A 576716-nucleotide genomic window follows, 5' to 3' on the forward strand; every position below is an offset into this window, starting at 1 on the left:
AACTTCCTCTGAGACCTTGAGATCCTGGTGTGATCAAACTCCTGAGATCCTGGGATCATGGAATCTTAAGATCCTGGGTGTGTTAGAGTGCCTGAAAGTGGTACCTCCTCTGGGGACCATAGGACTGTCTGCTGTGTTTGAAACAAAGTAGACCAGTGCTGACCAGAAGGAACTGGAGACGCTGTTCGGTTTCCTTTGTCCCTGCTTCTGCTTGCACACTACTCTCATTATTGTTTTGGAACAGATGTTGTGTTCCACTCACCAGTGATCCTAAGATCCTGGGCATGCTAGAGCACCTGGGATATGGAGAGTCCTCTGGGGACCATCTGCTGAGTTCACACCCAAGGTGGCCCCTCCTTTTTAATAATAAACCTTCCATGTGAGACTCGACCAATGATATAATATTGTCAGACCTGCCACATAGTCCTATCAAGTAGACTATGCTATATCCATGTGAAAGAGTATCACTCAGCCATTAGAAGGAATATCTCTAGGGTATAAAATATAATTAATTGGGAAATCATGTTGTATTAAGTACTTGGAGTATCTGCGGTGACCAACACTATTCTAAATGCTTTTCACGAATATACTCAATGTTTGCAGTTTCTCAGTGAGGGTGTTCCTATTATTATCTATTACAGTTGAGAAAATGTAAAGTCTATTAAAATACTTGAACACCTTCCTACAATGAGTGAGGCTTGAAATTCAATCATATTCTAATCCTGCCCTTGTGTTTGCCTTCTCCAGCATAGGCAGGAACTATATGAGTAGCTGAGGTTCTAGGGTATCCTTACCACTAGCTGAGGTTCTAGGATATTCTTACCACTAGGTGTAAGAATATTGATTAGATGGCCTTTCTCACTACTCTTTCTCTCTAAGAACATTTTAGTGCCAACAGCACACAGTGTGTATTCATGTCCTGCTTTACACGTGCAGTAAGATTTTTCTGACTGCTTTGCCCTCTAGCACAGATTCCCTCCATCAGAGGAGACTCCATGGGTTAAAACTACCACTATTTTCATGGATCATCCCTGAAAGAGTATTTCTACAAGAAACTGAAAGCCATCATTGCTTCTAGGGGCACAGTTTGAGAGGTCAGAAGTAGCAGACCTCATATTGTGTTACTTTCATTAAAAAGAAAGAGAAGAGAAAACTAAAGATTCCCAAGTTGAGTTGTCAAGACAAATAAATGTCTTGGGGAAGAAGGGAGTGTTTCAGCCAAGAGAGACTCCAGCTGACACCCACACCCATCCTTGATTATTTGTGTAGGTCACTGCATAGGAACACTCTTGGGCCTCTAGGTCTGCAGTCTGTTCTTCCTGGCAGGGAGATAGCCATCCCACATCCAGGGATGGATTTGTTTCCTAAATCCCTTCTGAGGTTGTGAGAGTGAAATCTGTGTCCCATTTACACTGTTTCTCACTAGACGAAGACTCCAGGAGATGTAGCAGTGTATTTTTGAAAAGGGGAATGATGGAAATATACCTGGAAGGAACCCTATGAGAGCTACTTCTATGTTCTAAGCCTTGCTCTTCTCCAGTTATATGGTGAGGACTAATGTATACAGAAAGATCCATGTATACTTAAAACATCCATGTGATATGATCTTGACCTGTTATTCTGATGAAGAAGGAGGGCCAAGAACCAAGGAATATAGGTAGCTGTTAAGAGTTGGAAGTGACAAAGAAATTAACTCTCCCTCAGGACCTCAAGAAAAGAAAAGAATCTTTCTGGTCAGATTCCATGGGACTTCCAGCTTGTGGAGGTAGAGATGCTGTGTTTGGGTTAAGCCACTAAGCACATGGATACCACAGGTTAAGATAATTATTTTAATTTATGTAGATGAGGAGTTGGAAGCTGAGAGATGTTTGGAGAATATCCTAGGATCACAGAATTTGCTCTGGGTGGTGAAACCAAGGTCGGCCATGAAGTTAATATGCCTTTCTGCTCAGAATTTATATGATCCACTTACATGCAGTATCAATGACTGTGTTTATTAGTGCCTGGATTCCATGTACTCCAAGCTCCCAAGATGAAGCTCTGACCACAAGTATCATCTGAGGCAATTGTCAGGGTGAAAAATGTGTTCCCCTTGAAGGGGTAAGGTGCCACACTGCCAAGCTTGATGGAGAGATCTTCTTAAAATGGTGTATATATATATATAAAATCATTGAGACAATAAGGTTAATGAAGGACATGTAAAATGAGTCAGAATCTTTAGTCATCTTGTCAGACATGGGAACTGTGAAATTCTAAAGTAAAACAACTATGGCGACCAATCAGGTTAAGTCTGATTCTATGAAAAAAACTAAAGGAAGGAATTACTGTGAGACAGACCAGTTTATGGAAAAGAAGGGGGTGGGAGTATTTAAAATAGGGAAACTATTTTGTGTTTGCTTTTCTTTTTAAATTTAATTTAATTTTTAATTTATTTTTTTACACTCCATATTCCATTCCCTGCCCCCAAACCACCGTCCATCTGCTCCACATCCCACACCTCCACCCCACCCCATGCTGTCTCAATGTGCATGCCCCCAACCCATACCCCACCTGACCTCCAAACTTCCTGGGGCGTCCAGTCTCTTGAGGGTTATGTGCACCACCTCTGAATGAACACAGCCTTAGAAGTCCTGTACTGTATGTGTGTTGGGGCTTCATATCAGCTGGTGTATGTGTCTGTTTGGTGGCCCAGTGATTGAGAGATCTCAGGGGTTCAGATTAATTGAGACTGCTGGTTCTCCTACAGGATCACCCTCCTCCACAGCTTCTTTCAGCCTTCTCTCATTCAACAACAGTGACCAGTCACTTTTGTCCATTGGTTGGGTTCAAATATCTTCACCTGACTCTTTCAGAAGCTTGTTGGGTCTTTCAGAGGGCAGTCATGATAGATAGATTCCTTTTTGTGAGCTCTCCATAGCCTCAGTAATAGTTTCAGGCCTTGGGACCACCCCTTGATCTGGATCCCACTTTGGGCCTGTTGCTGGACCTTCTTTTCCTCAGGCTCCTCTCCACTTCCATCCCTGTAATTCTTTCAGACAGGAACAATTATGGGTCAGAGATGTGACTGTGGGATGGCAACTCCATTCCTCACTTGATGTCCTGTCTTCCTGCTGGAGGTGTGCTCTATAAGTTCTCTCTCCTTACTGTTGTGTATTTCCTCTAAGGTCCCTCCCTTTGAGTCCTGGGAGTCTCTCACCTCCCAGGTCTCTGGTGCATTCTGGAGGGTCACCCCAACCTCCTATTTCCTGAGGTTGCCTGTTTACATTCTTTCTGTTGGCCCTCAGGGCTTCAGTCCTTTTCCCTCACCCATACATGATGACCAGGTTTCCCTTTTACCCCCACTTTACCCCACCCTTTCCACTTCCCCTCCTAGGTCCCTCCCTCCCTCCCCACTTGTGATTGCTTCCTTCTCTCTCCCAAGTGGGAATGAGGCGTCCTCACTTGGGCACTTCAGCTTGTTGAGCTTTGTGAGTTCTGTGGACTGTATCTTGGGTATTCTGTATGGAGGTTTTTTTGCTTTTTGTTTTTTGTTTTTGTTTTGTTTAACAGCCACTTAATAGTGACTGCATACCATGCATGAATTTTTGGGTCTGAGAAATACTCAGGATGATATTTTCTAGTTCCATCCTTTTTCCTGCAAAACTGAACATGTCCTCATTCTTAATAGCTGAGTAGTATTCCAAATGTATCACATTTTCTGTATCCATTCTTTTGTCTTGGGACATCTAGGTTACTTTCAGCTCCTGGCTGCTATGAACAGTGTGCAACATGTGCTCTTGTGCCATGGTAGAGCACCTTTTGGGTATATTCCCAAGAGTGGTATAGCTGGGTCTTCATGTAGATCTATTTCCAATTTTCTGAGGAACCTCCAGATTGATTTCCAGAGTTGATTATACCAGTTTGCAATCCCACCAGCAATGGAGGAGAATTCCTCTTTCTCCACATTCTCTCCAACATGTGTTGTCAACCTGTCAAGTGTTGATCTTAGCCGTTCTGATTGGTGTAAGGTGGAACCGCAGGGTTGTTTGATTTGCATTTCTCTGATCGCTAAGGACTTTGAACATTTCTTTAGATGCTTCTCAGCCATTCAAAATTCCTCAGTTGTGAATTCTCGGTTTAATTCTATACCCCATTTTTTCATTGGGTTGTTTGTTTTTTGGTGATTAAATTCTTGAGTTCATTATATATTTTGGATATTAGCCCTCTATCAAATAGGTCTAGTGGAGATTTTTTCCAATCTTTAGGTTGTTGATTTGTTTTATTGACTATGTCCTTTGCCTGACAGAAGCTTTCCAGTTTCATGAGGTCAACTATGCCCTCTTTCCCCATATGTACTCAATATAGGACTTGAAATGTTAGCTAGAACCATAAGACAAAAAAAAAGAGATCAAGGGGATCCAAATTGGCAAAGAAGAAATAAAGTATCACTATTTGCAGATGATATGATAGTATACATAAGCAAGCCCAAAAATTCTACCAAAGAACTTCTCCGGTTGATAAACAGCTTCTGCCAAGTGGCCAGAAAAAAATTAACTCAAATAAATCAGTAGCCTTCCTTCATACAAAGGATTATCAGGTTGAAAAAGAAGTTAGGGAAACAATTCCCTCCACAATAGCCACAAATAGTATAAAATATCTTGGGGTAACTCCAATCAAACAAGTGAAAGACATGTATGACAATAACTTCAAGTTTCTCAAGAAAGAAATCGAAGAAGATCTCAGAAATGGAGAGATCTCCCATGCTCACGAATTGGCCGAATTAACATAGTAAAAATAGCCATCCTACCAAAGGCAATCTATAGATTAAATGCAATCCCCATCAAAATACCAACACAATTCTTTAAAGACATGGAAAGAACAATTCTCAAATTCATCTGGAAAGGCAAAAAACAAAAAACAAAAACAGAATAGTGAAAAGAATTCTTAACAATGAAAGAATGACTGGGGGAATCACCATCCCTGACCTCAAACTTTACTACAGAGCAATAGTGATAAAAGCTGCATGATATTGGTTCAGAGATAGGCAGGAAGATCAGTGGAATAGAATTGAAGTCCCAGAAATAAAACCTCACACTTATTGTCACTTGATTTTTGACAAAGGTGCCAGAAATATACAGTGGAAGAAAGAAAGCATCTTCAATAAATAGTGCTGGTCTAACTGGCTGTCTGTATGTAGAAGAATGAAAATAGACCCATATTTTTCACCTTGTACAAACTCAAATCCAAGTGGATCAAGGACTTCAACATAAAAGCAGATACACTGAATCTAATAGAAGAGAAAGTGGGAAAGAGCCTTGAACTCATTGGCACAGGGGAAAATTTCCTAAACCATTTCCTGAGCCATTTCCAATCGCTCATGCTCTAAAATTAACAATTGATAAATAGTGTTTGCTTTTCTTGTGTTCACCAAATTCACATGGAAGGAGGTGAAAGGTCAAATGAAAGTGCTTCCAGGAAGCTGGGAGAGGCTTCAGTCTACAGAAGCCTGTGAGCATACAGGCTTTTACCAATTAGACTCTCATAAGTTGTAGAGTTCAAGCAATTGCTACATGGATGTCTAAATGCTGGAAGGCAACCTCTCTATCACCACCAGGACACCTCTTAGGCAAATAAATTCCCCAATTGTTTTCCTCAATAAACCAGAGCTCAGACAGTGGAGACTTACTCATTTAAAATACATGCTCAGTGAGACTTAATTTCAGAGGTACACAAGACTTCCAAGAAGGCAGTTCATCTTTGCTTCAGTATCTTCTTCTTTGTTTTATGTATTGCAGAGGTCAGTCACCAGTTGGGATAGGAGAATCCATGGCTACCCTGGAAATAACATGCTGCTAGCAGGTCTGAACTTAGTTGAGTACTAAAGCCAAGAAAGTCTCAGGCTTCATTCACATGGTGAAATATTATTAGTTCAGCTGGGACTTCAGCAGTCCTAAGGGTTGAGCTGATTTATTCAGTGAATGGTTGTATGGTTGTATGGTTGAAGCTTTCCTTCCAGCTACTAACTAGGACATGGATGACTTTATGGTATGCCCAAAGATATTTGAGAGGTTGTGTCTTTGTTGATTGTGACTTTGTCCTACAGACAAACCATGGAAGATGTATGGAATGTGAGTAACTTTCTAGAAAGTATAGAAAGGTGACTTAGATCAAGGAGTTTTTGAAACTTTCATTTCCATGATCATTAATAGGCTATCTAAGCTTCAGTAATAGCAGTTTTCTCACTTACTCAGGCAGGACAAAATGGTATTGTATTTTGCATCATTTGTGAGCATTACCCAGGAAAGCACATTCACAGTGTTAAATAAGATTCCTGTATGGAGCAACACTCAGCAGATAGTAGTAATTAAAGACTATTTTTGTTACTGAAGGTGCTCACAAGGATACTGCTACACCCTGATGTTTTGAAGGTTGTTTTTCTGAACTATGGTATAGGGAGAGCACCCGCATATTTAGTAGTATGTTGTGGTTAGATACTTATTTTAGCCAAGTGGCTAGATCATTCTGCATACTCAGTAATGCTAGCCACTACTTCACAGGTGTTATTAAAACCATATTTTGCACAAAATCAAATATAATAAAGTCAAATATATTAAGTAGATGAGAGAAACTACCTTTTAGAGATGAGAGAAAGGGGGATTTACATAAGGTTGCTCTTCCTGATCTCAAGTTGATTGAGATATTGCTTTTTAGCTTGGTAGAACCTCAGTGGCAGCAGATACTCTCGTGGTCCACTTATGTCTTATCAGAACTGACCATTCCATGTTCCATGGCTTCCTGGCTTCCTGGCTTCCTGGCTTCTTCCTGGCTTCTTCTTGGCTTCTTCTTGGCTTCTTCCTGGCTTCTTCCTGGCTTCTTCCTAGCTTCCTGGCTTCCTGGCTTCCTTAGTCAGGGTTTCTATTCCTGCACAAACATCATGACCAAGAAGCAAGTTGGGGAGGAAAGGGTTTATTTGGCTTACACTTCCAAACTGCTGTTCCATCACCAAAGAAAGCCAGGACTGGAACTCACGCAGGTCAGGGAGCAGGAGCCAATACAGAGGCCATGGAGGGATGTTCCTTACTGGCTTGCTTCCCCTGGCTTGCTCAGCCTGCTCTCTTATAGAACCAAGACTACCAGCTCAGAGATGGTCCCACCCGCCTTTCCCCCTTGATCACTAATTGAGGAAATGTCTTACAGTTGGATCTCATGGAGGCATTTCCTCAACTGAAGCTCGTTTCTCTGTGATAACTTCAGCTGTGTCAAGTTGACACAAAACTAGCCAGTACAATTGACCCCTTGTCAACTTGACACACAAACACATCACTAGTAAGCCTCAACCCTTACATTCTTATTCATCCCCAAGATCTAAATAACTTTAAAAGTCCCACAGTCTTTACAAATTCTTAAAATTTCAAAAGTCTTTACAATTAAAAGTCTTTTAACTGTGAGCTTCACTAATAAAAAAAAAATTCCTTCGCGAGGGAAAAATATCAGGGCACAGTTCTCCAACTATCCAATGTCTGGGATCCAACTAACGATCTTCTGGGCTCCTCTAAGAGCTAGGGTCACTTCTCCAGCCATGCCCTTTATAGCACATGCATCATCCTCTAGGTCCAGATGCCTGTATTCCACTGCTGCTGCTCTTGGTGGTCATCTCATGGTACTGGCATCTCCAAAACACTGCATGACCCCTTCATTCCTGGGCCCTCAATTGCAACTGAGGCTGCACCTTCATCAATGGCCTCTCATGTTGCCGACCCTCAGCTGCTCTGCGTGTCTTCTTCATGCCTTTAAAACCAGTACCACCTGGGTGACTCTTACACATTACCAAGTCCAGCCACAGCACAAGGTACAACCTTGGCTATCTCTGGAACACAACCTCTATGCTCTCAAAACAAAAAACAAAAAACAAACAAACAAAAAACACTTCCCAGAAGATGTCAAATCAATGATGCTGGTCTCTTTTTTTTTTTTTTAATATTTTTATTAGGTATTTTCCTCATTTACATTTCCAATGCTATCCCAAAAGTCAGTCCCCCATACTGTCCCCCTACTCCCCTACCCACCCACTCCTACTTTTTGGCCCTGGCATTCCCCTGTACTGGGGAATATAAAGTTTGCAAGTCCAATGGGCCTCTCTTTCCAGTGATGGCCGACTAGGCCATCTTTTGATAAATATGCAGCTAGAGTCAAGAGCTCTGGGGTACTGGTTAGTTCATAATGTTGTTTCACCTATAGGGTTGCAGATCCCTTTAGCTCCTTGGGTACTTTCTCTAGCTCCTCCATTGAGGGCCCTGTGATCCATCCAATAGCTGACTGTGAGCATCCACTTCTGTGTTTGCTAGGCCCCAGCATAGTCTCACAAGAGACAGCTATATCTGGGTCCTTTCAGCAAACTGTTTCTAGTGTATGCAATGGTGTCAGTGTTTGGAGACTGATTATGGGATGGATCCCTGGATATGGCAGTCTCTAGATGGTCCATCCTTTCACCACAGCTCCAAACTTTGTCTCTGTAACTCCTTCCATGGGTGTTTTGTTCCCAATTCTAAGAAGAGGCAAAGTGTCCACACTTTGGTCTTCGTTCTTGAGTTATATGCGTTTAGCAAATTGTATCTTATATCTTGGGTATCCTAAGTTTCTGGGCTAATATCCACTTATCAGTGAGTACATATTGTGTGAGTTCCTTTGTGATTGGGTTACCTCACTCAGGATGATGCCCTCCAGGTCCATCCATTTGCCTAGGAATGGTCTCTTCTTAATCACCGCTAATTTCTTAGCTCCAGCTAACCGGCATCAATAGTCCCAGTAATGCAAAGGTTTCACTCTAGTGGTTCTGGAATCTTGTTAATCACAGCTGATTCTTCAGCCCCAGCTAACCAGAACCACCGAACCTTCACAATCAAGCTAGCAATGGCCCTGAAAAGAGTCTTTATTCTTCCCTCTGAAATTTTGCAAGCCAGGCCTCCATCTTCTGCACTATTCTCAACATTGTCTTCCAAGCTCCTACACAACACCTCATAGAGTTCTTAACAGCGAATGGATCTTCTGGCCCAAAGTTCCAAAGTCCTTCCACAGTTCTCTCCAAAACATGGTCAGGCTGTCACAGGAATACCCCACTATGCTGGTACCAATTTGTCTTAGTCAGGGTTTATATTCCAAGAAGCAAGTTGGGGAGGAAAGGGTTTATTCGGCTTACACTTCCAAACTGCTGTTCATCACCAAAGAAAGCTAGGACTGGAACTCAAGCAGGTCAGGAAGCAGGAGCTGATGCAGAGGCCATGGAGGGATGTTCCTTACTGGCTTGCTTCCCCTGGCTTGCTCAGCCTGCTCTCTTATAGAACCAAGACTACCAGCTCAGAGATGGTCCCACCCGCAAGAGGCCTTTCCCCCTTGATCACTAATTGAGGAAATGTCTTACAGTTGGATCTCTTGGAGGTATTTCCTCAACCGAAGCTCCTTTCTCTGTGATAACTTCAGCTGTGTCAAGTTGACACAAAACTAGCCATTAGACTTTCTGGCTTTCTGGCTTTCTGGCTTTCTGGCTTTCTGGCTTTCTGGCTTTCTGGCTTTCTGGCTTTCTGGCTTTCTGGCTTTCTGGCTTTCTGGCTTTCTGGCTTTCTGGCTTTCGGGCTTTCTGGCTTTCGGGCTTTCTGGCTTCCAGCTATTAACACCTGAGATACCACTTGGATTTTTCTCTATTGACTATAGGCTAGGCATGGGGTGGCACAAATGTGCTAGGGAAGCTGTCACACCTCCCAAGCAGCTGTAGCTCCTTTCTCCCACAGTGGGGCTACTGCATTGACTTCCACATTCTTTGATGGCATGAAACCTGGCCATAGTGATTATGTCCTGAATGAACATTTTATTAATCTGCATTCTTTGTATTCCATTCTGAAGCTCTTACCTGTACTTGAATTGCTGACTTAGGGTCTCTTCCTAGAAGAGTTCAACTTCAGACAGTTTCACACAGGGAAAGTACAATTTGCCAGCCTTTTAAATGAACAAATGAAATCAAAGATGCTATGACTTTGGTATAGCACAATCTACACCTTATAAATGACTTGATCTACTGCCAGCACATAAGGTACTGTCTTATTTACGGTTTTACTGTTGTGAACAGACACCATGACCAAGGCAAGTCATATAAAAACAACATTTAATTGGGGCTGGCTTACAGGTTCAGAGGTTCAGTTCATTATCATCAAGGTGGGAGCAAAGCAGTATCCAGGTAGACATGGAGCAGGCAGAGCTGAGAGTTCTACATCTTCATTCAAAGGCTGCTAGTGGAAGACTGACTTCCCAGGCAACTAGGGTGAGGGTCTTAAGCCCACACCCACAGTGACACACCCATTCCAACCAGCTCACACCTATTCCAACAAGGCCACACCTCCAAATGGTGCCATTCCCTGGTCCAAGAATATACAAACCATGACAAGTCCCCTAGATAGATGTCTACCCAAGTCACTGCTGAAAGCTAGTGGGGTCCCCACCTTACATATTATTACCTAGAATCTAGTGGGAATGTATACATTTCTATCTTCCTCTAACACTTTTGTAATTATTTGAAATCTCATTTTTTTATCTATGTACGCCTTGTGGGACCAACACTAGGCTATCAACTCACAAGTAGAGGTATATGGCCTATCTTCTTCAAATGAAATCTATCTGAAACTCAAAGGTATACATGCTTTGCATGTGGTAGGAGCTCAGCAGATAGTTGGTTAATGGATTACCCTGTGCTCAGCATTCTCATTTATAAAATGTTGAAAAAAATATAGAATTCCATGAATTATTCTGGCTTCTTCTAGTGCTGACATTGTACATTGTGCAATGTTAAAGCTAGAAAACAGTTAGAGAAATGGAATTAGATCCTTGCCTCACTGCAAGAAACCCCATGCTTCCTGTCCTTCTTAGAACAAACTCTCTCCTCATGGCCAAGGCCTTTCATAATCTTGGTCTTCTCAACTCTGAGTCTTCATCTCTGCCTCTTCCCTTGCATGTCCTTACACCTCTAGACTTGTTGCTAGTTTTCCTGAACTTGAAGGTATTAACTGCTTCCCCACCCTCAGCTTAGTTTCCCTGGTACACTCTCATCTACCCGGATATGTTCCCCTTATGTCCAAGTCTCCCTTCAAGTCTCAGCTTAAAATCATCTCCTCAGGTGTCTTAGCTGGCTTTCCATTCCCCTTTCCCCAACTCCTGTTTCTTTTATTGGTAGCATCAATCAAATTTATCATCGCACATCTTATGTTTTCTTGTCTGTTGTCTGAGTCTCTGATCTTCAGGTAGACTCCAAGGATTCCAGCACTTTTTCTCAGCTCAGCACAATGAAAAGTTTGGGCTGTAAACACTTCAACCTTTTATTGGTTTGAAGTTGATTCTCATTTCATTGCTTAATTCAACTTTGCACAGCCAATTACCTCAAATAACTGAACTTATACAGTTCATTGGTTTTTTTCACATGCATCACATGTCTGCAACATATGTGGGGAACATTTGCTATCCTGTTTCAGAGACTGAGTAATAGCAGTAATGGCAATAACCAATGTAGTAGGTGCTGTGGTGCTTTGTATTGGTTTTCCATAGCGAGCCCTCTGTTAGCAGCTACAACTTAGATGCTAGCTCCTCCTCATGGTAACAACAACCTCCATCATGCAGGCATCTCCAAGGATTTCTTATTTTCCTTTTCTATGTTCACTCTCCTAGAAATTTAAAGGGGTCATGGAATGACTTACGTCCTATCTTTAGCACATGATCTGAAGTATTTAGTGTCTACTGTCAGGGCACCTGTCATGTAAAGTCACCCTCAGTGGGCAGACTCTACCAGTGGGGGTTGACATGGGTAGATTAAAGCTCCATTTCTTATTTTCTAGTCTCAGAGAATCTGTTACAATTAAAATAATCATTATGGGTGGGAAGAGTTGCAGATGTGCATGAGAATAAACATATATGTGGAGACTGGAGAGCAGTTACAGATATCATTGATCACCACTAGTCCACCTTTTGTTTATGTGTTTTGCTTTTTCACCTTGATTTTTCAGACAGACATTTTGTTAGGCTAGGCTTGTGGGAACAAATAGGGGGCAGGCAAAGGAGGAGGAGGGAGGACAGTCCACTGCCGGCCAGAGTTGTTCCTATGCTCTGGGCAGGCGAGTGTGGGAGGGCTGCCAGATGGTTTCCATTTGGCCCCAGGTGGGCATCTAAGCTACTGACCCCAATCAATGGGGATGTACAAGGGGCAGCCTCCAAGACCAGGGGGCCCCCAGGGCAACACCCTGTGTCAGGGGGTTATGGGAGAGAGGGATGAATGAGAGAGGTTCCCACACAGGTGGGAGTCTGCACAGTGGGCCTTGATGATCAGAGACAGTCTATGGTTTTAGGGCTTTATTATAGAAAGGCAGGGAGAAAGAGAAAAGGTAGAAAGAGAGAGAGAGACCGACCATGGCCAAGAGGAAAGAAGGGGAAAAAGGAGAGGGGGGGGGAGAGGGGAGAGGGGCAAGGGGAGAGGTGAGAGGGGAGAGGAGAGAGGGGAGAGTAAGAGCAAGAGAAGAAGAGAGTGAGGTGGAGCCAAGCAGCCCTTCTTACGGTATGGTGTTATCTTTACTGTTGCTAGGTAACTGAGGAGGAGTTTAGCCTGAAGGTCAGAAGCTTGGAACATTGCCTATGTGACTACTAACCATGCTTCTCCTGTGGGGCCTGAGGGGGCAGTAACTTTGTCAGGTGCCAGAGTTCCAGGAGACATGAGAGAATTCCTTCCATCCCATGTAGGTGAATTATCACCACTGGGTCCCAGGGTTCAATATCTCAGCTTGACTGGAGACCAGACTTTCTGTGTATAGCCCAATGCCCAACATAGGCTGACTGGCCCCATGTGCTAGGCTAGGCTGGCTGGCCCCAGAGTCTCCAAAATTGCCCATTTCTACCTCTACAGTGCTATGATTATGAGTGTGTACCAACACACTCTACTTGTTATGTGCATTCTGGGACTTGAACTCTGGTCCATATGACTGAGGTACACCACAGCCTCATTTCCTATTATTGATGGAAGATTCCAGAGCAATACTGCTCTGAGATTGTGACAGGGCTGATATCTCCCTGCCTTCATCAGCAGCACCACAGATCCACCCATCTATTGTTGTTGCTTCTTTGTTTTACTGCTCTTCCCTTGTTTTATTCTCCCATCTGTCACCCTGGTCAGCTTCCCACCCAAGCAAGCTGCTTTTGTCCCAGGCTCCAGAGCCTGACTTCAGAGACCCCACATTTGGACATTGCATACTGTGTGCCAGGAGTTGCTTTAGTTCCTTTGAATGGTTTACCTTTCATCCTACTATCAATCTGAGTTTGTACTTAGTCTCAGTATAGACATAGGGCAACTGAAAGAATAAGAAGCTAAATGTCTTCTTCCTGGGTACATTTGCTGACCTCCTACTGCCCCCAGGTAGTCCTCTGGTAGCATTATCTTTCTTACACTTACAAACTGCAGGTGCTTGTAGACTGTGGCTATGGAAGAGTCACAGGACTTTGGAGAAATAACTGGGCAAGAAAGGGGAGACAGGAAAATGTTAGGGTGAGAAGTCTAACTTAGGTGATCTGTTCACCAGAAACCCCTTCCTACCTGTGTTCTTCGACTATTAAAGGAAGCAAGTCCGTTAACATATTGAAACAATCAATAAGCAGTGAACCTAGGAATCGACATTCAATCTTGGTGATCCCAGGCCTACCAACAATTCTGATTATTCCTCATTTTTCTCCCTCCATAAAGGCTAAAAGCTAGTTTAGTAAAATCCCTGTTTGATTAAGGCAGCATTTTTATTGTGATCCTTCAGTGAGTTGTAAAAGCATATCTGCATCCCAATCATGGAATTCTATTTGTCAGAGCCCCAAAGAGCTTTGGACCTGTGACAGATATACTCTTATTGTGGGGTATGAGCTTCAGAGAGTTCATGACTATGTATGTATGAAGGAAAGACCACATTTTCCTCCTGTGGTGGGTTCTCTAATCCAGCTACTAACCTAAAAAAAAAAACAAAAACAAAAACAAAAAAACCCAAAAAACAGCACAGAGGATGCATGGACCTATGAAAGTCAGGCCGACCTCCCACATCCCACACCCATCTCCCACCTCCTACCCACTGTGAAGCAGTGTTTAAGACTAAACTTTACTTCCTCAGTACCAGGAAGTCTTTCTTGTCTCCACTTACACCTCTTTTTCCACACTATATTTTTTGAGATATTTTTTAAAGCACTTTTCAAAACACCAATCTCAGGGTATTCTCTGCCCCCACCTCCACCCCAAATCTTACAGTGCCTTCCTTAAGATTCTTTCAGATAAAGATAGAGGTCTTAATAATGGCCTCCAAGTAGTTTTTATTGCTGTACCCACAGGCAGGCTCACCTGTTGTGAAGCCTTCCTCAGTGTTTATGCTGTGGTAGCTTTCTCTACTCTCCTGCCTCCTAAATCACAGCAGAGGTAAAGTTTGCCTGACTCTACTCTGTGTGCAGCACAGCTTTGTCTTTTTAGTTGGGTAGTGCCCAGGTCAGAAGCTCCTTCACTTTTCTCCCAGGCTAGACCAGACAGATGCTTTTGTGTCTCTGTCAAACACATCATAACAAGGGTGTGAATATTTTTGCATAGGTCTCTCCTAATAGAAAGCCAGCTTCTTATCAGAGAGCCAGTCTCTGGTTTTTCCTGCCAGAATTTCATCTTTGACTTAAGCTGAAGGCTTGGGAGACCAGAATAGGTGAAATGTTAACTTAACAAAGAACATAAGGAAGCAAGAGTGTCTGTGAAAAAAAGAGAACTTCAGAAGAATTTCCCTTATGAATATTAATGCAGAATACTCAATAAAATTCTTGAAACCAAATCCAAGAACACATCAAAGCAATCATCCATCATGATCAAGTAGGCTTCATCTCAGGGATGGTTTAATATATAGAAATCCATCATCATAATCCACTACATAAAAAAATCCAAAGGCTAAAACCATATGATCATCTCATTAGATTCTGAGAAAGCATTTGACCATGTAATGGTAAAAGTCTTGGAAAGATCAGGAATTCAAGGCCCATACCTAAACATAATCAAAGCTTTATACAGCAAACCAGTAGCCAACATCAAACTAAATGGAGAGAAACTTGAAGCAATCCCACTAAAATCAGGGACTGGACAGGGTTGCCCACTCTGTCCCTATATATTCAATATAGTACTTGAAGTCCTAGCAACAGCAATTAGACAACAAAAGGAGGACAAAAGGTTACAAATTGGAAAGGAAGAAGTCAAAATATCACTATTTACAGATGATATGATGGTATACTTAAGTGACCCAAAAATTCCACCAGAAAACTCCTACACCTGATAAACAACGTCAGCAAAATAGCTGGATATAAAATTAACTCAAACAAATCAGTAGCCTTTCTCTATACATAGGATAAACAAGCTGAGAAAGAAATTAGGGAAATGACATCTTTCACAATAGTCAAAAATAATATTAAATAAGTTGGTGTGATTTTAACTAAGCAAGTGAAAGATCTGTATGATAAGAACTTCAAGTCTCTGAAGAAAGAAATCAAAGAAGATCTCAGAAGATGGAAAGATAGCCCATTCTCATGGATTGGCAGAATGAATATAGTCAAAATGGCCATCTTGCTCAAAGTAATCTACAGATTCAATGAAATTTGAATGAAAATTTCAACTCAATTCTTCATAGATTTGGAAAGAGCAATTTGAAAATTCATTTGAAAAAACAAAAATCCCAGGTGAGCAAAAATTATTCTCAACAATAAAAGAACTTCTGGGAGAATCACCATCCCTGAAATCAAGATGTACTACAGAGCAATAGTGATTAAAAACAAAAAACAAAAACAAAACTGCATGGTTATTGGTACAGAGACAGGCAAGAAGATCAATGGAATAGAATTGAAGACCCAGAAATGAACCCACACACCTATGGTCACTTGATCTTTGACAAAAGAGTTAAAACCACCCACTGGGAAAAAAAAAACAGCATTTTTAACAAATGGTGCTGGTTCAAATGGAAGTCACCATTTAGAACAATGCAAATCTGTCCATTCTTATCTCCTTGTACAAAGCTAAAGTCTAAGTGGATCAAGAACCTCCACATAAAACCAGATACACTGAAACTAAAAAGAGAGATAGTGGGGAAGAGCATTGAATACATGGGCACAGAGGAAACATTTCTGAACAGAACACCAATAGCTTATGCTCTAAGACCAGGAATTGATAAAGAGGACCTCATAAAATTGCAAAGCTTTAAGACAAAGGGAACTGTCAATAGGACAAAATGGCAAACAACACTTGGGAAAAGATCTTTACCAATCCTACATCTGATAAAGAACTCAAGAAATTAGACTTCAGATAATCAAATAACCCTATTAAAAATGGGGTACAGAGCTAGACAAAGAATTCTCAACTGAGGAAACTCAAATGGTCAAGAAGCACCTAAAGAAATGTTCTACATCCTTAGTCATCAGGGAAATACAAATCAAAACAACACTGAGATCCCAACTTACACCAGTCAGAATGGCCAAGATCAAATACTCAGGTGACAGCAGATGTTGGCGTGCATGTGGACAAAGAGGAACACTCATCCATTGTTGGTGGGATTACAAGCCGGTATGACCACTCTGGAAATCAGTCTCGTGGTTCCTCAGAAAATTGGACATAGTATTAAGTGAGAACCCATCTATACCATTTTTGGACTTACACCCAAAAGGTGCTTCAACATATAACAAGGACACATGCTCTACTTTGTTCATAGAAGCCTTATTTATAATAGCCAGAAACTAAAAGAACGCAGATGTCCTTCAACAGGGGAATGGATACAGAAAATGTGGTACATTTATACAATGGAGTACTACTTAGCTATTTAAAACAATGACTTCATGAAATTCTTAAGCAAATGGATGGAACAAGAAAATATCCTGAGTGAGGCAACTCAGTCACAAAAGAACACGCATGGTATGCAGTCACTGACAAATGGCTATGAGCCCAAAAGCTCGGAATACCCAAGATAACAATTCACAGACCACATGAAGCTCAAGATGAATGAAGACCAAAGGCTTCACTTCTTCTTAGAAGGGGTAACACAATACTCACAGGAGCAAATACAGAGACAAAGTGCAGAGCAGATACTGAAGGAAAGGCCATCCAGAGATTGCCCCACCTGGGGATCCATCCCATATACAGTCAAGAAACACAGATACTATTGTAGATGCCAAGAAGTGTACTGATAGGAGCCTGATATAGCTTTGTCCTGAGATACTTTGCCAGAGCCTGATATATACGGAGGTGGATGCTCTCAACCAACCATTGGATTGAGCATGGTTTCCCCAATGGAGGAGTTAGAGAAAGGACTGAACGAGCTGAAAGAATTTACAACTCCATAGGAAGAACAACAATATCAACCAAACAGAGCTTCCAGGGTCTAAACCACCAACCAAGGAGTACACATGGAGGGACCCATGGCTCCAGCCCTATATGTAGCAGAGGATGGCCTTGTTGGGTATCAATGGAAGAAGTATCCCTTGGTCCTGTGAAGGGTCGATGCCCCAGTATAGCGGATGCAAGGGCAGGAGGCAGGAGTTGGAGGGTTGGTGGGGGCACACACTCATAGAAACAGGAGGAGAGGGGATGGGATATAGGGATTCTGAGAATGCAAATAAAATATGCACAAAAAAGTGGAAATAAAAAGTGTGAGAGGGAGGGGCAGGAGATAGGGGCATGGATGCTAGAAGAATTGCATTTAACCTTTATTCTCTCATGATTAAAGCGAACAGGGCCCTATAGTTATGACTCTTCATTGTTCAGTCAGTTTGTATGCAATAACTTTATTGAGGTCAAATAGATATCACAGTACAGGATTTAATAAACAATAGGATTTAAGAAACTAGTTACAGATAGTATTTAAGACAGCCTATTTTGTGCTAAACTGCTTTCAACATCACAGATCACACATACAATTTTCACATCAGTTACAACTTTATCTAGATGTTTAGCTTGCCCTTCCTGTTGGGCCTTCTTGTTTCAATTGAGTTAGAATGAAGAAACGAAGATTGGTATCTTCTTAATAATGAATATGTTCTGTGGAGAGTTTCATGAGAACCCTCTTTGGGAATAGAGTGACATAGAGAAGCCATTATTAATTTATGTATAAGCAAATCGAAGTCAGTAATTCTGTTAAGCTATAACATGAGATTTCTAAAATTAGAATGAACAACATATTAGCTTCAAAAATAAACAAAACTAAACAAACGTTCATTTGGTCACATAAAACAGCATAGCTCATTTCTTAATACTACTTAAACTATGGTGTCTAAATCTGCCTCTCTGGATGCAAAGAAAATGCTACTCTACAAGCACAGGGTCATTGGGCGTTATCAGTCATGGCTCGTAAGATAAGATACACAAAACTGCATAGAAGGTTACAAGAATGTAAATATTTACTTAAATAAATCAGAGAAGTGTTGAGCAGTCACCTTACAGAACACTATTGACAAATAGGGAAGCCTCCCAGACCTTAGCTCTAATGCATTCAGAACATGGGTAAAGTCAGAGAGACAAACTTGCAAAGTCTATAAAGACATGCATACATGTCTTTAAATACTTGCTTAACAAGCTCATGATGCAAACTGAAAAGTCTTCAGAAATACAGCCAAACATTCTGTGAGAAAATACTTATTCATGCATGAAATCATACAAACATTGTTTTATCAAGTGAAAACAGTAGAGAATAATTATCAAAACAGAGTTACAGTTCTAAAAGGCCTAAACTAAAAAATAGTAATGCATGCATGATGTGATTCATCAAATAGTCGTCTAGAAATCAGTAAAATATTTGTTGCATCAAAACACATACGAAAACTGTATACTATTTAAGGTAATCTATGCACATTACATACTAGAGACTTTAAGCTACAAATGCTTCTACTATTTTTACCACACATACAAAACGATCATAAAAGTGTCTGTGTATATAACAAGATACCTTCTAATTACCCATCTGTGATGAATAATTTATCTCCTTATGACATCTCATCTCTAAGTACCATTTATCACCACCCAGGCCTTTGTGTCTTAATGAGGACTACAGATCTCTGATTTACATTCAACATTCTCTACATTAATAATTGATTGAAACTCTTAAAAAATTCTTCTGCTACTGAAATGGAGGGTGGTGATGCTATCACCAGAAGAATTTGGGTGATACTCCGTTATATCTGATTGTTAAAGGAAGTGGGACCACTAGGCTGTTGGCCAAACTCATCGGAAGTTGGCCCCAGATTCGCCTGCTGGCTGTACCCACCACTTGACCCATAACTCTCTTGGTTGTAGCCTCCTTGATTGTAGCTGCTGGAGTGCTTCTCCATGGGGTCTGAAAGGTATCTCTGTCCAGAGGAATGCCAGCCAGTCTCCTTGAAAACAAACCAAATATTTCCAGCCCAGAGGATAAAATTCAAAAACCCGAAAACCTGAAAGAGAATTGGAGCAAGTAGTTAAAAGACTAGACAGGGATTTTTGATAAGCCTGTTCACAGGGATTCTTCACAGTGCCATGGGTGAGCCTTTGCTCTAATTTTGAAGTCTGTTTAATTTTTTCCCTCGAAACCACTGTTTGACTTAGGATTCCTAAACATTTTCTATATGCCAGCCATTACATGAAGGGTATTGATTCCCTTAGTCTAAGAGACCAGTGTTATTATATATTATATGCCTATATTAAAATGTAGAAACAAAATTCAGCAAGAAAAATAATCTGGTTCAAAGTCACATGTCTTTGTAAGTACTAGATCTGTGATTCAGCTCTATTCTGTCTGCTCCAAAGACCAAGTCCCCACCAAAGCCATTCCTATTTTCACAAATTTGCCATTCTTAATTTGTATAAGGTAATAGTCAAGTCATGTATAATTGAGTATTTTCAGTTTAATAATGGTGCATTAATTGATAATGTCCCCATCTATTTAGGGATAAAGGTGCTTCTTGTCCAAATGAGTTGGTTCACAAAAGCACCAAACATGCAATGGTACAGGTGATAGCAGAGCATATGCATATTTGCATACACTATACCAGAGTTTCTAAGTGGCTGTGCCCATGCCTCTCACTTTCAGGAGTAAATGCTAAGAGCATGTTATGAATGGAGTACAGGATATAGAGAAGAGTGAAACGTTTTTTAAAAAATAGGTGTGAGGATCTCCTATGCAAATTTATCTTTTTAACATGAACCTTGCTGGTAAATCAATGGACCTGTGTTGCTTTCTCAGGGTCAGCCATTTGGTAAAGGCAGAACTGTTCATGATTGCAATGGGCTTATGTAGGAATTACATAATATATAATTTATTCATTAGTCATTGGTTGACTTGGTAAGAGACACTCTATTCTAACAACCCTATGGGGAAAAGGCAACAACAGCATGACACAAATTGGTGACATTAAAGTATAGTACTCCAGCATGACTTTGTCTAGTTAAAATGGCTTCTTGGTTAGTCTAGTGTGTCATCTGTCTCTTCTCTCTCTCTCTCTCTCTCTCTCTCTCTCTCTCTCTCTCTCTCTCTCTGTGTGTGTGTGTGTGTGTGTTTGTAATGTTGATATCCTCAACATGCAGGGACTGAAGGCCTTAGATAAAAGGTATTACTAAAGTATTCCAAGGTTTTAACACCAGGTATTTCACAGCACCACCTGATAGCAAGCTGAATGACAGGGGAGTGAAGGTAATATTTCTGTCTGGGGGGGGGGGCGGTAGTTGAGAGTATTCAAGTGCATGTGTATAAAGCTGGACACATTAGTTAGCACTAAATGATAAATCAGACTTTGAATCACGTTCTGTAGTAGTCCATGGATTGTGTTTAGTTGACTGTCACCATTGCATAAATGGAAGGAGTCTTTGGCTGTGAGGACATATTCTTGAGAAATAACAACAGAGTAGAATTCTAGTTGATCTCACTGAAGACTGATTCTCAAGACCCCTTTCTCTCTGCCTTCCTCCCTTTTCCTCCCATTTTGTTTTCAATTGCAAATTCTTGTTTTCTTTAACATTAACCTAAGCCTTAGGTTGCTTGGCAGGAATGATATGACACATAAATAAATCATCTATAATAGTTGAGTAATCATAGCAAATTAGTTAATCCCCAAACCCCCTTTTTTTTTAAAAATATCAAGGCCTGTTTTAGTTAAGGTTTCTTTTTATTTTTTTTAATTTATTTACTTATTATATGTAAGTACACTGTAGCTGTCTTCACACACTCCAGAAGAGGGCGCCAGATCTTGTTACAGATGGTTGCGAGCCACCATGTGGTTGCTGGGATTTGAACTCAAGACCTTCAGAAGAACAGTCAGTGCTCTTAACTGCTGAGCCATCTCTCCAGCCCCCCAAAACCTTTTACACATAGTATTTATATGTACAGTCACTAGGATATTTTCCATTTAGAAAAATATCTTGGTTTAGTTCCATATTTGTAAGTCTATTCGAAAATATGATTCAAAAATTATAAAATGGTCTCTTCTGATATAAAGGGATGACTCTGCCTAGAAATGTGCTTCTATTTGTTTGCTTTTCTTGGTATTTCTCCATGTCCTTCCTACTACTAAGTTTTTTATAAGGGCCCAACTTAAAATTAAGAACAGAGAACATCCTCTGGAGATGTACAAGGAATACTGTTTTCCTGTCACAATTATTATGGAATTATCAAAAATCTCCATTGACTGGTACATTTTGAGACATATGAGTCTTTGGAAACTGCTATTTGTTCCACTTGAAATGGGGAGAGATTTTATTTAAGGAATGGATACAGAAAATGTGGTACATTTACACAATGGAGTACTACTCAGCTATTAAAAAGAATGAATTTATGAAATTCCTAGGCAAATGGATGGACCTGGAGAGCATCATCCTGAGTGAGGTAACACAATCACAAAAGAACTCACACAATATGTATTCACTGATAAGTGGATATTAGCCCAAAACTTAGGATACCCAAGATATATAATACAATCTGCTAAGCACATGAAACTCAAGAAGAATGAAGACCAAAGTGGGGTCACTGTACCCCTTCTTAGAATTGGGAACAAAACATCCATGGAAGGAGTTACAGAAACAAAGATTGGAGCTGTGACAAAAGGATGGACCATCTAGAGACTGCCATATCCAGGGATCCATCCCATAATCAGCTTCCAAACGCTGACACCATTGCATACACTAGCAAGATTTTGCTGAAAGGACCCTGATATAGCTGTCTCTTGTGAGACTATGCCGGGGGCCTAGCAAACACAGAAGTGGATGCTCACAGTCAGCTAGTGGATGGATCACAGGGCTCCCAATGGAGGAGCTGGCGAAAGTACCCAAGGAGCTAAAGGGATCTGCAACCCTATAGGTGGAACAACATTATGAACTAACCAGTACCCCGGAGTTCTTGACTCTAGCTGCATATGTATCAAAAGATGGCCTAGTCGGCCATCAATGGAAAGAGAGGCCCATTGGACATGCAAACTTTATATGCCCCAGTACAGGGGAACGCAAGGGCCAAAAAAAAAAAAAAAAAAATGGGAATGGGTGGGTAGGGAAATAGGGGAGAGGGGGGAGAGTATGGGGGACTTTTGGGATAGCATTGGAAATGTAATTGAGGAAAATACGTAATAAAATATATTTAAAAAAAAGAGTGGATGTGAGGATGTCAGAAAGATGGTATAAGCCTGTGTATAGCATGAGAAAGAACTGAGAGGTAAAATGTGGTTATCCATAAAGATGATAATCAAGTTATCTGGAGTAAAGCTGGAAAAGCAAAAGTAGAAATTATGGACAGAGTGTAGTTATATTTAGTAATGACTGGACACAAACTGAGATATTGTAGTCTCTTCCTTCTATTGTTTTTTAAATACTATAGAATCCTTGAAGACCATGCTAGTACTGTGCCTATAGCTTTTTCAATTAGTAAAAGCATTAGGAGATTTTGGATCCCATTCTACCATTACAGTTGTTAAATCCAGAAACTTTTTCTCAGATCCTTAACAACACCCCGTTGCATTTATAATGTCTAAATACCTCACTTATATTAAAGGGCTACCATAAAGTGACAAAGTCAAAAAAAATAATTTGGTTACCACAGAAGAAAATATTTATCATTTCTTGACCTTTTTCTTTGTAGAGATTACAAACCATAGTGGGTGCATGGTTCCTTCTTCAAAACTTGAACTTAACCTGCAGGGTAAGTTCTGTGAGCCACGCTTTGACTACACAATGCCTAAACCCCTTAATTCAATTCATGAGACTAAGGTGGACACTTGACCCCAGAGGGGCTGATGGGAAGCTGTCAACCAGATGTTTGTAACTGGATCCAAGTGAGTTTAGGTCAGTCTAAGCAGTTTTTGTTCTTAAAAAAAAGTATGTATTTATTATTTCTCTCTCTCTCTCTCTCTCTCTCTCTCTCTCTCTCTCTCTCTCTGTCTGTGTGTGTGTGTGTGTTATGCATGTGGAAATCAGAGGATGATTTTTTTTGTGGAGTCTATTTTCCCCTTCCTTTGTGAGTTCTGGGGAACCAGCTAAGCAAGCATGGGCTGTGAGCACCTGCACCCAACAAGCCATCTTATTTGCCAAAGCTATTTCTTTGGAAAGATACATACACTCAGAAACTGCTGGTATCTCCCTTCTCCCATATGAACAGGAAAACCTTAATACTCTATTTGGAAAAGGAGAATAACACAGATGCACATAGAGAAAGAGACAGGGCTAAGAGGTAGAGAATTTGAAAAGCCCAGTTTCTTGACTATCTTCCAGCTCACAGCCCTGCTGTGACACTAGAGTGACACTTCTACTTTTTCTCATTATATTTTGGTTTTGTTTGAGCTAGCTCAATGTGTCTTGAAGGCAAGCACATTTGAAATTCAAAACCCTCTGTTGACTGATTAATATCCATTGCCTGATGATAGTAATACATAATTCATTTTCCTTGTGGTATGAAGTTTTAGTCCAATAGTTTGAGGTCCATTCTAGAACTTTTCCACTGGAGAAAGAAAATTGGAACTTAGGTAAAAGTTCCTACTACCTGGCAACTCATAGAGGGAATATTTTGTTTGCCTGTCATTCCATTTTCGGTTTTCCATTCTCGGTTTTCAGGCCTCAGCAGGTTCATGATATCTTTCCAAAAAACTATTATTTTCATCCTGAAATTGGAATCCATTTGTCTTTGAAATCTGGATGAAATTAGTAGACACAATAGTTCTACAAAACAGTTTAAACCTTGCTTTAGTCAGTCTGAGTGCACTGTTCTTCTAAAAGTTCTAGAGCCTTGGCAGTCAAGGGTACAGTGACAACCCTGAAGACCTCACCATTCACTTGCTGACATGGCTGTTAGGTTTAGTAGAACATATTATTCTTCATCGGTAAATTCTCACTTCCAGTCCAAGGATTACTAGAATATAAGTTGAACTGACAAGACTGTGTAGGATATCCTTACTACTAGGGGATAGATTATCAAGCTAGCACTTGATAAACTTGATTGTTCAACAATGTCAAGAAGCAATTTTATATTTGTTCTCCTGGATTTTGAAATCAGAGTCACAATTATTTCTTCAACACTGCCTACCAACAGTGTACAGAATCATCACTATATATCTTAATGCATACTCCCAAAATATCACTCACAATTGTCGCCAGCAAGATGTAAGAATGTTCATGATATCCAGGGCATAGTTAAGTTTCATGGTTCTTATCTTACAAAGGCAAGATTTATGGAAAAACTACGGACAGTGTAGCAATCCTTGCCCTGCCCAAATTTCAGAAAGCCTTAGGACACAGCTTAACTTTGTAGCCAAGATAATTATTCTTAACTTTTGCTACAGTGTTCCTTTAGTGGCTGAGCCTTCCACTCCTCAATAAATGCTTCTCTTATTTGACATTAAAGCTTGTCTATCAGACACAGCTTCCTTCTGTGGGCTAACACAATTGCTTACACTTATAAATTAGGAATACAATTTAGCCTTTCTTCAACTGTAAATATTCCTCATTTCCTGTAAGGCTCTGATTCTTGATGACAGTGTTTTATTGTTCAACTACTTTAGTGCATATTTTGTGAGGCTACCAAGCAGCTAAATTGGAGCAGAGAGAAGATACACAATTATTCTAAGTACTTTTTCAAGCCACACATTTCCTCTTGTTCCCTACTAAGCCTATGTATTTTTCTCCAGTTTGGTATATTATATGTGTGGTTTTAATAAAATGTTTTTCTTCCAGGAAACATCTGAGTTAACAAAGTACTGTTCTTAGCTTCTGGCAGCCTTCAGCCTCAGCATGTAGGTTTTATATGAACTCCGAGTTAGAATTTTCACTAAACCGTCATCTGAGCTACAACTGCTAATACCTGCTGGGTTCATATTAAAAACTCTGTAATCGGCAGCATTACAGTGTGTGGGTTTTGACAATGAAAGTCTTAAAGGCTAAAATAATCATCTTACTCCTTCAGTAAGATTTCCTATTTTTGCTTGGCCTAGTTTTGGAGGCAGAAATGGGGCTGACTTCATCACTGATCATCAAATAAAGACGCAATAAGTGAAGTCTGGATGAACAAATACTTACCACAGATGTGTTTAAGCTGGACATGACAGGGCTGTGGACAGCCATGCACTTGTTGGAAGGCTGCTTGCAAGCTGACATCAGCAACAGGACTTCTTTGGGATCTGTTGCCACTTTGACATCAGACAGTCCTTTTGCCCAAGCAGAGGAACCCACCAGCCACAAGAATGAAAAGACTACAGTGACGATAAAGTCCTGCACAGAGAAACACAGGAGAAGAAGGTAGATATGAGTCCCGGAAACAAATCTGTTAACTTAGGCAACCACTATTTCTTTTTTGGAAAATTCTAAGCTCTAATAGCACTAGGACCTAGATCTTCTGTCAGAAAATAATAAAGTTTTGTGATACCATGTTTATACTTACATGAGATAAAGGATTATATTTTTATTTAGTTTTTGTTATTTCAGACAGGATGTCTCTTTGTAGTCCTGGCTATCTTGAAGTTTCCTTATACAGAGAAGGCTGGCTTTGAACTCATAGAAATCCTCCTACCTCTGCCTCCCTAGTGCTGGGATCAAAGGCATATGCCACAACACCCAGCTGCATTGTTGTTTATTGAAACCTGCTCTATCTCCGAAATGACTCAAGGTCTTTATCATCCTTATCGTCTTGTTCCCTAAAGGATCCCTCTTTGCGTATGGTAACATAAGTCAGAGAATAGTTTAACTATGTCTGAAACTCCACATGTGATGATGGTTTTCTAACTGCTCACCCCACATTCTTTATCCTGTGGTGTAATGGTTTCAAACAGTTGGAGACATTTGCCCATTGTCAAAGACTCATGGGTGGCAATATTTATTCACTTATATATTTGTTAATTCAACAAATAAAGGTACTATCTATTTAATGCCTGAAACTGAATTAAGTAGAGGGCAGTACTAGCTATTATAGGTTTTTGATTACTATAGACTTAGAATTATGTTTACAATAATCATGTTATGCTCTATTTTTTTCTGAGATAGTGCCTCTCTTTTTGTAGTCCTGGCTGTCCTGTGTTATAGAGATTTTTAATCCTATCCCAGAGTTTCTATCTTGCATTGATCATTCAGTTCCTGAATAAAAGACTCATATAACCTTTATATTTACAATAAGTCTTAATCACCTTTATAGCTGGGCAGATATCTACCCTCTATGCTATTAGAATCTACTTTTGTATCGATAGTACAGAATTATTATTTACAATTTACTGGTTTTTCTGGGCTTCTTTTAAATCCAATTGACCAGCCTTCAGGGCCATGTTTTAATGGCTCACCTAATCTATGTTGGAATTTCCTTTCTCTTTCACCTTCTTCTACCCTCATGGCTCTCCTCCAAGACTAAACCAGGGAACCCTAAACACCACCTAGGCCTTATCTGCCCAGCTATTGGCTGTCAGCATTTTTATTCACCAATCAAAAACAACTTGGGAACAAGGTCACACAATGCCACTGAAATCTACATGTAGATTTTCTTGCTGCTGGGACAACTAGGTCTTGGGGGCCCAATATTAGCATTAGAATACAATCAGCATCAGGCCAACCTACTACATTTCTCCCTTTTTATCCAATTAAAGTATTTTGAAACAATTATGAAAAATATTATGTATAAATTATATTTAAAAGTCCAGTATTTTGTAACTTAGATGTGGTACTTTATCACATATCCTATCTTAATGAGTTTACAATTTTGTACCTAAATTATCTTTAATATTAACATGTATTACCATCCTAAAAACATCTTTTTAAAATCTAGAACATATCAAATCCTAAACAACTTAAGTTTAATTGTGAGACTATAACTACCTAGTCTCCAACCCCATCAGAAAATTGAGAAGGAATAACTATTAAGAGTATGCATTAAGTGTAGGAACACAGCTTCCAAAATTTAAACAATTGGCAGAGACAGCTGACTGCCTGGACAGTTCTCAACATCTCTTATAAAGTTGAAGATCATCTATTTTCAGCCTTCTGGACCAGAACATATGACATACCTTAAGTGAAACAGGAATTATGATGGACTAGATTACCCTGTATTGTCAGAGCTTAGCAGTCAACTATCTTACATCCATTTGTCCTTTTTGGATAGCATTTTGTCTGCAGATGGAGTTGCTATAATTGAAGCAACCCCACATAGAGGTATTGGTGCTCAACATCTTCTTTGAAGTAGAATGGGATTCCTTTCAGGAGCAGATGTATCTTGTAGTCAAAGATCTTTTAATAATGAAATAACCTTAAATGCCACATTCTATGGATCTCTGATGCTTTTGAAGACCATCTATTTATTCATAGCATATCTACACAAGCAAAAATTGCATGTTTCCAGTTTCCTAGTATTGTACTACATTGGATGTATATGTTTGTGATAATTCAGACTAGTATCTAATATGACTATGATTTGATTGACTATCAACTTGTATTACTTTACTTAATTATCCTCAACAGTTTGTAATAGCAGCAAAAAAAAAAAAAAAAAACAACCTGGAACTAAGCCTTGTTGTATAGCTACAATGCCTATCTAAAAGTAACAACAGAAAAAATTGCTGTTTCATCTAAAAAAGCGTTCTGGGCAGCATACCCCATACATTTTTTCTTTTATTCCTTGGGAAAGGATGCATTTTATTTATAGGGCCTGCACTCAGGTACACCCATGTGACTTTTCAACAAGACTCATGACCTGTACTGGGGAAGCTGTTGTTTGGATCTTATGTCTGTTAGGTGTGACCTTCTGGAGAATGTTCTGGAAGTCTCACAACTAAGAAAGTTAAATCTTGGAAGCAACTATTCTTTTGATCCAGTGGCTCTTGTGAGTTATGTAGCTCACTGGTTTTAATTTCAATGTTAGCTCAACAATATTTAGGATCAAAATTTGATCCAGGCACTGGGATTTTCAGGCATGGAGGTAACTTCTATTTCTGTTTACTGTACTCATACTTCCTCATATTTCCTTCTTATATCTAATCATTTTCAATTTGGGTTGTATGTACTCTGTAAGCCTCCTTAAATTCTTTCTAGAAGAATGCAGAAGTTTAAACTGCAAGCAAGCAAATGCAGCATCTATAGCTGTTTCAGTATTGGCAAGGATAATTCACACCTAGTGTTATGGTTTATATATGCTCAGCCCAGGGAGCAGCAATATTAGAAGGTGTGTCCCTGTTGGAGTAGGTGTGGCCTTGTTGGAGTAGGTATGTCACTGTGCCTGTGGGCTTTAAAATTCTCATCCTAACTGCCTGGATGTCACTATTCTTCTAACAGTCTTCAGATGAAGATGTAGAATTCTCAGCTCCTCCTGCACCATGCCTGCCTGGATGCTACCATGTTCCCACCTTGATTGAGCCTCTGAACTTATAAGCCAGCCCAATTAAATGTTCTTTATAAGACTTGTCTTGGTTATGATGCCTGTTCATAGCAGTAAAACCCTAACTATGACACCTAGTGATTAAATATGAACCAAGTGTGTCAAATCTCAACTTTTGGTGCATAGCCAATCTGGTACCTTAGTTCATTCTTCATTTCTCAGGCAACCTGAATTTATTCCTATGCATTTGTAGATAAGTAAGTCCAAAACAAGGGTCACCAAAGTAAATTAAAGGAGTTGGCAGAGCCTTCAGACCTTGTTGTTGGCTCTAGAGAGAACTCACAATCTTACTTTTTCTTGTTAGTCAAGGCTGCCCATCTTTACTGTTCATGGTCTTTTGCTGTGTTCAAAGAGCACAGTCTTCTTCCCAAAACTGCACCACATTGACAACAGCTCCTCTGCTAGCTTTTTATACTTTTGGATGCTCATGGTTGCATTGCACTTATGCAAATAATTGAGGGTCTCACTATTTTAAAGCTTTCTCCACAATCTTAGTTCTCTCTGCAGTGTTAATCTCCTCTTGCCATGCCATGATACAGTCACAAGTTCCAAGTATGAGGATGGGACATCTTTGTATGGTCATTATTCCACCTACATAGTCGGGAATGTTTTGAATCTAGGGATTAGTTGGAGAAAATTTAGTATTTTAATGATGTTACATCTTCCAAGTGAACATGAGGTGTCTGATTTCATTTATATATTCAAATAGCATGGTTTCTGTAATGTGCAAAGTCTCAAGAAAACCCTTAAGAGGATAAGAACATGCAGGGCAGTGCCCTTCATAGAAACATATTGTTAGAGCTCATAGTTTTTGTATAGCTCCAAGTATAGAACAGTGCTCTTCATTATTTATACTCATCACAATTAGAGGCAGACTTCTTTAAATGCCTGTAGGGTTTAGGAAAAACAATAGTATTTTGTCCATTTAGCAGAATAACAGTTGTAGGTTCCCTCTTAGGATCTATGATTTGTATAGCCATAAGTTCTTAGTTTGATAATGGTATAGATTTCATATTGTGGATCAGGCTTTAAATCTAACAAGAAATTGGTCACTCCAATGACATAAATGCCACTGTTGTGCCAGTGGCCATGTCTCACTAAAACAGTTATTGTTGTAATTTGTGGGGTTCACAATAGTGTAAGATTGATAGCTACTTTTCTCCTTCAGGATTGTGCATAGCACCCATGGAATCTAGTCAGTAAGGGTAAAGCTTCCGTGTCAGTACTCATTTTTTTTCTTGTTCCATCATTCAATATGTATGAAATTCTCAAAGAATTGATGAATATATGTGTAAGGTTCCATTTGGCCTTTTATTTGGATAATGGAGAAAATTATGTCAAACTAACATTTCCTGAGCATTTTCTATGCACTATTATTCCAGATTCATTTGGATTAACTCAATCCTGATAACAACACTTCAAAACTCATGCTAATTCTATTCTCATTTTGTAATTGAGAAACTGATGTGCCAGGATGTTAAATAAATTGCCTAAAGCCTGAGTTAATTGATAGAAGAGCTGAGATTCTAAGCCTGATCAGCTGTCTCCAGGGGTTGTGTGCCTGAATGCTTGACTTCAGTATGCTGCTTCTAATGTCGACTTTAGGAAGAGTCTCCTAGTTAATGCAAATGCTCTACAGGATTTCAAGGTCCAGAGAGATGAATCAGGGAGGAAAGGTGCCTGCGGCCAAGTCTGATGACCTGAGTTAGATCCCGAGAACCCAAGTGGTAGATGAAGAGAACTGACTACAATAAGCTGGTTCTCACGGGTGCACTGTAGTGTACATACACACACACACACACACACACACACACACACACACACGAGTGCACACACATATGCACAAACACAAACATGAAAATGCATACATGCAATGTACACACGAACTAAATAAATAAAAGTGAATGGATGTAAAGAGGCTACATTGAAATGTTTTTCAAAAGCTAAATTTGAGATTCTGGTTAACTTAAGTTAGTGAAGCACTTTTCTGCAGAGGAATTAACTTCCTTGCACTGGACTAAATATAGGGCTTTGAGGATCTGATCTTTGAGGACATTTTATCTTCTAGGAGTACACAGTAAAAAGGGGAACTGCATAATCTATCACCTACATAAGTTAGAAAATCAGATAGCAAGTCCACCATAGCAAGTCCAAGATACACCATCACACCAGAAAAGCAAGATATGGATCTAAAGTCACTTCTCATGATGATGATGGAGAACTATAAGAAGGACATAAATAGCTCCCTTAAAGAAATACAGGAGAATGCTGGTAACAGCTAGAATCCCTTAAAGAGGAAACACAAAATTCCATAAAGAATTACAAGAAAACACATCCAAACAGGTGAAAGAATTGAACAAAACTATCCAGGATCTAAAATTGGAAGTAGAAACAAAAAACGAATCACAAAGGTGGACAACTCTGGAGATGGAAAACTTAGAAAAGAAGTCAGGAGCCATAGATGCAAGCATCACCAACAGAGTACAAGAGATAGAAGAGAGAATCTCAGGTGCAGAAGATACCATAGAAAACATTGACACAACAATCAAAAAAATGCAAAATGCATAAAGGTCCTAACCCAAAACATCCAGGAAATCCAGGAAAATCTCTCCTGAAGGTGCTCTTAATTGCTGTGTCCCTGTTAGGATTTTAGGTGTCAGAGGTAAGTAAGTGGTTTTGAGGTGTTGGTTAGACCCATGGCCAGATAAAAAAGATGAGAGTGCTGGTTAGTAAGGGTGATGTGGAGAGCAGCTAGCACCAGGAATACTTTCTTCCTGTTTCAAGTATGCTTGATTACTTTATCTCCCAGCAGCTTCCCTGGGGAGTAGTCTCCCACTTTAATAAGTGATGAAGGATTTAACTTAAGTTAGAAAGGTGTGCAGTTATGATTTTCACCCAGAGAGTTGGGCTCAAGGGTCTGTGTTCTTTGTCTCTTGTAGGAGCACTCTATTTCTTTTGAAGGGCTATGATTTTCTTAAAGACATGGACTTTCATCAGTATAAAACCTAAGTGGTTGTATTAATACAACTATCACTTATGGCCAGTTTTTGTGTATGCTACTTAACTAAGAGTTACTCATTTAAACCTTCACAACACTTTGAAATGGTTCTCTTGACTCCACTTCACAGTGAGAAAATCAAGACAGCGAAAGATTAAGGCCTAAGAGTCATGACTGTTAGGCTGCTAAACTTTAATCACAGCGGAGGCTTCTTGAGCCCCAGTATGTAACTTTCTATGGGAGGTGGAACTCCTCATACTCTAGGTTTAATAGTGCACACTATATGTGAGGATTTATGTTGAAAGGCCTTTGCCTGCTTTATCCCATTAATTCTCATACAATCCTATGGAGCAGCTTCTATTCTGTTTTCCAAATGAGAAAAGGAGAGACTTAGGCTACCTAATGGTGGAGTTGGGTATCAAATTTAGATCTGTTTTACTCTTAATCCAGGTAACTTGTTCATTGTTGAATTTGTCCCTTCTAAAATCATCTGTCTAATGTGATTCTGTGTGTGTGTGTGTATTTGTGTGGTACATGTATGTATATGTTATGTGCATGTATGTGTACTTGTGAAGGCCAGAGGAGGACATTAAATGCTATTGCTGTCTACCTTATTCCTTTTCGACAGGGTCTCTTATCCTTAATGGTTTTCACCTTCTGATTTTGTACATTACCTAGACTGCTGTATGCAGGAACAGTTTGTATATGTGGTACTGTGAATAAGATGTCGCCCATAATCATGGGCATTTGAATACTTGACCTTCAATTGCTAGTGTTGCTTGAGGAAGTTTAGGGTCATGGCTTTGTTGGGGGAAGGATTTGCTGGAAGCAAGATTTTAGTTTAAAGAGTCACACCATTTCAGGTTCACCCTCTCTCCTTCCTGGTTGCTCCTGGAGATGTGAAGCTTCAGCTGTTCCTGCCACAATTCCCTGCAATGATGGATTCTTATCCTTCTGGAACTGTATGGACAAATGAGCTCTGTCTTCTATATATTGCTTTGATATAGCTATGGTGTATTAGCACAGCAGTAGAACAGTAACTATACAGTGCACCATTGTCATGCTGTGCAAACAGAAGGTGGAGTGCTGATGTTTTTCTGTTCAGGGCTCTGTATGACTTGAGCATCGTAGTTCACAAGAGAACAATCTGCTTTGAGTTTGAGAGCCAATGCAGGGTTCCACACCTTCTCTCTTTGACTCAAATTGGATTTTGATTGACATATAGCACTTTTTCTTTTCCAAACTTGACCTGGAGAGCTTTGTCAATTGATTAGTTGTTGCTCAGCTGTAGAACCAAGAATTTTTGATGCATGTTTTTAACATTCTTTATGGAAATAAGACTTTAAAAATCACCCTTTGCATCTGTCCCATTAGCTTAGTAACCTGGGTAACCTTAGTAACCTTAGTTTCATAGCCTTTCATACTTTCCAAGAGGAAAGTATTCCCAACTATTTGGTGAGCCCCAAAAGGGTCCACTAGTGTTTGCAGTGCTGTAGAAAACTATTTTTTTAATTAGGTATTTATTTTATTTACATTTCCAATGCTATCCCAAAAGTCCCCCCACCCACTCCCTCATCCACTCCCCCACCCACCCACTCCCACTTCTTGGCCCTGGCATTTATCTGTATTGAGGCAGATAAAGTTTGCATGACCAATGGGCCTCTCTTTCCACTGATGGCTGACTAGGCCATCTTCTGATGCATATGCAGCTAGAGTCAAGAGCTCTGGGGGGGGGGGATGGGTACTGGATAGTTCATATTGTTGTTCCACCTATAGGGTTGCAGATCCCTTTAGCTCCTTGGTTACTTTCTCTAGCTCCTCCATTGGGAGCCCTGTGATCCATCCAATAGCTGACTGTGAGCATCCACTTCTGTGTTTGCTAGGCCCCGGCATTGTCTCACAAGAGACAGCTATATCTGGGTCCTTTCAGCAAAATATTTATAGTGTATGCAATGGTGTCAGCATTTGGAGGCTGATTATGGGATGGATGCCCGGATATGCCAGTCTCTAGATGGTCCATCCTTTCGTCTAAGCTCCAAACTGTGTCTCTGTAACTCCTCCAATGGGTGTTTTGTTCCCAATTCTAAGAAGGGGCAAAGTGTCCACACTTTGGTCTTCATTCTTCTTGAGTTTCATGTGTTTAGCAAATGTGTCTTATATCTTGGGTATTCTAAGTTTCTGGGCTAATATCCACTTATCAGTGAGTACATATTGTGTGAATTCTTTTGTTCTTGGGTTACCTCACTCAGAATGATGCCCTCCAGGTCCATCCATTTGCCTAGTAATTTCATAAATTCATTTTTTTAATAGCTGAGTAGTACTCCATTGTGTAAATGGACCACATTTTCTGTATCCATTCCTCTGTTGAGAGGCATATGGGTTCTTTCCAGCTTCTGGCTATTATAAATAAGGCTGCTATGAACATAGTGGAGCATGTGTCCTTCTTACCCGTTGGAATATCTTCTGGATATATGCCCAGGAGAGGTATTGCAGGATCCTCCGGTAGTACTATGTTCAATTTTCTGAGGAACCGCCAGACTGATTTTCAGAGTGGTTGTACAAGTTTGCAATCCCACCAACAATGGAGGAATGTTCCTCTTTCTCTACATCCTTGCCAGCATCTGCTGTCACCTGAATTTTTGATCTTAGCCATTCTGACTGATGTAAGGTGAAATCTCAGGGTTGTTTTGATTTGCATTTCCCTGATGATTATGGATGTTGAACATCTTTTCAGGTGCTTCTTAGCCATTCGGTATTCCTCAGGTGAGAATTCTTTGTTTAGCTCTGATCCCCATTTTTAATGGGGTTATTTGATTTTCTGGAGTCCACCTTCTTGGGTTCTTTATATGTATTGGATATTTGTCCCCTATCTGATTTAGGATAGGTAAAGATCCTTTCCCAATCTGTTGGTGGCCTTTTTGTCTTATTGACAATGTCTTTTGCCTTACAGAAGTTTTGCAATTTTATGAGATCCCATTTGTCGATTCTCAATCTTACAGCCCAAGCCATTGCTGTTCTATTCAGGAATTTTTCCTCTGTACCCGTATCTTTGAGGGTTTTCCCTACTTTCTCCTCTATAAGTTTCAGTGTCTCTGGTTTTATGTGGAGTTCCTTAATCCACTTAGATTTGCCTTTAGTACAAGGAGATAGGAATGGATCAATTCGCATTCTTCTACATGATAACCACCAGTTGTGCCAACACCAAAAAATGCTGTCTTTTTTCCACTGGATGGTTTTTGCTCCCTTGTCAAAGATCAAGTGACCATAGGTGTGTGGGTTCATTTCTGGGTCTTCAATTCCATTCTATTGGTCTACTTGTCTGTCGCTATACCAGTACCATGCAGTTTTTATCACAATTGCTCTGTAGTAGAGCTTTAGGTCAGGCATGGTGATTCCACCAGAGGTTATTTTATCCTTGAGAAGAGTTTTTGCTATCCTAGGTTTTTTGTTATTCCATATAAATTTGCAGATTGCCCTTTCTTATTCGTTGAAGAATTGAGTTGGAATTTTGATGGGGATTGCATTGAATCTGTAGATTGCTTTTGGCAAGATAGCCATTTTTACTATATTGATCCTGCCAATCCATGAGCATGGGAGATCTTTCCAACTTCTGAAAAAGGTATTTTATATTATTGCTGTGGAAATCTTATGGTAGATCTTCCCTGAGACCAGATCTGATTTCTAATTGATCCTGATTAACCTTTAATTGCAAACAATGTAAGGCTAGATGTAATGTTTAGAACAGGTGAGCACAGCAACCACATGGTGGCTTACAACTATCTGTAATGAGATCTGATCCCCTCTTCTGGTGTGTCTGAAGTCAGCAATAAATTATTATTAGCCTGCTCTGAGATCACAGCCCAGTTCCTATTGGATGGACATAGGACTTTGCTAAGTTCCTATCTATCAAGAAGCAAGAATGGCATAAAATATTCTAGTCCTTTTGCCAGGGATAAAGGAATTTATGCAGGATAGATTTATCTCACTTTCTGAAAATTCACATTTCTTTTGTTTTGGTTTGATACAAGGCCAGGCTTCTCTTAAACTTGTGTTCTTCCTCCTCCCACTTCCTTAGTTCACCTGCTTCTGAGAGTATAGGAATATGCCACAAAGCCTGAGTAAATATGGATAAATACTTGCTTTTAATTATTCTCAATATAGGAAAACTCTTATACAATAAATCAAAGTAAAGCAGTGTAGAAAAGTGTGCCAGCCTCCTGTAGTGAGATTTAGTAGCCAATAAATCAGGTAAGCTTATTAATTTCTTTTACAAATGTTTACCGAGAATTTTCTAGCTACCATGTCTTGAGATTATTAATAAAGATTAATTAAAACATATCTGTACTGGCTAGTTTTGTGTCAACTTGGCACAGCTGGAGTTATCACAAAGAAAGGAGCTTCAGCTGAGGAAATGCCTCTATGAGATACAACTGTAAGGCATTTTCTCAATTAGTGATCCAGGCACCTTGTGGGTGGGACCATCTCTGGACTGTAGTCTTGGTTCTATAAGAGAGCAGGCTGAGCAAGCCAGGGGAAGCAAGCCAGTAAGGAACATCCCTTCATGGCTTCTGCATCAGCTCCTGCTTCCTGACCTGCTTGGGTTCCGGTTCTGACTTCCTTGGTGATGAACAGTAGTATGGAATTGTAAACTGAATAAACCCTTTCTTCCCCAACTTGCTTCTTGGTCATAATGTTTGTGCAGGAATAGAAACCCTGACTAAGACAAGTTGGTACTGGGAGTGGGGTATTGCTGTGATAGGCCTGACCATGCTTTTATTTGAAAGAATGTGGATTTTGGGACTTTGGATTTGGAAAGCAGTGGAATGCTTTAAATGGAGTTTAATGGGTCATCCTAGTAGGGATATGGAAGACTTTGTGGCTGGGAATAATTTGAACTGTGTTGAACTGGCCCAAGAGATTTCAAAGGAGAAGAATTTCAGAATGTGGCATAAAAACTGTTTTTGTGGTATTTTGGTGAAGAATGTGGCTACGTTTTGCCCTTGTCTGAAAAGTCTGTCTGAGACTAAGGGAACGAGACTCAGATTATTTATATTGTCAAAGGAAGTTTCAAAAAAGCCCAGCAGAGACTTTGTTCTCTTGTTAAGTCTTATGAAGAGAAGTTTAAACAAGTGCAGCAAGCTTAGAAAGGAAAAATATAAAGTATATGGTTCGAGTATTAAAGGAGTACCAGGAAGTGAAATGAAGCAAAATCTTGTGTTCTAGGAGATAAGAGTTCAAGGGAGCGGAACCTTGGGGCAAGATTGTACCCAGCTAAATTTAGATCCAGGCATGGTAGTACACACCTTTAATCCCATGAGACAAGCATGCTGATCTCTGCATTCAAGATCAATCTGCAGAGCAAGATCCAGGATAGCCAAGCTTAGGCAGTGAAGGATTTGGAAAACATAAAGCCAGTGATAATGTAATAGTAAAGGGGGTCATATTCTAGTTCCTACATGCAGCAGAACTCTGCAGCTTCAGCCATGTGGCTCTGGCTCTAGAGTTAAGAATGGAAAGAACTACTGGGACAATTGAAGCTGGTTACCTGGAGCTAAGAAATTAACAGTGATTAAGAAGAGACCAGCATCACTAAGGTGAAATCTTCTGGGAATTGTTTTCTGGGAGCACAAAGAAGCTGTGTTCCAGAGATAGCCAAGGTTGTACCTCGTGCTGCAGCTAGATTTGGTAATGTGTAAGAGTCACCCAGGTGATACTTGTTTTGAAGACATGAAGAACAGCTGAGGTTTGGCACTGTGAGAGGTCATGGAAGGCCATTGGAGAAGGTGTAGTCTCAGCTGTAGTTGATGGCCCAGGACTGAAGGGGTCATGCAAAGGATTTGAGACTTGGCACCATGAAGAGAGCCTATGAGAGACTATTGGTGAAGCCTAGCTGGAGTGGAATACCCCAGTGTATTGGAGATGTTAGTACCATGGGATGATCACTAAGAACAGCAGCCGTAGGGGAGTGGATCAACCTGAGCAAAGAGTGCTACAGAGGAAAGAGCTGGAGAAGTGATGCCAGCCCTTAGGAGGAGTCCAAAAGATCAAGTGGAATCCCAGACACTAAAACAAGGAGCTGTAACATTGAAATCGCCTTGGAGACTCAAAGATGTTAAAAATGCCAGAGCCATGGGATACATGCTGAGGAAAGTTGCTAACAGGGAGTGGAACCAGTCCAGGAGAAAGCAGTTTGTTGTAATCAACAAAAAATGAAAAAGGAGTGGAGATCTGAAGACTGCTTTGACATCAGCCATGGAGATGCAGAGTTTGGAGTTTACCCAGCTGGTTTTCTATCGTTCTTTGGGGATTACGGTTAAGTGATTGGAAGAATCTCAGAAGAGACCTTGAACTATGGATTTCTAACATTGTTGAGACTGCTATAGACTATAAGGACTTTAAAAGTTGGACTAAATGTATTTTGCATTATGCTATGTTTAACTATCCCCCCCCCCCCAGACTCATGTGTTTGAACAAGTCTATGGGGGCCAGGGAGTAGAATGTGATAGTTTGTATATTCTTGAGCCAGGGAGTGGTACCATTTGGAGGTGTGACCTGGTTGGAGTAGGTGTGAGTTTGTGGATGTGGGCTTCAGATCCTCAACCTAGTTGCCTAGGAGTCAGTCTTCGACTAGCAGCCTTTGGATGAAGACGTAGAACTTTCAGCTCTGCCTGCGCCGTGCCTGCCTGGATGCTGTCATGCTCCCACCTTGATGATAATGGACTGAACCTCTGAACCTGTAAGCCAGCACCAACTAAATATTGTTTTTTATAAGATTTGCCTTGCTCACTTTTGCTAAGGACATCAGTTCTCTATTCTTTCCACTGTGGCCATTTCTATCTTAGGGAGCCAAGCAATAGACAATATGAGTACAGATATACTGTTTATGTGCTAGTCTTGGCAAAAGAGTATTGCTGTCTCTGTGAATCTGGGCACTCTAACAGTTAGCTAGCTTAAACCAGCATTGTTAAATATTTTTAGGAGTCTTAGTAGCTTATACAGGAAACTTGTAGGGGTAAGTATTGCTTCCCTAATTGGTTCTTGACTGTGTCAATAAGGAGGCAGAAGCCAATCGTTGGGCAAATCCAGGTCCCAGGAAAAAGGGAAGGGATGAAAAATCAGATTTTGAAAGGTTTTGGAATAGGAGGATAAAACCGCCATGTAGGTCTTGGGGCATCTATAGTTTGTAGCCTCCGACTCGGGTGGAGGCCAAGGAGAATGGAAGGGGGGCTATCTAATAAAATTAGGATAGGAAATTCTTCACCCAGCCATTGAGTTATCTGGCTATTTTTAAAATATTAAACTGTCTAGTGTTTTCCATCTGCTGCGCTTAGGTGGGCAGGAGGAAAAGGGGGCAGCCAGGGTGTTGTTGGTAGCTTGGCAGAGCTAGCCTCTAGGGGTTAAGGGAACAATCACAGTTCCAGGTCAGGGAAGCAGCTGGTCAATGGCAGAGCTATGTCTGGAATGAGATTAGCAGCAATGTGTCCTCTGAGCCAAGCTGAGAGTGTGGCCCCAGGAAGGCAGTAGCGTGGATATTTTAAAATTATATGCAACAAAAACTAACCTCCTTCCAAATAACTGGCTATTTGTATCATACATTCAGAAAGTCCCATAAAATGTCACACATAGATCATTAAACACACAGCTATTAAAAACAATTTAGATATCTCTGAAATACAAGTTGATGGTGGGAGTCGAGGGAATCACAGTAGCAGAGTTGGTAAGGATAAATCTGGAAATTTGGGTATCTTATTGAAAGCAATCTTTTAAGTTTTATTTGGATAGTATTTCCAAAATATTTTGGAAATTGCTATTGAACCGGCTGAATGAAAATGTTAAGAACTGGGTAATTAGGCCGCATCGTTATGTGTCACAGCTAGGAATTATTAACATATCTGCAAAATGCCAGATATCAGACAGTATATAGGTAGGACATCTGGAGGGAGCCTTGCCTACATTAGCAGCCTGGGAGAGCCAACATTTACAGAGACTTGAGATTCACCTTTCATGTGTGTTCTCTGCTCTACGCTATTTTCATGTCATTTGACAATTTATCACCATCTGAAAGTCCTATACATATGAGATGTCACATACAGACACAAAAAAATCAAGAAAATGCCTACAATGGTGGATAGAAAATAAATTAATAATAAAAATCTTATAATTCAAAGTATTTTCCTTATTTATTTCAACATGTTTTATTGGATATGTTCTTTATTTACATTTCAAATGTTATCCCCTTTCCCAGTTTCCCTCCCTTCCAGAAACACCCTATCACATCCTCCCTCCTCCTGCTTCTATGAGGGTGCTCCTCCACCCACCCACCCACTCCCACCTCCCCAACCTCGATTCCTCTGCACTAGGGCATCTATCGAGCCTTCATAGGACCAAGGACCTCTCTTTCCATTGATGCTTGACAAGGCCATCCTCTGCTACATATGCAGCTGGAGCCATGTGTACTCCTTTGTTGATGGCTTAGTCCCTGAGAGCTCTTAGGGGTCTGATTGGTTGATATTGTTGCTCTCCCTATGGGGTTGCAATCCCCTTCAAGTTGCACCACCCCTACCACTAACCTCTGTTTGAAAATTGTCAAGTTCTATGGAAAGTGACCACAAATAAGTTACACTGAGAAATTTTTATTGAGACTTGCCTGACTTTTCACTTGTCCTCTTCCCAATTGAGATAGCTTTCCTCTAAACCATGTCTATCCTTTTGCCATAATCTCTTCTTTATAAACCTTTTTTTTTTGTTTTTGTTTTTGTTTTTTGTTTTTTGAGACAGGGTTTCTCTGTATAGCCCTGACTGTCCTGGAACTCACTTTGTAGACCAGGCTGGCCTCGAACTCAGAAATCCGCCTGCCTCTGCCTCCCGAGTGCTGGGATTAAAGGCATGCATCACCATGCCTGGCCTTTCTTTATAAACCAAAACCAAAACAAAACAAAATGAAAAACAAAAGCAAACCAGAAAACCTACACAGTCCCAGCATCCAAAACTATATAATAGAGTTGGAAGGAATTGTGGAGACAGACTCAGCTCATCACGTGCTCCTTGGAATAATAACCCAAGTATTGCACTAGGTTGTGATTTGACACCACTGGCATCTCAGGTGGACTACAGAGGGTGGTCACAGATGGCCAGCACTGAAGCAAAGTAATAAAACACACACATAAAACTTGCCACACTTCAGTATCTACAGCTGTGACCGATCAGGAGTTCATTCATTTTTATATGGACTAAGATGTAATAAATATATATGTTATGGAGACTAGGATAATGGAAGTGTTGCAAAGATGATGATAAAGATGATATATTTTCAGAGCATAGGATATATATGTTCTTGCTCAATGACACTGGACAAGAATATAGCTGGAATGATTCTTGTCTTGATTTATATTTTGCTATCCTTTTAAAAGTATAATCATGTTTCTGAGATTAAATAAATATTGCTTAAACGTTGACAAGTCAACTTAAGGTGTTGAATTGGTGTTTTGTAGGCATCTTAATGTGTGTAATGCAGGGAGGGGGGAGAGTTGGGGTATGCACACGCACACACATACTTTAACCCTTCATTTCACCAAAATACACAATAAACCCGATGTAGCTATGTCAAGACAGGCCATTTGAAGGTGCTCTACCCAGAGGAATGAGTCACGGGTACACTGAATGGGTCCAGGTCATACAACCTAGCAGATAGTACGTGTGTTCTCAGTCACCATGCTGCCTGAACAAAAAGAGAGTGCAAGGCTGGGGTACGGGAATGGGAGGGTTTTTTGGTCTTTGATTTTATTATCTATCTTTATGCAGTGTCTCTATATGTCCCCTTCATGCCCATCCCTTTGAGTGATTGGTCATGATAAGTTTTGTATGGTTCTGGAGTAGGCATATTTTACTGTATTTGACCTTTGGAAATGGTGAAACCTTTCCTTTTAGGGGAATGGTTATGATTCTATCTCACACTTCCTTCCAACCAGCTTTGCCCTTTTTCAAATGAGCAAGTAGCATTTACACACAGGTTCTTGAAAAGAGCTATTTTTCAAGCATTCCCTATGCTTTTCTAGAATTGAAGACCCATTACTCTGTCAAATATCAACCCATCTGTCAGCCTGCAACAGATGGTTCAAATGAAGAACTTTAAAAATACCAAGGAGGAAATTATTCTGTGCTTTATCAGACACAGCTTAAATTCTATCTAACTTCAGCATTATCCTTCCCTCCTTATCATGTGAACTGAAAGTGGGGAAAACATTGCATTGGAATTACAAATTAGAAGCCATTACTCAGCAAGATGATTTCTGGCTTCAAGACATCTTTACTGTTAGATGGAAAGCAGGACATAGGCTTGGGCTGGGGTCTTACACTAACACTGTTCAGGCACATGTAGTGAAACAGTGAAAAATTAAGACCTTGTCTTAGAAAGGTAGAAAGGAAAGGATCTCCCTATGAAAATCATATGATAAGGCTTCTGAATAAATTACAGAGGCTCTTACTTTCACCATCTGTTCTCCTTTCTGTTCTTGCTTCTTGTTTTTTACAAGATCATCCTTTAAAAATTCTGTGTCTCTGGTAGGCAAATTTTGAGCAGGTACCTGACACTAGAAGGCAGTTGAACATGAAACAATGAACAGACGTGGATTAAGTGTTCTCTCTCTCCATGTGTTATGTCTCCATTTGTTTCTCTCTGTGTGTATGTGTCTGTCTGGCCCCCTCACATGAGCGTGTGTGTGTGTGTGTGTGTGTGTAGGAGAATAAACATGGAAACTCCATTAGTTTCATTTTTAAATATGTGACTAAATTGCCATGACATTATCAAGCTGGCAGTTCATGTGTAAGGGTTTTACTTTAGTTAACCATTCTAGGTTATGGTCCATCATTGTGGGGGACTCAAGGCAACCAGAAATGAAGCAGCACGTGACATCGTTAGTTGGGAACAGAGAGAGAATGAACCTGTGCATGGCTTTGCTCTGCTGACTCTCCTTTCCATTCAGCTAAATTTCCAGCCATGACATGGTGTCACCCATATTTCAAGTTTATATCCACATCTCAGTTAATGGAATTAAGATAATTTCCCACAGACATTCCCAAAGACTGATCTGATCTCAAACTATCTATTCAGACTCTTCCCTGATGGTTTTAGATAGCTTCATGTTGACAGTGAAAACTAGCCTTCCCAGAGGCTCATGCTAACTTGAAGTGAAATTGTTTGGGAGGGGCATATCACTAAGCCTGGCCTTGAATTTACTGTGCAGTAGAGGATGACCTTGAATAGCTGATCCTTCTGCCTCCACCTCCTGAGTGCTGGGATTAAAGGCTTTACCCTTTCTATTCAGTAAACCAGAGCTTCCTTCCTGCTAGGCAAGCACTGTACCAATGGAGCTACATTCATTGTGATCATGATGCTTTTTGTAAACTTGAAGCAGTAATGTCAGCTCCAAACTTCCCAGAGAAAGTGATCATATGCTTCCTTGGGTTTTTATTTTAATCTTGTGAAGTAAATATTTTGGAGTATCCCCTGTCTAGACATAAATATTAATTGAATCATAACTCATGTCTCATGCTTTATTTAGCTGTTTGTACCGTGCTTTGTCAGTTACATCATACTTTCGATTCACATTCCAGTTTTATATTTCTAGGTTTTGGGTTTTCATTTACAATTGCAGTGAGAATTTTTTAAGATGTAGACAGCCTTCCATATCTCCAGATTTTTTTCCTGTGAGTATCAGAAGATATGAGTAGAAAGTTTTCAGAAGCAAATGTATCCTAGGATGCCTGCAAAAAATGGCTCAGCCAGCATGATGCTTTCTGTTCAAGCATGAGGTCCTGAATTTGGATCGCCATCACCCATATACAAAGCTGGCAGTTGTGGCTTGCTGCTGTAACCTCAGCCAGGAGGACCCAGAGATGGGATGGTCCCTGCTGTTCACTGGCTGCTGAGCTCACAAGTAGATGAGCTGCAGGTTCAGTAAGGAACTTGTATTAAAGATAGAGTGTGAGAAGGACAACCAACATTGACCTCCAGCTTCCATGCTTACACACATGCACACACACACACACACACACACACACACACACACTAGTGAAAAACTTCTGGACTTCATGTGCCATAATGCTAACAGACATCTCACTGTAAAGCAGATTCTGTTTTGGAAGGAATAGAACAGAGTCTGAGAGCCAGACTTTCTTTTTTTCTTGTTTTGTTTGTTTTTTTTTTTTTTTTTTTTTTTTTTTTCGAGACAGGGTTTCTCTGTGTGGCCCTGGCTGTCCTGGAACTCACTTTGTAGACCAGGCTGGCCTCGAACTCAGAAATCCTCCTGCCTCTGCCTCCCAAGTGCTGGGATTAAAGGCATGCACCAACACACCCGGCGAGAGCCAGAATTTCTAATGTGCTTCCAAGCTCTGTATGTGCTGCTGTGCCCATATGAACTCTGAGAAGCATGTCTAGCCTATAAGGAGACTTCCTCCATGCCAACTTTCCAGCCTACATCATGGCTAGGATCACTCACTATGAAAGAACATCCCACACTATTTTTATACTTTTCTGCCTCACTTTCAGATATGTTTGTTCATTTTGCCAGTTCAGTTTTAAGATAGCTGCCACTTCCTTCCCTTCCTTCCTTCCTTCCTTCCTTCCTTCCTTCCTTCCTTCCTTCCTTCCAACATCCATCAGGTTTGTTTCTATATACTGGGCACTGTGATAAGTACTTGCATGAAATAATCTCATCTAATTCTCAGTAGATGTTAGCAGGACTATTATTGATGTGCAGCTGAAGATACAAAGAATAAAGAGATCACCAGGCTAGCAAGTAGAAAAACTAAGATGTGAGTAGTCTGATTCCAGAGCCTGTGTCTTCACCATTAAGAGTTTATTAAGATTTTCCCTTTTGATCTTTACCTATCCTAAATCAGATAGGGGACTAATATCCAATATATATATATATATATATATATATATATATATATATATAAAGAACTCAAGAAGGTGGACTCCAGAAAATCAAATAACCCCGTTAAAAAATGGGGCTCAGAACTGCACAAAGAATTCTCACCTGAGGAATACTGAATGGCAGAGAAGCACCTGAAAAAATGTTCAACATCCTTAATCATCAGGGAAATGCAACTCAAAACAACCCTGAGATTCCACCTTACACCAGTCAGAATGGCTAAGATCAAAAATTGAGGTGACAGCAGATGCTGGAGAGGATGTGGAGAAAGAGGAACACTCCTTCATTGTTGGTGGGATTGCAAGCTTGTACAACCACTCTGGAAATCAGTCTGGCGGTTCCTCAGAAAATTGGACATAGTACTACCGGAGGATCCAGCAATACCTCTCCTGGGCATATATCCAGAAGATGTTCCAACTGGTAAGAAGGATACATGCTCCACTATGTTCATAGCAGCCTTATTTATAATAGCCAGAAGCTGGAAAGAACCCAGATGCCCCTCAACAGAGGAATGGATACAGAAAATGTGGTACATTTACACAATGGAGTACTAATCAGCTATTAAAAAGAATGAATTTATGAAATTCCTAGGCAAATGGATGGACCTGAAGGGCATCATCCTGAGTGAGGTAACACAATCACAAAAGAACTTGCACAATATGTACTCACTGATAAGTGGATATTAGCCCCAAAACTTAGGATACCCAAGATATAAGATACAATTTGTTAAACACATGAAACTCAAGAAAAATGAAGACCAAAGTGTTAATACTGTGCCCCTTCTTAGAATTGGGAACAAAACACCCATGGAAAGAGTTACAGAGATAAAGTTTGGAGCTGTGACGAAAGGATGGACCATCTAAAGACTGCCATATCCAGGGATCCATCCCATAATCAGCTTCCAAACGCTGACACCACTGCATACACTAGCAATATTTTGCTGAAAGGACCCAGATAAAGCTGTCTCTTGTGAGACAATGCCGGGGGCCTAGCAAACACAGAAGTGGATGCTCACAGTCAGCTATGGAATGGATCACAGGGCCCCCAATGGAGGAGCTAGAGAAAGTACCCAAGGAGCTAAAGGGATCTGCAAACCTATAGGTGGAACAACATTATGAACTAACCAGTACCCCAGAGATCTTGACTCTAGCTGAATATGTATCAAAAGATGGCCTAGTCGGCCATCACTGGAGAGGCCCATTGGACTTGCAAACTTTATATGCCTCAGTACAGGGGAACGCCAGGGCCAAAAAGTAGGAGTGGGTGGGTAGGGGAGTGGGGGGGGATGGTATTGGGGACTTTTTGGATAGCATTGCAAATGTAAATGAGGGAAATACCTAATTAAAAAAAAAAAGATTTTCCCTTCTTAGGTGTATTTACATACTCACCTTTGCCCTCTCCCAGAGTTACATTCAAGTGGTATGAAGAGAGTAAAATTCTACAAAAATAAAGAAAACATACATATGTGCTATTTTTCCTCACTTTTCCTCCCCAATTTGCTACTTGATGAAATCCATGAAGGCAAATATTAAGCTATTAGGATTAACATTACCAAAGAGAAGTCTAATAATGTGTACTTAACCAAACTGACCATTATTAGACTCTGCATGAGGAGTCATGCTGTAGAGCCATCATCTGATATATGGTATATTAAAATTTGTGATGATGAGGTCTCATATGCCATATTGTGTTCTGCTGGTGAGAGGAAGAAATTGGTTGCTAAAAAAGTTAAGGTTCTATGAAATATATTCTTAGTCATGAAGAAGAGCCTGTTCCCACATGAATTTACAGAAATGAGCTAAAGGACAGTAACTTTGCAGTTTGTGAAATGGCTTGTTGGATGACAGTTATATCATTGCAGTTTAAGATCTTTTCACTACACATAAAGTTGAGATAGAGAGTGATTTTTGGAGCACAGAGAAAAGCTGTAAGCCTGTTTTAGAAGGTAGGTGGAGGACTATAATTTTATACCTCCAAAACACTTCCATTCAGTTGATGTGAACAACATTAATTCTCCTGGGAAGTAGGAATAGGGAAACATATTTACACAAAATGTTAACTCGATGATTTTTGGAAAGTGTGAAGGCTGAATTATGGTATCTGTCAAGGACTGTTGTTTAACTTAAATAGAAACAAAAGCATATGCAAAGCCAGTGTCCAGATATGTGTTGGAAATAGAGAAGGGTTGAATCACACAAGAGTTGGGATAGATCCTAAAATCTGTTTGAAATGGGAAAGTTGTCAAGTCAACAAACAAGCAAGCAAACAAACACAACAAATCTTCAGTGAGCCCATCATGTCTGCTCTAGTGAGCACTACCCTTGCTTTTGTGTATGCTTGAAGTTGTTAGCTTGTGTTTGGGACCATGTAGAATAAGGAATAAATATCCCCCAGCATGGATGGAATTACTTCGGTTCAGGGAATTAGTTTCTTCATGAGAATAAGAACTGAGCAAACATACTGTATTTGTGCAGACGGAAATTTTTTAAAATATCTTTTAATACCTTATTTTTTGTTTTTTTGTCTTTTTGCTAAATGTTTTGAATGGCCATATGGCTAATGTGCATCGAGTCGTTCTGTCATATGGCTGGGTTGGAACAGCCAGGAGGATCGCTGTTCAGTTGCTTTTTGGTGCTGACCTCCACCTCTGCCTCTCCCAATGATTTATTTCAAAGTAAGGGTTCTCAACCTCCGCTCCCTTGAAACAAATGTATTCTTATTCAAATACTCACCAACATTTTTGCTTCTCAATTTGAAATGGCTCTGAGGATTAATTTTACCATAGCCATTAGGGAGGTTCTAGCTCAACTGGGTCATATAATAGCTATTTATAAACATGAATGAGAAGATTGTCCAAATGGAAAATTCATAATTCATTTTAGTGCTTTGGAAAATGAAACAATTCCCCTAATGCTTGGCATTCATAAGAGCAATACCAAATTGTTCTTAATATAACACATAACATAAATGATATCACCTTCCCTTGGGAATTGAGCACCAGGCTACATGCATGTTAGGTGAACTCCAAACACTGAGCTAAGTCTCCAGCCCTTTTGACATTTTTCATTTTGAGACCGGGTCTCAGGGTACTCTCAAGTTGCTCATGGTGACCTTGAGTTCACTCTGTAGCCCAGAGAGGCTGTGAGCCTGTGATCCTCTTACTTGTCTCAGTCTCCTGATAAGTGTGTTTTAATATAGCAAGAGTCAAAACTATGAACATGTTAATGCTATTAGGGAATATAATTGTCACGGAGGAGATAGACAGTGAGCAAGGCAAAGTAAAAGCTCAGATACCAGGGACAAATATTCCTGTCCCTGGTGGATTCAAAGTTCAACAAGTGACTTTTATTTACAATTAAAATGGAAAAAGACACCTAATGGTACCCTCTGGTCTTCACATCCATACATTTACACCCCTTTACTCCCACATGGGCACATGTACCCACACATATATGAATGGAATACACATACATGCACATATACCACACACTTATTATACACAAGTAGAAAGAAAAAAGGAACAATCATGTGATCATCTCTGGGTCCTCAAAGCAGAAGGACTAGGAGACACAAGGATTCCACAATGGGAGAGAACTCAGTGGACTTGCTAACGTAGAAAAGTTAAAGACTTATTTTCTTCAAGTGACTTCAAACAGTGGTTATTCATCATTTGGAAACCAATGTTGGATGTGATAACAAGACACTTACAGGTATGGGAGCAAGACCATTATAGGGTGTGGGAACAGGACCCATACAGGATGAGAAATTGGCTTTGAGGGGAAGAAGAAGACATCAATAGAGGCTCTGGGCCTGCACTTTAAACACAAGATGATGAGAATCCATATTAAGGAAATATGGCAGCTGTAGTCAAGGAAGAAGTAATAAATAATGATGGCTCACTCATTTGCTTTAGAAGTAAGTACAAGGTTTTCTGTTGTAGAAAACACTCTGGATTCCAAGAGAATATATGGTGCTTCCAATTATTATGGGCCGGCCTGACAGACTATGTTCTCAGGATTACAAACATCCGTGGACTCTATCAGTAAAGCATGTGAACCTAGAGATCTGCCTCATTGGATGCCAAGGTTTTATAAGCAGGGCGGGGTGTTGAATGGCCAGTTCAGTCAAGATCAAATCTTGGGCTTTATTTGATTTTTCAAAATTTTACAAAAGCAAAAACGAGGGGCCTTTTCTTTGATTCAGAAAAATGAAGTGTTAATTCTCATAAATGTTTTGAAATTTTTGACAGACAATTCAGGGGTATTACCATTTTATGTTTTTGAGAATTTTTTTTGAAAGGACTTCTTTAAAGTCCATAAACTCTGGGTTAGCATTGCAGCATCTCTTAGCAGCTTTCCTCTTGATTCTTACCCAGTCATGACCCCATCTGCATTGCAGATCTTTACCCCTAATGTTTGCTGCCACCCACTATGGGTATCCTAAGCTCCCTCAATTTAACTTGTCTGAAAATAACTCATGTCTCCCCAGACACCTACTCTTTCATCTACATGGATCATGGGGCTGAAGACAAAACTCTCATGCTCTATGCCAAATACAGCAACAGTTTTAAGTTCCTGGGCCCAGCTGCACCCTGCTGCTTTCTTCAGGATAGGAGGGTAAGGTGCCCTGCATCTGACAAGTCTGGCTTCATGTTCATACCAGCTTCTTCTCTGATGTTTTTCACCTTGGACCTCTTTCAAACGAGAATAATAACTCACAGGATTTCATGGAGCTGTAGATGAAATAAGGCATGTGAGCTCTCAGCTCTGGTCTGGCATGTTGGAATCCCAGGCAAGAGACAGCCCCGTGGTAGACTTCCCAGGCACTCAATGAATGCCACTATAGTAATCTTTTGCTATTCTTTATTTCATTTATTGATATATTTGTGTGTATGTGTGTGTGTATGGATATGAAGATGTGAATGCACACACACAATTACATATGTCACAATGCATACATGGAAGATAGGGTACAACTTTAAGGAATCCTTTTTGTCTTCCACCAAGTAGGCTCCAAGGTTTAAACTCAGATCATCAGATTTAGCAACAAGTGCCTTTCCAGGCTGATCCATCTTGTCAGCCCTGCAGTTGGAGGGCTTACTTAGTGTAGTGTAGTGTCCCAATTCTACTACCAGTGTATCATTCAATTATTAACACAATGCTTTTTAACATGAGGTAGCAGTACATTTTTTTTTTTTTTGGTCAGACATCTGGGTGCACAGATATGTAAGTGCTTTAGAGTTCATGCTGTCTTAGAAACCTTTTCTTTGCAGTGAGAGTCAGATCTAGTTAAGATCTGTTGTATTATTATGCTCATTTGGCCTCTCCTATAGCTTTAAATAGATCCATTTTCACAAGCACTCACCTGTCCTCACCTGTATCACCCCACACAAGATCTTGTATCCTTTTTGATGTGTGTTCCCACACTCTAGTTCAGTTCCTACTCACAAAGGTGGTCCTATGGGTCTTCCCAGATGGCTCAGCCTTTGTCATGTGATAATACCCATCTAGTGATTTGTGTTCCTTTCAATGACCCTTGATGCCATAAACTAAATATCTCCCAAAACAGGGTTCTCAATCCTTTAACTTTCTTTGGGTTTTGGATCCTAATGGTATTTTCTAAGTGATGAATTTTCAATTCCAGTGTTTGGTAAATCCAATTAGAAGGATTCCAGCCCTCAACATCTAAATGTACATATGTAGACATCATTTGAGTAGTGCTTTTATCCAGCCACCTGCTGCTCCTCTGTTCACAGTTTACCACTGAGTGTGGCAATTGTATTTGCATAGACATCTGTTTTACAAATTGCCAGCAGGCTAGCATTTTTTTAGGTTCTTCTTCACTACACCTTCCATTTGGTTCTCACCAGTGAGCCTTTTCCATGCGATTTGCCACAGACTATATACCCCAGAGACTAGAAACTGAACATACCACTTTGACAATTTTTACATTATGATCATTGGGAAGACAGTGAATGTGGCTATGGATTGCCAAGGGGCCAAATTTTTCTGTGGTGTTGACATATATCAATGACAGTGTCAAAAACTTGACACCTGCTTTCTTTGTTCGCACTATGGCCTGGGTTGGTGGAGCTCAGTAGAATGACTGGCTTGGTGGCTTTAAGTAGGATGACAGGCATAATTTAAAAAGCCAGATAACAGCTTCAAGAACTTTGGAAAACCATTCCAATGGAGAACTCCCTTCTTAACTCTGGGTGAGAGAAGTGGACAAGAACTTTCTAAAATTAGTACTGATTCCCTTGTTCTTCTACACGTTGCCATCTGGTGTTTGTTTCCTGAACTCACAGAAAGCCAACTGGAATGGAATACATTAAACATAAGTAGCACTTTATTCTGAAAGGTCCACTTGATATGAAACTCTTATATAAAGTTGTGAAATCTCGAATTCTGAATAACAGTGATAGACACTCCTAAATCTTGTGTTGAGAGAAATTCTCTTAGATTTAGTCTAGGAAGGGATGATTTATCCTCATCTTGGTAAGACTTTATTTGTAGCAACAGTCTCAAAATTGATTACCGAATGAAACAAGCTCTTCTATCTAAATATAAAGATAACTTTATTATTGCTAACATTTGCATATGTGAAAACATTGACTTTGAATCATAAAGAAATAAGCACTTATTTTCAATAACTATATTTCAGAACTATAAATTATTTTCTTTATTTCACTGAAAATGTATTGAAGAGTGGTTGTTGGTCCTTTGCTAAGATCCACGACTTTACTTGCTCTGATTAGTTGGTTAGGTTTTTTGTACCAGACATTACTTTCCTCTTGATGAGAAGCGGTTACCTTCAATTAGAGAACTGCTGTTTACTGATATGTTATGTGCACCACTACTAAATTCCAAGGAGAGTTATATCATTCTGGTTGCAGTCGTTCATCAGCTGGGTAGGACTGTTGGATCGTTCTCTCCTTAGGGAGTTTGCCTGACAGCTTCTGGTACCAAGAAAGCTAGTCCTCAGGACGAGGCTTTTGGGTCAATTCCAACTCAGGGGTCTTGATGCTCTGAGGCGAGCCCTGGTCCTATTTCAAGGAATTTATTTGGCATTGAGCTAGGACAAGGAAGTAGGCTCCAGAAAAATACAGCTGATGAATGTATTCCTTCTGTCTCAATCATCTTGATGAATCCCTAGATACAGTGAGTATGGGACTTTTGCTTATGCCTTGCTTGTTCCGTGACCTAGTACTGACCCTATTCTTTGCATGTACTTAGAATGGTATAAAAGCAGCTTGGAAAAAAAATGAACTTGCTTCCGTGCTTGCTGGAGTCATGCTATAGTGTTGCCTAATTTTTTTTTCTTTCATCCTCCCTCCCTTCCCTGAGACCCTGTTGACTGACTGAGTAGGCTTGGTCAATGTTCTGTGTATGAAGCACATGGTATCCAGTAATAGGGACTTACTTTCCATTTTTTTTTTTTATAAATTTGTGATAATTTACAAAAAAAAAAAAGAGGTCAAGAATTTGAAAGAGAGCAAGGATGGCTATGTGAGAGGGTTTGGATGGAGGAAAGGAAAGGGGGAGATTATGTAATTATATTACAATGTCAAAAAATTTAAAAAGTCTAAAAAGGAATAAATCATCTAAACAAGTTTCATTTAACTGTTTATCATCTGTTTTTAGAGGCCTTGTGTAATGTTGAATATGCAGTAGAATCTCAGTTATCTGAGAGAATAATTAAATGTTTTGATTTTGGAGGTTTAAAGATTCTTATTTTTATTTTTCAATCAAAGCATAATAATTGTACATATTGAAGAATACAATGTGATCTTTGATGTATAGTTAGTTAGAATGAATGCAGATCATTTTAAACTTCTACCATTTTTAATGAGTACAATTAAAACCTCTCTTTTAGATGTTCTGAGATGAGATACAACATGTTATTGTTAACTATTTTGCTGTAGAACAGACCTTAGTCTGTAAAATTGTTCCTATTGGCCAATTTCTCTCCACCCATCTCCTCTGCCCATTCCTTCAGAAACTACCATTCTGTTCTTAACTGCTGGGAATAACTTTCTTGGATTCTATGTGAAAGTGAAGTCACATGGCACTTGTTCTTCTTTGTGTAGTTCATTTCACTTAACATAGCACCCTCTCTTTCTATCCATGCCACTTCAAATGGCAGGATTTTTTTTTTTTTGGATATTAACTTCTTTTTTTATTAGAAATTTTCTTTATTTACATTTAAAATGTTATCCCCTTTCCTAGTTTCCCCTCTGAAAATCCTCTACCCCCTTTCCCCTCCCACCTTTCCCCTGCTCCCCAACCCACCCACTTCCATTCCTGGTCCTGGCATTTCCCTATACAGGGGCATAGAGCCTTCACAGGACCAAGGGCCTCTCCTCCCATTGATGACTGACTAGGCCATCCTCAGCTACATATGTAGCTAGAGCCACACGTTTCTTTGTTCTAAGCCACATGTGTTTTCTTTGATTGGTGGTATAGTTCCAAGGAGCTCTGAGGGTACAGGTTAGTTCATATTGATTTTCCTTTTATGGGGCTTCAGTCCCCTTCACCTCCCTGGGTATTTCTCTGGCTCCTTGGGGATCTTGTGCTCTGTTCAATGAATGACTGTGAGCATCCACTTATGTATTTGCCAGGCACTGGCAGAGCCTTACAGGAGACAGCTATATCAGGCTCCTGTCAGCAGGCAATTGTTGGCATCTGCCTAGTGTCTGGGTTTGGTGGATGATTATGAGGTGGATTCCCAAGTGGGGCAGTCTCTGAATGGTCATTCCTTCTGGCTCTGCTCTGAACTTTGTCTCTGTACTCCTTCCATGGGTATTTTGTTCCCCAGTCTAAGAAAGAATGAAGTATCCACACTTTGGTCTTCCTTCTTGAGTTTCATGTGTTTTGCAAGTTGTATCTTGGGTATTCTAAGTTTCTGGGCTAATATCCACTAATCAGTGAGTGCATATCATTTGTATTCTTTTGTGACTGGGTTACCTCAGTCAGAATGATATCCTCCAGATACACCCATTTGCCTGAGAATTTCATAAATTCATTGTTTTTAATAGCTGAATAGTACTCCATTGTGTAAATATGCCACAATTTTTATATCCATTCTTCTGTTGAGGGACATCTGGGTTCTTTACAGCTTCTGGATATTATAAATAAGGGTGCTATGAACATAGTGGAGCATGTGTCCTTATTACAAGTTAGAGCATCTTTTGGGTATATGCCCAGGAGAGGCATTGCTGGAACTTCCTGTAGTACTATGTCCAGTTTTCTGAGGAACCGCCAGACTGATTTCCAGAGTGTTTGTATCAGCTTGTAATCCCACCAATAACAGAGGAGTGTTCCACTTTCTCCACATCCTTGCTAGCATCTGCTGTCACCTGAATTTTTGATCTTAGCCATTCTGACTGGTGTGAGGTGGAATCTCAGGGTTGTTTTGGTTTGCAATTCCCTAATAATTAAGGATGTTGAACATTTTTTCAGGTGCTTCTCAGCCATTCGGTATTCCTCAGTTGAGAATTCTTTGTTTAGCTTTGTACCCCATTTTTAATAGGTTTATTTGATTTTCTGGAGCCCAGCTTCTTGAGTTCTTTGTATATATTGGATATTACTCCTCGATCAGATTTAGGATAGGTAAAGATCCTTTCCCAATCTGTTGGTGGCCTTTGTGTTTTATTAACAGTGTCTTTTGCCTTACAGATGCTTTGCAGTTTTATAAGGTTCCATTTGTCAATTCCTAATCTTACAGCACAAGCCATTGCTGTTCTGTTCAGGAATTTTTCCCCTGTGCCCATATCTTCGAGGCTTTTCCCTACTTTCTCCTCTATAAGTTTCAGAGTATCTGGTTTCATGTGGAGTTCCTTGATCCACTTAGACTTGAGCTTTGTACAAGGACATAACAATGGATCAATTCTCATTCTTCTACATGATAACTGCCAGTTGGGCCAGCACCATTTATTGAAAATGCTGTCTTTTGTCCACTGAATGGCTTTAGCTCCCTTGTCAAAGATCAAGTGGCCATAAGTGTGTGGGTTCATTTCTGGGTCTTCAGTTCTATTCCATTGGTCTGTCTGTTGCTGTACCAGCACCATGCACTTTTTTTTATCACAATTGCTCTATAGTACAGCTTGAGGTCAGGCATGGTGATTCCACCAGAGGTCCTTTTATTGTTGAGAATAGTTTTTGCTATCCTAGATTTTTTGTTATTCTAGATGAATTTGCAAATTGCCCTTTCTAACTCAGTGAAGAATTGAGTTGGAATTTTGATTGGGATTGCATTGAATCTGTAGATTGCTTTCAGCAGGATAGCCATTTTGACTATATTAATCCTGCTAATCCATGAGCATGGGAGATCTTTCCATCTTCTGAGGTCTTCTTCAATTTCTTTCTTCAGAGACTTGAAGTTCTTAGAATACAGATCTTTGACTTTCCTAGTTAGAGTGACACCAACATATTTTATATTATTTGCGTCTATTTTGAAAGGTGTTGTTTCCCTAATTTCTTCCTCAGCCTGTTTTTCCTTTGTGTAGAGAAAGGTCACTGATTTGTTTGAGTTAATTTTATATCCAGCTACTGGACTGACGCTGTTTATCAGGTTTAGGAGTTCTCTGGTGGAATTTTTAGGGTCACTTATATATACTATCATATCGTCTGCAAATAGTGATATTTTGACTTCTTCCTTTCCAATTTGTATCCCTTGATCTCCTTATTTGCTTATTTGAAAGTGCTAGCTTTGAAAAAAAGTATTTGTTTCGATGAATCACAAGACCACACAAAATGGCACTCATTTAACTGTACCTTGAAGTCTTAGTGCAATTTTAATTTAAATTGTTTGTTTACCTATCACTCCCCCCACCCCCTGGAATTTTGGACTCTGTGAAGCAAGTGTTGTTATCTTCATTACTTCCTGGAGCTACATAATGACTTCTGTATATATGTTAGGTGTCGGGTAAAAATGAAGAATACTTACTCAAAGATGGGTAAGGCTGTTATGTAAATCCACAAGCATAAACAAAAGAGATCAGTTTTCAATAGGATTCTCCACTTCAACACTGGATTCTATATGAAAATGAAGCCACATAAGTTTTGTTTTTCTGTGCCCAGCAGATTTTACTTAATGCAATGGCCTCTAGCTTTGTCCATATCACTGCACATGACACACTTCTTACTGTGCTTAGGGTGTCTTTCATTTCATAGGAGGGTTATGACAACTTGATATCTGTATCTAGGTGCCATTAACAACTTCTCCAATAGAAAAGATTATATGTGTCTCTAGACATTGCCACAGTTCACCCATTGTGTTCTTTTGATGGACAGTGAAAACCACTAAATCCCTCAGACTGGACCTAAGCCTCCACAGTACAATTCTCATGATGGCATTTTATGAGCATTTCCTCCTGAACATCTAGCTAGCAGTTCAGAAGGATTGATAAGTGACTGGAATACACAATAATTACTCTAACCTTCTGGGTTCTTGGAACAAAATCTAGCAAAGAAGAGCAATTCAAGTGTGAGGTCTTGGGTGACATTCCGAGAATGAATCAGTTTGGATCATGGGCCAGATTAGACCCCAGAACACTCTGATCTAAAGGGACTTGTTCCCCAGATGTCCCAGGTCAGATTTTCTACCAGTTATTTTCCTGTTAATAAATACTGTCAAGCATGTTGGCAAATACCAAGTGCCTATAAATGTTAAGTAGTCATTATAAAGGCACATAAATATTTCAGACTCTATCATTTGCAGTAGAGAAAGACAGAAGTTCAGATTACAAGAAGAAAAAGCCCTTACATTCAACTAATGATTTTGTCCACCAATAGTAACTTGGAACCTAATATATTGTAGTATATATTCTTGGTAAATTGTCATTAAGTCTTTTTGAACATTATAGAGGCATCCTAATGACAGTTGGGCTACTGCTTTTCTATAAATAATGGAAAATAATTGCATACTTTCATTCATACATTCCTTCCACATACTCTGCTTTAACCAACCTGACAGAATGTCAGGACAGAAATGATGATGACATAGGTAAATCAGAATCACATGCACTTGCACGTGTTAGCAATAGCAGGTTCCTATGAACAAGCTGTGTGGCCCTGGCATGGGATAACTTCTCTTGTGCTTTACTAGGGAAAACAGAGAACACAGAAATGACCGATTTCAAAGTCGCCTACAGTACATATTTTGAATATAGAGAGAATTTCTCTCTATGTTCAATGATTAATGGAGTTTGAAGTTCCAGCAATTTATTTCTATTTAGGGTGTGGGAAGAAAGAACATACAAGTTCTAATGCTGCAGTTACCTACAACCAGGAGATCCATGCTCACAGGCTCAGAGGCGTTTTTGTGGCTCACAATGGTGATGGGAAGATAACCCTGTGGCTGGTCTCTGGGAATTGTCTGAAATCTTTTGTTTTCCACAAGATAAATATTTTCAAAAACTTCCTGAATGTACACCAATATATCCAGAGGCTGTAACCAATGATAAAGCCTTCCCTTATGGATCTGCTGCCTTAATTGGCAGTCCATACTTTCTCTGTTGATTCCCCAGAAGCTTATTTTCCTCCCAGTGCTCTGAAGGCACACAAAATGCTGCGAGGTTCCTGAGTCGTTGTCTTTCTGTTGCTGCTAGACTTAGAAAAGAAATCACATGCATTAAAACTTGCCTTCCTCTTTCAATTCCTTCCGGGACTGCCTCATTTTCAATACTTATTAAAAATGGGAAGGCCATCCTCAGAGACTTCTGGAAGTCTTGGTTCATAAAGTGAAAGTGCACAAAGGCAGCAGAATATCAAGTCCTCATAATTAAACCTTTTCATGTACACAGTTCTTAGAGTGAAATCGGCTTTCACTTCTGCTGATTAAATACAGCCTTTTTAATATAAGCCTTCCCCTTCACTCCTACTTAGCTGTTGTTCAATTTTAGATGGGAAAATGGGCTCCTATTTCTCATGTCCTCAAACCAATGAAGATTTTGTATTTTTAGAGAAGTGTGATGAGATACCATTAATTTCTGACCTCATTCCCCAATTCAAGAGCTCTGAGGGAAATAAAGTACTTCTGTTTTGAAGAGATAAAGTACTAAAGTGGGAGGGCAGAAAAGGAGAAGAGACTCAGGTGAGGGTGGCTAGCATAATGCCTAACTGTAAATCAGTAGACACCAGCACTGTTGCAAGAACAGTGCTCCCGAGAAGAGGAAGACTGAGCAATTCCAGCAATAGGGACAATTATGTAGCATACAAAAATAATCCTAGTTAGAAGTGAAGGTGTGAGAAAATGAAGGTCTTCTAAAGCAATTTAGCTTCATACATAGAATGAAGCAACTGAAAACAATTTCCTGTGGAATTACAGCTGAAAGTATCACTTGTTCTGTTTCTCTGGGTCCATGCAGTAGCATAAAGGTGATTTAGGTAGATGCTTGTTTGAGAATGAAAAGTCAGGTGTTTGTGCATGGGGGAATTGAGTTCTAGTATGGGAACAACAGACACAAAAGCTGGAGTGTTAGTATTCTTTTCTCCTTTATAGCTTGTTTGTCAACTTGACTTACAATCACAATGAAAACAGACCTCTTGGCATGGCTGTGAGAGAGTTTCTAGATTAGGTTAAATAGGGCAAGAAGACCCACCATAAATATGAGTGAGCACTACCACTCCATAGACCAGGCCTGGACTGAATAAACAGCAGACATGTGCTGAGCATATGCCCTGTTTTCTGTGCTTCCTGATTATGGACACAGTGTGACCAGCTGTGTCATGGCCCTGTAACCAATGGTTTCCTTGTCAGGATGACAGAATCCTTGAATGGTTGGATAAAAACAAGACCACTGATTCCTTAAAGGCTTTTTTTTTTTTTGTCAGTGTGGTGGTTTGAATGAGAATGGCCCCCATAAACCCATGTGTTTGAATATTAGTCCCCAGTTGGTGGAACTGTTTAGGAAGGATTAAGAGGTGTGGCCTCGTTGGAGGAGTTATATCACTAGGGGCAAAATTCTATGCCATTCCCAGTTAGCTCTTTGTGTCTCATGCTTGCAGAATTAGATGTGAGCACTCAGCTACTGCTCCAGTGCTATGTGTGCCTGACTGAAGCCCTGCTCCCCACCATGATGGCCATGAACTGTAGCCTTATGAAAGTGTAAGCTCCCAATTAACTCTTCTATAGGTTGTCTTGATCATGGTGTCTTATCACAGTGATAGAAAAGTAACAAGACTGCCAGGTCTTCTGTCTTAGCAAGAGGGAAAATGCTTAACACAGGCTTAACTGCTGACTACATATTCAAATACATGAGACATGTGGAGGATATTTCATTAAACTCACCATAGGACATAAAGACATGGAGATTTTCACAGAGGGAGAAGCCTTCACAGAGAGAGGAGGAGGGTCTTTTGGAATGAATCTGATTTTGATAGGCTGAGTTGGGTCAGAGGGAGGTTATTTTGTATAGCAGGGAATGCAACATGGGTTTAGGGAATGGGGAACACCAACTCCATTCCCAGAGGAATTAATGGGATAATGAGTGTTGGTTCTAAAGAGCAGTTGATAGCCACAGTATAGGAGGTTCTGGGTGTTGGTGTGAGGAATGGGTTGTTACTTTTGTAATATTAGAAGGGCACAGTGTCATCCATACAGCTGTATTTGTACTGAAAGAATAAAATTCAGGAGGGAACTCAATAAGATCTTCAAAAATATAACAAGACAGGATTATTTCTTTCCTCCCTGCAGGTCCTATCTGCTCCAAGTTGCTTATAACTATAAACACTAGAAAGACAGAGATTCATGAAATTTACAGTGTGCTCTGAGTAGCAGATGCCTCTTCTAATCAGAAACACCAGATGCCTTTTGTAACCAGGAACAGCAGTTCCATGGACTTTGGTCTTTTTCCTATCTCAAATCAAGAATTTGTATGCCTAAGAGCCAGGGGAAACAAGAAGAGCCACAGGAAATGATTTAACTAGATAATTTATGTAGAGGTTCTCCAAGGCCAACTGTAGCAGGCAACATTTGCCACCTTTCTTCTTTTGTTGCTCTCTGTCAACCTTCTGGCCACACCAGAACTGAAGGTAGTGGATACAGCCAAGATGAGATTCATGAAAGCATTTCATTACTTAAATATCATTTGTAAATTTTCTTTTTTAAAATAAATGTTGTTAAGATTTATTATATATATATATATATATATATATATATATATATATATATATATATATATACATTTCTCCCTCTTCAGACACATTAAAACAGGGCATCAGATCCCATTAAAGATGGTTGTGAGCCACCATGTGGGTGCTGGAAATTGAACTCAGGACTTCTGGAAGAACAGTCAGTGCTCTTAACTGCTGAACCATCTCTCTAGCCCCAACTTGTAAATTTTCAAAGGTTTGTTTAGTTTTTCCACTTTTTAGCCAAATGTTATGTTAACAGTCTTGATGTTCATTTACTGACCCATGGTGAGAAATAATATGCCAAAATATTCAGAGTATACACTGAGCCTAGCACTGGGTCTTATGCTCATGTGGCCCATTTGGGGATTTTCTCCATGGTAATTAAAGCTCAAATTCTATTTTTTTTTCTAGTGTGTTACTTTCTCTCTTTCTTTTTTATTTTTTAGTTTAGTTTAGTTTAGTTTAGTTTAGTTTAGTTTTTCGAGACAGGGTTTCTCTGTATAGCCCTGGCTGTCCTGGAACTCACTTTTGGACCAGGTTGGCCTTGAACTCAGAAATCTACTTGCCTCTGCCTTCCAAGTGCTGGGATTAAAGGCGTGTGCCACCACGCCTGGCTTCTTTCTTTTTTAATTAGATATTTTCTTTATTTACATTTCAAATATTTTTCCCTTTCCTGGTTTCTCCTTGAAAACCCCCTATCCCCTTCCCCTGCTCACCAACCCACCCATTCCTGCTTCCTGGCCCTGGCATTCCCTTACACTGGGGCATAGAACCTTCATAGGACCAAGGGCCTCTACTCCCAATGATGACCAACAAGACCATCCTCTGCTACATATGCAGTTGGAGCCATGAGTTACACCATGTGTACTCTTTGGTTGGTGGTTTAGAAGGGCACAAGCTCCACTGTGTTCATAGCAGCCTTATTTATAATAGCCAGAAGCTAGAAAGAACCCAGATGTCTCTCAACACAGGAATGGATACAGAAAATGTAGCACATTTACACAATGGAGTACTACTCAGCTATTAAAAACAACAAATTCATGAAATTTGTAGGCAAATGGAATCGCTGGAACTAGAAAATATCATCCTGTGTGATTATAACCCAATCACAAAAGAACACACATGATATGCACTTACTGATAAGTGGATACTAGCCCAGAAGCTCAAAATACCCAAGATACAACTTTTATACAACATGAAACTCAAGAAGAAAGAAGAACAAAGTGTGGATACTTTGGTCTTTCTTAGAAGGGAGAACAAATTACCAATGGAAGGAGATACAGAGACAAAGTGTGGAACAGAGACTGATGGTACGACCATCCAGAGACTACCCTACTTGGGGATCCATCCCTACCCTACTTGGGGATCCATCCCATATACAGTCACCAAATCCAGTCACTATTGTGGATGCCAACAAGTACTTGCTGACAAAAACCTGTTATAGCTGTCTCCAGAGAGACTCTACCAGTGCCTGAAAACTACAGAGGTGGATGTTTGCAGCCAACCATTGAACTGACCACAGGGTTCCTAATGGAGGAGCTAGAGAAAGGACCCAAGGAGCTGAAGTGGTTTGCAGCCCCATAGGAGGAACAACAATATGAACTAACCAGTACCCCCAGAGCTCCCAGGGACTAAAGCTCAACTTCTGCATGCTCAAACATAGATCCAAGGCTACATAGGAGAGAGAATAAATCACTGTTTAAGATTAAGTTAAAAAATTCATCTTGTTTCCATACAATGAAACATCATTTAGCCACTGAAAAGGGGTAAAATTGCTAACATTAGTAATTAATATAAACATACTTTTAAAGTTGTTCTACCTTACTGTCTTTTAATCATATGACTAAGTAAACTGTTGCTAAGCAACTAATAAATTACTACCCACCTAACCATTAAACTAGAAAATGTTTATCTCTCCAATAATATTTTTGACATATGTTGTATTACAACTTTTTAATTGCAGACATAAGAGTTCTGTAGTTCAAGATTATTTCATTTGGCAAGAGAATCCCAAATCAAAGTAGCAATTGTCACAGTAAATTCAGTACCTCACATAGCTAGAGTTTTGGGTAGAGTCAAGATAGAGTCAAATGTGGTGGAACTCAGGAGCCCAGTTGCTTTTCTCATTTCTCCATTCCCACTGTCTTTTCTTTCTAGAATTTGCACATCTTTGCTCTGTTTTATCCTTGCAGAGGTCTCCTGTGATGGGGAGATATCTCTGTGGGTAAAGTGCTTCCAAAGTAATCATAAGGACTGGAATTTGAAACCCCAGAACCCATGTAAGAACACAGCAGTGTAGCATGAGTGTCTATATTCACATTGCTCCTTTAAGAGTTGAAAGATGAATGCAGAAGAATGCCTAGAAGTTTGTAGGTCAGCAGCAGGATGTATGAAGAAGGAAAAAAATGAGCAACTAAGTAACTCTCAGTCAGGTGGAAGGTGAGAGAAGACACCCAAGGCCATCCTCTTACACAGACATGCATCTGTAGTGTGTGTACACTTACACACACACACACACACACACACACACACACACTCATGAGACCACAGAGAGATAGAGATTGGGGGACACTTTTATATCAGGCAGGATGGCCACCATCAACTAGACCCAAATATTCTTCAAGAAGAAGGATAAATTTACTCCATAAATCAGTCCATGATGAGACTGTGGCTGGCTCACTCTGATGTAATGTCAGGTGAGTCATCATGGTGGATAGCTCAGCAGGACTCTACAAGTAGGAGGAGGCTGTCTTCTCCACAGAAGGAAGCAGGTGAGCCAAAACATGCCTACAATTAGATTATCCTCCACTGAATTTGTGGTCACATCATCTTCTCATTCAGTTCAATTGAGTTGCCTTCTGTTCCCTTTCAAGCTCTATCGACTCTATTCTCCCTCCCCCACACAATCCATGAGTGAACTTTCCAGTTCTTGCCTCCATGTTGCCTCCCTGACTGGAAATGATAAATCACAGTTGTTTCCTCAGATAACCTGGTCATGCCTTGGTTATTCAAAGGCCAGCTCCAGCTGAATAATGACAGATTAGGCCACTCAAATGTAATCCCCCCCATGTATAATTTACACAGCATATACCCAGGAGTCTGGTAAGTGTCCTTTTCTTTTCATTTTTCTGCTCCCATATCTACATAGGATAGTAACACAGTACTGTGGGAAGACCGTGCCTCTGAGTGAACATAAATTTGAACTAATATTTGTAGTGGGCATAGTACTGCCTTTATGGGAGCTGGAGAGTTTAAGAAGATAGTGATTATTTTTTTCAATTCCTAGTCCATGGAAGTACCCCCAAAATTTTTAGTTCAAACAATTGCATTGAACTCTGGTTTTCTCTAGACTCAATTACAATTTTCCTAAGTTGTAGGGTCATTTCTAGTTTGTTATTAATCTGCATACTTTTTGGTCCCTAGGAGTGACCACTCAAATGCCCAATGTACCTATCAGACTACAACCCAAACAGCAAGCTTCAGGCTTAACTCTCATGCTTTGGGATGGTATATATGAGTTGAACTGCAGTTTCAAAGATATTTCAGAACAACATAGAGGGAGGTTGAGATTTTCAAAACTTATATAGGAACTGAAACAAAGATGAAGCTTTACCCTGGCTAGTCTTTCATTTGTTTCCATAGCTACATCACTCATAAATGATTAAATAGTATTTACTTTTAGACACTTCCTACTTGCCCCAGAGCCAAATTTATAAGTACGTCCTTATATGGCTCTACTACTTGGTTAGGGTTCTGCTAGTAAGTAATAAGGATTAAGACAACCAGCTGGGAAAACAGGCTGAATGCTGCAAAAATAACAAACTCTGGATGTGATGCCATTATTTGCATGTCTAATGAACTCTGGGTATTAGACAAGGCATTTCAGTATTTCTGGATGTCTCAGAGAAGCCAGAGCTGTGAGTATGCTTGTTATGGATTCAAAGCAAGAACTCAAGAAATGGTAAGAGTAGCTTGCCATCTTCAAATGAGGGAGTGAGGCAGAACTCAGCACTTGAAAGGGTAACAGGGCTGTTGAGACAGCTCAGCCCATAAAGTGCTTAATGTCAAGTCTGGTGACCTGAGTTACATCGCTGCAGCCCACATGGTAAAAGGAGAGAAATGACTCTTGTAAGTTGTCTTTGACCTCTATAGGCATGCCATAGAACATGGAATGTACCCCCAATAAATGTTTTATATTCTTTGACATGTGATAGGAAGAGAGTGAGGGGCTAAGGTTAGTTTCCAGCTGGATGCCCTGATCAGATTGTCGAAGCTTTTTCTTGCTACACTATTGCCTTCCTCATACTTCACTGTTTTCATATTTGCCAGCTGTAATAGTATTCAAGCTCCTACTTAGGTGTATGGAGCTGGTGTTCTGTTCTCTATCCTTAAAGAATAAAAATAAGTACCATAATTGTAGGGGGAACATAAAGAAAGGTAACCAAGAAATGGAAGACAGAGTGAAACTATATTATTAAGCCTGACTGCATTCATCTGTAGTGACAACAGCTTAAGCTGAGTTCACAGGCTCAAAGAATGAAAAAATAATATGAAAGATATTTGATCATTGCAGCACAGTAAGAAATTCACTGCAATTCTCTAGATAAGGAAGTAAATACTGCTCACCTATTCACTGCTTTTCAGTTGGCCCATCCAGTAAGACTTAAATACCAGCTACATGGAAACCCCACAATGAATGACATGGTGTATAATATAAGGTTGATGGAAATGACGTCTTACTTTAATAAGCCCCTGCTGGATGCCTGCCATTGCTGTAGTGTCTTTATGTGTAATAACTCAGGTAACCTGACCAATGGCCTAATGCACTGTATCTATTTCCTAGGTATCAAATGGAAACATGGAGTGATTCTAAATCCTATTGAAGTCACATAGGTGGCAGATGATTGTACTGATGTTCTGGCACAGAAAGTTGGGACCTTGAGAATGAATTCTTAACTATCACTTCTTACTGACTCCACATGACAGAAGTTTGAGCTCAAGTTCAATAGGAATAAAGTTGGGAGGTCGAGGTTAGAAGCTGGACATTATTTAGATTTAGGACCTTGAAGCTTAGCCTAGAACCTGGGATTTAAAGTACAGTCTAAATATCCGTGAGTATTACTCTTTTAATGTATTTAAAATTTATTTGGACAATTTCATGCATGTATGTATCTTAATAATTACCTCTCAAATTTCCCTCCCAATCAACCCTTTTCTTCTTCCCAATAAATTTCCTCCATATTTTCAACTTATTTTTGACCCACTGAGCTTTAAGTAGGGTTTCTTTCAGGAGCATATGTGGAGACTAACTTACCCTTCACAGGTGGAGCATGGAGAATTTAATAGTGGGCACACAACTCAAGAAAATGACTATGAGACAGACATGGTGTCACATGCCTTTAATCTCAGCATTTGGGAGGTAGAGGCAGGTGGATCTCTCTGAGTCTGAGGCTAGCCTAGACTACAATGAAAGTTCCAGAACAGCCAAGGCTGTTACACAGAGAAACCCAGTCTTGAGAAGAGAGAGAGAGAGAGAGAGAGAGAGAGAGAGAGAGAGAGAGAGAGAGAGAGAGAGAGAGAGAGAGAGAAAGGAAAGAGATAAGTTCAGAAAGGTCTGAGGTCAGACTTAAATTGCCTCTTGTGCGAAGTTTGTCAATATCTTCAGGCACTTTCTTTACATCTCAGTAAGAGGATTTAAAGTTCTATCCTTACATAATATTATGAAAAGCACCTAGTATAATGGCAGGCATGAAGTAGGTGTTCAATGGCTGCTGTTTACTGCTGTAAACTTCACAGTGAAATCATGATATCTCAAGCCCTGCCCTGGTGACATTTTGAGCTGGGTAACTCTTTGCAGAAGTGAGTTGTATTGACTTACTACAGGACATTTGACTTTAGCAGCATCCCAAATGTCTATCTACTACATTACCTTATTAGTGACAAAAGACATAGATCAAATATTGCCAATGTCAATGGGACAGTTTCTCAGTTCACTTCAGCTTCTAAAGGTTCAGGTTAGTTCCTCACTGTTCTGCAGGCTCCAAGTCCAGTTTAAATTGTCTGTTGAAGTTTGTCTTTTTTTGGTTTCAAGATGGTACCATGTCTGTGTGTCTGCTGAAAGGCTACGTGTCTTCATATAGTGGAATGGCAGACAAGCAAGTGGAATACTACCTGAAGCCTCTTCTTTGAGGGCTTTAATCCTGTTGATCAGGAAGAAACCTTCAGAGCTCAAGTACCTCTTAAAGGTCTCTCCTCTCAATAGTGCTGCTTTCACATCATGTGCATGCTGAAGGCACCGTGGTGCCTGTGAATTTGCATTCTGCATGTTTTACTAAAGTGATAGATGAAGTGGAACCTTTAAAGAGGTGATTAGGATAAGTAGATTCCTTCCTTATTAAGCCACTCAAAAACAAAATTTTCATACAGTGTTTGGCACACTGGTCTTCCCACTTCTATAGTTCAAGATCACATTGTTTCTCCTCTCTGAAGGATATAGTGACACAGTGTTATCTCATCAGGATACAATAGCATTTAGCAGATGACCAGATATGTGACCATTTAGACCTTGGCTTCCTAGCTCCAGAACTGTGGGGATGGGAGGGAGAAAAGAAATCTGATTTAGCAACTACCTGTCTTGGACATTTTGTCTTAGCAGCACAAATGAACTAGGATAGGGTAGGAGTATCCGAAGCACACACCACCCTTCTCTTTCCTATGTGTTAGGCATCACTGATCAGAGGATGTATGTAGGAACACTTCACAGTTCATTTTGCATTCATTGAAAACAGGAAGCTCACACACAGATACACATACACAAAATACTTTTGATGCATGGCCAAATTCTCTAGCTTCCGACTTTCTATCTGGATGATGAGTTCTCTGGCAAAACAGGAAGCAAATACAAACCAGGTGGGGAGAGGACAGAGACCATCCACTAACACTGCAGACATATTTCCAACAGAGGCTAAGAGCTGTCTGCTCTGGAAGATGAACATTAATCCTTTAAGCAGTCATTTGCTTTATTAAGGCTCTCCCTGTGTTTAACTCACTAATTACAGAAACATGGTGAAAATAGATACCAAACACAGTGGAAATTTATCTCCATTTAAATTGTAATTAAGAATTCACTAATCATTAAAAAGCTTAAAAGAACTGTAGATATCAACTGTGATAAAGCATGTCCATAGTATGCTAGGGCCATTTTAAACAGATTAATTTGTTTGCTTCTATCTGTGCTATTCCTGTGGGGAAACTATTTACTCATGCAAGTTTTATAGTAGTTTAGATTAAGAGTTCCTTTAAAGGTGAATTCACCCCTTTTGTGTTGTCAACATTTTTTACACAGAAATCAAGCAGATCCAAAGTATAGTGCATGCCTGACAAGTCAGGCTTTGGATTCTGACAAACATATCTACCATTAACAGGGAGTACACTCAGGGATTTCAAATGATGTTGTTCAAGAATCAATTCCATTGCGTCTGGGCCAAAATGTAAAAAAACAATGTTCTCTATTTTATCTGCCAGCTTCCAAATGCTTTGAAATCTTCAAAAAGATTTCATGCTACTGGGTATGTGGGCACATGGGTCCATCTCAGGAAGCCATTCCCCTTCTTAGGGTACCAAAGCCCTGCTCACATGCTTGAGCAGGCCGACTACTAGTAAGAGCTTCATAGTGAGTTTTATTAATGTAACAAATGCTTATAACTCATCCACCCATTCATGTTGGTTGGCCCATTAAGGATGCTTAGTACTATTACAGTAAAAATCACTCAGATTTGAAGTAGAACTGACAAGATGAGGAAAAAGATGGGAAGAAGGAAATAAGAGAGAAGATAAAAAGAAATAAGGGAAGGTGGGTATGGGCAGCAGAGAGAGGGAAAGGAGAGGGAGAGAGAGAGAGAGAGAGAGAGAGAGAGAGAGAGAGAGAGAGAGAGAGAGAGAGAGAGAGGACTCTTTTAGTTTCAATAGCTCAGATACTGAAAAATCCATGTTCTACCCATGATCTCGCCCAAGTCAAGGTTTGACTAAACAAATTCACTAGAGTGAATTCCAAGGGAAGAATGTCACTTATGCCCTCCAATGTAATAGACTCAGAAATGAGTCAAGCTATACCTAATGTCTTGGGGCAATAGAGGAAGTCTGGTATAGAGGGAATAAACATAGAATCATATTGAACAGCAAAATAAATTGGACAAAAGTCCAACTTCACTTTGTAGGACTATTTAATAGACACAAGAACTATTAGAACAAATGTCTGCAAGAATGTTAGAATCTCAAGCCCTCTGCCTCAGGAGCAGCAGGCGACATCTTGGTTCCGGGACTCCACTGAACTTAGGAACTTAGTCTGCACAGGTGAGAGGGTGCACCACAGAAGGGGACAGCTTCTGGGACAGGTGGGAGCCACAGAGCCATTGAGGCAGCACCCTTTTCGGGCCGCAGACATCTGGCCACCCTTCCAGCCAGAGGACAGGTGTCCGCCTGGCTCGGAAGCCCTCTGCCTCAGGAGCAGCAGGCATCAACTTGGTTCCTGGACTCTGCCAAACTTAGGAACTTAGTCTGCACAGGTGAGAGTGTGCACCACAAAAGCTGACAGCTTCTGTGACCTGCCAAAGCAACACAACTTCTGGGAAAGGTCCTGTTTTGGGCCTTCTTCTTCGGCCAGGAGGAGGTCCAAATGGAAGATATCTGTGCACCTTCCCTGTAAGAGGAGAGCTTGCCAGCAGAGAGTGCTCTGACCACTGAAACTCAGTGGAGAGAGCCTGTCTCCCAGGTCTGCTGATAGACGGTAACAGAATCACTAGAGGAAAAATCTCTAAACAGAGTCAACTATAACAACTAGCTCCAGAGATTACCAGATGGCAAAAGGTAAATGTAAGAATCTTACTAACAGGAACCAAGACCACTCACCATCATCAGAACCCAGCACTCCCACTTTGCCCAGTCCAGGGCACCCCAACACACCCGAAAAGCCAGACCAGGATTTAAAAGCATATCTCATGATGATGGTAGAGGACATCAAGAAGGACTTTAATAACTCACTTAAAGAAATACAGGAGAACACTGCTAAAGAGTTACAAGTCCTTAAAGAAAAACAGGAAAACACAACCAAACATGTAGAAGTCCTTACAGTAAAACAGGAAAACACATCCAAACAGGTGATGGAAATGAACAAAACCATACTAGATCTAAAAAGGGAAGTAGACACAATAAAGAAAACTCAAAGTGAGGCAACGCTGGAGATAGAAACCCTAGGAAAGAACTCTGGAAACATACATGCGAGCATAAGCAACAGAATACAAGAGATGGAAGAGAGAATCTCAGGTGCAGAAGATTCCATAGAAAACATCGGCACAACAATCAAAGAAAATGGAAAATGCAAAAAGATCCTAACTCAAAACATCCAGGAAATTCAGGACACAATGAGAAGACTAAAGCTACAGATAATAGGAGTATATGAGAATGAAGATTTTTCAACTGAAAGGACCAGCAAATATCTTCAACAAAATTATAGAAGAAAACTTCCCAAATCTAAAGAAAGAGATGCCCATGAACATACAAGAAGCCTACAGAACTCCAAATAAACTGGACCAGAAAAGAAATTACTCCCGACACATAATAATCAAAACAACAAATGCACTAAATAAAGATAGAATACTAAAAGCAGTAAGGGAAAAGGTCAAGTAACTTATAAAGGCAAGTCTATCAGAATTATACCAGATTTTTCACCAGAGACTATTAAAGCCAGAAGAGGCTGGACAGATGTTATACAGAAACTAAGAGAACAGAAATTCCAGCCAAGGCTACTATACCCAGCGAAACTCTCAATTACCATAGATGGAGAAACCAAAGTATTCCACGACAAAACCAAATTCACACATTACCTTTCCACGAATCCAGCCCTTCAAAGGATAATAACAGAAAAAAAACAAAAAAACAAAAAAACAATACAAGGACGGGAACCTCACCCGAGAAAAAACAAGAAGGTAATCCCTCAACAAACCTAAAAGAAGACAGCCACAAGAACAGAATGCCAACTTTAACAACAAAAATAACAGGAAACAACAATTACTTTTCCTTAATATCTCTCAATATCAATAGTCTCAACTCCCCAATAAAAAAACATAGACTAACAAACTGGCTACACAAACAAGACCCAACATTTTGCTGCTTACAGGAAACTCATCTCAGAGAAAAAGATAGACACTACCTCAGAATGAAAGGCTGGAAAGCAATTTTCCAAGCAAATGGTATGAAAAAACAAGCCGGAGTAGCCATTCTAATATCTAATAAGATTGACTTCCAACCCAAAGTCATCAAAAAAGACAAGGAGAGGCACTTCATTCTCATCAAAGGTAAAATTCTCCAAGAGGAATTATCAATTCTGAATATCTATGCTCTAAATACAAAGGCAGCCACATTCATTAAAGAAACCTTAGTAAATCTCAAACACACATTGCACCTCATACAGTAATAGTGGGAGACTTCAACACACCACTTTCACCAATGGACAGATCATGGAAACAGAAACTAAACAGGGACACAGTGAAACTAACAGAAGTGATTAAACAAATGGATCTGACAGATATCTACAGAATATTTTATCTTAAAACAAAAGGATATACCTTCTTTTCAGCACCTCATATAACCTTCTCCAAAACTGACCACATAATATGTCACAAAACAGGCCTCAACAGATACAAAAATATTGAAATTGTCCCATGCATCCTATCAGATCACCATGGACTAAGGCTGATCTTCAATAACAAAATAAATAATAGAAAGCCAACATTCACGTGGAAACTGAACAACACTCTTCTCAATGATACCTTGGTCAAGGAAGGAATAAAGAAAGAAATTAAGGACTTCTTAGAGTTCAATGAAAATGAAGCCACAACATACCCAAATTTATGGGACACAATGAAAGCATTTCTAAGAGGAAAACTCATAGCTCTAAGTGCCTCCAAAAAGAAACTAGAGAGAGCACACATTAGCAGCTTGACAACACACCTAAAAGCTCTAGAACAAAAGGAAGCAAATTCATCCAAAAGGAGTAGACGGCAGGAAATAATCAAACTCAGGGGCAAAATCAACCAAGTGGAAACAAGAAGAACTATTCAAAGAATCAACCAATTGAGGAGCTAGTTCTTTAAGAAAATCAACAAGATAGACAAACCCTTAGCCAGACTCACTAGAGGGCACAGGGAAAGCATTCTAATTAACAAAATCAGAAATGAAAGGGGAGACATAACAACAGATCCTGAAGAAATCCAAAACACCATCAGATCCTTCTACCAAAGGCTATACTCAACAACACTGGAGAACCTGGATGAAATGGAGAAGTTTCTAGACAGATACCAGTTGAATCAAGATCAGGTTAATGATCTAAACAGCCCTACATCCCCATAGAAGCAGTCATTAATAGTCTCCCAACCAAAAAAAGCCCAGGACCAGATGGGTTTAGTGCAGAGTTCTATCAGACCTTCAAATAAGATCTAATCCCAGTTCTTCACAAACTATTCCACCAAATAGAAACACAAGGTACTCTACCCAACTCATTCTATGAAGCCACAATTACTCTGATACCTAAACCACAAAAAGACCCCACAAAGATAGAGAACGTCGGACCAATATCCCTTATGAATATTGATGCAAAAATCCTCAATAAAGTTCTTGCTAACGGAATCCAAGAACACATAAAAAAAAATCATCCATCGGGACCAAGTAGGTTTCATCCCAGGGATGCAGGGATGGTTCAATATACGGAAATCCATCAAAGTCATCCAGTATATAAACAAACTCAAAGACAAAAACCACATGATCATCTCGTTAGATGCTGAGAAAGCATTTGACAAAATCCAACACCCATTCATGATAAAAGTCTTGGAAAGATCAGGAATTCAAGGCCCATACCTAAACATGATAAAAGCAATCAACAGCAAACCAGTAGCCAGCATCCAAGTAAATGGAGAGAAGCTTGAAGCAATCCCACTAAAATCAGGGACTAGACAAGGCTGTTCACTCTCCATATCTATTCAACATTGTACCTGAAGTCCTAGCCAGAGCAATTAGGCAACAAAAGGAGATTAAGGGGATACAAATTGGAAAGGAAGAAGTCAAAATATCACTTTTTGCAGATGATATGATAGTATATATAAGTGACCCTAAAAATTCCACCATAGAACTCCTAAGCCTGATAAACAGCTTCAGTGAAGTAGCTGGATATAAAATTAACTCAAACAAGTCAATGGCCTTTCTCTACACAAAGGACAAATAGGCTGAGAAAGAAATTAGGGAAACAACACCCTTCTCAATAGCCACAAATAATATAAAATACCTAGACGTGACTCTAAGGAAGTGAAAGATCTGTATGACAAGAACTTCATGTCTCTGAAGAGAGAAATTAAAGAAGATCTCAGAAGATGGAAAGATCTCCCATGCTCATGGATTGGCAGGATCAATATAGTAAAAATGGCTATCTTGCCAAAAGCAATCTACACATTCAATGCAATCCCTATCAAAATTCCAACTCAATTCTTCAACGAATTAGAAAGGGCAATCGGCAGATTCATCTGGAATAACAAAAAACCTAGGATAGCAAAAATTCTTCTCAAGGATAAAAGAACCTCTGTTGGAATCACCATGCCTGACCTAAAGCTGTACTGCAGAGCAATAGTGATAAAAACTGCATGGTACTGGTATAGTGACAGACAAGTAGACCAATGGAACAGAATTGAAGACCCAGAGATGAACCCACACACCTATGGTCGCTTGATCTTTGACAAGGGAGCTAAAACCATCCAGTGGAAAAAAGACAGCATTTTCAACAAATGGTGCTTGTACAACTGGCTGTTATCATGTAGAAGATTGCCAATTGATCCATTACTATCTCCTTGTACTAAGGTCAAATCTAAGTGGATTAAGGAACTCCACATAAAACCAGAGACACTGAAACTTATAGAGGAGAAAGTAGGGAAAAGCCTCGAAGATATGGGTACAGGGGGAAAATTCCTGAATAGAACAGCAATGGCTTGTGCTGTAAGATCAAGAATCGATAAATGGGACCTCATAAAATTGCAAAGCTTCTGCAAGGCAAAAGACACTGTCAATAAGACAAAAAGACCACCAACAGTTTGGGAAAGGATCTTTACCTATCCCAAATCAGATAGGGGACTAGTATCCAATATATATAAACAACTCAAGAAGATGGACTCCAAAAAATCAAATAACCCAATTTAAAAATATGGCTCTGAACTGAACAAAGAATTCTCACCTGAGGAATACCGAATGGCAGAGAAGCACCTGAAAAAATGTTCAACATCCTTAATCATCAGGGAAATGCAAATTAAAACAACTCGGAGATTCCACCTCACACCAGTCAGAATGGCTAAGATCAAAAATTCAGGTGACAGCAGATGCTGGCGTGGATGTGGAGAAAGTGGAACACTCCTCCATTGTTGGTGGGATTGCAAGCTTGTACAACCACTCTGGAAATCAGTCTGGCGGTTCCTCAAAAAATTGGACATAGAACTAAGGGAGGATCCAGCAATACCTCTCCTGGCCATATATCCAGAAGATGTCCCAACCGGTAAGAAGGACACATGCTCCAGTATGTTCATAGCAGCCTTATTTATAATAGCCAGAAGCTGGAAAGAACCCAGATGCCCCTCAACAGAGGAATGGATACCGAAAATGTGGTACATTTACACAATGGAGTACTACTCAGCTATTAAAAAATGAATTTATGAAATTCCTAGGCAAATGGACGGACCTGGAGGGCATCATCCTGAGTGAGGTAACCCAATCATAAAGGAACTCTCACAATATGTACTCACTGATAAGTGGATATTAGCCCAGAAACTTAGGATACCCAAGATATAAGATACAATTTGCTAAACACATTAAACTCAAGAGAATGAAGACCAAAGTGTGGACACTTTGCCCCTTCTTAGAATAGGGAACAAAACACCCATGGAAGGAGTTACAGAGACAAAATTTGGAAGTGTGTCAAAAGGATGGACCATCTAGTGATTGCCATATCCAGAGATCCATCCCATGATCAGCTTCCAAATGCTGACACCATTGCATACACTAGCAAGATTTTGCTGAAAGGACCCAGATATAGCTGTCTCTTGTGAGACTATGCCAGGGCCTAGCAAACACAGAAGTGGATGCTCACAGTCAGCTATGGAATTGATCACAGCGCCCCCAATGGAGGAGCTAGAGAAAGCACCCAAGGAACATAAGGAACTGCAACCCTATAGGTGGAACAACAATATGAACTAACCAGTATCCCGGAGCTCTTGTCTCTAGTTGCATATGTATCAAAAGATGGCCTAATAGGCCATCACTTGAAAGAGAGGTCCATTGGACTTGCAAACTTTATATGCCCCAGTACAGGGGAATGCCAGGGCCAAAAAGGGGGAGTGGGTGAGTAGAGGAGTGGGGAGGTATGGGGGGACTTTTGGTACAGCATTGGAAATGTAAATGAGCTAAATACCTAATAAAAAAATGGAAAAAAAAAAGAATGTTAGAATCTGGTATCATTGACTTCTCACTACAGTGTGCCTTTCCCTATACAGGGCCTGCTAGCCTCTACTCCTCTGTCCTTACAGCACCTGTGCAGAGACTATAACAGGCTTCCATCTATTTAAGCACAGGTCAAAAGATCGGACTTCAGCCTAAGACTTTGTGGTTTAACCATAACCATTAGAGGGTAGTTCTAGCCCTCACTGTGCACCTGTCTTCTGGTAACAGCCTGGCTCCGAAGCTCCCAGACCAGCTTTCCAATGTTTGTGGATAATTACACTGAGTTTGCAAAAGAGAGTTGACTCATTGTTCCACTTTTCTCTCAGGATTATTTTGTGCCTAAATGAGAACATATTAAAAATATTTGTGAAACACTGGACAAAATATAAATGCAAGCCAGCATAGCAGTATGTGGTACAGTGGGTAAACTCCCCCAGAATCATAAGCCACCTCTTATCAAATTGGACACCTTTGTGCAGTTGGATAAGAGAGTTCAAATAATACATCTTCTTTCATTTGTCCTCCCTCCCTCTCTCTCCCTCCCTCCATCCCTTCTTTAAAAATAAAATATTAAGGTACGTATTGAGAAAGGTTGTAATTCCTAGAATAGTCACTTTAAGCTAAACTTCTTCTTACAGCATTGCACTGATGCTGGTTAGGGATGTGGACCACTGCTTACATTACGCATCCTTAGTGCATTTTGTCAGTCATGTAAGACAAGTCATTCTTTTAAACCAACTTCACATTCAGTTGAGAAAACCTAAATCCCTTTTGACATGAGATCTGAAAAGATCCAGAATACCATGATGCACAATCCTGGGTAAAAGACTGGCTTGAAAGCCATACTTTGTGAAACATGACAAAACATAACCAGATGAGACATTTCAATTCCTCAGACATGTACCATTCAGATGACTACTGCTTTCTGAGAGCTGGCATCTGTCCAACCAAATAGCAAGTCACTGTAGCAGATATGGCAGCTGGCTCACTCCTATGGGTCAGTTCTCTTGTTTCTGGATCACTCAGCATTGTTAGCCATTAACTTCCTTCTGAAGATATTAAAATTCTCATTTCTACTTTAAAAAGATACTTTTATCATTTTTTCTAGTAGATTAAAATAGTTTTAGGTAGCCACTGATATACGTGCTTCATTGACTTATAACACATCAACCTGGCCATTCTGAAGCCTGCTTCCTCTCCTGTTATTGGCAAAAGAATAAACCCCAAATGTTGTTTCCCATTGTTCTAGCATTAGAAATATATAACAGTAACTTCATAAGCCCACATAGATATTGAGTGGTCAGAAGAACCTAGAAACCATCTGTTTCCAATGTAGCAGACATAGCAAATATGTTACCGGGTGCTCATAGCCTCACATACATCTCCCTGATACAACTTTTGTAGACTATGGAATTGAGAACCTTACATGATGGCTTAGGGGCTCTTGATTTGGGTTTAACTGATACTCCCTACCTGCTGGTGATGTGGTATAGAAGAGCTGATGACATTCCCAATCTTCCCATTACTTAGCTATGTGAACAATAATATAAACTAGGGCTGTTGTGAACACTAAGCCAACTCAATATATTCTGTTAGTTCATGGAGTATGAGTTGATGTCATTGTTAGGATTCATGGGTTTTTTTAGTAGTGTCATCCTTCTCACTTCTCTCATTTACAATGTATGATGTCATATCCTAGAAGACTGTAAATCACCATGGGAATTTGTTTGTTTTCAGATAGGTATCTGATTTTGTAAAGCTGATGGAATCAGTTCTTGCTAGTGTAATTAAAAACACTTCTTTATATCATATTGCAAGACTGACCAGAGCCATCTCAAATCATATAATTAAAAAAAATTCAAGTGTATGTTCTAAAAAAATCCAAAATATTGTGATGTTCAGTTTTAATTGTCAGCTTGACATAGTCTAAGGAGGAATTCTCCATGAAGTGTTGTGTAAGAAGACTCGCCTTTGGTGTGTCTGTAGGAAGTTATTTTGGTTTTGATTACTTTAATGGAGATGGGATGACTGTTCTTTGGGTTTGGTCTTCAACTGTATAAGAGTAGAGATGGTGAGTCAAGCACTAGCTTTCATGAAATAACTCTTCGCTCTTTGCTCTGTGGCTGTGATGTGACTTAGCTGTTTAGAGTTCCAGCTGCCTTGGCTTCTCCACAGTGATGGACTATAACTATAACTTGGCACTGGGAGCCAAACAAACACTTTCTCTCTTAGGCTAAGTTCGTCACAGCACTGGAAACCAAACTACTACCAAAGGCGAAACAGTGAAAACATCAAAGAATCAATGGTAAGGGGAAGGGCCTGCTGCAGTCATGGCCAGTGGCCATCTTTCTACATATACAAGATGGAGTAAGAACTAGGAAAATGGTTAGACCCTCAGCAAGTGCCTCTCTAATAACAGAGAGTTGAGTGGGCATCATCCAAATCATCCCAAGGCTGCATCTGCTTACACTGGCTCCTTGTGAGCAGCAACTTGTGGCAAGATTGGAACCAAGAGGGTTTGCTCTTCACAGCTCTACCAACTGCAAGATGTCTCCCTGTCGGATCCCTAGGATATATGCTTTTTTAAAAATAAACTTTGATTATTGGATTTTCTCTTAATATCACAGAAGTTTCATACTGGGCTCTTTCTGTTTTCATTAGTAGAATTATCTCTTCTTTGTCCCTTCCCCTAGGATATAACCCTAGGATGTAATAATAATAATAATAGTAATAATAATAATAAACCTGTTTGGTGTATTATATAACTTTTGATCTCATTAGACATTTGTTGATGAGAAAGACTATTTGCGCAGGGCTAGAACAGCATGACTCAACAAAATGATTTTATGTGACTAAAATAAGTTTTTTCGTTTAAAATAACAAATGGACTTTTTCCCAGTGTATGAGTAAACTGGCCGTGCAGAGTTCTTTCTTTGGAATGAGGATTTTGCCTTGGCCCTTAGAATTCTGAGTGTCTTCTTCATCTAAAACAAACAAACAAACAAGCAAACAACCCCCCCCCCCAAACCCAAAGAACCTCCTTCCTGCTTTGCTGCCACTCTCTTCCAAGTATATCACAGGAGACGTGAAGCGACTCGGCTTCCATTTTGAGATGAGAGAAAAAGGCACCAGCCCAAAGATGCTACAGGTGTGAGGTTGCACTCTTCCTTCTCGCTGACCACAGAGCGCTAAACAGACACCCTTGCAGGTGCCCTTCCCAATTTGTTCACTTCTCCATAATCTATAGATCAGATTGAAGAGATATGACTTACTAAAGGAATTCTATACAACTCTCCATACCTATGAACACTACTTGAAAGAAAAGGATTTCTGGCATAGTCTCAGTGTGAGCCTTTGGAAGTATAATGGTACTGTATCAATTTGAAATGATAGAATTAATACTTATTTGATTTTTTTTGTGAGTCATCAAAAAATAAACAAATTTCTTAGTAGTTGGCAGATTTATTATTTATGTGCTTTGAACTTAAATTTCTATTTTAATTTCCCAAAGAATTATAGCCTACTATCCTATTTTTCAAAGCACTTTATTGATTACCATATTGTATTTCTTTGCAACAAAAATGTATACATGGAGTTTAAATTACTTTTTAATTGTCCTTGGCTCCCTAAGGAGCTTGATTGACTGTAAAATTATTATTAATGCACACTTGTCTAAAATAACAAAATTTTCTATACAGTTAGTAAGTTATTATTAATCTAAAAACCTAAATTGTATTGCAGGTTTATGTCTCTGAGATAGATGACTTTTTATTTTTCTTCACTTATCTTCCAAATACCTTGGGGTGTATTATACACTGTTGAGAAAAGTGCAGGCACGAAAAGCACATGAAAAGAGATGGAGTTTATTATAGCGATGTTGCTATTTTCTTGTTTCTGACATACAGACCTCAAATCACATAGTAATCTATAATCAAAAATATTTTAATAATCTCCCAATAGACAAGCAGGTTATGAATATTGATTTTATTGAGAGCAAGAAATTGTATGTCACCTCATAGCCAAAGAAGATTCACCCAAGCATTAGACAATTCTCTGCTGTCAGTACTGACAATATAGTTACTCTCCACTGTCTCCAATGAATTGTAGCCTATAAAGATGACATGCAATAAGCTTTGTAATGGCAGGAACGGCTGCTTTCTTCTGTAAAATGGGAGTATATAATTGCTATTATTTGGTCATTCAATGTCTCCCAAAGGCTTGTGCATAAAATAATTAGTTCCCATGGTGGATGTTTGAGGAGAGAGTGGATAGGACATATGGCCCTATACGTGGTCCTTAGAACACTGGTGTAATATGCCTTTTGATAGGATTGTGGGATCCCGAGCCCCTCACTATTTTGCTTTCTGGTCGTAAGATTAGCAGTTTGCTACTCACTATGGTTAGCTGGCACTCCTACCTGATGTCTAAGAATAATAACTCTATCTAATCATAAGCTGCAATTTTAAAACCACAAGCCTCCCAATTCCCTTCTCCTATGTAAGTTAATTATCTTAGATATTTTGTTATCAGAACAAAAAGGTAACTAACATAATTATTAAGAGAAAAAAGCAAATAAGACATTTTTAGATGCAGATCATTTCAGAAAAATTGACTTTTAAGTAAATATAGCTGTAAATTGTGAAATATATTTATTTTCCTCTTTAGGTACATACATGGTTATACATGGTCATATCAGGATAAGTAACATGTAAGGCTATATTGATTTCACCAATTTGAGTCATTGAACCACTTTCAAAGAGAACGGAATGGTTGGTGGGGTGAGTAAGGGTGTGATGGGGAGAGTGGAGAGTACTGGGGTGGTGGGAGGAGAGAGGTTCAATTTAACTAGTTTGTTGCTCAGGCTACCATATAATAAGGAAACAATGCATTGCAGAAAAAGCAAAACCATGGCTACTGAAAATAGTGGCTGCCTAACTCCATAATACTGGAACTATAAGGTCACATCAGGCCTCACTGTTCTTTCTGGGTCTCATGGGCTTCCTAGCCTTCGTTTGTTCTGTTTTCAAAATGATTTCTACCAGATCTTGTGCTACGTTCCCATCCCAGGGCTCAGAAATCAGTAGGCATTGTGTTTTCTATTGTAGATGCAAGAGATCTGGATGATATCAACTATGATTGCCTTTCACACTCCAGCCTCACAGGCACAGATGACTCCAAAGCCCTTCTGGCACTTGCCAAAGAAGGTATAAGGGACAGAAATTATTTCAAAAAAGACAGCAACTTACAATGAGTGGGCCCCGGTTGTTTTCGCGGTACTTGTTCTGGAAGAAAATGTACACGACCGTGGCAGCCAGGGAGTAGAGAAAGGCGAACACAGCCACGGTGACAAAGAATTCTGCTGAGGATGAGGAGTCTCCAACCAATGCCAGCTTCTGCTGTTCCTTTCCCTCACAGGTGGGCACTTCAAAGGTCACCTGTTGCAGCCTGAAACCATCAGAGGCAAGAAGACAATTGACATTGTAGAAGTTGAAATGCCCACTGTCACATCTGCTAACACTATCCACCAGGAAACATCCAGTGAAGAATTTGTAAGTCTTATTTACAGATTCTAGCTTGACCTATGGAAATGAATACCACAGAGATGGTAATTCATCCTGCAGAGGTGAGAAGGGGAGAGAGACTCTGAAATAAGCCCAGCCTTCTGCTGAGACTTAAGAAAGTGGCCCAGTAAGCCTTGGGTCCCTTCTGTGTTTCCAGCCCCTTTCCTCAGTGTGTTAGGGCCCACCCTTCTGCTCCACACATAACCTGCCTAACCTGCTGCAGTTATAATCTTTCTGTGAATTTTCCATGGACTTTTCTACCTGTGCTTGCCCACCAAGTTGCAATAATCACAACCTCCCTGGGAACCTCCTGCTAACTACTCACTATTGTGCTTTCTTTCCTTTTGACATTTTATTGTACTTCTTTTTAAAAAAAATATTTGGAATTATAATATAATTACACTTCTTCCCACATTTTGAATCTCATCAAGCTGCTTCATAACATTTGTGGTGTTTGTTACTGGTAAAGCTATTTAGATGATTATGCTTGTCTGTTGTTTGTTTTTCCTATCAGTATTGCTTCCTCAGTAGGGACTACCAGTCTCTGTGCAAGTGTGGATTTGGGTTCTTTTTTCTGTATACCCTAAAGCTGGCTTTCATTAGGCATTTGGTACATGAATAAGTGAATGGACGGTCTTCATTCTGCCAGGTCCTAACTTGAACCCTTGAGAGGTTTAGGTTGTAAGCTCCCCAAGGAGAGCATTTCACACAGCATAGTAGTCCATTATAGAGACCAATGAAATGCTTAAGCAACACTTTCAACTATAGCCACCCAAAGAAGTCATATTACACAAATATTTTAAGGGTGTGAGCTGGAAGAAAGTGGTGACTCTAATATGTTACAGGAACTAAGATTCTTCAGAAATGTGTTACAGCTTTGATGGGAAATGTATTCAGGCAGTCAGGAGCCAAAGAATGCAAAGTCACTGCACAACACACCTCACACAAGAGATTTACTGGAAGGAAAAATACAGAAGAGCCATTGCCTCTCTTGGGCAAGAAGCAGCAGAGAACTGAGCATAGCACAGGGCTTGTATAAGGTTTTTTGAGGAAGTGGGTCAGAGCTCTCTAGATTGACCTGGGATCTGAGGGATTATATGGTCTGATATTGTGGCAAATTCAGGGATTGGTGAGATTAGTTTTTTTCTTGTAGGACAGGTCCTGGCCAATTTCCCATCTTCAGGGGCTGGGAAGGCTGCTACAGTCATTACAAAACAGCAAATACTTGGTGGGGCCTGAATGCTGGCACTCCTCAGGCAGGGGCCTGGCACATGTGCCTTGAGTGGTTACAAAGTTCCAAAGTTAGGAAGTTTACAAAAGGAATGTCTGACCACTCAGGTTGAGTTGGCAGTGCATCAGCAATAATGCAGACACTTGTAAGTCAGCATTAATGAAGCTTGTCAGTGGCACCTGAGTTTCACTGGGGAACCTACATGTAGAAGTAACAGTGTCTCTGCAGTCATTGCCAACCCTTATTTAGCTTTTCCTACTAAGCTAAATGTAAATAACCCCTTTGAAAGTGTCCACAGTGTATGCATTCCACCAGTTTATACAGTAACACTAATCATGAAATAATACCAATAGCGACAGAGCTAGCATGATGAAACACTTTTGTTTTGAATACATTATTTAACTTAATATCTACAACAAACTCTAGAATGTGGGTTCGTTTTTTGCACTTCACCACTTAGAGATAAAGAAATGCAAATTTAGACTGATCACATAATTTGTCTTGAAACACCCAGATAGTTTTTGTGGGCAAGGGTTTAAATTCATGTCTGACTCCAAAGTCTTTTTAAATTATCTATATCAACTTGTTTATGCTAGCTAAACAAGGCATCAAGCAGGATAAATGTTATCGGAATGAGTCCCAAGGGCCACTGTCATTAGAATTTTCAGGAACACCTCCCAGACATACCAAAAGATCTAGAAGTGAAGTTGCATTTGTAGCAGGAGGAGGGAAATCATTAAGCTGGACATTTCATAAAGACACATTCTTTTTAGAAATGATTTATTTATTTTTTATTTTATGTACATTGGTGTTCTGCTTGTATTTATGTCTGTATGAGGGTGTCAGAATTACAGACAGTTGTAAGATGCCATATGGGTGCTGGGAATTGAACCTGGGTCTTTTGGAAGAGCAGCCAGCACTCTATACTGGCTGAGTCATTTCTCCAGTCCAAGAAACACTCTTTTTACTTTAATTCATGACTTAGGGAACAGTTTGCATGATCCACTTGATTTCATGGAACGACTTTTTCCCTTAACAGACAGGTTAAGTTACAGTGTGGCACAGGCATCAGGAACAGGAGTTCTGGTGATTGGGTCAGATTTTCTTTAATTACCTGCTCTTTGGGAATGCTAGGGAAATGAACTAGACTGAAACATTTACCATATTAATTCTGAAGCAGATAGCCTCATAGTATGATTTACCTTTCTTCCCTCTCTTTAATCTGTCATTCATTGAACATGCTTTTGATAAGCAACTCTGTTTTACACAGTGAGTGGGTGCTGGGCATGGAATGGGAAATGAGAGGGAATGGTTGGTTTCTGCTCTGGGTGAAGTTCAGTGTTACTAACCCTGAAGGAAGGTGAGTTTCTCAGGGGAATCCTAGCCTATGGTGGGCATAGGAAAGTCAAGGGATGTTTCCTTCTGGAATGTACCTTTAAGCAACAGCTTCAGAAATGACCAGAAATTGTCCAGATCAAAAACACTAAGAAGGAAAAATGAGATCCTACTTAATGTCAATGCAGTGGTTAATCTCCAAAAAGATTATAAGGGCAGCAAACGATGACAGGATATAGGAAATTATTCAGTACTGGAGGAAATGTAGCCTGCCACTTTCGAAAGGTGTAGCAGTTCTTTAACTGGAAAAATTGAGCTATCAGAGGTTCCAGCAACCTTACTCCTAAATATGTATGCAAGAGAAATTATAACATATGTTCACCCAGAAACTAGCATAAGAATATTCATGCATCATTTTTCTTAATAGGGAAAATGGAAACAACCCAAATGTCCATAAGCTTATAAATGGATAAAACATGGTATGGAATAGAACATTACTTGTCAATAAAAGTAATATGTAAGGAGCCGTCCTCACATTCGCCATTATAAGATGGCACTGACACCTGTGTTCTAAGTAGTAAACAAACCATCTGCACATGCGCTGGGGTAGTTTCCCACCCCATGTGCTCTGCCTTTCCCGTGACGACAACTCTGGCTGATGGGCTGCAGCCAATCAGGGAGTGACACGTCCGAGGCGGAGGACAGTCCTCCATAAAAGGGAGGGGGCTCCGCCATCTCTCTCTCTGGCTCTCTTCTCCACTGGCTCCTGATGGGGTAAGCAATAAAGCTTGTGCCGCAGAAGATTCCGGTTGCCCTGAGTGTGTTCTTACCAGGGGGAACAAAAGCGGCGGGCAACAGTAATAAAGTTCTTATGCTTGATATGCCATAGAGAAACCGTGAAAGAAGTCATGTGTAAAAAAGTCAAATACTATATGCTTTCATTTGTACAAAACATTCAGAATAAACAAATCCATGCAGTCAAATCCCAGCTTCATGTTTTACTGTAGCTGGCAGTGGGAGACTCTGGCATGGTGACTAAGTGTCTCAAAATTTCTTTGGGGGGGTGATGAAACAGTTTTGGGATCAAGTGTTGTGATAGGCACACACCATCCAGCCATGGAGAGACTAATATTAACACACTGTACACTTTGATTTGAGTGGGGGCAGTGGCTCAGCGTTCAGCAGTACTTGCTGCCCTTGCAGAAGATTAAAGTTTGGTCCACAGCACCCACAAAGCGGCTCACAACCCTCAGTACTTCCAATTCTAGGGAACACACTGACCTCTTTTGGCCTCTGAGGGCACCAGGCATCCATGTGTTATACAGACATACATGGAGTTGAAACACATAGATACAAAACTAAAATAAAGATAATAACAAAAATGGTCAATATCATGGTAAGTGAATTAAAATTTAAAAATGTTACAAAATAGAAATGAACATGTGTCAAACCTTTGCATAAGTAATAGCTCAACACACTGAGGGAATGCAGTGTGGGTGGGAATGCAGTGTAGATGAGAATGTATTGTAGGTTGGGAATGCATTGTGGGTTGGGAATGCAGTATGTGTGAATAAGCGGTGTGTGTTTGTGTGACTGCAGTGTGGTGTGTGTGTGTGTGTGTGTGTGTGAATGCAGTATGGGTGGGGATGTAGTTTGGGTGGGGAAGCAGTGTGAGTGGGTATAAAGTGTGACTGGGAATGTAATATGTGTGTGAATGCAGTATGGGTGGGAATACAGTGTGGGTGGGAATTCAGTGTGAGTAGGAATGCAGTGTGTATGTAGAAAACTGTTAGATGGTGAGGAAGGAGATGGATGGTGCTTAAAGAGGAGAGACATCCAGAAACCTCCACTTGGGGTGGGGTTAGGGCTATGAGAATCATGTTATAGATTTTGGCTTTAACTTGAACATTAGCGATATTTTCTTAGATAAACAGTATGTAAAACAAACCCAAACCACACCATCAGCAAAATCCATGTTCCCTAATACCACTATTTGGATATATGCCAGCATGTCCTCCAAGATCAGCATGTGTCTGTCAAGCCTATTCCTGCTACTCAAGTATAGCATCTGGGGCATGTTAGCAGAGGCCAGAGCTTTGGAAGAAGGAGATGACAGAATCAACATTGCTTTCTGAACCTTCTGTTGAATAACTCTATCTCAATTACTAATTCATCAGGTTCATTTAACAGAATTGATAACTGTGCCCATATGTATAAAGAAATAAAATCAAAATTCAACCTCTACTGTACCTATCAATGTCAATGATAGATGGTGGAGTGTTAGGCTCATCAGCTGTTCACTGATGTGAAATGAGGGGAACGAGAAATGGAAGTGGAATTCTAGATGAGTACTTGATCTGAAAAAAGGAGTGAAGATAATTTATGAAGGATAATGTCAGCTAAGAGTTGTTACAGCAGACTTCATCCATGCATTTGAACATTGTGTGATGATCGTTGGTTAGGTTCTTTTGTCAGTTTGACACAAACTAGAGTCATATGGAAGAAGGAATCTCAGTTGAGACTATGCCTCCATCAGCTTGGCCTATAGGCAAATCTGTATGGCATTCTAAAAATGGTTGATGGGGGAAAGCTCATCCCACTGGAAGTGGTACAAACCTGGGACAGTCTGAGAGAGCCTTGGGAAGCAAGCTGGTAAGCAATTTTCTGCTAATGGTTTTTGTTCCAGTTCCGGCCACCAGGTTCCTAACTGAGTTCCTTCCCTGTGTGTGTATGTGTGTGTGTGTATACAAACATGTATGCACACAAGTATGTATGTATGTACATCTTCATCTTCATGTGTATTGTTGCAGAAGAAGAGAGGTTACACTCAACATATATTTTGTAGCTGCAGTAATTTTATGAGCAAACATCATTAATTTAGAAGCTAAACAAGGGTCAAAAGCTGTTCATTGGAGATAGAGCATGCCTGCTGAGAATCTGGAAGCTGCTGGGTCTACCTCTGATCTTGTGTGAAGGAGTGAGGAAGCAATTGCTGAGGTTGCAGAAGGCACTAAATTCAATTTGTTGATTTCAAATGTACAGTTCCCTCATTCCCTTCTTGGTTGACCTGACCCAATCAAGGGGTAATTGAATTCTGCTGGGTTTTATTGCATTTTGTCAATAAAAGACTTCCATTTTAGAGTAGTCTTTCCTTAAAAAATTACCAGTACACCCACAGAACCATTTAAAACAGACCATGGTTCTCCAGTTAAAGTAAAGCCATGTGTGCAAAGTTTTGAGTTTTGTTCAGAAGGACAGAAAGAATATTAAATGAAACTATCTCTTCAGTGTCTGGAGAAGGGCAAGCTGGTATTGCTTTATTAATAACTGTGTTTGTGGGATGGGGAAATGGCTCAGTGGATAAGGCTGTTGCCATGCAAATATGAGGGCCAGAGTTCAGATCAACAACACTCACACAAAATACTGGGCTCTGGCTCCAACTGAAAGATTCTTCCTCAAAAAATGGTGAAGAGTAATTGTAGAAGACTCCTAATCAATCTTGGGCTACACTTGCATATGTATAAACTTACATATACACCTGACACATGCACCCAGCTTGTGCACCCTACGTGTGAATATATATGCAAAAATATATGCATGTGGCATGTATGTACACATAAAATGACAGTATTTGTAATAATAAACAGTGACATTCTCCACATCCAGTATGCTTTATTCTGGACTTGTGTCTCACTTAGGTCTCTTCGCAAAGCATTGTTATGATCTCTATTGTACAAATGGGGAAGCTGAGTCTTGAAGTATTTAGTGAGCTAGCAGGAGCTCATGTGTCTCCTGGACAGCCCAGATGATTCTCCAACGCAAGTAATAAAAATGAGACCATTGAATAACATATGCCAGTTTCTGACTCTGCATGAAAGCTTAAAGGAAACTTAAATTTCAAGCTGAATGCTTATGTTAAAATAAGCAAGGTAGCTGGCCAAAGTAGCTCATCCAATGGCAAAAGTCTCATCTAATAGAGTTTACATGGAGTAGGATTCTAAGACACTATTCATTCTGCTACTACATTGAAGTGTGTGGATTACATAATATATACCTAGCCATGGTAGCTGGAACTCTGCATATCGACCAAAACAACATCACAAAAAACTTCCCAGCAACCAAATCTTACTAGGGTTTATAATAAATAATAAATGATCTGAAATCCTAAGAGACTGGTTCAGTATAGAAAGTGTAATGTTCAGCACAGGCCTAGCTCTAGGTAGCAATGTGGTGTCATGGTTCTGTGATAAGGCATTTGAGTTCACTGAAGTGTGTTTCAGCAGGTTGGGCACGGACAGGTCTAAGATCCTACCAATCCATGCGTGAGTGCCTTAGTGGAAGACAAAGCCACACTCCAAGGGCTACAGCCCAGGGCAAAGTGGAAGGAGGAAGTCAGGCTGCTATAACCTAGAGCCAGGGTGACAGAGGCCCAGTGACAGATCACAGTGCTCCCACTGTTCTTTGGCTTGATACTTGACTACTTTTACCTCTTAGGATAGGTGCTCTGCTTTGCTGCTCTTTGTTTGGTTTTGTTTTTCCTTTATCTCCCTAGCTTGCAAGGTTTTGTTTTTAGAAGACTTTTTCTTTCCTCTTGCCAGCCAGATTTGTGTATGTGTATGATGAGACATTTCTGTTGCATTTGCATACACAGACATACATCATCTTACTCAGCTAATGATTCACTTCATAAGTTACTACCACCACAGAGGTCACATAGCTCCTTGACATATTACATCTCTATTCTTTCTCCCAAGCATTTCTCTCCCACTCACAGACAGTAGAGTTGGACCTCAGTCATTTGGGAAGATTAGTCAGAAATCTTTATGCTAACATAAAGAAGAACCCAGACTCCCTTTGAGTTATTTTCCCTTGTTCCAGAGTCCATTTCTAAGTTTTAAACCGCTGCACTCCACAGGATGCTCAACTCCATTCATTCAGGGGGATGCAGGGAACACATGTACCCGTCATTAGAGGCACTAGGACAGAGAGTCAATGACTTCTAGGAAACGGAATGGAGATGGTCTAGAAGGTTGGGAAGGACAAACCTCTCCCTGCCACCTTAGATTTTATTATTGTGTCTAAAGGATTGCATGTTGTTCTGCTATTTAGGAAGCTGCTACCAATAGATGCCAATCTCCAGTGGACATTAATTGAGTCCAAAATATGCCAGACCCAGTGCCAGATCCTTTATACATTATTTTATGTAAATCTGAAGCGTTTATATCAACGTTCAGATTGTCACATATTCCCTTTACTGAAAAATGAGGAGACTTACTGATATGATTGTCTCATGAGAGTTTGGCGACTGTGGTCTTCTCAATATAGCTCTAAAGACAGAGATTGAAATGATGCTGTTTACACCTAAAAAGGCCTTATTTTTATGCTGTGATCATATTCTGGGGAAACTGACTCTTTCTAAGAGTCTTTCACTGGGATGGAAATGGCAGGAGAATTCAGTCAAGTTTGAGCCCAGACCTTGGAAATTTGCCCACTGTGAAAAGAACTGAAAATGCTCCAGCAACTGGGCTCATGTAGCCTAAGATAGAAGAATCTCTCCTCATCTCATAAGGGATGCAAATCACATATCTGTGTGCAAGGTTCCCTCATTGGAAATTGACATGAAGACCAGTTTACCAAGAGAACTTCTAGGAAAAAGAGTTTATGCCAGGCTCTCTGCATTGTCAAAGCAGGCAGAACATGAAGCAGCTCAATGCCAACTCCCCTCTAGAAGAGTCGCAGGTTGAGGTTCCCACTGAGGTCAAAAACCATGACATTGAGATGATGACCTTAAGCGAACCTGCTTGTCTTCAACAGCAAGTTCAGCTTCTTCACCTTCATGGCATGGCTTAGGCAGATAGAATCAGATTAGCATATGGTTTGTCCCTAACCTTGATTAAATGCAAAGCAGTCTGATCCCCAAGGTTTGTAACAAGAGTATGTATTCACTAGAAACTAGTTTTTCAAGGAGAAAAAGAGTAAAAGACAAAATGCTCTTCAACACAGTAGGGATGCTTGTCCCAGATTCACTTATGCAAGAACTGTGTTCCTGTTTATTGTCACTGTAGAAGGAACTTTCTGTTACCTTTTGTCCTCCCACAGGAAACTGAAAGAGATGTTGGAAAATGTAATCAAGGTTACTGCATACAATACTCTTTTCTGCATGATTAATTGCATTTGTACATGTGAGGCTAGGAAAACTGTCCCACTTCCCAGCTCCCAGAACAGAGAGCCCACCTTTTCATCAAAAGATATTGTGTTGGTAACAAAGAACTCTATTTTACTATCCAATACACATACACTAACACACACACACACACACACATTCATGAATTTATAGACATACACATTTCTGCATTTGCATTGTTTAGAGAGAAATTTTAAAATCAAAACAGAAGCCTGCATGTGATTAAAAAGGAATGGTTCTGCAGAGGCAGGGGCATGACCAGGAGTTGCACTGAGAACAATAAAGCTACAAAAACCTTATATGACTCACAATGAGGCACTGCTGAGCTCACCAGCTATGACTTATTTGTTTTGATTTCTTCAAATAGAATCTGAGTAATAGAAAATTCAGATGACCTTTCTATTGCCAAAGTAAATAGATAATAAGGCTACCCATTTATCTGATGTAAAAAATCCATCTTTTGTTGTTCCTGTCTGGTACTCTACCCAAGTAAACTGTGAGGAAAAAATAGTTCCAGAGAGGTTTAAAAAGAATCTTAGATGTTCAGCTGAAAACTGAATATATTCTCATTTTATTTGCTTGGTAAATAAAGGTTTTTTGAGTAAATGATCCAACAAGTTTGATTAAAATGTATTCATAACACTCAAAAATATAATGCTGTAATGAGGAAGCATGCAGAGTCTATCATCTGACATTTTATTTAAATCACGTAAAATGATTTGATTTTGTGAAAAGTACAGATATATTTAAAGAAAAAAGTACAATGATTCATTCCCAATGATCAACCTAAGATATTAAATACAAGGGGTCATTAACCTACCTGTGTGTTTATGTGCACGTCTGTGGCTGAGTGTGACCTACCTGTGTGTTTATGTGCACGTCTGTGGCTGAGTGCGACCTACCTGTGTGTTTATGTGCACGTCTGTGGCTGAGTGCAACCTACCTGTGTGTTTATGTGAAAGTCTGTGGCTGAGTGCGCAGCCAGAGGTGACTCTTGGGTGTCATCCTCAGGAACACCAGCTACCTTGTTTTGAGACAGGGTCTCTCACTTGTCCAGAACTTGTCAGTTTGGCCAGGTTGGCTGGTCAGTGGGCTCCAGGGATTGGCCTGTCTCTGCCCCACCCCTTCAGGAATCTGCCTGTCTTTGCCTAGTGCTGGAGTTACAAATAAATGTCACCAAGCCTAGCTTTTCCACAGGAGTTCTGAGGACTGATCTCAAGTCTATATACTTTTATTACATAATGATATGACCAAAACATACCTTACTTTTAAAGAAAGTTGTATCATATTTTAATAGTTATATGGGTATGTATAAATATGATGTATTTCATGATATTTCATGATGATTATCATGTTGTAAGGGTGTTCTTTAGAGAGTTACATAATGAAGATTATATAACAGTTCCACAAATGATTCATTGGTGAATATTTTGAGTATTTCATACTAATTTCTCAGATTGATGCCATGTAATTATTGATATATCAGATTGTCAGAAAGTTTCTAAGTCCCCAAAATGCTTAAAACCTTTGTCATTTTGATGACTGATGTACAATGGAAATAAGAACTATATTTTAAAGAGTTCACATTTGTGGTATTTCATTGCAATCTTTCACCGTACCACTATTAGCCTCATTTACTCTAATCCCAGGGTTCACATGGGGACAAGATTCAAGCACCAGTCTAGTCAATGACATGTTATTTCCAAAACACCAGTGCACTTCCAACCCTTAGACACAGGGTGTTGGCTTTCATTTTCTACCCATTGTAAAGTTATATTTTTGAAAAATTTCCATCAACTTGAAGGGCTATGGAAATAATCTCTATTAGCCATTAGCCTATGACAAATGCCCTGTCTCTTTTGTTTGCTCATTTGCTCATTTGCTTTGGAGCTGAGACTCAAACCCAGAGTCCTATGTGCTCTAGCACCATTACATCATCCAAAGCCCCTTTCTTCATCATTGAAGCCTTTGATGTTCTCTGAAGAAAGAGATGTACCAGCCTCTCAATGTCTTTCCATTAGGGCGAGGTATGTTTATGGGAACAGTGTAATTCATGACTAGAGATCCTATTAATGTTTAATATGTAAAATACTGTAATTCTAAATAAAATGGTAAGCATTGTTAATATAGTTGATTTTCAAAATCCAAATGCTTTTGTAAAGTTTCAAAGGCCTAGATATCCTCTATCATTCAGGGTTGTACCCAAAACAATTTTACATAGCTCACAAGAAAATTCTGAATTATTTTGCCTATTTCTTTGCTATAGTCACACCCACTAGTTTTTTTTCTTTTCCTAGAAAATAATACACCCACTCTCAAAACATCCGATGCCCTTGAACCTTCCATATCCAGCTTTCTGCCTTTGTTCAGGTCTCAGCTCAAATGTATCCCTATCTGAGAGCTCTCTTTTGATCACCCAGGCTAAAGAACACTCCAGTCTACCATCCAGCTCCATGACATCTATTGCCCTATCTCTGTCTGAGTATAACCTACTGATTGTGAATATGTGTTTTGCTTTTCTCTCGCACTAGACTGAGAGCAGTACACAAGAACATGGATCCTGTTTTGTACATCTTTATTACTGAGAATCTAGTCATTTTAGCTTGTAGTAAATAGTCAATAAACATTTGTTAAGAGAGGGAGGAAGGAAAGAAGGGAGGGAGTTCATTAGATTCTTAAAAGGTCTATCTGTCTGGAAGTAAATCCTGATCTTGTAGAAAGTAGTGTCTATATGTTCTACCAAGAGAAAGCAGGATTTGGAAGTGAAGCGACTTGGTGAGTCATACAGCGAAAGATGCACACTCTCAGCTTCCTGCTGTGGGTTCACTGGATTCCTGCCACTACATCTCCCCATTCAGAGAAATCCCTACTGGTCCAGAGAGAAGACACAAGCCCAAGAAGTAGAAGGTGGAACCCCCCTCTCAGCTGGTGACACTTCGAGAGAAGCTCCTTAGGAACCTGCTCTTCAGACTTCCTCAGTGATGTAAGCCCATGGACGCTGCAGTCTCCCTGCCATCACACTGGGCATTATGCTAAGTGTTACAGATTTTATCATTAGCAACATGGAGATGATTTCTTCTATCAGAGTTTTGTTCTAAGGCGAGGAGGTACCTGGATGATCTAGTCCAAAAGACAGCAGTCAATGTTAGGAGGGAGACTTTATAGGGCATAAGCCAGTCTAGGAGTCCCCCAGGAGACCTTAACTTTAGTTGAAGTGTAGAGCAAAGTTTCGTGTCAAGTATGAGAGTGTGAGGAACTGTTTTAGTTGACACTAAACTTTGCTCTAAAATTCAACTAAATATCAGGTCCTCTGAGTGGAGGACCCTAGGCTGGCTTAAGCCCTATAAAGTCTCCATCCTAACACTGACTGCTCTGGGCCTGGAGTAAAGTATGTGAAGTCCATGTTAGGAAAGGGAGCCTGGGTTTCCATAGAAAAATTGTCATTGTTGATAACTGTAACAGAGATGGTGATTGGGTATTGTTACCGGCTTTTGTGATAGCCACTGTGCTCTGTGCCCCCCGAATGCTGAACTCTCTACATCCCTATGACAGCCATGAGAAGACAATCACTGTTATCCTTATTCTACAAATGAGAACACTTGATGCTGAGCACACAGGAAGCTGACAACACTCATTTGTCTAGGGAAGATTTAACTGTGAGGCTCTTCCTCCTACATCTGCCACATGTGCAGATGCTCTTTCAGGCCAGGTTCTGTGGAATTTCTTCTCAGACATTCATCTGAACCAATTTCTTATATGCTATATGGTGAGGGATTGTATAGATTTTCAGGATAGTTGATGATGCATAAGAAACTGGTTCACTAAGAATCCATTGACTAATCAGAAAGACACAGTATACTCAAGGGAAGTACCACCAAAGCCCTTATGCCAGTGTTTGAAGCAGAGGCTGAATTTCAATTACAAGGCCAAAAGAACACAGGTACATGGGTGTATTTGTGAGCATAAGTCCATGTGCCTGTGTTAGGGTCCTTTCTCCAAAGCTTTTAATGGAAATATTCTAGAAAAGAAAACAATGTCAGCAAAAGTATTACTTAACTAGGAAGAAATGGTTTTCTTGTTAATTTAGCTTTAGTTGGAACTGATCTGGAAATTCTGGGAGATATCCATATTGCCCCTAAGATATATCTTTTTCTTGAAAAGGTATTAAAGTGATGGATACATTTCTCTTGGTTACAGAAGGAAAATTGATGTTGAGAGTAAGACTTTCCTTGCCTTCCAAGCTGCTCAGGGAAATGGACACTATTGCTCACTGCCTCCATTGGCTCTAGAATTGGCATGCTGTTGCTGTTCTCTGTTCCATTGTGTTATGTATCTGTCAACCACTTTCTTCATATCCAACCCAGTGTGCTGCACTCCTGCCTCTAATTTAATCATTTCAATTTGAAATCCTCAAGAGAAGGCAGTTTAATGTAATAGCTAGCAAGAATATGATTGGAAAGACTTGGGAGGTTTTCTCAGAGAACTGATGCAAGTCTATGGGAGGGCATCAAAAGAGTGCTTTAAGAAAGGAAAACAGGAAAAAAAGAGAAATAGTATCAACTATTGGCACCCCCCCCCAAATCCATAGCAATTTGTCAGTAAGTCACCTCCTCTTCTTATAGATTAAAGTTTATCTTCTGGGAATTTTTTTCCTGTTGATTCACAGAGTATTTAAACAGAACAAAATAAAACCTAAATCACTCCCCTCATTTGAGAGATAAAAGTCAAGGCCAAAAAATGTGAACATATAGCACAAATAAGTATTCTACATATTTTAATGCTCTACAAATATCTTTAGCTTTCTAGAAATGTAATCCCAAGAATGATTCAGAAACTCCTGGGCGTGTTCCTTTCCTGGGACCCATGGGAAAAGCACTATTTTTCTAAAATTACTACCACCCTCATTCTTTCTTAAATGGACAGTGTGGCATGATACAGGAAAGGTGTGAAGTGTGATTCAGTCATTTTCCCCTATTGCCAATGTAATGTGTGCCTGATATCATTCTTAGTTTTAATTCTTTTTTTTTTTTTTTTTTTTTTTTTTTTTTTATTTTTTTTTTTTTTTTTATTTTTTTTTTTTTTTAATATTTTTATTACATAATTTCCTCAATTACATTTCCAATACTATCCCAAAAGTCCCCCATAGCGCCCCCCACTTCCCTACCCACCCATTCCCATTCTTTTGGCCCTGGCATTCCCCTATATTGGGGCATATAAAGTTTGCAAGTCCAATGGGCCTCTCTTTCCATTGATGGCCGACTAGGCCATCTTTCGATACATATGCAGCTAGAGACAAGAGCTCCAGGGTTCCGGTTAGTACATCATGTTGTTCCAACAATAGGGTTGCAGATCCCTTTAGCTCCTTGGGTACTTTCTCTAGCTTCTCCATTGGGAGCCCTGTGATACATCCAATAGCTGACTGTGAACATCCACTCCTGTGTTTGCTAGGCCCCGGCATCGTCTCACAAGAGACAGCTATATTAGGGTCCTTTCAGCAAGATCTTGCTAGTGTATGCAATGGTGTCAGCGTTTAGAAGCTGATTATGGGACGGATCCCTGGATACAGCAGTCTCTAAATGGTCCATCCTTTCATCACAGCTACGAACTTTGTCTCTGTAGCTCCTTCCCTGGGTGTTTTGTTCCCAATTCTAAGAAGGTGCACAGTGTCCACACTTTGGTCTTCATTCTTCTTGAGTTTCATGCGTTTATCAAATTGTATCTTATATCTTGGGTATCCTAAGTTTTGGGCTAATATCCACTTATCAATGAATACATATTGTGTGAGTTCTTTTGTGATTGTGTTACTTCACTCAAGATGATGCCCTCCAGGTCCATCCATTTGGCTAGGAATTTCATAAATTCATTCTTTTTAATAGCTGAGTAGTACTCCATTGTGTAAATGTACCACATTTTCTGTATCCATTCCTCTGTTGAGGGACATCTGGGTTCTTTCCAGCTTCTGGCTATTATAAATAGGGCTGCTATGAACATAGTGGAGCATGTGTCCTTTTTACCGGTTGGGACATCTTCTGGATATATGCCCAGGAGAGGTATTGCTGGATCCTCCGGTAGTACTATGTCCAATTTTCTGAGGAACCGCCAGACTGATTTCCAGAGTGGTTGTACAAGCTTGCAATCCCACCAACAATGGAGGAGTGTTCCTCTTTCTCCACATCCTCGCCAGCATCTGCTGTCACCTGAATTTTTGATCTTAGCCATTCTGACTGGTGTGAGGTGGAATCTCAGGGTTGTTTTGATTTGCATTTCCCTGATGATTAAGGATGTTGAACATTTTTTCAGGTGCTTCTCTGCCATTCGGTATTCCTCAGGTGAGAATTCTTTGTTCAGTTCTGAGCCCCATTTTTTAATGGGGTTATTTGACTTTCTGGAGTCCACCTTCTTGAGTTCTTTATATATATTGGATATTAGTCCCTTATCTGATTTAGGATAGGTGAAGATCCTTTCCCAATCTGTTGGTGGTTTTTTTGTCTTATTGATGGTGTCTTTAGCCTTGCAGAAGCTTTGTAGTTTCATGAGGTCCCACTTGTCAATTCTCGATCTTACAGCACAAGCCATTACTGTTCTATTCAGGAATTTTTCCCCTGTGCCCATATCTTCAAGGCTTTTCCCCACTTTCTCCTCTATAAGTTTCAGTGTCTCTGGTTTTATGTGAAGTTCCTTGATCCACTTAGACTTGACCTTAGTACAAGGAGATAGGAATGGATCGATTCGCATTCTTCTACATGTTAACAACCAGTTGTGCCAGCACCATTTGTTGAAAATGCTGTCTTTCTTCCACTGGATGTTTTTAGCTCCCTTGTCGAAGATCAAGTGACCATAGGTGTGTGGGTTCATTTCTGGGTCTTCAATTCTATTCCATTGGTCTATTTGTCTGTCACTATACCAGTACCATGCAGTTTTTATCACAATTGCTCTGTAGTAGAGCTTTAGGTCCGGCATGGTGATTCCACCAGAGGTTCTTTTATCCTTGAGAAGAGTTTTTGCTATCCTAGGTTTTTTGTTATTCCAGATGAATTTGCAGATTGCACTTTCTAATTCGTTGAAGAATTGATTTGGAATTTTGATGGGGATTGCATTGAATCTGTAGATTGCTTTTGGCAAGATAGCCATTTTTACAATGTTGATCCTGCCAATCCATGAGCATGGGAGATCTTTCCATCTTCTGAGATCTTCTATAATTTCTTTCTTCAGAGACTTGAAGTTTTTATTATACAGATCTTTCACTTCCTTAGTTAGAGTCATGCCAAGATATTTTATATTATTTGTGACTATTGAGAAGGGTGTTGTTTCCCTAATTTCTTTCTCAGCCTGTTTATTCTTTGTGTAGAGAAAGGCCATTGATTTGTTTGAGTTAATTTTATATCCAGCTACTTCACCGAAGCTGTTTATCAGGCTTAGGAGTTCTCTGGTGGAATTTTTAGGGTCACTTATATATACTATCATATCATCTGCAAACAGTGATATTTTGACTTCCTCTTTTCCAATTTGTATCCCTTTGATCTCCTTTTGTTGTCGAATTGCTCTGGCTAGGACTTCAAGTACAATGTTGAATAGGTATGGAGAAAGTGGACAGCCTTGTCTAGTCCCTGATTTTAGAGGGATTGCTTCAAGCTTCTCACCATTTACTTTGATGTTGGCTACTGGTTTGCTGTAGATTGCTTTTATCATGTTTAGGTATGGGCCTTGAATTCCTGATCTTTCCAAGACTTTTATCATGAATGGGTGTTGGATCTTGTCAAATGCTTTTTCCGCATCTAAGGAGATGACCATGTGGTTTTTATCTTTGAGTTTGTTTATATACTGGATTACGTTGATGGATTTCCGTATATTGAACCATCCCTCCATCCCTGGGATGAAACCTACTTGGTCAGGATGGATGATTGTTTTGATGTGTTCTTGGATTCGGTTAGCAAGAACTTTATTGAGGATTTTTGCATCAATATTCATAAGGGATATTGGTCTGAAGTTTTCTATCTTTGTTGGGTCTTTTTGTGGTTTAGGTATCAGAGTAATTGTGGCTTCATAGAATGAGTTGGGTAGAGTACCTTCTGTTTCTATTTTGTGGAATAGTTTGTGAAGAACTGGGATTAGATCTTCTTTGAAGGTCTGATAGAACTCTGCACTAAACCCATCTGGTCCTGGGCTTTTTTTAGTTGGGAGACTATTAATGACTGCTTCTATTTCTTTGGGGGATATAGGGCTGTTTAGATCATTAACCTGATCTTGATTCAACTTTGGTACCTGGTATCTGTCTAGGAACTTGTCCATTTCATCCAGGTTCTCCAGTTTTGTTGAGTATAGCCTTTGGTAGAAGGATCTGATGGTGTTTTGGATGTCTTCAGGATCTGTTGTTATGTCTCCTTTTTCATTTCTGATTTTGTTAATTAGGATGCTTTCCCTGTGCCCTCTAGTGAGTCTGGCTAAGGGTTTATCTATCTTGTTGATTTTCTCAAAGAACCAGCTCCTTGATTGGTTGATTCTTTGAATAGTTTTTCTTGTTTCCACTTGGTTGATTTCACCCCTGAGTTTGATTATTTCCTGCCGTCTACTCCTCTTGGGTGAATTTGCTTCCTTTTGTTCTAGTGCTTTTAGGTGTGTTGTCAAGCTGCTAATGTGTGCTCTCTCTAGTTTCCTTTTGGAGGCACTCAGAGCTATGAGTTTTCCTCTTAAAAATGCTTTCATTGCGTCCCATAAGTTTGGGTATGTTGTGGCTTCATTTTCATTGAACTCTAAAAAGTCCTTAATTTCTTTCTTTATTCCTTCCTTGACCAAGGTATCATTGAGAAGAGTGTTGTTCAGTTTCCACGTGAAGGTTGGCTTTCTATTATTTATTTTGTTATTGAAGATCAGCCTTAGTCCATGGTGATCTGATAGGATGCATGGGACAATTTCAATATTTTTATATCTGTTGAGGCCTGTTTTGTGACCAATTATGTGGTCAATTTTGGAGAAGGTACCATGAGGTGCTGAGAAGAAGGTATATCCTTTTGTTTTAGGATAGAATGTTCTGTAGATATCTGCCAGATCCATTTGGTTCATAATTTCTCTTAGTTTCACTGTGTCCCTGTTTAGTTTCTGTTTCCATGATCTGTCCATTGGTGAAAGTGGTGTGTTGAAGTCTCCCACTATTATTGTATGAGGTGCAATGTGTGCTTTGAGATTTACTAAAGTTTCTTTAATGAATGTGGCTGCCTTTGTATTTGGAGCATAGATATTCAGGATTGATAGTTCCTCTTGGAGGATTTTACCTTTGATGAGTATGAAGTGTCCCTCCCTGTCTTTTTTAATGACTTTGGGTTGGAAGTCAATCTTATCAGATATTAGAATGGCTACTCCAGCTTGTTTCTTCATGCCATTTGCTTGGAGAATTGTTTTCCAGCCTTTCATTCTGAGGTAGTGTCTATCCTTTTCTCTGAGATGAGTTTCCTGTAAGCAGCAAAATGTTGGGTCTTGTTTGTGTAGCCAGTTTGTTAGTCTATGTCTTTTTATCGGGGAGTTGAGTCCATTGATATTAAGAGATATTAAGGAAAAGAAATTGGTGTTTCCTGTTATTTTTGATGTTAAAGTTGGCATTTTGTTCTTGTGGCTGTCTTCTTTTAGGTTTGTTGAGGGATTACCTTCTTGTTGTTTCTAGGGCGTGGTTCCTGTCCTTGTATTGGTTTTTTTCTGTTATTATCCTTTGAAGGGCTGGATTCGTGGAGAGATAATGTGTGAATTTGGTTTTGTCGTGGAATACTTTGGTTTCTCCATCTATGTTAATTGAGAGTTTGGCTGGGTATAGTAGCCTGGGCTGGAATTTGTGTTCTTTTAGTGTCTGTATAACATCTGTCCAGGATCTTCTGGCTTTCATAGTCTCTGGTGAAAAATCTGGTGTAATTCTGATAGGCTTGCCTTTATATGTTACTTGGCCTTTTTCTCTTACTGCTTTTAGTATTCTATCTTTATTTAGAGCATTTGTTGCTCTGATTATTATGTGTCGGGAGGTATTTCTTTTCTGATCCAGTCTATTTGGAGTTCTGTAGGCTTCTTGTATGTTCATGGGCATCTCTTTCTTTAGATTTGGGAAGTTTTCTTCTATAATTTTGTTGAAGATGTTTGCTGGTCCTTTGAGTTGAAAATCTTCATTCTCATCCACTCCTATTATCCGTAGGTTTGGTCTTCTCATTATGTCCTGTATTTCTTGGATGTTTTGAGTTAGGATCTTTTTGCATTTTCCATTTTCCTTGATTGTTGTGTCGATGTTCTCTATGGAATCTTCTGCACCTGAGATTCTCTCTTCCATCTCTTGTATTCTGTTGCTGATGCTTGCATCTATGGTTCCAGATTTCTTTCCTAGGGTTTCTATCTCCAGTGTTGCCTCATTTTGGGTTTTCTTTATTGTGTCTACTTCCCTTTTTAGGTCTAGTATGGTTTTGTTCATTTCCATCATCTGTTTGGATGTGTTTTCCTGTTTTTCTGTAAGGACTTCTACCTGTTTGATTATGTTATCATGTTTTTCTTTAAGGATTTGTAACTCTTTAGCAGTGTTCTCCTGCAATTCTTTAAGGGATTTTTGTGCTTCCTCTTTATTGTCTTCTTCCTTTTTAGCAGTGTTCTCCTGCATTTCTTTAAGTGTGTTATTAACGTCCTTCTTGAAGTCCTCTATCATCATCAGGAGATATGCTTTTAAATCCGTGTCTAGCTTTTCCGGTGTGTTGGGGTGCCCTGGACTGGGTGAAGTGGGGGTGCTGGGTTCTGATGATGGTGAGTGGTCTTGGTTTCTGTTAGTAAGATTATTACGTTTACCTTTCGCCATCTGGTAATCTCTGGGGTTAGTTGTTATCGTTGTCACTATTTAAAGATTGGAGCAGAAGCTGTGTTCCACTCACCAGCAGTCCCAAAATCCTGCGGCGGGGGTCGTGGGTAGCTGGCGGGTGTCAGGCAACCCTGCGCTCCCGCTACCCTGGCGCTGATCCGGCCGGGTGAGGCCTGTGGCCCTACTCAGGCTGGTTTCTGCTTCCCTAACTAATGCAGTCTCAGGTCCCGCGCAATTGGATTGGAGCAGAAGCTGTGCTCCCCTCACCAGAAGTCTTAAGATCCTGTGGCGGGTGTTGTGGGCAGTTGGCGAGTGTCAGCAGACCCTGCGCCCCAGCTGCTCAGGTGCTTTTCTGACCGGAAGAGGCTTGTGGCCCTGTGTGGGCCGGATTTCTCTCTCCCCAACCAGAGCAGTCTCAGGTCCCGCGTGATTGGACTGGAGCAGAAGCTGTGTTCCACTCACCAGCAGTCCCAAAATCCTGCGGCGGGGGTCGTGGGTAGCTGGCGGGTGTCAGGCAACCCTGCGCTCCCGCTACCCTGGCGCTGATCCGGCCGGGTGAGGCCTGTGGCCCTACTCAGGCCGGTTTCTGCTTCCCTAACTAATGCAGTCTCAGGTCCCGCGCAATTGGATTGGAGCAGAAGCTCTGTTCCACTCACCAGCAGTCCCAAAATCCTGCGGCGGGGGTCGTGGGTAGCTGGCGGGTGTCAGGCAACCCTGCGCTCCCGCTACCCCGGCGCTGATCCAGCCGGATGAGGCCTGTGGTCCTACTCAGGCCGGTTTCTGCTTCCCTAACTAATGCAGTCTCAGGTCCCGCGCGATTGGGTTGGAGCAGAAGCTGTGCTCCCCTCACCAGAAGTCTTAAGATCCTGTGGCGGGTGTTGTGGGCAGTTGGCGAGTGTCAGCAGACCCTGCGCCCCAGCTGCTCAGGTGCTTTTCTGACCGGAAGAGGGTTGTGGCCCTGTGTGGGCCGGATTTCTCTCTCCCCAACCAGAGCAGTCTCAGGTCCCGCGTGATTGGACTGGAGCAGAAGCTGTGTTCCACTCACCAGCAGTCCCAAAATCCTGCGGCGGGGGTCGTGGGTAGCTGGCGGGTGTCAGGCAACCCTGCGCTCCCGCTACCCTGGCGATGATCCGGCCGGGTGAGGCCTGTGGCCCTACTCAGGCCGGTTTCTGCTTCCCTAACTAATGCAGTCTCAGGTCCCGCGCGATTGGATTGGAGCAGAAGCTGTGCTCCCCTCACCAGAAGTCTTAAGATCCTGTGGCGGGTGTTGTGGGCAGTTGGCGAGTGTCAGCAGACCCTGCGCCCCAGCTGCTCAGGTGCTTTTCTCTAGTTTTTATTCTTAATGTGATCAGTATCCATGGTTTTAGTGCTCATGCATAAAGCGCACCACATGACCCTCAGTCATGTCTGTAGAATATGTATGGCTTGGAGACTTGACATTTGAGAACTGCAACTTTTTCAAGTTATTTCACTTCCCTGTGCCCAGTTTTGGTAGTTTGGGTGATGTGTCCTGACTCAGCATTTACAGGGGTTTCATTTCACCATGTAGAAATGTGTCTCTTCCCAAGTATCACTACATGCTATCACACTACTCAAATGTTCTACTATAATCCTTTGAGAGTAAACCAGCTCCTTGTTCTTGACAGAAACTGAATAAAAGGCTCTAAGAGGTAACTGGAGAAAGCACTAACAGGCTAGCTCAGGGTTGGTGCCAAAAGTAGGAACCTTTATCTCAGGTTACAAATGTTCCCTTATCTCTCTGGCACCACATGTGCAATGAGAGGTTAAATTAGATGTTGCATCATGAAGATTATAAATGTAATCATGGACTCCCCATCATCATTCATCTCATTGTGAAGAGGAGTCACAGATGGAAGCCTGGAGATTTGGAATTTCCCATGAGAACACAGGAGAATCCACCATAAAATATGTTGCTGATGTTTGGGCTTACCTGCACATATTACCTTCCTGAAGTTCTTTAAGTTTTCAAGTTGCAACACCAGCTATAGATTTGATCAATTATCATGCTTTAACTCTTGAACTTAAGCATCTAAATATATGTACATTAAATCCTGCAACAGGACAATGAGGCAAAAAAATAAGGTAACATGGAGAAAGAAGAAAAATATTCTAATTCCTTTGTTGTGTCCTCAAAATCTAACACAATACCTTTCTCATGGCAAGTGTTCAAGATATTTCTTTACTGAACTGACTTTGACCTAGCTTTCTCACAAGTGAATCCTTACAAATAACATTTAATCTGAGCAGGCATCAGCTACAGAAATATTTATGGTTTTATCAGTTTCAGATGAAGTTCTTTTTCCTTCCTTTGCTTGCTCTTAGCTCCTTTTGACTACCTTGTGCCACTTTTTCAGGGCTTCCTTTCTTTTCATAGCAAAAGCTTTCTCGACAGGGCAATTGTTTTACAGGAGGCTGCTGGATATAGTACATGCCTCAAAACAATTTCCTTTTGAAATTATCTTTAGCTTTACATTTCTTTGAATAGATTGCATAAGATCCTAAATCTTGAGAAAGAAATTTCATATGTAGCCAATCTGTGCCAACATTTATATCCTAGATCCCGAGCCAAGAATCATGAACCAAAGTGGCTCAGGAGAGTGAGTAGGAAGAGAAAAACTATCAAATAATGATTCTACTGAGAAAGATCCAATACTGAGTACATTTGGCACCTTTATTCAAGGAAAATTAGCCCGAAGTTAAGATTTCCATATAAAATCCACATAAACATTCTAGAGTTCTAGCTATATGAGATTTCTAGCATGGGACCCTTGGCCTACTCACATCAGTAGTAAGATAATATAGAACAGCAATGGCTAGCAGACTGGAAGTCTGGATATTTGGTTGCTCCAGTTTCTTAAAACACTATGTTAAGAGAATACAAGGAGAGAGAACTGGAATCAGTTGGGGATTGGGTGCTGGGAGTGGGGGTGCATCTCTAAAATGAGCTAAAAACTTAAGATAATGGAAGATCCAAGGGATCTATGGGGTGATCCTAAATAGGATTCCTAGCAATGGGAAGATATGGAACCTGATAGGGCCATCTACTGTAACCTGAAAACATTTCCAATAGAGGGAATGGGATGACAACCCAGCTACAAAACCTTCAACCTACAGTTTGTCTTGACTACAAGATCTGCAGAGGTAAAAATGTTGCAGAAATTGAGGTACTGACAAACCAATGACTGGCCCAGCTTAAGAGCTATCCCATGAGGCTCCTAACAGCAAGAGCAGGGGCTATATCTGACCCTCTTGCCTGTCTTTGGATTCCTATCCTTGAATTAGACTGTCTTGCTTAGCCATAATAGATGTGTCTAGACCTACTTGATATGACAAGTTGATATCCATGGGATACCTCTATTTTTGTGAGGAGAAAGGGAGGAAGGAGGATGATGAAGAGAAGGTGAGGTGAGAGGGAGGAATTGGGAGGAGAGGGGGAGTGGAAGATGCAATCAAGATATAAAGTAATAAAAATATTAACTTGGGGAGATAAAAGAAATGCCTACCTTCCTTGTATAGTTCCACCACGTACAATCAATTAATTAATTAATCAGGTTTTTCATGAGGACTTGGAGAAAACATGCATTTTTTTATTTGTGTCTAGACTGCTTTCAAGAACTCAAAAACTAAATGGCAGTACAGTGACTGTCTGCCCTCAAATGTGTTTGTCTGTACTTGGCTTGATCCTTTGTCCTGTGGACAAGATTAAAGCTTCATATCAGCTCCTTACCCACTCAGTAACTTCAAACATCAGAGGCCACAGGCAGTGCAGGAAGCCCTGAGTAAATGAAAGCTGGAGTGAATGTGTGCTGTTAACAAGGGCACAGCCATGTCAAGAACCCCAGAGCTTCGGAGCCGTATTCCGGAGTATGGCGAAGCCTCCTTCCTGGGAAGTGAAGAGAAGGGGTAAAAGGACAAAGCCTTCTTCTGTGTCAGAGTGTGAGTGTGCAAAAAAAATGTTTACCATTTCTTTCTTTCCACCAATGATTGCCACCTGAATGAAGGCTGCTCTCCTATAGAGATTGCTCCTACTGAGATTAGCTAAACCGGTCTCCTTGATCCAGCTATATGCCAGTCTATGAATGTCCATAGAGGATTAGTGGGCTGAGGTGGATGAGGAATGTGGTACAGGCTATCATGTGAGCTTGCTATAGGAACACAACTGTTTATTTTATTGGTTATGAGAATAATGAATCTGGGCAATGGTGGCACACACCTTTAATACCAGCACTTGGGAGGCAGAGGCAGGAGAATTTCTGAGTTCAAGGACAGCTTGGTCTACAGAGTGAGTCCAGGACAGCCAGAGATACACAGAGAAACCCTGTCTCGAAACAAAACAAAACAAAATAAATAATAATAATAAAATAAATAAATAAATACTGAAAACGTACTGAATACTGTGTCAGGCATACTACTATGGCCATGCTTCTCTCTCTCTCTCTCTCTCTCTCTCTCTCTCTCTCTCTCTCTCTCTCTCTCTCTCTCTCTCTCTCTCTCTCTCTCTCTTTCTCTCTCTCCTTTTTATAGATTTTTATAGTGTTTTAATTCTTCAATGACATTATGAAGGGGATATGATTATTATCTTCCTCTTAATAAAATTGAAAGGCTAATAACCAAGTAGGTGGTAGAGACTTGAATGTAAATAGCTGAAAGGGAAACCATGACAAAAATACATTACTCAGAAAGGACAAGTTGTAGGAAAAAGGGCAATGATGGCCCAATATTTGAGAAAATAGCCAAGAAGATAATGTTTAAGGAAAGCTTCATGGAGGAAATTTACTAAGAAATGTACTTTAAAGTTGATTATCTAGAAAAGTGGACAAAATGACTCTTTGAAAAATATAGGGAAAGAGGAATGTAAGGGGAGCTGTAACATAGTGGACAGGAATTATCTATGTATTGTCATTGGAGAATATGTAGAGTGCATTCTTTCTATGGAATAGGACATACTAAATTAGGACATTCTCTCATACCTTTGTTGTGTCTTCTGGGATTACTTCTCAGTAACCTCACTGTTACTGCCCAAACCTTTGTCCTAAGATCTATCTCAAGGAAACATTAAATAAGATAGTTTCCATTGCTAAGTCATATCTTAGGAATTTTCTTTGTACCTTTGATTTGGTTTCATGGGTTTTACAGACATAAATGGCATAGACACTATGGTTCAGAGGATATGAATTCACTTGCTATAAATGCCTGACAACACAAATTCAATGTATTCAACCCAAGTAAAGGTGGATAGAACTTTCACATTTCTCGAAGGTGACATGCATGCTACTCAAGAAGAAAAATAATATTAATCTCATCCACTTGTGAATCCTATAAGTTGCAATAACAACTGGCTTGGCAAGACATGCCTACTTGTGCAATAGTGGCATGCATGACAGGAGAGTAAGCAACCACTTTCTGATCAGTCTTAAGGTCTGCTTTACAAGATAAATTCGTATTTATCACTGTTACCGAGACAAAGAATCTGTGCTTGGATGGATCAGTTGAAGTAGGAAAGTTCCTACTACTATTATTCTGCTAATTGGACACAATGGGAGTAAGCCAAGTACTAATGACTTATCATTATACTTACAGATTAGTGCATCTCTCAGCCCTTATCTGGAAAGTTTTCTTTCTATTCAGTTGATGACAATTAACATGAAAAGCCACAGCTGCAAGATAAGAGACTGCAGAATGTTCAGCTTAAATGGGACATTTATATTACATGCCCTCCTCCAAAGGCTCAGGGATCAGTGTGGAAGAGGATGTGGACACATTGCAAGAGACAGAAGGGTTAATGACTACAAGGAAACAGTTTTTTTCTGGACTCAATAGGGCATTTGTACATATAAACTTATAGCAGTTGTCATAACATGCATAGCCTGAGCAAGTTTAAGTCAGACAAATTCTAGCATGGAGCTCAAGGGGTGGGTGGGCAGAAATTCTTAGTCCTAGATGAGGAGCTACTGGCAATTGGTAGTTGCTGAGAATTGAAGAGTTGTCTTTCTTTAAGGAAATGACCCCTGGTAGGTTGACTATAGTTATATAGGGCCATACATGCAAAAATCTATAGACAACAGAAATTGGACTCAATTTTTTAAAAAAGAATGAGGTTAAGTGGATGGGGAGGGAAATAAGCTTGATCAAAATGCACTACATATAGTTTTCAAAGAAGTAATGAAAAATAACATTTTTAGTAATTACTACTTGACTTATTTCTTTTCAGAAATTTTAGTGTTATATTCTACTGAAGTCTTAAGTCTTTCTTACTACAGGTTATGAAATTGATTTTTACATTTGCACTCTTGTTAGATACAAGTTTGGAACATTTCTGCATCAAAGTCTCAACTTATGTTGGAAAGCTTAGTCTGAAAAAATGAGCCACAATATTTTTTTTTATTTATAAAAGTTGTCTCACACTTCCCTTGGTAGATTTTACTTTGATGCGGGATCATCCATCTATTGAATGACTAGTATTAACAACCCAGCCAATGTATCAAAATATAGTCCTGAGCTACAGTGCTATGTATTGTTTTCACTGAAGTATAAGCTTCAAATGATGTCGCAATCAACAGATGTTCTGATACAGAGGAAAAATTAGAATGTTTAAGGGAGAAAAGGCATTGGCTTTCAACTCCACAAAGGACTAGACTAGATCATGAGTTGTGTTAGTTGAGGTTTGTTTCATCTAAACTCCCAGGTTCTTGTATGTGTTACTATAATTTACCAACAACTTGCCAATTCCAGAATAATTTGACAGTCATTTATTAAAGACTAAACGATGCTTTTAGTAGTGAAAAAGAGGAAAAGAACAAACACTGTGTGCAACTGGGATAGACAGTAATATCAGTCAACAGCAGTGGTAAAAGTGTTGATTGGGTGTTTCACTCAAGGTTGCGAACTGACTACTGTCTGCCTTTGCTCTTATGTTTTACACTGGTTAGAGTGGTTCTGCCCCATGCATGTTCCCTCAGTGTTCAGTGAAAAGTTCTCTTTCAGTGGAGGGAGCCCTCTCTACTGCTGATGGCAGAGCTCATGAAGGCAAGTAAAATCCCACAATCTCAATGGAGGCTTCATCTGGAACTGACTCAAAATCACTTTAATCAAGCAGGACACGAGAAGAAAGGCAGCCATTATGAAACCACGAGGAGGTGACTGCTTGAAACTACTTTCTCCTATGCTTCTTTTCCTTCCTATAAATGTAATATCTAAGAAGCCATTCTTTTCTTGGTCTATTTAGTATACTGATTGAATTTTCTTATTTCTGAGATGTTTTCAGCTGTTTAAATGTTAGAATCTGTGCATTGAAAAATATTATAAACTACTATTACATGTATGTATGTGTGTGTTGATGATTTTGGTAAGATGTTTTAAACCCCAGATTCCTGTGGATACAAGGCAAGGAAATACAGACAATAGTATGAATAAAATTTATTCACTAAAAGCTCCAATTCCCACTGTAAGAAACTCATGACCCAACTGTTTATATTGCTGGCTTCACTGATAAGCAAAGCTAGGTATTCCAGTGAGTGGGTTAAGGTCTACAAAGATAGGTAGTTAATTATGCAAAATATTCAATGCAGCAAAAATAATCCTTTCTCTTTGGTAACTCAGTACATCCTCAGACACGGGAGAATGAAGTGGAGATTCATATTTACAATGTTACAATTCATGTAATTTCAGTTTAATATTTGAAAGTAAGATTTAAATAAAAGATACTCAGTCAGCAGGAAGTACCAAAATGACATCGAATTTTTCATCAGGAACTGTTCTTTTGTTCACTTTCTATCTTTAAACATTCATTTACCTATTTCTCTCTGCCATTAGAAATGCCATGTGTTGTAGCAGGCTTAAAAACACAGACATGTGACTCAAGGAGCTCATGCAACAGCAAATGTAGATATATAGTGACCATGGTGTAGGGTTTCTTCTAGCGTATAGGCTGTGGGAGAGTGAAAACGCTGTATCAGGTGGTTCAATGTAAATATAACCCCATGTTTAGCACTTGGGGAAAATGCCCAAGTATTTCTTTAAAGTGGCCGTAGTGTTTCACAATCCCACTAACAGTGTTAGGAAAAGCCCACATTTCCTGTCCTTCCCTCTTTTGCTGCTTTAACAATATTAAAGTATAGTTTGTTTGTTTATTATTTATTTATTTACGTTGTCTCAGGTAGTCCAGGCTGGACTAAAATGTACATGATCTAAAACATAGCCAAGCATGATCCGGAGCTCTTAATCCTTCTGCCACTAACTCCTGAATCATGGGATTTCAAACCCACAGATCCAACTGGCTCTGTATTTGTACTTAGGGTGCATAATTTGCATAATTCCCTAAGGGCTAATGGTGCAGAACACCTTACAAACTGTTTTCCATGCTACCTGTATATGTTCTCTGAATAGATTTTTATTCATTTAAATCTAAGTTTTAAATATTTTTCCAATATTCTGGGCACAAATTTCTTTGCAGATTTATTTTTTCCTCCTATCCAATGGATTTTCTTCTTAGTTTCTTAATAATGGCCTTGAAAAATACTTTTTGAAATTTTGATCCAAATTATGTAGTTTTCCTATTGTTCTTTATATTTTGGTGATGTATTGAAAAGACAGTGGATCAACCAATGTCATAAAGATTTCTTCCTGCTTTTCTAAGGGTTTTATAGATTTTTCTTCTACGATTTTTATGACCCATTTTGAATTAGTTAGGTTTTTGATATAGTTTCAGTCAGGGATTCCAACTTTATTGTTTCCCTTGTTAATATTTATGTGTCTGAGCATCATTTATTATTATTGCTATTATTATTATTATGACAATTTTTTATGAAGATTCATTGTACTCTTGTCAACAGTCATTTAACCACAACAATGTTTTATTTTGGGGTCTCAAATTCAGTTCTGATGACCTACATATTGATCTTTATTCCAATCACACACTGTTTTTATTATTCTGATTTTCTTTAATGTTGCAGAAGTATGTTATACTTCTATTAATTAGGTTTTCCAGAGGCAAGTAGAACAAAAATAAAGAAAAACATTTCTCCCTGAATTATATCCTACTTTAGTAAACTGTAAACTGTAAATTTTAGTAAAATTGTAAACTGTTTTCAGTGTCACTAGAAAATATGGCCATTGTATTCTACCCAAAAGCCTCTCTATTTAGATGAATCTTTGTTCTTGCCCACAAAAATCTTATTGGAAGTCATATTTTAGATTCACAGTATGACATGCATAATACACAGTAATTAAAAGACTACTTATAGGACTAAAGAGATGGCTCAATGGATAAAGTGCTTGCTATGCAAGTATAGAGACTGAAGTTCAGATTCCTGGCACCCATGGAAAATGCCAGGTACTGAGTGTCAGATACTCTTGGACTGGCTCACCAGATGTAAGCTGCCTTGTGGGTGTTAAAAATCAAACCTAGAGCCTCTTCAAGAGCAAGAAATGCTCTTAACCTCTCAGTTGACTCTCTACCCCATGTTCTCCCTTCTAATAGAACTTTGATTTTCTTCTGGGAAATCGGATTTCTTGATTTCTATATGCCTTTTCTAGAAGGTATGATTTCCTAGTCAAGCATTGAATGTATAACCCAATATAGATTGACCTCATTCTTAATTTAAGTGAATGCTATAAAGATAGGATAGTAGGATTTTATTCAATCCTGTTTAGGTTAAAAGCTAGATTTGAGTTAAGACCATTGTTTAGATCCTGTTATAAATGTACTGGCTCCTTTCCTGTATTTTTGGAAGGTCAGGTTTTCAGCCTCTGCTTCCATTATGTGGACTTCCCATAGCTTTCCAAAGCATTTGCTCTGTGTGCTGATTATCCCCAGACAGTTGTGTTACTTGTAATATTGAAGACTCTTGTGATGTAAAATCTGCCTTTGTTCCCAGTCACTTTTGGACTCTAAAACATGCAGAGATATTTAGTATGAAATTCCTGTGTGTATTTATTTTCCTCTCCCAAAAGATTCACCTCTAAATTTATTTGAAATTCTCTTATTCTATTGATGTTCCAGTAGATCTCTTAAATATTTCAAAACATTCTTTCAAAAATAATCAGACAAGACCTTGTATAAGAGAGTGGCATTTGATAATGACCGAGAAAACCACAAAATCTTTTGTCAATGTATATCATCCCCTTCTTTAATACATACTTTATTGGATATGTTGCATATTCTGTTCCAGATCCTAAAAATAAAGGAATGGCTAAGGCAGAGGGTTGCTCCTTCCACCTTGGAGTCTGACAGGAGAAATGGGGTGTTAAAGTAACTGTAATGCCAGAGATTGCCACGAGTGCTGAAGGGATAAGACAGGTCAAGGATGATGGTTGTCCACAGAGAGGAGATTCATTTAATGCAAGAAGAATTGGGGGGAGATTTCATATGAAACTTCAAACCAATCCTCCTGTGCATGCCCTGTGATCAGGTATCTCTAGGAGACAAGGATTTACAAATTACATATGACTGCAGAGGGTGGTATATTTACTCTTAGCATAGTGTATTAGTTTCCACATTTTATATCTTCTTAGGCAGGTATGAGAAAATACAGATGCCATGTCTTGATAGTTTTTTGCTTAAAGTATCTAAAACCTATGGTTTGGTGCATTTTTCTTTTCTTTCCCTTTTCCTTTTCCTTTTTCTCTCTTTCTTTCTTTCTTTCTTTCTTTCTTTCTTTCTTTCTTTCTTTCTTTCTTTCTTTCTTTCTTTCTTTCTTCCTTCCTTCCTTCCTTCCTTCCTTCCTTCCTTCCTTCCTTCCTCCCTTCCTTCCTCCCTTCCTCCCTCCCTCCCTCCCTCCCTCCCTCCCTCCCTCCCTCCCTCCCTCCCCCCCTTCTTTCTTTCTTTCATTTTTTCTTTTCCTTCTTCTTTCATTTTTTTGGATGGGGTGCCAATGGAACATAGTAAGAACTGACCATGGCTTTGATTGTGGCCAATCCATTCCTTGGCAACTGTTAATAGGGTTTAAACTATCTGTGTTGCTTTATAACTGTGTTTCATTAGAGATACTTGCAAGGACAGTACTCTAGAATGCTGGGGGGGGGGGTTGTTTGTTTGTTTGTTTTTTGTTTGGTTGGTTTGGTTGTTTTTGGTTTTTTAGATGATGATTTAGAAGCTAATTTTAAAAATTATTCCTGGTACAGCCCTAGTGACATAAACAGTTCCAGGTGCCACCCAGCTACAGAGCTGCTCTGTTCCTGATGGTTTGCTTTTGGCTCTTTTTTCCTTTAGTGACATATATTGGATGCTTTTATTTGGCTCAAATGTTACAGCTACCAATATACACCATGCTTCTGTTTATTAGTCTTCTTTGATAAATACACATATTTATAGCCACATATATAATTTGTACCCACAGAAACTGTAGCTTTGTTATCAACTTTGGAAAAAGTATGTAGGTATACTGTGTTTAGTTGACATTATACAGAATTTAATCGCCATGTGGGTGGAGAAACATTAAAGCTGCACTTTCTCACCTGTACAGACATAGCACATGGAAGTAAATATGCAGAATCTTAACTATATGACTGTGGTTGTAGAAACTAATAAAGTTTCATGATTCTGTAAATCATGAAACTTCCAACTCCAGCTATCTCCTTGGGCTTCATCTTCAGAAAGGGAGAGGAATTACAGAAGCCACAGACTTGTTTGCAACTGCCTTGAAAATGAGCACTGGTTTTTTTTTCTACACTGGCCCCTCTTTGATGCACACATGGAACAGACTTTCTTCTTCAGTTTTGCAGAGAAAAGACTCTGAATTAATCTGGGGTGGACAATTGGTCTGACAGACAGCGTTTGGGAAGCATATTACTACTCATAGCTATACTCACAGTGGCTTTGTGTGAAATGCCCCTTCTATATTGGCAAACTTAAATACATTGGGAAGATGTGCTATTTCCAATTACAAAATATTGTGTACTGAGGTGACAATGAATTCATTTATCTGCCCAAAGAATAGATGGTTGAAACCAAGCAAGCTATTATAAAAAAAAAATCAGGTTTTCCACAAGATAGTTTAAATTGATAAAGTAATTTCCCAGTGCCTTCTTCTATCTCCCCACAAAATTCACATGGATAGTCTTTTTTTTTTTTTCAAGTCATTTCAATCTTCATTTACCTTGAATAAATTATGATAAAAGATTAAATAAAATAAAATTTAATGTTTAGAAAGTATAATGCCAGAAATAATGTTAGCTTTAAGTTTAGAATTAGATTTTAATTTTTTTAAAAATTATTATGATTTATAATGAAAGTTATCCTTCCTTAACACTTTAAAGATCAATTATGTCTCAATGTAAGTGTAAATTATAGTTTTCATATTTCTTTTTTTTATTAGGTATTTTCTTCATTTACATTTCAAATGCTATCCCAAAAGTCCCCCAGACCCTCCCTCATCAATCCCATATCTGCCCACTCCCACTTCTTGGCCCTGGCGTTCCCCCGTACTGAGGCATATAAAGTTTGCAAGACCAAGGGGCCTCTCTTCCCAGTGATGGCCGACAGGTCATCTTCTGCCTTCTGCTACATATGCAGCTAGAGACACAAGCTCCAGAGGTACTGGTTAGTTCATATTGTTGTTCCATCTATAGGGTTGCAGACCCCTTTAGTTGCTTGGGTACTTTCTCTAGCTCCTCCATTGGGGCCCTGTGTTCCATCCAATAGCTGACTGTGAGCATCCACTTCTGTGTTTGCCAGGCCCCAGCATAGCCTCCCAAGAGACAGCTATATCAGGGTCCTTTGAGCGAAATCTTGCTGTTGTATGCAATGGTGTCAGCTTTTGGAGGCTAATTATGGGTTGGATCCCCAGGGTATGGCAGTCTCTAGATGGTCCATCCTTTCCTCGCAACTCTAAACTTTGTCTCTGTAACTCCTTCGATGGGTGTTTTGTTCCCAATTTTAAGAAGGAGCAAAGTGTCCACACTTTGGTCTTCGTTCTTCTAGAGTTTCATGAGTTTTGCAAATTGTATCATGTATCTTGGGTATTCTAAGTTTCTGGGCAAATATCCACTTATCAGTGAGTACATATCATGTGTGCTCTTTTGTGATTGGGTTACTCACTCAGAATGATGCCCTCCAGGTCCATCCATTTGGCTAGGAATTTCATAAATTCATTCTTTTTAATAGCTGAGTAGTACTCCATTGTGTAAATGTATCACATTTTCTGAATCCATTCCTCTGTTGAGGGACATCTGGGTTCTTTCCAGCTTCTGGTTATTATAAATAAGGCTGCTATGAACATAGTGGAGCATGTGTCCTCCTTACCAGTTGGAATATCTTATGGATATATGCCCAGGAGAGGTATTGCGGGATCCTCCGGTAGTACTATGACCAATTTTCTGAGGAACCGCCAGACTGATTTCCAGAGAGGTTATAAAAGCTTGCAATCCTACCAACAATGGAGGAGTGTTCCTCTTTCTCCACATCCTTGCCAGCATCTGCGGTCACCTGCATTTTTGATCTTAGCCATTCTGACTGGTGAGAGGTGGAATCTCAGGGTTGTTTTGATTTGCATTTCCCTGATGATTAAGGATGTTGAACATTTTTTCAGGTGCTTCTCAGCCATTCAGTATTCTTCAGGTGAGAATTTATTATTTAACAATAGGCCCCATTTTTCATAGGGTTATTTGATTTTCTAGAGTCCACCATCTTGAGTTCTTTATATATATTGGATATTAGTCCCCGATCTGATTTAGGGTTGGTAAAGATCCTTTCCCAATCTGTTGGTGGCCTTTTTCTCTTATTGACAGTGTAAAGAAAGGCCCAATATTGACTTGTTTGAGTTAATTTTATATTCAGCTAGTTGGAATTTTGATGGGGATTGCATTGAATCTGTAGATTGCTTTTGGCAAGATAGCCATTTTTACTATATAGATCCTGCCAACCCATGAGCATGGGAGATCTTTCCGTCTTCTGAGATCTTCGTCGATTTCTGTTTTCAGAGACTTGAAGTTCTTATCTTCTCTGATAAGATCTGATCTTTCTCTTCCTTAGTTAGAGTCACACCAAGGAGTTTTATATTATTTGTGACAATTTTGAAGGGTGTTGTTTCCCTAATTTTGTTCTCAACCTGTTTATCCTTTGTGTGGAGAAAGGCCACTGATTTGTTTGAGCTAATTTTATATCCAGATACTTTACTGAAGCTGTTTATCAGGCTAAGGAGTTCTCTGGTGTAATTTTTAGGATCACTTATATATACTATTATATCATCTGCAAAAAGTAATATTTTGACTTCTTCCTTTCCAATTTGTATCCCCTTGATCTCCTTTTGTTGTCCAATTGCTCTGGCTAGGACTTCAAGTACAATGTTGAATAGATAGGGAGAGAGTGGGCAGCCTTGTCTAGTCCCTGATTTTAGTGGGATTTCTTCCAGCTTCTCACCATTTACTTTGATGTTGCCTACTGGTTTGCTGTAGATTGCTTTTAACATGTTTAGGTATGGGCCTTGAATTCCTGATCTTTCCAAGACTTTTATCATGAATGGGTGATGGATTTTGTCAAACGCTTTCTCAGCATCTAATGATATGATCATGTGGATTTTGTCTTCGAGTTTGTTTATATAATGGATTATGTTGATGGATATTAAGCCATCCCTGCATCCCTGGGATGAAACCTACTTGGTCAGGATGGATGATTGTTTTGATGTGTTCTTGGATTCCCTTAGCAACAATTTTATTGAGTATTTTTGCATCGATATTCATAAGGGAAATTGGTCTGATGTTCTCTATCTTTGTTGGGTCTTTCTGTGGTTTCAGTATCAGAGTAATTGTGGTTTCATAAAATAAATTGAGTAGAGTACCTTCTGCTTCTATTTTCTAGAATAGTTTGTGAAGAACTGGGATTAGATCTTCTTTTATGGTCTGATAGAACTCTACACTAAACCCATCTGGTCCTGGCCTTTTCTTGATTGGGAGCCTATTAACGACTGCTTCTATTTCTTTAGGGGATGTAGGACTGTTTAGATCATTGATCTGATCCTGATTTAATTTTGGTACCTGGTATCTGTCTAGAAATTTATACATTTCATCCAGGTTCTCCAGTTTTGTTGAGTATAGCCTTTTGTAGAAGGATCCGATGCTGTTTTGGGTTTCTTCAGGATCTGTTGTTATGTCTCCCTTTTCATTTCTGATTTTGTTAATTAGGATGCTGTCCCTGTGCTCTCTAGTGAGTCTGGCTAAGGGTTTATCTAACTTGTTGATTTTCTCAAAGAACCATCTCCTCGTTTGGTTGATTCTTTGAATAGTTCTTCTACTCCTCTTGGGTGAATTTGCTTCCTTTTTTTCTAGAGTTTTTAGGTGTCTTGTCAAGCTGCTAATGTGTGCTCTCTCTAGTTTCTTTTTGGAGGCACTCAGAGCTATGAGTTTTCCTCTTAGAAATGCTTTCATTGTGGGTAAATGTGGGTAAGTTTGGGTATATTGTGGCTTCATTTTCATTAAACTCTAAAGAGTCTTTAATTTCTTCCTTTATTCCTTCTTTAACCAAGGCATCATTGAGGAGAGTGTTGTTCAGTTTCCATGTGAATGTTGGCTTTCTATGATTTTTGTTGTTATTGAAGATCAGCCTTAGTCCATGGTGATCTGATTGGATGCATGGGACAATTTCTATATTTTTGTATATGTTGAGGCCTGTTTTTTGACCATTTATATGGTCAATTTTGGAGAAGGTACCATGAGGTACTGAGAAGAAGGTATATCCTTTTGTTTAAGGATAAAATGTTCTGTAGATATCTGATAAATCCATTTGTTTCATAACTTCTGTTAGTTTCACTGTGTCTCTGTTTAGTTTTTGTTTCCATGATCTGTCCATTGATGAAAGTGGTGTGTTGAAGTCTCCCACTATGATTTTGTGAGGTGCAATGTGTGCTTTGAGCTTTACTAAAGTCTCTTTAATGAATGTGGCTGTCATTGCATTTGAAGCATAGATATTCAAAATTGAGAGTTCCTCTTGGAAGATTTTACCTTTGATGAGTATGAAGTGCCCCCCTTTGTCTTTTTTGATAACTTTTGGTTGGAAGTCGATTTTATTAGATATTAGAATGGCTACTCCAGCTTGTTTCCTCAGACCTTGTGCTTGTAAAATTGTTCCAGCCTTTCACTCTGAGGTAATGTCTGTCTTTTTCCCTAAGATGTGTTTCCTGTAAACAGAAAAATGTTGGGTCCTGTTTGTGATGCCAATCTGTTAGTCTATGTCTTTTTATTGGGGAATTGAGTCCCTTGATATTAAGAGATATTAAGGAAAAGTAATTGTTGCTTCCTATTATTTTTGTTTGTAGGGTTGGCATTCTGTTCTTGTGACTATCTTCTTTTAGGTTTGTTGAAGGATTACTTTCTTGCTTTTTCTAGGGCGTAGTTTCCATCCTTGTATTTTTTTTCTGTTATTATCCTTTGAAGGGCTGGATTCATGAAAAGATATTGTGTGAATTTGGTTTTGTCATGGAATAATTTGGTTTCTCCATTTATGATAATTGAAAGTTTGACTGGGTATTGTAACCTGGGCTGGCATTTGTGTTCTCTTAGTGTCTGTATAACATCTGTCCAGGATCTTCTGACTTTCATAGTCTCTGGTGAAAAGTCTGGTGTAATTCTAATAAGCCTGCCTTTATATTTTACTTGACCTTTTACCCTTATTGCTTTTAATATTCTATCTTTATTTAGTGCATTTGTTGTTCTGATTATTTTGTGTAGGAAGGACTTTCTTTTCTGGTCCAATCTATTTGGAGTTCTGTAAGCTTCTTGTATGTTCATGGGTGTTGGGAGCTATTAAGACAACTCTATTGTCTTGATCTCTGAATTGGGCCTCTCCCCCCCCCCAAGAACATAAGGGGCTCAAAAGCGGGCCACCAATGCACTGTTCCAGGAACAACCACAGAACGTTCCAGCCCTAAGTCAGCGCCAGATGTCCTGACCACAAGATGTACCCCGATACCACCAAGTTCCTGCTTCTCCGTGTAGTTGCCAAAAGAAAAATTTCTGCTGCCCCATCCCTCCTGCTGAGAAGTATTTCCTCTTTTGCTTGTGCATTTCCACTGCCCCATCCCTCCTGCTGAGTACTTCTGCCTTTGTTTGTGCATTTAAGCCTTGAGCCTTGCTGAATAAAGAGACACCTTGATGCTACTCAGACTGCTTCCTTGTCGTTCTTGCACTTGGTGTCCGTCTCTCCCTCCCCCCATTTGGTCCTTAGGAGAAGGTCCCCTTGAGACCCTTGAATAACTGGACCTGCTGGACAGGTCACATGGGCATCTCTTTCTTTAGGTTTGGGAAGTTTTCTTCTATAATTTTGCTGAAGATATTTGCTGGCCCTTTAATTTGAAAATCTTCATTCTCATATACTCCTATTAGTGGTAGGTTTGGTCTTCTCCTTGTGCCCTGAATTTCCTGGATGTTTGAGTTAGGATCTCTTTGCATTTTGCATTTTCTTTGATTGTTGTGTCCATGTTCTCTATGGAATCTTCTGCACCTGAGATTTTCTCTTCCATCTCTTGTATTCTGTTGCTGATGCTCACATCTATGGTTCCAGATTTCTTTCCTAGGGTTTCTATCTCCAGTGTTGCCTCACTTTGTGTTTTCTTTATTGTGTCTACTTCCCTTTTTAGGTCTTGTATGGTTTTGTTCAATTCCATCACCTGTTTGCTTGTGTTTTCCTGTTTTTCTTTAAGGATTTCTACCTGTTTGATTGTGCTTTCCTGTTTTCCTTTAAGGACTTGTATCTCTTTAGGGTGTTCTCCTGTATTTCTTTAAGTGAGTTATTAAAGTCCTTCTTGATGTCCTCTACCATCATCATGAGATATGCTTTTAAATCTGGGTCTAGCTTCTCAGGTGTGTTGAGGTATCCATGAATGGCTGAGGTGGGAGTGCTGGGTTCTGATGATGGTGAGTGGTCTTGGTTTCTGTTAGTAAGATTCTTAATTTGCCTTTAGTCATCTGGTAATCTCTGGCGTTAGTTGTTATAGTTGTCTCTGGTTAGAGGTTGTTCCTCCCGTAATTCTGTTAGCCTCTATCAGTAGACCTGGGAGACTAGATTTCTCCTGAGTTTCAGTGGTCAGAGTACTCTCTGCAGGCAAGCTCTCCTCTTGCAGGGAAGGCGCACAAATATCTGACATTTGGACCTGCCTCCTGGCAATAAATGAAGGCTCAAAAGCTGGGCGTGTCCCAGAAGCTCTGTAGCTTCTGTAGTCGGCACTCTCACCTACACAGACTAGTCTCTGAGGGATCTGGGAACCAAGATGGCTCCCCCAGGTGCTCTGGCAAACCCCTCCCAGGTGGTGCGAACACCTCTCCTCTGGCAGGGAAGGTGCTTGGATGTCTGGAGCCCGAAACGAGGTCTGCTCCAGAAGCTGTTTGACTTCTGCCTGTCCCAGAAGCAGTTAACTTTTGTAGACCACACTCTCACCTGCTCAGACTAGTCTCTGTGGGGTGCGGGAACCAAGATGGCTCCCCTGGTGCTCCAACCCACATGGATAGTCTTAACATTTCTTTTCCTATTAGACCAGATTATAGGGAAAGAAAAAAAAAGGCTACTAGGGAGAAAAGCATTGCTCCTAATATTTTACTGATGTCTGCTTGCTTTATCATTCATTAACAAACACCTGGTGGATTCCTGTTCTTAGAATGCTGTGAAGTTCCTTCTCAAGCAGGTATCAAGGGAATTCTAATGTAGTTTGTTTTCTCCAAGGCTGAAATTTACAGCTCAATGCAATGAACTCCAGAAACCCTTGCATCTTTTGCTTCAGAACTGTTAAGACAGTGCATTTCAGTATTGTAATCTACTTGTTCTGTATGGAAATTTCCCTGTAGTCATAAGAAATCAATATATTTGCTTAAGGTTATTTTAAGTTATGCTTTGCTATGGCTCATGGCAACCTTTTGGGTTTGAGAGCAGCTATCTGGCTAGACAGTCCTTTTTACCACTCTTTAAGCTTTGGACTTGATGACTTCTTGATTTTTCAAATGTTTTCTTATCATTATGAGTCTTTTCCTGTCCAACACAGTGCCAGTGTGTACAGGTTGCAGTTAGTGTCCATTTGGAATTTGACATCCTTTCCAGACTTCAGGTATCATGCTTTGGGATCATTGGGCAAACTTGTCTAGATCCTGGAGAAAACACAGAGATGTTGACTCTTGTCTAATTTAAAATGTATTGCCTCTATGAGTGTAAGCATGAGTGTATGAAGGACAAGGAGATTTATCATGGTGACTGAATGAAGACATGTGCCTTGGAATTCAGCAAACCTGTGTCAAGCCACATACTCATCATGATGTGTAAGCCAGTCTGACTAGAGATGCATCAGGCAGGAGGCTTGGGGGTTCTTTAATTTAGATCATCACCACTATCAACAAAATTGATAGTGTAAGTTTCTTTTTGCATGTAAGTTCTGAAGATGTACTATTTCTCAAGGTATTAGAAGAAGTGTCCACTCTAGACATAGAACCTACAAGTAAGATAAAACCTTACATTTGCACTTAAGGGAATGAACGGCACACCAAACCAGATCTCCCCATGATGAGGGCATTTAGAGAAATAGTGTGGGAAGAACCATGCAGAACTCATCTGAGGTCATGTAAAGTCAAGTGGTGTGAGAATTTCATGTGAGTAAAAGAAACTATTGCTTCCATTTCCTATATATAAGGAAGAACTGCTATTGTTCTTATAAAGGAGTGAGAAGAGGAAGCAGAAGCGTGTAACAGGCTAGTGTTTTTTAGTCAACCAGAGCAGTTACTGTGGGGAGAGAAATTTCAGCGTGGGGAATTGGACCATGTGTTGTAAGGAAAGATCTCTCCCTGCTCATTTAACTAAGGGATGAACTCTCCCAAGATGCTGCCCCTAGGAATTATTTCATGAAAAAAAATTAAATGGGAGAACTATGGAACACTGTTATCCCTTTGGATACTAACACTGCAGAGTCACCACTATACCTCAGCAAATACTGCTGCTTAACTGTGCTTAATTCACTATTCCCTCAGGTTTATCTGATTCCAAATTAGGGTTGCATAATAGTCATTAGCATTTTGATTTAAGATAAAATGTTAATGAAGAGAGATCAAGGGAGAGACACCATGGGATGCTGGAACAGAGAGAGAGAGAGAGAGAGAGAGAAAGAGATCATTTCTCTTCAATAGCTATCTCCCATATTGCATTTTTCTTGAAATCAGATATTAGTATGTGAGAAAGAAATGAAAGACAGTGACACCTTCTGACCCACTGAGAAGGGAGTTCCATTGCTCCATGAATTATTTAAGACCATAAAATCTTTCCTGGAAGCCTAGGTTCCATTTTATAACTCAACAGAGACCTTTGATAAAATTAAATAGGATATTATCTCTGAAAATGAAGTGACACATTAACTCATACCAACTTTTAAAATGTGAACACTGAAGTCATGACTTGGCATATGAGGGCACAACACTATTGCCAAGTGGCAGAATCAAGAAATAGAATGACATGATGAGTTGGGGTTGCTGGGATCCAACCACAGGGCAGCAAGGCTTATACACAAGACTTCCTGGAATCCTCGTATACTTTTCCTCCTAAGATGAAGCGAAGGAACCTGACTGGACTCTCTCTCAAGGCTTTGAGGGGTTTTGGTGTTGCTGGGAAGAAGATCTCTATTGCAGAGTTGCTCAGAGCTCTGGCAAGTCAGTGCCACTTGTCTCCATGGTATTCTCAAAGACAAGAATCCCCCTTTATGAAAATCTGGGGCATCTATGTATGCCTCTCTGTGCTTTCAATGTGAACCAAGGAAAGTTTTCTAATCATTTCCTTTATAAGAAAAATACTGCATTGGCCTTTGTAATTTGGAAGCCTAAGTGTCTCCAGAACCCCTTCATGGGATATGGGTGAAATCACCCCAGATGCCTTTGGAAATAAAGAGGCAAAAAATGTTTCATGTGAGTTTTGTGTGAGTTTCCACTAAAGCCTTATAGAATGTCCTGTGGTTCCATTCCCCATATTGTACTTTGTTCTTTTACAACTGTCATTCATTCTGCATCACATTGGTTCACATACCTGCATAGTTAAAGTCCCAATCTTTCAAGGACCTTCCTCAGGTGATATTCCCAATAGCTTCCAGCTGAAGAAATGGTAGTGACACACCCTGTACTTCTCATAATTTCATTTTCTTGATGCTTTCTTTTAATTGATTCTTGTTTCTTGCCCTTATTTAAGAACGACACCAAATATCTCTATTGTAAACAGAAACCTGGTGTCAATTACCCTTAATAGAAAGTAAGATGACTCCTTAAAATAATGAAAAATTTTTGAATTGAGCCATTAAACAAATGTTCATTGGGCATCTATTATGAACCAGGTACTGATCCAGTGAAAAGGGCCATGAACTCAACTCTTTTGGGGGCACACATGTGTTGTAAGAATGAAGCGCTAACAACAAATGTCAAACAAATATTCAAAGCTACATAGTCAGGGCACAGTGAAGAATATAGAGGGTATTGAGGATGCTATTTAGATAAAGACGACAGGGAAAGATTCTCGAGGGCAGTAATGTTTGGTCTGAAGCCAGAGAGAACAAGCCTGTGACTATATGGAAGCAGAGGTTCTGGAGCCAGAGAATAGTAGGGATTCTGAAAAGAACTTCAGGCCATGTGTAGAGCCAAGATGTTGCAGTGTGCTGAGTGAAGGGAGGAGCTAAGGAAGGAGGCCACAGATAGAAGCAAGAAGACATGATGCCAGATATGGTGTACCAGTTGTGTTCTAACATTGGTGAAAACTTATGGTGCCTACATCATGTACCTGCTCTGTGCTAAGTTCCGGCCACATAGGCTCATTTCTTTCTCTCAGCCACTCATGTGTGAAGGTGAAGTTGAAATACCCATGGTATCAGTTTTGAGACCTGAGAGGGAAAGATGTAGCCACTATCTCTCTGCATCCCTATCATCTTCTCTGTGCTCATGGCAACTGAAGAAGCTGCCTGCTATGAACTTTTGCTCTCTTCTTCTGTTTCTAATGCATTTGGCCAACTGGAGGTACTGGCAAGAGATTCCCAAGTGGAGGGAACTGTGGCCAGAACTAGCTCTAAGGAATTATATCTTGGGGCTTCTCTATGTCCTGACCATACATTTGTAGAACATTTGCATGAAAGTATCTTCACATTAATCAGTTTAAGTTAACAAGTTGAATTAACTAGTGCTAGTATGCATAGTCCTCATATAATGCAATGATAGAACTTCAGAAACAGACTTGCCGGGACCACAGCATATTTCTTGAACTGTGCACACTGCTTCTAGCAGATTGGCTGCAAAAACAGTTGAACAGGGACCCAGTAAAATGTTATGACAGGGCAACCAAACCAGGCCATGTGGTTTCCAACAAGGCTGTAACCAATAATATTTCCATCAATATATTTGGAAAAAATGCCTTGATTTATGTCTTTCTCTGTTTTGTTATTATAAAACCTTCCTGAAACAGTTTCCACATCAGAATGTGGAATCTTGGGTAAGCGAAATCTACATTTACTGGTTATGGTCATGCAAAATAGCTCCAAGAAAAGCTAAATCATTCTCTCTTTGAGGTGAGAGCTGAGTTTTAGATAGTTATATATGTGTAGATATAGCTCACTGTAAGATACATGTGCTTATCTAGCTGTATAATATAAAAATAAGAGATATTTGTCTCGGTATGGATAATTTCTTTTCACTTCTCAGAATTTTTCTAAATTTTTCTAAAAAGTCTGATTTCACTTTTTTAGAATTAAAGATGTCATTAAAGATGATATAATTGTACACTTAAGTGACCACAAAAATTTCACCAGAGAACTCGTAAACCTGATAAACAACTTCAGCAAAGTGGCTGGATATAAAATTAATTCAAATAAATCAGTGGCCACAAAGGATAAACAGGCTGAGAAAGACTTTAGGGAAACAACACCTTTCAGAATAGCCACAAATAATATAAAATATCTTGGTGTGAATCTAACTAAACAAGTGAGAGATCTGTAAGATAAGAACTTCAAGTCTCTGAAGAAAGAAACCAAAGATCTCAGAAGATGGAAAGATCTCTCATGCTCATGGATTGGCAGGGTTAATATAGTAAAAATGGCCATCTTGCCAAAAGCTATCTACCTATTCAATGCAATCCCCATCAAAACTTCAACTCAATTCTTCATGGATGTAGAAAGAGCAATTTGCAAATTTATCTGGAATAACAAAAAACCTAGGATAGCAAAAACTCTTCTCAACAATAAAAGAATTTTGGGGGGACTCACCATCCCTGACCTCATGCTGTACTATGGAGCAACTGTGATAAAAACTGCATGATATTGGTACAGTGACAGGCAGGTAGATCAATTGAATAGAATTGAAGACTCAGAAATGAACCCACACACCTATAGTCATTTCATCTTTGACAAAGGAGGTAAAACCATTCAGTGGAGAAAAGACAGCTTTTTCAACAAATGGTGCTGGTTCAACTGGCGGTTATAATGTAGAAGAATGTGAATTGATCCATTGTTATCTCCTTGTACAAATCTCAAGTCTAAGTGGATTAAAGAACTCCATATAAAACCAGAGACACTGAAATTTATAGAGGAGAAAGTGGGGAAGAGCCTTGAACATATGGGTACAGGAGAAAAAAATCCTGAACAGAACACCAATGTCTTGTGATATAAGATCAAGAATAGACAAATGGGACCTCATAAGATAGCAAAGCTTTGGTAAGTTAAAGGACACTATCAAGAAGACAAAAAGGAAACCAACAGGTTGGGAAAAGATCTTCACAAATCCTACATCTGATAGAGGGCTCATATCCAATATATACAAAGAAATCAAGAAGTTAGACTTCAGAGAAACAAATTACCCTATTACAAAATGGGGTACAGAGCTAAACAAAGAATGGTCAACTGAGGAATACTGAATGGCTGAGAAGCACCTAAAATATTGTGTAACATCCTTAATCATCAGGGAAATGCAAATTAAAACAACCCTGAGATTACACCTCACACCAGTCAGAATGGCTAAGATCAAAAACTCAGGTGACAGCAGATGCTGGCGAGGATGTGGAGAAAGAGGATATTCTTCCACTGCTGGTGGGATTGAAAGCTTGTACAACCACTCTGGAAATCAATCTGGGCGTTCCTCAGAGAGGACCAAGCTATACCACTCCTGGGCATATACCCAGAAGATGCTCCAAAATGTAATAAGGACACACTCACCACTGTGTTCACAGCAGCCTTATTTATAATAGCCAGAAGCTGGAAAGAACCCAGATGTCCCTCAACAGAGGAATGGATACAGAAAATGTGGTACATTTACACAATGGAGTACTACTCAGCTATTAAAAACAATGAATTTGCTCATCCGGCCGGATCAGCACCGGGGTAGCTAGAGCGCAGGGTCAGCTGACACCCGCCAGCTACCCACGACCACCGCCACAGGATTTTGAGACTGCTGGTGAGTGGAACACAGCTTCTGCTCCAGTCCAATCACGCGGGACCTGAGACTGCTTTGGTTGGGGAGGCAGAAATCCGGCCTACATAGGGCCACAAGCCTCTTCCGGTCAGAAAAGCACCAGGGTAGCTAGGGCGCAGGGTCGGCTGACACTCGCCAGCTACCCACAACACCCGCCACAGGATCTTAAGACTTCTGGAGAGTGGAACACAGCTTCTGCTCCAATCCAATTGCGCGCGGGACCTGAGACTGCATTAGTTAGGGAAGCAGAAAACCGGCCTGAGTAGTACCACAGGCCTCTTCCGGCTGGACCAGCACCGGGGTACTGCCTGCTACCCACGACCCCCGCCACAGGATTTTGAGACTGCTGGTGAGTGGAACACAGCTTCTGCTCCAATCTTTAAACAGTGACAACGACAACAACTAACCCCAGAGATTACCAGATGGCGAAAGGTAAACGTAATAATCTTACTAACAGAAACCAAGACCACTCACCATCATCAGAACCCAGCACTCCCACTTTGCCCAGTCCAGGGCACCCCAACACACCAGAAAAGCTAGACATGGATCTAAAAGCATATCTCATGATTATGGTAGAGGACTTCAAGAAGGACTTTAATAACACACTTAAAGAAATACAAAGGAACACTGGTAAACAGGTAGAAGACAATAAAGAGGAAGCAAAAAATCCCTTAAAGAATTGCAGGAGAACACTGCTAAAGAGTTACAAATCCTTAAAGAAAAACAGGATAACTAATCAAACAGGTAGAAGTCCTTAATGAAAAACAGGAAAACACATCCAAACAGATGATGGAAATGAACAAAACCATACTAGACCTAAAAAGGGAAGTAGACACAATAAAGAAAACCCAAAATGAGGCAACACTGGAGATAGAAACCCTATGAAAGAAATCTGGAACCATAGATACCAGCATCAGCAACAGAATACAAGAGATGGAAGAGAGAATCTCAGGTGCAGAAGATTCCATAGAGAACATCGGCACAACAATCAAGGAAAATGTAAAATGCAAAAAGATCCTAACTCAAAACATCCAAGAAATACAGGACACAATGAGAAGACCAAACCTACGGATAATAGGAGTGGATGAGAATGAAGATTTTCAACTCAAAGGACCAGCAAACATCTTCAACAAAATTATAGAAGAAAACTTCCCAAATCTAAAGAAAGAGATGCCCATGAACATACAAGAAGCCTACAGAACTCCAAATAGACTGGACCAGAAAAGAAATACCTCCCGACACATAATAATCAGAACAACAAATGCTCTAAATAAAGATAGAATACTAAAAGCAGTAAGAGAAAAAGGCCAAGTAACATATAAAGGCAAGCCTATCAGAATTACACCAGATTTTTCACCAGAGACTATGAAAGCCAGAAGATCCTGGACGGATGTTATACAGACACTAAAAGAACACAAATTCCAGCCCAGGCTACTATACCCAGCCAAACTCTCAATTAACATAGATGGAGAAACCAAAGTATTCCACGACAAAACCAAATTCACACATTATCTCTCCACGAATCCAGCCCTTCAAAGGATAATAACACAAAAAAACCAATACAAGGACAGGAACCACGCCCTAGAAACAACAAGAAGGTAATCCCTCAACAAACCTAAAAGAAGACAGCCACAAGAACAGAATGCCAACTTTAACAACAAAAATAACAGGAAACAACAATTACTTTTCCTTAATATCAATGGACTCAACTCCCCGATAAAAAGACATAGACTAACAAACTGGCTACACAAACAAGACCCAACATTTTGCTGCTTACAGGAAACTCATCTCAGAGAAAAAGATAGACACTACCTCAGAATGAAAGGCTGGAAAACAATTTTCCAAGCAAATGGTATGAAGAAACAAGCTGGAGTAGCCATTCTAATATCTGATAAGATTGACTTCCAACCCAAAGTCATTAAAAAAGACAGGGAGGGACACTTCATACTCATCAAAGGTAAAATCCTCCAAGAGGAACTATCAATCCTGAATATCTATGCTCCAAATACAAAGGCAGCCACATTCATTAAAGAAACTTTAGTAAATCTCAAAGCACACATTGTACCTCATACAATAATAGTGGGAGACTTCAACACACCACTTTCACCAATGGACAGATCATGGAAACAGAAACTAAACAGGGACACAGAGAAACTAAGAGAAATTATGAATCAAATGGATCTGGCAGATATCTACAGAACATTCTATCCTAAAACAAAAGGATATACCTTCTTCTCAGCACCTCATGGTACCTTCTCCAAAATTGACCACATAATTGGTCACAAAACAGGCCTCAACAGATAAAAAAATATTGAAATTGTCCCATGCATCCTATCAGATCACCATGGACTAAGGCTGATCTTCAATAACAAAATAAATAATAGAAAGCCAACCTTCACGTGGAAACTGAACAACACTCTTCTCAATGATACCTTGGTCAAGGAAGGAATAAAGAAAGAAATTAAGGACTTTTTAGAGTTCAATGAAAATGAAGCCACAACATACCCAAACTTATGGGACGCAATGAAAGCATTTCTAAGAGGAAAACTCATAGCTCTGAGTGCCTCCAAAAGGAAACTAGAGAGAGCACACATTAGCAGCTTGACAACATACCTAAAAACACTAGAACAAAAGGAAGCAAATTCACCCAAAAGGAGTAGACGGCAGGAAATAATCAAACTCAGGGGCGAAATCAACCAAGTGGAAACAAGAAAAACTATTCAAAGAATCAACCAATCAAGGAGCTGGTTCTTTGAGAAAATCAACAAGATAGATAAACCCTTAGCCAGACTCACTAGAGGGCACAGGGAAAGCATCCTAATTAACAAAATCAGAAATGAAAAAGTAGACATAACAACAGATCCTGAAGACATCCAAAACACCATCAGATCCTTCTACCAAAGGCTATACTCAACAACACTGGAGAACCTGGATGAAATGGAGAAGTTCCTAGACAGATACCAGGTACCAAAGTTGAATCAAGATCAGGTTAATGATCTAAACAGTCCTATATCCCCCAAAGAAATAGAAGCAGTCATTAATAGTCTCCCAACTAAAAAAAGCCCAGGACCAGATGGGTTTAGTGCAGAGTTCTATCAGACCTTCAAAGAAGATCTAATCCCAGTTCTTCACAAACTATTCCACAAAATAGAAACAGAAGGTACTCTACCCAACTCATTCTATGAAGCCACAATTACTCTGATACCTAAACCACAAAAAGACCCAACAAAGATAGAAAACTTCAGACCAATATCCCTTATGAATATTGATGCAAAAATCCTCAATAAAGTTCTTGCTAACCGAATCCAAGAACACATCAAAACAATCATCCATCCTGACCAAGTAGGTTTCATCCCAGGGATGCAGGGATGATTCAATATACGGAAATCCATCAACGTAATCCAGTATATAAACAAACTCAAAGACAAAAACCACATGGTCATCTCGTTAAATGCGGAAAAAGCATTTGACAAGATCCAACACCCATTCATGATAAAAGTCTTGGAAAGATCAGGAATTCAAGGCCCATACCTAAACATGATAAAAGCAATCTACAGCAAACCAGTAGCCAACATCAAAGTAAATGGTGAGAAGCTTGAAGCAATCCCTCTAAAATCAGGGACTAGACAAGGTTGTCCACTTTCTCCATACCTATTCAACATTGTACTTGAAGTCCTAGCCAGAGCAATTCGACAACAAAAGGAGATCAAAGGGATACAAATTGGAAAAGATGAAGTCAAAATATCACTTTTTGCAGATGATATGATAGTATATATAAGTGACCCTAAAAATTCCACCAGAGAACTCCTAAGCCTGATAAACAGCTTCAGTGAAGTAGCTGGATATAAAATTAACTCAAACAAATCAATGGCCTTTCTCTACACAAAGAATAAACAGGCTGAGAAAGAAATTAGGGAAACAACACCCTTCTCAATAGTCACAAATAATATAAAATATCTTGGCGTGACTCTAACTAAGGAAGTGAAAGATCTGTATAATAAAAACTTCAAGTCTCTGAAGAAAGAAATTATAGAAGATCTCAGAAGATGGACAGATCTCCCATGCTCATGGATTGGCAGGAGCAACATTGTAAAAATGGCTATCTTGCCAAAAGCAATCTACAGATTCAATGCAATCCCCATCAAAATTCCAAATCAATTCTTCAACGAATTAGAAAGTGCAATCTGCAAATTCATCTGGAATAACAAAAAACCTAGGATAGCAAAAACTCTTCTCAAGGATAAAAGAACCTCTGGTGGAATCACCATGCCGGACCTAAAGCTCTACTACAGAGCAATTGTGATAAAAACTGCATGGTACTGGTATAGTGACAGACAAATAGACCAATGGAATAGAATTGAAGACCCAGAAATGAACCCACACACCTACGGTCACTTGATCTTCGACAAGGGAGCTAAAAACATCCAGTGGAAGAAAGACAGCATTTTCAACAAATGGTGCTGGCACAACTGGTTGTTAACATGTAGAAGAATGCGAAAGGATCCATTCCTATCTCCTTGTACTAAGGTCAAGTCTAAGTGGATCAAGGAACTTCACATAAAACCAGAGACACTGAAACTTATAGAGGAGAAAGTGGGGAAAAGCCTTGAAGATATGGGCACAGGGGAAAAATTCCTGAATAGAACAGTAATGGCTTGTGCTGTAAGATCGAGAATTGACAAGTGGGACCTCATGAAACTACAAAGCTTCTGCAAGGCTAAAGACACCATCAATAAGAGAAAAAAACCACCAACAGATTGGGAAAGGATCTTCACCTATCCTAAATCAGATAAGGAACTAATATCCAATATATATAAGGAACTCAAGAAGGTGGACTCCAGAAAGTCAAATAACCCCATTAAAAAATGGGGCTCAGAACTGACCAATATATATAAGGAACTCAAGAAGGTGGACTCCAGAAAGTCAAATAACCCCATTAAAAAATGGGGCTCAGAACTGAACAAAGAATTCTCACCTGAGGAATACCGAATGGCAGAGAAGCACCTGAAAAAATGTTCAACATCCTTAATCATCAGGGAAATGCAAATCAAAACAACCCTGAGATTCCACCTCACACCAGTCAGAATGGCTAAGATCAAAAATTCAGGTGACAGCAGATGCTGGCGAGGATGTGGAGAAAGAGAAACACTCCTCCATTGTTGGTGGGATTGCAAGCTTGTACAACCACTCTGGAAATCAGTCTGGCGGTTCCTCAGAAAATTGGACATAGTACTACCGGAGGATCCAGCAATACCTCTCCTGGGCATATATCCAGAAGATGTCCCAACCAGTAAAAAGGACACATGCTCCACTATGTTCATAGCAGCCCTATTTATAATAGCCAGAAGCTGGAAAGAACCCAGATGTCCCTCAACAGAGGAATGGATACAGAAATTATGGTACATTTACACAATGGAGTACTACTCAGCTATTAAAAAGAATGAATTTATGAAATTCCTAGCCAAATGGATGGACCTGGAGGGCATCATCTTGAGTGAAGTAACACAATCACAAAAGAACTCACACAATATGTATTCACTGATAAGTGGATATTAGCCCAAAACTTAGGATACCCAAGATATAAGATACAATTTGCTAAATGCATGAAACTCAAGAAGAATGAAGACCAAAGTGTGGACACTGTGCCCCTTCTTAGAATTGGGAACAAAACACCCAGGGAAGGAGTTACAGAGACAAAGTTCGTAGCTGTGATGAAAGGATGGACCCTTTAGAGACTGCTGTATCCAGGGATCCATCCCATAATCAGCTTCTAAACGCTGACACCATTGAATACACTAGCAAGATTTTGCTGCAAGGACCCAAATATAGCTGTCTCTTGTGAGACGATGTCAGGGCCTAGCAAACACAGGAGTGGATGCTCACAGTCAGCTATTGGATGTATCACAGGGCTCCCAATGGAGAAGCTAGAGAAAGTACCCAAGGAGCTAAAGGGATCTGCAACCCTATTGTTGGAACAACTTGATGTACTAACCAGAACCCCGGAGCTCTTGTCTCTAGCTGCATATGTATCGAAAGATGACCTAGTCGGCCATCAATGGAAAGAGAGGCCCATTGGACTTGCAAACTTTATATGCCCCAATATAGGGGAATGCCAGGGCCAAAAGAATGGGAATGGGTGGGTAGGGAAGTGGGGGGCGCTATGGGGGACTTTTGGGATAGCATTGGAAATGTAATTGAGGAAAATATGTAATAAAAATATTAAAAATTTAAAAAAAGAAATAAAAAAAATCATGAATTTATTAAATTCTTGGGCAAATGGATATATCTGGAGGATATCATCCTGAGTGAGGTAACCCAGTCACAAAAGAACACACATGATATGCACTCACTAATAAGTGGATATTAGCCCAGAAGCTCAGAATACCCAAGATACAATTCACAAACCACATGAAACTCAAGAAGAATAAGACCATAATGTGGATAATTCTATCTGTCTTAGAAGGGGGGAACAAAACACCCATGGAAGGAGTTACAAAGACAAAGTGTGGAGTAGAGACTGAAGAAATGACTATCTAGAGACTAACTCACATAGGAATCCATCCCATTTACAATCACCAAACCCAGACACTGTTGTGGATGCCAACAAGTGTTTGCTGACAGGAGCCTGATATAGCTCTTTCCTGGGAGGCTCTGCCAGTGCCTCACAAATTCAGAGGTGGATTCTCACAGCCACCCATTGGACTGAGCACAGGATCCCCAACGAAGGAGCAATAGAAAGCACCCAAGGAGCTCAAGGGGTTTGCAGCCCCATAGGAGGAAAAATAATATGAACTAGCCAGTACCCCCTAGAGCTCCCTGGGACTAAACCACCAACCAAAGAGCACACATGGTGGGACTCATGGCTCCAGCTGTATATACAGCAGATGATGGCCTAGTCTATCATCAATGGGAGGAGAGGCCCTTTGTCCTATGATGGCTGTATGCCCCAGTGTGGAGGAATGCCAGGGTCAGAGTGGGTGGGTTGGTGAGCAGGGGGTGGGGTGAGGGAAAAGGGGGAGGGTGCTTTTTGGAGGGGAAGCCAGGAAAGGGGATAACATTTGAAATGTAAATAAAGAATATATTCAATAAAAAAAATATTCTGCATTTATTTGGGGGTAATTGCAATGTATTCAACTATAATAAATAGTAATTAGTATCAGTTTGGAGCTAAAGAGCTGAATCAAAGTATTTTTCTTGCAATGTGGTAGCACAAAGCTAAGATCTCCTTTATACAATCCAAGTGACAGTTGCAGAGTGGACAAACTGTGCCAGTCTGATGCTTGCCTCAGGGACCAGGAAACTTCAGAAAGACACCTAGAGTTGAAAAACAAGGTGGAGAATGATAGAGGAAGACATGTGACATCAGCTTCATGCCCTAATACATGCACACACATGTACACACATACAGGCACATACTCATATATGATGCATACAGCAAACATAGTAATGAGATGACATCATAAAAAGAGAGTGCTAAGGGTGTGTATGACTGTGGAATAGATGTGTATGAAGAGGGTGGTGAGGGAAGGTACACACAGCACAGACCAAAAAAAAGATCCTGGGACACAAGGTTGTTTCAACTGAGCTATAGAATCAAGGACTTTTGAAAGATATGTCAGTTAGAGTCAATGATATGTGCAAAGGTCCTGTGGCATGGAGGGTTGTGTGTTTTTGAGGAACTTCGACAACAAAGAGGATGGGAAGAAGCCAGGTAAGAAGTGTTGATGCGATTTATTTCTTATGTGTTCTTCAGTGGACGAGAACACTTTTCTTCATAGAAACCAACCTCCAACATTTTTTAATTAATTGTTACTCACCAGGTGCATGACTGAGGTGTCTTTCATTCTTAGTTTCAACCATGTCTAGTGCATCAGCAGCAGCAGGAAGCTATCTATGGGTTCTAGGACAGGAGATTCCTTTCTCCTCCCTAAACACCACACCCTTACTTCCAGCTCTCTCACATAAGAGTGTTCTTTATCTTGTGTTCTTTCTCAGGCTCTATCCTCCCCTGTTCTGAATGTATTTATCTACAAGTACCCTTTTGCATTGCTCAGCACAAGCCCCTTGCAAGCTCTGATGGGATTTACTAAAGAAGTCATTATACATATTCAACTCATTTCAGTAAGAAAACAAGCAGTTTAAAAGAGCCGAGGACACATACACAATAATAAAAGAAACAAACAAAACTCATGCCAGCTCGTAGGTTCTGGGCACAGTCAGGACTTTTCCATAACAAATTCTGCTCATTCACCTTTGAGAGAACACATTGCTATGGAAATGAAACATATTAATCCAGATAACTTGAGGAAAGGCATACTGTTTATTAACAAAGAATGATCGACTCTGCCAAAAATAAAAGCCATGAGAGTATAACATGCCATCAGTTCAGCCCATTGGAGCAGTCATTTGGGAGCAACACAGAGGAGAACAGAAGGTGAAAGGAGAAAAAGAGAAATGATATAAAGTGCCGCTCACCAGTGGGTCTGCGTCTTGTGGAACATCTGCTGCTCCGTGGCCAACCTCCCACAACTGTGGGTTCTTTCCAGAGAACTCGGCTCACGGTTAACAACTCACTGTACCTATTGAATCCTAAGGAATCTGTAACAGCATCTCATGTTTATAGACAAATCTGGAGAATAATTGTTGTAAAAGCACCAAGGCATAGAGGGTTGGGGCGACTGGGCTCCACCTTCTTAGTGTTGGAGGCTGGCCAAGTTGACCACTCTTCAAAGCAGTAATATTGGAAGGTATTAAAATAATAATAATAATCCTTCTTCAGAGGGTTAACGTGAGGATAGGCTAAGGTCACATTTGTAAAAACAATTTGGACAGTACCACACACATTATTAGTAGTCAATAGAAGTCAGTACACATTCACTGAGTATTTGGAGGCTTGAGTGATTGTCCCCAAAGGTAGCATGCTAGAAGGCTAAGCTCTGAGTTTAGGTATTTTGACAGGGAAATCAAATAGTGAAGGTCTGTGTCTAACAGAACTAGCCATATATTTGAGGCAGCACTCTGACTTTGCTCCCCCACGTGTGTCATTGCATCAGTCTAGTTCCTTAACACCTTCCCCCCTCACCTCCTCCTCTTTTCCTCTTCTCCTTTTTCCTCTTCTCCTTCTCTTCCCTCCCCTTCCCCCTCCCCCCTCCTCCTCCTCCTTCTTCTTCTCCTCCTCTTCCTCCTCCTCCTCCTCCTTCCTCTTCTTATTCAATTGATTTTATTTTATTTCCTTTTTATAATCTTACATTTTTGGTACTTTTCCCCACCCAACTCCTTCTGTACCCCTCTCGATTGTTTCATAAAATTTCAACAATATGGTTGCCTAAACAAGACCTGAAAATTAGGCATACTGGTTGACCTGTCAACATAGATGGAGAAATCTCACAAGGTTCTACTCCTGGATGAAGAGCTGTAGGGAAGTAGTGGTTGCTGAGAACGGGAAAATCATTCTTTTCCATTGACAATCCCCATGACATATTATCCAGTGCCAACTGGTTAACCTTCACTTTATCTCTTGTCTGAGTTAGACTTTTTTGCCTAACATACAGGCTTTGAACTATGGGACACAGGACCCTTAAAAATCCAGGTTTGTAACACCAGAAGTCAAAGTGTGCTTCTGCCTGCTCTGGACATTTAGAAATGTAATTCAGGAATCTCACCACTGGCATTGGTTTCATAGTGTTTAGAGTACACTGTTGGTAAGAATGGATATGCTTCCTAGTACATGTGCTTTTATCCACCTTCATCTCTCTCTCTCTCTCTCTCTCTCTCTCTCTCTCTCTCTCTCTCTCTCTCTCTCTGTGTGTGTGGGGGGGGGGGGTGGGTGGGTGTATGTGATCTGTGAGCACGGATGTGGGTGATTCTGCGGTACTCTGGCACTGATATTGTGTATTCCCGGTGGTTTATAGAACCTCCCTAATATGATTTTGACACTCACTGATACAACTTGTATACTTATTATTTTGTCTATGTGTTCCCACATGTGTGCCACGGTGTACACATGAAGTCAAAGGGCAACTTATAGGAGTTAATTCTTGCCTTCCACCATGTATTTATAAATAACTTAAGGGATTTTATAGTTGAAATCATTTAAAATTAAGTATATGAAGTACTTTTATGTTCTTTGTGATACCATACGTAACAATAGAAGATATAATTCATATCCTTAATTTTTACACAATTGTCACCTAGCTTGTTCACTCCTCATGTTTTCTCATAGAAAATATGTAATGAATAGTTTTATCCAATTCTTAAAATATCCTGTCCGCCATGATCATGAACTGAGGTCAAGTTCAAGTTCAGGATACAAAGACTACTAAGTATGTAAAATTACATCAGGTCATTTGACAACCCAATGATTGTCCAAGTCAGCACAAGTATCTCTACACTGTTACCCAGAAAGGGAAGTTGAGAGTTATGTGAGATTGCCTCTAAGGCTGTCCTGCTATGTCGGAAACACTGTTGACTTTTTTAGATGCCATGCTTTGTGAAAATGAGTTCTTCAGGTTCAAGCTTGATTTACAAGAACATCCAGGTTTAGAGATTTCAGAATTTTTAAGATTTAGTCCATATTGTATGGACCTAGAGCATTCTTAGGACCACAGGTAGTTTCCATTAAATCAGAATGTAAACTTCTCCAAAATTAGGTCCGGATTTATTTGGACAGATTTTTTCTTCTTCCTTCTTCCTTCTTCCCTCTTCCCTCTTCCCTCTTCCCTCTTCCCTCTTCTTCCCTCTTCCCTCTTCTTCCCTCTTCCCTCTTCCCTCTTCCCTCTTCTTCCCTCTTCCCTCTTCCCTCTTCCCTCTTCCCTCTTCCCTCTTCCCTCTTCCCTCTTCCCTTTTCCTTCCTTCCTTCCTTCCTTCCTTCCTTCCTATTATCTATCTATCTATCTATCTATCTATCTATCTATCTATCTATCTACAGTCCAAATGCCTTCCCTTGGTCCCCCCTCATTGAGTTCCTCCCCATATTCTGCTCTCCCCTTCTCTTATGAGAGGGTAGACTCCCCTTAGGTATCTCCCTAGCCCCGATGTTTTTTAAAAGGCATACTGAATAACATCTCATATATAACACTATTCAAAGGGTTCATGAGTACATATTAAAATCTTAGGTAAAGAGCAAAGATACTTCAATAGATCAAGGATTCTAATAAAAACATAAACTGTCTGTAAAGCAAGAGAAAAGTTGTTTTCTAACAATTGGAAAGTTGGCTGTATAGCAAATTGATCACAAAAATAAAGACAATGGTAACGGTGCCAAAGGGGCTAAGCTGTACTTCTTTACTTCTTCATGCTCTGGACGTTACATCTGAGAAGTTAAGCTGACCTAATTTATGAGGGGTAGGTTATCATCGTGACCTTTTGGATTTAAGAAGGCATGAATCTAGGTTACATAATGACTAAATTTCTCAGCTATATACCAAAGGTCATTTCTCCTGCACTCAAGCTTGTTGACCACTGTGTTGGCACTGTGTGGTCAGCAAATACAGATATTCTTTCTTCCCATTGTCATGCCTAATCTATGCAAATGCCAGACTGATGCTTCTAGAGGCCTGTTCTTTAAATCTAGAGATCTTGATTTTTATTTTTCTGATGTCCCATGGCTACAGGACCTCACCAATAAATCACAGGAAGACCTGAACATCTATAGAATCCCACAAGTAACCCAACATTGGCAATTCCAAAGCATACTAAGCCAAGAAGACCAGTGTAATGTCAGGTATCAAACGTGAGTGATTTCTAGAGGAGGGGTTCTCCAACATGGAATGTCCTGTTCTAATGGAACCAGAATGGACAGCGTGACTTGATCCAATAATATGAGTATTTTTGTGAATGCCTAATATGTATGTCTTCAAATTAGTAAATTTAACTTTAGACTTTTTTCTGAGTTACAAAATTATAACAGATAATGCTGAAACTTTAACATAGCACACACACACACACACACACATCATAGATCACACACACACATGCACCTGCACAAAATTTGGAAGATATAAACAGATAAGTCTGTCTTTATATTTATAAGCCTTTCTGAATTATCTGAAATCTGTATAATGATTTTGGGTTAATTTGCTAATATAGTCATTAAAAATCTCTCAAAGACTCCGATCATTCCAGACAAATATTAACACATCTCAATCTTCTTTGTTCTTTTTTTCAGGCTCCAAACACTTGAATGTGCTCCAATTTTGATTAACAGTCAGCTCAAGAAAGAACTTTGCTCTGCTTTGATTTTCCCTTTTAAGGAGAGATTTTTATTATTCATACCCAGCCAACTAGGAGGGAGAAAAGAATAAAGCAGAAGATGATTAGGTTGATGGCAGTCTCCATGATAATAATTATAACAATCCACTTAACACTGGGACTGCACCTCCAGTCTTCAAAGCTGCCTCCGATATTATCTAATTAAGGAGAGTGAGGAGGACAATGATGACGAGAGTGAGATTTAATCTTTGAAGCATGAGGAGGCCTTTAGATAACGAGGAGATGCAGACAACAGACGGGCAGTAACAAGGGCCACTAAGTGAAAAACTGCAGGGTCAGATATAGCTTAATTTCATGGAGGTTTTCAGGCCTGGACTGAAAAGACAGAAAAGCAAGGCAAAAGAAAGAAGACAAAGGGGAACTGCTGGAAAATAACAAAACTGTGATTCCCCCCCCACCCCCGCACACTCAGAATCTCACATCATCAAACCACTCAAGCATGCTGCCTAACTGTCAGAGTATACCTGTATTCCTGTGACTGCAGGACCCAGTGAAACAGCAACAGCTCAAATCGCTGGGCCTGCTGCTAATGAACCTGACAGCAGTTATCTCTGTAACAGAGGAAAGGCATCAAGCATTCAATCACAGACCTTACAGGGAACAGGGGCACAGGAGAGGCTCTGAAAGACAGGCGCTCACATCCTGAATGAAAGCTATTCCTTAGCAGTGAAACCAATAAAACTAACAATGCAGATTTCAGCCTCTGTGGTTCCCAACTGATCCAGTCCCTATTAATCCTGGTCTTGGTACATTTGTTCACTCTATTGCTTGCCCCAAATTGCCTCACTCTCAAAACATACAGTACTTACTCCAGTTCAGCATGATCAGTGATAAAAAAAAAAAAAAAGCTCTTCACATTCCACCCCAGAATTTATAATGCATCTCAAATTAGAGACCATCTATCTGTGTAGGTAAGAAGAGAGCAGTAAGAAGTGTGTATGGCAGTGGCCAAGTGCTGGAGATTCAAACTCTCAAGGAGGGTTCCTGCTCTCCTCCATAGTAGACTGGGTAGAGATCTCTCCAAATGTGTCAGTTTCCATAAGCTCACAGGACTTGCTCTTCTCCCAGTCAGTCTAAAGCTGTGATACATTACAGCTGCTCTCACCAAGTGTCTCAGCACCTGTTCTCTCCCTACCACTTTTGAGCCTGCCGAGTCAGCTGCCTGTTTCTATGAGCTTTCTGGCACCATGGTGGATGAGACATGTAAGAAGCCAGGTGCAGAAAAGTTGCATGGAATGAACACACCTGAACACTTTTGACAAAAATTGAAAGTTGGATTTGAGTGCACCTTTATGGAAAACATCACTGCATTTCTGACATTTGACTTGTGACAGCAAGTGGCAGGGGAAGTGACAGTTGGGAAATGACCAGCATGTAATCAATACCAGGCATATTCAGCAGTACTTATGAATTAAATATAAAGGGCTTACATTTAACAAAATGCCCTGCTGGGCTTTCAAAGGCTTTTTTATTACTCTAAGCACAACTTCTGCTCCTTTCTCCCCCCCCCCCCTTGTCTTTTCCAATTTTCTTTCCTTTCCTCATCCTTTCTCCCTCCCATCTTTCCTTTATTTATCACTTCCTTTGGATATTTAACCATTTCTCACATGCATAACTCCTGAAATCCCTTGACACATTGTGCCATTATAGAATCCATCAATCACCCACTTTGCTTGCCTGTTCTGATCTTTCCCCATCTTCCATCCAGGTGTATGTGAAATATCTGTAAGCTAAAAACTAATTTTGTTATTTGTTAAAATAAACTGACATGATAAAATACCCACAAATTACCTATGACCTAGAAATCGGTACTGTGTGCTCTAGAAATTTAGGTGGGTGAACCCAACATATCCCCTGAGTGCCTGAGGGCTGGCTACAGTCAACAGAAGAAGCACCTGCTTTCAAAACTTGTTTTAGTTTCCTAGGACTGCTGTAACAAATATCCACATAGTGAGATGTGTCAAACAATGGGAATTTATTCTGTGACAATCCTAGGGGTCAGATACCAGAAGTCAGTTACACCAGGGAGAATCTATTCCATGTCTCTCAGAGCTCTGAGGCAGCCAGAATGTCAATCACATTACTTGGCTTGGAGATGCATCATCCAGTCTGTCTTCACATGGCCTCCCTGGTGTCTATGTGTATTCTCCTGTTCGAAATCTTATACAAAGAGATCTTCATAGGATGGATTCAGAACATACTACAAATCCAAGAGGCTCTTATTTGGAGAGCTTTAAAATAACCACACCTATAAAGACCTCATTTGCAAATAAAGATTTATTCACAGGGTTAGGTCCTGGACATATCTTCTGGTGGCCAACAAACAACCCACTATACCAGTGGTTGCTCTGTTCTCCATCAAAGCACCAATGCTGAGATTTAAAAATAGTAGCGACTCCATCCCTGTGTTTTTTCTAGCTTCTAGATCTTATACCCTGTAGCTCCTGGATCCTTCAAGTTCAGTAACCATCACCAGCTGAGTGCTTCTCCCATCAAAGCTCTCTATCCCAGCTTTTGACATTATGATTGTTTCTGGCTCTGCTCCTCTCACAACCCCTTTGATTTTAGTATGGTCACTTGGGCTCACCCAGCCAATGTAGCATTTTTATCCCTATTTAAATTCCACAGGCAATCTTAATTCTCCTCTCCTGAATCAGGCAACTACCTATAGGGTCTAGGGATTAAGACTTAGAAATCACTCTTCACTGTTCTGCTTGAGGTAGTATAGGTGTTTTGTTCTCAATCTGGAATAAATACAAATATACAGATGCACACAGCTGTCCTTTCCAACACAGTAAAAAATCTTCACCAAGAGGGAAGCATGAGGCACCTTCCCCAAATGGGGTGGTGCTTAAACATGAGAGGGACAGGGGAGAAAGAAAAATTATTCTGTTGGACTCCCTGGGTGTAGCCATTTATAAGGGGAACAAATCTCCTCTTTATATTTTATCTAAGACATTTCTTCTATTTGCTTAAAGCTTTTGTTTCCATTCTCTCATTTATATATCAAAGATCCTGTTCACATGTGTGTTTGTGCATATGCAATGGTATCCATTCATATATGTGCAAGATGACATAGGATGAATATAATTCATCTAGAAGCTATAGCTTCCACTTTTGATGTAATGTGTTTGTGTTGCTTGAATATTGCACTACAAGCTTATACTTCTGTCATTTTTAAAGATGCACCATAAAATGTAAGTTCCTGCAGGGATCCAAGGCCTAAATAATCAGTAGTGGAAGGCCCAAAATTTTCTCTCCTGTTTGGTACGTTTCAATGGTACACAAATCCACTCAAAAGGCAATAATTGGAAGTTGCTTCTTGGGACTGGTCAGATGGCTCTGCAGGTAAGAGCACTGACTGCTCTTCTGAAGGTCTTGAGTTCAAATCCCAGCAACCATATGGTGGCTTACAATCACCTGTAATGATGTCTGACACCCTTTTCTGGTCCATCCTCAGAGACAACTAAAGGACTGACTGGCTCATTTCTGTTGACCAAGTCCTCAAGGCATACTGGAAAGCATAGGTTTCTCTTACTTTTCTTTCTTATGTTTGTGGACTATAAATACATAGGGATGTGACTTGAAAGAAAAGGAGCAAAAAATATGCCTGCCTTTCTCTTAGCAAAACAAAGACATGAAAAGAGCCTGTACTCTAATGGTACTAGGACATGAAAAGAGTATGTTCAAACCTCACAATGGAGAGAGCTAAGGAATTCCCCTGCTGGACTGAGAACAACGGGTTGCCCTACACTGATCTAAATCCCTTCTTTCCTTTCTTATAATGCCTTGTGCAAAGAGTCCCATCAACTTGAAAGGGGCATGTTGATGCTACTTCCTTGGAAAAGGACCTCTGTTTGTCCCAGAAAAAGAGGAGGGGCTTCTGGAGTCACCCTAGAGCCTCTCACCTGCAATAGGTAGTCCATGACTCTCACTGCACAAAGGGAATAAGAATCATTACCCAACAGCTAAGTAATCATCTGCACTCTCTCTTAAGGACCATAATCCAAAGACCTTGAGCTGGTCATGACCCAACTAAAGACCTAATAAAGCAGAGCATGGTTTTAAATTCTCCATTGTTCTCTGTAGCCCATGCCTTTAATCCCAGCACTCCAGAGGCAAATACAGGTGGATCTCTTGGTTTGAGAACTCAAAAACCACACTTTAACAGGCAAGAAACCAAATGAAGCAGACACTTACACTTGCACTGGTATGCTAGCCACTACTTCCTGCTCCATCATCTATGTTCAGACTTTGGAGCAGAAATGTAGGCTGCCTTAGATGTTTCTACTCTTTCCTGGGGTCTCAAGAATACAGAACTGTTATGGGTGCACATATAAATGAGGAACTATTACCCATAATGAGTTAAAATATAAAGAATCCCATAATGTTAAATTATAAAGAATCCCATACAAGAATCAACAAAATCTAGACTTGTCTAGTAAAACACAATCAATCTCCTTAATATGTTAAATTCACTGAGCTGTGGATAATTATTCAAATTTCAAAGAAAGAAAGAATCAAGCTGTACTGATGGTTTGGATTGTATAAATCCACGGCACTGGGCTGCCTATTCCTTGGATTCCTGCTAAGGTAGTCTTACTCTACCAAAGCAGCTCATTCAAACTTCTGCTTTATTTAAATGCAGGGTTGGTGGTTCAGAAAGACGCCTTCCTAAACCAAGTCTTTGAGGATGTTAGTCATATGTATTTGTCTATATTTGAGCTGGCCATGACCCAACTAAAGACCTAATGAAGCAGAGCATGGTTTTAAATTCTCTTTTGTTCTCTGTAGCCCATGCCTTTAATCCCAGCACTCCAGAGGCAAAGACAGTTGGATCTCTTGGTTTGAGGCCAGCCTGGTCTTCAGAGACAGTTCCAAGATACACAGTCTTAACCATATACCCAAGAAACCCAGTCTTAACTACCCTCACCCCAAAAGGAATTTTCAAACCCAAAGAATGGGTAGAAACAGCACACAATGACAGGCAACAAACACAGTGGCAAGAGACATGGGTTCAAACTAAGATCCTGCTTCTTTCAGCAAGGCAACCTTGCAAACATTTATGAGACTATTTGGTGCCCTGCTACCCAAGGTGTCACATTTGATTTCTTACTATCTTTAATTATTTTCTCCTTTTTTCTTTTTGCTCTTTTTCCCTCACTGCTATACTCTCACAAGCAACTTCACTCTTAAATATGTGGCCAAAAGAAAGAGCATTCTATGTATTGAAGCGTCTATAGTACAAATGACAATATTGTTGAGTTAGCTGGTAAAAGCAAGCAAAGAATGAGGAAGCATATAAAGGTGGGGAGAGAAATAGAAAGGGGAGGAAGAGTACAAAGAGAAGAAACAAAGGAGGGAATAAAACCTCACTTCACATACTAGTAATAAAAACTAAATGAGATAGTCCATGCAAAAACTGATTCATAATGTACTTGTCAGTAAAAAAAAAAAAGTTCCGTCAATAAAAAGACCTTTCAGGAAAAGAATTTCATAGATATTTTGGTATTTTTTAACTTGATATTAAATTGTGTAGTTTTAAAAATATAATTGTCTTTCCCTTGTTTTCTGAAAACTGTGTTACTTGAGGAAATCAATTCAGTAGGAACTTACAAAATTAATGCTAAGTTTTTATTAATGCTTTTGAACAAACAGATTTTTGTTTAGTATTGCCACTAAAGTTTGTGAGATTATTAAATCTGCAAGTATTTTCCACATCTCCAAAGAAGAGAGCATCAAGAGAGTTTGAATCCCATGTTTGTGCTAGGTGTGTTTTCACAGAAAAGAGGTATGTACAGAGAATACAGAACCTGGAAGGCCCATGGACAATCGCTGGGATGCTGGAGGGGATGTTTGTGCAGACTGTTTAGATGTGAGAGCCTGTTTCAGCTAAAGCCCTGGGAATAGTCTTTTTCAGTTAGTTTTTTCTTTACAAACATCTGAGGCTGAGGTGCACTACATACTCCTCTTGGCACCAACCACCTGGCCAGGACTTCTGCATCCCTTCTACCCACTAACCCTCTTCCTAAAAGCCTGTGAAGGCAGGAAGAGCTCCCACTTACAAGGTAAATACAGCCAGGGGAAGAGGATGTCACAGAAAATTAGAGACCAGTCCCATTTTATGACAGTCCTAAAAACATTGTGATCTTTTTGCTGCCTACTACTTTCTCAGAGTGACAAGTTTCGTTTTCACAGATAAAGCTAAGATTACAGCTGTTTCGTCCTCCATTTGTCACAAATGTTCACTGCTATCTTCCCCCTCAGACTAGAGAACAAGTGGCCCAAGTTAGATCAATAAGGAAGATTGTATTTCATTCTCTGGTCATGGTATTTAGTCATAAATAGTTAAGGCCTATCCTTTCATCCAGGTCAATCATGCTCCTTGTTTAGGAAGCAGTTCTCTTGGTTGAGTGGTAGTTCTACCTTCCATTTTTATTTTATGGTAGCATCTCATAGCCTGTCTCTTCTCAATCACTGAGGTTACCTGCACAGTGGTGTCGATGCCTACTGAATTGTTGGGAATGGTTATATGCATTTCCCTCTCTCTCTCTCTCTCTCTCTCTCTCTCTCTCTATATATATATATATATATATATATATATACACACACACACACATATATACATACACTCTGACATATATATGCATATATATGTCTGAGGAAGTACATTTTTAATCTTCTAATGACTTTGTAGCTGGCAAGATGGCTCAATAGATGTGCTTGCTTTGAAAGCAAAGGGATGTGGGTTCAGAAACCAAGAGCTCAGACAATGTTCAACTTGGTGGTATACCTGCGTAATCTCCTTGTTCTGTGCTGAAATGTGAGATGGAGCCAGAATAATCCCTGGGGGCTCACGAACAAGCTCTCCTGATGTGTGCAGCAGCAAAGAAGACACCCTGGACAAGCTGGAAAGGAATCTTCAACAGTCCAAATTGTCTGGCCTCCATAGGAACACCAGGGTACATGTATCTGTGTCATATGAACATTCTCATGCATGCTCGGATACACACAAAATTTTAAAATTATGTGTTTCTTTTTTCAGTTATAAAATGGAAATTTACTAATGTCTAGATGGTTCTCTGTTGAAAACTAAATATGTAATATTAATATAGGTTGTGTTTTATATTTGTATTGCATTTTAGTTAGTTTATTTTGTGTGTCACAGGATGTGTGTGGTGGCCATAGGATGATGCATGATGACAGTTCTTTCTTTCCATTATATGGTTGCCAGGTGTGAAACTCAGGTTGTCCAGCTCAGTGGAAGCTACCTTTACCTACAGAGACATCTTGCTAGCCTAGGTGTTGTATTTTAAGGGTGGGTTTTATGATCTAAGGAGCAGAGTAACTTTAAAGTTGACAAGATAAACAGATTTCTCCAGTGCATGACTTCTCTGAGTCTTCTCTGGTGGAGACCTGAGTGAGATCATTGGTAACTAGTGTCTCCTTTGAGAAACATTAGCTGAGATTGGTATTTCTCAAAATGTCTCTTTGGGGCCACTGGCCTAATTTGCACAGTAGGTGGAGACTAAGGAACTTGTCTCCAAATATAAAGAAAGGACATTAAGGGGCTTGGTATCATGCAACTGATCAATACCAGAGGTTCCTGTGTGAATGTGTACACTGATGAGAGGCAGAAGTGGAACACTTGGAACTGACCTGTGTGTTTTCATCAGCCACCTGGTACACACATTACAGCTTGTATCAATCAAGATTTCATCTTTCATATTTGTTCTAGTAGACTTGATTGTGAAGAAAGGAAGGGGGAGGGGCAGATAAAATTGCTCTAAGGACAAGTGGAAAAAATTGTACAGGAATAATTTCTGGGCTGCCTTTATTGTAAAAAATAAAAGGTAAAGTCAGTAGAGCCAAGAAACCACATCTATCAGTGTATACACACACACACATACACACACATACACACACACACACACACACACACACACACACACACACATTCTTAGCTGCCCTGGGCTCTTCATTTTATAATATTACCTAAAGCCTGACTACTACATGAGAACATACATATAAATGAGAATTTAAAGCATAACCAGTACATTATTTTATTAAGTGTTTTCATTTCAATAATGAACACACAATCACCAATCTAAAAGTCATCCATTTCTGGGCCACATGAGATGAGGCATGTGTGTAAGCTTGGAGATTTGAGTTCAAATCTTCAGAACACATATGTAGGCAGACATGATAATGCATCCATGTAATCCCAGTTCTCCTGCAGCAACATGGGAGATGGAAACAGGTTAATCCTCAAAAGATTACTGGCTCAGTAGCCTGACATACTCATTGGTAAAACAAAAAAAGAGAGACTGCCTCGGAACAAGGCAAAACACAAGGACTATTACTCAAGATTGTCCTATGATTTCCACACCCACACAATGACATGTCCTTTTAAAAGAAAGCTCTCATCTCATTCCATGTATTGTCTAACCGATAGAGACTGAGAAATATGGATTCTTATCAGCTTATTTTCAATAAACACCCGCTGGATTCCTAAATTCCCATGGAATATTGCACAGAGTACACTGTTTACAGTCTACATCATTGTCAGGTCTGGTGACATGAAATGTAGCACTAATTTCACACAAATTAATAAAAATGTATTCGATAACCCAATGATTTGTGATTATTTTCAGGCTTGTCACCAGTCAGTGCCTGAAGATTATTAACAAAATTAAAATGTCATCTGTTTGTGTGTTTCTTACTTTGGTAGTTTGGGCAGGTACTTTGCTCTTCAACACCCGTTAATCCATTAGAAACTATGTTTTAAATGGTTTATGCTATAAAATATTACAGTAGCAGAAAGTATAAATGAAAAATAACAAAAGTAGAATAGATGACCAAACTCTATTTTTAAGTTGTGTCTTACTACAAAGCAATAAACTAGAAAGTAACTCGTACTACAAGAGTGTTTGAGATGAAAGTTCTGAATAGAACATTATTGTTGCTGTCAGTTCAAAATGACCAATTTATATTGCACCACTATGAGAAACTGCACACTATTTTTTCAATGTCTGAGCTACTCAATTTTCAAGAGAACAGAAGGAAGCACAGACTCAGAGCAAATGTTTGCAAAAGACATTTCAAAAAAATAGGTACATGTATCTGAAGTCTTCTTCCACTCCACTGAGAAGTGAACAAGCACCTTAATAAAAATTCAACAAAGATCTTAACAGACTCTCCATCAAAGAAGATCTATGGGTAGCAAACAAGTATAATAAAAATGCTCAACTTTACATGTCATTATGGAAATGCAAACGGAAACAACAATCATTATCATTGTGCACCCGTTAAACCAGCCAGCACCAGTTGGTGAGTATGTATGGCAATAGCCACTCTTCTTTATGTAAAATAAAAATAAAAATGTGTTGGCCACTTTGGAATACAGTTCCATGATTTCTTAAAAAAAAAAAAAAAAAAAAAGGAAGAGAAGACTAATTTTATAATATGACCAAGGTACTGAATCCTTGGTGTCAACCCAAAGGGCCAGAAAATGTGCTTTATAGTCTGCACATGAGCATTTATAATGTTGCCATATGTAGTTATCAAGACTGAGAAATAACAGAGCCGTGAATTAGCAACTGCAGAACACCCTTACAATGAAATAGTGCTCATTGGTAAGAGGAGATGGGTGAATCACCACAAAAATACACACCTAAACATTAAGTGCACATTTCTAAGTGAAAGAAGCCAGTCTGAAAGCTACCTTTTAAGGATGCCAATTACTATGGGAAAGTTAAAACTTTTAAACAGAATAAAGTTTAAAAAACGAGTGTATATTCCAATGGCTAAATTATTTGTTTGATCTGTTGTCTCATTACCAAAGAAAAAATTTAATCTCAGTGGTAAGCAGTGTTTTAATGTCCCCAGTTTACCAATTTTGAGTTTTTATAACAATTTATAATATTAGCTTTGTTTTTTCTCAAGCTGTGAGCATGAAGACAATGACTTTTTCTTACATATTTTATTTATTGTAATTAGCCTAGCATGTTAGAGAGAATCAATTTATTTCTAGAGAGCATATTTTTTAAAGATACATGTACAGAGCTGTAAAGTAGCAAACACAGAGGTCACTCTAAGGATTAACCTCTGCCCCGGTCCCACTTCTCTGGCACGCTCCTTCTTGCACTGGCTTCCTTTCTGATCCACACTCTCTGCTTTTCATGTGGAGGTCGTCATGGATTTGTGGGCCTGACTACAGCCACTAAGTAAACCACAATTCCTTCTGCCTGCTTCGACCCTCTCTCTAGCTTCTCGATGCAAGATTTCTAAAGATAGAACCTTGTTGTACATTACAGGTTTTTTTTTTCAGTAGGGCATTCAATATTAAAAACAGCAGGCAAAAAATAAATCATTGCATCTGACACATCCTGTCATCTCCCCATCCATGAGTGCAAAACCAGCCAGTGCTCCCCCACCAACTCTCCCTCCAGCATCACCCAGGCTGTAGACACAGACTCTGTTTCCTTCTCTGCTTTGCCACCTATAGATCCTTTCCACAAAACAGGTCTTTGGATAAGACATCTAAATATATTCTAAATATTTCTAATCTTACCCTTCTGGCATCCTAAAACCAGTTAAGCTATTCCCATTCCCTAAATAATTATCAGCAGCTGTTTAACTGATATGCATATCCCACTGAAAAATATATATTTCACACAACAGCTAACTTAAGCCACTAATATTCATTCCATCTAGAATAAAACAGAAGCACCTCCAAGGTTTATGAACCTTGTGTTGCTGGCCATGCCACCCCAATCAATACATGGCTTTCACTGCTCTAACCACCCAGTATGTTCATGCCCCTACATTTTCCTTTCAGCTTCTTTTTCTTTCCATCCCTTCCCTTCCTTTTCCTCCTGTTCTGTCTCCATGAACTTTTCAGTCATGCTTCATCATTCCTGTCATTCAGCTCTCAAGTCTTTGACTCCCTCCTCCATTTCTCTCTGTCTTTCCCAACCCCATTTCCCTCCATCTCACTATGTAACTTTATTGCATCTATCGCAAGGGCAACAATCCAGGTCTTTTGCTTCTTTGTTTATTGTCCCTTTCCACTACCCTTCACTGCAATGAGACACATACTAAGGTCCCTGTCTGTTCTTTTCAACACTGGAGCTTCAGCACCGAGAACAGCTCCCAGGAAGCACACTAAAGCACCTGGTGAGTGAATGAGGTTATTTTTGTGCCAAGAGTTATTTATAAGCCATCGATTGACAAATGCCTAGCCTTACATCTAATTAGAAAGAATGGATGAGGTCTCCAAGATGCGAATGTGGGACCAAGTGTGAGCTGGATCTGCAGCATAGGACAAGCCTCTCCCCCTCGGATTCCACACTTTGCAAGTGTTTCTTGACCAAGTGAGCGAATGGATGTGGGCTCAAAGGTCAGCATGCATCCAAGGAGGCCTGCCAACGTTCAGTAAGACGTTGAAAGAAGAGTTGGGTGTCCTATCTTCACCACTGATGGTATCTGTTTTCCAGAAAGTATTATAGAAAGAGCCAGAGACACACTGTTTATGTGGCTAGAGGCATTTGGTTGAAATTGAAGTGATTTTTAAAACTACAAAAGGCACAGTCATCTGGCACCAATGATGATCTGAGTTGAGAGGCACCCCAACACATTCTCATTTCATGCAGCACAGTGTAAGACTCTTACATTCATTTTTGTCTATGGCAGTCTTTGTTCCAACTTGGAATACTGATGCTGTGCATTTTTATCTGCATAATACAAACATTAAACTTTATCATTCTTTATAGAACAGTTGCCCGAGTGGTCTGAATTCTCTCTCTAAAGACCATGGTAATCAGAATAATAATTTTAGATTTGGAACTGTAAGGGTTCATGTCAGCCTAAGACTGTTTTACATCAGCAAAGAAAATCATATTTAATGGTATTTTATCATGGCAGTCACTCTTCCTGGACAACTGCTGTGAGGATCAAAGAAACCAATCTATTCTCATTTTGGCAAGCAATATAGCAAATCTAGATATAAATAATACTAAAGTTTTGAAATGCACCCCAAAGACATATTCTTTCATAACACATATTTAGCTGTGAGGGAACAGAGATCTATACATTCCTAAACTCATTTCAATGCCAAGACTTAAAGCATGCTGTTAAGATGAATACCACAATGTAAATTAATTTGATCTATAATTTCTTAAAATGTTGCCTTATATTGTATAAATACAATTTGTTAATTTGGGCAATTTGTTATAGAGTTCCTTGTCATTACAGAAGATTATCAGAACCTTATACTAATCATCTGGGTGTGGCTCTCCCCGATGGTCATATAAAGTAGTGACTGCAGAAACATTAATGTAAATCCCTGCTTTATGTTAGTCTTACTGTAAGTCCTAGATTGACGGTGTAACTTCTCTGTGTCTCAGTTTCATTAATGTCAGTCTGTTCTTTAAACGAATGATAGCCATAAAGAGAGCTCAGTCCCCCTTCATCTTCAAGGCCTACATTTCCAAGTGTGCTTCTGGCACCAGAGTGAAAGCTTGTTTTAATTAGCAAATCTCACAGGAGTGCATTGGAGAATAAATGATAAAGTAGATATGACTACTAAGAAAACATTTACATTGAGGTGAGAAGATGGCTCAGTGGGCAAAATGCTTTCAACGGAAGCATGAGTTCCTGAATACAGATACCAAGAACACACATAAAGTCAGATAAAGCAGGTCAAGTCTGTAATTCCTGCACTTCTACAACATGATGGGAGGCAGACATATAAATTCCTGTAATATCAAAGGCCAACTACATGAGATACACAGCACTGAAGAAAAGACACTGTCTGACTCAAGGAAGAAGGCAAGAAACAATGCCTAAGGTCCTCTGACCTTTACACAGATACTTTTGCATGTATACATCCACATGAACACATGCAATTATGCACATATACTCATATTACACACACGCACAAACTATTTTTTTAAAAAAGAAACTTGATCATACTGTTTTTCAAAAAAATTTTTTGCAGGGATTACAAATGCCTAATAAGTAGATAACAGTGTGTCCATCCATGTTAACAAACAAATATACTACAGGATTCTTTATTGAGAACAATGTAAGCAAACATGCAGTTTCTTATTTCTCTATCAGGCATACAAACACTATGATTTAATGCCAAATTGAGCAAAAATTATAAAAATGTTGTAGTAATTTCACAATAGAAGTGAAATTACAGAAAATCTTGTTGGTAACATTATTTGTAATAGTGGAAAATGGAATCAACCAAAATGTGCATTGGTAAGGAACAGGTTCAATTTATTATGGTATAGCTATGAAAAAATAAATGATTCTTTAGTTGTGAGCCAATATATATGGTAGGTGTGGATATGAAAAGACACTTGTAAATAAGCAAACATTAATTTGAAATATCATAATCATAACGGAATTGCTTTTCATAAATTGAGTGCACAAAGAGGAAGTGTGGAAATACTGTGGTGATTTCCTCTGAGAAGTGCTCAGGAGGCTGCAATACTCTACTTCATCCCAAGTCTTTGTTCAAGGATTTTTAGGTGGTGTTAGGTTCACAGTAAAAAAAGAGTGTTCAAAGATGGCCTGCTTTTCCTTTATTCACACAAAGCAAGCCTCTTCCATTTTTTTCAGCACCCTCCACTGAAGTGGTATAGCTGCTGCAACTGATAAACCTGCATTCATATGTCCTTATCACATGGGGTCCATAGCTTATAACCTAGGGTTTACTCTTCATTTTTGGCAGTTGGTCTGCTTAGACAAATGCACATCAAATATGTGTACACCATATGGCACAACACAACATATTTTCAACTGTCTTAAAAATCTTTCTTGGGGCCAAGATGATGACTCAGTTGGTAATGTACAAGATTCACAAGCATGAGGAACCCACGTTAAAAATGCTGGACATTGTGGTGCAGGCTTTTAATCCTGGCATTGGGGGAAGCAGATACAGGCACATTGAGGTTTATTCTGTGCATTGTGATGCATGCTTGTAATCCCAGTGTTGAGGCAAGCAGAAACAAGCACCCTGGGGTCTATGGTTAGCCAGCTTAGCTAATAGGTGAGCTGTAGGTCAACGAGAGATCGTGATCAAAAATAACGAGGGACCACCTGAGTAAGGGTACCTGAGGTTGTCCTTCAGTTTCTATACACCTGTGTGTGTGTGTGTGTGTGTGTGTGTGTGTGTGTGTGTGTGTTCTGCTTATTCAATTGTACCACCCACTCCACATTCCTGGAAGCCACTGATTATTTTATTATTTCTTACTGTTGTGCAATAGGAATTAGAAACAAATGTTATTGTTTCTAATCAAAAGGGTGTAACTATTTTGGAGGATGAAATAGAAGATGGTGAGAAACACAGTAGGAAATGAAATTCCTTCTACATTTACTAAAATGAAATACGCATGTAGAGATTTTGGTATGCTATTAACACTAAGCTTTAAAGATCAAAAGCTTATCAAACACAGCTTGGAGGAGGACTCAAGTCCAGACTTGGAAATGTGCTCTCATATTTCAGTGTCAAGCTAAAGGTTCTCTGCAATCAAGGGTTCTTATGTTTCTGGATTTGAGTTGGAGATCCTCTCAACTTGTGACTGTCTCTTTCCACTATCCATGCCTTTGCCAGAGAAAAGAGAATATGCAGTATGTCTTGCAAAGTACTTGATTTTAGAAATCATTTACATGATTTTAGAAGTCATTTACATAACTTCTGAAGATCTGGCCTCTAATTAACATTCCCGACTTCAGTATAGAATCTTTCACAATGAAACATAGCAGAGCTCCACCATCCCATAACAAACAGTCACAAAAGGGAAAGGGGAATCAGTTCGCCCCATACTCCAGACTAGAGTTACTTTTCTCTCATAGTTTGTTTGACCCAGGAAATCAATTAGAAAATAAATGCCAGTAATTCTTAGTCCCATGGAACATAGTGGCTCTGAGCCACTCAGTCCTCCTGGTATGCATCGCCTGTCTGGTGAGGACAGCAGACTGTAAACTTGGAAACAATGAAGGAAGCATTCAGGGGCATTTACCAGCTGATGGAATCTCTTCATAATGCACTGGTGAACAATAATATGGTCTTTGAATGCTCTGGATATTCGAAACATGTCTGTTCAAAGCTTGCTCCTGTGCTTAGTAACTTTGTGAATTTGGCAAGATGTTCCTCCCATGAGCATCAGCTCCATACACCACAAATAGAGTTCAGACTGTCTACCTCATGGTGACATCATTGGTACAAAAGGTTATGGTATGTGTAATTGCTTTGTACAGCTCATGGAAGGCAGTAAAATGATTCATATATCTCTTACTCAATGATAATGGTGATGAAGATGACTCATCTTTATTCCACATTATCAGAAAGGAATTAGATACCATGCTAAACAACTTTTCTGTGACATCAAGGATTTACTGGTTATGTGGTTTCAAATAAAGTTTGTCTCTGAATACTTGTCCATGAAAAGGAAGACAAAGTAAATGCTCTGGCTCTTATGGTCCTTCTGTGACATCAAGGAGCAATGACCATATTAATTACTAATAATGTATATACACATGCATATGTATATACACACCTGCATAAAATAAAAGGATTCACAGAGCTTCTCTCTTTGACTTTACCCTCAAGTTGATATGAGTCGATAGGTAAAAGGCAACTTTGTTAAGGAACCTGTTCAAAAGCTGATGGTGGGAGTGTGAAGTTAATCGTAGTTTACCTATTACTACAACATTTAAATTACTATTTGATTTCTTGTCAATTTTTAGGTTCCTTTTCATTTTAAGAGTGATAGGTGATATATACTATAATAGGTGACTTTGGAATGATAAAAGATAGTAATGTACACTTACTTATTCATGGTATTCTTCTATATATGTTTGGTCATGTTAAATATATTAAGTCAGATGTTTGTATAAAATCTGTTTTCAAGTCCATTAATATTAAGGGGAACTCTGAGGCTTTGGCTAGCAGAAGCTATACCTCCTCCTTCTTTAGGTTAACAACTCTCTACTCCTGTGTGTTCAGAGACACTCACATGTTTTGTCCTGCTAAAATGCCAGTTTGGATGCTACAGTGATGCTGCTGAGGTGAATCTGCAGTGGAATGGTGGTGTTTCCATTTTAACAGACATTCATAATGCAGTTTTGAAGTCTCCAAGACTCAAACTGGGAATAAAACTAAAGTTGAGGACCTCTGAGTTCCTAAATGTGTTCTAGAAAAGGTACCTGGAATATGAATGTTCTCCATTGTTTGAGATTTCTCAGTCCTGATGCCTTTACATTTCAGATCTGGCAGCTGTGCATATTAACACAAGCAATTGTCTTGAATGCATATCTCCCTTACATTTGACCTAGCAGCCTCTGAAAAACATAGTTCATTCTCTCAAAGGTAAAGGGAAGACAAGTTCTATGCTCAACTGACACTAGTTTACCTCACTGTGTGAGTTTTAGAAGGACATAAAATTTGAACATCATCTCCCTTTGCAAATGATAAGGTAAAAGAGACTCAGACCCATGACACCATGGGGCAGGTGCTTACATTTTCAAGAGACGTGATACAGCATACAGATATGTGTATGATGGTGCCTTCCTCTGATACTTATTGAACCTTGTTGTAAGCTAACTTTCCTTGTGTTTTATAAGCATCTCAAAGTCCTCACCTATTCTAGAAAGAATAAAATTGTAAAGGAAACGAGACCTTATTTTTAAAACTTTGAATGAAGGGATCCTGACTAGTTTTATATCAACCTGACAAAAACTACAGTTATTTGCGAAAAGGAAACTTTAGCTGAGAAAACCTTTGCCCTATAGATTGGCCTCTGTACAAGCCTAAGGTGCGTTTCTTGTGGACAAATGATGTGGGAGGGAATAAAATGTTGGGGGTCATGCTACCTCTGAGGTTGGCAGTCCTGGGTACTGTAAGAAAGGGAACTAAACAAGCCAGAAGGAACAAGCCAGTAAACAGCACTCTTCCATGACTGCTACTGCTGTTTCTGCCTCCAGGTTTTTGCCATAAGCTGCTGTCCTGACTTTCTTACGTGATAGAGTGTGATCTGAGAGTTGTAAGCTAAGATAAAAAGTCTTTTCTTTCCCAGATGTTTTTGGTTATAGTATCTTATCACAGCAATAGAAACACTAAGACAAATCTATGCTGTGTTCTTCCAGAGTGTAGACTGTCACCCAAGTCACTGAGTTCTTGCCACTGCTCTCCCACACAGTGAGACAGAGAAGTCCATAAAGAACTTGCTCACCACACACTGATTTAATCTCTGCCGCTTGTCATCTCCCCAAGGAAGAACAACAAAAACAGCTGCCTTGATTGCATAGCTTACAGTCATGTAAGATCACATAAGAGTACATGCTCTGATCATAGTATTTAAAAGCCTATTCAGACTTTGCCTCCACAGGGCAAGGACAGAGTCTTTCCAGGTAGAAAGAAGAAATTAGCAGTTGTCTCATGGTGTGTGTGCACTGCCTTCTGCTCTTTCTGATGGTAACTGGTGCGTTACTAGAGTTTTACTCGTCTCCTGAATTAGGGAACTAATTCAACCCGTAGAAAAATCTCAGTCAGATGCATCAAACTCCTGTAGACAAGGAAATAGAGGTTTATACAGAGACTCTGCCTGGCTTCACCTTTTCTTTGCATACCCTATGGGTATCTTAGAGTGTATTCCACCTAATTTGCTTCAAATTATATCAACCACTGGAAGACCTAGGAGTTTCCCCTTGTCTCTCATCACTTCAGGTCCATCCATAAGATGGTTTTATTTCCCCCTGTATCTCCCCTTTCATGGAGTTTCCTGTTGCTGTAGAAACAAATTCTACCAGACAAATTCCATCCTGTATATGAACTATTATGACTACAGCTGCCTCTTTATATAAGTCTTGGCTAGAGGTCACTCATACCTTTTAAGGCCAGATATTAAATAGTCTAGGTTTTATATTTCAAGTGGCAAAATTGAGAATATCTGCTGGGTGTTCAGAGGGTGTCTGAAGTTTTTTTCCTCTGCTGTGTTAAAATAGCATGACAGAACCCTAAGGTGAAGGGTTGCTTCAGGTCACAGTTCAAGGCTACTCTCCATTATGCTCCAGAAGTCAAAGTAACAGGAACCTAAAGTAGCTGGTCACATTGCTTCTGCAACCAAGAAGCATCGATTGATGGATTTTAATACTTGGCTGACTTCTTACATTTATACAGTGCAGAATCCCAGCCAGGGAAGAATGTCATCTACAACATGTGGATCTTTCCACCTCAATTAGCCTGATTAAGATAATCTCTGACAATCATCCTCAGAGTCTAACTTTAATCCAAATAATCCCTCATTGTGTGCCCCAAGGCTTGTCTCTTAGGTGATTCCAGTGTCTGTCAAGTTGACAATGAATACAGACAGCAGTATAAAAAATTATCATTTAAAAATACAACCCTTCTTTTACAGTACATAATATTAAAAGAAGTAGGGGGCCGGATGGATTTTGCTCTTAGGCTTTAATTTGTCAAGCTCCGATTTAGCCTGAGAGGTGGGAATAGATTTCTAGCTGCTAGTTTCTGGATGCTTAAAGATCCCAATTTTGGTTGTTATCATTTGAATATGCAATGTTCAATACAGGTACATGTGCTGATAGGTGCCCACCAGGTGGTGAATTTAAAGAAGTGCTGGAAACTTAAAGAGGTGTGTACAGCTGGAAGCAGAGTCACTGAGGATGTATCTTTGCTGCTCCAGTCCCTTGTGATTTATCTGCTTCCTGTCTACCGTAAGGTGAAGAGCCTCATCTCCCACAGAGTTCCTCTAGACCACCTTCAGCTTCACCGTGAACCCAGAGGAATGGGGACAGCTGGCCAAAGACTGAAACTATAAACCCAATTGAATGATCCCTCCTGTAAGTTGGTCTCTGATATATTTTCATCCAGCACATCTTTGGAGCACACTGATCAAATAATTTCTCCAAGTTAGTTCCCTATATTGACCTTCTCAAAACAAGGCTACCTAAGGTGAGCTTTCTTTTCCAGAATTAACTCTTGACTGGTAAAGTTCAAAACCATAACCCATACCATGTATGTTTATCTATTTCATAAGTTTTTCAGTGTTTTTAGCTCTTCAGAAATGCACTCACAGATATGTCTTGATGGGACTGTGTGTCATTCAGTACAAGTCAGTTGGCTACCTGCAGGTGCTTTCAAGCAGTGCTAAAGTTGTCAGCCAGTCCTGAAGATTTAGTGACCCCAAGAGGATCCCACAAACTGATACCAGGAAAAAAATCCCTTGAAATGCTGAATAATTTTTCCCATGTGAACCAATACAACAAAACACTACTAGCAAGAGTAATGGGAAATGTCTATAAACAACATACATTGTAGACTCACTTTTCCATCAAGGGATGTGTGGAAGACAATGTAGAGACAAGCTCTAGACAGCTTTCCCCCTCCACCATGTCCTCCCTGATAAGGACAAACTTCTTCTTCATTGTTCTTGACTCTATGGCTACACCACCATCAGTTCTGTCATCTATTACACAGGCAGATCCACTCATTGCTCAGATCCTTGACCCCACCTCAATTGGTATAAAACTCTAAAAATTTTAACCAGTCTCTGCCTCTACCTTTTTCTCTTATCATTTGCCTCCCAATCAAGCACTAATTTTCTCCTTGCTTGTTCTCAGCTCTCTTTCACATTAGATGTCAAGCCTCTCTACTCCTGAACATCATTTCTCACACACTATGTGCTCCAGCTTTCCTTGAAGAGCTCCCTCATAACTTTTGGGTCTGCACTCATACATAATTACATCCACAATCATGTCTAACAAGTTTCCTCCTTGACTTTATGTAGGTCTAGGGTTTGTTCCTGTGCTCTGTGTTTCATTCAGTCTTCCTCAAGAAACAGCACACATCATCCCACTGTCTAGCATACTCTTTCTTCTCTCATCTGGACTACCTTAAAACTCTCTTTCATAAGCCCTTCTCTACCACTTTATTGAAGTACATATCACATGGGCCACTCAGTCCACACCAGCACTTATTTATATTTGTGTATAATTCTCATTTTCTTTATAAAAATATAATTATAAAAGTGTATGTATGCATCTGTATATGCATATGTTATATTTCTATATTTATATTCTTCCATTTTACACTAGTTGTAAATTTCCTGAGGGCAGAGGCTATATCTACTTTACTTGCTTAGTAATTATATAATTAATGTATATAATTAATGGATTTTATATTAATTAAAATTATATTATATTAATTATTATTAATTAATATAAAATTATAGCTATAATTTTATATTAATTAATTATATAATTAATGTATATAATTAATGGATTTTATAAGGTCTCAATAAATACATATTGATAAAATGAATGCGTAATACATGACAGGGCATTTACAACTCTAGGCTAAGGACTGAAAAGTCTCATTAAGATACTGAAGGCTGGTGGATGCTCACGCAGATCTCCTTAATCAAATGGTTTCTACCATAACAAGACAATGTGATGTCTTTGTAATGCTAGCATTCAGCCTCTGACTGGTGGCTTTCCTGAGCTACAAGTAGTAGAAGACCTGCAGGCTTAGCTTTGGTGACTGAGACAGTGACCAACAGAAGTGCTTATATCTTCAATAATGCACCATTACCTGTGTGATTCAAGCCCTATTGAGATATGTTCTCCACAGTTTCCATAATCTCAGGTACCTGAGTCGCTCATGGTGGTAACTTTTCTGTCCCTTGTCTCAGTTCTCTTCCTCTTAGGAGTTTTCAGTGATTTTCTGCCAAGAAAACTATGTGCATTTAAATATTTGTCTCACCATGTATTAGGGAAATCCAAACTAAGACAGCCAAGATTTGCCACCTTGGTCTTTAGGCCTTGTCTTCATTTTCTAAACTTCTAATCTCAACTCTCTGGGCCTGGCAACACCAACTTTTATTATAAACAATTTCAGTTTAAGATGCAATGTTAAAATGGGATATTACAGACTTGAAATTTCTGAAGCTTTATACAAATAGAGCAAAAATACTTGGTAATGAGAAATCATAAAAAGTGACTATTGTAGACACACCATTTCATAAACACAAGATGGAAAATATTGCATCCCTTTCTATTTGTATTTCCCCCATTGGCTCAATAGTAGGAAGAGAAAAAGTTTATCTTCACTGCCTCTGGGTATGAATCGTAGAGAAAGATCCTTCTACCTCAGTTCTGGTAGAACTGGTAACCCTGTGGAAAGGTCTGGATTCCACAGATTTCCTGTTTAGGCACACTTACTCAAATGTTCCAAAGAGAGTTGGGAATCAGAAAGCAAGGGTAGACTCATTCAAGGGGAAGAGATCCTTGTTAGACAGTGCTAATGGAGCACTCCCCTCCCCCCACAAACATATGTCTTTTTATTAATGGAATATTCTATCCTTGAATTCTCAGTTTTCAAAATATTATAGCTCAGGCTGAATCTTCCTCTCTTACCCTTAGTGATGCTAAAAAATTTCCTCAAGAGCATGTTAATGTGACAGTTTTTTCCATTCTGCCAGGTTGGAAGGATTTCAGAAGAAAAACAAAAGGTGCTATAATAAAGCCTTCTAAGAACAGTGGAACAGTAAAAACAAGGTAATCAATGTGCGATGGTTAAATTTGTGTATCTTCTAATGTTTGCATGTATGAAGAGAGAAGATAGAGGAAGCTTTTATTCTGGGAAATCTATAGTCTCGGGATTGTTGTTGCTCCAGTTATCTTTTCTGCTTCCTAGCTAATTTCCAGTTACCCCGATTTGATGATGAATGAGAGTATAATACACTAGAAGAAAACTTACTGTTTTTCAGGTCTTGTTTAAAAATGGTGCAGCTATGTCTCACTCAACAATGCAGCAATGCTGTGAAACAGATACCACTGTCCAACATAAAAGGTGCACAGGGTCTTCTTTCATCATGATGAGGATAAAAAAGTGGCAGAGTTCATTCATGGTGGTCAGAACATGACCAAGACTCTGTGCAATTGTGAGCCAAAAGACATCTTCCTCACTTTAACTTGGCAGTAGTTTTTCACAGTTACATGAAAGTAACAAATGCATAGATGCTGAGATGAAGATTTGGTGCAACTTATTTTTGGAGGAGTTACTTCTAAAGATAGAAAAAGAGCAATGAGCTAGTGGAATAGGCCAAGAAAGAAAGTGGTCAAAGCTTTACTGATGATTTGGGTTTTAATTAAAGGTAGCGCTGTCCTTCTGGGCATCTCAGAAAATCTGTAGAACAGAACATTGGTGTTCATTGGTGTTCAGCATGTGCAATACCACTCATAGCTGTCACTGGATGAGGGTGGCTGCAGGAAATATTCACTTCCTAGTGTTTCTTTCCTGCCATGCCTGGCATGCCAGGCACAATCCAATACCTAGAGAAAATTCCATAAGGGTGGGCTTGCACTCACTTCAAAGTATGACCACACAGGAAGAAGGGGCCAGTTAAATAGGGGGCAAACAGGAGTTTCTATTCCAACAATTGAGGAGAAAATATACACAAATCATCACACAGAAAGACTTGTATTTGTTCAGGGAACATCTAACACATCGTTAAATACCATTGAAGAAAATGTTTTCAATGACTGTCTAGCATTTTACCTTATGGATGTTCTAAATTTATAAACTATTCTATTTCTAATTTGTTTATTCCCCCAGTCTCCCCCCACATCCTCTGAAATGTGTAACCCCATGTGTTAGCTCAAAGTGTGCACGTTCTTCTAGTAGGTGCCCTTGACATAAATTAAGTATTAAAGTGAACAGCCTTGCATTACACATCAGAGTATTAAGGACATGTTAAGAATCTGAGATCCAGAACCCTACTTATTGCCTCCAATGTCAAGCGTCTTCCCCTCCACAGTAATACACTACAGGAGATGAGGAAACAGCTAAGCATCACTTGTTTGCTTTGACCACAGGCCAAACTGGAGGTCAAGGGGGTGTTTTAGCTCTATAATAAAATGACATGTTGTGAAAAGAAATCCTCTCTGCTAGACATATTAGCAGAAATGTGCACATACGGTGGTGTAGAGGAAGTACACATGTTTATTTTTTAATACATTATATTATTAACTGGAAGAAGGAAGACTCTGCTTGCTTGTATGTAATTGCCAGAACATCTGCTGGAGCCTACTTCTCTAGGATTCCAGCTTATACAGAAGCAAGATGAAACAACTAGCCTTGTGGAACTGAGCAACTCCTAGGTTCTTGAACTGCCCATTCACAGTTGCCCATTGTTAGGTTAGATGGACTACAGACTGTAAGTCATTACAATAAATTCTCTTAATATATGGAGACATTAGTTCTATGACTCTAGAGAACCCTGACTAACACACCCTCATGTCAATTACTTGGGGGTTTTACAGGAATAAACCATTTTAAAATTGAATGAATTTAGTCTATATTGGGTATCTGGATCAGAACCACAAGCTGTGAGTCTGGGAACAAGCTCTGAAGGGCATCTGGCCATCATTTTATAGGCATGGAACAGACACTGAGGTGACAAAGATTTTAAAAGGCTGTTTCTATCAATTTAAGTGTAACAATAGAGATATGAATTTATTTTAAGCAAGGTGGATTCAAACTCTTGGTAGCAGAGAGCGTGTAAGGGAAAAATAAATTTGTCCTTCAGTGTTCCAGGATGTAACTGATAACAGTCATGGGACTTCTCTCCAAGTGTCACTTCGATGAGTAAATTCAGATGGACAGGCACTTACCTAAGCAGTATTTATCTGCACACAGACACATTATTAGATATCAATATCAATAAACACATTATCGGTCAGAATTGCATAGTCAATATAAAGTTATAGTCAACCCACAAATCTAGGTAGAATGTAAGACATCTAATGGTTGTAGAAAATAATTGTGTCTCTCTGTTGATAGCCCCCACATGGGGCCATAACAGAAGGCTTTAGTTTTGGAGGACAGTCAATACTGGATTGAAGGTATAGTTAGTAGATCTTCCCAGTGTGGAGTGGTGGGTAGAAACTCTAGGAATGACAGTTTGTGGCTTCAAGCAGAATTTCTTCTTGCCCAGCCTTCATTATTCTACCAGATATGAGAGAAAGAAGAAAGTCCCATGCCTTGAGGCTGAAAAGTGTGGATCACCATTCCTTACCTGAATGGGTATGCAAATGCTATGTCAATGCTGAGGTTACTTTCTGTCTTGTTGACACAGTCCACACTCAGCCGCAGGCCTCCTGAATAGCCACCACATGTTGCAAATGCAAACATTGCAAAAAGCTGCAGAGAACAAAAAAAGAAAAGAAAAAGCAGCTATTAGGATGATGGTAATCTAAAAGAAAGCCATAATCTGGAGCTCGGTGTCTAGTGGAAGGAGGTTGTAGTCCTCTGCAGAGTAGCATCAGAGGTATGCCCTATGGAGCTGGAGGAGGATGAATATGAGGACCACAGCAGGCTTGGAGGAGCTCCCAAGAACACACCAGTGAATTGGAGAAATGCTGCTTGGTCAGGGGGAAAATGATGACTGGTGAGATGACTAGTCCCATGCCGCACAGAAGTGATGGCAGAATTCCATAGACAAAGTTGCCTATGGATGCCCACAGATAGGTGTTCCCACTCCCTTTTTTCTTATATACTTGGGTGTATGCTTTTTTATCAATGTGGTTTTTTGCTTGGAATGGTGTAGGTTGCTTTTTGTAAAACCATGGCCTCTGAAATCTAGAACTAGGAGACTGAAGATCAGATAAAGAAGAGCCTCCATTCTCAGCATGTGAGCTCAGGGTGTTTTTCTGCAAGTCCCCACAGATGGCTATATCTCTGGGTTGTCTGCTGTTTCTAAATTAAGTATTGGAAGATTCAGTGTTACAAGTTAATGTCATACCCTTTCCTGATGGAAATACAGATCTGTGTGGAAGAGACACTCAAAAGTAGAAGCATGAATGTATCTTCTAGATAGGAGATATGTCACCAAGGTATGCTGAGGTGGAGTTGGGGTCTCCTAACAGGAGAATGAAGTCAGTGTTAGACATGGATATTTCATAGTCCACCTAAATTTAAAAGAATTTCTAGCTCATGTCCAAAGACAGCCACTCTAATACACTTCAAACTAACCCATACTGAAAGCTTGCAATTCATTTTAGTGATAGGAACACTAGAACACTTTGAGGGGAGCTATATGTGGACTAAGTGCAGGGCCTGTGATACTTTATGCTGGGTGCATAACTTAAGGTCACCATGCTTTCTTTCCCCACCATAAAATAGCATTGGTACTCATCCCTTGAGGTACATTTTTTCTTTGTGATAAGAACCAGGCAATTACTGAGGAGGAAACTGCTGGCATTGGTGTGGTGTCTTCCCCAAAAGTTTAAAATGTAGATGAGTTCTATCTCTCAGATACATCGCTGGTAGAAAACACCATAAGAATTGTCTTCATCAATTGCATATTTAGCATTTATAGGAAAAGATGGGTTAATGATAATAATACACTATAAACCACCCACAAGGTAAGCTATGCTTTAGTGACCATTTTGGTGTATATGTGTCAGTTTTATTGGTTTTTCAAAATCATTTTTTTAAACTGTGAAGCAATATATTAGTCATACTGGAAGCAAATGGATTCATACTTGTTAGGCCGGTGGAGCCAACAGAATGGGTCCTCCTGTTACAGTGTGAATATGCAGTAAACGGTAATGAATATTATTATTGTAAATAGTGGGCATGTTTATAAGTTGTTCCAGACTATAATGTAGGAAATTTAGATTTAAATACTTGCTAGATCCACACACATCTCAGATCTAGTAAACTAAGAGCTATGCAGTCAAAAGAAAATCTATTTTTATGTTTTGATTTTCTTTGCTTTCCATCTAGCCCAAGCTCAGAGACTAATGGACATTTAGCAGCCACTCCAGCCCACTCCCTAATCCTGAGTGCATGCTGTTCAGTACTCAGGCTTCAGAGATGTGTGACTGCTCCCTTTCCATCAGCTCTGAGTGTTGACAGGAAGGAGAAAGAAGCACTGCTAATTGTTCATTGCTTACATCTAGACTTCGTCTCATGATTGGAGGATTTGGTGAGAATTCTTTCAAAGATTGGAGTTGTGGGGCTGAAAGCATTATGAAGAGAGATCTTTCACTCTTCACAGTTTCTCATCTATGAAACACTTAACATGTGTGCTGCTCTTTCCTCATGGAATGAAGGGGTGTGTGTGTGTGTGTGTGTGTGTGTGTGTGTGTGAGTGAGAGAGAGAGAGAGAAAGAGAGAGAGAGTGTAAAGATTAATAACTATATATTGAATATATGACAGAATAGCATAGTCATGTCAAAAAGTTGCATTTAAAATTCCTTGAGGACCTTATAGTGTAGCTAAATGGCATAAGAACAACTCTTGTTAGCTTATGTACTTAATAACTTTTAAAAAGTACTTAGAATGAAGTTTCTGTGCTAATCTTATAATGAGTAAAGTGCTTTGTGTACAGTTAAGACTTTTTAGTAGGATATTATTGTTACCATGAGGTAATGAGCTTGCATGGAGTGGTGATTATTTACTACCTTCTTAGGAACACGGCATGGGTGGGAAGGAGGAGTTAGACTATTGAGACCATGCACATCATTACTTTTTCCTCGAGTCTTTATCAAGCTTTGCCCAAGACATCATACTCCAGTTAAATATTATACCTATAGCCTTTTGGTTAAGTTTCCTATTCCCGCCTGTCCTCACTGATTAAAGCGAAATCACGTTGTGTGACTGATATCAGACTCATATGTGTTTGGCAAGAACTAAACAGAACACTGGGAGAGTCTGATCCTGCTGTGTGAATAACTTATGACAGGGATGCTTAATTCCATACTTAAAAAAAGTCAAATCAACACCATCATAATATACCATCTAAGGAATTAGGAAACATAAAAAACAGTGAGGAAAGAGGACTGGAGGATCCTTGGGATGGGAGAGGGTAGAATTCTCTGGCATTGTAGAGGAAGGTGCAGTGGCTTTATTTCCAGTGATCCACATAAATTCTTTACTCTGGGTGGCACAACAAAACACATTGGACTTTGAGCCCATTTCCTAGCTAAGAGACCCTAAAATCACCCTGCTTTTCTAAACATCAGTTCATGGTAAGCCAAGACTAACCCACTGCTTCATTCAACAGGCAAGTAATGTGACATCTACTATGTAGCATTGTTGAAGTACAGAGAGATGGGTATGTCAGGAAAAGGGCAAAGTCTCTGCCCAGCTATAGAAATAATTGGCTGCCTCCTCTGAGCTCAGGAGAGCAAATTAAGTCTCCCGCAATGAATTCTCATTTTGTTTCTGTCTGGGATGATCGATGGCTCCAGTCTGAATCCCATGGTTTAATAGGTATCCGTGAACCAGGATGCATAGCAGGAGTGACACTGTTGCACAGAGTGACACCAACTTTCCTCTCAAAGCAGGACACACATGGGAGTGCAATGACTCTAAGAAGAATATCATGCAACAATGCTATTAACCCTCCTGGTTATTTGGAAAGTCACAGTTGAAAGCAATATTTCTGAACTCACGACTTCTGGAAGGGCAGTCAGTGCTCTTAACCACTGAATCACCACTCCAGCACAAAAGCAATGTTTTTGAAAAAGACAAAATATGAGGTTAAGTAGTGTTTTTGTAAAGTGTGAAGCATAGCCAAGAAGGGAATTCCCCCACAGTCTGGCATGCAACCTCGGGCATGAAGGATGCTTGGGATAAGTGGGTGGGAGTAAGAAGAATGGCAGGAAGGGGTGGGAAAGTTGCTGTTCATGTCATCAATAGGCTGTGCTTACCAACAATCAGATCTCCACTGGGGAAATTGTGATTTACTATGTGCCAGTTTCCATGTATAAACATTTTAACCATTGTCAACTCCAAGATACTCTCAAACTACCCGAGCTTGGAAGGGAAGAAGGCTGAAGAATCAGAGGTACTCCTACACAGCATTGTCTCCAGTACCCTGGGCTAGGACCTCCACTCCAATAGAGCTGTGTCCAACAATAGAAATATTGTTCTTTCATTCATTTTTTATTTTACTCAATTAGTCATTTTTCTAGTTTATAGCAAAAGCACTTACTAGCAGTTGGGCTGGGAAGTTGGCACAATTGTAGCTAAATGGGGAGGTCAGACTGTCTGTTCTAGAAGCAGGCAGAAGCCTTTTAAGTATTGTTTCAGAGAGATCCCAAAAACTATGGCTCCAGGGCCATCCGCAGCTGCACACTCCATGACTGCTTTCATGCTATGATGGTAGAGCCTAGAACTTGCAACTGAGAGCTTATTTTCCACAAAGACAAACAATAGACTGTCAGAATTTTGTAAAGAAACATCATTCTTAATAGGTCCTAGGTTTCAGTGCAAGGTGGTGTGACCAAATAGATATACAAAGCCCCACCACTGGCCGTATAAAATGTGTATTGGAAACAGCTGGAAGAGGAAAACAGGTCTCACACTCCTTGACAATGTGCAAAACCCTGTGTAAAGAGAACTATGTCTCCATATCCACGTAGTCCTCCTGTGCTGAAATAATATAGGTAGATCATGACTGCTATCAAGTGAATATTAATAGAAATGGGAATAATGAAATATTCCTATCTGGAGTTGAGGAGATGGCTTGGTATGTCAAGAACTTGGGCCACAAGTCTGAGGTCCAGAGTTTGGATCCCCAAAAAATGAAATAAAAATACTGGACATGGTGCTGTGGTGGGTGACCACAGTTTCAGTAATGGTGAGATGGGAGGCAGAAACAAGTGCTTCCCTGGGAGGGTGCTTGTCAGCTAGACCAGCCTATTTAGTAGAGTTTCAGGACAATGAAAGACCTATTGAAAGCAAATGATAGAAGACAGCTGAAGTTGTAGAATACATATACACCCCAACACACACAGCAGCAGCAGCAGCATTGGATTGATTCTCAGTGTCAGTTTCTCCTGTAAGCATATTATCAGTCCACTCAACAGTCCATATCTTCATCTCACAGATGAGGAAAATAAGACCAAAGGGCACAACCAGAGTCACAGTGATTGTTGCTAAGTGAAATTGTTCCAGTTTGAGTTCACATTTGCCTTTCTTTATAGCCTATGCTCTTCCTTCTCAAGGATGTGACCTGACACTTGCTATGGAAAGACTTATGCATAAACAGCTGCTGTGAGCCTGATGAAGAGGCTTTCTCTAGTACATGAAGATTCAGAAAGCCAAGAGAGGACTGAATGAGCTTCAGCAGGACAAAGCTGGATGCCTTTCTCAGCATCCCAGCATCCCCTTAACAGCAACAAGGGCCTTCCTTTAGGAGAAGGGACCGGTGTCATGTTGCTCCAAATATTTGAACAGCTTGCTGTGAGTAGATTATGCCAATTGTACTTGACAAGTCCCTCCTTTAATTGGTAGCCTCTCACAGCTGGGGATATAAAAGCAAGCTTGCTTGCTTTTGAACAGCTCAACCTTTCCACAGATAGAGGATAAGGGGGTTCAAATCCTGCCCCCTCTCCCCTCCCCCTTCCTTTTGTGAGTGACTTGGGTTGATGAGCTACTTGTTCTCAGTACCCATGAAGAGCATTGCTGGAAGCACAGCTGTTTATAGAGTTGATGATGTCAATACTACCTTGAAAAAGTGAGAACTACATAGTATAAGGTATTTCCAATGCAAACCAAACTCTGCACTTTCCACAGCAGAGTTCTAACTTTTCACCCCGCCCCCATAGCACCTTGCAGCTTAACCTTCTGTGTTGGCTGAACTTTGTTTAATCCTCCTTTTAATTTTTCTTCTATTGGAAAGAGAACTTTTCAAGGAAATGGACCAAGCAGCCCTAAAGCCATCGGTTTATATTAATGAACCCACAGGAACTATTTTGACTCCAAAGACTTTTTGTGACCAATATTGTAAAACCTCAAATTGGATATTTCCCTGGAAATAAAATGTGAATTGATCCTTGAGAGTAAGTAGAATTCTATTTAATTTGAGGATATTGCATCGAACTGTATCAATCTTCCTTTCCATGGCGTTGAGTAGATGGACCAGTCCACAAAGTGCGTGTCTTGCAAGTATGAGAGCTTGAACCCTCATTTGCTATGTACTAAAATATCTGATCGCTCAGGAGGGGAAGACAGGTGATTTCTTGGAATTTATGGTCAGCCAGTAGCCTCCTTGGCAAGTTCAAGTTCAATGAGAGACCCCGGCTCAGGAAAAGCTGAACAGCACCTGGGCAACAACATCTGAGTTTGTACTCTGGCTTCTACACAAATGTGCATCCGTGCTCACTGTCACCTCCACATAACACATATATATGTACACATACATGCACATACATATACCATCCTTTCCCCCAAAATAAGTATATGATTTATGTCTCTGTTGTATATTATTATCTGTATCCTTGGGTGTCTCTGATATGTCACCTACACTACATTCCATTTCATGATACTAAAAAACTGTATGTGCCTGAGCTATGTGTGATCTTTCCAGGTTAAAGCAAACTTGAAGAATTGCTTCTTAGTGACATATTGGCCATCAAGGTGGGGAACTTCATCTTACTTTCATGGCAAAAGAAGCTTCTACTTTTGTTTTCTTAATCCTGAAACCTAGGGATAGCTCACTTACCAAAGCACTTGGCTATAGGTGACAGAAAGCCTGATCAACAATGACTTAAACAAATACAAGGAGTTTCTAGTCAATACACATGAAAGTCTAGAGCTAGGTTGTTATGATTATTGGTTGTGTCTGGGCCCAGTTATCATAAATCAAACATCTAGGGTATGCCACTGAAGTAAGTCAGCAGAGCCACACCCATTCAGCATTTAGTCATCTTTTCCTTGACAGTGCTAGTAGGGTTCCATACCTATGTGCAGTGGGCTAAGTGGGCTGAAATTTCAATTTGTACTTGATTTTTATTCTCCTTCATAAAATTGGTACAAATATTTAAAATAAATATAAGGTAGAAATAGTAAAGTAATTTAGAAATTAGCTTCATGATTATAAAAATAAAACCATGAAGAAAAGCTATAGTACTTGGAACTAACTTGAAAGCCTCCTCTTCTCTTTTAGCTTTTATGGTAGCAAAACATGTCTCATAAAAGAGAAAAGCAACCAAGAGTCCTACCCAGCTCTCGTGCCTATGAACGACAACAGTTACCAGCCTAGCATGATATCCCTAAGGGCACAGGACTGGCATGCATACCTTGGTGGTAACCAATAGCTCTCTAATTGGACTTAAGATCTACTCAACAAGAATGAAATCATGTCTAGTAGGATTGTTGTGGGAAAGAGCCTGAAGAGTTATGACAGACAAAGGAAGAGGGAATTTGCTATGAGATTATGTCTCAGAACTGTTATGAAGTCTCACAAACACAGCTGCTTAACCATGAGCATTTAACCAATAGACATGGTAAGGTAAACAAAGAAAAGGTCACAAGACTTCAACTCTAGTCAAAGAACTACAGGCAATTAAGGAATCCTGAGAGTGAGAGAAATTGTCTTTCCCAAGGAAAGAACACACCAATTGGCAACTGGTTAACCAATACCAAATGCTTAGCCCTGAATATGAGTGTGTGTGTGTATGTGTGTGTGTGTGTGTGTGTGTGTGTTTGTGTAAGTAACAACAACGTAAAAATTAAAGGAAACCATGCATTTGAAAGTGAGTGGGGAAGTGAGTGTTTGTGGAAAGGTTTGAAGGGAGGAAAAAAGGGGAAATTATATAATTATATTATAATCTCAAAAATATTATTTTAAAAAGATGAATTGCTGATAGAACATGAAACATTGTATACAACCCTTTGTAAAGGAAAAAAAGAAAAAACATAACACAAGTTTACAGCATTTATAGAGGAAAATATTCAAACAAATAGATATATATTCATTTGCACAGGGAAGCTCTAGAAAGAAAGCACTTGAGGGCTTAGCCATTACTACTGAGAATGGAATTAGAAATAGAACTTTTCTTTTTAATTATTTTGTATGGTTTTTTTTGAATAACCACATATACTTGTCATGTAAAAACCCTTTTTCTTAGAATTATAAATTTAGCTGGCCTCTAAGCAATTACACAGAATAAATTTAGAATTGTTATTAGACAGCATAGCTCTCGGGACAGATCAAGGTAGTTACCATAAGACCCTGGTTAGTTCTTTCATGGGTGTTGTAAACAAATAGATGGATTTCCCATTATCATGCTACCATTATCTGGCCTTGTGATTCCCTCCCTCTTTTTTGCCTTCCTGCCACCTGAGATTTGATATACTGGAGGGTATTTTAATTACAACCACTCTGTTTAAGGTTATAGTATCCCAAAGTTTCAGCTGAATAAGCTTTTGTTTATGAAGCGCTAGTCTTGGGTATTTTACTACAGCAACAGAAAACAGAGTAATACCTCTATATATGCTTTATTGCAGTAAAGAAAATAATAATAGAAATGTTAATTGCACACTTCTATTTGACAGGAAAACAAGCAAAATAAATTCCTGGCACACAGTCATTATTCTGCAGTTCAGTGGTGCGCATTGGAATAAGTGAACAGAGTCTATTCTTTGCAGAATAGAATCTTTTTCAAACTGAAGGTGAGTCATGACCTTCAGTCCTGTTTGATTTTATAGCAGGTCCAGAATGCAATGGCCAGTGTTTTTTGGACAGAAAATAAAACAACTGTTGGAATCCAGTACTGTTCTAATTCGGAGTAGTTACCATGCCTTCTTAAGTTTAAATGTTTTATCACACAGAGTTGTGTTTACATCCACAAAATAACTTAGACTACCATCCGGTTGTTTTAGAAAAAAATATTGATCCATGATCAATTGGATGTATTCAATTAGTGTCTTTTCACCAGACAGAAGAGTCATTAAGCAGCCATTACTCTCATCTCCCTTCTTCTTTTCTTGAAAAAAAAAAAACTACTCCTAATTTAATGAAAGTACATAGTGCTATTAATAGAATAGCAGCAATCCATTTAAGGTGGGAAGATATTTTATCCTCGTTGCTAAATGAGATCAAAGCTTAGCCATGGCAGTCACATGTGTATACACAGACCTCATAGCTAAGCTCATCACCTAAGAAATGGAATCCTAGAAGTGTCCCACAACCATATCTATTCAGAATACTTTGGAACATGCAAATAATTATGCATTCAGATTTGATTACCTTTCCTTCGAACACCTCTTCTTTTACAGTCAGCTTTGAGCACATGCATACACTTATTCTGATCATTATGTCTCGTAACCTGCAAGCCAGGGTCCAGATCTTAAATACGATTCTTGTCTAGTAACTAACCCTTTAACAATAGGAAACTTGCCATGATATATAATTTTTATTCTTAATGGAAAAGAAACAAACCTAAATAGAGAGTCAAAAAATCCGCTAGCATGTGGAACACATGCAACTTCAATACCAAGGAGGCAGAGGCAGACAGATCTGTGAGTTTGAGGCCAGCCTGTTCTACATTATGACAATGTCCAGGACAGACAATGCTACATGGTGAGACATTGTCTCCGGAAAAAAGGCACATACTAAAAACTATAAGACCAGATATTCTATCAGAGCAGATAAAGAGGATCCTAAAGTCATGTTTTCATCTGTAATTACATAGTGAATGTAGCAGCTGCTTCTTTAAAGCCAGGATTGCCCTGGAGACTTCACCTGTCACTGTTATCTCCTTTGTATGTAAAACAGCAACCATCCTTATCCTTATTGCAGACCCAGGAAAACCATGCTGTAGAAATGTCAAGAGGCTTCATCCACAATCACATAGGGAGAGAATAATAACTAAAATCTACAGGTTAAGAATCATAGTATAAAAATTTTAGTTCATTAATATTGAAGGATACTTGTGAGCAAACAGTTTAACCCTATTTTAAAAAACTACCATTCATCACCTGTTTACTTTAAGAACATTTATCAAAAGTTGAGAAGGACATTCTCATTATAAAAATTCTTAGTTAAGAATGTAAAGGTTTGATAAAATTATATATTGCCCCTTGTAATCAGGAGCTAAATACATCCAACATTATATGTTAAAACCGCAAGTCCTGGTGTGTCTGTCTTTAAAGCTGGTGCCACAAAAGAAGTCAGTGTACAATGAAAGAATACAATTGGTATGTTAAAGGTTGTGTCTTAGTCAGCCAAAGTTGCTACAACCAAATGCCACAGACTTGTTGATTTAAACATCAGAAATGCATATATTGCTATTTAATTACTTATATTAAATAAAGACATATGGATGAGACCTTTTCCCTGGGAGATTAGTGTCCTTATAAGAAGAAATAGTAGAGAGCCCTCCTTCCTTCCTTCCTTTCTTTCTTTCTTTCTTTCTTTCTTTCTTTCTTTCTTTCTTTCTTTCTTTCTTTCTTTCTTTCTTTCTTCCTTCCTTCCTTCCTTCCTTTCTTCCTTTCTTCCTTTCTTCCTTTCTTCCTTTCTTCTTCCTTTCTTCCTTTTTCCTTCCTTCCTTCCTTCCTTCCTTCCTTCCTTCCTTCCTTCTTTCCTTCCTTCCTTCCTTCCTTCCTTCCTTCCTTCCTTCCTTCCTTTCTCTCTCTCTCTCTCTCTCTCTCTCTCTCTCTCTCTCTCTCTCTCTCTCTTTTTCTTTCTTTCTTTCCAGGGTTTCTTGTTGTAACAGTTCTGGCTGTCCTGGAACTAATTTTATAAAATATGCTGGCCTCAAACTCATAAAGATCTGCCAGCCTCTGCTGAGTGCTGGGATTAAAGGTGTGCACCACTACCACCTGGCAAGTGAGCTCTATTCTGATCTTGATCTCTAAATACATTCAGTAAGTACACAGGAGAGTAAAGTCACAGAGGAAGCCTTGAAATTAAGCCCAGACTTCCAGAACTTTGAATTTTGTCTCCTTGTTGACAACACCTGTAATATATACTTCTAATGTTTAAACTGACAAGCCTATGGAACTATTGTAGCAGCTTTGACTGACTAAGACACAATCTCTAACAAACCAACTGTATTCATTGATGGCAGATTGCAAAGTGGGAAATGATTAAATATTATATGCCTCAAGAGGGAGGAGAGTACACAATATTGAGACACTCATTACAAATAAATGTCAAACATTTTTGGACAAACTTTAAGGTACAATTGTTATTACAGTGTGTGGATTTTTAAAGTCTAGATATTTTTTCAAGAAAATGAAAAAAAATAGAAAAATACATGGAATAATTAGAAACTATATTGAATTATTGCTATTGTATATGTAATAAACATTTCAATGTCTTTTGTATTGAATACTGCTGAGAGATACATAACAACTTACTAATGGAAAAAACTATATGTGTTATACACAAAGGAGTGTGAGAGGAATGTTGCCCAAGAACTGATGCTGTTGGAGAAGTCTTACATTGTTTCACTAAAAAGAATACCAGTGTCAGGTGTTCCTTAACAAGTTTGTCATGGACCTATAATGAAGTGAAACTGTTTTGTGGGAAACATGGTGGTGGTACATTTATACAATGGAGTACTACTCAGCTATTAAAAACAACAAATTTATGAAATTCTTGGGGAAATGGATGTATCTGGAGGATATCATCCTGAGTGAGGTAACCCAATCACAAAAGAAGTCACTTGACATGACTCACTGATAGGAAACTTAGAATACCCAAGATACAATTTGCAAAACACAAGAGAATCAAGAAGGAAGACCAATGGGTGGATACTTCATTCCTCCTTAGAATAGGGAATGAAATACTCATGGAAGGAGTTACAGAGACAAAGTTTGGAGCTAAGATGAATGGATGGACCATCCAGAGACTAACCCACTTGGGGATCCATCCCATAATCAGCCACCAAATGCAGACACTATTGCATATGCCAGCAAGATTTTGCTGAAAGGACCCTGATAAAGCTGTCTTGTGTGGGGCTATGCCAGTGCCTGGCAAATACAGAAGTGGATTCTCAAAGTCATCTATAGGATGGATCACAGGGCCCCCAATGTAGGAGCTAGAGAAAACATCCAAGGAGCTGAAGGGGTCTGCAACCCTATAGGTGGAACAACAATATGAACTAACCAGTACCCCCAGAGCTCGTGTCTCTAGCTGTATATGTATGTAGCAGAAGATGGCCTAGCAGACCATCACTGGGAAGAGAGGCCCCTGGGTCTTGCAAACTTTATATGCCCCAGTACAGGGGAACACCAGGGCCAAGAAGTGGGAGTGGGTGGGTAGGGGAGCAAGGCGCGGGGAGAGTATAGGGAACTTTCGGGATAGCATTTGAAATGTAAATAAAGAAAATTTCTAATAAAAAAAGAATAAAAAAAATGGTGGTCACCTCAAAGGCCGTAATGGCACGGGTAATAGGCAGAATGGCCGCAATGGCATGGGTAATAGAATGGCTGCAAAGGCATGAGTAATAGGTAAAATGGCCGCAATGGCATGGGTAATAGAGTGGCTGCAAAGGCATGAGTAATAGGTAAAATGGCTGCGATGGCACGGGTAATAGGCAGGATGGCTATCAGCTGCTCTTCTGCTTCAATTTTTCCTGGGAAAATCATTGCAATCTTTAGACCAAATCCAACAAAAATTGTCCACGCATATACTTTAAAACTATATCTACAGTTCTGGACACACCTTGCTGTGTTGTAATAGACCAACTTAGGGGCCCAAGGACCTCATGCTAGGAATCAGCACTCCTACAGAGCAGTGCGGGTGAGTGGCTCTCACAGCTGGTGACAAACCTTGTGTATGAAATCTCTGTTTGGAGGTTAAGTTATTGCTTGCATGGTACTTCCCAGGCCATTCCTGAGGTCTTCTAGTCTACATTTTCAATCTCCTAATACATACTTATATTCCATAATTCCTTTAGAGTTATGTCAATATTTACTCCCATTTTTACTATTTCAATATGTACTAAAGTTATATCTATTTTTTTTAAACCAAGGATTTGTATTTATGCGGTTTTTGTTTGTTTAGTTGTTGTTGCTGCGACTGCTGTTGTTTTTAACAAGGGTGAAATGGTAAACTACAAATTACCCTGAGGTAAAAGAACTCTTGTTGTATCCTGGATTTCAGAAAGAAACAACAAAATCCTTCAAGGAAACCTGCTGAAAGAACATGGAAGACCTCAGCAGCTAGGTGAGGCATCCTGCTGATTGTTAATGGAATAAACTGTCCCTGGGGATGTGCTTAGCACTGGGTGAGGCATGAAATTTCTGTGGCAGCTGATATGTTTCTCTCTGGAGCATAGGAGTCCAGTGTCCATGATGGTCTGGGACTAGCTGTGCACACCAGCATACTTCCCATTCAAGGGAAATGAAAGTGGTGCCCAAGGGGCCCATTGAAAGCCCCCAAACCTTATGGTGTTTCAGCTTTCTTTGCACAGGTCTATTGGGAATGCATGTTTTGTTTTGTTTTGTTTTGTTTTGTTTTGTTTTGTTTTAGATATTTTCTTCATTTACATTTCAAATGCTATCCCCTTTCCTAGTTTCCTCTTTGAAAATTCCCTCTCCCCTCTCCCCTCCCCCTGCTTCCCAATCCACCTACTCTTGCTTCCTGGTCCTGACATTCCCCTATACTGGGGCATCAAGGGCCTCTCCTCCCATTGATGGCCAACTAGGCCATCCTCTGCTACATATGCAGCTAGAGACATGAGCTCTGGGAGTACTGGGTAATTCATATTGTTTTTTCTCCTATAGGGCTGCAGACACCTTCAACTCCTTGGGTACATTCTCCAGCTCCTTCATTGGGGACCCTGTGTTCCATCCAACAAATGACTGTGAGGATCCACTTCTGTATTTGCCATAGCCTCACAAGAGACAGCTATATCAGGGTCCTATCAGCAGTATCTTGTTGGCAAATGCAATAGTGTCTGGGTTTGGTGGATGTTTATGGGATGGATCCCCAGGTGGGGCAGTATCTGGATGGTTCTTCCTTCAGTCTCTGCTCCAAACTTTGTCTCTGTAACTCCTTCCATGGGTATTTTGTTTCCCCTTCTAAGAAGGAACGAAGTATCCACAAATCGTCCCAAGAAACAAGCTGGAGTAGCCATTCTAATATCGAATAAAATCGACTTTCAACCAAAAGTTATCAAAAAAGACAAGAAGGGGCACTTCATGCTCATCAAAGGTAAAAATCTACCAAGATGAACTCTCAATTCTGAAAATCTATGCTCCAAATACAAGGGCATCCACATTCATTAAAGAAAATTTACTAAAGCTCAAAGGATTCATTGCACTACACACAATAATAGTGGGAGACTTCAACACCCCACTCTCATCAATGGACAGATCTGGGAACAGAAACTAAACAGAGACACATGGAAACTAACAGAAGTTATGAAGGAATTTATTTAACAGATATCTACAGAAAATTTTATCCTAAGACAAAAGGATATATCATCTTCTCAGCACCTCATGGGATGCATGTTTTAACAGATACACACTGAAGTATACAGAAATAATTTTGCAGTCTAATGATTTCATCTTTTTTTCTGATTGTAACAGATACATGAGGATATGAGCATTGGAAAGAAAAGTCTCAGCTCACTTTTATCATTATACAATAGAGGAAGGGTGCCTCTCTTTCCCTTTGTTTTTAATGACTGCAACACTCAGACTGTGGAACAATGCACACAGCTCAGTGACCTAAATTAAAGGTGCATCGATATAATTCTATGTTTTCCTGGAATGGTCTTTTCTTTTGATCAGAGTATGAGGGCTTCATTTCTTAAAATAGAAGCATTTATTGATTACATTCTAAGTGCCAAGTTTTCTCTCTCTCTCTCTCTCTCTCTCTCTCTCTCTCTCTCTCTCTCTCTCTCTCTCTCTCCCCTCATGTGTATGTGTGAGCAAGTGTGTACTTGTATATAAGCTGAGGCTTTCTTGGCAGTTAATGTCTGACAGAACTGATGGATACTACACAAATAAAGGATACACATAAAGTTTTAGTCAAGGCAAGAGAGCTAAGTAGAGAACACTGGCACTAGCGACCCCTTCTCAGATAGGGTAAATAGGAGAGAATCCTTTGTGGGAAGAACTCATGCCTGAAAGATGGAGGCACAGTTAGACATAGGAAGAGGAAGAGCTAGACAGGGAGAATCCTGGGCAGACAATCAGGGGGAGGACAAGAACTTGGCATAGTGAGGAAATAAAAGAAAGGACCTCCAGGCAACACTAGGTGGGTCTTCATTAAGAATTTGCATGTATACACAAAAAGTTCTTGTTATTTATTTTACTCTCCAGTAATTGCTAATACTAACATACTCATTAGAGAATAACTGATAATTTGAGGCTTTTGACTGTGTGACAGTAAAATATTCCACATCCATTAACTCAAATGATTGGTTCAGCATCCATGCAAAATAGATGTTATTGTTTATACTGAAGAGACTGAGCCCCATAACAGGACAACTTGTCTAACATCATACAGAAAGGCAGTGGCACTCACAGACCCTAGACCATCTGGCTGGAGTTTTTAGCCAAGGCCAGGGACACTGCTCTTCTCTTGAACTTCATCCATACCACGAAGCATTCAAAGGCAAGCAGAGCTAACATTGGGATGACAACACTGAGGACCTAGGCTCCTTCTGAGTCCTAGCAATTTCACAGTTGCACTGAATGTGGCAGATGCTAGGATGAGATCCAAATGTCTAACAAAAGCAGAGGCTTTTGGAAAGCCAATTAGAAGCGATGTCTTGACATTAGTCCAGGAAAAGGCCAGAACAAAGATGTAGGAAGGTGTCAGCGTTGCTCAAGTAAAAAGAGGAGGCTGCTGTGTCTGCTTCTATTAGCTGATGTGTTTATGTTCCCTGGAAGGACCAGAAGACAAAGGCCAGAGTTTCGAAAGTAGAAAGAACTGGTGAACATAGAACTAGCCTTACAGGAAGCAAATATTTTTAGTAATTAGTATATTGTTCTGTTTCCTAATGCTGCAGGTCCAATAAAATACTGCACATGAGAAAACAAATCCATTTTCTAAGCACTAAGAGAATTTCTGCTATGGTATGGGCTTTAGCACTGTGGGTTTAACAACCATCTCAAGGCCACTGTTTCCTTTCAGATTTCTCTTAGAAATTATGTGGACAGCATCATCTGTGATATACCTCATCTCTACCTGTTCATCCTATTCCATTACCAGAACAATCCAGCCAGCATTCCTGTGTCCATCATTCAGTCACCTAACTTCACTGATTCTTTATTCTTGATATCAATTATAGTTCATCTAAGTGTGGTGGCTCAGGCCATTGTTGTAGGGTGCTGGTGTGGTTTTCTGTCATCTGAACCTTCCTCTGGTCTTGTTCCAGGATACCATTTGCTATACTAGCTGTCCTTCCATTTGTAATACTTCTCTCCTTTACGTTAAACTTTTCATGGTTCTTCCTACCTTCCTTACCACATTTCACAAGGTATCCCGTCTTCAGGCTCTTGCTTCCCTCTCTAGACTCATATAGTTCTTTAGCCAACAGCACATTACTTATAACTGTTGTTCCTAAAGAGCTCTAGGTGTGTTCTTTTCCAGTGTTTTTGCCTGCTTTGTAGCTTCAATTTTTGGTACCTTTGACTTTATTATTTTTTAATTATGCCTATAGATTTGGGTGAATGTGGGCCCAGGTGCCTGTGAAGGCCAAAGTTGTTGGAGCTGAATTTACAATTAGGCATAGGTTGTATGACATGGATGCTGGCAAGGGAAGTCAGGTCCTCTGGAAGAGCAGTGCATGCTCTTAAACACTGAGTCATCATGCTAGCTCACAATTTTTGTGTTTAACCATTAAGTTTAAACCCATTTTCCCCTTGAAGATATTTTACCATTCTGTGGAAACAGAACATCAAAGCCCCCACAGATGTTTATGTATTAATTTACCACACAACTACCTTACATGGTGATGACAATCTTGACTCATCTGGTTGAATCCAGTGGCATTACCTGATGGCTCTTAGGGAAAAGAGAGTAGCTAGCTATATATTTAGAGGTCAACAAGAAAGAGAATAAAATTAAACATGACTGATCTAGGCTAATGGCTTTAATGATAAGGAAAATGCCATGCATTGAGGAATTAGCTCATCTGCAGAATTTGGAAAACAAGGCTACCTGACAACCTATAGAAGGAAGACAGCCCTGGGGAGCCCTTGAATCTAGAACTTCTAACTTCCACAATTAGAAAATTGGTTTGTGTAAAACCTCCAAATTAGTGGCATTTTGTTATCTAAAATTATATTTATTCCCTGGTCTTTTTCTCCACCACAAGGTAAAACCGGTCTTTCTGTCTTTAAGCTTCTACTTAACCCTATAAACACTAGATAATTCATATATCCATCTCTTTCAATGATAAAATAAGCTTTAAGAGAAGATACTACATGTCTTACATATTTATGCATAATTATAGGACTAGAACATAACTAAGTATTCATTAATTCATTTATTAACTTGTTCATTCCTTCTGCCATTCAACTATTCATTATTTATTGAATACTCAATATGCAGAAGAGTCTAAATACTGCTGGGCTCCATTACTGCATTGAATAGCAAAACTAAGAAGGGTTTTGGCTTCAAGGAGCTTATATTTTGATGCAGGAATCATTGATTAAAAGCCATGAAGATAATTTATGTTGACTGAAAGATGTATAAAAATAGATAAGGACATTCAGAGAAGAAAGAATGTCGTGGAAGACAGAAGGGCATGGGTTTAGGATCTGTGCAGATGGAGCACAATGTATTTGAGGGACTGCACTAGAAAAAGCAGTGCCATAAGATTTTCCTAGGGAGAGATGAGGTAGAAAAACAATTAGGTGCTGCATGCTATTGTGTAGTATTAGCATATAATCTGATAGTGTGTGGTATGTTAGACACAGAGCTACTTGGGTAGACATTAATTTAGAAATAATCTTGTTGTTGTGTAAACAATAGTTTGAAGAAAGATACAATGGGATAAGAGTATAAAACAGTATAGACTCTGTAGGATGTTGCAAAGCAGAAAGTAGCCTAAGGATGGAAGTACAAAGAAGTGGACAGATTTTAGAGCAATGCTATTTAATGTTGAGTCAGATGGTAGGTAAAGTGGGCAAGGGAGGCATCTAGGTGACTTTGTGAATGAAATAATACTACATTCTCTACAACTTCCTGTGATGGAAATCAACCAACAGCAATGCTAGAGACTGAGTGGAAAAGGCAGGATTCTTACAGAGTCCCTACCCCAGCTCCCTGGGTATGATGCAGTGACCGTAGTAAGTCCTGCTTTTTAAAGTAACAGTGACAATTATCTGCGTGAAGGAGATGATTGCATGAAATGAGAGATTTAATTCAAGAATTCAAGGCAGAAAGTTTTGCTGAATACACATTTTCCCCTTATCCAGTCCAGTGAGATCTGGTTTATCCACAATGAAAACATGACTTGCTTCTTTGTGCTTGTGGACATCAAAGTATTCAAGAGCAGAAAATTTCCTACAACACAAACAATGCATTAACTTAAGCTAAAGCATAACTCCATGAAAAATAAATTGTACCTCACTAAGGCATGGTGGGACAACAGGAAATGAGACATTGCTGAGATGTGACTCTATAGAGGACAATTCCTGGATCTGATTCCAGACGTGGGGTAGAGTTTAAACTCATTAAAAGAGTTGGAGAAAATGTCATGTGACTGAAGAAAGAGAGGCAAATGAATAGGTCTTCAGGCTGCAGAAGGGCCTTCCTTTGTTCAAGTGTGGAATTGAACTTCCACACTTGACTTGAAAGTCAGTGCACAGTTTGAACAAGTAATTTGGAACTGAACCAGAAATTATGGGTTAAGCAAGATAATGTCTCCTTGCTTCATGGGGCATGAGGAGCTATGGAAAGAAGGTATTAAGGCAGGAGAAAGAAGAGATGGATTAAATGAGAGAGAAGATACCCGATGAGTTGTGTGTGGAAACTAAAGAAGAAAGGAGGAATATAAGTGATGGGAAGTCAAGGACTGAGAGATCTTTCCAGATGGATTCTCAGGGAATCTAATGAGCTTAGAGATAGAAAAAGATGATATGAACCCAGTGCTTTCATTTAAAAGCAGTAGACAATTTTTAAAAATAAAAATGACCTATAGGGAAAGGGAATCAATAGTTGTGTCTACATTGGGATGCCCTATAATCAGGTAAGATGCGCACAAGCAGATGTGTGGATTCTACAAGGGAGTTAGAAAGACTGGTATTGCTGAAGTCACTTGACCATCCAGAAGATGGTACAAATCTCTGCTGTACTCTTAGTTCCCCCTGCTAAGAGATAGGGTCATTTTACTCAGTCCTTAAATCCGAGTTGACCTTGTAACTTTCTTTGGCCAAAACATTGTGATCAAAGTGAAATGTGAATTTCAAACCTGAGCCCTAAGTAGCCATGAAGCTTGAAACCTGCCTAGTGCAGTCCACAGGATGATAGGAGGTAGGTGGCTTAGTGGCCCTCATTTTCCTAGTAGACAGATAACTAACCATTAGAAAGAAAGCCATCTTATTAATTGGAAAAATGAATATAGCAATAAGCAATTAAGACCAGCAGATATTCAACCCAGCATAAGTCAGGCCAGATTACTAATGCAGAGAATTGATTTACATATACAACATGGTTCCAAGCCATTGCATTTAAAGAGGGTATGTTATGCAGTAAAGGTTAAAGCAATATATATTATTCAAGAGAGACTATGAAGAAAGAGACAGTATAAATGAAGATGGAGATAGTATAAACAATGTAAACTGAGCAATTTGAGGAAGAATTAGTCTATCTAGTAGGTAGACTTTACTAAATGCAATAATTCAACTACTCACCATATATCAAAAGCAGTTTGGTGGCCCAAATGCTAGTGTTTTCCAAAAAGGTACATTCATAACTAGAATGAGAAGGAGCCACGTGAGAATAATTATCCATAAGAAACAGTTTGAAACTCCTCCTTTCTGGGTTAACGAAAGCAACAGCATTAAGTCAGTCAGTATCAATATCAAAGTATCAGCCAAGAGTAAGGGACTAACAACATACTATGTCACTGACTAACAGAGGTAGCAGAGCCATCTTTTCTGGACCAAAGCTGGTGGAAATTTCAAAGTGTCCATTGGACTCGTTAGGCCTGTGCAATCCTTCAGTGAGTTTCTTCCCCCTCATGGGCACCACATACTAGGACTTACCCTACTGAGAATTCCATTAGCAAGTGCTACAGTTTAATTGTGGTTATATCCAGGTTCTTTCACACTTGTCTCTTTTTTTTTTCCCTCTTAAAATTTTTTATTATTTAAATGCATTTTATACATCAAACATATTAATAAAATTGAGTATTTTGAGACTCAAATAATACATAAAAATTGTTCCTTTTATATTAATATCCTTTCATACCCAAAAATATCATTAATGAACATTTACTACTATTCATAACTGAGGATCCTATATCTAATGTTGAATACTAAATTGTTGCAAAACATACAACATATTATTTGGGAATTAAGCATAGTAAAAGAGCATACAATATTAAAAGTGAATTATTAAGAAATATATTCATATAAAGTCTGTACAACAAATGGGCCTCTCTTTCCACTGATGGCCAACCGCCAGGGCCAGGAAGTGGGAGTGGGTGGGTGGGGGAGTGGGGGGAGGGTGTGGGGGACTTTTGGGATAGCACTGGAGATGTGAATGAAAGTACCTAATTAAAAAAAAAGAAATCTTAAAAAAAAAGAAAAGAAATATATTCAAAGGCCCTTATATGATACCACCTGACATAGTGAGAGAGCATTTAAAATGCATTATATACCTGTGTACATTGTCTAACAATCAGTTTACTTTTAAAAGATTATCAATGTTTCTAGGAGAGAAATTATTTTATCAGTAAGTATATTTTTAAAATTTCAAAATAGCAAAAATTCTTTGAAGTTAAACATTAAGAAAATGCTAATTTAAAGTACAGTGAGAAAAATTATCAATATTTCCATGATGTTTGTAGAACATGATTTTAGTATTTTCAACTGTTAATATTCAACAAACAGAATAGTTATTTTAAGATATAGATCATTGTTATGTATCCCTTTTCATTTCTGATTTTATTAATTTGAATACTGTCTCTGTGCCCTCTGGTTAATCTGGCTAAAGACTTAACTATCTTGTTGATTTTCTCAAAGAACCAGCTCCTGGTTTTGTTGATTTTTATAGTTCTTTTTGTTTCTATTTGGTCAACTTAAGCCCTGATTTTGATTATTTCCTGCTGTCTACTCCTCTTGGGTGTATTTACTTCTCTTTATTCTAGAGCTTTCAGGTGTGCTGTCAAACTGCTAGTGTAAGCTCTCTCCAGTTTCTTTTTGGAGGCATTTTCCTTCTACCACTGCTTCCATTGTGTCCTATAAGTTTTGGTATGATGTATCTTTATTTTCATTAACTACTAAATTGTCTTTATGTTTTTTCTTTATTTCTTCCTTGACCAATTAATCATTGCATAGGGTTTTTTTCAGCTTCCAAGTGTATATGTGGTTTCCGTTGTTTTTGTTGGTATTTAAGACCAACCTTTGTCGGTGGTGCACTAATAGGGCCCATGGAAATACTTAAATCTTCTTGTATCTATTGAGGCCTGTTTTGTGACTGATTATATGGTCAATTTTGGAGAAGATACCATGAGGTGCTGAGAAGAAGGTATATTCTTTTGCTTTAGGATGAAATGTTCAATAAATATATGTTAGATCCATTTGGTTCATAACTTCCATTAGTTTCACTGTATCTCTCTATAGTTTCTGTTTCCATGATATATCCATTGCTGAGAGTGGCATATTGAAGTCTCCCACTATTATTGTGTGGGGTGTGATGTGTGCTGTGAGCTTTAGTAAAGTTTCTTTTATGAATGTGGGTGCCCTCGAATTTGTTGCATAGATGTTCAGAATTGAGAGTTCATCTTGGTAGATTTTTCCTTTGACCAGTATGAAGTGTCCTTCCTTATCTTTTTTGATAACTTTTAGTTGAAAGTTGATTTTATTCAATATTAGAATGGTTTCTTTCTTGGGACCATTTGCTTGGAAAATAGTTTTCCAACCTTTTACTCTAAGGTAGTGTCTGTCTTTGTCACTGAGATGCATTTCCTGTATGCAGCAAAAGTTGGGTCCTGTTTACGTATCCAGCCTGTTAGTCTATGTCTTTTTATTGGGGAATTGAGTCCATTGATATTAAGAGATCTTAAGGAAAAGTGATTGTTACTTCCTGTTATTTTTGTTGTCAGAGGTAGAATTATGTTTGTGTGGTTATTTCCTCTTGGGTTTGTTGAAAGATTACTTTCTTGCTTTTTCTAGGGTGTACTTTCCTCTTCATGGTGATGTTTTCCATCTATTATGCTTTGTAGGGCTGGATTTACAGAAAGATATTGTGTAAGTTTGGTTTTATCATGGACTATCTTGCTTTCTCCGTCTAAGGTAATTGAGAGTTTTGCTAGGTATAGTAGCCTGGGCTGGCATTTGTGTTCTCTTAGGGTCTTTATGATCAGCTCAGGATCTTCTAGCTTTCATAGTTTCTGCTGAGAAGTCTGGTATAATTCTGATAGGTCTGCCTTTATATGTTACTTGACCTTTTCCCCTTATAGATTTTAATATTCTTTCTTTGTCTAGTATATTTGGCATTTTGATGATTATGTGACAGGAGGAATTTCTTTTCTGGCCCAGTCTATTTGGAGTGCTGTAGGCTTCTTGTATGGTCATAGTCATCTCTTTCTTTGGGTTAAGGAAGTTTTCTTCTATAATTTTATTGAAGATATTTACTGGTCCTTTAAGTTGGGAATCTTGACTCTCTTCTATACATATTATCCTTAGGCTTGGTCTTCTCATAATGTCCTGGATTTCCTGGACGTTTTGGGTTAGGAGTTTTTTGCTTTTTGCATTTTCTTTGACTGTTGTGTCAATGCTTTGTATGGTATCTTCTGCACCTGAGATTCTCTCTTCTATCTGTTGCATTGTTTTGATAACTCCTGATCTATGACTCCTGATCTCTTTCCTAGGTTTTTTTATTCCAGGGTTGTCTCTCTTTGTGATTTCTTTATTGTTTCTATTTCCATTTTTAGATCTTGGATGGTTTTGTTCATTTCCTTCACCTGTTTTATTGTGTTTTCTTGTAATTCTTTAAGGGATTTTTGTGTTTCCTCTTTAAGGGCTTCTAGCTGTTATCCATGTACACCTGTATTTCTTTAAGGGAGTTATTTATTTCCTTCTTAAAGACCTCTATCATCATCATGAGAACTGATTTTAGATCTGAATCTTGCTTTTTTGATGTGATGGTGTATCCATGACTTGCTATGATGGGAGAATTGGGTTCTGATGATGCCAAGTAACCGTGGTTTCTGTTGCTTATGTTCTTTTGCTTGCCTCCTGCCATCTGATTATCTCTAGTGCTACCTGCCTTTACTATATCTGAGCTTGTCCTTCCTGTGATCCTGGTTGTGTCAGAACTCCTCAGAATCAAGCTGCCTCTGGGACCTTGAGATCCTTGTGTGACCACGCTCCTGGGATCCTGGAATCCTGGTTGTGTTAGTATGCTTAGGAGTGGAGCTTCTTCTGGGTGTTGAGAACTGGCGGTGGAGTTCATGCCCAAGGTCTGCTCAGTGCACTGGCCCAGACTGGAAGGAATCTGTGCTACTGGTCAGGTGGAGTTCCTGGGTGCCTGGGTCCTGCTGTTCCAGTTACTCCCCAGTGTTGGGGCAGAAGTTGTATCCTCCCAAGCTTTCCTCTTATCAGAGCAAATAAGTTGGTTAGATATGGCACTTCAAGGAATCTTCCATCTTGAGTTCATTTATTTTAGCAACCCCAAGAAGTACAGCACACTCATTCGAACGAACAGTCTGTGAGTCTCAGAGCCAAGCCTACCAATGAGAGAAGTATCCCAGAAAAGTCCTGGAGAAAAATTGTGACCCAATAAAGCCTTAACCATGAAAAGGAATCTGAATTTAACAGGGTAGCATTGCCAGAAGATAAAACAGCTATCTGAAATTGGAAATAAGCAAGAGGATGCAGAACATGGAACACGGCACACAATGAGAGCCTCCAAAGAAAGAGAACTTTTAAGTGGAAGATTACTGAGGGAACAAGGGTTCCAGAGCAGGTAGCTGACATTTCTTGGGGAAATGTGCTGTAGAGTGGCCTCTTAACAGACATGTGAGCTTCCCAGGATCCATCAGCTCAGAAAATAAAAGGTGCTTTTGTTTGGTGTCTTTTGTTCTCTATTGGAATGGAGGAGGCCAAGGACAAGCTGAATGGGCAGGGACCTATGTCTCATTTGGAGGACAAAGCAAGCAGTGGGGCCATGACATGATTGTGAATAGGTGCTTTCCAGTATCACAACACCTGAAGGGTTGGACTCTGGGCTCAGCATGACCTGGATCTAAAATATAAAATGTCTCTTGTGTAATTGAATAAGTCACTAACTACACCAGTCCTCCTCTTCTGGCCTTTATGAAATGTCAAGTCTCCAACTTCTCAGAACTCCTAGAGAATTTGGTGAGTAATGTATTTAACAGATTCCACCCCATACTTGGTACAAAGAACCTAATTCCTCAAAGAAACCATAATTTCTATCCCTCACATCTCATTTCTTTATATTTCTGAACAATTTCACCAAACTACACTTTATCCTCCAAGTTGGCCTTATAGAGACTTCAATAGCCTAGACTACTAGGAAGTCTACATTCCAAGTGGTTGTAATGTATTCACACAAACATACATTCATTGAGTATTTCCTCTTCAGAAAACACCATGACAAAATGAAACCAAATGTCAAATTGAGAAGACCCATATACAGAGGCAAAATGAAAGATTACTATTCTAATAAAACTTGCATGGGTAAATATATACCTCAACTAGCGGGCTCCACTCACTGGGCTTGTCTGAGCTCTCTATGAATACCCAGCATGCTGGGATACAAGCAAACTTTTCTTTCTTGCCTGCCTGCTCTCTCTCTCTCTCTCTCTCTCTCTCTCTCTCTCTCTCTCTCTCTCTCTCTCTCTCTCTCTCTTCTTCTTCTTCTTCTTCTTCTTCTTCTTCTTCTTCTTCTTCTTCTTCTTCCTCTTCCTCTTCTTCTTCTTCTTCTTCCTCTTCTTCCTCTTCTTCCTCTTCTTCCTCCTCCTCTTCTTCTTCATAGTGGTGCTGAAGAATAGTCTTTTATCCAACATGTGCAATGAATATTTTAAGAACACTTGTAAATTTAAATTTTTAGTACTCCTCATGTGGGAATATAAGCAAAGTTTTATTCCTTCCTTCCTCCCTCCCTCCCTCCCTCCCTCCCTCCCTCCCTCCCTCCCTCCCTTCTTTCTTCCTTCCTTCCTTCCTTCCTTCCTTCCTTCCTTCCTTCCTTCCTTCCTTCCTCCTTCCTTCCTTCCTTCTTCCTTCCTTCCTCTCTCTCTCTCTCTCTCTCTTTTACCTCTTCCTCCTCCTCCCCTTCTTCCTCTTCTTCCATTCTTCTTCCTCCTTCTCCTCTTCCTCCTCCTCTTCTTCATAGTGAGGCTGAAGAATAGTGTTTTATCCAATATATCTAATAAGTGTTTTTTTAAAGAGTACTTGTAAATTTAAATTTTTTATTATTCCCCCATGTCCAGCCTCCTCACAAACCCAACTAATTCATTTTAACTGACAAGTTGTTGTTGTTGTTGTTGTTGTGGTTGCTGTTGTTGTTGTTGTTTGAGCTTTGGTTTGGTTTGGTTTGGTTTTGGTTTTTATTATCTGACCATCTTAAAGTAATTGAAATTGGCATGCCACTCCATAGCCACACGTCTGTTGGCTCCCAGGAGCTACCTGTATTAGGATTCATTTGCACTACATCTTTAGCTGTTTGTGCTGAACAATCGAAGTGTTTCCTGAGGTCTCCTGGATGTCCTATTTCTGGTGTAGTTATGAGACTAGGAGGAGACTGCAGCAGAGTGTGAAGGGGATAAAGACATGGAAAATTACAAGGGTAGAAAATGTCAATTGTTCTTCATATAAGTAATTCTAGGTGAAATCAGAACAGTGAGTTTAGACAATTAATAACAACCTTCCAGAGGCCAGGGTAGGTATGGCTTGACTGGGACCTGTTTATCTTTTGGCTGTGCAAGAAGGAGGAACATGGGCATTAGATGTGCTGTTTCACACACACACACACACACACACACACACATATATATATATATATATATATATATGTTGTGGCTGTAATATTCCCTTTATGGTGCCATAATTTTATTTGTAGATTCACTGTTGAATGAAGAGGGGTATCACCTTTTTAAATTATAGCCTGGACACTTGACTGATAGAGTTCACTGGGATGTCATTTCATTTTAATCCACTAGGACAAGACCATTCTTAAGATTAAAAAAAGAAAGCAATTAACTAGTGTTATTTGGATTAAGTGCTTTAAAAGTCTACTTTTACATTTAGGTAAAGAAGCCATGTATGGCAGTACATGCCCCATGGAAGGTATTGTTACATGTGCAAGGCTAGCCAGAGCTATATAGTGAGTCATTGTCTTTAGAATCAAAGGAAAATAACAACAACAAACATACTGTAACAATCCTCTATAATCTAACAAGATTTTTAATACATAAAATTGTCTTGAATCTGATGCTGGATACCTCATAGTTAATCTTTGTTTTTATATGATTTAATCTGTCTGCATGTTCAACTTTCTCATAGATAATAGTAACAGGTTCAATGCAAAACAAACTCAGCCTATTTTCACAATGCATAGAAATTTCAGCACATGGAGATTGAGAACTTCACCAACTGACAGCTCTTAGTTTTCTTCCAAGGCAAGGATTTTAGAAACCTTCATCAAGTAGGCAGAGGTCCAGGGGTCATATTACTTTGAAGAGACAAGATGTGCACTATATCCTGTGTCTCTGCTCACAGCAATGAATCTCCAGTCAACTGCACATGACCCTTCTTGATGGAAAACTCAATAAATAATTCATCTGATTTCCACCCATGGAGTTATTGCTGGTATCACATATGAAACTGTCAAGTACTGGATGTCATGAGCCTGCAATAATCACAAACTCTGTGGGAAGGTGGAAGACACAGGACAGATGGTCAAAAGGATTTGAGTTAATTCAGATATTTAGAGTAGGCCAACTCATTATCTATAAGAAAACTTAGAGAGAATTTCAAAATGTGCACATAGTTGAAAGTTTTAATTAATGTGCCCATGCATGTGTGTGCATGTGTGTATAGCTGTAGATGCTGGAGGTGGTCATATGTCAATGCCAGGTGTTTTCCATTATCACTTCCACATTGTTTTTTGAGACAGGGTCTCCCACTGAACCAGGGGTCTACAGTCTCACCTAAATTACCAGGCCAGCAAGACCCTCGGATTCACTTGCCTCCAAATGTCCCTCTTGTTTCAGCATTGGAGCTATAGTTGTGCCTCTAAGTCTGACTTCTAGAAATGTTAACTCTGGTCTTGAGCAAAGCACATTATAGCCTGATCAATCTCTCCAGTCCCCCTGCCCCACACTCTCATTGCTGCTGTAAATTTTCAGCAGAAAATGTATTATTTGAATTAACTTGTGGAAATAAAGATTTAGAATAGTTCATCACCCCTCCCTGTTTCATATTTCTCCTATAACACTATCAGACACTTAAGAATCTTTATATCTTGCTTCCTTTTCTTACCTCTCCAATTAACATACAGCTCCTATTGCTTGCAAAACAATTCCTTGCACTTTATGAAAATTCTAAGAAATATTTGCTGGATGAATGAATGAATGAAGTGACAAGATCCCTGTATGAAATTGAACATCACTTCAATAACATTCAGAGTGGGTTTGTCTTTATATTTAATCTGTAGTCTCACAGTTGTCATGAAAATAAAGATACAGAGAATCATGGTTGACAATTCATTCCATTTGATAACTAATAACACACTCTGACTTATTAAAGGGGCTGTGTTTCACACATCTACTGCCATCATCAGAAATGCCAGTGTCTCCTTCCTCTCATCTCTGTCCTCATTTCACAGATGAAAAAAAATTGAGATTCAAAAAGGAAAATGTTTCAAAAGATGCACAGATAGAGGGGAACAGAAGCTGGATTTGATCTCTGAGCGCCATCTGAATACAAGCTCCATATGATTGCTCTTTCTCAGAGGAGACAAATTCAATTTTAAATTTAATTGGTATAGTAGCTGTCCGGTAATGTTGTGGAAGTAATCTCATTTCTTTACTCTGGACAACCATAAAGACACATGAACCACAAGCTAACAGAAAGGTCATAATCACACATAATACTTATGCAGAAAACTGGTATGGGTGGATATCTCAGTGGTTAAGAACACTGGATACTCTTTCAGAGTACCCAGATTTGGTTTCCAGCAACTACAGAGCATCCAATGCCTTTTTCTCATTTCTCAGGGCCTCATATATGTGCTTAACATATATAAAAGAAAAATTCACACACATAAATAAAAATAAGCATATCTTAACAACAACAGTAACAACATGGTAGTTGGTCCAAACTCAAGCTGCTGGCACCTTTGTTATTAATCTTTTTAACAAGGACTATCTTTTTTTTTCTTTATTTTATTTTCGTCCTTTTCCTTCAGCCTATGAATATCAACTAAGAGTGCACATATTCCTACTCTGTAGTTCTATGACTTTTGTCAAAATGCCACTATTCTTTGTAGATTTTCTTTCAGATTGCAACTTAAGTTGACAATATATTTATTGCACTGCACTCTTGTCATGAATAAATACCTTAAGAGAGGTACACAACTGTCCTCTGAATTCAGTTTTTTCTCAGTGAATGAATTCATGATCATATCATACCTTTGACATTTGCTGCTACTCTAAAGAGTCTATTTCTCATCTAAACATTGTACGTAATGAAGTCCCTAGGTGATTTTAATGTAGGCATTCTGGAGCCTATAAATAGTAACTGATTCCACAGGTAATGACAGGCTGGGCTTCTCCATTGCCTTCCTCCTAACAATTCCAGATCCTGATCGAGGAGTTTTATTGACCCTGACCCTATTTTTGAGGAGACACAGAGCAAAACTAAAATGGGCAAGTCAAACAAGTGAGCAAGCAGAAGTCACAACCAACTGAAAACATAAGCTCAAGTCATGCCCCTCGTCGTGGTTTGAGTTTGGAGATTACTTACATGTAGATTCTGATCTTAGGTACAGAGTAGATCTGGAAAGCATGCATTTATTTATTCTTTTTAATCTGTCTCTCTCTATCTGTCTCTTTGGTGTGTGTGTCTGTCTGTCTGTCTGTTTTACATCTGCATGTGTGGCTGTGCCATGGCATTTATGTGGATGTCAGAGGGCAAACCTATGGGTTGCATTCTTACCGTCAGCTTTGTTTGAGATGAAGTCTCCTACCCTTTCCAGCAGTATCCAGTAGGGCAGCTAGACCATGCACTTCTGTAGATTTGCCTCTTTCTGCCTCCACCTTGTTGATAGAATGAGTGGGATTACAGAAGAACACCATTGCACTGTATTTACCATGGGATTCTCAGATCCAAACTCAGGACCTCATGCTTGTACAACACGTGATTTTTCCACTGAGCCATCTCTCCAGTATGGAATCTTGCTTTTCTTACAAACTCTGGAGTAAAGCCCATAAAGATGTTGTCAGTCAGCTCTTTGAGGGGCAGTAATAGTGCTTCAGCCAATGTCTATCAAACCTGACAACTTAAGTACCACCCCTTCCTGTAGTCCCCAAGGAGTTCCTTTCTATATCTAACAGAAATCATTGTCCAGAAAGTTTGCTAAGACATTGTGTCTCCTAGACACAATAGGGAAGCTGCACCCATGAAAACTCAAGAGTATAGCTGCCTAAACACGACCACAAAAATAAGAAAAAAATCAATACACATGCAAAGGTGGAACTTCTGGACCTCTACCCCAGATAAAGAGATATAGACAATTATGATAGTGTATTTCTGTAAGTTTGAGTTTGTCCTCCTGGCCCCGAGCTACAGAAATAACAGCTCCAATACTCAAATAATTTTACAAGGTCCTAGGCCATATAGCTAAGCACATTACTTGACTAGCTCATACCTAATAAGCCATTACTCTATTCTAAGCTGCACCACATGGCTGATTTCCCGGTCCTCAGTTACATGTAATCATATTACTCTGTCTGAGGCCAAACTTCCCTTGCCTGCCTTTCTCCCAGAATCCATCCCTCTGTGTGTGATATCCCACCTTCTAATCCTGCCTCAGTTCATTGGCCAATTTGCTTTGCACTGAAAGGTGAGTATTTTTACACAAGACACAAGAAATTATCTCTACAGACAATTAACAACCACTGATACAGGGAGAATTACTTTCCCCCAGGATGGATTCTCTAATTGGTACCAAGTGGTCATCCACGAAAACATGCACATACATGCAACACTAATCAGACTCAGCAGGTTGCAGGTTACGTTTACAAATTTGTGAGTTTATATGATTCATAGCCAACAAAAGTAATTAAGGAAAGAGAGGCCATGGATTTGAGAGAGGCAGGGAGAGAGTGGGAGGGGAACATGAGAGAGCTTGGAGGTAGAAGCGGGGATCATGCAATTAAATTTTAATTTTTAAAAACTATAAAAAACAAAAACCAGTCCAGTCACTATCAACTTTACTCAGCCACACATTAGATGTCCTTTATTCTCCCCCTTCTACCAAAGACAGAGACTAGGTTGGAATATTTTCTTATCAGTTTTTCACACATTATCATAGTGGGAAGGAGTTCAGCATCAGAGTCAAATACAATGAAGGTACAGCTCACAGCCACCACTTATACATTGTGGGAAAGTGACTCAGCATTCTCATGCCTTTAAATTAATAATAGTGATTTTCTTGTCTTGTCTGGAAAATGAAAGTCCTGCAAGGTATACAGCACAGCCCCTGTAAACAATGCTGTACAGATGTTAGTCACCTGAACTCAGCGTTTCTCCTGTTAAATCATCTTCATTCCAAGAATCTTGAATTCTCTAAAGGAGTCTACGTCCTACATATTCAATGGGCTCTCATACTCTCCCCTTTAAACTCTTTTGCAGAAATGTTATGGGATTAAATAAATTAATATGCATGAACACTTGGAGCCTTGCCTGTCATATAGTTATTACCCAAGATGGCTCAGCTCTTAAACTTAACATTTACTACAATAATAATTAGCTTTCTAAGGATTTTTAAATGTGCCCCTCAGCCAGCCCTTAGAGTGTAAATCTTGATGGTGTGGACTGCATCAGTTTTAGTTGCCTCCAACTACAAACCTTCTGTGTCAGTGCCTGGCACACAGTTGCCTTGCATAAGATGGACAAATGAATGGCTATAAATGTATGGCTGGATGAATAAGCATGCACTTTTGCCTTACAGAGGATGATATCTCAGAAACAAAACCATGGGAGATGCTCTGCAAGTGTAAAGCCAACAGGAATGGAAGGCAAAATTACCTTAGAGAGGTAGCTGGTCCAGAGAGGTTAGGAAAGGAGCCATTTAAAACCTTGGATATAGAATCTGAAGTTATGAGTCAGAGAGAAGTGAGAAGAGGAAAGAATCTTGGGACATGACTGCTAGCAGATAATAACCTTCCAAAAATATGAGCTAACTAGATTTATCTGATCAAATGTATCTGGGGGATGCTTTGGTAAATAAAACATGAGAAATGAAAAAAAAAAAACCTATGAATTTCCTGTAGAAAGGTCTAATGTGTAACCTGGGGAAGGCACCTGGGTTTCCCCAGTTCGATACAGTCATGAATTTTGAGAAACTGCTGGACCATGTGGAGATAACAGAGGGTTAAAGTCCCAGAGCATTAGCAGGTAATGGACTGAGGTTCAAGGTTATAGCAATCTCCACAATTACAAAGGCAATGGCTTGAGCTAGGACTAATGGGAGTGGAAAGGGGGTGGAAGATTCAGAAATATTCTGTGTGAGAAGCAGATCGCAGGGAATGGCTTTATACATATTGCATTTGGTTGTATTATAGTTACTCTCCAGTAATGTGCTCTGTGTTTGAAATCTATAATTTGGCATCAGTCTCCTCTGAGGGAGAATGATCCTCCAGCAAAGCACTTCTAGGCTGCTTTAGCCCCATCCTATAACTACAGTCCTTTTCCTGGTAAATGGAGAGAACATTTCCCGAAACCTTGTACACTCGCTGAGGATATCAGGTAAAAACCAATAGCAAAATGGACTTAGGGAGAGAAACAATGCCCACAAAATCCCTAAAGAACTTTTCCGTGTATCCTCCTGGAGTCTATGGATGAAAGTTACAACTTGCATATTACAGAAGAGACTGAGGCCTATATGCATCACTTGTGGCCAGACATACTTTCCCTTCTGGATTTGGATTTATTTTCTCTCATGAAGTTCAGTGCTCTGAGACAATGCAGGCAGAAACATTTTTCTCAGGAATTCTGCCAGGATAATTTACCTAAGCTTTTGTATCTTGGAAAATGTGTCAAGAGTCCAGGAGGTTACCCAGAACACATAAACCACTCAACAGGGGTCTGGATACCATGTAACACTCAAGGAAGGACCTGCTCCTTTCTAAGCTTAGGAGGAGGTAAACATGACACTGCAAATTGCAGTTGCTGTGTTTATGTGTTTAGTCCTCTGCCAAACTTCATCCAGGAGAACTCTGTCTCTTTTGACTCTCATGAGACTGAGGTTTGGTTAAACCAGCACCTAAAAATGGTTAGGTGCAGCCAACTAAAAGTCTGGGACCTTTCCCCTGGATGCCTGCCTGCAATCCCAATATACATTTCTTTTATTAATGAAATCTTAACTTCTTGAGAGTTCCATGCATGCATACAATGTATTTTGACCAACGTCACTCCCTCCTCTTCTTAACCCTTTTCATTTCCACTCTGCTTCTCCTCAACCCTCCCGACTTCATGTTTTTTCTATTTTTAAAAATAACTTACCAAGTCTAAATTTTATTTCCCATTTACCCATTGATATTGGACCATCCTCTGGAATATAGGCCTTAATATGGCCTACGAAGATGTATAATCTCAATGAAAACTGACTTCCCTCTCCCCGCAGCCTTTAACTGTCCCAGCTCTTCAGCTGAGGGTGAGGCTCATGATCCCCTCTCCTGTTTTGTGATGGAATGTGGATTGGTTTGTTCTCCTGCAGATATCCACAGTTGGTGTTAATTCAAGAGTGCAATAACCCATTATACAGAAGCCTGTTTCCCTTGGGTCCTCCTTGACTTCTAGCTCTTACAGTCTTTCTGTTCCCACTTCCACGGTGGTCTTTTAAGCTAAGCATCGCCCACCCCATTTGTAGCGGATCTCCCAGACACTTGTATTTGTGCTTTGACCAGTTGTTGAGTTTCTGTATTAATGAGCACATATATCTCTAGTATGCAGCAGATCCATGAATCCACAGCCCTCCATTTAAAACATTTTAGCACATTATTGAGCTAGAAGGAGAGGAACCTCAGCTCTGCTGCTGTCTTTCCTTTGAAGTGAATTCTCCATAGAGCCTTGGGCAAGTCACCAAGCTTTGCTTTTTCCTTCTTCTTAGAGAAATTAACTCAGAGTTTTTTGAGGACATGAGATTGAGACTCTAATTTGTTTCCTTCTGGGATAATCACTCATACAGCAGGTCTAACCCTACAGCAAAGGCAACTGATGCCCCATGCAGTTTCTACAATGTATCACTTTATACCCCAGAATCTCTACAGGTGTAAGTTAACCATCTGAAACCACCCAGCTAATGCTGCTGAGGTGGGAGGCTAAGGCTCCACCACCCTTTTCTCTATCACTCCTTGGTAAATGGTCTTTACTACTCAAAAATAGACTAAAAGAGAAAATGGCACACTGTAGTTATATCTGCATTTTTCATTAAATGTTATAATTTTGAATGATTTTGAGAAAAATATTCAAATTGTAGGGTATATTAGTGTGAATTCAAGTTCTACTCAATTTTGGCTGTAAGGCTTTAGACACATAACCACCTTTTAGATGTCTGCCAGTCATTTGCCTAAGGAGATATATTTTAATATTGTCTCATTTGTTGTTTGCTAGAACATAATGAGATAAGATAAGCTATCCAGAGTAGTAAAGTGTTGCACAAAAGGGTAGAGTCAGGGAGAAGCTCACAGATGCTCCACTACACAGAAGCACGGGGTAGTGACCAGGAGAAGCTTACAGGTGCTCCACAAGCTTCAAACAAGCTGTATCAGTAAGAAAACTACAAATCTAAGAATCCTAACATTAAAAGAAGAAATGCCACAGGAAGAATTAGCCAAAGGTAATTAGTAAGTGTCTGGCAATGGTTCTCTTCTGATAGAAAAGCAGTTTGGTGAAGGCTTTTGGCAATTTATGCTGTCTTAGCTTAGGGTAAGAGGTTGCTACTGACATCTAGTGGGTAGAGCCCATGAAAGCTACTAAATATCCCACAATGTGATTTCACCACAATGGATGATGATATGGGAACACACTAATAGTGCTAGGATTGCATAATCTTGGACTATTAGAAGTTCCTCATGTTCAGAAAGAGGTGAACCTTGTTTATTCCCATGCTGTAGTACCTGGTAATATGCTCAGTACAGACAGGGTCCTCCAAAACCATCTGAATGAAGACCAAAGAAAACCAGATAATACAAGCAAGACAGCCCTGGTTGTCAGGGACCGTCTTAGGGCCTGTTGGCACCTTTTTGTTTGCTTTTCAATCTTCTTTTTCTAGCCTCTCAGTATTTCTCCTGTCTTTCTTCTACCAAGCACTGGGAAGGAGGCAAATCACACCAACTGTGACGCTGCTTTCCAGGAGTGGTAAACACTGCTTGTAAGACAAGCACGACAGCATTTCTTCCAGTTTCCCTTCAAAGCACTCTATTAGGCAGACTGCAAGCCCATCCAAAAACCAGTGGATTCCTTCTTATTCCTTCTCTAAGCATGAACAGACCAATAGCACATATTCCCTGACGGTGTCTTACCAGGCTAGCTAAACTTTGACTTTCAGAAAATACATTCTGTATGTGAAACAAAAGCTATGCTTAGGTGAGGAATGGAAAATAAAGACATTTCATTATGGAAGTAAATGTGTTATATCTGTTCACTCTGTCCACATCTTGCTCGGTACCCAGTGTCTGGTAGGGATCCTTAAATAGTTGTTAAATAAAGGGGTAACCTGGTAACCAACATTCCAATCCTTTCCTTAAATTTGCTCAATTTCTAAAAAACTTATATCGTGCCATCTCTTCACAGGGCCATAGTACATGACTCTAATACTACTGGGCAACCTCATCCTCACCAGTGAAATGCACTGGGCGGACCCCTCAGTGGCTTCGTAAGCAGATTTAGGATAGAAGTTGTGTTAGCACAATCACTGTAAAACCTAATGTGAAGCTCCATCTCTCTGTGGAGTGGGGAGTGATCGGGGTGCTCCTACCTCAGCTCGGTCCTTTCTCTATTTTTTCAAAAATATATAAAGACACACACCCATGATCAAAAAACCTCCTTTAAAGGATTGCATTGCTCTTGTGCTGATGTCAGACTCAAAACTAGAATTGATTTTTATATGAATACTAACAAGACCCCTGCTCCATTTGCACACTAACCCATAGAAAGGCTTTTGAAGTTTAAGACTTCTCCATACCTCTTGTCTTTATACCAGCCACTTTATCTCTATGCAAGGGGTTCTTTGTAAGCACTCAGCGATGGATATGTTTAAGGACATACATCTATATCTAGAAGAAAAGCAGAAGTAAACAGGTTGGATGGGGTAGGATTCAATGCTGTTTATTTGGGACTTAGTGATCTCTCTCAAGAAGGCAGACTGAAAATGATTTCCTTTATAAAACTGTTTCCAAAATTAGTTTTTAAGGGATGGCATACATTTGATGATCCCTGGGGCTGAGCCCAACACATTTTCTTCAAGCAAAAGTCTCTGTTTGGTAGCTCTGGCTACATTTAGAACCCTCATAAATACTCATCAAAAAATCAAAGCAATCCACATTTCTTTACTGGTGTTGGATTTAATAGCACACTTGCTGATTAAACCACAAGATTATGTCTTATTCAAGAATAGGAGAAAAGTGACTACAGAATTGTGTTGTTTCCTCCAAAGAAACTGTCAGCTTAGGAATATTTCACTGTGCAGTGTACTCTGAGCTTTTAACTGCCTAACTCTCTCTGTAAATGGTAGCTCAAAACTGCTACTCATTAGTAAGCAGATCACGTCAGAAAAACCCTCAATATTGTGATCACTTCAGAGCTTGACTCTGGATGCCACCAATGGGTTTGTGTTTGTTCCTTTGCTTTCTTTATATCCCTTTGAGTTTTGGTAAAATGTAGTAAAGATATCCTGAGCTAGACTTTATTCTAGCCACATTCTTAGGGTTCAGAATCCCGTCAGGTAGAATGGAGACAACACAGTGTCTCCCAGAGTTACCACGAGTGCTGTGCCCTGCCACCATGCTGCTGCTTGAGGTGAAATTTGAAACATCTTGGTTCTGTGTTAGTCAAAATTTTCCCCTGGAAGACTTTTCTGAATTTTATTGGCTCAGATGGATTTCAAATTCGGAGCTCAGTGCCTGGGTGCAAAGGACTCAGGGCTTCAACTCTGTCACACTGCTCAGCTCCCATATCAGCAGATGTGTGTAATTTTTAATTACCTGGCTTACAGAGAAGCAATATTCTAATTGAAGCCCTTTCCAGTTAGACAGAAAACAAAAAGAAAATCACAGGGGCGACTGAAAGGAAAGTGAGAATTCTATAAAGTTCTCCCAAGTGAATCAATTCAGTTGAAATTGCCTTTTATATTTTGCATCCATGACAAGCTGGGTGCTTTGAGACACTGATATTTCTAAATTTTCTTGGCATTTTTATTTGCATTCTTTGTTCAAAGACTGAAAGTCAGGGGACAGATTTGTCTTGCTCAGTTACAGGGATACCTTAATTTAGCCACATCTGCATATTGTTCTCCCCAGGCTGTCTTTCTCCCTACATTCACATCTTGGTAGCTGCACAAATTGAGTGTTTTTTAGGCACATAATTAGCCTGGAGTTACAAAAGCACAGTGTGAGGAAAAGGAGGTTATCTATTGTCAGAAGAAGAAAAGATACCCGTGGAAACGCACTGTGCTATGGTTAAGTGCCTGAAAATCACCATGGCCTATGAGCTTCCCATAGGTTATGCTGACAAGGTGAAGCCCTGACCGGAGGATGAGCATGCCACTCACTCCATCTCATGTGCATCATTGTGTCATCTTATCAAGTTGCACACATTCTCTGTCTCCATTTTCCTATCTTAAAAGTTAGGAGCTGAGATTAGCCTCTTCTGAGTGGCTATGAAGACCAGGAGAGATAAGCCAAAGTGTGTATTTACAAACTGGAAACAATCAAGGCCTTTTTCATTTTGCTAAGACAAAAAGAAGATTTCATTGTGGAAAAATTCAAAACCAGTTTATTATTTTTGTCCACAGCATTGGGATTTTTGTTCCTTAAAATAGAGTATGACAAACTTTTCTGGACATGGTATCCAGGACTTGTCAGGAGGGATACAATTAAAGACCATGCAGACTTATCCCAATTCAAACTAATGGTTGACAATACTAACTTATTGAGGTTACTGAGGTCCAGTGACAGTGCTTTCATGTATGGAACCCTGAGTCTTTCATAATAAGCTGACAAAGAAGAAAGCAGACACTTGTAATTCACCATTCCTTCAAACTCTACTAATTAATCTTGTGGAGTAGCTTCATATGGTGACAACTCCATTTACAGCTCATGACTTTACATGCAACTTGTTACCACTGGCTCTGAAAGAATATCATCCAAAAATGGATGTCGCAAGGAAGAAGGGAGTCAGCTGTGTGTGCTGGAGAGAGGACAGGGCCTGCCCACTCCTAATGCTTTCACTCAGCTCAAGAATGAAAGCCACGCTTGATTTTTTTTCCAACAACCTACCTGCTAAGGCATACTTAGTTCCTGCAGTGTATACGTCCTCTGAAGTTGTTCTGGGAACGCATTCACTGGGATCAGACAATGGAAATAGTTAGGTGACATGGGGGGAATTTATTTTTGAAGCTACAGTAATCAAAATTCAGACTGATCATCAAAATGAGCAGCTCTGTGTTAGCATGCAAGTAAGAGGTGCATTGCAGGGCACCCTGAAGGCGGCACTCAGGAGGGTCAGTTCATTCCTGGGTAGATATCACTCTCTCCTTAGAGTTAATCTGAAACCATGTCACAGTCCCAAAAAATTGTTATTCAAAAAGAATGTGTGCCTCAGAGTTCTAATTGAAATTCCCAACTTTACTTTAAAAGTCTAAAAATTGCCAAGTTTTCACTTCTAATTTATAGGTACCCTAACTTTTGTTACAAATATATCCTGTAGTTAATTTACTTTGAAAAAAAAAAGCTATGTAGATTTGCTGTGTGACAAAAGAAAAAAAAAAAGAAAAAAGAGTAAAGCGTGTTTGTTTCCATTAGTACAAATAGTTAATCACCTTACCATCGGTATCTACTGTAATCATATTAATAGATTTTCTCCCAGACTTCTGAATTAACAATAAGGAATCCGGACCATCCTCTGCCTTCAGCTAACCAGGTGATGCATTCAGAAATCATGAATCTGAACAGATGTGATCGGAAACCCATTCTGCATCAGTGTGAATTAATAAAAGCAACTTTCCTCCTGATTAGCTTGAGCCATGGCCACACTAGAGGCCAGCACTAGGCATGTGGCAGATGGTGGCACAAACACCCAAAAGAAGACAGTCAGAAAAGAAACAATGGCCATGTGAAGCCCAGCTTTTCATACAATGCAAGACATTTACTTTAACAATATGGATACTTTTTGGTGTAGAAATTCAGTTCTTTTAAGAAATGTCTCAGAATTGGAGAGGCAGCTCATTCCTTAACTGTAGTTTGGTATAAGACCTTATGAATTTAACATAGTATTTGGAAGATATTTAAAGAGTTGAAGATATTCTCACAGTGATACTGGTGAAGAAACTTTAATTAAAATTATAAGCAAGTTGTGGCACAATGAATATACTCAGAACATTAAGTGCCCTAAAAAAAAGGCTGAGATGGAATGGCATTACATTTTTATGAAGCTTAATATAACTTTGCTTAAATAGTTTTCTTACTGTGTTAAAAAGAAACCCAGAAACCCAGTACATACTTTTGTAGCTAACGTGAGAATTATACTATATAACCCAGTCTCTGTGGTTTAAACATGCATAAAAGAAAGCAAAGTTAAAGGGGAAAAAGAAATTATCACCAATTTTTTTTTAAATCACATTGGTAAAGAAAATTATACACCCCAAATGTACTTATACATGTATATATACAGAGAGAAAGAGACAGAGATAGGCAGAGACATAGAGAAAGAGAGAGAAAGACAGAGATACACACACACACACACACACACACACACACACACACACACACAGACACAGACAGACAAAGAGAGAGGGACAGAGAGAGAGAGAGACAGAGACAGAGAGAGACAGAGAGAGAGAGAAGCAAATCAATAGAGATGAACTTACCGGAGCAAATATCACCATACACATTTACAAAAGAATTGATAATCCAACTTCCCTCTCCTGAAAAAATAAAGAGGTTGTCTCATACTAAAACTGAAGCTTCTCTGTCCTCAGCACCAGCTCCTGTCCCTCTCTTTATGAAGCAAAGGAAAAGGACAAGAAATCAATGCAGAGGGAAAGTCAGATGCTATACCAATCAGATAGCAGCTTCTGCCTTCTTGCAGAGAGATGGGAAAACAGTCATATTAGTAGACACTGACAGCCCACAGCTGACTACAGGAACCTGATACTCCCTTGATGTGAAGCTGGCTGCTTTGTGGGGAGGACGTTACCTCCGTTGTGCACTCCCACACTTGGCTCTCTGCTCACAACTGCAAGTGCAGGCTGCTTTGCACAAGCACGCTGCATCATGAGCAGAGGCACCAGCTCCCCTCTTACTCAGAGAGCCCCCTCCTCTCACCACAGCACTTAAAATCAAACTGTGAGCTGAACCCAAGCCAGGAACTTGCATGTTTAGGGTACAGGGAAGCAGTGGTTTCATTAAATCCTCTGGAATAGATTTGCATAGATGAGGCAAATGTATGTTTGCTTTTAAAAATTGCCCTTGTTTTTATGGAAATGCATGGGTGTTGTGCATGGTACCCATTTGGAAATTCATGCACTGTCCATAAATAATCATTATGGTGATGGCACTGGAAGATAGCTTTTCAGGCTCTGGGGACTATGGAAGGGACAAATTATAACTTGGTGCTCATTCATCATGACAGTGTTAATGAAGACTTGTGAAAATCACAAAATTGAAAAGCTGGCAGAGGCTTAAACAAGACTCAAATTTCTTTCTTTTACAGAAAGAAGTGGCACTCACTTCTTCAAGGGGCATCAGTCTGGATATCCAGAGGCTATTGTTCTGGGAGGGTGGGTCAGCCTTCACAGAGAGACTCCTCTTGGGTGCCCTGAGGATATTGTCTAACCCACTGAAGGATATTGTCCCCTGAATATCTGTACTGAATTACAGAGGGAATCCTGCAAGTCTGTGCTCCCTCTGCCCTGAGTAAGAGGTCTAGTGTGCCAGCTTTGTCTATTGCTCAGGTACTAACGTCCCAACAGAAAGGCCAACAGAGTGCCACGTGTTTAATCCACGGTAAGTAATCCAGAATCTGCCATGGGTCTTATTTATTCCTCTTTCTGTTTCTGTCTGTGTCTCTTTCCTCTTCTCATGTAGACATCTGGACACAACATAGTAACAACATCATCAGTTATTTTCTAGCACTACTTTTGTTCCTGTGATGAAGGGGAGGGTGGGATCAAAGAACACCCGCCAAATGTGAGTAAGAGTGAAACAAACTGAAATCTCCTGCTGCTTCTCCTCTCACTGGGAGATTGTGAGAACTGACAGCCTTTTTAGCTCTCTGTGCCTTAGATTTCCCTCTGTAAAATGGCACACTAACATTTCACAGTTCTTGGTAGGGAGATGTAAAGAAGGAATGAAAGATAGACGAGACAGTGCTTTCAAATCCAAGTGTGTGCACAGGAACTTTGGTTTGCTGTCTCTTCCTCACTTGGTCTTTCTCCATTGTGTGTTGCTCAGCGGTACTGAGGATAAAACCCAGGGCCTCAAGCACTTGGGGAAAGAGTGCTAACACTAAGTTTAGCTCCAGGGTCACAGGGTGAGATCTTGTTCCCAGTGAATAAGCAAGTCTTCAGGATGCTTAAAATCTTCAAATTTTGTGAACTCTATGGTCCTTTGAAATTCTCATAGGATCCTATCCCTCAGTGCTTGAGCACACACACACACACACACACACACACACACAAAATCATGGTCACTAGCATATGCTTATTGAAAAGTTACCACATCACAATGAGTGAAATTAAGTGATGAAGCCAGTAAAAGGCTACCCATCACTAAGCACTTATGAGTACTTATGAAATCAGTATTTTCAGAATTATTGAAGGCAGAATTGGTGGAAGGATTGATACCTCATGCCAAAGGCCACTGTTCTGCCATGTGACAAGCAGCAGAGTTAAGACGCTATTATGCAGCATTTGGAGACCTCGTACTTCACAGTTTCCTATCTCTAAAGGATGGCCAGTGAGCACTCCTAGTCGGCTTTGTTTATGAAGAGACTTACTTCAAGTTTTAAAGAGCATGTTCTACATAATAATCATGGGCATCATTGACTGTTCTAGGTGGTCTTCTAAGTGGTATTTTCATATAGCACTTTATTTGGTCCTCAGAGAACTAAAACATCATTGTTATCCCAATTGACAGATAAAGAAGCCAAGACCCAAAGAATTATGTGGCTTGCCTGTGAGCACATGGTCAATAGTTAGTAAAGCCTCATGTAAGACTAGGCCAATACACTTACCCAACTGTCAAACAATCTACTGCATTGGTACCACAGTGGTGCTTAAAGCATGATTTATTCAGTGGACAGGGATAACTAATCTGTAATCACTAATTTGCATAAAGACAAGGGCCCTGTGAGACTTCGGAGCATAATTTTAAGGACAGCACAAGGTTCCATCTTGCTATTTTAGTGATAATGCTGCATGACCTTAGGTACATCCCTAATGTTTGTGTTTCAGTTTTCCTCATATTTAGATTTTATAATTTCTCTAAAAAGACTTTCTTGGTCAACATAGATTAGATAAGACTCCAAAGCCAATAGGCAAAGGGTGCTCTTCTCACTAGGTTAGCTTCCCCCTAAATGAGTGCTCAGTGGCCAGCTCACTGTTGCTCCAGACCAAGCATGCACATGTCCCAAGAATCTCCTACCCATCACCAGCATCTCCTATTGCAATGGATTCTCTGTGGGTCTTGTTAATTCCCTAGTAGTCTAGAAATGCAGAAGTTACCATAGTGAGTCCTGTGCTGTGTAAATCAGAACAATCACTTGACTGGGAATGATACTTCAATTATAATCCAGTAGACTTAAGAAAAATGCAAGCTCTTCACTGTGCCCTCAAAGCCTTGAGGATCTGGCTCTATCTACTGTTTTATTTCTCTTTCCTCTCTCTTCCACAAACTGGCTTTTCACCTGCAACTCTTCTACCTAAAGCCCTGGCTCCTGAGAAACTCTCCTGCTCTCAGTGTGCCTGTTTGTCCTTCACTCTTCCCTTTCTCCCAGGGTCCCATTTAGAAAGTAATCCTTGCTGTCTCTGTGCAGCTCTGCCCTCTGCATTAATATGTCTGCATTAACATAACAATACCTTTTGTTGTGTTGTGAGCTCTGGCTTCTGTCTTTCCTCCCTCCTTCCCTCTGTTCCTCTCTCTTCCTTACTTCTGTATTATTTAATTATCTCTTTGCTCAAAGAAGCAGCATCCACAGAAGCATGAAACCACCTCCTTCTCTCTCTCTCTCTCTCTCTCTCTCTCTCTCTCTCTCTCTGTGTGTGTGTGTGTGTGTGTGTGTGTGTGTGTACATGTATAGTGTTCATGAATGTGGGGTCAGTGACAATAGAAACTTCACTATCATTCTTCAGAAGCTATCTTCTTTGTTTCTTTGATACAAGGGCTCTTAATGGCCTGGAGTTTGCCTACTAGGTTAGGATAGGGGGTCACCAATCCCCAGAGATTCTAGGACTTCCCAGCTGTCTTTGTCTTTCTGTCTTTTCATGATATGGATTTACAAGTGTGTGCCTCCAGGCTCAGCATTTTCACTTGTGTTCTAGAGTGTGGATGTAGATCATGTCTATGAGGCAAGCAGGTTACCAACTGAGCCACCTCCTCATCTAAGGAAGCCTCAAGAGGACATTTGTGCAGTTTCAGAATGTTGTAGATATTCAGCAGGTATTTGGTGGGTAAGTAAGTGGCTGACCCAAACAACAAATCAACATGAGAACAAGCAAGGCTGGGCAACTGTAAATAAAATGAGCTCATTAAAGTGACTTAGCCTTGAAGCATAAGACAAGGGAGCAAAGCAATTGCTTCATTAACATTAGCGCAGTGGTTCTCAACCTTCCTAATGCTTTGATCCTTTAATACAGCTCCTCATGTTGTGGTGACTCCCAACCATAAAAATATTTTGTTACTACTTCAAAATTTTAACTGTGCTACTGTAATTAATTGTAGTGCAAGTATTTAATATGTGACCTCCATGAAAGGGTTGTTTGACCTACAAAGGGTTCATGATCCATAGGTTGGGCACCAGTGCTCTAGCCCCACAGAAATGCCTGGCTCCCTTGAAGTTCTTGTCCACAAGTGGGGCTTGGGAGCCAAGGATCCTGTCACCTAGATTGTCTCTACCTTCCAATTGAGCAGACCATTCAGTCAGCTGCTACTCTCTAACATGTAATCAAAACTGATAGAAACAGTGTGCCCCTGTTTGACGGCTCTTTTTGAAAAATGATATTAGCACAATTTCTACTGCCTTGAAATAACATTTGTCCATTATCAGATGATTAAAAATAGTCAACAGTGTTTTTTAAGCTAAGTATTTATAGAGGGTAAGCAGATTAAAATAATATCTGAGTCTCTGAAAACTTCATTAGCAATGCTAATTTCCGATATGGTCAGATCTTCGGTTCTGATCTTCCAATTGAGCATGGCCTTCAGACAACTTCAAAAGCTCCCCCCCCCCGCCCCCCCTCTATGAATAGAAAAGCTTGGCTCTGCTTTGGTGAACTTGCTCCCTTACCTTTAGAGTTTCTTTGTTTCAACATCTGGCTTCTCAAAAGGGGTCCTCTTCCAGGGTTGCCTGCTTAGGGGTCAGGCAGTAGGAGGCCTTACCTTCTAGCTTTTTAAGCATATAACCAACAGAGAGGAAAATTCCAGGGCCAGAAGGATCTTTGCATAGCAGTGGGGAAGGGAAGCAATCAAAGATAAGACTATCTAGCCCACACTAACAAAGGACCAGGATATTAGCTAAGGCTCTCCAGACAACTTTGATTGTTTTAAGCTGCAGCTTGAGAGCACTTAGAGTCAATCCATTTATGCACCAAACTTGAAATATTTAATGATGCCTTCCTTACAGCTCCTAGCATGGATAAAATGTAGTTTATTCCAATATGAGTAAGTACAGAGAGTTAGGACAGAACTTAAGCAGGATATCCTCACCCGCACCCTGTGTGTGTGTGTGTGTGTGTGTGTGTGTGTGTGTGTGTGTGTGTGTGTGTGTGTGTATGTTGAGACTAGATTTCATAATATAGGCCAGGCTATCTCCAGTTCAAGTCAATACCCCTGCCTGAGCCTGATGAATGCAAGGATTACTGTCATGAACCACCACACTTGGCTTTTTACTATGCTTGTAGGAGAAATAATGTTTTCTTCACTGTCTTTTTCTTTATCTAATACTCAGTGAAATAAATGAAATTAATATGCACCCAATGTTTGTTAGATCATTGAGTATTCTCTGGAGAGCTCAAGGCTGAATTAAAAAAAAAATGCCAGAAGGAGGCTACATGTTGGTTGATTAGTGAATCTATAAACTACTTCCAGTGTCTGATTTGGTTGCTTCCAAACATAGTTTTATAGCTTGAATGAAGAACTACAGAGAACCACTAATATAATCGGAAAAGGAAAAGTTTAAGTTTGCATTTTGCTGCTGTGGGTCTCTTGATAGCAGTGATATGAGTCTACTGTTAATTCTTGCGTATTAGCTTAGCACTGGTCTCACTGTATTTTATTTGACTACCATTGAGTCACATGAGTTAGACGCTTTAGATACAATTCAGTAAATTGGCTAAGTCTACACAGATGCTACTACACTGAGGATTTGAACCTGAGTCCAAATTCCAAAGCCCAAATATTCTAAATGCTTAGAAAGAGAGACTCCATGGGGTAAGTATTTAGGTATCAGCTTTTTGATTATGGTTTTCCCAGTTTGTACTTACTAGAAATCAAAAGTCATATTGCATACTTCTGAAGGATTACATCTGTTGTCCTGGTATCTAAAAGTGGCCCAATGATAAACCACTGGTCTGTAGAGTCAATCATTCTGCCCCATTTCACAGCATATCACAGCACCCTCTCCACATACGGAGAGTACCAAGCAAGACCTTGCCAACTTATTGAAAGAGGAGGCCATGCAATGTTTGTCTTGTAATACCCGGTTTATTTCACTTAACCTAATGTCTAAGAGTTTCCAAACTTCATTTTCTTCACCTGTGAACTGGGTCTGGTAACTCTGTCACCTGAATATATGCAGAGAAATCTAAAGATAATTATCATGGTATGAGCGAAATGCACTCCCTTTCTGCTAACACTCCAGGCTAGAGAGTTTTGAGAATCAAACATTTGCAAAATGGCTTTCTGCTTTTCCTTTCCTTCCAACAAATTAGGTTACAATCCTTTTGTTAAACAGTCATGCCTCCCAAACCCAGACTGCATTACAGCTTCTAATAAAAGTGGACAAAGCTAGAGAAGATGAAAGTCTGTTCCCCCTCATCTAGCTTACAAAGTGCTGGATTTTTGAAACCTGAGTGCTTTTACAGAGTCGGTGTTCTGTTATGGGCAGCTCGATTCTGACTCTGTCTGAAAGTGGCTCCCATTTTGCTCCTTCCCACAGGCCCAGTCTTGGGAATGGACCTCATTATGATGCTTTCAGGGGAGACCAAGAAAAATATTTTAACTTGAGCATTTGTTTTAATGTGGGCACTAATGTGTCTTTATTTTGCTGAGGACTTCTTCTAGCAGAGGTGTATTATTATGTTAATTATTATGGTATTATTATGCCAAAAAGAATTCTCATAATTTTATTCACCAAAACCCCCCTCCTATATGGGAGATACCTCCTGTATTTCTGTTTCACATGTTTCAAAACAGTCCTGGCACTGCAATAGCTATAACTCCATGACACATCAGCTCACCTGAAAGTATTGTAAGAGCTAGAGTGCAACTTGACAGTTTTCTTTCTGTAAGCATAACATGAAATTTATTTTCCTCTAGAAGTTCACTATTTATCATGCAGGACCTTAGAGTACCGTTCAAAATGCCATGTGCCTTTGGACAGAAAAAGACCCTGCTTTCTTCTGGGCAGATATTTCTAAAATAGAAATGGTTTTACCCCTGTTTTTCTTAAAATTTTAGCTCCTTAAGAGACTAATTTCCCAAGACTTCAAATGATGCAAATGAAAGGAATCAGTGTGAAGAACAGGACATTCAGACATTTCCAGAATATCATTTATCTCAACTCCAAGAACAACATTTCTCCTTTTATTCCTTCAAAAGTGCGGAAGTGAAAATTCCCTGTGAAGAATTGTAATGCCACTTGTTCTGACATTAGCTATAGGACAAGGAATGTCAGTCTGAGACACTGCTCAGAAAGAAGAAAAAGAAACAGCATGCTCTTTCTGTTATGACCCCCCCAATGCTCCGTGAGTCTAATCTTGGATCAGCTTCACATGCTTCCAAACTTAGACCTTCTGAATCAGAAACTAGGATGGTGGGTGATGAGAAATCTGAGATTTACCAACTCCTAATCCTCTCTTCCCATGGGGTGTTTGATGGAATTTTTCACAGAGCTTCAGGCCAATGACGGCATCAAGGTATCATCGACAAAGCCACTATAGGTGTCACCCAAGGCAAGTTTCATGACTAACAAACATTTTAGGTAAGAAGAGGTATCTTATACAAGGAGAGAAGTTGGCTGCTGGGAAGGGTGATCCTGTCAGAATGGTCATTAACCCACTCAGTCCTCTGGCTTGATGGAGGCTTTTGTTTCAGCGAGCCTGCCCTCATGCTCTCATACACGAGACAGAAGTAATACAAATGGCAGAAGTCTTCTTTTCTGTGCCATCAGCTCGTCTATGTAAGTTACCCATGGTCAACCATGCCATATGCTACTAAATACAGGACTCTAAAATCACTGGTAATTTTAAGTGCTGTGCTTTCAGGTAGATGTGATGGAATCCTGCATTGAGCAATCCTCCCTTCACAGATCTTGTCTCTACCCAGTGTGGCTCTGCTGTGCATGTCACCACTGCTAAGTTACCCAGCAGCTACCTCATATGCCATGCTGACTTGCAGTCTCACTGTGCTTGCATTCAATTGTCCCCCGTGTTAGTAGTGACTGCTCCAAAGCATAAGCTGTGGTACAAAAGACAGACCAGGGCATGCCACATCAAAAGCCAGGGTAGCTTTGGAAGCTTGTGGCAGCAACCATGGTATGTACAGGTCTTTCAATCCATAGATTCAAGCAGTCATTGCTTATCTTTGAACATATCACTCTGAGAGTTGTGACTACTATACTTAAATACCATGTCTAAGTACCTCAAATGACAACTCATGTAATCCTCCTTAAGATGCAAATATTAAGCCCCAAGGCAAGGATGAAGAGATGGCTTAATATTAGGAGAACTGGCTGCTCTTCCAGAGGACCTGGGTTTAATTCCCAGCATCACAATCATTTCTGGCTCCAGTTCCAGGGGACCTACTGTCCTCTTCTGGTCCCAGCAGGTACTGATCATGCAGGTGGTACAAGAACATACACAGGTAAAATACCAACAGACATAAATAAACTCCTTTTTGAATTTTGTAAAAGCTCTGGGACCAATGTAAGTCTTCCTTGAGCCAAGTTGTCTTCCCTAGACTTTGCATATCAGCTCACCAAACCTGCTGTCCTGGGTACTACCATAGACTTAGGCAAAGCTGCCTGAGGCTGCCCTGCCCATTGACTTCCTACAGAAACAAATAGATAAACATGAGCAGTTAGTTTAGAATGTGATTCTGTGAAAGGGAATGGGGACTTGAGGCAGGAAGATAATAAGGATGCTTATTAAGGATGACTAATCTCCCTGCCTGCTCTGGAGACAGGGGAGAGGAGCACACTAGAGAGGGTCTATGCAAAGAGGGCAGAAAGCTTGAACATCCATCCTTCCCTCACCCTGCTTTTCCTGCTCTGGGTCTAATGCTCTGGGTGCTCTTTATAGAGACCCTTCTGTGCAGAAGGAGGCTCAGGCTGGAGCAATGACTGCTGCCATTCGAGGGCTTGGTGCTGGAGGCAGGGGTTTCAATGTCTCCTGATGTCATGGGGGAGGGGGGATGAGTATGGTGCTAGTTCACCTGATGGGAAAGAAAGGAGAGGAGAGGAAACCATAATCTTACTTTTGTATTTATGAGAGTACCAAGAATGAAGATGTTGATTCTGCCTCCACCTGAGAGCTCCTTTTGTCTTTGTTCGTTTTGATCTTAATGGATTTGCTGTCTTATGCAACAGAGCAGGCTTGCCTTACAGCTATTATCCTCAGCCCTCTGCCCTCTGATTACTCTGTTCTTCCAACACAGAGTGCTGTCTTTTTCCCTCTGTCTTGTCTTGTCTTGTCTTGTCTTGTCTTGTCTTGTCTTGTCTTCTCTTCTCTTCTCTTCTCTTCTCTTCTCTTCTCTTCTCTTTTCTTTATTTCTTCTTCTTTTTTAAATTTTTATCTATCTATTTATTTATTTATTTATTTATTTATTTATTGTCACTCCGTAAACAGCCACTGTATCCCTTTCAGGAGTTGCCCCTCCCCCTTCAGGTAGTTTCAATTTCACTCTGTGTTTTGTTTTGTTTTCTTTTGTTTTTCAGCTGTTGTCACACTTGTCTTTCTCTTAACCCAACGTCTTGCAAGTGGGAGTCCTCAGTGGTGTCTTTTCCTGCATGGGCAGACTTATTCTGTATAAAGGGATTTCAAGCTTCTTATTAGTTCAACCTGACTAAACCTTTCACTCTGAGCACAGGAGGGTGGAAAAACAGCTGTTCCCTTTGCACATTTTCAAAATCCTTTTAGTTCATGCAATGGTATGGATTTCAGTGTCATACTTTCTGCCCTCATCTCATAGTCAAAGTCACATCACTGTCTGACAGGGACTTCAGCTGCCTGAATGGGCACAGTTGACTTAGGTTCACCAGGTCAGTGCACCAACACTATCAAAGAGATGAAGAAGTTGAAAGTGTTGTTCTACAGGGAAGGCAGCAAAAGCTGCTCAAATTACTCTCCAAGGTTTAAAGCAAATTCCCATTGAATGCATTGCTCAAAAGCCACTTTCCCTTTTAAGAGTGCAAGGATGTATGTTACAAACTCATAAGTATCCTTCAAAACCCAGCCCAACTGGGTGGGGGAGATAGCTCAGTTGGTAAAATGCTTGTTGAGCAAGCTTATAGACCTGAGTTTGATCTCCAGAACCAATGTTTTAAATGTTTTAAAACTACTAGTAGGACATCAATGGGAGAAGAGGGCCTTTGTCCTGTGAAGGCTCTATGCCCCAGTATTGGGGAATGCCAAGGCCAGGAAGTGGGTGGGTTGGTGAGCAGGGGGAAGGGGGAGGGAATAAGGGAAGGTGTTTTTCAGAGGGGAAATCAGAAAAGGGTATAACATTTGAAATGTAAATAAAGAAAATATCCAATAAAAAACCCAAACATATCCAGACACAAAATAAAAAAATAAAATCTAAAAATGAAGTGTGCCCTGGAACCCCAGTACTGGGGAGTCTGCTGGGCAGTCAGCTTAGCCTACTTGGTGAGTTCCAGGCCAAGGAAATGCACACTCTGAAAAACTAAAGCCAAAACCAAAAGATTAATGATGCCCAATGTTGTCCTCTGACCTCTAACATATACATGTATGTGTAAGTACCACACATACATGCACATACACATGCATACATGAGCACGCATGCATACACATACATCCATGCACACATATGCATACACATACACCCATGCATGTACACACACATATACATACACATGCATACATATACATCCATGCACACACACACACACACACACACACACTAGCTCACTAGCCCACTGAAGAGGGAAGGGGAAAGATATTTATGAAGTGATTATATGTATGACATTTTATTTATTTTGTCATTTATTTTCCTAGCACACAGCAAGACAAAAAATAATGCCATTATCCAGGAAAATAATGAGAGGTTAAGCAAAAGTCTAGCTCATAAGTGATTGATTTAAATTTTGAATTTGGGTGTCTTGAACAGCAAAATGCACCTATGTTCCAAAAGCTTATGTGGCACTCCATTCGCATGTATGGGATATGTACATGCTTGAGCACATATATATCTTTCTGAGGTATTCTGCTAAATCTTCCCAGAAACCTAGTTAGGTATTCTCAGCCATCTTCTACAAAAAACAGCAGAGCTGGCAAGTTGGATCAGAAGATAAGAGAGCACCTGTTGTTCTTCCTGAGGAATAGGGTTCTATTCCTAGCACCTACATGGTTGCTCAAAACCATCTATAACTCCAAGCTTAAGGGATCTAATGCTCTCTTTTGGCCTCTGTAGGCACCAAGCATGCACATGGTGCATGAACCTATATATAGGGGAAGCACTCATCAAATTAAATTAAATTAAAATTTAAAATTTAGCCGGGCGTGGTGGCGCACGCCTTTAATCCCAGCACTCAGCAGGCAGAGACAGGCGGATTTCTGAGTTCGAGGCCAGCCTGGTCTACAAAGTGAGTTCCAGGACAGCCAGGGCTACACAGAGAAACCCTGTCTCGAAAAACCAAAAACAAAAAACAAAACAAAACAGCAAAACAAAACAAAACAAAAAAACAAAATAAAATTTAAAATTTAGAAGGATAGCAGGTCTCTTTCTGCCTTGTCTTCTGTGGCTGCAAAGTGGATGATCTACACCTCAATTACAATATTCATATCAACATTTAAAAATTATACTCATGTATCTCCCAAATATGAATATTGTGTGCTAAAGACTGGGTTTCTTTCTGTGTATGTGTGTGTGCATATGTATGTGTGTATGTATGTATGTGTGTGCATGTGTGTGTGCATGGGTATGCATGGATATGTGTGTATGTGTGTGTGTACATGTATGTGTGTGAGTGTGCATATGTGCATGAACAGCCTCAGGGTGAGAATGAGTGAATGAAAACCTGGAAAAAATAAATTCACCTTATGCCTTAAAACAAAATGAAAAGGTAATTCAATGCTTTAAAAAGGCACATGAAAAGATCTTTTAACGATGCAAGTTTATAGATTTCAGTAGACCACTGAGTCCTCTCCTGTCTGTATCACCTTCACACTGAGCTGTGTGTCAAGGATTTGGCTTCTTAATAACCTGGCTTTTGACAGTCTCCAGATCTAGACAAGATCCAGGAGCCAGAGGACACATCAGCAAAGCTTCCATGTTTACTAATGGTTATGCTCCTGACTCAGATTAGAGAACCCTGGTCTTTACTTGGAATGTGATTTTTCTTACTTTACAACTAACACTAATAAGGTAGGTTTCTCTACATAGATTGAAAGGTAGAAGAAACCAAGTAAAATGGCACAGACTGCCAGAAGCAGGCACACAGCACTCTGTGGGAACAGGTTGGGGCAAGAGAACAATAAGGAGGAGAGTGGAAAGCACACACAGCACTCTTACAGTATTTTATGTGAGAAAAGGAAGCCCTGGCGCATAGGCTCTGAGGATGATGCTGCACTGCAGCAAAGAATATATAACTGTAAACAATAACAACAAAACCTCTTCAAATGTTTTCTCTCAACTATTTTAAAGCACAGACTATGAGCAACTTATCAAAAATAATTTCTGTTCAAAATCATTATAGCTCTTAAAGAAAAACACAAAACTAGTTTTGGTGTTTAAATGGGCAGAATTTGTGCTATCAGAAATCAGTTATTAAGAAAGAAATGTTCCCCAAAACTTGCTGAGATTGCTGGAGTTTTATAGATACCTGTTTTATAGAAGGTGCCAGCCATAGTAATGTGCAGCATATGCAGTAGGGCTCAGAATAACCAAGAAATTGCCTAGCTACACTATACTTGTGCTCCAAGATAACCATTTTAATGTCTTACATTAAAAACATACTTAACTTTAGTAGGTAAGCTCCCACCCCAATGAACACACCACAGGTAAGAAAATCTGTTGTGCTTAAAAAGGAAGCCATCAAAGAGAACTAAAACAAAATCATGATAGGAATGCTGAAGTGTAGCTTTTCACAAGTGATAGCTTTTGGTAGAGGTGCAGGTGGAAAAGTCAATTTTCTTAGGGGGCTGACCATTGGGACTTTGACCATTCCCCAGTGAGTATATGGGCAACACAAACTGGACTTGGTTTTTAATTTTGTTTCTGTTGTTGCTGGGGAGGGGATGACACCGGGTGCAAGGTGGGGTCAAACAAACATGGAAGGACTGGGAGCTAAGTGTGATTGGGGTGTAAAAGGCAAAATTCTAAAAGACTCAATAAAAATATTATTTTGGAAAAACGGGTCTATGATACAGCAATCATTGACAAATAATAACATTTCAAAAAATCCCAGGATGGCTCACCTGATTGGTTTTGGTTCCCATTCATTGATTACTGGGCCAACAGTACACCAGAACTTACATGAAGTAATAAGCACATAAAATAAAATGGAAGACCCAAGGTCTTTACTTGTCAATACATCAGTTCTCTGTGCTCCTTATGTCTTCCAGTTCTTGCTCACGTGTGTAGTGTAGTGTAGTGTCTGAGAACATGGCCCCAGTATTTCTTTTCCGAGTCCACACTACTCCATATTACCAGATGTCTTTTCTTGTTTGATAAATGGAGCTGGTTTACCATTCTTTGGAGTGACCATACACCTTCCTATGGATGACGGGATGTAGTAGATATAAGGTTATGTCTGTCATAACTCATATGGCTGTAAAGTTTCCACTCTCTTACAATCTTACCAAGCCATGTTGTGAATAGGAGCCTGCTGTGACAGTTGATCTTGTCACCCTCACCATTCCAGGAGGCATTCAACCAATCACTAGATATGCTAATGAGACCATCCTAGACTAGGCTTCATCTGGCTACCTGTGGGGCTGTGATAGGCAGCCTATTTTTGGTTGAATGAGGCTTGCTTCAGTGACCCAGTAGAAAACTCTACAAGAGACAGAACACAGAGACATGTTCCCAGAGACAGGTGCCTGAAACCACAAAGCCCTCAACTCCATAATTCTGTGACTTTAAGTCACACAGACAATGTCCCAAGTTTCTGGCATTCTGGCTAGACTCCACCCCCACAGTTACCTGACTATAGCCAGGTATGCTCCTCCCCACAGTTACTTGATAGCTCAGCCCATTATAAAAGGAGCTGCTTGCTCCCTCCTCACTCTCTTTAAGCTCTCACCTTCCTTACTCTCTAGCCATCCTTCTCTCTATCCCTTCCCCCCTCTCTCCACGTGGCCATGGCTAGCCTCTTTCTCTCTTTCTACCTTCTCTCTTCTCCCTGCTTTCTACAATAAAGCTCTAAAACCACAGACTGTCTCTGCTCATCAAGGCCTGCCATGCTTAAACGATGGGATAGGCTTTCCCCTAACTAGCTGCATCTAACCTCTTGCCAGAAGACCTTCCTGCATTCCAGCCGTGGACCTGACCAAGGACTCTCGCACGTGGTAACCATCCAGTGCCTCCTCTCCCTCTGCCTTCTCCTCCCTTTGGCCCTGGGCCTGACCAAGCCTACCCCCCCGGGGGGGGGGCATTTTGTTCTCAGCTCTTCCGCAGTGTCCAGTGGTGTTTGGGATGCCTGAGGCTGAGAACCTGGTACCTAATACTGCCCCTTGTCCACCACCTACAGAGCTGGGGTCCAGTGGCTTCACACAGTCAGACACCCACCCAGGGCCATGTGGAAAGTGTGTGGCAGTCTTCCACATCTGTCCACCCAGAGCACCAGAACTCTGAAGGTTGCCAGTTTTCTCCCACTCCCTCTTTCTCCCACACCCACTGCCCTTCAGCTACCCAATAGCTGGCTGTACATACAGAAGCCCTGGCAATCAGAAAACCACCTTTTATCCTGTGGATCATAAAGCTGTTGTCATTTATTGACTATTGCTTTAAGCATTGTCTGTGTGGCTTGGTATGCAACACTAGTTAATGCCATATGCATCTGTAAAGTTGACCCAGTCAAAATCATGTTTTAAATCATGCTTATTATAACTGGTCAAGGTGCTATACAGCCTATACACAATAATTTATTTAAATGTTCCCTGTACTGTTATATATTTAAAATTGTCTCCAGTTACCTAAGGCATGCAATGATACAGTGTACTTACAATATGTTCCATTCTTCTAAGAATGGCTTCAAGTCCAAAATTGACTAATGAAGAACTTGGTGAAGGTTTTGCCTATTTATTCTCAATGATTCACATTTTTCTTATCTAGGAAAAATGAATAACAAAACTTTCAGGATTATCTGGAATGCTGAAGGTGATGTCTGGTGATCTAGTGTCAGAACACAGTGGAGTTCAGAAGATATAATTTTTGAAAAGAACAACTTGTTTAATCTGAAAGTATGAATTTTTGTTTTGCAGATGAGGTAACACACACACACACACACACACTTTTCTACTGCTGGTATTCCAAGAATATTCTATGTAGTCAATAAGAGCTGGCCTATAACTTCTTAATGAATAAGCAGACAATACTAGATCTGGGGGGGGGAGGATACCTAGAGGTAACAAACTTATTCAGCTTCCATTTTTCTAAAAAAAAATACATTGCTCTGCGAAAGCAGAATTGTGCCATACCTTAGAAATTAGAATTTATCACTCCACTGGTCACCAAACACCAGCGCACAGAGGGATCACAGAAGGTGCTGGAAAACTAACTAAGCACCTCGGATAATAAGCAAATGCTCAAACCACCTATTCATGGGTTCTGATTCTGCAGATCTCGCATTGAGCCCAAGAATATGTGTGCCGCAAGATTCCCTCAGGGGCTTGGTCAGCGTTAACCAGTTTAAGAGACCATTGCTGAATTGTTTGTCAGGTGGGATGTCAAGAACAAAAAGGGATAAATTTGCAAGGCAGATTTCCTGAAGAAGTCAGTCAATGGTGAATTACAACAAGAACCAGTTCTTTGTGTTGACTTGCAAGTGGTTAATCCTCCAGGGTAAAAATCGGTTGAAACTTTTTTTTTCCAAATCCTGTATCCCAAGGCCAGCATCCACTGTACTATAGTCAATACACATGTTTTATGCTGGAGAAATTATTACTGTGAAAGCATCTTGTTTTCTTCACTGACAGAGCATTCTCTGACTGTAACCAAAGTAACTGATTTAGACAAGTCGAAATATATCAACAAATCATTCATCTTATACATCAATAAACAGCCTAGTGTTAGCCTTCAAATGCAGCCATAAATAAAATCAAGGTAAAATATTCCCTTAAAGTTTAAGGTTTTCTTGAGGCTCTGTAGCACATTTTCCTATTTTGATAAAGAACTTCCTCTCTCTATAGTTCATCCTTTTTAACAAACGGCATAAAACGTTTTTGTCTTCCAAGTTAAAAGTTTTGACCTGTACTTTCTTCAAGAAATGCCAAGGTAGAGATGGAGGTTTCCTAGGAAACATATTTGTCTTGGTAGAACTTGATATTTGATAGCCATAGAGTGGTTTAAAAATGATTTGAAATTAGTGTTGAAGTTGAATTCAAGCCATGCCCAAAGCATCTTAAATTCCTCATTCAGAAGAAAATAAAAGTTGTACCAATCAACTTGTAATCTTAGTCCCATGTGCCTCACCAGTGGGTGTGATAATGGAAATAAGGGTTAGAATCTTCATGTTTAGTAGACAACCGTCTGAATGCTTCCCTGAAGAATAGCACTTGACCTTGCAAAGAGGCTCAGCGTTTCTAAGCCTCAACACCACCTTTATCCATACAGATAGTTACAGCCTTACATTTTTTCATTGTCCTTAAAGTAAGAAGTGTATTGAAAAAAATAGATGCATAAAAATAACATTTCCGTTGTCTCTTTAACAATTTGGTCTTTCAGTCAAACTTCCACACAAATAACTATTGCCCCTTTTTCCCAAAAAAATGTAGATTAGGCACACATAGGGTGAGTTTAGTTAATGTTTCTATCATTGTGATAGAACACCATGACCAAAAACAACTTGGAAAGAAGAAGGTTTGTTTCAGCTTACAGCTCTCAGGTCACACTCCATCAGAGAGAAGTCAGGACAGTAGGAACTGAAGCAGGGACCAGAGAGGAGTGCTAATTTGTAAAATAAAGAAGAGCTGATGGTTGTGCAGATAAAAGGGAAGGTGGAGCAGAAGATGGAGAGGGAGAAGGAGAAAATGGAAGAGGGAGAGAATATAGAGGTGGATGAAGAAAAAAAGTGGAGCATAGGCACATGGCCTGGAAAACCCTCAAGTTCTAAGGGGTCTCATAGATGGAGAAGATGGTAGTGTAGTGGTAGATCTGCCCAATCTAGGCCCACAGCATGTACTCATATTAATTGAGTTGAGCTTTCATTGCTGGGGCATATTTGGGTTGGAGATTTACCACAACACAGGGCCACCTACCTGCCTAGTGGTGGCACTGGCCACAGACTGGGCCCTCCCACATCAAAAATCCACCAGGAAAATGCAATGCAAACTTGCCAAGAGGCCAATCTGATGGAGGCATTTTCTCAGTGGAGAGTCTTTCTTCCAAGATGCTAGCTTATATCTGGTTGACACAAACTAGCCAAACACAGGACTTGCCCCTGCCTTTTCCTTCCTGTCAATGTCAAACATTTCTTTATTCTGTGAGCAACCCTAAGAAAAAGGGTCTTCATGATTGTGTAATATTTCGCTTTAGAGTTAAAGATGTATAGGAAGAACCATCTCTCCTTCTTACTCCTGCTGATGATGGATCTAATGTGACTAGGCTTAGCCATGTATATTATGAGAAGGAACCAGCCATGTTAAACATGGTGTGCCTGGCATCTTGCTTTCTTGTCCTCAGTTTTGTTCTTTTCCCTTTTTTTGGTTGAGGTTGGATGACACTGCTTTTCTTCTCACTGCCTAAAGTACAAGTATCACAAGATCTAGGTCTAGACTTTAAAAAGTGGAACAGAAATGTCTCCTGCCTCAGAACAAGGCCCAGAGTACTTAGTGATAGCCCCACCCCTCCCTCAGCCTGCCTCCTATCAATGAAAGAACTGTGAACCTGAACATTTAGTGTTAACAGGATCACTGCAAATCTATATTGAGGCACTAATATATCAACATAAGGTGACTCAAGCCTGTTTGTTAATTGTTATTGGTCTTCTTATCTGACCAACATAAATGAATTGATATAATAATGATACAATAATTCTAATATAATATAATAGTGATTGTTTGGAGTTTACAAGATGTTCTAAGCCCTTTAGGCATCCCCACTTAACCTTTTAGTGATTCTCTAATGGAGAAACTTTTATGTTAAAAGGAAAATAAAGGTTAAAACCAGCCACGCCACTGGTCAGAGCATCATGGTGACAGACATTCCTGTCTCTAAAACAGTGCTTCTCAAGGGCAGTTGGCTTAAAGGACTATTTTCTAATATAAGACAAATAGTCCACAGGTACACACATGCATGCACACACACAAATATGCAACCCAACAAGATTTAACCACACCTCAAAGACAATTGCTATTATCCAAAACACGAAAGGTATTGGACACTAGTGAGGGTGTGAAGAAAAGGGAACTGTGGGTAGACTGTGGTGAGAATGAAACTTAATACAGCCAATATGGAATGCAGTGTGGAATTTGTTCCAAAAAGATAAAATAACAACAACAACAACAACAACAGAAATCAAGGGCTGCCAAGATGGCTTAGTGCTTAAGAGCACTGGTTGCTTTCTTTCAGAGTTGGGTTCAGTTCCCCACATGCATACAGAAGCTCATACCAACATGTAAACCCCATTTCCAGAGGATCTGAGAGCCTCTATTGGCCTTCAACGGTACTAGAATGCATGTGGTATATGAACACAAACACATACATACAACCTAGTTGGAAAAGGTTATAGATTTCTGAGCAGGGCTTCTCAGAACTATTTTTAAGAACTAAACCAGACATTACTCTACGGCCCAGCATTCCTGCTCCTGGGTATCCATCCAAAGGAGATAAAAACAGAACATGAAGGAAGCACTTGTTCAGTGTAGACCCATTCACAGCAGGATCCACTCCCCAGTCAAGTGATGCAAGTCTCCAGTCTCTGCTGGGGAATGAGTAAAGAACACATAAGCACAAAGGAATGCTAATCAGCCATGGCAAACAAGTGGAATCCTCTTGCTTGTGATGGGAACCAAAGTAGAGATCATGATGCTAAGTGAAATAAATCATAACAGAAAAACAGCTACGGCATGGACTCAGCTGTGGGCTATTTAATGGGAGACCAAAACAGGGACAATATACCTTGCTCATCAAGGGTTCTGTTTGAAGGTAAGACAGTTAAGAGTAACTCTGTTTTTCCTGGTTAAGTCCTTGTTTCTATTTGCAAGGTTTCTATTTGTAATTAGGAATATATTTCTGTTTCTTAGAACTAATGTAACCTGCTTGTAATCCCATTCGCATGATGTATGCCTTTATCCTTTATCTTGTATGTATCTGTATGCCTGTATCTCTCCCCTTTCATGGTATCTTTCTAAATATGTGTAAGAGCTAACATTTTTACTCCTGTGAACAATATCTCTCCTATAAAAGGAATTTCAAGAGGCCACAGGGGACCCTCTCAAATCCTAACATGGTTAGATAGTGGCTGGCCAGTCAGGTGTGCACCTTAAAATACAGCTTTAATTGGATAGTCATGAATTTTGTCATTTCTCCTTTCAATTCTGTTTAACACTGATAACAGAGTTAATTTTTATAGAGACTGGTGAGAATCCTGGGAGAAAAGCTTGGACACATGCTAGCTAAAGCTTGGAGCAAGTACCTCGAGGTGCTGCCGCACAAGGGAATGAACACGAGAAAGAGATATTGGATATTATATAAAAGCAAGAAGGAAGTTTTCACCATAAAAATGAAAAATGTTTGAGCAACAGCATGGATCGGGGGCAAAAGCACTTGTTGTACAAGCCTCTTCCATGCCAGGAAACACTGGTGAAAGGAAGAACAGTCTCTCCCCAACTGTGCTTTGATCTGTACACAAGTACTGTCGTGTATGCACACTCACACCCACACATTACACACATACAACACTAAGGAATACGACTACTTTACATTGTTAACGTTTGAGGAGATGATCGTTGAATACTAGAAGTGTATACACGTGTTGAAATGCTTCATGGTATCTAATTAATATGCATATTTTATGGGCTTTTATGTATCTTTAAAAAAGATATATTTAAAAAATAATAAGCACACTGTTCCTCTGTGTGATGTCTGTCAGCTTGTTTTCTTGGAGTTATAGATGATGGTTTCAAAATTACCTTTCATATTACAAAGTAATAATAGCTTTAGATTTTCAAAAATCTGGAGGATAGAGCTCCCAGGGACTAAACCACCAACCAAAGAGCACACATGGTGAGACTCATGGCTGTAGCTGCGTATGCAGCAGAGGATGGTCTAGTCATATATTAATGGGAGGAGACGCCCTTTGTCCTATGAAGGCTCTATGCCCCAGTGTGGGGAAATGCCAGGGCCAGGAAGCAGGAGTGGGTGGGTTGGTGAGCAGGGGAAAGAGGAAGGAGATAGGGGGAGGGGGATTTTCAGAGGGGAAACCAGGAAAAGGGAGAACATTTGAAATGTAAATAAAGGAAATATACAATAAAAAATCTGGAGGATATTTTAGTTTATTCATGATGCATGTAGATTCTATTGCTATTCGTACTGCTGAGGCACACCTGCCATGCCTAGTGAGCAGTACCATGTTATGTTCAACTATGGATCATTATTCATTCTGTTTATTATTCCATGTGTTAATTTTTAACCTATTGTTCTTTTTCTGTTCTAACATTGTATCTATGATGCCACATCACATTTAAAATGTGTCACAGTTCCTTCAACCACTTCATACTGTGGCTCCTTACTATTTATTTATTTATTTATTTGATGACCCTGACATTCTGAAGAGAATGGGTCAAGCACTGTATAGAATGTCCCTGAATTTGGATTTTTGATATATTTTTTTTCAGAGCATGGAAGAGGTTATAAGCTACAATTCTAAAATAAAACAAGAATACATTCAATACTCAGCATCTAGAATGGGAAGACAAAGGGTATTTCTCATTTGCTTCTGAAATTTATTTTACATTTTTTAAAAGGGTAAGTGAGACAGCTGGATTATAAAAGCTGCTGTATAACCCTGACAACCTGAACTGCAGTTCCAGAAGCCACGGAAAAGGGAAGGGGAAGAGAAAGGGAAAGGAAAAGGAAAAGGAAAAGGGAGAACAGATCTGAGGTGTCCTCTGATCTCTACACATGCATGCATCTTGACATATATATGTACACACACGTACACACACACACACACAGATATACACATGCACACATATGTGAATGTACAGCCACATATACATGATAATAATAACCCAAAAATATTTTAAAACTCATATCACTATCCCTCTTTTATGTCCATCTCCATTCTTACTCTCTTTTCTCTTACATCCCTGAGCATAGATTTTTCAAACCTGCATTTTTACATGTTTTAAGGGTGGTGTAATGAATAAATAATCTGGGATCATCTATCTATCTATCTATCTATCTATCTATCTATCTATCTATCTATCTATCTTTAGGTCTGTGATGATATGTACAAATCTATTTCATTATTTAAAAATACTGTTTGGTTTCTCATTTGGTGAGCATCCTGTGTTTATCCATTTCTTTCATGTAGATGTTTTAAATTATTTTCCATTTTTGTTATTGCAATAATATACAAATAACACATTTAACCTTATTCTTAGCTAGTGGAGTTTTTCTACATTACATACGCAGCAGTAGAACTCCTGTGTGATGGTTAGTGGTTCTAGTCCAGTGGTTCTCAGCCTTCCTAATGCTGTGACCCTTAAATACAGTTCTTCATATTGTGGTGACCCGCAACTGTAATTTTTTTTACTACTTTATAACTGTAATTTTGCTACTATTATGAATTGCAGTATAATATCTAATATATAGGATGTCTGATATGTGATCTCCAAAGGGGTCATGCACCACAAGTTGAGAACAACTGATCTACAATCACTTGGGAGTGGAATCTTAGTAAAGGAGTAACTGGATCAAGTTGGCCTAAAGCAAGTCTGGGAGAGATTATTGTGACTGCATTAATTAAGGTGGGAGGACCCACCCTCTTTAGAAGGCTCCATTCCCTAGACTGGTGGTCCTAGTCTGTGCAAGAGCAGAGAAAGTCAGCTGAGCACCAGCATGAATGCACTCACTCTCTCTGCTCTGGACTGGATGAGACTATCCGCTTTGAGTTCTAGAAGTCTGGACATTATAGGAGAGGTAGATAGCAACCATGACTCTCGCCTCCAAATTGCTTTCACCATGATATTTTTCACAGTAACAAAAATGAAGCCAAGACACCCAGGATCTTAAAGCTCAGTGATGTTCATCTTGTTAAGATTGGCCAAAGGCCCCTCCCTTTTGTAATGCTAATCCACAGTTCTCAAACATTTCAATGGCCTATTATTTAATGGTTACAAATGCTTGAATTTAATTAACAACTTTGTTGAGTCATATTTAGGAAAAAAAACAGTGCATGATTAGTGGGTATAATTTGATCAACTTTGAGACACAGAGAAGAAATTAATTATCTCCATTGTCCCAATAAAATTCCTCATAACTCTTTGGAATTCATTCCTCCTGAAACCTTTTATTTTCCTTTTAATGCCATGTAGACAATGGTCTTGCTGATTTCCCAAACAAGTTTGCTTTCTTGTAGCTGCATAGTAAAACATTGTTAAGATGAAAAGCTATTGATATTTCCATTGTTTGGAGGTGGAAGGGAAATATCTCCACTTTTGAAAAGATGAAGAAATCTTACATAGATAGTAGTTAAGGACCATGAAAATGCAAGACTTTAAATCTTTGCATGATTCAACCCCAGATGTAGTAAACAGTGTACTGAGGCAAACTTCTAGCATCTGGCCTTCTGGTGAGCATACTCTGTTGACCTTAAGTGTGAATGAAATGAGGGAAAATGGCAGCCCAGAACACCAGTTACTATGCTACATATATTATGTGACTAAGTCTCTTACAACTGCCTGTCAACTAATCCAAAAGAGAGTTAACTGGATGGACTTGATGTAATCATGTTAGCTCTTTAAAAATATTAAAGATCAGATAAATAAGCCACAACAATTTTTGAAAAAGATGAGAGGCGGACTCTACCTGGGAGCCCTTCACTGCCATGTCTGAGAATACAAGCCTATAGGAACTCAGACTTAGCCTGAAACTACAAGGATTGCAATTCTGCAATGAGTAAAGTATCCAAAGCCTCTGGTGGGATTTGAGCTGGAGAACACTGAAGCCCAGGTCCTGTGAGAGTGAGAGCATTCTGGGAGGCCTCTGAGCATCAAGTTACTTATCATGCGGCAACTGACAACCATCCCAGGCAACAAGGAGTCTACTCTTCTCACCTACTTCCTCTGCATTTTTCCATGCGTTTTCATACAAGAGATGATGAATTATGAATCTTCTGTCTGGCTCTTCTCCTTTACCATGGTGAGTCTGGTGTTGTGCTCTCATGCTGTTGGGTTTCTGTGGTTAGTCTCTGTTAATTCAAATACAAATGACCTGTATTTTGTACATTCATCTGTTAATGGACTTTGACTCTCTAGTCTTTAGCAATTACAAGTAAAATACAAGTCTTTGTCTAGATGTATGTTTTTATTTCTCTTATTTTAATTCAAGTGGTCTTAACAACTTGTTTGACTATGCATGTTTTCATTTTTTATTTCCTATAAATTTCCTCTTGCTATTTTATGCTCACTTGCTTTTTCAATTATTTATGTTTTATCTTACTAATTTATTGAGTTATTGACAAATTTTCTGAACACAAGTCCTGTGATCGCTGTTATATATGTCCAAAGTGCCTTTTCCAAGTTGACTATTCTTATGGTATCTTTTGTCATATAAAATTTAAATGCTAAGAAAGACAAATTTGCATTTTTGGAGTTATATTTATTCTTATTACTGATTTTAAGATTTCCCTCCCATACTGAAAAGATGTAGGTAATTTAGTCGCTAGTGAAACCACAGTTTCAGAGTTTTATTTTCTACATTTTGGTCTTCAACATCTTTGTGTCTAAGACAGAATGACTATAATTATTTTTTCTTTGTGTATTTACGTGCATGCATGTGTATGCAGGTGACAGGTGTGTTCACCTATACATGCCCATGTGGACATCAGAGGTCAATGTTGGGGATTTCCCATGTACTCATCCATACAAGGCCCATGTGGAGATCACAGGTCAATGTTGGGGATTTAAAGTGCTTTTACCTTATTTTTGAGACAAGATTTCTCATCTAAGCTGTGGAATCTTGAAAATTTTTCAGCAAAGAAAACAAATATACTGCTAGCATTGGTTATGAGCTGATATTCAGAGTGATACTCTCCTGTTAAACATTAAGAACGAGAAGAGCATGTTGTGACTCCTCACATGACAGCTTCAGGAGAAGTTGCCTTCTCCAGACTATATACCAAATCTTAGAATTTTGAAGCCCCCCCTGACCCCACTGGCCCAGGTGCTGATATTCAATTACACATTGATGAATTAAAAAATATTTTCTGGGGGTTGGTGAGATGGCTCAGTGGGTAAGAGCACCCGACTGCTCTTCGGAAGGTCTGGAGTTCAAATCGCAGCACCCACATGGTGGCTCACGACCATCCGTAACAAGATGTGACTCCCTCTTCTGGAGTGTCTGAAGATAGCTACAGTGTACTTACATATAATAAATAAATAAATCTTTAAAAAATATTTTTTCTGGAGGTCCAAATTTCATGAAACTTCCTAGTCTTTCGTATTGTCAAAAATCTGTGTTATTGCTGTTGTTAGTTTAACATTATTTAGGCCCAAATAAGAGCACCGGACATTCTAAGGGAGGTAGACACTCTGGTATTAGCCTTTAGAAAGTGCCATCACTCCAATAGCTGACTGTGAGCATCCACTTCTGTGTTTGCTAGGCCCCGGCATTGTCTCACAAGAGACAGCTATATCTGGGTCCTTTCAGCAAAATCTTGCTAGTGTATGCAATGGTGTCAGCATTTGGAAGCTGATTATGGGATGGATCCCTGCATATGGCAGTCTTTAGATGGTCTATCCTTTCTTCATAGCTCCAAACTTTATCTCTGTAACTCTTTCCATGGGTGTTTTGTTCCCAATTCCAAGAAGGGGCACAGTGTCCACACTTTGGTCTTTGTTCTTCGTGAGTTTCATGCGTTTAACAAATTGTATCTTATATCTTGGGTATCCTAAGTTTTTGGGCTAATATCCACTTATCAGTGAGTACATATTGTGTGAGTTCCTTTGTGATTGTGTTACCTCACTCAGGATGATGCACTCCAGGTCCATCCATTTGCCTAGGAATTTCATAAATTCATTCCTTTTAATAGCTGAGTAGTACTCCATTGTGTAAATGTACCACATTTTCTGTATCCATTCCTCTGTTGAGGGGCATCTGAGTTCTTTCCAGCTTCTGGCTATTATAAATAAGGCTGCTATGAACATAGTGGAGCATGTGTCCTTCTTACCGGTTGGAACTTCTTCTGGATATATGCCCAGGAGAGGTATTGATGCTCACAGTCAGCTATTGGATGGGTCACAGGGCCCCCAATGGAGGAGCTAGAGAAAGAACCCAAGGAGCTAAAGGGATCTGCAACCCTATAGGTGGAACAACATTATGAACTAACAAGTACCCCAGAGCTCTTGACTCTAGCTGCATATGTATCAAAAGATGGCCTAGTCGGCCATCACTGGAAAGAGAGGCCCATTGGACTTGCAAACTTTATATGCCCCAGTACAGGGGAATGCCAGGGACAAAAAGTGGGGGTGGGTGGGTAGGGGAGTGGGGGGGGTGTATTGGGGACTTTTTGGATAGCATTGGAAATGTAAATGAGGAAAATACCTAATAAAAAATTAAAAAAAAAAGAAAGTGCCATCACTTATGTGTGCAGCTCAGTGTCTCCATAGCTATAATGGGTGGGGCAGTCTCACCCCGTATAAGACATATTTTCAACCTAATGTCTGATACCATTGAAGCTGCTGTCTAAAGAATATTCAAAGAATTTTCAATTTGTAATTTTACATATGTATATGGGGGTGTGCATGTGAGTTCTGGTACCCACAGAAGCTAGAGGTGTATAATTCCCATGGAGTTGAAGGTGCAGTTATGAACAACCTGATGTGGGTGCTGGGAACTGAACTATTCTTGGGCTATCCCCAGCTAAAACATGTTTACACTGACTAGCATTACTTCAGTTTGAATGATTATAGCAATTTGAGGGAAGCAAGCAGTCCACATTCACATGGTGACCAGGAAGCAATACCAGGTGAATATTCAGCTTGACTTGCCACTTATTACAGATTTACAGCAACCTACACTGTCTGCATAATTAGCAGAGCCTTCTCAAATACTCATTTGCCAGACAATGGTATGTTGTTGAGTTATTGATCTTTTGGAGCTGGAAGTGCCTATGGAAGGACTCTAGACAAAGCCCAGAGAACATGCATGTACATAAATTTGCACTCTGAATGGAAACAAAGATGCAATAAATACTATTGTGGCTATTAAAAAATAGTCTATTAGTTGTTAGTTTTTATGGGGCTGGAAGATGGACACTTGTGACCAGATTTTCCACACTAGTAAGTAGCAAAGACACTTTTATGCCATAGACATTTTCATAGGTGTTCTCGGTGTGAGCACATAGATTGCTACAAACAAGGACACTCATATAAATAGAGTGAAATACAATACAATGCCAACCTTTTTACAACAAGCAGCCATGTGAACAATATTTAGTGATTCAACAGGAAATGTTTTCAGTACATTTAAATGTCTCTGAACCCCATCATTTGGCTTTACAGCACATATGAGCTAGGAGTGAGGCAGGACCAGGTGGCCTTGTGTGCAATTTCTATTACTTTTTTTTTTTTAGTTTTTCTTTTTTCTTTTTGTTTATATGATATTTGGTTTATATACATTTCAAATGTTATACCCTTTCCAAATTTCCCATCCACAAATCCCTCACCCCATCTCCCCACTTACCAGGCTTCCATGAGGATACTCCCCCACCCACCAACCCCTCGCAGCCCTGGCATTCCCCTACACTGGAGTATCAAGCCTTCACAAGACCAAGGGTCTCTCCTCCCATTGATACCAGATATGGCCACCCTCTGCTACATATGCAGCTGGAGCCATGGGTCTCTCTAGAGAATTTATTGTGTGACTTTGTGAATCAGGCAACTTTAAAGAACCTTAATGACCCCAAGGTTTCACTTTACAACTATTGTCATATGACTGACCAAAGATTTTCAGAAACTGAATTTTCATTTAATAGAATTTAAAGTGGTACAAACCAGCCATGCTGTAGTTTTAAACAAAAGGGTTTAATTCATTACTTTGAACAGCTTCAGCACCTATTAAAGGACCCACAACTTCTCAACGCTGTTACACTCAGGGCACAAACATCAATCTGAGCTTCATATTGGATATTGAACATTGAGCTTCACATTAGTTCATATTGGAAACAAGTAATATTCAAACTATAACCTGTCATACCTTCTCTTCTTTATTAAAATCAACCTCTTTTTTTTAAAAAAAATCTTAATTCCTTAAGAATACTACCTAGAAAGAAGGCTTATTATTACAATTACAATACTTACTGATAAAAAAGACCATAAACTCCAATATTTCCATTTGGGAAGCTAGAGCATGTGATCAAATCAGGTACACTAGCTGTTTGAACATGATAGTTTACGTCTCATCCTCAGATGTCCTTGAGCTACCGTGGATGTCCTGTATATCTGTGACAATGTCCCACAAAATCTGAAGTCCTTGACTTAGTTGTTTTGGGTTACTACAACAGAATACATGATACAAGATAGTTTATTTTAAGGAAGGAAGTCTTTTAGGTTCACACTTCTGGAGACTGGAAGTCCAAGATCATGTGGCAGCATCTGACCAGGGCACAGAAGGACCCAGTGCAAGCGACCAAGAAAGACGCAAAGAGGGAGGCAGCAGGGCCTTGCAGTAACTTAGTCTGCTGGGATCTAACCCAGTTCTGAAGGACCTGCATTAATTCTTTTGAACAGCTTCTTCACCTCTTAAAGGACTCAGCATCTCTCAAAATGGTTACACAGGGGTCCCAAACATCTACATGAGTTTCATAGAAGATAAGTTATATTAAAACCGTAATATATTTACCACCAGCCCCTAGCAGGACACCGTGTTTACACATGTGGCTGGCTACTTCTTTTCTTTCCTTTGTGAGAATCAGCTCTCGTATTTTCTTCATTTACATTTCAAATGCTATCCCAAAAGTCCCCCAGACCCTCCCCCTCCACTTGCCTACCCACCCACTCCCACTTCTTGGCACTGGTATTGCCAACTTGACACAACCCAGAGTCACCTGGGAAGAGGAAACCTCAAATGAAAAATTGCATGGATCAGTTGACCTGAGCCATATCTGAAAAGAAAAATTACCTGGACTGAGAGGGTCCACCCAAAGTAGACAGCACCATCCTTAAGCAGGTTGGTCTTGACTGTGTAAGAAAGCTAGTTGGGTAAGCCAGAAAGCTAGAGGATGAGCAGTGTTCCACCAGGAATCCTACCTCCAGGCTGCTGTTCTGACTTCCCTTTAGTGTCAGATAGTGATTTTAGAATGTAAGCCAAATAAACCCATTCTTTTGAAAGTTGTTTTTGTTTTTGTTTTGTTTCGTTTTGAGTTGGATTTTTTTTTTTGGTGTTATTGTTGTTTTGTTTTGTATTTTTAAACAAAGCAATTTGTTTCTCTGGGACACAATTTAGCTTTTGTCTATAGTTTGCTAATTTTCGATATAGGCATTAAAACAATGAATCAGATTTTGATTTATACCATGGTGTAAATGGCACAGCAAATCTTAAGCTATGAACATGAATTTGCTGACCAGCATTTAGTTAAGAAGATTATTTGATGGGCTTTAATTAATGAAAGATCAAATGCCATCATCTTGTTATCAATTTAACCACAAAGTATGACAGGGTAACTGGTTACTGAACTTTCCAGCTTTGCACTTCAAAAGGGATGAATGACTACATCAATGCATGGAATTTGGATTTTGAGTGATTCTGTTCATTTTTTTGTTAAAGATGCCCACAACTCCAGCAGAGTTATTTAAGAAAAACTTAAATCTGAACCCAACCACAGTATGTTTTCAGGATACAAAGTGCTAAGCCTTATAATTAACTTGTTCCTGTCAGTTGAACTCCCTGTCTCCAGCTTGTGCTACAGTTTTGTGGACAGTAGAAACTTTAGCAGGTAAGACCTGACAGGAAGAAGTGTGCCACAGGGCAGACAAGGCAGACTTCTGAATGGAAGTCATTCTGTCTACTCTGTTCCCACTGTTCAGGCCTAGGTAACTGTTGAGTGTCTATCTAGCCATTTTGTACTGTTACTAGTGTTATATGGAAACTGTTTCATGTGCTTACACTACAAAACTTTCTTATGCCCCAGCTGATTGCAAATTCTGTTGTATTCTGGGCTTTGGTATTCTTGGAAACCAATCGCATTACAAGTCAGAACTGCTTTGTATAGTTAGGCACATTGGACATGAACCAATGGCCAAGCAGCACTTGCATGGGCTTTTATGACATTTTCCTTTATAAGCTGCCCCTGGAATGGACGACAACATAAGAGAGACACCTGAAACAATATAAGAAGCCATTTGGAATAAAACTTTCATTCTAGTAAGGGTCAAATAAGTTTAGGTCCTCAAGACCTCCCTGGGAATTGACATTCAACTTAGAACAGAGACATACATGTATGTGGGTGACTGATATCCAGTTTGGCAAGTTGAGACATGAATTCTAGGCAAGGCCGATTTATAGATGAATACCCCAACCATAACAACAAGATACAACAATGTACAACAAAAACATGTTCCTAAGGAAGTCCCCTATCCCTAAATCTTGATTGATGAAATAACCTGGCCAAGATGTTTGGGGATTTCAGGCTTAAAAGCACTATAGGATTTTAGCTGAGGGATTGCAGTTCAGCTAGTGAGTCTGGACCGCATCCATGATTGATGAGTCTTGGGGTATGCATTCAATAAACCAGTCCTATTTGACTGAGATTGGTGTTTGAGTGCTTTGTGCAGCAATTCCTAGACCCCAACATCTACCAGCACAGGAACTACCCAGGGATCCCAGTGCCATAAGAAGACAGTCTGATCCCCCTTCTCCACCATGAGAAACTAAAATTTCTCTGGAGCTATAAGTCACAGCAAACATTTCCTCCCTTATGTAGTTTCTTGGAGGTAGTTTGATCAAAGTGAAACAAGCAGTAACTAATATACTTCAGATAGAGTTACTCAGGTAAGATTCAAAGTGTATAGGATTGTTGATACCAATTTCCAGATTAAATTTCTAACTGTATCTGCCGTTATTGTCCATCCTCAACACCCTTGCTTCAGCCAATTTAATGCTGGTGATTCTTAAAAACAAGAACTCTTCCATCATGCTTAACCTTTTAATTACTATCTCCCTTCCCAGAACACCATTCATCCCTGTATCCCAGTACTAAAATTTACCCCTTAAATGGTGCCTTTAAAAGACATTTAGTACAAATCTTTACTATTTACATTTTAGAAAGTTTGTAGACTGACTTATTTATTTCTTTAGGTCAGTGTCCCCCTTTTGGCTGCATGCTCAGTGCAACATAAGACAACATAAGAGAGACACCTGAACCAATATAAGAAGCCATTTGGAATAAAACTTTCATTCTGAGTAAGGGTCAAATAAGTTTAGGTACTCAAGACCTCCCTGGGAATTGACATCCAACTTGGAACAGAGACATACATGTATGTGGGTGACTGATATACATTTGCTAAAACTGCATCAATAAACGTCTGGATATGTTGAACTTATTTTTATCTGGCTAGACTAACCAGATTCTATCTTCCACTGCTTTTTAAGATCAAATATGAAGATATTCCCACTGTTACTAGAGTTGCCATGGATAAAGCCCGGGCTTTGGCAACCCTAACAAGAAAGACTCAGCCGCCAGTCCTCAATAGACCAACTAAAGAAAAAAGAAAAAATAGTGAAAAATAAGAGGAAAAGGATTGTCCAAGTCAGCAACTGAAAAATAGTAACCCAAAATATGTCTTTGGAGTCCTGACATAAAATTTAGATTGAAATATAGAGCTAGAAGTGTACATCGTGCCAGGCGGTGGTGGTGCACACCTTTAATCCCAGCACTTGGGAGGCAGAGACAGGTGGATTTCTGAGTTTGAGGGGCGAGCCTGGTCTACAAAGTGAGTTCCAGGACAGCTAGGACTATACAGAGAAACCCTGTCTCAAATAAATAAATAAATAAATAAATAAATAAATAAATAAATAAATAAATAAATAAAAAGAAAAAAAGGAAAAAAAAAAAGAAGTATGCATCGCTAACAATCCTAGCTAAGATGAGGATCTTCCCATCACCATTGCCTAGGTGCAGTCTCTCCTACAAAAAGAACAAGTAAGTTATCAGAAGTGTAGGAAATGTTTTTTCCAGGAGACAAGCTATAACTCTACCTGACATCAAACATCTCAACCTAGAGAAATTCCAATTTCCTGAAGGTCACTGTTTCAATCTCTGATGGCCAAAGGGAGGGCACAAGTGTCTCTTTAAGACATTTACAGTCTTGCCAGTCTGATTATGGCAGTACAAGACTTCTTAGACTCTAAAGTATAGCGTTTCCAGCCCTCAGAATCAACTCGCTACTTATTGGTGTCTCTTTAATATTTGAGATGCTCCATTTGCATGTCTGAAGACATTTTTCTCAGACTCTTTCTGGACCATCTGATGCTCCTTCACTGGTGAGTAAGTAAGTTGTCCAAGTCTGAATATTTAGACTCACTCAAATTCCATATTTGACTCATCATTACGGCTCCTTGGTTTTCATTCTTAATACCTTTCTCCTCTGTTCTCCTCCTTCCAGTGTTCCAGCCTGATGTTGCAACCCACGCTTGTCTCAGCTATTGCTGTAGCCTCTGAATTCACTCTCTCATGAATTCTACCCTCCCGTGCCACCCACTATCCCCACTCACCAGCAGAAAATTTCAGAATACCTAACAATGTGAACACAGCTTAAAACTCTTTAATAACCTCCTATCAATTTTAGGGAGAAGGGGGAAAAGGCTTATTGAGCCCTCTGCATGCTCTTTCTTAACCATGCAGGCTCAGTGTAGTCTTATCCCACTCCATACTTATGTTTTCTCTTTACTTCAAACTCTTTAGCTTTTAGATCTCCAAATGTGCTTTCCGGGATATTGGCCATGCTTCTTAGACCTCCTAGAATATTATCTGCCCTCTTTTCCTGCTTCTAATTATCCTTCTGATTATTACATCAGCAAGGTGTCTGTGACTTCTCATACTTTGCCATGTTCAGTGACTCTGTACGACCTTCTTTATCATTACATCCCAGTATCCATGTGTCTGCTACTGTGGTTCCTTCATTATTATCAGACACCCCATTACATAAAACTATTAGCAGCATAAGTCAAGCTTGTTTCTCTCTTACCTGTCATGATCTCCCATTTGGCTGCTACAAGACCAGGCTTGCTGGCTGTGCTCTGTATACATGTTCTGAATGACTGAATTAACAGAAGAGGACAGAAGCAGACCGATACTGCCCATTCAAGTTTGTTCCAGGAGGACTCAAGATCACTCTCTTTGCAAGCTTTCCTCCCTCTGATATCCAATTCCACAGATCCCTCACCAAACCACACAACTTTAGATTAGCCTTTTCTATTCTCTTTTCCCATAATCTGACTTGAATATGACTCACCTTCCATACTGCATCACTTAAGGTAACTCTTATCTGAAGAAGCAGGAACCGACTATGGTTGATTAAGCAGAAAACAAGTTCATCAATGAATACAAGTAGCTGGTAGATAACAGAGGTTCAGAGAATTGGGATCAATGCCAGATGTCTAGGAGTAATGCTCCAAATTATGTTCCAAAGTAATTCTAATGAGATGAACATTTCTGTCCCCTCTCTTGGTACTATCAAACAAGCTACTCCACTTTAATTTCTATGCTGCTTTGGCACTCAGGCATCTTGTCCTTCCTCATCTAGGGTCTTCTTACCATTCCTCACCAGCTAAACAAATGGCATTCTAACAGAAAGTCTAGTTGAAGCAAATCTAGTTGATAGCAGATGCTCATAGGCATGGGTCCTAGCTGCAGAGGAATTTGGAAGTGAATCTTTAGGCTTCCACCTTGGCTACCTGACAAGTAGAAAGACACTGGGAAATATAGCAGGGTGTTTAAAAGTCAGTAGCCATAGGCCATTACCTTCTGTATAAATCGTGGCCAGACTGCAACAATTTACATTCCCACCAGCAGTACTAAAATGAGTGAGATGAGACATCAAATCAGTTATAATTTATAATTCCTTGATGGCTAGGGATGTTGTTTTCAGATATTTATTGGCCATTTAATATCTTCCCTTAAGAATTGATGAGGTAATTCATACTTCATTTATTGATTAGAAATTTTCCTTTTTGCATTTACTTTTACGTTTTGGGATAAAAGCAAATAGAGTCTAGACTCTAGATATGTACAGTTGTTAAAGTCTTGACTTCCACTCTGTCTCTTGATGCTATTGATGCTTTTGTTCATTGTGCAAAAGCTTTTTTATCTCACGCAATCCTTTTTACCTATTCTAGGGATCATTTCCCAATGCTACTAAAGACATTTTTAGATAGTTGTTGCCTGTGCTGCAGCTTGAAGTGGTTTGCCTATTTATCAATTTTGTATTTTGGGTTTTAAATTAATGTTTTTGATCCATTTGAATACTTTTTGTACAAATTGAGAGATATTGACCTAATTTCCTTCTCTAACAACACCACTGATTGAAGAGAATTTTTAAAACATTTTTTAACAAGTTTGTCCAAAAAATTAGGTGGTTGAAGCTAGTGGAAATTTATTTACAGGTCCTCTGTTCTATTCCACTCGTCTGTATGTATGTTTTTTCCTGAAAGTACCTTTCTGTGTTTGCCTCTGTGGTTTTGTAGTATATACTTTGAGATCCAGTATTTTAATGTCTCTGACATTGCTCTTTCTCGTTAGAATTCGGTGTCATTCTGGCTTCCTTATGAATGACATTTTCTTTCTAATTATGTGAATAATTTTATTTGAATTCTGGTAGGTATTACATTTAATTAACTTGTAGATTACTTTTTGTAGTAAGTCACTTTCACATTAATTCTGCCAATCAAGGAGGATTGGAGATCTTTCCAGATTCTAGTGTCATTTTAATTTTTTTCCTTTATAGGTGTTTTCTTTTAATTAGGTATTTTCCTCATTTACATTTCCAATGCTATCCCAAAAGTCCCCCAAACCCTCCCCCCCCACTCCCCTACCCACCCACTCCCACTTTTTGGCCCTGGCATTCCGCAGTACTGGGGTATATAAAGTTTGCAAGTCCAATGGGCCTCTCTTTTCAGTGATGGCCTACTAGGCCATCTTTTAATACATATGCAGCTAGAGTCAAGAGCTCCGGGGTACTGGTTAGATCATAATGTTGTTCCACTTATAGGGTTGCAGATCCCTTTAGCTCCTTGGGTATTTTCTCTAGCTCCTCCATTGGGGGCCCTGTGATCCATCCAGTAGCTGACTGTGAGCATCCACTTTTGTGTTTGCTAGGACCCGGTGTAGTCTCACAAGAGACAGCTATATCAGGGTCCTTTCAGCAAAATCTTGCCAGTGTATGCAATGGTGTCAGAGTTTGGAGGCTGATGATGGGATGGATACCTGGATATGGCAGTCTCTAGATGGTCCATCCTTTTGTCTCGGGTCCAAACTTTGTCTCTGTAACTTCTTTCATGGGTGTTTTGTTCCAATTCTAAGAAGGGGCAAAGTGTTCACACGTTGGTCTTCATTTTTCTTGAGTTCCATGTGTTTTGCAAATTGTAACTTATATCTTGGATATTCTAAGGTTCTGGGCTTATACCACTTATCAGTGAGTACATATCATTTGAGTTCTTTTGTGATTCGGTTACCTCACTCAGGATAATGCCCTCCAAGTCCAACCATTTGCCTAGGAATTTCATAAATACATTCTTTTTAATAGCTGAGTAGTACTCCATTGTATAAATGTACCATATTTTTTGTTTCCATTCCTCTGTTGAGGGGCATCTGGATTCTTTCCAGTTCTGGCTATTATAAATAAGGCTGCTATGAACATAGTGGAGCATGTTTTGTTCTAACAAGTTGGAACATCTTCTGGATATATGCCTAGGAGAGGTATTGTGGGATCTTCTGGTAGTACAATGTACAATTTTCTGAGAAACTGCCAGACTGATTTCCAGAGTGGTTGTACAAGCTTGCAATCCCACCAACAGTGGAGGAGTGTTCCTCTTTCTCCACATCCTTGCCAGCATCTGCTGTAACCTGAATTTTTGATCTTAGCTATTCTGACTGGTGTGAGATGGAATCTCAGGGTTGTTTTGATTTGCATTTCCCTGATGATTAAGGATACTGAACATTTTTTCAGGTGTTTCTCAGCCATTCGGTATTCCTCGGGTGAGAATACTTTGTTTAGCTCTGAGCACCATTTTTAATGGGGTTATTTGATTTTCTGTAGTCCGCCTTCTTGAGTTCTTTATATATATTGGATATTAGTCCTCTATCTGATTTAGGATAGGTAAAGATCCCTTCCCAATCTATTGGTGGCCTTTTTGTCTTATTGACGGTGTCTTTTGCCTTATAGAAGCCTTGCAGTTTCATGAGGTCCCCTTTGTCAATTCTCGAGCTTACAGCACAAGCCATTGCTGTTCTATTCAGGAATTTTTCCCCTGTGCCAATATCATCGAGGCTTTTCCCCACTTTCTTCTCTATAACTTTCAGTGTCTCTGGTTTTATGTAGAGCTCCTTGATCCACTTAGATTTCACCTTAGTGCAAGGAGGTAGGAATGTATCAATTCACATTCTTCTACATGATAACCACCAGTTGTGTCAGCATCATTTTTTGAAAATGCTGTCTTTTTTCCACTGGATGGTTTTAGCTCCCTTGTCAAAGATCAAGTGACCATAGGTGTGTGGGTTCATTTCTGGGTCTTCAAATCTATTCCATTGGTCTACTTTTCAGTCTTTATACCAGTACCATGCCGTTTTTATCACAATTGCTCTGTAGTAAAGCTTTAGGTCAGGCATGGTGATTCCATCAGAGGTTCTTTTATCCTTGAGAAGAGTTTCTGCTATTCTAGGTTTTTTCTTATTCCAGATGAATTTGCAGATTGCTCTTTCTAATTCGTTGAAGAATTGAGTTGGAATTTTGATGGGGATTGCATTGAATCTGTAGATTGCTTTTACCAAGATAGACATTTTTACAAAGTTGATCCTGCCAATCCATGAGCATGGGAGATCTTTCCATATTCTGAGATCTTTAATTTCTTTTTTAGGGACTTGAAGTTCTTATCATACAGATCTTTCACTTCCTTAGTTTGAGTCACGTCAAGGTATTTTATATTATTTGTGACTATTGAGAAGGGTGTTGTTTCCCTAATTCCTTTCTCAGCCTGTTTATTCTTTGTGTAGAGAAAGGCCATTGACTTGTTTGAGTTAATTTTATATCCAGCTACTTCACCGAAACTGTTTATCAGGTTTAGGGGTTCTCTGGTGGAATTTTTAGGGTCACTTATATATACTATCATATCATCTGCAAAAAGTGATATTTTGAATTCTTCTTTTCCAATTTGTATCCCCTTGATTCCGTTTTGTTGTCGAATTGCTCTGGCTAGGACTTCAAGTACAATGTTGAATAGGTAGGGAGAAAGTGGGCAGCCTTGTCTAGTCCCTGATTTTAGTGGGATTGCTTCCAGCTTCTCACCATACTTTGATGTTGGCTACTTGTTTGCTGTAGATTGCTTTTATCATGTTTAGGTATGGGCCTTGAATTCCTGATCTTTCCAAGACTTTTATCATGAATGGGTGTTGGATTTTGTTAAATGTTTTCATCTAACGAGATGATCATGTGGTTTTTGTCTTTGAGTTTGTTTATATAATGGATGACGTTGATGGATTTCTGTATATTAAACCATCCCTGCATCCCTGGAATAAAGCCTACTTTGTCAGGATGGATGATTGTTTTAATGTGTTCTTGGATTCAGATAGCAAGAATTTAATTGAGTATTTTTGCATCGATATTCATAAGGGAAATTGGTCTAAAGTTCTCTATCTTTGTTGGATCTTTCTGTGGTTTAGGTATCAGAGTAATTGTGGCTTCATAGAATGAGTTGGGTAGAGTACCTTCTACTTCTATTTTGAGGAATAGTTTGTGCAGAACTGGAATTAGATCTTCTTTGAAGGTCTGATAGAACTCTGCACTAAACCCATCTTGTCCTGTGCTTTTTTTGGTTGGGAGACCATTAATGACTGCTTCTATTTCTTTAGGGGATATGGGACTGTTTAGATTGTTAACTTGATGCTGGTTTAACTTTGGTACCTGGTATCTGACTAGAAATTTGTCCATTTCATCCAGGTTATCCAGTTTTGTTGATTATAGCCTTTTGTAGAAGGATCTGATGGTGTTTTGGATTTCTTCAGGGTCTGTTGTTATGTCTCCCTTCTCATTTCTGATTTTGTTAATTAGGATGCTGTCCCTGTGCCCTCCAGTGAGTCTGGCTAAGGGTTTATCTATCTTGTTGATTTTCTCAAAGAACCAGCTCCACATTTGGTTGATTCTTTGAATAGTTCTTCTTGTTTCTACTTGGTTGATTTCACCCCTGAGTTTGATTATTTCCTGCCATCTACTCCTCTTGGGTGAATTTGCTTCCTTTTTATCTAGAGCTTTTAGGTTGTTTGTCAAGCTGCTAGTGTGTGCTCTCTCTAGTTTCATTTTGGAGGCACTCAGAGCTATGAGTTTCCCTCTTAGAAATGCTTTCATAGTGTCCCATAAGTTTGGGGATGTTGTGGCTTCATTTTCATTAAACTTTAAAAAGTCTTTAATTTCTTTCTTTATTCCTACCTTGACCAAGGTATCATTGAGAAGAGTGTTGTTCATTTTCCACGTGAATGTTGGCTTTCCATTATTTATGTTGTTATTGAAGATCAGCCTTAGTCCATAGTGGTCTGATAGGATGCGTGGGACAATTTCAATATTTTTGTATCTGTTGAGGCCTGTTTTGTGACCATTTATAAGGTCAATTTTGGAGAAGGTACCATGAGGTGCTGAGAAGGTATATCCTTTTGTTTTAGGGTAAAATGTTCTGTAGATATCTGCTAAGTCCATTTGTTTCATAACTTCTGTTAGTTTCACTGTGTCCCTCTTTAGTTTCTGTTTCCACGATCTGTCCATTGATGAAAGTGGTGTGTTGAAGTCTCCTACTATTATTGTGTGAGGTGCACTATGTGCTTTGAGCTTTACTAAAGTTTCTTTAATGAATGTGGCTGCCCTTGCATTTATAGCATAGATATTCAGAATTGAGAGTTCTTCTTGGAGTATTTTACCTTTGATGATTATGAAGTGTCCCTCCTTGTCTTTTTTGATAACTTTGGGTTGGAAGTCGATTTTATTCGATATTAGAATGGCTACTACAGCTTGTTTCTTCAGACCATTTGCTTGGAAATTTGTTTTCCAGCCTTTCACTCTGAGGTAGTGTCTGTCTTTTTCCCTGAGATTTCCTGTAAGCAGCATAATGTTGGGTCCTGTTTGTGTGGCCAGTCTGTTAGTCTATGTCTTTTTATTGGGGAATTGAGTCCATTGATATTAAGAGATATTAAGGAAAAGTAATTGTTGCTTCCTATTATTTTGTTTTTAGAGTTGGCATTCTGGTTTTTTTAGCTGTCTTCTTTTTGGTTTGTTGAGGTATTACTTTCTTGCTTTTTCTAGGGCATGGTTTCCATCTTTGTATTGGTTTTTTTCTGCTATTATCCTTTGAAGGGCTGGATTTGTGGAAAGATAATGTGTGAATTTGGTTTTGTCATGGAAAACTTTGGTTTCTCCATCTATGTTAATTGAGAGTTTGGCTGGGTATAGTAGCCTGGGCTGGCATTAGTGATCTCTTAGCGTCTGTATAACATGTGTCCAGGCCCTTCTGGCTTTCATAGTCTCTGTAAAAATTCTAGTGTAATTCTGATAGGCCTGCCTTTATATGTTACTTGACCTTTTTCCCTTACTGCTTTTAATATTCTATCTTTATTTAGTGCATTTGTTTTCTGATTATTATGTGTCGGGAGGAATTTCTTTTCTGGTCCAGTCTATTTGGAGTTCTGTAGGCTTCTTGTATGTTCATGGGTAACTCTTTCTTTAGGTTTGGGAAGTTTTCTTCTATAATTTTGTTGAAGATATTTGCTGGCCCTTTTATTTGAAAATCTTCATTCTCATCTACTCCTATTATCCATAGCTTTGGTCTTCTCATTGTGTCCTGGATTTCCTGGATATTTTGAGTTAGGATCATTTTGCATTTTGCATTTTCTTTGATTGTTGTGCCCATGTTCTCTATGGAATCTTCTTCACCTGAGATTCTCTCTTCTATCTCTTGTACTCTGTTGCTGATGCTCGCATCTATGGTTCCAGATTTCTTTCCTAGGGTTTCTGTCTTCAGTGTTGCCTCACCCTGGGTTTTCTTTATTGTGTCTACTTCCCTTTTTAGGTCTAGTATGGTTTTGTTCATTTCCATCACCTGTTTGGATGTGTTTTCCTGTTTTTCTTTCAGGACTTCTACCTGTTTGGTTGTGTTTTTCTGTTTTTCTTTAAGGACTTGTAACTTATTAGCAGTGTTCTCCCGTATTTCTTTAAGTGAATTTTTAAAGTCCTTCTTGATGTCCTCCACCGTCATCATGAGATATGCTTTTAAATCCGGGTGTAGCTTTTCGGGTGTGTTGGGGTGCCCAGGACTGGGTGGGGTGGGAGTGCTGGGTTCTGATGATGGTGAGTGGTCTTGGTTTCTGTTAGTAAGATTCTTACATTTGCCTTTCGCCATCTGGTAATCTCTGGAGTTAGTTGTTGTAGTTTTCTCTGGTTAGATCTTTTCCTCAGGTGATTATGTTAGCCTCTATCAGCAGACCTGGGATACTAGCTCTCTCCTGAGTTTCAGTGTTCAGAGTACTCTCTGCAGGTAAGCTCCCCTCTTGCAGGGAAAGTTCCCAGATATCTGGTGTTCGAACCTGTCTCCTGGCAGAAGTTGTGATCCACTCATAGAGGTCATAAGATCCCATGGAGGGTCCTGTGTATACCTTGCAGGTGTCTGCAGACTCCACGCCCAAGGTACCCTGGTGCTGGCAGGACTGGAAGGGACTTGTGCCCCTGATCAGGCCGGGTTTTCTGCTTCCCTAATTCCATTTTAATTTTTTTAACTACAGAATCAGACCATCAATTTCAAAAAACCGCCATGGTCTTCACATTAAATCTCCCTGGAGACAAATAGAGGTGAGTTTAAGGATTAAAACTGAGAGCAATAAGTCATAAGTAAGAGCCAACCTGTTAAGATGTGAAAGGAGTCAGAGTGAATAGCACTACTATACCTGCTATGATTTAAGAATCAGCCTTTCTACATGTATTTCAATCCTTGATTACAACCCTTCTTCCTGTCATTCAGAAACACCTCATTACCTTAAGGAAAACTGCTATACTTAAAGCAGACATGTAGAGAACAAGACATTAATGCTCAGCTTTTATGAATTCTAAAATAACTTCTTGGTGCCCATAACAGAAACAGCAGCTTTGAGCACCACAACTTTTTGATATATAAGGGATTCTTTCTCTTGAGAAAAGAAAGAGTTTCTGAGAAACATCATGAAAACCATGAAGAATAGGTGAACTGACTAGATTAGGTTTATGCTTTGAGCACATCAGAGTAAGAAGAAAGCTGCAGATAGAGAAGTCTGTATGGAAGGTAAATTAAAGGTCACACAAGGGTAGGGGGACTATGGATCCCGGTAAAAGCTGATGGCCTCAGACACTATGGGAAGGACAGGGAGGAGTCAGCATGAAGACTGGAAATGTGCTCTGAGAATCAATGGTAGTTAATTTTTGGTGTTCATAATCTTATGGTCTAGAGCTCATAATGATATGTCTATATCATCTATCATCTATCTATGATGATAATCCTAATCATATATAATTATATCTTAAACTGTTAAGAAAAATTTCCCTAAAACAATAAGGTAAGAGTAACTACTTTAGATATTTTTCATCCAAGAAGCAATATTGAAGACAGAAAATAATTCTGATTTTTTTCTTTTTGATTAATTAAAAAGTTATTCTAAATATATGGTGCCCTTGCATATTGTCCAACAAAATTGGCTTCTGTTACTGGATCCATATTTTAAATATTTTTATTTCATAGTTTCAAAGTTATTTCATATGCATTGGTATTTTTGCCTGAATTTGTGTTTCTGTTGATGGTTTCGGATCCCCTGAACTGTAGTTGCAGAGAGTAGTAAGTAAATTGTCACATGGGTGATGGGAAACCCACATGCTTTGGAAGAGCAAGCAGTGCTCTTAACCACTGAGCCATCTCTCCAGTCTCAAAGGAATGGTTTTTGTATGGTGTGTGTATGTGTGTGGTTTCTTTTCCTTGAACAAAGATACCATTTAGGAAGTTATGTGAAATTATCACAACAGAGATTTTGTTTGTGGCCATTAATTTGGATTATTAAGTATAAACTGAGACTTATCAGGCACTTACTACAAATGAAACTCTATTATAAACTTCAAATGGAGTCTTTTTCAGCATCATCATCTCCATTTTATAAAAGAGAAAACTGAAATCATGAGAGGTAAAGGACAAATAGAACTCATATGGCCTGAGTACTATCTAGACTCAGTTCCACGGGGTTGATCAAGTGTATCACATGGCCCCAGTGCACAGCCATGTCTTGCTCATAACTCATTCTATCATCCATATACTCAAGTATCTTAGAGTTTGTTACATACCATGTGTGTGTAAACCATAGGGATAAAGTAGTCAACTGGAGTCCACATGCCATATTCTTGTTTACGTTTCAGTGGTTCACTAATATCTCTACCTTAAACAGTGCAGGTGTTTTCTCCATGGTAAACCAAGATGCAGTGCAAATAGTTGTACACACTTTACCATTGAGTATGTTCATGAACCCTAGGTACATAAACAAATCATTTAAATGCCTTGTGCCTCAGTGTCTCTTAGATATTTTGAGTCCTCCAACTCTACAACTTGACTAGGCAGACCATGAGCCCATCAAATCATATACTCCAATAAGGTTCAGAAGCAAACTAGCATAACTCCTCATCTCAGTCATTCTATGCAGGACAAACTGGTGACAAGCCAAAGGATGCTAAACCACTTTTATTGGCAATAAAAATATCTAGACTGGAACTGATACTCCAGTTCTAACTTGTAAAGTAGGCAGAACACACTCCTGCTATCAAGGAATGGGGCGACAATGTGAGGAGGTGAAAAGAAGAGATGCCCATTATTATTTATTTATTTACTATTTTAGAAAGTATCTTTTATTAAAAATAAATTGTAAAAAATTGTAATTTAATTTCATGCATTTCAGTATATTTCCATGCAACATATGCCTCCTGCTTGTAGAGATCCAAAGTTAAAAACCTGTTGTATAGAGTGCCACAGGGTGCCACTCGGAATTGAACTACATTTTAAAGGATTTTACATTTTAAAAGGCATTACAGAATCCAAAACGCAGACAAAATGTTCAAATGTAGTAGTGATGGCAGATCCTTTAACTGCTGCCCAGGTCATATGTAACATCAGAAAATTCATGGAGGAGACAGGCCTTACGAATGTGAGCAATGTACTTAGTCACTCTATACATTGTTTATGGAACAACAGCAATGTTTAACTTCTGACACATTTCTACAGCACTGGGTACAGCAAAACAGAAGATTCTAACACAGAAATCTCTAATGGCCAAGAAACACTAAAAGAAATCTTCAACATCATCAGTCATCAGAAAAATTCAAGTCAAGAGGACTCTAAGATTTCACCTTATACCCATCAGAATGGTTAAGTTTAAAGACTCAAGCTACAGCAGATGGTGGCAAAGATGTAGAACAAGGCAAACACTCCTCCAATGCTGGTAGGATTGAAAACTTGTACAGCCACTCTAGAAATAATCTGACAGTTTCTCAGAAAACTGGGACTAGTCCTACCTCAAGAACTAGCTATAGCACCCCTGGGTATATACCCAAAACTTCCTCCATCCTAACACAAGGAGAACTATGTTCTTAGCAGGTTTATTCATAATAGCCAGAAACTGGATACAACCCAGATACTCTTTAACCAAAGAATGGATACAGAAAATGTGGTTCATATACACAATGGAATACTATTCAGCTAATAAAAACAAGGACAGCTTGAAATTTACAGGCAAATGAATGGAAGTAGAAAATAGCATCCTGAGTGAGGTAACCCAGACCCCAAAGGACATGCATGGTATGCATGCACTTATAAGTGGATATTAAGCATAAAATGCAGGATACATGTGCTGTTTGTAAGAGACCCCAGCCCCAAATTCCACACTCAATAATTCTGTTTTCTTCTTTTTCATGAAAGTCCTTGTTTCTTTCTGCCAAGAAGTGTAGCAAATGTCTGCCTTCCCTTTCTCTTAGAGAGTCAACAGCATGCTCTAGAAAGAACAGCAGAACAGAAGAAAGGAAGGGAGGGGAGAAAAAATGGAAAAAAAAGGAAGAAAGGAAGATTGGGAGGGAGATAGGAAGAATTGGAGAGAGGATGTGGCCAAGAGAAGAAAGGAAAGAAAAAAGAAGGAAGGAGGAAAGCCAGGATAGGCTGTGTCCTGGTCTGTAAATGACCTTGCACATTCTCAATCTCAAGTGCCAAATTCCTAAAATATGGTCACTCTACATAGGGTGACTGGAGGGCTAGAGCTACTTACCACCTGCTCTTAGCACTGTAACAGTTTCAAACACAGCGTCTAGCATAGTACCCAGAGCAAAGTAGATGAGCCAAACTTGACTTCATTATTTAATGCCTTTCTGTGTTTTTTCTAACCTCACAACAATAAGCTCTACAGTCAAGGGAGCAATCTCACTAAAACTATAAGGACAGTGTGCTGACACATGCATGGGACACTCTGGTTTAAAAACAAAGAGCTACAGTCTTCGCCCACATACCTTCAGACACTGCCATCAGACTAATCTCTTTACTCTGTAACATTACTTTCCACCAGAACTTGGGTTCTGTAGTCACGTGGCCAGAACCTGTCTCCAAGCTCTGCCAGCTTCTGGTAACAAGATCCTGGACAATAAGCTTAATGTGTTTGGTTCTGTTTGTTCCTGAGAAGGCAGGGGAGAAAAATGAATAAATCTCTATCCTATTTACAGAGTTGTCAAGATTAACGACAAGGGCTGATCAAGTGTCCATCAGAGAGTAAATACCCAGTCAAGGCCATTACTTTGATTCTATTACTATTTTGTTGTTCTTGGAACCAGTACAAATTGAAATGTGCCCCAGTAATATTCCTTCAAGCAACAGAAAAGGAACATTATGGATTCTACCTGTAAATGTTCTCTTTAAATCTACTTGCACCTTCCTATCTATTCAGAATCTTGTAACAGTTGCCTAACTACTCCCCCTGATTCCATAGCAGCCAGAAAGATCTTTCTTAAGGGTTAAACTGATAACCTCACTCTCTTGCTTAGCCACCTTTGCTCGCCTTTTATTGCTGTTAAGAATAAGATCTCTTCTTCGGGCTGAGGAGATAGTTCAAACTGTAGAGTGATTATTTACCATGCATGAAGCTCTAGATCCACATAGCCTGGTATGGTATGGTGTCACACACCTGTAACCACAGTTGGCACACACCTGTAACTTCAGAACTTGGAAAGTGAAAGCATGAAGAATCAGAACCTTAAAGCCACTTGAGACAACATGGTGAATTCAAGGCTGACTTACAAATAAACAAAGTCTCTCTTTAACACTGTCCATAGGTCTGCGTATCTGGGCCATATGTGCATCTTCAGCCTCTGTGCTAAGCATGCCTCACTTCATTCTCTGTAATCCAATGGTACAGAATAAACCTCTGCTCTTTCAGTGATGTTGCTGCTCCCTGTTGGCTTCTGTGCTTTGAGTCTGCTCTGTACTCTTACCTTACTGCTATATCCCAGCAATCTGTGGAAGGCCTATTCTAAGAGGTGTCCACAAGCTTTTTCAAAGTTTCACATCTATCTTCCTATAGACCACTCATCCCATATTTTGCTACTTCCTGTGGAATGCTGAAGAGCCATTCCATAGATGGCTGAGGACAGGAGCCAATCTCTCACCAATTTATCTAAGGCATGCAGACTATTGTTTGTAGCTGGGACAAGGCATAATAGAGCTTACAGGGTGGGACTAGAGTAGCTGAGTCAGGCAGTCTCTAATACTGATGGAAATACCCACTGTTTCTTAGAAATGTCACCAAACAATGATGTGGATGTCTGTACCCACCCCTTCCTCATAGTGGTGACATAAGAAATGTTGGAAACATCTGCAGAATAAGTGACTACATAAGGGACTGCTATTCACCTGCACAGGTTTCTTGTCCTTTCCAAATGCAAATACAAGAGATAGTGTCTTCCCTCCTGTGTACATTTGAACTCCAGCAGGAGAGACATGACAATATCTCTTTACCCCTGAGAATCACATAAAATGTGTTAAATATATAAAGCAGACTATTTTTAAAAGTTAAATGACAGCATTTTATGAAAACATAGAGTTCCTTAAATTAAAAGAACACAAATATCTGAATTTGATTAAGTTCAATTTGGAATATTAGCAGAAAATAAACCAGTTTAATTAAAGTGTCTTATGACATATAGATTATTGCCATAGATTAAAGAACATAACTAAAATATTGGTAAAATGATAGTTTTATAAGAATTTTTGTCAGGCTTAGGTTATATGGAAATTACGAAACATACGTTGCTAGTGAAACATCAAGCCAAAGCTGCAAGGTAATTGATGTTCTCCTAAGAAAGGTTCTATCTGTCCCAATAACTTTCACGATTTTTCTTCAGTATGTTCTATATGGTTCATGGAAAAATATCTTCATGTTACAGTCTTTTGTTAAGAATGTATTTCACTATATTTCTATTCACTGTAATTTCTTTAGTAACAAGCTGCTTTCTTTTTCTTTTAAAAACTATTAAAATGTCATTCACATCACGTTCTGGATGCAGATCCAGCTATTCCCAATAGCTATTCAAAACACATAATCACCATAATTACTGTTGACATCTAATTAACATTCAGCTTCCTTTTTGCAGCATCTACAGCTGGACAAACCATCTATTACAGGATAAAAACTAGTGCTCTGTTGCTTTTTCCTCAAAAAAAAAAAAGGAAAAGAAAAAGAAAAAAGGAAAGAAAAAAGAAAAGAAAAAAGAAGAAAAACCTGGGACCCTAAACTCCTGGGATCTGGTTTTGTTCTCCCTGCACATGATGATTGGGGACAGGAAAGCTACATCATTACCTGTCTAAATATTGTCATCTGGTACACTGGACCTTGTCAAAAAAGGCAAACCCATGGTTACAGGGATGGTAATGATCATTCCTGCTGTTGGAGATATAGTTCACCAGGCATGACACCATGAATCCCAGTCTCCACCAGTGTGTGTGTGTGTGTGTGTGTGTGTGTGTGTGTGTGTGTGTGTGTGTGTTATTGCTTGAGGACTGCCTTGGCTTGATTCTTTCCAGCTGTCTTACTTCATCTACTGCTGGCCTCCCCTTTGTTCAAGCTGCATAACACCTCCAGACTCATTCCTGCTTTCCATACTATGTCATCTTTGGGGCATCCCTGCAAGGTGGAATGTTACAGTCTCAGCAAAAACTTAGATACAACACTAGTGATTGAAACATTTCCTCCTGCTTGTGCAAAAGCAGTTCAGAAGTCATGAGTAAGACCAACAGCTTTCCAGTTGTATTTCAGATCCACTCCTTAAGAGGGAATTCACATCTGGTACTATAAGCCAAGACATAAACTCAGTGCTGGAGAGATCATAGGACCCAATGGGGGAGCAGATCCTATTGTTTTACTAGGTCAATGAGATGTGCATGCCAAACTGCCTTCATTCATAGATCACTATTATCAGCTCCCCACTCTTGACTACTGGTAAAGATTCTTAGAGCATGTGACATTAGTACACATGGCATGTGTACTAATTTATAACCATAGGTGGCTAGATATAGTTCACCCTTCCAAAGATCAGGCATTGTCTTAATCAGGATTTCTATTCCTGCACAAACATCATGACCAAGAAGCGAGTTGGGGAGAAAAGGGTTTATTCAGCTTACATTTCGACATTGCTGTTCATCCCTGAAGGAAGTCAGGACTGGAACTCAAGCAGGTCAGGAAGCAGGAGTTGATGCAGAGGCCCTGGAGGGGTGTTTCTTACTGGCTTGCTTCCCCTGGCTTGCTCAGCCTGCTCTCTTATAGAACCAAGACTACCAGCACAGAGATGGCACCACTCACAAAGGGAACTCCCCCCTTGATCACTAATTGAGAAAATGCCTTACAGCTGGATCTCATGGAGGCATTTCCCCAACTGAAGCTCCTTTCTCTGTGACAACAACAACCTGTGTCAAGTTGACACAAAACTAGCCAGTACAGGCATCATTGCATAAGAGGGAGTGAAAAGAATGTGAGAGTCAGGGGAAAAGTTAGTACATTTTGTAAATTTCCTCCCAGATCAAAACATTTCATCCTTCAGGAAAGCTCCTTAAGTAGAAAAGTAAACAAATCAAAATAGCTTCAAGAAGTCCCTGAAACTGATCAGACCCACTAGGTTCCTCCCTCCTAAGGTAAACAATAGACTGCTGAGAGACATTCTCAGACAAGCCAAACTGACAGGAAAAGGGTTAGACCACAATGAGTAATTTAGAAAAGACACTCCATCTATTGAGTTGCTTGCAGGCTGTGCAGAATGCTCCAGCTTCCTAGAATTTGTGAGCTGTCACCCTTGCTGGTAGGCTTTGATGATATAGGTACACTGAGTAATTTCTAATTCTGTAGAAAACCCCTCACCCATATTCCTGTAAGTAACCCCAATAAAACTCATTGGTTCAGCAATTGGACGTTGGTGGTATACATACTTTGGTCTGTTGTGGCCTCCCCATCTGGGGTTAGTAGACATGTGTGAAGCATATCCCTAAGAAAAGTTTTGCCACACATGAATCTCCTCCAATATGTCTATTGCAAGCAATATGGTCCTTCTTATTACTACGGTTTTGGCATAAAGAGGAGTGATAGGGATACAATAGCAACAAAAGGCAGAGATTCTAAAACCTCCCACAGTTCCTATCATCATGGACCCCAGGTTAGAGAAGACTGACTTAAATTTGAAATGGAAAGAAAAATCCATGCTTAAGTTTATTTTCTTTTATTAAATTTGTTCTTTCAATTTTTATCCTCTGGATTATCATCTAAGTCAGTGATTCTCAATGGGAGGATATTCTTGTGGAGGAATAACCTATAGGGTTAGAATGTTGCCAGACTCCTACAGTGTACAGAGCCTCTACTGTGTAGTTACCTAGTCCCAATATCTGTGTCACCTGATGTAGTTTGCAGTCTTCAAGTCTCTCTGTGCTGCTACTGAATTTCTTTAACTTCTGAGTCAGATGGTTCCCTTCTAGGTAATCTTGCCCTTCCTCCAGGAGCTTGAACATACAAAGTTAAGGGTAACAAGTGGGGCTTCTTTGTCTTTAGATAGCAGTGTACCCTGTGAATCACCAGGCTCATCAGGGAGCAGTCAGGAGGATGCCACTATTTTCTGTCTCTCTTTGTCTCCCAGGGCTCACCCTGCTCTACCACTGACAGATTGATGGCAGCTGTTTGGACACCATTTTGACTTCCATAGTCCAAGGCCATCTACATAAATACATGCACAATGACGGGTATATGGCATCTTTTTAGTGTGCAATAGCTAGCTACCTCTGGTAATCTGCTGTCAACCTCATCCCAGTCTGTTTTCCTGTTTGGGCCACACACAGAACTCTTTTAGAAACTTAATTAATTCCTTTACTAATGCCACAGAAATCACCTTTTGGATAGTGTTAAAGTATCTTCCATCATGTGTACCAGTCATACATGTGTCATTATGTCTTTCTATAGCTCTTACACACACTGGAAGTTAATTAGCTTATTAATTAATCAATCAAAACTGTCATGTTTTTCCTCCCTAAAACAATTATTTATAACATTTTTCACATCCTTATTTTATTTGAGGATTTATTTATTTTATTACCTCTTCCTAGTGTGGTTCAGGATGAGGTAATCAAATATACCAGCCTGTCTTTGTTTCCAATGATAGCTAAGAAATTTTGACAACCCCTGGATGATCCCTTCTGACTTTATCCTTCTTAAACATGAAATAAATATTAAATGGATCTAAGTGACAGGTGTGACTTTCTACGTTATTATGAAATAGGTACTATGGATGGTACCTTAGACACTCTCAAGAAACCTATTCCTGTGGGCAAGGCCTGATGGCCTGTTGTAAGGACAGGTGTCTAGCTCCATAGGACAGGCTAAGTGGTGAGGAAACAGAGAGGCATTGTGTCATCAAGGGAGTGGATCAAAGTGGTCTCCCATCCTTCAGGTGAGTACAAATAGCAGACATATTGACTGTGGTGTCATTGCTGAGCTGTTTTACACACTCCAGCTAAGCTGCATTGAGACTTCTCACCTGAAGGCCCTGTGGAGCAATAAATACATGAAGACATATTTTAATAAAGTAGCAGAAAACAGGCTGCAGAAAGTGGCTGTCAGATGATAAGTGATAGTGGGGACTGCATTTGTACTTCTTATTTTCATGTGAGTGTTAGCATGTCTTTGCTTTCACATGCATGAGTCAAGAGAGATGACTGTGTTGGTCTTAGCTACACTTGTTCATTCCTCTACAGGAACAGGTTCACCTTTGTGGCTGTCATCCCTGTGTCCCTTGTTTCCACTGAACGCATGCTGGCTTGGACAATTTCATTCTTATGGAGCTGGCGTAAGTACAAGAGAATAAGCAAAAGCTGAGGATGTCTTTTAAGACTCCGACAGGAACTGACTCTTTCCCCATTTTAACCTCATTCAACCAGCCAAAGCAAGTTACATGGTTCAATATCAAGACCAAGGGACAACTTTAATGGGAAGGACTCCCAATTGTGTAGCCAAGACTGCACCTAGGATTCTGCTGTGGGGGTGGGAAACACTAGCACAACTACCATCCACAATCACAAGCCAGACAGCTGTCACCCAGTGCAACAGTTTATGTTGAAATCTAATCCCCAACTTGATCACATGGAGCTTTCAAGAGAGCTCTCATAAAGTGGAGTTAGAGACTGTCTTCTCTCACCCTGTGAGAGGGTAGCAAGAAAGTACAATCAAAGAGAAAGGAATCCTCAGCAGACAACAAACCTGCTAGCCCCTTGATTGTGAACCCTTCAGAACTGTGAAAATAAATGCCATTGTATATAAGCTGCTTAGCCTGTGGCATTTTGTTAGCACAGTGTTACAGAGTAAGAGAGTAATCAGATAGTCTCTACAAGGAGTATAAGCCTTATATGATTCAAAGCCCAGCACTTTGTTATATTAGCCATGAATCCTGATGAAATGTGCCCTACCTTGAGAGAATTGAAAAAAAGGGTCTGTTTATACCTGAAAGTTTTTTAAGGAAATAATTCAACAGAGGCATAGAGCAAGCTGTAGCTTGCATTTGATTGATAGTATTATCTCTAATAACCTTGAAGTTTTCTTGAAGAAAGATAGACATCTTGAAACTGTCTCCCAAAATAACGTGGAAACCGGGGCCAAAAAATAGCAACTGTAATGCTTCATCCTTCCAAACACCAGCACATTCAGTGCTGGTCAGCCCCTCCCCAAAGCCCCCAAGCCCCAAAGCCCCCAAGCCCCCAAGCCCCCAAGCCCCCAAGCCCCCAAACCCCCAAGCCCCCAAACCCCCAAGCCCCCAAACCCCCAAGCCCCCAAGCCCCCAAGCCCCAAAGCCCCAAAGCCCCAAAGCCCAAGGGAGTCTGTTTTGGGATTTTTAAGTTGAGTACTCTGTACTATGTATGCCCCTCTTTCCATATGATGTTATATGTAGTGAGAAATCTGAATTTTTCATTTCTTTGAAAAAGACATAGAAATACTATAAGAATAAGTTTGTTTGTTTGTTTATTTTCATTTTAATCCCAGGTGTAGGGATATGAGGCTGCTGACTATTATTTGCCCTGTGCTCTTTCAGAGGTTTTGCCAGTTGCACAGAGTTTCTGAAATTGTGTGACGATTGGAATTTTGGGAACTTTTCAGAGGGTATATAAATGTTAGGGCCCCCTGAGAGGCTGGGATAATGGTTGTTAGTCATTTTGGGAGGGTGGGAGGATTGGTTGTGGTTTGTTAGTAGTCCTGCTCAAATGGGAAACAAGAGGAAAGAAAGTAGTTTCAGACCTCTCTCTCTCTCTCTCTCTCTCTCTCTCTCTCTCTCTCTCTCTCTCTCCCTCCCTCATTTCCCCTCTTTCCTTCTTTCTCCTATCTAGTGATAAGGAGTAAAGCCAGGGGCAAGTGTGGACAAACGGTAAGAAAAAGTAAAACTCACAAAGAGGCTAAGAGCAGCTACAGTTGTAGATGGCTGGATGCCTAGTAAGTACATCTTGCCAGAGTTATCTGTTCATACCTTTTACATGAAGGCTTTTATAAAAATACCAAAAGCATAAAATAATTACAGACGCTCTGGTACAGTGCTCAGTATTATTCAGATGATCACTGTTTGCAATCAGTGAGAAACAGCAAAGGGTGACTTAGGTCTTGTAGTCTTGGATCATGGATAAATGTTTTTGTGGGGAATGGGCTCAGTGTTATGGCTTTATGTAGTTATATATTGATATACAAATAATAGCAATCTAGCATATTCTCTGCCTGGAAAAACCAAAAGAACATTTTGGTAGAAAGTGATGACTTCTCTGATCTATGATGGATCGGTGGGAGTTATTTTGTGAAGTGATAATAAAATCCACTATCTTTGAGAAAGAAAACATTCAAGCAATTGTCTAAATTAAAAATAAAATAAAACCTTTAATTCAGAGTTGTTTCTTTTAATGTTATCTTTAGCAGCTAAACCACGCTGTAATGGACCTTTCTGGTTCCCCAGAAATATTCTATCTGAATCAAACTGGATTTAATTTGTACCAGGTGGAAGTAGGTGCAGGACTAGACTTCAGTAGCAAGTGAAACAGAAGGAAGACTGAGCAGAAGACAAGATTGTATAGCGCAGATATGGAGACTTTGGGCTCAAAAGGGTTAAAAGACTTGGTCACTGATATCAAAAATAGTGAAATAGGGAGGCAGTGGCTTGGTTTTTCTATACACTACGTGTTAGCACAATGATCTAGAGAAAATATATTGGCAAAAAAAGAACACTCTTGACCTTTGAAAGATTGCATTCTTACAGGAAAGCAGATCTAAACTTTATCTGTATAGGAAGTATTGGTGTAAAAGAGTTTGACCCTAGCCCTCTAGATTCACATCTTTCTTCGCCTTGGTTTTCTCATCTATATGAACTGTTATATCACAGGAGTCCTTATATTCATTCATTAGCTCAAGCTAGACTGTAGAAGGATTTCTGGTTGTTAGATAAAAGCCAACAGTCCCTAGGAACTTATAAAATGGATTTCCTGCTCACCAGGAGTCACTTCCTTGCCTCTGGAAGTAGGTACATCCCATTGACATATACCTGTCGTACATCGAGGCCCAAACTGGCATCCAGGTTTCCTCTGTCTCTACCCACAAGAACTTGTTATATGTTTTATAGACCCCATAATAACATTAGATGCCACTGGCCCTATCACTCATCCCACCCCATTGCAAACTCCCAGGCCTGCTCCAGGTCACAGATGCTCCTCCTAGCTGCTATCCTCTTTATAACTCACTATTCTTTAACCTTCTCTCTCTAGTTCTTTCATTGTCTCTGCTATTCTTTCATAGGGTTTCTCTTGCTATTCTCTATGATTCCTACTTTCCTAGATCTGCCCATGTTCTGTCATTTCTCTTTCTGACTGCCCTGAACTCTTCTAAATGCCTCTGGATATTTTCTCTCACTTACCCATAATTAAAAATAAAATCCTTAACTCTAGAGTGGCCATTTTGACAGTTCTTTTACTGTGGCCCTTACATACATCTACCACATAGGGTTATTGTGAGAACTGACTGGATTAAAAAATTTTATATGATATATATATATAGTCATATATATGCTTAATCTTCCTAATGGTATAAGGCATATTGTAAATATGAAATGTATAATATTATATTGTTACTAATTCAAAACAAGTGGTGCTGTTAATACAAGTGACTCCCAGAAACAGATTTTATATATATATATGAAAGTCAGATTATATTCCTCCATCCAGAGAGACTTGCCATAGATGGCCATGGGTTGAATATTAAACAGATATCTTCAGTAAAGCAAGATGAATGCCTACCTGAAACCTATAATAAGACACATGAGTTTAACAGACTTCCCACTTCACAGTGAGGCAGACATTGCACTGCCATAGAGAGGTAGAATCCAAGGGCAGACAGTGATGGACAGATGTAACACAGAAGAGACAGGAGTGACACCACTCAAGCCTAGGTAGGACTTTGGTAGAATTCTAAAAGGAGCCATATTGTCAAGTATTTTCCTCCATACATAGACTAATAATCATTACTAGAAAGGAACCTGGTGGCACTAATATCAAGTATATCTCATTTTAATGATAACTCATGAATCAACTTAAATCTATTAAGGCTTATGTACCCGGGACTGGTTTTGGAACTGGGCATGTGACCAGGAACACTGTAGGTCTTGTTCCTAGACTCATGGAGCTGATACACTAAGGAGAAACACAAAAAGAGAACAGGAGGCTCTGGGTAAGAATAGTGAGCCACAGGAGAATAGGATCCCAGGAGAATAGAGACAGGCTCAAGGAGGAGGAGGTGTCAGCAATGTGGAGGAGGTTAAAGATGATCAGTTCTGGCCGACAGTGTAACAGAAGGCTCTAGGAATTGCTGCATTTATGAAAACGTTCTTTTGTTTGTTTTTGTTTTTTATCAGCCAGGGTGCAACCCAAGTCTGACTGGGAAAAGCAATCAAGAAATAAGGAGAAATAAGGTCCAGCTTGTAACATCCCCCCACTCTAAGTTACACACCAGGGTGCACACTATGTCTGTAGGATATAAAAAATAGTCACAGCTTGCTGCCTCTCAGGAGTGCTGCTGGGGCTGTGCTCCCATAGCAGCAGATGGGGATGGAGTCCGAGGGAAGCAGTCAGGATCACACCTTCTTCCAGGATCAGCCCGGATTCTTTCCTTGTGGGTGTGGAAAGGAATGAAAGGTTGGCATTTATCCCTAACCTTTCAGTTCCATCAAAAACTATCACATTTGAATCTCATAGCCATTCATCGTTTCCTGAGTGTCCTCCCTTTGATGTATTCAACAGCCACCTGGGTACCATTAGGAGGTTAGAGTGGTGCCAGTCTGATTTGTGAAATGTACCTCAATTGAAAGATCTGACTGAGAATCTATCTACTTTTACTCAGCCTTTTGATTAAGATCTACAATTAAGCTATAAAGCATATTTGTTTATCATGTTCTTCAGAAACAGCAATTTCACTGTGGCCCACTTGAGGACAAAATGCTAAATATGATGTGGCTTGCTCATCACAGTGATAAGACAATACTAAACATCCATCCAGAAGGTGGAAGCCATTACTGCCTGGTCCAGTTTAAAGGCATTCATGGGTCTCTAATGGAATTGAGACAATGCAGGAGGAAATGCCAGCATAGTGCCCAAAATGTATGTGCTATTACCTGCAAGGATAGAAGTGCCTACTTGGATTCCAAGAGCTTTTGTGTGTACAATACCAACTATCCTCCTAAGCATCACTCAGGGTCACAATGATCAATCCATTTACATAGTGAAGGACAGAGAGTGGAAGTGACCTGTCACAGTTAAGTGGCAGATGGAGAGGTTTTACTTGGATCAGTAAGGATTGAAAACATCAGTTGTTTTGTCTGACTACCTTTTGCTTATTTTGGTGTGGAAGCATGATCAGACTTACAGCTGAAGGGAGGAATAGGTAGACAATGCAAGTGAATCGATCAGAGCTAACGACCTTCAGAACAGGCTGTGACCATGATCAGATGCCCTTTCTGCTCTTCACTGGGAGCAATAGAAACTCAGATACTGACAGTTTCACCTAAGAGACCTGACATCATCCTTTGTTCTTTGACCCTATCTTGTTGAGCCTAAAAACTGTCACTTCTCTGTTTTGTTTTGTTTTGTTTTGTTTTGTTTTGTTTTGTTTTGTTTTGTTTTGTTTTGTTTTGTTTTGTTTTGTTTTGTTTTGTTTCAAGACAGGGTTTCTCTGTATGGCCCCGGCTTTCCTGGAACTCACTTTGTAGACCAGGCTGGCCTTGAACTCAGAAATCCACCTGCCTTTGCCTCCCAAGTGCTGGGATTAAAGGTGTGCACCAACACTGCCCTCCTTCTCTTTTTTATTATAGAAATTAGGTTTGGATTTTTTTTTTATACTTAAGGTAAAGGTTTTAGTTATTTGACTAAAATAGAGACTAACCTTGAATTTTATCAATTTAATGTTTTAATGTATCATTTAGTAATGCAGTCTATACAAGAGGGGACTCCATAAAGCATATTCTTTTATTCCTAATTTCTTTTACAACTAAAAAAGTTTACTATTTTTATCCTTGTTGATCATAATTTGATAAAAATGAAAATCCACATGTCGCTGAAATTCTAAATCTTCTCATCAAAGACCATAAAGATTGTGACTATTGTAACTGTTAAAGATGTTACTGTTAGATTAAAATATGACAAAACCCGTTTGCCCTGGCTCCCTTTCTCTTACTTATAGGAAATTATGTTGTGTGAGCAGATGTCAATTAATGGCTTTGAGAGAGTCTAGCATTACATTTCTGATGGAAAAGTAGTAATTCCTACCACTGTATATAACTAGTCTCTAACAGTCACGTTTTGCATTGTACCAGCTAAAAGGTATAAGTTAAAGCATAAGTCCAAACTTTCCCAGGATTATGAGGAACAGTAACTTGATTCAGTTTGTCTCTGAGAGGTGGGAGCATGTTGGGCCATGTCAGCTACCACCTCCTCAGCATCCAGAAGCTGGCTGAACTGCAAGCAGGTAACTGTTCTCTCTTTCAGCAATAGACTTGGCTATGGAAGCCTGATCCACCCCAATGTGCTTGCTCTTCTCAAAACAATTCAGTGACTAAACACAGGCAATAAAGCCAATGCCCCTTGTCCTAATAGCTTCGTTCCTGCCTGCAGAAGGCTCTGCAGGGTCAGCAGTACCTACTGTGACAATACTGCCATAGTTCTTCCTTTCTTGGGCCATGTCTTTCCCCATGGCCATTTCAAGCACTGATTATGTGCTCCAAGTTCTGTGTGCTAGCCATCTAGATTCTGACTGGGGTCTCCTTCCTAGGAAACCAGGCTTGTAACACACCAGGACAGGTCTCTCTCAAGGGCTTCAGACATTGTTGCCTGAGCTTCCTTCAAAGATGCTTCTGAGCCACTACCATTCATCCTGAAAGGCTCTGAGTACCCCTCACACCACCCATGCACACTTTCTTCCCATTTCTCCACTACTCTTTTCCAGCCAGTTCTTTTAGGTGCTTCCACCTGGTTTCTTTCCTTCTGTGTATGTATTCTCATCTTTTTTCCTCTTCCTGCTCTTCAGTTTCCAGAAGTTTCTTTGGTTGGCTAGAAGGACGAAGTAGACTTTAGGAGACTGCAGTCAAAGTGTTCCAACAACACTAAGTTATAGCGATGAAGATGTTTTTACACAGGCACAAAGTATTGAGCAAGGTCCGACTGTAGAAGCTGGTGGCATTTACAATTTTGATTAATTTGGATATGCCAGTGGAAAAAGAGGAAACTCGGTATAAAATAGAAATCCACAGATCTTAACCTTTGCTTCTAAACATAGTGGAATTCTAGCATAAATGTGTAGTGAATTCTTACATACATTTAAATATGAGAGTGATTAAAATTATAATACTGATTACTGAAAAGACTTCACAGTGGATAAAGCACTAGCCATGCAAGCAGGAAGAGCAGAGTTCAGATGCCTAGGACCCACATAAATGCAAGGCATGAACAGGAGCTGCCAATCATTCTAGGGCTAGGTACAGGAAATGCCCAAAACAAGCTGGTCAGCCAGACTAGTCACATTGGTGAGTCCCAGGTTCAACTGAGAGACCCTGCCTCAATGAATAAGGTGGAGAGCAATTGAAAAATCCTTTAGATATCAACCTCAGACCTCCAAATGCACATGCACACACAAGTGTGTATGCATCCTTGCACACAAAACATGAAAAAATAAACACTGAATATAAGGTAGTACACAGAAAATTACAGATCTGTGAAGCCTATAACTAAGTCACAGGGGGGGTTGCGAGGATCAAGTCAGAGGGCTATGTCATGTATGTATGTATATATGTATGTATGTATTATGTATGCATGTATGTATATACAACATATACAGAGAAGACAGTGTAATACTCTTTGAAACACTGCATCATCTGTTAAAGTTCAGCCCCTGCCTTGAGAAGATGGCAGATTTCCCAAATGAACTGGGGAGCCAGATATGACCTGACTCCAGAAAAATGAGATTTCTGAGAATTCACTGAAATTTGTTTTAGAAAATCATAGTTATTCTGAAAGTGGAGCAGAAGCCACTTAGAAGGGACTCTGTCTCTCCTTTGACCTTAGGCAGGCCACTGCAACTGATGGAGAGAGAGTCACAGCCCAGTGCTCAAACTGTCTGAGGAGTGTATGCAGCTCCCACAAAGTTGCAGCAAAGCCACAGCCTGAGGCCAGGTTTTCCTCCCCAGACTCAGGCTGATCCCTGCATGGTGAGTCATAGTCGGAGTTACACATTGTAAAGTGGGGCAGGGTGGAGAAGGAAAGGAACGGCTAAGGGAAGTAAATATAATTCAACTCTCATGGAAGATAATTACAACCAAACAAGAAAATTAAATGTCAAAGTGCCAAACTATATTATAATTAAACAAGCACAGAGCAGGTTTCAAGAACATTAAGGCTACCATCTAAATGGTTCAAACAAAGCTTGTTAACAAGGAAGGCAGGCACCTTGCCATTACCCAAGATCTCAGCACTGCCCCATCCCTTGGGAGATGGCAGGCAGCAATGGCACATGTGGATTCCGACAGGGTTGAAGACATATATTCTTTTTAAATTTCATTGGTAAGACAATATGGCTCAGTTCTCATAGCAGAGGGAGCAAGCTCATTAGAACACCTGACAATTCAGCATGTGCAATCTCTGCGTTTATATCTTACTTATGAAGTGAAGTGAGGGTTAGAGACATCTGTGGACAGCTGTGCCTCTCTGTTCCCCATCAATAATCAGCTTTCCGTATGTTTTGGCTGAATACTGTTGAAACCACTAAGACTCTCCAGAAGAACCAGATGCCTTCATGAGAGCTGGACGTCGAAGTGCACGAAGCCTCTACGGTGTCATCAGCATCCTCCACTAGGCTCTGACACTTCTGACATTTGGCTTTGAGCATCCTTGCAAGACTTTTTTAGGCTGTGAAAGCATAGGGTGTATGATTTGTTTTGTTTTGTTTTGTTTTTCTCTAAAGTTATTGACTGCTTCTAGTATTAAAATAGTAAATGGCATATCAAATGTTTCTCCCAAAGGAGTAACAAAGGACTTTTAGACAACTTGTCCTCCTGTCAATTCTCAACAACTTATCCCTAATCTTCAGCTCCTACATCATTTGAAAACAGATTCTAAGTAAAGTTAATCCTGAGTGATGCAACCCAGATCCAAAAGAATATGCATGGTATGTATTCCCCGATGAGTGGATATTAGCCAACAAGTACATAATACCCATGATACACCCCCACAGACCCAAAGAAGTTAAACAAGCAGGAAAGCCAAAGTGAAGAAGCTTGAATTTCACTTAGAAGGGGGAAGAAAATAGTCATGGGAGGCTGAGGGAAGGAGGGGCCTATGTGGGAAAGAGAGAAGCTCAAAGAGTCAGGAAAATGAATGGAAATATGTAGTGTCTGGGATGGGGGTAGGGCAATCTCTAGAAAGTCCCAGAAACATGGGATGGGGAAGGCTCCCAGGACTCAATGAGGTGAACTTAACCAAAATGCCCAACAGTGGGAATATGGAAGCTGAAGAGACCACCTCCAGCAGGGACAAAAATGGAACATAGACGAAGGAACTGCTGATCAGTGACTGGCCCAACTTGGAATCGGTTCCATGGGTGTGCACCAATCCCTGACACTCCTACTGATGCTATGTTGTACTTGCAGACTGTCCTCTGAGAGGCTCTAATCAGCAGCTGACTGAGACAGATGCATATACTCACAGCTAAGCATTGAACTGAGATTAGAGACACATACTGGAAGAGTTTGGGGAAAGATTGAAGGAACTGAAGAGGATAGCAATGCCACAGGAAGACCAACAGTGTCAACTAACCTAGACTCCTAGCAACTCCCAGAGACTGAGCCACCAATGAAGGAGCACATGTAGGCTGGTCTGAGGCCCTGGCACATATGTAGCAGGGGGCTGCCTTGTCTAGCTCAGTGGGAGAGAATGCACCTAATCTTATAGATACTTGATGTCCCAGGGTGGGGGGATAACCACAGGTGAAGGGGAGGGAGATGGGGGGAAGAACTCTGCAAGGGGGACCAGAAGGGAGGGGCAGCATTTGGGATGTAAATAAATAATTAATTAATAAAAAAATAAATAAAAATTAATCTGCATTAAAAAAAGAAAGAAATGAGATCATCTGCAGTAGGGAGAGTAAAAGATGTTATTAAAGTAATGGCCAAGTTCATGTTTCTTTAGTCAAAAACTGAGTATTATAAAAATAACTTTCTATTTCTATAGGAAATTCCATGTCTATTCCTCCATTATTTGCATAACAATGTGAAGAGTTCAAGGTAGTAGTTCTTAAATTCTGTGGCATACACTTCCTGAGCCATGATATTAAGATAGAAAATGTTAGAGCACAAGTAGAAAAGTTGTTTGGTTTTCAGGGTTTTAGCATTTTTTATTATAACAAGGGACTGGTGTCAACAGGTTCACAACCTTTGGAAAGCCCTTAGGAGGAAAGTCGGCAGGAGGGAGCAAGGCGGTAGGTAGAAGACTGCAAATGGGGAGAGTAATCATCTGCAAAGCAATGTAAGGTGTTTGGAAAGAATTTAAAGGCTCTGTTTTCTTGATTATGCTCAGGGATCTACACAAAAAGAATATAAAATAATGTCCAGTGAAAGTACAAGAGATACCAGAGAATCTAAAACTTGAAGTGACTATAGACCATTGAAGTTTATATTTGCAGTTATTGCTTAGATCTATAAATGGCATGATTGAGGCGATGGGATACTTTCAAATCAAGCCCTTTCTCCTCAAGACTGCCTTCTACGGAGATGGCAAGATGGCTCACCCAGTAAAGGCCCTTGCTGCCAAGGCTGATGACCTGAGTTCAATCCCTCAAACCCACAAAGTGACAGGAGAGGACCAACTTCTGTAAGTTGTCTTCTGATCTTTATATGGCTATTGCATGAGTGAACACATATGCACATGTGTATGTGCGCGCGCGTGTACACACACACACACACACACACACACACACACACACACAAATTTAATAACAGTAAAAAGAACCCTTCCTACCCCAAATAACTTCAGAGTAGCTGAGTGGGGAAGGATCTGACATGGCAGCTTCAGCAGCGCTAGTCATGCTTTCTTCACTGAGCTTCCTAACATCCATGCGCCTCAGTCTGTACTTTAAAACCAAAGATTGGATGAGGGGTATGGTGGAGCAATAGGCTTAACTCCTAGAACTACAATGTTGTTTCCATTTTAAAAAATCATTACAAAGCACCCAACACAGTCCCACACACAGAGTAGAGACTTTGCAAATGTCTGCACACACACACACACACACACACACACAAGTCACCAATGGCAGAGGTTTGCTCACAAGAATGAGTAGTTTAAACACACATGAACCTGAAGCTGCACACAGTGGCCAAGCTATGAAACTCTGTGGAAGGGGGAGAGAAGTCGATCTTTCTGGATCTCTTTAAAATATGTTCTGTTGGGAGTTAGATTAGCACATAACGCGTATATGTGCACACAGATAGCAATGTTTATTTACTGGTATACTAATCAAATTGTGTCAAGTGTATTTTGAGTAATTGTAATTTTATGTATAACTTAATGAACTATAGCTTTATATTCTATTTGATATAATTTTCAAGATACAAAACAATTATCTTTCTCAGTATTTATCACAGCACTCTATGATTGATGCGAGTATTAAAGAAAATAAAGATAAATACCCTTAGATTTGTTTTTAAAAAATACAACAAATTCTGTCATGACCCTCTCCTCATCTGTTTTGCCTTACTTGACGCTTTACCAATTTGAAATGAGTAGTAATTAGAATGTCTAATTTCAATTTTGGTCAAATATTTCAAAAGATGATGTTGTATTTAGAATGAAAAGATGATGACGTTTGTGGAAGGTGTTTGTTCTTTGAATGATGAGTGATATTTTATGGAGAGCTGCCCATTTTGGATACCATGCTCCACTTACATACCCTTTAAAGTCATTTTTTGTCATAGTACTATCCCTAGGTGTTGGCACAGAAGAATGGGGAGAGAGTCCCCAGCCTTGTCTTCGAAGTGCTACATAAAGTGCCTAGGATGCTAAGCAGTTACTCTTTTCTGCAATCATTTAGGCAAAAACAGAAGTAGAAAGGAGCAATGGCACATGCGCCAGGGCACCAGTTTTCCCATTTAGGACAAAGGAGCAATGGGTGTATGTTCTAGAGCACAGGATTCCAGATCCAGGACTGATTTCAAATTAGGTACCTGTACAGCAGGTAGTTTTAAGATACTGATGAAAACATTGAGTTTTCCTGAGTGTCCTCACATAGGTGTTTGGAGCAGGGTTTCCAAAATGCCAAGAAGTCATGCAATATCTTTACCAACTTGCTTTATCTTTACTCTAACCTGCTCTTTGTGGTTCAGTATTAATACATGTAATTTTCAAATATAATTCTCTATTACCAACATATTTATAAGCTAGTTAATATTCTTAGTTTACATCACTAAAAGTCATCTATAAGAAACAAATATTTAACTATGTATAGTAAAGTATGATGAACTATGATTATTTTGGAATTATTAGAGTATAATTAGTATCAAGAACACTTGACATTAATTATACTCTAATAATTCCAAAATAATATATAAATAATATATATGCATATATATAATTATTTTTCATGTTCAAATTAATCAATATATCCACAGTCCTAGTTACTGTTGTGCGGTTGTTGAGGAAATTTATGGTACAATGTCTTAAATTTTTCAAGTAAACAATATAGCAATCTTTTATAGATGTCATTTACAGTTCTTTCCTGAACTGTGGCTGGAAAGGAATGTCTGAAGCCAAGACATACTTCCTGCTGTCTTTGGGAGAGAAGTGCTGTTTCTTACTCCGGTTATTTGCTGGAGGTACTAATAGCACAGACAAAGGCTGTTCATCAAATGTCTACGTTCTCTAAACAAAGGGCAAGAAAAGGACTCCCCAGGGAGAAAGGAATATTTTTTAAGTGTCTATTCTGGGATCTTAAATATCTAGATTTTGGGAAAGAGAGCATTAGCAGAGAATTTACATCTGATCCATACACACAAGACAGAGGGCAAGTGGCAGAGTGCTGTGTTGCCTGGGAATAGAATGGACTTCTGACACATCAAAGCCCTCCAGTGTCTCACCTCCTCCTACAAGGCCATACCTCCTAATCCTTCCCAAACAGTTCTACCAACTGGGGACCAAACATTCAACAATATGAACCTGTGGGGGCTATTCTTATTCAAAACACCACAAGCAGGGATACACAAATACTTAATGAAATGACCAGATAGATTGTGGCATTATGTAATATGACCATGACCAAGAATTACCCACGGAAATGATCCTAGTTCAGCCTTTTACACTCAGTACAATCAATATAATACACCATACTATTAGGCTGCAAGTAAAAACTGCATGTTCACATAAGCCCATACATTAAAATATGTAACAAGATGCTATGATCCCAAGTGGCTTTTTTCATTTCTCTTTCATCTTGATTGCCTCTCCTCTTACCTCAGACACTCCCTTTATCCTCCCATCCCCTGCTCTGCTTAAACCTTTTCATTCTCCACATATCACCTCTCCAGTTTAACTTTTCATATTGTCCCATTCTTGAAAACATCCTCTGTAAATGACCTCTTTCCAGCTTCCTGGATTCCACAAATACTTCCAGTTAAACACAGAATATACGGTTTGAAGTTAGGACCCACAAATGACAAATGAGAAAGACATGTGGTGTTTCTCTTTTCAGGTTTAGGTTACTTTATTAAATACAACTTTTCATGTTTATATCCACATACACACTATTATTTTTTCTTTACAGCTATATGAGAAAGGAGGAGTCATTGTCATTAGTTATTGTTGTGTTAGAAAGACTGCTCGTATCCGGACAGATCACAACAGGCCAGCACAGGTCCAGGGGGAGGTTTTATTGGAGGAAAGCAGGGAAGAGAAGAGGACGAGGAGGGACAAGGGAGAAGAAAAGAGGGGTGAGGGGACATGTGTCTCTGCTTTTTATTTGGGTTCAGATGTAATCACGTGCACTACCATGCACTGGTAAAGCAGCAGACAGGTAAAGTGAATGCTGGGAATGTATGTTGGTTGCTATGACAATGGCCAGTCTAGTACTTTTCGCCTATAATGAGGCCATTGCTGGATTCGCAGTCTATAGGCCACCTCTGATGCCAACAGTTGTATTTCTGATGATGATGTCACCAGGCTCCAGTAGTAGTTCCAAAGTCATGGTCACAAAATGTCCTTATTGAATTCAGTGTGTCACAAAGCAAAACAAGAAGACATGAATGTGGAAGGGGTTTGTAGGGAGTTGGGAGTTCAATAGTGGGAGGTAGATAAGAGAGGCTGGGGTGAGAGTAAAATGAATAACTGTGAAATCATATGAATTGTATGAAACACCGATGTTCCACATCTAAACTCAAGAATAGCTTTACAGAAAAGAAGATGAGGTGCTAGCTAGCTGGTTCAGTTGTTAAAAGCACTTGCTATGGGACCCCAACATCTGTATAATATCCTGGGTATCCCACAAACCTCTGTCTTCTTAGAGTTGCACACACACACACACATACACACACATACACACACATACAGAGAGAGAGAGAGAGAGAGAGAGAGAGAGAGAGAGAGAGAGACCAACACCCAACCTATATTTCCACTTGAATGTCTCAGTAAGAGACTTTTTATGACCAGCTTTTCATGGTCCCCCCCCCCCACACACACACACATACACACACACTCTCTAAGGCTTAAACAAATGTAGTTTACACGTCTGGGTTTAAAAGGAAACTGGCTCCTTTGTTGGAAGTCAATTTAAGGTACAGAAAAAGAACTCTTATTTTATGAGTCTAATTATCAGGTTTAAGTGAAACTGACAGCCTGGAAAGGTACAATAAAATGGCTTCAGGACAATAGCAGGGTTCAGTAAAGCAATGGCAGCCTATCATCCCGAGCGAAATCGTGCACGGTGAGCTAACGTCTTTATTTCAGTACACTATATAATAAAAGGTTTTTAAAAAAAAAAAAGAAAGAAAGAAAAAGAAAAAGAAAAATTTACCAGCAAAGCAGAAGCAAATGAAGTGAGATACATTTTAGTTGCTAGACAGAGCCTACTTCACAAAGACATGGTGCTCCAGAAATCTGAATATGTGTTATTAAACAAAAACATTAATTATGTGGTTTTTACCAGGACAGAACAATGTAGAGTCATTATACAGAATGTTCTGTGTGTCATGATTTTCCCTTTACTGCCAAGTGGAATCTGTACTAAAACAACTGCAATGGAAATTCGAGCATGGGAGTTTTGGACGGCACTATTCCTGCAACACTTCATCTTCACTAAGAAGTATTGGCTTGGAAAGCAAGCAATAAGGAGTCCAAGCTATGATTTTAAAGCTGCTACATGGATCCATAAAGTTCTTATGGAAGAGGATAAACTCATTTTGGAAAAGAAGAGAAAGTAGCATAGCAGAATGTTTCCATGAAATGCTCATGAAAGCTAGAAGGAATGGTGACTGTCCTGTAACTGGAGATAACAAAAGTTGTCATCTTCATGTGGGTGTCAGGAATCAAACCCTGGTCATCTCCAAGAGTACCCAGGACTCTTTATTGTGATCATAAAGAGAAAAAGAACTACTAAGGGATGTTCTGGTGGGGTGGAGGGGGATGGGGTGCCTTAGTGGGCCCATGCCGAGGCATCCCTTCCCCTAAGACGACTGACACACATCAGTATAGTATAGGATAGTTGGTTCAGGGCATGGGGAGGGTAGCTAAAAGGGTAGCAGAAACAGAGAAAGGCAGAGTGAAGGAGTGCGTAAAGAAGTAGAGTCCAGCCATGAGCATATGAAGGAGGGGTGAAGGGAATGGGGAGAGAGGGGGAGCAGGAGGACAAGAGGCAAGGGAGAGAAGCAGGAGGAGTAAGAGAAGGTAAGAGAGAGAGGAGAGGCCAAGCAGCCCCTTTTATACTGGGCCAAGCCTACCTGGCTGTTGCCAGGTAACTGTGGGGAGGAGCATACCTGGCTGCTGCCAGGAACTATGGGGGAGGAGTTTAGACAGAATACCAACACTCTTAACTTCTGAACTACCTGCCCAGCCCTCCCCCCATCTCTTTAGATTAATTTGCTTACTTATTTGTGCACATAAAAGACTGCATGAGCCAAAGACAATGCACATGAACACACACACACACACACACATACTTTCTCTTTTACTGGTTTTCTTGTTATTTAGGTCACATATGCCAATGTAATAATTTGGAGCACAGATCCACAAATAAGACAGAACATATGACATTTGTCTCCTTTCCAGTCATTAGTCGGGAAGTCCAAGGAGACTTTAAAACCAATATGAGCTGTTGCCACTGCCCTAGTCTACCTCTAAGAAGGTGTTGGCAAGGCCCTGTTGCTGATGATACCACACACTTTGGACACAGGACTTGGAGAAATCAAGTTGGAATTGACCTGAAGGATCCTTTCTGAGGACTAGCTCTCGTAGATACAGATGTTATGCAAGCTGCCAAGAGAGAAAAGTAAGCAATAGTCCCTCCCCCACTGTAACTATGGACCACGGCAGTAGCCAGACTGACTACCGCCAATGACGTCAGAGTGGCACTATGGATGTAACTACTGGCACTCTAATTGGACTTACGGGACACTCAATAGGAGGGGATTTGTACCTGGAACTATAAACTTAGACAGTTATTCATGGCAGGTGTTATATATCTGTTTCTTCCAAGAATAAAACTTCACAGCTAAATAGAGGTTGCTCCTTAAGATATAGGATGTGAAAGGGAGGCGAATCATTCCATCCTCCAGGGAACCTCGTTAAACTTCTGGCATAAACAGCAGTATAGCCTCAGAAAATCTTTGAACCTGGACAGATTCATTAGGCTCTCCACTCCGTGGGAAGGAAGTAGTAAGGAGTGGCAAGGGATTCTTTTGGCCAATCAAAGCTGCTGGAAGCAGAGATGAACTGAGATGACTGGAAGAGACTTAAACCAACTGGACCACTTAGAACCAGCACTCTCCAAATTGTTGAGCTGCTTGCATGTTTTGCAGTAGAATCTAAGTTCCAGCTTCTGTGAGCTGTCACTTCTGCTGGGGTGGGGGGCTTTGGTGATTCTGTAGTTTTTAAGTCGATTCTGCTGCTATAAGTAACTGCTCACCCATATTTTTGTTGGTAATCCTAATAAAACTCACTGGTTCCCTGTTGAAATTTTATAACTTCCTTACTTTGATCATCAGTTCCTTACCATGCTTACCCAGAAATAGTGGAGCAACAGTTGGGGAGGCCATAGATCCTAGAAGAGCGCCTACTATTATCATTTTCCAAAATCGGCATAGTTTTTAACTGTATTCAAAACAGTTATTCTTATACCAAGAGATACATGTACTCTCCCCCTTGTCCTACTTTGCTTTCTATTGATGTTATTGAGACAATGACCAAAAGCAACTCAGGAAGGAAAGGGTTTGTTTGGCTTATAGATATCTCAATCACAGTCCATCATTGAGGGAAGCCAAGGGCAGGACTCAGGCATGGCAGGAACTTAGTAGCATAAACTGCGGAGGCTACTGGTTACTGGCTTACCCTCAGGGCTTGCTCAGTCTACTTTCTTATACACTCCAGGACCACATGCCCATAGGTGAGACCACCCACAGTGGGCTGGGCCTTCCCACATCAATCAATAACCAAGGAAACACCCCAGAAGCTTTCCCGTGGGCCAACCTGGGGAGGAATGTTCTCAGTTGAGGTTACCGCTTCTCAGATGACCCTAACTGGTATCAAGTTGGCAAAACAAAAACCAAACAAACAAACCTCCCAAAACCAACCAACATTCGCCTTCATCAAAGAAGCTTCTTTTCGTAGCAGGTAAAGAGTGTTACAAATCAATACCTGGTCAAAATGCAGAGGCCAAATGACCAAGGGGTACATCGCTTTAGCTGATATACGTGTAATACAACCCTTATACCCCAAGGCTCGGGGAATATCACAGAAAGATCTTAAGATCCAAAGCACTAGGATGTCTGTTACAAAGCACTGTGATGGCTTCTAGACATCACAGGGTGCTGTACCCAGGAAATATCAACAATATTGTTAATGATACCTGCATAATGGTCTATGTCAGTTGACAGACTGACATAAATGAAAGAATTTTTACAAGGTCTCACCCTGAGATAAGGAGCTATAGGCAATAGATAATTTTGGAGAAAGAGAAAATAAATGTTCTCCATGAATGAACCCCCTGATAGGGGGACTCGTGTGGTCAACTCAGCACTCATAAACATATAAGCAACTCAGCAGGCTCTCTCTCTCTCTCTCTCTCTCTCTCTCTCTCTCTCTCTCTCTCTCTCTCTCTCTGTGTGTGTGTGTATAGGTTTGTGTGTGTGTGTATAAAACAATAATAATTACAGAAGAGAAGATCTTAAATTTGAAGGTGAGTAGGGGTCCTGGAAGAATTGAAAGAGAAGAGTGAGATATGAACATTATGCACATACAATATTCTATTTATGTATAAAATTCTTAAAAATATTATTTTGGTGGTAGGTCTTATTTTAATCTTTTTGCTGAAAGCTTAAGAAGGAACCTCTCTCTTCAATGTATCCATAGTTAAGTTAGCTGTTCATAGTGAATGGGTACTGAAAAGCTAGCTGTTAATAAGAGAAACTGCTGTAAGGTATGGCTGTGCTGCAAACATCACAATAAGAAGACAGTATTGAAGTGATTAAGCATATACTATGTATGAGTTGTTTTATACTCTAGAAATAATCTTGAATAAAATATTTCCTTTACAGCCCACACTGCAACAGTTAATATGCATTACCAAACAAGGCAAGGGACATTTTGAAACAGTAGCTAGTGCCATGAATCAACAAAGGGGAAGTAACAAAAATTGATGCATGTGTGGCCTTTTTAAATACCACAGTTTTGAAGATGATTCTGGTCAGTTGGAATCTGAGCTAAAGGTTTTGAAGAGAATGGTATAATTGTCAGAAGATGAAGGATGAGATAGCCCCAGCAGCAGCAGGGCTCAAGTTCAGAAAGCTCAAAGGCTCTGCCAAGATGCTCAGTCCCTTCTAAAAGCAATAAGAAAGAAAAAGTAGCAGAAAACAGCATCTAGTGCTGAGAGAGGTCTAATTATGGAGGAAGATAGGCAATTAGGCATATCATGTTGGAGGACAGTGTAGACAATAGCAATAGATGCAATTTACCCTGAATGCAAAGGAAGTCTTTCCCAGGTGTGGCAAGGAAATAGCATGATTTCATTAAAACCATAATGAGATGACTTGCAGTTGAGTGGAGAATGGGTTTTAGAGAGGTGAGAAGAGAAGGACTAGGTCAGAAACTCTCTGAGAACCCTCTTGAGAGGCATAGTGATGCCTACACTATGTCCAAGGTGGACAGAAAAAGCTGGACTTGAGCTGCTTCTAGGCATCCGATGGCTCTTTCTGATGAATTAGAAAGGGAAAGGAAAGAGGAAGAGATGCTAGACTGACTCCTAGGTTTGAGGCTTCAAGCAGAGAGATGCCACAGAAGCCAAGTTGAAGGCAGAAAGCATGAGTTCTTCATGAAGTTCTTGTTCCCAGGTAATTTAAGGTACTTGGCAACCCTGTTAGGTTGATATACACTCAATGGAAAACTTTGAAGAGCAAGCCAGGACTAGTGAGAAGAATTCTGGATATGTTGGCATCAAAACTGCATATTTTAAAATAAGATTGAATGACATAACTGTATTAGTTAATCTTCTCACTGATAGAACAATGTACCTGACCTAAAAAAACAAATTTAAAGAAGGGAAAGTTTATTTTTTTCACTCAGAGTTTGAAGGTTCAGCTCATCATGGTATGGAAGGAATGGGGAATCAGCATGCGGCAGCTGGTCACACTAAGTTCACAGTTAGGAAGCAGAGAAGTATGAGCATTGCTATTCAGCTGGTGTCCTGGCTAGTCTTATGTCAAATTGAAACAAGTTAGAGTAATCTGAAAGGAGCGAAACTCAACTGAGAAAATGTTCTTTTAATATCCAGCTGTAGGACATTTTCTCAATTAGTGATTAATAAAGAAGGGCCTAGCCTATTGTGCATGGTGCTATCCCTGGGCGGGTGGCCTGAGATTCTATAAAAAACCAGGCTGAGCAAATCATGCAGATCAAGGCAGTAAGCATCAACCCTTCATGGCCTATGTGCATCAGCTCCTGCCTCCAGGTTCCTGCCCTGATTGACGATGAACTACAACATGGAAGGGCAAGCCAAATAAACCCTTTCCTCCCCAGTTTGCTTTGGTTATGGTGTTTCATCACAGCAATAGTAAACCCAAGACAACTGGCTTTCTCCTACTCAGCTCCAGATCCCAACCCATGGAATATTGCTTTCCATAGTCAGAGTGAGTTCTCCCATCTCAATTAACCTAATCTAAACTATCCTCACAGGCACGCCCGGAGGCTTAACAAGAAACCATGATGGACTTCTGCGTTCAGTCTAAAAGAACTTTAATCACCCACTCAAAATGAGTTTATTTAAATTCTAATTTCACATCCAGGTTGAGCTTTTGAATCTATAGTATTTATACATTAGCAATTTGACATTCTAAATTGTTACAGATTCTCGATTCAATCTGATAGTACAAAGTGTCCCCCCTCACTCTCCTCATGGACATGGGCCATTTCTAAACAGCCTCAAAGTTTCTGGAGAGGGGAACTCACTAACTCTGAAATACATCAAGTACTACAAGGTCTAGGTTAAAGTTTTCTCCAACATAGGAATTTCCAGAGATTCCTACAAATTCTAGACAAAAGAGTACATGCTGGCTGACCATTTCCATCACCACTATGTACAGCGCCACAGCTGAAATCCAGTAGACAGTCTGGACAAGAACAAGTCTCATTCTTCAGACTACTAAAGACCTGAGTTCCTGACGCAAAGTTCATAGCCATCGGAGCCTTTGTTGGCACACTGGACAGCTTGACGATATATATTTTTAAATTCATCTAAAGGGTGATCAGAGGATTAAAGAAATCCTGAACCCTAGGCAGAGTTGATTCTCTCAGAATGCTCTCAAGGGCCTGGTTTTCTAAATGAAGTCATGAAAAGGATTTTAAAACACCATTGTACCCAACTTGGGCTAGATCTTTCCCTAGGACAGAGAACTGGCTCCCATTGGAGAGGTGTCAGGGGACACGAGGATTAATGCAATAACATATTTATCCTTTTAACTGACTCCATGTCTCCCTCCTCTGTTTTGCCATTTGCTGATTTCTTTGACTTTCAAAACCCAGAAAGAACACAAGTAGTCCTCAGGTGCAGAGATGCATAGAGTTTTCCAATGTTGTTCTAAGATTTAAATGAGCTAACTCAAAACATCAAACCAGAATTATCTTCTTAAAATGGTACTGGAATTATAAAGGGGCAGGAAGGAGTTTTGGTTTCCTGAAGCTTTGAGTTTCACAAGGAGAGAGAGAGAGAGAGAGAGAGAGAGAGAGAGAGAGAGAGAGAGAGAGATAGATCTCATTACTGTCTTTGCTGGCTCACAAAAACCCTCAGAATTTTGTATATTGATAAACAGACAAGAAATAGAGCTAAAATTATTGTACAAAAATAAGCTGTGTTGGTGTGATTGTGATCCCTGCCTCAGAAGGCAGTAGCAGGAGGATTATGAATTCAAGAACAGCAAGACCATGTCTCCAGCTTCTACTGCATCTATGACAATAAAAACATGGAAAGATTTTGGAGGAACAATCTCACTTCACCTTAAACCACCAAATATTGACATTTAATGTTAACAAAAAGGTAGCAAAATGGACATTACATCACAGGGAGCTTGAATACTGGGTTTTTCATTTAAGATTAAGTTTGGGAGACATTGAGATGGTGTGTAGCAGGTAAAACCACTAGTCATACCAGCCAGAGAGGACCCAAGTTCAATCTCTGGCACTTCCATTTCCACACTTAACAATATGCGGCTTGTAGATATCAATAATAGAAAAGGGTTGCCATGGCATGATACCATGTTTCAAGTGGCTTTTGGACACCCAATCCATGGGCTTTCAGTGCTAGGGGCTGGAAATCCAGAGTGTGGTGCTGGAGGCTTGGCTCTTTCTCAAGCCTCCTTTTCTTTCTCACTGATCAGGTCTTTTGCTGCCTCCTTCCCTGGTTGCCTTCCTGCAGACACCTCAATGTCTTTCTGCATATGAAGATGCCAGTCAGGCTTACACTAAAGGCTTCACTTTTGCTCAGTGACTTCTGTAACAAAGCTACTTGTCTACTCAGTGACGAGCATATTCTCAAGCCTGTAGAGAATTTGGGAGGGTCAAGTCCAGATTATATAGAAGACCACATGCATGGTTGGTTTATTTTTCTTTATTAAAAGTGATGGCAACCATTCATTCATAAATACTTCAGGTCAAGGTAACAATGAACCTCATTCCTTTCCCTAAACATTGTATAAAAATCTCAAACACAACTCTGAACTTTGCAGTAAAGATACTGTGATGGCTAAAGAAAATCCTTTTTGTGCCCAGCATCCAGCTTGGCACCTAATAGTCATTTGTTCCTTACCCAAGTTTCTGGACCATAAGTTCCCAGAAACACTGATTCCTTAAGCCCAACCCAAAAATGTGCAGCCACAGCCATTGCTTGCTATGCTATGACTGACTACTGATTTTGGCTTCTGTAACATGCTAATGCAGACATTCAAAGACAATTTCAAGGTGGCCTTGGCCATCTATCCAATCTTGGAAGAACCAAATAGCTCTTGTGGCTCCTTCACTCACCTATGGGTGACAAGTCTCCAATTTGGGTTAGAAAATGTGGCCCCTCTAGCCACTTTGATAAATTTGGCTAATTATAGGTTGAAATGAGTCTAGTGGTATTTCCCCCCCAGTGGTCTCAAATTTCATGACAATATCTGACCTTCCTGTATCCTGCAGAATGGTCCTGCTGTCAGGCATCCCACAGGAACCACCCTGCAAGCTCATTAGATTCCTCATCCACCCTTTAAAAATTCTAAGGTTTAAAATGTGCCAAAATCATATATATGACTACCTTAAGACAATGATGTGCATCACATCTTTGAGAACCCACAGGCATGTGTATCATTTTCTTCCTCTCTTTTTTGTTATCACCTTTGTGTGTGTGTGTGTGTGTGTGTGTGTCTGTGTAAATGGAGATTATTTAGTCTTTTCTTTTATCTTTTAAAGAAGATTTATTTATTTATTTATTTTCATTTTTTATTATGTATTTTCTTCACTTACATTTCCAATGCTATCCCAAAAGTCCCCCATATCCTCCCACGCACTCCCCTACCCACCCACTCCCACTGCTTGGCCCTGGGGTTCGCCTGTACTGGGGCATATAAAGTTTGTGTGTCCAATGGGCTTCTATTTCCAGTGATGGCCAACTAGGCCATCTTTTGATACATATGCAGCTAGAGTCAAGAGCTCCGGGGTACTGGTTAGTTCATAACGTTGTTCCACCTACAGGGTTGCAGATCCCTTTAGCTCCTTGGGTACTTTCTCTAGCTCCTTCATTGGGGGCCCTGTGATCCATCCAATAGCTGACTGTGAGCATCCACTTCTGTGTTTGCTAGGCCCCAGCATAGTCTCACAAGAGAGAGCTATATCTGGGTCCTTTAAGCAAATTCTTGCTAGTGTATGCAATGGTGTCAGCGTTTGGAAGCTGATTATGGAATGGATCCTCAGGTATGGCAGTCTCTAGATGGTCCATCCTTTCGTCTCAGCTCGAAACGTTGTCTCTGTAACTCCTTCCATGGGTGTTTTGCTAAGAAGGTGTTTAATTCTAAGAAGGGGCACAGTGTCCACACTTTGGTCTTCGCTCTTCTTGAGTTTCATGTGTTTTGCAAATTGTATCCTATATCTTGGGTATTTTAAGTTTCTGGGCTAATATCTACTTATCAGTGAGTACATATTATGTGAGTTCTTTTGTGATTGGGTTACCTCACTCAGGATGATGCCCTCCAGGTCCACACATTTGCCAAGGAATTTCATAAATCCATTGTTTTTAATAGCTGAGTAAATGTACTACATGTATTACATTGTGTAAATGTACTACATTTTCTGTATCCATTCCTCTGTTGAGGGGCATCTGGGTTCTTTCCAGCTTCTGGCTATTATAAATAAGGCTGCTATGAACATAGTGGAGCATGTGTCCTTCTTACCGGTTGGGACATCTTCTGGATATATGCCCAGGAGAGGTATTGCTGGATCCTCTGGTAGTATTATGTCCAATTTTCTGAGGAACCGCCAGACTAATTTCCAGAGTGGTTGTAAAAGCTTACAATCCCACCAACAATGGAGGAGTGTTCCTTTTTCTCCACATACTTGCCAGCATCTGCGGTCACCTGCATTTTTTATCTTAGTCATTCTGACTGGTGTGAGGTGGAATCTCTGGGTTGTTTTGATTTGCATTTCCCTGATGATTAAGTATGCTGAACAAATTTTCAGGGGCTTCTCACCATTCAGTATTCCTCAGGTGAGAATTCTTTGTTTAACTCTTAGCCCCATTTTTTAATGGGGTAATTGATTTTCTGGACTCCACCTTCTTGAGTTCTTTATATATATTGGATATTAGTCCTCTATCTGATTTAGGATAGGTAAATATCCTTTCCCAATCTGTTGGTGGCCTTTTTGTCTTATTGACAGTGTCTTTTGCCTTACAGAAGCTTTGCAATTTTATGAGGTCCAATTTATTGATCATGATCTTACAGCACAAGCCATTGCTGTTCTATTCAGGAATTTTCCCCCTGTGCCCTTATCTTGAAGACTTTTCACCACTTTCCCCTCTATAAGTTTCACTGTCTCTGGTTTTATGTGGAGTTCCTTGATCCACTTAGATTTGACCTTAGTACAAGGAGATAGGAATGGATCAATTCGCATTCTTCTACATGATAACCACCAGTTGTGCCAGCACCATTTGTTGAAAATGCTGTCTTTTTTCCACTGGATGGTTTTAGCTATCTTGTCGAAGATCAAGTGACCATAGGTGTGTGGGTTCATTTCTGGGTCTTCAATTCTATTCCAATGAAAAACTTGTCTGTCGCTATACCAGTACCATGCAGTTTTTAATCACAATTGCTCTGTAGTAGAGCTTTAGGTCAGGCATGCTGATTCCACCAGAGGTTCTTTTATCCTTGAGAACAGTTTTTACTATCCTAGTTTTTTTGTTATTCTAGATGAATTTGCAGATTGCCCTTTCTAATTCGTTGAAGAACTGAGTTGGGATTTTGATGGGGATTGGATTGAATCTGTAGATTGCTTTTGCCAAGATAGCCATTTTTACAATGTTGATCCTGCCAATCCATGAGCATGTGAGAGATCTTTCCATCTTCTGAGATCTTCTTTAATTTCTTTCTTCAGAGACTTGAAATTCTTATCATACAGATCTTTCACTTCCTTAGAGTCACACCAAGGTATTATATATTATTTGTGACTATTATGAAGGGTGTTGTTTCCCTAATTTCTTTATCAGCCTGTTTATCCTTTGTGTAGAGAAAGGCCATAGACTTGTTTGAGTTAATTTTATACCCAGCTGTCTTAGTCAAGGTTTCTATTCCTGCACAAACATCATGACCAAGAAGCAAGTTGGGGAGGAAAGGGTTTATTCGGCTTACACTTCCATGCTGCTGTTCATCACCAAAGGAAGTCAGGACTGGAACTCAAACAGGTCAGGGAGCAGGAGCTGATGCAGAGGCCATGGAGGGATGTTCTTTACTGGCTTGCCTCCCCTGGCTTGCTCAGCCTACTCCCTTATAGAACCCAAGACTACCAGCCCAGGGATGGTCCCACCCACAAGGGGCCTTTCCCCCTTGATCACTAATTGAGAAAACGCCTTACAGTTGGATCTCATGGAGGCATTTCCTCAACTGAAGCTCCTTTCTCTGTGATAACTCCAGCTGTGTCAAGTTGACACAAAAATAGCTAGTACACCAGCTACTTCACTGAAGCTGTTTATCAGGTTTAGGAGTTCTCTGGTGGAATTTTTAGGGTCACTTATATATACTATCATATCATCTGATCTGCAAAAAGTGATATTTTGCCTTCTTCCTTTCCAATTTGCATCCCCTTGATCTCCTTTTGTTTTCTAATTTCTCTAGCTTGGACTTCAAGTACTATGTTGAATAGATATGGAGAAAGTGGGCATCCTTGTCTAGTCCCTGATTTTAGTGGGATTGCTTCCAGCTTCTCACCATTACTTTGATGTTGGCTTCTGGTTTGCTGTAGATTGCTTTTATCATGTTTAGGTATGGGCCTTGAATTCCTGATCTTTGCAAGACTTTTATCATGAATGGGTGTTGGATTTTGTCAAATGCTTTCTCAGCATCTAACGAGATGATCATGTGGTTTTTGTCTTTGGGTTTGTTTATATAGTGGATTATGTTGATGGATTTCCATATATTAAACTATCCCTGCATCTCTGGAATGAAACCTACTTGGTCAGGATGGATGATTGTTTTGATGTGTTCTTGGATTCGGTTAGTGTAGTGGCTACTCCTGATTGTCAACTTGAGTATATTTGGAATGAACTACAATCCAGAATTTGAAGGCTCACTAGTGACCGTTATCTGGAGGCTTGGAGATAGAAGTTTCTGATCTGGATCTTGGTATGGAGATCTTGAGGCCTAGTGGCTATGGATCCCAGAAGATTAAATCTCCGAGTTCAAGGTCATCCCAGATTAAAGGTGTGTTGGAACACACCTTTAATCTGGGCTACACCTTACATCTAGGATTAAAGGTGTGGTGGAACACACCTTTAATCTGGGCTATACCTTCTGCTGCAGACAATATAAGGACATTGGAAGAAGGGAGTTTTGCTCTTGCTACTTCGCCTGCTTGCTGTGTGAGACTAACTGCTAGATCCTTGGACTTCCATTCAAAGCTACTACTGAACCATTGTTGAGAATTGGGCTGCAGACTGTAAGTCATCAATAAATTCCTTCACTATATAGAGACTATACATAAGTTCTATGACCCTAGAAAACCCTGACTAATACAGTTAGCAAGAATTTTATTGAGTATTTTTGCATCACTATTCATAAGTGAAATTGGTCTGAAGTTCTCTATCTTTGGTGGGTCTTTCTGTGGTTTAAGTATCAGAGACATTGTGGCTTTCTAGAATGAATTGGGTAGAGTACCTTCTGCTTCTATTTTGTGGAGTAGATTGTGAAGAACTGGAAATAGATCTTCTGTGAACTTCTGATAGAACTCTGCACTAAACCCATATAATCCTGGGCTTTTTTTGGTTGGGAGATTATTAATAACTGCTTCTAATTCTTTAGGGGATATAAGACTATTTAGATCATTAACCTGATCCTGATTTAACTTTGGTACCTGGTATCTGTCTAGTAATTTGTCCATTCAATCCAGGTTCTCCAGTTTTGTTGAGTATAACCTTTTGTAGAAAGATCTGATGGTATTTTGGATTTCCTCAGGAGCTGTTGTTATGTCTCCCTTTTCATTTCTGATTTTGTTAATTAGGATACTGTCCCTGTGCCCTCTAGTGAATCTAGCTAAGGGTTTATCTATCTTGTTGATTTTCTCAAAGAACCAGCTCCTCGTTTGTTTGATTCTTTGAATATTTCTTCTTGTTTCCACTTGGTTGATTTCACCCCTGAGTTTGATTATTTCCTGTCATCTACTTCTCTTGGGTGAATTTGCTTCCTTTTGTTCTAGAGCTTTTAGGTGTGTTGTCAAGCTGCTAGTGTGGGCTCTTTCTAGTTTCTTTTTGGAGGCACTCAGAGCTATGGGTTTTCCTCTTAGAAATGCTTTCATTGTGTCCCATAAGTTTGGGTATGTTGTGGCTTCATTTTCATTAAACTCTAAAAAGTCTTTAAATTCTTTCTTTATTCCTTCCTTGTCCAAGGTATCATTGAGAAGAGTGTTGTTCAGTTTTGACATGAATGTTGGCTTTCTATTATTTATGTTGTTATTGAGGATCAGCCTTAGTCCATGGTGATCTGATAGGATGCATGGGACAATTTCAATATTTTTGTATCTGTTGAGGCCTATTTTGTGACCAATGTTCAATTTTGGAGAAGGTACCATGAGGTGCTGAGAAGAAGGTACATCCTTTTATTTTAGGATAAAATGTTCTGTAGATATCTGTTAAATCCATTTGTTTCATAACTTCTGTTAATTTCACTGTGTCCCTGTTTAGTTTCTGTTTCCACGATCTGTCCATTGATGAAAATAGTGTATTGAAGTCTCCCACTATTATTGTGTGAGGAGCAAATTGTGTTTTGAGCTTTACTAAAGTTTCTTTAATGAATGTGGCTGCCCTTGCATTTGGAGCATAGATATTCAGAATTGAGAGTTCCTCTTGGAACATTTTACCTTTGATGATTATGAAGTGTTGCTCCTTGTCTTTTGTGATAACTTTGGGTTGGAAGTATTTTTTTTTTTTTTGACATTAGAATGGCTACTCCAGCTTATTTCTTCAGACCATTTGCTTGGAAAATTGTTTTCCAGCCTTTCACTCTGAGGTAGTGTCTATCTCTTTCCCTAAAATGGGTTTCCTGTAAGCAGTAAACTGTTGGGTCCTGTTTGTGTAGCCAGTCTGTTAGTCTATGTCTTTTTATTGGGGAATTGAGTCCCTTGATATTAAGAGATATTAAGGAAAAGTAATTGTTTCTTCCTATTATTTTTGTTGTTAGAGTTGGCAATCTGTTCTTGTGGCTGTCTTCTTTTAGGTTTGTTGAAGGATTACTTTCTTGCTATTTCTAGGGCTTGGTTTCCATCCTTGTATTGGTTTTTTTCTGTTATTATGCTTTGAAGGGCTGGATTTGTGGAAAGATAATGTGTGAATTTGTTTTTGTCGTGGAATACTTGGGTTTCTCCATCTATGGTAATTGAAAGTTTGGCTGAGTACAGTAGCCTGGTCTAGCATTTGTGTTCTCTTAGTGTCTGTATAATATCGGTCCAGGATCTTCTGGCTTTCATAGTCTCTAGTGAAAAGTCTGGTGTAATTCTGATAGGTCTGCCTTTATATGTTACTTGACCTTTTCCCCTTACTGCTTTTAATATTCTATCTTTATTTAGTGCATTTGTTGTTCTGATTATTATGTGTCAGGAGAAATTTCTTTTCTGGTCCAGTCTATTTGGAATTCTGTAGGCTTCTTGTATGTTCATGGGCATCTCTTTCTTTAGGTTTGGTAAGTTTTCTTCTATTATTTTGTTGAAGATATTTGCTGGCCCTTTAAGTTGAAAATCTTCATTCTCATCTACTCCTATTATCTGTAGGTTTGGTCTTCTCATTGTGTCCTGGATTGCCTGGACGTTTGGAGCTAGGATCTTTTTGCATTTTGCATTTCTTTGATTGTTGTGCGGATCTTCTCTCTGGAATCTTCTGCACCCGAGATTCTCTCTTCCATCTCCTGTATTCTGTTGCTGATGCTTGCATCTATGGTTCCAGATTTCTTTCCTAGGGTTGCTATCTCCAGACTTGTCTCACTTTGTGTTTTCTTTATTGTGTCTACTTCCCTTTTTAGGTCTTGTATGGTTTTGTTTATTTCCATCACCTGTTTGAATGTGTTCTCCTGTTTTTCTTTCAGGACTTCTACCTGTTTGGTTGTGTTTTTCTGTTTTTCTTTAAGGACTTTTAACTCATTAGCAGTGTTCTCCTGTATTTCTTTAAGTGAGTTATTAAAGTCCTTCTTGATGTACTCTACCATCATCATGAGATATGCTTTTAACTCCGGGTCTAGCTTTTTGGGTGTGTTGGGTTTCCCAGGACTGCATGAGGTGGGAGTGCTGCGTTCTGATGATGGTGAGTGGTCTTGGTTTCTCTTAGTAAGATTCTTATGTTTGCCTTTTGCCATCTGATAATCTCTGGAGTTAGTTGTTATAGTTGTCTCTGGTTGGAGCTTGTTTCTCTCGTGATTCTGTTAGCCTCTATCAGCCGACCTGGGAGACTAGCTCCCTCCTGAGTTTCAGTGGTCAGAGCATTCTCTGCAGGCAAGCTCTCCTCTTGCAGGGAAGGTGGACAGATATCTGGCGTTTGGACCTGCCTCCTGGCAGAAGATGAAGGCCTGAAACCAGACCTGTCCCCGAAGCTGTTAGCTTCTGTAGTCCACACTCTCACCTGTGCAGACTAGTCTCAGAGGGATCTGGAAACCAAGATTACTCCTCCAGGCAGGGTGTACACCTCTCCTCTGGCATGGAAGGTGCCCTGATATCTGGATCCCGAAATGGTGTCTGCCTCAGAAGCTGTCCTCTGGGGACCTTGAGGGTGTCCATGGTCTCTGTGCCCAAGGTCACCTGGTGCTGGAGCTGACCATAAGGGATTTGTGACCCGGGTTTTCTGCTTCCCTAATGCTGTCTTGGGTCCCACACGATTGGATTGGAACAGAAGTTGTGTTCCACTCACCGGTGGTTCTAAGATTGCATGGAGAGTCCTGTAGGGACCTTGAGGGTATCTGCCAACTTTGCGCCTAAGTTTGTCAGAGACCATCCCGTGAGAAAGCAAGCCCTTCACAATCTCCCTAACAGGCCAAAATGACCTCGTGCTAAGAGCTGGTTATCACCCCCTCCTCCCTATTCCCTTCCTGGCACCTGAGACTGTAAAAGCTGAATTATAGTCCCCTCTTCCCTATCTCTTCCTGAACTCCCATGCCATCCAAGGACATGAGTTACGCCTGAGCCCAGCCTGACACCCAAGGCTGTCAAGGAGGATCTATGTTCCGGAGATAAGATGCAGAGTGCCTGCTGCCTGGCACCTGACTTCGGCCCCCATGTCAGCAGATGCCCACTTCTTTGTTCTTTGTAAAATTCCCCCTCAACATCTCCCCTATTCCCCGAGATGCATGCTTTAAAAACAAGGTACCTCAGCCTATTAAACGAGACCTTGATAGGTGCCCTTCTTGGTCTCCTGCCTCTCCTTCCCTTCCTCCCATTTCCTCCCAGGTTTGCAGCCCCCCTCGTACCCACGAATAACTGAATCCTGCAGGATGGGATACAAGATGATGCAGTGCTGGCACCAATTGGAAAGGCTATTTAGTCTTTTAAAAGAAAGAAATTGCTGTTTGGGACAAGTAGATAAGAATGCAAACACTATATACCAAGTGGGAAAAAAGCCAGAGTAAGAAAGACCAGTACTGCCTGAACGATTAGCTCTGCTCCAAAGTCTCTATTCAGTAGTGTTTGACCTCACCACAGGTCTAACTCAAATCATGCAAACTGTGAGCCAATGTAAACTTTACTTATTTAATATGATTATCTCTGGCCTGTTCACGACATCGGAATGCTGGCTAACACGTTGGCATGTACAACAATCACATCCCTTTTTCATTCAATTGTAAGTTTGTTGTGCAGTTTCTTTGCCTGAGTGCCATGAGCACCCTGCATGCAGACAGGAAACCTGTCATTATCCCAGTCTGTTCATTGACGTGCTCTGCAGGGATCTAGTGCACCATTGCCGGGAACATACTCCTGAATCAAGCAGGCACAGCCTTGCCCTTGCATCTCTTCCTAGTGCAACCCAGTTTTCTCTTTGATGTCCTCTCACAGTAGCTCTGGGCTCTATAAATTCATTACTCATATCATCCTTTTGAGAATGTCATGCAGTAAAAAGTCAGCGTTTTGTTTCCCATTACATCAATTTTTATTGCACTCGGATGAATGTAACAGCCACCAGGCTGACCCTGCCTCTAACCTCTCTTATTACACCCACGCCACACAGTCACTCCAGGTTATCACTACACCATTAGCCTCTGACTACCACCATTTGTCACCTTTACTCCTGGGAGACATTTGTCAGTCTCCTGGTCCTCTGTAGATGAAGAATTCAATTCAGGAGCCAAGGAGACCAGAAGTAATATATAGGTATGGATTCATATTTTGCCACTTAAATGTTTAAATTCCCTGAAAAGTTGCTAAGCTTATCAAGACCTGTTTGTGCCAAATAAAACAGTAGGGTGAAATTTGTGATGAGTTCACGGGTTGTTATGAACGACATGTAGCTCACCACTGGTAGCTACAACCATCACTAGCATATGGTCCAAGTCTTCGATTCATGTTCCACTCACAATCCCTTTTCACCCAATCAATGTAAAGGGACCTTAAGTAAATAGATACAGAAAATAGATTTACAATTAAATGTTTACTACTAATAATTCATAAACAACTATATGTTAAGATAATTATGTTGTACACAGATAAATTTACCATTGACAGTAAAAGCAAATTTGCATGCTAATGAGATTAATATGTTTGTCTTTACATAAGTAATGAAATCTTAGATGAATAAGTGATACCACAGGACACAAAGCATCTTCAAGGGTTTGGCAGAGTTGATCAATAGATCAATATTTTGATTGTGTAATTGACAATGACCCAAAGACAACTTTTCAGCAATGCACACTACAGGAAATTTCAGAAACTATTGGAGATTCCAGAGCTAAAATGTATTAACATTTTTGATGAAATTCAAGTTAGCATATCAAATGATATTTTAATTTTATTTTAATTTTTCTTTTTGAAGACAGGTTTTCTCTGTGCAGTCCTGGCTGTCCTGAAACTCACTCTTCAAACCATAATTTTAAAAGTCAAGCATGCTAAGCTAGCATAATCTGAATTGATTTGGTATTTATATACCTAGAGAATGGTCACAGGAGAATATTGACATTCTTCATTTTCTGCAATTATACCATGATGTTTCTGTAAGAGATGAAAATTTTAATAGCTGAGTAGTATTCCATCGTGTAAATGAACCACATTTTCTGTATCCATTCATCTGTCGTCGGACATTTAGGTTGTTTCCAGCTTCTGGTTACCACAAATAAGGCCACTATGAACATAGTAAAACATGTGCCCCTGTTGCATGGTATAGCATCTTTTGGGTATATTCCCAAGAGTGGTATAGCTGGGTCTTCAGTTAGATTTATTTCCAATTTTCTGAGGAACCTCCAGAATGGATGAACCAGTTTGCAATCCCACCAGCAATGGAGAAGTGTTCCACTTTCTCCACATCCTCTCCAAACATGTGTTGTCACCTGAGGTTTTGATCTTAGCCATTCTGACTGGTATAAGGTAGAATCTCAGGGTCATTTTGATTTGCATTTTTCTGATCACTAAGGACTTTGAACATTTCCTTAGGCGCCTCACAGCCTTTCAAGATTCCTCAGTTGTGAATTCTCAGTTTAGTTCTATACCCCATTTTTTGAATGGGTTGTTAAGTTTTTTGGTGGTTAACTTCTTGAGTACTTTATATATTTTGGGTATTAGCCCTTTATCGGATGTAGGGTTAGTGAAGATTTTTTCCCAATCTGTAGATTGCCGATTTGTCTTGTTGACTATGTCCTTTGCCTTACAGACACTTTTGAGTTTTATGAGGTCCCATTTATCAATTCTTGATCTTAGAGCATGAGCCATTAGAGTTCTGTTTAGGAAATTTCCCCCTGTGCCAATGAGTTCAAGGTTCTTCCCCAGTTTCTCTTCTACTAGATTCAGTGTATCTGGTTTTATGTTGAGGTCCTTGATCCACTTGGACTTGAGCTTTGTACAAGGTGACAAATATGGGTCTATTTTTATTCTTCTACATACAGACAGCCAGTTAAACTAGCACCATTTATTGAAGATGATTTCTTTTTCCCATTGTATATTTTTGGCGTCTTTGTCAAAGATCAAGCGTGGTTTTATTGCTAGGTCTTCAATTCTATTCCATTGGACATCCTGACGTTTGCAGGCAAATGGATGGAACTAGAAAATATATCCTGAGTGAGGTAACTCAGACCCAAAAGGACATGAATGGTATGAATTCACTAATAAGTGGGGGAAAAAAAACACTTTACAGAATACACAAGATGTAGTTCACAGAATTCAAAAGGCTCAACAAGCTGAAGTGCCCAAGTGAGGATACCTCAGTCTCACTTGGGAGAGAGAAGAAAGCAATCACAAGTGGGGCGGGAGGGAGGGACTTGGGAAGGAAAGTGGATGGAACTGGGGTGAGTGTGGGGAGGGGGGCCTGATCTGGTATTGGGTGAGGGAAAAGGACTGAAGCCCTGAGGGCCAACAGAAAGAATGTAAACAGGCAACCTCAGGAAATAGAAGGTTGGGGTGTCCCCTCCTGAATGCACCAGACAGAGGCTTAGGAGGTGAGAGACTCCCAGAACTCATAGGGAGGAAATGCCTAACAGTAGGAAAAAGGAACTTATATAGCCCATCTCCAGCAGGAAGACAGGACATCAAGTGAGGGATGGGGTTGCCATTCCACAGTCACACCTCTGACCCATAATTGTTTCTGTCTGAAAGAATTACAGGGATGGAAATGGATAGGACCCTGAGGAAAAGAAGGTCCAGTGACAGACCCAAAGTGGGATTCAGCTCAAGGAGAGGTCCCAAGGCCTGATACTATTACTGAGGCTATGGAGAGCTTGTAAAAAGGGACCTATCATGACTGCCCTCTGAAAGACCCAACAAACAGCTAAAAGAAATGCAGTTATTTTTACCCAACCAATGGACAGAAACAGCTGACCCCTGTTGTTGAATTAGGGAAGGCTGAAAAAAGCTGAGGAGAAGGACGATTCTGTAGGAGGAAGCAGTCTTAATCAATCTGGACCCCTGAGATTTTTTCAAACACTGAACCACCAAACAGACAGCATACACCAACTGATATGAGGCCCCCCAACACACATACAGTAGAGTACTTCTGGGTCTGTGTTCATTCAGAGATGATGCACCTAGCCCTCAAGAGACTGGAGGCCCCAGGGAGTTTAGAGGTCAGGTGAGGTGGGGGTGGGGGCATCCACGTGGAGATGGGGTTGGGTGAGGAGGAGGTGTGGAATGTGGAGCAGTCGGAGACTGAATGGGGAGGGGAGGGGAAGGGAATGGAATATGATGTGTAAAAATGAATTACAAATAAAATTAAATTATAAAAAGAGATGAAAATTTTGTATATGCATTAAAACACTGCAGTTTGTGATGTCTGGAGGCTGAGCTATCATGCTTCAGGCAGTATTTGTTGTGTTACATGCCACATGACATCATGGCCCATGCAAAGTACACAATTTGTGTGTTAAGATCCATGGCTGCTGAGAAACCACACAACACAGCATGGGGAACACTGAGAAATACCACAGGCTCATGATGCATTTGATTTTGAATTCATTTTTGGATATCACAGCATCAGAAATATTTCATTATTGCTAACTTTTGTGTAATTCTCACACTTAGTTATGAATCACAACCTCGCCTTTAGTAACTTGTGTCTACTCTACTAGCACATCTTCATGACTTGATGTTCACTGTGCAAAGCCTGCCATGCAATTGCTCACTTAACTTTTATCTTCAATACTTGCTATGTGACCCTTTGGATGATTCTACTCGCTCTGTTTTCCCTCCTCTTTCATGCTTCAGGATGTTTAAGACAGTATCTCTTTATGAAGCTAGGGATCCACATGTTAGCAGACTTGCTGGCCAGTGACTGTGGGGCATCCTAGTCTCTTCCCTCAGCACTAAAGTTACAGAAACACACCAACACATCTGGCTTTTATGTGGGTCTTGGGTATCCCAACTGGGATCCTCCTGCTTACTTAGCAAGAATTTTACCCCAGAGCCATCTCCACAGCCCAGGGAAAGTTTGTTAAGTTCAATATGGCTTAGTGGTTTTGTTTTTATTTTCACAATGAGGTATTGTAAGGAATGAAGGTGGGTATGCAGATTACAATGAAGAGACACACCAAGGAAGTTCTCAGTAACGGTGACTGTCACAATGCAACACCTCCACAGGATCCCACAGATGCATCCATCACAGATCCTGAGCAGCTGCCCAACAAGGTGGGATTCTGTCTTGGATTTGCTTTGCTTTTCTCACAGCAGCAAGGTCCACACAGAAATGCCTTGCTCAATGAATGGCAATAAGTGAGTTGCCTAGTAACATCCCTCATCTGTAAAGATGCACTGCCCTTCACATATAGTGTGATTGAGAAAGTTCAAGAACGGCCATTCTTCTTTGGTTTATACAACATGGATTAGTTACAGTAGTTATTGCTGTGGGTAAGTGTCTGACAAAACAATGGAAAGAAGAGGTTTATTGTAGCGTGGGGACACAGGTCTGTACTAAATGAGAAGGCACAGCTGCAGGAGTCTGAGGCAGCTGAATCACACTGCATCTCCGGAAGAAACAGAGAAGAACAAGTGTGCATGCTCTTGTCCCTTGTTTTGTTTTATTCAGTCTGGGGCCTCAGTTCATAAAATGGTGCCCCAGTTAAGGTAGATCTTCCCACTTCAGATAACCTAATCCAGATACCCCCTCGCAGACACGCCAGAGGTTAGACTCCATAATGATTTTGAATCCTGACAAGCTTCACCCAAACTGCATTGAATAGTGAAGTCATTCATTTCAGGCTCCAACTACATTGATGCAAAGTATCTAAATTTGTCTAATGTCCTTTTCTCTTCTCCTGGAGAATGTGAGTGTCTGATGAGTCTGAAGCAACCAGTAGGGGGAGCAAACAATCCTTCAGTTTTGTTTTTTGTTTGTTTTTTTTTCTTTTTTTCTTTTTTATTAGATATTTTCTTTATATACATTTCATTTCAAATGCTATCCCAAAAGTTCCCTATACCCTCCCTTTGCCCTGCTCCTGCTTCTTGGCCCTGGCATTCCCCTGTACTGGGGCATATAAAGTTTGCAATAGCAAGGGGCCTCTCTTCCCAGTGATGTCTGAGTAGGCCATCTTCTGCTACATATGCAGCTAAAGATACGAGCTCTGGGAGTACTGGTTAGTTCTAGAACTAAAGGAAGCAAATTCACCCAAGAGGAGTAGACAGCAGGAAATAATCAAACACAGGGCTGAAATCAACCATGTGGAAACAAAAAGAACTATTCAAAGAATCAACCAAACCAGGAGCTGGTTCTTTGAGAAAATCAACAAGATAGATAAACCCTTAGCCAGACTCACTAGAGGACACAGGGACAGTATCCTAATTAACAAAATCAAAAATGAAAAAGGAGACATAACAACAGAAACTGAGGAAATCCAAAACATCATCAGATCCTACTACAAAAGGCTATACTCAACAAAACTAGAAAACCTGGATGAAATGAACAACTTCCTAGACAGATACCAGGTACCAAAGTTAAATCCTTCAGTTTTGAATCAAGAAAGACTTGAAAAGATTTAGATTTGACTTGGATTCAGTGTATATAATCAGCAATTATATTTCAGCTAATGAATCCCAGAAGTAAAGATTATTAACATTCTGCCTCTTTTGCAGAAAATAAAATGGATTTGGCATGACCCAGTCTTTTAAATCTTCTATAGATATAATTAGGAAATGCAAATATTTGTGAGTTGAACAGAGACTGTTCAGCATTACATAAAGAGTTATTACCTCAGCAAAGAAACAGGCGACAGAACTTCAAAAGTGTCCCGCCAGTCATGTGCTTACCTCAAGTATGTGAGAAGTAATGAGAGTTTGAGATGAGTCCTTATTATCTGGCACATCACACTGAAGCAGTAACAAGGGTCGAATGGTTGGAATTGCTTTGCAGCTGAATCAAAAATGCAATAAAAGAATGTCTTTGTCTACTTGATTGCATACATATAATATGCACATTCATTTATATCCTTATCTTCTTTAAATTTATATTCCTATATATTCCTCTCTGTGTCTCTGTCTGTCTGTCTCTTTCTCGGTCTTTCTCTTTCTCTTTCTCTTTCTCTTTCTCTTTCTCTTTCTCTTTCTCTTTCTCTTTCATCTGAATCTCTCTCTCTGTGTGTGTGTGTGTGTGTGTCTTTTGAATACACACAGTACCTCTTTGCCCTGGGTAATAGTTTTACTCAAACTAGTGAAAGTAGTGCTAAATATATTTCTTTCCTTTTTCAATATCTTTTTGAGAAAAAATTCTGGTCATATTTTTGTCAACAAATTATAAAGGCTGACTTTCAATTAGGTACTATTCGGCCTTATTTTGCCATGTTAAAGTATAGTGCACTGAATTTAAGGTTAATTTTCTCCACTGAACCTCTACGTGGAAGGAAATATGAAACATATCATAGGAGAGCAGCTAAAACTCAGCTTCCCTCAAGCATGGGAGTCAGACCTTCCTTCTCTCCCCCAGTGCCCCAGAAACAGACAAGAGATTCTTCATGGAGCCCCAGGATCTGTGGCACTGTGTTGGACTAGCCTGGTCTTCCACGTTCTTATGTGTCAGTCCAAACTTCCACTTCCATTACTTGTATGGAAATCATCAATGATCCAGGTGAGCACTTCCCCCTTGGCCAACTCACTGCGCTCCAGATCATATGATCTGTGTTGGTAGCCAGCCCTCTGCAGTCAGTAAGCCTCATTGATTTTCTGTGATCCCTGATCTTAAGCAATGGCCACCCTGCTTTATATACTTCTACAGACTGCTACGAGTCATCAAAGCATTTCTAGTCACTTACCTTTTAACCTTTTTAAAAATTAATTTTTTTAAATTGTATTTATTTATGTCTTTAAATTGAGGGGCACTCTGCATGTACACATGTATGCCAGAAGAGGGCATTAGATCCCTTTCTATTGTGAGCCACCATGTGGTTGCTGGTAATTGAACTCAGGACTTCTGGAAGAGGAGCTAATGTTATAAACTGCTGCTGAGTCACCTCACCAGCTATATATATATATATATATATATATATATATATATATATACATATATATGTGTATATATATGTATGTATATATATAATTAAACACACAAGTTCCTCATTGTTTCAACCATATGACAGATTCATTTTATCTGAAACCTAATACTATATATAGAACTAGTGGGGAGGGAGGTAGGGCTTAACACCAAGTGTCAGGGTCTTTTCTCATGCTTACTAAATTACTGTCTTCAATGGTGAACCCAACTAGCTCTAGCTTCCAATGCTTCCCAAGTGACTCAGATCCACAGAGGGTAGATCCGTAGCAAGAGTGCCAAACCCAAGTTACTGTCAGCAGCGTGTCAGGACCAAGGCTGACACCAATAGAGCAGGCTTGATTTTTAACCCAGAACCAATTAATTGGGCTCATAGACTCTGGTCTCTTCTAACTTATGTCTATCAACCTAACTAACTTTTAACTAATAACTGAACCCAATTGTGTGAGAAACTTTTTTTTAAAAAAATTCAATTATATCAAAATGTACTTCCTAACTATTTTTTATATAAGTCTACTATGTTTTCTTGAGGCTGTGAAACTGGCATTCATAAGGCACCTTTGGTCTTTGTGTGATCAGAGAATCTAGCTGATGGTTTGGGCACTGTGGGAGTGCACTAAGCTCTCCCTGCAGGTTGTGTCATGCCTTGCTCTTGCCTTCCTCCTCAAGCTCTCCTTTGTAAAACCATCCAGCTGGGGTACCAGCTAAACACTACGCACAGCGGGGCAGTATTTTCAATGCAGGGCCTGTGGAATCCTTCACATCTTTTCCATCTTGCCTTTATGGCATTTCTGTATTCTTAGCAGCAATCTGTATTGGGTTTCTTGGTCACTGATTCTGCCCTTTGATAGAATGAATGGGGGAAGAATAGGTTAGTGTTATAAAACTCGGGCCACAGCTGCCATCCACGCTGTATTTGCTCTAGATTAAGCATCCCAAATTTTCATGAATGTGATTTGCTTCTCCTGATAAAGGTTTTTTTTTTGTCCATAAGAATCCTTTTTATTATAACGTATAATTGTCTCAACTGATAAAGTCAGTGAACTTGTGCAAAGGGTGATAGAGTCTAGGTGGAAGGAAATAGGTTTGCCTGAACATACTCATTGCTGCTTCCTAATCTAGGCCTGACACAAAAGCAAAGACTTCATTCACGCCTGGATTCTCCGTATCTAGAGCATTGGTTCCCAACCTTACTAATGTTGCATCCATGTGATACAGTTCCTCATGCTGTGGTGACCCCCAACCATAAAACTATTTCTCTGCTTTTTCATAACTGTAATTTTGTTAGTGTTATGGGTCATAATATAAATATCTGCTATGTGACACACAAAGGAGTCACAACCCACAAGTTGAGAACCACTGGTCTAGACCATGTTTGAATGCCTTGTTAAACAATTTGTCACATGCTGATAGAACATCTCACCTCAACTGAAACCTACAATGGCCCAGTAAGTACATATAATTCTGTTTTATCAGTAAGGAGAGTGATACTCATGTATAGAGAAGTAAATTGGGTGCATTATTGAAAAAGTTCATCTTGAAGTAACAACTCACATCCATATATTCTACCTGTCAAGCCCTGAATACAAATCACCTTCCCTACAAAAAGGGAGTAAGACATTGAGTTCATTGTGCTGCTCAGTCAATCCCCAGCTCTGGCCTTTAGGACAGTCCTGAGCACACACAGCAACCTGGTCTTCACATCCAAAGGAAAAAATATGGCTATTAAGACTTGTTCACCTTCAGTCTTCTTTAGCACTCAAAGGAGGAGGAGTTTGTAAACTGTGAAGTACAACCAAATGAACAAGACTACCATGTCAACTCCTCATGGAAGCCCTCCTTGAGTCTCTGCTTCCCTTAGCAAAGCTAGGCTGAATTGTTGCTCAGCACTGGTCCATTGTCCCTGCAGCACATGGCGCAGTGTGATTCTAGAGTACTTGTTGTTTGGTTACTCGGCACGCAATCACCACCAGACGGCACAGACTTAACACATATGTAACTTTATTGGTTCATTTATGATTTCCAAAGAGGTTTGGCTATATATAGACATCAAGTTTGACAATAACATAGGTTTATATTATTTAATGAACCCACAAATAACACTAGAATGAAGAAACAGCTGTACTCTTTACAGAGGGACACCTAGTATCTAAGTTGGCAACATCTATTCAGTGATCACTTGGTTACTATGAACCAAAGAACATTAACGTCTTGATTGGGTGAGGAAGGCTCAGGGACTCTGGTGGCAGAGCTGGTTTCCTTGAATGTTCTCTATGCACTCCTCAGGGCTGTGGTCTCACTGTAGTTTCACAACCTGAAACATCTCTGCTTGTGTTCACTTGGGAAGAAAGGAGAAGTGAGACTCAAGGGCTTCTGTCTGTCAAGGGATAAAGGGATAGGCAAGTGAGTGCTTCCTCTTCACCGCCTTTAAGAGCTGTGTGTTGGAAAGCACTAGTAATGTCTAGTCATCTCCAAAGCAATCATTAGAAGTAGCCTAATAACAGCCAATTTTTAAGCTACCCCATAAGGGTACCAATTTCTTAGTTCTCAAAACAATATGATGATGGCTATACTTCTTCCATTGTACCTTTTCAAGGAGGTCACTCCCATTCTGAATCCATAGTTCCATTTTGCATGTCCTAGATGGCAGGATTTCCGCACTATCCCTTAGTGCCACCACTCCCTGTATCCTGCATGGCAGGAGTCACACAGTACTGCACACATCCTCACACAAATCTCATTTGGCAATCACACAAAAACAACACTTGCTCTTGTGACTGGCACCCTTTCTTCTTTCTCTTGGTTAGACTACTCAAGCTTCCTTCTGAAAATCACAAAGCCTCATTTCCCACAGTCTCAATGTGTAACCTTATTTGTCCCTGGTCAAGGGATGGGCATCAGATAACCTAGATAGTGGAAAATCTCTGAGATTGAATAGAAAATTGGTACTGTATAACCTAGAGTTGGCCCCCATACCAATCTCTGATTTCTTTCAGTATTTACTCACTATTTGTTATGTGCCAACAATACATGTCCTGCCTTTGTGGAGTTTATACTGCACAGGCAAACCCAGGCATGTCATCCTGGTCCTGGATGTCAGCAAGTGTTAGAGACAGAATGGAAAAGGGAAGAAATACAATGTGTATAGGGGTCTCCATGATATCATGTAGGTGAAAATACTTCTTGAGATGCTGGCCCCAACATGTAAATTGTCATGTAAACAGTATTCGAGGCCAAAGGGAGACAACAGGAGGTGCCAGGGTCCTGAGACATGGATAAGTTTCGTTGAATAAAATCAAATGGTTAGCGCACATGCCTCAAGTGGAATGCTGCTCTGTACATTAGGACACATGTCAAGGGTTCTGATAATGTTGTAGGCCAAAATCAAGGCTGTTGGATTTTATATTTAATGTAACAGAAAATCATTAATGGGTTCAAGGAGAATAGGTATGTTGCTATTGTTTGGGTTTTTGTTTTTTTTGTTTTGTTTTTTTTTTGTTTTTTTTTTTTTTTGGTTTTTGGTTTTAACAAGTAATTCTTCTGGTTGCCTCATGTATAACAGTGTTGTGTCCATGGTAAGAATTGAAACTGGGATAAAAGTGTCACTGCAAAGACTCAGTTAGGACAGAAGGCATTGTACTGACTAGTTTTGTGTCAACTTGACACAGGCTGGAGTTGTCACAGAGAAAGGAGCTTCAGTTGGGAAGATGCCTCCATGAGATTCAGCTGTAAGGCGTTTTCTCAATTAGTGATCAAAGGGGAAAGGTCCCTTGTGGGTAGTACCATCTCTGGGCTGGTAGTCTTGGGTTCTGTAAGAGAGCAGGTTGAGCAAGCCAGGGGAAGCAAGCCAGTAAGGAACATCCCTCCATGGTCTCTGCATCAGCTCCTGCTTCCTGACCTGCTTGAGTTCCAGTCCTGACTTCCTTGGTGATGAACAGCAGTATGGAATTGTAAGCTGAATAAACCCTTTCCTCCCCAACTTGCTTTTTGGTCATGATGTTTGTCACAGAGAAAGGAGCTTCAGTTGGGAAGATGCCTCCATGAGATTCATTAGCCTTACAGCTGAATCTCATGGAGGCATCTTCCCAACTGAAGCTCCTTTCTCTGTGACAACTCCAGCCTGTGTCAAGTTGACACAAAACTAGTCAGTACAATGCCTTCTGTCCTAACTGAGTCTTTGCAGTGACACTTTGGAAGTGTCACATGAGGAATAGAAACCCTAAGACAGGCATTAATGTTCACACTGGAGTTGAAAAGTACACAGAATCGGCATGCAGGATGAAGTAACCAGGGGAAGTGTTTGCTGGTGGACCAAATGCTGCAATAACTGGGGAAAGGATTTGCTGGTGGACTAGATGTCAGTCTGAGAGGACAGTAATGGTGCTGGTGTGTGTTTTGATGATAATGTTTGGGGATAAAGAGTGCATTATAAAAAAGACGTTGGTGGAGTTTGGGGGGATGCTACAGAGTTTTATTTTGTGAATATGAATCACGAAGTGCCTACCGTCCACTCAGGTAGAGAGACCACATGCATCCATGTACAGACCATGATATATATTTGACTGATTACAGACAGTGGCTACCTCTTGCCACTCCAGGTCACTGGAGATATGTCTGTGATTCAGCCTGCTTCTTTGCACTGTTGCTGAATCTATACAATTGGAGTCTGGCTGGAGCTCATCTTGTACACATTTCCATCAACTAAAGTGAGTTTCTCTTTCATACAAGCAAGACGCTAATGGGCACTATGACTTCCAAGGTAATAAAGAGCAGAGGAGGGACCGGAGGTGAACCCAGAAGTCCAAACATGAAAGAGCTGGACTCTGAACTGCATCCAAAGCAAGATGGCTTCAAAGGCTGGGGCCATGGATGCTTTCCACAGTGACCACACCGTGGCAAAAAGGGCTGGTGATGGGCAAAGACTTCAAAGAGAAAAGGGCATCTCTGCAGAAGAGGCATCAGCTGCCAACCTCAAATTTCAGGACCCATGGCACAGCAGCTGTCTGCTTTACTTTACTGAAAGAGAATGGGGACATTCACAGGCGACCTCCAGCACAGTGCGCACAGCGCAGCTTTTGGTTGACATCTCTTGATGGAAGAGTTAGCTGGCAAGGAGAAAGAAAATCTTATTCTATATAACATTTCTTATTTATTTGATTTTGTGTGTGCATATGTGCAGGGTGTGTTTCTTTCTTTCTCTCTCTCTCTCTCTCTCTCTCTCTCTCTCTCTCTCTCTCTCTCTCTGTGTGTGTATGTGTGTGTGTCTGTGTGTGTGTGTGTGTGTGTGTGTGTGAGAGAGAGAGAGAGAGAGAGAGAGAGAAAGAGAGAAAGAGAGAGAGAGAGAGAGAGAGAGAGAGAGAGAGAGAGAGAGAGAGAGAGTCTGTGTATCTGTATGTGCCAGGGGACAACTTTGAGTGTAGCTTTTTCAGAATATTTAATTTATTTTTGACATGGACCTAGAACTTACTGATTAGACTAGGCCAGTTAGTCAGCAGCCTCTGGAATCCCTCTGTCTCCACCTTCCCAGTGCTGAGATTACAAGTCTATGCCACCACACGGACAGTCATTTTGATCCCCAGCATGTGAAATGATCTTTCCACCACTGTTAATTCTTCTTGCTCCAACCAAAAAGATGGTCCCTATCTTGGGGGAAGTCTTTTCTTATAAGTTTGAGGTTAAACATAACTCCTTTGCTGAGGTGAGCCAGTGACAAGATGAAGGGTCATGCCAGGCTGCCAGCAAGCTGAGTCTTATCTAAGCTCACAGAAGTTTTAAGCTCTGTGAGCTTAGAAGCCCCTGAAACTCAACATACTGTCTCCTAGGCTGAAGTAGAGGTTCTGAACCTCGAGGGCCAAACCCAAGATCCTGGCACTTTAGAGCACTCCTGGGGTACATGTACCAACTCAGACTTAAATCACCTCAGTTTTGACTCTTCAGAGTCTCCCCTACCTTCCTTGAAGCAAGACTTTGCTCCTTTAACAGTAAGAAACCTTCAGATAGTGAGCAGGGCACATAGTACCGTGTGTTTTGAGATGGGAATCTTCAATGGGAAATAAATGAACTAGCTGTGTGGAAACTGTTGTTACTTAGGAAGCTGATGCCTCCCCCCAACACACACACACACACACACACACACACACACACACACACACACACAGTAGGCAGCTAAGACCTGTGGCTAAAAAAAAAAAAATAGCAACATAGAAGGCAGTGTAGGGATGCTGGGTGCTCTCAACAGAATAGGAGAAGCAAGAGCAGACCAGGAACACAGGTATTCCTGTGAACCTGACCAGAGAAGACCTAAAATAGAAGTGACTATAGGCCTAAGGCAGGGCCAGAAAACCACACCAGAGCAGCTCGTGAGGTGCAAGGAGGGGCAGCACTAAGACAGAGGTTCTGGGTGTACTGCAGTCAATGAAGCCAACTGTAGCTGCAGAGACCTGAAAAAGCAGGCCCTGGATGTGTGGCCTCAGCAGGCCCCAGAGTATGAGACACTGGTGGCTACCATTAGGAGGGCACTCCAGGCCCCACTGTGCAAGGGCATTTGCAAGTCTCACAGAAGAAGTCCAATTCTGAACACTGTTTTCACATTACCTCATTTTATTGCCATGCTCCCACAGCCACATGGGCACTATCCCTACTCCCACTTTTTAGATACAGAATCTAGTTACTTAGCTAAAAATCTCCCCTTGATCTGCATGTCTGTGGCATGCCACATGCTGGAGTCCAAGAGTTTTGATCTGGAGGCGTCTTGCTGATTGTCACCTTGGTCCTGTTGGGCGCCTGGCTGATTTCTCACTCTACTGCAAACATTGCTTCTCCCCTTTCTAAAGCTGCTTACAGGTTTGTAGCAAAACAAATGTATTTTCCACTCAAAAAATAATAAAATGCAAGCTGCAATCTAGGATACCCATCTTTAGAATCTGTTCTTACATTGCATATGGTATAGCCCCCATAAGGAAACCAAATATTTCCCATTTAAAGCACCAGGCAGCTTTACTAATGTGAGTAACAGATAATGTAACAGGATCGATCTATAGCAGTGTGTTCAAGTTCGCTAACATTAGATGCTGCTATGGCTAATCTTGACTGGCCAGCTGATTGGATTTTGAGGTACACAGAGAGCAGTAAAGTACAGGAAACTGGAGAAATATCAGCACTGAGTGCAGATGGAACTCTCCCATAGGAAGAGGGCACGATGACAGAACCCTCTAACTGGAAATATTCTCTCCCACCCTGCCCCCAGCCTTTCTCGCCTTTCTTCCCCACCTCTGCCCCTCCTTCCTTCCTTCCCTCCCTCCTTCTCTCTATGTTTCCTGGCCATCAGAGGTGAGCTGCCAAGACTCCCCCATGCCCTTTCTATGGAGGTAGAGCCAAGTGTCTAAAGATGGGAGCTTTGGAAGCTTGGCAGGAGAAGCTTGGCCTTCTCCTGAGTTGTTTTGCTGCAATTTTTCTCACAGCAGGGAAATACACTAATAGAAATAGCTTCATGCTGAGAGACTCCTGTGCACTAAATCCCAACCCATCACCATCCCTGCATTGTGCAGCTTGCCTCATTCACATAGCTGCCTGTGGTAACAGTTCAAAGTGGTGTAAATGCAACTTTAGAAAGTAGAGGTTGGGTGAGGAGGGCTGGCTTTGTCAGTGAGTCATGGACTTGCTGAGACTTGAATCATCCAGTGGTGCTGTCCTTATTGTCATCCAGCTACAGGCAAGTATCCAAATGTCCACTCCAGTCTATGTGGACAAAGGCTTGGTAATTTATCAAAAAATGTCTCACTAGCCACATAGTGGCTTCATGAGCAAAGCCAGGATTTCCAACTTAGAAGGTGGCTGAGGGCATCTTTCTAGTAGGGAGCCTCACTAGGTCTCAGTCACTGTGAGGAAAAGTGACTAAGATGTCTCATTACCTTCCCAGACAGACTTCTCAATTGCTAAGGTTGTAGCATCTTTTACTCCTTTAAAATCTCAGAACGTACTCTGTGAGTGTGTGTGTGTGTCTCTGTGTGTGTGTGTGTGTGTGTGTGTGTGTGTGTGTGTGTGTTTGCTTTTACTTTTAGTGTTGGTTTTTCAAGACAGTGTGTCTTTATTCATCCCTGGTTGTCTTGCATCTTGAATTCACAGAGATCTGCCTGCCTCTGTCTCAGGAGGGTTGGAATTAGAGACATGAACCATGACACCCTCCAAAATATTTTCTTTATGCTCTTCTAAACAGATTAGCACTTCCTAGACAAACAAAAAAATATTCTGTGGTTCTCTAATTCATCTTGTATATATTAGGTGCTTAATAAAATGTCAGTCAACAACACAAAAACTTCAGAGAAAGGGAGGTGTAGCTTAATAAAGAGACAATGTTGTTCATCACTATATTGCAGGACCTGGCGTGCTGCCCTGCACTGCGCAGATGCTGAGTAACTAGCTGAGAGTGCTAACAAGGGGATACATCATCTGCACAGACAAGTAGAGAGCCTGGATTGTAGTTAACCTAGACTGCCTTGAAGAGATCGCCCAACCCAAATGCATGGGATAATAATTTGCCAATTATAACTAAAATCACATGTAAAATGAGAAGAGAGTTTGCCTGCAGACCTGGGTGCCTGAAACAGTTTCGGGTCTGGCTGTCCAAGATTCTGCTTTGTCCCATTAGCTTCCAGTTGCCTAGCAATGAATTTTCTTCTGGCTTCAGTTAGCGGGGATGGGGGGGGGGTGCACTCTGTTGCTTGCTGCTATGCAGTCCCAACAGATAGAGTTGTGCTTTCTCAGTAGACAGAAGTGGACTTCACCCTTACAAACCCTGGATCCATGGGTCTCACCCTTGATCTGCTCATCAGATTTCCTGATACAATCTGCCTCTGAGGCAAACTGCTCAGGAGACTCTTCAGTGTCCTTTAGGGAATAACTCGAGGAGGGATGGCCAACATAAGGTGTTATTTCTTGAATATAAAATGGCACAATTGCATAGGTAAAGGAAATGATGGGTACCAGAAAAAGCCTGTTTCTCATATGGTCAGGTGGTGTTCCTCTCTGGCCACATTCTAACCCTCTGACCTTAGTGACCACTGCAGGCTCACAGTATCCTTGCTCTTTCTACCCCAGGACCTTTGGACTTACTGCCTCTCACTTACAATTTCCCCTAAAGTCCTTGCCTTCAGAGAACACTATACCACAAAGCCTGTTAAAAGTCCACACTGTGGTCGCAGCACCCCAGCAGGTGTTTCTATGTGATCAGGTCACTATGCATAAATCTAGCTAGCTGTTTCACCTTTCTTCCACATAATCATAACAGTTGGGGTGGGTCAGGGTCGCTATTTCCCTTTCTCAGTCCCTAGAGTTTCATTGCCAAAGCAGATTCTTGACAAATAATATTTACTAAGTGGGTCCATGAGTTTTAGATACTCTCTGAACACCATCCCATATCTATTACTCAAAAAACTGTGGCCTTAGGGACTCTAAAGCTCACATTTACCTTTACAAATCTGTCCTCTCATTCCTAAGTGCAACAGACCGTTATCCCTAAATTTATTTGATTCCTTTTGCTAGAAATAGTCAAAAGGACCATTGTTTCAACTTTAAACTTCCCCATCTAAAGAAATCTGGCCAAAAGTCTCGTGTAGCAGTGAAGAAACAACAATCTCTCAACTCCTAGGCAACAAGAAAACTAAGGAAGCTAAGAAGGTGCCTCCTGGGAGCACCCTCATGCTTTATTTGAAATGTGCTCATGCCCTCTACTGGCCATGTACAGCATTGCAACTTGAACTCAAACTGTCAAACCCATTAGGCACGTGCCTGTAAATGTCCTGTTTTCTGGGATCAGATAAAGAAAGCAGATGAAAAGAGTGAGAACCGCAACAAAGAGATGACCTGGCTTTTTGGTGTCTTCTCATAACACAACAAGAAAATCAGAGGTATCTACTGCTCACTTTAGAATAATTGAAGAAACAAACATGATTAAGTGAGAAAGGAAAAAGAAAGAAAGAGAGAGGAAGGAAGGAAGGAAGGAAGGAAGGAAGGAAGGAAGGAAGGAAGGAAGGAAGGAAGGAAGGAAGGAAGGAGAGAGGAGGGAGAGAGAGAGAATGGAAGGAAGAGAAAGAGCGGGGGGGGGGGGGGAGGAATCCAGCAGGTAGACAGGAAGCACAGTGACTGGGTGGCACTCAAAGCGGGGAGAATGGATATGAACTAAATGCGGGGCAGTCCAATTCCTCATGTTTAGAAACAAGGGAGAGACCTGAAGTGATCACAAAGAAAGTACCTTAATCAGAGGTCATGGGGTCACTGAATGGTAGGGGCTCCACGCTTTGTACACTAAATGACTAATCTGGAGGAACTCCACACATCACTCAGGTCCATGCATGCACACTTCCTGCTCTGTGCTCATTATCTAAGTGTAAATGTCCATTTTCACTTAGCACACTCCACTCCCTGATGGCCACCCTGCTCAGGCAGGCTTCTTGCTAATCTGGCCCCACAGGCATTTGACTCTCTGGATAGTCTCTTCTGAATGTTTTATGTAATGCAAATACATTGCTCTTCTCACCCCTTCGTGCGCGCACACACACACACACACACACACACACACACACACACACACACAGAGAGAGAGAGAGAGAGAGAGAGAGAGAGAGAGAGAGAGATGCACACAGAGTGTGCTTCAGCCACCTTCATTTTCTTTCTCTCACCTTCATGGTATAGTCAGAAGTCTCCATGTACCAAGAAAAATAGACTCGTCAAACCCAGGGTTCCCATTTTGACCCCTCCCCCAGCCCTAGTACATGCAGTGGATGTGGCATTTGGGGCTGCAGTCTTGTTGGCATTTCTGGGAGCTCACATGCACGCTGTGGAGAGAAGGAAAATGCTCCCCTTTTCATAGATATAAATCACTGGGAGGGGGTGCGCATCAAGAGGATTAGCCTGAAAAGCTCCTCCCCCTCCACATTTGGAAGTGCTGTATATGACTCCAAATGTGAAGATTTCCATCCCATCACTGACTTCCTAAAACACTGTTGCTGCACCACTAAAACCAGGGTATGTTCACAGTTCTTGCCAGCATAGTATAAAAGACCACAAACACCTGTATTTTAGAAACAAATGACAATATTTAAGAATACCTTATACCAGGAGTGGTGGCCACGCCTTTGATCCCAGCACTCAGGAGGCAGAGGCAGGCGGATTTCTGAGTTCGAGGCCAGCCTGGTCTACAAAGTGAATTCCAGGATAGCCAGGGCTACACAGAGAAACCCTGTCTCAAAAAACAAACAAACAAACAAACAAACAAACAAAAGAATACCTTATATTTTAGCTTTAGCTACCTTACCTGTGTTTGGATACACTTGATTCAGGGGTGGACATGATGGCACACACCTTTAAACCGGGCACCCTGCAGGTAGAAACAGGCAGATCCCTATGAATTGAAGGCCTAGCCTACATAGTGAATTCCAGTCCAGCCAGGATACACAGGGAGGCCTTGTTCCAAAAAAACTTGATGTAGCATATTAATATTTTGTCTTAGGATTTTATGAGGTGAAGAAAAAGGAAAAGAAATGAAAACGAAAACAAAAGTTTAAACAAAAAACAAAAACCAGAAAAACATGCTGCAGTAAATACCACTTAGGTACAAAGGACATGGCTGCTCTGTCGCCACCTACTGGTCAAAAGCTGGGAATGCTTACAATGAAACCAAAACTCCAATTATCAAGCAAAAGTTAAAGAAGATGCTCCATAGCCCGGTATGGTGGCGCACGCCTTTAATCCCAGCACTTGAGAGGCAGAGGCAGGCAGATTTATGAGCTCGAGGCCAGCCTGGTCTACAGAGTGAGTTCCAAGACAGCCAAGGCTACGGAGAAGCACTTAGCACTACCGTAGTGGCTACAGCAGCAAGAGTTCTGTAGTCGCCCTTCATTGCTGTAGTAACCTGGGTCTGGGGCTTCGGTGATGCTCTTGATGTCCCTCGCCCACCCCTGAAGATCCCAGGTGGGCGAGGACACAGGCAGAGGCATCACAGTCTTTCAGCTAGCATCCTGTACTCCAACAAGCAGCTGAATGTGACAGAGGAGCCGACGTCTAACAAGACAGCTTCCTGAATAACAAGTCCATATTCACAGGGACCAAGCAGATCACCTGGAGGGCAGTGTGGTCGTCTCAACATCAAGTGCCTGGCTGAGCCTAGTGACTTTAATTCTAAATAAAGGTTTACATTTTACTTTTTATTGCTGTATAAGGTGGGTCGTGTGACCTGTGCTAGAGCAGCCCCCTTTTCAGTCTGGAAATATAGACAATGTCACCTCCCCTGGCTCAAACCCAATAAAGTGATCTCATTTAAAATATATAAATAAATAAATAAATAAATAAATACGAGGAGGAAGCAATAGTTCACTTACAAAAAGAAAGCAGTGGGTGTGAAATCCAGAAAAAAGGATGAATAAGGAATTCAGACACTATCTCTAATCTCTAAGGATCCAATAACTGCTCCTGAACAAAATTCTCAAAGGACATCAGAACATAAGGACAGTGGCCAGAGAATGATGCTCTTCAACTTCAATATCTGTGTCTGGTTACGGCCTTAGCATGACACTGAGCTGTTATCTGCAATGTGGACTTAGAGTAGCCATCAGCTATTTATGTAAGGAAGTGGATTGTTAATGGCCACTTAAAAGAAACACAGCTAGACAACATTGAGTAAGTACTTCCATTCTCCCAGCTCCTAGGAACTGAAATAAAAGGGTCATTGAGGCAGGAGTTTGATGCCAACCTGGGCAGCCATGTCTAACAACAAGGACAAAAGCAACCCTTTTTTTTCTTCAGTGCTGTGAGGTGAGCACTGTTACTGTTGGCATCAGGACATTCCAAACCTATGAGGTAACAGCAGACCTGTGACCTGCAGACCGGTTGCCAAGACAACGGCCCCTATATTCCCAGAATCCATTTGGCTTACCTCCCACCCTTACTTGTGTTATGCCCCCTTCCTTTCTTTTTCTCCCTTTTCTCTCTTTCTCGTCTCTCCACCTCTTCTCTCTCTGCTATCTCTTTGTCTCTCCTTTCCAATAAAACCTCTTCCACATGGAACTGCTCTGGCCTCGTGTGTTGTTGAAACACTACCCACCATTCTAACACATCAGTTATTACTCTAGAATTTGAGCAACAGAGTTCTAAATATTAGCATAGGGAAAGGCTACCTACTGTTTCCTCTACAGAATCATTCATGAAATAAAAGGAATATCCTTCCATTTATATCACTAGGATGCCTCTCACAGGAGCCCTTCGCGCTAACAGTGTTCTGTAGAAGATGGGGAACTTTACTTGAAGCTATCGAGTGATACACTTGGTATTATGAGAAGCAAGAGAACATAGGATAACTTCTACCATACTTTCAGTTCTTGACCTCTCAATTATAAGGACCAATCCTACTTATAAATAATCGTTTAAATCATCTAGAAAGGGGAGCAATAACTAGATTTTCTGTGTGTAAAATCTCTATATTAAAGTCAAGTGAATCTGCCAAATGGGTCAGCTGTAAAGTGCTTTATGCAGAGGTCTAATCACCACAGGCCTGGACCAAGGTAGAAAGAGAGAACCAACCACCAGAGGTGTCCTGAGAGTTAGAATGACATGTATAACAACCCAGGTGTCACCAAAGAAATGGGAGAAAGTTGTTCAGCTGGCAACATCTTTTCTGCAAAAAGTGGTGTGGCAGAACCCAAACTGGGGGAGAGATTCACTGTTGTTGTTGTTGTTAAGACGATGGTGGTAACTGTCTTTTCCCTGGTGGCTACGGTCCAACTTTGGTATTTCCAGGGATTTGACTAGTTTTAAAAGAATGAATGTTATAATGAGCATATTAAAAAACAAAAGTGCCTTTTAGACATGGAAAATTAGTGCAGTCAATATCCCCCACTACACCCAAGGCTGCATCTGATCATCAGACCCCAGTGACATCACACACTCACAGTCCTAAAACCCCATGGTACCCATTGGACAGGATAAAAGCAGAAACCAAGAGCAATGCTCTGCCCTGCACATTTGGAGAGCTCCACCTTGATCTACCTGGTGGCTGGAGAGTCTCCCAGAGGAGCTTGACTTTTATACCAGGACCCAACCTTCAGTTAAAATACACCCACAGTTGAGCAGCCTTGGGGAGATGGGCTGCTCATATCATAGTTAGGAACTTAGAGTGCGAACCTTGTGTGATGACTCAGCATATTAAAATACAGTGATTGTTATACCAACTACATGTGTCCATTTTTTTTTTTTTTTTTTTTTTTGAGACAGGATAGGGTTTCTCTGTATAGCCCTGGCTGTCCTGGAACTCACTTTGTAGACCAGGCTGGCCTCGAACTCAGAAATCTGCCTGTCTCTGCCTCCCAAGTGCTGGAATTAAAGGCGTGCGCCACCATGCCTAACTCATGTGTCTACCTTCTTGCTCACAATAAATGCAAAGGATCAAAGGAAAAAGGGAGGGGTAGGCCCTTCCAGGCCATTGAGTTCTGGGAAAGTAAAGAGAAGCTTTACTATGTGATAAGATCAGAAGATTTGCATAAACGTTGTACAAGCAGGGAGATTAAAGGTGCCAGAGATTTCTGACACATTGGCTCTTGACGGGAAAGCTATTTTTGGGAGAAAGACAAAGCAAAGCTTTCACACGTAGCACACTAGTGTTTGTGCACACTCACCTGGGCATACTAATAAATGAAATAGAATGTCATAAAAGAGCAAAAGAATCAGAATAATACATAACTGTTAATTGTTCCAGTAGCATGTTATTGATGCAAAAATTATAAAGTATTTTAATTTTAGATTTGTTTACGTGTATGAGTATTTTACTTACATGTATGTCTGTGAGCCCCATGTGTCTGTGCCAGGAGTTCTAAGAAAAGGGCACTGGACTACTGGAACTGGAAAAGTATAACATAAAAACAAAATTCTAGGCCTTTAGACCCAGGCTTGAGAATGTGACCTTTGTGACTCAATGCTCCAAGGTATGCTAATCTTAAACAGATAGAGACATTCCTCCACCCACCCGATTCCAGGGTTCAGAAAGTGTTCGTTCAAGAAAATCACCCTGACCCACCCTGACCACTGCTGGAACCCGCTATGCAAAGGTGCTATTGTTAGAGGCTCCTAGAAAACTGTCTTGACTTTCCACTTCCTTGTGACTCTTAACTGGTATTTTTGGTATTTTCCAACAACGCCCTCCCCACCCCTGTGAGTTGTGGTTTCTTCCTTTAAACACCCCCTTACCCAGCTACTCGGGGCGCCATGGTCCTCTACCCCTGTGTGGTGTATGACTGTGGGCCTGAGAGCACTCTTGAAATAAAAGTCCTCTTGCAGTTTGCAGCAAGACTGTTTCTCATTTCTCGTGAGTGATTTGGGGTGTTGCCTCTCCTGAGTCAGATCGTGGGGGAGTCCTCACGTTGTGGGTGTTTCAGAACTGAAGTTACAGGAGGTTATGAGCAAATATGTAGGTGCCGGGACCTAACCCAGGTCCTTTGCAAGCTGGAATAATCCTCCATCCAGCTCCAGGAAAGTATTTCAAATGTGAGGAGCTCTTAAGCTGTGAGGTGACTCAAAAGTTGTCTATAGGACAAAAATCTGATGGATGCATGGGAAGAGTCAGGAAAGAGCACTTTCAGGGCTACACTGGCAAAGGCAGAAGGCAACATCCCAAGGATCTGCATGTTTAGCTATGTGTGACTATGTCCTTCTAAATCCAGGCTACCTGGATGGGTCACACAAGTGGAATGAATACCTTCGGTCCTGGTCTCAGTGGGAGCAGAGGATCAGGAGAAAGAATTAAAATGAGGGCTCCCCAGGCTCTTCCAAGTTGTGCCTCACACTGGAAGCTGCTTTTCTTCCCTCCCCCATCATTCTCTCCCTCCTCCTTTTGTGCACCAAGGTTCTGGGTAAACACGCTGATTGATGGAACAGAACTTCTGTGACTGTGGAGAACTTGCAATGTTGTAGCTCCAGAGCCAAATATCTCCAGTATCTTTAGCTTTTCTTGGGGGGTGGGGGGGAGGGAAACAGTGCTGAAACTCAAGTCCACTCTGATTGGATGACTTAAGTGTCTGTCCCACTCATCACTAGATAAGGAGAGAGGAAGTGTGGTGAACAATTGGGTCAAATGTAAAAGGACTGCTGATACTTTGTTATAACACACACAAACAGATACACACACCCCAACACACTACACATGCACACCATACTACGTATGCCATACACATACATATATGCACACCATCTACACACATAACATATTACACACACTCACTTCCTTCTTTTAAAGTAGCAGGCTTGTTACCAGAGCCACATTCTGATGGACAGAAGAGGTTCATTATCTTTCATCAAAATGTTAGGCAGGCAGAATCTAAAGTGAGTTTTACAATAAGAGAGAAATCTCTTCCATCTATGCAGCTTTGAAACTGATTGCAAATGAGTTGCCTTGGAGCAGTTGGGCTAGCAGTAATGGTGTGCATCTGTGAGGCTTCGCTCCAGGCGTGGCTGCATTTACATCACTAAAAACTCTGCAATTACAGCTCAGCCCTTCCTTTCCGGCAGATAGAAATTGCAACAGCAGGTTTCCTGCCTGGATTACCACCAGCAGCCAGAGTCAGTGTCCCAGACATCTGTAGCACATTAACCCCTACCCTTGTTATCTTTCCACTCTGAACAAACCCTCTGACAAAATGTGTGGCCAAAGCTTTACCAACCTTCTTAAGTTGAACAGCAAATCATAAGCCTGCACAGAACAACTTCTGATGGAGTTAGCACGGTATTAATAAAACCCATTTTGGACATTCTGCATCTCAGTGGTTCCTTCCACAATGCAGCAGAAAGTCTTGTGGGACTCAGATGGCTTTGACAATGTCGACTCCTAACCTTTGTGCTATAGGACATGCTATGGCAAACAATGTCAATGGTACAAAATCAATAAATGATTTTAATATATATTGTTATCCATATATGAATCTGCCCCTTTCACTCACTTCCCACCTTTCGCTCCTACTTCCTATATCCTAGGGAATAAGAGGCAACCTGGATGGCTCACACCAGTGGATTATATACTTTCTGCCTTGGGTTGAGTTCAGTCAATGGCAGACCAGCAGAAGATAGTGAGTGATAAAGGAGAGAGTGAGGTTAACATGGCTGCTCCCCAGGTGATCTGATAAAGATGTAACTAAACAGGAAGAATTCAGCAGGCAAACAAGGATTGCTGTTGTCCTGAGAGCTCAATTCCACAAAAAAACAGACATACTTATGTTTTTCCTCAAGCTCAGAGGTTACTGAACAACAGTAATTTCACAAGATGCCATAGTTTCAAAGACAGCAATTTGTCAGTTAAGCCTGTCTACTTTGGTAATCTGGCTGAAGCGAATGTAGGTTTTTTTATTCCAGATTTAATGACTAATATTATTTTTTCTATCACACATCATAGCAAATCTATCTATCTATCTATCTATCTATCTCTCTATCTATCTAATCTATCATCATTTTTATTTATTTATCATCTATTTATATCTCTGTATCTTTATATGTATCTATAATCATCTGGTTTACCGAATGAAAATGGCTACAGCAGAGTCTCAGTAGTGCAATGGAGTATGCGTTGAAAAAACAATAAGTCCACAGCAGTTTCTGAAGAAGAAGCCGTAGTTGCAGAGATCAAGCCATAGAGAGTCAATGTTCCTGGAAAAGACTTAATCGGGCACAAAAAAAAAAAAAGGGGGGGGGGCAGCATCCAGAACCAGATCTGGAGCAGAGATGACAGGTCCAAGTTCTGGGCCAGCAGATGGAGGGGCAGATAGCAAGCAGTCAAGTAGGCCATATTGACAGTGAAGGCTGGAGAAGGGGGAAGTTCCAAGGACACTCAGAACTTCTCAGCCTGTTGGTTCTTTGTAGGCTTAGATTTTTCAAAACTTACTTTAATAAGGGTTCTTAAATGCTTCCACCTTCCTTCTAGCCCACCACTCACCAGAGGTAGCAGGAAAGAAAGGTTAATAGGAAATGAGGGCTGTGGATCTGTTTAGAAAAAGATCTTTGAGACTATTCCAATCTTCGTGGTCATGTAGCAAAACACCAACCTGAATCAGCAATGGCAGTCTAGTCCATATGGCAATCACCAGACATGAATCAGAAAAAGCAGTTCAATCCAGAAAAAAACTGCAAGGCTCTGCAAATTGGTCAGAGTCTGTGGAAGCCACTAGATTATCACAAGAAGTTCACTGGAGAGTTAATCTTTATGAAGTCATGACAAATGAAGATCAGCAACTTGATGCAAGGTGAACACAGGTGTTACCTGTGTCACCAACAAAGACTAGCAAGGCAGAGCAAGGTGAACCAATGCCAGAGCCTCCTCCCACTGACTGCGGGGTCATATGTACATTCTTTCTAAATATCACATGTTCTCTCACATAGCTGTTTCAGCAAAACATACTCTTACCTGTGTCTGCTTCAGCAAAATACCCTTTCAAAAACATTTAATTGTGCTGGCTTACAGGTTCAGAGGTTCAGTCCAGTATCATCAAGGTGGGAGCATGGCAGCCTTCAGGCAGGCATGTTGCAGGAGGAATGGAAAGTTCTACATCATCATCTGAAGGGAGCTAGGAGAAGCCTGGCTTCCAAGGAGCTAAGATGAGGATCTTAAAGCCCATGCTAAAGATGACACACTTCCAACAAGACTACACCTACTTTAACAAGGGCATACCTTTTAATAGGTCACATACTCTCTGGGCCAACCATATTCAAACCATCACATTTATCATAGAACAGAAACATTTCATTCTAATTGGAGTAAAACTTTCAGTTTCTGCTTTCATGGACTAGACATTTGCAATTGCTTCTAAAACTTATTATTAGACCTATGACCAACCTGATTTTCTCTCTGTTGACTTGCAGAGGTTTGATGTTTTTCACTTCACATCAGGTCTACACTTACATTGTCTGTGTTCAGGTTTTTGCATTTTGATATCCATATGATCTTGTACCATTAATACAGAGAATGCCTTTTTTCATAGGACTGCTTGAAGCTTGATTTTATACATGGAATTTTAAGATTATAACATCATGCATTTACGATTAACAAGCGATGATCAGTAAGAACTTTGTGAATATCACAATTTTTATTAGTATTTGTCTGTCTATGTTGTCCATTTGAGATCCTATTATGAATAATTGCCACAGTCTAACCTCTATTGGGTCTCCTATCTGTGAGGAACAAGTTTCTGGTTGCAGGTGAACAAGGAGTCAGTGAGAAATGACAGACAGACACAGACACGAAAGAGTGTGCTGGATCTGAATGTATTGTCACAAAGCGAACACCAGTCTTATATAATACAGAAAACAAAGGGGTAAGGTGTCACAGCAGGCAAAGTACATTGAAGTTATCTGACACAAGGAATGACTTCAAAGGACTTATAGGAACCAGGTAATGTTTACAATAAACATAAAACAGCCCTGCCTAGAGTCAGCAAATGACAGGTTAGGATTTCACAACCTAGTCACAATTTGTGCTACTCCTTTGAGCCTTGTGAAAGCTAGCACCAGGGGGTTCTGCTCTAGCAGACCTTCTTATGAATAATGCAATACCACAACCTGCCTCTTTTCTAGGCCTTGGTAAATTCTTGCATATGAGTGTAACTTGGCTGTTCTTTAAAGTATCTATAGGGAATCTCCATTTGTCAGAAGAATTCACCAACTTGCTTCTAATATGCAATGTAGTTTGCAATACCTGACTGTAATGAAGATTCTAGGTACACTTTGCTAAGCTTGCCCTGAGATTTCTAACTTGTATCCAGTAAGCATAAGAAAGCATGCAAGACCCTCCACAATATTGCAGGTACAAATCTGGGGCATTCTAGCTATGGTAATGCCAAGGTTCCAGGAGGCTGTTTCCATGAAACTCTTTGCCTCATGACTGCTTCCAGGTCTTTCGGCTTATCAAGCAGACTTCACTGGAGTGGATGTAGCAAATAATCTCTCCTAGTCCCAGTACTAGCTAATACAATTTTTAGTTCCATACCAAAGCAGAAATCCATAGTATGGTCTCTGGGAAATACTATATATACTCTTTTATAATCTGATTTTTATATGAACAAATGTTACAAATTTTTTCCAAGAAATTTTCTGTGTCATGCCATTTTGGATTTGCACATTTAGAGTATTTTTAAAAGTACTTGTAAATAGTATTAAATGTGGACCATGTTAGAAGAGTTGCCTAAAGAAGACTAAGAAGCTGGGCATGGTGGTGCACATCTGTTTCAGTAACACACAGGATACTGAGGCAGAAGGATCATAAGTGCAAGGTCAGCCTCAGCTACATAGGAACCCGATCTCAGAAATGTAAAGAAGGGAAAAGGGGAAGAGAAGGGAAGGAACACACTCACAAACAATCAAGAAAGACAAGGAGACAGACAAGCAAAGTGGAGAGTGAACAGAGACCTTGGAACAGAAGTAGGTAAAAAGCAAGTAGGGTTTGTATTTTTTAGAATCTTTTGGTCAGGGCAATTAGGGCAGAAGCATCCTTCAGATAATTCAAAGCTCAAGATTCAAAACTGCATGTAAAGGGTTTTATCCCTTGTCTAAGGTCCTGAAGCAATCACATAGTGCCTCTTCCTCCCTGTTCTTTTCTGTATTCCCTCCATCCTTCCCTCTCTTCCTCCTTCCCTCCCTTCCTCCCTCCCTCCTACCTGATGTACTCCATACCCCTCTCATTGAATTAGCTGTCTAGAAACTCAAGGCTGAAGACCAGAAGACAAATCAAAGGCAGTTACGACAATGGCTATTATTGTATATCTGATCTCTCTTAGTGGAAACACAGCCACAGTAAGCAAGTCATAGACACTTCCCACCTTACTGAACTGTGCCTTAGAGCAACCACCTCCAGACCACACCCTAGTCCTGACTGTGTATTGTTGACATGAGTGTGGGCATGGAGAGGACCACAAAGTCTCAGACTCAAGGGAATGGCAAAACCTTCCACCTATGTGGGTGTTGACAATGTGTGCAAAACCTAACAGTTGCAGTTTCCTTCTCCTAATGACCACTTTCTGAGACTGTTCCCCTATAGACACCTCCTATGAAGACCTGCATCAGAGCAAGCACAGCACACCTGATCCCAGCTTTTCTGTGCATGTATCTATTGTTTCTTCATTCCTGAGTTACCCTTGTCAAGATTTCCAAGGTCAATCCATGTACCACTTGGCAGTTCCCCTTCTAGGTGGTCTGAATTCCAAAATCACCCAAATCTGCCTTTCTGACTCCTGAGCAAGGGAGGCCATTCTTGATGGAAGTCTTACAAACATGAATTTGTCTCTGTTCCGAGTTTGTGCCTGCAGTCAGCTCTTGCAGACTAGAAGAGTATGTACTCCTGCTTCTGCATTCCACAGTGAAAACTGTTTGCAATTCTGTGCTCCTGCTCTGCTCAGTAAAACAGCTGTGAGCCAAAAATACTCTTGATACTTGACCAAAACAGTGCAGATTTTTGAAACTAATAAAAGCCTTGTTTGAATTCTGAGAAGTAGCAAGTGGCTCACCACCAGGTGTCACTCATTTCTCTACTGCTATAGGTGATGCCATTCTTAACACTGTTTAGAAAATCTCTTCATTAAAGATTTCATCTAGCTGGGCGTGGTGGTGCATGCCTTTAATCCTAGCACTTGGGAGGCAGAGGCAGGTGGATTTCTGAGTTCAAGGCCAGCCTGGTCTACAAAGTGAGTTCCAGGACACCCAGGACTATACAGAGAAACCCTGTCTCGAAAAACCATTATTTCATCTTTCAGTAAATTCATTGAATGGAATGAGGGGAATAGGTATAGACACTGTTTCCTTTTTTAATGCAAGATTCATATGATAATACATGCAAGATTTAATACTAAAACCTGAACATTTTGTTGTAATATTTTGTTGTTGAGTCAGGATCTTGTTTTGTAACCCAGGCTAATCTCCTCTGCCCTGTGATCTTTCTGCTTCAGCCCCTTGAGTGCTGGGATTACAGTTGAATAATGCTAGAATTCCATATCTAGGCACACTCAAATTCTGTAATTCTTTTAAAAGAGTGGCTACTATAAAGGATAAACACATGAAAAATCACTGATTTATGCCTGAGCCTTTACTTTTGTGTTCACGCCTGGAAGTTCATGCCATGTGTAGTTGCTCAAAGCTACATCAGTACTTGAGTGCCTGAGGCAGGACGATTTTCCCAAGTTTGAAACAGCCTGGACTAGCATACTATCATACCAAAATGAGATCAGATAATTTTAGTAGACACACAAAAACTATACCTCAAACAAGGTACATTGGAACTCTTCTTCTAGCCTCTCAGATCCATAGTTTGAATTAGTTATTTGTGATGCTATTGGGTAGGGTAGGCAGAAAGAACTTCGTGTTTATCAAGTTCTTGAGATATTTACCCAGAGATAGAATAATCAAATGATAGCTCATCTAATTTGAGTTATCTCAATTGGAATTCCACAGAGAAAGCTAAGATAAACAATACTGACAGAGGAAAACATAGTTTAAAAAAAATGCTGGTATTAGGATGCAGTTAATGCTCTATGATGGGCACTCCCAGCCCGGCCCCAGCATATCCAATACACAGCTATCTGGAAACATTTTGCTTCTTTGCAACTGTGGTAATGGCATGTTGCAGGGGAAATCTTACCAGCATCTGTGAGTAGAGGATGTGGGGGAGTTGATAGCATCCTACCGTGTGTAGATCAGCACTACAATAAAGAGGCCTGCAGAGCAACTTGGAGTGTCACAAAGCCACACAAACTCATACAAACTCTTGATTAGATGTATGCAGCTGAGTGACTTGAAAAAGTTACTATACCCTGTCTGGGCCTACATGTTGTCATTTATAAAGCAAGGATGCTAAACAGCCTGGAGCATGCTACAGCACCTATGCATATCAGCTTCATCTTCATAGTTACTGACATTAAGATACACTCATACTATATGCCTTTTTGGTCTTTCTTCCTCCAATAAATATATTGAGTGCATGCTCTGAGCAAAGTTCTGAACAAACGGCTGTGGTACCCGAAAAGAAGAGCCAAGGAAGTTCTGTCCCCAAGAGAGCTGATATTCCAGTGTGAGGCACCTCCTTACTTCAGGATGGTGTCAAAGTAGAACAAGCACACAGAGGAGCAGACATGTGGGCAGAGGTAGGAAAGGCAGATGAGGTAAGGCCTGAATGTCAAGGGTAAGGCAGACATCAGGTTGGGAGAAAGACAGGGAAATAAGGGCATGAGGTTTCTGAGGAAATTCAAAATGAGGCATGCAACTCTGTGAGGTCCACATACAATGTCCCTGATTCCTCTCAGGCTCTTGATGATTTTTTTTTTTTTTTTTTTTTTTTTTTTTTGTCATTTGTGTTAGGCAAGTTTAGAAAAGGGACCCATTGAAGAGGGCAGCATAACCACTTCTTAGGAATAGAGAACATGAATCAGGCATCTGTGAAGAAGCCACATCTGTGTTGAAGGTGAAAGCAGACTGATCCAGAATGATCTTGGGTGATTTAAGTCCCTTCCAAGCTATCACGCTCATACTCTCTACTTGACACGACACCCTTGGGGCTAACAGGTAATTGCTTTGGAATGCATTTTCAGTAGACCACTTGTTGCCAGCAACCTTATAGCTAAGAATGTTCAGATGGTCTTTGAAACCTATAGCAGAGCTTCTTCTGCCCCGTTGGCACTTTCATGCCTGACTCCATGTGGGAAGCCACATGTGCCGTTGCAGGGTGGTGCTGGATTCCGCTGGCCACCATGCATACATAGGCAGTAAAGTTTTTTTGCCAAGATGAGGTTTTGAGAATTAACCAAAATTAACCAATCAGATGAGAGAGAAGTTAATCAATCAGATGAGAGAGAAGTTAACCAATCAGATGAGAGAGAAGTTAACCAATCAGATGTAGGCATGCAAATGAGGTGGTAAGCATAACCCAAGCACAACCAATCCGGGTGTGAGACACGCCTCTCCTAAGCCTATATAAGCAGCACCAGTTCTGGGCTTGGGGTCTCTTCGCCTCTGCAATCAAACTCTCCCAATAAACATGTGCAGAAGGAACCTGTTGCAGCGTCATTCTTGCTGGCGAGTCGGGCGCGCGCAAGAACTCCACTACTAATGCATTTAGGAAAAGAGTTGATCCTTCTCTCCTAAGACTATAAAAAGTCATGTGACGTCTTCCACAATAGAACAAATTTCTGAGGGGCTAAAATCCCCATTCTAACACATTCAGCTCAGAATAAAGTATGATTTATCCCTTGGAGCAAGAGCATTGGGTTTTTTTGTTTTTGTTTTTTGTTTTTTGTTTTTGTTTTTGATTTTTTTAACAGTGAACATAAGTACCAGGATAGAATGCTGATTTGTGGACTGGAGAGATGACTCAATGGTTAGCGATGCTTGTCACCAAACTTGACAACCTGAGTTCAATTCCCAGGATCCACAATACTATAAAAGAGAATCACTTAGGCAAGTTGTCTTCTGATCTCCAAATGTGTGCTGTGGCATGTGTAGTCCCCCTTCACTCTAAATACACTAATAAATAATTAATGTGAAGAATAAAGATAAAAAACATTGGCTATGGTCCTTCCAAATCCTAAAGCTCCCAGTGCACAGCTCAGGGGATGCCTTTTGATATGGCTATAGAAGTCCAAGGAGGTTCAAGGTCAAATTGTGTTGCTTTGTAGCTAAATGGCTTTAAAAGTGTCTCTTTTCCTCTTTGAGTTTCAACTTCTTCCTTCAGAAAGGAGAGATGATGGGAAGCTCCCAGCACTAGTGAGAATAGAATCCTGTTCCATGAAGTGAGTTTTTCAAGACCCAAAAAAGAAAAAAAAAAATGCAGTGTTAATGTTCATGCTCTAGGTCTCATCTAGACTGCATCTCACCAGAAGCATGGCTGACAATGATAAAGAGGTTTTTTTGCACTGTCCTGTACTTCGGGGATGTTCCTGGTCTCAACCTGAGGCAGTTGGATTTGACATCGAGTTCATACTTAAATTACAGAAACCCATATAGGACATGTGGATATAAATTGGGGAACACAGGAGTATTTTGTAGAGGCTGTAATAAATAAAAGTTAGGAAACACACACACATACACACACATAGGAACACATGAACATACAAACACATGCACACACTCAAAGCTACCACTGCTGCTCAGCAATATAATGCTCATGTTTAAACAGAGACCACTAAAAAATGTGTCAAGTTTATTCAAGGATGACAGAACCAGGATTCAGCTCCAGGGAAGCAGAATTGCACCCATGAGCTATAAGTCCCCAGAGCTCACATCAGCCATCTACGCAGATGTTTATCTTGCATGACCGCTGTGCTGGCCTTTATAGCTTCACAGCACCCAAGGGCTGCCTTGCTTTCCAGAATGCCTGGATACTATTCTTAGTCACCAGCAATTTTGTTTTTGTCTTCATTCCCTTGTCCATTTGGAAATATGTGACTGTGAGTCAATGGCAGAGAGAGCAGGCCTGTTAGAAAGCCTGGAGCACCAACCCGGTGATTAAGCTCTTGGGCCATGCTAGTACATCACAGAGTTCTTTCTTTTAAATACAGAGCAGTTGCATTTGATATGAAATGGGCTGACTCAGGCCTGTCATGCTAAGCAGGTCACATAATTGTGGTGGCATATGCAGCCTGAATAAACAATGTTATAGAGCCTTCCAAAGAGAGAGAAGAGGCTCCAGGCTTCCAGACTTAAAGGGAAAGTGCAAATGAATTCTTATGTTGACAATATTACTATTTTCCTGTAGTTGTAGCTTCGGCTTTTAGTGGTTTAGTGTTGAATACCTTGAGTGATATCACTATGCCTGCAATAAATGTGAGGATTGTAGCATTTCTTTAAAATAACATAAAATATGATGATTGGGTCACAAAAAAATCTATTATAGATTCTGCATATGTGGTATTTTGGTTTAGATACCATCTCACAGTTTATATCTGATCAATTAGCTACCACAGTCTGTACTGCTTTCCATACCTGCATATCTCCTAGCCCTCCTCACACCTCACCTTCCTTCCATGACCTGTTACCATTCATGCAAGGTCAGTGTATTTGCTCAGAGGAAGCGTGCCAATCCAAGGACACTACAGGAAGCCTCCCTTCATCCTCCACATTTGACTGCCCGCTACTGCTATAACGTCTGAGACCATCTAGTTTTAAAAATCATTTGATCAGATAATATATACTCTTTCATATCTAGTTTACTTTCCTCAATGTTTTTTGTGTGACATTTGTCTTTATTGTGTGAACTCTGGTTTGGCTCATTCTTTTTGTTTATTTTTGAAATGGTATTTTAGTTACAACATGTCTCCCTTCCCTTTCTTCTCTCCGCACCCTCCTATATAGTCTACTCACTTTTACTGCTACATGCATGCCTTTATATAAATGTGCCATATTGTATATTCCAATACAAAACAATAACTTGTATGGTTTGTAAATATCCAATTCTGAATATACTTATTTGGGAATTATACATTTAAAAATGGAATTGATTGACAAAATGCATTTCAAATATATAGATATACTTATACTCATGCACATACACAAACATAGTACACATATGTGGTGGTTTGAATGAGAATGGCCTGAATAGTCTCATATATTTGAATGCTTGATTCTCTGTTGGTGGAACTGTTTGGAAAGGATGAGGAGGTGTGGCCATATTGGAGGAGGTGTGTCACTGGGGATGACTGAGGATTTTAAAGACAGAGATAGCTCCCTCTGCCTTGTACATTGGATCAAGAAGTAAGCTTTCGGATACTACTCCAGCAATATTCCTGCTTACCTGCTGCCATGCTCCCACCTATTATGGTCATGGACTCTAACCATATTTAACAGTAATCCAAATAAACATTTAGTTTTATAACTTGCCTTGGCCATGGTGTCTCATCACAGTTGTAAAAAAGTAACTAAGATAATTTATAATATATGTAATCCCTATCAATTTATCTGTCTATCTATCTATCTATCTATCTATCTACCTACCTATCCACATACCATATGTAAATCTATATAAATGTTCATATTATTGGGGTCTCTAAAATTTCATTAATGTATTTTCTGATCAGCAAGGTAAGAAAGGTATTGTTATTCTGTGCCCTTGCCATCAGTAATCTTATTCAGCTATTTTGATAGAGACATTATATTAGTTACTCTTTTGGTTGCTGTGATAAAATACCATGGCAACTTACTGGAGAAAGAATTTATTTGGGTTTATAGTTAAGAGGAGTAGGAGTGCATCATGGCAGGGAGGTATGAGTACAAGAAGTAGGCATGGTAGCAGGTGCAAGAGATTGAGAGATCACATCTTGATCACAAATCAGAAGCAGAGGACAAACTGAATGTAGATCAAGGCTTTATGTTCTCAAAGCCAGACATGAATGGTGTATTTCTCCCACCAAGCTGAACCTTCCCATAATCTCTCTAAACAGCTCCACCACCTGGGAACTAAGTGTTCAGATATCTGAGCCTACAGGAGAGATTCGTACTCAAACCACCACAGAGCTCCCACAGAGTGAATGTACTCATCTTTATTTTCCATTATAGTTTCTTTGCAGCTGAAATGTATTTTTCTTTCTCAATTTATGCTAATGGTTCCAACTTTAATAATAGTATCTAGTCACTGCTAAGAAAATTAAAAAATTAAGTGTCATTTTTTTCCATCAGCAATTTAATCTTCTAAGGATTTATCTTGATAGCAGTTAAGGGCAGGAAAATTAAGTTCATAGCCACCAAAATCCAAGTTATTTGTTTATTAGAGCTTTTAAAGCCACCTCATTGCAAGCACAATTAGAAAAAGTTTAAGTATAATTCTTAAGGTACTGAGTCTGATTGTTAAAGCAACCATCACTGCCTCCTGAGGATCTCACTTTAGATCCCTTTCTCGATTCTATTTAATAGAGACAGAAACTACCAGATGGTGGAGAGAGGCCTGATGTCAGCGTGTTGAGAAGATCAAGAGTCTAGAATTCCACCCTTCTAGACAAGACTGGCTACCCATGATCTGAGGCATATTTTAAAGCCCAGTTTTAATCAAGAACCTAGAGTTTCTTTTAGTCCATATGGAATGGAGAGACCCATTGACATTTTATTATAACTCCCTTTGTTGTGGAGACTCACAATACAGACAAAACTTGATGTTGTAACGGTATAGTTTCAGTGATAGTGTTTGATTGCAGATAGAACCTGTCATCACTAATAGCCAGTAACATAAGAATATAGTAGGCCACTGATAATGATTTTAACGTAGTCCCATGAGACTATGAGACCATGAGAGGCACGAGAGCAAGATTCTAAGTTAGGTGTTTCAAGCCAGCTTCAGTATCTGCCAGCTACAGAGTGGAGGAGAGCTCATCTTCTCTGGTAAGATGTGTCCAAACTTTTACATATGCTCCTGTTCACTTCTGTAGACCTAATATGTTCCTGAATATATTTAGCCTATTTTTCTCATTTATAAAGTCATATCTACTACCAAGATGCAGATATTAAAAGAGGCAGGCAGATACGTAGATAAGATATCATTTTCACAGACAGGTAGATGATAGAACATGAGTTATCAATCATTCTTCATTTACCTTTTCTTCCTCATTCTCATTCAACAGACACATAACATGTAAGGTCACCATTTGTCTGGGGCAGGGACTCCTCAGAAATGGGTTAATGAATGAATACCACAAAGTTTACTTTATGGTTCTATCATGAATATGCGGATGCATAGAAACAAGCCACACCCCTTTTACAGCACATGCTTTTCAGTCCTGTAGTGTCACAGTGATGGGTGTCCTTAATAACTCATGAATCCTGGGCAGCAAGTAGGGACTGAGTGAAAAGGAGAAATGGAGAGGCTTACCAATGTTCTGTTGTTCAGACAGAATTCTGTGTCAGATATCAGATGTGTGGAAAATTCCCCTACAAATGATCATTAGGCAAGACTTCACTGTTCCTGGTTACATGAGCCAGATTCTAATGGAGACAAATTTAAACTGGAAGATGATCTAGCTTACATTTGGGGGTACTGCATATTTTGAATAAATGAATTTACTCTGAGGACAAGAGGCTAGCAGGAGATTTCCACAAGGAAGCGAAGAAGTGGACAGATACTCTTATTGTCACCAGGATAGCACTACAGTAAGACCTTCTCAGCTGGGAATCTTCTGTGGTGGAAAAAAAATAATAAATCAGAAAGGCAAATGTGAGTGCATGTTACAGTGTGATATGACTCACACTTTTCTTCATCAGAGTTTTGATTAAAGCCTATATAGCAGTAGTTCTCAGCCTTTCTAAGTGCTGTGGCCCTTTAATACGTTTCCTCGTATTGTGGTGACTCCTAATCATAACATTATTTCTGTTGCTACTTCGCAACTGTAATTTTGCTACTGCTATGGATCATAATGTAAATATCTCTGTTTTCAAATGGTCTCAGTTGAATACTGTGAACCTTGTGGCCCAAATGGAGTCATGACCCACAGATTGAGAACCACGGGTGTTGATGGTGTACGACCATTATATTCACCAGTTCAAATTACTTTAGTAAAGTTACATTTCTTGCCCAATCCAATGGAATGGTGCCTAGAATTCATACCTGCTTATGTGCAGGAAACTGCCTGGTATGTATAAATGGTCATCGCCATTATCTGGAAGATCTAATTAACACCCTGTCTCTTGTTACCCAAGAATTAAGCTGTAATTGTAGTGTCTATTTGCCATGCTATAAATAGTTTTTACTAAGACTTTACTAGAAGAGATCTTTTTCAGCCTCCAACAGAAATTTTTTAGAGTCTAGGATACTAAGAAGAATACTCACTAGACAGTCTCACCAAAATAAAAATTATACTTGAATAAAGTATTCTTTATTTCCCCAAGTTCACACAAGAAGTGAGAAGAATCAGAACTGTACCGGGCAAGGTTTCTGATGGTTTTGGAGGAAACCATGTGCCTCTTACTTGTGTTTTCATTGTATTTCTTCCCGAGGTCCATGGACAACAGCCATCACCATCTGGCCAGGCTAATTCTGGGAGGCTACAGCTGCAGCCCCGTGTCTGGCAATCACAGCTCCAGGTTCCTTCCATACTAAATAGCTAGCTCAATTGCAGCCTGGCCAGCATATTCCACTGCAGACAGCCTTGCTTCCTAGTAGGAGCTCAGCCTTACAAACATGACAGATCATCCTTGTCATTCATTAGCCTAGAGTTCACATCCCGCTTTCTTCTTTCAGGACTATATGTCGGGCTTTTGGAAATACACACACCTCACTCAGGCATACCCTCTTACACAGATGGTTGCAATTTTCCTATAATTGGTCCCTCCATTTTGATTTTTCTATTTCATGATCCATTTCATTCCAATTCCAGTTTAGTTATTCAGAAGCCCAGATCAAAACCCTGTTATCCCCAAGTCATGATTTGTCTTTTGAAACAGTTTCACTGTTGATCATGTGAGCCTTGACTTGTCATTCTTCTGCCTTAGATTTCTGCTAGGATTACAGACATGAGAGACCATATTATGCTCCCGCTATGGACTTAGTTAATGCTTTTGTGGCTCCAGGATAAATGTAAACACCCTGCACTTTCACTCAAGGCATTTTGCCACATGATCCTATCCCTGGCAAGCAGTATACCCCGGTAACTAAGGGTTTAGTGATCATAGGTACTAGCCCACTTTCCTGCCTGCACATGGGTTTTCTCATCAGCTAAGTGGATAATAAGATCAAGGTTTTAATTTTCTAACACCACTACAGTACAGACTCAGTAAGTTTCACCCCACTTCCACTCCTGAACAAAAGCACTTAGAAGGTCAGGAATTAGAGATATGGAGTGAAGAGAAGTTGAAGTGTGCTGTTACCAGAAAATAAGAACGGTCCATGCACCACCCGTACCAGTTTACAGATTACCTGTGGACAGTTCTCATTTCCTCTAGTACCATTTTTGTTCATTCTGACCTTAGTGAGAAAACTCTTGATTCACCGGTAACCAAGAATGAACAAAACATCAAGAACCTTGACAAATGACTGCAGCTTTGTCACTGGAGCTTCTGATATCTGTTGATGTGGCTGAGCTTGTCCTTCTGCTCCAGGTCTTTCTGGAATCACAGAAAAGAGTCCTCCTGGGGATTTCAGTTATATCTACTCTTATCTTTGCAGTACCCACTGGAGGAGAAGTTCTCCGGGCTTCAGCACATCTTCTTCTGACTTTCAAGGGACTCTCAGGGAGGAGAACTGTCCTGGCACAAACAGCCTTTCTGCGCTGCTGTTCTTGACTTTCTTATCTCTTTGAGAAACCTATTGATTGCTTTGCATCTGTGTGCATTCACTTTGATGGGGGCTTGAGGATAATGGGCTTAGATTTTAGCCATCACCCCATTCATGACTCCAAACTTTAATACATAGGCCAAGTGATCTTGGGAAAGTAACTTTGTATCTTGTCATTTCCTTTTGTTACTTGTAGAAAAGGGTCAGGACTGGCTGACCCAAAGAATCACTGTTAGTATTAAATATATTAAATTCCTTAAAAATTCTTTGTAAAAGCCTCCATTAATAAGTAATACCTTTGAGTATATCAACATTCACAACACAATGCATTATATGCACATGCATTACATACAGCACACACACAGAGGCATGTATACTCTCACTCATCTGTACACATGTCAAATGCACAGATTTATCAGGAATGGTAGTAGTTAGCTTATACCCCCAGAACTGAGAAGCCAGAAGATGGAGAACTGTGAGTTTGAGTCAGCCTACCGTAGATAGATAGTGTTTTCTTTTTAAAGCATAGCTTCTGGATGTGAATCCAGACCTTGTACCATATATTTCATGCTGTGTGCTCAGGGGATGACTTTGCTCTTCTGAGCCTGCTTCTTGATCTATATAGTGGGAAAACATTAATTCTCTGAAAACTTACAGAGTAACAGTAACTTTGGGAAGGCTGAGAGGTGCTTAGATGTGTGTGCTCACCTCCTCCATGTGGGTCATCTGATTGTGCTTTCAAAATTGTGTGCTTCTGATGAACATTTACAAGTGTCTGCCTACACTCCTTGAAGCCATGCATTCACACTGCAGTGTCCTTCCCCAACATAGAGCCAGTCTTATCTTGTCCCTCAAGAAAAAGCCTTTCTATCATTCTGTCATGCACATTTCCTTAAAGCCCTATGAAACACACCTAATTAAACTTGTAACAACAACGCATTCGCAGGGGTGACAGGCAGGATGTAAACATGCAAAGGGAAGACTCACAATTTCAGTCCTCTCAGAGCTGAGAGCTGCAAACTCCCTGGTAGTCAGCCTGCCATGGCTGCCTCTTAGCTGCCTGCTTGAACGGAGCTGTAAGTCCTGGCAGCTTGCTCAGACCTGGTAGAAGAAAACCTTGGCCCAGAATTTTCTTTTTCTTTTTTCTTTTTCATGTTTAGACTGGTTGGCCATGTGCAAAAATGTGCAAATAGATGGAGCTTCACATCTACATGTGAGGCCGTAGACTCTTCTCTCTTAAAGAACAGAGGTAGTGTTGTTGCTGTCTGTTACTGCTGAGTAAATGCCCCACTATGCACTAAGCAACAAACTGTATGTTCAAGTCACACATAGAAAAAATGCTCAGTCCCATCTGTGGGGCAATGGGCTATGCATTGACAGACTGGTCTCCAGTCAAGCTGAGGTCTTGAACCTCAGTGGGACCTGGTGGGTGGTAATTTCCACCTACATGGGACAGAAGACATTCAATCATGTATCCTGGACCCCTGGCTACTGTCAAAGTTACAGCCCCCACAGAAGAGGTCTGTGGCTATTAGTCACATAGACAATGTCCCCAGCTTCTGGCATTCAGGCTAGACTCCTCCCCACATCTACCTAGCAACAGCAAGATAGCTTAGCCCACTATAAGAGGGGCTGCTTGGCCCCTCCTCGCTCTCTTAAGCTTTCACTCTTCTTACTCTCTAAGCTTTTAGCTCTCTTATTTTCTAGCCTTCTCTCTCTCTCTCTCTCTCTCTCTCTCTCTCTCTCTCTCTCTCCTCTCTCTCTCTTCCCCCTTCTCTCCATGGCCGGCCTCTCCCTCTCTTTTTTTACCTTCTCTCTTTCCCCCTGCCATTCTACAATAAAGCTCTAAAACCATAGACTGCCTGTGACCATCAAGGCCTGCCTTGCTTGAATGAAGGGATAGGCTTTCTCCTAATGAGCCATGTCTAACCTCCTGACAGGACTAAGGACTCTCGCCTGTGTGAGAACCACCCAGTGCCCTTTCTCCCCCTGCCCTCTCTTCCCTTATTTCTGGGGCTGAGTACCGCTCCGGGGCCCCTATTCTGTTCTCAGCTTCTCTGTCGCATCCAGTGTGGGATGCCAGCGACTGAGAACCTGATACCTGGGGCTGCCCCTTGCCCACCACCCGCTGTGTGGGGTCAGTGGCTTAGCACAGCCAGATGCCCACCCAGGGCCACGTGGAAAGCTTGTGCAGTCCTCCCGCATCCGCCCACTCGGAGCACCGGAACTCTGGCGGGACACATGGCTCTCCCCCACTCCCTTCTTTCCCACACACGCACGGCCCCACATCCATCCTTCAGGCACTGAAAACTAATTTCTCCTTTCTCAACATCCACATATGACTTGGCTTTCATAATTCACACAGCAGCAATAACAATGGTCTGGCTTAGTATATAAAAGAATATTGTTGACATTTAGTCTAGGCTCTGCCCCACAGATACCTGGCAACAGCCACGCTTGCCTGACTCACTATAAAAGGGGCTTCCTCTCTCTCTTACCTTCTTGCTCTTGCTCTGTCCTCTTGCTCCTTCTTCCTCTCTTTCCACATTGCCCCTCCTCTCTCTCCACATGCTCACAGTCTCTCTCTCCCTCTCTCTCTCTCTCTCTCTCTCTCTCTCTCTCTCTCTCTCTCTCTCTCTCTCTCTGCCTTTCTCTGGCTGGTCCCTGAGGGGGAAGTGATGCCTCATCATGGGGTGGCAAAGGCAATCCCTTCCCCTACACCTGACTGCACATCCACCAAGCATATTCCTTCTCTCTTTATTTTTATCAAACACAACAGATGCTACAGAAATATTTGAAGCCATTCTGAGAACAGCAACTCTGGGAGATACTCACTTTCTTCTTGAGAGTTTCTTTCTTTCTTTCTTTTTCAGAATCCTTATATTTAACCATAAAATATTACTTATATACTAAGATGACAAAGAAAAGGTGTAATTATGAGCTGAAGAGATGGATCAGCAGGTAAGAGTACTTGCTGCTCTTGCAAAGGACCTGACTTTGCCTCCAAACTTGGGTGGCTTACAGTCACTTGTAACTACAGTTCCAGGGGATCTACAGACACATACATGTACATTCATCACACACACACACACACACACACACACACACACACACACACTGTAAATAATAAATATTTTAAGTGGAAAAACATTTAAAAGACAGAAATGGAGTAGACGCTTTTTAATTATGATCACAAAATAAAAGTGTTATTATATATATATATATATATATATATATATATATATATATACTCATCTCTTTATTTAAAAGAAATGTGTCGGGGTGACAAACTTTAAATTTACAATCTAAATTGTTAAGTTAATTAATGACAGAATTAAGATTGTGATCCACATCTAGCATGTGCCCCACAATAATACTGACTTTTCTAGAACATTTGTTTTGTATCACTGTTAATGCTTTTGGCTCTTGAAATTAGTGAAGAGAGTTAATGAAAAGACAACAGAATACCACCCCAGGGTCAACTGAGACTAAGGAGGCTGCCTAGTAAATCACAAAACTAAGATAAAAAAAATTGTCTGCCTCTCAACATGGTGCCATTTATACACAAAAGTAAATATAGGCTATAAAAATGTGGGAGTATATGCAGCAGAGCACTCATACATTAAATAAATAATAAAATCATACATTTCATCTAAAAAAAATCCATTCACTCTCTCAGTCACTGACAAAATATCTCCTAATCTGTTGTCCTGTGGCAGAATTTTCTAAATTCTGTAGACACAGAGGTAAGGAGCTCAACAGTGGCCCTGCCTCTCAGCCCAGGCAGACTCTATAGAAGTCTTAGATATCTAAGTTCTCTTTAGACTTGCTTTAAAACTTTTTAGTAATGTGTGCTTTTTACAGTGTTCCACTATAACTAGAGTACATCTTTCCTCAGTTTTGTCATAATTTTTTATGAGAAGAATTAGAAGTATTTTCAAAAGATGTGTAGGGTTGCACAGTGATTTTTATTTTATTTTACCATTTTAAAAGAAGTAAGCTGGACAGTACTAGCTTCCCATTGCTCCATTAATCCATTTTTTTTAAAGACTACAGGCAGGAAATAATTAGACACAGAAAGATGTACATTATATTCTTGAAAGATAAAAAAGAGAAAGTACCTAATTTCTTCATACATAAGGACTGTTTTAACATTAATACAGCAACACCATCCAATTAGTGAAAATAATCATTTAGTTATGAGTGATGATACACTTCCAAACCCAGTCTGAGTTCGACGCTAAGACAAAAGGATGTGATATCAAGGCTATGCTGAGCTGCAGAAGAAGTTTAAGTCCAGCATGTGCCACTAAGTGACAACAAACATATCATTTGGTGACAAGAAATCTTCAGTTACATATGTTCCATCGGGTATACCCACGGAGGTAAGGACCCAGAATTGTGTGTGCTCATGAGAGGGACAGTAGAATGTGGTGTTATAACAAGTTGAAGAATAAGGAGAAAGAGAAGGGAAAGGGGGGGAGGAGGAAGAGGAGGAGGAGGAGGAGGAGGAGGAGGAGGAGGAGGAGGAGAAGGAGAAATGAAATGACTGGCTGGAGAGATGACTCGGCAGTTAAGAGCACTGACTGCTCTTCCAGAGGTCCTGAGTTCAATTCCCAGCAACCACATGGTGGCTCATAAACATCAGTAATGGGATCTGGTGCCCTCTTCTGGTGTGTCTGAAGATAGCTACAGTATACTCATATTCATAAAGTCTTTTAAAAAAAGAATGAAATGACAAAGGTTATGGAGTAAGGTATGGGAGGGCAGGTGGAGAAGGGGCTAGAAGAAAGGATAACTACCATTAGCAACACCACAAACTTATGTTATTGGACATAGAGAAATCAAACTAAGACTCACCTGGAAGCTTCATCCTTATTGGCTAGCTTTCATCATGCTGGGAGGTGTTATTCATGCTACTAGAAGAGAAAAGTAATCACTAATCTTACCCAGCTTTGAACCCTGTGGGTGAGAATAATGACCAGTCTAGCAAGACATACCGCATGGTACAATAGCAACACAAATGACATGGGGGTAACCAACCTCCTTCCACTTGGTTTTAAGGCCCACAGTTGAAAATCCACACCTAGCACCATTGCCAGGGCCACAAAACTGTGGATAGACAGGTCCCAAGCCCCGAGAGAAAGCCTATTACCATTACTCTGCTAAATGGGCTCAGTAGTAAATCCATTCCTAAATGACTTATTGTTGTGTTCAGAAATTAGTGCATTTCGCATCATTCATAAATAAATGACAGTTAACACCAAGAACCAGAAATGGTCAAGAGGAATTGTAGCTGCTTGTATTCTCATGCTAATTATGTTCCCCAAAAGCCTGTTTGTAGCATCCCCACAAGAGCTTAAGACACTGAGAAATCCTGCCCCCATGTTGGTTCTAATTGGTAAATAAAGATGCAAACAACCAATGACTGGGCATGGCAGATAGAGGTGGGCCTTTTCGGATTTCTGGGCAAGGGACTGAGGAAGGAAAAAGGAGGGAAGCTGCCAGAGGAGAGGAGAAAGCAGGCCTGAGAAGGTGCAGGACAGACAGAGAGTGTAGCCACCATGTAAGAGCTGGGGAAGAGTAGGCCCAAGAGGCCCCCTGACTGCATCTAGGGCAGAAAAGATGGAATATATATTTTAATAAGTAATATCTTGGGAATATCGGAGTGTTGTGGATTTGCCATGTGGAGGTTAGGAACTGGCCTAACCATTGAGCTGTTTTAGGCACACAAAAATATAAAGATTGTGTGTTTTTATCTTTCATTTGGGAACAAACCACTGCTGTTGGGATTGATTTGAATGTTTAATCAGGTACAGCTACAGTGAAGATAATAAGAGACTGTGGATTAGCTTCTCCTAAATAGGGAGTCTATATCACCACTTCCTCTTATAGCTCAGGGATAATTGTGTAAGAGGAGATGGAAGACTGTAAGAGCTAGAAGCAGTAGATGGCTACCAGGAAATAGTGCTTCCTGGACACAGCATAGCATTTGCATATGTGAATTCACAAGAGTTGAGACAGCATGCACAAGACCTGTGGCAGGCTCAAGCCAGACAAATTGTTGCATGGATACAGGAGTCTGATATAATGTGCCACCCAGAGCTAACATGCCTATTGGCAGTTGGCAGCTGCTGAGAGAGGGGAAATCAGTTTTCTTTAAGGTGTGGACTCTGATGTGTTAGCCATGCTCCAGTGAAAGGCTACACATCAAAGAGTCCATGGGCAGTACCAACTGTACTTGGTGGGTTTCAAAGAAACATATAAAGTTGAACTGGGAAGTGAAGATAAATATGAGAGGAGTAGAGGGAAGAAATGATTATGAGAGAAATTCACTACACAAAAATCTCAAAATAAAATGAGAAAAAAACATTTAGAATTTTTGAGTTCTAATAATTCTCTTGTTTGGTAAGTATTCAACTAAATACTAGGCAATACCTGATCAGTAACAGATAGGAACACTATTGCACTCTTCCTGACCACTGCCATGTAAGTTACAGCAGAGGTTCTCAACCTGTTAGTTGTGACCTACAGAGGTCACTTACAGATATCCTACAGATATCCTGCATATCAGATATTTTCACTATGATTCAGAACAGTAGCAAAATTACAATTATGAAGAAGCAACAAAATAACTTAATGGTTATAATATGAGGAACTATATTTAAGGGTCACATATTTAATATTTAAGGGAAGATTTACAATCACTGAGTTACACAGACATATATTCCTTACTCACTCAGCAGTTGAATCACAGGCCTGGGTTTATTCTAATATTTTACAGAGAAATAATAAGCATGTTCATTTCTCTTCATCAATCTCAGTAGACTGGCAGCTATAACATTGCCTATGTTCAGTTTTATTTATTTATTTATTTATTTATTTATTTATTTATTTATTTATTTATTTATTTAGAGTCTCCAGGATCATGTGTGAATGGGTCAGCAGAGTCTTGTCAGGCAACAATGGTTTTTCAACATTACATCACACATATCAAATAAAGGCTGTAAGAAAACCTTCCTGCATTCATTTCTCAGCCTCATCAGTAATGTAAAGAAATAATTTTGTGAAACCTACTGGGACATATTGAAGTAGCTCACAATGACAAATTAGAGTTTGGAGGGGATGGGTGGAGCCCAGATGGGAAAATGGAGGTTACAGTTGGAGAAAAGTGTAAAATGCATCATTTAACAGAAACTCAAGACATAATGACAGTTGCAACAATATGGTCCATGACTGAAAGAGTCACAAACCCACTGTATGACAAGCAGGAAGGACACTACACCAGACACACTGGGGTTAACTTGTTCAATAAATATGGTAAATTTTACATGAAACCTGGAAGAAAAAGTGCACATATAAAGAGGGGAGAAAGTTGAAATTATAGAATATTTCTTATTAGCAGCAATACAAGTGAAAGAGAAAGTGAAATTTTCTAAAATACTAAAAACAAAATCTTTCACAATTTACAAAGTCTTTCAAAGAGAAAAATGAGGGTTGACATGCTAGTTGGGGAGACAGCCTGGTTGGGGAGACAGCCTACTTGGGGAGAGAGAGTCTGGTTGGGAAAAAAGCCTAGTCGGTAAAGTGCCTGCTGTGTAAGTGTGAAAGCCAGTTTTCAAATACACACACACACACACACACACACACACACACACATACACACACACACACACATACACACACACACACATACACACACACACACACACACACACACAGAGAACTCATTTTTGAAAATGTAAGGCATGGTGGCAAATGTTTGTCATCCAGGGAGACAGACTGGCAATGCTTAAGGCTCAGTGAATACCAAGACTAGTTTAGCTGGTAAGATCTGGGCCAATGAGAGATCCTATCTGAAAGCAAAGTGGGTAAAACCTAAGGAATGACACCTGGACACATGACTGCTGGTCTCCATCCACATAGGCATAAAACACATGCCCACATACAAGCACAGCCACATATACATGCCCATGCTCACACACACACACACATTCACAGTCATGTTTCGAACAGGCAGAAATTACTTCTTCAACTGCTAATAGCAGCATTTATTATTTTCAATCATCTGCCATTAAACCTTGTAAAAGTGAAATATGTGTAGGTAAATAAATTGTGTTTTAAGAAACATTTATTGGATATCTACTGTATGTTTGTTGTTTTCTATACTGAGATAATTTCATTAGAAATGTCTAAAATGTCTTGCAGACTACCTACAATGGTTGAAACCACATTGGAAAGTTCTGAAACCAAAGAACAACAACAAAAAGTTCCTGAGTACTCTTATCTCTCAGTGAGAACATCATTCAGCATGACACACTGCATTTCAGTGGTGTTCCATCAATGCATGCAGACACTTTCATTTTTGCTTCAATGGTTTCGAATGTTACTGAAAGTAGTCTTTCTCTTTTGTCCTTCATTGTGCTTTACTCTGGTAAAAGCCCTTGTTCAATACTTTCCCATTGCATGAGTAAGATTAAAAGCTATGAAGTGAGTCTTTCTCAAGACGGACGCCAGCTGTCTATTAGAGCCTGGGTACCAGATGCATTTTGATCAGTCTTTGTTTTTTTCTCTACAGTGGACTTGCAGAATAGTTGCCTTCCTAGGAATCTTATCAGGATAGAGTCTCTCACACCATCTTACTAGCTGAGCTCTTTTAATAAATTTTAATATAAGAGAATCTAAATTATATAACTTATAAGTTCAGGGCTCGTTACCAGAATTAGAACAGGCTCCCAAGGAGACTTCTGTCAGGTTCAACTAAAGAAATTATTTGGCAGGAAGACAGAGGTGAGGGAGAGTGGAGACAAGAAAACCCATAAACATGCCTGCTAGAGTCCAGTGAAGCAGCTAATTAGAGAGCAAAGGTGGGGAAGGAGTTCATGACAGTTCTGAATTATAATGAAGTCGGTGATAAAAGATAAATATGTTAGGACACAGCTTCTGGGGAGCTGTATAAAGAAATGAATTAATTTAAACCTAGAACTCTCTTAAGTACCTTAGTAACAAAGACATTTTTAAAGATGGTGGATTTCCCTAGAAAGCTCTTATTTCAACCTGAGGTCTGTGTCAAAGGAGGGAATTCATGGGTGCTCTGTAAACCTGGTCAAAAGTCCATATGATTCCCTCACTTGGGAAATCAGCCCAGAGAACACCTCTCTACTGATGTTTTGCTAAATAGGTGTGGTGTCAAACTGCTTCTAACTCTGCTTATGCCCATAGATTAGAGGTGTTACATCCATCACCAGAAAATCTTTGTCTTGCAGTGGTAATGGTTAATGTTTAAACTTCTCACTGGTAAAGGGGGCAAAAATGACTGTCCTAAATATTGATAACCTACTCAAGACTTAGAGAATCTAGCAGAAGAAAGGATGGAAAGAATGTGAGATCTGGAAGACAAGTACAAGAGTCACAAAACACTGTTTCCTGGACACAGTGTAGCTGTTGCATTCACAAACTCATAGCAGATGAGTTACTTTGAGACTTGCAGGAGATGAAGTGTGTGACCTTCCACCATGAATGGGGAGGTGCTTGTGACCCCTTCCCCAATAAGGTGCTATAGATAATTGGTGGCTGATATACTAGGAAGTTTTTTTCTCCCCAGGGATGTGATGGCTGACAAGTGCATCCATGCACATGCAGGCAGTACTAACTAGGCTGCTATTCTTTTTATTTAAGGTGGGTATAAAGGTGCATGAGGGAAATGTCGAGGAGATCCAGGGAACGTGAGAAAAGGATGTTGGGTATACAAATGATTAAGATACATCAGACATCACACACTCGAGCACACACACATGTACACACACAGTACATTTCAAGGGGAAAATTTGTCCATCCGTTTCTTACATCAATGAATTTGTCTTCCTCTAATCTAAAAGAAGCTGATATCAAATATGTAGTTAAATCACTTGTATCCCAAGTGCAAGGCCTTTCATTTGCCTGAAACAATGTAGAATTGGGCAAAATAAATATACTTCTTTTCAAGGATGAGAGAGAGAGATAGAGTCTTGATAGATTTCTCTGCAGTCAGAACTAAGCATATTGAGTTTCCTCCTGCTTTGCTATTTAGCATTATAATGAACTCATCAACAAAAAAATTACAGTATTTTTATCACTGCTAAATATAAGAAAGCAAGGTAGTGCAGTTATTACTAAGCATCCTGGGAAACTGTTGGGGATCTCTAATAGTGCAGACCATGAACTGTCAGGGAAAGGACCATTGCTTTCCTACAGCTGCCCTAGATTTAATGCAGTCTTTTGAATGCTTTAGGAGTGAAGAACATAAGCTCATTTCGAATTCAGATCAAAAGGGAGCATATCTAGAAGCCTTAGTAGAGAGACACACTTTTTTCCTTCTCTCAAGACCTGTGTTTGAGGGTTGCAGCTAAACCTGAATCAATACATCAAAGTAAGAAGTGTCCTAGCCTGGCGGGGTCTGTTTGGGCCCCTCCTCACTCTCTTGCTCTCTTGCTTTCTTGCTCTTACTCCCCTTACTCTCCTCTCTCCTCTCCTCTCTCTTCCTCTCTCCCCCTCTTACTCTCTAGCCTTTCTTCTCTCCCTCCCTTTCCCCTTTGTCTCCTCTTGGTCATGGCCAGTCTCTCTCTCTCTCTCCCTTTTAATGTCTCTCCTTTCTCCCTGCCTTTCTATAATAAAGCTCTGAAATCATAGACCTCTCTGCTCATCAAGGTCCCCTGTGCAGACTCTTGCCTGTGTGGGAACCTCTCTCCCCTAAGCCCTCTCTTCCATAACCCTGGGGCACAGGCTGTCACCCACGGGCACCTTGGTTTCAGGGGCTGCCCCTTGTCCACCCCCCATCAAGTGGGGTCAGTGGCTTAGATGCTCACCCGGGCTGAGTGGAAAGCTAGCAACCCTCCTGCGTCTGCCTGCTCAGAGCATAGGAAGAACTCTGGTGGACGTGGGCTATCCTCCCTTCCCCCTCTTTCCCCAGCTCCCTTTTAGTTCCCACAGTAGTGGCAATGTGTAAGGTCACACAGCAGTGTGGCATCATGCTAGAGTCACACAGCAGCAGCATATAAGGCCACACAGCAGTGTGGCAGTACATATGGTCACCCAACAGCATGACAGCATGCTAAGGTTACAACAGCAGTGTGGCACCATGCTAGGGTCACACAGCAACACAGCACCATTTGATTTTATTTTCTCCTCTGAATTTAGAATTGTGTAATAGGATATTTCCAGAGTCAATTTTTTTCTACATGGATACTGTAAAAAATTTAAAAAGGCAAATAATCTTTACTTCTTAAAACAGAGGCTTTATAAAATAGGTATTTTAAGATACTGGAAAGGTGTTTCAATGGTAATAACACTGGCTGCTCTTCCAGAAGACCCAGGTTCTATTCCCAGCACCCACATGGTGTCTTACAACCTTCTATAACTCTAGTTTCAGGGGAACTAACACTCTCTTCTGGCATCTGTGGGTACTAGACACACACATGGTGCAGCCATATAGGAAGGTAAAACACCTATACATATAAAATTAAATTAAATTAAAACTTTTAAAGTGAATCATTAGTGCTGAGAATTTAGCTCAGTGGTAGAGTGCTTGTCTAGTAAGACCCTGGTTTCGATTTCTAGGAAGAGAGAGAGAGAGGGAGGGAGGGAGAGAGAGAGAGAGAGAGAGAGAGAGAGAGAGAGAGAGAGAGAGAGAGAGAGAGAGAGAGAGAAGGAAGGAAGGAAGAAAGGAAGGAAGGAAGGAAGGAAGGAAGGAAGGGAAGAAAGAAGAATAAAAAGACAAAGAAAGAAAAAATAAGAGAAAAAGAATCATTTAAATTTTTTAGTCATAATATCATTCATTACATTTTTATTTTAAAGAGACTAAATATAAAGAATATATATACACATATACACATACACACATATACATATGTACAGTACATATACATACACATATACATGTATACATATTCTTTATATATTTTGTATCCTTTATATACTCAGTATATATTTGTTTATACTGCGCTTTAATATTTTATATTCTATCTATTTATATGTTGCAGAACTGCAGAGAGGAAGAGGGTTGACTGACAGGCTTCATGTGCTAATACAGTATGCATTTGATGGGGAGTTATGGGGACATCTGGCAGAGATGAAGCAATACTCCAACACTGGGTGAGCCCTTGAAGTATCCCAGGAACTTTACAAAACCTAGTTGTAGAAATGGTGTGAGTTATAGTCATGACCAACTACGTGCCAGTGATCACTAAGCTTCTAAACTGAATTTTCTGAAGTGCTTCAATTCTCCTCATTATTGCCTGTGAGTTTAAGTACAAGCTTCCTACAATAGACTTGGATGAGTTGTGTAGTTACGGCATGACATTTTCAAAAGACTCACTTCACAGCCTCAGGATAAAAATATTTTTACCTCAGTGAAAGAATACTGGAAAAAGTTTTAATTATTTGTACACTTCAGGACAAAATAGTTTTCTTAAAATAGTGAACCATGGTCTGTTCACCAAACTGAGCTCAACAGGAAAGTATATACACAATGCTTTCTGTCTGTCCCTTCCCTTCTATCCTCACAACAAACACTTCCAGCTGTCTCAAGATAGCCAATAGTTAACATATTCTTGTCATTTTAAATATACGTGTACAAATATTTTAGGCAGCTGCTCAAAATTCAGAATATTCATTTAATGCTTCAGTAAATGCTATGTGAAGCATGTTTCTAGTGTTCCAGATCTATCTTTGCCAACATGGTAGAAAGCTTTACTTTTTAAAAATAGGGTGATTTTCTTTTCTTGAGCAGGTTCTTTAGTGTCAGGAACTAAGATGGAAATTCCAGAGGTCTTGTTTACCTGGGTGTGTTCTGCAGAAAAGGGGTCTGAGATAAGAAAATTTTGGAAGATAAAGACAGAGCCTGTCTCATCAGATGGCAAAGGCTCACAGGTTGTAAAACTACAGTGTTCCTGGCATTCCAGGAAGAGCATCTACAAACCTGTGTGTTTAACCTTCCAGGCTTCTCCATTGCTTATCTCTGTGAACAAGGTCCATTTTGCCCTCTCTATATATTCAGTCTGACTCACTAGTCCTCTGAATTGTACAGCAGAACTAATCTGCTTAAGGCCAGGAGCATTTGGTACAACTAAGTTAGATGTGAACTGCCTGTGTGTTAACAGAGCAGCCTGTGAACTTCAAAGTGAATCAAAGGCTGTTCCTTCAGGAAAGAACAACTGTAACCTACTGTTGTCAACATTCACACTAGCTAGGAAAGAGAGGGAAGGCTATGTTTACTCTGTCTGGGTACAAAGTTTATCACAATTACTTAAGCCATAAATATACCTAAAGGTTGGTACCAGGTTAGTGCATATGAGCACACAATAACCATTTGGTTTTTAATCCAAAGCATTTGAGTTAACAGTTCTGGACCAGGATAATTTTAGAATAAAGATGAAAGAGATACAGTGTGTACTCTAGAAATCATATTCATAACTCATAAAATATGCAACATTTTAGAGTCTCTGGGAAGTGTATTTTTAAATAAAAATTTAGTTGTTTAAGTATACCTTGCAAGGCATCATTTGGACGTGGATTATGTTTTCAATTCTGTTTCCTCATCCTTCAATCACCACCAGCTTCCCTATTCCTCTGTGGAGAGCTCTTTGAAACTAGAAAGCACTGTGAAACTGTCATCAAGCATCCAAACCTTCGTGAGCACCTTAAATGAAAACCATGTCCTGATGTGCAATCAAGGATGCTCATCATTTGAGGCTGATTTTAATGCTAAGCATCTCTAATGATTAATGAATTGAACAATGCTATGTTCAAAACATGATGTCCCCTCACCCAACTTCTCAGGAGATGATCTGAAGATAATGATCCTGAACAGCTAAATGATTGTCACCACCCATAAGAACACCTTGTCTCTGTCCCAATCATTGTGAAACTACTGCCATCACTTTCTTGGGCTTGATCAGTGATTACCAACCCCCCCCCCCCGCCCCGAGACCCAGCTCCCTGCTGTTTGCATTTTCTCATACTTTAAAAAAAATGATCATATGATCAGAGGTAAGGAGGACACAACATGTGTCCCAACACTACCTAGAGTAACTGGGACCAGTGGGATCCAGGGACACAGGAACCCTGCCTGACCAGTGGCACAGGTTCCTTCTAGGCTGGGCTGGAGCCCGGAGCAGACCTCAGGGGCGAACTCTGTGGCCAGTCCCACAACACTCAGAGAAAGCTCCACTCTCAGGTGCTCTAACATGCCCAGGATCCCAGGATCCCAGGATCCCAGAAGTTTGGCCACACAAGGATCTCAGGGGCACAGAGGCAGCTTGACTCCCAGGAGCTCTGACATACCCAGGATCTCAGGATCATATGATCCCAGAATCACAGGATCACAGAGACAGCTGGACTCTGAGGAGTTCTGACACAACCAGGATCATAAGAAGGACAGGCTCAAGTCAGATATAGCAAGGGCAGGTAGCACTAGCAATGACCAGATGGCAGGAGGCAAGCATAAGTACATAAGCAACAAAAACCAAAGTTACTTGGCATCATCAGAACCCAATTCTCCCAACATAGCAATTCCTGGATACACCATCACACCTGAAAAGTAATATTTGTATCTAAAATCAGTTCTCATGATGATGATAGAGGACTTTAAGAAGGACATAAATAACTCCCTTTAAAAATATAGGAGAACACAGGTAAACAAGTAGAAGCTCTTAAAGAGAAAACACAAAATCCCTTATAGAATTACAGGAAAACACAATCAAACAGGTGAAGGAAATGAACAAAACAATCCAAGATCTAAAAATGGAAATAGAAACAAAGAAATCACAAAGGGAGACAACTGTGAAGTTAGAAAACCTAGGAAAGAGATCAGGAGTCATAGATGCAAGAATCACCAACAGAATACAAGAGATAGAAGAGAGAATCTCAGGTGCAGAAGATACCATAGAAAACATTGACATTAAAGTCCAAGAAAGTGCAAAAGGCCAAAATCTCCTAACCCAAAACATCCAGGAAATCCAGGATATAGTGAGAAGACCAAACCTAAGGATAATAGGTATAGAAGAGAGTGAAGATTCCCAACTTGAAGGGCCAGTAAATATCTTCAACAAAACTATAGAAGAAAATGTCCCTAACCTAAAGAAATAGATGCTCAGGAACATACAAGAAGCCTACAGTGCTCCAAATAGACTGGAACAGAAAAGAAATTCCTCCTGTCACATAATAATCAAAATACCAAATGCCCTAAACAAAGATAGACTTAAAAGTGGTAAGGGAAAAAGGTCAAGTAACATAAAGGTAGGCCTGTTAGAATTACACCAGACTTCTCACCAGAGACTATGAAAGCCAGAAGATCCTGGACAGAAGTTATGCAGACCCTAAGAGAACACAAATGCCAGCCCAGGCTACTATACCCAGCTTAACTCTCAATTACCATAGACGAAGAAACCAATATATTCCATGTCAAAAGCAATGTACACAATATCTTTCCAGAAATCCAACTCTACAAAGGATAATAGATGGAAAATACCAACACAAAGAAGGAAACTACACCCTAGAAAAAGCAAGAAAGTAGTCTTTCAACAAACCTAAAAGAAGATAGTCACACAAACATAATTCTACCTCTAACAACAAAAATAACAGGAAGTAACATTCACTTTTTCTTAATATCTCTTAACATCAATGGACTCAATTCCCCAATAAAAAGACATAGATTAACAAACTGGATACTTAAACAGGACCTAGCATTTTGCTGCATACAAGAAATGCACCCCAACATCCGGCCAGATCAGCGCCGGGGTAGCGGGAGCGCAGGGTTGCCTGACACTCGCCAGCTACCCACGACCCCTCCGCAGGATTTTGGGACTGCTGGTGAGTGGAACACAGCTTCTGCTCCAATCCAATTGCGCGGGACCTGAGACTGCATTAGTTAGGGAAGCAGAAACCGGCCTGAGTAGGGCCACAGGCCTCACCCGGCCGGATCAGCGCCAGGGTAGCAGGAGCACAGGGTTGCCTGACACCCGCCAGCTACCCACGACCCCCGCCGCAGGATTTTGGGCCTGCTGGTGAGTGGAACACAGCTTCTGTTCCAGTCCAATCACGCAGGACCTGAGACTGCTCTGGTTGGGGAGAGAGAAATCCGGCCTACATAGGGCCACAACCCTCTTCCGGTCAGAAAAGCACCGGGGCAGCTGGGGCGCAGGGTCGGCTGACACTCACCAGCTACCCACAACACCCACCACAGGATCTTAAGACTTCTGGAGAGTGGAACACAGCTTCTGCTCCAATCCAATTGCACGCGGGACCAGAGACTGCATTAGTTAGGGAAGCAGAAAAACGGCCTGTGTAGGACCACAGGCCTCTTCCGGCTGGACCAGCACCGGGGTACCGTCAGCTACCCACGACCCCCGCCGCAGGATTTAGAGACTGCTGGTGAGTGGAACACAGCTTCTGCTCCAATCTTTAAACAGTGACAACGATAACAACTAACCCCAGAGATTACCAGATGGCGAAAGGTAAACATAATAATCTTACTAACAGAAACCAAGACCACTCACCATCATCAGAACCCAGCACCCCCACTTCGCCCAGTCCAGGGCACCCCAACACACCGGAAAAGCTAGACACAGATTTAAAAGCATATCTCCTGATGATGATAGAGAACTTCAAGAAGGACTTTAATAACACACTTAAAGAAATGCAGGAGAACACTGCTAAACAGGCAGAAGACAATAAAGAGAAAGCACAAAAATCCCTTAAAGAATTGCAGGAGAACACTGCTAAAGAGTTACAAATCCTTAAAGAAAAACACGATAACATAATCAAACAGGTAGAAGTCCTTACAGAAAAACAGGAAAACACATCCAAACAGATGATGGAAATGAACAAAACCATACTAGACCTAAAAAGGGAAGTAGACACAATAAAGAAAACCCAAAACGAGGCAACACTGGAGATAGAAACCCTAGGAAAGAAATCTGGAACCATAGATACGAGCATCAGCAACAGAATACAAGAGATGGAAGAGAGAATCTCAGGTGCAGAAGATTCCATAGAGAACATCGGCACAACAATCAAGGAAAATGTAAAATGCAAAAAGATCCTAACTCAAAACATCCAAGAAATACAGGACGCAATGAGAAGACCAAACCTACGGATAATAGGAGTGGATGAGAATGAAGATTTTCAACTCAAAGGACCAGCAAACATCTTCAACAAAATTATAGAAGAAAACTTCCCAAATCTAAAGAAAGAGATGCCCATGAACATACAAGAAGCCTACAGAACTCCAAATAGACTGGACCAGAAAAGAAATACCTCCCGACACATAATAATCAGAGCAACAAATGCTCTAAATAAAGATAGAATACTAAAAGCAGTAAGAGAAAAAGGCCAAGTAACATATAAAGGCAAGCCTATCAGAATTACACCAGATTTTTCACCAGAGACTATGAAAGCCAGAAGATCCTGGACAGATGTTATACAGACACTAAAAGAACACAAATTCCAGCCCAGGCTACTATACCCAGCCAAACTCTCAATTAACATAGATGGAGAAACCAAAGTATTCCACGACAAAACCAAATTCACACATTATCTCTCCACGAATCCAGCCCTTCAAAGGATAATAACAGAAAAAAACCAATACAAGGACAGGAACCACGCCCTAGAAACAACAAGAAGGTAATCCCTCAACAAACCTAAAAGAAGACAGCCACAAGAACAAAATGCCAACTTTAACAACAAAAATAACAGGAAACAACAATTACTTTTCCTTAATATCTCTTAATATCAATGGACTCAACTCCCCGATAAAAAGACATAGACTAACAAACTGGCTACACCAACAAGACCCAACATTTTGCTGCTTACAGGAAACTCATCTCAGAGAAAAGGATAGACACTACCTCAGAATGAAAGGCTGGAAAACAATTTTCCAAGCAAATGGCATGAAGAAACAAGCTGGAGTAGCCATTCTAATATCTGATAAGATTGACTTCCAACCCAAAGTCATTAAAAAAGACAGGGAGGGACACTTCATACTCATCAAAGGTAAAATCCTCCAAGAGGAACTATCAATCCTGAATATCTATGCTCCAAATACAAAGGCAGCCACATTCATTAAAGAAACTTTAGTAAAGCTCAAAGCACACATTGCACCTCATACAATAATAGTGGGAGACTTCAACACACCACTTTCACCAATGGACAGATCATGGAAACAGAAACTAAACAGGGACACAGTGAAACTAAGAGAAATTATGAATCAAATGGATCTGGCAGATATCTACAGAACATTCTATCCTAAAACAAAAGGATATACCTTCTTCTCAGCACCTCATGGTACCTTCTCCAAAATTGACCACATAATTGGTCACAAAGCAGACCTCAACAGATATAAAAATATTGAAATTGTCCCATGCATCCTATCAGATCACCATGGCCTAAGGCTGATCTTCAATAACAAAATAAATAATAGAAAGCCAACCTTCACGTGGAAACTGAACAACACTCTTCTCAATGATACCTTGGTCAAGGAAGGAATAAAGAAAGAAATTAAGGACTTTTTAGAGTTCAATGAAAATGAAGCCACAACATACCCAAACTTATGGGACGCAATGAAAGCATTTCTAAGAGGAAAACTCATAGCTCTGAGTGCCTCCAAAAGGAAACTAGAGAGAGCACACATTAGCAGCTTGACAACACACCTAAAAGCACTAGAACAAAAGGAAGCAAATTCACCCAAGAGGAGTAGACGGCAGGAAATAATCAAACTCAGGGGTGAAATCAACCAAGTGGAAACAAGAAAAACTATTCAAAGAATCAACCAATCAAGGAGCTGGTTCTTTGAGAAAATCAACAAGATAGATAAACCCTTAGCCAGACTCACTAGAGGGCACAGGGAAAGCATCCTAATTAACAAAATCAGAAATGAAAAAGGAGACATAACAACAGATCCTGAAGACATCCAAAACACCATCAGATCCTTCTACCAAAGGCTATACTCAACAAAACTGGAGAACCTGGATGAAATGGAGAAGTTCCTAGACAGATACCAGGTACCAAAGTTGAATCAAGATCAGGTTAATGATCTAAACAGCCCTATATCCCCCAAAGAAATAGAAGCAGTCATTAATAGTCTCCCAACTAAAAAAAGCCCAGGACCAGATGGGTTTAGTGCAGAGTTCTATCAGACCTTCAAAGAAGATCTAATCCCAGTTCTTCACAAACTATTCCACAAAATAGAAACAGAAGGTACTCTACCCAACTCATTCTATGAAGCCACAATTACTCTGATACCTAAACCACAAAAAGACCCAACAAAGATAGAAAACTTCAGACCAATATCCCTTATGAATATTGATGCAAAAATCCTCAATAAAGTTCTTGCTAACCGAATCCAAGAACACATCAAAACAATCATCCATCCTGACCAAGTAGGTTTCATCCCAGGGATGCAGGGATGGTTCAATATACGGAAATCCATCAACGTAATCCAGTATATAAACAAACTCAAAGACAAAAACCACATGGTCATCTCGTTAGATGCGGAAAAAGCATTTGACAAGATCCAACACCCATTCATGATAAAAGTCTTGGAAAGATCAGGAATTCAAGGCCCATACCTAAACATGATAAAAGCAATCTACAGCAAACCAGTAGCCAACATCAAAGTAAATGGTGAGAAGCTTGAAGCAATCCCTCTAAAATCAGGGACTAGACAAGGCTGTCCACTTTCTCCATACCTATTCAACATTGTACTTGAAGTCCTAGCCAGAGCAATTCGACAACAAAAGGAGATCAAAGGGATACAAATTGGAAAAGATGAAGTCAAAATATCACTTTTTGCAGATGATATGATAGTATATATAAGTGACCCTAAAAATTCCACCAGAGAACTCCTAAGCGTGATAAACAGCTTCGGTGAAGTAGCTGGATATAAAATTAACTCAAACAAATCAATGGCCTTTCTCTACACAAAGAATAAACAGGCTGAGAAAGAAATTAGGGAAACAACACCCTTCTCAATAGTCACAAATAATATAAAATATCTTGGCGTGACTCTAACTAAGGAAGTGAAAGATCTATATAATAAAAACTTCAAGTCTCTGAAGAAAGAAATTATAGAAGATCTCAGAAGATGGAAAGATCTCCCATGCTCATGGATTGGCAGGATCAACATTGTAAAAATGGCTATCTTGCCAAAAGCAATCTACAGATTCAATGCAATCCCCATCAAAATTCCAACTCAATTCTTCAACGAATTAGAAAGTGCAATCTGCAAATTCATCTGGAATAACAAAAAACCTAGGATAGCAAAAACTCTTCTCAAGGATAAAAGAACCTCTGGTGGAATCACCATGCCAGACCTAAAGCTCTACTACAGAGCAATTGTGATAAAAACTGCATGGTACTGGTATAGTGACAGACAAATAGACCAATGGAATAGAATTGAAGACCCAGAAATGAACCCACACACCTATGGTCACTTGATCTTCGACAAGGGAGCTAAAAACATCCAGTGGAAGAAAGACAGCATTTTCAACAAATGGTGCTGGCACAACTGGTTGTTAACATGTAGAAGAATGCGAATCGATCCATTCCTATCTCCTTGTACTAAGGTCAAGTCTAAGTGGATCAAGGAACTTCACATAAAACCAGAGACACTGAAACTTATAGAGGAGAAAGTGGGGAAAAGCCTTGAAGAAATGGGCACAGGGGAAAAATTCCTGAATAGAACAGTAATGGCTTGTACTGTAAGATCGAGAATTGACAAGTGGGACCTCATGAAACTACAAAGCTTCTGCAAGGCTAAAGACACCATCAATAAGACAAAAAAACCACCAACAGATTGGGAAAGGATCTTCACTTATCCTAAATCAGATAAGGGACTAATATCCAATATATATAAAGAACTCAAGAAGGTGGACTCCAGAAAGTCAAATAACCCCATTAAAAAATGGGGCTCAGAACTGAACAAAGAATTCTCACCTAAGGAATACCGAATGGCAGAGAAGCACCTGAAAAAATGTTCAACATCCTTAATCATCAGGGAAATGCAAATCAAAACAACCCTGAGATTCCACCTCACACCAGTCAGAATGGCTAAGATCAAAAATTCAGGTGACAGCAGATGCTGGCGAGGATGTGGAGAAAGAGGAACACTCCTCCATTGTTGGTGGGATTGCAAGCTTGTACAACCACTCTGGAAATCAGTCTGGCGGTTCCTCAGAAAATTGGACATAGTACTACCGGAGGATCCAGCAATACCTCTCCTGGGCATATATCCAGAAGATGTCCCAACCGGTAAAAAGGACACATGCTCCACTATGTTCATAGCAGCCCTATTTATAATAGCCAGAAGCTGGAAAGAACCCAGATGTCCCTCAACAGAGGAATGGATACAGAAATTATGGTACATTTACACAATGGAGTACTACTCAGCTATTAAAAAGAATGAATTTATGAAATTCCTAGCCAAATGGATGGACCTGGAGGGCATCATCTTGAGTGAAGTAACACAATCACAAAAGAACTCACACAATATGTATTCATTGATAAGTGGATATTAGCCCAAAACTTAGGATACCCAAGATATAAGATACAATTTGATAAACGCATGAAACTCAAGAAGAATGAAGACCAAAGTGTGGACACTGTGCACCTTCTTAGAATTGGGAACAAAACACCCAGGGAAGGAGTTACAGAGACAAAGTTCGTAGCTGTGATGAAAGGATGGACCATTTAGAAACTGCTGTTTCCAGGGATCCGTCCCTAAATCAGCTTCTAAACGCTGACACCATTGCATACACTAGCAAGATTTTGCTGAAAGGACCCAAATATAGCTGTCTCTTGTGAGACGATGCCGGGGCCTAGCAAACACAGGAGTGGATGTTCACAGTCAGCTATTGGATGTATCACAGGGCTCCCAATGGAGAAGCTAGAGAAAATACCCAAGGAGCTAAAGGGATCTGCAACCCTATTGTTGGAACAACATGATGTACTAACCAGAACCCTGGAGCTCTTGTCTCTAGCTGCATATGTATCGAAAGATGGCCTAGTCGGCCATCAATGGAAAGAGAGGCCCATTGGACTTGCAAACTTTATATGCCCCAATATAGGGGAATGCCAGGGCCAAAAGAATGGGAATGGGTGGGTAGGGAAGTGGGGGGCGCTATGGGGGACTTTTGGGATAGTATTGGAAATGTAATTGAGGAAAATATGTAATAAAAATATTAAAAAAAAAAAAAAGAAATGCACCCCAGTGACAAAGACAGACACTACAACAGAGTAAAAAGTTGGAAAACAATTTTCCAAGCAAATGGTCCCAAGAAACAAGCTGAAATAGACAATCTAGTATCAAACAAAATCGACTTTCAGCTAAAATAACACACACAACTATGATTTACATGAGAAAAATCTGAGTTAGCAAAAGATGCATGGTTTTAACAAATAAGTATGTGTAAGAAGAAGTATGTGTAAGAAGAAGTATGTGTAAGAAGAAGAAGGATGGGATCCACATGAGGACAGTACCAATAACATAGGCAACCTGAAGAAATGCAAACAGAACCAAATGCTCCAGACTATCCACCTCAATATGTCAAATGGCCCCTCCACAAAAACATGTTCAAGTGGATTATATCAATCTGTATTTAGGTGCAGCAGATTCTAGTCAAAACATCCCAGGTCTCACATAATTTTGGAAACCTGAGTATATAATGTCCTTCAAGACTTTTGCAGTCCTGTGATGGAATGAGGGTAGTCTTCAAGTTACCCATGCTTCCCAAACTAACTTGCAATATCTGTGGTATCTACCGTGGGGTTGACTGAAGTAAACACAATGGAGATTCTTTGTCAGATGCTGAAAATCTAGAGAAGAAAACCAAATAGAAACATCTTATAACAGCTTATAGTTATCAAATTACATCAGAATTTCAAAGCACTCATAAAGATTGCATTTGTTTCTCCTCTAACTCATTTACCCTTTCAAAGACAATCATATAAACCAATACCCATTCTATGGTTGAGTACATTAAGACTCAAAGAATTTAAGAGTGAGTTCTGAGATTCCTAACTGTGGAAGAAGAGGACAAATGGGTACAATGGAGGATTGAAAGTACAACTGACTTAAAAATCAATGATACAAATAGAAAGAGACATATAAAAGTTGGGGTCTTAGAAAGATTCACTTAGCACTTAAAATGAGCAGAATGCATAGAAACAAACACTTATCTAGGACTAATTGGCTATTCTGGGTCTTTTGTTGTTCCATACCAATTTGAGGATTTTCTTTCTATTTATGTGAAGAATGAGATGAGAATGCTGATTGTGCTTTCATTGAATCAGTAAATTGTTTTGGTAGGAAGGTCTTTTTTCACAATGTTAATTCTACCAAACTATATGTTTGGGAGGTCTTCAAATTCTAGTGTGTTTCTTAATTCTTCCTTCATACATTTAAAGTTTTTATTGTAGAGGGTTTTTTTAACCTCTTTTGTTATGTATATTCTAAATATTTTATTTTATTTAAGAAACTGGGAAGAGGAGCGTGTCCATGATCTCTTTCTCAGCATGCTTGTTACTAATATGTATTAAGATTGGTATATTTTATAAGTCAATTATGTATCATAACACTTTGCTGAAATTATTGATAATTTCTATAATTTTTCTAGTCAAATTTTGGGAACACTGGGTATAAGATAATATAATCTTCAATTGAAAATAATTTGACTTAATAATTTCACATTTGTATCCCTTCTCTTGCCTTATTGCTCCAGCTAATGCTTCAATCACATTATGGATAAGCAGTAGGGATAGTGGACACTCCTATCCCATTCCTGATTTTAATGGGACTTATTAATGGTTTTATTCATTTAGGATGATATTGGCCATGGGTTTGCCATACATAACCTTTATTATGTTGGAATATGTTTCCTACAGTCCTACTTGTTCTAGGGCTTTTATTAAGAAGGTATGTTGAATCTTATCAAGGTTTTTTTTTTGCTTCTATTGACATGATCATATGATTCTTGTATCTTTACAAATAAAAAAAAACAATTATCATTAACAAAAATTTTTTTTAAATTAAAAAAATAAAAATATTATAATCCTTTAGAGGGCCTGGTGTAGCAGAACAGAAGTGATATGAATGCAGAGGTAGAGAATACTGGTTTGGGGAAGTGTTAAAGGCAGATAAACATGGGGATTTAGAGAAGGGGAAAACGTGAAAAGAATAATTATCGAAAACTTAGGAGACTGGGGAAAAAGTCATATGGAAACCTATTACTTTGTAACTGAGTTAAAAGGACTAAAATTAGTTGCTATCAACCAGGGAGAAATTTCCCACCAACTCCTCATCCCACTTAGAGCATCTCCATCCATCAGTCTTGCCCAGTCTCTGTGTAGAGCATTCTTCCTTTCTCCCCAAATCCAGATGTAGTATCCTAGCTTAAAAGTATGTGACAGGTACTTTACCTGTTCTTAAGAATATTGGCCAAAAATTAATAATAATAATAATAATAATAATAATGTTGGATACATAAACTGTGAGGTTAGAATCAAACTAAGGAAGGTATTTTCTCCTCAGTACCCGATGATTCTGAGTAAGAATGAAGAGGTACAAAAGAAGATGTAACAAGGCCCAGCAAGATGCCCAAAGCTGCTCCCCTCATTTCTTCAGCTCCCAGACTTTTCTGATTCATTACTTTGCCTACTGAGAACCTGGATTCCTTCCACTATGGACTTATTCTTCCCTCGGGAAGTCTGAGTGGTTGCTACTCCTTGCCACAAATTGGCTGAAGGATCCATTTTCTAGTTTTATCTTTACAAATTTTTCTGGCAGTAGTAACATGCCTGGCATAAAGCCACATTTCTGTTTCTTTTCCAGTAGGGGCATACTGGTGGTACAGTCACTCCCAGCACAGGTTCTACACTGGTCCTCACAATGCCTGCTGCCCATGAGCTAGCATCTCATCACCCACAGATGGTTCCATTCCTATCCCTGGCCCATGGCTTCTTCACTAAGGAATTTTTACTGCTTTTGACAGTTTTACTAGTATCATCTCCCAACCAAATTCCAGTTAGTTTATTTCTTTTTTTCGTAGTCCATATTGAGGTAGCCAAAATAAAACTAGACTTAGCTTAGCTTATGAGTAAGGGACAGGAGTGCAAAGCCAGGCAGTGGTGGCACACGCCTTTAATCCCAGCACTTGGGAGGCAGAGGCAGGCCGATTTCTGAATTCGAAGCCAGCCTGGTCTACAGAGTGAGTTCCATGACAACCAGGACTACACAGAGAAACCCTGTCTCAAAAAAACAAAACAAAACAAAAACAAAAACAAAAAGGGGGGAAAGGAGTGCAAAGATACCTGTTCTGTGCCTGCGTTGGTCTTAGCTCCAGTTTCCCATGGGGCCACAACTCCACCAGATGGCCTCACATTGATTTGTCACCTCCATGTCACTGCTTTGGTCATTCACTCCTGCTTACATGGGATTATGCCTTACTAAGTTACCCACGATGACTTAAGGTGCAAATTCTTTTAAGTATGTGTGTATGTGGATATGGTATCTGTGCATGGGATTGTATAGCATGGGGGCATGTTTCCATAATATGATGCAAAGCCCTAAAGAGGGTATAGTGTGTCCCTCTGTATTACGCTTCGTCTTAGTCTCTCCTACTAACATGAAGGAGCTGGTGGCTGTCTATTCCCAACCGCCCTTCTGATTCTCTCCACCAAAGCAAAGGAGTTGTAGGCACAGACAGATTCCTGACTTTTTACATGGGTTCCGAATTCAGGTTCTCAGGCCTTTGTAGCAAGATCTCTTAACCAGTGAGCAAATTCTCCAGCTCCTCAACATGATTCTTCTGTATGTCATATAGGATCGTTTAGTGTTGGTAGTTTTCAGTCTGTTCTCCCTCTCAGGCTTAACTCAATAAGAAATATCAACTAGTGCCATGAGATGCTAAAAAGAACCAGTAGAAACTTTGACAACTATTAACTTTTTACATATTGAGAGCAAATAACAATGTTGCTGGATTTATATTTTTAGTTCAGTATTTAAAATCAGTGTGAGTTCATGTGCTGTTACAGCATTTCGATTTCTAAAATATACGTATGTGTGTGTGTATACACAACATGCACATAGTTGTTCACTAGTACAGTTTTTAAAAACCTGAAATGTCCTGTTACCTGGCGACATGATGGTGCCTGTGCGATTTTGGTTGTGTTCAATCTACTGAATGGCACAGATAAAGATCATTCATGAACTTACTAGCTTATGCTTCCTATACTGTACTTTTTAGTCATTACTTTAAGCTCCTACCTATAAAGCAAGATGCTGCACAGACATAACCATCACTATGTGAAGAAGGATATTGTGGATGCTCTTAAAGAATGTATTTCATTGAAGGCAATAAGACCATTGAGATCTGAACCAGAACCTATGCCAGATATTTTTAATATCCCGTCTTAAAGACACAGAGGCACCATGAACAATCATAATCAAAAGCAAAAGCAAAAATTTATTGGATCTGAGTGGTTTAAATGATTCCAAACATGTTGTCTGTTACACACCAGAGTGAGTGTAAGGCCAGAGGATCATGAATGAGTTCCAGATGTTAAGTATTGAGTTTTTTGCACTGTTTTAGTTTTTCCTTATCCACATTGTGTTTGTGTTTCTTCCCTCTTATCGTTAAAAAATAAGGTACTTTATTTTTTGATATTGGAAGTGTCCACTATTGAGAGATTTTAAATATTTTAATGAAAAATTTGGATATTTAGATAAATATACTAAAGAGTTAAGGCCACAACTATGAGTATCAAACACTAAATACCAGAAGTTGGGGGTGTTCTTATCTTATGATGTAGGAAGACAACGAATGACCTAAACATCTGACAAAGAGTTGACAGAATGTCTCTCCTTACCTAAGGTCTAGACAGGGTAAGAGGAGCTGATGAAAGCATGTATGGCTAGCCTCTTTGTCTTTGCTAAGATTGTTAAGCTTTGGCTATTTTGATATACTGGGTCCACACAAGAAACTCTGATATAATGTAATGGTGCTCTATGAAAGGACCCGGAAAGTAAAGTTGCCAGTTTCCCTATTGACTGCATTTATGAGCTAAAGTTTTATTTTGATGCTAAAGAGATTAGGTTAATGTTTTTTAATGCTAACAGGGATAATACTGCAAATCTTAAATTTTTTTTTCAATTTTTTATTAGATATTTTCTTCATGTACATTTCAAATGCTATCCCAAAAGTCCCCTATACCCTTTCCAAGCCATACCCACTACCCACTCACTCCCACTTCTTGGCCCTGGTGTTCCCCTGTAACTGGGGCATAAAGGGTTTGCAAGTCCAAGGGGCCTCTCTTCCCAAAGATGGCGGGTTAGGCCATCTTCTGCTACATATACAGCTAGAGACACGAGCTCTGGGGGTACTGGTTAGTTCATATTGTTGTTCCACCTATAGGGTTGCAGACCCCTTCAGCTCCTTGGGTACTTTCTCTAGCTCCTCCATTGGGGGCCCTGTGTTCCATCAAATAGATGACTGTGAGAATCCACTTCTGGCATAGCCTCACACGAGACAGCTATATCAGGGTCTTTTCAGCAAAATCTTGCTGGCATATGCAGTAGTGTCTGTATTTGGTGGCTGATTATGGGATCAAGCCCCAGGTGGGGTAGTCTCTGGATTGTCCATCTGTTCGTCTTAGCTCCAAACTTTATCTCTGTAACTCCTTCCATGGATATTTTGTTCCCTATTCTAAGGAGGAATGAAGTATCCACATGTTGGTCTTCCTTCTTCTTGATTTTCTTGTGTTTTGCAAATTGTATTTTGTTCCCTATTCTAAGGAGGAATGAAGTATTCACATGTTGGTCTTCCTTCTTCTTGATTTTCTTGTGTTTTGCAAATTGTATCTTGGGTATTCTAAGTTTCTGGGCTAATATCCACTTATCAGTGAGTGCATATCAAGTGACTTCTTTTGTGATTGGGTTACCTCACTCAGGATGATATCCTCCAGATACATCAATTTGCCCAAGAATTTCATAAATCCATTGTTTTTAATAGCTGAGTAGTACTCCATTGTGTAAATGTACCACATTTTCTGTATCCATTCCTCTGTTGAGGGACATCTAGGTTCTTTCCAGCTTCTGGCTATTATAAATAAGGCTGCTATGAACATAGTGGAGCATATGTCCTTATTACCAGTAGGAACATCTTCTGGGTATATGCCCAGGAGAGGTATTGCAGGATCCTCTGGTATGTCCAATTTTCTGAGGAACTGCCAGACTGATTTCCAGAGTGGTTGCTCAAACTTGCAATCCCACCAACAGTGGAGGAGTTTTACTCGTTCTCCACATCCTTACCAGCATCTGCTGTCACCTGAATTTTTGATCTTAGCCATTCTGACTGGTGTGAGGTGGAATCTCAGGGTTGTTTTGATTTGCATTTCCCTGATGATTAAGGATATTGAACATTTTTTCAAGTGCTTCTCATCCCTTAGGTATTCCTCAGTTGGGAATTCTTTGTTTAGCTCTGTACTCCATTTTTTTAATGGGGTTCAAATCTTAAATTTTAATCTTATAAAAGGTACTAACTTATTGAAAACTGATAAATATGTTTAATACATGCAAGTTAATGGTCAGTAACCTTATAATGACTAAATTTTTTAATTTGTTTAGAATTATACTTATAGTCATGATAAGTGCTAATGTAATTAGTTATAGGAAAAAGCTTGATTTAGCTTCCTATATGTGTTTTAAGGGTCACCCTAAAGCAAGTAAGTAAAAATAAATAGTCTGCTTAACAGTGATTATACTTAATAGTTTGTTCTCAAAACTTTTCAGAGATATGCTGAATGCAGCATTTTCAATGTTTAATGGAAAACAGCTTTCTGTGATACACAAAATGCCAGACTCTAGTGGCAGCACTAAGGACAGATGGGGCACAGACATGAATCCCAGTCACCGTAACTACTGGGAAAAACTGTGCCATGTCTCGGATGCTGCTAGGGACCTACACAGACTGTGAATATTGTTGTGTTGACTGCCCTACCCTGCTTTAATCAAAGTAGGCAAACTCTTTGAAGTTCCTCATTTATAGAAAAATCTCCCAGAACTTCTGGTTCTGGCAGAAGGCCTATGCTGTCCTGTGTAGCAACTGAAGATATAACAGTGTTCTATGTGATAGCCGGAGACCTTTGACCTCTGCTCCCAGTGAAGCCATCAAGAGCACAGGAGCCTAGAGGAATAATTCATCTAGGTATCAGGTAAGTCTCTTCATTTTAATCAATACAGAGTATATTTGGCTTATACTTTCTGCTCTAACTTCTCTGTCTGAGGACAAGCTATAACTTACTCTTCTCAGGTCTCTGATGGCTAACTGCACCTTTGTCCCTTTGGCAGTGGCAGTCAAACAGTTCCTTTCCCAACGCTGCAGCTTCCTCATTATCTCCTTTCATGTGAAAATCAACCTGCTTTTTCTAGAGCTATTTGATCTCCTGCTGAGAAAGGTAGAGAGGTTTCGGTGCTAACAGGCTTCATAGTGAACGATAAAGAGGTTCTGGTGCACCTTTTTACTGTTTATTTAAAGGAATTGCTTTGCAATTACTGCTGTCAGTAACCAATCATTCCTGTCTATGGCAAGTGATTGGATAGAAAGCAATTTCAAGCTTAAGCTGTGAGGGTCTAACTTGTTTTGTGGTGTGTAAATGAAAGTTGAAGAGGTTTAAGAAAATGATTTATGGCGATGAAAACATTTCCGACTTCTTTTTCTCTCTATGCTATTTTTATACTAAGATTTTAAAACTTTATGGTTTTAACATTGAGTTCCAATAATCTAGTAAAGTACTGAATACTATTATCAGTCACAAGTTCAAGATTTTAATTTCCTTTGGTTGTCTTCTTAGTGTAGACCTAAAGGTGCTCTTAATCAGCCTATAATCATCTCTACCCCATCTGTATATCCAGCCCTCTGGACAGAGAAAGAATGTTCATGCTTTTTAACCCTAAGCTTTGCTAGGATTTCATAGCACCTGCTTCACTTCATGGAGTCCCCTCCACCTCTTCTATAGACATCGTTAACTGCTTTTTCTACAATGTAGATTTCAGCACAGTTTATGAATAGTGATAATGCTAATCAATATATCTAAAACTTTATCTCTTTTTTTAAACTAAAATTAATGCAAGCTTCAGGGTTTTGCAACTTAAGTTCACCTGTCACAGGCCAAATGGACTCCAGATAAGTACTAGTGTCACACCAATCAACAGCAAAATCTACCGTGCCTATTGCCTGTTTCTAAGAGGGAAGCTCTAAATTTAAATTTTTCCTTCAAGTTTCTTTAATTTCTCCCCCTAGTCTATATCTGTCCCATCAGGTTTCCACTCAACAGACAGACACTCTCCAAAAATCAGCTCTGTACTACAAAGTATTCCAAATGGCTGGTAGGCTTGAACTTGATGGAATGCCTCTAACTTGTAAGGTCCACTTGCCCAAGGACAGGTTACTTCCTGGGATGCTGAGTGCTGATCATGTAAGATACCAAGTTCTGTCTTCATTTCTGTAAACAAGCTTGGTTGCCCCAAATGTGCAGGATGCTGTATGCTTGATCTCACATAGGTAAGGGATATTCAGGCAGGAAGTATGTCAGATTGCATGCTTGCCACTGATTGGATGGTGTCTTAGTCAGGGTTTCTATTCCTGCACAAACATGATGACCAAGAAGCAAGTTGGGGAGGAAAGGGTTCATTCAGCTTACAATTCCATACTGTTGTTCATCACCAAGGAAGTCAGGACTGGAACTCAAGCAGGTCAGGAAGCAGGAGCTGAGCAGAGGCCACGGAGGGTTGTTCTTTACTGGCTTGCTTCCCCTGGCTTGCTCAGCCTGCTCTCTTATAGAACCAAGACTACCAGCCCAGAGATGGTCCCACTCACAAGGGGCCTTTCCCCTTTGATCACTAATTGAGAAAATGCCTTACAGTTGTGTCTCATGGAGGCATTTCCTCAACTGAAGCTCCTTCTCTGTGATAGCTCCAGCTGTGTTGACACAAAATTAGCCAGTACAATTGACCCCTTGTCAACTTGACACACAAACACATCACTAGTAAGCCTCAACTCTTACATTCTTATTCATCTCCAAGATCTAAATAACTTTAAACATCCCACAGTCTTTACAAATTCTTAAATTTTCCATCTCTTTTAAATATCCATCTCTTTTAAAATTCAAAGTCTTTTTACAATTAAAAGTCTCTTAACTGTGGGCTCCACTAAAACAGTTTCTTCCTTCAAGAGGGAAAATATCAGGGCACAGTCACAATCAAAAGCAAAAATCAATCTCCAACTGTCCAATGTCTGGAATCCAACTCACGATCTTTTGGGCTCCTCCAAGGGCTTGGGTCACTTCTCTAGCCATGGCCTTTGTAGCACACATGTCGTCCTCTAGGCTCCAGATGCCTGTACTCCACTGCTGCTGCTGCTCTTGGTGGTCATCTCATGGTACTGGCATCTCCAAAACACTGCATGACCCCTTCAGTCCTGGGCCATCAATTGCAACTGAGGCTGCACCTTCACCAATGGCCTTCCATGGCCTCTCACAGTACCGAGCCTCAGCTGCTCTGCATGACCCCTTCATGCCTTCAAAACCAGTACCACCTGGGTGACCCTTACATATTACCAAGTCCCGCTGCAGCAGGAGTACAACCTTGGCCATCTCTGGTACACAGCCTCTTTGTGCTTTCAGAAAACACTTCCCAGAAAATGTCACCTCAATGATGCTGGTCTCTTCTTAATCACCACTAATTTCTTAGCTCCAGCTAACCAGCATCAATAGTCCCAGTAATGCAAAGTTTTTGCTTTGGTAGTTCTGGTATCTTGTTAATCACAGCTGATTCTTCAGCCCCAGCTAACCAGAACTACAGAATCTTCACAATCAAAACAGCAATGGCCCTGAAATGAGTCTTTAATTTTCCTCTGAAATTTCACAAACCAGACCTCCATCTTCTGCACTGTTCTCAACATTATCTTCCAAGCTCCTACACAACATCGGACAGAGCTCTTAACAACGGATGGATCTTCAAGCCCAAAGTTCCAAAGTCCTTCCACAGTCCTCCCCAAAACATGGTCAGGTTGTCACAGGAATACCCCACTCTGCTGGTACCAATTTGTCTTAGTCAGGGTTTCTATTCCTGCACAAACATGATGACCAAGAAGCAAGTTGAGGAGGAAAGGGTTTATTCGGCTTACACTTCCATGCTGCTGTTCATCACCAAAGGTAGTCAGGACTGGAACTCAAGCAGGTCAGGAAGCAGGAGCTGAGCAGAGGCCACGGAGGGTTGTTCTTTACTGGCTTGCTTCCCCTGGCTTACTCAGCCTGCTCTCTTATAGAACCAAGACTACCAGCCCAGAGATGGTCCCACTCACAAGGGGCCTTTCCCTTTGATCACTAATTGAGAAAATGCCTTACAGTTGTGTCTCATGGAGGCATTTCCTCAACTGAAGCTCCTTTCTCTGTGATAACTCCAGCTGTGTCAAGTTGACACAAAATTAGCCAGTACAGATGGTGAAAGTATGTAGTCTTGTGGGTTAAACCCCGACTAAGGTAATTTGGTGCCATACTCTGAGAATCCCTGGCCAGTGTCCATTGTCCTGACTTGCTTCAAATTTGACTCAAACTTGTGATAGTGATCTTATTCTTGCCCAGTGGGATTAGCATCATAACTTTCATATGATGCAACATTAGATATGCTTATATTTTAATCATTTTATTTATAAATTAATTAACTATTAAATTGTTATTTAATATTTTTGCTTGATTTATTTTCAAAGTTGTATTAGTTTCATAAGATGAGCTGAAAGTTAAGTTGACATTATCCAGGTTTGTGATCATCAATTTGGATAGAGATCGTATCATTTCTCCTGGAATTTTTTTAAGAGAATTCACTACTTCACACAGCTTTTTCATTTTTAATAGGGTAGTTCATGGTTGTCAGAACACAGGCTTAGAATGGAGCTGTGAGAGAATTCTGAGTCCTTATGAGAACACTCCAAGGAGTCTGACCTCAGTTTCTTCAGATTGTCCTTGAAATATGCTTTTGTGCCCTGCACATGTGTAGCAGAGAGGAGCAGGTTTGCTTCAGATTACCTATGGCCATTTGCCATTGTGATTCAAAATGTTCACAGATTTACTCCTATGACATTTTAACCTTCAAAGTATGAACTGTCTGATGCTCCAGATAAAGTTAGCCATCGCATGAGATTTAGTCCATCTCATTCGGTCCATTCTCCCAAACCTCACCATCTCTAGAGTGGGGACATAGAATGATAAATTTATTTTACTTTAGTAGAAGGAGCAATACTTAAATCTCTCTCTCTCCTTTCTGTTTCAATAATTTTTCCATCACAAGATCAAGAGGAAACAAAATAGAAACGAGGGACTACTTTTCTAAATGGTTTCCAGCATTTGCCTAAGCAACCAGGCTTCTTCTGCTTTCTACAAATAAAATATCTTCAATTCAAATAAAATAGCAATCTATTTTCATTTACAGTTCTAACAAGATAAAACTTTCTGGTTTTGGAGCCAGATGTGGTGGCACAGAGGTATAATTTCAACAGTTGGGAGGTGAAAAGAAGGAGTGACAGGAGTTCAAGACCAGCCTCAACCATGCAGCAAGCTTTCCAGGCTGGTGGGGTCACATGAGACTCCAGATCAAAAGAATAGTACTGCTTTGGAGCTGTAGGGTAGACTAAGAGTTTGCTTTGCCTGCCCACAGCAGCATTGATTGCCCATCTGAGAAGAACATGAAGTTCTGACAACCTATTATCCAGTTCACTTTCCCCTCACGGGTTCCAGCCCTTTATACAGAGATTGGATCATCAGGGGAGAATGAAAATATTACTGCTGCTAGGTTAAACACAAATGGTTCTTTCTGGAACCCAAGCAGACCCAGGGTCAAACATCATCACTGCTATTATCACATGAGCATCCTGGACCATTATTCATTTTTCTAAGCATTATATTCCTTTCCTAGAGAGAAAGAAAATGAAGGTACATGCATTTATGAATGTTGGACTCACTTGTATGGATATCAGCAAATACATATATAAAGCTGGAAATGAAAGAGAAGGGTTGCCTATCTGCAACAGCACAAAGCACACCACAAGAACCACAGCTTGCACAAAAGCCATCACAATCTCTCAGAAGTACTTCTGCAAGGACACCTGTCCTCTCTCTACCTGGGAGTAGCTCTAGATTTGTGATTAAGTCCTACATGCAGAATGATTATTTCAAAGCATCTATCAAAATTCTCTTCATTTTGCCTTCAATAACATCCCCTTTTCCAACCTCGTGATGCTCAAAGTGACTATGGCACCCACCTTCTCACATCAATGCTCTGCAGTGCTCAGCTATCCCCAAGCACACATCACCATACTTAAGACTGTCCTTGACTGTCAGGTACATCTAACCATTTTAATGGAGCTGTTTAAATTAAGTAGCACTACATGTAGAAAATAGCACAGTGAGTATAGAATAGATGGCAACAACTCTTACTGAATTCACAAGGGACCAAGGTGGCTGTGGTTGTTTAAATGAGAATGTCCCCTCATAGGCTCCAATATTTTTATTCTTGACTTCATTTGTTGATTCTATTTCAGGGGGTTCAAGAGGTGCAGCCTTGCAAGAGAAAATATGGTACTTGGGGCAGGCTTTGAGAGTTAAGGCCTCACCCTACTTCCAGTCTGCTCTCTCTGTTTTTATGTTTGCAGTTGAGGATATAAACATTTAGCTTCCTACTCCATGCCTGCCGTTTGCTGCAATGCTTCCCCGTCAGGATGGACTTCTGTCCCTCCTGAATTATAAGCCAAATTAAACTTCTTCCATAAGTTATTTTTGGTCATGATGTTTTAGCACAACAACAGAAAGTAACTAATACAATGTCCAAAATACAGCAGAGTGTGACGAAGAGAGAGAGGGGACTCATATTCTCAGCTAGTAGCAAGTGTGATCAGAAACGTCATTAAAACTACACAAATATTTGCCAATGTCTCAAATAAAGGAAGATAATTACTGTCTCTGGCCAAGCCAGGGCACAAACATCTAAATAGTTTCTGATAGTGGAGTCATGACATGACCTAGAGAATTAAAAGAAGCAGCTCATCTACAGCTTCATGTGAACACCAACTGCACAAGTTTGGCAGCTGTGGCTATTGCTTTGCAAATCAATTGTTTGTTTATGCTTTTTCAAAGTGAAGCCAAAATACAATCTTCAAGAAAAGAAAATGTGCAGTCTCAGTGCAAAATTAAAGAAGTAATGGTTCAACTAGACTTCATATCATGTTAGAAAAACATGTGATTGACAGTGATCGCTTCAGAACCATAATATTGGAGGGCAACTTGGTCATTTTATTCAAATATCTTTAAAATATATTGTACTTGGAGCACTTTCCAACTAAACACTAGTATAACATGTGTTGTAAAGATTTATTGGTAGGCAAGATTGCTTGCTATGCAGCAAACATGGGAATTTAAACCTTGGAATCATGGGAGCCCATGTAAAAATAGAACTCTGTGTGTGTGTGTGTGTGTGTGTGTGTGTGTGTAATACAAGCACTATGAGGTACAGAGAAAAGAGAATACTAGCCCTAGGTTCAGTGACAGACTTTTCTCAAGGGACTGGTAGGAAGGATATGATAGAGTAGGAATCTCAATGCCTTCCTCTGGTCTTCACATGAGCATGGGTACATGCATTGGCACATACAGCACCTATGTACACACATGTTAAAATTAAGAAAAATTACAAAGTTAGCTGTGTTAGAGGCCCAGAAGTATCTATCTTTTATAGGAATCCTCACAGGTTTTTCAAAAAATATAACAAGCATTTGGAAACCATCTAAATTATAGACTGGTGGGATAATCTCTGCAACAAGCACTCACTATCACAGTCCACAGTTATTGAAGTTATGGAGCAAGACATTGTATTTCCATAACATGTGATGTGCTCCATAGCATGGAAGCATAATTCACACTATTTAAGGAGAAGAAAGCATGTGGCAAACAGTCCCTATTCAAAACCTGCTCTACTATCAAGGGAGTTGGGCCTTCTCTCCACTCTCAAAGGAAGTTTCCTATGCTGAAATCCTAACTCTAGTACTTCAGTACGTCACAATGTGACTTTATTTGGAAACAAGATCAAGCTGATAAAGTTGGGGGGAGTCAAAATAGTAGAGTTAGAGAGTAAGCTACTAATTCAGCGACTGATGTTACATGTACACACACACACACACACACACACACACACTGTCATAGAAAGAAGGCAGAAACTGGAGCAGTAAATCATTCATAAGACTAGGAACACTAAAGACTGCCACCAATACATTAGGAATGGGAGAAGAGTATAGATCAGACTTTTCCTCATGATCTGTGAAATGATTTTGTTTTTACCACATTCTTATCTCAAAGCTTTGGTTTTCAGAACTTTGCAACAATAAATTTCTGTTATTCATGATGTAATCAGGCATCACTTAATGTCTGAGGTAGGTTTTAGGAATGTATCCTTGGGTGATTTTATCCCTGGACCTCATAGAAGGTTTGCTTATCCGGGCCAAGACATTATCACGTGTGCCTTATTAAAACAGCCTTATTGTGTTAGGCTGTTTTAGCAACTGTCATTGAATAAAATATACTTATGTGTGCTGCATGATTATACTTGTACAAGTCTGGAAATTAGCATATCATTTCAGAGGAAAAATGCATATGTACACAAAAGTACTTTAAAATGTATGTTCAAAATATTAGCTCACTTAGCTCTATTGGAGGGGCAGGAGGTCACACAGAGTTGGCTGAAGATCCTTCTTGGTCCTTCACCAACCATATTATTGAGCAAATATACTTTAGAAGACCGTTATAAGACTTTAATGAAGAGAGGCTGGATCAAGTGGTCCACATTGGAAGGTGAGAGAAATAAAGAGCACGATGTACTCTTCAAAGCGTGGTATTTTCTGCCAAGTTGTCTAACGCTCAATGCTGTGGTCAATTTTACACACAGCACAGCACTTTGTTACCTTTACATTTTTATTACTTCTTTGAGAGTTTTAACTTGTGTACACATATTTTGATCACATTTACTCCAAGTTTTTCCCATATCTACTTCCCCTTTTCTAGCCCAATTTTGTGTCTTTTTTATAAAAAAACACTTTCAAGCCCAATTTCTGATGCCCAAAGATTCTTGGATGTCTGGCCTTCCACTGAAACATGATTTAGTTATGGGGGCTATAATCTTAAAGAAAACTGGTCCTTTAATCTCCAGCACCTAGTGAAAGCCAATCACTCCAGGGTTAGGGTGGGAATATGCTCCCAACTTTTCTCTCCATGCTGGGATTTTATCTGGTTTGGGTTTGCACAGATTTTGGATATTCTGCCATAACCACTGAGTTCATATATACAGTGAGTGACCTTGCTGTGTCTTGTTTTCTCATAGCCAACTGCTGCCTCTGGTTTTTACACCCTTTCCACCTAACCTTCTACAAGGGTCTCTGAGCCTTGCAAGGGAGGGTGCGATACACACACACACACACACACACACACACTCCCTTTAGAGCTAAGCATTCTGCAGTTTCTTATTCTCTGCATCAGCTTTGGGTCTCTGTGTTAATCACTATCTATTGTACATAGAAATTTCTCTCAGATGATGATTGAGATTGATCAATGGGCATAATTAAACATCATTAGGAGTTATTTTCATACTACATTTATTGAGGAACATAATAGTAGTAGGTTCTCTCCTGGTACCCATGACATATGAGGCCATAAGTTCTTTGTTTGATAATGGTTCTAAGTTTCAATATATGGAACAGGATCTTAAATCCAATCAAAAAGTGTTTGGTGGTCAGGAGTGGTGGTGCATGCCTTTAATCCCAGCACTTGGGAGGCAGAGGCAGGTGGATTTCTGAGTTCGAGGCCAGCCTGGTCTACAAAGTGAGTTCCAGGACAGCCAGGGCTTCAGAGAAATCCTGTCTTGAACCCCCCCCCCCACTCCAAAAGTGTTTGGTTACTTCCATCATGTTCATAGCACATTGTACCAGTGGGTCTATCATGTCAGGTCAGTCATTGTGGCTCACAGAGTTCACAGCAGGGGAGAGCTGATGGATATTTTTCTCCTCCAGTAGCTTGTCACCTTTCAGCACTATGGAAGCTAGCTAATAGGAAGAGTCCGGGTCCATACTGGCTTGATGTCATCATGTTCTATGAGTCAAGTATGTGGAGTCTTTAGCAACAGCATATTACCACCAACATCTGGAGGGTAACAAAGAACAATGGCAATATCCTGTAATATTTGAGGTCTGTGTGACTCCATTGTCCAAGAATTTTAAAGTAAGTAACCCATTTCTGGCCCTGGAATTTTTATTTTTTGCCTGTGTTAGCTATTAGGGGCATAGTTGCTCTATTTGTCTTTTAAAAAAAATCAATCTCTCTCTCTCTCTCTCTCTCTCTCTCTCTCTCTCTCTCTCTCTCTCTCTCTCTCGTTAAGGCTGGTAGCCCACAAGCCCTAATAATTCCTTGTCTCCACTCCCAGCCATGGTGCTGTGGTTGCAAGCATGTAAAGACCATACCTGGTTTGTTATTTGGGTACAAGGATCCAAGCTCAGGGCCTCATGGTATACAACAAACACTTTTAACCATTGGGCCATCTCACCAAAAGTTTATACTGCATATAAACTTTAAAATCAGTTTCAAATATAAACTCCTAAGTGATGTTGGTGATCTCATGAATAATTGTGTTTTTTTTTCAATTGCTTTATAAATGGAATTGAAAAATGTAACAGTGAAGGTTCTTGAATAAACATCATTTATTATCTATGAAAGATTAAAAACACACCTTCTCCACACCCTCAAATAATTGCAGTAGCAGATGAATATTAATAGCAGCCAGTGGGGCATTCCCCCATGGAAAAAATTCCCATGTACCTGGCCCTAGCCTTTGTATGTTTTGACGTTTTTGTTTCTGAATGTTCTGTATGTTCTGACTTTTTTTAAGGCTGAAGATTATATCAACACTAGACAAGTGTGTCAATACCCATATCTGTAGACTGAGTTTAATTTCTAGGTTTAGAGACAGTCATCATTACTGAACCTTTGAATGAGAACCTTCATATTTCAGCCTACACTTTTGTGTTCTAAACGCCCATCCCATGTTAAAAAATGATATAGGAGTGAGTGTGTTCAAGGATTCTTAGCTATTTAATAATTTGTAAATACATCTTGGATATGGGTGAATATCCCTAAGAAACTTGAGGCTCAGTGAAGTTGATCATGAACATATCCAAGGTTGGTGGTTCAGCTCAACATTACATTTGAGTACATGTAACGTTGCATGTACATTACAGTTACAAAGCCAGCACAATCTTGTTGTCCTGCTATTGAGGTCAAATTCTACCATTGTCTAGATTGCCTTCTGGACTCCAAAGAAAATGGAGGACGGCCTTTACTAGCAGGGATTCCCCTTCTCTGACTGTAACCCTCACACACCTATACCTGTGGAATGTCACGTAGCAGCCTTGGTTAACATTACAGGTTCAACTTTCTTTCTTTCTTTCTTTCTTTCTTTATTTATTATATGTAAGTACACTGTAGCTGTCTTCAGACACTCCAGAAGAGGGCGCCAGATCTCGTTACGGATGGTTGTTAGCCACCATGTGCTTGCTGGGATTTGAACTCTGGACCTTTGGAAGAGCAGTCGGGTGCTCTTACCCACTGAGCCATCTCAGCAGCCCTCAACTTTCTTTCTCCTGATAAAAACAAGTTCAGCTAACACCTGAGGTTCCTGAAATGTTTCCCCATGATAACGAGGCATCTCAGTACCTTAAGTCTTCAGCCAATGACATTTGGCTACCCTAGATATTCTTAACCCTTGATACCAAAACTATGTAAGCCTTGAGTCAGCCCAAGTAAAGCTGGTCCTGGTGTGTGACATTACTGTATGTATTCTCAGGGCTTCCGAAACCCCTGACCCTTCCCACCACCCCAGACTTCTTCCATCACCTCTGCTTCATATTCCCTTGTTGACCAATAAAGGCCAATAATCCTCTGGGGGGCACAGAAGGTCACACATTTTATTTTCTTTTTTCTTAAGTCAGGGCCCTACTATGTATCTCTAAGCTAGCCTAGAACTCCCAACATAAACCAGGTTAGCCTCAACCTCACAGAGATCTGCCTGTCTCTGCCTTCTGAGGTCTGGAACTAAATGCATATACCATCACACCTGGCCTCTCAGCACATTCTGAATCATGTTATAATTGCTCCTTAGTCAGCCATTTCCTTGTCCAGGTGCAGTGTTTCTCAAGATCTCCATGTTTTACTCTAATCATGGGCCAGCACCTGCCAGGCTTCCAGAATTACTATTCAAACCAAGTCTTTTTCACTTTGTAATTCTGGCCCTCTACTTCAGGAGGGATTCTAGCATGTCAGCAATCTGTCTGTCAGGTGCAAGCAAAACCATCAGGTGAAGTCACGGTACAAAAGCAGAGTCAAGCAGTCTGCAGTTGAGCAGATGGATGGCTGAGCACTTCCTGTTAACACCACAGAGTAATATTTGGCACATAATTCTCCAAATAACAAACCTAAGGTATCCCAGTTCTCACTCGCAGACAGCAGACAAATCCATGCATTCCCCATTATCAATAATGAGACTCATTTGGCTTAAGTAAATTCCCAAACATCCAAAGAAATTTAAGTGTTTAGAATCTTGCTAAATATCTAGAGATTTCGTGAATTCCCCAGATGTCTTCCTGGGCATATGTCCATAACAGATTTCTGAATTTGCTTTTCCTTAGGGAGTGGACTGTTGATGAATATTCTATAAAATATATAAGATAAATTTTCTGAAGAAACAGGAATCTTTTTGATAATAAGAACACCGTGAGAAGCTATTTTGAGGACATTTAGAATTTAGATTTTGTTTTACTTTCTTGTTTCTTTGATAGTAGAAAAGAAACAGAATTAAGAATGAAATTTAAAAATGTAAATTTCTTAAAGTCTTGTATTAATAGATGATAGATACAGATATATATTCGTGTCTTTTCTATTATTGTTTTTAGTGGGGAAATAATTGACACCTTGTGCATCAACAAGGAGTCTCTATCAGTGGAGAAAATTCAGGAAGATGATCCAGAATATGGAATTTGGTTTCTGTTCATATTCATATCCCTAATGAGTTACTTGTTGTCTGACTTTCGGAAAGTGATTTGATCACCCATTTATAAGCAAGACTATTAGGTAGTCCCCGGATTATAATAAATCACATAACTCACAAACAACAATTAGAAAGCTGCTTTTGTCTACATGTAGAATTAACACTATTTGTATGTGCTTTATGGTTGCCTCACCATGCACCATTTTTTCCAGTGGGAAGATAATACAGAGAGAGAGAGAGAGAGAGAGAGAGAGAGAGAGAGAGAGAGAGAGAGAGAGAGAGCATCAAAAACTAATAATATAATAGTGAGCAAACTGTGTTTATACAGATCTAGAGTCTGGAGAGACTATACTGCAATTATAAATTTAGTGTCATCATCAACAAGCTCTTCTCCAGTTACAGTCCCATAGCTGTGGTAAAGGTAAGACACTACTAAAGTTTTCGATAACATGTAACCCTTACAAGCAAGCAAACGATGTGACACTCAAGATGCCCATGTGAAGACTCCACAGCATTAACATTTTTAAATTAAATTGAATAAAATAAAAATGGTCCAAACTCTAGCACATAGCTGATTCAAAACGCACATTTCTTCAAGCCTTAGATGAATTTTGCATAACAACCAAACCCTGTTCTCCTTCATCAAACAGACAACATTAAGCACAAAAAGCAAGCAAATGATGTTTCTTCAAATTTTTAGTTTTCTATCACATCAAAAAACACACTACACACAGCATATGCGTACACCTACATCCCACATACACACAATACACACACACATACACACACACACATACACACACAGCACACCACACATATACTTACACATGCACACACATGCACAAATACATAGATACAAATGCACGCACACCACACACCACACATACTTACACAACACACCCATATACACAGCACACACAGCACACACACTTACACACACCACACACACACACAATACACAGCACAAAACACACACACCACACAAATACACAGTACACAAACATACATACATGCACATCACTCATATATTTACACACACACATAAACACAAACACACAGAGACACACACACACACCATTTCCATTGTACATTCATCTGTTAGAAATTATGTAGTTTTATCACCTTTATACAGACTCTTCACTGGAACTGTAATAACCAGAACTTTAAAGATTGTCCCTTCCACTGCTCCATTAGAAAGGACTGTCTATAAGAGAGTGACTCGACTTTCATGGTCCTTTAAAATCAGGACACTAGTGACAGAATAACAGTGGACATTTGACCTATAGGCAAATAATCCATATGCTAGTTTATTGCCTTGGGACATGGCCTGGGGTTGACAGGTTAAACTGAAAAAGCAACCAGCCAAGGCAACCACATTCCTTCATTTAGGGTGTCAGATGAGAGTCTTGGGTAGAATGAGTGAGATTCACAAAGAACATATGCTGAGAAGGCAGGCAGGACCATGTCTAAAATCCTGGAATGGCAGCCACCTTGCTAAGGACTCTTGCTGCTCAGGTAACTTACCACTGTTTCATAAAGTTTATTCTTTGTTACTAAGTGTTGAGAAGATCTATAATATCCCTTTCTCATCCACATTTTACTCTTTTTATATGAGATAATCTCTTTCACAACTAAGACTAACCATATACTTCTATGGAGTCCTTACAATTCTACTTTATAGCAGATTATAGGAAGGGACTGTGTTCTCTAGAATTCATTTTTCTCTCTCCTCCATTCTGTTTCTCTCTGCCCACCTTTCCTCACCTCTTCCACTCAATATTGAGTAAACCCTTGGGTCTGGGAGCTATAAAAGGATTAGATGTTCTTGGAGTAAGCTTTTCTGTATTCCAAGAGTTGCACTAAATCTTTAGATTGTGTAGATGAATAATATGGCATTCTACCTTGGCTAGAATGTAAATGTATCGCTAAGGAGCTTATTCTAGATCCTGTCAAGAAGTCAACTTCCATGAGCAACACTTCCCTATCCAGGCTGACAACCAAGTGAAAAATAATTCACTAGCCAGTTAGGGTTGGGTAAGAAGGGACATGGAGCATGTTCCAAGGAGAGGAATTGACATTTTTAAAGCTACCTCATCAGCAAGAAACCATTACCAGGACTTTTAAATGTCCAAGAAATATGAAATATGTGCAGAGCAGGAAACAGGCTTTGGAACAGGTGATCTGGACTCCCTCCCATGTGCATGTTTGCTTGGGTGATGAGTTAGATTCAACTTTTTCTTGAATGTGTCTCCATATGTGTGTGTGCATATGTGTACATGTCAATGGATGCTGTGTGTGTGTGTGTGTGTTTGTATGTGTGTGCACTCACTTGCACATGCACAAGTATGTTCAGAAACCAGAGGGCAGCCTTGAGTATTTGTCCGTTAAACATCATTCAAAGTTATTCGTTTATTTCTTTCTGTATTTACTTGTTTATATATTCATTCATTTATTTAGAGGCAGAATCTCTCTGTTATTTGATTGAAGAGCAATCCCCAAGGATCTTCCTCTACCCCTCCCAGAGCTGGGATTATAAGTACCCACCACCATGTCTGTCTTTTGTCAGAACTGACTTTGGAATCAATTAGGTTCTCATGCTTGCAAAACAAGCACTTTGCTGGCTGAGCCATCTCCCCAGTCTTGGTCTCACTCATTCTTGTGACTTCTGAGAAGTCTGAGGTAGAGGCTAAAGGATGGAGGCTGTTTAAGAAAGAAGGGCTCAGCCCTGTGGGGAGCAGAGGTCAAGCTCCCACACTGCAGACCTCAGTACAACTGCCTCACCACACCCTCCATCCAAGAGCCTGCTCCTCAGAATCAAAAGCACTCATCTGTCAGGACCCTCACTCACCTACCATGGACTTTTATGTGCATGGTTTCTTTTAAAACTCCTGACAATGTGGGGAGGAAGGCAAGGGGTGTTTTCTCCAATGTCCAGGTGAGGAAACATATTCCTGCCAAAAGGCTAAGCTAACACACTGAACAAGAACATGCATAAATGTAACAGAAGTGAAAAACAGCCCACAGAAGACAGAGACACTAATAAGTCATGGTCCTTGCAGGTCTGGATTTTTTTTAAAGTAAGACATGACTATTTCCCTCCTCACTTTATGCCTGTGACAGGCAGAGCTTAGAATCCTCTTGAAAGAAGTTTCCCTGTATTATTTCTCCCTGTTATGATGAGTCTTCATGCCAGCTGCCTCAGGAAACTTAGAGAAGCCTTACGAGCTAAATTCTGGGGTGCTGCTTAGCATTATGCATGGGTTCATTCATATTCCAACTGAACACAATTTTGTCAGAGATGAGAAGGTTATAATTAAATCCAGCACATTAACTTAGCATTAAATAATCAGGCCCTTAATGGGAGATTGCCACTCAGGATTTTGATATTTTATATCACAGATTACCATCTTGCTTATATTGGGGGTGCTTCATGCATGCAAAGCATAAGAATGACAATAAAATGTGATTAAATTATTGGCTTTATAATAAAAGTCTCTTGTAGATAGTTTATGTGAAAAAAATGATTTAATTAAAACTTGCTTGGCTAACTAATGATGAGCAGAAAAATGAAGCCAAATATAAAAGACAATAAATAACTGGTGATTTTTTAAAAAAAGATATTCCCGACTATTTCAGAAGAGGTCTCTAATATTCATCCTGTGGGTCCACAAAATAAGACACTATTGGCTTTTAAATCTTCTTTGAAACTTTGGGATAAGAAACGCTGAGCACTGGCCAAAAGGGATAAGATTATAGCATTTATAGGAAATACAGTGTGGAGTGAGGTGGTCAAGCCTTGACTTTGACACTCATACTGGTTTTATTCACACTGTGTTAGTTAGGATCCCTGAGCCCCAAGATGAGATAACGTCATAAAAACCAGAATGACTCATGAGACTTCATATGAAGCTCTCTGAGGGATATGGTTATTATTACTTCTCTTTCTAGAAGTTTGAAAGTGTGGCTATCATTATACTATACTCTGCTATAGGTATCAATTGATTGTTACTGATAACAGGAACTATTCATGCTATGTACTGATAGCAAGAAAACAACAAGGGGTGTGATATTTCTTGGAGAACATAGCTTTGAATTTAGGTTCAGAAGTGGAGATCTGATAAATGTTAGTGCTACCATTTAAATAGACCGCAAGCATTTCTGGGTGGGCCATCCTCATCAGGGAGGTAAAAGGGCAGAGATGGAAGTTAGAATGCGAATGTGTGGTCCAGAATAGTAGACATGTTGCAGTATAATTAGCGATGGACATCAGAGAATGAGGATTTGAGGAATCCAGTAAAGGGATTCCATGAAGGTAGAATCTAGAACATCTGGAGCTGCAGCATAGTACTAGAGACACAGAGCATCATCAGAGACAAGAAATCACAAAACTGTTCCAACAGGGCTAGCATTTGAAGCATTAGTATGTCCTGAAAAACAAGAACATTCTGAGTCCACTCTCAACTTTACCTGAAACCCAAGGTGTAAACCTAGCACTTATAAACATCAGAAGAAAGAAAGTAATGTGCTTACTACAAATCTTCATAGATAGACGTGAGAGTGAGAGTGAGAGTGAGAGTGAGAGTGAGCAAGTGAGGGCATTGGCAGCACTGACGTAACAAAATAAGAAAGACCAGTGGAAGATCGGATGGTATGTTCATGGCTTTTCAAAATATGAAAACAGCATAAATTAAATATTTTATAACATTTCCAAATAATGGTTTAAGAGCTTTATAGGACATAATTTCAGAGTCAGGTTCATGTTTTGAATCTCTGGTTTTCAACAGTTAATAAAGGTTCCCTTATCTCATCTTAATAGAGATGAAGGGTGGAGAAGCTTTGCCCGAAAGTGTTTGAAAGTAATCGATGCTTTCCTTTCATTCTTTCTATGTTATTAAGAGTTTAAATTTATTTCATATACAAACTCTTCATAAGGAAAGAACATACAAAATATATCTTCCCCCTAAAAGTTTGTGTTTAGATGTTGATCAGTTCAAAGGTCTATCTATAGGAAAAATCTTACAACATGAGTTACTAAAACTCACTCACATGTATGACTGTAAAGGAGTGATATATCTATAATTTTAAATTTCATGACTTTGTTTCAGCCTGTCCCATTTTCTACCACTAACTATCAAATTGCATCATGTCAAAAAAAACACTATTACTTTAATTGTATGTACGGTTATGCTTTCCTGTGTGTTCATATAAAACAGACACACACACACACACACACTATAGTTTTGTAAAGACCGTGTTGTGCTGGGCAGGTAACCTGCATATCTGATGGATCACATCATTTACATAATGATTAATGGAGGGAATATTATTCCTCCATTTAAAATTTATGAAGTGTTTTTAAAAAGAAAGAAAGCTTATTTGCTTTCTTTTCTGTATTTAAGAATTGCTTTGAAGGAGAATTTCACTGTGTATCCGAGGATGATCCCTCTACCTTAGCTTCCTTAGTCCTTGGGGTACAGTTGGATACCATCATGCCTGGATTCATTTTGACAGTATATAGGCACCAATCTCCATGAAAATGAATATTAACTTATTGTTTTTAATGGTAGCATATTTCATTATTTGCACAAATTACACCTATAAATATTTGCGTATATGGATTTATGGGTTGTTTCCATTTTTCCACTGTAAATGAGGTGCAATAAATATCCTTGAAGATATTGTGGTTTAGATGTATATGTGCTTTCCAGTCTTTACATGTTAAAACAGGATCTGCCAAAAGGCAGTATTAGATGGTGGCACATTTGGGACCTGGATCACTCACAAGGTCAGAGACTCATGAACAGCATTGGTGCCCTTACAAAGGGCAGGTGAGAGCACAGGAAGGTGCCATCTGTGAACCAGAAAGTGGGATCTTGCCAGACACAGAATCTGTCAGTCTTTGACTGAAACTTCCAGCTGTCACTATGACCAGTCATCCAGAATTATGGGAAGAAATCTCTCTGATATAACAACCATTCAGCTTAAGGCGATTTATTATAGCAACAAGAGGACTACAGAAACATATATCTTTATGTGGACTTTATTTTCATGGTTATAGATGCTGACAAGGATTGTAGCTTAAAAACTAGAGACTGTCAGCTTCAAAGCCACTTTCTATCACTTTGTCAACATCTACAGAGGAAGAGAAACTGGCTATGATAAGTGCTCTATCATTACCAATGAACATTTTTCCAGACTACCCAATGTTTTCCAAGTGTTCTGAATGGGTCTAATAAAAGACAGAGAGACAGACAAATATATATTGTACTAGAAGACTATACTTCCACCCGATGTCACTATCATATGCATATAGGATGCATATGTCTCAGAGCAGCTCCACATATCAGTACATACACACACTGCTCTTCACCTGCCCACTGCTGTTATCTCAAGACAAGACAGCCTATAGTACAATTTTTGTGTTTCTTCAGCATTGATGCATTTGAGGCTTGTTTTGAATGATGGTTGATGAATATCCATCTTCCCAGAATTCTGATGTGCTGTTCAGAAAGCTATGATCTAAACAAACTCATTCAGATTGACCAGGAGTTTGAAATCTATCAAGAGACCTTATTTGCAGGGGCAACAATCATGGTGAAGAATGAGCAGTATTTCAAGGAAATGGCAATATGAGATAGTCATGTGTTTCTATCAGAAAATGATGTCAGGTTTCTGAACTTTGGGTGGATAATAAGTTGACAACTGAAGTACTATTTTGATTTTTTTTAAGAGGTGTGCCTTCATGAGTCATTATGGTTGGATAAATGTGAGAAAGGGGTTAAGAAAGACATATGGAAGATCCTTCAGCTGTGAGTGTAGCAGGGTTTGCCTGACTTAGCAAGAAGGAAAAAAAAAAAGAGCAAAACCAACCAACCAACCAGTATTACAGATGCCAGTCTCTCAGCAGATTAAATGCACTTGCTGCCAAACCTCACAATCTGAGTTCAATCCCAGGCATCTACATAAGTGGACTGAGAGAACCAACTCTCATATGTTATCTTCTGACCCCTACATGTGCACCAACCATGGCCTTCAGTTTTACACACACACACACACACACACACACACAGAGGGGGAGGGGTGGAGAAGAGGGAGAGGGAGAGAGAACAGAGTATCAAAATAGCCAACTGAAAGCCAATAGCTGGAGCCTTCTTTAAAAACTTTCTTGAGGCTAAACTGACCCAGTCAGGCATTGTGGTTCAGGTCAATTCACAGGGAAGACAGGGTTACCTCTAGACTGTGATGTAAACATGCATCATACTTATGTAGTGAAAGCCAGGCACACGCCCTTGTCTCTGAGTCTGAAGCACAGAATAGGCTCTTACATAATTTCCTAGCTGGTCAGTGTTAGCGCCTGTGATTAATTCTACATGACGGGCTTTGAACTTTCTGTTCAGATGGCTTCTCTAGCCTTAGAGCTCTCAGCAGGAGGAAATGTGTGACCCGCGGACTTCACTCCTTATAACTATCAGTCCAGCCAAGAACATTGGCATTGCTCCATGAGGCCTCGTGAGTAACCGTGTTCGTGCCTTGCTCTTGTCTGCAGACAGATTGCCATAGGTCTCTTGAGGTGGTTTTATTTTAAAAACAAATAAATCAGAGACGCCATGTAAGTTCCCACAGCTCAAACCCTAGAGAAAGCTGATCAAGGATTTGGCTGAAAAAATACCAGTATCGACATTAGAAAAATACTAGGGAAGTCCTCCCCCTTACACTATCCACTCTCTGAAGCCTTCTGGAGATAACTCCAGCTGGAGCTTCCAGCCAAGCAATGAGTCTCAGAGATTTGAGTATCCCCACACAGAACAGACGCTGTCCCAGTGCTGACCAACTTTTCTAGCTTGGTCAAGTCCTCCCAGCTCTCCACCTGTGATGGTTCCCTACCCAATCTGGTCTAGGGCTCACAAGGATACAGAAGAGAGGCCAGAGTTCCATGGAGGCTTCACCTCCTCCCTGCCACCTCCCCTGCTTCCCCTACCAGACCCTGCTGGCCAACAAGCTGTGAAGGGAGGTGATTCGAGCTCCTGCATGAATGCATCTACATTTCACCTGGAGTCCCAATGTGACCTCGACCCTATCTAGCAGCTCCAGAAGCGCTGAACCCCTGGCTATGAACAGAACCGAGCAGAGAGTGCCCCACTTGACCTCTTTCTACCTCTCAGCTAGATGCCTCCCAGCTACTCACCAACTCCAGAGCTCGCAGGAAGGCAAGGGGTTCCTTCAATGCCCGAAAGGTGCCCGCAGAGGCCACCTATGGATGAACAAGAAAGGGGAGAGAAAGCAAAAGTATGAGCCGAGGGTTGGGGATACCTGTCCAGTGCATCTTGTTGATGTTCCTGGCGTTTCCCAATCCTAGGCCAGCCGCCCTTCCTGTCCTGTTCATTTCTACCTGGCTCACAGGGTCCATGGCTCTCCCGTACTCTGTCTTCTCTCGAACCAGTTCCCTTCAGGAATGAAGTTCCTCTGACCCACGCTCCCCAGGGTCAGAAGCCACTTCTGGTGGCGAGCGGCTCACCCGGGACCCGGGGTGGGTGGGGAGCACCAGCTGTAGGTTCCAGCTTGCTGGGGCTCAGTCAGTGCAGTTCCCTGTGCTGTGCGGGAGGCAAGCCGAGCCAGAGAGGGGTGGGCGGGGCAGAGTGGGCTAGGGAGCAGCAACAGAGGAGGGGATAAAGCCAAGCCATCAGGGCCAGGCTGTCATTGGCTAGGCGCAAGCTCCACGGGGAGGGCGTTCGGGTGGGCTAGGCACAGCCCGCGCACATTGGTCCAGATCCCGCGCGCGGGCGCGCAATCTGCTCCAGGCTCCGGGGAAACTTTGGGGCTGCTGGTTGGCAACAGTGGACTAATGTCCTCATCATGAAGGCTGCGGGCTGCAAGAGGAGAAGGGGTAAGAAAAGAGCACCAATGTCAGGGGAGTCACGCATTCCCTCTGGTGACTTTTCTATGACAAAGACACCATCGATCACTCCAGTCATTCGTTTATACAAAGCCTGCGTGGAAAGGCTTCTTGTAACTTGACAGTTTCAGATTCTAGGGTCCAGCCCCAGACAAATACTGCTACTTCCCTTTCAGGAAGTAGGAACTGGGGAGGAAACTGGAATGTAGTCTGGAGAGCAGCAAGGGTGGTGGGAGAGAGGGCTGGACATGGGAAGAGGGAAGGGTGTGTGTGTGTCCCTGCGCACGCGCACGTGTGTGTGTGTGTGTGTGTGTGTGTGTGTGTGTGTGTGTGTGTGTGTGTATGTGTGTGTGTGTGTGTGTGTGTGTGTGTGTGTGTGTGTGTGTGTTCGCCCGCGCTGGGGAAAGGAAAGTGTCAGCATAGAGTGGCTGGAACTAGAATCAGTTGATCTTATTCCGGCCAGGTACCAAGCAGGTAAGTAATCTGATGGCTATGTGTGAAGTCCCTACAAAACATCAAGGACTAAACTGATCTAGAATATAAAGGGTAATTCAAGTCCACTCTGTCTCTTAACTACATGCTAGTCCTGTAAATAAACCTCCTCCGAATAATGATAGGTCACAAGCAGTTTCCACTCCAGCCTGAGCCAAACTCTCTTAGAATTTAATGAATAGTAGCTCACCCTCACCCCCTAATGGGTCAACTTTGCTGGAAATAATAAACTGCAGCAACTTAGTTCTGTCAACCAAAAAAAAAAAAAAAAGGAAAGAAAGAAAGAAAGAAAAAGAAAAGGAAAGAAAAGAAAACCTTGCTAAGAGCTTGTCAGACATTAATATTAAATTAATTAATATTAATATTTCATTAAATATTCACAAAACCCTCACGGATAATAGCATTATTATTCTCAGTCTTGAGATGAGGAAACTAGAGCTTACTGAGGGAGGCGACCTGCTCAGTGTTGTTCAGCTTGCAGGCATTGAACCAGAACTGAATTAAAAATGGGAGTCACAAAAAACATAAAGGAATGAGAAGAGGGGAGAGGAAGAGCAACGCTCATACCCACCGCACTATGCAGCCCTTCCTTCTCCTCCCTTTGGACTGGGTTCTACATATGAAGTGGTCTCCCAGCAACACAGAGCGTCCATCTGTTTATTACAAAGACTTGCCAAAAAGGCTTGGAGTTGTGGAAATAAGGGAACGGGTGTGCTTAATATTTAGGAGTGGGAAAATATAGAGAGGAATAGTTTGCAATCTGTAAGAAGAGACAGCAGAACAAAACTAGCTAAGAAAGGGAGCATTTAGAAGAGACCCTTCCAGGCCTATCAATAGATTTTTATTAAAGAAAAATTAGAAATCTCATGAATGGGAACCCCAACAAAACAGTTGCACTATCTGCTTATTCCTACTGCTATTCGTCCATGCAGACAGGGTCTAAGACAGTGGGAAACAATTGTCTTTAGAAGATGCCATTATAGAACTACTCTGTGTATGGGAGGAGGGAAGCATAGTCAAGTATTTAGTACTATAGTGTCCTGAAATGCATGTTTATAAACAGGTAGCTGAGCCTGTTTCTCTTCATCCATGAAACAACACATAATACTAAGTATCTACTGTAGCTACTTGCTATGAGGATTCTAGCATATTTTGTAGCCGGGATAGGATGGTACATCATACTTTTAATTCTCTCAATAATTACATCTTTCCTAAAGCAGTGTGAGCATGTAAAGGTCCAGACTATAGTTCTGGTCATCCACTCTTTAAAGTGCTGCTTGCCTTTGGTCCAGGAGTAATTATGTAACATCCAGAGACAGTGTATGTATTTCTGAAGATAAGTTCTGGGGAGAAGTTTAGGGAAATTTATATTGTCTATCTTATTCCCTAACACCAAATGATGATGAGTATAATTTCTTCCCAAAGACTGGGGCTACAGCCTAGTGGTAGAACATTTGCCTAGCATATTCAGGGACTTGGCTTTGAACCCTGGCATTACCAAAAGCAGGACAGGACAAACTTATATAGAGGCATTGCTAACAGCCTGCATTCACACACAAGGTTGGTATAGACCAGATCTGCAGCTGAACCTTGGTGAATATGAAGCTTTGGGGACTCTGAACTGAGATATTGAGGTTTTTGTTGTTACAATTAACCTTAGCTGATGAAAAATATTTCCTACAGTGTAGGGAAAGCAAGATTCTGCTTTAGGTTGGTTTGAGCTCATTGTCTCTGCATTTTAAAATATCATCTTTGCTCTTTGCCTAATTGTCAATGAGCTTACTGGGTATAATGTATCATGCTTATATTTAGTGATGATAATTGTCAGAATACTATCAATTGAGTTTCGTTTCTGCTCCTGGGTTGCACTGTTTCCTGTATTTCATTTAAGCTACACCCCAACTTGCTCTCCTTCTCTATGGATAGCATACCTAGCCATAGGTAACTTGCAAAAGTTCATCTCTATATTTGAAACTCTACCCAAGGAAAGATTTATGTATTTTATTGCCCATTTGAAGATCACTTGAGCTGAAAACTGTATCTATTCCCTCAGATCTCTCTTCACATGCAACACTTCAAGCTAATATGGTAACATATTTTTCCAGTTCTCCAAACATTATGTGAAACTGTTAGACAAAGGCATAATAGCCTATACAACAATGGCATATTGTCAGAGGTTGCTTTTCACATTCCACAGATGTATACATTTCCAACAGCTGCATCACCAAAATAAACAAAAAAAAATGCATGTTGTATATTGCATTTGCAATGCTAAATATTTTGAAGACTTTGGGGTTAGAACCTCTCTATTCACATATGGGAATAACACTGGGTTCCCTACGAGCTAGGTTGGGAAGAAAGACAGATGACATCAACACTGCCATATTTTCTTTCTGGTCACTGAAGATGATCCCTTTTCTTTTAGCCCAAGAGAATAAAAACTAGTTCCATCTTAATATAAGGAACACGCTGGAAGAGCTCAGTTACCAGGCTAACTTTGATGAAGCATCTATTTAAGTACATATTGATATGAAACTCAAGTAGTCTCCAGATCTTTTTTACTTTAGGAAAGGGATTCATAACCTTGACTAGTTCCTTTGGCCCAGCAAGGCAATCTATCTACCTTACTTCGGAGGACTCTATTCTCAAGAAGGAGACTTGAATCCTTCTTTGCTCTATTGATAGTTTTATGAGGCATTTTAATTTTTATGTATGGGAGTGGAGGGAGAATGGAGGGGGAGTGGTGAGGGAGTGGGGGGGAGTAAAGGGGGGAGTGGAGGGGCAGTGGAGGGGCAGTGGAGGGGTAGTGGATGGGCAATGGAGGGGGAGTGGAGGGACAGTAGAGGGGGAGTGGAGGGGCAGTGGAGGGACAGTGGAGGGTGACATCTTGAAGGTAAAGACCAGAGTTTATTCCCAGTAGCCTTCTAAGAATAGTGAATGGTCGGTCACAAGACAGAGTAGTCTTAGCTTACTCACTAAGTAAAGGCTGAGAGCCTGCTGTATATTACCATGGCTGAGTTCTAATGTCCTCCAAGGTGTTTGCTAAGACTCACACCTCCTCAAAGCTTGCACTGTACTAGAAAATACTCAAGCCTTAAATTTTTAAAGTCAGTGTTTCCTAGACACCTTCATAACTTAGATATTGTGACTAGTGATACAATGGACATGGATATGCAAATGGGCCTGTCATGTGTTGCCATGGAGTTCTTTAGCTAAATATCGAAGCCTGGTGTGGCCGGATCATGTGATTCTGCATATGATAGCAAGAAGTCAAATAAGAGTAATCATTTTAAATCTCAAAGATGACTGATATTAGATCAAAACTACAAAAAAAGTCATTATGAACAAATATAAATATAGTAAGTAATGTAAGCACACAAAGAAAAGTATTCTTCATATATTAAGTAACCAACAAATACTCTCAAAACAAACCACATACTTCAGTAGATAGACCTGTAATAGTCAGGCAAAATGATTGCTTTGGACTAGTATCCTTGGATTTCATCTTCTTCCTTCTCTTGAAGAGAAGAATGATACTTAAAGTTTATTTGTTGTATTAATGCAGAAGGAAACCGTACTCAGAGGTTGTGAAGTAAAAAATATGACAAAGAAGTAATGAGTGACAGCTGTCTAAGCACTGCCCAGGGCACACCCCTGATCCTGCTGGCAGTGTGAACTTCCCAAGTTCTTCCTCAGGTCTCTGAGCAAGTGAGTGCAGCAGGGGATGTCAAGCACTCATTTGTTCATTTGGTTTGCAGAAGACTTTAACTTTACAACAAATGAAGCACTGTCTTTCAAACATCCTGTAAAGTTAGATTTATTTTCATATGCTTTTGTCTTAAGTGGATACACTAAGACATGGTATGTTTAAATTTTTTCACAAAATAAGCCTTTGTAAAATAGGCTTTTTGCAAGGCTTCTATACAGAATTTCTCCTCCCTCTCTCCTCTCCCCTCTCCCCTCTCCCCTCTCCCCTCTCCCCTCTCCCCTCTCCCCTCTCCCCTCTCCCCTCTCCCCTCTCCCCTCTCCCCTCTCCCCTCTCCCCTCTCCCCTCTCCCCTCTCCCCTCTCCCCTCTCCCTCTCCCTCTCCTCCTCCCCTCTCCTCCCCTCCCCTCCCCTCCCCTCCCCTCCCCTCCCCTTCTCCTTCCCTCCCCTTCTCCTCCCCTTCTCCTCTCCTCTCCTCTCCTCCCCTCCCCTCCCCTCCCCTCCCCTTCTCCTCTCTCTCTCTCCCCAAATTGTAATTTTAATTAATGTGTTAATTGTATAAGGTAGCAAGTTGCATAAGTACAAAATTTCCATACAAATTTACCTTGAACCTATTTCCCTCCATATCACCTCTTCTCCCTCCCTTGCTCCCTCCTTCCCTCCCTCCTCCTCTTCCTCTTCCTCCTCCTCCCTGCTGTTAATGAACTTTACCCCCTATTTTCAAGTCCCCTACTCTTAGCACTCATTACCTCCCTCCCTGTTTATAGATTTAATCTATACAAAATCCAGAAATCAATGCAAGAATATCTTCAGTATTTGTCTTTCTGAGACTTACTTTATTCCCTTATGATGATCTCCAATTGCATCTACTTTCCTACAAGTGACATAACCATTCTTTATTATGACTAAGAAAAATTATGGACGCACCATTTCTCTAATTATTCCTCTGTTGATGGACACATAGGTCTCTTCGTAACTTAGATATTGTGACTAGTGATACAATGGACAGGGATATGCAAATGGGCCTGTCATGTGTTGCCATGGAGTTCTTTAGCTAAATATCAAAGCCTGGTGTGGCTGGATCATGTGATTGTTCCATATGCAGTTCTTTGAAGAACTTCAAGCTGATTTCCACAGTGGCTGAACTATATTCACAGAAGACATGAGGATTCCCATTGTTCTGCATGTTTGTCTGCTTATGTTGTTTTTTTTTTAAATGATTGTCATTCAAGGTGATATGCAATCTCAATATAGGTTGATTTCATTTCTCCGATGACTAGTGAGGTTGATCATTTTTCATGTATGTAATATGGCCGTTGGACTTCATCCTTTAAGAATTGTTCATTCATTTGACTAGCCATTTATTGATTGGGTTGTTATTTGTTATTTAGTTGACATATAATTTGTCAAATTATTGGTATAGCCTAGATATTAATCTTTTGTCAAAATAGAGTTTCTATTTCTGTAAAGGGTGACATTAAAACTTTGATGGAGATTGCTTTGGGGAACATAGCAATTTTTGAAATAGTCACTTTTCTAAATCCATAAGCATGGGAGACTTTTTGTCTTCTGTTGTCTTCCACTTATTTCTTCAGCAATTTACACTTTGCATCATAAAGCTTTTCTGGCCCTGAGTTAGGTTTCCTCCAGGATATATTTGTGAGTGGCAATAGACAATGGGATTGTTTTTCTGATTTCTTCCTCAGTGTGTGTTATTTGTACTTAGGAAGGCTACTGATTATGTGTGTTAATTTTTAATCCTGCCACTTTGCTAAAAGTATTTATCAGGTCCAAGTTTTCTAGTGGAGCCTTTAGAGTCTTTTCAGTTCAGGGTTATATCATGCACAGTTAAGAAGATGGTGAGTTCTTTCCGTATTTTATACAATTCCTTTCCTTGCCTTACTCTTTCCTGGTGGAAATGTTTTGAGGTTTTCCCCAGTTACTATAGTGTAGACTACAGTTTTGCCATTTATAGCAATTATTTGGATGAAATTTGTTCCTTTTATTCCTAGCTTTGTTATGACTTTTATTGTGAAGGATTGCTGCATGAAATTAAAAGCTTTTCAGTGTTCATTTGATGTGATATCTGTCATTGAGTCCATTTGTGAAATATATTAATTTTTTCTTGATTCATTCCTCCATCTCTGTAAGGAAGTCAACTTGGTCATGGTGAATGATCTTTCTGATGTTTTTCAATTCAATTTTCAAATATCTTATTGAGAATTTTTGTATTAATGTCCATCAGGAAGTTTGGTCTATAAGACACATTGATGTTCTTTAAAGTTATTGTAGAATTTAGCAATAAATTATTTTGCACCTGGGCTGTTTTTTAGATTTGTTTAAAATAAAATATGAGTCTGTGGGTTGGTGGGTATATACCATGTGCGTTTTGGTTCCTGTAGACACCAGAAGAGAGCATCACCCAAACCAATTTGGGTGCAGGGTCATCTGGAAGACTAGCAAAGTTCTTAACTGCTAAGACCTCTCTCTAGTTCCCATACATGAACTTTTTAAATGGAGAGATTTGGTTTTATATCACTGCTTTAATCTTATTACTTGTTCCAGATGTGTTTAAATTTTAATCTCTCTTTTGTTAATACTCATTGGTCATGTATATTTAGAAACTCATTCATTCTTTTCTTTAGATTCTTTAGATTTTCCATTGTAGTTGAATATGTTTTCAAGATATGTCTTAATAGTTTTCTGAATTCCATTGAAGTCTATTGTAGTGTCTTCCTTTCATTGATAGTATTGTTCTAGGTTTTCTCTCTCTCTTCAAGTTAATTTGGCTAAGGTTTGCCAAATCACCTATCTTTTAATAAAAGTTACTGTTTCATTAATTCTTTGTAGTTTTATTCATTTTAATTTTATTAATTTATTCTCTGATGTAAATTATTTCTTTTCTTCTACTAACTTTGTGTCTGTACATCATGGATGTTCAATGCGTGCATGGATGTCTGTACATCATGTGTGTTCAGCAGAGGCCAGAACAGGGTTTTGGAGCTCATGGAACTGAAGTTAAGGACAGTTGTGAGGTACCATTTGGGTGCTAGGACTTGATTTTTATGCTTGTTTGTTTTTGAGACAGGGTTTTTCTCTGTAGCCCTGGATTTCCTGAAATTCACTCTGTAGTCCTGGCTGGCTCCAAACTCAGAGGTCCGCCTGCCTCTGCCTCCCAAGTGCTGGGATTAAAGGCAGGCACCACCACTACCCAGCTGGTCACTGGAACTTGAGCCTGGTCCTCTGGAAGAGCATGTAGTGCTAGCAACCATTGAGCCATTTTTCCAAACCAAAATGTTTATGTGTATTACATTGTGTGTGTGTGTGTGTGTGTGTGTCCACATGCACCACCTGTGTGCTAACACACTTCAAAGTCAGAAGAGTGTACGGGCTTACCTATAATTGTGGTTACAAACAGCTGTGAACTACCCAACCAGGATGCTGGGAAATGAGCCCCAGTCCTCTGTAAGAACAGAGAATATTCCTAACCCTGAGCCATCTCATTGGGTTTTTTTTTATTTTTTTAACGTAGGCAGTTATACCTATAAACTTTCCCCTTAGGAAAGCTTTTACCCTACCATGGTGTTGGGTAGGTTGTCTTTTTCATTTTAATTTCGCTTTAGAAAGTTTTAAATTTCCTTTGTGATCTTGTTGATAAGTCTTAATTATTCAATAGTGTGTTGTATAGTCTCCATGGATTTGTATGTGATCTATATTCTCTCTTGATGTCAAGTTCTTATTTTATTCCATGTGGTCACATAGAACACACCAAATGATTTTAATTTTCTCTATTTTATATCCTATATGATCTCTTTTAGGGGAAGTTCCATTGAATTATGAAGAGAATATGTATTCTGCAGTGTTTAGATCGAACACTCTGTAGCTATTTGACATAGTCATTTGATTTGTGATTTTATTTGACCCAGATGTTTCTCTGTGTTTTGTTGGCATGACCTTTCTTTTGGTCCCGCTATTATTGTGTTGGGAATAATCTATGTCTTTAAATACCTTTATTTTTTCATAAAATTGGGCACAGTAGTGTTTGATGAGTATATACTTAGAGTTGTAAAAGACACTTAATTAATATTCTGAACCAAATATATATATATATATATATGACCCAATAAGAACTCATATCATAAAATGGCTATTTCTGAATTTTAAACCAAAGGGAACTGTGTAAAATTTGCAGCTTCAACAAATGCAAACTAGAACACAAAACTCTTATTGAACTGTCCACCCTTAACCCCAGTACATCATTATAACAACTGAAATTTTAGTAACAGTGCAGCAGTGTGTTAAGTAGGTAGTAGGCAGCTGGCAAATGCCTCCACAGGCCTCCACTCCACAGGCCACCACTCACTCACTCTGCTCTGTTCTAAGACCTAAAGCATGTGCTACTGTCACCCACAGCACACTCAGGAAAATCTAGACTCAAAAAGTTAAAGCCTTAGCTAAGGTTTTATGGAAAGTAAACAGCAAAGTCAGTATTTTCTTCCTTCCCCACAGCTTTCTAAGAAAAGGATGTTGTGCAGTTTCCATTGAATACATCACAAGCTGTTAGCAAAAATGTTTCTTGCTAGGATATAAGCAAAAGGTCTTGGGAGGCATGGAGGAAGGACAGACAGCATATTCTTCAAGCATTACTAATTGTGTGAACACTCTAAAACACAGAAAACCCCTCCCAGTCCCAGAGACTGGCATATCTCATTTCTGTCTTTTACCACTAGCTGTTTTCATAAACGCTCATCATTTTGGTGTTCTAAACACCCTCGGAATACAGACAGCTCTGAGTTCCTGCCCCATCCCCTGCAGGATTTGAATGAGATTGAGGTAGCCCAGTTAGCTCTGGTGCTTCCCCAGGAAAGAGGTCAGCAGAAGGAACAGTGAACAGGAGGCCAGGCTCAGTTTGACTGAGTTCATTACATCCCAATTCTTCCAGTTCTCCTTGGGTTGGGCAAAGGAGTTAGGCTGTTATATTTATTGTTTAATTGGCATACAAAGTGTCTCATTATGACATTTTCATACATAATTTGCTGTTATAGGTCTTGCTCACCCTTTTGTCCCTCATCTTCCTGACATTATCATACCCTTCCATCTCAGGGACAACCTTTATGTTTCCAAGCCACATATTTTCTATTTGCCCATCCTCAAAAGCCTCATTTCCTGTCTAGCACTCCTATAGTTTCATGTAGTGCCATTCACATCCACATATGCATGTGTTTACCAAAATGAAAAGCTGGAATCGGAATATAAAAGAACACGCTTGTTGTGTGACATGGTGAGTCATGCCATCTTCACTCGGCTTTCTTCTCCATGGAATATAATGTTTTCAGACTCCCACCTCTCTGCAATAATAAACATAAAGTACCTAGCTGAGGTACCTGGTAGCAGACCTGTTCATATGGGTATCTACTAACAGACCAACCACGCTAGAAGGTTATCTTATGTCTGTTATTCACACTGTGCCTTAAAAAAAACCACAATTGTCTCATACTCCTTCTTTCAAAATTCTCCTTTCTTTATTTCTCCAAATTTCTCTTCCTTGAGTCTCAAGCCCCTGTCTGTGTGTTGATCTAGGAATTTCCCTTGAAGGTAGTATTGGTTCCTTTAAACAGTTCTTCTTGAGGATAGAAAACTACTCAGTGGTAGAAATTTTACTAGCATCAGCACTAAACACACTAAAATGTCTTGGCAGAACTTTCAGGCACATATATTTCTAGAGATTATATAATGTAAGAGTTTTTTTTTTTTTTTAATGTCTCTGGAGCTGAGGTTAAGGCTCAGTGGATAAAGTGCTTACCACACAAGCATGGGGATCTGAGTTGGGATATTGGGAATCTGTGGAAAGCCAGAGACTCCTGTGCATGTTACTTCAGTCCCCCTACAGGGAGATGGGCACATGTGAGCATCTGTTACCTCAGTCCTCCTACTGGGAAATGGGTACATCTGTTACATCAGGACTCCTACAGGAAGATGTGATGCTCCAGGGACAGCCTGAGACACTCAGCAGTGAACATGAGACTCTGACACGAGCATAGTAGGTGAAGAGTGACAGCTGAAGTTGCCCCCTTTCCTCTACATATGCACTGTAACATGTGCAACACCATGTACAGACACACACATACACTTGCACACACACACATATATGTCTAAAAATAAATCACTGTTGAATATAAGTAGAAATTAGGTAGACATATTTACAAAACATAGGTTTTTGCTTTCAGTCATTTTATCCTTGTTTTAGGGGAAAATGCATGTGAAAAAAATCTTATGGACGATAAAGATAAAAATGAGTAGCTAGATTCTATCATATAGTTAATAAACATAATAGAAGCAGTGCTATATGTGTCTGTTGTATCACATTATGGAGTCTTTAGAGCTTATTTTTCAACATTACAAATAGCTTTGGTACCTATGAAAAACAAACCTATCTTGCTTATCAATTAATTGTAAGAACCTACCTAGTTACCTTTCCCTAGTCTAAACCCATACTTGAAATACTCTGCTTTCTCTTGAGATCACAAAATTTTTTGCTCTTCAACTTTTAAGTAAAAAATAATTGGAAATTATTTCTGTTGGAACACAGGCCAACAATGGAGTTATGTGAGGAGAATTCTGACCACTGTGAGAACACTCTAAGGAAACAACATTAGAGTCTTGTGACATCAATGTCTTCAAAATACGGAATTGCTCTTAGAATGTGTTTTTGTGCTCCTCTCAAGTATCACAGATTAAGTTAAATGTTTAAATGCCTCTATGGATAAAACATGATTTTGACAAGTGTGTCTTGTCCTGATGGGTGTATAATTGAACTCATGAAAACTTTACCCCTGTGAACTTTCTTAACCCTCAGAATTCATAAACTGTCTGAGGATCTGAATAAAGGCACACAATTTAGTCGGCCTCATTTATTGGCTGCATTCACCCAGGCACCATCACCTCTAGATCTGTGGCAGTTTCAAATCTGAGACACCAGAACACTAACTTCTGTGTCATTCTGTGGTTGTGGTCTTGCCTGCCTCAGTACTCAAGCTTTGTGTGAGAGCAGGGACAGTGCTAAATATGCTCACCCAGTTAGAAGCAGAAATTCATACCTAAAATTGGGGTTTTTACTAAATTATACTGCAGTGCATTTCTACACCTGCTTGGCAAATAATATGCAGAGACATGCTACAATTACATATGTTCTTTGCCAGAAATAAAGGATAGGTTAAAATAATAAACCCTTCAAGTTATTAAAAAGAGAGATGAAGGGAAGGAAGAAAAAAAGAATGTATTTTTTGTGATACAAGAGAAGAAAGGAGGAAGCAAGCAAAAGAGAGAGAGATGGGGGTGGAGCATATGAAAAAGTCTTTCCAAATTAAGAACAACGAGTATCATCAACATCACTATTGGTTACTTTTTCTCAGGATTTGCTGACCCAAGCCCCAAGTCTCATCCCCAGCTCTGCAGCAGAGCATCATAGCAGCCTTGCCTGTCTCCTGCTCCCATTTCCTGTGCATCCCATAGGTCTTCCCCTTGTAGCACCTTCTTCTTTCCACTTGTTGCTTTATTCTAGACTCCAACTCCAGATGGCACCTCCTGCTAGCCCAAGGGCCAAGAGATCCAATTCCTCCAGTTTTATTTCCAGCTTTGTAGGTGGAAATGTGCTGCAGTCTTCCTTTCCACAGTGATGCCATACCCAAGGGATCACAAAGACATTCTCCAACCTTCCTTCAACTCATCCCAGTATCCAAACCTCCAACATCAGCAGGCATTCCTTGTGAGCATAGCAGCTGCACAGGCCAGGAAAAAAGACTGTTAGCACACAGACATCACACTTTTCCAAATTTGAGAGAGGAAACAGAAACCAATGAACAAAATACCCATCCAACAAAGACAAATTCTGAAATCAGCATCTAACCAAAAATCATACCAACCCAAGATGCATAGAAGCCACTATAAAAACAAAACAAAACAAAACAAGCAACAAAATGGTAGGGCAAAGCCTCTACTAGAGCCAAGAGATCTTACTACAGCAGACCCTGAATAACAAAAATGAAGTACAAGAAAAATTCCTTATAGTTGTCTATATAAAAATAGTAGAGATTCCTAAGGAAGAATGAATAAATCTTTTAAAGAAATACAGGAAAACACAGATAGTTTAAATACATACATACATACATACATACATACATACATACATACGTATATACGTACATACATACATACATACATACATACATACATATTACTCAAGATCCAAAAATGAAAATAGAGCCAATACAGAAAATACACTGAGGGAATCCTAGAAATGCCAGATTTCAGAATTTGAACAGGATTTACAGCAGCAAGCTCACTGTCAGAATATGGAGGAGAGAATCTCAGGGATTGAAGATATAATAAAAAAAATGAATATATCAGTAAAAAAAGTTAAACAAAACAAAACAAAACAAAAACAACTCCTGACATAAAACATCCAGGAAATCTATGAAAAGACCAAACCTAAGAATAATAGGTATATAGGAGGGAGAAGAATCCCAGCTGAAAGGCACAGAAAATGTCGTCAACAAAATTATAGAAAACAATCTTAAACTAAAGAATTAGCATACAGAAATGCCAATAGATTGGACCAGAAAAAAAAGTCCTCGCACTACATAATAACCAAAACACCATACATACATACATACATACATACATACCACACAACACAAACATACAAAACAAAGAAAGAATATTAAGAGCTACAAGGGGAAAAGACCAAGTAACACATAAAACTGGACTTATGAGAATAATAACTAGACTTCTCAAAGGAGACTCTAAAAGCCAGAAGTGCCTAGATTGATATCTTGCATACGCTAGAGACCACAGATGCCAGTCAAACTACTATACCAAGAAAACTTTCAGTCACCATATATGGAGAAAATAAGATGTTTCATGACAAAGTCAAATTTAAACAATACCTATATAGAAATCCAGCACTCCAGAAGCTGTTGCTAGAAAACACAGGAAATAAATAATCTTTCACCAGCAAAACCAAAAGAAGGTAAATGAACATGAGTGTGTAGCACACATACACACACACACACACACACACACACACCAACACCAATATAAAATAAATCAATAATCATTGGTTATTGCTATCTCTCAATATCAAGATCTCAGTTTTCTAATAAAAAGTCACTGACTAACAGTGGATTTGAAAACAGAATCCATCTTGCTGCATTTCATACCTTAACATAAAGAATAGACATTACCTCACGGTAAAATGTTGGAAAAAGATATTCCAAGCAAATGGAACTAACTAGCAAGCTTGTGAAGCCATTTTCATATCTAATAAAATAGACTTCAAGCTAAAAGTAATTAGCAGATATAGGGAAGGACACTACATATCCATCAAAAGAAAATGTTATCCAAGATGACATTTCACTTCTTTTTTATTATTTTCTTTATTTACATTTCAAATGTTATCCCATTTCCTCATTTTCCTCTCCAAAATCTTCCCTATCCCATTTCCCCTGCCCCTTCTCACCAACCCACCCACTCCCGCTCCCTGTCCTGGCATTCCCTTACCCTGAGGCATCGAGCCTTCACAGGACCTAGGGCCTCTCCTCCCATTGATGTCCGACAAGACCATCCTCTGCTACATATGCTGCTGGAGCCATGAGTCCCTCCATGTGTACTCTTTGCTTGGTGGTTTAGTTCCTGGGAGCTCTGGGGGTACTGGTTGGTTCATATTGTTGTTCCTCCTATGGAGCTGCAAAACCCTTCAGCTCTTTGGGTCCTTTCTCTAGCTCCTCCATTGAGAACCCTGTGCTCAGTCCATTGTTGGCTGTGAGCATCCACTTCTATTTATGTCAGGAAAAACATTTTACTTCTTAGGGCATCTAAGTTTGAAAAACAAAACAAAAAGAAAAAATAAAACAAACCACTACTACAGCTTAAACCACATATTGACACCTTATATGCTGATGGTTGGATACTTCAATACATTATCAATAGACAGATCATCCAGCCAAAAACTCAACAGAGAAATGCAACCATAATAGCCATTATAAACCAATGGACCTAAAAGATACTTACAGAGCATTTTTCCAAACATTAAAGATTATACCTTCTTCTCTGTACCTTATGAAAATTCCTATGGATTCAACACAATAACCATCAAAATTCCAATTCTTTATAGACTTTAAAGGACAATTCTCAAATTCATATGGAAAAAGGAAAAACCCCAGGATAGCTAGAATAATCCTGATCAGTAAGGAAACTGTTGGAGGCATCACGTCTCTGATTCAAGTTATACTGCAGAGCTAAAGTAATAAAAGATGAATTGTATTGGCATAAAAACAAATCTGCTTATTAATGGAATCAACTTCAAGACCAAGACATAAATTTGAACACCTATGTACACTTGATTTTTCATAAATAAGCCAAAAATACATGCTGGGGAAAATGACAGCATCTTCAACAAATAGTGCTGGACTAATGCATGTAGAAGAATAGATTCATTACCCTGCACAAAATGGCTTAAGATCAAAAGCACAAGTGATAGTTCATGCTGGTGAGTCTGTGGAGGAAGGGGAACACTCCTCCATAGATGGTGGCAGCACAAATTCATACAGCCACCATGACATCCATATGGTGGTTGTTCAGAAAGTTTCAATTCCATCTACTTTAAGACCCAACTATACCACTCTTGGGTATATATCCAAACAGCAAAATTCTCTCATGCTTGCTCACATATGGAATGTAGCATCAAATCTTTAGATTTATGTGTTTAACTTAGAATACATGTAGAATCCATAACATTGGAGTAGGATCATTGATGGTGTGTGGGGGGGAGACTTAAAGAAGGAGACATAAAGGGGAAAGGAGTAATGATGGAAATGAGGTTCAGTAGGTCAGAGAGAGGATAAGAAACATGAAGGATTGTTTGAAAAGGCCACATTAATACCCAGTATTTTATAAACCTTATAGACTTTTTATATCCATGTAAACATTTAACTGGAGTTACTCTACAAAAATGATAATGTTTCTTCCTGAGGCCATAGACTATCTAATTAAAACTTCCAGTGCCACATGTAGGATGCCACAAGTTGCTGGTCAGGGGTATGATGGAGATCCTCCAAAACAATACAGCAAGTTGCCATCGCTCTCGACTATCCACCAGAACTTATGATACTATTGCTGAAGATACCACACACTTTGATCACATGATATTGAGAAATCAAACTGGTATTGATTGGGGTGTTGTCTGACCTTATTCCTGAGAAAATATTAACAAATATCTACTCACCTCAGTTTTCAAAGTATTCATATTTGCTTTGAATATTTTATATGTGCAGAAACTATCATAATCAAACATGTCTTGTAGTTATCAAGGAATGACTAGTCCAGAAGTCAAGTGACTTATTTTTCCTCCATGGTTCTAGTCCTTGTACAGGCAGCTGTGATTTTAGGCAGTGCAGGATCTAGGAGCTTTCAGCTCCAGTTCTTCCAGTTGACCATGTGTCACAGAGGAGCAGCATTTGCTACATCCACTGTTGGCATCTGACGATACAGTCCCTACAAACACGCCAAGCTGTCCCACAACCTGGAAGAGAACTGCTCACAACAACGTTGGGAAAGCACCCAAATCTACATGAGCTCTGTGCCAAGCAGGCTTATCAGGCTTTTAGATACAGAAACACAGATCTGCAGGGCCTATGGCCATTCCACACATGTTGTATATCTGTGACTGGACCATACTTGCTTCCCTTACAAAGGAAAGAGTGAAAATCTATCTACATGAAAATGTTGGTTTAAGATGTATGAGGAAGCCAAATTTGAGAAATTAAGAGATGTTTCCAGATTGATGAAAGGATGCCTTCATAGACTTCATCCCTGATTCCCCCATCACAACAGCAACATCCTCAACACCCAGGCTTCTATCATTTACAGTGCGCTCTGTTATCTGTGACTACACTCCCTGAAGTCATTTTCACACTTAAGACTTAGTATGAAGAAGCAGGTCTTCACAACTGCCTGATTACAGTAGGAATGGTTATTTCCCTGGGCAAAGCACTGACTGTCCAAGAGAGACTGTGTGTTCAGAGCATCTCTAAAGTTAACTATTTCAGAGTATTTTTGATGACTTGATAATAATCAACAAATCTTCTCTGGAGTGTAGTGTAGAAGATCATTTCCTTTAATATTTATTAATATGGAAAACAAACCTCCTCTAGGCTTCTGAAAGAAGGTTCAATCATTGTAAACCTACAGATTACTCTGTTGAAGAAAACAAATGTGTCGCCATGTAATAAATTATCTAGATTTGGATATTCATAATTATACTGTATAACAAACAGCTTTGCAAGCCAGATTAAATTTTCAGAGTTCTGTGTAAGCAGGGCTTCCTGCTGGGGATGGCATGACTGCCTTCTGCTGCTCTTTGATCATCTTCTCTCCCTTGCTAACATCTCTCTAACAGAGTGTGAGTAAGGGACCACAGATGCTCCAAGTAGATCCATGTTGCTGGGACCTGACTGGGAGGTTGTCGTATCTTCAAAATTCTCCTAGACTTAAATGTGTTGCATCTGCCTCACCTCATTTGGTCATGCCCTCTTTCCGTGGTTGCTTAGCAACCAAAGACCCTCAGTCTCCCTTCTGTTAAGGCCCTATTCACAAGCTATGGTACCTGCCTTAAATGCAGAACACAATAAAAACCTGTGAATCCTGTTCCCCTAATGAACTTGGAGAGAATGGGTTACTTGAAGTTTCATCTCTCTCTCCCTCTCTCTCCCCCTTCCCCTCTCCCTCCTCTCTGTCTGTCTCTCTGTCTGTCTGTATGTGTGTGTGTGTGTGTGTGTGAGAGAGAGAGAGAGAGAGAGAGAGAGAGAGAGAGAGAGAGAGAGAGACTGTCCTTAGCTAGCCCACTGTATTTCTTTTGGAAAGCAGGTTGAGTTTCCTTACGTAACTGCTGGGCCACACACTGAGCTCTGTAGGTCTCAGTGAACCCAGTGAGTAGCTCAAGCTTTGCTCTGACTATGCTTTATTCTTACCGTACTGCTAAAGGATCCAGGGCTACACCAGATGTCCTGGGTCCTGTCTTTACAAAATCACATAGAATTGTATTTTATGATGTTGTTAGCATAACTGTGAATTCAAGTTACATTACAACTATTGTTTTCTTCCTCCTTGAGAAGAAATCATAATGTTTCACTAGCCACTCAAAGGCATGTGTGAGGTCCTGTGTAGAGGAGAAGCCAGACCCTCAAGGACTTTTATAACTACAACATGTATGTTTAGGTTTTTCATATGGCTACTGTAAAACAATTTTATTATCATTTCCTTTGTATTAATAGTGTGTTGAGTTTCAGGTTCTAAGGCCTAAAACAATAAATGCAATAGATACCTGAAGTGTTTAATATCGAATATATGAAGTAAAACCATGATGGGATGATGGTGACAATTATTATGATGACCACAACTGAGTATAACCACCACTCAGGATCTAAGGCAAGAGGGATGGGAAGTTTGAGGCCAGCCTGAGACACATAGCAAGGCCCTCTTTTTAGGAGAGCAGATGAAGTCCTGAATTTGCATATTATTGACATAAGGACAGCAATGTCAAGGACTCTAATGCCTCAGAGACATGAGAGTGGCAAAGTCTTCCTATAGTCCAAGTATGAATATTTATGAACAATTTATCAATGTATGCAGCAATTACCACCCCCAGGCTCTCCTCCTTGATGACTACAACCTGAGACTGCTCATCTACAGAGACCTCCTATTGAGATTAGCTAAGCCTGCCTCCTCCTTCACCTGTATTCAATAAATCTAGTTCCTCAATTCGGATGTGTAAAATAAATACGATGGGTATTGGGTTGCTGTTGGTGTATCTCTATCAGAGCTCACAGTCCATTTGTCCCAGCTTTTCTTCATGAATCTCTGTTCTTTCTTCATTCCCCCACTGTTTAATATCCTTGCAGCCTCAGAGTGCGTAAAGCAAACTATCATTGCCAGCATTTAGTTATATACTGATGAGTCCAACGTAAGTTCATCAAGTGCCTATGTTTCTCAAAACATAAACAATTTCACTCATTCACTGTTTATGGATGTCTATTTCAGACAAATTATTTAGGCCCTGGGGCTTATAGCCATGACAGTACAAGTCCACTGGGACTAGCAAATCCACTGAACAGATGTGCTTGTAATAAGTATAAAATGAACTCAAAATAATCCATACTCATCTACACATATTAATTCTGGTTATCTCAAAGCTTGCATCCATGACTGTATGCTAGGGAACATGAAAATACGTGACTCTGTCTAGTCTGTGAAGCCATCCTTGTTTTGATTATTAATACAGTTTTAGCAAAGTTTTCTGTAGCTTTTTCATTTAGAAAAACTTTCCTGTCCTCTTTTGTGTGTGATATAGGAAAATTTTCCTTAAACGTACATGGGAACATTCCTCTAGAAAGCAAAAGAAAACTAAGCGATTGTCTGGAATCTTTCTGCTACATTCAAAAGTTATTTAAGTCTGTGTTTTTGTCCATTTTTTCCTGAATTATCAAGATAATCACTGCATTAATGGAATCCCAATGCAGTAGAATGGATTACAAGGCATGGTATAGTACAAAGGGGATACTTTATTATTTACTATAAAGGAAATGCATATCCTTAGCTTAAGGGAAATCGTATAGACTGGTATAAAATGAAAGCTGGAGTCTCTAGAGAGTGCAGTATATTGTGTCAATGGCATTTTTGTAATGTTTAATTCAAGGTGTTTTTGGAGGGTTGGTTTTGTTTTTTGTTTTTTTTTTTTTGCTTGCTTTGAATTTACTTTGTTTGTGCAAAGGCAATAAAAACTATTGAAATTGTTTCTATCTTGTCTTTGTGCTGCACCACTGAAGGAACCTCTGAACTAAAGATACTCTAACCCCGTCCTTTTTAAAAGTTAAATTTAAATTATAGACCTTTTCTATCTGATCATATTTACATGTTTCACTAATTTTAATCAATATTTATTCCTGACTGATTGATGCTGTGAGAAGTTATCTCATTTTACTAGAACAGCTAAGGAAGACACTGAATTTTCTTTACTCAACTTTATTTTTGTGAGGATTCAATTCTCTTGGATGGTCATAAACTAATGTCTTTCAAATCATATTTTTAATTCTCTGGCTGAATTCTGCAAGTTGTCTGTGGCACTGAGAAGTAACTAAGAAGGCACTGACAGAAGGACCTGACTTGTGGACCTTGGTAGCTTTCCATGAGGGTGGGTGTTATCATACATGTTTCTCAATGATGGTTCCTGTAGAATCTGGCCTTCAAAGGCTAGAGATTTTTCTTCACTAAATCTATGGAACAAAATTCTCTTCCTCAACTGCAGAAGCTTCATAACATTCTGTTTATGAAAAGCAAACATTCTCTATTTTGTTTTTATTTACATTTATTTGTCTGTGCCATGTGTCCACTGAAGTAAGTCATACAATGTACAAGAATAAAAAGAAATTTAGACCAAAAGAAGAAATGACATAAGATACTATCTAACATGTTTGTGTCCTGATTTTTAGTGGCCACATAGATATTTGTGTCTCCTTTACTTTTGTTATTGTCTTGAAAAGCTACAATAAATATTATTGCTCATAAAGCTTAAGATTTATGTTTGAATATGACAATGAAAACTTTATCATGGGAATTCCTGGGACAAAAAGCATGTTCTCAATGTTGATGGATGTCATCACCTTCCCCTCTACAACAATTAAACTGACTCCCATCTTCCATAGCATACATCATTTTCCAGAGCTTCATATGCTTATATTTAATGACTATTCTGTATTTTCCCAGGTTGGTAGCTGCAAATATTTTCAGTTTATGGTTTTCCATGTCCTCAACTATGAAAGTGATTGGCTATATTATCACAGATACGTTAGCATTTTGTATCTTGTATTACTTATTGACGTGCAAAATATTATGTTAAATGACCCTAAAGCATTTTGAATGTAATTTATGTTAAATGACCCTAAAGCATTTTGAATGTAATTCAAGACTTACATAGCAATTCATCTGATTAAGTACATAGATTTTACAGAATTTAAGGCAATTCCTTACTCCACTTCATTTGATAACAATGAAATATAATGCAGGGGTAAGAGGGAGGAAAACTGAGTCTCTGAGATTCAGCTACTCATTATTCTGTGATGATATCACTGCATCTGCAAGCTGCAAACACAGAGATGGTACTCATTACAGTGGGATTTGTTTCAATGCTCACATGATAACAACCATGAGAGACAGCTAGCACTGTCATGTCCCTTGAGCATGTGTAATTATGCAAAGACTCCAGTGTGTAATTAGTACAATGGATTTTGGTCTCAATTCAAACTTTGCAAAGCCTCTATTTCACATGTCCCATGCTGTTACTGACTCAGACTTCCCAGGATAGATTCTTTTCACCATAAGAATTCCACAAATAGAAGTTAAAAGAACATGCATAAGAGTTAAAGGAAAACAGATGAGATTTATTGTCAACTATACAATCACAGTTCTTAAGTAGACATCAAAAACATCTAAAATATACTCTCCGTCTTAGTCAGGGTTTCTATTCCTGCACAAACATCATGACCAAGAAGCAAGTTGACACTTACATAGTGCTGTTCATCACCAAAGGAAGTCAGGACTGGAACTCAAGCAGGTCAGAAAGCAGGAGCTGATGCAGAAGCCATGGAGGGATGTTCTTTACTGGCTTGCTCAGTCTGCTCTCTTAACCAAGACTACTAGCCCAGAGATGGTCCCACCTTTCCCCCTTGATCACTAATTGAGAAAATGCCTTACAGTTGGATCTCATGGAGGCATTTCCTCAACTGAAGCTCCTTTCTCTGTGATAACTCCAGCTGTGTCAAGTTGACACAAAACTAGCCAGTACACTCTCTGTAAATTCTGTGCTCATTTGTTATATTTTCTATTTCATACTTATCTAGGTATCACCCAATTTTCAGTTTTTTCAAATGTGGAGAAAGAAAAAACAAAAACAAAGTAAAACAAACAAAAACCCTTGAAATCTGAATAACACTAAGATGATTTGTAGCCAGAACTGCCTTTATAACAGTTGCTTCCATACCCTAAAACTACACTATATGGTGTGCTTGAGAACTTTGGGGAAATTATTACCTCCCATTAGACAGACAACCCACCCACTCCCACTTCCTGGCCCTGGAATTTCCCTGTACTGGGCCATATAATCTTTGCAAGACCAAGGGCTTCTCCTCCCATTGATGGCCTAGTAGGCCAAACTCTGCTACATATGCAGCTAGAGACACGAGCTCTGGGTGTACTGGTTAGTTTGTATTGTTGTTCCACCTATAGGGTTGCAGACTCCTTCAGCTCCCTCTTTTTCTTTTAAAATGGAGACTGATTCCAAGATGGAGTAAGTTTGGCCTCTCACTCTAAAAAAGCCTAATACAAACCTCTCACTAGAATCTGAATTAATAAAATATTATGGAAGAAAACAAAAGATGTTAATGGAAGTCCAAAAGCAAATATGCATTTGTAGAAACAAAACAACCATCAAGTAAGGTGAGCTATACTGTAGGCTGAAAACAGATTACTATATAAAATGAGAAGTTGGCTACCTTGAATGAGAAGGTAGATCAAGTCACAGCTTTTATGAAGGAATTTTGAATAATATTTCTGGCTGAGAAAAATCTACCCTCCTCAGTTGCAAGCAGCAAGAAACCTTTCTGTGTATCTACCATGAATTTTGAAAAGAGAAAGAAATCATAGGAAATTCTAAGCTACTGTAATCTGAATGAACAAGTCCAAGTTCACATTATTGATATAGAACAGAAACTTCAGGTTGATGAAACAACTTGAAAACCAACCCATCAGGACCTCAGAAGAAATGCTAAAGCAGCTTAATGGGAATGATTCCATAGCTCAGAGAAACCAGGATACTCATAACCATTAGTTTCCACCGAAGTTCAAATTGTGGAAGGGTGTGAGGTGCCAAGATGGAGACTAAGATTACCTAATGAAAAGAATTTGCACATTAAAAACACAAAATCTATAAATTGCCTGCAACAGATTTTAACATTATTCTAAAACATTGTCTAATGAGGTAGACATCATGGAGCAAGCACAGTCTATGAGAAGAACAAGTTAGAAGAATGGAAAAGAGTAAAATGGAAATCTGACTGTGAAATTTGTAATCCATTGAAATAAAGATTAATTTAAAAAATTATTAACTCCTTGAATAGAATGGCAGTTGTCCACATGCTCTTGCATGTGTGTGTTTGTGTGTGTGTGTTTACATGCACACATACATCTTGTGAGTGTAAATTCAAGATAATGACATTGAATATAGGCCAGGCTGAAGTTTATCAAAGCAAGGAAGTTACTACAAACCTGGGGCCACAGTGAGAAAATCTCAGGAGGATAGTATTAGAAATTAGGCATAGGGTATCTTGTGGAAACTAAGATATATTGCAAGGATTGGAGCCCACGGACTATCCAGGTTCTGCCTGAGAGGCTACCTAAAGTACAGAGAGGGTGCAGTGGAGTAGATATACTAGCTTTGTCTTTTACTTGCTTCCCAGGCCTTCCTTTGAATCTCCCCTCAGTTAAATCAAGTTCACAGTAGAAGCCAAGGAGCCTGAGAAATGTAAGTCTCCTGCAGTGCATTGTCTGGTAGGGAAGGATACACAAGAGGGTGGAGGTGACTGACTTCAGGCTGATGGATTTGGCTATAGGTGTGTGGAGGAGGTAGGGAGGTGGGGGTGGGGGTTGGGTGGACTTAGTACAAGGCAGGCACTTCAACTGTTCAAAGCTTCTGCAATCTTCTGCCTTTTCTCTTCCAGCTGCCTGAGAGTCTCTATGCTAGCATGCTGAGAGTCAAGGATTATTTGAAAGAGGTCATGCAAACACTGGCTCTTTTCATGGCACCCTGTTCTATTGCTGTGTGGTGAGGACTTCATTTCGGATGATTCTTCTACTGAGCTTTCTAGAATATCTATGTCCTCTCAAATCCGCTCTGCCCAGAAGCTAATGGTAGAATATAAAAATAGCTTTTGCTGTCTGCATGGCTTTTCTTATTTGTATTCTGAGAAAAATCATTTAGACACAGAAGCAGAAAGCTCCACTTGTTTGCATTCAATGTGTCAATTCTGGTTCAATGTAACACAAATGAAAGAGGACTTTGCCACAACTACTGTAATATTTCAGCTTGCCTGGATTTGAAGCACTTAGACAACACCCCTTTGGGGGAGTCTTGGGCATGTTTCTAGAGAGGTTTAGCCCATCTGAATGTGGTGGCACTGTCACACAGATAGTAACCCCAGAGTAACTAGAGAAAAAAAGTGGCAGAAGCCAGCTGAGCACATGCCTTCATCTGCTGTTGCCTGACTGCAGACCAGCATGGCCAGCTGCCTCAGGCTTCTTTCTGCCTTGTGCTTTCTCTGCTGTGGTGTACTGTTTTTGTTGTTTGTTTGTTTTGTTGTGTTTTAAATTTACTTTCATTTTATTTAATGTGCATTGGTGTTTTGCCCTCATGTATACCTGTATGAGGGTGTGAATCCCCTAGAACTGGCGTTACAGACAGCTGTCATCTGCCATGTGGGTAAGCAGGGGTTCTCTAGAAGAGCAGCAAGTGCTCTTAACCACATAGCCTTCTCTTCCAGCCCTGCCATGGTACACTTATCCTCCTGACCATGAGTTAAAAGAAATACTTCCTTCTGTAAATGACTTTGTCAGGTATGTGGTCACAGTGATAGGGAAATTCCTGAATATGACTGACTTCAAGTTATATCTCTATAAATAGAAAATAATTTTGAGAATTACTTAGTTCATAGAAGTTTCATTTTTTTCAAAACCTAACTTCTGACTATGTGAACCAGAAAAGACATTCAGTGTCAAAGCTCTTGTTCATTTTGAATAGACAGCTTGAATCCAGAATGGTGGTTCTTGTGATGAGTAATGCTTAATACACATCTTAATTTACTTTCATAAGAAATTTTTTTGAACAAAGAACATGTGCCTAGATAAATATAAAGTGTTGACTTAAAACCTGTCATTAGTTACAATTTTGATCAAAGTACTTGTCCTTTTAAATGTCTTTTAGTTTTGCTAGAAGGTTTTTGTGTGGTGTGGTCTGGGTGTGTTTCTGTGTGTGTGTGTGTGTGTGTGTGTGTGTGTGTGCTATTCTTCATAAAGAACATTAGCACACTCTTCTGAATTTCTTCTTTGGCTAGAATAACAATATTCAAATCTTTCTCCATTTCCTCACAATGAACCATTTGAATATTCATAAATTCACCACTGATTAAAGCACAGCCTCAGAGTAATTTAATTACAGTGTATATTTCAGAAACACTGGTAAGTGCTGGAGTCAAACACTCGCCTTTGCTGAATTTCACCAACTGGCAATAGTTGTTTGGCTTATGAAAGCAGGAGAAAATGGTTCTTCCACATTGCTCATAATGAATGCCCACTGTGACTCCCTAACTTAAGAGTTATGCAAGGAGGAAGGGACCTTGACCAGACAATATATGCAGATGTGAACATTCTTCTGCCAGATGTCGGTGCTTGAAGAAAATATAACCCCTTCTAGACTTTTCTTGAGTATTTTTTTTTAAACAGAACCAGATATATTTTAAATAGCACTCCCTGGAGACTCCAAAATTGTCCTGAAATGTGATGTAACTGTGTGTGTGTGTGTGTGTGTGTGTGTGTAAAATGAGGCTGGATGATTAGATATGAGGTTGCATTGATTTCTTCCTTCATCCACTCTGGAAGATTTTAGCGAGTTTCATTGTGTGCTATGCTTTCTTCTTGGTACTAAAGAATCAAGGAACAGATTCAAGTTCCTGACCTCATAGAGGTTACATTTTTATGGGTGATAACTTAGAAGTTATTCTAGCCTCAGAAGAAATCCAGAAAAGTGTGTTAATGTTCTTTATGAAGAATAGCACACACACACACACAAAACATAGAAGTAGCTACGATATGGTAAATGGCAGTCAATTCAGCGTAAGGAAGTGAGCTGAGCAAATGAAGGCATTAAGAAGTATGAACTCAAGGTGTAGGGATTTTATACCAATGGTTACACATTTTTTAATTAATAAAGTGACATTTAAGCAGAGACTTGAAATAAGTCAGAGTTTTTACCTGTGCTCATTTAGGGGAAGGTAGTTCCAGGTTGAAAGAACCCTTTGAAGCAAGCTCACCTTTCTGCTTTAGATACTTCAATGATATAAAAAGTTTAAAGATGTCATCATAGATAGGACTCTGCTTTTAAATTTAAAAAATCCTGAAGTAAACGCCTATGCATAGCTTTTATAAAACAACACAGAATTTGCTCAATGAAATCTCCCATGGGAAGGATGATGGTCCTATAAGATTATAGTAGAGCTGAACATTTCCTAATCAGTATTAAGTAGTCAAAGTAACATCCTCTTGTAACACTGCTTTTGTGTCTATGCTGATGCTGCCAGTTCTGTAAACACATTGCTTCCACTTAGGCACAGTATTTCATACATACAGTGGATGCTTTTGTCAGCTTCTTGTCCTGAGAAGCACTGAGGAAATTAGTAAATTACATCAGTTGATGTCCAAGGGTATTTTCAATGACTACTAAGTCTCAAGTGTGCTGCCTTAATCAATAGATTAACACCAATGGATTTTTAATAGGATGATGTTGAGGAATAGGATATTAAAATGCAGGGAGCAAGTCATCTTCCCTACCCCCTTCCTATATCCCCTTGCACTCAGCCTCTTCTATACTAAGGCATGAAGCCCAGCCTCCACCACATATCCCTGCCATGATGTCCTGCTTAAGAGCATGCTCAAGAAACCATGGCTGAACTCTCTGATACCAGAAGCCAAAACTGTGACTCCCTGTAAGTTGTTCCTGCCAAGTGTCTTGTTGCAGTGAGAAGGAATGGTGGCGACAAATGACTATCAGTTCATTTCTCTCTACCACCCTCACTTTTTATATCTTTATTCATTTTTATGTATAGGACAGTGCTGTTTGCACCACCAGCAGTCCACTGCATCTCATGTTTATGTGAATGGCCTGCGATGTTTAGCCAGTTACAGAATTTCCTAATAACCCACTTCTCAAAGCACATCATCATAATTAAGTGATGCACACTATGTTAGAATTTAGTCAGCCTTTGGGTTTTATTCTCCTATAAAGTAGAAATTTACACAAATTTCTTTTTTTTAAAGATTTATTTATTTATTTATTATATATAAGTACACTGTAGCTGTCCTCAGACACTCAAGAAGAGGGAGTCAGATCTTGTTACAGATGGTTGTGAGCCACCATGTGGTTGCTGGGATTTGAACTCCTGACCTTCGGAAGAGCAGTCGGATGCTCTTACCCACTGAGCCATCTCACCAGCCCTACACAAATTTCTTATTAGTGATATTTTAAAAACAAGTGGCTAGTACAGGTAGATATTTAGCATAATGACTTGTACCATACTAAATTCATTATACATATTAGCCATCACCATGAGAAATTCTTTCCAGGGAAATTTGATTCCTCAGAAATATTTGAACATATGATAAGTATTGAAATTGATCTGTTATCTAAATTGTAGCTGAAGACTATAAGTTGAACAGAAATGTTTTCTTCTTTTGTAATACTGTACACACTATTTTCTTCATATGAATATTAACATTGAAAAATGAAAAAAATAAATGAAATTGGAGGCTCTCAAGCTAAAACTTCCAAATTGCATGATTATTTCTCTCCCTGTCTTAGATGTCATCTCTACATGAAACTTCAGATTTACTTCTGGTAAAGATATTAAGGGACTTTACCTTCAAGCCCTGCCCTCAAGAAAAGTTGACCTTGAAGTATAGAGTTTGGTGGTTGAGAACTCTTCCTATGGGTTGTGCTGATCAGGTCACGGGGCTGTCTGGTCACATGCACCACATGAGGATGCTTCCCTAAGCTTTTGATAACTGAATTCCATCTCCACACTAAAAATGTCATCCCAACCATTCCTCCTTAAACCTATCTCATATGTCTACCTCTCATGAGCAGGCACGTCCTAAGTTCTTATAGACCAAGTATGGTGATGGGAGTAGTCAGAAGGCTGTATGATAAACAGCAGGTAGAAGAGGAAGGGGTTCATGAAGGATCATTCTCTCATGAAATAACTTAGGTGAGAGATGGAGCAGGAATTAACAATCCAGGCTATGTCACATGTGCTCTCCTTTTCCACATTTGAGTTATAGAAAAATGACTTCCTCATCCACCCTTATATTTAAGGAAGCATAAATGAAACTATTAGTATTGAAGAGATACCCACCTGAGTGGAGAGAATACTGTGGAAGATGACCTAAGCATTGAAAGCTATTAGTGATAGCATAAAGCAAAGAAATACCTCACCTCATATTACAAACCTCCCTTATTCTCCATGTAAAAGTTATCACACTCCTAGTAATGGTCAGTGTTAATCCATCTACTAACTGGATAATGACTTTGGCCAAGTTTTCAAATTTCTGTGTTTAGTGTGGTTTGAATGAGAATGCCCCAATCATGCCCAGATGTTTGAATCCTGTTTAGAAGATTTAGGACATGTAACCTTGCTGGAAGAAATGTGTCACTTGGGGTGAGCTTTGGATGTCCATATTGTCACCCCATTTCCATTCTCTCCCTCTCTTCTTGGAGCTTGCAGCTAAGATATCGTGTACTTACTGACACGGTTTCCCACCATCATGTGCTTGTATCACTCGGAAAGCACACGCTCTCCTCTTGCAGGGAAGGTATACAGAGGTCTGTAGTTCAGATCCACCTCCTGGCTGAAGATGAAGGTCCGAAGGAACCCAGTCAAAGAAGTTCTGTTGCTTCTATGGCCCACACGCTCTTCTGCATGGACTGGTCTCTGAGAGACCGGGGATACAAGATGGCATTCTCATATGAGTCCCAGGGTCAGAGCCCTTTCTGGAGGCTGATTCTCCTCAGTGATCCTAAGATTCTGGGTGTGCTAGGGCACCTGCAGTTTGGAGAGTCCTCTGGGGACCATGGGATTGTCCACCGGACCCAAGATGGCACGGGGCTGGAGCCAACTGGAATGAACCACAGTCACTGTTTGGGCATGTGTCCTGTGTCCCTGCTCCTGCTGGCACAAGCTCCTCTGGGTTGTTTTGGAACAGATGTTGTGTTCCACTCCTAAGATCCTGGGTATACTAGGGCACCTGTGACATGGAGAGTCCTCTGGGGACCATGGGACGGTCCACTGAGTTTGTGCCCAAGGTGGTACTGGAATGTTAGGAATTCTTAGAGGATCATCATTAAGAATTAAGAAATCATCTATATGTCTATTAGCACTACTACAAGACATTATATCCTCCTTGTTCTGCAGAGATCTGCTCAAAAGGGCAGGCTAATACCTAGTGATTGTTATACATGTTTTTCCTGTTAATAATAACAGGAAAAACACACTAATAGCAGGAATTTATCCTGGACCTTGCCTATCAGAGCAAATCTGTGGTAAATTTTTAAATTCAAGGTGGATTCACCTCAGGACCATTATCTGCTCGTTATAAGCTTATCCTATCATGGCTTCTGAGAAGTAGATCCTGTACCTCACCTAAACAGCAGGGTAGAGTTGGTCCTGGCTGCAAAGGTTGCTGTTGAGTGAGCCTCAGGGAATGAGAGCAGGATATGCAGTTGGTTGACTGGCTCAGATACATCTCAGGCCTACACTCAGGGCTTTGAATTGGCTCAGCCCAACATCTACCTCATCAGCTGCCATGCATGAAGAGGCTGGACCTACAGATACAAAGCTGCAGGATTTCCATGACATGGGAGGAGTCCCTGTGAGATTCCACTATTAATAGAGTAGATGAAGCCAGAGGCCTCATTCCAGACCAATGAGTCATTACAAGGAACATTTGTAAGAAAGAAGTGTGGACAAATGGGTAAACTGTGGGACACTGTGACACACTACAGCTTCCATAATGAGTTTTTTTTCTATGTTGGTGGGGGGGGGGCGTTGCAAGGATGGAGGGCAGGTACAAGGGGAGTGGGAGGTGAATGGGATTGCTGCATGATGTGAAATTCACCAAGAACCAATAAAAAGTTAAAAAAGAAAGGAAAAGCCCATTTTTCTTAAATCTTCCCAAATCAAAATCAAAGTCATTTGAGACCAGCTTAGCAGTATGGCTCACTGTCTCCTTTTTGATCAGAGGTGGTTGTAGTGATTTACGTAAGCCAACTCCAATGCAATTCCAACTGTAGGAGAGGAGGGATGAGCATTTATTTCTCTCTTGGCTCTTTTTATTTCTCCTCAAACAAGAAAGAACTTATCTAATTTCTGGTGATCTTAGGTGGGTACTAATTAGAAATAAATCTTTTCTCAAACTAATAACTGACAAAGGTAATAAAATTATAACAAACAAAAAAGATCAAATTAGACTCACAGTTGGGTTAGTCACAAATCCAGGCTTCCCTGAGCTACTCAGTTAGTAAATGATTGTCCAGTGTCAGGCTCTGTAACTTCATGGATAGGAAGTGTGAATGCTTGCCCTTCTCACCCTCAAGCCATTTAGATAGGGCAAAGAAATCCTCATGTCTGGTTTCTACCTTCCATTCCTCTGCTTGCCCTACCACCATTTTCCTCTTTTTTCTCTTTGAGTCCCATCTCCTTTGAGTGTACCAATCACTCCAACAGGTGCCTGTTGTCTCTCTCTGTGAGAGTAAAGGCAGATCCTAATGGTTTGAGTCTTCATATAATCAGTTCAAACCTACATGCATAGCACCTTTAGATTTAGCTAACTGCAGGATTCTCCTGTGTCATATTTATCATTACCCTGCTTTAAAATATTTGCATTTTCAGAAGACCTTTGGTATGCCTGAGAAGCATATGTTCATAATGGTTTCCTAGTCTAGGAAGAATATGGTCTTCCACAACATATCAGAATGTGACAACAGCTAGATAATTAGTTCAAAATATGTGAATGAATGAAACAGGGTGTTGCCTAAATTCCTAATGGATTCAAGCACGAAACATGGCTTGCTGTAAGAGTTATGGACAATTCTAAATTACTAGAAGACTCGTGTGGACAACAGGCAGCAAATCCTATGGTCTCCTCCACAGGAATAGGAAGTTTGTGTCATTTCATTCTCCAAATTGATTTAGGTAAATATTTTTATCAAAACTAAAAAATTAATAACTTCTTTACTTTTGAATGATAAAAACTTATGAGTATGAATCATGGTGTTTTGAGAAATAGATGCAGGAGATCAAAAATTTAAGGTTATTCTTGATTACATAGTGAGTTTGAGGTTATTCTGGTATACATGAGATCCTGATTCAAAAACAAAACAAAAATAGTTTGTGTGATGAAAATTACAGCAAACTAATGCCAGCAATAGTCTTGATCCTTTATGATAAGACAGCTGCTTCCAAACACAGATGCACTGAATTCTCACTGCTATTTCATTTTAAAACCCACTTCTATGAAATAAACTCCAGAGTTGTCTGACATCCTGTCTCCAGAGCTTTATTTCATCTTGATCCATATTAAGTACAAATGACTCCTAAAAGTGTTGAGACATTGTGTTCTATCTCTCTAGCCATTAAAGCCAAGTAGATAAATCTCACATCTCTGTTTATATCACAGCCCATTTTTTTTGTTGTTGTTGTTGAATAGCACTGAGCAGACTCTGGAAACTTAAAAATTCCCCACCTTACAGCTTTATTTTGCTTTAAAAAAAAAATTTAACCTAAAGCAAACAGCATCCTGTTTGATGTCTAATGAGTTTTCTGCCACTAAGTTTTCATATTCTAAAACACATTTTGAAATCATGCCCTATCAAGTAGGAGCATTTCAGGGAGGACAGTGAGGGTAAGGGCATAGGAGGTGGTTCCAGCAAAGAAGCTAGTGAAGAGAAAGAGGACCCAGGCAGATAAGATCTTCTCTATGGCTTCTGGTGACTAACTCACTGTAAAAACTGGCTTAAAGTATATATTTTTCATTAACTCTAATTTCTGATTAAGATAAAATATCAAGATAACTACAACTGTCTCCTCCCCATTATGTTGAATTATACATTCTGGAAATGGTCACAGAACAGCCAGAGGATGCTTCATGATGGGAAGTGACATGGTTCCAGACTTCAGGACTTGAGAAAGGATAGAATGGCAGGCTGTCACATCTTTTCACTTGACAGACAAAGTTAGCTAGACTTGTAGCTTCCTAATTTCTGTGTTTGTAAAAGAAGACAGCCCCATTTAGCTCATTCTTCACCCAGACAATAAAGAATTCTTTCTGGCAACATCACACAAGGCATCAATGAAGAAGCCTGATTACAGCCTCTCCATCCATCCTCTCTGAGTCTGAAACTGTCCGGCCCTTGCAGCAGTTGCTGTCCTCAGCCCTGAAGAAAATATTTCTAGGTCCTCAGACAGCCCAATAGCAGCCAGTAGGAGCTTATGGAGTAGCACATATCCCAAGCAGATCAAAATACCAACACAAAGACTCTCAAAGTCTGATGTCACAGACAACAGGAAGCTGAGAAGTGTGTCTTATATCTGCACAGATGTCAACATGAAAGAATTCAATAGGATGCTTAGTCTTCTAAGCTGCACAAGAATGAGGAAGATAAAATCCCAGGATGGAGAAGCAGCCATGAACCCCACCACTAGGTAGAGAACCATTGGAACTGGAAGCTGCTTGGAGATGAAGAATCAGCTTTGTTTAGGATGTGGTCCCTGAGAGCCCAGCCATGTTGCTGGACATAGCCCCTATTCCCAGATGAGTCCTGGCAGCACTAAGGGTACTCAGCACATTTATTAAATAACAAAGAATTGGGGCAATAGTTAGGAAATAAAATTAATTGCAGTGTGGATTTGATCAAAACACATTATATACATGTATTAGATTCTCAAACAATGCAAATAAAAATAGTTGGGAGAATTTGTCCTACTCACCACTAGAGGGTAGCATATTAAAATTCTAAATTGTGAACACAATTTATTGTGTATGCTTTTAAAAAGTGTTTCAGATGGTTTAAAACATAATGTGGACATTTTAAGACATCAGAGTGTCAAGACAATAAATAAATAATACATCAGTAGCTCTTTTCTCTCTGGCTTTCCAGTTTAATCAAATGCATGCCAGAACAAGCCCATAATCAAATACTGAAGAGTGTGGGCTCTGGCTTGGGAGTCATGGTAGCAGAGGCTCTTTCATTCTGAATGAGCAGAACAAGTGTTTATGCAGGACCTTCCTCCTTCCACACAAGTTCCATCCAAGCACTCAGTCCATGGTATGGTTCTGTTCTTCCTCAGCTAGTCTGCTACCCCATGTCTGGAACTGATTCCCCAGCAGAATCTCTGACCAGTTCTTTGTGGAGTTGGATAGTCAAGCTCAACCACCACAAATAGGAAGGCAAACAAACAAACAAACAAACAAACAAACAAAAAACAGGATCTGAGAGAACAGCAGGGCAAGCAAGCCAAATTTAGTCATTTCATTAGATGAAACTGAAAAGATGAATGCGGTCCTGTGAACTAGCCAGTCCTTGGCTTTGGAAAGGAAGCCTGTCCAGGGGTAGAACCTTCTTTCCTCCTCTCCCCACTCTTCCCTGTTCCAATTGTTTTTCTATGAGGCACCTGATGAAGCCAACGATTTGGGCAGGATTCTGTTCCCCAAGGGCAGCTAAAGTCAGTGAGAGTAAGGAGCTTTTCTTAGAAGAATGCTGACCACTTTTATGATGACCCCTCAAGCAGATCCAGCAGTACTGTCTCTGTGAGGAGCATAATGCTTTCATTTTTTTTTTTTTTACCTGCACAGAAGTAATTATTTGAAGAGGATGTAAGAATTTCATTGCGGTGTAAAAGGGAGTTGCTAAGTTTTAACCTTTCTTTTCACCAAGAGAAACTTTGAGTTGGTTACCCCATGGCTTTTGAAATGGCATCTTCTAAGAAGCCTCCCTATACAGAGATGAGTCTTACTTTGTCAAGTTAGTAGCATTAGGTACTGAGAAGTTGTTTAAAATGTCTTATTTCTTCTTCAGCATAACCCTATGGAGTAGTTGTAATTACTGTACCCAATTTATGGAGGCTGGAACTGAGACTTGGGAGAGCTAAGCTAATATACAGAATTAGAGGTGGAGAATGTTTCTGTCTTAAGTTTTTATTGCTGTGAAGAAACCCCATGACCCTGAAACTTTTATATAGGAGAACATTTAATTGGGGCTGGCTTAGAATTCAGAGGTTTAGTCCATTATTCTAAAGAACACATGGCCTCAGAACCCATGGACTGCGCCTGCGGCCCTAGATAACTATGAAAAACAGGCCATAGTGCGTGCGTGAGAGTGATAGAGAAGTGCATGAAGTCATGTGTAGAACGTCCTAGTTGTAATTGGCTAAATTTAGCTTAAAACTCCAGTCTGGCATGGGAAAATCGTTTATCTCCCAAGGGCCCAAACTGAGACAACAATGAGTAGAGAAACAATCCCCGTGGACCCCAGGTGGACACCAGGTGGACCCCAGTCGGAGGATCTGAAGGCCAGCAACATCGAGTCCTGTTTACCTGTGTGCTGCTGTTTACCTGTATGCTACGCCTGCAAGACTGAAAAGGTTCGTGACGAGTGTGTGTGAAAGAACAAGTGTGGGCCCGTTTCATTTGCTTTTTGCTGTTTATGAATAAATAAAAAAAAGTCTTAGGACCTTTTCCACCGAGTTTCAAGGAATTTGCTTTCATCCCAGGAAACACGGGGCAAGGCAAGCAGGTAAACATGGTACTAGAGTGGTAGCCAAGAGTCATTAGGCAGCAAAAAGAGAAAGGAAAATCTGAGCCTGACTTGAGCATTTGAAATACAAAGCTTACCCTCAGTGACACATTTTCTCCAACAAAGCTATACCAATAAGGCCTAATACTTTCAAACAAAGCCACTCCCTATGAGCCAGTGGCGGCCATTTTCATTCAAACCATACAATTTCTCCAACAGCTCAAGTTCACATATGCCCTTCACATCCCTGCTCTGCCACATTAATTCACATTAAGAGACTTGTTTCCACTAGGCACTTGTGTGCTGGTTTTGAACTTTCTTAGAGTGTGCATCTATTTTCTTCTTAATGTTTTGGTTCTCCCAGAGAGGGGGTTAGAAACTGATGACTCGAGAGACTAGAAAGGTGCTCTACAGAGTTAGAAAATGTTACACAGAGAAAGATAGAGAAACACAGAGAAAAACAGAGACACACAGAAACAGCAACAGAGACTGAGAGGAGACAGAAGCCACCAACTGTAGAACACAGCATCCTAAAAGGGATATCTCCATTAAATCTCTCTCTTCAGGGCTCAGTGAATACATTTCTTATAAGGATTTTTTTGTGGTTGTATATTAATGTTATCAACAATAAAGGTAGAAAAATATCAAGCATGTAAAATTAGTAATTTCTGGCATTGTTTCTTAGAGCATGGTTAATGTTTAAGGAAGAAGTCTGAACAGTAGCATTGAACAAATAATATAATTGAAAGAGATGGGAAATGCTGAAGACATGTACAAAATATTAGAGTTGGGATTCATATGTATCTATCCAGATTCTTCAGTAGTAGGATTACCTGTTCAGAAATGTGCTAGCTTCTGACTTGGGGTGTATGAGGGTCCCTGCAAGTGCTATGACTAGAAAAGCAATGGACTATGAGAGGCAAGAAAGAAAGCCCATTTACTACAGTGTAGTTAGCAGGGTTGGCTTAAACGTTTGGACTCTGATCCTGAGCACTTTAGTTTTTACATATTTAAGCAAAGTACAACTTTGGAAAGATGCTTCTTCATGGCAACTATCACAACAAAGCCTAAGGCATGGCTACATCAACTCTGGCAAAGTATATATCTTTTCAAAGTACCCATGACCTCTTCCACAAGCATTGGTTCTATGACTGAGAAACCACACTCAGGATAAGGAGAATTAGGGCATCATCTGGCTCTACAGAGTAGCAAACATTGCCAGGCTATCTACAGCATCCACCCCAGCCTTATAAATGAAGCAGGCATAAATCCATCCCATTAAGAGACAAGTAGTTTCCCTTGTACTGTCTATGAGCATGAAGGTCTCATGTGCTCCTACATCTCCCCATTTTTAACATTTTAAAGAAAAAGTAGTGGCTGTAGTAGGTCATGGTAGAAATCATTGCCTCCATGGCTAGTCTAATCAATATAGAATTATATATAGAATTATAAGAATAGCTAACAGATGACAAAGGAAAGGGGAAAGCCATCTTAGCCATGGTGACCATTCAAAGGTTACTGGAGAAATTTTGTCTATCTCTTTGTGTAAATTTGACATGTTAAAGCAACACATGTCAGGAAACTGTTGACAACCAAGATCATGTCTGAGCAACAAATTATCTCTATTTTATATCCACTTTGGGAAGGAATACATCAGGTATTTTCTTCTTTAACTTTATGTCTATAGTAAAATATCCAAGTAAAATATGCCCCATTCCATTGACAAAATAATGATACACCATCTTTTATCCAAATAACTGTTCTTAAAGGATAAAAACAATTTTTAGTATGGCAAAACCGCATCATACTGTCTCACACAAGTAAAAGGTATTTGGATGTTTCACTGACACTTAAGAATTAACATACCGGGGAGCGCTTTGCCTGAGCATCGGCAGCAGACATCTTGGTTCCAGGACCCAGCCAAGAGTATTCTGCACAGGTGAGAGTATAGAATACAGAAGCTATCAGCTTCTGGGACAGGCCAAAGCAACTCAGCATACAGACAGATCCTGTTTTGGGCCTTTGTCTTTGGCCAGGAGGGAGGTCCTAAGGCCAAATATCTGTGCACCTTTCCTGTAAGAGGAGAGCTTGCCTGCAGAGAGTGCTCTGACCACTGAAACTCAGAGGAGAGAGCTAGTCTCCCAGGTCTGCTGATAGAGGCTAACAGAATCACCTGAGGAACAAGCTCTAACCAGAGACAACTATACCAACTAGAACCAGAGATTGCCAGATGGCGAAGGGCAAACGTAAGAATCCTCCTAACAGAAATCAAGACCACTCACCATCATCAGAACGCAGCACTCCCACCCCACCTAGTCCTAGGCACCCCAACACAACCGAAAAACTAGACCCGGATTTAAAAGCATTTCTCATGATAATGGTAGAGGACAGCAAGAAGGACTTTAATAACTCACTTAAAGAAATACAGGAGAAAACTGCTAAAGAGTTACAAGTCCTTAAAGAAAAACAGGAAAACACAACCAAACAGGTAGAAGTCCTTAAAGTAAAACAGGAAAACACATCCAAACAGGTGATGGAAATGAACAAAACCATACTAGACCTAAAAAGGGAAGTAGACACAATAAAGAAAACCCAAAGTGAGGCAACGCTGGAGATAGCAACCCTAGGAAAGAAATCTGGAACCATAGATGCGAGCATCAGCAACAGAATACAAGAGATGGAAGAGAGAATCTCAGGTGCAGAAGATTCCATAGAGAACATCGGCACAACAATCAAAGAAAATAAAAAACACAAAAGGATCCTAACTCAAAAATTCCAGGAAATACAGGACACAATGAGAAGACCAAACCTAAAGATAATAAGAGTTGATGAGAATGAAGATTTTCAAATTAATGGGCCAGCAAATATCTTCAACAAAATTATAGAAGAGAACTTCCCAAACCTAAAGAAAGAGATTCCCATGTACATACAAGGAGCCTACAGGACTCCAAATAGACTGGACCAGAAAAGAAATTCTGGAAACAAGAAGAACTATTCAAAGAATTAACCAAATGTGGAGTTGGTTCTTTGAGAAAATCAACAAGACAGATAAACCCTTAGCTCACTAGAGGAAACTCACTAGAAGGCACAGGGACAACATCCTAATTAACAAAATCAGAAATGAAAAGGGAGACATAACAACAGATCCTGAAGAAATCCAAAACACCATCAGATCCTTCTACAAAAAGCTATACTCAGCAAAACTGGAAAACCTGGACGAAATGTACAAATTTCTAGAGAGATACCAGATTCCAAAGTTAAATCAGGATCAAGTTAACGATCTAAACAGTCCCATATCCCCTAAAGAAATAGAAGCAGTCATTAATAGTCTCCCAGCCAAAAAAAGCCCAGGACCAGATGGGTTTAGTGCAGAGTTCTACCAGACCTTCAAAGAAGATCTAATTTCAGTTCTGCACAAACTCTTCCACAAAATAGAAGTAGAAGGAACTCTACCCAACTCATTCTATGAAGCCAAAATTACTCTGATACCTAAACCACAGAAAGATCCAACAAAGATAGAGAACTTCAGACCAATTTCCCTTATGAATATAGATGCAAAAATACTCAATAAAGTTCTCGCTAACCGAATTCAAGAACACATTAAAGCAATCATCCATCCTGACCAAGTAGGTTTTATTCCAGGGATGCAGGGATGGTTTAATATACAGAAATCCATCAATATAATCCATTATACAAATAAACTCAAAGACAAAAACCACATGATCATCTCATTAGATGCGGAAAAAGCATTCGACATTCATGATAAAAGTCTTGGAAAGATCAGGAATTCAAGGCCCATACCTAAACATGATAAAAGCAATCTACAGAAAACCAGTAGCCAACATCAAAGTAAATGGTGAGAAGCTTGAAGCAATCCCACTAAAATCAGGGACTAGACAAGGCTGCCCACTCTCTCCATACCTATTCAACATTGTACTTGAAGTCCTAGCCAGAGCAATTCGACAACAAACGGAGATCAAGGGGATACAAATTGGAAAAGATGAAGTCAAAATATCACTTTTTGCAGATGATATGATAGTATATATAAGTGACCCTAAGAATTCCACCAGAGAACTCCTAAACCTGATAAACAGCTTCGGTGAAGTAGCTGGATATAAAATTAACTCAAACAAGTCAATGGCCTTTCTCTACACAAAGAATAAACAGGCTGAGAAAGAAATTAGGGAAATAACACCCTTCTCAATAGTCACAAATAATATAAAATATCTTGGCGTGACTCTAACTAAGGAGTGAAAGATCTGTATGATAAAATCTTCAATTCTCTGAAGGAAGAAATTAAAGAACATCTCAGAAGATGGAAAGATCTCCCATGCTCATGGATTGGCAGGATCAACATTGTAAAAATGGCTATCTTGCCAAAAAAAATCTACAGGTTCAATGCAATCCCCATCAAAATTCCAACTCAATTCTTCAATGAATTAGAAAGAGCAATCTGCAAATTCATCTGGAATAACAAAACACCTAGGATAGCAAAAACTCTTCTCAAGGATAAAAGAACCTCTGGTGGAATCACCATGCCTGACCTAAAGCTTTACTACAGAGCAATTGTGATAAAAATCTGCATGGTACTGGTATAGTGACAGACAAGTAGACCAATGGAATAGTATTGAAGACCCAGAAATGAACCCACACACCTATGGTCACTTGATCTTCAAAAAGGGAGCTAAAACCATCCAGTGGAAGAAAGACAGCATTTTCAACAAATGGTGCTGGCACAACTGGTTGTTAACATGTAGAAGAATGCGAATTGATCCATTCCTATCTCCTTGTACTAAGGTCAAATCTAAGTGGATCAAGGAACTTCACATAAAACCAGAGACACTGAAACTTATAGAGGAGAAAGTGGGGAAAAGCCTTGAAGATATGGGCACAGGGGAAAAATTCCTGACTAGAACAGCAATGGCTTGTGCTATAAGATCGAGAATTGACAAATGGGACCTCATGAAACTACAAAGCAAGGCAAAAGACACCATCAATAAGACAAAAAGGCCACCAACAGATTGGGAAAGGATCTTTACCTATCCTAAATCAGATAAGGGACTAATATCCAATATATATATTGGATATTATATATATATATATATATATATAATATATATATATATATATATATATATATATAAAGAACTCAATATATATATATAAAGAACTCAAGAAGGTGGACTCCAGAAAATCAAATAACCCCATTTAAAAAATGGGGCTCAGAACTGAACAAAGAATTCTCACCTGATGAATACCAAATGGCAGAGAAGCACCTGAAAAAATGTTCAACATCCTTAATCAGCAGGGAAATGCAAATCAAAACAACCCTGAGATTCTTCCTCACACCAGTCAGAATGGCTAAGATCAAAAATTGACAGCAGATACTGGCGAGGACGTGGAGAAAGAGGAACACTCCTCCACTGTTGGGATTGCAAGCTTGTACAGCCACTCTGGAAATCAGTCTGGCGGTTCCTTAGAAAATTGGACATAGTACTACCAGAGGATCCAGCAATACCTCTCCTGGGCATATACTAGAAGACGTCCCAACCGATAAGAAGGACATATGCTCTACTATGTTCATAGCAGCCTTATTTATAATAGCCAGAAGCTGGAAAGAACCCAGATGCCCCTTAACAGAGGAATGGATACAGAAAATATGGTGCATTTACACAATGGAGTACTACTCAGCTATTAAAAAGAATGAATTTATGAAATTCTTAGCCAAATGGATGGACCTGGAGGGCATCATCCTGAGTGAGGTAACACAATCACAAAGGAACTCACACAATATGTACTCACTGCTAAGTGGATATTAGCCCAAAACTTAGGATACCCAAGATATAAGATACAATTTGCTGAATGCATGAAACTCAAGAAGAATAAAGACCAAAGTGTGGACACTGTGCCCCTCCTTAGAATTGGGAACAAAACACCTGTGGAAGGAGTTACAGAGACAAAGTTTGGAGCTGTGACGAAAGGCTGGACCATCTAGAGACTGCTATATCCAGGGATCCACCCCATAATCAGCTTCCAAACGCTGACACCATTGCATACACTAGCAAGATTTTGCTGAAAGGACCCAGATATAGCTGTCTCTTGTGAGACTATGCCGGGGCCTAGCAAACATGGAAGTGGATGCTCACGATCAGCTATTGGATGGATTACAGGGCTCCCAATAGAGGAGCCAGAGAAAGTTCCCAAGGAGCTAAAGGGATCTGCAACCCTATAGGTGGAACAACATTATGAACTAACCAGTACTCAGGAGCTCTTGACTCTAGCTGCATATGTATCAAAAGATGGCCTAGTCGGCCATCACTGAAAAGAGAGGACCATTGGACACACAAACTTCATATGCCCCAGTACAGGTGAATGCCAGGGTCCAAAAAATGGGAATGGGTGGGTAGGGTAGTGGGAGGGAGGGTATGGGGTACTTTTGGGATAGCATTGGAAATGTAATTGAGGAAAATACGTAATAAAAATATTAAAAATTAAAAAAAAGAAAATATCCAATAAAAATTAAAAACATAAAAATAATAAAGAATGTGGCTCTAGAAAAAAAAACCCAAAACAAACAAAAAAAACCAACAACAAAAGAATTAACATACCATATACTCATTAAACATAATAGCATTGTTTTGGGGTCAATAGTATAATGTACTTACTGTTTAGCCAAAGAATCTCTTGAGAAATTAGAGTCTTGATATATCCCCAAGTAATCAGCTAATTTTTCCTCTTAGGGTGTCTCCTCTTGATGGGTTTGTTGTCTATCTTTAGACCGTTCACTTGTCTTGTGGTTTCTGGCATTCTCTTCTGGTTGAATTCATCAAAGTGGATGCCATCTGAGACTCCACTCATTTTCTGGAGAGACACAGCATAACCGCTCCTTGATATTAGAACACCAGGCCTTTCCTATTGATTAATATATACTTTAAATTGTGTCTCCCTTAGGGCAAAATACTTTTGAGCAACAGAAAAAGTATAATCCTTTAAAATGAAATAAAATTAAAATAGCATAGCTAAATATAACATAATATTTGGGACCTTAGAGAGAGTATATACCTACTTTTTATTATATACATTTGCCAATAAGTACTTGGTGGTATTTCATAATATTCTGTGAATAGTAAGAAATTTTATCATCACAAACAATACTAAGTTTTCTTAAATTATTTCCTAGTATTATTAGGGTCTTTGTCATTTTGTTCTTGCTGCTGTAATGGCAAAGTTGAGTTTTAGATAAGACAGAATAGTATTTTCTCAGAGCTTCTAGAGCCTCACGCCACACCTGAGGCTGTGTCTTGTATCTTACTAGTTAGGGAAAAGCATTGTGCATGCCTGTAGTGAAATTTACCATAGACATCTATAGGTCTTACAGCAGAGAAGGCCCCAGAATCAGACTTCTGCAGGTTCAGATATCAACCTCATGTCCATTCATTACTAATTATTTTCTAGAAGTTTGGAATATTATATAAACTAATGTCTTTATATTGTATGCAATAACCCCTATGAACAGAGTACAGGCTCATTTAATTATCTCTCTGGCTAAAGACTAATTATTTATCAAACCAAGGGCAAGCTCAAAATGAAAAATCAAGCAAAATCAATCTAATTCAGAGTGATTAACTTTTAAATATTTAAATGAATTTTAGCTTAAGATTTGGGATTTTAAAATTTAGGAAAAATTTTAATTCTGAGCTCAAGAAGATTCTTTTCCTGAATAAAAGGATACTCAGAAGCACCTGTGAAGCACTCACAGAAAATCCTGAAGGTAAAAACAACTAAGTCTTTCCCATCCAAACATGCAAGTATTCATCTGTCTCATACTGTAAATAAAACAAAAATGTGCACAGTATCAAAGCACAATTCCATGGAAGAACTTGCTGGGAACCTTCCGTTTCTATTTTAGAGACACTTTAATGTGACAGATAATGAGGCTGTATAACAAATCACAAATAATTTTTGGTGAAAACTTCACAATAATCTAGTTTCCTGATTATAATTTTGATTTATCCCCCTTTAGGTTAAGCCCAAGGGAATTTGAGACGTATACAATCATGTTTGCTTTTCTTGGCCATGATGTTATTTACAAGCAACAGCAACAACAATACTCTCTGATTTCAATTACTCTTATTTCCCTTAGGTTCAAATTTTAATTTATTGAAGTTTTAGGAAGTACAGATAACAAAGGGATCTATGTAGTGTTTGTGCTCTCAGTATCTGAAAGACCTGAAATATGAAAATCTCCAATTTTGATGTAAAAGACAAAGTGAAATTTCTTATTATATATTAAATATATTAGTATATAATTAATAGCATCCATATATGTATATACAAACAAACACACACACACACACACACACACACACACACACGCGCGCGCGCACGCGCATGCTCTTCCTGCTTATGTTTTACAGAAACAGAAGTGCCAGAAGTTTGGTATTACTGTCATATTTCAATAGGATAGGATTTTAAAAGTTACATTGAAACTTGTTTTGTGGGTTCATCTCTTTCAGTGTGATATCAGCGAGTGTGATGAGTGGTGAGTCAGATTTTTACACATGAAACAGACTGCCTAGGCAGCTGCAGTCATCATGGAAAAAGAGCTCAGCGCTTGCTGATGGTTAGCTGGCAATATCCTTAGAGGTCTGAGAAAGATAAATTAGAGCAGGAAGTATGACCTAATGGCACAGAGATCATTTTTGTTAAACATTTTAAATGCTGTATTCAGCAGATCTCCAGGAGTTTGAGGATCATTTATTAAGTATACAAGATTGTAAACAAACTTTAGTTGTTTCTAGTTACTTGCTTTAGCCTTAACCTTTTTAGCATTTATAGAAGGTCAAAGTTGTTTGTTTGTTTGGTTGGTTGGTTTTTTTTTGAAATTATCACATTTGCACTTAACATGACTACATACATGGTTTTGAACATATTAAGGAATCTGATCATTTATAAGATGACTAGCAATTAAATTCTATGATTTAATTATTTTTAACAATTTAAAACAAAGTAGTGGCTTATTTAAGATTGGGGTTTTATAGTTATATCCCTGTTTATATTGAGCCTTCAAATGTTGAGTTAAAGATCTTTTAGCATCAAATAAATACAGTCACAAAGACAAAGAGGCTCAACATATATTTTCAAGTCAGCTTCCACTAGCTTGCATAGACCTTAGGTATTTATCAAACATACTTATCAAATATATATTGCTTCTTACTTAAAATTTTCTAGAAGCCTGGTGTTGAACAAAGTTAGCAAAGCCACACGTTTTTCCAAGGTTCTGTTAACTTGCACATACAATTATAATTTTAGAATGTACTACCATACAAGTAATCCATCCTAACCCAAAATGTGTTGGAGACTTGCTATTGCCTTCTTAGTCTCAAAAAGAGATATAATCAAAAGCAGAGGACTCAATAGCATTGGGAAGTTTTTAAAGCATTGTCTTAATTGGTTTATACCATGTGGTCATCTTAACCAAGACAGTGGTGAAGTTACATGTCATGTACCTTTAAGCCTTAATTAGGGTGGCTGTCAGCCACATGGTTGTTTCCATTCTGATGAACTCATCAACTTAGATGGAGGTAAGCCACATGGTTGCTATTTTAAAACATCTATTTTCCTAAATAAGTGTTGAATTCAAGTTACATATACAGTATGTTGTAGAAGATAAGAGTATATAAAATGTATGCTCCTTGTCCTTTTGAAGAGCACTCTACTAAAGCATTAAAAATAATTTCTATAAGATTTTTAGATATAATTTTATGCAGTAACCATGGGATATCTTTTTGTTTGTTTGTTTGGGTTTTTTGTTTTGTTTTGTTTTTGTTGTTGTTTTCGATACAGTTTCTCTGTGTAGCCCTGGCTGTCCTGGCACTCACTCTGTAGATCATGCTGGCCTCAAACTCAGAAATCTACCTGCCTCTGCCTCCCAAGTGCTGGGATTAAAGGCCTGCACCACCACCACCTGGCTTAACTTTTTAAAAAAAATCATAAAAGGACATCTATTGGATAGTGATTACTTATAGATCCCAAGACATATATTAACACAACCTGCCAATTTTTATCAGTTTGGAACAATCAACCTGCATTTATTTTAGTGGCACAGTTATTTCTGTAGGCTCTTTACCAGGAAGGGATTAATTCTATGAGATTTCACATTAGCAGCTGCATTATTTAATAAGTTAACCCATTCTGCTGCAGGTCTTATACATTTTTTAGAATTAAACAAGAGTCTTCTTAAAGCAACTAAAATAGCAAAACCAAATTCTTAGTAGTAACTAACAGGTAATAGCATACCCAATTGAAATGGCCCAACATCTTACATTTTGCTCTTTTGGTTTATTTACCATGAAAATTAAACATTCATTTATGCATTGATTAGACAATCAGGAAGAGAGGACAGTATCATCCATAAAATGAATGAGTAGTGCCTAAGGAATGTTCATCAGCACCAGCTTATACACTTAATGTCCTGGGTTCCTATAAAAGAAGTTGGGCCTGTTTTAATTTTTTCCATGAAGGAAAAAATTGATCAACCTGTACTGAGTTCTTTCTGCTATGAGGAGAGCACAAACAAATAAAAACCAACCAAACAAAAGCTAAACTTTGGGCATCTGAGACCTAGCTCATGCTGTAGGCAGCAGAGCCCTGCCCACCATTCTTTGGAATTCAGGTATTTGTTGCATCCAGACCAAGCAGTCGAAAGGGCCCAGGAGCTGGAGGGCTCTGAGTTTGTTAGATCACTCAAGAGGATGAGCCTTGAATGTGCATGGCTGGCTTGGAAGCCAAGCAACCATACTCCATCGGCCTGCTCTGCCAAGATCTGGGTCAATCAGAAAAAAAAAAAATCTTTCTCATTTTTCTTTCTCCTTTTCTTTCTTTCTCCTTTTCTTTCTTCCTCCCTTTCTTTCTTTCTTTCTTTCTTTCTTTCTTTCTTTCTTTCTTTCTTTCTTTCTCCTTTTCTTTCTTCCTCCCTTTCTTTTTCCTTTTCTATCTTCTTCCTTTTCCTTCCCTTCTTCCTTCCTTTCTTCCTTCTTTTCTTTTCTTTTTAAGTTTTGCTCCTCCTGAGAACATTCAAGGCACACATTACTATACTCCATCTTGCATAACTATTGTCAAGGATTCCACCTTGCCTTTCATGGGTGGTCTTTACATTTGTTTCTATCCATATAAGTTTGCCGAGCAATGAATATTGTGTTCCTCTGGAACTTAACAAACATCTCAATAATTGTATAAAACACTTGGTCTCAAAGGACTGAGAAGAACCCATTTTCATTCCACTCTTTCATTTACTGTCAGTAACCCTTGAGTGAGAGGCCCGGGTTTCCTAAACCTCTAATTTTTATTTAAAGGAAAACTTTTCACCTTCTCTGAAGACTGAGCCCCTAATGTAGTTGCCAATTGTAGGTGTCCCTCCAAACACTACGGCCCACAGATAAATGAACCACGAGAGGCAAGAAGAAAACCTGGTTCAACACAACCTAGTTAACTAGGCTGGTTCAAGCCTCTGAAATCTGCCCCTGAGCTTTTTATTTTGACACATTTAAGCACAGCGTAAAAAAAAAAATGTTTTCCTCATGATAATTATCAATAAAGTTTAGGGCATGGTGTCTTAGTCAGGGTTTCTATTCCTGCACACACATCATGATCAAGAAGCAGTTGGGGAGGAAAGGGTTTATTCAGCTTACACTTTCCACATTGGTGTTGATCACCAAAGGATGTTAGGACTGGAGCTCAAGCAGGTCAGGAAGCAGGAGCTGATGCAGAGGCCATGGAGGGATGTTCTTTACTGGCTTGCTTCCCCTAGCTTGCTCAGCTTGCTTTCTTATAGAACCCAATACTACCAGCCCAGAGATGGCACCACTCACAAGGGGACTTCCCCCCTTGATCACTAATTGAGAAAATGCCCCACAGCTTGATCTCATGGATGCATTTCCCCAGCTGGCACAAGATGGATGTCTAGCTGCTTGAATAACTTCACCTGTGTGTATCCCAGGAGGCCATCCTATGGAATCATCATTAGAAGTTAATTAGTTCCCCTGCTACAGGACATCATTCCTAATAACCTCACAAATCCAGGCTGGATTTTTAAAGGTAGATTTGTATGGGCTACAGATGTAGCTAGCATAGAGCACTTGTCTGACATACTCAAGGCCTGGGTTACATTCTCAGGACAGAAGAAATAAAGGAGTGGGAAAAAAAAAGATTTGTAGACAACTGTTTTTGATCCAGATTGCTTTTGTGACAGTGGGATGTTAACTGTCACTTACTTAACACATGAGGTGTGTGTGTACACCACAAGCCAGTTTTGGTACTTAATACAACTCTAGTATTTCAATGTCACTGAAAATTAAGACCTAGTAACTTGACCTTGTTGCTACAGATTTATGAGTGGCAATGTCAGGTTTCTTAATCAAAAGTTTTGGGTTCTGAACTGTCACCTATTTCTACTAATGTTTTGAGAATTCCAAACAGAAAAAGGCATAAGAGAAGAAATTGTAAATTTAGGTCCACAGAATTCCATTTACTATGGATAAAAGTCTCCAGTTAAGATAAATTCTGATGCACTAATGATAAGACCAAGAGTTTGTTACTGTTTCAGTTAGGATTGTGACTAGGTCTCTCCACTGTATCTTCTTCCAGTACCTATAGGTAACTTGAAATAAGGGGATTCAGAATTCCAAAGGATGACAGCCTGTCATTTGCAGTAATGAAATGCCAACAAACAAGAGCAGTGGGAAATGAGTATGGCACAGGACACCCATGAGACAGGGTGGATTTGGACATGACTTGCTTTTACCAGCTATTTATTACTAGATTTTACAGCTATTATGTCTGGAAGAGGAAACACTCATATTCCTCTAGAGTTTGAAAGTGGCTATCATATAAAAGTTACTGATGATTGTGAATGTTAGAGATAGCTCCAAACATAACCTAGACACTGTCCATCTCCCCCTCGCCTGGCATTGTGGTGATTCAGACCCAGTTCCTCTTATGACAGCTGTGGGACCTTAAATAAGTCATGGAAAACAGAATCTCTAGCTAAAATGGTGATAACAGGCTGAAAGACCACAGGTATGATAACTCCCCATGGTTATTGTCCCTAGGTTTTCCATGAAGGAGTCTGGAGTTTACAGCATTTTATGAACAGGGAGACTTCAAGATGACAAGTCTCGAGAAGAACGAAGACCAAAGTGTGGACACTTTGCACCTTCTTAGAAATGGGAACAAAACACCCATGGAAGGAGTTACAGAGACAAAATTTGGAACTGTGATGAAAGGATGGACCATCTAGTGATTGCCATATGCAGGGATCCATCCCATAATCAGCTTCCAAACGCTGACACCATTGCATACACTAGCAAGATTTTGCTGAAAGGACCCAGATATAGCTGTCTCTTGTGAGACTGTGCCGGGGCCTAGCAAACACAGAAGTGGATTCTCACAGTCAGCTATTGGATGGATTACACGGCCCCCAATGGAGGAGCTAGAGAAATTACCCAAGGAGCTAAAGGGATCTGCAACCCTATAGTTGGAACAACAATATGAACTAACCAGTACCCCGGAGCTCTTGTCTCTAGCTGCATATGTATCAAAAGATGGCCTAGTCGGCCATCACTGGAAAGAGAGGCCCATTGGACTTGCAAACTTTATATGCCCCAGTACAGGGGAACCCCAGGGCCAAAAAGGGGGAGTGGGTGAGTAGGGGATTGGGGGGGTGGGTATGGGGGACTTTTGGGATAGCATTGAAAATGTAAACGAGGAAAATACCTAATAAAAAAATAAATTAAAAAAAAAAAAAAAGACAAGTCTCAGGGACAGAAGCAACACTGAAGGCCCATTCTCTACTATGCAATTTCTAGAATAGCCACCAGGTGGCACCAAATAGTAAATTCTATTTTTGTTTTTATACTACAAAAACAAAAACAAATGGAAAACACAGAATTGAGCATACACCAAGAACATGGAAATTCCTACCTCCCCCGCTCCACCATATTGATTTCTATCCTGAGTTTAACTCATAAAATATTGTTGGGGGAGGGAGTCCAGAAATCTTGAGAGTGCTGTGAACTGGAAAGAAAACAGAGAAAGGAAACTAAGAAACTACTGGGGACCTCCTGAGTGAACCATGTGGAGCCACGGATTGATGCAATAGCAGGAGGAGTTTATTGTTTCAGTACCTAAGGCCATCCTGCACCCAAAGGAGAGGCAACGACCCTAGGTGGCCCATTTGGCAAGTTTTTATACAGTTTCCAGGGCAGAATAGAACATCAGCAACAAGGCACAATATGGTTGGTGGAACAGTACACACTTTAGGAAATGAGGTATTGGGGCTTCCCATATCTGCAGGTGGCCAATGGTTGGTCTGCCCTGCGGTTTTATTGAGGAATGTAATCAGCCTCTCTCTTCTAAGGGGGAGGGGTGCCTATGGGCTCCATGACCTCTCTCTTCTGAGAGGGGAGGGGTGCACATGTGCTTCATGACCTCTCTCTTCCAGGAGGGGAGGGTTCTTCATGTTCTGGGGCCTGGTGGAATTTTCCAAAGGCCCTGAGCTGACCTCTTCACACTCATACACCATCCATGGACATCCATATAAATAAAAGTAAATATTAAAAATTGTAATTAAAATAAAAACTACAAATATCTGTTGGTTTGAAGTGTTGAAGATGCTAAACATCCTTCAGTACCAAATATTCAACTGAATTAAATCTTTACTTAAAAATAAGAACATCTATCCCATTAGCATGTAAATTTGCTTTTATAGTTAATGAATTCCAAAGCATTATTATAGCAAAGAATTATTTCAAGATAAATTTCTGTATCCTTTATTATCAGCAAACATTGCACTTGTATGGCATCCCCATCTTGAAGAAAGCTTTGTACACCAAATCACCTAATTCATCAAGATAATTAAGGGCATTAGGTTCTTTAAGCTTGAAATATAGTTTCAACCAAGGGTCTTCAAAATTCTCTGAGCTCCCAGGAGGGAGAGAATCAGGAGAGGTTTCAGTAGTTGAAGGTGCTGGTGAATCAACAAGCCAACTCCAGATTTTTAAAAGATTCTTCTTTATACTTCTGCTCCTCTAGAACCACTCCCAGTACCAACTTTGGTATTAGTCAGGGTTCTCTAGAGTCACAGAACTTATGTGTAGACTCTATATATAGTAAAGGAATTTGTTGATGACTTACAGTCGGCAGTCTAACTCCTGACAATGGTCAGCAGCAGCTGTGAATGGAAGTCCAAGGATCTAGAAGTTGCTCAGTCCCACACAGCAAGCTGACGAAGGGAAGAGAGAGAGAGAGAGAGAGAGAGAGAGAGAGAGAGAGAGAGAGAGAGAGAGAGAGAGAATCTTCTTTCTTCCAATGTCCTTATGTAGATCTCCAGCAGAAGGTGTAGTCCGGATTACCACCACACCTTTAATCCCAGATGGCCTTGAACTGGGAGATCTCCCAGTCTTAAATTTTTGGAATTCATAGCCACTATGCCTCAAGATCTCCATACCAAGATCCAGGTCAGAAACTTCTATCTCCCAGCCTCCAGATTAGGATCACTGGTGAGTCTTCCAATTCTGGATTGTAGTTCATTCCAGATATAGTCAAGTTGACAACCAGGAATAGCCACTACACCACCCTCACATTCTCTTTTGATAAAAGCTGTCACATCTTCAATCACACTCCTGCAATGCAGGACATATTCATTTAGTTCTGAAATATCCTTGTCTAGCTTCCCTTACAAGTTAAAACAACTCTTTGACGTCAATGACTGTTTTTTATTTATTTACTGAAACAGTGAGTATGTATCTAGGAAGACAAACATCAATTGAGAAAATACCTTCATCTGATTTGTAGGCAAGTCTGTAGAATATTTTGTGATTCATGATTGATGTGGGAGGGCTCAGCTCACTGTAGGAAGTGCCAGCACTGGGCACGTGGTCCTGAGCTCTAAGAAAGTAACATAAAAAAGCTACAAAGCAGGAGGGATATACTCCTTCATAGTCTCCATTTCAGTTTCTCCCTTCAGGTTCCTATCTTAAGTTTTTGTGCTGTAAGTTCCTTTGGTGAAAGATTGTAGCCCGAGAGCTATAAGCTGAAATAAACCTTTTTTTCCCCCAAGTTTCTTTTGATCATGGTGTTTATCACAATAATAGAAATCCTAAGGAAGAAAGTATTTATTTGCCCTTAGAGTCCCAGGAAGGATCCAATGCATGGCATATTTATTTAGTTCTGAAATATCCATGTCTAACTTCTTAGGTTACTTTCTTAGAGCTCAGGACCACATACCCAGTGCTGGCACTTCCTACAGTTTGTCATGACAGGAAAGGCACGGCAACAGAAACATGGGGTTGGGCTGGTCATCAGGAAGTTGGCTGATTACATTTCATACATGCACAGAAAAAAAAGAGGAAACAGAAAGTGAGGATACATAATAAAACCCCAAAGCCAGATCTTATCAAGTCTGTACCACCTAAAGATCCCACAACCTTCCCAAACACAGCCACTAGTTGGGGACCAGAGATTCAAACATACAAGCCTAGGGGAAATTTCATATTGAAACCACATCAAAGTTGTCGCATCCACCTCTACCAGCAGGAAAGATGCAATAACACATTGTCCTTCTTCAAGCAGGTTTATTCAGGAACACTTTGCTTTGCAATGCAGGAACCGGAATCCGCTGAACAACCCCAGGGCACGCCTTAAATACCCTACTGACTCCTCCCAATCACCCCAGTCACTTAGGCAGTCGGTTGGTTCACAGCAAGTGACGACACCTCAGGGGAGCTGTGCAGTGCAGGTGGCTGGGATGTGGCTAAGTCAGAGGAAATGAGGAAGTCAGGCGCAGGTCATAAGACCTGGCAGCCTTCCTGGGCACCATCTTGGGGCGGCAGCCACACCTGCTCTCACACAAAGTTATTAAGATGTCAATTTCAGACCACTCCACTGTCCTCCACCAGGCCTGCTCTACCAGGAACATCCAGGATATATGACTCTTGCTCCATTCTCCTGCCTTTCGTGTCTCCCAGGGCATGCCCAGCTCCCCTGAGCTGCATGCTTTCTCTATCCCCAACCCCAGCTCCATTGCCTAGTCAATGCTCAGCTTGCCTTTACCAGGCCTAGTGCATCAGGGACATCCAGGTTAGACCCTTCCCCCTATTCCCAATCCCCTGCCAGCAAGGGCCCTGGAGCACAGTCATCAGTTTTGAGACATCTACTGCCCCTTGAGTTCAACTTTTCAGCAGTATGCTGCCCACCTGAGGCTTATTGAAATAAGAACATACAGGTTACATAAACCCACATTCTCAATACCTCCTACACAAGGAACATATAGGGACAATCAAATAGCAAAAAGGCTGCAATCAACAAGAACACAATCAACAAGAGCCAGGGCAGTATGTCATCTTCAGAGCATAGCTATTCTACTACATCAAGCCCTAAATATCCTAACACAACCAAAGAATAAGAAAATGATCTTAAATCCAATCTTATAAAGATGATAGATGCCTGAAAAGAGGAAATGAATACACCCCTTAAAGAAATACAAAAAAATACAATTAAACTGATGAATTAAATGAATAAAACTGTTCAAGGCCTAAAAATGGAAATAGTACCAATAAGGAAAACACAAACTACAGGAAGTCCTGGAGATGGAAAACCTAGGGAAGACAACATGAACTACAGACACAAACATCACCAACAAAATACAGGAGATGAAAGAGAAAATTTCAAGCATAGAAAATATGAAAGAAGAAAATGATACATCAGTCAAAGAAAATGTTAAATCTAAAAAATCCCTGACACAAAATATCCAGGAAATCTGGTATACTATGAAATCTGGATACTAAGAATAATAGGAATAGTAGAAGAAGAATCCTAGTTCCAAAACTCCAAAAATATTTTCAACAAAATCATAGAAGAAAATGCCCCCAATTTAAAGAAAAGAATGCCTATAAACATAGAAGTTTATAGAAAACCAATTAAATTGGATGATAAAAGAAAATATTTGTATCATATAATAATCTAAACACCAAATCTATAGAACAAAGTAAAAAATATTAAAAGCTACAAGGGGAAAAGGCCAAGCAACATACAAAAGCAGAACTATCCAGTAGTGGATGGAAACAGATGCAAACACCAGGCAGAGCTAGGGGAGTCTTGAGGAAGAATGGGGGATAGAATTGAGGGAACTGGGGGGCCGGGAAAGGGGTTAAGTGTCCTGAGCTATGGTTCTCGCCAGCAAGAACACACTCGGACAACCGGATTCTTCTGCAGCAAAAAGCTTTATTGCTTCTTCAAGAGGGAAGACCCAGACCCCGGAAAATGGCTTATATAGCCCTCAGCCATGGCATTTCAGCACCTGATGTGGCGTGTCAGCTCCTGATTTGTTGCTCGCCCATCACCCCATTACTACGCCCCAAGATGGGCAGTGACTAGGCATGAGTTCACTCTCACACCTGCATACAAGGCTTGTTTACTAGTTAGGCACAGCGGAGGCCAGCACCATCTTATAATGGTGATTGCTCGCCGCACGGCTCTCCACATCTCCACCTTTTTATTTTATTAAAATGAGGCTGGACTAGGTCTGTGTAATTATGTCCATCTGCTGCGGCTCCTGTCTTAGGTCGTTCCTCTAATGTCACAGCCTTTCCCATCATAGGGTAACCCTATCACCACTGGGCCCCATGTCTTAGGTTGATCTGTGCATGAGGAAAGTTGCCTGTCCCTGGATACCGCAGTGCTATGTGACAGTAACTACTAAATGACCTAGGGTGAACTCTACAAAAGAGGCCAGCCACCAATGTCAACTAATTCTTGAGCATAGATAGCCAGATTTCAGGGGAGGCCCCTTGCTCAATGGCAGCAAGTGCTTGAGCTATCACAACCTTGTCATTTGTTTGTTGGGTTCTGAGCTTGCAAACCAACCAGAGCATGAACACAAGTCCACAGCATGTGGCAACACCAAATAAACCTACCCCCACCCATTCCTTAAAATAAGAAAATGCAGATGAAATCCAGGAGGAGAGGCCCTCTGTCAATGACAGGTCCACTCGCGTTGAGTTGATCTTTAAAACTGCCACCCTCAGGGCCTCAAGAGTCTCATTGAATCCCTCGGACCAATTTCCTGCAAGATACAAGGAAAGCTGTCTAAACAGATTAGCTGCATGAGTAAAATTTTCGCAGCTGACACTTGAGTTACCTGCACAGCGGTGGCAGCCAAAGTCCTTGACTTAAGCCTTGGGTAAAAAAGCTTGAACAGCAGACATCCCAGTCCTTCTTTCTAGGAAGCTCTGCCAAGATGATGCTCTGACCATTGGCCTACTGGAGGTGTGGGAGTGGCACCCTGAGGGCATTGGGAACAGGGTCAGGCACTTGAACTCATGCTCCAAGAACTGGAACTCAGAGGGGAACATCAAGCAGGCCTTCTCTATGTTGGCAATGTCTTTGAAGCAGAACTGAAATTTAGGATCCCTGTGATTTCATTCTTTTTTTTTTCAGATGGTATTACAGTATCAGTATTACAAATTTATCTACATTGTAAACACTACATTGTAATGTACTGATTACATTTTCACTATTTTGAAAACAACACAGTTCCTCCTATCTTGACATTCTCTGGAAACCTAAAGTAGGGACTGAAAACCTTGACTATTACGCTATCACAGCAGACAACAAACAGTAACTGTAAGGACTGTGCATCAGCTCAGGAACCCACGTTCTCAGCCCAAAGAAGATTTATTTGCCCTAGAGGTGCAAAGAGAAGGGAATAAGAGACAAAGACAGGATTTGGAGGGCAAAGGAGAAGGGATATTTGTCCCAGAGGTCAAAGGGCATATAGAGGGGAGACGTATATGTCCCCTATGCAAATGGCAGTTTATAAAGGTAAAAGGGGAACTCCATGTTAGGATGAGGCGTTTACTTTTAATTGGACATGTTAATTAGGTGAGACAAAGGGGACTTTTGATTGCTGGATTTTAATATTTTGGTAGTTGGACCTTGGTAGTCACCTTCAGGAGGAAGAAGTAGCCAAATAAGGGAATAGAGCTTGGGGGGCTAGCCTGAGGAATGTAATCTAAAGTTTTTAGCAAGGTAGAGGGAGTAAAGGAAGAGTGGAAGGTCTGCTAAGGTCATGCTCAACTTTTAAGTTGTCCAGGGTCCCTTCACTAACACCTGAGGGTATTTCAGCCACAATATTTCCATGAAAATACAAAATTGAAGGTTAAGAATCCATAGTAGGTTTGTAATACAGAACCTGGGGTGCAAGAAAGATCATATTCCTTATTTTTCTAACACAGTTCAGGTACACAACATATAGTCTCATGCATCTTAAGGCTGTTTATGGGGATCTGGGGACAACTTTCTTTACACCTGAGCATCATGCAGATTGGAGCCATCGGTTCTCTTTGTATTTTGAGATGGTTCTCCTCACTTTCTCTGCCCAGTGCAGGGTCCAGGCTCTCCGGGATACCGGTGAGTGCAGTTTTGATCTAGCATCTGTGAGGCCCAAGTCTCACTGGATAGCTTCCTTTGTGATCATGTGACCTCTAGCTGATTCAGAGAAGTGATGGTTCCTAACATACTCCAATCCTTCCAAATGCCAAGTAACTGACTTTCTTAAACTGGACCCATCCAGGATTCCACACGAGTTCACCACAACTGAGGCTCCACCAGGAGAGATTTGACTCACTCACAAACCTGCTATGCTCAGCTGTTGAACTCTGTGATCTGGCTCTAATCAGAGTTAATCTCTACAGGCAGCCATTAATGACATCTGCTAAATGCCCACACAACACCTAATTGCTTAAATCTCTAGTTCATGTTAATTACAGCAACCATTTTTGAGAGTCCCCTCTGCCAAGTTTTGTACTGGTATGATCCTTATGATCAATGTGTGTGTGTGTGTGTGTGTTCCAATAGCCTTCAAACATGACTATATTTTTGGACCTTGTAGCTTTTCCTCTTTCTAGAAAGTCTTATGGAGCTTCTATATAGATTCAGAAAGTGCAGCTTTTAGACTCACATTGTCTTTCATACCTGATGCTTTGGAAACTTCTCTCTGTGGTTATGCATATTACTCGATTGTCTTTTTTCTGTTACTTGTAGTGTTCCACTGTAAGCATATACCACACTCTATTTATCACTATCTAAAAAGTTTCTGGGATATTTCTATTTCTACAAAACCCAGAGGTATATACATTATATGTAAGATTATATGTAAGATATACATATATATATATACATATATATAAAGTTTTATATATATGTATATGTAAATATGTACAGTATATATAAAACTGCATCCATATAAGACTGCTAAAAATAACGTAAAATGACTGGGATGTTTTCAGTTATTTATACCTTTGACTCTATTTCATATCTTGCATAGCTCATTTGCTGAACTCTTGGGCCATCTCAGGCTACAATGTTCAGTACATCCAACATGATAAATTATAGCTTCTTGTCCTTGCTCTGAGGGGGCAAAGAAATACAGAAATTTGAGAATTTACATCTCAAATGTTATCCCCTTTCCTAGAAATATGTTTAACCGTTAACTAGGAATATATGGGTACATCTCCAGCTTGGCTTCAGATAATTTCTGAACAGCTCTAGGATTCTACTCTGGGCCAGGCAGTTGGCAGGACACTCATAAGAGTGTCTCCTTCCATGATATGACCCCCCTATCAGACCTGCTCTAGAACGGAGCCTAGCTCTCTGAAATAGCATGTTGTTCACAAGTCACATCCTGTGTGTGAAGAACATACACTGCAGGTGTCCTGGCAGTTGGAAGCAGCACTTCACATCTGCTTCCTGATTGTTGAGTGCAGAAGGATCTCTCTAGGATGAGCAGAGGCCCCTCTTGTTTGTTTGCATTCTGTACACAGCGCTACATTGTTATTATACACTTTTGGTGCACTGCAAGGCTGAAGCCCTGTGGTTAAGAGTGATTCAGACTTGACCTTAAGTGCCTAGTAAGAAAAGCTTTAAGGAAGAACAGTAAGTGTCCTTATCATTGACTAAAGGCCTGCTGCATGGCTGTGCTTGCTCAGGACAATGTTTGCAGCACACACCAACAACCCCAATTACCTCTCCATGCTATATTCCATGATTCTCTTTAATGAGAACGTTTAAGCTCACAGAAGTTTAATAACACACAAGGTAAAGCATGGTAGAGCTGGGGAAAGACTACAGTTGTTTATGATCACACTCCTGCTGTCACACTTCATATTCTGCTGCTAGCCATTTCTCTACTGTCCCCATAACTCTCATCTGCGGGAGGGGAGTGAGTGGAATTGACACTGGTCTGGGCTTTGCGAGTGACAACCTCTTACTGTATGCACTGTGCACTGTACATTTCATTCATCTGTTATCATTTGGTGCCTCCCGGTGCTAGGGTTCATAAAGCCTGAGTCAACACCTGATATTGCAGATTCTGTAGCACAGGCCTTCTTGACTAAATTTCTACACAGAGCTGGGATTTGGTTTCTGAAAGCACCTGGCTTGAGTGCTGATGCTCACAGAAGCAGTGAAGGGAGCTGTGTGCCCAGGCTGAGACCCTGAATGCCAGAGATGATGGCGGTACTGTAAACTCCAGGCATGTTCCCTAGTGCATGTTGTCACTCCTGATGTACAGACAAGAAGTGAAGGAACTCATCCAAGTTCAGGCTGAAAAGAAGCAGGAGAGCTGGAATGCACATCCGGCTTCTTTTCTTTCTTTTTTTTTCTTATTCTTTTTTATTTTTAATTTTTTATTAACATCTCAAATGTTATCACCTTTCCTAGTTTCCCCTCTGAAATCCCTTATCCCCTCCTCCTTACTCCCGTTCCCCAACCCACCCACTTCCATTCCTGGTCCTGGCATTCCTCTATACTGGGGCATAGAACCTTCAGAGGACCTAGGGCCTCTCCTCCTATTGATGACTGACTAGGCCATCCTCTGCTACATATGCAGCTAGAGCCACAAGTTCCACCATGTGTTTTGTTTGATTGGTGATATAGTTCCAAGGAGCTCTGGGGATACTGGTTAGTTCATACTGTTGTTCCTCCTACAGGAACTTTAGACCCCTTCAGGTCCTTGGATAATTTCTCTAGATCCTTCATTGGGGACCTTGTGCTCAGTCCAAGGGATAACTGTGAGCATACACTTCTGTATTTGCCAGGCACTGGCAGAGCCTCATAGGAGACAGCTATATCAGGTTCCTGACAGCAGACTCTTGTTGGCAACTGTCATAGTGTCTGGGTTAGGTGGTTGTTTATGGGATGGATCCCCAAGTGGGGCAGTTTCTGGATGGTCGTTCCTTCAGTCTCTGCTTCAAAATGTGTCTCTGTAACTCCTTCCATAGATATTTTGTTCCCCCTTCTAAATAGGATTCTGAACTTCTGGGCTAATATGCACTTCACAGTGAGTGCCTATCATGTGTGTTCTTTTGTGATTGGGTTACCTCACTCAAGATGATATCCTCCAGATCCATCTATTTGTCTAAGAATTTCTTAAATTCATTGTTTTTAATAGCAGAGAAGTATTCCATTGTGTAAATGTACCACATTTTCTGTATCCATTCCTCTGGTGAGGGACATCTGGGTTCTTTCTGGCTTCTGGCTATTATAAATAAGGCTGCTATGATCATAGTGGAGCATTTGTTTTTATTACAAGATGGAGCATATTCTGGGTATACTCACAGGACTGGTATTGCTGGATCTTCTGGTATAACTATGTCCAATTTTCTGAGGAACTGCCAAACTGATTTCCGATTGCAGTCCCACCAGCAATGGAGTATTGTTACTCTTTCTCCACATGTTCGCCAGCATCTGCTGTCACCTGAGTTTTTGATCTTAGCCATTCTGACTGGTGTGAGGTGGAATCTCAAGGTTGTTTTGATTTGCATTTCCCTGATGATTAAGAATATTAAACATTTTTAGGTGCTTCTCAGCCATTCGATATTCCGCAGTTGAGAATTCTTTGTTTAGCTCTGTACCACATTTTTTAATAGGTTGTTCAATTGTCTGGAGTCCAAATTCTTCAGCTCTTTATATATATTGGATATTAGCCCCATATCGGATTTCGAAATGGTAAAGATCTTTTCCCAATCTATTGTTTGCATTTTGGTCTTATTGACAGTTTGACTTACAAAAGCTTTGCAATTTTATGATATAAGGTCCCATTTGTAGATTCTTGATCTTACAGCACAAGCCATTGGAATTCTGTTCAGGACTCTTTTCCCTGTGCCCATATTTGAAGCTCTTCCTCACATTCTTTTCTGTAAGTTTCAGTGTCTCTGGTTTTATGTGGAGTTCCTTGATCCACTTAGACTTGTACTTTGTTTTGTTTTGTTTTTTTTCTGTTCATTTTGTCTAGTTTTTTTTTTTTAATTACATCTTTTCCTCAATTACATTTCCAATGCTATCCCAAAAGTCCCCCATACCCTCCCCCCTACTTCCCTACCCACCCATTCCCATTTTTTTGGCCCTGGCATTCCCCTGTACTGGGGCATATAAAGTTTGCATGTCCAATGGGCCTCTCTTTCCAGTGATGGCCGACTAGGCCATCTTTTGATACATATGCAGCTAGAGTCAAGAGCTCCGGGGTACTGGTTAGTTCAGAGACAGCTATATCTGGGTCCTTTCAGCAAAATCTTGCTAGTGAATACAATGGTGTCAGCGTTTGGATGCTGATCATGAGATGGATCTCTGGATATGGCAGTCTCTAGATGGTCCATCCTTTCGTCACAGCTCCCAACTTTGTCTCTGTAACTCCTTCCATGGGTGTTCTGTTCCCAATTCTAAGGAAGGGCATAGTGTCCACACTTCAGTCTTCATTCTTCTTGAGTTTCATGTGTTTAGCAAACTGTATCTTATATCTTGGGTATCCTAAGTTTTGGGCTAATATCCACTTATCAGTGAATACATATTGTGTGAGTTCCTTTGTGATTGTGTTACCTCACTCAGGATGATGCCCTCCAGGTCCATCCATTTGCTATGAATTTCATAAATTCATTCTTTTTAATAGCTGAGTAGTACTCCATTGTGTAAATGTACCACATTTTCTGTATCCATTCCTCTGTTGAGGGGCATCTGCGTTATAAATAAGGCTGCTATTCTTGTGAGACTATGCCGGGGCCTGGCAAACACAGAAGTGGATGCTCACAGTCAGCTAGTGAATGGATCACAGGGCCCCCAATGGAGGAGCTGGAGAAAGTACCGAAGGAGCTGAAGGGATCTGCAACCCTATGGGTGGAACAACATTATGAACTAACCAGACTTGCACTTTGTACAAGGAGACATGAATAAATGGATAAATTCACATTCTTCTACATGATAACCGACAATTGACTCAGCACCATTTGTTGAAGATGCTGTCTTCATTCCACTGGATGGTTTTAGCTCCAAGTGACCATAGGTGTGTGGATTCATTTCTGGGTCTTGAATTCTGTTCCATTGGTCTACTTGTCTGTCACTATACCAGTACCATGCAGTTTTTTGTTTTTGTTTTTTTTTTTTTATAACAATTGCTCTGTAGTACAGCTTGAGGTTGGGGATCATAATTCCATCAGAGGGTCTTTCATTGTTGAGAATAGTTTTTGCTCTCCTAGAGTTTTTGTTATTCCAGTTGAATTTTCAAATTGCCCTTTCTAACTCTGTGAAGAATTTAGTTGGAATTCTGATGGGGATTGCATTGAATCGGTAGATTCCTTTCAGCAAGAAAGCCATTTTGACTATATTAATTCTGCCAATCCATGAGCATCAGAGATCTTTCCTTCTTCTGAGATCTTCTTTGATTTCTTTCTTCAGAGACTTGAAGTTCGTATCATACAGATCTTTCACTTCCTTAGTTAGTGTCACACCAAGGTATTTTATATTATTTGTGAGTATTGTGAGTGGTGTTGCTACCCTAATTTCTTTCTCAGCCTGTTTATCCTTTGTGTAGAGAAAGGCCATTGACTTGTTTGAGTTAATTTTATATACAGCTACTTCACTGAAGCTGTTTATCAGGTTTAGGAGTTCTCTGGTGGAATTTTTGGGGTCTTTTATAAATACTATCATATCATCTGCAAATAGTGATATTTTGACTTCTTCCTTTCCAATTTGTATCCCCTTGATCTCCTTTTGTTATCTAATTGCTCTGGCTAGGACTCCAAGTACTATATTGAATAGATAGGGAGAGAGTGGGTAGCCTTGTCTAGTCCCTGATTTTAGTGAGGTTGCTTCAAGTTTCTCTCCATTTACTTTGATGTTGGCTAATGGTTTGCTTTATAATGTCTTTATTATGTTTAGGTAAGGGCCTTGAATTCCTGATCTTTCCAAGACTTTTATCATGAATGGGTGTTGGATTTTGTTGAGTGCTTTCTCAGTGATAATGAGATGATCACTTGGTTTTTGTTTTTGAGTTTGTTTGGATAGTGGATTAGTTGATTGATTTCCATATATTGAACCATCCCTGCATCTCTGGGATGCAGCCTACTTGATCATGATAGATGAGTGTTTTGATGTGTTCTTGGATTCAGTTGGCAAGACTTTTTTGATTATTTTTGCATCAATATTCATAAGGGAAATTGGTCTGAAGTTCTCTTTCTCTGCTGCATCGTTTTGTGGTTTAGGTATCAGAGTAATTGTGGCTTCATAGAATGAATTTGGTAGAGTACCTTCTGTTTCTATGTTGTGGAATAGTTTGAAGAGTATTGGAATTAGGTCTTCTTTGAAGGTCTGATAGAACTCTGAACTAAACCCATCTGGTCCTGGGCTTTTTTTTGGTTGGGAGACTATTAATGACTGCTTCTATTTCTTTAGGGGATATAGGACTGTTTAGATCATTAACCTGATCCTGATTTAACTTTGGTACCTGGTATCTGTCTAGAAATTTGTCCATTTCATCCAGGTTTTCCAGTTTTGTTGAGTATAGCCTTTTGTAGAAGGATCTGATGGTGTTTTGGATTTCTTCAGGATCTGTTGTTATGACTACCTTTTCATTTCTGACTTTGTTAATTAGAATGCTGTCCCTGTGCCCTCTAGTGAGTCTAGCTAAGGGTTTATCTATCTTGTTGATTTTCTCAAAGAACCAGCTCCTGGTTTGGTTGATTCTTTGTATATTTTTTGTTTGTTTATTTGTTTGTTTGTTTCCACTTGGTTGATTTCAGCCCTGAGTTTGATTATTTCCTGCCATCTACTCCTCTTGGGTGAATTTGCTTCCTTTTGTTCTAGAGGTTTTAGGTGTGCTGTAAAGCTGCTAGAGTATGCTCTCTCCAGCTTCTTTTTGGAGGCACTCAGAGCTATGAGTTTTCCTCCACAGACTGCTTTCATTGTGTCCCATAAGTTTGGGTATGTTATGGCTTCATTTTCCTTAAACTCTAAAAAGTCTTTAATCTCTTTTTTTCTTTCTTCCTTGACCAAGTTATCATTGAGTAGAGTGTTGTTTAGCTTTCACATGTATGTGGGTGTTTTGTGTCTTCCTGAGTGTGTGTGTGTGTTACATGTACATGTGGGCATGCATGCATCTAGAAGCCAGAAGCCAACATGGTGTCTTCCTCGGGTGTGTTCTATCTTCTGTTTTGAGACAAAACCTCTCAATGAACTTGGAGCTAGACTGGCTACCAGTAAATCCCAAAGATCTGGTCCCATCACTGTGGTTCTGCCAAACTCTTTACACAGATTCTGGAGATCCAAACTCAGATCCTCATGCTTACACAGCAAACCCTTTCTCCCAGGGCATCTCCACATCACCCAGAGGCATTTCCTTAAGTTTTTATTGTTGAAAACAATATATACATACATATATGCATACATACAATATGCATACATATATACAAACATGTATACACACTTGTGTGTATATATACATATTGTATACACACATATATCTATATTTATATCTATATCTATCTATCTATCAACCAATCTCTACCTCTACCTCTACCTCTACCTCTACCTCTACCTCTACCTATACATATATATATATATATATATATATATATATATATATATATATATATATATTTTATATATATATTCTTCTATCAAGAGCAGAAAACTCAGAATAAACATACAAATTGTTAACCAAAATTTTTGTTATAGTTAACCTAAAGGAAATTGCTTATATGGTACATGTTTAGGTAGAACACAAAACTCAAATTACAGGTGCTTCTTTTTACATGCACTAATAGTTCCTTGCTGTTTTTTAAGTTGAATGGGCTACTTTCACTCACAAAGATGATGTACTCAATTGAGATGAGTTTGTTGTTTTGCTTTTGATGATCTTCTTTATAATAGCAATAAACACATGGATTTAAATGTTATGAAAAGGTTAATATATCTTATTAAAGCCCTAAAAGATGCACTTCAAAAGAAATCTATACAGGAAAGAAATAATGTTGGGGTCATCACTTCACAGCCTGATTTGAACCATGTCCATGAAGCTATCACTGCAATTATTTGGACCTTCGTCTATTTATGACCAAGACCCTTTTTTAATGGCTCATGGATACAATTCTGCATAGGATAACATTCACTTCATTGGTGACAATTACCAAAAATTTGAAGTTTGTAGCTATGAGTTTGAAATCACATTTGATCATATCCTATTTTTAAAAGTAGTTCACATGTAATTCTCCACATGACACTTTATAAAGTCTCCCAAATGGTAATAAGATTGGAAATGGGAGACTGAAAGGAGGCTTGAGCTTGAAAATAACCCCTCAGAGATAGTAAGCAGCTGGCATTTCATGAGCCTCAAATACAGGAATGAGAACAGCAAGATCTACAGTGTAGGTGATGGGTAGAATTTCTTGTTTCCAACATTGGATAAATATGATAGTTTGAATAAAGATGACCTCCATGGTCTCTATCTTTGAAAACTTATTCACCACAGACTGACACTACTTGAGAAGGATTAGATGGTATGACCTTGTTGAAGGAGGTGTGGCCTTGCTGGAGGAAGGGTGTCACTGGGGATGGGCTTTGAGATTTCAAAAGCTCAAGCCAGACCCAGTGGCTTTCTCTTTTCCTTCTTTCTCTAGATCCAGAAGTAAAACTCTCAGCTGCCTCTCCAGTACAATGTCTGCCTGCATGTTGCCATGCTTCCCACCAGAATGAGAACAGACTAGACTAAATGTGCCTCCCAACTATAAGTAGCCTTGATTAATTTTTTTTAAAAATAAGGGTTGTTGTGACCACAGTGTCTCTTTACAGCAATAGAACAGTGACCAAGAATGAATGGATATGAAAATACTATCAAGTCAGAATTTCATGTACCTGTGGTTGGCTGCCATCTCTTACAGCAGAGATGATCCTGAACTCCTGACCCTCCTGCCTTCCCTCCTCTCCAGCATAGTTCTGCGATTATTGGAATGTGCTGCAGCGCCTGGCTTTATGTAATCCTGGAATTTGAATCCAGTCCTCTGGATTTGCTAGATAAGTACTATAACAACTGACCCAGACTCTATTTTGCCATACCTTCAGAATCTAAACTTACATTCTTTTGAAAACAAAAAACAAAATCTCTGCATTTCCAAAGTGAATTCCCAAAACACATTAGAGAATTGGGGTTGGACACCTACTTTACTATAAAGATTTTACTATGCAATAGGATTTTGCAAAAAAAAAAAAAAAAAAAAAAAAAGTCTAACAAATAAGAAGTTCACAACTTCTAAGTGCTTTATTTTGACCAGGAGAATTTTCTTAAATGTGTTTCTGTGAGGCCACACTCCTTAGAACAGAGTTGGAGAAGTTTCTTCAGGTATCCAGCATCGATGAAAGCAGAAAGAATTATTTATTGCTCTAGGGCAGTTGGAAAGAAAATGAGCAAGTGAACCCTCATCCTGCCTCTTTCCTGCAGTTGCTGGAAAAGCCCTGGTGACTATTATGAACACCAAATCTGGCCTTCTAGTGGTGGTTATCCCATGCTGCCCCATTCCTGGGGAAACAGGGACTTGCATCACCATTACTACTAGAGAAAAGGAGCTTTAATAAGATTCCACAGGCCCTGTGTGGTCTAATCTACTGCACATACCAGCCCGACTTATCACCAACAGAGCTGCACTCACTAGCAAGGTATACAGGATAATGAATTCCACAGAAGAGGATGATGATAGCAACTGACAAGTTCTCTCACAGACCCAGATGCCTGATGGCCACCTCAGCCCAAAGCTACTCTGGAGAAATTCTAAGAAGGGGCATTTTTATTGTATCTACTAGTGTTTCTAGTATCTTGGCTTATGGAAGCATAGTCACAGTCTGTCCCTCTGTCTTCGAGTGGCCACTTTCCCTTTCTGCATATGCCTGTCTCCCTTCTAATCACAGCACTCAAACAGGAGCACACTTATAATACACCAAAAGGGCCCCACTTTTATACCTGCTGTGAGCATACATGAAAATATTCTGAGTTCTGAGAGGCTTGGCCCTCAAGCATTAAACATATATTTTGGGAGGCTGGATAGTCACACAATTCCATTCTGATCCTTCCTTTTGGTGAGTCATCATCTTTTAAAAAGTCCTCAATGTTCCTCCCTTATCTGCTATCGTGAGACCATTGCATCAACCTCTCTCCCTGTTTGACTCTCTGTCCGGGGGTATTCCCATATCACCTTGCTTATGTGTTTCCTATCCTTTTCTGACCTCTGTGCGAGTCAAACAAGATCCTTTCTCCCTTTGTATTTATGTTGTGTGTGTTCACACATGTTTTTTTCATGGTGAGTGTGGTAGTTTGAATAAGAATGGTCTCCATAGATTCATGTGTTTGAATGCTTGGCCATAGGGAGTGGCACTATTAGGATATGTGGTCTTATTGAAGGAGGTGTGGCCTTGTTAAAGGGAGTGTGTCACTATGGGGGTAGGCTTTGAGGTCTTTGGGCATGCTCAAGCTATGTCCAATGTAGAATACACACAGTATCCTTCTGGCTATCTTCTTGTCAAAATATAGAAGTCAGCTATTTCAGTACCATGTCTGCCTGCATGCTGCCCTGCTTCCTGCCAAGATGATCATGGACTAAATCCCTGAAACTGTAAGCCTGCCCTAATTACATGTTTGCCTTTTTAAAGAGTTGCCTTGGCCATGGTGTCTCTTCACAGCAATGGAAACCCCGACTAAGACACTGAGATTGTAGAAGTATATCACCACACTAGGCTTTTCACATGGGTTCTGAGAATCAAATTTCGTCCCTCCCACTTGCAACAAACACTTCATCAACTGAAATGGTTCTTCACTCTCCCCCTTTATATATTTTAACATCTGTAGTGGTTACTCTTTGTTGCAGCTGGAATGGAAATGTCTTCACACAGGCTGGTGTCTTGCCGTGTCTGTGGCTGTGGTATAATGCCATGGCCAAAATAACTTAGGAAAGAAAGGGTTGATTTTTGCTTACCATTCGAGGGATAGAGATCATAATGATGGGGTGGGGTGGCATGGCAAACAGAAGCAGGAAGCCAAGAGATTACATTTTATCTGTGCATAGGAAGCACAGGTAGGAAATGAATGGGGAAGGCTATAAGCCCTCAAAATGACATGAAAGGCCCAAAGGTTCCAAAAACTCTTCAAAGAGTGTCACCAATTGGGACTGGGTGAGGCACATATATGAATTCAAATATGTGTTCAAATATATGAACTTGTAAGAGGCCAATTTTTTATTCAAACCACAACAAGCTGTTGAGTTATATTGCAAATGCAATTACTGTCTACAGTTGCCTTTACTGTTTCCCTTGTTCACAGACAGAGGCTGTGTAGGGTTCTATATTCAGCCATTTAGCAAAGTCCCCAGAAAGCTTAATGAAAGCATGTCCTTAATATTTTTGCAATAGCCCCATATACCCAACCTCCCATCCACAGGCCCCAACCCAGCCCCACAGTGAAGGAGCCACAGCCAGATTGCTTCCCTGCTGAGAGAAGGACTCTGCAGAGGCCACAGTATCTCCAGAACAACCTAAAAGAAAACAAGGCAGGTCTGGTCTGATGGGAGGATGCTTTTAGAAAGTGAAGAAAAGATGGCAGAGTAGAGGCATGCAAGCACTCAGTGGAGAATGATTTATATAGAGGCATGGTGGTGGGTGATATGGGAATTCTGTGGGAGACCATGGCCACAGTGGATAAAGATCAGGGCATTACTCAATAGGGCCGGCCCATGGGCCTTGAGAGTTGTTGTTGCTCTCCCTGCTGGAAGAAGGGAAGCATGGGAAGGGGTGTCACAGTGCCTCCTGTTGACTACTGGGACAACCAGTTGTGCCCAGTGAGCCTGGGGGCAGCAGGCACCAAAAGATAGGGAGGTGTGTGGTGGTCTGGAGCTCCCGCAGAAACCTATTACTGAATAGAGCTGGGCCTCTGCCCATCAGCTGGCCTGCAGCATAGGGTCACTGCAGCTGTAGCAATGCTGCTTCTCTTGTTGGGAGGAGGGAAGCAAGCACGGGGCCATGGTACTCCTCACAGGCTACAAGCACAATGGTCAGTCCCCGTGAGTCAGGGGGGCGGAGAGGAGGACAAGACAATGGACCTCAGCAAGGCCTGTGCTGCTGCCTGAAGTATGTGAATGTCCATGGTATGTGCTGCTGCTGATTTTAAAGGGCAAGGAGGGTTCTTTTGCAGGGTATGGATGACTACAGACTCACAGTGGAGATGAGAGACCTAAAAGGCCTCTGGGACAACTCCCCCCGTCCCTAAAAGGAAACCCTCTAGACAAGATGTGCCATTGAAGAGATCCTTTAAACATTGTGATAGGGATCTTGAAGTCAGCTCTTCATATTGATAGGTTCTGGAAAAGGCAGGGGTGGGGAAGGACTCAGTTTTCCTTAAGGACTGGTCACAGGGAGTTTGGCATGCTTCAGTGAATTTATGGGCAACACAGTATTCTCTCTCTCTCTCTCTCTCTCTCTCTCTCTCTCTCTCTCTCTCTCCCAACCTCCCTCCCTCCCTCTCTCCCTCCTCATTCTTTCGGGGGAGGTCACTTTTACTGGTGGAGTAGACCTGGCAAGACTGGTAAGTGAATGTGATCTGGGTCCATTATGTGAAACTCCCAAATAATCAATAAAAATTTTATGTTGATAAAAAGCAAGACGATCTCCAATGGAACAGCCTGTCTTGTTAGAATGGTAGTGTTTCTTCTAAACATCTGGGAAGAGAGCAGCCAGTTTTAACCCTAATTCAGCTTTGCACTATCCTTACCATGACTTGGAAACTAGGACTTCAGTCCTAATGACTCCCAATGATGTCTATGTTTCCCAGAGTCAGCAAAGCCACTACAGCTTGCTACATGTGTACAATTACACATCCAACTTACAATTCTATTCTTTTCCCCAAACAAAGTTTGTTTTACTGCAAAAAAATATTTTTGCAATAATAGTTTTGAAGCCACAGATGAACCTGTAAATTTAAGAAGCTTTCTAAGAAAGTGACCCAAACACTACTTGCTTTTGCCTTTGCTGTGGTAACCATTCTGCCTTTTCATGTAACATTTGGCCTTTTGCCTCCAAGTAGAGAAGCAAAGGCTCCTGCTGTGGAGGAATCTTCCACATCATACTTGTGGAGGGGTGCTACTGAAAAATTCTCAAGTAGCTGTTAAGAACATGTGCTATTGCCTCTTGCTGAGCAGGGTGAAGTCATCATATAGGCCTATGAGTGAAACTGCCCACAAAGCCCTGGGTGGAAGGTATATGTTCTTTTAGTGGGTGCTTTAAAAGCAAATCTCCACCAGTCCATTGATGCACAAGGACAATTGGACTCTGCCTCTGTAGGAAGCTAGCTTCAGGATCATAAGCTGTGTGAGCCATAGATGGCTATCCCTGTTTGTTATCTGGCTGCCTAGAATATACAATGCATTGTCTCGGTCTGAAAATTCTTTTATATGAAATGAGAGATTTGTATGTCCTTTTATGGTTTTTGACTTGACATTTCTGGCCATATATCCCTGGAGGACACACACACACACACACACACACGAGAGAGAGAGAGAGAGAGAGAGAGAGAGAGAGAGAGAGAGAGAGACAAAGACAAAGAGAGAATGTGTGTATGTGGTTGTATACTTACATAAGGAAAGTACCCTCTCTAAGTGAAGGGAGGGTACTTAGTTTCTAAGTTAAATTTTCATGTTTTTGCCATTCTTGTAACCAATTTATTGTTAGTAAAAGCAAATAATTTTCTGAGCAATGAATGAGACAGGAAGGGTAAAGGACCAACAGATTTCATTGTGCGAAAACAGGTCATTGATTTGTGTCTGACAGTTATGAAAATATTCTGGCTCAATATTAATTTCTCTGCTTGGAGTGTGCTGATCTAGTGTTTCCTTCCATGTTATTTGATAATGCTAACTCAACTCAAAGCCACTCTGAAACTAGAACCTGTAGCAGGTGGATTTAATCTTCAACTTAACTAGCTGTCGAAGACGTCATCAAAGGAAAGTGACTAGTAGGAAACATTTGTTGATAACAAGATTAAACAACTATTAAGCATTCCTGAATATCTTTGTGTAAAATGTCTTCCTAGGAAGTTATTTGAAATGAGTCATCTGTTGTGTACTTCCACATAAAATCACAACACAACAGTGAGGCATGAGGCTGTCCAAGTAGCAGTCTCAAGGGATACCAAGAAACCACAGAGGAAGGACAAGCTATATCTTATCGCAACTTACCCCAACATCAGCAAATTTGCAAACAAATTACAGTCTGAATCATGTTAGATAAAAGAAAGAAAGGAAAATTTTCCAACAACAAGTGTGATGAGTTCAGTGAGGCTACAATAATGTGAGCTGCAGCTGGTCCCAGTTCCTGCCCAATCATTGTCCTTGGTCATTTGAGGTCAGTGTTTGTTCTCCTGGGTGAAAGCTTCAGAGAAGATCTTAATTTGCAGATGGCTAGAAGATAAAAGTTTTCCCTGGTTTTATGTGCACAGACAAGAAAGACTCAGATTCAGCAACTTTGCAAATATGCACTAGTTTTCAGAGCTAAGAGGACACAGTCATGTTAATTAGCTGTACACCTAGATAGACGCCATTTTTGAATTAAAATTGCATGAAAACATTTACCGTTATCATGTAATGGATCTCAGGTTGAAATCACTTAGGAAAGGTCAAATTTGAGAATTTGTCAGAATTGACAGGTGGAGAAATAAGTTCCTGGGGTGTGTATGTGTACAGGAGTGCATGATCACCGGTGCATAGGAAGCGGCTAGAGGAGGATGTCAAGTAGGCTGCTCTGTAATGCTCCATCCATCTGTGATGCCCGGTCTCTCTCTGTTGGGAGCTATGCTGACAGCCAGCCAGACCCAATGATGTTCCTATCTCTGCTCTCATCTATGCTGGGGTTGCACTCAGGTGCCTCTCCTGGCTTCTTAGGTAGGTGCTGGTTTTGGAATTGTGGTCCTCAAGGTGCATAGCAAGCACTCTTACCCACTGAGCACTCTCCTTTGCCTGCAGTGAGGTTGTAGCACTCATTATGAGAATGCCCCATGCTGCTGTCAAGCCCAGAGCACAGTGAGTTAGCATTTCTTGCCAGGGTGCATATGGTCTGGTGTTTCTGCTTCTTTATTTCTTTTAAAAGCCTGCCATACCATATGTCATCTGCTTTGTCCTCTAGGAAGTAAGACCTTGTCTGACATTTAAAGGGTGTTCCATATCTGCAGGCAAAGTGTTAGGGGGGAGCTGAGTATTGATTGGTCAGGGCAAGAATGGCATTTCTCAAATGTTCTTTGCCAAATCCTGGTTTGTGGGAAACAATTCTGTATTCTAGTAAGGTTGGGAATGCCTGAAAATATTTCCTCCATCCTGGAGGATCACAATATAAGTCTATGGACTGTGAACTTCATGTGCTCAGAAAACAGGACTCACTATCATTCTACAAAGACAGTGACCAGGTGAAACAACCTGCTTACTTTATATTTTCTCCAAGTTCTGATGGCAGATTTCTTTTTGGTGCATTAGCACTGAGTAAGATGTGCAGGGCACGTTCCTGGGTCATTCTCACACTACTAAAACGTTTGCGTTTTTCCTTTAATAACTGAATGAAACTACTTACTTGTTCAACAGCCATTAAACATATATGTCTGGTTAATCTAGAGGAGGTGTTGAGTGTGACCAAAATACATTATATAAAACCTTCAAAAATTTAATAAAAATATTGTGTAATTTTAAAAAATAGTATAAGGAAAAACATATATATCTGGTCTGGGAGAATAGATGTCATTTTATGATTTGAAGGTCAGGGAAAAATAAGTAAAGGGGAAACATATTATAGAAAGGCTAAGACCTTATATCTCAGAATCATCCAATTTCATGCACAGCGCAGCAGTGAGAAAAGGAGAGTTACTACTGAGAGCAGTATGGCTGGCCCGGCCCTCCAGCCCTGTCCTCTCCAATGTTCCTGGGCTGTCTGGGCTCAGCTTTGCTGCCTTCCTCTGTGAGCATTCTCTGCTATTTCCCATGGTAGTCTTTTAAATAAACTGCCTAAAAGTTCCCTCCCTCCCTGCTCACACGGTTAGTGCTTCTTTAATCTCTGTATGTGGGTTTAGTCAGAAAATGTTATATTAATATATTAATACTGCCCTTGCCACATAAAAATCCTTGCCGTTCTAACACTAAGAACTACGATTCTGTCCATAGGTCACCAAGAAGTTAGCTACAATGAGTAGACATCTCCTCCCACAAATAGAAACCTGCTTCAAATGGAAATCTCTTAGGAACCCTTGGATACTGCTGTTCACTATGGAGCTTAACCCAGTTTCATAGACTCCTATTTAAAATTGGGAACTCCTAAGAAGCCACTTACTGCGTGATGCTTCATCATTTTTAAGGCAGTAATGCCCATTCTTTTGGAGCAGTGTTAAAATGATCACCCAGCGTGAACTGACTAGAGGTAGGAATGTATGCTGTCCAGCCTCTCTGCTTCCATAGCCCTCAACAAATTAGGAATTTCAACAGAAACTACTTTTAGAACCACTAATGTAGTCATCTAATGCTTTTAGAGTGTCACTCTTGATAACCTACCATCACATTTGATATCCTCCTATGCATATTAAACTTGGTGTGAGATAAATAAATTCTCATGCCTGCATATCTTTCTCCACCCATCCTCTCTTCCTCCCTCCTTCCCTTGCTCCCTCCCTCTGTCCTGTCTTATAGTTTTTTCTTGTTTCTTCTATCTTCCTATAAATGTTTCTCTTGATCTTCCTAGTGTATTTGAGCAAACACCTTTTTCACCAACTCCTCCAGATTCTGCTAACTTACTTACATGTATTAAAAAAAAAAGAATCAGGATTGTAAGACAGGTACAAAATGTCTTTTACTTCAGGTCATGATGTCACAGCACTAAAATAGGAAGACTCAAGGTCACGACTCTGAGGAAATGGGATTTCCAGGTCCTCTCCATGTGCTAATCCCATTGTTATTTTTGGTATATGTCTGTTCTCTTTTCCATCTTCCTTGGTAAATGACAAGGATTTTTAGAGATCTCAAGCTGTTTTTCATTTGGAGGAGAAAAAAATAGCCTTCCATTGGAGCATCCCAGAGTCTATACAGAAGCACTCTGATAAGTCTGACTTTAGGAAGAAACTTGGATCTTTCTGTAGTTGAAGACTGATAAGCACAAAGAAGAGCTATGGTTTTAGAGGGGTACATAGTTAAGAAGAATTTCATTTAATTTTGGATGGATTGTGCGAAGTTCAGCACAAAGCATTTGCTAAACTCTTCAGAACCTGAACCTGCATAGCATTCTTTAGACAGAAGTCTCAGATGGAGCAACACTATATTTTATTGAAAGTAGCACATCCTAACAGCACTTGGTTTCTTTTTAGTTCTTTCCTCTGCACTGATTATTTTTAAACAATTATGTTTTTAATTCCCCAAAGTCAGGAACATGTTGAAGATTTGCTGAGGGGATGAGAGGGTTTTAGAGATGAAAAATAATAAATGATACATTAGTTGAAAACTCTCTTCTCCAGGAGTTAATGGAACCCATGCCAGGACAAGGCTCTGAAGACTGTTAGCAATCATCTCTGCATCAAGATGATTGATCAAGACCAAAAGAACAGGTGATGTGCAGGGAGGGAGCCAACAGTGAGAGAGAGAAGGTGGACTCTGCACATTGCATGGGGGTGGGAGGCTCTGCCTGCTTTATCTATTTATATTCTGGCTGCAGTCATAAGAAAGCAGGACTGCCTATAATCTGCGTTTTACAGGAGACATCAGGACTACATTCCAATGACCTTATAACTTTTTCTTTGCCTATATTCTAGGACACCTCCTGGGATCATGAAAGTACCTGTAAATTCTTTGTTTTTTGCTATTGGAGAAATGTACAATTTGGTTCTATGTATTCTGTGTATGCTCTGCTTGGAAGGAATGTTTCCTATAGTGATGATTGGGGCGAGAGGGTCTCAACTCAAAATTGGTTTACCATGTATATTCATAGAATATGAGTTTTTATTTGATTTAGCTTATGATTTGGTTTTATCAGACAAAGGCTCGCTGTGTAGCCTAGACATGTCTCTAAAGTATGTAGCTCTATGGCTTTGAGCTAGTGATCCTCCTGCCTCAGTGTTGAGTACTATGTTAATAGACATGTGACACTATGCATAGCAGTAGGTAGAACTGAAAATATTATGTTGAGGGATGATTCTATGGCCAGATAAGTTTAGGTGTTGCTGCAGTGAGCAAAACTGAAGTTACTTCTTGGAACCTTCACAATGACTGATCAATGTATTCTGCAAATATTTACATACATGAGGTTCTATGTTGGGTGTGGGAATGGAGTTGGAGTCCTGGCTTTGTGGGGTTCACCTTTAACTAGGGAGACAGCTATGTAATAAGTAGGCAATGAGTTCACCAAGATCACATCCATTTCCAAATTCTCTGCAGGAACTGTAAAGGAATAGGTGATAAAGACCAAGGAGGGAGGGATCCTGAGTATATTCTGTAATCCTCTCTTGTCCATAGTTTGTTTTCTGTGAGGTCAGTTATCTATGGTCAAGAGTAGTCTGAAGATACAAGAACAAAGCAATTCACAAGTTACATGCCATTTTGAGGACTGTGAAGAGATCCTGTGCTCGCCATGGCAGGTGGGACACCATCCATCCTTTGAGCAGTGTGGTTCCATGCCCTGTATGCCATCCATCTGCTCAACAGCTGCCTCAGCTTTTGTCTGACTACTGTACCTTGGAAGCACCTCTTCAAATAACTGTTATTGTGCTTATAATATTCCCCATGTATAAGAATGATGACATGGGAGAGCCACCAAGGCAGAACACAGCAAGACCAGTAACTCATAGTAGCAGAAGGGTTTATGTTCTAGAAGAGACCTAAATAGTGAAATGGAGTTTCTCTTTTTGTAAGTGATTAAAAATCTTTCTAGATCTTTAAACAGAATGCAGAAAACTCTGAGCAGGAAAAGATCATGACATGTCCAAGAAATAGAATAGTCATAGTTTCTACATAAATGTTGTGTCCGGCCAGCAGATCACAGCCTGGGTTCTAGCCTGGAAAGGCATTTTGGAAACCTGGAAGAGAAGAGGGGCTAGGTGGCGAGAGAAGGGAATGAAGCTAAGACAAGATTCTGATCAAAGCTCAATTTTACTATTTCCAGACACTCAGTTATAAAGGAAGGGGGAGGGAACCCGATTTCCCGCCAAACAATCTTGGGGTCCAGTAGCAGGACGAACACGTGTGTGCCTCCAAGCAACAAAGGCAGGGTCCAGCAGTAGGCGTGGCAGGACGAATGAGCAGGAAGCTCCACCCTTGAGCAAGCAGGTTCAAGCAGATGGGGGAAGGGAGACCACACATAAAGACTGCAGGAAAGGGACCCTGAATGTGAACAAACTAGCAGTGGTCTTCAGGCTCTACCAGGCTGCACAGTATAGAACATTTGGCTTTTGCTCTGTTTGGAATGAGTTTCACTCGTGATTTACCTGTCATACCAGTATCTGGTACTTAATAGGTGCTCAGTCTATACTGCTCAATGGAATGATTAATTTGGAAGAGACCAAGTATAACATTAAGAAGTTCAGTATGGCAGGGCACATGCCTAAAATCCCAGCACTCGGGAGGTAGAGGCAGGCGGATTTCTGAGTTCAAGGCCAGCCTAGTCTACAAAGTGAGTTCCAGGACAGCCAGGGCTATACAGAGAAACCCTGTCTCGAAAAACCAAAAAGAAGAAGAAGAAGAAGAAGAAGAAGAAGAAGAAGAAGAAGAAGAAGAAGGAGAAGGAGAAGGAGAAGGAGAAGGAGAAGGAGAAGGAGAAGGAGAAGGAGAAGGAGAAGGAGAAGGAGAAGGAGAGGGAGAGGGAGAGGGAGGGGGAGGGGGAGGGGGAGGGGGAGGGGGAGGGGGAGGGGGAGGAGGGAGGGGAGGGGGAGGGGGAGGGGAGGGGGGAGGGGGAGGGGAGGGGAGGGCTAGAAGAAGAAGAAGAAGAAATTCAGTATGACAGATACATCTACAGCCAGATCAAAAGGAAAAGAATTCTAGACTCAAGTTTATTGTGGAAAGAAGGGTTACGCTTATCAAGAAGAAGGCTATCTGGGAACTTCTATGCCAGAATGACAGTCATGAAGAACCAGAGAGAATTTGGCTATGAACAGGTCTGTAGGCTGATGACTAGATTATTTCATCTCAGTTTGAGGACCACTCTATCTATCTTAGATACTGAGCCTCAGACTGGCTCTGTAGCCAGCACTAGTAGGATCTCTCAGTACAGGATGCAAGCAGAACAGCAGAAAAAAAGGGAAGCAAGATATTTCCTTCAGATCATTTTCGTGGAGTGATTATCTTTTACAAAAGGCATTGCACCTTTTCATTCTTCACACCAGGAGAAGCACTTTCCCTAGAACAGATTCAATCTAGATTGCAGATATTAAACACTCCCAGGGCTTGCTACATTTCCTTCCTTCATTTAGCCTCCATAAGTTCAGTCATCAGCCATAGACTTCTCCCTGAAGAGCCTCAACCTTACTTTGCGCTTTTCAGAACTGATGGGTGCTGCAGCTTACTGGCTGTAGTCAGCTGTTAATAGCTTCACACCTCCATGTGTTAACGCTATTCAAATGCCTGGTATGGTTTCTCTGTCCCTACTGGGCTCCTGATCTGACTGGCAGGAATAAGAGAATGATGGGAGACACAATTTCTATATATGTCTCTGTGTATTTCTGTGTCCAGGGAGGAGAAATGAAGTATGTGCATTGAAATATAAAAGTTGAAATAAATATGGAGCCAAGGAGGAGATAATATTAGTTTTATTGTGTCAAGTTGACACAGCTAGGCCATGTGGGAAGCAAGAACCAGAAGTGAAAACATACCCCACTAAATCTGTGGGATAGTTTCATAATTAGTGATTGATACAAGACCCAGGCAACTATGGGCAAGCCATCTGGGGGCAAGCCCAGTTAATAGCACTTCACCATAGCCTCTGCTTGAAAGCTTGCCTCTGGGTTCCTGCCTTGAGTTCCTGCATTCTATGGTGGACTGTAAGATGAAATCACTTCCTCTTCAAGTTGCATTGGTCAGGATGTTTATCACAGCAAGGGGAAGCATGCTAGGGCACAAGTATTTAATTCACAAGTGGAGTAGTCTCAAGAGAGTATTATTTTGTAAAAATTTGACAATTATTTGAATGTAATTTGACATTTATTTGAATGTAATTAACATTCAAGAATTCAGATGTGGTAAAGCACATGAGCACTCCAGTCAGCAAAACCAGGTTTGAACACTGGCATTAACAATGTGTAGCTTACAGATGAGCCTTAAAAAGGTCAGAGCGTTGTCTTTCAGGTTTTGCACTATGAGTATGGAAAGAGATACAGCAACCACATGTCACTAGTCAACAGACCCTAAAACTTGTAAATTTGATGCATTGTGTTTTAAAAGTAGGTCTTGCTTTTCAGCTTTCTCTGCAGCTCTATGTGAAGATTGGTAAATCAGTTTTTACTTGTTTTATTAGTAAAACATAATTTGGTTGATGGTTTTGTGATATAGCTGGGTAAACTATCTTTGTAACAAATAAGTTATTTATAAAATTTTAAAAAACTTATATTCTTACAATGTGTAGCTTTGCAAAGTCAGACAAGTTTAGTACTCATTCTTCAACTGCTTCTCCTCCATCTCCATCAGACTCCTGAACCATACAGATAAGCTTCCCTTCCCCCACCCATCTTCCCTGCTCTGCCTGAGTCTCATTGTGCTTCTGGTCTGTACCTCCACCTGAATCTGTAGCAGATCAGTGTATCTAGCCTGCCCTGCCCCCCAAGGCTAACTGTATCACAGACGTTTACCATAACAAAAAACACAGACGAGAGACCAACCCCAATACCCATTCCAGCTGGGATCTTAGCAGAGGAAGGATCTATTCCTGTCTGCATGAGCCTCCTCATCCTTCTGATCTTCACCTGCAACTGAATCCATGGAAGATCTATATGCCTGCCCACAGACTCCACAGCTATCCTATCTCTCAGGAGGTATGCCCTAACCAGGGACACAGGGACACAGGAACATAGGAGACCTGCATAAACCAGAGTTAGCACTGCCTGCCTCACAGGAGGACTACTCTAATCCAGGTCACACAATTCTACCTGCCTCCAAGGAAGCCTGCTCCAGCCCTAGACACCAGGCCAGTTAATACCAGATATAATCAAATGCTGAAAGGCAAACAGAAGAACATAAGCAACAGAAGCCAATGTAATTTGATACCATCAGAACCCAATTCTCCTGCCACAGCATGCCCTGGCTACCCTAACACACTTGAAGAACAAGGTTCTGACCTGTATCATGAAAATAATAGAGGCCTTTAAGGAGGATATAAATAACTCCCTTAAAGAAATACAGGAAAACACAGGCAACTAGGTAGAAGCTCTTAAGGAGGAAACAAATAAATCCCTTAAAGAAATACAGAAAAATACTATCAAACAGGTGAAGGAATTAAACAAAATGGTCAAATACCTGGAGATGGAAATAGAAATAATAAAGATATCACAAATGGAGGCAACCTGGGAGTTGGACAACTCATGGAAGAGATCAGGAGCTAAAGATGCAAACATCACCAACAGAATAAAAGAGATGGAAGAGAGAGAATCACAGAAATAGAAGATACCATAGATGATATTGATGCATTGGTTACAGAAAATACAAAAGGGTTAAAAAAAATACTAACCCAAAGCATCCAGGAAATTTGGGACACAATGAAAAGAGAAAATCTAAGAATGATAGGAATCAAAGAGGGTGACGATTCCCAGTTCAAAGGGCCAGAAAACATCTTCAATAAAATTATAGAAGAAAACAGTCCTAACCTAAAAAAAGAGATGGACAAAAATGTACAAGAAACCTACAGAATACCAATTAGATTAACCAGAAAAGAAAATCCTCTCACCATAAAATTATCAAAATGCTAAATGTAAAGAACAAAGAAAGAATGTTAAGTGCTATAAGGGAAAAAGGCCAAGTAACATATAAAGGCAGACTTATCAGAATTACACCAGACTTCTCAAGAGAAACCCTAAAAGCCAGAAGATTCTGCACAGATGTCATGCAGACTCTAAGAGACCACAGATGCCATCCTAGGCTACTATACCCAACAAAATTCTCAATCACCATAGATGGAGAAACTAATATATCCCAAATTTAAACAATATCTTTCTACTAACCCATCTCTACAGATGATACTAGAAGGAAAACTCCAACACAAACAGTGTAACAACACCCAAGAAAACACAAGAAATTAATAATCTCACAACAAACTCAGAAGAAAAGTATCACACACACATAATACCACTGCCAACTGCAAAAATAATAGGAACTAACAACTGTTAGTCTTTAATATCTCTCAAAATTAATGGACTCAATTCCCCAATAAAAAGACACAGGCTAACAAACTGGATCCATAGAAAGGATCCATTATTTTGCTGCAGAAAAGAAACACACCTCAGCAACAAAGACAGATACAAAACAAGCCTCAACAGATACAAGAAGATGAAAATAATCCCATGAATTCTATCAGATCACCATGAATTTAATCTGGATTTCAATAAGAACAAAAACAACCAAAGCCCACATACTCATGGTAACTCAACAACTCTCTACTCAATGCTAACTTGGTTAGCAAAAAAAGAAAGAAATCAAAGACTTTGTAGAATTCAATGAAAATGTAGAATTCAGTGGCACAGAATACTCAAACATATGGAACTCATAGCACTAAATGCCTTCATAAAGAAATTGGTGAGATGCAATACTAGCAACTTAACAGAACACCTGAAAGCTCTAGAACAAAAGAGAAGCAAATACACACAAGAGAAGTAGAGCCAAGAAGAGTAGAAGCACAGAAAATAGCCAAACTCAGGGCTGAAATCAGTCAATTAGGAACAAAGAAAGCAATACAAAGAATCAACCAAACCAAGAGCTGGTTCATTGAGAAAGTCAACACAATAGGTAAACCCTTAGCTAAACTAAATAAAGAGCACAGAGACATTATCCAAATTAACAAAATCAGAAGTGAAAAGGGAGAAATAACTACAGAAACTGAGGAAATTAAACACACACACACACACAGAGAAACAGTTCTTACTACAAATGCCTATATTCAACAAACTGGAAAATCTAGGTGACATGGATGATTTTTCTGGACAGATAGCACATACCAAAGTTAAATCAAGATCAGATAAATTATTTAAACTGTCCCATAACCCCTAAGGAAATAGATGCAGTCATCAAAAACCTCACAACCAAAAACAAAAACAAAAACAACAAAACAAAACAAAACAAACAAACAACAACAAAAAAAAACAAAGCCAGAATAGATGGTTTTAGTGCAGAATTCTACGACACCTTCAAAGAGAGATAGTATTAATATTCCTCAAGCTATTCCACAAAATAGAAACAGAAGGAACACTACCTAATTCATTCTATGAAGCCACAGTTACTCTGATATCTAAACCATACAAATATCCAGAAAAGAAAGAGGACTTCAGACCACTCTCTTATGAATATCGATGTAAAAACATTCAATACAATTCTCATAAACCAAATCCAAGAACACACCAACACCATCATTCACTACAATCAAGTAGGCTTCATCTCAGGGATGGTTCAATATATGAAAATCTGCTAACATAATCCACTATATAAACAAACTGAAAGAAAATAAATCATATGATCATCTCATTAGATGCTGACAAAGTACAACATCCCTTCATGTTAAAAGTCTTGCAGAGATCAGAAATTTATACACATACTTAAACATAATAAAAGCAGCATACAGCCAACATCAACTAAAATGGAGAGATAGTAGATACAATCCCACTAAAATCAAGGATAAGACAAGGCTGTACACTCTCTCCCTATCCATTTAATATAGCACTTAAAGTTCTAGCTAGAGCAATTAGACAACAAAAGGAGATCAAGGAGATACTAAGTGGAAAAAAAGACGTCAGATGATATGATAGTATACATAAGAAGACCCCAAAAATTCTACCAGAGAACTCTTGCAGCTAATCAACAACTTCAGCAAAGTGACTGGGTATAACATTAACTCAAGGAAATCAATAGCCTTTCTTTATGCAAATAGTATATGGGCTGAGAAAGAAATTAGGGAAACAACACCCTTCACAATAGCCACAAATAGTATAAAATATCTCCGTGTAAATCTTACCAAGCAAGTGAAAGATTTGTATGACAATAACTTCAAATTCCTTAAGAAAGAAACCAAAGAAGCCCTCAGAAGATGGAAAAATCTCCCGTGATTGTAGATCTGTAGGATTAACATGGCAAAAATGGCCATCTTATCAAAAGCAATGTACAGATTCAATGAAATCCCCATCAAAATTACAACACAATTCTTCACAGACATGAAAAGAGCAATGATATTTTTAACTTCATCTGAAAAAACAAAAACCTAGGGAAGCAAAAGCAACTCTCACCAATAAAAAAATCTTCTGGGAGACCTCCACAAAAAACAAAAACAAAAACAACAACAACAACAAACGAAATACACTGAATCCAATGGAAAAGAAAGTGAGAAAGAGCCTCAAACACACTAGCACAGGGGAAAAATTCATGAGCAAAACACTAATGGCTCAGGTTCTAAGATCAACAATTGACAAATGCAACCTCATGAAACTAAAAAGCTGAAAAGCTTTTGCAAAACAAAAGACACTGCCAATAGGACAAAAGGGCAACCTATAGATTGGGGAACAGAGCTAAACAGAATTCTCAACTGAAGAATCTCAAATGGCTGAGAAGCACTTAAATCTTCAACATTCTTCTTCATCAGGGAAATACAAACCAAAATGCATCTGAGAGTCTACCGTACACCAATCAGAATGGCTAAGGTCAAAATCTCAGGATATAATACATGTTGGCAAGGATGTGGAGAAAAAAGAACACTCCTCCATTGCTGGCTGCTACATCCATTCCAGTAGTGACACATGTGACAGGATTAGAAACCTGGAAGCAGTCCGGAGGCAAAGAGTTTCACGGAAACTTAGTCTCCTGTAACTGTGGCATTCCGTATAACAAATACTCCAAACTTGTCCTTGTGAATGGATATGTGTGCTTTCTTTCAGTATTGTTTTATTATAGGTGCCTCCAAGCAATGACTTGCCAAATACCTAAGTAAAATTGAACTTTGCTTCCTGGCCTTCACCAATGCCATAGATAGTCCTTGAGCTGACCCTGCGGGTTTAGAATTCAGTAAGAATATTGCCTATTCAGTGAAATTCAGAATTGCCTCTAGTATTGTAAAAGAGATAGCGAAAGAAATCAGGCATTACTGTCTACTACATAGAGTTAGAAATCTCAGGGCAAGCTTAGCAAAGTTTAGAATTCTTATTATAGTTATATATGGCAGACTACGTTACTTATTAGTAGAAAGTCCCCCCCCCCCCATCACTTAGGATAAAAGCCAAGTCGCTCCCATATACAGGAATTTACAATGGTTTGGGAAGTAGGTCCGGCTGTGATTTGAGGAGAAACTAGAATATTGCATTATTCATGAGAAGGTTAGCTAGATCGGAGCTCGCTAAATAGAACTATGGCTTGGATGTGAAAGTCCTTGCCTCAGGAGTATAAAGACTTCACACCTGGATTCTAAGAATATAGCTGACCTTAGATAGAGCTGACTTTGTCTCAGTTGTTTTATTACCCAGTTCCTACCAGTCTTTGTGTTTGCATTCCTCTGTTTTGTGTCAGAGTCATTAAGCATCTGGTAACCTCATTGTACCTTGCCAATGTGTCACCTAATTTCCCTATTTTCTTCTGTATTAAAAGTCTGATGCTCGATTTGACAAATTACATTCAGATACAACACACTCCCTTGTGTCCGTATTTGTTTGTCATTTTTCGTCAACTCCTTGACCACCTGTCCAGAACCCTAATTTCCCACAGATTGAGAGAGGCTGACTGAGGCCAGTCCATGGCAGCTGGTGGGATTGCAAACTGATATAACCACTCTGGAAATCAGTCTAGTGGTTCCTCAGAAAACTGAAAATAGTTCTACCTGAAAACCCAGCTATCGAGCTCCTGGAGATAAACCCAAAAGATGTTCCACCATACTACAAGGGCACATTCTCCACTGTGTTCATAACAGTCTTATTTGTAATAGCCAGAAGCTGGAAACAACCTAGCTGTCCCTCAACCAAAGAATGGATACAAAAAATGTAGTTATTTTAAACAATGAAATATTCAGCTGTCTTAGTTAGGGTTTTTCTGCTGTGAACAGACACCATGACCAAGGCAAGTCTTATAAAAAACAACATTTAATTGGAGCTGGCTTACAGGTTCAGAGGTTCAGTCCATTATCATCAAGGTGGGAGCATGGCAGTATCCAGGCAGGCATGGCATAGGAGGAGCTGAGAGTTCTATGTCTTCATTCAAAGGCTGCTAGTGGAAGACTGACTTCCAGGCAACTAGGGTGAGGATCTTATGCCCACACCCACAGTGACACACCCATTCCGACTAGGTCACACCTATTCCAACAAGGCCACACATCCAGATAGTGCCACTCCCTGGTTCAAGGATATACAAATCATCACATCAGCTATCAAAAATGAAGACATCATGAATTTTTGCAGGCAAATTTATAGGAACTAGAAAATATCATCCTGAGCAAGTTAACCCAGACCCAAAAGGGCATGCAATGTATGAACTCATCGATAAGTGGATATTAGCCCAAAAGTACAGAATACCTATGATATAATCCACAGATGGTAAGAAGTTTAACAAGAGAGAAGGCCCAAGAAGGAAGGCTTCAATCCCACTTAGAAGAGGGAACAAAATAATCACTGGAGGCAGAGTGGGGGAGGAACCTGAGAAGGAGAGGGGAGGGGAGGGGAGGAGAGGGGAAAAGGGGGCAAGATCAGTTAAAGGGGGGAAGCCCAGAGGGCTAGGAGAATGAATAAGAAATATACAACTGTGGGGGAGTAGAGACAGGAGGAACCTATAGAAAGTCCCAGAGACCTGGGATGTGAGAGGCTCCCAGGACTCAATGGGAATAGATAACCTTAGCTGAAATGTTCAACAGTGGGGAGATAGAATGTGAAGAGACCACCTCCAGTAAATAGACAGGGCCCAGTTGGAGGGATTGGGTCACCAACCTACCTTCAAAATATTTGACCCAGAATTGTTCCTGTCTAAAAGAAATATGGGAACAAAAATGGAGCAGAGATTGAACAAAAGGTCATCCAGTGAACAGCCCAACTTGCGATCTTTCCCATGGGTGGGCACCAAACCCTAACACTATTACTGATGCCATGTTGTGCTTACAGACAGAAGCCTACATAACTGTTCTCTGAGAGGCTCTACAAGCAGCTAACTGAGAGAGATGAAGATACAGCCAACCATTTGACTGAGGTCAGGGTCCCCTATGGAAATTAGGGGAAGGACTGAAGGAGCTGAAGAGCATGGCAACCCCACAGGAAAACCACCAACAGTGTCAACTAACCCAGACCTCTTGGAGCTCCCAGAGACCAAGTGTTTTAGTTAAGGTTTTACTGCTGTGAACAGACACCATGACCAATGTAACTCTTATAAAGGACATTTAATTGGGGCTGGCTTACAGTTCAGAGGTTCAGTCCATTATCATCAAGGCAAGAATGTGGCAGCATCCAGGGCAGGCATGGTGCAGGCAGAACTGAGAGTTCTACATTTCAGCTTCCAGCAGAATACTGGCTTCCAGGAAGTTAGGATAAGGATCTAAAAGCCCACATCCACAATGACACAATTCCTCCAGCAAGGCCACACCTCCAAACAGTGCCACTCCCTGGGCCAAGCATGTACAAACCATCACACTAAGCCAACAACTAAAGAGGATACACAGACTGGTCTGTGGCCCCTGCACATATGTAGCAGAGGATTGCCTTGTCTGGCCTCAGTGGGAAAAGATGCACCTAATCGTGTACATACTTGATGCCTCAAAGAAGGTGATGTGGCAGGAAATGGGGGTCAGGTAGGGATGAAGGTCAGAAGGGTGAGGTAGGGATGTGTTGGTGGGGGAGGGGGTTGAGTGGGTGGGAGAGCACTCTTTCAGAGTCAAAGGTGGAGGTGAAGAACTCCTGGAGGGGGCACTGGGAAAGGAGCAACATTTGGAACGTAAATAAAACAGTTTTTAAAAATTCACTAAAAATAACGAAAAAGATAAGAAAAGGTTAGTGTTTCTGGTCCTCGGTCTCTTTGTTTATAAACACAGTGTAAGAATTTGTAACACCAAGACATATAAGGATAACTAATCAAATATCTCTCAAAGGGTTAGCATAGGGCCACCCACACTGTTAATGGACAATAAATAGTTGCTGTCAATAGTAGTTATGCAGTAGCAGCGTAAGAAAACTATATTTTAGGTATATCAAATACGCTTGCACTAAAGAGACTATATTCAAGGATTTCCTGCAAAGCACAGAGCAAAGTTGCCTTTTTAATATGAATTCCATGTATATTGTTGGGTCATATGTCAGGACCCTACCATTTTTTAGAAGACTTAAAGCAATATGTAATTCTGGGGGAAATAGCCTTGAACAGTGGTGGGGTGGCTTGGATGAAAGAGATCACCTCATGATACAGTGACCTGCAAAGTCATAGATGATTCACACACAGCTCAGCTAAACTCAGACAGGAAGCCAATAAATAACAAAGCCTAAGAGTAGACTACCAACACAAACACTTAGAAATAGTCATCCAGAGGAAATGAAGAACTAGGCTTACATCTTAAATGTGATTAAAACAGGATTTCCAGTGTTAAGAAGAATTTTCGTCAAAGATGCCTCTTACCTTGATAAACTGGCAAATAAACCCCTGGCTCAAAGCAGACCAGTGACATTCTTCTTATGTTGAGCTGAAGCTTTGTGAGCTAAAGGAACACTGTGTTGTGCTTCTGTAGTCTGCCAGGGCAGAGTGAGCTAGACTCAGTCCAACCTCAGATCTTGGTGGTTTAACAGATAGACATTTAGTTTGTGTGTGTGTGTGTGTGTGTGTGTGTGTGTGTGTTTTCCTGTTTATATGCACATACACACACTGAGTTCTCCAGCTTATTTGTGCAAGTGGCTTCTGCATGTGCATGACGCATGTGTATGAGTGTGAAGACTAATGCTGAGCTACTTCCCTTGTGGCTCTCTACCTTACTTTTTCTGAGAAAGGTTCACTGACCCTGGCGCTCAAGGTTTGGCTAGACCAGATAAGCAATCTGTCTGTCTCCACTCCCTAGTGCTAACATGAGTGCTGAGGATCCACTTCAGGTCTGTGGCTTCTGCCCACTGAATGTGTGTGAGTGTGTGCTTGCGTGTGCGTGTGTGCTTGTGTTCCCTGTGCATTTCAATGCTGATTTCTCTACCCAGAGATCTGAGTGTAGATCTGATTTTGTCATTATTATGAAGCAATTCCTGACTCAGTATTATGTAAATCATTGTTCTCCATCACTTCTGATTGGTTAATAAAGAGCTAATCAGCCTATTGCTGGGGAGGAGAGCTAAGGCAGAACTTCCAATCCTTGGGAGGGGCTCCAGTCTATGAGGGATTCAGCATGAGGACACATGGAGCAGGAGCAACAGGGGTGTAATTATGATGTCAGGAAATGGGTCCCATAGCTGAGTAGTAGGCAGCATGGTCTGGTTATGGTAGATGAGAACCCTGCCTGGCTATAGTGTAAAAAGCCTTTTAATACGTAGACCAGGTCTACTGCTTACCGTCAAAGAGCCTTGAAGGAGAGAAAAAAACAAAACAAAACAAAACAAAACCTACCATACCTGAAAGGGGCAGGGTGGGGCCAGGCAGGTTCCATATTCTCATTTGAGAAGACATGCCTATCACTGACAAAATTAACTTATTTCTCATCTGTAGCTAGGGGATCACAATAATCATCTTCCATCTTAGAGATTCATAGACAAGACTAATTTGTTAGAAAGTTATTATGGAATGAAGCTTACCCTTGTTAAGTTTCTTGACCACTGGGCTGCATCACGTCATCTAGAACCGTTGGCTTCCATGGGATCCCTGGCCAGCTAAAGAAGATGTGAGTACTACTCCTTTACACAGTTCAGAAAGAACAACTGCATTCAAATTTGCAACCTAAAATGAGCTACACCACTACTACCAGGAAACAGAAGGGGGCACCCTAAGAATGTGTAAACAGTTTTTAAAGGTCCTGTCACGAATGCTTTCTCGGTAGTACAGGAAAGGAAAATGTGGTTCATTTTAGAACTAAATTTATTCCAGGGAAGTCCATGAGTCAGGGATAAAATTTAGAACTACCTAAGTCAACCTCTGGGAGCAAGAGGAAGACAAAGGAAAATGACTCCCACACCTGTAGCACACTTTTAATCAATTGTTAGAGTAACAGACATAGAAACTGTCTGCATTTAATAATTTAGAGGTTAGAGGGAGATGGTAAAATTACTTCAAGGAGTAATGTATCCATGCCAAACATGGCTTTCTGAAGACTGTTTACAAATGTGCACAAGCCTGAGAAACAGGTGTACAGGTTTTTCCATCAGCAAAGCTAGCCCCTACCCTGGCATTTTAATTATTTCTTCAGATTGAAGCAAACTGTTTTCTCATCTATGAGAACTCTGAAGTAAACTGGTAGATCATCCAGAAAATCATCATCAGATGAAACAATAAAAAGAAAGAGGTTGGAGAGATGAAGACAAAGAGAAAGAACAGTAAAAAATGGTTGAAGGGGAATGTGGGGTGGGAGGAATGGGAGAGAAAAGCATGAGACAAGGGAGCTACAAGGGGTAGGTAGGGAAGGAAGAAGGAAGAGAGGAAGGAAGGGACAGAGAAAGAAGGAGAGGAAGGGAGAGAGGGAGAGAAAGAGAGGAGAGAGGAAGGAAGAAGAAAAAAGAGAAAGGAAAAGATAAGACAAGACTGTAAAACAAATCCCTCTGGGATTTCAGAAGGACCTTCATTGGTCTGAGTGACCAGGCTTTTCTATATGTTCCTTCATATACCTGGGGATCAAACCCAAATCCCAGGCCACACAGTAGAACTAGACAACTCAGGAGGACATTTAGGAAGACGCCAAGGGTGACTCTTAGCAGAGCCATCAAAGCAGGAGTATTGACTTAGCAAGCAAAGAGTGGCCTTCTGTGAACGGCTTTGCTTTCCCCAGCTGTTCCTCAGTTAATGAATATGGAATATTGACTCAGGGGTGTCCCCAAAGATGGCCAGAAAGCAATCTCATTTCAGTCCTGTCAATAGCCCAGTGCCTAGAGGATGATACCTAGAGGGGGCACAGTCCACCCCCACTCTGCCTCTCTCCAGAGTCTTAGGCCAGTGTGTGTGTGTGTGTGTGTGTGTCTGTGTCTGTGTGTGTGTGTCTGTGTGTCTGTGTGTGTTTATGTTCACCAGATGGGACTGGCCTGTCATAAAAAGATAGAGACCCACCTGGTCACTGTTTTCTAAACACTGTTTAGGACAAGGAGAAATTGAGTCTTTAACTTTTAAAAGAAACTACTATGGTAGATAAATAAGCCTCTTTTAAATTAACTCTTAATAGTTTATTTTATACCATATATGTAGAAAATAATATTGCACATAAGCGCTCCACCCTACACACACTGGAGTAAAGCCAAAGGAAGCCTTTACATATCTGAATGTCTGTATTCTCTCTCATGTAGTTCATGTATCTAAAACTTGCTGTGTAACTAAAAATGACATGTACTTTTTATCCTCTTACAACTAAAATTTCCCTTGTAAAACATCATGCTCAGTTTTAGGCAGTACAGTGTATGTGATCCAGGGTTTCCTGTGTGCTAGGCAAGTGTTCTACCTACTGAGTGACATTTCCAGCCATACAGTCAAAAGAGAATTTTAAACCCATCAATCCAACTCGTGTGATGGTATGACTATAAACACGAGGAGGAAAAGAAAGGCAGAGGGATCAGAGACATTAATTTAAGGACAAGCAGGTATCTGGACAATAGAGTCAACCACTAGTTGATGGGAAAAGGTGTTCAGATAAACAGGAAATATCGAAAATTTAGGTATGTTTAAATTACCATGCACTGAGAGCTCGACATGGCAAGGAATTGATCTCCTGTGACAATGATGATTAATCTTGATTGCCAGCTTGATGAGATTTAGAATCACCATGAAAACAACCTCTGAGGAATTATTTAGGTTGTCTTGATTAGGGTAGGAACCTCACCCTAAATATGTGTAGAACCTTTCCATGAGAATTTAGAACACAAAGAAGAATGGGAACTGAGTACCAACATTCAGTTCATCTCTCTCTGCTTCCCTACTGCACATGCAATGTGACCAGTTACCATGCCTGTTTCCATAATTGCCCACTGAGATGGACGGTATCTCCTCTGCCTACAAGGTCCCTGACCATTCCCCTCAACCCTGAGAAAACTTATTTCCTTCAGTTGCTTCTTGCTATGTATTTATTTTCTAGCAGCAATGAGACATGCAACAAATACTGTGACCAAAAGCCTTTGAGAACAGGATCTTGTCTACAGCTCATAGGTGACACTGAAAGTATTGCCTCCTCAGTGATGGCTTGAGGTCATCAGACAGCCCAGTTGGCTTAAGGAGAACCGCCTCTTGAGGAGACACTGAGTCACAGGCCATGGCTCACAAAAATAGACAAGAATACGTTTCTTCTTTTAAGCTGCCATGTTCCAAGGTGGCTCATTATACAGCAATGAATGGTTCTACACCAGCACTGTTTAAGAGCTTTTCCATCTCTTGAGAAGCCTGGCACTAAGATACCAACCAGGGTTCCTCTGTCTATTGTGGGTGAAGAGCTTTGGCAGTTAGCTCATTCTCACAGACTGGCTTTTCCTCATCTCATCCACAATCAAGAATAATAGAGCCTAGAATTGCTCATTTACTTAGTCTTATCTGTGAAACTTGTAAGAGAGGTTCTCAGGCCAGGAAGTGGTACACAAAGTACATCATTCTATTCCACTTTGTGAAGGTGGACAGTAAAGGTCTTTACAAATTTGAACAATTTAAATACATGATTTATACATACAAATTTAGCACTGGAAAAACTAAAACTAAATCCAGGGGCTCACCTTTTTTTTTTTTTTTTTTGAAGTAGGAACTTAAGTCCAAGTGTTATGGCTTGTTCAAGTGATAACCCTCAAAGAGTTCTACCCAGCTCATTGGAGAAACAGTTCACCTCACCTCCATGTACTTGGCCTCATTCTCTTCATTGCATTCAACCATAAAGGCATTTATTATGTTAATTTGTTCCTTCTCTTGAGGATTTTTTTTTTTAATTTGAGGCTAGGCATTTCTCAACCTCATTCAATGATTAACCAGCATTAATGGGAACTCCACACATTGGTAGCTGCCTGATAACCATACATGATGAGTTTCTGTCCATCATAACAGTAGATTTGGGATCTGGCAAGGGTCTGTCTCCTGGCTCATAGGCAAAAATTATCTGCTCATTATGTGTAACATTTGCAAAGAGTTGAAAGTTGTCTCTAAAACTTCTTCTCTAAGGGCACTAAGTCTAGATGAGAAGACACCACCTTTACAACCTATGACCTCCCTAAATCCTACCTCCCAATACAATCACCTTAGAGGTTAGAGGTTCACCATATGACAGTTTCAGACACAGGGAATAGGTAAAATATTTTCTGCTTTTATCAGCTTACTAAGGAGGAGTCACTGAGCTTCACAGATAAAACAGAAATGGTCTATAAATTCAGTTGGGGATCTGTCTTGTTTTATGATAATCAGGTTGATTGTATGGTATAGAGGCTATGGAGGAATGCAAATAGAAAAACTGTTGTAAAATTCTAGCTCCAGAAGCCTTTGAAAATTTAAAAAAGAAAAGTCTTTGAACCAAAGACTTGATTCCTTCCTACCTATTAGCATTATCACTGGATTTGTCTCTTCTGTGAGGGGTCATGGGGACTGCCCTCTTCCTCTGTCATGGTAAATTTTTATCTTGAGCCTCTCTCTTTCTATACCCCCCACTTGGGTGGTGTACTGGCTGGTTTTGTGTGTCAACTTGACAAAGGCTGGAGTTATCACCAAGAAAGGAGCTTCAGCTGGGGAAGTGCCTTCATGAGATCCAGCTGTGGGGCATTTTCTCAATTAGTGACCAAGGAGGAAGGCCCCTTGTGGGTGGAACCATCTCTGGGCTGCTAGTCTTGGGTTCTATAAGAAAGCAAGCTGAGCAAGGCAGAGGAAGCAAGCCAGTAAGCAGCATCCCTCCATGAAGGTAAACACTGGCATGTGTGGATCCTGCAGAAATGTTTGTCTGGGAGTGGAAGGGAGGGGTGCACGGAGGCTACAGGTATACAAACAGCCAGGCAGCTGTCAGAATCCATCAACAGTGTTTCCACACAGAACATGTGTCTACAGCTGATGGCCTCTGCATCAGCTCCTGCCCTGCTTGAGTTCTAGTCCTGACTTTGGTGATGAACAGCAACATGGAAGTGTAAGCTGAATAAACCCTTTCCTCCCCGATTTGCTTCTTGGTCAAGTTTGTGTAGGAATAGAAACCCTAACTAAAACAGAGAGCATTAATTTCTTTGATTGGACTTGCATCTGTATTTCTACTAGAATAGGTTCTCTGGTGTGTGTGTATGTGTGTGTGTGTGTGTGTATGTGTGTGCAATAGCAAATCTTGCATGTATTAATACTCTTTGAAAAAAAAGACCACAACACATTTTTCTGTAACATTCTATTTATTGTACTCACTCCAGGCTCTGAGAGAATAGCCGGCAGGCAGTTGTATTACATAAACCACTTTTGAAAGGAGGTTTAATAGCCTCTGCTCTTCATCACTTCATCTCATCTTCAGGACTTTACCAAGCCTTTAGCAAAAAACAAAAACAAAAACAAACAAACAAAACAAAACAAAAAACAAAAAAACAAAAAAACAATCTTCAACCCCCCCCCCCACACACACACACACCCAACAGGTCTAGCTTTTTCCATTCACTACAGTGCATGTAAACCACTCTTCACACTCTGAAAATTAATTTCAGATTTCCTAGAGGTAGGAAGGAAGGGGATCCTTTTCCTTCTCAACGCTTCTTCCCTCAGGCATGATGCTGGAGAACTAAATAAAGACAACATGTTCCAAATTGCCAATCACGTTAGTCTCCATGTGGGCTGTTTAAAACATGCAAATGACTCTGAAAAACCTCTCTTGTCTCACCAAGATTAATGAAAGCACACATTGTCATCAATTGGAATGACAGTCAGAAGAGGAGAACGTGTTGGTAAATGAGGAGACACAGACACTGCCTTACTGTGTAGATAGATGTTCTGTGTGGAAACACTGTGTTGATGGATTCTGACAGCTGCCTGGCTGTGTGTATACCTGTAGCCTCCATGCACCCCTCCCTTCCACTCCCAGACCAACATTTCTGCAGGATCAACACATGCCAGTGTTTACCTTCAGCCCCATCTTTTCACTCTGAAGTTCAAGGCTCTAGGTAACTTGAACATGGCTATTTGATGCAGTTCCTGAACATATGTCTTATATCCCAGCAAAGTCGAGTATATGTTTATGTATTTATTATTGTTATGTTTGTTATTTGGAGACATAGTTTGGGAATACTAAACTGGCTTCTAACTTACTATGTAGCTATTGATGACCTTGAATTCCTCCTCTTTTGACCTGCACCTCTTTAGTGCTGGAACTATAGACCTATGCTATTGTGCCTGGGATCTACAGCCCCATTTCTGATTTTTTTTTTGTATTTGTTTTTATTTTTTACATAGAGTTTCACGGTATATCCAGAGCATCCTCTGACACTCTGTGCAGCTCTTCCTTGAACTCAGGGTCCTTCTACACAGCCTCCCAAGATTACAGACATGAACCACCATTCCTATGTTACCTCAGCATTTATTAACCATCTCTTCTGATAATTATGAATTTTCTTTGATAATGAGTCTTCTATACAACCACTAATAAAAATTATGGCATTTCAAAGGAAGTCAAAGTCATAGAGGAAGATTTATCATCAATGAAAATGTTTAAAAACTAGAACTTGCTCCATTATCCCTGTTCTTTGAGTCAATTTAGTCTCCGCACTTCTTCCAGTGAATGGTAAACTCACTCAATACAAAGAGACCTGATGACAAGTGCAACTGTTAACATTTATGGGGGCAATAAAATGAATACAAGATACTTGGTACTCAAAGCATTTTTGCAAGTCTGTCAGCCTCTGAAGATCAAGTGTAAAATGGTAGTGTTCATCTGTCACCATACAAATCTATTAAAAGCAGAGTCCTTAGTGCTAAATATTGTCCTCCTTTGAGTCACTGTGCAGATGCTCAACTGAGACTAAGTATGTGTGAGACTGATGTAAAGACAGACACTTGCAACTTCATGTAATAATTGAAAAATAAAATTAAGCTAAAAGCCCAAATGTACAAAATTGACTTTTTTAGCATGTGACTATGAATACCATTGGCAAGTTCTGATTTACCATAAAAACTTATTTTTGAATGTTGCTATTTTCACTTTGAGATCATTTCCAACCAGTTTTCCCTATATTATTTACCATGAAATTTCGGTTCCTATTTTCAGTGGATTCCCTTTAATGAGATAGCAGTTTCCTCACATCCTTGCCCACAGCTCAAAATCTTCTGCACTTTCCTTTCCCTGCTGGTTGGTACATCTGCCTGTTGTGGCAATGCTTATCCTCTCAAGGCCACCTCAAATGCCATACCCTTAAAAAACATGCTCTGGTAAGAAGGGATCTTTCTCCCAGAAAGACCTAGAAGCTGTAGTTTGCAGCATCTGCTACATAACTACTGAGGCCTTGTTCAGAGGTTTACAGCTTGGATACAGAGACTGAAGTCTCATCCAGTTGCTATCCATAAAGTCCATATGTGTGAATGGATGCTCTGAGAGAACTGGGAAGACAGTGCTTCCTCTCTAAACCCTGCATAAATGGAATTCAATTTATTTAACAGAAAGTAAACAAGAAAATAAAGATTTATCCTGGTGCTTCTGGTTGGTGAGAAAAAAATAAATAAGGATTTAAGTTTCTTTCTATGGCTTCCCAAAAGTGAAATTAACAATTACAAGCTTTCTGTGTTACTTAAATGAGGGGAATTTATTACTTTCTATTGTGGTCTTCTATTTAAAAGAAATAGGTTTCACATGAGGGGTGATGGCTACTTTTACAGTAGTGTAGGCTGCTAGATGTCTATCTCTTTATTGCCATCTTATCTTTGCCCTGTGTCATGGTTGTTTATGCTCTTATGTCCTTGTGAGGCCAAGTAAGAAACTTGACAGCTGGTACTTGGATGGCCTGGTGTCCAATGGAGCAGCTACAGGCTCTGTCCCTAGTGAGTCCTTCAATTTGTCAGGGTTGTTTATGTAGAGTTAGAAAGATGTTTCTCGCCATTCCGGTCGGCGCCAGCACAGCATCACCTTGGGCACAGAGTCAGCGGACATCCCCCAAGGTCCCGAGAGGACTCTCCACGAGATATTAGGACCACCGGTGAATGGAACACAACTTCTGTTCCATTCCAATCGAGCGGGACCTAAGACAGCATTAGGGAAGCAGAAAACCTGGCCTGACCAAAGTCACAAGTCCCTTCCAGTCAGCGCCAGCAACAGGTCACCTGGGTGAGGAGTCAGAGGACACCCCCAAGGTGCCTAGAGGACAGCATCTGAGGCAGACCCCGTTTTGGGCTCCAGGCATCTGGGCACCTTCCCTGCCAGAGGACAGGTGTCCACCCCAACCAGGAGGGCTTTGCCAGAGGACCTGGGGAAGACATCTTGGTTCCCAGATCCCTCTGAGACTAGTCTGCACAGGTGAGAGTGTGGACTACAGAAGCTAACAGCTTCTAGAACAGGCCCTATTTCAGGCCTTCATCTTCAACCAGGAGGCAGGTCCAAACGCAAGATATCTGTGCATCTTCCCTGCAAGAGGAGAGCTTGCCTGCAGAGAGTGGTCAGATCACTGAAACTCAGGAGAGAGCTAGTCTCCCAGGTCTGCTGATAGAGGCTAACAGAATCATGAGAGGAGCAAGCTCTAACCAGAGACAACTATAACAACTAACTCCAGAGATTACCAGATGGCGAAAGGCAAACGTAAGAATCTTACTAAGAGAAACCAATACCACTCACCAACATCAGAACACAGTACTCCCACCTCACCCACTCCTGGGCACCCCAACACAATCGAAAACCTAGACCCGGATTTAAAAGCATATCTCATGATGTTGGTAGAGAACATCAAGAAGGACTTTAATAACTCACTTAAAGAAATACAGGAGAACACTGCTAAAGAGCTACAATTCCTTAAATAAAAATAAAAAAACACAACCAAACAGATAGAAGTCCTTAAAGAAAACCAGGAAAGCACATTCAAACAGGTGATGGAAATGAACTAAACCATAATAGACCTAAAAAAGGAAGTATACACAATAAAGAAAACCCAAAGTGGGGCAACATTGGAGTTTGAAACCCTAGGAAAGAAATCTAGAATCATAGATGCCAGCATTAGCAACAGAATACAAGAGATGGAAGAGAGAATCTCAGGTTCAGAAGATTCTATAGAGAACATCAGCACAACAAGCCAAGAAAATGGAAAATACAGAAAGTTCCTAACTCATAACATCCAGGAAATACAGGCCACAATGAGATGACCAAACCTACAGATAATAGGAGTAGATGAGAAGGAAGATTTTCAATTTAAAGGGCCAGCAAATATCTTAAAAAAAAACTATAGAAGAAAACTTCCCAAACCTAAAGAGATGCCCATGAACATACAAGAAGCCTACAGAACTCCAAATAGACTGGTCCAAAAAAGAAATTCCTCCTGACACATAATAATCAGAACAACAAATACACTAAATAAAGATAGAATACTAAAAGCAGTAGGGAAAAAAGGTCAAGTAAATTATAAAGACAGGCCTATCAGAATTACACCAGACTTTTCACCAGAGACTATGAAAGCCAGAAGAACCTGGACAGATGTTATACAGACACTAAGAGAACACAAATGCCAGCCCAAGCTACTATACCCAGCCAAATTTTCAACTAACATAGATGGAGAAACCAAAATATTCCATGACAAAACCAAATTCACACATTATCTTTTCATGAATCCAGTCCTTCAAAGGATAATAACATAAAAAAAATATACAATAAAAGGATGGAAACAACCCCCTAGAAAAAGCAAGAAAGTAATCCTTCAACAAACCTAAAAGAAGACAGCAACAGGAACAGAATGCCAACTCTAACAACAAAAATAATAGGAAGAAACAACTACTTTTCCTTAATATCTCTTAATATCAATGGACAGAATTCCACAATAAAAAGATATAGACTAACAGACTGGCTACACAAACAGGACCCAACATTTTGTTGCTTACAGGAAACCCATCTCAGGGAAAAAGACAGACACTACCTCAGAATGAAAAGCTGGAAAACTATTTTCCACGCAAATGGTCTGAAGAAACAACCTAGAGTAGCCATTCTAATATCTAATAAAATCGACTTCCAACCCAAAGTTATCACAAAAGACAAGGAGGAACACTTCATACTCATCAAAGGTAAAATCCTCCAAGAGGAACTCTTAATTCTGAATATCTATGCTCCAAATGCAAGGGCAGCCATATTCATTAAAGAAACTTTAATGAAGCTCAAAGCACACATTGCACCTCACACAATAATAGTGCGAGACTTGAATCTAGCTGCATATGTATCAAAAGATGGCCTAGTCGGCCATCACTGGAAAGAGAGGCCCATTGGACACACAAACTTTATATGCCCCAGTAGAGGGGAACGCCAGGGCCAAAAAAATAGGAATGGGTGGGTAGGGAAGTTGGGGGGGGGAGGGGATGGGGGACTTTTGGGATAGCATTGGAAATGTAATTGAGGAAAATATGTAATAAAAAATATTAAAAAAAAAACCAGAGACAGTGAACATTATAGAGGAGAAAGTGGGGGAAAGCCTTGAAGATATGGGCACAGGGGAAAAATTCCTGAATAGAACAGCAATGGCTTGTGCTGTAAGATCGAGAATTGACCAATGGGACCTCATCAAATTGCAAAGTTTCTGTAAGGCAAAAGACACCGTCAATAAGACAAAAAGGCCACCAACAGATTGGGAAAGAACCTTTACCTATCCTACATCAGATAGGGGACTAATATCCAATATATATAAAGAACTCAAGAAGGTGGACTCCAGAAAATTAAACAACCCCATTTAAAAATGGGGCTCAGAGCTAAACAAGGAATTCTTACCTGAGGAATACTAAATGGCCAAGAAGTCCCTGAAAAAATGTTCAGCATCCTTAATCATCTGGGAAATGTAAATCAAACCAACCCTGAGATTCCACCTCACACCAGTCAGAATGGCTAAGATAAAAAATCCAGGTGACAGAAGATGCTGGCGAGGATGTGGAGAAAGAGGAACACTCCTCCATTGTTGGTGGGATTGCAAGATTGTACAACCACTCTGGAAATCAGCCTGTTGGTTCCTCAGAAAAATGGGCATAATACTATGGGAGGATCCCGCAATACCTCTCCTGGGCATATATCCAGAAGATGTTCCAACCGATAAGAAGGACACATGCTCCACTATGTTCAGAGCAGCCTTATTTATAATAGCCAGAAGCTGGAAAGAACCCAGATGTCCTTCAACAGAGGACTGGATACAGAAAATGTGATACATTTACACAATGGAGTACTACTCAGCTATTAAAAGAATGAATTTATTAAATTCCTAGGCAAATGGATGGACCTGGAGGGCATCATCCTGAGTGAGGTATCCAATCACAAAAGAACTCACATGATATGTACTCACTGATAAATGGATATTAGCCCAGAAACTTAGAATACCCAAGATATAAGATACAATTTGCAAAACACATGAAAATCAAGAAGAACGAAGACCAAAGTGTGGACACTTTGCCCCTTCTTAGAATTGGGAACAAAACACCCAAGGAAGGAGTTACAGAGACAAAGTTTGGAGCTGAGATGAAAGGATGGACCATCTAGAGACTGCCACCCCCAGCAATCCATCCTATAATCAGCCTCCAAATGCTGACACCATTGCATACACTAGCAAGATTTTGCTGAAAGGACCCTGATATAGCTGTCTTTTGTGAGACTATTTCAGGGCCTAGCAAACACAGAAGTGGATGCTCACAGTAGCTATTTGATGGATCACAGGGCCCCCAATGGAGGAGCTAGAGAAAGTACCCAAGGAGCTAAAGGGATCTGTAACCCTATAGGTGGAACAACAATATGAACTAACCAGTACCCCCCGGTGCTCGTGTCTCTAGCTGCATATATATCAGAAGATGGCCTAGTTGGCCATCAGTCGAAAGAGAGGCCCATTAGTTGTGCAAACTTTATATGCCTCAGTCCAGGGAATGTCAGGGCCAGGAAATGGTAGTGGGTGGGGAGGGGAGTGGGGAGGAGAGGGCATGGGGGACTTTTGGGATAGCATTGAAAATGTAAATGAAGAAAATACCTAATAATAAAAAAAGATATAAAGATACTGCCCCCCCCCCCAAAAAAAAGATGTTTCTCAGAGCAACATTGGCTAGTAATTCAAAAGTTGATCCAAGCTCTTACCTGAGCCCCTCCCTATAGTGGGTGGTGAACCTAGATCTCTGCATTTCTACAGCAACAGGTCGAAGTTTAGGCAGAGCAAGAACTAATCTAATCAAGTCATTGGTTTAGTGGTCATTATTTGAATATGCATTGATGATTTAAACTAAATACTTCTAGTGGCTTCAGGTAATTGTGAAGATCTGATAGAATAAACTGAGACCACATAAATCCTTTGCTAACTCACATTGGTATTTTCTTTGTATTGATTGATGTAGCATCAAACACTATGTATATCAGAGTGCTGTAATCCTTACCATGCTGTGTGTGCTTTACAATTTTGAGACTGATGAAGCGTCAAGCTGGTAACTTACAAGATCAAATTTACTGGGACAATGAATCTCTAACATTGTTTATATATTTTTTAATGAAGTCATTCACTTTGGTGTTGAGTTCCAAATGCCTTTTTACTTTTACAAGAGCCATTTTTCTTTCCTTCAAAACTAAGATCCAGTTTTTCTACTAAAGCAAAGAACAAAGTAGATGCATTACTTCGAGCTTTACTTGTTTATCTGTAAGTTTTATGAGCGCATGGAGCCAGCCTTGGAATCAAGACCTGATTCTTTTAAATCTAATTAACAGAGTTTTTGGAGGCTGCTGATCAGGGGTGCTCGACCCCCCGCCCCCCTCGCAGGGTAAATCTTGAACTCCAGCTGAGTCCCCAAGATATGTCTAGCCACCAGTGAGCACAGAGCCATCAAGAGGATAAGCATATGTCTTTATTATCAATCAGTCAATAATAAGGATCTTCAAGTGGGAAGGTGCTACGCACACTCCATTGAAGTTTGCTTGGAAGACCGAGAGGCCTGGGAGCACTCCCGAGGCAAAGAGTTTCACGGAAACTCACCTCCTGGGACTTTGGTGTTCTCATAACCTGTATACTCATACCCTATCCCCGCATTAATCTGGTGTATGGATCCACGTGCTCTCTTTTAGTATTATTTTATTATAAGTGCCTTTTAAGATTGAATTCTGACATAGCTAAGCGTTCGCCAGTGTTCCAACATCCTATAAAATGCTTGAAGCTGAGGAGCTTGGTAGAGACAGCAAAACTAATTAGTCATTACAAAGAATGGAGCCAGAATAGCTCAGGGCTAGTCTGCAGAGCGATTACTTAGGGCAGTAGCCAGTCTTACCCAAACACAATGGCCTAGCTAATAGGTGGGTTTACCATGTAAAACTTAGGGAATCCCACTGAGACAGGAATCTTCACTACAGCCAGGTATAGCAAGCTACATTGCATATTAGAAGCAAGTTGGTGAATTCTTCTGACAAATGGAGTTCTCCACAGATACTTAAAAGAACAGCCAAGTTACACTCATACAAGAATTTTTCAGGGCCCAGGAAATAGGGGGGGCGGGGTTGTGGTATTGCATTATTCATGAGAAGGTCTGCTAGAGCAGAACCCCTGGTGCTAGCTTTCACATGGCTCAAAGGAGTAGCACAAATTGTGACTAGGGTGTGAAATCCTTAGCTGTCATTAAGCTGATCCTAGGCAGGACTGCTTTATCTTTACTGTAAACATTTACCTGGTTCCTGTAAGTCCTTTTGAAGTCATTCCTTTGTATTGGGTCAGGTAACTTCAACTTACTTTGTCTGCTGTGACATCCCACCCCCTTTATTTTCTGTATTATATAAGACTGGTGTTCACTTTGTGACAATACATTCAGATTCTACACAATCTCCTGTGTGCATCTGTCTGTCATTCACCGACTCCTTGCCCATCTGCAACCAGAGACCCATCCTACACAGACAAGGGACCAAGAGGGTCTGTGGCAGGAAAGATCATGGTTCCATTGTTCAGAACTAAATATTCGTGGGAATTTAAACAGTTCTTTGTGGAAAGGCCATGAATGTTCTTTCAAAGATCTACCCAGGGGACAAGATAACTGTAAAAGAAGGAAAATGCTCAATTCTGCCAGGCATGGTGGCGCATGCCTTTAATCCCAGCACTCCGGAGGCAGAGGCAGGTGGATTTCTGAGTTCGAGGCCAATCTGGTCTACAAAGTGAGTTCCAGGACAGCCAGGGCTATACAGAGAAACCCTGTCTCGAAAAACCAAAAAAGAAAAAAAATCCTCAATTCTATAACCTAATTGCTTGAACTACACGAAGGTTGAGCTACTGTCTTTAATAAGGTTGTCAAATTTGACTCCAAACTGGCACTACCGAGGAAGCAGAAAACAAAGCAAAACCTAAATATCAGACCAAGTCAAATTAAAATAAAGCAGAACCGATAGTTAAGTCTTTACTCCAAGAGGTTGTGATTGACTCAGAGTGATAAGACCAGAACATCAACTTTGTTCAAGAAGAGTCCAAGGTGCAGTACAGGTTGATAGTGTGGGCTGAGACCTTCCAACATGTGGTTGAGGCTTGTTGAGGTAAGTAAGGGTGATCTCTGATCCACCTCTAAGCTTTCTCCTTTTGTCCTCACTGTGTTTTCTTTAGCTCCTCGAATTTTCTCCCAGTTTGATGCCCCTGCATCCCATGCACAAAAATGCAATTGCCATTCCACTTTTAGATGCCTTTTCTGCACCTAGCAACTCTGGCAGCTTTCTGCAGCCTCTATGGTAGCTTGTACAGCATCCCATTCTCAGAAACTGAAGAGCTGTCACATGATTGTAATGTCTGCAGTACTTTTGTGTGTATACATAGTCACTTTTGAAAACAGTGCACACTCTAGTTATTTCCCATTTTGTGATATTATAGTTGAAACTAGAGAAGTAACTCAACTGAAATATTAGTAGTTGTCATTAGAAAAACATCTTAATGCTACATATGTGCTGGGTACTTAGTAGTAGAGGATGCACCTAATCTTGGAGTAACCTGATGCCCCAGGGTGAGAGGATACCTGTGGAGGGGATGGTGGAAAGAACTGTGAGAGGGAGGACAGGAAGGTTGGTAACATTTGGGAAGTACATAAATAAAATAATTAATAAAAATTAAATAAAAAATATCTTAATGATAAACATTATTTTAGACTCAAAGATAAATATTTTTCAGACAGTTGTTATGTCTGTCGCCTAGAGGACAGCTATGACAGAGTAATTATGGTGTTATATCACAAAGTATTCTTAGTTGTAAAGAAGGTTGCATTTCAATTGTCAGGTGTTAGTTCAACAGAATTTAATAAGGCCAGTATTGTTGATTGTGGCTTTCAACAACAAATTCCAAACATACTGCATTAACAAGCATTTATTGTATATTGTTAAGAGAGATGTATTTTCACTAGCTTGTTCTACAAGTAAGCTTGTTCAAGACAGTAAAGTCCTTGACTCTATTTGACATATTTCCTGTACAATTATATAATATATCAATAATATACCTGTCTGTCTGCTCGTCACAGGATTGTGATGTTTCTGCTTGTTATATTTTTTCTACAGTCTTGGAGTCAGTATCTTAGCAGCTGTCCAGATGAGGACAGTGGACTGTTGTGGGTACCGCTATGCTAGGTTAGTAGAAGAATATTTCATGCCACTTATATGTATGTATACTAAAGCTTTTCAAAAACTTTACTTACATCTTATTTATTGGTAAATTCAAGTATTATTTGGCTATAAACACTTTCTAAAGTCAGATTGATGTAGCACTAAATGTTTACAAATTAAACTGCCCAGGAGAATAAACAGATTCTTGCAGATGAAATAATCATAGTGAGAAATGATTAACATTTAACATTTCTGATTATAAATGGTTAGTATTAAGCATTAGCACAGGTTTGTTGAAGTATAAGGGATGAGTATATAATAAGGATCAGAGATCATCCTTGAGGCAGCTGACCAAGATTCTGACTATAAACTAAGGCCGTGCATTAACACGGACAGGATATACAGCAACCCATGAGTGCCTGTTCATGAAAATAGCTCACTATTTTCCTAGCTGTGGGATTTCCATGATGGATATGTGTATTTGTGTGTACTTATATACATGTTACCAAAAGTTCAAGGAGAAATATCAAAGTTGATCCTTTTTTCTTATTTCATTTTAATTGTAAATTGGTAATATATATATATATATATATATACATATACATATATTCGTTGACTTTAAAGTGATTCCATAGTTTATGATTGCAATGTGGAATAATCAATTCAAGCTAATGAACATCCATCACCTCGAATATTTCTTTTCTTGTATTATATATCGTACTATGCAACATATGCCAAAATAATAACATAGATTCATCCTGTCTAGTTATGCTTTGCTTCTTTGACCAACATGTCTACTTCCTGCACTTTCTTCAGACTATGGCAACCACTACATTTCTCTGATTTCTTAATTTCAATTGTTTTAGACTCAACATGTGAGTACTTGAAGAATTTGTCTGCTAAACCTGGATTCTTTCATTTAGCATAATTACGTCCAATTTCATTCATTTTGTGGAAACTGAGATATGTTCTTTCTTTTAGAGACTGTGTCGTTTCTCGTTGTATGTGTGTGCAGTTTCTTTACCGATCTATTGACAAGTGCTTGCCTTGACTTTATAACTTCGTCACTGTGAAAACATTATAGATATTGGTCCAACATACAGACTTTCTACCTTTATGGGCAAATATCTAGGAGGAGGACTGCTGAATCATATGGCAATTTTATCTTGAGTTTGTTGAACATCCATTCAGCTTTTCATGATGGCTATAATGTTATATTTATATCCTTAGAAACTGTACATATAGAAGTCCTTTTTCCTCCACTTAATGAACTATTCCTATCCTTTTAAAAAATAGTTGTACTTACAGTTAAAATGATATTACTTTGTATTTGTGTTTTTCTGTTTCATCACTGTCTCTGTTTCTCTCTGTCTCTGTCTCTGTCTCTGTCTCTGTCTCTCTGTCTCTGTCTCTCTCTCTCTCACACACACACACACACACACACACACACACAGAGGATCTCATGCAGTTCAGGCTGGCCTCAAACTCATAATATAGACAAGGTTGATCTTAATGATCTGATCTTCCTACCTCTGCTATCCAAGGACAGATGGCAGCTATACCAACTCACCTGATTTTCTCTGTAGTTTTTATTTAATTCTCTAGTGACTGTTGTTCTGGTTTTATATATACCTTTGTGTCTATAATCATGAGGTAGTCAGGATAATTTGCTCCTCTACACAAAATGTTCCTGTCATATTCCAAAAATCATTGAAAATATTATATTTAATGCAAAGAAAAGTTTGTTGATGAGGTGTTTCAAATAAAAAGACTAGCATGGATGGTCTATGTAAGGCAAGTGTACTCACAAGGGCCATGGAAAACAGTAGAGAGATACAAGAATATTGGAAGAAGACATTAGTCTAAGGAAAGGCACAGAGCTTGGCAGCATTGCAGATGCAGCCCACAGGCCACGGAAGGTGGGCAGCCAGATGAAGCCAGAAAGGGAATGGAAGTGAATTCTTCCCCAGAGTCTCTAAGATAGGGAAATAGCTATGCTGATATTTTTGGCTTTATTTTTTAAAGACCTGGGCTGGACTTCTGAAGATGATGAAACTGTGTTTTAAGATACTAGGTCCATAATTAACTTGTTACCATGACTATGGAAAGTGAATGCTGTCTAATGACAGGGGGATGTATTCAGATTTGCTTCCCAAGTTTAGGGTGAGAAGATAAACTTACAGGCCTCCTCAAGCCACAGATTATAGGACACCCTGAGAGGCATTGACTATATATAGATAGGATAGATTAAGGGCTAATTGTACTGTGATTTCCCAGAAAATTTATACCCTCAGCTGGCAGCAATGATAGCAGCCAGTAGATGCCATCACTTGGGACTGTCACCTCAGATTCCTTGCACACTACTGCAGACAACTTCACCCAACCGGCAAGGTTTGCATCTGTCAGGAATTGTTTATTCCAGAGGCTGTGAATGCCTCTGGCCATGAATGGAAAACTCTAGCATCCCCTCTATCCCTTTTTTGCTTGCTTTGATTGCAAACACAGGCGGTCCACCTCAGATAGCCACCTTCAAACAATTCAGGAAAGACCACAAGAACACCAGAGATATTCACCCTGCTGCCACTGAGTTCCTCAGCCACTGTCAGATCTCATGTATGAGAAATATGAACACGTGTTTATGCTATCACTGCTCACTTGCTCTACAGTTTTGAGTCACAGCACTCCTGGTGGGCAGACTGTCTTTCTGTCATTCCTTGTACCCACCCCTCCTGTGACTCCTGCCAGTCCTTGGCCCACCTCCTTCCTTACTGTGGTCTGCAGGATCTTCCTGCCCTTCCAGCACTACTCGAGTCAATCACTGAGCATCCTGTTACTTATTTGTTGCCTTGTTGCTTCTTGTGTGTCTGCCTACCTGGCAGAATTGCCCACAAATGGGAAAGTTTCTTAAGCTTCCCTATCCACTATGATGGCCAACAACCACACAGAACCATTGTATGTTTGTGACTGATGTGACACAGAACCAAACTTCACCCTGACTTAATTTCATTTTAAATAATAACACATGCAAAGTGAGCAGAACACCAGACTACATATCATCCAAAGAAAAGAGTATTAACCAGTTCCTGTACCTCTAGTGAACAGGCAGGCACCCAGTATGCAGTAAGTTATTTTAAATTATCCTTTATTAGTCCACATTGCTGATACCTGGAGCCACATCCTTTCTACCCCACAGGAAATGGAGAAATGATGTGCATCAAAAAAGTTTCCAGAGTATGACCAGAGGAAAGGACATGAACTACTGAAGCAGCGGGAGTATGTCAGCCAGCCCCACTGCCTTGTGGGAGAGTTACTCAGCATGGGCATCTATTTTGGATTTTCAAGAGCAGCTAAAATTTGAAATGTTTGGAAGAAAACATTACATGTTAAGTTCTGACAATGATTTCAGTTTTAAGAATGCCAAGAACCACAAATAGTACAAATAAAGGCACCTTGGCCAGATCTGTCTGTTAAAGGGCCACGACTTTGAGGCCCGTGGTCCATAAAACAATTTGTGGACTCTTCCCTGCCAGTGGAGGGGACCTGTAGGAGTAGCAGCTTGCCTAGTGCTCCCTATCATGTTCTGTTCCTGCAATTAAGCCCTTAAGACTTTTTCCACATCCCACGTGCTCCAACTGCCTCTCCAGACCTCACAGGCTAATGAAAACTTCCCCGGATCTTTGTCTGGACAGTGCTCAGCTCACATGTCTCTTCCATATATGTTCCTCTTGAATTAGCACAAATTAAATGACTGATCTAGCCGTTTGCACAGAGAGCTGCTGTTATATCTCATGTAGCCACTGTCTAGCCAGCTTTAGGGACAGAGTTTCCAGGATCTGTGCAGGTAACATGATAACAAACTACGTAGCAGGACTCTCTTAACTTACTGCTGCTTCTCCCCAGGATTAAAGAAAATGAAGCTCCCAGGCTGTTGCACTTGTGCAAAGGAAGAGCAATGGCAGAAGTCACAACTGCATGGCAATGCATGAAAGAGACATCTGTACCTGTTTAGTGTACTCTGCCTACCAACTATCTTCACTGTCCTGCGTTTCAGGAATATGCCATGCAGAGGTGTGTGAGGCATGGCTGTTACAGCTCAATGGCTACTCTCAGGATAGTGTACAGTGGAGACATAGCTGGGGGTGGGGGTCCAGCAGATGTTGCTTGGTGGCTCTTATGGTTGTTTGCTCATTCTGTATACTATTACTTCAAAGGCACACTCCTAGACTCAGATTGTACACATTCTGCAGTGTCTGATGATTGGGAAGATGATCTTTCCCTCCCAGTTGTTTCTCCACATTTTCCAAAGTGAAAGCTGCATGTACCAAAAAGCATGTATTTTCAGCCAGACTGTCCAGCTAACCTAATATCCACATTTGATAGGAAATAAATGCTAAAAGGAGCAAATAGGAAGGAATTCTGTTTATTCATAAAGATACCTCTCACTGTGATGTTATTCATGTCATGGATTTTACTTTCAAACTAAAAACACAGTCACAAACAGGTCAGGTAGTTTGTCTAGTCATATGCCTGGCACAGGAGGAATTTAAACTCAGACCAGTTAAAAGTTGGAGCCCATTTCTATTAAAACCCTAATGATGAGTAGACCTCTTGTCTCATAGATTTGCCTGTAGAAATGTAAAGCAATGACAATCCTAACTTTGCATAGTATTTCATAACTGTAATCTAAGCACACAGAGGCTGAGGCAGGAGGGAGATGGCATGAGTTCAAGAATAAACTAGGTTACATAGTGAGCACCAGGCTAGCTGGTCGTCCAAATGAAGAATCTTTCAAACACAACACAGCACAATGTCTGAAATGTCTAGTCAGTGCACAGAGGGTGGGCGGGCTCCCATAGAACAAAAAAGGGATTCCACTGATGTCCAGCTTCATGAACCAATGAGCTTATTGATATTATAGGATGTCCTGTAGCATGAAATATTAAAAAGCAATCTACACTATCACTGGCAAGGCACCAGCCTGTTCTCATCTCGTGGAGACTCTCTGACCCAGAGCTCCAAAATCTCTCCACCCAACTCACTAAATTCCCACCACCAGTCCCACACTTCCAAATTTCTATGGCTGTTTGGGATGCACTTCTTAGAAACCCAAGCTTTGCCACTGTACCTTTCTCTCTGGAACCCAGTAGTCGCCACGTGAAGAAAAACACCACACAAACTTAGTTCAGAATTAACAGGTAACTCAATCATTGGACTCAGCAACTAGCATCCTAATTTATAAGCCATTCTAAATTTACTCCTCCGATGCTGAATCCTGGCAGTTCCGCCAGCTAATCCGGAGGGTGGGGGGGGGGGGGGGGGCTCGTGTAAACTGCATACCATCTTCCAACTCTCCTCGTCCAAAAGCAAGTATCTCGCTCCTGCCTCCCTTCTTCCTTTCACTGACCCGGAAGTCCTGCCTACTCTTGGCTCAGTGATTGGTCCACCGAAATCTTTATTCATAAGGGGAAGGTTCGGTCACAATGTACCTCAAAAGCAGCCATATCAGTGGAAAGTTCTCCAGATGACTTGAAGACATAGACTATGCCACTGAGAAGTCCTTCTCCAGTCAACTGTTCTCTTATACAATCTCAGGGAGGGACAGGGCCTTGTGAGTTCTGGTAAAGTTCCTGTAAGGTATTGTGAGTTCTCTTAGTCCTCTTCTGCCCCCTGTGGGGAATGTTAAAAGACACTACTGCAAGATCACTGCTGCTCTGCTTCAAGGCCGCAATGGCCATTTCCAACCCAGAGGAAACAGTTACTCTGTACTAGTACATTCCAGGGTGGGGAGAATTTTCAGGGCTTCACTTGGTGAGATGTTACATTGTCAGAGCAGAGGCCCAGATCCCCATCTCCTTGTTCTAGCTTCTTCCAGAAGCCTCTATCTAAAGATGAATTTTCCTTCAGGACCATAGATCCCTGCTGTGTTAGTGCATGATTCTCACAAGGGCCTTTGAGGCAGCCTGGTCACATCCTAAAGCAGAGCCATTCGGGCTAACAGCTTGTGCAGACTCAAGGAACAATCGGTACAGAAATCAGAAAGATGCCACAGAGGAAGAGGACCAAAGGATCTGGGTTCCCTCTGTATGGATGGCTTGCTTCAGAGATAGTCACTGACTCTTGTCTCTTCAAGGCCTTTGAGAAGTTTGACAATCTAGAATGATGTCAGGTCCAGACTATGCACTCTGTTCCTAAGTAAGACTTTCGAAGACTAGCAGTCATGGCTCCTAACAAGTCTTAAGAGAGGTAAAAAGTCACAATAAATTCTTGTTATAAACTTCCTCTGGGAAAATGTATTTAAATAAATGCATAAATAACCTTTTGCACTGCAGTGTTCTTTAACAGTAACCATGGTCCTTCCTTACTCCCAGTTCACTTCTCTGGGCCTGGGGTAGGGTCTTACCATATAACCTAGTCTAACCTCAAATTCACGATTCTCCTGCCTCAGACTGGTGAGTGACATACTACCATGCCTTGTTAATCTTTCAACAGTTCCTATCATCTGAAATGTAGCAAGGATTCAAAATTGTAAGTAAAAAGCTTCCAGCAATAAACAATTTGTAAGTTTTAAATTATGGACCATTCCAAGCAGCATGATAAAGTATTGTGCCCAGGACATGATCATTCCTTATTTCAGAATATCCATCCTGCATATACTGCCTGCCTGTTAGTTCCTTCATTAGATCTGTTCTCATCATGTACATGTTTGTACATGTAACTTCAGAGGGAGGTGATGGTGGCAATCTGTATAGCCCCACAGTAGTGAAGCTGTGAAGTAACTCATTCAGTGGTAATGTTGGAAGATAATAAAGAAATATTTCATAAGAAAAGGATATAATTTGATAACTTCTAGTCTCATCACAATTTTTGTATATCTTATTGTGTCTAAATCATTAATTAAATTTTGTCATATGTATGTGTGTATAGGAAAAAACAAGTCTACATAGCATAGGGTTTGATTCTATCTAGAGTTTCAGCATCCATTGAAGGTCTTGGATTATATGCTCCCAAATAAGGTTGGATCTCATTTTGCCTTCTATTGCTATGATAAACACCATGACCAAAGGCAACTCAGAAATGAAAGGTTTTATTTCAGCATACAACTTGCAAGTCCATCTTTCAGAGAAGTCAGAGTAAAGAAATCTAGATTCTAAAGTACTTGGTGAAGTACCAAATATGAGATTAAAAGCTATAGAGAAATGTTAGCTATTGGCTTACTCCTTGTGACTTGCTCCAAACTGCTTCTTTATACAACTCAGGGCCCAGTAGAGACTCAGGGTTGTGAAAGCAATGCAGTTTATTTTTCTACCTTGTATAGTTGGGAATCAACTAAGAGAAAAGACAAAAATATCTATAAACCAGTTAGGCCCAAACAGTGGATTTTATGGTTGTTCCCCAATGAATTTCCTTACCCCTGGGATTCCTCATTTGCTGAGCGGTACAGTTTTTCTGCCTTTTTGGTTTACAGTCCCCACTCCAAATTTTCCATGTCTGTGGGGCTTTACTGATAAATATGCTCAGTCCTGTCACAGGCTGTCATTTTTTTCAACCTTAAGATAAACTAAAAAAAGCACCCAAGCAAGAAGATGGCAGCCACTAGCTTGGGAATGGGGGCTTAGTGTCTCCAGCTTATCTGTGATCACTGAGGAGTTCAGACTGCACCTCACACTAAAAAGGTTTATTTCATTATAATTTATTTCCTACAGTATACACTGTGGATATGCAAGTGGGAAAAGGGTACACTGAACCTTTTGATAATGGTATTTTTTACAACTATATATAAATTTATGATTATTTTAAAATTCAAAGTTCCAAAAACATCTTAAAGTATATATAGCACTGTTCCTTATCAGCAATGAAATAAAATTTCACATTAATATGAAATTAATTCTGCATTTTCTTTATTTTTAATTGTACCACCAATCTAAATGAATCTAAGCTGAATCAAAGTCTACTTAAGAATTTGGTCATTTTCAGGTAAAATCACAGACATACAATCTCCCCATCCCAACACTGGATTTTTGTCCATAGTGTTTTCTTCTCATGCTGTCAAGTCTACACAGTGAAAGTTGAGCCTTTGGGAAGAGCCCCAAAACCCTGCTTAGAAGTCCAAGTTCTATTTGGAGTTTTTCCTTGAGAGATGAAGGAGGTAGCCACAGTTCCCCTCACCCCCGGTGATGTCTGGGGATGTTAAGTGGTGATATAGGAACTTGAGTACACAAACTTACAAAATGGCCTGAATTCCAAAGTCTTTATCAGTATGAAGTGAGATTCCATATAGTAACCTATGTTATGCTTTTTGATCAATCAACATCAGTGTAACCAATATTAATTCATCTTAAAATTGGCTAACCTTGAGCTTAGAGGGAAAGTTCATGTTTTAGCTCATACTCAAGTCAGAGAACTGGGCATTCTTAGAGAAATGCCCAGTTCCTCCTACTAAGACAGTGCCCCTACTCTCTATAGCATTCTTATATTGTATGAGTCTGTTTCCCTTTGTAGTTAACTAGTGCATGGAACACAAGGGCCCAAGATGAACCAATAAATTTCCCATTTTATGGATTTTGAAATCTGATAGACTGTGGGAGTAGTGAGTCATCTGAGCTCATCTCTTAGATGAAGGAAACAAACCTGCAGAGTTATGGGGAAGGCTTTGCCATGAGCAAATAGAAGCAAAGAAAGGCAGCTGAAAAGTGGGAGAGGGGAGGGGCATATGGGACAAAAGAGAAGACAACTGAGAAAAAAACAGGATAGGAGGAAACAGAGTTGAGGATCCAGAAGATCAAGGTGAGGGGGGAAGAGAGAAGCACACTTTTCAGTTTCTAGTAATAAACTCAGGGAGTCTGTGTGTTTTGTGTTTGGTTATGTATATCCGTCAGAGCCACTGAAAGGTGAGAAAGATCTCTTGGATAAACACAGATGAGGAGTACAATGGCTTCCCTTTGGTTCTGGCCTGAAAGGGTCAGAGCAGTTAACTGGGGGAAAGTTCAGGGGCTGTCCCTCCTGGAAGGGAGGGATGTCCTAACATAACTTTCTGTGGGCCAGAGTTTTTCCTTGTTCCTAGTCGAGAGTTAATATTTATCCGGAGAGGAGGATGTTCTTGGGTCTGCTGATAAACAGTTCCTTCTTCTGAAGAATGTTCATGCTATGAGAAAATGACTCCAAAAATGATAATATTGTGTGCCAGGTGTAACTAAGTAAAGATGTTAATTTTTGAGCAAAAATTGTAAAGTCATACCCCATGTTTATAAGCTGAAGAAATCAGTAAAGAGCAGTAGTCTGTTTGTCTCTATAAGGCATTAGGGTCTTCCTCATTTGGTGCTGAAACCCGGGATCTTTGGAATGGAAGGAACGTCGCTTGCCTCCAACAGCCACAGGTAGGTTAGAGAATCAGAGGTAAGGAATAGAGTAAAAATAGGGACAGTCGTAAATTGTAAATACAGTGAAATTAAAAGATGGGAGTTTCTGCTAGCGCTGAAAGAGCTCCTTTTGAAGGAATGCTTAAACCATTGATAAAAGCTAGAGGGATATCTGTACATGCAAAACAGATTCATTGCTTTCTTGCTTTTATAAAGGATGTGTGCCCCTGGTTTCCTAGGAATGGTACTATTAATGTGGAAACATGGAATAAAGTTGTTGAGCAAATTAGAAGCTTTTATGTTGCTCATGGTCCTGAAAAGGTGCCCATTGAAGCTTTTACTTTGTGGTCCTTAGTAAAGGAATGCCTGAGAGGAGATGCAGGAGATGAGAAATGGGCACAAGGGACTCTATCGACAGTAAATCTGAGAAAGGTAGGAAGAATGACTAGACTATGGGACACACATTAAGTAAACATGAATTGTTTTTAAAGGGATCTCAAGGAATCCCTAAAGACAGGAGGAATATGGGTTAAGAAAATTTGTTCACAGCCAAGAGCTGCTCCAGGTGGGAAGAATAGAGTTTAAAATAAAATAAAACAAATAAAAAGAGTAAAACACAAAACTACAAAAACAAAATAACAGGTTTTAGAAAAATTCTTAGCTCAAGTACATTTATGTTGTTTTTAATTCCCAGAAGTAGGAATGGTATATATATAAATGAAAGAATTTGACAAGTTTGAGGAGTAATTAGGAAAATTAGAAAAGCAGGGCACTGGGGAGCAACTATCAGCAGCTACCACGGTGACTCCTCTCCCTTCTATTGCAGAATTCCTAGAAGGAGATAAAGAATTAGACTTTGAACATGAGAGAGAGAAAGAGAGAGAAAATAGGTTTAAGAAAAGCATGTATCCCCTGTTCAGGACCTTTTAGCAAAAGAGAAGGAAAATGGAAATAAGCTATTTCAGAGCTCTCCTAGGGACAGGAGGAAATCGGGGGATGTCCTGCTTCCATCTTGCTTCCTCCCTGGCACCTATGGAGATATTCTTAGTTCTGGTTATGATATTTGGGTTCCTTTGAGACATCAAGTTCTATTCTTTTTCTGTCGTTTGCCTGTCTTTGCTGTATCAAATTGTCCATATGTCTGTCAATTTATGTTTGTTTTTGTTTTGTTGTTTGAATGATTGTTGTTCTGTTTCATGTTGAAAAAAATGGTTAAAACTTTATCTGCTGGCTGTACATCCTTTGATTTAGTTTAACTTGTTTAAAAGCCAGTCTTAATTTGCACAGCAGAATCTCATAAGTTACACTGCACTGTGGCTGGGAGTCAAGTACAGCTGGAAAGGCCCTGCTAGAGGCTGATTATCTACACAAGCAATTCTTAAAGGGGCCAACAGCTTTTTGCTTGTAACAGAAAGTTAGCTTAAAATGGTAACTCAGGGTTGGAGTCATTCTAAGCAACATGTGGCATGAGCGATCCCAGGAAAACAGGTCTTTTATAGATACTTCTAAATTGGGATAATATTTTATGTAATTATTATTCTAGAAATTAGATTTATAAAGGATAGAATTTAAAGCAATGTCTCTTCAATGAAGTAGTCAATGCATCCAGCACTAAGGTTATAAGGAATGTTTTAAGTATAAATCTTCTTAAGAAAGACTGTCCAAAAATTAGAGGCATGGACAGACAGTCGAATTGTTCTCCTGAAATTTGTCCTCACTGCAGAAGGAATAATCCTTGGGCCAGGACTCTGGCAATATGCTCAGAATGTATTTGAGTTAATGCAAAGCTCAGAGCAGCCTCATCGAGGCTTGTGTGCCGTTTCATTGATTTTGCAAACCCTGCCTAGGGAAGTTTTGGAACCTCACCTCTCCTTGCCTCCTTAGAAATATTTTTAAGACAAAACAACATTATTACAGATCTATTCCGATGTTGTTCAAAATAAAGTTTAAACTTAGATATATGAAATGTCAAGGAGGCTGTGGAACTTCTAAAGGCATTACAATCTGGCCTGCCCACTCCATATAGAATAGAGAAAGCTTTTGTAGTCAATTGTTATCAATTATAATCAATAGTAATAAAAAATTAGCTGCTTATTTTTATTATTGTATCTCAATGTGGCCACAACAATTCTTTGGTAAAAGAGAACAGTAATGTGTAATCATCTTTCTTCATCTCCAAGTAAAGTTTTAACATCCTATTATGAAGCTGTTGTGGTGTTAATCAAAATTTGTAAGATAAAATCATGAAGATATTTCTTTAAAAAAAAATAAAAGATCTTAAATACCTGATGAGATGTCTATTTCTTGTCTCAAACAGCAATTAAATTGGTTATTGCAGAATATTGATATTTGGTCTCTTACATAGTACATTTTTTAGGTAAAATTGATAATCATTACACAAAAGATAAGTTGTTAAAATTGCTTCTATGCATGCTTTTGTGTTTCCTGTAATTTTATGCATGCGTCCCATAAAGAATACATCTATTGTATTTATAAACAGCCCTTCTATGGGAAATAAGTATATGAGATTGGATCACATGTTTATTCTTTGAAATTTCCTCCTGCTTCGGCACAGATAATTGAGCTGTGTGCTGTAAGTTTTGAAATCTTAAAAAATCAAGCAGTTGGAGACATTCATAAAGGATATTATAAAATAGCAGTAGATTTATAAGATCATTTCTTTCCTATTCCTTTGCATTCTCAGGATTGTGAAAGATTTGCTTTCAGTGTTCTTTCTATTAATTTTACAGAGCCAATGAAAAGGTATCAATGGGTAGTTCTTTCTTAAGGCATGGCTAACAGTCCTACATTATGTCAAAAATTTGTGGCACAAGCCATTCAGCCTAATAGAGAGCAATAACCAATAATGTACATTATACATTACATGGATGATATCTTATTAGCAGGGAATGATCCTCAGAACTTGCTTCTATGTTATAGAAATTTACAACAGGCATTATCTGATAAAGGATTACAAATAGCTCCAGAAAAAGTGAAAACACAAGATGCTTATAATCATTTAGGTTTTAGGCTTACATATCAAGCTGCTTTCCCTCAGAAAATACTTATGCATGCGAACAATTTAAAAACATTAAATGATTGTCAAAAGCTGTTAAGTTATATTAATTGGCTTCATCCTTATTTAAAGCTTACTACAGGAGAATTGAAAGCCTTATTTGATATTCTTAGGGGGAGTGCTGATCCTACTCTCTTCAAGATTTAACTTGTTGGCTGTCGCTTCTGTCTCTGACCAGCAGAAAAGAGCAACAACACAGCATTCTTCTCAAAGCAGTTTATTCAGGAACCTTTCAACATGCATGCAGGAATCTCTCTGCAGGAATTTCTTTCTCCCCTGCCCTCAATCACAATCCCTTATATAATCCCTCAACCACGCCCCATCAGCCCAGGCCACGTAACAGCAGTCCATTGGCCAGAATAATCACTCCTCCTATGGTCCAATCTTGCATCATGGTGCACCTGTGCAGCTCTCACAATGGACTTGGCTTATTTTCAGGTGTATGAGGAAGTCAGGTACAAGTCATAAGACTTGGCTGCAGTCCCGGGTGCCATCTTGGAACTGCTGCCACACCCACTCCTCACATCTCCCCCTTCTTTACTTATTGGCAGAGAGAATGCCTGTCTTAGGTTGCCCCCTGTGGCAATGCCCCTTACAGGTCAGCAGGAGACAAACAGCATTGGTTTGATCCCTGTCTTAGGTTGGTGACACACCCAGGGAGTCTTACCCATCATTGACTACTTTCTAGCATGTCAAGCCACACTTGAGGAGATTGTCCTGTTTTCACTGCTGCAAAAGCCTCTATCATCAAGGCTTGGGCTCTGCACTGATGACTCTGCATGTGGCAGATGCACCAGAAGGCCAGGATGCTGAATAATATCAGACACAGGGCAGGTCCACCAATTGCAGCCCACTCTTTCAAGCTGGAGACAGCTGTCAGCAATCCAAAGCTTCTGCAACACCTGCGGATAAATTATTCACAGCTGCGGCAGTTTGTAAGAGATGTGGCCACAACCGTGGCTGTGGTGGCAGAGATCACCAAAGCAGTGACAATGACTGCAGTAATGCCAAAAATCCCTCTTAGGTCTAAACAAAGTCATAGCAGAAGGAGCTTGAACAGGCCAGGGTACAAAACGAGGCATCCTAGTAACAACAGCTAAATGATATTCAGATGCATTCCAGCACATACTATAATAACAAATATCACTCCTACAATTAATTATTTTATCCTCATAACTACCATTATAAACAATAAACACAAAAGGAGGCCACATACAAACAAACATAGCCTGAAAAGAAACATTCCTCCCTCTAGCAAATTGAAATACAGAAGACTCAAACACACTAGAAACATTCCAATAAAAACTTGCATTGCCCCAGGTCCCTTCCACCACCATGCTTAAGGGGGAAAGATCAGTTCAACTACCATTCACCCCACATAACAACCATACATTAAAAGGATTACTAGCTCCTACCTGAGCTGGATTTTGATATGTCCAATTATACCCCGAAAAGGAACTATTATGGACTGTACCTATATAAGGGGAAAAGGAAAAATAATTCTTCACTGCCCAAGCTACTTTTCTAGATTGACAGCCAGTCCAAGGTGGAAGGGAATCACGAACACCCCTACAAAAGGGGGCCCATCTATGTTGGGAGGGTATAGTGCCATTGTCCTTGGATATACTGGCAGGCTACACCCCTCAAATCCAGGTAGCATTAGCTTTAGTAGAACTCTTAACTGACATATCAAACCATGCTGTGGTCTGATTATACAGCTGAACACAATCACTCATCTGTGAAATATTTTGAACCATCTGAAAACACAACAATCCCTTTAGCTGAAGCTGCATAGATTCCTGCACTGGAGCTACCTCTCCATCCCATGGTAAAAAAGGCAATTGCAGCGAAGCATTAAATGTAAAGAATCGAGGAAACACTTGTGCCAAATGCGTCAATGGCATGGGTTTTGGGAACACAGACATAATTCCTCAACATAACTCTTTAGTTCTCAGTAGCGGGAGCATTCCCAACCACAGGAATATCCACGTCCTCATCGTTCTGCTTGTTTTGAATTGCTCTGGTCAGTCGTTCTGGGACCCACAGTAGTTGTCGGTGATCCCGGGGAAACACACAAACAGACCCTCTCGCCCAAACCAACACTAGATCAGGGCCGTTCCAACAACCAGTCAAGACATACTTCCACATGACCATGCCTTTTGGAGAAATATCAGGATTAATGTGTCACTCAGCTGCAACACGCCCTTGTTTATCTTCATTCAAAAAATTCAAAGTAAATAAGGCAATGGCTAATCTCTCTCTTGGTGTGGACCCAGCAGGGGCAATTCTCCCCTTTTGTTTAATTAAACATTCTTTTAAAGTACGATGGGCTTGTTCAAAAATGCCTTGGCCCTGAGGGTTGTCTGGCAACCCGTGCAACAGACGGACACCCATCATCTTGCAAAAGGAAACAAAAGAGGCTGAAGTATAGGCTGGTTCATTATCAGTCTTTAGTTCTTTAGGCTGTCCCCAGGCACCCCAAGCCTCAAAACAATGTGCAATGACCTGGCATGCCTTCTTGCCTGTCTGTAAGGAGGCAAAAATAATGCCAGAGGCTGTATCTATGGAAACATGAATATATTTTAACTTTCCAAACTCAAGAAAATGGGTAACATCCATTTGCCACAAATGTAGTGGGGGGGCCAAGCCCCAGGGGTTAACCCCCACACTGACTTGAGGCAATAAAGGGGCACAGGTTTTGCACACCTTCATGATCTCTCTCGCCTCTGCTCGAGAAATTTTAAATCGTGATGACAATGTCTTTGAGTTAACATGAAATTGTGCATGAAAATCATGAGGCCATTAAAAAGGCCATGCATTTTCTGGAAGCTTTATCAACTATATCATTTCATTCTGCAAGGGGTCCTGGCAATCCAGTATGAACATGAATATGTTGAATAAAAAAGGGTGAATGCCGATTCAAAATAATTCTTTGCAAATTAATAACTAATTCTCCAATAGTAGATCTCAAATTTATTTTGCCTACTATCTCCAAACACTGCAGCATATTTACAACGTACTGGCTATCAGAAATCAAATTAAAGGGACCTGGAATTAGTTCAAATACTTCAATCACAATTTGCAATTCAATGACTTGTGGAGATGCAGGGGGAAACTGAATGGTAACTGGGGATGATCCTGTTCTTAAATAGGCTCCTTGTCATGTTTTAGAACCATCTGTAAAAACAAGAGGAGAATCTGGCAATGGATCTCTAGCAGTAATACGAGGAAAGATTTCTGGGTGTACTTTAACCAACTGTAATGTTGGATCCTTGGGGTAATGATTATCTATAAGGCCTTGAAAACTACACTTCAAAATAGCCCAATTATCCTCCGTGGCTGTTAACACTTCAATTTGCTTAGCATTATATGGTACTATTTGACTTTCAGGTGCAACTCCAAAAAACTGCATGCTTTGGTGTATACCAATCAGAGCCAACTGAGCCACTGAGGCAGGATAATAAACAAGCGTCTTGGCTGGGGAGATTTTTGGGTGTATCCATAACAGGGGAGCTCCCTGCCATAAAACCCCAGTGGGTTGCGACTCTGTTTGCAGTACGCACAAGATAAACTGTTTGGACTCATCTCGGCCTTTCAAGGCAGCACTCTGAATACACTGTTCTACTAACAACAAAGCCTTCCTGGCAGCATCAGTAAGATATCTGAGAGAATTTAAATCTGTATTGCCTGGTAAGATATCATATAATGGCTGTAATTATTTATTGGTCAAACAGAGATAGGGTCGAACCCATTGAATATCTCCCAATAACTTTTGAAAATCATTCAGGGTGCATAATCCATCTGTGCGAAACTGAATCTTTTGAAGGGACACATATTTTGCCATAATTTTTGTTCCTAAATGATTCACTACAACATCCTTTTGCACCTTTTCTGGGGCCACTACTAAATTCTGTTCCTTCAACTGTGTTACCACAAAGCTATAAGCTTCATCAAGCAAGGCATCCCTGGGAGCGGCAAGAAGTATATCATCCATATAGTGATAACACTTTGGAAATCGCTCTTGAACTCCTTTCAGAGCTGCATCAACATAGAGTTGACACATAGTGGGACTGTTCGCCATCACTTGTGGCAGAACTGTCCACTCAAACCTTTTATCAGGTTCAGCATGATTTGGGGAGGGGACAGTAAAGGCAAATCTTACCATATCATTTGGATGCATTGGAATAGAGAAAAAACAATCTTTAATATCTAAAACTATAATGGGCTAATTTTGGGGCAAGGACGAAGGCAATGGTAGTCCCCTCTGTACAGGCTCCATCAAGATCATTTGCTTATTTATTTCTCTCAAATCATGCAAAAGTCTCCATTTTCCTGATTTTTTTCTTTATAACAAATATTGGAGTATTCCAGGGAGATGTAGAGGACCGAATATGTCCCAACTCCAATTGTTCTTGTACCAGCTCTTTCATGGCTTTTAATTTTTCTGAGGGGAGTAGACACTGAGGAACCCATACTGGATCCTCAGTCTTCCATGTAATAGGTAACACTCCCTCAGTGGCCCCTAAGAAAAACCCAGTCTGGCCCGATCATTCTTTTTGTGAACCAGCACTGGAGAGGTTCTACCTTGCAGAAATTGCCCTAACCCTTTTCCAGGAATATATCCCATGTCCAGCATCATGTCACAGGCCTTGCTTCCATAGCCTCCTTCATTAGTCAGAACAAAGCCCATCTGAGTCATCATATCACGGCCCCACCGGAACAGCCAACACACATGGCTGAAACTGTCCCGAATGTCCTTCCTCATCCTTCCAATATAGAAAGTTGGAACTCATTTCAGGCATCTGAGTGTACCTGAGTCCTCTCAGAGTTTGTTCTGATTGTTGCTTAGGCCAACCAGAGGGCCAATCTCTGGTACTGATGATACTATGATCAGCACCAGTATCTAAGAGACCAGATATAGCTTTTCCTTCAATCCTGAGCTTCAATAGGGGTTGGGTGTCAAGATTTAGAGAGCAAAATATATTGGAGGTCCCAGTAGAGCCAAATCCCTTGTCTCCCCATTCTGAATCTTTGGCTGGAAATTGAGAGTGACAGCTGGGCAAAAGGAGCAATTGAGCTATTCTATCACCAGGGGAAATGGCAACGATGCTTCTAGGGGAAGGTACCATAATTTTAACCTTTCCTGTAAAACCTGAATCAATTACTCCTGGATGAACTATTGATCCTGGCATGGTAACAGAGCTCCTTTCCAAAATCAGTCCCACCATATCAGCTGGTAGTGGGCCTTTAAAATCTATGTCTACCAGCTGGACTCCCATTCCAGGTGTTAATACGAGTCGGGTGGTGGAACAGAGGTCGAGTCCTGCACTCCCTGTTGTTGCTCTCCAGGGTGACGCCATTGCATCGGTGGCCTCAAACTGGGCCATCCCTCTGCTACTGCCCCATATATTTGAGGGCCATGGGGTCGGGGGCCCCTTTTCAAGTTTTTTGGCTGGGCACCACCATATCTGGGAGCAAGAGGCTGTCCATGAATATCTTTAACTGACCTACAGTCACTGACCCAATGATTTCCTTTTTTGCATTTAGAACATAACCCGGGCACTTTTGGTTGCTGGTTTCTGGCACCACTCAATTGTGAGCATTGACATTTCAGGTGGCCTGGCTGTCCACATTTAAAAGAGTTATTATCTTCTGGCTGCCTTTTCCTTGTGACATCTGTATGACAGCAGCAGCCAGACCAGAATTAGAAATAGGTCCTCCTATTTCTTTGCATATTTTCATCCAGACCTCTAATCCTTTATGCTTATATGGATTAATTGCTCGCCTGCATTCTTTAGTACACTGTTCAAAAATCAGCTGCTTCAGTAGATGCATGGCAGCATCAGGGTCTCCAAAAACACAGCCTCCTGCCTCTACAATACGAGCTACAAAGTCAGCAAAGGGCTCTGTGGGCCCCTGAACAATCTTGATCAGGTTCCCACTCACCTCTCCTCTATTCAGAAGAGACGCCCATGCTTTAGTCCCTATGTTATTAATTTGCTCATACACTTGGATGGGATAATTAGTTTGAGCTGCTACAAATCTCCCTTGTCCCAGCAGCATGTCTTGATCCCAGGCTGGTTGGCCATTGCCAGCATTGATTGCTGCTTGCTCAGCAGCAAACTCAATGAAAAATGCCTTACAGTCTAGATATTGGCCTGGTGACAAGCAGGCATGAGCCAGATTCTGCCAATCGCTTGGAGTCATGCAGTAGTGGTGTAGGTTCTCTAATTGCGCTCTTACAAAAGCAGCGCTGACACAGTAAGTACGAACCCCTTCTGCTAATCTTTGAACAATCTTCCAATCAAGCGGCTCATGATAATGACCTCCCTATGCATCCTGAACTACAGGAAACCACTGGGCTCGCAGTTCCCTCCAGGTTTCTGGATGCAGACTACGCCCCGATGCTCCATCAGGGGCATATGGAGTCAGCCATGGTGGCCCTGGCACCAAAGGGTCTACCTTCATTTTCACTTTCTCTAGATTGTCGGCTATGCTCTCCAGATCGTCCTCAGACATATTCCCATCACTAGAACTTCTTTCTGCCTCTGACTTTTGGGATCACTCCCCTCTCACCTGATTCAGTGCCTCATTTCCCTTTTGGAGTTCTGCTCCACATCTTTCCTTATCCTCAATACAATTCCGTACTAGCTTCCACACTGGCAGCACTCCTTTAGTGAGAACACCCTGTTCTTCTGCAAACTTCCCTAACTTCTCCCAACTGGGCCCTGTAAGATGTCCTGATACGGAGAACAAAGGAGCAACCTGATCCACTGCTTTTAAAAAGTTCTCCAGTGTCTCCTTTTTCAGCCCGATTCCTTTCACTTTCAGCAAGTCCTTAAGGGCTGGGCACACTATTTGACCTGAGGTTGAATTTCCCATGGTGCTTGGTGCAACTTGTCCCAAAACTGGGAACCTTATAGACTCAATCCGAGAACTTAACTTGTCCCAAAACTGGGAACCTTATAGTCTCAATCTGAGAACTTAAATTGTCCCACTTACCTGGGAACTTACCAGCTAGCTGCCTTGACTGCAATGAGTTCTGAACGTAGAAAAGGTTTGCCGTACTGGCTACCATTTGTTGCTTCTGTCTAGGACCAGCAGAAAAGAGCGACAACACAGCGTTCTTCTCAAAGCAGTTTATTCAAGAACCTTCCAACATGCATGCAGGAATCTCTCTCCAGGAACCTTTCTCTTTCTCCCCTGCCCTAAATCACAAGCCCTTATAATTTATAATCCCTCAACTACTCCCCATCAGCCCAGGCCATGTAACAGCAGTCCATCGGCCAGAATCATCACTCGTCCTATGATCCGATCTTGCATCATGGTGCACCTGTGCAGCTCTCACGATGGCTTATTTTCAGGTGTATGAGGAAGTCAAGTGCAAGTCATAAGATTTGGCTGCAGTCCCGGGCGCCATCTTGGGACTGCTGCCATACCCACTCCTCACAGTTGGCCTTACAACAAGTAGAAAGAGCTACTGAAAAACAATTTGTTACTTATATAGATTATTCTCTGCCTTTACAATTTCTGATTTTTAATATGACTCACACACCTACAGGGTCTTTTGAGATCAATTGCCTCAGTTTGTGGAACTTGTCACAGAGATCCTACTACGGATGGTGTGGCACAAACACCATTTTTGCTCGTAAAAAATTCTATTAATATTGGTCACATAAAAGGTCATTCTGATCTTCCTGGACCTTTAACTATAGACAATGATTGTATTGACAAAGCTTTGATAGGAGAAGCTTTAGTTTTGGATCCTATTGTTTTGGCTAAATATGATCACTATAAAATTCATCTTTCTACTCATACCTTAAGGCTCCTACATAAGATCTCTAAGGAGCAAACTAAAATGATTTTAAATCAATGTTCTTCTTGTGCTCCATTCTTGCCTGTACCTGATTATGGTGTAAACCCCAGAGGCTTACGGCCTAATGATTTGTGGCAAATGGATGTTACACATGTTCCACAATTTGGTAGATTATTTTATGCTCAAGTAATTATTGATACTTATTCTCATTTTTGTGTTGCTAATGCATTAACAGGAGAAACAGTTTCTCACGTTTGTACACAACTTTTGTCATGTTTCTCTATTTTGGGTATACCAAAGGTAATTAAGACTGATAATGGACCAGGCGTTTCCCAACAAACGCACCTTCCCCTCGGTGGTTGCCATCCAGGTGTGTAGGCCATGCAGATGTCTCGTCTTTCCCTTCAGTGCCACCTCCAGGAACCTCGAATGATAGCGTCTATGACAGCACAGGATCGAATGCAGCTGATTGCCCTGTTGATTAGCATTATCTGGATGTTACATCGAGGCTGCTCTGCAGAAGTTTATTGGGCATATGTTCCAAATCCACCTATAATTCATCCCGTCACTTGGGATGAGACTGTAGATATTCCTGTTTATGTCACTCATACCAAATATTAGGAGAGTGCTCTGATGGTCATATATTACAATTTCATGCCGTTTTAAATTATTCTGGTAAATATGAAGGATCTTTGTTGTGTTTTGCCAAGAACTTGACTGAAAATTGTGAACAAGTTAACATACAAGATGATGGGACAATAATTTTGATGCAGGCATACATTGGGCCCTGGACTTTTATTATCTAATATCATTTAATATCCTAGAAGAAGCCCCGGACGTCCTTCACAATGGATTCCTATATGCATGACTGTTTTGCCCCCGAAATTGGACTTTTCTCCCTTTTGGAGATATTGCCATGCCAAAGAGACTGTTTGTGCTAATACCACCTTGTGTGATTGGAATATTTTGGATTATACTAATCATTGTCCTATTAATTTGGTTTATGGGATTTGTACAAAAACTAATGAAACTTTTCTTCATTATGAAAAGCCATTACAGCCCTTGGGATGATACGAGTTAAAAGAATTAACATCACCTGGATTCCTATCGGGAACATCATGGCATTTCAGGACGAACAAAATAAGACTGAAATTTTTGTACATGCATGTGTTCCAGAACTATATGCCTTTTTGAGTGGGAATTTATTGATGGATAATAATGCTGTTAATTGTACTAATTGTCAAATAACTAATTGTGTTAGTTCTACTTTAAATAATTTTTTGATTGTGAGGCAACCTGATTATGTGTATTTACCAGTTAATTTAACTGAGGATTGGTGTGATGATAAAGGCCTAGCAATTCTTGAGCATACAACCACAGAATTGTTGTTACGATCTAAAAGGGTCATAGGCATGATTATAGCAGGAATTGCTTCTGTGTCCTTAGTGCAAAGTATACATACTGCAGCATATGTTAATAGCTTGGCTATTAATGTTACAAAAGCCTTATATGCTCAAGAAGAATGGGGTGAAAAAATTTGAAATAAGAGTGAATTCTTTAAAGGATATAGTTGATTTATTGGGTCGAGTCGACAATTGCAGATTATGGCTACCCGAGAATCGCTCATTTGTCATGCTGAATTTAAGACCATTTGTGTTACCCCAGTTCCATATGATGATACTAAGTTCTCATGGGATAAGATACAAAAATCATTTACAAGGAGTATAGGATAATTCGAATATGTCCCTTGATTTAAATGAGTTAAAAAAACATATTCAAGATATTATGAACACTCCAAAAATTGATATTAGCATTGCGGAACAGACTAAAACCTTTGTTGATGCTCTTAAATCTGCTTTTCCATCCTTTACATCTTTTAAAAAATTGGATAATTGGTGTTATAATTATGGCAGGATTATTAATAATGGGATGTATTTTATTTCCCTATTTAATTTGTGGGGCAGTGCAACAGACTCATAAAAGCTTGATTGAAGTGAAGAAGTTAAAACTTACTGTGGAAAAGGATCATCCGCCTCCCATGTTCATTTAATTAAAGAAAAAAGGGTGGAATGAGGAGTACGATGGCTTCCCTTGGATCTGGCTTGAAAGGGTCAGAGCAGTTAATTGGAGGAAAGTTCAAGGGCTGTCCCTCCTGGAAGAGAGGGATGTCCTAACATAACTTTCTGTGGGCCAGCGTTTTTCCTTGTTCCTAGACAAGAGTTAATATGTACCCAGAGAGGAGGATGTTCTTGGGTCTGCTGATAAACAGTTCCTTCTTCTGAAGAATGTTCTTGTTATGAGAAAATGGCTCCAAAAATGATAATATTGTGTGCCAGGTGTAACTAAGTAAAGATGTTATTTTTTGAGCAAAAATTGCAAAGTCATACCCCATGTCAATAAGCTGAAGAAATCAGTAAAGCTTTCCTACTTGCCACCAGAGCAGTAATCTGTCTGTCTCTTTAAAGCATTCTTGAAGCTGGTCTTCGTCACACAGATACACAGAATGACAGATAACCAGACAGCTAGGCATACAGATGCTGAGAAATTGAAAAATGCATGAGTTTTACATTTTTGTCTCAAGGTGTTTGAGAGGACAGTTGCTTTGGGGTTCAGTGGATGACATAGTGTTCTTTCAGTACTCTCCCATCTTACAATTGGAGGAGCTTTTATTATTTCTTGTTTATTGCAGCTAAGATTTAAACTAGAAACAGCTTGACCTTTTTAAAAAATCAGTGTATTTAGAAACCAAAATGAATCAAGGGTCTAAGCCAGAAAACAACACACCATGATTTCAATATGTTTGGAGACTCAAAGCCTCTCTGTATCCAGTCAGCTAACACTGCTATGAGTACCTGTCATCTCATTCAAAGGCAGTTTAACATGGTTCTGTGACAGGGACACTCAGCTCAAATCCTTTTGTTATAATCATATGATAGGTGGGAGAAGCTAACACCAGGTTTAAGAATGTAAGACATTTGTCAGGAAGCCATGGGCTTGGTTCACATTCTAGTGACCACATGTGGCAGTTTATCTTGACTGCCAGCTTGATTGGATTAATGAGTGATATAACTTGTCACTTCAGGGTGTGTGAGGACATTTCCAAATGTACCTAGATCCAGATAGCCCTGATCTACGTATAGGTTGATCCCCTGGTGGGTTTTTAACATGATGATATCATTGGAAGTTGGTGAGAGAGGGGAGCTGAACCCATGGAAGTGGGCCATTGAGACTTCATTTGTAGGGTGAGATTTTGCTCCAGCTCCTGTACTGCTATTTCTCTGCTTTCTGACCACCATATTGTGACTGGCTTTGCTCCACCATGATGGATTAAAATGTGAACTGAAAAAAACCTCTTAAGTTGTCACAGTGAGGAGAAAAGCAATTAAATCAATGGGCCTGGGAGCTGCTGCCAAATGGCCTTTGGAAGGCGAATTTAGAGGGAACAAAGGAGTGGAATGCACTCAAATGGTACCAGCACACATGTCACATTGCCACACAACATACTGTTTGTCATTTCCATGCTCCATCATGCATGAGGGCATCTTGTATCACCCTTCATCCCTCAGTCTGTGACTATCTTCCTCTCTCTCTTCAGTGCCCTTATCTTACTCTTCCAACATGCTGTATACTTTCCAAGTCCCTAACAGAAACTTGGGCCCCTCTGGTAAGCTCAGCATACCAGAGATAGCTCTGCACATTTCCCATTGCCTCAACTGCTTTGCCCCTCGTGCCCAAGGACAGTACTAAGCATTGGAAGCAGACATATAAGCAAAAATGCTCAATAAAAAGTAATTCCATTGCAGAAAGTTGAGCTGGTCAGAAAGGATGGCTGTTATCGTAATAGTTTTCCAACTAGACCTAATTGTCTCTAGGTTTGTTCTTCCACTATGACCTACAAAAGAACCCATGCCAGGAAAAGCCAGTGATTAATGAGTTTGCAATAAAAGCTGGAGATACAAAAGCTACAGATTTCAATGTTCTAGTCAATAAAATGTTCTCCCAGGTCTTACAGAAAGAAAGTGAGCTGGAGAGTTAGCCAATTTCCCAGCAAATGATTGAAAATTATTGTGTTCTCTGAAAAATGTAGGTATAGTATTTTTCTCTGACTTCACCCAGGAATGTAATTAACCAGAGAGCTCTCAGCACTGCAGCCAAACATCAATATTCCATTTCTCAGTTTCTCAAATAGCTATGTAGACTTGGCCCCATGTTCTACTTTCAATGCCTTCAATTATTTAATGTCATGCTCCTCCATCCAAAGCCTGCTGTTTATTATCTGTGAGCCTCACATTATTTCTTCAGCCACCAGACTGTCCGAGCTATAATTTTCAACCCACTCCGCTGGCATTTGTTGTATAACTTCAATTCCAAATACTGGTTAATTTGACTATGGGAAATCAAGGGTCTAAGTAACTTGGCTGGAATAGTATGGAGTTTTGTTTAACAAGCATATTCAACTCATTTCTGGTTTTAAGTATGATAGGTTTGAGGTATGTTTCTTAGAATGGATCACCTCAACCTTACATAACCATAGAGCCTTGGAGTTGGGAGTCAGCAAAGGGTGTAGGTTTTGGGAGCAGCTAGAGATTGATTTTGAATTCTGTTCAATACCTTGTGGCATTATTGAACAAATAGATCTCAGGATTTTCTTTAGACAACAGGGAAAACAATCCTACTTTGCAATATTGCTGCCTGTCTGTCAAGTACAGTGTTCACACAACACCCAGCATCTCACATAACAGTGGCAATGTACCGAGTTAAATTATCAAGACCTTGACTGACCAATCTTTGTTGTTTGAAGGTAGTTTATCTTTGGTAGGTTTTTTCCTGGATCAGTTATTTGAAACCACTGTCTGCCCAGCTTATGGTGAACTTCACTCTTTCCCAGGCTTCACACCCAAAGAAAGATTTGTTTTCAGAACATAGTTCTTCCAGTCTTCTACTTACATTTCTTAGAGTAAATTAATCTTTCAAGACCTACTGCATTTGTCAAATAAAATAGTTTCTTCTTAAGAGAATCATTATAAGGATAATTTATTGAATTTTCTTTTAAATTAATGTTTCTAAACACTTTAACACTTTTAAAAAATCTTGCATGTGATATATGTACATTGTGTGTGTGTGTGTGTGTGTTTGTGTGTGTTCAGAGGATAACCTTGACTATCAGTCTTCAGCTTCTATCTTGCTTGCATCAGTCCCTTGTTTTTCTGCTGATTGTTCTGGGGATTCTCCTGTACCTGCCTCCTGTCTTCAGGGAGCACTGAATTACAGACTTGCATTGCTTTGTCTGGCTTTACAAGGGATTTGGAAGTTCAAATTCAGATACCAAGCTGGCATGTCAAGCACTTCACTGGTAAGCCATATCTGCAGCTCAGACACATTTGTTTTAAGACATATTTTATGTGCCTATAAACAAAAAGCCTAATCATTAAAAGGAAAAATAAAACAGAACCTAAGCAATGCTATGAAGGTTGTACAAACAGTATTCCCTGCTGAAGTCCTGAAACATGAGTCTTGCAACTCTGTCTATCCCAAGGGATGTCTGCAAGTACAGGAGGACTCAAAGCAATCAGTACTGGGCTCAGACTTTCTCCTCAGAATTGGTACAGTGATTGCACTCTAAGGCTATTAGGTACATGTGATTCCTAAAAATGTCTCTCCTAGGGACAACAGCGTCTAGTCTCAGGGACACCAGACTCCTAGACTGGGCTACTTTAGTGGTGGAGACAAGGTCAGTATCACTGTATCTCTGGTTAGCAATATCGGAGAATCCTGACAGATCTATCATTCTCTGCTGCACTGACCATCTTTGATAGTCTTTACCTGAGTGGGTAATGTCTTCGCATCAGACGCACCATTCCTGAAGGGCGCCGACAGTGCTCTAGTGCCAGACTGCAGAAAGATGGTTTTATCCCCTTGATCTAAATGGGCTTCTCAGCAATATTTACTTTCTCTTAGACTTGTAGGATACAGGAAGGACAGCATTGTTGACAGTGGACTCATGTCAGTTGGAACAAAGACTGTGAGACCCTCTTGGGATTCTGATTAGCCAGTAGGGCAAGTTTGGTATAGAGTGGGACTGAAGATTTCCAATATGCAAAAGCTAGTTGTTGGATTAACCTACACTACAAGCAAATATCATTATTACATTATTGAACCCTTCAAAATATTTTAAGAATAAATCTTGTGATTGCTTAAAAATTTCTTATGGAATAAGAATTCTATTTAGACAGGCTGTAAACTCACTCTTTCTAACTTCATTGCATAGGACCAATGCAAATTATAAAACTGAGCCACAACCAAATTCAATATTTCATTTTTTTAGTTTATTCTAAACATATGCCAAAGCACCTTTATTTTTGTGTGAGTGTCATTTTGCTTTTGCACATATCACCATCTATAGAAACTTTTCTTAAGACACCATTTTATCAAAGCACTTTTTACTCTTGTAGAAGATGCAGGTTTGATTCTTGGAACCCACATAGTATCTCATAATCATCTGTAATTCCAGTTTCAGGAGGATTTCATATCACCTAATGCTAAGTCCTGCATGCAATGTGGAAGGGATGGTATGACTTGGTTCCTGCCATGGAACAGAACCATCAGGGCATGGGCCTCCATGAGGGTTGTAAGTTGCTGGCTGTGAGATTTGTTTGTATAAAAATACACACACACACACACACACATACAAGCAAGTAGAGGAGTATACACACACACACACTCATGTATATAAGCATACACACACACACACACACACTCATGTATATAAGCATACACACACACACACACACATATATACTTCATGTTCCTCCTTCAAGAAATATTCTCTCTGCCAAGGTTATCAGAGAATGTCCCTGTCTGTTAAAGTTAATAACTCCATGATAATCAAAGACAGCTAGAATCTGGGAGGCAACAGAGTGTCTATATCCTTAGCAAAAATGGTAAATGATGAGACCTTCAGGATTATCCCTTAAAATAGTGTGAAAGAACTCTGAAAACATAAGCTTTCTCTCTCTCTCTCTCTCTCTCTCTCTCTCTATATATATATATATATATATATATATATATATATAATATATATTCTCAACTTTGCAAAATATAAGAATGCAATATGAATTATATGAGGGGCTTCAAGAACCTAAAAGAATAGAGGCAGCTGCACTATTAGCCAGCTTGCCAGAAAGATACAAAGGCAGGAAGATTCCGTAGTTTTAGGTCAGCCTGGGACAGAGTGAGGTTAGGCCCAGGCACCAGGAATTGACATCTCAGAGTGAGATTCCACCCAGCTAGCTTATTGTCTGTGCTGACAAAGGCAGGCAGATCTTTGACTTCTTTTCCAATGGTAAAAGAGATGTGCTTGTTGAGTTTTTCTAGGAAACAATGGGCTGGATCCATGAGATGGTGATTCATGGGATGATCAAAAGGGAACCTGGAGTAATGGCTAAAATGATTTGTAAATAAAAGAGTGGTCTTTTGATCTGCAAGAGATTAGCTATCCAGAGAGTTTTTTCAGAAGTGAAAGAGAATGGTCTGAAGCATAGGGTTATTTGGAAAGCTGTCTCAAGCAGAACATATGCTGACAGCTTGTACTCCATTTGACCTCAAGTCACTCCCCCCCCCCCATGCTCTCAAAAACACCACTCCTTTGTTGTGGATAGCCCTGGGGCTAATTATGTTTGACGTTAATTCCATTCTCCTGTAAGTAGCTACAAATAAAGGGTGAGTCAGCACTCAGGTGATTTCCTGTAAAACCTGCTTCCCAACTTAATTTGTAAAATAAAGGAGAGCTGATGATTGGGCAGATAAAAGGGAAGGTGGAGCAGAAGCACATGGCTTGGAGAAACTGCAAGTTCTAAGGGGTGTCATAGATGTGGAAGATGGTAGTGTAGCCATAGATTTGCCCAATCTAGGTGCACAGCATGTGATCATATTAACTGTGGTACACATGCATACATAGATACAGGGAGAATACTCATACACAGAAAATAAAATAAATAAGTTTGAAAAAGTTAAAGCTTCTCACCTTTTCTTTTATATATTAACGGACATCACAAAGAAGATGCATTGCTACATGTAGACACTCCTATTGACTCACTTGAGAGCCAAGAATCTCACTATCAGTAAGCGCTCTTGGGTGGTGAAGAAGTAACAAAATTCTAGGCCTTTAGGATGAGGCTTGGGAATGTGACCTTTGTGACTCATTGCTCCAAGGTATGCTAATCATACCTGGATAGCGACATTCCTTCCTCCACCTACCTGCTTCCTGGGTTCAAAGAAAGTCACCCTGACCAACACTGGAAACTGCCATGCAAATGTGCTATTGTTAGGGGCTCTTAGAAACTGAGAGTTAACCAGAACAATTACCAGGTATTCTCTGTGACTCTTGTGACTTTGCACTTCCTTGTGACTCTTAACTGGTATCTTTGGTATTTTTCCAACAACGCCCTCCCCACTTCCTTGAGTTGTGGTTTCTTCCTTTAAATACCCCCTTATACAGCTACTCGGAGCGCCATGGTCCTCTACCCCTGCATGGTGTATGACCATGGGCCCGAGAACGCTCTCGAATAAAAACCCTCTTGCAGTTGCAGCAAGACCTTTTCTTGTGTGATTTGGGGTGTCGCCTCTCCTGAGTCGGAACGTGGGGGAGTCCTCACGTTGTGGGTCTTTCAGTGGCAGTCATCAGTGGTGGATGCTCAAGACATTCCACATACCAAGTAATCGCTTGGGAAACAGGAATCTTAGAACAAGAAGAAAAGTTGAAAATATCTAGTAAAGAGCAAGAGCCAAACCACCTCTGAATCTGTAAAACTACAGTTTTGTAGACTGTAGCCCAAAGGGAAATTTTGCCTGTCCACATCTTCTGGAACACAAGCAAATTCAATGAGCCTGTGTGGAAGTGCCCACTGTCATTACAGTAGCAATTAAGTGGCTGAGGCAAGGACTCCACACTCTCAAGTACTTAGTACTGAGAAAAGTTTAGCAAACTTCTCTGGCAGCCATGAGAATGAACAGAGCAATTGCAGTATTTCCAGGATAAGCCAAGTGTTCACTCACCATTTTCAGTCAATGTGTGTCTCCCTTCCAGATGAAAACTCACTGAAGAGAGAAACTGAGTGAACTTGGGTGAGACACCCAGATACTTTCCATTGGGAGCTAAGCTTCATAGCCTCTCACACTACTGAGACATCCTTAATGTGTAGGGTACTGAACCCAAAGCAAGCCCAAGGAACTCTTACTGAAAAATGAAGTACAAGTGCCAGGCTGGAAAAATCATTTTTGTTACCATGGTATCATGGTATATCTGGCATGCATGGTATGCAAATTTCCACAAGAGAGCCTTTTGGCAATTCAGACTTGTGCTTCAGCAAAATTAAAATACACACATGGCCATCACAATCACAGAATTTTCAGGTGTTGATTAATAGGAAAAACAAAACAGAACACAAATTTAAATTCCAGAGGATTGGCATAATTCTTTTCTTTAATTTCTAGAAATTTAGAGACCACACTGACAGTGAACAGTGGCTTTGTAGAAGACTGCCTCTGTGAGCAGACAGGGTAACATCCTTATTACTTCATTTCTCAAGCCTCCCCTCAGTGGCTGCCTCACAGCATATCCATGGTGAGATGTGGGTAAGCAATGGAACAGATGTTAAAATACGTTTAGAATAGTTGAGTATCTTAAATGAATAAAAGAAAATAAGTGGAAAATCACTAGACAAAAGTAAGGACTAATTAAACATCCAAATAGTTGGGCTAATGATCTAGCTCCATAGTATAGCACCTACTTTTATGATGAGGCTTTGGGTTCAAATCTGGTATCAAGAACCCAACCCTAAATCCCAATGGCTGTAAACAGCATTGTTTGCCTGTCTCTGAATGTAACACATACGATAGACTTCAAAGAGCTAGCTGGCTGTGTATCCTTTGTTCCTATAGCCTACAAAGACTGGTTTCTCTTTCTTAACCTTACCTCTTGATAGGTGTGGTCACACGGGTCACCTGACAAAGTTAGACAATACTACCTTTGATGCTTTAGGAGGAAAGTATTGTCCTTAAGATGCTAGTGCTTTCTTCTTTTCTCAAGCACAGATCACTGGAGAACATTGTCAAAACCTTTATTCAGACTGGCTATGCCCTCCCAGGTCAGCCTTGCTCCCGTCACCATAATAACCCACCTTCACTTTATTCAGAGGTTGATGTAACCTGATTTTCAGCTGGTGCTTTTGTAATCCTCATTACAGCTCCTACCACCACAGGATGTGTTGTCACAAATTGAATCCAAACTTCTGGCTCTATGCAATGATAGTAATGGCAATCATAACTACAGACTCTTAAGATGGTATCAAGCACTGCATTCAGATGCACTCTTTTCAGATGGCACCATTTCACTTCCCTGGGGCAAGGTACTTAGCAACACTTCACAAATGGGGAAATTAAGGTCAAGAGATATTATGGGACAAGGTCAAGGGCAGTGCTTGTAAATGCTGCCACTTAATTTTAAACTGTCAAAAGCTCCTATGGCAGCTCTCCCAAGGACAAAGCATGGTCCTTCAGAGTTGCAGTAAATCTCTCCATCCCAAATATGCCCTGGCAATGAAAACACAACTCAGTTAATGTGATTATAAATTAACTGCCCAGATTGGGCAGATCTACTGCTATACTACCATCTTCCACATCTGTGCGACCCCTTAGAACTTGCCATGTGCTTCTGCTCTGCTCTTTTTTCTTCTTCTTCCTTCTCTGCATCCTTTTCCTCTCATTTTCTCCTTCTTCCCTCTTCCACTTTCCCTTTTATCTGCCCAATCATTAGCTCTCCTTTATTTTACAAATTAAGGTGGGAAGCAGGTTTATAGGAAATCACCTGAGTGCTGACTTATTTGTTGTTCTTTGTTCGAAGCCACTCACAGGAGAATGAAATTAACATCAAATATAGTTAGCCCCAGGGCTATCTTTAGTTCTCAGCTTTATCAAATAAAAGGCAGCCCCACTGTTGCTTGGGACAGAAAAAAAGTTTAACTACAGGAAGCTAGAAAGTGTTTCAACTCAGATCAATTTCCCTCAATTCAATCATAAAATAAAGTTAAGGAGAGAAATGAGGATGACCACCAGAAGGCAGCAACAGAGAAGTGCAGAACTTTACCCAGAATGCTGACTGGGAAAGGCAAATCGTCTGACATTGGTTCTGTTTGCTTTCAAGCTGCATGTCTGGTAGAACCAAACCATGATCTCGAAAAGCCACCATGTTGAGCACTTTTAATGCAGTTCTTAGGAAAGGAGGAAGGAAGAAGAAAGGGATGCGAGGGGAGAAGGGCAGAGAAAGTGCTACCATTTGTTGTGGTTATACGTTGTGCAACCTGAATTTCTCTGGAAAGTGTGCCCTCCCCTCTGGTATACAGAATTAGCAACTTTGGTACGGTTGTGTTGGAGAGGACTGAGAAGATTGATCACGACCTAAAAAGAAAGCTACCTGCCTCCTACCAATCCTAGCGCATCAGAGGCATGAGTGGATGGCTCTTTTGCAGTTTGTCAGCAGTGCTTGACTGTTTCTCTGGTCCATACTTCTCTAGCTAGCTGTCCTCTCAATAGCACCATTTAGAGATCAAAGGCAGAATTCCACGGGGGTGCATTTTTATTCCCCTTATTGACCTGTTCTTGTTCCCTGATTTTGTAAATGGGACACTCAGCTAAATCTTTTAGCTGCCCAAGCCAGAAATCTTGGAATCACTGCCTCTCTTTCCCAATTGCAATTCTTCTGTGAAGAAATTTGCATAAGCTCAACCTCCAACTGGTATCTGGATTCAGTTTTAGCCCCGCTGCTGATATTGGTTTCTTCTCTGAGTCACTGTCCTTACTGTCCGGTACCACTGCATCAGGTCTCTCCATTCTGTTGTTGTTGTTGCTGTTGTGGTCATCTTTGGCATCATCATCCATGGTAGTGCTTTGGATGGAGCACATGCATACGGAGGCCCAGAGGACAGCCTTGGGTTTTGTTACTGAAGCCATGTTGTCACCTTGGTTTTTTGTTTGTTTGTTCATGTTGTTGTTGTTTTGAGATTAGGTCTCTTATTGGCTTGGATTGTACCTGAGTAGGCTAGTATAACTGGCCAGAGTGCCCCATAGATCATCTGCCTCTCCAAGACTGAGGTCACAAACAGGTCACCATGCCTGTAGCCCTGGCTCTCCTGGAACTCACTATGGAGACATTATTAGACTCAAATTCAAAGAGATTTGAGTTGTTGCTTTCTGCTCAGGAACATCTGCATGCCTGTTACTTTGTTGGTCTCATTCCATCCCACGCCGAAGACTTAGTTCATGTAACATGAAGGTCCATCAAGAAAACTCTCCCTGTTTCTCTCATAGATACCATTTTGCCCTTTCCTTCTATAATGTTCACACACCATCAGATGTTCAGTATTTATTTCCCTCTTGGAAGGTGATAGTGTCATCTGTCTTATTCACCACTAATCTCCAGCTCTCAGAACAGGGCCTAATATACACAAGGCACTCAATAAATATTAAATGACTACATAAATGAATGTCTAGACCCACCTTTGATTCTTTATGGTTTCTGCTGTGTCGTTTATTGTTTCGTCGATGGCTTTCCTCCCATCTGCTTAGAGATTTATAGTTTGGGGGATGCTTTCATTGTCTTTCTCCCATCTGTGAGAGAGCAGAGTTACTGAGCTGGTTCCTTTTATGTAACTGAAGAGCATAAAGTGCAGGGAACTCAAGAGACTCCCCTAAGGCTTGACTGCTGGAGTGGCAGGGCCAAAACTTGGCCCACAATATCACAGAAGGTCTCTAGTGTTCCCAGGCCTCAGTGGACACTTTGACCTTTCTAAGTGGCTTCTATTATTCAAGATCTACCTTGGAATATGAGAATATGGTATTCAAAGAAAGACACAAAAACGAATGACTTCTGTTTGAACTGTTCTTACATGCATTTTTTTAATCAGATAATAGGAAACTAAGTCTTATGTCTCCATTCTGCTATAAAGCAAAGTCTAGAGGGAAAGCCCATGGCAGGAATTTCATCATTAGACACCATTTTAGGCTTTATGAAGATTTATTATAAGTGAGGTATTATAGTCGGCAGTAAAATTAGCTTCACTGATTATGGCAATGATGGGGAGTAATTCAAAAGCCATGGCTGCCATAGATTTTAATTAGTGTATCAGTCATGTCTAAAATGCAGGCATATCTACTTAATATTGTGTTCCATATTCTCTTCAACACAAGCACGTGAAAGGCTGTTCCAAGTGAGAATGGCTATGTATAGCAGATAACTTTAAACTTGATATGATTTGGGTTAAAACAGTCAGTGGTCTCAGCCCATTGGATGACTCCTGCTGAGACATTTCTGCTGTCAGTGATGCACTCTTGTGCCTTCTTTCTCTATTAGTATTTTTGTTTGTTTGCTCATTTGTTGTTTTGATTTCAGACAATGTCTTGCTAAGTAGTCTAGACTGCTCTTGAATTTGAGATATTCTTGGCTCTGTTTCCTGATGCTGGGTGTATAGTGTGGGCTTTCAAGCTTTCTATAAAAGCAACTTGTAGTTTGTAGATCATAAATAAACATCACATGTGAATATGGTTATTCATATGTCTACATTGATTCATCATATCACTTCATCATTTGAAACAAAAATGCCCATCTTGACTCACTTAATGATAATCTAATAAAACTATTATATTTCAGTGCAACAATTAGCTAATTAGCTACCAAAATGATTGACTTATCAAACATAGATTGTTTGAAAGACAGATGCCAAAATTTTCTACCATCTTTGGATGCATCTGTCACTACTCCTGACAAGAGATAGAGCCCAGTTAACTGGTCAATAAAATGTGACACAGGTGATATGGTATGTACTGTTCACTCAGGGAAACTAATAGGTCATGTTCCTGTCCTCTTGGGATCTGGTTCTCATGTAAAGCATCAGTTGATACTTAGTGAGAAGAAACATCACAGACAGGCAGACAGACAGGCAGAGTCATCTGTCCAACTCACCTCCCCCCAAACCCCACTAACATACCACTGGCACCATTGTAACTGTTCTAGCTTTAGCTGAAACCTCTACACAGTGCAACCACAACTGTGACTTCAGGCAGAGGCACCCAGTGCCATCACAAGCTGGACCTGCTCATTGTGCCAGGGTCTCAGAGTCACAAAAGAATGAGTGACATAGTGGTTTTTCTTTATTTTGTTTCATACAACAGCATTTAACCAAGATACCAATATAAGAGGTTGGTCCTTGCTACATAAGCTTAAAGCAAATCTATTGAGCAACTTTGTGATTGCTAGAGGGATTTGCAGAATGATAAGCAGAAGCAGCAACTAAAGGGCCTCAAGTTGCTGTCACTGAAGGAAGATGGGTGATACGCAGTTCTGGTCCTTAAGGATGTAGCCTCATGACCAAAGGAAAATAGAAGCAGATTTATAGAGACATGGTGTAATGCTTTCAGAGCCTTGCATTTGAAGACTCTTCAGGAAAACCAAATCAGAGAAGGCAGAGGAAGGGTATACTTGAGTCTCAAAAGGTAAGAATTACCCATGTTTAAAAGGCAACAGAACTACTCCGCATGGGGAGTGGGGTAGGTTGAGAGTAAGAGGGGACAGCAGAACAGAGGGATTCATTACCTAGAGGCAAGCTGGTGTAATTGGAACCTGTAAGGTGGTGGTGGTAAGGAGGACACCAGAACATGATAACCTCCTTCTATAATGATACCAATGATCACTTGGTGTTGAGGCTGTACACTGGGCATAAGTGATGACAAGGCTGTACACTGGGCATGAACTGTTGATAATGCTGTTCACTGGGCATGAACTAATGAGTTTTAAATGTAAATCACCAGAATCCTTCATTGACAGGACTTACATTGTGAAATCTTCGACTCTTAGGCATATAATATTGCCAGATATAAGGTATTAAAATAACATTATTGAGGTAATTTTGTCAGGGGAAAAGTGAAGTTGCCAATGGAGTTAAAAGGCTAGTTAAAGAAGTGTGAGACACAAGAAATAAAAACAGAAATCCCAAATCACCAATAGACACTCAGCACCCCAGGAACCACTAAGCACCCAGGACACACTCAGCACCCAGGCCACACTCAGTACCCCAGACACACTAAGCACCCAGAACAAACTCAGCACAAAGAACATACTCAGCACCCCAGGTCACACTCAGAGGCCCAGGACACACTGAGGACCCCAAGTCACACTCAGACCACAGGACAAACTCAGCACCCAGGACACACTCCACATCTAGGGCACTCTCAGCACTCCAGGACACACGCAGCACCCCAGGTCACACTCAGCACCCCAGGTCACACGCAGCACCCCAGAACACACTCAGCACCCCAGGTCACACTCAGCACCCCAGGTCACACTCAGCACCCAGGACACACTCAGCACCACAGGACACACTCAGCACCCTGGTCACACTCAGTTCCGCAGGACACAATCTGCACCCCAGGAGACACTCACCACCCCAGGACACACTCAGCACCCAAGGTCACACTCAGCACCCAGGACACAGTCAGCATCCCAGTACACAATCAGCACCCCAGGACACACACAACACCCCAGGTCAAACTAAGCACCCCAGGTCACAATCAGCACCCAGGACACACTCAGCACCACAGGACACAGCACCATGGTCACACTCAGCTCCGAAGGACACAATCAGCACCCCAAGGCACATTCAGCACATAGGACACAATCTGCACCCCAAGTCACACTCAGCACCTGAGGACAAACAGCACACCAGGACACACTCAGTACCCCAGAAACACTCAGCACCCAGGACACACTCAGCACCCAAGACACACTCAGCACGCAGGACATACTCAGCATGCCAAGACCCACTCAGCACCCCAGGATCAACTCAGCATCCAAGGACATACTCATTATACCAGACACACTAAACACTCAGAAAAAAACTCAGCACCAGGAACACACTCAGAACCCCAGGACACACTCAGAGGCCCAGGACACACTCAGCACCCAGGGCACACTCAGTACTCGGGACACACTCAGCACCCAGGTCACAGTCAGAGCCACAGGACACATACAGCACCCAGGAAACACTCCATATCCAGGACATGCTCAGCATCTCAGGACAAACAGCACCCCAGAACACACTCAGCACCCCAGGACACATTCAGAACCCCAAGACACACTCAACACCCCAGGTCACACTCAGCACCGAGGACACACTCAGCACCCCAGTAAACAACCAGCACCTCAGGACACACTCAACAACCCAGGTCACAATAAGCTACCCAGGTCACACTCAGCATCCCAGGACACACTTAGCACCCTGGGGACACTTAACATCCAGGATATTCTCCGCACCCCAGGTCACACTCAGCACCCCAGGTCACACTCAGAGCCCCAGGACAGACTCAGCACCCAAGGTACACTCAGCACCCCAGGTCACACTTAGCACCCAGGACACACTGAGAACCCAAGGTACATTTATCACCACAGATCACACTCGGCACCCCAAGACACACTCAGAGCCCCAGGACACACTCAATACTCAAGGTACACTCAGCACCCAGGACACACTCAGCACTGCAGGATACACTCAGCATACAGGACACACCCTGCATCAAGGACACACTCCACACCCATTATACATTCAGCACCCCAAGTCACACTCAGCACCCCTGGTCACAATTAGCACCCCAGGACACACTCAGCACCCAGGACACACTCAGCACCCAGGACACACTCAGCACTCTAGGTACACTCAGCACTCAGGACACACTCAGCACCCCAGGGCACATTCAGTACCCCGGACACAATCAGTACCCCATGTCACACTCAGTACCACATGACACACTCAGCACCCCAGGACACATTCAGCACCCAGGACACACTCAGCACCCAAAGTACACTCAGCACCCAGGACACACTCAGGATCCCAGGGCATACTCAGTACCCCACACACAGTCAGCTCCCCCCGGACACACACAGTATCCCAGAAACACTCAGCACCCCAGGTCACACTCAGAGCCCCAGGACACACTAAGCACCCCAGGTCACACTAAAAGCCCCAATATACTCAGCACACAGCACACACTCAGCACCACTGGACGACCTAAGCATCCTAGGACACACTCAGCCCCAAGGTACACTTGCACCCAGGATACACTCAGTACACCGGACACACTCAGCACCTCAGGATACACTCAGTACAAAGGGTACACTCCACACACAGGACACACTCAACACCCCAGGATACACTCAGCACCCAGAACATTCTCAGCACCCCTGGACACACTTAGCAAACATAACACACTCAGCAGCCAGGACACACTCAGCACAACATGTCACACTCAGCACCCCAGGACACACTCAGTACACAGGTAACACTCAGCACGCCGGATACACTCAGTACAAAGGGTACCCTCAAAACACAGGACACACTCAGCACCCAGGACACACTCAGCACCCAGGATACGCTAAGCACCCAGGATACACTCATCACTCTGGACACACTCACCACCCCAAGTCCCACTCAGAGCCCCAGGACACACTTAGCACCCAGGACACACTCAGCACCTCTGACATACTCAGTACCCATGGTTACACTCAGCACCTCAGGAAACACTTAGCACCCCATGTCACAATTAGCACACCAGTATACACTCAACACCCAAGACACACTCAAATCCAGGACACACTGAGCACCCTAGGTCAAACTCAGCACACCAGGTCACACTCAGCACCCTGGACACGCTTAGCACCCCAGGTCACACTCAGAGCCCAAGGACACACTCAGCACACAGGACACATTCAGCACCCAAGGTACATACAGCACCCAGGACACACTCAGCACTACAGGACACACTCAGCATACAGGACACACCCTTCATCCAGGACACACTCAACACCTCTGGTCCCACTTAGAACACCAGGACACACTTAGCACACAGGACACACTCAGTTTCCAGAAAATAATCAGCATGCCAGGTCACACCGAGCTTCAGGAAACACTCAGCACCTAGGTCACACTCAGCACACAGTCCACCATCAGCACCCCAGGTCAAACTCAAAACCCCAGGTCACACGTAGCACCACATGTCACAGTTAGCACATCAGGACACACTCAGCACCCACAACACACTCAATTCCAGGACACACTCAGCATCCAGTTTACATTCAGAGCTTCAGGCACATTCAGCACCCAGGACACACTCAGAACCCCAGGACAGACTCAGCACCCAGGGTACAATCAGCACCCAAGACACACTCAGCACCCCATGACACACTCAGCACCCAGAACACACTCAGCACCAAGGACACACTCAGCACCCTAGGGCACACTCCATACCCCAGACACACTCAGCACCCCAGGACACACTCAGAGTACCTGGACACATGAAGCACCACAGGACACATTCAGTACCCTGGACACAATCAGCACCCAGGACACACTCAACACCCAGGACACACTCAACACCCCAGGTCACACTCAACACCAGAGGACACACTTAGCACCCCAGGACACACTCAGCATACCAGGTCACACTCAGAGCATCAGGATATACTCAGCACACAGCACACACTCAGCACCCAAGGTACACTCAGCACCAGGACAGTCTCATCACCCAGGACACAATCCGCACCCAAGACAAACTCAATCCCCCAGGTCACACTCAGAGCTCCAGGACATACACAGTACCTAGGACATACTCAACACCCCAGGTCACACTTTGCACCCCATGTGACAGTTCTCACCAGGAAACACTCAGCACACCAAGTCACACTCAGCACCCCAGGACACACTCAGAACTCAGGACACACTTAGCACCACAGGGCACACTCAGTAACTCGGACACACTCAGCACCCCGGATACACTCAGCACCCCAGGTCACACTCAGACCCCTGGACACTCTCAGCACCCAGGACACACTCACACCACAGGTCACAATCAGCACCCCAGGACATACTCAGCACCCAGGACACCTTAAGCACACCAGGAAACACTCAGAACCCAAGGTAAACTCAGCACCAAGGACACACTCAGCACCCTAGGGCACACCCCATACCCCAGACACACTCAGCACCCCAGGACATACTTAGAGTACATGGACACACTCAGCACCCAGGACACACTCAACACCCAGTACACACTCAACACCCCAGGTCACACTCAACACCAGAGGACACACTTAGCACCCCAGGTCACTCTTAGTACCCAGGACACACTCAGCACACCAGGTCACACTCAGAGCATCAGGATATACTCAGCACACATCACACATTCAGCACCCCAGGTACACTCAGCACCCAGGACAGTCTCATCGCGCAGGATACACTCAGTACCCGAGACACACTCAGTCCTTAGGTCACACTCAGAGCCCTAGGACACAATCACCACCCAGGACACAATCTGCACCCAGGACACACTCAGCACCCCAGGTCACACTCAGAGCCGCAGGACATACTCAGCACCTTGGACATACTCAACACCCCAGGTCACACTTTGCACCCCATGTGACAGTTATCACACCAGGACACACTCAGCCTCCAGGTCACACTCAGAGCCCTAGGACACAATCACCATCCAGGACACAATCTGCACCCAGGACACACTCAGCACCCCAGGTCACACTCAGAGCCCCAGGACATACTCAGCACCCAGGACACACTCAGCACCCCAGGTCACACTCAGCACACCAGGTCACACTCAGCACCCCAGGACACACTCAGCACCCAAGGTTCACTCAGAACCCAGGACACACTTAGCACCACAGGGCACACTCAGCACCCCAGATACACTCAGCACCCCGGATACACTCAGCACCCCAGGTCACACTCAGACCCCTGGACACCCTCAGCACCCAGGACACACTTGCAACCAGGACACAATCAGCTCCCCCAGTGAAGCTCAGCACCCCAGGTGAACCTCAGCACCCCAGTCCACACTCAACACCCAGGGTACACTCAGCACTCAGGACACCCTCAGCACCCCAGTACATACTCAGCACCCAAAGTCACTCTCAGTACCCCAGGACACACTCAGTAATCAGGGTATACTCAGCACCCAGGACACACTCAGCACCCGAGGACACAATCATAACCCTTGGACACAATCAGTACCCCGGGCACACTAAGCACCCAGGACACACTCAGCATCCAGGACACACTCAGAGCCCCAGGACACACTCAGCACCCCTGATACACTCAGCACCTAGGACACATTCAGTACCCAGGACACACTCTGCACCCCGGACACACTCAGCACTCCATGTCACACTCCAAGCCCCAGGACACACTCAGCACCCAGGACACAGTCAGTACCCAAGGTACACTCAGCACACAGGATACACTCAGTACCCCAGGACACACTCAGCACCCAAGTTTTACTCAGCACCCCAGTACACACTCAGCACCCAAGGTACACTCAGTTCCCAGGACATACTCTGTACCCCAGATACACTCAGCACCCAAAGTCACACTCAGTACCCCAGGACACACTCAGTAATCATGGTATACTCAGCACCCAGGACACACTCAGCACCCCAGGAAACAATCATAACCCCTGGACACAATCAGTACTCCGGACACACTAAGCACCCAGGACACACTCAGAACCCCAGGACACACTCAGCACCCAGGACACACTCAGCACCTAGGATACCCTCAGCACTCCAGTACACACTTAGCACCCAAGGTACACTCAGCACCCAGGACACACTCAGCACCAAAGGTCACACTCAGCACCCCGAACACACTCAGCACCCCAGGACACACTCAGTACCCCGGACACACTTAGCACCCAGGACACACTCAGAGCCCCAGGACACACTTAGCACCCAGGATACACTCAGCAGCCCAGGTCACACTCAGAGCTTCAGGACACACTCAGTAATCAGGGTATACTCAGCACCCAGGACACACTCAGCACTCCATGTCACACTTAGCATCCCATGTCACACTTAGTACAGCAGGACACACTCAGCACCCCAGGTCACACTCAGAGCTTCAGACACACTCAGCACCCAGGACACACTCAGCACTCCATGTCACACTCTGAGCCCCAGGACACACTCAGCACCCAAGACACACTCAGCACCCAGGACACACTCAGCAACCCTGGGCACACTCAGCACCCAAGGTACACTCAGCACCCAGAATAAACTCAGTACCCCAGACACACTCAGCACCCCAGGACACACTCAGTAATCAGGGTACACTCAGCACCCAGGACATATTCTGTACCCCAGGATACACTCTGCAACCCAGGTAACACTCAGCATCTCAGGACACACTCAGCACTCAGGACACTCTCAGCACCCAAGGTACACTCAGCACCTAGGACACACTCAGCACCCAGGATACACTTAGTTCCCTGGACACACTCAACACACCAGGTCACACTCAGAGCCCCAGGACATGCTCAGCACCCAAGACACACCCCATACCCAGGACACACTCTGCACCCATTATACACTCAGCATCCCTGGTCACATTTAGCACCCTTGCTCACACTCAGCACCCCAGGACACACTCAGTAGCCACGACACACTCAGTTATCCCTGCCCTCAATTATAGTAGGTGCTTTATCTTATACTTCCAAGTCCTCACATAGTTTCTAGGGACTGACCTGAATTCAGTGATGAAAGAATGAAGAAATGACAGGTACACAGACACATGAACATAAAAGCTGGGATCAGGGAATATGGCCACCCTGGAAGCTCAGCACATTTATTATACAGTGCAGAACTATGAAGCACTGTTATTTTGTACAGCTGGATCAAGGAGGTGGTTAGGTTGCTCTTTGTAGAACAGTCTCTGTAGGGGGTAGGCTTCAAGCCATAAGTATCTGGAAGGGAGTAAGCTGTGATGGATATTTTCTCCACACACTGTCAACATCTTCAAATGGACAAGAGTAAGTTTGCCATCCCATTGCTGTAAACCTCTGGATGATGGCTTTGTCCTTTTCCCATATATCTGAAGCTGTGGTCCTTAACATGGCTGGCTCAAGTCAACATCACACATTCCCACAGGAGTTAATTCACTCACACAGAGCTGCCTTACTTCTTCACATGACATTACATTCCTAAAGAAAAGAAGGGAAAAGAAAGACTGCAAATAAAAATGTCCTGAGCTGCTTTCTCTATTTGTCAGATTTAGATATTATTCACTAAATTATTTGCAGAAATGAAGATTTTTGGTTTGATTATGTTACATTTCCTTTTCCTCTGTCCTGTCTATGTAATTATATTGCAGATTTCGATTAACTACACCTCAGTGCTTCCATTATTATGACTATGTAAATATTCCTCAATGCTCAGTCAAATGAGGTGCCACCACTGTCTAATTCCTTAAGCACTGTTTTACCTGGTGCTTTTTTCTTTTTCTCTCTCTTTCTTTCTTTCTTTCTTTCTTTCTTTCTTTCTTTCTTTCTTTCTTTCTTTCTTTCTTTCTTTCTTTCTACTCAGAAACAGGTGAACCCTTTCTGCCTCTCCAGGTAATTTCTAAAATGTTTTTCAATGTAGATTTTTTTTTCACAATTTTTAACTTGCAGGTTCTTGGTTTCCTTGTTATGTCTGTGCATGTGCTGGGCTGTGGGAATACACACATGCCTAGAAAAGAGACCACCTCAGGTTTCCTTCTTCATGCTTTGTCAGTTTCTTTATTTTGAGACAGTATTCCTAGTTTAGGCTGACTGAGCAGCAAGAATCTCTCTATTTTCACCCCATCCCACATCCAGTGGTGAGATTCTGCAAGGATTACGAATATGCACCACCATGCCTGGCTTTTTAAATGAAATCTAGGCTGTAAACTCTTGTCCCCATGCTTGCAAGGCAAACATTTTGCCACTAAGCGATCTACCAGCTTTCAGTCTATTCCTAAGATGGACAGTTCTCCTGGAATCACAGGATTTGTCCCAAGCTGGGTTGCCATTTCTGTGCAAGGAACTCTGGGATTTTCTTTCCCTGGCACTCTGGAGAATTCCATTTTGGAAGTTCTCTTACCCTGAATTGAAGAGCTTTTTCTGTGTTCCACTCCCACACCATTGAACACTTGTCAGTCTTATTGGAACAGAAAAAGATTCACTAAAAACAATTGTTTTGAAATACGAAAGTGCATATTTTTCTTATTCCTGCCTTGATACCCTCTATATATCTGCATTCTCCCTCCCTCTTTCTCTCACTATGTGTGCTTTTGTTTATGTGAAAATATTTGAATCGCTTGTGCATGTGTTTCATATGTATCTGTGTGTGTGTCTATGTGTGTATGTGTATACATATATATGTGTGTGTATACATATATATGTGTGTGTATGTGTGTATGCTATATGTGTGTATATGTATGTATATGTGTATATGTGCGTATATATACATATATATGTGTGTATACATATATATGTGTGTATGTATGTGTGTATGTTGAATGTGTATGTCTGTGCATATATATATACATGTATATATATACATGTATATATATGTGTGTGTGTGTTGCATGTGAGTATCTGTATATATGTGTGTTTTATGTGTGTATGATTATGTGTGTGTATGCATGTGTCTGTGTTTGTGATAGATGAGTTCGTGTGCCTGTATGTAGTGTTTCCTCTTCTGTTTTAGAGGATACCATGTGCTTTCTTTTAGCTCTGGCCTTCTCCCATTGCAGAACAACAGTTAGCAGTCTCCATCTATTTGCCAGTGCCTTGATACAAGGTCAGTAACTTATACAAGCTAAGGTCTTGTCTAAGCTCTATTAAATATGGAGGTATGTGTTCCGAGGTAATGTGAACTACTTTCATAATTTCCTGATATTTAATACAGAATCATTTTTAATAGATACTGATACTTCACAGATCTCACCACCAGAGTCTTCACCTCCATGTAGAGAGCTTTTGAACTGTGTTGAACGATGTTTCTTCAAGTTCATTCTTCAGAATGTGATTTTGTTTTGTCTTTGCAGATACAGCCTGTTAAGGATAAAAATCCGACCCAGAGACTATCCAGTCATGGTGCACTTCGACCTTAATTAGCAGAGTTTTCCCATCTATGGGTAAATAATTGTTAAGTTTCAGACCTCGAACAAATGGCTGAGGTGCCTATTTAACATATCAAAGTGGACCTGGCCTCCAGGTTCCCACATTATCTCTCAGTCTCTACCTTCTACCCTGATTTCTGCAGGGGCTGGGCTGCCTTCCCCTCAGAGGTTTTTTCATAAATAATTCAGACATTTTGGTTACCCACTCTTTTGTTCCTTTGACCTACTGCTTGCTGAACTTGGTTCCCCTCCCTCTCATCTTCCTTCCCATTTCCCTCCCCACATGGCCCAGCTCAGTCTAGTCATGTCCACTCTGGTCTCTCCCATCTGTCTCTGACTAGGCTATGCTCTACCACATATTTGTAATAAACTTTTTCCTCTACCATACTTAGAAACAGTCCCTTCCTCTCCATCCCCTTCTCTCCCTTCCCCTTCTCTCTCCTTCCCTCCCATTCTCTCCCCTCCTCCCATTCCTTTCTTTTTTTATTTCTCTTTTTCATTCATTAATGACTATTGGGAAAAGGAGAATTAGCCTTTCTAAAAGATGAGCCTCATTATTGGTTGCCCAACATAGAAAGGTCAGCTCTAAAAGTATATACACAAACAACAAAAGCAGACTCAGCAGGTCATATGTATATATTTATGCATACATGCACATACATCTGCATAATAACATGTAAGATATTAAAAACAAGAAGCCCATCAACTTGAAGTGGGGCCTGAGAGGGCTTGAAAGGAGGGAAAATGAGGAAAGTCATGCAATTCTATTTCAATTAAAAACATATTTTTACAAAGGGTGAGGGCACACAGTCCCCCAGGGAAGAGAATGTGACAGCAGGTTGGAGTCACAAAGGTTGGAGTGTGTATCTATTGATGGCTAAGGACTGCCCACATGTACCACAGTGAGGAACAACATGCAAAATGTTTCCTTTCTTCTATCTTCCTAATGCAGCCAATTCTGATGAAGCATTGATTTGTGACTTCTGGCTTCCTGGACTGTGACAAAATAAGCCATAATTGCTTTAAGTCACCAGTTTGTGTCAATTTGTTACTGCAGCTCCAAGAAGCCTGCACAGTTGCTGATTTCTACCACTGTAATTGGATGCCTGGGAAATGGTTACCCTAGCCATAGGTAGCACATTGGACCTTCCCGAGAATGAGCTAGATGTGTCAGGAAGCTACTCTGAAGCAGGATTAGTAGATAATTAACAGGGATGCCCCCTGAGGGGATCTAACAGGACCAATCATGGAAAAGATAGCACCTGCAGGTCTTGCCCTCCTAATATCCCTCTCTTGCTAAACTATTAGAGTCCCCTATTTAGACACTTCCATATTTCTTTCTTTTTTTTTTTTTTTCACTTCAAATACTGAAGTGGATGCTCACAGTCACCTATAGGATGGAACACAGGGCCCCCAATGAAGGAGCTAAAGAAAGTACCCAAGGAGCTGAAGAGGTCTGCAACCCTATAGGTGGAACAACAATATGAACTAATCAGAACCCCCAGAGCTCGTGTCTCTAGACACCGTTAATTTTAAATAAGGAACAGTTAAAAGGAATCTAGCCACACAAAGTATAATTCTTCATGTACAATAAAACCACTTTGAAACTTTCTATTCATTGCTAAACTGAATTTTGGCATTTAAAAAAATTTAATAGACATTTTCTTTATTTACATTATGAATGTTATCTCTTTCCTAGTTTCCCCTCTCCTCTTCCCCTGCTCCCCAACCCACCCAGACCTGCTTTCTGGCCCTGGCATTCCCCTATACTAGGACATAGAATCTTCACAGGACCAAGGGCCTCTCCTCCCATTGATGACCAACTAGGCCATCATCCTCTGCTACATATGCAGCTAGAGCCATGAGTTCCATCACATGTTTTCTTTGATTGGTGGTTTAGTACCAGGGAGCTAGTACTCTGTTTAGTACTCTGGGGTACTAGTTAGTTTATATTGTTATGGCCTTGCAAATGCCTTCAGCTCCTTGGGTACTTCCTCTAGCTCCTGCATTGGGGACCCTGTGCTCTGTCTAATGGATGGATATGAGCATTCATTTCTGTATTTGTCAGGCACTGGTAGAGCCTCTCAGAAGACAGATTTATCAGGCTCCTGTCAGCAAGCTCTTGTTGGCATCCACAATAATAGTGTCTGGGTTTGGTGGTTGTTTATGGGATGGATCCCCAGATGGGGCAGTCTCTGGATGGTCATTCCTTCAGTCTCTGTTCCAAACTTTGTAACTCCTCCCATGGGTATTTTGTTCCCCCTTCTAAGAAGGATAGAAGTATCCACACTTTGGCCTTCCTTATTCTTTTTTTTTTTCTTTTTTTTTTTTTTTTTTGGTTTTTCGAGACAGGGTTTCTCTGTGTAGCCCTGGCTGTCCTGGCACTCACTTCGTAGACCAGGCTGGCCTTGAACTCAGAAATCCACCTGCCTCTGCCTCCCGAGTGCTGGGATTAAAGGCATGCGCCACCACGCCCGGCTCAGCCTTCCTTATTCTTGAGTTTCATGTGTTTTGCAAATTGTATTTTGGGTATTTTGAGCTTCTGGGCTAATATCCACTTACGTTCATAGCAACCTTATTTATAATAGCTTGAAGCTGGAAAAAACCCAGATGTCCCTCAACAGAGCAATGGATATAGAAAATGTGGTACATTTACACAATGGAGTACTATACAGCTTTTAAAAACAATGAATTTATAAAATTTTTAGATCGATGGATGGGTCTGGATATCAACCGAAGTGAGGTGACAAAATCACAAAAGAACACACATGATAGACACTTCCATATTTCTAAGGCTAGCCACCAAGCTCCATAACTTTATTTATGTCTGACTCATTCCTGAGGCTAATCACTAAGGTCCAACAATCAAAATTCTCCATTTGGCTATCCTGACTAACCTACTAACCATTAACTAAGAACTAACCAACCTATCCTAACTCATCCTAGTATGAACTTCCCCCTATTGTCTTTTTAAAAATAATCCTTGCAAAGTCATTTGTGGCTGTTTCTACCCAATTCAGATTCAGACCCCTTGCCCCTTTGCATTGCTTAGAAGATATGCATCTTCTCTTTGTGTTGAATACTTGTCTAATCTGGGGTCCCTCCTTTGTTTTAATAACTCTCAATTATACATGCTGTGCTGTTTCTGATTCCACCAATATTCTCATCATAATATTTTGGCTTTTATGTTCCAACTGGTAATAAGAACACATGCTCCACTAGGTTCATAGCAGCCTTATTTATAATAGCCAGAAGCTTGAAAGAACCCAGATGTCCCTCAGGAGAGGAATGGATACAGAAAATGTGGTACATTTACACAATGGAGTACTACTCAGCTAATAAAAACAATGAATTTATGAAATTCCTAGGCAAGTGGATGGATCTGGACGGTATCATCCTGAGTGAGGTAACCCAATCACAAAAGAACTCACATGATATGCACTCACTGATAAGTGGATATTAGCCCAGAAACTTAGAATACCCAAGATACAATTTGAAAAACACATGAAACTCAAGAAGAATGAAGACCAAAGTGTGGACACTTTGCCCCTTCTTAGAATTGGGAACAAAACACCCATGGAATGAGTTACAGAGACAAAGTTTGGAGCTAAGATGAAAGGATGGACCATCTAGAGACTGCCCCACCCAGGGGTCCATCCCATAATCAGCCACCAAATGCAGACACTATTGCATACGCCAGCCAAGATTTTGCTGAAAGGGACCTGATATAGCTGTCTCTTGTGAGGCTATGCCAGTGCCTGGCAAACACAGATGTGGATGCTCACAGTCGGCTATTGGATGGAACACAGGGCCCCCAATGGAGGAGCTAGAGAAAGTACCCAAGGAGCTGAAGGGGTCTGCAACCCTATAGGTGGAACAACAATATGAACTAACCAGTACCCCCAGAACTCATGTCTCTAGCTGCATATGTAGCAGAAGATGGCCTAGTCGGCCATCATTGGGAAGAGAGGCCCCTTGGTCTTACAAACTTTATATCCCCCAGTACAGGGGAAACACCAGGGCCAAGAAGTGGGATTGGGTAGGTAGGGGAGCAGGGAGGGGTATAGGGGACTTTCGGGATAGCATTGAAATGTAAATGTAGTAATTACCGAATAAAAAAATTGGAAAACATATTTTGGCTTTTTCTTTAGTGGAGTGAGTTGAATCTCTGTTTTCTTGTACGTAGATTAAGTTCAAAAAAGGAACTTTTTGAACTGATCATGGTGGTACATACTGTTGAGCCTAGAATTTGCAAGGCAGAGGCAGGTGGATCCCTGTAATTTTGTGTTAAACATGGTTTATAGAAAAGCTTGCAAGACAGCCAGAGCTACACAGTGAGATCCTGTCTCAAAACAAACAACAAAAACCAAATATTTTGAATTATTTATCAGGTTTTAAAAAAGGATATTCATATGGAGGTTAATAAGCCTTCTTGGTGATGCAGTGCTCACCCTGTCCTTCACAGTCTATGTAGACTTGCTTTTGAAGATGTAAGCATGTCTTGCTGTCCTGACATAATTGTTTTGACAATTAAACATGTCCTTCCATATCCTCAGTCTGACAGTACTGTCTCTTGGGCCACAGTTAAGAGGGGCTGAAAGAAAGTCAGTGACTATTACTGGATCTGCAGTTAGCATGCTATACATGGAGACATGGTACTCTTAGATCCCTATGGAACAGATCTTGCTCTTGATCTCTGGTAGAGCAGGACCACATTAGAGTTCACAGGGTAGCAGATTTTAGGGAACTGAAGTAGGTAGACCTGCTGCCAAGAACACAGATGTTTTTCTCTAGTTCCTGTTTGGCATGACTGAGAAGGGATGTGGAACTGTGTCACAGGCCTCAGGGCCCAACACTGGGACCAAAATCAGAAGGTCTAATATTGACAGCATGGGTAGATGTGTTTTCTGTTATATATATATATATATATATATATATATATATATTCTGACATATATATATATATATATATATATTCTGTCATATATATATATGTGACACCTGACTCTGAATTGGTATTAGAGCATCGCTGTAGAGAGAACACAAGGCAGCTTTGGGATATGATGATAGTGGACCTCCTTCCATGGAAGAGATGGGCACATCTCTCAAAACATCACTGTGGAGGAGCAGATAACCTCAGGATCTATGGTTGGGGCCCTATCCAGTGGTTCTGCAACAAGGACTTGGGCAAGTAAGCATAGCCTTTCTTAGGTTCTCTGATCCATACAGTTGCTTGTAGGTCAAATAGGATAGCCTTAGGGAAGGAAAGGCTGCTTTTGGTCTGTATTCAGAACTGTTTGGCTGTACTACCCACCATGACATAGACCTGCCTTCTCACACCTGGGTTCTTCCATTTTAGACTTCATCGCCGTTTTCTTCTCTCAAGGCCTGGGAACATTGCTGAGTTGGTAGAGTACCTGCCTAGAATGCAGAATGCTCTTGGTTTGGTCCTCAGCACTATAAGAAGCCATGGTGTTTGTCTTAGGATTTTATTGCCATAAAGAGACACCATGTCTGTGGAAACTTTTCTTAAAATGGAAGACATTTGATTGGGACTGGATTACAGTTTAAAAGATTAGTCCACTATCATCCTGCCAGCAATCATGGTGGCATGAAGACAGATATGGTGCTGGAGATGTAGCTGAGAGTTTTACATCTGAATCTATAGGCAGAAAGAGAGACAGTGAGCCACTAACCCTGGCATTTTTAGCTTCCGAAACCTCAAGGCCAACCCCAGTGATATATTTTCTTTAATAAGATCACACCTCCAAATAGTCCTGCTTGCTATGAGCCTATGGAGCCATTTTTATTAACTCCACTACAGTCTACACACCTATAACCTCAGAATGTAGGAGATTGAGTCAGAAAAATGAGTTCAAGGTCACCCTCAGCTATATTGTAGATTAGAGGTCAGTCAAGACCACTTGAGACCCTGTGTTAAGTACCATCTACTCATAAGGGGAGAAAAATTGGGTCATTGGGTTATTTTTCATAATTAGTAAAACTTACATCCTCATTGTTTCTAAATAGATAAGCACTGGGTCATGTGACACACACCAGCTTAGTAAACCATTAACTTCATTGCCTTCTTTGTACAAGAGGAAAAATAGCTTCAGAATTAGTTCAGGATTCTGTCAATTTTTATTAGATAGTTAATATTAGCTTTATGGCTTTTGAGTTTTAGTAACAGAACAATAATAGATAATAACTATTATGTCTGCCTATTACTGTTCAAACTCCTCAACTGATTATTACATTAAATCCCAAAGAGATCTCAGGGAAGCAGGTAGCATTATCTTCTTTCTATGGACAAAGAAATACAGACAGCTGGCAAGTCATGACTTAAAGTCTGTGTGACTTTGATGCTCTGGTCCTGCCCACTGAATTATACCAGCTCTGGATAGAATCCCTCAGTCTTCTTACAGCATGGTGATATGTATCATGATAAGCCCCAAAAGCTAATAATTGGGGCTACAGACAATTTTAATGATTCCTTATTAAACACAAATACATAATGGGGTGTTCTTCAAACACAATGTTTGCAATGTCAGAAAAAAAACAGGCAGAATGAAGGAGCCTTGTGAGGGCTGAGTCATCCACACTGTAGAGACCAAGCAACACTAGAGAGAGGAGAGCTGTCCCTGCTGGGCTTTACCCTCAGCCCCTGATTATCACACAGTGTCTGTTTCTAGCAGAGCACTCAGCATGCTGGTGGCCTTGACTCTTCCCTTGTGTAGTTCCTTTAGATTCAAAATAGACAGGAGTAAAAGAGTTCGTGCTTCTGAAAACTTTGCTACAAGGTAAGCATCTTGCAAAAAATCTCTCTATCTTACTTTCAAACACTTCTGAGGTTTTCAAAGATCTGTTCTCACCAGTGATATTTTTCCAATGAGAGATCACTGAATGTGGCAGTGCATATGAGTTGAGAATGTTTCCAGTAGGCCCTGACCAGTAAAAGATGACATATAATTTCTCTGACACTGCCTCCTAGATAGTTGGAGGATAATTCAACCTTTGCCAATGTCGTTCAAATTATAAGCCCTTTGCCAATTTGCTAGACTGGCTCTAATTTTTTTTTAAAGAGAGAGAGTGGTGGAAAAGATCACATTTCTAAACAACTCAGAAGAAATACCAGCTTCCTTGCATTTATCACAAACGCAATGCGGCAGATCATGAATAGTAAGGGCAATTTGGGAGGCATAAGCTAGAAGAGACATTGGGGAATATTTTACTTACTAACTCCGTCTGCAGAAACTAACTCTGTGTCCTTACTCCAAACTTCTCAGAGAATCATATAATGTTTCAGCTCACTAAGTGATGGACCTACCTTTTATGACTATTCCAAGTATATATCATGTAGATTATCTTGGTTCTACAAGTATACTTGTTTACTCTTGATAGTTTAATAAATTATTATAAATTTGGTAACTTGAATAAACTAATGTATTATAATTCTGCAAGTGAAAAGTCTAACTAATAAGTCAGAGGTCACTATCTCTGTGTCCTCTGTGCAGTGCACCTGTCCAGGAAGATATCAAAGGGGCTTATTTCTGAGCTTGGAAGATGGTTCTGATCAAGAGCATTCAATGCTCTGGGTTTGGTTCTCAGCACCCACCTGGCAGCTTACAACCACTGGAGACCTCTTCTGGCCTCTAAGGGCTCCAGACATGCACACAGTACACATATATACATGCTTAAACAAATATATTAAAATAAATTTAAAAATTAAAGGTAGATGTATTAAATACCACATCTTCCATTCTTAAAAAGCATACTCCAAACTTCTCAGAGAATCACAAGATGTCTCAGCTCACTAAGTGATAGGCCTACCTTTTATGACTATCACAAGCATATATCATGTAGGTTATCTTGCTTATACAAGTATATTAGTTTACTCTTGATAGTTTAATAAATTATTACAAATTAGGTAGCTTGAGGAAACTAATGTATTATAATTCTGGAAGTCAGACATCTACTACAGGTCTCACTGGCTAAAATCAGGTCTTAGGACTGCAAACCTTCCTGGACACTGCAGGTGCAGGTGCATGCTTCCTTCCTGCCACATTGCTGAAGGCTGCAGCATTCAATTGAGACCCCTTCCTCTGTCTTCAGAGGTAACAAAGAATGATTACATCTTTACTGGGCTTCATCATCTTGTCACTGACTCTCCCACCTTTGTCTTCATCATTTAAGGACCTTTTTAAGGTCAGTTGAATTTCAGGGATTAACACGAAGATATCTTTGTTGGCAATAGAAGAAGCATTCCGTCCAACATAAAATTTACTTTTAAGTTCCTAGACTATGGGCCAACTTCTTCAGAAGTACATGATGTTTAAAACAGAAATGAGACTCTAAACCAGAAAGTGGTTGCTTTAAAGATGTAGAATAGGACCAGAGATATGGAACACTGTGCAAAGCACCTGCTTCCAAGCCTGATGTGTCAAGTCCAACCTGGGTACCTACATTTGGAAGGAAAGAATCAATTCATGCAAATTGTCCTCAGGCACCATGACATACATATGCCCCTCCTTTTATTCACACAAAATAAATAAAATGTAATTAAATATATATACCATATGAAAAATTATCCTGCAATATCTATTATGTTAAGAAACACTGCAGCATGCAGAGCACTGTCATGTATTAGCTTATTAATCTGCCTTAAAACATACTGATGTTTGTTACCTAATCAGTTCTAGGGATGAAGAAATTAAGCCCTAGTGGTAGTGTAGGAGTCAATTATTGCTGGTGGAAGCCTGGCACGCTGACTGGATCTGCACAGTTTCTACTACCCAAAGCTAATCCAAGGACAGAGTCACCCTTACAAGGAACATTTATTGATGAAGGTCACTGCTTGCTAAGACTGAAGTGCTGTTTTACTAAAGCATGTCATGTAGAGTCAGGACATTTGGGAACTAATTCTCAGGCCATCATCAACACTGGAATTTTCTGAGCTCATTTTCCAAGATGACTCCACAGATAAGCAACAGTCTTCCCCAGTCTCTGCCTAAGACAAGGTTTGCTCTCTCTAGCCCTCAGGGATTAAAAAGGAACAAGCTCTTATTTTTTTTATCTAAGGTCAAGGATCTATTTGCCAGTGAATAGGGGGCAACAGCTTCAGTTTGAAAACCACCTTCAGAAAAAAAAGCTCATAAAAATCTCAGTGCCAGACATGGTTACCTCCCTATGAGTTATTGATCATAGAGGCCCCAGAGGCATTCAAACAACACAGGTTATCAGTTTCTTTCTTAGTTGCATACTATAAATACATGGTAAGACCCTACTCCTGAAGATATCACACACTTGGTTTCAGAAAAGAGAGGCATCAGTTCTGAACTAAATAGGAAACCCTCCCTGTTGGTTCACTTCGATGGTGCTGGAAAGTGCCACACAGGCTTCTGGGGGGAGGGGGGAGTCATCAATGGTCTTATCTGGCAATGGAACCTGCAGACTATAATACTAACCTGACAGGCAAGCTGTACCCCCTGCTGCAATACTGGAAAGACTGTCCATGGGAGTAACCAACCTGAGACACTTCATGTCTGGTATTGTAAATATGACTAAGGAAGTCATAGACTCTAGGGGATAACTCACTGATATTTTTTAGATTAATGGTCATTTTGCCAAACTGCTTTTTAAATATTCATTTCTGTAGCAATCAATTTTTATTGCTCTCATCCCCAGTCAGTGAAGCTTCTTAGTGCAGTGAGAGTTGATGACCACAGAGACACATTGCTGTTCAACATGCACAGAAGAGCAATTGCGTTCTTAGGCACAAGTGATATATCTATAGTAGCCACTCCCACAAAGTTCAGAGAGCATTGCAAAAGGGGGATCAGAAAGAATATAGGAGCTGAAGCATGGGGAGAAATGCTGTGACATGCTGTCTTCTGGATGTGACATGGCCATAGAACTCCTAGACTCACAGTTGCTGTGACTACTGGCACACAACCTATACAAAATCAATCTAATGGATAAAGGTTCAACATGGAGTGGGTTAGAAGATCTGAAGACCTCACCTTAAATGCGGAGCTAGGGGCAGTTGATGACTGCTCAGGGAAAGAGAGTACTTTTGCTTGGATGGGGGGTGTCAATGCTGGTAGGTTACACATAACCCAATGGATCACCTGACACCCATGACCATATGGTATGGTCACACTGTCTGAACTCAGAGTGTTATAAAAAATAAAAGGTCAAGGACATGAGGTTGAGAAAAGAATTATGGGATGGTTAGATGTGATGATAATGTATTATGTACATGTGTATAATTTCCTTTTTTAAATTGAAGATAGATGTTTTTCATATAATATATACTGAATATGGTTTTGCCTACCCTATCTCTTCCCAAATCCTCTCTACCTCCCTACCCACCCAAATCCACACACCTTTTTTCTTTCTTAGAAAACAAAAAGATACTTAAAAAAACACTTAAGATGAAAATAAACAAACCAGAATAGGACAAAACAAACAAACAAACAGAAAAAAAGACCCAAAGAAAAAGCAGGAGAAACACATAAAGATACAGAAACACATGCATGCACACACAGAGAAATCCCATCAAAATACAACTAGTGGAAACCATAATATATAAGCAAAAGATCTTAAGGTTAAAAAACATTGAATAAAAGAAAAAGCCTCAAAATATACCATCAAATTCATTTTTATGTTGATCATCTACTGCTGGGCACGGACCTACCCTTAAGTGTTATTTGTAAACCAGTGATAGTCCATTGGAAAAAAAATCTATTTTTTTTTTTTTTTTGTGAGTGGTTACCAATTGGAGATTGCTTTTGGGTTAGGGGTAGAACATGTGTCCATTTCCCATCTCAGTGCTTAGATCCCACCTAGTTTCGGCCTGTACAGTCCCTGTGGGTTCATATGTTCATTGATCCTGTTCTTTCTATAAAGCCTTGGCTCCTTGATGTCTTCCACTCCCTCTGGCTCTGACAATCTTCTGCCCCCTCTTCTCTAGGATTCTCTAACTCCCAAGGGCAGGAACATGATGGAGTCATCCCATTTAGGACTGAGTGCACCAAGCTTTCTTACTCTCTGTGTCTTGTCTAGTTGTGGGCCTGTGTGTTTGTTCCTATTTACTGCAGGAGGAAGCTTCTTTGATGATGGACAAGCGAGACACTTATCCATAAGTATAGCAGAATGATTATAGCATTAGTCAGCTTATTGCTCTGTTCCTTTAGCAGAACAGTAGTATTTTGTTTTCCCCTAGGTTCATGGCATATATAGGCCCTAGGTTCTTGGCCATCCAAGCTGTCAGGTGTGGGTTTCATCTCATAGAATGGGCCTTAAATCCAAACAGATATATGTTGGTTACTCAGAGAACTATTGTGCCATTATTGTACCAGCATCTTACAGGCATGTCACTATCTTGTGGTTTGCAGGGTTTGTAACTGGGTTGACATTTACATTTTTCTTCTGGTAGTATTAAGAGTATTGTCTGGTACCACTAGGTGGGGGAGGCTCTAAGTAGGTAGCAGCTTGCCTTCTCTATGGTCAATGAATTACATACACGTAGTCTTCTCATCAGTTTGAGGAAAGCAAAATATTTCATAGAATAAATAAAAAATAAAAATAATAACTAAAAAGAGAAAAGTTTGGGGGAAATTGTGACAAGGTGGTGTTCCTAAAAGAACAAAGGAAATACTGAAAATCCCATCATGAATTAGACCCTGGCATCCATTATAACATAAACATATTTTCCATTTAGTGTTTTGTCTTTACTGAGTTGAATGCACAGTTGTTGGATTCATGTCTGGATCCAGGCTGGATCAAAATCTGGCTCTGCTGGTAGAATAGCAGTGTTCTCTCTCTAAGTGTCCTCATCTATAAGATGAGCATGGGAGTATTTCAGCCCAGTGTCAGTGTAAGAATTGAATATGTCCATACACATAAGCTTAGAAAAGTCACAAATCCTTGGCATAACTGGTAGCAACTATGAATCTCACCTAACCATTTCAGTGATGTAAAGAAATTCTCTAATAAATCTGGGCAAGGCAGAATAGTGATAGTATGGTATGTAATCAACCAAATTTCAGTCCTCACAGCCTTGTTCAGATCAGGATCCCACTTTCTCTACATCTTAGGACAACAACTGGGCCTGATTTTTACCCTCACCATACCACGCTTGTAAAGGATAACACCTTTCAAAATGTTGTTATTTTAGGAAAGAAATGAGACTATTTTAAGTCTTCTTTTCAGTCTAAGCATATAATAAATACTAAATGCAAAACAGTACATTAGGACTTTCTTACTGAGTGACATAAAGTATGGATTTTATTTGTTGATGGTTTAAAAACTTAGGACTAGAAGTGACCAGAATCACCCTTGATTTACTAGGTGTGAGTACCAATGCATGTCCAAATTGATCTTTCTCTTGCACCTTTTCCCTCCCTACTGTCTTGCCATGCCTTCCTGGTGACATTTTTCTTCTGTGATGACTTCAGTCTCAAGCAAATGACTTTGAAATGACAGAAGGATCTCAGGAAATTCTGAAGCAAACAACTCCCCACAAACATGGTTTGGGGGGTGATTTTCATTGAACATACATGTTTCTAGGACAGTCCCAGTGTCATCACTACAGACAGGGTCATGCTCACTGGTTAGCCTTGGTCACATGCCCACCTATGAAGCTGAACAAAGTAGATTGCACTTCCACATTGAGTAACAGCCATGGATATGGGTTTCTAGAGCTGAAATTAGAAGAAAATATGATGGACTCTGAATACTTGAAAACTGTAGATGGCATCTGATATTGCATTTCTATTAAAGCAGTATCTGAAAAATTTGAAGAATCCACACATACGAAATGAAAGAGTTTTTCAAACTAGTATCTAACATAGTATCTCATAAAACAATTTTAAAAAGAAACCCTGTCACAGGCTGGGTGCTTCAGGAAGCAGATGGGAACTGAATTTCAACCGAAAGATGTTGGTAAAAGGGAGCACTTAGAAAAACACCCACTAAGCCGGACGTGGTGGCGCACGCCTTTAATCCCAGCACTCGGGAGGCAGAGGCAGGCGGATTTCTGAGTTCGAGGCCAGCCTGGTCTACAAAGTGAGTTCCAGGACAGCCAGAGCTACACAGAGAAACCCTGTCTCGAAAAACCAAAAAAAAAAAAAAAGAAAAACACCCACTAAAGAAAGGGAAGGGGACACACTGGATAGAGGGAAAGGTCATACTGCTTTGTAGGGCTAAGGACATAGGATGACCTCAAATGAAATGAAATGAAATGAAATGAAATGAAATGAAATGAAATGAAATGAAATGAGGGTTGAAATGTTCTGTCAGAGCAATCCTGAATTTGGCTGAAATTGGCCAACCCTTACAGATGCTTCTCGATCAGTCATTGGTGTCAAAGGACCATTCAGGGGAAGGAATGACCTTGGACAAAAGGCTGTTTTTCAGCAGAACTTCTAGTAGCTGTAGCAACAGCTTGAAGGTGGCTCTAGATGGCTCATCACTGTGCATACCACAGGCATACACAGAACACTGTGTGAGCCTCATGCTTCAGAGGCAATTAGTAAGCTAGGGTTCTGACCCCAGGCCTCCTTCCATAACATTTTTGTGATCTTGATTACTGGGCCTATTTGAGAGGTTCCCTGTGTGTATCTTTCACTGTGGGGAAGCTAGGTTAAAGCTGGTCGGCACAGACAGAGTCTCCAGGAACCCAGACAACCAAAGCAAACTGACTTATAATATTTTGTCGTTTCTAGACAGGCAGTCTTGTCCTTAATGGGATTTTGCGGGAACACTGGATCATGAAATTTTGCTGAAATGCCTGGAATTTGGCCCAACATGGAGTGCACTATGGGAAGGACACACTGCCCAGTACTTTGCCTCCTTGCTTAATTTTGTGAACTTGGCATTCACAGCACAGCACTCCTGGACTGACTGCATCTGAGTTCCCCAATTACAAAGTAGTGCTGTACTCTGAGGACTGCCCAAAAGGAAAGTTCTGCCATCTCCTCAGATTGAAGCTAGAGCTAGCTGGCTTAATCACCCTCACAATGTACAGAGGAAATCAGGTCAAGGGGTATCACAGGCAGCCATGACAGAAAGCAGAAGTGATCAGAGCAGAGCCTCGGGGATGGGGTTGGGAAGATCTGAAGGCAGGATGAGCAGTTCAATTTTTCTTCCCTGAGTGCAAAAGGATGATCACACTAAAGAGTTCCTTCTTGGCTCTGCTGATCTCAGGCATAGCCAGGAACTTCGTGGTAGAGTTAGGCAGACCTTTATTTCACAGTCCTGGGGGAACAGCTTTGGGCATGCAACCACAGCAGAAATGTCAATCACTCAGCTAATATTTATCAGAATGTCAGGGGCTATCTATGAATGGAGTCAATCAAGAAACAGAGAGTCCATGTTCCCAGCTACTGGGCTATGATGTTATTGGATATATAGCTAGCATGCGGAATTTGAACCCCAAGTTAAGAATACGGAAGTTAAGCTCAAACCCTTAACCAAGGTGGCAGTTCATCTAGGACCTTCTACACCATAGTATGTCTTCTTTCAGGATTTTACTTGCTATTGTTCTGAACATCTAAAATTCTAAGTTTTATTACATGCAACATTCATTGAACGGATTCTGGAAATCTGGAAATTTCCAAGAACTAAGATGGTTGCATGGGATGTAGAACAGTGGATCCTCCATTTTAGAGCAGCCTGGTGTACCTTGTCATTTAGTCCTTCTCCTCTCAAACTCCCTACATAATGCTAGATCTCTTTAGCATATATCTTCTTCAAGAGTCTTTCTTCAAGAGAACTGGACATGGAGCACATCTATAATCCAGGAAGATGAGGCAGGAGGATTGTCATGGCCAGCCTTGTTCCACAATAGTAGTAACAATAACAATAGCACACAATAACAATAACAAAAGAATCATTCCTTTTTAAAAATTTTTTAATGCATACCATAGCTCATGAATGCTCAGACTGTCTGAGGGCAACTGTGTATAGTAGACTTGTATTAGTATTACTCACATTTTGCTCCAGCTTAGCTTACTCCTCCTGGCCTGAACCCATGGTCTTTGTATGTCCTCTAGAAACATATACTGTCTCCCTTTTAGGTCTGTGAATGCACCAAGTTCTTTCTCCTTCTCCTATTCTCTCTGGAAGGTTTGTCTCCTTGGTTCTCTGGGCTATAATGACAGCATCCTCCAGGCCTTAATTTGAATATCACCTATGAGAAAGTCTGCAGCAAAGCCCTGAATTAAACCAAGATTATCCTTACTGCTTTTCAGAATTTGTTGAGTGCCAGAAGGGTCAGCAAAGTGAATTCTGCTCATTGTCTTGGTGTCACTCTTTAGTTTTGCCAAAGATTCTTTGTCCTAGGTTTATATGATATCCAGTCCATTCTTTGCAGAGATCATATATTGTCTGATATTTGATAATTTAATATCCTCAACTCCTACTGTGTTGTATTGCAAACCAAATCATGAACCAGATTTTGGTGCTGTCCAAGGGTGCCTCTTGTAGTTATATTTGATTCAATGGATTTTCAACAGAATAAAATTTAATGCATAGAAGGAAAAGAATCTTTCACTTTGGTCAACTTGAAAAAAGGGAGAGCTGAGCAGAAACAATAACAGAAAATCAATGCAGGAATAATCATTGGGAGCAGCGTGGGGTAGGAAAGACCCATGCTATGTCAGCCATGCCACTGTAACAAATGCCTCTAGACAGTTTACAAACCAGCCCATTCCCAAGCAACATCAGAGATCATCTGGAAATGGTGGTGAGTCTGTATGTAGGAATAACATACTCTGAGTAACAATGGCTCAGAGCCATTTCCATTTTCTTTGCTGTTGTTTGTAAAATTGTTGAAATTCTCATGGACATTCTGGGCCTTTATACCATAGATATAGACACTTACAAGATAATTGGTTTTTAGGGATTCCCTCTCTCTCTTCCCTCCTCACTTCTCTCTCTCTTTCTCTCTCTCTCTCTCTCTCTCTCTCTGTGTGTGTGTGTGTGTGTGTGTGTGTGTGTGCATGTCTGGGGATACACAAGTGTGTATGCATAAGTGGTAGAGTCTAAGAATCAACCTCAGGTACACTGCCTAACTTTATTTTTGAGACTGTCTCTCAGTTGGCCTGTAACTCAACAAGTAGGCCGATCCCCATAGGTCCATCTGGATCTGCCTCCCTAGTACTGGCTTGCTTGGCAGTATTTACCAACATAACCATTTACAAACCATTCTCTACCCCATGTATATATTGGGCTTTTGTATTTTGTATTGGTCTTTTGTCTGTGTGTGTTTTAGTTCCTTACATAGTTAAGTGATTAATCTTATGGCTGATGAACAGTTAACAAATACCTGTCCCCATTCTGTAAACTGCTGACTCTTCATTCTTTTGATAGTTTCTTTTTCCATGCAAAACATCCTTAGTTTTATATAATCCCATTTGATTATTCTTGCTTTTGTTTTGTGTGCTTTATATCTGACCCCCAAATTATTTCTAACCTGATGGTTTAAGGCTTTCTTCTACATTAGTTTTCTAGTAGTTTCATAGCTTTAAGATTTACCTTGAGGTCATTGATCCATGCATAGATGAATCACACACACACACACACACACACACACACACACACACACACGTATGTTGAGGGAGAGAGAGAGAGAGAGAGAGAGAGAGAGAGAGAGAGAGAGAGAGAGAGAGAGAGAGAGAGAGAGAGAGAGAGAGAGAAGACAGGGCATGGATGGAGGAATGGAGAGAGAGAGAGAGAAGCTCTATTGTCACCTCACTTATAAAGACCATTCTCCAACCCCCTTCTCATACTACACAGTGAAGAGTCCATACTTTCTATAATATATGCACTTGGAACACTTCTCAAGAATATACCTTGATCTTATAAATGAAGGGAATAGTAAGCACTAGGCTAGGAAAGAGAATGGAGGTAAAGGCTGGTATAAAAATATATTTAAGTGGCAGAAATGAGTTCCAGTGTTCTGAAGCACAGTTAAAATGCTATGACATTTAAAACACATTTCAATGGGGACCTAAAGGGTACCCCAACCTTCTTCCTTCTTCACAGTCATCATGTGTCTCTGTATATCAGGCCTTGAGCCATACTTACAGTAAACTAAGTGTTCTTTTCTGCTCAAATTACCACATTCCCTGAAAATTCAAGTCTCCATTTAAATATTGACCATGTTATTAAAGCTTTTTAGGAAGAACCAATATAAGATCAGTTCCAGCTATTACTATACCATATTACTATTAATTTTATAATTGTATCATGGCTCTTTCTCTGCATCTATCTTAAACATTGATTAGAAGTTGTGATATTTTTCTTTATTTGTACATTGCACTGGATTTAGTTCTTATTGCTCCTCATTCAAATATAGTCTCCAGTGAGAACCCAAACTGGGTCTTGTATTCTGAACACAGAGAATTTCACAGTGCTCAACACATATTGGATGACTGGCTTAATGAATACATTCACATTTCACCTGCTTTCCTAAATGGCACATCCATGAAGACAATTGGTTGGCAGACTGATCACAGCCTTGCTGGTATTTACTGACCCAATGTTCACTCACTCCAGAGAAAACATTTGCACATCATAGCCACGCTTTCTTCATGATGCTTTAAATGATGAATGTACAAGTGGCTTTGAATTGTCATTGGAAATTCTCAAGGCTAATCTTACTGTGGGCAGAATAATCCCTTCCCTCCTCAACTCAGCCACCTGTCAGGGCAGGTTTGGGGATAGTAAGACAGATAAAAAGTGATAGCTGTGGAGGTAAGTCACTGGGAAAAACGGCTGCCTGGATTGTGAAGGGTGGCCATCCCTCAGATGCAGGACTGCTAGTCCTACTCTGACATCTTCCCATCACTATGCCTGCCCTTGACTGTTTCAGCAAAGGACTGGGTACAGGGGAGGGTTTAGAGACTCTTCATTTGTTTTTAATACAGCTCCTATCCATGAATGTGTAGCCTCATTTATGAAAGCCAAGGTGGCTTTCCCAAGACTTTCCTCAAACTTCAGTATGGCCTGATGTTCTTACTCTGTGCCCTGCTTCTTTGCTGGTTTTTATCACCTTGTGTTGGAGGTTAGTCTTTTGATATGTATACAAATGCTAAATTCTGCACACCAGCCTTTGTCCTGTAACCTTGCTGCCCTATTTAAAACTGATTTGCTAATATAAGCCTAGAGCCTGTGATTGGGCAATACAAAGAGAAAGATGGTCCCTGAGGATCCAGTGAGGGGTCAAAGGAGAGATCAGGAGGAGGAGGAGAAGAGAGAGAGAGAGAGAGAGAGAGAGAGAGAGAGAGAGCAACCATGAGGTCAGATGGAACATGAGCATGTGGCCAGGAGAAATGTACCGTGAGGACAGGCTGATGGAACAGAAGCAACCCAGGTAACACTCAAACAGCAAGTACCAAGGGGCTTTAGATACAGGTAAGAGTAGATCAGAACTTGTCCAAATCTGGCTTACAGGTTGTAAATAAAATAGCAGGTCTTTGTGTGTGCGTGTGCGTGTGCGTGTGCGTGTGTGTTTAATTTGGGCCATCTAGAATAAATCATTCATTTGCAAACTTGACACAAGTCAGAGGAGGGAAGCTCATCTGAGAAAACACCTTTGTAAGATTGTCTTGAGGGCAAGACTGCGACGTTTTCGTGATTGTAATTGAAGTGGGAGAGAGACCCAGCACCAGTGGAAGGTGCAACCCTTGGGTAGAAGGTCTTGGGCCACACAAGAAAGCAGACTGAGCCATCCTAGAGGAGCAAGCCAATAAGCAACAGTCCTCCATGGCTTCTGCTTCAGTTCCTGCCTCCAGATTCCTGCCCAGGCTCTCTACTTTGCATTCCTCCCTCAAATGACTGTGACCTACCCAGTACCTACAATCAAACAAACCCTTTCCAACCCTAGTTGCTTTTGGTTATAGTATTTATTGCAGCAATAGACACCTATTTAGGACAATCCCCAAACCAAGTCTCCTCTTCTCCCTCACAAGTGTTCATCACATAGGTCTGAAGGTTTTCTCTACTGTATCCTGCTCCTCCTCTCCTTATCCTCCCAATAAACCTCCTGCACAGGTCTCCAACTGACACAGGGAACATTCTTTGAGATGAGTCAACCACAGCTTTAAATTTAAATATAGGTCTTCACAAGCAGTCCATGGGAAAATTGGCAATTCTTAACATTTAAGCCTCCTTAGCTTCATTAATAAATCCTGTTCTGGCAATTTTTATTTTCTGTTATACCTTTCTTCTTTCCCACCTTTTTCCTTTTTCTTCAGAGACAGGGCTTGTTTACATAACCTGCTTGTCCTGTAATTCAGCCTGTACACCAGGCTGGCCTGGATATCATCCCCTTGCCTCTTCCTCCTAAGTGCTGGGATTAAAGTCATGTAATACCACACCCAGCCAATCTCTACTATGGCTTCAAAAGTGTGTACCTTTGAAAAAGACTGATGTTTTCTTACCCAGGTCTGGAGTATGACTTGAGTTTCAACGTACCAAGGTAGATTTTGACGGTATCCAGGGTTAAGAACACCAGGTCTAGATGAAAAGATGGCTCCGTGGTTAATAGCCCTGATAGCTCTTCCAGAGGTTCTGAGTTCAATTCCCAGCAGCTACATCCATGGTGGTTCACAAGGATCTGTAATGGGATCTGATGTCCTCTTCTGCTGTGTCTGAAGACAATAACAGTGTGCTCATGTACATAAAACAAATAAATAAATTTTTGAAGAAGAATAAGGAGAAGAAAACTACCACACCAGGTTTTCATGGCTTAAGGGGCAGCTCACATTGCTTTTTATCAAGTGTTACAGACCTGTATATCAGTGTTTCTGCCACTCAGCACACCAGGACCAGTAAAACCTGCTCAAGTCACAGTTTTCTCTCTAGGCCTGGAAAGCAAGTTTTTAATTACCTATTTCATATAACCAAAAAAAAAAATCAATGAATATTTATCATGCTGAGGGGCTATGGAAATTTCAGCAAAATGTCTGCTTTGCAAGAGTATGGACCTGAGCTTGGATATCCAACACCCACATAAAAGCTAGGTGTGGTTTTGTGAGTCTTTAATGCTAGTGCTAGGGAAGGCAGAGGTCCACAGACCTCACTGGCCATTAAACCTAGAGAATCTGGAAGCTGCAGACTCAGTGACAAAGCCTATCTCAAAGGTAACATAGAGAGTGAAAAAATAAGACACTCAGGACCAATCTTTGGCCTCGACACACGTGTCCATGTACACATGAAGGAAACATGTGCAATACAAAGTACACATAGACATAGTATTAATGACACTTGTGCACTGTGCATCTTGCCACATACAAGTCTTCACAAACATGAAGTTGGACTAATGATCTTGGGTAAGGATGTATTTCATGTCTTTATCACTGATCTCATTGAGAATATAAACTCTCAGGAAACAGGCACAATCTCATCTTGTTTATGAGTTTGATATTAGTTAGCTTGGTTATACTCTTATAACATCTTATAATATCCTTCATTAAAAGGCATTAATTTTTTCAGGATCAGCTAGGTTCATTATTCAATCTTCTTGGGCACTGTACATGAATCAGGGGCTCCATTAAAATTGCAGATGATTTCACCTCAAGGACGGAGCAGAAAGTTTGAGGCATGTTGAGGGATCATGTAAGTGCCTGTGTTTTTCACCATCTCTTCAGATAGTTCTTATTGAAGCCCAGGTATACTCTCATTTCTGCTATTACTGGAGTTTGAACTTACCCCCAGGTATGTGATAATGTCTTCCATTTTCCTGTGCTGAATTCAGTTGATCACACATTGATTTTAGTATCAGGTCCATCTTGCTTGAGATGACCACATGATTGAAAATCACTTATCAAGAGATTGTTTTCACATTATAATGAAAATAATTTTAATTGGGTTAGGGATGCAGGTAAAAGGTAGAAAACATTATTCAACAATTGATGAATTTCTAAGAACACAAACATACAATTCTTCATTATATAAAATTCAGGACAGAAGCAGATAGCTATCAATTTTATTGCTGCTTCCTAGATCTACATTAAACTTAACTTCTGCCTTGCTGCTTCTCATAGGCATCTTGAAGTACCTTCCCAACTGCTCTCTTGCCTTCATCCTTCCCTTATTTTATGACTAACATGGACACACTACCCCATCAAAGTGCTCTTTTCTGAAGTGTTACATTGTTCACAGTTTAATAGCCTCCAGCACTGCATTCCCTCAAGCCTTTCTACCCTAAGTGGAATTGACTGTAGACCTGTAGCATTGTAATAATCATGAAGTAAGTTTAGAATTGAAGAATGCCAGGTTTCATTCTGGATCTTCTGAATTATAAGATTCATTTTAGTAAGATCCCCAGGTGATTTGTCTTCAAAATAACATCTTTGTATTCATGTTGACCTGAGTTCTGATTCTCTTGGTCTGCAAAGCTCCTTATAAGTTGGTCCTGAGCTGGGCAGTGGTGGCACATGCCTGTACTCCCAGCACTTGGGAGGAAGAGGCAGGCAAATTTCTGAGTTCGAAGCCAGTCTGGTCTACAGAGTGAGTTCCAGGACAGCCAGGACTGCACAGAAACACCCTGTCTCAAACAAACAAACAAACAAACAAACAAACAAACAAACAAACAAAAAAGTTGGTCCTGAAGTCTCCGTACTAAGCATTACCCACCTCCAGTATCTGAAACTATCCATAATACAAACCCTGAGATGTTCTACTTACCTCCTCACAGATGCTAATTCTGTCTGACATTTCCTGAGTATCCTTCTCCAGAGGCAGAATCTTCCCAAGGGAAGATGTGCTCTCACATCTGATATCTTTCTGTACTATCTCTATATTGTGTTGTGATTGGATTTTGTTGCCTTCTTAGATGGTATATTAGTCTTGGTTCTCTAGAGAGAGGAATAGAATTTGAAGAATGAACACATGCACACACACACACATACACACACACACACACACACACACACACACACACACACACACATGTGTTTACCTGGCTGTGGTTCAGCTAGTGCAACAATGACTGTCTACCAATGGAAAGTTTAAGAACCAAGTAGTTGTCCAGTTTTCAAGGTTGGATGTCTTACCTGGTCTTCAGTATATTCCAATATCTCAGGAAGGTATGTTCTAATGCCAGTGAGGAGATGGATTTGCCAGCAATAGTTCGAACAAGCAAGCAATGAGGACAAATCACTTACAGAGGCTGTCAGCAGAAGGTATGGTCTTGATTAAAGGTGGATCTCCCCACTTCAAAAGATCCAGATTAAAAGGGCATCTTCCCACTCCAATAGATTTAAGAAAAATACTCCTCCCAGGTGTGCCCACCATTTTGAGTTTTACTTACTTCCAGGCACAGTCAGGTTGACAGCCCAGAATGGCCATCACAGATGGTGACTACCTGGAGAATTCAGCCTGCAGTTGTTGGTAATGTTTGCATCTGTTGCATAGCATAGTCTTAAGAATAGAGTGGAGCAAAGTAAGTACTCAATGTATCATAAATTGACTTGACACCCAGGACATGTGATGCTCAAGGACTCAAAGGATGTTTTGTCTTAATATCCTTCAAACGTTCTTGTGTTAAAGGGCTGGTGGGAAGTTGGTGGGAGCTAGTAGAAGATCTTAGTTAATTGTGGTCAGGAAGTTCCTTAAAGATGATACTTTGTGTTCATTCTGACATGTACACCCACAGTAGGGTAATACAGAAATGTTCTTGGCTTCTGCATAAGAATGTCATGTTTACTTTTCTTTTTGCTGGGCTAGACTATCCTGACAAGATGGTGGTTACGAGTACTGGCTACTCCTCTAGAGGACTCATGTTCAATACTCAGCACCCACATGCATGCTAATAATCAAATCTAAGTTAAGTTCCAGGGGATCAGATGCCCTCTTCTGGCCTCTGCAAGCATAGCACACATGTAGTACACAGATGCATGCAAAAATCAATGTACGCAAAACAACCATGTGCATAAAATATTTTTTTTAAATTAAGAATGTCTTTTTACAACTTACTCTGAGAAAAGTAATGAGAGAGAAAGGACTTATTTTGATTCATAGTGCAATAATACAATCCGTCATGGAACAAAAATCATAGCTGAGGAGTATATGGTGGCTGCTCACTTTACAGTCAGGGTCAGGAGGCAGACAGGGATGAGTTCTAATGCTTGGCTCAAGTTCTCCTTTTTTTTCCTATTTTTATTTTTTTTAATTTTTAATATTTTTTTATTATGTATTTTCCTCAATTACATTTCCAATGCTATCCCAAAAGCCCCCCATAGCGCACCCCCCCCTTCCCTACCCACCCATTCCCATTCTTTTGGCCCTGGCATTCCCCTGTATTGGGGAATATAAAGTTTGCAAGTCCAATGGGCCTCTCTTTCCAGTGATGGCTGACTAGGCCATCTTTCGATACATATGCAGCTAGAGACAAGAGCTCAGGGGTAATGGTTAGTTCATCATGTTGTTCCCCCTATAGGGTTGCATATCCCTTTAACTCCTTGGATACTTTCTCTAGCTTCTCCATTGGGAGCTCTGTGATCCATCCAATAGCTGACTGTGAGCATCCACTTCTGTTTTTGCTAGGCCCCGGCATAGTCTCACAAGAGACAGCTATATCTGGGTCCTTTCAGCAAAATCTTGCTAGGTTATGCAATGGTGTCAGCACTTGGAAGCTGATTATGGGATGGATCCTTGGATACGGCAGTCTCTAGATGGTCCATCCTTTCATCACAGCTCCAAACTTTCTCTGTGTAACTCCTTCCATGGTTGTTTTGTTCCCAATTCTAAGAAGGGGCATAGTGTCCACACTTTGGTCTTCATTCTTCCTGAGTTTCATGCGTTTAGCAAATTGTATCTTGTATCTTGGGTATCCTAAGTTTTGGGCTAATATCCACTTATCAGTGAATACGTATTGTGTGAGTTCCTTTGTGATTGTGTTACCTCACTCAAGATGATGCCCTCCAGGTCCATCCATTTGGCTAGGAATTTCATAAATTCATTCTTTTTAATAGCTGAGTAGTACTCCATTGTGTAAATGTACCATAATTTCTGTATCCATTCCTCTGTTGAGGGGCATCTGGGTTCTTTCCAGCTTCTGGCTATTATAAATAAGGCTGCTATGAACATAGTGGAGCATGTATCCTTCTTACCGGTTGGGACATCTTCTGGATATATGCCCAGGAGAGGTATTGCTGGATCCTCCGGTAGTACTATGTCCAATTTTCTGAGGAACCGCCAGACTGATTTCCAGAGTGGTTGTACAAGCTTGCAATCCCACCAACAATGGAGGAGTGTTCTTCTTTCTCCGCATCCTCGCCAGCATCTGCAGTCACCTGAATTTTTGATCTTAGCCATTCTGACTGGTGTGAGGTGGAATCTCAGGGTTGTTTTGATTTGCATTTCCCTGATGATTAAGGATGTTGAACATTTTTTCAGGTGCTTCTCTGCCATTCAGTATTCCTCAGGTGAGAATTCTTTGTTCAGTTCTGAGCCCCATTTTTTAATGGGGTTATTTGATTTTCTGGAGTCCACCTTCTTGAGTTCTTTATATATATTGGATATTAGTCCCTTATCTGATTTAGGATAGGTAAAGATCCTTTCCAAATCTGTTGGTAGTTTTTTTGTCTTATTGATGTTGTCTTTTGCTTTGCAGAAGCTTTGCGGTTTCATGAGGTCCCACTTGTCAATTCTCGATCTTACAGCACAAGGCATTGCTGTTCTATTCAAGAATTTTTCCCCTGTGCCCATATCTTCAAGGCTTTTCCCCACTTTCTCCTCTATAAGTTTCAGTGTCTCTGGTTTTATGTGAAGTTCCTTGATCCACTTAGACTTGACCTTAGTACAAGGAGATAGGAATGGATCGATTCGCATTCTTCTACATGATAACAACCAGTTGTGCCAGCACCATTTGTTGAAAATGCTGTCTTTCTTCCACTGGATGGTTTTACCCTTGTCAAAGATCAAGTGACCATAGGTGTGTGGGTTCATTTCTGGGTCTTCAATTCTATTCCATTGGTCTACTTGTCTGTCACTATACCAGTACCATGCAGTTTTTATCACAATTGCTCTGTAGTAAAGCTTTAGGTCTGGCATGGTGATTCCACCAGAGATTCTTTTATCCTTGAGAAGAGGTTTTGCTATCCTAGGTTTTTTGTTATTCCAGATGAATTTGCAGTTGCTCTTTCTAATTCGTTGAAGAATTGAGTTGGAATTTTGATGGGGACTGCATTGAATTTGTAGATTGCTTTTGGCAAGATAGCCATTTTTACAATGTTGATCCTGCCAATCCATGAGCATGGGAGATCTTTCCGTCTTCTGAGATCTTCTTTAATTTCTTTCTTCAGAGACTTGAAGTTTTTATTATACAGATCTTTCACTTCCTTAGTTAGAGTCACGCCAAGGTATTTTATATTATTTGTGACTATTGAGAAGGGTGTTGTTTCCCTGATTTCTTTCTCAGCCTGTTTATTCTTTGTGTAGAGAAAGGCCGTTGATTTGTTTGAGTTAATTTTATATCCAGCTACTTCACAGAAGCTGTTTATCACGTTTAGGAGTTCTCTGGTGGAATTTTTAGGGTCACTTATATATACTATCATATCATCTGGAAAAAGTGATATTTTGACTTCATCTTATCCAATTTGTATCCCTTTGATCTCCTTTTGTTGTCGAATTGCTCTGGCCAGGACTTTAAGTACGATGTTGAATAGGTATGGAGAAAGTGGACAGCCTTATCTAGTCCCTGATTTTAGAGGGATTGCTTCAAGCTTCTCACCATTTACTTTGATGTTGGCTACTGGTTTGCTGTAGATTGTTTTTATCATGTTTAGGTATGGGCCTTGAATTCCTGATCATTCCAAGACTTTTATCATAAATGGGTGTTGGATCTTGTCAAATGCTTTTTCCGCATCTAACGAGATGATCATGTGGTTTTTGTCTTTGAGTTTGTTTATATACTGGATTATGTTGGTGGATTTCCGTATATTGAACCACCACTGCATCCCTGGGATGAAACCTACTTGGTCAGGATGGATGATTGTTTTGATGTGTTCTTGGATTCGGTTAGCGAGAACTTTATTGAGGATTTTTGCATCAATATTCATAAGGGATATTGGTCTGAAGTTTTCTATCTTTGTTGGGTCTTTTTGTGGTTTAGGTATCAGAGTAATTGTGGCTTCATAGAATGAGTTGGGTAGAGTACCTTCTGTTTCTATTTTGTGGAATGGTTTGTGAAGAACTGGGATTAGATCTTCTTTGAAGGTCTGATAGAACTCTGCACTAAACCCATCTGATCCTGGGCTTTTTTTGGTTGGGAAACTATTAATGACTGCTTCTATTTTTTGGAGGATATAGGGCTGTTTAGATCATTAACCTGATCTTGATTCAACTTTGGTACCTGGTATCTGTCTAGAAACTTCTCCATTTCATCCAGGTTCCCCATTTTTGTTGAATATAGCTTTTTGTAGAAGGATCTGATGGTGTTTTGGATGTCTTCAGGATCTCTTGTTATGTCTCCTTTTTCATTTCTGATTTTATTAATTAGAATTCTTTCCCTGTGCCCTCTAGTGAGTCTGGCTAAGGGTTTATCTATCTTGTTGATTTTCTCAAAGAACCAGCTCCTTAATTGGTTGATTCTTTGAATAGTTCTTCTTGTTTCCACTTGGTTGATTTCGCCCCTGAGTTTGATTATTTCCTGCCGTCTACTCCTCTTGGGTGAATTTGCTTCCTTTTGTTCTAGTGCTTTTAGGTGTGTTGTCAAGCTGCTAATGTGTGCTTTTTCTAGTTTCTTTTTGGAAGCACTCAGAGCTATGAGTTTTCCTCTTAGAAATGCTTTCATTGCATCCCATAAGTTTGGGTATGTTGTGGCTTCATTTTCATTGAACTCTAAAAAGTCCTTAATTTCTTTCTTTATTCCTTCCTTGACCAAGGTATCATTGAGAAGAGTGTTGTTCAGTTTCCACGTGAATATTTGCTTTATATTAATTATTTTGTTATTGAAGATCAGCCTTAGTCCATGGTGATCTGATAGGATGCATGGGACAATTTCAATAATTTGCATCTGTTGAGGCCTGTTTTGTGACCAATTATGTGGTCAATTTTGGAGAAGGTACCATGAGGTGCTGAGAAGAAGGTATATCCTTTTGTTTTAGGATAGAATGTTCTGTAGATATCTGCCAGATCCATTTGATTCATAACTTCTGTTAGTTTCACTGTGTCCCTGTTTAGTTTCTGTTTCCATGATCTGTCCAAGGGTGAAAGTGGTATGTTGAAGTCTCCCACTATTATTGTATGAGGTGCAATGTGTGCTTTGAGATTTACTAAAGTTTCTTTAATGAATGTGGCTGCCTTTGTATTTGGAGCATAGATATTCAGAATTGATAGTTCCTCTTGGAGGATTTTACCTTTGATGAGTATGAAGTGCCCCTCCCTGTCTTTTTTGATGACTTTGGGTTGGAAGTCAATCTTATCAGATATTAGAATGGCTACTCCAGCTTGTTTCTTCATACCATTTGCTTGGAAAATTGTTTTCCAGCCTTTCATTCTGAGGTAGTGTCTATCTTTTTCTCTGAGATGAGTTTCCTGTAAGCAGCAAAATGTTGGATCTTGTTTGTGTAGCCTGTTTGTTAGTCTATGTCTTTTTATTGGGGAGTTGAGTCCATTGATATTAATAGATATTAAGGAAAAGTAATTGTTGCTTCCTGTTATTTTTGTTGTTAAAGTTGGCATTCTGTTCTTGTGGCTGTCTTCTTTTAGGTTTGTTGAGGGATTACCTTCTTGTTTTTTCTAGGGTGTGGTTCCTGTCCTTGTATTGGTTTCTTTTCTGTTATTATCCTTTGAAGGGCTGGATTTGTGGAGAGATAATGTGTGAATTTGGTTTTGTCGTGGAATACTTTGGTTTCTCCATCTACGTTAATTGAGAGTTTGGCTGGGTACAGTAGCCTGGGCTGGAATTTGTGTTCTTTTAGTGTCTGTATAACATCTGTCCAGGATCTTCTGGCTTTCATAGTCTCTGGTGAAAAATCTGGTGTAATTCTGATAGGCTTGCCTTTATATGTTACTTGGCCTTTTTCTCTTACTGCTTTTAGTATTCTATCTTTATTTAGAGCATTTGTTGTTCTGATTATTATGTGTCGGGAGGTATTTCTTTTCTGGTCCAGTCTATTTGGAGTTCTGTAGGCTTCTTGTATGTTCATGGGCATCTCTTTCTTTAGATTTGGGAAGATTTCTTCAATAATTTTGTTGAAGGTGTTTGCTGGTCCTTTGAGTTGAAAATCTTCATTCTCATCTACTCCTATTATCCGTAGGTTTGGTCTTCTCATTGTGTCCTGGATTTCCTGGATGTTTTGATTTAGGATCTTTTTGCATTTTCCATTTTCTTTGATTGTTGTGCTGATGTTCTCTATGGAATCTTCTGCACCTGAGATTCTCTCTTCCATCTCTTGTATTCTGTTGCTGATGCTTGCATCTATGGTTCCAGATTTCTTTCCTAGGGTTTCTATCTCCAGTGTTGCCTCATTTTGGGTTTTCTTTATTGTGTCTACTTTACTTTTTAGATCTAGTATGGTTTTGTTCATTTCCATCATCTGTTTGGATGTGTTTTCCTGTTTTTCTTTAAGGACTTCTACCTGTTTGGTTGTCTTTTCCTGTTTTTCTTTAAGGACTTCTACCTGTTTGATTGTGTTATCCTGTTTTTCTTTAAGGACTTGTAACTCTTTAGCAATGTTCTCCTGTAATTCTTTAAGTGAGTTATTAAATTCCTTCTTGATGTCCTCTACCGTCATCATGAGATATGCTTTTAAATCCAGGTCTAGCTTTTCAGGTGTGTTGGGGTGCCCTGGACTGGGCGAAGTGGGAGTGCTGGGTTCTGATGATGGTGTGTGGTCTTGGTTTCTGTTAGTAAGATTCTTACGTTTACCTTTCGCCATCTGGTAATCTCTGGAGTCGTTATAGTTGTCTCTGTTTAGAGATTGTTCTTCTGGTGATTCTGATTACCATCTATCAGCAGACCTGGGAGACAGGCTCTCTCCTCTGAGTTTCAGTGGTTAGAGCACTCTCTGCTGACAAGCTCTCCTCTTAGAGGGAAGGTGCACAGATATCTGGTGTTTGGACCTCCTCCTGGCCGAAGAAGAAGGCCCAAAACAGGACCTTTCCCAGATGCTGTGTTGCTTTGGCAGGTCACAGAAGCTGTCAGCTTCTGTGGTGCACACTCTCACCTGTGCAGACTAAGTTTCCAAGTTCGGTGGAGTCCCGGATCCAAGATGGCACTCCCTTCTCCTGAGGCAGAGGGCTCTCGTGCAGGGCGGGACCACTGTCCTCCGACTGGGAGGGTGCTGGATGTCTGCGGCCCCAAAAGGGTGCTTCCTCAGCGGCTCTGTGGCTCCCGCCTGTCCCAGAAGCTGTCTGCCTCTGTGGTGCACACTCTCACCTGTGCAGACTAAGTTCCTAAGTTCGGCAGAGTCCCGGAACCAAGATGGTGCTCCCTGCTCAAGTTCTCCTTTTTATTCTACAGTTAAGGTGGGTCTTCCTACCTCAATTCACCTATTTGAAAAAAATCCTTCACATATATGTCAAGAGGCAAACCTAGTATTGATAACCCTTCATGGTTATGCCCAGAAGTCTGTGTCTTAGGTGATCCTATATCTGGTCAAGTTGGCAACATTAAGCATCAAAACAGTCAAATCCATGAAACATAAGATATAATGGACAGAGAATATTGTTGGACCCCAGTGTGCTTCTGCCTTCTTCCTTCTCTACTTCTCTGCCTTGGGAGTAACATGTTTGCTCTTAACAGAGCATGAAATCACATCAGCATGAAATGCCTTGCCCAAAGCAGAAGCCAACTGATCATAGAGTGGCAACTCCAAACCATGATCCAAAAATAAAGTTTTCCCTTTGTTGATTACCTGATTGTCTCTAGAATTCAGTTATAGTGACAGAAAGCTGACTAACACAAAGGCACCAAAGATCAGGGTCACACCTATGAATTTTAGATCTTCCATAACTTCCACACTTTTTACTCTAACACAGTATTGTTAGTCTTTCTATGTGCACATAGATTTTCTTTGACTCTTATTTCTCACAAACTGTGCTCATTCCTTGACTCCAAAATTAAGTAGTACTTACAAGAACAGAGATACAAAATCAAAACATCCCAGATAAACCTGGGGTTGGTGGCACTAATCTTAGCTCCTTAGGTTGAGGCAGGAGTATTACACGTTCAGGGCAACCTGAGATATAGAAGAAGTTGAAGGCCATCCTTGGAAACCTAATAAGATCCTGACTTAAAATCAAACGGGCAAAAGAGGCATGAAATGGATCAGTGGTAGACTGTTTGCCAGAATGTGTGAGGCTCTAGACTTGATGTTCAATATGGTGTAAGAAACCACTCAGAGAAAATAACCTGACTGGTCAAAGTTGAGTTATTACTAATCAACAAATTAACCCCCTATAACCAACTATGCACTTCCAAAATAATTTCTATGCATATGTTTCTTTTTATGTTTTATTAATTTTATCTAAAAATTAATGTTTTATTTCTATATATCAGTTATATGTGATAATGATTTTCACTAGGTTTACATACATGTGCATAATGTTACTTCTATTATTCTTTCCTGTCTCCTCTACTCTTGTTAACTCCCTTCCTCTTCTCAAATCTGTTCCCCTCTGCTTTCTTGTCTTTTGCCTTTTCACATATACAAAGCCCAGTGACTTGTCTCCAGAAGCATAAATGAAATGTTACTTATAGAAGCATGGGTCTTTTGCAGTGCTTATCCCATTGCAAGAAGTGACCTCAATCAGAAGGGGGTAGCCTTGTGATCAATGATTTACTTCTGCATGTATTACATGTATATACAATTAATCCACAGATTTATTTCTGTGAATGTATGTACCACACTGTCTCCTGAAAGGTAGAGCTCAATCAACAGTGACTGGGTTCTCCAAATAAAATGGTGCTTATTAGAGTATAATTTCACAACAGACTAGCTTACTCATGTCAGTACTAATACTACTAAGGCAGAAGCCAGACATCTACTGACAGCCATCAAGATAAACTTAGTTCTTCTCCAAATAGCACACTGAGCTATGAACTGTTGTTCCTTGATGCTTTAGGATATACATATTCTTCATCTCTTTTCAGGCTAGCCTCTGATAAGCACAGAGAAGATACAGGTAATTGGGATCATACACTCCTAGAGAGTGAATACTGGAATCTGATGATCAACTATATCACCAAAATCAAGATATCTATCTTTGCTTTCTTTCCCTTCCCTAGAAACTCATATGCACTGTATGCATGTAGATCATCTAGAGACTAAAGTAAAATGGACTAGACTAGCTGATTGGAACACTATTGAAGTGATACATAAATTTATGCCATAAGCTATTCATTGTGGGACGCTTGTATTAAACTATTAGTGGCTTCCAAACAAAAGGGACATTACTTTATTATGAACATAAAAGTGGTATAACAATGTGTAATGTCCGCTTTGAGTGCTTTGCTGATACATTTGTAAAGTAGACAGTTTATCCCACCCAAACCTCAGTTTTCTCTTCCGTAAAATGGACATAACAAGAACAATTGCCTAATAGTGTTCCTATGAGAATTTAAAGGGCAAAGTGCATGAGTGTTTGGCACAGTGTTCAGCACATTGTGAGTTCTCAGTAGTTGTTAACTATTGTTAAATTGTTTGTTAAACATTGTCTAGATAAGAACTGTCTAAAACATTAGGCATACATAGGAAGGGGTTAATTTTTCTCTCACATCATAATCATAAAGCATGCATGGTGCCTTGGATGCAATAATAACTCTTCAGTCCCAGTTAATTTGCCATCAGGGAGCTTAGAAAGATAATACTTAATGAGAAAATGCACAAGTAGTCTGCATGTGTTCTTTTTAGACTAATTCTCAAGAGACAAAAGCTTGCTCAAAATAAAAGTGTTTGGGGGAAGTGAAAACCGGTGGAATGAGAGCTTCTGACAGAAGAAGCATGTTTCTCCCTTCTCCAGGCCCAGGCTTTCACTACAGCAGCCTCTCTGTCACCTCAACTGAAACCCTGCAACAATGTGAATGAGGAGGAAAGAAACCTCATCTCCTGTCAGTGTAAAACACTGTTCTGGAAGTCTTGACTAAACTACTTTGGCTTCTTCTTCAGCATCTTTGGTGTTTTCAATTACATTCCCAAAATAGATGATCAAATTGCCAGAGGGGATGTTTAAACTGAGAGAGCTGTATTCTAAATGATTTTCTTAATCAAGAACGAGGAATGAGAAGAGAAAATTCACTAACCTGAAGGAAAACCTAGTTATGATTGTCTGTCCACTATTTTATAATCAAGTTCTGCTCAAGATACAGAGGAAAATTACTTGTGTCAAATCATAGAGGGCATAAAAATATTAATTGGTTAACTACAATGTAAAGAACATGTAGTTGGTCTATCTAGCCATGTTCATTTGTTATTTTATGTTTGTTCCATCTAAAAACCTTGAGGAACATAGGAGAGAAACTAAAATACACCATTTTACTGACGACAGCCCACTGCATCTGAGTGGTGTGTGTGTGTGTGTGTGTGTGTGTGTGTGTTAATAAACATTTATTTTGATTTTTTTCATGTCAAGGAAAAGCACAAGTTTCTATTACAGATTAAACTGCATAGTTGGTGATGGTGAGAAAGTTTGTTGTGAAAGATTTTTTGATGGGAATGGATACTATGAAGAGAAAGGTAGAGGATGAGGGTGGGAAGAAAAAGACTCAGCAATACAGGACCTCTTCAAGACTACACAAGACAATGGACAAGACCCAGAGAGGTGGAGACCTTTTGAATGTGCAAAGAAAGACCCCACATCTCAAATGATGTGATGATGAAAGTCATAGTCTATGCCTGAGTGAGGTAACCCAATCACAAAAGAACACACATGGTATGCACTCACTGAAAAGTGGATATTAACCCAAAAGTTCAGAATACCCAAGATACAATTCACAGACCACATGGAGCTCAAGAAGAAGGAAGACCAAACTGTGGATGCTTTGGTTCTTCTTAGAAGGGGAAAAATATACTAAAGGGAGAAAATAAGGAGACAAAGTGTGGAGCAGAGACTGAAGGAAAGGCCATCCAGAGACTGCCCAACCTGGGGAATTTATCCCATATACAGTCACCAAACCCAAACACTATTGAAGATGCCAAGAAGTACGTGCTGACAGGAGCCTGATATAGCTGTCTCCTGAGAGGCTCTTCCAGAGCCTAAAAAATACAGAGGTACATGCTCTGACAATTATTGGACTGAGCACAGGCTCCCCAATGGAGCAGGTAGAGAAAGGACTAAAGGAGCTGAAGGAGTTTTGTAAGCCCATAGGAAGAACAACATATCAACCAAACAGATCACCCCCAGAACTCCCAGAGACTAAACTACCAGCCAAAGAGTACACATAGAGCAACCCATGGCTCTAGCTGCATATGTAGCAGAGGATGGCCTTGTTGCGTATCAATGGGAGAAGAGTCCCTTGGTCCTGTGAAGGCTCCATGCCCCAGAGACTAGTCTGCACAAGTGAGAGTGTAGACTACAGAAGCTACACAGCTTCTGGGACAGGCCTTGTTTTGGGCCTTCATCTTCTGCCAGGAGGCAGGTCTGAATGCCAGATATCTGTGCACCTTCCCTTCAAGAGTAGAGTTTGCATTCAGAGAGTACTCTGACCACTGTAACTCAGGAGAGAGCTAGTCTCCCAGGTCTGCTGATAGAGGCTAACAGAATCACAGGAGAAACAAGCTCCAACCAGAGACAACTATAACAACTAACTCCAGAGATTACCAGATAGCGAAAGGCAAACTTAAGAATCTTACTAAGAGAAACCAAGACCACTCACCATCATCAGAACACAGCACTCCCACCTCAGCCAGTCCTGGATATCCCCAACACACCCGAAAAGTTAGGCCCAGAATTAAAAGCATATCTCATGATGATGGTAGAGGACATCAAGAAGGACTTTAATAACTCACTTAAAGAAATACAGGAGAACACTGCTAAAGATGTACAAGTCCTTAAAGAAAAACAGGAAAACACAACCAAACAGGTGATGAAATTGAACAAAACCATACACGACCTAAAAAGGGAAATAGACACAATAAAGAAAAGTGAGGCAACGCTGGAGATAGAAACCCTAGGAAAGAGATCTGGAAACCCCTTCTGGTCGGCGCCAGCACTGGGGCACCTTTGGTGCAGAGTCGGTGGACATCCCCAAGGTCCCCTAAAGGACTTTCCATGCGCCTGTGAGTGGAACACAACTTCTGTTCCAATCCAATCACGTGGGACCAGAGACAACATTAGAGAAACAGTTAACCCGGACTGACCAGGGGCACAAGTCCCTTCCGGTCAGCGCCAGCACTTGGTCACCTGGGCACAGAGACGGTGGAAACCCCCAAGGTCCCTAGAGGACAGCTTCTGTGAGAGACACTATTTTGGGCTCCAGACATCCGGGCACCTTCCCTGCCAGAGGAGAGGTGTCCGCCCTGCCCGGGAGGGCTTTGCTGGAGCACCTGGGGGAGCCATCTTGGTTCCCGGATCCCTCTGAGACTAGTCTGTGCAGGTGAGAGTGTGGACTACAGAAGCTATCACCTTTGTGACAGGCGGAAGCAACACAGCTACTGTGACAGGTCCTGTTTCGGGCCTTCATCTTCTGCCAAGAGGAAGGTCCGAACGCCAGATATCTGTGCATGTTCCCTGTAAGACGAGAGCTTGTCTACAGAGTGTGCTCTGACCACTGTAACACAGAGGAGAGAGCTAGTCTCCCAGGTCTGCTAATAGAGGCTAACAGAATCACTAGAGGAACAATCTCTAAACAGAGACAACTATAACAACAAACTCCAGAGATTACCAGAGGGCAAAATCCAAACAAGAATCTTACTAAGAGAAAACAATACCACTCACCATTATCAGAACACAGGACTACCACCTCACCCAGTCCTGGGCACCCCAAAACACCCGAAAATCTAGACCCGGATTTAAAAGCATATCTTATGATGATGGTAGAGGACATCAAGAAGAACTTTAATAACTCACTTAAAGAAATACAAGAGAACACTGCTAAAGAGTTACAAGTCCTTAAAGAAACAGAGGAAAACACATCCAAACAGGTGATGGAAATGAACAAAACCATACTAGACCTAAAAAGGGAAGTGGACACAATAAAGAAAACCCAAAGCAAGGCAAAGCTGGAGATAGAAACCTTAGGAAAGAAATCTGGAACTATAGTTGCAAGCATCAGCAACAGAATACAAGAGATGGAAGAGAGAATCTCAGGTGCAGAAGATTCCATAGAGAACATCAGCACAACAATCAAAGACAATGCAAAATACAAAAAGATCCTAAATCAAAACATCCAGGAAATCCAGGACACAATGAGAAGACCAAACCTATGGATAATAGGAGTAGATGAGAATGAAGATTTTCAACTTAAAGGGCCAGCAAATATCTTCAACAAAATTATAGAAGAAAACTTCCCAAACCTAAAGAAAGAGATGCCCATGAACATAAAAGTAGCCTACAGAACTCTGAATAGACTGTACCAGAAAAGAAATTCCTCCTGACAAATAATAATCAGAACAGCAAATGCACTAAATACAAATAGAATATTAAAATTAGTAAGGGAAAAGGGTCAAGTAACATATAAAGGCAGGCCTATTATAATTACACCAGACTTTTCACCAGACACTATGAAAGCCAGAAGATCCTGGACAGATGTTTTACAGACACTAAGAGAACACAAATGCCAGCCCAGGCCACTATACCCAGACAGACTGTCAATTACCATAGACGGAGAAACCAAAGTATTCCACAACAAAACCAAATTCATACATTATCTTTCCACGAATACAGCCCTTCAAAGGATAATAACAGAAAAAAAAAAAAAAAAACAATACAAGGATGGAAACCATGGCCTAGAAAAAGCAAGAAAGTAATCCTTCAGCAAACCTAAAAGAGGACAACCACAAGAACAGAATGCCAAATCTAACAATGAAAATAATAGGAAGAAACAATTACTTTTTCTTAATATCTCTTAATATCAATGGACTTAATTCCCCAATAAAAAGACATAGACTAACAGACTGGCTACAATAACAGGACCCAACATTCTGCTGCTTACAGGAAACCCATCTCAGGGAAAAAGACAGATACTACCTCAGAGTGCAAGGCTGGAAAACAATTTTCCAAGCAAATGGTCTGAAGAAACAAGCTGGAGTAGCCATTCTAATATCTAATAAAATCGACTTCCAATCAAAAGTCATCAAAAATACATGGAGGGACACTTCATACACATCAAAGGCAAAATCCTCCAAGAGGAACTATCAATTCTGAATATCTATGCTCCAAATGCAAGGGCAGCCACATTCATTACACAAACTTTAGTAAAGCTCAAAGCACACATTGCACCTCACACAATAATAGTGGGAGACTACAAAACACCACTATCATCAATGGACAGATTATGGAAACAGAAACTAAAGAGGGACACAGTGAAACTAGCAGAAGTTATGAAACAAATGGATTTAACAGATATCTACAGAACATTTTATCCTAAAACAAAAGGATATACCTTCTTCCCAGCACCTCATGGTACCTCCTCCAAAATTGAACATATAATTGGTCACAAAACAGGCCTCAACAGATACAAAAATATTGAAATAGTCCCATGCATCTTAACAGATCACCATGGACTGAGGCTGATCTTCAATAACAACATAAATAATAGAAAGCCAACATTCACGTGGAAAATGAACAACACTCTTCTCAATGATACCTTGGTCAAAGAAGGAATAAAGAAAGAAATTAAGGACTTTTTAGAGTTTAATGAAAATGACGCCACAACATACACAAACTTATGGGACACAATGAAAGCATTTCTAAGAGGAAAACTCATAGCTCTGAGTACCTCCAAAAAGAAACTAGAGAGAGCACACACGAGCAGCTTGACCACACACCTAAAAGCTCTAGAACAAAATGAATCAAATTCACCCAAGAGGAGTAGAAGGCAGGAAATAATCAAACTCAGGGCTGAAATCAACCAAGTGGAAACAAGATGTATTCAAAGAATCAACCAAACGAGGAGCTGGTTCTTTGGGAAAATCAACAAGATAGATAAACCTTTAGCCAGACTCACTAGAGGGCACAGGGACAGCATCCTAATTTACAAAATCAGAAATGAAAAGGGAGACATAACAACAGATCCTGAAGAAATACAAAACACCTTCAGATCCTTCTACAAAAGGCTATACTCAACAAAACTGGAAAACCTGGATGAAATGGACAAATTTCTAGACAGATACCAGGTACCACAATTAAATCAGGATCAGATTAATGATTTAAATAGTCCTATATCCCCTAAAGAAATAGTAGCAGTCATTAATAGTCTCCCAATCAAAAAAAGCCCAGGACCAGATGGGTTTAGTGCAGAGTTCTATCAGACCTACAAAGTTCTATCAGACCTACATTTCTTCTCAAATTATTCCACAAAATAGAAGCAGAAGTTACTCTACTCAATACATTCTATGAAGCCACAATTACTCTGATACCTAAACCACAGAAAGACCCAACAAAGAAAGAGAAGTTCGGACCAATTTCCATTATGAATATCGATGCAAAAATCCTCAAGAAAATTCTCGCTAACTGAATCCAAGAACACATTAAAGCAATCATCCATCCTGAACAAGTAGGTTTAATCCAGGGATGCAGGGATGGTTTAATATATGGAAATCCATCAATGTAATCCACTATATAAACAAACTCGAAGATAAAATCTTCATGATCATCTCCTTAGAAGCTGAGAAAGCATTTGACAAAATCCAATACCCGTTTATGATAAAAGCTTTGGAAAGATCAGGAATTCAAGGCCCATAACTAAAAATGATAAAAGCAATCTACAGTAAACAAGTAGCCAACATCAAAGTAAATGGTGAGAAGCTTGAAGCAATCCCACTAAAATAGGGACTAGACAATGCTGCCCACTCTATCCCTACCTATTATACTTGAAATCCTAGCCAGAGCAATTTGACAACAAAAGGAGATCAAGGGGATACAAATTGCAAAGTAAGAAGTCAAAATATCACTATTTGCAGATGATATGATAGTAAGTATAAATGACCCTAAAAATTCCTCCAGAGTACTCCTTAACCTGATAAACAGATTCAGTGAAGTAGCTGGATATAAAATTAACTCAAACAAGTCAATGGCCTTTCTCTGCAAAAAGGATAAACAGGCTGAGAAAGAAATTAGGGAAACAACACTCTTCACAATAGTCACAAATAATATAAAATACCTTGGCGTGACTCTACTTAAGAAAGTGAAAGATGTGTATGATAAGAACTTTAAGTCTCCATTCTTCTTGAGTTTCATGCGTTTAGTAAATTGTATCTTATATCTTGGGTATCCTAAGTTTTGGGCTAATATCCACTTATCAGTGAATACATATTGTGTGAGTTCTTTTGTGATTGTGTTACTTTACTCAAGATGATGCCCTCCAGTGTAACTGAGGAAAATATGTAATAAAAATATTAAAAATTAAAAAAAAAAGAACTTTAAGTCTCTAAAGAAAGAAATCAAGGAAGATCTCAGACGATGGATAGATCTCCCATGCTCATGGATTGGCAGGATTAATATAGTGAAAATGGCCATCTTGACAAAAGCAATCTACAGAGTCAATGCAATCCCCATCAAAATTCCAACTCAATTCTTCAATGAATTGGAAAGGGCAATTTGCAAATTCATCTGGAATAACAAAAATTTAGGATAGCAAAAACTCTTCTCAAGGATAAAAGAACCTCTGGTGGAATCACCATGCCTCACCTAAAGCTGTACTACAGAGCAATTGTGATAAAAACTGCATGGAACTGGTATAGCGACAGATAAGTAGACCAATGGAATATAATTGAAGACCCAGAAATAAACCCACACACCTATGGTCACTTGATCTTTGACAAGGGAGCTAAAACCATCCAGCGGAAAAAAGACAGCATTTTCAACAAATGGTGCTGGCACAACTGGTGGTTAACATGTAGAAGAATGCAAATTAATCCATTCCTATCTCCTTGTACTAAGGTCAAATCTAAATGGATCAAGGAACTCCACATAAAACCAGAGACACTGAAACTTATAGAGGAGAAAGTGGGGGAAAGCCTCGAAGATATGGGCACAGGGGGAAAATTCCTGAATAGAACAGCAATGGCTTGTGCTGTAAGATTGAGAATAGACAAATGGGACCTCATAAAATAGCAAAGCTTCTGTAAGGCAAAAGGCACTGTCAATAAGACAAAAAGGCCACCAACAGATTGGGAAACCATCTTTACCAATCCTAAATCAGATAGGGGACTAATATCCAATATATATAAAGAACTCAAGAAAATCAAATGACCCCATTAAAAAATGGGGCTCAGAGCTAAACAAAGAATTGTCACCTGAAGAATACCGAATGGCTTAGAAGCACCTGAAAAAAATGTTCAGCATCCTTAATCATCAGGGAAAAACAAATCAAAACAACCCTGAGATTCCACCTCACACCAGTCAGAATGGCTAAGATCAAAAACCCAGGTGACAGCAGATGCTGGCGAGGATGTGGAGAAAGAGGAAGACTCCTCCATTGTTGGTGGGATTGCAAGATTGTACAACCACTCTGGAAATCAGTCTGGCCGTTTCTCAGAAAATTGGACATAGTACTACCAGAGGATCCTGCAATACCTCTCCTGGGCATATATCCAGAAGATGTTCCAACTGGTCAGAAGGACACATGCTCCACTATGTTCATAGGAGCCTTATTTATAATAGCCAGAAGCTGGAAAGAACCCAGATGTCCCTCAACAGAGGAATGAATACAGAATGTGGTACATTTACATAATGGGGTACTACTCAGCTATTAAAAAGAATGAATTTATGAAATTCCTAGGCAAATGGATGGACCTGGAGGGCATCATCCTGAGTGAGATAACCCAATCACAAAAGAATTCACATGATATGTACTCACTGATAAATGGATATTAGCCCAGAAACTTAGAATACCCAAGAAGCAAGATACAATTTGCAAAACACATGATACTCAACAAGAAAGAAGAAAAAATTGTGGACACTTTGCCCCTTCTTAGAATTGGGAACAAAACACCCATGGAAAGAGTTACAGAGACAAAGTTTGGAGCTGAAACGAAAGGATGGACCATGTAGATGCTGTCACACCCAGTGATCCATCTAATAATCATCCTCCAAACGCTGACAACATTGCATACACCAGCAAGATTTTGCTGAAAGGACCCTGATATAGCTGTCTCTTGGGAGGCTATTTCGGGGCCTGGCAAACACAGAAGTGGATGCTCACAGCTATTGGATGGAACACAGGGCCCCCAATGGAGGATCTAGAGAAAGTACCCAAGGAACTAAAGGGGTCTGAAACCCTATTGATGGAACAACAATATGAACTATCCAGTACCCCCCAGAGCTCTAGCTGCATTTGTATCAGAAGATGGCATAGTAGGCCATCATTGGCAACAGAGGCCCCTTGGTTTTGCAAACTTTATATGCCTCAGTAGAGGGGAACACCAGGCCAAGAAGTGAGAGTGGGTGGGTAGGGGAGTGGGGGGGGTATGGGGGATTTTGTGATAGCATTTGAAATGTAAATGAAGAAAATACCTAATTAAAAAAACTGTAAAAAAAAGAAGAGAAGAGAAGAGAAGAGAAGAGAAGAGAAGAGAAGAGAAGAGAAGAGAAGAGAAGAGAAGAGAAGAGAAGAGAAGAGAAGAGAAGAGAAAACAAAAGAAAGAGGAAAGATAGAGGTGGTCAAGACCTTTTGGCCTGAATTTTGATGCCTGATGCATAAATTAGGAAATATGAATTCTTTTTGTAGTCTCAAGATATTTAATATTAAGCTATATGCCCATAAACAATCTTGCCACTTGGATCTATACCTCTACACTTAGCAGACACACACTTCATAAACACCTGCATGTCCACTTGGACTACATTGCTCCATATGTCAATTGAACTACAGTTGACTGTCCAAGTTCTTTAATTAAAGCAAAAGATCCTAATGGCAAGATTGTAAGGCATAGATGTAACCCAAAAATCATGGAAAAATATCCAACAGAGACTCAGAGATAGGTAAAACAATGACCTCTTAAGAATTTAAGTCCAGTTATAATATTAAACAGCTTGAATCCCAGCACGTGGGAAGGAGTGTGGTAGGGGCAGGTCGATCTCTATGAGTTAATGGCCAGCTTCTTCTACATAGTAAATTCCTGGGCACCCAGTGATACATAGTGAGGCCATATTTTAAAAAATGAATGAACAAACAAAAGAACAATGATAATAGCAAAACAAACAAACAAACAAACAACAACCAAAAAACGCAGACAACTTGGGCCTTCCCAACTGACTCCAGAAATTATCTTATCTGTCTAAAGTATATTTGTTTATACTTCTGAATAATTTTTATACTGATCAGTGCAGTGATCTCACATGAACCAAGATTCATACCAACAGTAATTGACCACATGTATGCATCCATAGCTCATGTCTAACTTGTATTGAGAACTCTCATAGGGTTTATAGTTGGAACATGGTCACCTCACTAGCTAATCCTCAAAAGAGACTTTATAAAAGTCAGGGAATGAAAACTAAGTTCCACATGTGGTTCACACCGAACAAAAAGAAAGACACACATCTGTCTGGGAAATTAAACAGAGCAGAAAGTGTGAGACCTGTAAGTCTGAAAGATAAAATGAACTCAGTTAATGTTCTTTCAATAATGCCTACCAAGAAAGCTTAAAATTGTCTCACAGTAAAGGAGAAAGGGGATAATTATAGGTTTTTTAATATAATCTTCTTAATCCTAGAATAAAGAAATAGGCCACTACAGTTTTATAAGTGACCAAGCTTAGTTAGATCCAGGCAGGCTGGATAATCTACTTGATGTCATAACCAATGGAGGAGTCAGGATTTAAGCCCAGAGATGGACTCCAGAGCATAGGTTTTCACTAGAATGACCTGTCATTGCTGAGGGGTGTGTCTGTGTGTGTGTGTGTGTGTGTGTGTGTGTTTGTATGTATGTGTAATGCACACACATAATTGACTAGTCCATATCAAGTGAAGAATTACCACTATTTTGTTTCTTTTTGAATGCAGAATTGTTCTTACAGCCAGAAAGACCTAAGTATGAGACTCTCCAACTTCAGTCAAGGAGTGCCACACTGACTGGCCTCAGTAGCACTGGCCTTCCTGCTCACTGCAGCCACAATACCTCTACTTTCCTGAGATGCTCAATGTTACCAGAATGAGTGACTCTGGACCAGAGTTAGAGACCCAGATAGAGGAACACAGCACTATCTCTCCTGCTCCAGAAGTGCATTGTCTTCTTAGTTGGAAACTTCAGTATGTTTAACAGTAAATGTGTAATGTCCTTGAAAATGCTTCACTGTTGTAGAACGTCAAGGGGAAATGATAAAAGAAGGCTTTAAAAATTCTTACTGCAGACACACATGCATTTCTATCCAATTTTATAACTGTCACAAAATGAAAGATATGTAAGACCATAAGATGCTTTTTCAGGCATTTCAAGCATTCCCTGAGCTTTGGCAAAAATCTTGTTTTTTTTTACTCTGTTTATCACTTGTTCCCTGGTTCTGTTTTGGAAGCCCATGAAAGGTCATTTTCTCCTTGACAAAGTTTCATCCCAGGAACCTTGCTTTCTATGTAGCAATGCAAGTAAAAAGTGACCCTGGAAAAATGATACTTATGAAGGGTGAAGTCAGTGTGAATGTCCCTGATTTCCATGTGTCGCCTTTTGGCTTTTTCTTTTGTGTTAGTTTCTGTTCTCAAGTCTCAGCTTTTGAAATTGTTGGTGTGAGATCTTTTATTGGCTTCTATGTTTATAATGTCAATTTGTTCTAAAACAAAAACTTCTAAATAACTCAGTAGATTGAAATGTTTTACAAATATGCTTACAACATAAAAATTTAGACAGAACATGAAAATACAAAAATAAACTCAGCCACTTTTCTGCTTTCTAGAGGCAGCCATCTTGGAAAGTTTCTTTTTGTGCTTAATTTTAGTGTCAAAATTTATCAAGTTTGTGGTGAACCTGTCAATCCAGTTTTATATATAGCCTTTACATAAAATGACTTTTTAAAAATACCCCTGGATATTTGCACCGAAAGGAACAATCAGAAATTCTTAGCTCATAAGTATACAAATTTCCATCCTCAGAACATGCTCTTGAGAGCCGTAAATGTACTACAAAACAGAACATTAGCATGTGCCAACACAAGCCTTTCCGAGTGCTCTGCACCCCCTAATGTGTAACCCTGCAAACTGATGAGTCTGGGTTAAAACTTCATATCCATGGGATCAGGCAGTGGGCAATTTTCTCATGTCTATTTTTCTCCTACAACAGTTTTCATGTGAGCTTGCCCTACAGTGCTGTATGCAACAGCACTTTGTTCTCTTTGTTCTACAAACGCTGTGTTTTAGAAATATTCGATAAGAAGAGTGGTGTTCATGGATACTCTGGAGAGCATAAAACTCATCTCTGACATTATACAGTGAAGCAATGTTTTTCAGCATTTCATAAGAACCTAAACACTAAGAATTAATTGAGAAATAGTTGAAGTTAATATCTTGACCTGTAGTCATATTTACTGTATTGTGTTTTCATTGCCGGGTCACATTTGGGAAGAGATTTACTGCAACAAAATGGCGCCCAATGTATTGGTTTGAATTCAACTAACCTGAGATAAAAATTCACTGACACCCAACCTTAGCATGGGGCTTGGGCAGTGATCTAGGCTGTACAAGTATGAATTTGAAACTGACTAGATTTAAAGGGCCTACAGAGAACAGCAAGAGACATCTATGCCTGAGAGAGACTTTTTGTGTTTCGCTCCCTACCCTGCCTCCCCCATCTCCAAAAAGGGACATAAACAACTCGGATCTTTTCACATTCAGCTTTTCCCTGTGAATAAATAATTGGGAGACAAAGGTACAAAGGACTCCGGACCAGGTAATTCATTTTTATAAAGAGAGAAATATAACCTTTTGATACTTGAAGAAGGTATAAAAATATAGTGCTCTAATAAGTCTTACAGGATACTCATATTCCGTCTAACGTGCGCTCCAGGGGAATTTTGGGTTTAAATCCTGACATGACAAATTAGAAAGGCCTACCTAAATAGGCTAAAATGTGCATGATTTTGAGTATTGTGGTGGTTTTATTGTTCCTCTAGGACAGAGGGCAAGCTGCAGGTTTTCCTGGTTACAGGCTCAAGGATATGCTGATTTGGGGAAAAGGTTTTTTTTTTTTTTTCTGTTTTTGGAAAAGGTGATTAAGGTATTTACATCTTTGAAGGTTATATGGATCAGACTTGATAAAGGGAGACCCCCTGAGAGCTAGATTCCAGAGAATCAAACAAAAAGTTTATCTTGATGATACTAAAATCTTGTTTTGAGATTTATATATTAAAGAATATATAGCCTTGGTGAATTTCATTATCAGACATGCTGAACTGACCTGCCTTAACTCCTGATGTCTTGGTTTTTCATCCAGATCCAGTGAGAACACAGACATCAGAGACTAATACAACCATTGGTTGGGGCCTTCTTTTTATTTTTTTATTTTTTTTGGTTTTTCGAGACAGGGTTTCTCTATATAGCCCTGGCTGTCCTGGAACTCACTTTGTAGACCAGGCTGGCCCTGAACTCAGAAATCCTCCTGCCTCTCCCTCCCAAGTGCTGGGACTAAAGGTGTGCACCAGCACGCCCGGCTGGTTGAGGCCTTCTTAAGGCCAACCAACTCCCCCATTTTCCCTTCTCTTCCCCCTCCCTTTAAAATATCTCAATGCCCATCTTCATCTTGAAAAAGTTATGAAGAGTCATCATCCCAGTTCCCTAGGTTTTGGGACTGGGGGTGGTTATTATAGGTTGTCTTTGATACTAAAAGTTTTGAAGTACAAGGCTTGAACCCAATCCTTCTATTGCTGTTATTATAAACAGATCTGAGATATTTAAGCCTGTGAGTTAAGAGCCAAATAGGAAATTGATGGCTCTGAGTTTATCTTTAGGGTGTTTTCATTTATTTTAATTAGAAATGGCTGAGAGTAGTTAACAGACAACAGTCTAGATTACTTCACATAGTAGGTTTTCAAAAATGTCAGAGATCCACAGAATGTGACGTTTAATGTTATTTATTCATTTGTTGTTGAGACCAGTCTGCCCCTGACAGCTTTCCCTGTCTTGGATTCAGAGAGGAAACTGAGCTTCTGTAAGACTCAATGTGTTTCTTAGACCCCTAGAAATAAAGCCCAGCATGGAGTTCTTTGTTCTTTCACCTTTAGCCTGAGAGAATGATGACCACTGGGTGACCTACCCAGATGCCTGACTCATTGTGTAAGGGACCAAGAATGTTCGCCAAAGATAGCCTGTAACCTTTCCATGAGAGATGAGCTGTAATTCGTCATCCCCATTCTTATGATGTTTACTCAGCTTCTCCATTCTTTGTGGTCTTATCCTCCCCTCACTTTGTGGTTTATTTTTTAAAAACCCTCAAATGCAACTGCTGGGGGTCAATCTCTCTGCCCCCTGTGCAGGTTACGAGCTCAGCCTCAGCATGCTGATTCCTGAATAAACCTCATGCGATATTGCATCAAGAACGGTTTCTCTAGAGTTATTGGGACGTCGACTCATCCCAGGACTTGAGTGAGGGTCTCTCTGGAAATGGGGGTCTTTCACTTCTTTGAGTTACTCCAGTTGTGGTGAAATAGCCACTAGTCAAGAATTGCCTCATTTCATCTACAAACATAATACTGTCCAAAGAAAGAACACAATTACAGATTAGGACAGCTTGATTCTGCTGAGACAGAGTAGGCTAGTCCTTAATATTCCTGTTTCTCTAAGTCTGTCAGATGACCCTGGGCAGTAGGCTGAAGACTGATACTCCAACATGCTGAAGTAAGGGACTGTCCAGGTGATCAGCAATCTCTAAGGATTGGCTAAGTTTTGGAAGCTGTTTTAGGCTTCCTATATATTTTCAGTTAATATCAGTCATTCTTGGATTTCTGATGGGGTTGAAAAACTACATAGTCTCCTAGTCAACCCAGGCTTTTTACTTTGAGAGGAACAGTTCTGAGAGAATGGTTTTCAGATAGCATTCAATCTAAAGCCAAGACATAGCCAGAAGTAGAATTACAAGTCTTTTAAGTAAGGACAGATGACAGAGGTTCTGTTTAATTAACAAAGATGATGGACTGGGTATTAGGTCTCTTGTACTTTATAAATTACAAAATAGTAATAGTTATGTTCAATTATATCTGAGATAAAATACTCTTTTAATTGGACAGAAAGAGGGAAACGTTGTGGATATCCCTGGGGCTAATTATATTCCATGTTAATTATGTTCTCCTGTGAGGGGATGTGAACAAGGAATGAGTCAGCACTCAGGTGATTTCCTATAAACCTGCTTCCCACCTTAATTTGTAAAATAAAGGAGAGCTGATAATTGGGCAGATAAAAGGGAAGGTGGAGCAGAAGTTGAGAGGGAGAGAAGAAGGAGAAAATGGAAGAGGGAGAGGATGCAGAGGAGGAGGAAGATGGAGAAAAGTGGAGCAGAAGCACATGGCTTGGAGAAACTGTAAGCTATAAGGGATAGTGTAGCAGTAGATCTGCCCAATCTAGGTGCACAGCATGTAGTCACATTAACTGTATTGTGTTTTCATTGCTGGGGCATATTTGGGAGGAGATTTACTGCAACATTCACCCTTCTCTTCAGCATCTATTGAACAATTAATAGCAATAAATGTCAATTAATTTCTCAAAGCAGGAACTACACAAAACTTATTTTCAGGCCATAACACTCATGACTCACCTAAGCAGAGCATCAGAATCATGTTTTCATTGAGGGGGAAGGATAAGAACTATAGTTGGCACTACCATACTGGACTCAGTGATACACACACACACACACACACACACACACACACACACACACAAATACAGGGCTTACAAGAGTCCCTCAGAATGTAGGATTCCAACTTCAAGGGAACTTGCTTTCTTAGAAGATAAGTGAAAAGCAAAATCAGCAAACTTTAGAATTCGACACAAAAATAAATGAACTTATGGAAAGTTTCCTTTTCTGGTTATCTCTAGGGTATATCTATAATTCAAAGGAACTTATTAATCCATGAACAAGTTATGTGTTGACAAAGAGCTGCATATGTTAATGGAGCACAATGCAGTGTGTGCGTCAAGGGGTTATGCACTTTATCCAACACCACCTCAAACATTTATTATTTTGACGACAGAACTCTCTAATCCTGCCTCTTCAATGTTCTGAATAAGATGATACATTGTGATTAGCTATAATAGCCCTACCATTCAACAAATTCCTGCCTAGCTCTATGACCACTGACCAATACACCCTTTCCCCTTTGCTCCTCGCCTCAGCCTCTAGAGACCACAATGTTACAGTCTACTTCTCTACATTATACAGTTTCATAAGTGAGATCATATAATGTTCACTACTCTGTCCTTTCATCACTTAATGTAATATCCTGTGTGTGAAAGAAAGATGAAATTTCAAGACCTGTAAGTCATATAAAGTACTCAGAAATTGCTGGTTGTTTATGAGCCTAGAAGCTGCCTGGGGCTGAGAAAAAAAGAAAAACAACTACAGGTATGCCCTGTAGTTAAAACATTCCTGGGAACAGCTTAACCTTAAAGATAAAAAAGAATGTGAAGACATAACAGGGCTATCTAAACTGAGTCAACAACTCACAGAAGTCTGACACCCTGCACGTACATGTAATTTTTCTGCTGATGTTTGAGTAAGCCAATAGTGTGTCGCTATGCTGAATTCCACACCCCTAAGCCCCTTAGCCCATAAAAACCCCTAGTTTTCAAGCCTCGTGGCCGACATCCGTTATCTCCTGTGTGGGATGCATGTCGGTCCAGAGCTCTGTCATTAAATGACCTCATGTAATTACATCAAGATGGTCCTTCGTGATTTTTTGGGTGCACGCTGAGTCGGGAATTGAGTGGGGGGTTCCCCACTAGGTTCTATCATGTGTCTACTCAACTTTTCACAAATAAAATGTTTTTCTGTAGTTTTCCAAATACTACTTACTGTAACCACTGTCCTTTAAGTTCAATAAATGTAATATATCCCTTTAACAAAAGAAAAGACATACCTGTGTGATCATCTCATTAGAGGCAGAGAAAGAATTTCCAGAAAAGCAACATCCTGTCACAACAAAAGTCCCAATGCATTAGGTGTAAAGAGAAAGTGTCTTAGCCTGATAAAATCTAGACTTGAGGAGGCAGAAGCTTGTGTTGCACTGACCTTCCTTCAGAGGTAGAAAAGCACATTAAGACAAGCATGCTCACATCTTACCAGTTTTGTTTTGTTTTGTTTTGTTTTGTTTTCAGGTCAGGCTGGAAGACCAAGGCAGAGAAGTCAGAAAAGGGGTCGAGTTGGTCCTTCAGATTAATGATCCTTGGGGAAGTATTCTGGACCCTTACCCCTACTTTTGCAGAATTGGCATTTTTAAGCCTAGGGAGGCATAATTTGAATTTTTATCTAAGTAATTCTGATATTAACTGGAACTTGAGAAGCCTTTTAGAGCAGTGAGAGGTAGTACAGGCCAAGGCTTAGAAGTTAATCCCATCTATGTTGACATTCTCCTGCTATTTACAGGGGTCTAAACCTTTGCAGTTTACTCAACTGCTCTGACAGTCTACTTTATTGTGTATAAAATGTGTTTGCAGTTTCCATCTCCTAGGGTTTCAGTGAATTTTCAGCAAAGGTAATGCCCATGAATTGCCCATCAAAATACTTAGTATCAATTCTTTTTTCTCACTGAATATAAAAGTCTTCATGAAATTCTTAAAGTCTTGCTTGGGCTCCATATGGATGAGACAGATTCAACTGACTTGATCAGGGAGAATTTCTATGAAAGTATTAGGAAATCTAGAAGCCTTTCAACCTTTTCTCACTGCCTGACATATGAATGTCAAGAGCCTCTGAATAGAAAAAGCCTAGGGCAACTTTCTTCTGCAATATGTGGAGATGGATATTGTGTAGGCGTGTCAAAAGGAGAAGAGCAATACTGAGCGAGGTTCAGAAATAAAAAGAAATGAGAGAAGACAGGTCCTCCCCAAGAGAGCGAGAGAGAAGGCAAGTCCTCCTCAAGAGAACAAACACAACTGTGTCTTCACACCACAAACTTTCATATATATACTTCTGAACAGAAACATATTAATTGTAACAAAAACAAACCTTGACTAAGGCAAAGTTCTGCTTCAGTACTGACCCAACAAAAGCCCAACTTCCACCATGAAATTCTGGAAGTTTTGTTTGGACTCCATATGGAGTACCAGACCTGGTAGCTGGCATGCTCCTGCCCCATGCAATATTTAAAATATTCCAATCTACTTTTATCAGAATCTTTTAAAGAGAGAAGCACTGGCCATCTGTACCAGTGAGCACATACACACAGTAGGGGCAATGCATATATTTGCATGCTCAGCAGAACCTCATAGAAGCATAAGCTTGTATCTGATTCATGAAGAAATAATCTATCAACTTCTATAATAATGAAAAATATGTACTCCCTGAAATTTAATAATATCAAAGTGGCAAACAAATCTGATAGTTAAACTCCTCTGAGTAGCTTGTTTTGCTAGTACTACAAAAATAATCCCCTTAAAGTCACAGATGTGCCAGGCATGGTGGAGCACACCTTTAATCCCAGCACTCGGGAGGCAGAGGCAGGCAGATTTCTGAGTTCGCGGCCAGCCTGGTGTAGAAAGTGAGTTCCAGGACAGCCAGGGCTATACAGAGAAATCCTGTCTCAAAAAACCAAAAAAAAAAAAAAAAAAAAAAAAGTCAGAGATGTGTAGAGAGGTAGAAAGTGCTAAGGCATCATAAGTTGATCCTGTGTCTGCCCTCCTTATCCTGCCTGATAGCTGACCAAATGGAATGCTGGGACTTATATAGAAATTAATTTCAACTAATCTATGGGAAGATATTGATTATACAGTCTCTCTCTTTGCTATCACAGAATAGCTGGCAAGAAGCAAGTTAGGGAAGAATGTGTTTATTTTGGCCTACAGTTCATAAGAATACTAAAGCTCCTCGTGGCTAGAAACACATGGTGCATGAGCAGGCTGCTGCTGGGCATGCTTCATTGGCTTTCATGAAGCAGAAAGAAGAGGAAATGGGGTTGAGCTCCCAATTTTCAAGGCCTGCCCCAGTGTTCCACTTTCTCAAGCAAGGTTCAACTTCCTAGGTTCCACAAAATTCTCCATGTCAGTTTTGGTGCAGAAACTCAAGAGTCGCCATTAAGACATTTGACTCTCATTAAGGAAAAATAAATAAAAGCATTTCTCCTTGGAGTATGTTTAGCAAGAGCAAGCGTGGATTTGAATTTTCTACTTCTTTCTCCCTGGGTCTTTCCTCTTCTCCTGTCTGAATTTATCGCTGCCTGAATGCTGTTTGTTCCCATGTCCATGTCCTTAGTAAGGACTTTTGCTTTGTATATATTGAGCAATGCTTAAAACAGCATGTGGATAAGGAACACATTGGAGAATCTGACCTTAATTTACAGTGAATTAAGTCACTGGCTCCTACAGATCCCAAGTGATTGAGATAAAGAACAGTACTACAAACATCACTATAAACAGACTTATCAACCTAAAGCCATGTTGTATCCAACATTTTGGGTGGATATTTGTTTTATACAATTGCTTTCAACCAAAATTTTTGCTTTCAACAAATGGCCATCACAATACGCACACACAAACACACATTTACACATATTTTGCTCTCTGGGTCAGGGTCATGGAAGAGTACATATCTTAAGATTACAGCTATGCATTAGCTTAGGTGGTAAACATTGCTTACATGGGAAAGCCAAGGTTTTCCCATAGTTTCCCAATGGTTGTTACATTGTTTTCTGAAAGGAAGGTTAAACAAACTGGATGAGTATACAGTAAAATATTAGTCTTTTAAGTGACATCAAGGTGTATTACCAACTTTTGCTATGAGGTCCAGCAAAAGTTACCATCTCTTAGAATAAAAGCTATTTTCATAATAATTTATTACCACAATCTCCAAACAACATCACCGATTTGCACTGATGTGTTAAAACTCATCAGACTATTTTGGACATTTTCATTCAAATCAGAACACACACATGCTTTGGGAGTGAATGAAATGCACCTCCACCCAACCACTCAGGGGGTCCTTAAGAAAAAAAACAAGGCTTTGTCTTTGTAGTTTAGAATAATTCCAGATAACTCAAAGAAACTCTTCATAGATATTTATAGATATAAGTCTGCAAACTTTCCCAAAGGATCTTTTAGTTCTAAATTTATATTTACTTGCAGTTTTGTGTTCTTATTTAAATGGAAGTCAATCTAAGCACCTCAACCATTCACTTACAGTGATAGCTGATGCCAATACCACATCTAACTTTCTGCCTTTGAGAAAATAACAATACCAGAGGCCACCTATCCTTCACTGCCTTACAGTTAGACCCTATGACGCATGGTTTGGAAGAACAGTCATGAGCAGAGAGGCAATCTAAGGATACATAGGAATTTCAAATAAACATAGCTTAAGAAGTAACAAGGATGGCTTACTGTCTTAATAACCACTGCCATTGTTTTGGAATGAGAAGAATAAATCATTGGCAAGATGGTTCTTTGGTGTTTATTCTGTGTATTTCTTCATGTCCTTACACACCTGTGAAACAGAGTCTAGTTTTACAACATTCATTCATATTCCCATTTCCTTTCACTAGAATTCAACAATGTCTGATCAACAACCACATCATATGCATTATAGTAACACAACACTATGTAAACTAGGAGAGATTATAAGACAAGCTCTGTCTTTCTTATTCATGAACTACTGTGAATCTACCCAGGTCATAGTTTTTCCTCAGGGTTATCTTGGTTTTGTCAGATACATGATTAAAACCTTTTTTCAATTTTGCAAATCAATCTTTCTAAATAATTGGAATGGAGATTCATGGCCATCTTGTCTGAGTCATTATCCAGAGTCAACTCAAGATTTAAAATCTTGCATTTACATATGCCAGCAAGATTTTGCTGAAAGGACCCTGATATAGCTGTCTCTTGTGAGGCTATGCCAGTGCCTGGCAAAATACAGAAGTGAATGATGAAAGTCATCTATTGGATGGAACACAGGGCCCCCAATGGAGGAGCTAGAGAAAGTACCCAAGGAGCTGAAGGGGTCTGCAACCCTATAGGTGGAACAACAATATGAACTAACCAGTACCCCCAGAGCTCATGTCTCTAGCTGCATATGTAGCAGAAGATGGCCTAGTCTGCCATCACTGGGAAGAGAGACCCCTTGGTATTGCAAACTTTATATGCCCTAGTACAGGGGAATTCCAGGACCAAGAAGTGGGAGTGGGTGAGTAGGAAAGCAGGGAGGGGGGAGGAGGGTAAAAAAAAAAACCAAACAATCTTTTTTATCAATTTTTTATTTGATATATTCTTTATTTACATTTCAAATGCTATCCTGAAAGTTCCCTATACCCTACCCCGCCCTGCTCCCCTACCCCCCCTCCCAATTCTTGGCCCTGGCATTCCCCTGTATTGGGGCATATAAAGTTTGCAATACCAAGGGGCCTCTCTTCCCAATGATGGCAGACTAGGCCATCTTCTGCTACATATGCAGCTAAAGACAGGAGCTCTGGGAGTACTGGTTAATTCATATTGTTGTTCCACCTATAGTGTTGCAAACCCCTTCAGCTGCTTGGGTGCTTACTCTAGCTTCTCCATTGGGGGCCCTGTGTTCCATCCTATAGATGACTGTGAGCATCCACTTCTGTACTTGCCAGGCACTGGCATAGCCACATACGAGACAGCTATATCAGGGTCCCTTCAGGAAAATTTTGCTGGCATATACAATAGTGTCTGGGTTTGATGGCTGATTACGGAATGGATCACCAGGTGGGGTAGTCTCTGGATAGTCATCCTTTCGTTTTAGCTCCAAACTTTCCCTCTGTAACTCCTTTCATGGGTATTTTGTTCCCTATTCTAAAGAGGAATAAAGCATCCACACATTGCTCTTCCTTCTTCTTGATTTTATTGTGTTTTGCAAATTGTATCTTGGGTATTCTAAGTTTCTGGGCTAATATCCACTTATCGGTGAAAGCATATCGAATGACTTCTTTTATGATTGGGTTATCTCACTAAGGATGATAGCCTTCAGATACATCCACTTGCCCAAAACTTTCATAAATTTATTGTTTTAATAGCTGAGTAGTACTCCATTGTGTAAATGTACCACATTTTCTGTATCCATTCCTCTGTTGAGGGACATCTGGCTTCTTTCCAGCTTCTGGCTATTATAAATAAGGCTGCTATGAACATAGTGGAGCATGTGTCCTTTTTACAAGTTGGAACATCTTCTGGATATATGCCCAGGAGAGGTATTGCTGGATCTTCTGGTAGTATTATGTCCAATTTTCTGAGGAACCACCAGACTGACTTCCAGAGTGGTTGTACAAGCTTGCAATCCCACCAGCAATGGAGGAGTGTTCCTTTTTTTCCACATCCTCACCAGCATCTGCTGTCACCTGAATTGTTGATCTTAGCCATTCTGACTGGTGTGAGGTGGAATATCAAGGTTGTTTTGATTTGCATTTCCCTGATGATTAAGTATGTTCAACATTTTTTCAGGTGCTTCTCAGCCATTCACTATTCCTCAGTTGAGAATTCTTTGTTTAGCTCTGTACCCCATTTTTAATGGGGTTATTTGAATTTCTGGAGTCCAGCTTCTTGAACTCTTTGTATATATTGGATATCAGTCCCCTATCTGATTTAGGATTGGTAAAGATCCTTTCCCAATCTGTTGGTGGCCTTTTTGTCTTATTGACAGTGTCTTTGGCTTTACAGAAGCTTTGCAATTGTATGAGGTCCCATTTGTTAATTCTTGATCTTACAGCACAAGCGATTGCTGTTCTGTTTAGGAATTTTCCCCCTGTGCCCATATCTTCAAGGCTTTTCCCCACTTTCTCCTCTATTAATTTCAGTGTCTCTAAAAACCAAACAATCTTGCATTTACTTAATTTCTAAGCTGTAATTTTTGTGGCCCATGAGAACAATTTTGAAATGGACACTGGAGCCTGGATCATCATGTACTAGGCTGACACTGAACAACAGCACCACCACCACCAACAAAACAAAAACTAAAACCAGTTGATTTTAAGAATTTCCTATTTCTGAAGCTTCTAGAAAGTTACAGATGACAAATTTCAATGTTAAATAAGATTTCTTCTTGGGAAAGGATCTGTTTTGTTTTAAGCATGCAGTAAAAACATGTTTCACACATTATTCTATTTTCCATTTTTTAGGATCCTTTGGGAATGATACTCTGACTTTACCATAATAGTAAAGGGATGCCAGTCATGGAACCTGTGCTCATCACCACTTGTAAATGATCAGGTCAAGATTTGATTTGCTGTCAATCAGATCTTCACCTAGGAATCTGGATCTTGAGCAGCCATCATGCTGTAGTTGAGGCTGAAAGACATCACAGTGGAATCCTTGAGTTCCTACCACCAGCCTCACTGAGAACATGTGTCTTTCCCAGAATCTACAGCTTCGGCTCTTCAGTGTCATGGGGATTTCAGTACTTTCCTTATTTTTCTATTTGCCTACCTATTGCTTAAGTTGCCTTGATGTCAGCTATTCGTGGTATTTATATGATAGCTTATATAAACAACATAAAGGGGGAATTATGCATTTGGGTTCATGACTTTAGAGGTCTGGGGCTATGACTGGCTTACTTGGACACTGTGGACATGTGGTGAGGCATAAACATGATGGTAGCTAGAGCATGCAAAGGAGCTCATCTCATGGTGGCCAGGACACAAACAGAAAAGTAACAGAAGGGAGCCAAGGCAAGGCACAGCCCCAGGTGACCTGTCTCTGCTAACCTTGCCTCACCTTCTAAGTCTCTATCACCTTCTAATGGTTCATTCATTTTAATTCTTCCATGAATTAAGCTATTGATGAGGCCCAGGCCATCATGATGTAATCATTTCTAGAAACACCGTTCTAGGCAAATCTAGAGGAGGGCTATACTGACTTCTTAGGTATCTCTCTGTCCAAACAAGTTGAAATTTGACATTAACCAACACATTTTCTATAGACATAGCTGTTACACCACACACACACACACACCTCTAAATTATCAAGCATGAATATCAAGCTCACAAAATGTCTTTGTCTTTGGGCCCCAGTGGTGGCATCTGTGTAACGGACATGATCCATCAGATCAAACAGCCTCTTTACATGAATAAAGAGGAAATGTGAATGAAATTACTTACAAGATTTTGAAAAGGTTTTATTTTAAGTTTTGTGCTAAAGTCAGAAGACTATAAAGGTAGATCGAATTCAGGATTGATTCTGCTCTGTTCTGAGCATGTAAGTTTTTAGACAATTACCAAAATGTAACCAGTATCTGTACACCTTCTATACTGAAATAAAGAACTTAGACAGAAATAGTGGGGAACTACAAAGGGCAGAGCCTGTGACTGTGGCTTCTTGCTGTAGTTGTCCTATCAACCATCCTGGCCTCCCCATGCAAGGACAGGCACTCTCTTGCTGATTTGCTACTTCTGTAGTCAGCCAGCCACATATCCCAGAACAGATTCCAGAACACATCTCAAAACACAGCACTTCATCTGATCAGTGTTTGCCAGAGGCAGGACAGCTGTGAATAGTTTGTCATATTTTTAATCTTAGCACTGATAGTTACAAGGTTTTGAAGACTTTGAAACTCTTACACACAGCTTTGTGCTTCTCCTGAATTCAGGCAAGAGACAGTGAGACATGCCCCCTCACTGCCTACCTCAACATAGGCCTCTTACTTTTCTTTAGATTGCCTGTGGAAGCCAGCATAGGTCTGGCTGGCAGCAGTACAGTGGATGGAGGCCCACTGGAAACTGGCTGTACCACACAGCTTCTCCTCATATCACAGCTGCTTGCTCTGGGTTAACAGGAAGAGTTAAACTTTACTGGAGAACATGCTTTGCATCGCGTTTCTTCTTTAAATTCCTAGGAGCCCTGTGATGGTAGCTCTGTTTTCAGCTGGAGATGCAGAGACTTTAATATTCAGAGGAACAGAACAGAGGTTCTATTTCCCTCCAGTCTCTGGGCTCATCTCAGTGTGTGTGTGTGTGTGTGTGTTTACAGTGATTTATTATTTTTAATCATGTGCATGCATGTGGGTATGTGTAAATAGGTGTCAGTGTCCATGCCTGTGGAAACCAGAAATATTGAATCCTTGGGACCTGGTTTTAAGGCACTTGTGAGGCACCCAGTTCTGGGAATAAATGCAGAGACCTACCGTCAGACATTATACAAAGAATAAGAGTCCTTGGAACACTCAGTCCTAAATGAGATGTCTCCATCAAATCCCTCCCCTCAGAGTTCAGGACACAAAAGAGCAAGAGGGAATTGAATATACTAAAAATACAAGGCCCTTTAAATCAACATGAGCAAAGCTCATATGAAGTCACAGAGACTTAGTTAGCATGCTCATGGCCTGCATGGGTCTGCACCATGTCCTCTGCACATATATTATGGCATCCAGTTTACTGTTTTGATGGGATTTCTGAGTGTGTGAGTAAGTGGGTCTCCTCCTCTTGGGCTCTTTTCCTTCTGTTGATTTGTCTTGTCCAACTTTTACATGATAGTTTTTGTTTTATCTTATGTTTTATTTTGTAATATTTTTAAAAATGAATGGATGAATGAAAAACTACCTATTAGGGTTAACAACTGAATTGTCACGTATATCTGCTAGGTGAGGAAAAGTCAGTTTTCTTCAATGGAATGGCACTGAGTATGTCAACCACTCCAGGGAAAGTCACATTTTTAGGGGTACTTGACCAACAAATAATGGACAGCTAAAAAAAGATTTATTTTTAATTATGTGCATGTGTATGGGTGTGTGTATCTGAGTGTCAATATCCCTTCCCCTGAAGGCCAGAAGTAATGGATCCTTGAGATCTTGTGTACAGTACTCATGAGACACCAAGTGTGGGTTCTGGGAATAGAACTTGGGTTCTCTACAAAAGTAGTGTGTGTTCTTAACCAGTGAGCCAGCTTTCCAGCTCCTTAAAATACTTTATGAATCTCTCTCTCTCTCTCTCTCTCTCTCTCTCTCTCTCTCTCTCTCTCTCTCTCTCTCTCTTTCACACACACACACACACACACACACACACACACACACACTCACACACACACTAAGAAAGAGATAAGGAAATAACTAAATAACTAGAGATGAGGAGATTAAGTGAGCTCGTGTTCTCTGCTTTATGGCAGAGTAACAACCGCAGAGGTGAGCACCCTTAGTAGCAGAAGTCTGGATGTGGCTAACTAAGGAGGAGACACATCCCCTTTCCTGTACCACCATCAGACACTCAGCTTTTGGCTATCACAGGAACATTTGGAACTTTAAATGGTTTCACCTTAACATGCAGGGAAGTCTGGAACTTAATTTTTCTCTTCCTTCTTTTCTCTGAAGGGTACAAATTCTATTCAAGATTATGCAGTAATCTTTATTTAGTGAAACTAAATAAAATAGTAACAAGTTTCCTCTGAAATTCTATTGCATCTCACAGTGTTGAGTATGCAGATTTTAAGCAGCTCATTTTCTGCTAGACAACTAATAGAAAAGATCTAATCAGAACTGCAGGATATGATAAAATGAGTAGACAAATGCCACTGAAAAAGTCCCCAGGAGGTTTTGGCTATGCTTGGCATTGAGTTCTCTTGAACCATGTAATTTCCATCTATTATAATTATTATCACTTACTAACAACCAAACCTTCATCAGGGATTGTGTAAAATGCCACAGAAGTGCCACATATCTTAAAAGGATGACAAAAGGTGTACTGAATGATTTCATTACCTTGAGAAAGCTGAGGGTGGAAATTTGCCTAAATAAATAGGACCATCAAGAGTGAAATCCAGCCAAATGCCACCCTAAAGCTGACCTTGCTAACCACTGACCTCATTGTCTTCTGTCCTCTGGGGAGACACCGCTTTGCTTGATTCATAAATCATGCCACCTAAGGGCTCAATGGCATGCATTTTATAAGTATTCAGACAAATTCCATTCCCTCACTCCTACTTATCAGGCAATAGAGAAAGAGTATAAAAATATCCAGCTACATTTGTCAAACATGATCTGTTTTTATGAATGTTGTAGACACACAGTAGATTTCCACTGATAGCAGCTGAGGAAATGATCAATTCTCCTGCAAACTCACCTTGTACTTAATCTCATTCATTTGCCCTTGTGGATGATTTAATAGACTTTCTGGAAGCTAAAGTGTCCATGATATAAAAGACTAATGGTGAAAGAGAAGAGAAAAAGTCGAGGAGCCCAGGCCTTTGGAATATAAGAGTCATATCTGTGTGGCTGTAGAAGCTGCATGGTTTGATTAGCTAGAAGTGGATGTGCTAGGTTGAAAGCAGAGATCGTGAATAAACAACAGTTAGTTCCTTATCATAGGTCAGCACACAATCCAGGATTTCCTTCCACTCTTTGGGGATATAAAATGTCTTTAATCTCTCTTCCCTGTGTACAGCTGCAGAGCCCACACAACTGCACCCCAGTGTCAGAGCATTCAGGGGGCATCTCTTGTCTGCCCACTGAATTACCATCCTGCTTAGAGTGCAGCTGAGAGCTTCCTCCACACTAACTTCTATGCAGAGCTAATGGTGGGAAGTTGGGTCTTTTTGCCTGTGTGGCAGATCACTTCAATGACCGATTTGTCTCACAGCCCACCCAAGACAGAGGTTTAAAAACCCATTTCCTCCAGATAATCTGCCCCCTTCCCCCTAATCTTCAAAGGAATAAGGCTTCTATTCTAACTGTACTTGCTGTGAGACTGTATCTTCCCTTTAGGGGATCATGTTCCTTTGAAGTGGCAACAGAATGCACGTAACCATCTTTGGTATTTTGAGGACAATGGGCTTGCACACAGTGTTCTGGGATTCAGCCACAGTTTACAGGTTCATTTTGTTGGTGGCACTGTTGCAGCACTAGACCATGAAACAGGGATGCCACCATGAGACTTAAATTACAGATCACGTGAGACGATGTCACTTCCCTTGCTTCTACTGGTTTCATTCATGATAAAGTTGGCTGATAATCCAGAATGGAAAGACAGAACCGTTGTTCTTTGTTTGGACTGAAAATCCAACTTGGTAGTTCCAGTTCTCATTGGAAAATGTGTAAGTTCAACCACATGATCTCTTTCTTCAGAGGGAATGTTCTGGTCGTCCCTTTAAAACTCATTCAACATGATATCCACAGTCTTCATGGGTAGTGGGTTTATCTCTAGCTTCTAAGGAGTACAAGACATGCCACATGGCCTCTTGAGATTTTTACTGCCTTTTTACCCACCTGACACTGTGGTTGAATCAAGAATGGTTCCAAATGCACATGGCCAGTTATTAGACATCACACATTCTTGCTGTGTTGTATTCTCTGTTTTAGGAAAATGGCAGTTTCTCCTTGAACTAAACTCAGGTATTAAAAACAAAAGGTGAGTTCATGGTTTCTACATCTTTATATGAACTATATATTTCATCTGAGAGTGATGCTACCAAGGATGGGAAATGAGTCAAGTGATAAAGAAACTACTGGAACTACACCAGAGATGCTGCATTGGATCAAGTAGCTACTTCTTTCACTTTTAACTTGCCAGAGTCCTTGCTGATTCAAATGACAATTTACAGACACATAAATGTGATAAACTAATATAAGAATTGACATAGCACAGAACTTGCAAAGATTCATTTACCCAAGCACAGAGAATGACCTGCCCAGGCTCTGGTGGCATGAGCCTGGCTTGCATCATGGAGATGAGAGTCATCACTGCATGCTATGCTTTCTGACAACAAAGCCCTGTCTAATAACTGGACCAGTGGGATCTCATTATGAGTTTTAATGGGAAAACTCAACAGGTGATGTTTGATGGTGAAAACTGAAGATTAAACTATTAAACAGACTATTTTAAATGGTGGAGGGGACTAGGGTAGATCTAGTTCCCTTAGACAGAATAAGCATGAAAGAGGGGTGGTGATTCCATAAGAAAGCAGAACTCAGACTAAGTAGAGAATATATTTAGAAAAGAGGAAAAATAAAAATAGGTAAGTCATGAGAATGAGAATAGAATTAATAAAATTAATAGAATATCATATACATGGTCCAGGAGAGAAACAAAAAGAGGGGGTGAGGAGACAGAGAGAGAGAGAGAGACAGAGAGAGAGAGAACAAGAGAGAGAGAGAACAAGAGAGAGAGAGAGAGAGAGAGAGAGAGAGAGAGAGAGAGACTGAGAAACTGAGAAACTTTGAGAAGATACTCAGTATCTCTGACATTCCAAACCTCACTGCTTCCTTACAGCCTTGTTTTGGATTCTTGTACTGGCTAAGGATACTGGCTTTCATATCTGTGGTCTTTTAAGGACACTGACTTCCATATCTGTGGTCCTTTATCATAATCTCAGCTCATGTGCATATTAGCTTCCTAGTCTTGAGCTAGTCATTAATTTACCATTTTGTTCATCTGTGAAAGGAGAATTATGGTACTATTGCCCAGGATGAATGAAGATAAAGCAATCCATGTAAGAGTCATGATTGTCTCCTGGTGAGCCCTTCATAAATGTTAGCTGTTTTCAAATGCACTGTTTCTTTTTATTCTTTGTTCAAATACATGTGAAGATTCTAATATTTATAGGTTGTCCTGGAACAGTGGTAATAAAGTGGTAAGTGCAGAAAATTGCTATGCCAAAGAAGGCCAAATAGAATATCTATTTCAGTAAGATTACATGGTTTTCTCTCTTCCTTATGTATTATATGCACATCATCCTAGTAATTCACTTACTTGAATTGTCCCAACGAAGAATATGTTCCTTGTATTAAATGCATAGTCCAAATAAGAAGCCTGGTAGAGAGGAAAAAATGTGAGAACCCAGAGACATGCCTCTAGATCTGACTTGTCCATTTACTTCTTGTAGCTCAGTTTGCTCAGCTATGAAATGTATGAAGCACAGGGAAAATAGTATAAGTGATGAGCCCTTTGTGAGGTTTATATAAGGAAAAGAACAGCTGCATTCATATGGTGGATTATCCTTCTCTCCTCTGTTGACCTCTTCCTTGATGTGAGGGAGAAAATGAAAACGATCATAGCTATCTAACAGATAAGTATTCAATGGATTAAGATGGAAACTAATTGAAAATATTTCTTAAGAAGAAAGATATTTAAGAGAGCCAAGTAGCTCCTTTAAGCAACTTTTAAAAATGTGCTACCATATTATATTTCTGTCATGGTATTGAGTTACTACTGAGATTCATACAAGTTCCCTGATCAATTTCTCATATAAGCAACAGATAAAAAATGGCACAACTTAACTAGTTATAGAGACACACATATGTAATAACATTAATCATAAATTTCACTTAATATTTGCATATGCATTAATTCACTCAACCACTTAGCATATCTTTACTTAATTAATATTACATATTTAACTTTATGCCCACACTATTCTAGTTATAAAGCACAAAGCTCTCAGCAAAACTTAATGTCTGCCTTTCTTGGAGTTTATATAGCAATGTATTAAAACCAGTCATTTGAAGACCAGGTGTGGTGTCTCATGGGTGTGGTGTCTGTTAATAGGGAGGTGCATTAATTGTATGCAATTGCAGGAAGATGGTGCTGTCCTTTAAACCTTGAATAGATCCTAAAATCCTGCCTGTCAGAGGTTTGGTCCTCAGCTGGTCATTATAGAGACAAGCTAGGAAGTATAAAAAGTAGAAGCTGGTGGATTAGGACATTGTGGGCTTGCTATCGAAGGGGGATAGTGAGACCTTAGCCCCAACCCTTTCTCTTTATTCTTCCTTTTCATGATCCACTATGTGTTGTAGTTCCTTATCACAAGCCCAAAGCAACAGCACTCAGCTGACCATGGAATGGAATCTCCAGAACTAAGCAAAAATTAAATTTTCTCTTTATAAAGCAGTGGTGTCTCTGGTATATGTTATAACCCAAAGCTGACTAATACAAAATTTTTACCCTTCCAATATTTCTATGAGGATCCCTGAAGCATGAATGTTTCAATTTTCTGGCCCATTATCATAGCCTAGTATTTTCCTTATGCTTAGCTGTCTGCCCTGAAAGTCAGAATTGACATGTGACACTTCAGATGACAGTGGCTGTCAGAAACAATTGTTTCTTTAAGTAAAAAGGGAAGAAAATTCTCAATCAAGATCACAAGTGTGTCAGGTTTAATTGTTATACAAGAGGAGAATGTTCAAAACAGCAGTTAAGGTAGAGCTCAGAACATTGTAGAAATCAACAAAATTATTGATCAAGTAACTGGCACATCTTCCTTTTGGGAGATCTTCTGTTCTTCCCAGTAAGGCAGAGCACTTTGTCTATACAGAGTAAACAGATCAGTCTAAAGAAACGGTCTATTTTGGTTCTTTTGGTTTTTTTGCTAGTGCACAATACATCTACCCCCCTTTTTTAGAAAGCATACCTTAAATGATAGGAAGCCAATTCTCTCCTACACTGATATGGCATGATTTTTAATGGAGCAAGGCACAAACATGACTCCTAAAATGTGACATCTCACTCCCTTTATATTATTTACTGCCCTAGAAATAAGGCCAAGCCAGTATTCTCAAATAAGGCTAGCCCTAGTCCATAGCTATGGAAATACAAGAAATACAGCTTTCTGCTTCTGAACTTGAAGCTAAGTATGAAACTATGCTAGCCATTTTGGCGAACAGTTAGAAGATTCCATTGTGGAAGGAATCCAGCAACAGGCATGGTTTAGTGAAGATGCAGAGAAAGAGGAGCCAGATCCCTTGAGGGATAATCTGCTAGAAATGAGTGTGCCTGGAGTGGAGCCAAGCTTTTAAAAAGTAATCTTTAATTGAAATTTTAGTTCCTTGCATTGTCTTAGGGTTTCTATTGCTATAAAGAGACACCATGACCCTGCAAATCTTATAAAGGACAACATTTAATTAGGGCTGGCTAACAGTTCAGA

At 40.2% G+C, this 576716-nt stretch overlaps 1 protein-coding gene across 6 annotated transcripts; it reads right to left on the reverse strand.

Moving 5' to 3' along the window:
• Positions 1-17811: 17811 nt before the first annotated feature.
• Positions 17812-368751, reverse strand: Synpr (synaptoporin). 6 transcript variants are annotated; one of them, XM_021182224.3, is made up of 6 exons: positions 368528-368751; positions 368324-368389; positions 160404-160528; positions 79732-79930; positions 25559-25750; positions 17812-19467 (listed from the first exon to the last, which is right to left on the reverse strand). In XM_021182224.3, exons 1-6 carry the CDS (start codon positions 368543-368545, stop codon positions 19210-19212), a joined length of 858 nt encoding a protein of 285 aa, XP_021037883.1. In that variant the 5' UTR covers positions 368546-368751; the 3' UTR covers positions 17812-19209. The 6 variants fall into 6 exon arrangements, with proteins under 6 accessions (XP_021037883.1, XP_085684485.1, XP_029324562.1 ...); XM_085828359.1 differs by lacking the exons at positions 368324-368389; positions 368528-368751 and adding exons at positions 286501-286603; positions 321485-321558; XM_029468702.1 differs by lacking the exons at positions 368324-368389; positions 368528-368751 and adding exons at positions 286501-286603; positions 299046-299095.
• Positions 368752-576716: the final 207965 nt, after the last annotated feature.

Source organism: Mus caroli, unplaced genomic scaffold (assembly GCF_978045245.1).
Source record: "Mus caroli unplaced genomic scaffold, Mus_caroli_1 scaffold_12, whole genome shotgun sequence".
Lineage (NCBI taxonomy): Eukaryota > Metazoa > Chordata > Mammalia > Rodentia > Muridae > Mus > Mus caroli.

What these genes read in the sequence shown, in the direction of transcription:
- Synpr (XM_085828359.1), bottom strand. Translation starts at nt 321,534, where the DNA reads ATGTGGAAAGAGAGGAAGAAGGAGCAAGAGGACAGAGCAAGAGCAAGA. An exon ending in TTACTTCTCACATACTTGAG is followed by an intron (nt 160,529 to 286,500) that starts GTAAGCACATGA and finishes TGTTCTCTGCAG; the next exon opens with CTTTTTGCAATGTTTGCATT. An exon ending in GCATTTGCATACCCATTCAG is followed by an intron (nt 79,931 to 160,403) that starts GTAAGGAATGGT and finishes TGATGGTTTCAG; the next exon opens with GCTGCAACAGGTGACCTTTG.